General features: G+C 46.7%; 2 protein-coding genes across 4 annotated transcripts; both read right to left on the bottom strand.

The window, feature by feature from the left end:
* Nucleotides 1–83,566: 83,566 nt before the first annotated feature.
* MOV10 (Mov10 RNA helicase) lies at nucleotides 83,567–279,603 on the bottom strand. 2 transcript variants are annotated; one of them, XM_069633328.1, is made up of 22 exons: nucleotides 279,308–279,603; nucleotides 199,769–199,865; nucleotides 198,854–199,017; nucleotides 196,259–196,497; nucleotides 177,792–178,032; nucleotides 168,899–169,048; nucleotides 166,717–166,879; nucleotides 164,518–164,672; nucleotides 163,866–164,042; nucleotides 162,348–162,495; nucleotides 149,881–150,042; nucleotides 148,499–148,602; nucleotides 129,404–129,501; nucleotides 128,879–128,998; nucleotides 125,336–125,438; nucleotides 116,533–116,650; nucleotides 102,640–102,831; nucleotides 101,175–101,249; nucleotides 97,414–97,539; nucleotides 96,454–96,542; nucleotides 94,259–94,380; nucleotides 83,567–88,408 (listed from the first exon to the last, which is right to left on the bottom strand). In XM_069633328.1, the coding sequence occupies exons 1-22, from the start codon at nucleotides 279,439–279,441 to the stop codon at nucleotides 88,347–88,349; spliced, it is 3,039 nt and encodes a 1,012-aa protein (XP_069489429.1). In that variant the 5' UTR covers nucleotides 279,442–279,603; the 3' UTR covers nucleotides 83,567–88,346. The 2 variants fall into 2 exon arrangements, with proteins under 2 accessions (XP_069489429.1, XP_069489430.1); XM_069633329.1 differs by lacking the exon at nucleotides 279,308–279,603 and adding an exon at nucleotides 219,050–219,105.
* A 37,645-nt stretch (nucleotides 279,604–317,248) lies between these two features.
* Nucleotides 317,249–568,765, bottom strand: CAPZA1 (capping actin protein of muscle Z-line subunit alpha 1). Of its 2 annotated transcripts, none has more exons than XM_069633327.1 (10): nucleotides 568,568–568,710; nucleotides 520,560–520,623; nucleotides 509,139–509,190; nucleotides 503,938–504,001; nucleotides 466,922–467,128; nucleotides 440,275–440,354; nucleotides 440,076–440,154; nucleotides 437,792–437,863; nucleotides 418,428–418,490; nucleotides 317,249–317,394 (listed from the first exon to the last, which is right to left on the bottom strand). In XM_069633327.1, the coding sequence occupies exons 1-10, from the start codon at nucleotides 568,604–568,606 to the stop codon at nucleotides 317,377–317,379; spliced, it is 738 nt and encodes a 245-aa protein (XP_069489428.1). In that variant the 5' UTR covers nucleotides 568,607–568,710; the 3' UTR covers nucleotides 317,249–317,376. The 2 variants fall into 2 exon arrangements, with proteins under 2 accessions (XP_069489428.1, XP_069489427.1); XM_069633326.1 differs by lacking the exon at nucleotides 317,249–317,394 and adding an exon at nucleotides 409,120–410,086 and having other exon boundaries at nucleotides 568,568–568,765.
* Nucleotides 568,766–576,716: the final 7,951 nt, after the last annotated feature.

The raw sequence follows: 576,716 nt of genomic DNA, 5'->3' as shown, positions 1-576,716 counted from the left end.
ATCAAAGATGGGGCTGATGGATCTCCTGGGGGGAATTTTCATAAACAAAATCCTGGTCCAGGAGTAAGTTTTTGGGTCCTACAGGTGAAAGGGTGGTCGCGGTGAGAAGAAGAAGAAGAAGAAGACCCTTTACTGGTGAGTGTGGGCAGGAGACGGGCTGCAAACTATTGCAAAGACAATGAGTAATTCCAACGACATGTCTGTGGAAGGGAGTCTGGATTAGGAAAGGCACCAGCTGAAAAAAAAAACCTTGGTTGGTTCTAATGCAGGGAGATATTTAAAAAAGGAAAATACAACATGGCAAAATACATGCATGAGTAGAGGGTGCAGGAAGAAATGAAGACTGTTGGTTTTAGTTGCATGGCGATGGAGTGTTTATGCATTGTTATGTTGATTTGTACCGCGCACCGCTACCACCCAGGGTCAATTTCCAGGTCGCTCACGTGGCTCTGCAAGAGAGGGGGAATGGGGGGGGGATTAGTGGGAAAAGGGTGAGAGGATAGATTCAGAACCAGGAGGAACTGGCGTTTGCGAGTGATCTTTTGCATGTGGTAGTTTGTTTAGACAGACCTTTGTGAATCAACAGCAGACACAAGCGCCGGAGAAGGTGCAAAATTGAGATTTGTAAATCCTCAGTAAAGAAGCAGCACAATAGAGCAAAGGAGGACATGGGGGCTGGTGATGGGAGAAGAAGAAGTGAGTGAGGAGTCTGAGAGTGCCAAACTGAACAGCCAATCCAGAGCATGCAATAAGCAAGACAAGGCAGTCACTGAAGATGCTTCCATGAGAAGCACTAAAGACTACAAACAGCAAAGGCTTTGCATGTACTGGGGATGGGGGTGGAGAGGCAGGCAGACGTCTTGTGGAGCGCACCAGATTACCTCAGTCGAGGCATAAAGGCCCTGGAAGCAGATCCCAAAACATGGACCGTCTGAGAGGTCAAAAAGATTCCTTGAGGCAACACATTACAACGATGTCTATGTTGCTCCCACCTGCCAATAGCTTCCTATTCTGAAGACAGAGGGCCTCATTACAAGTTTGCCGGTCTGGTAACAACGGTGCCGGTAAGCTACTGGCACCATTGTTACCGGAGCGGCAAACTACGAGTCTGCAAGCGGGTGCCTGTCAGCCCGCCAGGTCTGACCTGGCGGGCGGAACGGCACCCGCTCGCATACCTTGACGGATGCACCGGCACCATTTATGAATGGTGCCGGTGCATCCGACCTCCCCATTCCCATTGAGTCCAATGGGACTCAAAAGGGAATGGGGAATCATTTTTACCGGCACCCGGAATAGGGAATTACTGGGTCTGCGAGGGCTGTAATTCCCCATTGCCTGGCACAGGAAAAGAAATTACTCAGACGACAGCCGTGTCAGCCATTTTTACCAGCACGGCTACCGCCGGACCCATAATGAGCCCCAGTGTCCCTGTGTAGTATTATATTTGATCTACACAGGGCTGGTCTAGGCAGAGGCGACCTGGGCATCCATCCAGGATCCCAAATCACAGGGGGGTGGGGGGGCCCAGGGTGGGGGGGCCCGGAGCTGGAACATATCATGGCTACATTGCTTTGGACTCGCAAATGGATCCGATGGTGCAGCGCGCGTCGACGGCTGCAGCAGGGACAACAGTAAAGATGGTGTCAAGGACTTTCAACTGTACCGGAGCACTTGCCATCCTACCCGCACCCTTGCTTTACAGAAAGAATTCTTAAAATCTTTTAGTAAGTGGTTCTTTAGGGTTTCTGTTCCAGCTCTGGCCGCCTTTCTCTGTTCTGTTGATAGCAGAGTAGGTCATTTCAGCTACAATGCTGTGCATTCACAACTCCGCCTATTATACAGGACTGGGGTTCACTTCCAGATCAGAGCCAGACAGTAATGCACCATTGTTATGCAAATTAGTGGAACAGCTTGCTTCATGGACCCCAATGTGAAAACCGTCATTGTCCAACAGAGTAGTGCTATTTTGTTCAACTCAACAGGGGATAATCACAGACCTGCTTCGCCCTGCTTTCAGGTATCCCAATTGCAAAACCACAGTAAATCCTCCAATGCAAGTTGCATCCAGAAACATCTAGGGCCTTGTTACAAGTTCAGCGGTTCAGGTAAAACAGGTGGTAATTCCGTTTTTGGTCGTCGAGAGAATTACCACAGTTTTTCCGGAGCCACCGAATTATAGCTTTGGAGGTGAAGTGGAGAATTTTACGTCAGCAAAAAACTAGAGTTGAATCGACCACTTTACTGGCAAAAATCAGTGAATTTCCCATACAGTAATTCTGCAGATTGACTATTGAATTACCACAAAACTCGGAATGGGCCCCATATTCTATTTCCTGATCAATGCACCACACGGCTAGGTCACCTCTGATATGATAGGTTATTGATAACGCGCTTAAGCACTGATCCGGGGACCTGTGTTGTTCCTTGTCATCTTGCTTCCAAGGCGAGCACGTTGCGCCTGAGCTATCCTCCCGAGAGAATCCTTTACCTATAATGGTGATTGGGTTCAAGTCACAAGCAGTGTCATCTCAAGCTTTCCAGTAGCAAGCCGAGGCTGTTTTGATTTACCCAACATTTTGAAGTGAAAAAACACCGTGTCAAATAACATATGTAATATGTGACCTCACAGCCTCTTATTCTAAAATGTAAATTTGTTCCAACAGATATGATATGTCTTTTAAGTTATTTTTAAAAAACGTATTCATAAATGTGTTTCATGTATTGATTTCATTTTATGAATACCATTTCTCATTTGTTCTGTGTAAAAAGGAGTGGGGGGATCGTACCAAGCACCTTATAGGGGGACAGGTGTAGGAGGGCACACAATATACTTATTATATGCCTCTACTGAATACTTGACCCGCCTTTTACCTGTCTCCAATCCTGCTTACCTGGGTCTAACATCACCCCGGTGAGTCCTGCTGTGATGTGGGGAAGGGAGGTAAAGTCAAAGATTAGGGCAAGATTTTCCCCAAATAGCCCTAAAGAAAGAAGACAGTGGGATAAAGTAACTGGCAACACAAAAGGAAAGGCGGACAAGGAAATGCTGGTGCATGGTCATTTTAGTTGTTATATGCTCATATATAATGTCCTATTCTGGTACCCCAGCAGAGTTTGTTTAAGGGTTTTGCAAAGAAAGGGAAATCTCACAAGACACTATGGACAAGTAACGTTACCTAAGCAGCAGATATAAAAAGAGTCCTTATACATATTAAAAATGTAAAAAGTATTTTATAATATATATATAAACACTTCACTTAGGAGACAGCCTGGCCAGGGCTTTCTCAGGGTCCTTGCTGCTGCTTTTTCTTGATGTATTCAGCTCTCTTGTGATGGTTCTCTTGTTGTGGCAGGCAGACAGCAACAGGCCCCAGAGTCTTTACTTGGGCTGGGCTAAGCATGCAAGGTGCAGCCCAGCAATCAGATGCAGTGTGGGGAGCCCCACGCAACTCTCCTCTACCTGGATCACATCTGCCAGGTGTGTCCCAGGGAGTCCTAGTGAGTGACCTGTCAGGGGAAGCCCCTTTAATTATATGAAGCCCAGGATGGCTGAAAACATTGGGTGCTCATTGCTGTGGGAAGCGCCAGTAATTAGTCTGCCTGGGCCCAGCGACGGAGACTGTGGGCCACCTGGGGTGTGGCAGTGCTCACGGGCGCTCCGCTGCTTGTCAGGGAGCCCCTCAATGCAGGCCTGGGCAGTAGTGGTAACAGGGCCTCTAAACCCTTACAGGGTTTAAACCATTGTCCTCGGCACTCCGCTCTCACCTGTGATCCTTTACAATAATTGTTATTTGTTTTGGATCCCTGCATGGCTCTCGCACCGGGGATCCGGTCCTTATTTTTTTTCTTTTACCCCTGCAAGGGGGTTACATGCTCCCCCTCCGTAGTGCACAAAGTATTTTTCCCACAACACATGGGAAACAGTGGCAGCACATTGATCTTTGGCGGTAAACGGCTGGGCGTACTGAGTAATGTGCGATGTCACCAGCAGGATGTTCTTTACACCTTGTCTGTCTATCTCCAACTTGAGGAAGTCGATGGAGACAAGGACATGGGCCCGGAACTCTGCAGGTGATGAAGATAGGCTGCAGGACGAGCAGCAGTCTTCCTGTTGACACACCTGACACAATGCTGGCAATAAAACTCGACATCTGCCACTAGTCTGGGCCAGAAAAACCTTGAGCAGACTTACCTGAAAGTTCTATTGCGGCTAAGATGTCAGTGCTGGTCGTGGAGTGCACACACTACAACTCAGCAGAATCTCTGTGGCAACACCAGTTAATGAAGTAGCCAGTCTCCAACTTTGCTTTCCTTGTACAGGATTCCATCCTCCTGCACAAGCGTCTTCCACTCCTTCAGCATCGCAGCTTTCTAAGGGTCATGAGAGAAGTCTCTGGAAACATCCATTGCTGCGGTCTTGACTTTCAAGAATGGAGCTATGCCAGGTTCCGCTAGCTGTGACATATGGATCTCATCTCAGGTCAGAAGCAGTAGCTCAGATACCTCCAGACTGTTGGTGTTGCAGTAGACGGCGGGTACCACCTCAACTGAGAAGCACAAGCAATGCATGCTTCTGGCTCTGTCTGGCTCCTGCTGGCTTGAAGCCTGGCAGATCACTCTGATGCCTAATGAAGACAACTCCTTCCATGAGGTGGATCCAGCTGGGTCAGCCGGCTGAGCATGAGAACTCCGAGAGAGGGCATCAGCTTCGATGTTAGTTCACCCATGTATGTATTGTAAACTGAAATTGTATGTGTACAGTGCCGTGAGCCATCAATGTCCGGTATCATCCAACTTCAAAACATACATAAGGGGGTTGTTGTCCGTCTTCACCGTGAAGGTGGTGACTTAGAGGTAATCCTGGAACTTCTCTGTAACTGAAAACTTCCATGCCAGAAAAATTCCAACTTGTAGACGTGGTAGTTCTTCGCCGCATGCAGGCCTAGTCTGGTGAAAGTGATTGGTCTCATCTCACTGTTGTTCTCCTGGTAGAGAACAGCTCCCAATCCCTCTAGACTTGCATCCACAGGCAAGATGTAAGGCAAGAGTGGATCGATACTGGAAGCATCCATTACAGATAAAATGCAGGTCGATGAATAAACAGTCTTCTTTTCTACATATTTGATTGGCCGCTGAGAGAAAGCATTCATTAGGGCTATTTTCTAGGACCACCTGTCCTCAGAAAAAAATCTACTGTCCTGATTGACTGTGGGTTGAATTACAGCAGATTTCAGCTATCCCATAATAATGGTGGGTGTTGCATGCTTAAACTCAGAAGTTCAGAGCGTGACCCCCACAGGCGCATGTAGTATTCAAGTGGAGTAGGACTTCCCCGTTCTCAAGCAGGTCACGACTCTTTCATTTCCACAAGGAGAATTACCCCGGGAAGAGCAATTTCTCCATTCTGACGTGGAGCAGGACAACTCCATTCTAGTGTGGAGTATGAATGACTCTTCCATTCTCTCAAGGAGTAGGACTTCTCCATTCTCATGTGGAGTAGGACAACTCCATTCTCTCATGGAGCAGGATTTCTCCATTCTCATGTGTAGCATGACTCCTCCATTCTCACATGCAGCAGGATTTCTCGATTCTCATGTGTAGCATGACTCCTCCATTCTCACATGGAGCAGGATTTCTCGATTCTCATGTGTAGCATGACTCCTCCATTCTCACATGGAGCAGGATTTCTCGATTCTCATGTGTAGTATAACTCCTCCATGCTCATGTGTAGTAAGACTCCTCCATTCTCACATGGAGCACGACTTCTCCATTCTCATGTGGAGAATTACTCCTCCTTCCTCACGTGGGGTATGACCCCCCGTCATGCTCATGCGGTCCCACTGGCCCCAAAAGCCACACAGAGACCTCTTTTGGAATGAACAATGTGCTACATAGCGCCACTTACGCTTGAGTGCTTTACATAGAACATATATACATACAATATCACCCAATAGGAGTTGGTACTCAGGACAATGGCCATTAGGCACTTGGGATTTGCCAGGGCAAAACATTCCATGTCCCAGTTCCGCCTAGCATATTAGACAGCCAGAGGTTGTTTGAAAGTGGAATCAGAGCCTCTCTGGAAGTTAACTCATAATTTTTCCAGTGTTAGAAGTGTACCCTAAGAAAGTAGTAGAACTGTGACCCCTGCGGGGGTCAGAGTAGGCAGGAAGGGAGCAATGTGAAACCCAAGGGTTAGATCCATGCTGGTTGACAGCCAATGGAGTTGAAACTGATTTCAGTTTAGCTAGAACTGCTATCGGGCAGTAAAGTGGGAAAGTGTGCTCTAACTTCACAAAGAACAGTTCCAGAATGGTGACAATGGTTTTGAAAAGTAGTGGAACTGTTAATAGTAAAAAGTAAAAGTAGTGGAACGCTGCACCCGACCATTCCCGCTCACTTCAACCGCTGAGTTTCGTTGGTTGAAAATGCATTCTACACGCTCTACACACATCTAATCTTTACCTGCCAACCTGCGGGATGCATGTGTATAGGTCAAGAGGCTCGAAAGAGACATTGGCTCAGATTGCATTGAAGAGAAGGGTGACCAGATGCACCTAACCGGTCTGCCAGTGACATGACATCGCCCCCAACGGCACAATGAAAACAACTGCCTTAATGAAGAAAGGTTGCTGGTAGCGCTCCCAACTTGGCAGACTAGTGTTCCTTTACTTTTCTGAGCACTGCTCTAACCCACTCCTGATGTTAGGCTATGTTTGTAGCCCCTGCGGTGCCTGGAAAACTATGACAAGCCTACCAGTTATTGTGCAAGTCTATACAAAAAGGACGAGCATGCTCGTCCTTGGCACTTAAGGGGTTAAATCCTGACGACACGGCTATGTGCAGGCTATAGAGGACCTAATAGAAGATGGGAAATGGATTTCTGTTTAATTCCTACAAAGTTCAAACAAAGATGACAGATAGTTTGTACACAGAATAAAATCAACTGAAAACGACGATCAAAAATGTGGAACATTTTGAAGAAAAAAATTGCAGGTGGAAACTAAATCCAAATAAATAGCCAAGGCCATGTGGCATCAACAACATACACTTTACTGCTAAAAGCGGTTGGGAGTAACCTGGAAATAATTTGAAAGTGGTCAACGGAACGGGGAGAAAAGATCTCGAAGGAAAAATGTGATTAATACTGTATAAATGTACCATTGTGTTCTCTTAATCTAGGCGATAGAGCAAGGCAGGTGAAGCTTTTAAAGAGGATATTCTGGACTCCAGTTCAAATGTCAGAAAGAGGACTGGCTGTTTCTGCCTCATGCTGGGGTACAAGCACAGGAACAGTGCATCAGAAGACCTGATGTGAGAATGCAAGCCGGGTCTATTGACAACATTATCGCTTTACAATTGTTATATTTTGATGTAATTTAAATCTTGTGAATAAATGGGGAAAAACAGAAAGGAATTCTGGAGAGAGCGGGGAACGTCATGGAGCACAATCGACTGAACTTTCGAGGCACCTCACCACATGGCCTATAGAATCAACTGGACACTATATCCCTGAAAATCGGAAGGGGGCGATCTTCATGAAGATCAGCTGGCGACTATATCCCTGAAGATCAGCAGTGGAGTATATCCCTGAAGAACAGCAAAGCACTATATCCCTGAAGATCGGCAGTGGTGTATATCCCTGAAGAACAGCGAAGCACTATATCCCTGAAGATCGGCACTGGCGTATATCCCTGAATATCAGTGAGGCACTATATCCCTGAAGATCGGCAGTGGAGTATATCCCTGAAGAACACCACAGCACTTTATCCCTGAAGATCGGCAGTGGCGTATATCCCTGAATATCAGCAAAGCACTATATCCCTGAAGATCGGCAGTGGCGTATATCCCTGAATATCAGTAAGGCACTATATCCCTGAAGATCGGCAGTGGAGTATATCCCTGAAGAACAGCAAAGCACTATACCCCTGAAGATCGGCAGTGGCGTATATCCCTGAATATCAGCGAGGCACTATATACCTGAAGATCAGCAGTGGTGTATATCCCTGAAGAACAGCGAAGCACTATATCCCTGAAGATCGTCAGTGGCGTATATCCCTGAATATCAGCGAGGCACTATATCCCTGAAGATCGGCAGTGGAGTATATCACTGAAGATCAGCGAAGCACTATATCCCTGAAGATCAGCAGTGAGGTATATCCCTGAATATCAGCGAGGCACTATATCCCTGAAGATCGGCAGTGGAGTGTATCCCTGAAGATCAGCGAAGCACTATATCCCTGAAGATCGGCAATGGAGTATATCCCTGAAGATCAGCGAAGCACTATATCCCTGAAGATCGGCAGTGGCGTATATCCCTGAATATCAGAGAGGCACTATATCCATGAAGATCGGCAGTGGAGTATATCCCTGAAGATCAGCAAGGCACTATATCGCCGAAGATCGGCAGTGGAGTATATCCCAGTGTGAAGAATGAGCTGGGCTCTATATTCCTAGACAATAATCGGATTGACTGTAAAATCGGTAGATCACTATATCCCTGGAAATCAGCTGGACACTATATCCCTGAAGATCAGATGGGACTGATATCCATGAAGATTGGCAAGGCACTATTAACCTGAAGATCGGCAGGGGACTTTATCCCTGGGTGAGGAGTGAGGTGCGTGCGATATTCCTGAATGTGAGGATTACAAAAACCCACAGTTTGAGTGAGTGGATGTTAGTGGTTTACGGGATTATGAGCCTACACCTGGTGTACAGAAAAACCTGTAAATTATGTAAAACTGGGAATCTGGCCTCAGAATATTTTAATGGATTTATCTTGGTGTCACGCATCACTGCACTCTCTTACCAAAGATATACTGGCGCCTGTACCCGCAGTGGTGGCACTTTCATTCCAAGTGCCGCGCCACATTCTCCCGATGTTGGAGAACCGGGTGCCACGGCAAAGACCGATGGCTACCCAAAAAAGGAAAGGAAGCCATATTCACGATCCGCTGGCAGTTCCTAGACTGACCGTGCGGCGTACAGCTGTCACAGCGTGTTGCAATGACAACAGGCAGCAAACTACGCTGGATAGTATTATGGGGCACTATGACAACCACATGAGGCCTCGTACATAGGCACGCTATGATATGCCATAAAGTAGACGCCATCGCTGCTCAGTATGTCTTGACACTCCCAGTGTGCTTGCTTTCCTTGTCTGTTTGTTACCCCTCTTTGCTCGTGCCTTCCTTCTTTTCTGCTTGCTGCCCAGTCCTCCCTCTCTTCCGTGCTGGCTTCCTGGGCTCCTCTTTTCCCTCTTGCCTTTATCATTAGCTGGTCTCCTTTTTTACTGATCTCTTCCAGTATTCTCGTGGGTTTCCTGCCTCCCTACCTCCTCTTCCTCGTCTCATTACTTGCTGTCCCATCCTTCTCAATTCCTCTGCCTGGTCCCTGTACCCCTTGATTGGCTCCATTGGGTACTGTTGCTATCACCCTGCCAGTCCAGTGTTTATTCACTGCTTCTACACCACATTAATACCAGGGTGAGGAGGGATGAGCCCATGGTGTGGGGGAACTGGCCACTACCCTTTCCTGAGTACCCTATTATCAGGGTTGAAAGGGGTTGGATCCTCTTACTATTTATTCTTCAGGGACAATCTGGACCCACGTCAGACCAGCGATACTGACAGGACTTTAAGGACCCAGCATCCACCAGACGAAGTATTTGAGCGATTAAGGCGCTTACCCACCAGCGCTGACATGGACCTCTCGGCGGCCTTTGATATGGTGGACTTTGACATTATGTTATCCAGTCACACTACACTGGTGGGTATATCTCAACATGCACAGGTTACATAAATTGATTGGTCAAGATTCTCTGAGTGTTCCCTTCATTGCGAAACACTTTCTTGAGCTATACAGAGAAAATAACAATTGTGACTGACTAGATAATTTAATCAAATAATTATGCCTGTAAAGGCATGAATCGAAACAATAGCAGAGAATCACGAAAGTTTCAAGTTTATTTCAGGTGTTGGAAGCTTAACAGCTTCAGTCTAATTTTGCTAGGTTTCAAAAGGAATTTAGACAACCTGAGAAGGGGACACCAATGGGTCTGCCCACTTGACAGTAGGGATCTGTTTCCAGAAGAATGCTGTTGATCACTTGGATAAGATGGTGGAGGAACCCCAATTCGAGTCACATTTCGGCAGCGTGCAGAGGTTAAGAGCCGCCTTCGTCAGGGCATAGATATAAAAGACCCTGTTGGATATATATGTAGATATAATTAGGTCTGTATGTAAGTGGAAACCACCCCACCAGCACTGTTCCCTCCCCTTCTGTGTTCGGCCTACCAACTCGCTCTGCTTCTTCTAAAGTAAAATAAACGTAGGTTGCTAAGGGCAGCCCAACTTGGGCTAGGACTACTGGGTCGGTACTACAGCTCATTCAATATATTACACCTGTTGACTATTGCGACCAGTCCACCCATACCTGGCTCCACCAGATATTCTGGTAGTGGTGGGATCAATGGTAAATTCAATATTGGATTATGCCAATGCTACCCTGGTGGGGTTCCCAAAGTGCCAGGGGCAGCATTTGCAGGTTGCACAAAATGCGGCAGTCAGACTGGTTTTCGGAAAATCCAAATGCTGCTGCTCTTTACACTGGTTAGCAGTGGAAGAAAGATCCGTTTTGAGGTTCTATGCTTGGTCTTCCAATGTTTCGATGGAGTGGCACCTTCCTATTTGGCCGATAAGATCCCCCATTACTACCCCCACCAGATCACTTCAATCTGAGCATAAGAACCTACTCGTGGTTCCACAATCTATTGTGTTCTGAGGAGCGATGGACGATTTGTAGGATACGGCCCAGGTCTTTGAAATTCACTCACCCTCAAAATAAGAAACCAATGCTCTTCAATTCTATTTCTCGAAGCTCTCAAACCCTACCTGTTCCAGTGACCCGGGACTGGGGGTGCCCCTGGTATACTATGAACTCTATATGTTATGATCTGCGCCTAAATGCAGCTCATCGTGCCTGCAGCGCGTTATAAATAATACAAATAAACAAATAAAATCAAATATAGAAGCCTATACAGGTGGCCTCACCAATCAGTAAGTAAAGTAATACCTGGGCTGTGGTGTTGGTACCTGAGACACTTTAAAAGGTAGTAATCCCATAACAGGTTCAGGTTGGCTTACTTCAGTAGGAAGCGCAAAGGAGTAATGGCAAAGCGCACAGTTAAGGGAACAGGGAATCCTGGTACATAGAAGGGCGATGATAGAGACTTAACTATAGGTTATGAAGAAACAACTTACAGAAAAATGCCATTATTTTGGATCAGGGAGGACAGTGATGCAGGCTGACAGCAGCTGAGGTCCTTCCAGATTCAGAAACTACTCTCTCACTCTTCTAAAGATAATTTAAAACCCTGAAAAGTGGTAATATTTTTTACTATTGCGGGTAGGGCACTCCAGTGGATGGACACCAGCAGAGAGAGTGAGAGACAGAGCGGTGGAAGGGTAGGAGGGAAAACTCGCCCATGTCTATGAGGCCACACCCCTTTCGGAAGGCCCTTATTTAATTGTGCATCCTACGCCGCTCAAGTTGCTTCTATGACATATTAGTTCCACTCCACATTATATATAATATATAATTGGTTATTTATAACGTGCCCAGAGATTTCTAAGCGCAGACCGGGGATCGAACCTGTGTTGCTCCGTGTTGTCTTGCTTCCAAGGCGAGTGCGTTGCCTCCGAACTATCCTCCCAAGACACTATTCTTAAAGCACTGTCGAACGGGCACTGGAAATCAACACAGCAGTTAATGTGTACACAAATGTATGGAACTAGGAACCCCTATGCAATGCTATGCCCTCCCGTCACTCACCATGTCTGCCCCCAATCTCCACATACCATATATGCACCCACCCTCCCCTTACCCCAATACCCTTTCCTTCACGACACCCTTAAGCACCCTGTTTTATAAAAGCACTATCAAGAATGAAAGAAACACAGTGAAAGAAAATGCACCTTAAACGAGCCCCAGTACTTTCAAAGATGGTCCCCCAGAGCATGCACCTTTAAGGCACCCTCCCCATGCACATCTCTTAAGGTACTCCCTGCCCTATCCATTATCCACGCACGCCAAGCTGTGCCTGCAGCAATTTCACATGCATCGTGCTTAAATGCAGAAGACAAATGCTGATCGCTGTGGGAGTAGGGCTATGAAGGGGCTCGGGATTGGCCTTTATGTCCCAGGCAGGCTAGTGAAATAAAAAACAAGCTAGCACCTTCAAGATAGCTCAGCAAGATGTGGCACAAAAGCAGGGCCCCGGTTTGAATCCCCTGTAGGGGCGGAATCAAGAAGCAAAAGTGTCATTCTTCCATTCTTCTGGCTTCCAGGAACAGGCTCGAGGTGACAAAAAGTAAAGGAACAATCGCAGATTTTCCCAAAAAAGCAGAGGAACGCTGTACCTTTTAGTTCCCGTCCACTTCGACCTCTCAATCTGCACCTGATCATGCCTTTAAAAATACAGAGACAGCGGTGTTCTGTGGGAAATAAACTAAGGCAGGTCGCATAGAAGAAAAATATTCTTCAAAAATGTTTTCACCTCAGATCATGGAATCCTGAATAATAAAGTGAAAAGGCTATGTCAACCTCTGCATTTTCAACACTTCTAGTGACATGCCACTAGAGGGCGACAGACACCGCTTTATTGTAGGAACCATTCTGCATGTGCTGCAAGAAATTGGGCATTTTCTCATAACTTGAAAATGTATATCCAACACAGCTCAAATGTGGCAACCCTTTTCTACAAGGAGAGGTCAACACAATTGCCATTATGCAGAGATCACTGTAACCACGAACCCTAGAACAGGTAAAACATGCATTCTAGGCTCAGAGCATAAACAGCTCATGTGATGTATGACCTTGTTATTGTTCCCTGCTCTCTCTTGTACCATGGGCTTCCAGGCGCTCATCAGTGAGGGCCATAAGAGCCTACGTTCATACCTCGGTTGGATAGCTTTGGGGGGAGAAACATGCACACCAAACTTTCAGGAAGCAAGAGCCTGGCTTGAGAACGAACCATCAAATAGCGCCTCCACCTGCCATTGATTTAAAGAGGCACTATTTAGTGCTTAAAAGAGGACCTTCACTGGCTTAACTAAGCCACGCTCCTACGTGCCTAAATCATGTTGCATACCGCTGAAGGAGACTGGAATCCTTTGATGAATGAAGCAGAACTTCTATTATATGAAATTATTTCGGTGTCGGGGTGCCAGAAAAAAAAAGTCAGATTCATTTGGGTACATATTAGAGGTGGGCCAAATTAAGTAAGTGGGTCCAAAATCAACACTTTTTCCTTATTCAGCAAATTGAATAATGGAGTGCAATTTTATGTAATATATATTTATCTTTGTATAATAAAAGGCCAGGTGAATGTTTGTCGGATGCAGTCATGCGCAGTAGAGACTGCACGCTTCACCTGTTGTCACCACTAGAGAGAGCTGTTGGCTTAGGAAATATATAGATGTCCAACTGTGTGAATGAAAACCTACTGAGAACTGCCCGCTTCGCCTGTTATCCCTTTTAAGATGGATTTCTAAACTCTGACCTGGTGGCCAGAAGTTTAGGAGGCCACCCTAGTTTAGTGGAACAGGGGAACCTTCTGGACAAACCAGATAAATCTATGGTAGCTTGGCAGGTGGTGAAGACAACGTCTCAGGAGGGATGAGGAGTTATCGCAAACCCGCAATGAGCACACACAGTAAAATTCCACAGAATACTCTTAGACAAGCGTATATCAAAAATACATTTATTATATGCCTTATAACTAAACACAAATAAACCACAGTAATAATAAACAGTTATCACACGTTTACACTATTTACCATATATACAAATGCGTTTTGCCTAATGCGGATACAAGAGGGAACAAAACTACATCCTGCAACAGAAGAGGTAAGTTAACACAAATATCGCATTAGGCAGTTTTTCAGAGTCAATCCCTAACTTATGCAGCCCAGCCTTACGTAGTGGGGAGCGTTGTGCTCAAAAGTACAGCAGTGCATTAACAACACGCGGTCGTGCATAAAAGCGATAGCGGGTCCTCTTTAGGGAGCTGTAGCAGTTCAGAAAGGGGCTTGGGTGATGAAGAACAGTGTCCTATTTTTTCGAGAAGTGTCTACCCTTGCAGGTAGAGGGAATTTTGAGTTTCAGGAATAGCTAGGGAGCACAGGGTAGCTCAGCTAAGGTGAGTATCTTTTATGAGATTCTCATGCGTAAAGAACAACGGCTGTGCCAGGGGGCCAGCGGTAAGTTATGCAAGTACTCACCGACCTTTGACTCAGTTCAGGCCAATCTTTGCCAGTCTTGTCCAGGTCGCTTATAGGTTTTAACCCCTGCAGTTGCACGTTGCTCCAGCTCTCAGTGGCTGCGGGACGAGGCGATCGTCCGTGGTGGGACAGTTACCTTTTCTCAGCTCTCAGTAAAGAAAAGATCACAGTTCCAGTGCAGCACGTTTCAGGGCACAGGGGGGCAGGCAGGCAGGACTCCTACAACGACCGTCACCACAGCAGGGTGACACAGGGACTGGAAATGGTTGTGGCGTGGCGAACTCTCAGAAATTGCATCCCAGAGGAGCTAGTAAAGGAAAGGAAATTTTGGCAGGAAAGGACCCAGGACCACGAGTTAGCGATTCCTAAAGTCTCAGGTGTCAACTCGGACGGCAGAGCTTCTTTATGTTACCCCAGGTTTGAGCTGGTCAGTTCGCTGGTTGGCCCAGGAACACTTCCTAAGAGACTCTTTTCAAGAGTAAGCAGGAGATGCTGAGAGTAGTTGGTCTCACTACTCCAAAGGGTCAAGGTGCCCTTGCAGGCCTTTTGTGATCGATACAACAGCAGGGGTCTGACGGGAAAACAGCAGGGTCAGGGTGCCAAACATTCCAGCACGTCTCCGGCGGTTTCACAGGTCTGCTCTTTCATTTCAGGATACTTGGCTCCTTCTGTAGTTCGTTGTGAACTTCAGGTGATCGACCTGGAGTGGATTCAGACCCCCTTCTCTTATCCAAGATGAATTTCGTGCTCAAATCTGGGATAGCCAATGGAAGATATGCTCTCTTGCATTAACGCCAAGTTTGGCCCAATCATGGCCCACTGTGGTTCCAGTCATTTAGGCATAACAAACATACTGGCACCAGTAGTGTGGATTGGGACCAGACAGTCCCAACCCTCTTCGTGGGCCCTAGCACACGTGACCTGCAGGAGACCGCAAAATAAACGGTTTTCGCGGGACCCTGCATGCCCAAATAAGCGCTTTCTTCCTCCCAACACTATTTAAGTGCACCTCGCATCATTCTGCCCAAGGATAACATTCAGGACAACCTCGCACATCACTATGTGTAAGAATACTATAACGACTACTCTAACAACTGAAACGCCTACATTCCCGAACGCCAGACACCTCACTAAGCCCTCACCAATTACCCTATGACTATGATCCTCCCACAGGGCAGTAACACGGCCTATCCCAATCTCTGCTCGGAAGGCACTTACATTCACCAGACCAGGGTACAGGCGTGGCCCGCATCTTGTGTCCCAGACATCACCCGCTCCCCTGCCCCACTCCTTTTCTCCCTAAAGTAGTAGACTTCCCTCTCATAGCCATCCAGCCCCCAGTACTCCACATACCTATCCCAAGCACATAGAATCTACAGAACTCACACTCCCTCCAAACCCCCAACATAGCTTGTCACGCCAGCCCCCCCTCCAACTCTTATCCCGCTATCCCATGCCTGGGAGCTACGTGTCGGATATGTCTTAGCACAAGAACATTTGCTCATACCCCAGCCCCATATTGGGGACTACCTGGAGGCTAAGAGTCTCCGCACGCACCCACTGGCACCCTCCACCTATTTGGATTGGGAGCAGATCACCACACGCCTCCCCCACCCAACCCCCCCAACTACAACACACACCAAAGTCACAAGACACAGACCATTAAGCAAACCACCACAGCATTTGTACATCGGCACAACCACCAGAGCCCCCAACTCAAAGTCCTCGGACATAGTCCACGCCGACCTGCCTCTAGCACCCAAGCCAACCATCTCTCTACCCAATCTGCTCCTCAAAGGCACTCTACTAAACGTGTGTTCCCTAGGTGCACATGCCATCGACACTCATGACCTTATCCTGGTACATCAATTGGATTTCATAGTAATGACTGAAACTTAGCTCCATCCAGCTTGAGGCCCTCTACTGACACTGGCCATCCCAATCAACTACATCATCCTGAGGACTGACCGGTCAGACTCTTCAGGAGGAGGAGTAGCCATCATTGCTAAATCCGCACTGCAGTTCAGAGTCTGTAAAACAGACCATATCGACGGATATGAGCTTCTCGCCCTCAAACTCTCCAAGGACCCAAAAACATCTGTCAACTTCCTCATAGTCTACAGCGTGCCCAACCCCGCCAACCACACCGATATTGACATTCCCTTACTCATTACTCCATTCCTCAAGCCCAACACCAAATTCATCATACTAGGGGACATCAAAATAGGTTTTAATTACGCTCGAGACCACAAGGCCATAGCTCTCCATACAGCATTACAAGAAATGCAGTTCACACAAATTGTTAATACACTGACCCACACTAAAGGCAAAATCCTAGATTGGATCCTGACCTTAAATATCAACCTATCCTTGCAAAGTATTACTGAAATCACTTGGTGTGATCACCATCTAATTCGATTTAAAGTGTTATTACCAAACCCAAGCGACACCCTCACCATCACTCATCCCTATTATGGTAAGAAACACACGCAAGCTCACACTATAAAATTTGACCCCATTCTTAGCCAAAATGCTCAAAACTCAGCCCATAACGAACACTAACCCGGACAGCATCTCCTCTTTCTACCACACTTGCTTGAAATCAGCTATCGATGAAGTAGCTCAATGCAAGTCTAAAATCCCCAGATCCGCCAAACAAAGTAACCTCTGGTACAACGAAGAACTCTTTGCTCTGAGAAGAACACCTAACTAAAAAAACTCCATTGAGTCCAACACTGAGCTAAAAGCAACCATCAAAAAATACAAACTCGCCGTCATTACTGACAGAGCAAATGCCTTGAACACGCACATTAATAATACTGCCTCCAATAGTAAAGAACTAATTTCCATTATCAGAGAATTGGAAACACCCATCCCACCCTCCAGCCCCATCAACTCTAGTAAAACATGGTGCACTACCATCCAGAATGCATTAGCCTATAAAATCAACTTTCTTCAAGAGCAAATATTAATGAAAAGAAAACTCTTGGCTAACACTACAGAGGACCCCCTCAACTTTACAGCTGACAAGGAAGTTATAGCCCCCCAGTTCAACTTTAACATGGTCACCCAGGACCAAGTCCTTAAAACCAACGCCTCTCTAGACCATCCAACTATAAAGGGGATAGCTTCCATGCAAAATCAGTTAAGCTCTGTACCCCCACTCTAGCACCTACTATTTCGAAATTTGTAAACGCCTCTTTTAGCACCAATTCTATCCCCCCAGATATTAAAGAAGCATGGGTCACTTCACTTTTGGAAAAAAACAACCCTGGATCCCGCTATACCCATCAATTACAGATGCAAACCATGGTTCTGTTCCTCTTAAAAATAATTGGCAAAATAGCTTACTCCCAAGTTCAAGCACATCTAGAAACCAATTATCTGCTAGGTGATAGGCAATCTGGTTTTCGCCCTAAACACAGCACAGAGACCGCCTTATTATATTTGAAAAACCAGATGGATTCCATCAGAGACTCAGGGAAGCTATGTATCCTCCTCTTACTTGATCTATCCGCCGCGTTTGACCTGGTGGATCACAACAGACTATGCAAAGCTCTATCAGAAAACTTCAATTTTTCAACAGACGCGACCACTTGGGTCAAATCATTTCTCTCAGAACGGACATCGAGAGTAGCCATTGGCGAGGAGGCAACCGACCCTATACCAGTACCATTGGGCGTAACCCAAGGCTCGTGCCTCTCCCCCAAACTATACAATGCCTTTACTAAACTGTTATTCGCAGCTTTAGATGCCATGGGAGTTATCTACACTAATTTTGCAGATGATACACAGATCCTCATCCCAATCACTGGCGATCCTGAACATGACCTCATCCTCATAAATAAAATCCACTCCCTCATGCAAAACTGAATGGCCACAAACAGTCTTTGCCTCAAAAAGCCAAAGATCTTTATTATAGGATCTCCAGCTCGACTGTAAAAACTGCACCCTGACTATACTGCTATTGTCATAGATGGCACTCCCATTCCAATTTCTAAACAGGTCAAAACACTAGGAGTGTATATTGACTCAAATCGCACCAAGAATAAACGCATATATTCTCTTGCCTCCTCTACTGCCTACAGGGCCAAGCTGATTGCCCTTAGTCGACAATTCTTCAATCCACAGAACTGTATCACTCTAGCAAGAGCCCTCCTTCTTTCAAAGCTAGACTATTGTAACATACTCCTGCTAGGCACCACAAAGAAGAATCTAGCTAAATTGCAACTTTTGCAAAACAAATCACTAAGAGCAGGGCTTGGAATAAAAAAAAGGGACCACATCTCCCAGACTAGGAGAGAGGTGCACTGGTTACCCATACAAGCAAGAATACTACACAAAACTCTCACCATCACGCATAAATACATCAACCAAGAGGCTCCAACCTACCTCAATCAATGCCTCTCCCACAAAACTTCAACCAGGTCATTAAGATCCAGCTCCAGCAATCACTTATTCACCCCCCGATTTAAGAACACCAGGGCGGGAGGAGCTAGCTTTCCTGTAGCAGCACCAAGAATCTGGAACTCGCTACCACTGAACATAAGCAATGAACCGTCTCACCCATGCTTTAAGAAACTGATAAAAACTTGGTTATTCAACAAGTACTAATAGATGTACTTTGTTTACTATATGTAATATGTGTAACCATCTCAAGTAATTCTATGGCACCTGAACGTCTCACCCTGTCTTATCCACTTCCAATATCTACGTAGGCAGATAAGCTGTTGTTTAGCTACATGTTTACTCACCCTATGTAACCAGATAAGTTTTACGTTAACCTTGTAACCTACTCCGTGATACCCCTGGGTTAGGACGTATAATCTAATGCAATAAATAAATATAAAAATAAGGACTAGCTGGTTCACTCGACCTGGCGGAAGGCAAAGGGACAACATGGTCAAAGGACAGAACAAAAGACTTTGTGGCACAGCCATTTTCGGCACTGGCCACAGTCTTGAGCCAAACACTGTAAACGCGTTTTGGTTCTGTAAAATGAAGTAAACATACTTTACAAGTAAACTGCTGCCAACAATATAGGGGTGCTACTGTGTCAATCAAAACTTGTACAATAGTATAAATATTAGCAGCCGTGTAGTTTTGGTTAAGTTGCTCATCTCATAGGAAGAGCACTTATTGGCCGGCTTATAACTTTGCTCCCCCGGAACGAATTTGCATCACAATTTGCAAAAAAAGTATATGGGCCTCTCAGAATTGTTAGGGGAAGTTAGGTGGGGTTTCATGGAGGGGGGCCGGGGAGGGAGTAATAGGAGGGTCCCACAATTTTTTTTTCAACAGACTGAATGGACAAAAACTTTGCGCAGGACTACAGGGCAAACGGCTGGACGGATGTTCACCAAATTTGTGGCAGGTGCAGCAGCTTGGTCCCGAAAGCGTGCTTTTGTACTTTTGTAAGTTTGGTGAACATACATCCAGTTTTTTCTTTAAAAACAGCTCATTGGCCTGGAGTGTGGCGTGATGTCAGTGAACATTGGATGCACCCGCTGGTTGGCTTGAGGGAAGCGTGCGGTGTGTCACAATTTCGGATTACGCCGCCATGTTCTATCAGAGGACAGTGCTTTGACGAAAGAGCCTGACAAACATACTTTATGCCATGTGGTAGTGGGAAGAGGAGTTGGAAAGGGTGGGGGAGTGAGAAGAGGTTCATCTGATATATCTCATTAGGTGGAAGTAGACGGTGTACCTGCAGTATCCGTGCGTACTGCGCCAATTTGCGAGTATCGCCAGAGGCAAGTACCTTGTGTGGAGAATGCAGAGCAGCCTTCATTAGAGCACGATAGCTTGTGCGGCGACCTCTTTCCGTGGTGACTGCCGGCAGGTCAATTGCAGAAGGGGAGTGCATTGCACATGACATTCATATTTTAACATAGCGTGTACTGTGGTGTGTTGCGTGTGGTAAGCCCTCAGCCCCTTACATGCATGGTCGGAGGCCTTGCACCGGCAACTTTGTGCCCTGGTTGCAAGTAGGTTTGGCATAGTTGTCTTGTTTGTTTATTTGGTAATGTGCACCAAACACTTGGGTAGCCGGGCGCAGCAGTATACAAGAAATCTTAAGCTTATTGCAGTATTTGGCATGAGTATAAAGAGCAAATAGTCAAAGAATAAATGCAAGAATATATACAAACATATCTACAGGTACAAGGCATGTCTTAGAAAAGTCCAAGGCAATCTAGCAAGTCTGTCTAACAGATGCATATATAATCAGGTTTCAGGTTTGTAGGTCAAACTATAAGTCTAGGTATCATATATGGGCTAGATAGGTGGGGATGCATACTCATATATGGGCTAGATAGGTGGGGATGCATACTCGGCTATGTTAGTATGGAGAAATACAAGGCGCGAGAGATTTGGTATGGGTTAAGTGGGAGAGGTAGGGTGTTGGTCAAGTTATGTGTCATTGGCCCGCAGCCAATTAATTAACTTGCGTCTGAATTTAGGGTACGGTTGTTCAGTTCTGAGGTCGAGTGGAAACTTGTTCCAGCAGTAAGCAGCTTTGACAGGAAAACTAGTTCCTCCCGCGGTCGAGTGCTTAAACCTAGGGCTCTCTAGTTTAAAGGTGTTAGCAGATCTTGTGGGTTGCATGGAGGTTTTCCTCGTGATTTTTTCCATAAGGTACGGGGGGGCTAGGTTGTTCAGGCATTTAGAGGTGAGGGAAGCTGTTTTGAGTAGGATTCTGTCTGTTATTTTTACACAATTGACCTCTTTCCTGAATTTGGTTTTGTGCTCTCTGTGAGGGATGCTTAGTGCTGCTCTCAGGGCATTGTTCTACAGTCTTTGAATTTTGTCTGTGATATATTTGTTGGCTCCTGAGTACAGGGCATTGCAGTAGTCTAGCCTAGACATGATGAGAGCATTGGCTAGATTGATGCAGCTAGCACTGGAGAGGTACGGTCTGGATGCGCCGGTGAGTTTGCAGGTGTAAGTGGTGGAGGAAGCAAGGGAGTTGACCTGCTTCTTAAGAGTGAGGGAGGAGTCCAGGTAGAATCCCAGGGTTTTAACCACAGGCATCACCTTGATAGGGTTGTTATCAATTTTGAAGGTTGTGTAGTTTGGGAAGAGTTTTTGGATATTAGCTTCAGAGCCTAGGATTAGTATCTCCGTTTTATCATCATTCAGGCAGAGGGGCCATGTGAGGCCATCCATGCCTGAATGAGGGTGCATATCTTGTTCACCAACGCTGAGTCTGTCTCGTAGTCGCCCAAAAGGGGTATGAGGATCTAAGTGTCGTCTGCATAGTTCATGTAGGTGACACCCAGTCTGTCCAACTTGTCAAATAAAGGCTTAGTGAAGATGTTGTACATAGTGGGTGAGACACAGGATCCTTGTGGGACACCACAGGTTATTTTGATAGGGTCAGCAGAGTCGGAGGTGGAGAAGACTCGCATAGTGCGGTTGGCTAAGAAGGATTGGACCCAAGCTATGGCATCTCCAGTGAAGTTGGTGGCAGATTGGAGGTGGTTGCATAGGACTGCATGGTCCACCAAGTCGAAAGCTGCCGACAAGTCCAGTAGGAGGAGTAAGGCTGTTTTTCCATTATCCTTTAGTTCCTCAATTTGTGTCTTAAGGTCTAATAGAGCTGTTTCCGTACCATGGAGTGGGCGGAAGCCAGATTGCTGTGAGCCAAGCAGATGGTTAGCTTCCAGGTAGTCCTGGATTTGTATGTAGGCAGCTCTGTCTAGGATTTTAAGTAGAAATGGCACAGGGGTGATGGGTCTGTAGTTGGTAGGGATCGTGGCGTCCAAGGTTTGTTATTTCAGTAGTGGGAGGACCCATGATTCTTTGAGGTTGGTGGGTACCGTGTTAGATTTAAAGGAGGAGTTTATAAGCTTGATAATGAAGGGAGCTAGGTCCCTAGCTGCGTCCTTTATTATTTGTGCTGGGCAGGAGTCGCCCTTGCAGTTTGACGGTTTGAGGGGCAGTATTATTTTTTCTGTGTCGATTATGGAGATGGTCTTGAATCTGAAGGGTGCGGTAGACTTATGCTCCTGAAGTTGGGGTATTTTTTGGTCCGATGGTGACAGTGTGGCCTTTTTTTTTGCAATTTTGCATTGAAGCGAGGACATTTTGTTAGAGAGAGCATTTTGTATGTTGGTGCACCAATCTTTGTTTTTAGGGGCATTGTCTATAGGTTGAATAGGGGATTCCAGTTCACGGAGGATGGTGAATAGCTCTTTAGTATTGGAGTTAGCTTTCGCGATCCTGTCGTTGAAGGTGTTCTTCTTAGTCTTGACTATTTCTTTTTTGTAAGATTTGGCGAATTCAGTTAGGTTATTTTTGTTGTTTTCAGTGGGTGAGTGGCGCCAGATAGATTGGAGCTTTCTTTTTTGTAATCTTAGAGATTTGAGGTGGGGCGTGAACCAGGCATTTAGATGGCTTCCTGTTTAGCTTTGCGCAGTTTGATTGGGGCAGTTGCGTCTAGTGCTTTGATCATAGCATCATTAAAAGTATTTACTAAGGCGTCAGGGTTGTTACTTTCCAATCCAGATATGGCTGGAAGGAGGAGAGGGATAATATTTTCAGCAATCATATCCTTCTTGCTTCTAGTCGGGAGAGGGGGAGCCATATTGTTGATTTTGGGGCTCAAGAGATCTAGTGTGGCGGAGAACGTTATTAGATAATGATTGGTCCATGTTTGTGGAACGATATCTGTAATGCTGATATTACAATTCAGTTCAGATACCCAGTCGAAAGGTCCTTCCTTTGACGTGGGTAGAGGAGAGGACTTTTTGATCAAGCCCGTGGTCTTTGATCAAGGCTGCAACTGACTCTGCATGTTTATTGTCAGTTTCATTAAAGCCGAGGTTAAAGTCACCCAATAGTAGGGTTTGTGAATGGTCTTTTGTGTTGTTGGCTATAAGGCTAGTTAGATCGTCTTCAAAGGAGGCTAATGGCCCAGGAGGTCTACATATCAGATGGATTGAGAGCGTGCGATTATTCAGAGGGGCATTTTGGCTGCGAGTGTTTCACAACAATATGTATGTGTGTGGTTTGTCAACATTGCATATATTGTGGGTTCCATGGGTGTGGTGATTGTTAGCACCTCCTACAGTGTTCAGGCCATGGGTGGAGCTCATGGAGTGAACACTCCTGTACTGTGTGAACTGGGTGCAATGTTCAAATGCTAGGTGCAGAATGGATAGGGTTCAACTGCATATTTTGTTGTCTTGGGTAGTGTTCACTGCGCGGAGTGCTGACTACTGTACTGCACTATGAAGTATTGGTTTTGTGCACTTAATAGAGTGCTGGGAACAGGGCTCCTGGTGTGAAGATTTTGTGGTTCAGTTGGCAGTAACACCATACTATGGGAATGAAAGTGGGTATGGGTGCCGGAGGCTGTGTTATCTTTGTAGATTCTGCTAACTGTTGTATGTTTCCATGCATAGCTGTATTATGGTGCAGAGGTTGGGTAGGAGTGCCGGTGGCTGTGGTACGTTTGTGGATTGTGGTACTTGGTCAGATGTTCGCATGCATGGCTGCATTACAATGCAGTGGGTATGGGCAAGGCCTAGACTCTTGGGTGCATGGCGAAAGGTCATAGGCCGTAAGCTGTAGGCAATGCACCCAAGAGGCTAGGCCTGGACCACACCCATCGCAGCCATGCAGTTTTCACTCTGCATCTCTCAGAGGGTGGTGACCTTTAAGAATGGTTGTGGAGCACATTATAGACTTGGTAGCGCACCAGAAGTGAGCTGACATGCGTATATTGTTGGTTCCATGGGTGAGGTGATAGTTAAAACATCCTACAGTTTTCGATGTATGGCTGGAGATGCTACAGTGACAAGTCCTGCAGTGTGCCCACAGTGTAGAAGAGGGTAGGGTTCAACTGGATCTTCTATGTGTTTGGGTACTCTCATTTGTGCAGATTGCTGGGAGAAGGCCTAATGTTGTGACGATTTTGTGGTTTGGTTAGCAGTGACACAATACTTTGTGAATGGAAGTGGGTAAGGGTGCCTGAGGCTGTGGTATGTTTGTGGATTCTGCTAACTGTTACATGTTTCCATACATTGCTGTGTTAGGGTGCGGGGGTTGGGTGGAAGTGCCACTGGCTATGTTACGTTTGCGGATTGTGGTACCTGGCCACATATTCACATGCCTGGCTCCATTATGTTGTGCTGAGTGTTGGCAAGGCCTAGATTCTTGGGTGCATGGCCAAAGTCATGATGGGTGCTCCTCTGGATGATTTTGGATGCTGAAATCGTGGATTATTTTGCAGAACTTTATACTGGGGGTGCTTTTGAAGCACACGTGTACTGGGAGTGTTTAACGGTACATACAGAGTGCTGTACAGAAAGGATAGTCTTGGATGCAGAGGTCTTGGATGTGATTGGAGCATGCGTGTGTGAATATTTCACAGTATCCAATGAGGGAGTGCTGCAAAAAGAACAGTGGAAAGGGAAGACGGACTGTCCCTGCTTTACTGGGGCGCGGCCCTCGCTGTAGCTGGGAAAGCGCGTGTGCCACATCCTGCCCTTCTGAGCATGGTGGGCATGGAAATGGAACTGTGGGGATTATCCAATCAGGTGTTCAGGGTGTGGTTCACAGGAAGGGGCGGTACTATTTTTTCCCACTACTCTGTGTAGTGAGGTTGGCAGAGCTGGGGAGGTGCACAGTGCTGATTGTGGGTGATACCTTTGTGCAAGATCTGCACAGGTATGCCATGCAAAGAGGCATTGCTGCTAATTTCGGGTTGGAAGGAGTGGAGGCTTTGTGGGGCAGTCTCTATGAGTGCAGTTTTGGCGGTATAGTTCACCTTTGCATATATGTGACCTCTGTCACTACTGTTGATGTTGTCATGGTGCATTACGGAGGTCTACATTTGGGTTACATGTTGTGTGGACGTTTGCTCCTTCACCTGAAGAAGTTGATGAATGCAGTGATGCAGATTTTTCTGACTGCCAAGGTGATTTTCTCATGCATACCACCTACAGGAGTATGGGACCATGCCGGTGTCATTTGTCCCCAGCCAGAGCTCAGAGGGTGTCTTATAAACAGAAGCATGTGTGAATTTATGTGCACTGATGGGATGTTCTCCACCCACTATGAGACCATGAATTCGGAAAATATGCACGGTTTCCATTCAAATGGCATTTCTTTGACTGCCATTGGCAATGCTATTTTCTTTTACACTGTGCAAGAAGCGTTGACCAGAATTCGGTGAAAATGTAAGGCAGAGAATAAAACAACAATGCATATAAAGAGAAAAACGAAAAAGGTTTTTGCAAGCACGTAAAAAAAACAAGAAAAAAAATACTCTTTTCAGAGCCACCACTAAAGACCAAATCCCCTACCCTGTTTCAACTTTCTTCCCCTCCTCCCGTTCCTAACACGATAACTCTGCGGATTCCGCTGTAGTTTCAGGATTACACGTGTCACATCCGGGCCTTCTCAGGGTGGCAGCCATGTCAATGGGTCTGTGGAGGCTAAGGCATTGCTCAATAATGTTTTGGGTTGAGGTGTGTATGCAAAAACTTTGGCAGAAGGTCTGTTTGTACAGAGAAATGCAGAGGCCTATGGTTGAAGTGAGCAAGGTAAGGGGCAGGCATCCTGTTTGTATGCATGCACTGTATGTACTTGTTTTACGTTGCTAAGATACATACAGTGCTGCATTTGTGTGATATTTATCCAAATTTTGTAGGAAATGGGTTAGTGCAGAAATAAATTCTGTGAAGTGAGCACGGAAAGTGGCAGGCATCCTGTTTTTATGCATGCAATGTGTGTACTTGGTTTAGGTTCCTAAGATACATTCAGTGCTGCTTTTGTGCGATATTTTTACGATTTATGTAGGAGATGAGGTAGCGCGGAAAACAATTTGTAGCATTGTTGGGAGGAAAGAAGAGAGTTCCTGTTTGGATACTATAATGGCTGATATGGGTAAATGAAAATGTTGAAAGCATATACCATTGAAGTGACACTTGATGGCAGGTGATGGGAGAAAAAACGGTATGTTTTTTAAGTACGTTATGGACGTTCAGTGGCAGATACCATGCTCAGAGGCACTTATAACAGAGTTGTAAACATACTGTACAAAAAGTATTCATACCTCTACTTTGTGGTGATAGGTGCTCACGTGGATGAATGTGGATGCAGAAAACTTGGATAGTTTTACTGAACTTTCTTCTGGAGGTGCTTTTGATTGACACAACACTTCCAGTCTGAATGTGTAATGGTACATATGAAGTGTTGTACAGAACTGGCAGTGTTAAATGCTGACATCTTGGCTGTGATTGGTGGATGCATGTGTGACTATTTAACAGTACCCAATGAGGTAGTGCTGGACAAAAAATTGTGGAAAGAGAGGAAGGACTGCTCCTGCTTTACTGGGGCTCCACCCTTGCGGTTCTTGGGGAAGCGCATGTGCCACAGTCTGCACTTCTCAGCATGCTGGCAAATGGGAATGTGAATGTGGGGATTACCCAATCAGGTACTGAGAGTGTGGTTCACAGAAAGGGGAAGTAATACTGTTTTTCGTTACTCTGCGTAGTGAGGCGGACTGTCATGGAGAGACACACTGTGTTGATTTTGGGTGATGCCTTTGTGGTAGATCTGCATAGGTATGTCCAGGAAAGAGACTATGATGGCGATTTCGGTTTGGAAGGAATGGAGGCATTGTGGTGCGCTGTCAATGTGTCAGCCCAGAAAAACCAAACACCCCTTGAGGGTCCGGAAATGAATAATTGGTTGGCCGAAGACCATCCGCCTCATTTACAGTGTTAAGAATATATATTCATTAGTTATTACGTAGCTATTAGTTCAACTAGAGTGGGGCCATTTTAAGATGACCAGAATCGCCATTTTGTTTTCTCTCTCTGCTCTCTCCAACGTTGCCACTTTGCCTCATGTAAAACTGCTTTGCTGTAGATATTATTTCGCTTCAATGATCCAAGGGTAAGAAACATGTTGAAACATTACACTGGAGAGCCAGACAGAAATGCCCGATTCCCTCCCTCACATATCCTTGAAGACAGGGAGCGAGGCATTTAATCAGTACACGAATGCCAGCGAGTCTCCTGAAAGAATAGCAATGTACGAAACTAGCATTTAAAGAGTTGAATTATGCTCTTCTTTGCGGCCCCCCTTTCTGAGCCCAGTGAGGCCCCAGAGAGCGGGCTGACCTCTAGAGCGAGAATTGAAACTAAGAGATAGTGAGGTCTCGTATGTGCCAGTCTCCTACGCGCAGCTTGCCCATGACAAACAGAAACGCTGTGTTCTCACAAATAAAGACTGGTGTCTGAAAAATTGAAGATTGCAAACCGTTACTAAATATGGTGGTCTAAGGTGTCATATTTGTCACACGGGTCAATCATCGCCTCTAATTCAAAGGGAAATGAATTGGGGGCGGCATCAAATGTGTCATACTGTGTCATTGCTGATTGTAAGGTGCTTGGTTTGTATATATGTAACTGATGTATGTTTCATTCTCTCTTGCGTCCCCCGAGGTCTGTTAGACACACGTCGCGGGGCGTGGGACCATTTGGCCAACTGGGACTTCTTTGTATTGCAATAAAACCTAGATTTTGAGAATTGAACCTCGTGTCTGGCGTATCTATTCGAGTGTGATGACTGTGCCTTGTTTCCACATCTAAGGGTCCCTCAGGGGCCCCTTCAGATATCCACAGTTTCCACATTATGCTTGCACTTTGCAGAGAAATAGCCAGTTTTGCAACTGTTCATGTTGTCGTTGTACAGTATGGTGGCATGCAATTGGGTTACGTGGCTTGTTCACATTTGTTCCATCAACTGAAGAGGTTGATGAATGCAGTGAAGAGGCTTTTTCCCACTGCCCAGGTGGTTTTCTCAGCCATACCACCAATAAGAGTATGGGACTAGCCTAATGTATCTTGTTTCCTGCCAGAGGTTGGAAGGAGTCTCATCAATAGAAGCATGTGTGATTTTTTTGTCTGCTTGTGGGATGTTCTTCTGCAACAATGACATCATTAATTCTCGAAATTCTGAGTTTTTCCACACAAATGGCATTTCTTTGTCCAGCATTGGAGATGCTCTTTTGTTTGCCCTTCAACGGATGCATTAAAGAGTTTACTGTAAGAATGTGAGGAGAAGAAAACACAAAACACTATAAAAACCAAAAAAGAGGTGTTTCTCTAGAAGCACCTAAAATAAAAAGGCTCATTTCAGAGCCACCACTAATGATGAAATCCTCTACCCTGGTTGCAATTTATTCCCCCACTCCCGCACACAGCATGAAAGCCACATCCGGGGATTTTGAGGATGGCGGGCATGGAAATGGTTCTGTGGAGGCTAAGGGATTGTGCAGTAACATTTCTGGGTGTGGTGTCTACGCAGAAGACTGTTGTCCAGAACTTATAGTGTTACATGGAGAGCTCTTCAATGTGATTGGTGTATGCATGTGTAACTATTTAACAGTACCCAATGAGGGCATGATGTAAAGAAGATAGTGGAAAGAGAAGGAGGACTGTTCCCGCTTTACTGGTCTATGGCCCTCGCAGTACTTGGGGAAGCGCACGTGCCACATACTACCATTTTCAATAAGCTGGCAGTGGGTATTATCCGTACTGAGGGTGTGGTTCACAGGAGGGGACTTTAATACTTTTCTCCATTACTATGCATAGTGAGCCGGGCTGACATGGGTGCCATTACTTGCAAAGGTAGCATAGCAGAATTGCTCCGACATCAGAATGCAGAGCAGCTCTGCGGTGTGGCCTTTTGTAGGGCCTGGCTCGTTAGCAGTGGAGTGCTGTACAGCAGGATTGGGGTAGCATTAACAGGCAAGAGTGTTGAGTGGCAGACAGCAACACAGTACTGTGTCTTTACAGAAAAACATTTGCACGGTAGCACTGTGACAAGTTACAGATAGTCACCGAGGGGCTGGCAAGTGTATCCTCAGAGTCTAGTTAAAGGGATACAAGAAAATCTGCACAAGGATGCAATCTTACTACAGCTCTTAGTCGAGGGGCATGCTTGCGGGACCCTTACCAAAACCATCTTTCTCAACCTTCTGCGCTCAAGGAAAGCAGAACCAACTTTCAAGAGAATGGGCCTCATTACGAGGTGGGCGGTAACGGGTTAACGGCACCGGTAAAGGCACCGGAGCCATTAACCCCATACCGCCCTATTACGAGGTCCCCTTGCGGGACCCACTCTGGACGTCTGGTTTTACCAGACGTCCTTAGCAGGTCCCGCAAGGGGGCCAGCATGCTAACAACGGGCCCGTCATTAACAGGCCCGTTAGCAGGCTCCCCATTCCTATTGAGCCCTATGGGGGCTCAAATGGGAATGAGGATGGTCCGGATTCCCTCCAAGGTCAGAATGGCCCAGTATTTCCCCCTTCAGGGAACCCGGACCCGAGTTTGCAGGCAACCATGCCCTTTTAAGGGCATGGCTGCCTCCAAGCTCGTAATGAGGCCCAATGTCTTCCAATGGGTCACTTTACCTGTCAGTCAGCTTACATCCACCCAGATTATCTGATGACATCAGTTGCAGCTCTGCCTACTTCAGAGAACAATGCCACACTGCAGAGACTTAATCTAACAAATGAAGCTGACCACTGGGTGTGATGTCACTGTTTTGCAGGAGAAAGTAAACAAATAGCCCCTTGATTGACAGGAGACAGCAGCAAGGTGAAAAACACATTAAATTCCAACATTAATGTTGCCCATATGCCCATTGTAAACAGGGGGCTACATCGGGTTACCCCTGTTTGAACCTTTGCATAAGTCAACTTTGCAGCTTTTGGCCATCGCTTCAACTAGAAGTTTGGGCAACAGGGGCCCTACTCTGCCCTTGATCCTTATTCCATTTCATGCTGGGAGCCTGGTGTTGCCTTCTCCATTTTCTGTTAGGCATATGATTATTTCTTCATTTCAGTCCTTCTCGTTCCTCCCCTTCCTACGGCATCTGAGGTGCATAATACGCATGTCGGCCGGTGGGCTGATACAACTGTTCGCCCTCCCTTCTACACTTCTCCTGGTTTCCTTTTTGCCCCGGGCACTTGGAATCTTATCCTATTGCTCCCAGTAGGTAGGCTGGCCAATCGATGGCTTATAACTTAACAAAACCTATGTGTATTTATAGCATGCACATGTACTACGAGGGCCGCTTAGCACTAATAACAGATGATACCGAATTTAATGGTAGTAATTGTATCAATGCTGGAAGGATTGGACCTTTCTGGACTCGAACCCTTGACCACGTGGTTAAACAAAGATCCCTCTAGTGGCTGAATTGGAGCACTGAGTCATGCAGGGCTAAAGGGTAGGTCTACAGAGGTGCTCACATGGGTTACCTTGAACGGCACCAGCCATGCAGCCTCTTTGCAGTCACAGGAAACATGCCACTTAACTGCAGGAGTGAGCAGAGCCTGCAATGTTTCTGACGAGAGGGTTCCTGGAATGCCCCTCCTCACCCCCAGGAACATGACAGTCCGAAGAGTCAAGACCGCAAGATGCAACTCATTGTTTGGACCACCCCCAGGAGGGCCAGTGACATTCACATATGCAAATATATATTCACGCAAACAACCATTAAAACCTTATCCAATCAACGTCTTTATGGATACAGGTGTCACAACACTGATCATGGATTCAAACACTTCACTGGATGAGACTAAATACCGAACATCCATTGTGCTGACGTCATTAGTGACACCACGACATAGCAACTTTAGTGATGAAGCAAACTCTCACCCATGCACAAAGTAACACAGACACACACACACAAAGAACATGCTTAAACAGTTCTGTAGATAGAGGACAGACACATAAACATACTGTCGAAAGACTTATTTTTCTCTTTAACTAAACGGAGAAATGCAAAACACAAGGATACGAAGAGATGCAGAGCAAGCTTGTAGACGCTTATTGCATTCCAACTATCCAATCATGTACCCTCGTAGTTTTTTTGGGGTGAGCCCCATGTTGTGATGCAGTAAGTGAACAAAATTGCCCGGCACCGGCTCAGGAGCTGTGATTTTGGGAGATTCTCAATGTCCTGTATGATCATTGTCTTTTTGTGTAATAAACAATAGTTCTAACTGTCCCTTGATTGAGTCCTCCATCTGTTTACTGGGGGAGGGTTTGTTGGGCCCTTCGTGAGCGAACGGTGAGCTTATAGTGTGAATCCCAGTCCCTCTGGTATACCTAAACCAACAAGTTGATAGCAGAGGTATGGTTCACTACGTCCATTTGGCATAAAGCTGCCTCTTCCGCTGCAGCGCCTGGAGGGCTGCGAGACACCTCATGGAATGTGAGTTCTCCGGGAGGTGCACCCCGTGCACAGGCCGTCAGGAGCCAGTTTGAAGAATATCCTGCTCATGCTCCGGGAGTAGCCCAACATACCAGAAGGGGGATGCAGCAGCTTTGGCGGGAGCCGGGGCCCGAGCACAGTCAGAGGATCATGGAGTCTAAGTATTGACTCAACCACAAAGCAACTGAGGGGGGGGGTGGTAAAGAAAATGCTGGGTGTGGGGTAGTGACAAGTATTGTGGAGTATCTTTGAAGTACCGTTGAGTATCGTTTAGTAGTATCAAGTAGTGTGAAGTATAGTAGAGAAAGGAGTGGAAGGAAGATGTCATTTTTGTGGTTAGGGAGCATTCTGTCTTGAGGTAAATGGTTCAGGCGAATAACAGACTATCGACTCAAGGGTATGGATGACAAAATGTTATGTAAATATTAGATTCCCTGTGTATTTGGCGTTTCAGCTCGGGTCATGGATAATGGTATCCCTGTGTATAGGGTTTAGCAAATGGAGCAGGCTTAAATTGTGGAAGGTGTTCTTCTGGTCAAGTCTTGAGGGGGCATTTTATCTACAAGGCGACACTGTAGGTACAGATTGAGCACGAGAAATATTGGTATCCCCGGTTAGGAAGCAGGAAGACAGCTGTGGGTATATGTTGGGTTTGTGATAATGTCTGTGTGATGGAACAATATGCTGAGTCAGCAAGAGACCCCGGGTTCAGCACCCTCTGCCCCAGCTCCCCCACCTCCTCCTGACCATGAGAACAAAGGAGATACAACAGAAGCACAGGGATTACCTTATACGGGAATTAAAAGCATCGGATGGATACACAAATCCAACATTTGAACCTCCACCATATACAAAGGAGAAGGGGGCAGAAAGGGGCACACAGCAAGACCCACACGAGCACCAAGGAGGGGCTGGAAAATGTAGCATCGAACGGGTGGGTCTGATGGCAAATACTATGGAAATTAGATGGGAAGACAGCTGGAGAAAAAGGAGGAGCAAGTAAGGAAGTAAATGGATGTAAGGAGAGCAGGGAAGCATGAGAGTGGGCAGAGATAATGGAAGAAGTAGAAAGGAAAGAGAAGGAAGAGAAGGAGGAACGCAAGAGGGTGCAAAGAGAAAAGCGAAGGGAAGAGGAGAGAGCATTAGCGGCAAGAGTTGAGGAGAAAGACAGAGCTCGAGGAGATCGAGAGGAAGATGAGAAGGAAAAACAAGTTTTGGTAAGAACGGAAAGGAGGAAGTGGGAACTAGAGCAGCTCAGAAGAGAGCGCAAATGCAAGGAGGTGGAGGAGCTCGCAGTAAGAAACATAAGACTAAAATGGGGATTGACCATGTCTCAATAACGCGGGATGAGATAGGCAAGCAGAGTCAGATTGCAGTAAGACATATGATGAGGCAGCCGTGCTGCCAGACAAATCTAGCACAGGGTCCTCCATGAGGGGGGGGATGGCAGGAACCTGATATACTTTTGAGGGGAACCACAAGGTGGCAAGGTACTGAGGAGGCTGAGCTTCCATGACGATTTTGACAGTGACCTAGGAGACACTGAGTCGGAAGACAACTTGGTAGCGAGTGAGGATGAGGCGATGGGGCAACCTGTGTGTTGATCGACAGGGAATAAGGCTGATCGAAGCCCGGCATGGGGAGCAGACAGAGACGCAGGGGAATTGTGCGGTGACAAAAACGAGAGACCACGATGGTCCAGGAATACATTGCGCAGCCTGTATGGGATATCCCCCTATGCACGGAGGCTTAGGGACCTCCCAGAACAAAGGAGGGGGGAAATGGTAAGGGTGTTCACCACCACCAAAGACGCTGGGAGATTAGAGGGAGCGATTCAGTTGACAAGTGGATTGGATGGGGAGATTGGGTTCACACAGATGCCCATTACTGGAAAAGGGAGGGGGTGCGACCTCAGTACATAACATGGAAGCATATAGACAAGGAACACTTGAGTCGTAAGCTACCCTCATTGAATGCAATTGCTGGGAAATGGATATACAAGATGGAAAGGATGATGGCAGGACAGAAATTAGCAGTGGGTGACGTAAATGGTTTATTAGTGGCGGTCCTCAGAGAGGCTGCCAGTGACATATGGAAAAGGGCGAGGTACCCAGGAGTAAGATCACAGAACACAGCGCACAGTGGTTCACCATTCGCTAGCTGCTGGGCAGCTGTATGGCAAGCTCAGCAGATGCAGTACCCAGACACCAGACATTAGTGCAATTATGGCACACAGAATAGGGAAAGACTAAGACTCCTTACAATAAATTCAGGCTATTCAAGAGTTATGGCACCTCAAAACGAGAGAACCGTGGGAAAAAACAGCGGCATTATTATATCATGCCAGAGGTTACCAGAAAAGGTGCAAAGGCAGCTGAAGAAGCTGGTGGGAATGGAAGCAAACCCACGGCCATAAATACAACTAACAATAGTACATTACTGCAGATTAATGCAAGAGAGCGCAAGGAAAAAGCATGTGGAAAGAAAGCAGGAGGAAGCATAGTTAGTGCAGAAGAAGCTGTCTAAATCCGCCATGGAAAGGGCAGTATTAACAAACATGGGAGGAATGGGGTACCACAGACACAGTACGCACCACCGCCCTCGGGAGGGGGTTTCATGGGGTGGGGAATGTGCCGCATGGGTTTAGAGGAAGGGGGTCACCAAGGGGACCCAGGTATGGGCAGCAAACGCAACAGAGCCAAGGGGGATTGCCGGGGTATCGAGGGTAAGGGCAACAAATGCAGCTGCGTCAAGAGGGGTTTCTGGAGGGTATCAGAGGCAAGTGAGAGAACCACCCCAGTGCTGCATGTGTGGACAGATGGGATATCTCAAGGGTATGTAGAAGTAATACCAGCCAGTATATCCATGGGAACAGAATTAGGTCTATGCCCAGGACCAGATGTAGCAACCAGGACAGACACCAAACGCATACCCGCAGACACACCAGTCCAATACACAGACACCACAAATTCAGGAGCATTTGCAGCAGTATTCACAGACACCACAGATACTGCAGACACAGGGTAACATGCAGCAATCATACATGGCATGGCAGATACCACAGATGCAGAGCAGCACACAACCAAATGATGGGACAGTAGCACGCACAGACTCCATGAACAACTCCCATTAGGATGCTAGGGGGAGTGATAGTGGTGGGGGCAACCCATTCTTGGGAAACAGAATGTTGTTATACTCTCAATATGGTATCAGATAATAAAATCCCGGCAAAAATGTTGCTGGTAAAAGAAATTGCAGCCAAAATGCTGTGGTTGGACCTAGTAAAGGTGTAACCCATTATGCCATTTAAGGTGAGCGGGGGTTGCGAGGGTGTCTACCGCTCCCCTTAAATGGTATAATGGGTTAATGTGTCCAGGGGTTGCAGGGGTGTCCCCCGCATCCTTTGCATGATTTTTGCCGTGATATTTCGCATCCTCAGGCATTTGCCACGAATTTAAGACATGGAACCCTCAATATGACATCCCCACAGATGGACTTGATTTGTTCCATCCTATCGATTACACCAAACCCTGCAGAGTAACCATGCATAGGGGTGACTATAGGTGACAACACTTTTTCCTTTCTTGTAGAAACATGGGCGACTCGATCCTGCACCCAGGAGGGGAAGTATAGTATATCAGGTGATGCCATAAATGCTCAAGGGGTCTCTGGGGTGGCGAAATCAGTTCCTTTTACAGACAATATTGCACTTTCTATAGGGGAACACGACCTAGCTTTACCCCTACTATAGTCTCGACAGACACCTGTAAACATGCTGGGGAAGCGATATCATGAGAAAACTTAACATGACCATTTCATTCACTGACAAGGGGATAGTGAGTTCCGCACCAGGGATACACCTTCTAAACGAAGATTATTCAAGCCTATTGTGGACAGATGGTACAGATTGGGGTGCCAGTAGATGAGGAACTGTTCCAATATGGGACTGAAACAAGAATAACACAGCTCCCATGAATTCAGGGGAAAACTGGTACCTTCCAAATGAGTACTTATTCAGGCCAGAAATACCATTAGATGAGAAGGAAGTGAAGATCGTGCCACTAGAACTAGAGGCAGTAATAGTGGTGGACGACTGGATAATGGTGCATAGGATAGACCACACAGGACGACCATGGTGAGAAGTGATTGCCGTGACAGATGGATACAGGTTGACCACAGTTACAGATGAAGAACTATTCAAAGACAACAGATCAGATTACGAGATGGTTTTTTGAAATGAGCATTAAATATTGGGTGAAGATACATTACAGAGCAGTGCCACAGAGAATGGCGATGATGCTAAAAGCACCAGCAACATTTCTCGAAGAAAACTTGGCAAAGGACCCCAGCCTGTTATGGACCACAAGTCCTTATGATGTGGGGCTTCTAAAAGGCTTTAGTCCCAAATCCAGCGACAATTTTGTGCAGCATTCGCACGGGAGCTGCCTACTTCATGGTCATAGATTTGAAGAATGCATTCTTCTCTATACCATTACACTCAGACTCACAGGACTTAACTTCATTTTTATATAGAAATAAGAAGTGGAAACATACAAGACTTCCTCAAGGGTACTGTGAATCACCTTCCACATTCAACAGTGTACTCCAAATGGACTTAGGCAAAATACAGATGGAGAGCACTATTATACAGTACGTTTGTTTGTTTGTTTGTTTGTTTTATTCACTTATAATGCGCACCAGACCCGCAGGTATCCGGGCGCAGCAGTACAGAAAATGCGAAGCTTAAGTTGCAGGGTGGGGTCATGGGATATATACACTGTACAAATACAAAATACAAAATATAGACTGCAAAATATCACAGGAAGGCAGCAGTTGCGATTTACATGCAGAATAAATACAAAATATGATCAAGACAGTCTATGTACAGGTACTGTATGGGCGAAAGCTCAATGGTCAGGTGGGCAAAGTGAGTGGGACCATAGGATCATAATGAAGTGTATATTCTAGGGTGGGGTGGGGGATAAGTGGGCGCCGATAGGCTATTCATTGGTAGTCCTTAGCAGATTGATGTAGTTAATTCTGAATTTAGGGAAGGGCTGTGCCTCGCGTAGAGGATTAGGCAATGAGTTCCATAATTGAGCTGCTTGCACCGAGAAGCTACTGCCCCCCGCCTTAGATAACCTGAATCTGGGAATGTTGAGGCTGTTGGCATTAGCAGTTCTGGCAGGGCGTAAATGATTTCTTTTAGTGAGTTTATTGCAGAGATAGCTTGGTGCTGCATTGTTCAGGGCTTTATGAACCAGGGATGCTACTTTAAGGTGGATTTTGTTTTGGGAGGACAACCAATTGTTTTGGCGCCTGATGTTTGAGATATGTGATCTTTTGGGTACACCAAGGGCAGCTCGTAGGGCATTGTTTTGAAGAATTTGGAGTCGGTGGGTGATGGATTTGTTTGCTCCGATGTAGAGGGCATTACAATATTCAAGCCTCGAAAGGATTAATGCTCTCGCTAAGATAAGGCAGTTGTTATCGGAGAGAAAATGCTTGCCTGCTCTAATGAGCTTGCATGTGTGGGTGGTGGCAGATGCCAATGACTTCACCTGCTTGTCAAAAGAGAGGGTGGCATCCAGATAGAAGCCAAGTGTCTTCACATCTTTGGAAACCTTGATAATGTTCCCGTCAATTTCAAATGAAGTATAGTCCTGACTGAGTTTCTTCATATTAGAATGTGTCCCTAGGATGAGCAACTCTGTTTTGTCATCGTTCAGGCATAGTCAGTGGGTTGCCATCCATGCCTGGACGATGATGTACACCCTATTCACCAAGGCCAAATCCTTGTTGTAGTCCCCGGAAAGTGGGAGGAGAATCTGGGTATCATCTGCATAGTTGGTGTAGGTGATACCAAGATGGTCCAGATCATCAAAAAGGGGCTTAGTGAATATGTTGTAGAGAGTCGGGGAGACGCATGAGCCCTGAGGGACTCCACATCGGATGGGGATTGGGTCCGCCGCTGCTGAAGGGGAGAACACCCTCATGGTCCTGTCACTAAGGAAGGATTCAATCCAAGATATGGCCTCCTTGGAGAAATGTGCGGCTGAGTCTAAATGGCTGCAAAGTACCCCATGGTCTACAAGGTCGAATGCCGCTGAGAGGTCCAGCAGCAAGAGGAGAGCCATTTTGCCTTTGTCTCTTATTTCATCTATTTGTGCCTTTAGGTCGTAGATGACATATTAATTTGCAGCAAGACAGAGGAACAGTGTAGACTCATTAAACATGTTGACAATACTAGCAGAAAAAGGGTATAAGGTAGACATGGCCAAACTACAATATTACCAGACAGAAGTGTTGTACATTGGACAGATGATATACCAAGACGTGACTAAAAATAACACCAGAAAGAGCAGAAGCAATACACAGGACAGCAAAACCCACAACTGTGCCACAAATTCAGCAGTTCCTAGGACTATGGAACTACTGCAGGGTATGGGTATTTGATTACATAACTTACACCAGGCCTTTATTGAGTGCACTGAAGGAAGCACAAAGAAGAAACAAGAAAGTCCAATGGACAAGAGAAATGACTGAGGCATTTGACAAGCTGAAGGAAGCAATATGCACAGCTCCAGTATTAGGGATCCCAGATTATCAAAGGGAATTCTTCCTATTCTCACACTCCAATGGCGTGGTGTTGACTGCAGTTCTGACACAGAAGACGAGCACGGGGCACAAGCCTCTAACATACTACAATGGGAAATTAGACCCAGTAATGAGAGGACACTGTGTATGCGAACAGGCATTGGTGCTGCCACATCGCAGTGGACAAATCAGAGAGTATTACCATGGGATGCAGCGCCACTCTTTATGTGGAGCATGCTCTCTTTGCAATACTGGAAAGACCGTAAAGCACATTGACGACAAAGAGGGCTTCAGGGTACGAGGTGTTACTGTCAAACCGGTTCCATGTGTTAATATCCCTGCAAAAATATTGCGATACAAAAATATCACCAAATTTTGGCGGCGTTATTGACCCATGGACCCTGCAGGGGACACTCCCGCAAACGCTGCATTATTTTAAAATGTGCGAGGGAAACCCCCCTCAACCACAAAATATCCCCCACCCCAAAATATTGCCTATGGCGAGACAAACAGCCATATGTACGGCAATATTTTGGGTGGGGATATTTTGTAGGGCTATCGTCAAACTCAGCACTCAAAATAGTGAGATGCAGACTTGTCAAGCCAGCGACTTTCATCGCCAACATCTTACAGGAGGGCAACTATGCACACAACTGCACAGTAAACAATTAGGTGACACTCGCAAAGTACAAGAGGACCACTTGAGGGGGGAGACATGCTTTCAATTGACGGGTCGTAAACATATTAACCAAAAAACTGAGGCAAGACATACTGGGACAGCAGTAGTGTGATTGAGAGAGGACAAGCAAGGTGGAGACAAGCGCATGTCGATCATCACACTTTTCAGCACAAGCAGCAGAACTACTACCTTTAATATTGGCACTAGAACACAGCAGGGAGAAGAAAGTAACAGTGTATTTGGATTCAGCCTATGTGACATCCACAGTGCATTCTGGATTTTCACATTGGCTGAGGAGGGACTTCAGACGTGCTGATGGGTCACCGTTGCAGCACACACTCCTATTGGGCAGACTGATAGAGGCAATAAACCTCCCACAGCAAATAGCAGTATTAAAGTGCCAAGCACACACAATGGGGGAGGACCCCATCACCAGGGGCAACGAAGCAGCAGGTGGTTAAAGAAAAATGCGTGGCCTACTTTGGAGACATTTTAAAAATGGATGTTTCGTCCCACGTAGGTGATTGTGCACAAACAGTAATACTAAAGGAATGTTATAACACATTACCAGTGACACAGATTAAGGAGTTGCAGGGAGCTGCACCCATGGAAGAAAAGGACTTATGGATAAAGAGGCGATGTACAATGTCTTCGACCGATGCCTTATGGCAGCAAAATAACACAGGGAAAGTAGTAATGCCATTCTCATTATTGCACATTGAACTGACACAATTACACCATCCAACACATATAGGGAAGGAGGAGCTTGCTGCTCATATTGGAGGAACATGGTTCTGTCCTCACTTGGCAGTACACGTGGCAGAATACATGAGTAAATTGTCTAGTGTGTAAACGATGTAACGTAAGAAAAAGCAGGCTCATTTTTTCCATCTAGCAAGGATCTTTATGAATCCCACCAGAGACTTCATTTCAAAAGAGAAGATTTATGCAGCAAAAATGGAAACGAGCAGTGCCTGACTTAGAAGTTAGGGTATAGATTGGCTTCAAGGGGCTGTAGAGACGGGGGTCTGCCCCCCATAATATTCCCAGGGATTTATTGATTACATGTATTTTTTTTTTTAAATAAATGGATCAACTGTATTTGCCACTTAGAAATGTCCAATGGAATACTTACATGTCCACAAAGAAGCGAGTCTTTCCAAGAGAGTCTCATATTAATCGATTCATGCAGACAAACCGCGGCTGCCATAATCCATGTCATTATCCACTTGTGCAACTTCAATAATCGACTTAGAAAGGACAAAGGGCTAAGTCGCGCGACTGGGGTTGCAACCCCTTTCACTTGACATTGTCCTGTTCCCTATAGCAAGCATGTTGCATGAGTTATCCAAACATATGATGAGTGCACTGGCAGGGGTGGGCAGAGAGTTAAGGTTGGTTAACATGTAATGTGAGGGAGTGGTCTGCAAGCCTAGATTATAGATGTGAGAGGGCAGGTGAGACTTTAGTACAGTTTCAAGCTTTAATTCGTCTGGGTCAGGCGTGTAATGGGAGCGAGCCCCAGAGGAAATTGACCTTGAAGGAGTCATCTACTTCAGACCGAACCCACAACTCCCCAAAAGAAGTGCATGCATGCATGCAGAGTGATGGACAGACTGTACCCGGCTGATTTGCATATGGCTGGACACTTTGTGCAATGGCACAGACGGCCTTTATTTAAAAAAGAAAAATTGGTCTGGAAGGTTGCCCAGAGCACTGCCAGTGATTCAGATTAATTCAAAACATTTCGCCCATTACATTTTTGGTTATAGAGTGATGGACAGACAACATCTTTTGGGAAACTGATGTTTGTGCCCAATTCGTTAGTTAATAGAAAATATTTTGCGCGGTAGTAAGGCCCTGGGACATGGGGGAAAAAAAGTCACATCCTTCCTATATCAGTAATCAACAACAAAGGATCAAGTGGGTGACTTGGTTTGCACTCCCTGAAGGTTCACAAAACATGGTCTGGTGCCTCTTGATAGCTCTCACTGCATCGATAAAGTAGAACTGGGAAGACCATTGCAAGACTCAAGCCTCTGCATGTGGAGATGCACTTCCTGCAAGAGCACTTCAAGAAAGAAAGCTGGCCCCAAGGCACCCCCAGCTCTTTCTCTTTTACCATCAGCGTGCAACTCTTTGCAATCCGGCCCCTATGGAGGAATCCTCAATCCACGTTCTGTTTCCTACTCCTCGTCCACTTCCCCCTGAAGAACATCCCGCAGAATTTCAGCAACGTTATAAAACCAAAGTTATGAAGCCACCTCAACATCGGGGGAGGTCCTTTTTGGCCTGTCGATGAGTTTATCAAGTCAATGGGGACTCAATCATGGAGAAACAGGCGTGACCCTTGCAGTGTCCTGCCAAGGACACAGTTAACAGAGCCGTGGAGCTCCGACGGATGGGCAAATATGCATGTGCGAACCTCGCGCAAGCACATTAGAGGGCCCGGGAAGCGGCAGTTTGCTGCAGGAGAAGAATGAAGAAAGTTCGACCTTCGAAGGCTCCCGTCTTCTTTACAGGCCTGGGCCTATTGTATGTATGCATACATGGGCCTGCATGTTCTCATTACATGCTATCCTCCAGTGAGAAGCACAGCTAAAAGAACACACAGGAACTAGACACTGGCAGTGAGAATGGGATTCCTACTTCGAAAGTAAGAAATGCAGAGGCCCTTGCAGCAACACACACTGCAGGCGAGGTTATAAATTGGCGCCTTAATTGGCTGATCGCCAGAATGTCAGAAGCCAAAGAACTAGGTAGCGCCGCAGCTCTTCGCCAACCTGAACCATTTGACATGGGTGACCAGTAAGCCTTGGGGCCCGAGGGGAAAGATTGATCCGGAGATTCAAAAATTACCTGCATGCCCACAATAAAACCGCGCCTGACAAGTTCGCTACGTGGCTGCTGGTGAATCTGGTGGAAGATGAAGTGTAAGATCTCATACCAACCTTCAAGCCGGAAGATGATATGACATACAAAGGCCTCACAGAAGCACTGAGCAACTACTTCGACCCATCGTGCAACATTGCCCACGAGGGACACACATGGGACAACGTAGCATGCCAAATGAGGATGAGTTCATGGATGCCTTCACCACCCGCCTTCGCAAACTAGTAGCGCACTGCGAATTCCACAAGTTCAGGACTGAAGAAGCCATCAGACTGAGGATCATAGGGGGAGGTTTGTCCTCATAATTCAGAAAAAAAAAGACTATGTGAACCGCTTCCTCTGGCAACTATACTACAAATGGCTAGTACAGAGTCCCGAACAGACACGCAAGCCTCGCAAATTGAAACCACGAAGACTCCAGGACCAGAATAAGCCTATTAGGTCTCGTCAGATGGTCCAACTCGAGTCAGGCCTACAAGCAACAGTGTGCCCAGAGGATCCCCTTCATCCGAAAGATGCTATTGGTGTGGCCTTCAATTCCCTCATCAGGAAGGTGTAGAAGGCCCTGCCTTTGGGCAAGCCCGTGCCGGGTGTGGTAGAGAGAACCCTTTGACGTTTGTCTGCAATTTTCCACCCAGACATTCACAGGGGTACAACTCCATGCCACATAGATCAGAGTCCGGCACATGCAGCAATGCTTCAAAGAGAGAAGCAGGCACAAGGAGAGATCTCTTGAGACACATCAGGAAATTGACCGGAAGATCTCCGTTGCCCTCAACCTCTACGGATGGCACCCGAAGGTATTACGTATATATGATGAACAGAATGACCTCTACATCGGAGGGCACCATCACTTTACTGGTGGGGATCACCAGGCTAAGTTCCTCATTGATACCAGCGCCACCCTAAACATTGTGTGTGTGTGTATAGGATTATCGCAAGAGGAGGTCCCCACCCCAGTTAAGGTCAACTGATCTAAGAGATTTCCAGTGGGCGGTGAGAGGTCCTGTGCAGAACCACGGGAAGTTCTCCACAATAATCCGTTACAAGGAGAAAAGTGCACAAGCTGAATTTCATATACTGCAAGGGGTGGTCCCTGAAGCAACCAACTAGAGCACACCACCGTTCTTGAGATGGAAATTGCAGCCGTGTCCTACACCACGCAACATGGACTGTCAGTCACGCAAGCTTTTGCGACTTTGTTCTAGGGCATTGGATACCTCAAGGGAGACCCCATGATGCTCGCATTGATGAATCCATAGTACCCGTGGCTCAGCACCCTAAGTGAAGACCAGTTCACTTGCAACGTCCGTGGGAGTATCCAAAAATCTGACGCACCTCACATTTTTTATTGACCAATCAGCAGGTGCTTCCGATGTCCGCGGACCAAACAAGGAAATTAGTGCGTGGACCAAATCTAGATCTCACAAATTGATGTTTACCTACTTTTTTGTCGTTAATAAAAAAACTACTGGATTGATCTAGACCAAATTTACAAAAGCACGCATTAGTGGCCAAGCATCTGCTCCTGCTGCACATTTGGTGAAAATATGTGCAGCGGTTTGTGCTGTAGACGAGAGCACATTTTTTTCCATTGCGTCTATGGGAAAAAACATACATTTTGGGACTCCCCCTATAACTTTGCCCCTCCTTGACGAAACCTCACCAAACTTCACAGAATCAATCTGATGGGCCATAAATCATCTGTTTTTTAAAAAAGTTTTGTGAGGATTTGTTTGCCGGGGGGTGAAGTTATAAGACACCCAAAAAGTCCTCTTCCTATGGGTTAAGCAACTTAACCAGAACTACAGGGCCACTACCTGCAATAGCAGCCCTGTAGTTATTCAATCCAGGATATATAATTGTAGTTGATGGTTGAGGGCCTGCCTGCCTCTTTGCTAGGCCAGGGCAGTGGCACAGTTGCTGGGAACAGCAATCAACGCACCAAACTCATGGGTGGCTGTTCAAGTCCGTCCACACATGAGTGAACCAGTCCCATTTAATAAAAGAACTTGATAACACTAATACCACCATTACATATAACATAGTAATTCTATAACGTTCCTCCCTTTTGAATGAGATGGCAAAACAAGCTATGCCAATTAATGGGTTTTAATAAGAACCTTTAAATGGAATGGCTAGGAGATCAGGATGAGCCAATGTTGGTCCAGTCTCCACTAGACATACAATGCATAGACTATGAATAGTGAAGGCTTGTTCTATCAATCTCTTTATTCAGGGTTCCAAATCCTTCCAAATGAGTCAATACTAGTGGTGACAAGGCATGATCCCCGGGCTGTCAAGCTGGTGACAGAAGAAGCAGAATCCCAGTAGCGGCAAGCTCAGTCTAAAGTTGTACCCAGGGTTGTCTCTTATTTCTTTTAAAAAAAACTTTCATTGTAAAACCCCTTATTCCCAAAATCAAGGAGTCTGTAAAATAATCACAACACTTTGATGCTTGAAATGTTCTAACCTGCAAAGCACAACCAGACATCTCTGTGTATCGCACCTTGAAACACTTGTGTATAGGCGTGTTATAAATATCATATCATTGCCCTACATGTCTTCGATCACAGAATTGTTTGACACAAGCATCTTCTGAATAAAGTGTGTATGCATTATTACCTCACTGTTTTCATGTCAACTTAGACACATTACAGACTAGCTAGAAAGAAAGAAACAAATCAGGCTTATGTGGAAGAATTGTGTAACATCAGAGTCGAATACAGACCAATACCATCTCAGCACCAATGGTACAAAAATTCAGAGAGTACAAACACGGACCAGATGACACCAAATTGGTAGAGGTTGACAACGAGCAAAATGATCAGTTTGGAATTCCAACAGCCATTAGGCTACACCGCTTGGAACGTTGGATTTATAGACTGGGAATGCATGTGGTGGGACTAAATGAAGAACTGCACTGGGAAAGTCTGATAAACAAATCCTTCTCTTGAGCACTCCCTGGTATCGGTGGGTCGTACGTCAGGCCAACTGGTTTCCAGAACAGCCCTCTCCACGTGCTACCCCTTGAATTCAACTTTGGTTGGCTGGAGGAGAAGGGATCTCGGACTGAGATAGGCGGGTAAATGGACAGAGGCAGCATATAAAAATACTCTTGTGGACATCCAGCTCTTGCATGTATACCGTCTGGGGAGGTTTGCCCCAGCCACCATAGACACCGACTAGTGGCATTGGGATATCTCCCTCCCATGTACCCTCAACATTAACTCTTTTTGCATACAGGTTTCCCTTCTGCTGACCCTGTGGATACATCCCAGCTGCCTTGGGAACCACTATCTATTGTGGGGCTATATCTATCTGTGTCTCTTTTACCCAGACCCTCCTCCTCAGAGTCTATGATTGCAGGGTAGTGGTGGGGGGGTGGTTCAGTTATGCACCCCCCCCTCCAGTTACCACTTCCTTCCACAAATTCACTGTTGATAGTGGAACTGTCACTGCATTTGAGACACAGTGGTCACACTCGGATGACTCCGGCCTATGGTGGTGCCATGTGGCAGGAACCAGGTTAAGATGGCCAACTCGTTTTGGGAGAACCCGAGAAGGTAGTCCTACCTTCACTTCTGGGAACCGACATGTATACTAATAGACACACTACAGTTTATGTAGGTGTTATATTATCCTTTACAAGTAGAACAGAGTAGTGGCACACAGCATTAGTCAAATCGGTGTCAGGTGGCAACTGGCTGTCCTACCTGTTCCTATTTGATTGTTGTAATGTTCCTGTTCCTTGTATGTGAGGAGAGAGTGCTGTGTGTTTGACCCATTTGGTTGGATTGCGGATGTACACTTCGAGATCTGGTTGTGTAGTGGGTTAGGTATAAATATAGTATATAAGGGCACCTGGCTAAGCCCTGATAAACCCAGGTGGGCATAAATCTCAATAATAACAAAAAATCAGGGTGAAAGATCACACACACAATTCACTCCTACATAGAATTAACAAGCTTTCTCAGGTTGCATAAAAGTCAATCAAGGAATGTTTTGACCTAAAAATGTTTTAATTCACATAGATTTGTCACATGTGGAGAGAACACAGTGCCCGGAGACACTCTTATTTGTCATTTTTTGTACACAATACAGGCAAGTACAATCCAGTCAACTTGACTGGATTTAGGTGAACAAACAACATGTTTTGTTTTCGTTGATTGACATATTGTATATTACAAATACAATGTGAACATAGAACAGAACAAAATTCAATGAACAAAAAGAATGTGTATCAGTGCATGAAATCAACACTAATTTGGTAATGAAGTTGTCGACACTATAGTGTTTCGGTCCAGAGACAAGCTGTTGGATGGAGTTTATATGTAAAGGCCTTCATCAGGACGTGTAGTGGACGGTGTCACAGAGTTCTAGGTTCTCTATCGTAGGGTCTCCTGCACTACGGTAAATATCAAATGGACTATGCGCTCACAGCTACATGACTCAATAGCACCTCTGCACTGATATCGAACCACAACGGCAGAAACCTTTTGAACCAGTCCATGGTTTAGCAACTTCCTACTAGGACATCACAGGTTCCGGAGGAGCCATTTCCTAATAATGGTCACCCTTCTTTTGCAGTGATTTATACACTGTGTTCTATCAACACAAGAGTGGTCCTTTTGATATTTACCATAGCGCAGGAGACCTTACGAAAGAGAACCCAGGACTCTGCGACACTGTCCACTACACATCCTGATGAAGGCCTTTACATATACACTCCATTCAACAGCTTGTCTCTGGACTGAAACACAATAGTGTCGACAACTTCATTACCAATTCAGTCTTGATTTCATGCACCGATGCACGTTCTTTTTGTTCATTGAATTTTGTTCTGTTCTATGTTCACATTGTATTTGTAATACACAATATGTCAACGAAAAAACATGTTTGTTCACCTAAATCCAGTCAAGTTGACTGGATTGTACTTACCTGTATTGTATACAAAAAATGCCAAATAAGAGTGTCTATGGGCACTGCGTTCTCTCCACATGTGACAAATGTATGAATTAAAACATTTTAGGTCAAAACATGCCATGATTGACTTTCATGCAACCTGAGAAACATTGTTAATTCTATGTAGGAGTGAAATATGAAATGTGTGTGTGATCTTTCACCCTGATGTTTTGTTATTATTGAGTGGTTTAGGTATATGCAATGTGAAGAATTACGGGCCTCTACTGGCTAAATGCGTGTGTTTTAATGTTATAAAAAGTAAAACATTTTTGATTTACATTATTTCCGTTTTGGGCCCATGAATGCTTTGTTCTATGCTGAAATTATCAATCTTGTTTTGAAGATATGAACTTTGTTGGCCAGGGCTCCCCTCCATTTGTGCCATTTGTTGTTTCCCACTGAGTCAAGGCCGTAAAAGGAACTGTGGGCATACCTCTTTTTTAGTGGGATGGCATGTACTGTGGCATAGGCACAGAATGAGGGGCTTTGGAATGCTAATGGCCTCTTCTCAGTGAGCTGGGACTTGTTAGGGAAAGGGGCCATTAGCATTATCCTCTGCACACATGTGCCTGGCCCAGCCCAGTCATAAAAGCTAAGACTTCAAAGAAACATGCACAAAAAAAAACAACCTTTTATCAGGATTTCATGGAGGCGTCCTCTGCGCTTTAAACTTCAAAATGCACCCTTTCCTCGTTTTCAGGAACGATGATGCATAAAGTGCCCCCACCAGGAGCAGAATGCTCGTAGAATACTCAGTGGCGGCGTTGAGGGCCCTCTGCTTCTCTCAGGTCCCCGTTCTCGAGGTCTATTGCCTTATTTCCTGGTGGTCTCTTGTAGAAGCTTCAATATGGCGTCACAGTTTGGGTTCCTTATCGAATTGTCACAGGCAATGCCTTAATACCTTAGTCACTTTTGCTTTTTGAGCTCACTCCCTGGAAAGCAAGCTCAATGTGTGCATGGGCAGCCTGGTCCATATTAGAACATCGTCTGGATGCCGATTGTGTGTGGTGCGCCGTTGACTTGCCTTAGCACTGCCAGCCACAAGCTAAGGTCAAATACGTTCATTTGCACAGAGCAGGAAGGATGGCTTGGCAAACTTCCTCTGATCAGTCAGTCCATCTGCACCTCGGCTGGTGCCACCCCCATCAAGGCTTGAGGGGGCGTGGGTTGTGCTAATCCCATAAGAACTGATATGAAGCTTGGTCATTGCTTTTCCCTTGACCAATTCAAACTGTTTTGTTCAATGTTCATCAGAACCTTCAGCTTCACCATATACCATGAGCCATGCCGGTGTGATCCTTCCATGCTTTATTCCAAGCTGGCCCATGGACTCTCAGAATTCTTGCCCTGGGAACGCGGCGAGGTGCTTTGTGCTTTTAAGCTTCCTTTGGCAATCCTTTGGTGGTAGAGATATTCTCCGGGCATGCAATGGCTTCCCTGCATCCATCTATTGCTCAAACTCAACCTACTCGCAGATGTACCTTTCCTCCATTAGCACAAAAAAGTTTCTCGATATGACTGGCATCCAAGACCATTCAAGCACCCATCTACAGTGTAGAGTTCAGTTATGGTGTTGGTTAATGGGTCTTGTACTGCGTACTGTGTGGTCACTGGCTGATCTGCAACAGATTGTGGGGTGATTTGTAGTGGGGTTGAGGGGGACAAGACCAAGGAGAGCTTTGATGTGCTGTTGGCAGCTTCAGTTCGGAGAAACCGACCATAGGTACGTTTTTGGTTGATAGCCATCATGTGGTGTAGAGGTATGATTGTGCATGGTTAGGTTTCATGGTGGGTATTGTGAAGTGTGTGTGGTTTGTGGCGCAGTAGAGGTATGGTTGCGTTTAGTTCAGAGTTTGAGGCAGAGCATGCAGAATGGGGAGTTTTTAGTACAGTTAGGTTGGAGCAACACAATTTCCACCCTCGACAGTCCATTTAAGTGCAATACATTTCCTACCCACTTGACTCCCCCAATAACCAGTCATGTGCAGCACATTTCCTGCCCCCAACACTCCATGTCAGGGAGTAGAACCCAATACAATAAGGAGGCTACACAATGCCCATCTCAGGGCGCAGCAGGGAGCATATGGCTAACCTATATAATTAAGCCAAATGCAAAACATGGCTAACCTGCACAAATAGTGCTAACAATGCAAATAGGCCAGGAGCAGAAAACAGCCAGTTTACACAATTAGGCTAAATGCAGGAAATTATATGATATTAGATAATAAGAGTGGTCGGGTTTTACTGGAGAACCGTAATGGTTGTACTCCCCGCACTCACCTTTTCTGTCACTGTAGGTCGTCTGTGTCAGGCGCCGCGTGGCAAATACAGAGTGGGGCTTCTCAGTTGGGAGTTTCCCTTTGCCCCTTAGCTGATGGCTGCCCAGGTATGTATGCCCTGAATCCCTCTTTTAAAAGGGCGGCAGCTAACGCAGCCAGACTAATCATGTAGAGGGGCAGCAAGCAGAAAACAGGAGGGGCATAGGGCAGCAAAACACGCAACAAGGGCAGGTCAGGGAAAGCAGGGGATGAAAGGCAGGACAAAGAGAAAAAAAAATGAAGCAAAGAGGAGAAAAAAGAAAAACAACGCAAAAAAGGAGAGAGTCAGGAGGAGAGCACTTACCTGAAGCCAGGCCAGGTACAGTGGCAGCAGGACCTGCTTGCACAGGCCGGCTGCAGATCCAAAAAGGTAATTGCTTGGCACCATATATAACCCTTACTGATTTTCCAAACTCTGGCTTACAAGTCTGGGAAGTACATATTTTCCCAGAGCTATGCTTATGTTTTGGGCAGACTTGGATGCCCCTTATGCATGATTTGAATTATCTGGTCAATCTAAATTGATATCAACATAATTCAGGAGAACCTCAATTAGGAGGCAGTCTGGGGAGCAAATCAAGTTACTCATTCTCCACAAAACATGTATATAAGGGCCCTCATTACGACCCAGGCGGTAAGCGGAAAACGATGCCGGTAAATGAATACCGGCATCGTTTACCGCTAGGTCCGATTATGACCCGCGATAGTGCAAATAGCGACATCGTAGTTTACGGAGCCGCTAACAGCACCAAGGTAGCGCGCGCGCGACCCACCATGCCGTAAATACCGGCATGGCGCAAAGCTACGCAGATCACAAACCAAGCGGACATGCCCCTAACGCCATCGCCAAGGCCGTAAAGTACCTTACCGCCATGGCGCTAATTCCGCCATCGCGAACCAACCGTAAATGGCCATGTGCAGTGTTCCCAGCTGCCACAGATGCACAGAATCAGTACAGGTGGAGGCAATACAGACTCTCCCAGTGCAAAAAGAGCACACCCCACCCCTACCAGCCCCAGTCACACTCCACAATGTTACCAATAGGACTAGCAATGTTGGGGCTGGAGGACCTGATACCAATGCGAGTGCTACAACTGCAACAACAACAACAACAAACTGCACAGAGGAGACGCAGGAGGAGAGGAGGGCAAGGCAGGGCCAGCAAGCCCCACCAGCACAGCCAGTGGCACCACACAGGCAGCCCCCAATCCCACGCATCAGGGCCAGTCCATTCAACCTCACCGCAGGACCGGGGCACCATCACCAACATTGTGCACATGATACACAACGACATCGTCAGCATGATAGAAACACCCACCGCCATCCCGCCCCTACTGAAGGTCGTGTCCGTGCTCCACTTCCTGGCCACAGGCACCTACCAGCACACAGTGGGCCACTTGCATGGCATATCCCAACCATTATTCTCACGTACACTGATCCAAGTGCTCGATGCCCTCCTCAAGCACACAGACGACCACATCTCATTGCCACGGTCTGCCCAGGAGATTGCCAACACCAAAGTGGGTTTCCATGCACTAGCTGGCATACCTGGCTGCATTGGTGCCATCGACTGCACCCATGTTGAATTGGTGGTCCCACATGCCATGCAGGTACCATACCGCAACCGTAAACTATTTCACTCAATCAACGTGCAAATGGTCTGCGACTCCAACAGGATCTTCACACATTGTTGTGCCCGATTCCCCGGATCAACGCATGAATCAATGGTCCTTCGGAACTCCAGAATACCACGCTACATGGAGCGACATGCAGGCCCAAGATCCTGCTTACTCGGTGAGTCTAATGTCATGAGCATGGAAATGCAAAGTGTGTAGGTGATCGACGTGCCAATGCATATTGCACCTGGCAGAAAGGGGGAGGGGGGGATGATGCATACGTCACATGGCTGCGACTAGCAGTAGCCAGATCATACCCTGAGGCAGCACTCACGTCATCTGACAACAGTATGCATGATGCCTGATCTAATCAGCCCTAACATGTGAATGAAAGTGTACCCCAACCATGACACAACCATCTGCAAGTGCATTGTACAAAATGTAACCACATTGACTCCAAAGGAACGCACCTACATGCACGTCACCAAACACCATCAACTGAAAGGCCTGTCCCCCCATAACTGCGCACAAAGGAGGCACATGTCGGACAGGAACATCAATGCACCACTACACAGACAGCAAGACCCACAAACTTCCCCCATTGACACCAGTATTGTTCCCTGGGGTCATAATGAGCCAGACAGCAATGTTGCAATCATGTGAGCATTGACCTCACAGGACACGTGCCAGGTCACATAAAGTAATGGCCTGAACGGACACAGTGGATGGGCACCCACAAGGCAATTGTCCCCCCTGCATTGTGTCTTGGCATGCAAAACAGTACATGAGAGCCATGAACATATACCGGTTGCATAGTGTGAATCAATTAGCACAACTAAATCTGGTGCAAAGTAACAGTTGAATGCAAGGCATGGTGGCGCGTCATGTTCAGAAAGCAATCTCATTCCTGACACATACATTGTTGCCCATTTACAGGTGATGCAGGCTATCCCCTGAAGAGGTGGCTCCTTACACCAGTCCGGAACCCACAGAACCAGCATGAGGAGGACTTCAACCGTGCCCATGCACGTACCCGTGTGGTGATAGAGCAGGCCTTTGGCCTACTGAAGGCACGTTTCCGCTGCCTCAGCAGGTCTGGCGGGGCACTCCTGTACCGCCATGAGAAGGTTGCGAAGATCGTCATGGCATGTGTCATGCTACACAATATGTGCGTCAGACGTAACGTGCCTCTGCCCCCTGATGCAGAACTGCAACCACCTGATGATGAGGATGGGGATGGGGCAGCACCTCAAGGAGGCAGCGATGCACAGGAGGTCCGTGAAATGCGTCAGAATCTCATTGACCAATGCTTCTAGCACACACTGCGTGTGCGTGTAACATGTGGACGGCACTTGGGGCACTGTGTGTGTCTGGTATATGCACACTGTAGACTGTACAACAATAAAGCACACATACACAATGAGCAATGTCCACACATTTGGTTTGTGATAAACGTAAAAGTGTATTGTGCTCCTGAACAGATATGACACACCCAATCCCCCCTCCCCCCTGAACACCCCAACACACCCAATCCCCCCCCTCCCCCCTGAACACCCCAACACACCCAATCCCCCCTCCCCCTCCCCCCAGAAATCCCTGCAAAGGAGTGCCAGTGCCTGTGGTGAAGTGGGCAATGTTTTAGTGGTCCACTGTGCGGGCACTATTGCCAGCCCCCTGTCCTGGAACCTGGGGCCCCCCTGCCTGTACTCCTCCGGGTCCTGGATGACCTGCGGACGGGGCTGGATGGGGCCGAACTTGCAGCTGAGGAGGTACCAGGCTGCTCGGTACGCCGTGTGTCCACGATTGTCCGTATCAGTTCACTGATCATATTCCGCACTGCGGCTAGTTCCGTGCATATGTTAGTGCTTGCTGATTGGATGACTGCCTTGATGCTGTCAGCACACGTCTCCATGCCTGAACTGGCACCTCCACAATCAGCAACATGCTGCGTTAGGATTGACGCCAGTTGTTCTTGCCTCGCAGATATTTGGTCCAGCACCTGGCTGTAATCGGGCACAATGGGGGTTGCAATTGCTGCCCAATAGGACTACTCCCCTCCTCCCCTACTCCCACTGGGCTTGGAGTGGCTGGCCATGAACCTCCAGGGGATTGCCCCTGTGTGTCCTGTCCATGCAGGCTAAATGGGGACAGGTGTGGGGAGGTAGGTTGGGTGTGGGGGGGACCTTCCATGTCATCATCCCTATTCGCCACATCGCTGTCGGAACAGGCTGCGATGGCTGCAGTCTCCCCGACTGTACTGCTCCCCGCAGACACGATCCCCTCAGTGGGCAGCAGTGGTTGTAGGTCTGCCGTGGGTGCCATCATGTCCCTTTCCTCGGGGGGAATTGCTGCCCTGGGCTGTTCGGCAACAGGAATATTGGCCTGCTGTGGGTTGGCCATGGGTCCAGCAGAGGTGGATGGTTGCTGGCCTCTTCCCTCTGTCCTGGTCTTCTTGGCTGGGGTGGTGCCACTCTCGTCCCTGCCGGTGTCCGAGTGTGAGCCTGTGGTGGAGCAGAGGAGGGAAAGTGTTATTGATGGTCAGCGGACATTGAGCAGGCATTGTGAGGAGTGCCATGGTTTAGGTGGATAGATGGTGGACTTTGTAGGCCGTGACATACAGGTTGTCTCCCTTTTGGGTGGGTTGAGCATGCAGGAATGTGTGTGCCTGCTGTAGAGTGTACATGCTGCATGTGTGCAGGGTGTGGGTCTTCTGCTGATGTGTTGCGTTTGCCATATGGAGCGACATTGTGATTCCCATGTAAGTGTGATTCAGGGTGTTTTGCAAGGCTGATTTGGGGGCACCTACCTGTGTCTCCTGATGTCGGGGCTCCTCTCTCCATTCCGCCGACGCCCTTGATGCACTCTATGCCGATCAATGAGGCACATGTCTCCTCCCATGGCTGCATCTTCAGTGGGGCGTCTGCTCCACCGCCAGTTGCCAGTCCCAGGTTGCGGTTTGCTGACAGTATGCCCCTTACTCGGAGTCGGAGGTGATCCCACCTTTTGCGGCACTGTCTGGCGGTGTGTGGGGTGGTACCTACGGCACTGACGAGTTGTGCCACGAGTTCCCATACTGCTTTTTTCCGGGCTATGGCTGGTCTCGTCATCTCTGATGAGAAGACGACGTCTGTCTTCTCCTGCAGCGTTTCTGCCAGCATAGTCAGTTCTTTGCGACTGAAGCGGTCCTGCCGCTGCCTGTCGCAGGCTTTTTTAACAACTTTTGGCATGGTTAGGTGAGGAAATGGGTGGGTAATGGGATTCACAGGGTTTCAGGGTCGGATGTAGTGTGGTTGGGTGGGATGGCAATGGATTGCGTTTTTAAATATGGCCGCTGTGCTCTTTCCCGTTCCGCCGCGATGACGCTACTTCCGGTTCTGCTTATTTGCGGTGACCGCTAATTACGGGGCCCGCTGATTACGGTTGCCGCTATGATGGGTGGCGGTCAGTCACCCAGCGCGGCATTCAATGCCGGTAAGGGCTGTTTACGCCATGGCGTAGTTTACATTACCGCCATGGCGTAATGCTCGTGCGCGATGGGTCGGAATATGGCGCTCTTTACGCCATCGGTCCATGGCATAAACGATGATTACGCCATGGCGGTAATGTAGCTTACTTACCGCCAGGGTCGTAATGAGGGCCAAGGTTTTGTTTTCAAGGCGCTCGGACCGCCTAGCCCTTTCTAGAGTGTACTAATGCACTCACCACCCACCCACTCTCTCTATCAGGATATTGGAGGCTTCCACTAATTCTTCAAAGGTCATGGATAGGGGGATTCCAGCTGATGTGATCATGTGAATGTTTTTCTGCACTGGATTCGCCCACATTTTGTCCAACCACTGTTAGATGGAGAGAGAAAATCTGCACAATTGACTGTTGTCAGGCCATAGGTAGCTCCCCAGTGGAAGGTCTTACTCCCATAACTGAAGTAGCCACTTAGATTCTGGCTGACAGATTAACAGATACAAGGAGGAGCCGTTTGTGGTCAGTCCCAACCATCAACCGCTGTTTATAGATCAAGATGAAATGGCGGGACCTCACTATACAGCCAGAACTGTCTAGTTAGTGCTTGGCTGGCTTATGCAATCTGTAGCGAGTTTCAGTGGCTAGGTCTGGAAGTACGTTCCAGATTGTGTACTAAACGTGGTGGGTGCAGCACCAGATGATACTCTACAATGATGTGCAGTTTTGGAGAGGAGGAGGGGGGGGTTGTCTTGTCCCTTGAAAATCATCCTCAATAGGTGTGTTAGTTAGGAGCAGGTCCATGCATATTCCTACTGATTCAGGCTATTTGGCTTAGCCACAACCAGGATAGGAGATACCCATGGGTATTCAAGTTTGTCCTATTCTTGTTCAACCTTTTTCCTTATGCAGGAAGCAGTCCTTTGATGCATGAAGCTATTGGCTGAACTGTTTTGCCAATATGACAGGTCTTCTAGGGAACTTACCCCCCTTGAACTTGAAACAAATCTTTAGGTGTAAGGACAAATCGGTTGACATCCTCTATGTTACACCACAAACATAAAATTGACCACCTCCAGCTGATCCACGTAATGGAAGGCTAGCGATGTACCCTTGTTAATTGATTTGGATTACGTAAAAAACAATTTCAATATCCTTTGTCATGAGAAATATCTGCCATAATAGTTCCTTGGATGTTTATTGGTGTTGATCCCACAAATGGGAAGATTCAAACTTCACATGTGGAGCTTGTTCGATACAGATGTAGGGCTCAGAAATGGTCTTACATTTACTGATGCACCAGCGTCCATTAGAACTGGGATGTCTAGAACATGTACCTATACTATGCATAATGTTGCCAGTGCCATCAGATTAAGACCACCACATCCTCCATTTTGAAATTTCTTCTGTAGAATGACTTCATCTGTTGCAGCAGCGGGGCTCTGTATCAGTTACTCAAATTACCAGCAGAGAGACACTCGGGCCATCAAATACTCCCCACCACAAGAATAGAAGACTCAGCGATGGGGCAACATTTACTGTCTTTATTACCTACAAAATGAACAGGGATTGCACTAGAAAAACAGGAGTACTCAAGGGTTCTCGTCTTCTGAGCGTGTGTCGCCCAGTTTTATCCAGGTGTGATGTCAGAAAGCCAAGCTCTTTCCCCAAAATCTATTGGGCATTCACATTGGTCAGTTTAGGCGAACTAGGTACATGTCCTCTAGGCTTTAATTATTCTACTATTGGATAGTCATATCTGGTGGCCGATCCTGGGACCACCTCTGCATGTTTCAATCTACAATGTTGCAGGGGGAGCATTGGCCCTGATTCATGCAATTATTTGTGTGTAAAACAGGGATTTACATGCCAATCTGCCCACAAATCCCTGTTTGACAAATGGGGATTTGCAGCCAGAATGGCACACAAATCTGTTTTACACACAAATAATTACATGAATTAGGGCTTATATTGTTGGGTGTCCTGACCCACGTTTGAGCTATAATGCTGCAACATTTGGTGCTGTGGGCTTAGAAAATCCCAGATGGGCAAAAAGCCCACATGTGCGCCAGAATCCAGGAGAACCACGCAGTTTGTGCGCACACCAAAATGGTTACCTAACTTGCCACCCACCAGTGTAAAGAAAGATCTTTGTTAAAAAAAAATCCACTGTTACTGATGTCAAAAAGTTGCTGAAATCGTGGCTCATCGGACCACTTTAAAGATTCAACCCTTTTGTGGGGTTCCACATAACCATTTTACTGTAAGGAGCCCCATCAAAACAATGTTAAGCAAGGACTATTTACTACCATGTAAGAACTATTCCTGTTTGGAATGCATTAATCCAAGAAAGATCCCAAAAATGGATGCAGTACCAACAAAATCCCCAAGGCGGCGCTAGCGGTCTAAACTCTGACAGGAGAACTGAGTGCAGTTGCTGACAAAGGAATTTGACTCAGCTGACTTCAAAGGCTGCATTTTAATCAATAATTAGACACCTGCTGTTCCCAGAAGCCTGGGAAACCCTCTCACCTCAAGAGATTCACACCACAGCCCAGGATATCACATGGTCATAATAACCAAATGCAAAGTGACCCCCTGGTCTGCTGACCTAAGCCTCCCAGAGACCACACAATAGGCTCTTGCACTTGAATAGAATATGTTGATTTTGACTGTTTCCTGTCAACAAAGGCCTGCCTGCCAGCAGAGACATGTGACCACTGACTCACCCAAGTCTTGGAGGCGGACTCCAACACTCTGAGAACTGAGTTGAAAGCAAAATATATATTTTATAAAAATACTGATAACTCTTTGTAATCAAATGACAGGAATGTATAACTTTGAGAGCCTTAATTTAAAAAATGTACCTTCGATTCAAGCAAAACCCCGCTATTTATTGACACCACATACTCTGTGTTTAAGCTAGAGATATGGGAATTTACTGGAGTAGGTATGGAAAGCCTGTGTATAACTTTTAATGAAGAACCAAGGTTGCATAACCCACTAAAATCGAAAATAAGTTGCCATTTTTGAATGCAAGCCCTCAGGAAGAGCAAGGTTTGAACAGAGTATACCTCATGTGATATGTGATGGGTGCATGTAATTTTAAACAACGGTGTATCTGTGCAATATGTATTTGAATCAAATATAGATTTGTGGGCAAACTGACCAGGGGAGGATCCTCTGACCCATAAAACCTACAGCATCACTCTGACTCACATTTCCTTCCCCCAATCATGGGAGAGGGGAGAATTGGGCCAATGACAAGTAGAAAGGGGCAGGCTTAGCTAGGCCCAGGCACACACCCACTTTCAAAACACATAAAAAGAGACTGCTGGGACAGGTAGAGAGATTCAACTCCATTTGCTGCGGAGCATGCTGACCGACGACTTCACATCCAGAGATCCTACACTTAGACTTCCAAATTAAACAGAGACTACAGAACTTTGAACCAAGAAGGCCCACTGCAAACAAAAGTATTTGTCAGCAGGCCCAAAAATCATTTGCAGACTATTCACAGCCGGACCCAGCTGTTGATTCTGGCCTAAAACCCTGTGCCAGAAAGATCCAGAAGCAGTGCTGTACCCAGAGAAAGCAGAGCAGTATCCAGAACCAGAGGCCAGAGATCCAGAGTGACCCAGACCGCTGTGAGCAGAACCAGAGAGCTGACCCAGATCACTGTGAAGTGCCAAGACCAGAACCAGAGTCCAGTCCAAAACCTGACCAGATCCGTGGCGAGGCCTATTTCAAAAATATATTGCGAGTACCTAGCAGAACCAATCTCTTAGTTAAAATAATCTAATCCAAACTATTTTAATCTAAGTAGAACTGCCTCCTAACTGTCACTTGTCAATTCTGCAGCCGCATAGCTGTCACTTGTCATTTTCTAGCTGCAAGCTGTAACCTGTCGCTTTGAACTTTTAAAATTTCAAATCCGAAAAACAACCTTCACAAAATAGTTCATAACTCCGTAACCGTTTGTGCTAGGAACTCGGTTTAACTTTCCTCTGTAAGCTTAGAATCTACCCTTTCCAACAAGCCTAGAACCGACTTCCTACTCCTTATACTTTCTCCGCAATCACGATTCACGCATTCGTGAATTTTGCCGCGATTTCCAATTTGGCCCGATTTCTTTACTTGTAAAAAGATAGCTGCTTTTGCCTGAACTGCTAAATTTCGTTTGCCTCTTAAGAACCATCCCTGAATCATTGCTAGAGTGAGCCTGGACTAATATTAACTAGATACCACTCACCCTGAACCTCCTGAAGGGAATTAAAAGCATTTTCAGCATATTTCTCACTGCATTGTCACCATATTCAAAGCACTTGGGTCTGTGTTTCAAAACTCCTATCTGTTGTATAAGCTGCTGGGGGGGAATTGAATTGAATCCTATTTGATTGCATTCCTAAGAACTTTGTGCTCTCATCTTCATCTCCTTACATTGCATAAAAGGGGGGGGGGGTGAATTGTCCAAGAAAGTGATTACATTGTCTTTTGCTAAAACCCTATCAAGTTATTTTCTGTACTGCATTTTCATTCCACATTGTATCTATTTGAAACCATAAAAGTATTGTTGCTATCTTATCCATCCTATAACCACTCATCATTGATTATAAGGAAGTGTGCTAGTGCCAGACTATCCATTATTGATTACTACTCAGATTAAGTGTGATATTCAATTATTAATTTATTATAAAGTGTGATATATATATATATATATATATATTTTTTGTTTAAATTCTCAAATAAACCTTTTAACTTGCAAAACAGAACTACTTCTTGGCTCAGTGGGGTCAGGGGGATTCCAAGAGAGGGGTGTTATATAGGGGTAGTCATCCAGAACTCATGAACTGGACATAAAGATATATCAATAAGGGTTTCCATTCAGTATCCCAGACTAGGCATTGACTTAGCTGTAGTGTTGAATTGAATCCTCTTACAATATCTTCATGTGAAAGGTGACTCTGAATTAGGCAGAATGGATCCTCTCAGCCCTGGGACCCTGGACAGTTACCAGGCTGAGTGTACCTTCTCAGGGTAATGAGAATTAACATGTAGGGGCTGTGTGTTGCATAATGTTGCCACCTGTGATCACCTAGGCCTGGGAGAGTGCATTCATTTGGCGGTTAGTGAACAACACTTGTATCTTTCCACCTCTGATTTGGTGGGAACAGCTTCTCTCCGTCCACCTCAATGGAATGGGCATGGTCTTGTACTGCTAGGTCACATTCATTGAGACGAAAAATTGTAGCTCTCTTGCCTGTAATTATGAGGATTTTAGTCTGAATTTCTCGCAGGTAGCTTATAGTCTTGGTATCCAGGATTTCCATCTCCACTCGTCTCTGGCTGCAGCGATCAGCTCAGCCCTTACATGTATTCAAATGTCCGTTTCTCCTTCCTCATTCATTTCATTGGGCATATAGCTCCCATATTTGTCCTTACGGCTCTTCATTGTTAGTGGCAGTCAAGTATACGCAAGCTAGAGCTACTTATATTTTGCATCTTGGAGTTCAGCCTTGGTGAAGAATGTGACTATATAGAGAGAGATATGTATGTGTGTCTGTCATCTACCTGCATGAGTCATAAGCATCTGGTTTGTGTCTATATGCAATAAGCTAAAGCGTGTTCTTGCAGCTTCATGAATGGATGGCTAGGTACTTCTTGCCTAAGTGCAGCTATGGCGTGATGTCCGTGATGATGTCATTGATTTATTGATTTGCGGTCCGTCGACTAGTTTGATCAATGGCATCTCCATCTCCTCCAGGCCATCGATTGGGTATAGCCTGAATTGCTGTCTGAGAGAGTAACATCTCACATCTGCGATACATCGATGATGGCATTGAAGGGCCTAAGAGTGAAGTGCATCCGTTGTGTCTCAGTCTTTGGGCTGAGAGTTGGGGCGCGGGGGTGTTTGAGGGCCTTACTTCGACCTCCACCTTCAATCCCCCCTCCCCCCTCTGGTCAAAGTGTCAACCACACTACCGACAACTCTCTGTTCACGTGTAACTTTGGGAGCCAAACCTGGGTTATCCCTCAGATGTACATGGTATGTGGCATGCTCGGACAAACTCCATGTCAAGTAACTGTAGTCTCCCCTAGGATGGCACCAAACCCATTTCCCCTCAATAGTCACAGCTGTTGAATTTTAACTTGAACACTGTTCCTGCCGGGTAGAGCGGGCACTGCATCAGATGCAATTTCAACATATTCTGTATCTTCTCTTCATCTTCTTCGGTCTCGAAGTATACCAATACTTTCATTCCTATGGTCTTTTCAGTGGTCTTTTTGCATTGCATGATGGCTATTCTGAGGACACAAAAAGGAGAACAAAACTAGTACCAGGACTGCCACAAGTACCTTCAGTCCATTGGCCATCCATGTTGGTATCCATGAAGATATGACAGCCAGCCTTTGTCCTTTCCTGCAGTATTTGTTTCTGCCTCCATATTAGCATGCAGCTTTGATAACCTGGTAATGGCCCCTGTTAGGGTGCCATTGTCTTGTTCATGGGCAGCAATAAATGTACAGCAGGAAGATCCGATCTTGTCACTAATGCCTACCTCCATTGCCATGAGGAGGTCTGGGGCATATCTGTTCTGGAGAGCCATTAACCTCACTGCTCGCAGCTTTTCCTTGATAGAATTGGAGCTTTGTTGAATTTATCGTCTGCATAAGTTCCCAAAGCATTATTTGAAGCCATTTGGCATTTGTGCTGGTTTGGATGGCTGGAACGATTGATGCAAAGAACATTTCCATTCTGCTGAACAGTCTGTGCTCTGGTGGTATCACATCCAAGGCCCCTTCCATTTTTGATGATGCATAGTTACCTCTTTTCACTCTGTCCAACCCTACAGACCTCGTCTTCCTTTTACAAGTATCCATTTTGGTGAATCTGTCTGCTGGTATGTCCTTCCAGGGCACTACCAATGCTGATGTGTTCAACTGTACGAGTGAACATATTCCTCCCCTGTAGGGTGGCAGTTGCAGGTATGCCTTCAACCCACAGGGCCAGTAGTGATCCATAAGCACTGCGGTTCCAACCTTCATGCCCGATACCTCCAAGATCTGCTTATACCCCTTATTCGCTCCAACCTTTACCAGCCAATCATTCGGGAAACACAAAGATGCACCATCAAGTGGTATGATGGGCATGGACACGCTTTGTTTTCCACACATGCGAGCAGTTTCATGCCTGCTTCCCATTCCTTGAGGCAATGGTTGTTTTCCTTTTGCGCTACATTCACTGGTACAGTTAGGAGCACATGTGCTTTGCTCCTAGCAAAACCTTCCTTGCACCCATCTGCTGTGTAAACTTGTCCATATACTAGCATCTGCAGTTGTTCCAAGCATCCTGGCATTCCTGTTATCTCCCTTGGTTCTATCTTAGGACACCAGCTCCTTTTCTGTCACTACCCTGGTTTCTCCCTTTTGCGAACCTTCAGTAACATTTTATGTTCTAGTCTTTACTCCAGTAATCGTCCATAATGTCTTGAGTTTTGCTGTAACCATCTTCTTACAGGAACATCTTTCTGGACATCCAGCTTAGTGTGGCTCCTCTCCCCTGAAATCACCCTCTTGTGGTGCAGAGTGATAAATGCATGAGGCATTGTGCTCTGGTCTTTGGAATTTCAGTTGCTAGCAATGTCCTGTATGCACTCATAGCATAAGGGATGGGAGACCAGACATAACAGCCCTCTCCAGTGATCTGCTTCCCTACCTTTCCCATGCGATTATACCACATTTGAGGGGGCATGGCCTGGAGCTCATGGCGAGTGGAAGCTGAGTCGCTGTGCTCCGGCCGAGATGCCGTATCTCGATCCTTTTGCCTGCCTGAAATCGCACCTGAGACGGAAAGAACCAGTTCCGAGGGAAGGGGAACCGACCCCAGACACGATACTGTGGTCTTCTCCTGGATTCGGACCTCCAGACCCACGGATTCTTCCCGATAAAGGTCCCCTCTGCTGGCGGGACCTAAGATGGCGGCCATCTTTTGAAGCCGATGCCGGAGGAAAACGCTAGCCGCCTTCGCAGCGAAGCCGATCCATAAGCTGCTGCCACGGCTGAAACAAGGAAGTGGAGCCTCGCCCTCCACCCGGGTCCGAACTTCTGCTGCTACAGCTACCGACCGGGGAGCCAACCGGGCGATCCCGTCCGGGGAGACTGGGCCCAGGCCCTGGACTACGGCACCCTGGTGCAGGGAGCCCCGCCATCGACAGCAAAAGAAGGTGGAGGTGAGGGTATAAACCAATCGAACATGTGCTGTTGCATATCCCTCCGAGAACTTGAACACTGACCCCGTGTAAAATGGACCACCCCACCTCCGGAACCATAAGCTCCCCAGATCGCGCACCGAAAATACTGGGCTGTGGGGGCATTGCTGAGGAAACGACGCCCACCACCATCTACCCCCACACAACCGAGTGGCGTCTCCGAACGCCCCTCATCATGGCGGCCAGGAGCAAGATGAAGACAAGCACCATGGACACGTATGTGTCTGCTAAAGCGAAAACTCCTCCGCAGCCATGCACTTCCACCCCCGAACCTCCCCAAGCAAAACCGGCGGACTCCCCCGAAAATCAAGCCCAGGTACTGGAGGCAATTGCATCACTGCGCACATTTATAGATTCCAGAATCGGGGAGTTTAAATCCGAGCTACAACTCATGCGCCAGAATGCCCGCAACCTAACAGAAAGAGTAACTACCGCCGAAACAACCATAAAAGAGACGTCGGACGACACAGCAGAGCTGAAAGATAAGGTACTGGACCTGGAACGGAAGGTGTTCACACTCGAGGCCAGAGCTGAGGAGGCCGAGGGCCGGGCCAGACGCGCCAACATCAGAATACTGTGGGTTCCGGAGGGAAGTGAGGGCTCGAATTCAACGGCCTATATAGAATCCCTGATACAACAGGAGGTGGGCGTTGGAAGGCTAACGCAAGGATTCTCGATCGAAAGGGCGCACAAATCACTTCAGAAGAGACCCCCCCCCCGCCGGGCTCACATCCTCGCCCTATAATCGCTAAAGTACTCAACTTCCAGGATAGAGAGGCCATCCTCCGGCACTCCAGAGAGGAGGGCCCCATTGAACGCGGGAGCTCTAGGATCACAATCTACCCCGAAAGTCCAACAGGAGAGGAACTCATTTGTGCCGATTAAAGCCCGACTCAGGCAACTGAACCTGAAGTACATGCTGTTATACCCCTCCAGACTGAAAGTGATCCACAAGGGGAGGGCGATAATCTTGGAATCTCCAGCAGCTGCAAACATGTGGCTGGAAGAAAACAATCTAGCCGCAGATAAGGTCCCTCAACCCACGGAAAACTGAAGAATCCCATGCGCTTGAGGCATGGACAAAGCCATGACTCATAAAGCTAACTCAGACACAAGGCAAATGACCTAAGAGAAAGTAAAATCACCCAACAGTTAGCAACGAAGATGCGGCCCTCGCTCGGCCCACGCCAAGCACAGAGCCCTACCCCCATAAACAGTGCAGGACAGGCCAGTTGCCTGACCGACCTCCCTCGTGCCTGACACCCGGATGGGTCCTGACAGTACGAGAGCGCCTGAGCACCAGCAGGAACTTGTCGTTGCTGGGCGCACCAGTTCCAGTTTTGTTAATTGTTTTGTTCACACCACAGTCCTCGAAATATTAGCACAGGGGAAACATGAGACCGGAGGCCCTTGGGGGCCGAGGAAGAGAAAACACCAGAACCCAGAGGGAGAGCCTCACCACCTGGAGAAAGGGCCGCCCCGTGAAAACGGGGGCGACCGGAAAGATGAAACCAAGACACAAACTCATTGGCACTCCAACTTAAGGTGATGACGTGGAATGTGAGGGGTATGTGCACATACCCGAGAAGGAATCGGATCCACTCTTACCTGCGCAGGAAAAAGGTATCGATAGCGATGCTTCAAGAAACTCACCTCACGGAAGAAACCACGGACAAATTATCCGAAAGATGGGGTGGGATCGGGAGAGGGGCGCCATACTCCAAATTTGCCAGAGGAGTGTTTACGTGGGTGAACCCGACTGTGCCCTTCCAGCTACTGGACTATGAAGCCGACAAAGAGGGCACGTACCTAATATGGGGTACTATTGAATCCACGCCAGTCTGCCTGGTGAACTCATACTTTCCGCAACACAGAATACCCTCACACCTCAAAATGCTCAGTGCTAAAATGATTCTTCGTAGAGAGAGTGCCTTCTTATGGGGTGGCGACTTCAACTGCATCAGGAACGGAGCTGTGGACAGATCAGACCCCCCCCTTCATTCAAATAACCCTGCATCTAATGCGCTAAACACCACAATAGAGCAGCTCGACCTAGTGGACATCTGGAGGGAACAACATCGCACCGAGAGGTGCTATTCTTATTACTCGGCCCCGCACAAGGTCCACACGAGGATAGACTATTTGTTCATAGATCGTGAGCTGGCTCAACAAGTAGACTGCACATTGTATCTAGGCAGAACCATATCCGATCACTCACCGCTGACCATGCAATGGGCTCCTAGAGAACCTAGACCGCCAATCCCGCTATGGAGAATGCCACCGGCAGCTCTCACAGACCACGCATTTAAGGAGGAACTTGGCACTAAACTTGAGGAATACCTAGATATTAACACAGGCTCAGTGTCAAGTTGGAGCACACTATGGGAGGCCATGAAGGTTGTAACACGGGGAGAAGTTATATCAGGTGCTGGTGGCATCCGAAAGCATCTGAAGCTGGAACTGGAGAACAAGATTACGCACCTGGAATCCAAAATCGACATCATGCCGGACGCTGAAACAGAACTGAAGGGCACCCGGGAGGAGTGCCTTTTGGCCTGGAATAGACTGTCCAAATTCGACTACACGACCTACATAGCCAGGGCACACAAAGAAGCAGATAAACCTGGCAGAATGTTGGCCTGGCTATGCAAACGCGAGTTCCCAAGACACCTCCCAACTGAAATAACTGATGAAAGGGGGATAACCCACAGGACGCAACAAGACATTAACTCAGCATTTGCGGCCTTCTACTCCAAATTGTACGCCCACGACACCAAAATACCAGCGGAGGATAGAAGGGCCACACTGGCTGAGATTGAGCTCCCAAGACTGACGGAGGCCCAAAGAGAGCTACTGGACGCGGAAATCACTCCAGAGGACGTGACGGAGGCGATTAAATCGCTATCCACCTGCAAGACCCCCGGGAGCGAAGGGCTTCCGCCAGAATTCTATAAATCGTACGAAGCGACCCTTGCCCCAATACTCCACAAGGTGTATATGGAGGCATACGAAAACGGAATCCTACCCAACTCCATGAAAGAAACAATCATCATTCCTGAACTTAAACCCAACAAACCTGTCGACAACTGTGAATCATACCGCCCAATCGCCATGCTAAACTATGACTGCAAGATCCTGACCACAATTCCGGCTAAGAGGCTGGCGAGGGTGATAGGAACCCTGATTCACGAGGACCAGAATGGTTTTGTACCAGGACGCAATACCACCGCGAACCTGAGGAGGCTCCAACAAATCATGGCAGAGACCTATGATCGAGACGAGGACCTAGCAGTGCTATCCCTAGACGCTATAAAAGCCTTCGATTCCATCTACTGGGAGTGGCTGATCGAAGCGCTAAGGGAATTCGGCTTTGGCGAGAGCTTTGTAAAGTGGGTCGAGGTACAATACACCGGCAGCGAGAGTGAAGACTGGAGGGACGGTGTCTGAAGCCTGGCCGATACAGCGGGGCACGCGGCAAGGATGCCCGTTGTCCCCGATGCCATACATACTGGGACTGGAGCCAGTGGCTGCCTATTTCAGGAAACAACACTTCGACGCGGGCATTGGGCTGGGCAGTGATCACGCCATAATATCCATGTGTGCAGATGACATCCTCCTGTATTTGAATAACCCTCAGCTCAATGTACAAGTCGCGTTGGACATCCTCGACAACTATGCCCGATACTCTGGGATAACATTTCGCAAGCTAAAGTCGTGTGCGTTCCCAATGGCCAGACTCAGGGGTCTGGAAAGTCCGACCTTCCAGACGTCGGGATACAATGGCAACCAGAGAAGTTTAAGTACCTGGGAATCGAAGTGTGTCATACCCCTGCACTCACGCACGAACACAATACTGAAAGAGCAGTAAGAGCCCTCTGCAAATCCATGACCTTTTGGTCAAAGCTACCACTGGCAGTAATGGGCAGAGCGGCAATAGTCAAGATGATAGTTGTCCCCCGTTTCTTATATCACTTCACGAACGTATGCTTCTACATCAGACCTCCCTTCTTCAAAAAAACTAGACTCTCTAATCAAGGACTTCCTATGGGGGTCATCCACACACAAGCTCTCTTTGTCTACACTTACGCTCCCGTAAAAAGAAGGAGGGATACTGCTACCCAATCTGCAAAGGTACTACCTAGCTGCGCAGCTCAGCCACGCGACGAAATGGCTCTCCGATGACCTGTCAGCCGAAGTGGGGCTCCTGCAACTTGCCACCTCCAAGCTATTCCCTAAAGAAATGCTTTGGAACTCGATGAAACAAACATCCGAAGTTCCAATGTTTGTTACCCTGGGCAGGCAGATATGGGTCAGAATTGGCTTCCTTCGACAACTAAAACATCCCTACAATCCCAACACCCCATCCTGGCGGATGTATGCAAAACGCAGGCAGACTTAGCGTCAGCAAGGAAATGGGAGAGAGCCGGAATCTACACATGGGGAGACCTGTTTGAGGACGGCATGTTCAGAGAACTTGAATCGCTACAAACTAATGAAGGCATCTCGAACACCCAATTCCTGTGGTACCACCGCCTTAAGCGGACAGCCAGGGCACAGTGGCCTGTCTGGCCAGAGGAACCCCCACCGGACCCCCTCCTTCAGGAGATGTACGATTTAACAGACAGTTGGAAGCCGGTCTCCCGCTTATACATCAAACTGAATGATAGACCCAATCCAAAAAGCGCATCCCTGAGACAAAAATGGGAAACCGAATTAGGGACCACACTAACCGACAGTGAATGGGAGCGAATACTACTATACCCCAAAGAGGTGTCGAGGAACATTAGATTCAAACAAGTTCAATTGAATGTGCTATACAGAACATACATGACCCCATTAAGAGTTGCTACCTTTAATAAACAAGCACCACCGAACTGCCCCTGGTGCGGAAATGATAAAGCGGACATGATCCACATGTTCTGGACCTGCACCAAAACGGCAAAATTCTGGTCCATGGTGGAAAGCACTTGCACCAAAGCGGGACTCACAAGATATGAGTGGAACCCGAAGGAATGCTTACTGGGAGCCCATCCCAGACTCAGCAAATACAAACACCTGGTCAAACTAATGGACGCAAAAAGGTCCATAGCTATGGCATGGAAATCACCAGGGGGCCCGAGGCACAGACATTGGCTTAAGGACCTGGAAAAGTGGACGGAGGCAGAGACCAGAGCCTGGCAGGATGGAATCCACTCAAACGATGATGACTCCAATGACATCCTAGAATCATGGAAGGCCCTGTTGCGCGACATTCAATACGCCTCGGATCACAAACCCCCCTGAGCTCTCAGCCTTGTTAGAGACTTGCCTGAGACTTACCCCCAAGAATGAACAACCCGGAAACCCATCCCCCGTGACCTTGGGTACGCCGACTACCGACCCCTCTCCCCCTCACTACAATTAAGAACGACATATTGAGCTACGAAGACTGTGGTAGTTAATTAGTTGTTGTTTGTTATGTTACTGTTTGATGGTTATTATGTACTTATATAAATGCCAATAAAATACTTAAAAAAAAAAAATACATTTGAAATACAGGCCACATCAGTTCGATAAGAATTTACCTGACTGAAGTCTACGTCTGCACTGCTCCACTTCCATAGCAGTGCTTATCGCCTGCCCAGATATGGCTCCCATGCTGGCATGGACAGGGGTTACATTAGTAGGGGGTTCAAGCTTGTGCATTTAAAATAACATTTGTAGAACACAGAGGGTAAAGCAGAAAGCACAAAACATTATCACAGTTTTTCAAATTACATTTCCTATTTTATTTCAGAGCATTTTCTTGCATTGCTCCAAGGGTCTGTAAAATTCACCTGAAAAGCCTAAAAAATTCATAGTTACGACAGTAGTGTTTGTTAGGTTAAGCTTGACATCTTATAGTATCAGGCGAGTGATGCATAGAACAATCGCTCCCCTACTATACAGATTCACAAAATCACAGAGTAGGTCACTGCGGGTCAACTGTGGGTAGGTCTGAGCCACAACGCAGAAAAGCGTGAAAAAACAATTGTGAAGGAATCATCCACTCTGTTTCTAACCATCATGAATCTAATGAAACTTTTGAAGACGTATGCCAATTGGGGACCATATATCTCAGACAGTCTGTACTTTCTCAGTGAATGCCTATTGCAAGAGAAAGATAATGTGCCTCATCTAGGTGTGCGTATTGTCCTTCCCCAACTCGCCTCCCCCAAGCCGTGATTGTGGTTCTTCCTTTATATGTCTTGTTCTTTCTTCTTCTTGCAACAAATTGTCTTCGCATGGGTTGGAGGTGGTCTCACCTCGGCAGGTCTTAACGTCTCTGATGTAGTTCCAGCCCTTCTTACCGCTCAGTTTAACTACATGATCTGTGGCCTTCTCTACGATGTACAGTTTGTTAACCCTGGGCTTATACAAAGGCCAGATGAAGTTTCTAAAGAAGTGGTGGCTTTAGTAGTCCTTTGTTTCTGCGGTGTTCTCTTCTCTGTTCTTCAACCTCTAGCGCCTTGGCTGCAGTTGGCGAGAAATAAAAGAGGCACTAGCCATCAAAGAAGCAACATTTGTGCATTTCATTTCCAAACACGTCAGAGGTAGCATGGGCATGTGTCAATGCCCTAGTTGGGGGAGTCACATGCACAATCCAGTTACCACCTCATGAGGCTTTAAGTGGTGGTCAGATCCGGGCAGATTGCCCAGGGCTAAGGTCAAACAATGGAGCCATCCTTTTTTAAAGGTGGATTTTATTTTTGCAATCTTTTCTTGATCAGGCCGTTAAGGTGCTCACAAACCCAGTTTTCTTGCAGGCGATAGGCACAGGAGAATTTGTGCTGTATCCCCAATAGAGTTCTGATGTGCTCAAAAGTCCCATTTATGAAATGAGGTCCATTGTCCTGACCACAGGACCTCACACTCCCAATCATGAGAACCTCTCTATAACAGAGTGTCAGGGTGTGAGCAGGGACCGGCTTAAATCCACCTGGAAAACAGGCACAAACACCATCATGTAGCAGTAACCCTGGACACCTGGATCATGTCTATGTGGAGGTGTTGGAAGGCCCCGATTGGGCAGAGTATGGTTCCTCTCACTACACAAAGTATGCCTAGCAGTGAACTTTTTACAGGTGACAGTTATCCATGAATGTGGCTACATGCTCTGCCATATTTGGACAGAACCACTCTTCCCCAATGTGTGGAGCAAGTACTTCCTTACCAAGACAAGTAGGAAAATGCAATCTACAATAGTGCTGTTGGAATCACTAGCTTGCCTGTGCTCCCCTGTCACCACAAAGCATCCATGGGGGATATTGAACATCTCCTTCTCGCCCATAATTCTTCCTCCTCTATCAGTGCCCTTCCCTCATATTCCATTATCTGCATGGCTTGCAAGGTACAGCATTCCTTTAGAATAATATTGCGGCCACAAATACATGTGTTCAAAGGGGTATACAAATCTGATTTCAGAGAAGGAACAAGTTACTTACCTGTAACTGTTGTTCTCCAGCATGGGTCTGGCATGGATTCACATGCTCATGAATATTCCCCGTCGTCAGGCTGGGAATCCTCGGTAAAGAAAAAACCAGTATCAGTTTCGTTTCTGATCTGTCTTTCGTAGTAATAACCAATCACTGGTCTCTGCGTCATACTGACCACAGCCAATGACTGCCCTCTACCTAAGCACCGCCTCTGGCAGCCATCCTCAGATTTGGAAGCACGTGAAGTGGCAGTATGACCAAGTGAAGAGCCGCAGAGGGGTAGGCGGGAGGGTTCGCATGTGAATCCATGCCAGACCCATGCTGGAGAACAACAGTTACAGGTAAGTAACTTGTTCCTTCTCCAGCATGGGGTCTGGCATGGATTCACATGCTCATGAATAAAGAATACATAGCAGTACACACATGCACAACCACGGGAGGTGGCAAAGGCTCAACATTAAGCATCACATCAACTCAACATTAAGCATCTTACCTCCTCACCAGGCTCACCTCAGGCGAACAGGTTGCGCAGCACTGCTTGGCCGACCCTGGACTCCTCCCTGGAATCCCGGTCGACGCAGTAGAATTTCGTGAAGGTGTGCGTCGACCTCCACGTAGCAGCCCTGCATATGTCCAGCAGGGGCACACCAGATAGGAACGCCGTGGTAGCTGCGATCGCTCTGGTGGAATGGGCTCTCGGACGGCCAGGCAGCGGTCGGTTTGCCAACCGGTGACAGTACATGATACAGCCGGAGAGCCATCTGGAGATGGAAGCCTTCGAGAGAGCCTTCCCCTGATTGACAGGTCCAAAGTTCACAAAGAGTTGTGACGTCTTCCGAAAACCCTTCGTGCGGTCCACGTAGAACTTCAGCGCTCTAGCTACATCCAGCGAGTGCAAAGTCCTCTCAGCCGGCGACGAAGGCGACGGGAAGAACACAGGCAACACCAAGGGTTCGTTGAGATGGAAGTCCGACGGTACCTTGGGCATGAAGGAGGGGTGCGTCCTGAGCACTACCCTCGTGTCGTGGAAAGTCAAGTACGGGGCCTTGCAGGAAAGGGCCTGGATCTCTCCCACTCGTCGTGCGGAGGTGATGGCCACAAGAAAAGCTGTTTTCCACGATAGAAACTTCAACGGGGCCGAGTGCAGAGGCTCGAACGGAGGTCCCATGAGCTTGGTCAGCACCACGTTGAGCTCCCACGCCGGGGCCGGAGCCTTCACCGGCGGGAACGATCTGAACAGTCCCTTCATGAACTCTTTCACCAGACGATGAGACCACAAGGACGTCCGCCCCGTGGTTCTGGTGTATCGGGAGATCGCAGCAAGATGAATCTTGATGGACGCGTGTGCCAAACCAGCTTTGGCCAGCGTCAGCAGGTACGGCAGTACTTGGGGAGCCGTAATCCGTAGAGGGTTAATCTTCTGTGCGTGGCACCAGACAGAGAACCTCTTCCATTTGTGTCCGTAGCATTTAAGAGTCGAGGACGCCCCGGCCTTTGCAAGAACCTCTCTGCAATCGGCCGGTATGTCGTATCCTCCAAACTCTAGCGCTGCAGGAGCCAGGCCTGCAAGTTCAGCGACTTCGGGTCGTGGTGGAGGATGGCGCCTCCTTCCCTGGAGAGTAGATCCGCGTCCGCCGGCAGCTTGATCGGCGGGGACGCTGACAAGTCCAGAAGGTCCGAGAACCATATCTGCCTCGGCCACGCAGGTGCGACGAGGATCATCCTGCACCGTGACCTCTTGAGCTGGTTGACGAGCCGGATTAGCAGAGGCAAGGGAGGGAACGCGTAGAGGAACAGGCCCTCCCAGGGGAACGAGAAAGCATCGCCCATGCTCCTCGTCTGGGGAAACCTGCTGGCGAACCTCCGGCACTTGGTGTTCGTCGCCGTCGCGAACAGGTCGATCTGGGGTGTGCCCCACCGTCGGAAGAGGCGATCCACCAGATCCTGACGTAGTTCCCACTCGTGGCACGAGCGCAGCTCCCTGCTGAGTGAGTCGGCGATGGTGTTTTTTATCCCTGCCAGATGAAACGGCACCAGAAAAATCCCTTGGGCGACGGCCCAATGCCACAGGTCCTGCGCCTCCTTGGACAGCGCTGGGGACCTGATTCCGCCCTGTTTCCTGATGTAAAACATGGTGGTGGTGTTGTCGGTGAAGATCCTCACCACCTTGCCCTTGAGGGACGGAAGGAAGGACCTGAGGGCCCAAAACACTGCATGGAGCTCCAGGACGTTGATATGTAAGGATTTCTCCGTCGGGAGCCAAAGGCCCCTTGCGTGCAGATTTTCGGCATGCGCTCCCCACCCTTCCAGGGAGGCATCCGTGGTCACTGTCTCCTGGTGGGCTGGGGTCTGGAAGTCCATGCCCGCCGTCAGATGCGCGTGGGTGCCCCACCACCGGATCGCTCGTCGGAAACTCTCGTCGAGTGTGATCCTTTCCTCGAAGTTGCCCGTCGTTTGGATCCAGCGCGCGTCCAGGAACTCCTGCAACGGGCGCATCCGGAGCCTGCACATGGGAATGAGGTAGATGCAGGAAGACATCATTCCAAGGAGGGACTTGATGGACCTCACCTTGGCCGCGTCGGCCACCAACATCCGCTGCACCTTGCCCAGGATGGTCCTGGTCCTCTCCTCCGACGGGGAGGCCCGAAGGGACACTGTGTTGAGCCTCGCTCCCAGAAACAGAGTGTCTTGCACGGGTACCAGGTGGGATTTGGCGTAGTTCACGGAGAATCCCAGGTCCGTGAGAAGTTGGACGGTCCATGCCGTGTGGACCACGGCGAGCTCCCTTGTCTTGGCTCGGATGAGCCAGTCGTCCAGGTAGGGGTAGACGTGGATCCCTTCGCGGCGCAGCTGAGCCACCACCGGTGCGAGGCACTTGGTGAACACCCTGGGTGCCGACCGTAGACCGAAGGGGAGGGCTTTGAACTGGTAATGCCGCCCTTGGACCACAAACCTGAGGAATTTTCGGTGCCCCTTCAAGATGGGAATATGGAAGTAGGCATCCTCCAAATCCAACGACGACAGGAAGTCTCCTTCCTCCAGCTGACCCAGGACGTGCTGGAGGGTGACCATCCGGAACTTTTGCGCCTTGATGAACTTGTTCAGACGTCGCAGGTCCAGGATGGGGCGCCATCCCCCCGTCTTCTTCTTCACGAGGAAGTATCTCGAGTAGACTCCGGAGCCCCGAAGCCTCTTTGGGACGAGTTCGATGGCGCCCTTCTTGAGCATCGCCTTCACCTCCAGGAGAAGTTGAGGGACGTGAAGTTCTTTCCTGGCCACGGGGGGGACGCGCGGACACTTTCTTTGAAACTCGAGCGCGTGGCCCCGGGCCAAGGCGTCCAGCACCCAACGGTCGGTGGAGATGGACTCCCACACGCTGACGAAGCTCGCCAGCCGGCCTCCCACCGGGGTGCTTCGGTGGGGGCCCGACCCCCCAGCCGGTTCAATCCTGCTTCGACGAGGCTTTAGCGCCTTGTCCTTGGCGACGACGGCGGGGTCCGCCAGGCTTGCCTCGTCCTCTGTAGGCCTCCTGAGATGACGAGCGGGCCGCTTGACGGTAGGAGGAGAAACCGCTGCCGGAACCTTTGGAGGCGCCCTTGCCTCCGCTGCTCCGAAAGGGCGTCCGTCGTTGTTGGAGAACTCCAAGGGCCCGGGCCGTCTCGGTGTCCGCTTTAATGGCCTGAAGGGAATCGTCCACCGTTTTCCCAAACAGGTTGTTCCCATCGAAGGGCATGTCCAGGACTCTGGTCTGAACGTCTTGACGGAAGTCCGTAGCCTTGAGCCATCCACGCCGCCTAAGGCAAACGCCGTTGCCCTACTGGCGGAACCCAGTGTCGGCGATGTCCGTCGCAACGGTAATGGCATGGTCCGAAGCCACCTCACCTTCCTGCAGGATCTCCAGGGCCTCTGCCCTCTTGTCGTCCGGCAAGAGGTCCAGCAGGGGAGCCAGTTTGTACCAGAGCTCCCTGTCGTATCGGCCCACGATAGCCAAGGCGTTGGCAGCTTTAATCGTCGTCGCAGCAGACGAGATGACTCTGCGTCCCATAGCGTCCAATTTCTTTCCCTCGCCGTCCGGTGGGGAAGTCGATGTGGAGGCCGCACCCCCCCCCCCCCCGCTTTTTTCCTGGCCGCCGCGGAGACGACGGAGTCCGGGGTAGGCTGCGCCCGGAGGCACAGGGGGGCCGTGTCCGGGACCCGGTACTTTTTCTCGTACCGGTCTCTTCTAGCTGGCGTCGTGGACTGGTTCTTGAGGAGGGTGAGGCCCTCATCCCAAATGTCGTCCAATAGAGGCACCGCGAGGACCGTCTTCCTCTTGGCCTCGCGCTGCTGATAAAGGAAACCTTCCTTCTTCTTCTCCTCAGGGCAGAGTTGGAAAAGCTCGGATGCCCTGGCGATCATTGAGTGGAACGATCCAATCTCGTCGGGCGGAGAAGCCCTGGTGGGAGGCGACGACGGTACATCCTCGTCGTATACCTCGTCGTCCGTACCCGTCGCTGCCGTGTCAGTCCCCGTATCATCCCCTCGGGTGGACGGGGAGGAGGGCTGGAAGGGGCGCGACAGCTGAAAAGGAGGTGGAGGGTGGATCCTTCTTTTCTTGGTAGGGGGAACACCAGAAGGTCCCGGTTCTGGGTCCCCCGACGGGAGAGGTTCCGTCGGCAACGGTAGTCTCGTCCTTATCTCAGAGCATAAGGACTGTATAGCCAACAAAATGGCCGCCGAGTTGTCTCGCGGCGCTGGCAGAGGGGAATCCGACGGGCGATCAGGGGCCCCGTCGGTACCCTCGACGATGTCGTCGTCACCTGCGTCGGGATCCATCCCGGCGGGCCGGTCTTCTTCCACGCCGAGGCCGTGGCTTAAGACCTCGACCAGCTCCTCCTCCGAGGTAGAGGCCGAATCTACGACGACGCCCTGCCTCCCCTTTTTCTTCCCCACGGGGGATTTCACGGGGGTCCTATCAATGGGCACAAAAGAGGACTCCCTCCGAGGTGGCAGGGAGACTCTGAGCCCCGAGGTCGCCACCACTGGTGTAGCCTCCACCACCTTAGGTGCGCTCACCACCTTATCCTTGAGGGGGGTGGGGGGACACTGCCTCGCTCCCCCTCCGAGCTCGACCGGGGCCTCTCCAGGAGCTTCGCCGGGTGCTCGGCCTTCCTCTTACCCGACCCAGAGCGTTGGCTCGTGGTTGCTGGTGCCGGGGAGGGTGCGCCCTGCCTGGCGCCCGTAGAGCCCGACCGTTCGGCGCTCCCGGTGCCAGCGGACTCGCGGTGCTTGGCCTTATGTTGGACCCCCGTCGCCGGGGAGTCCTCAAAGGTCTTAGAAGACCGCTCGGATTTCTTCCTCTTCTTCTCGCCGGACGGGCTCTTCCCTTCTAGCCAGTTGGCGAGACGTTGATGGCGGTCCTTCATGGTCCGCTCCGACATGTTGCCGCAAAACGCACAGTTCTTCTCCAAGTGCGTCTTGTCCTCATGTAGGCAGTAAAGACAAAAAGAGTGTTCGTCCTCCTTGAAGACGTTCTGCAGCTGGCATCCAGGGCAGACCCTGAACAGCTTTCTGGGCGTCGAGCTTCCCTTCTCCTGGGCCATGGCCGGGCCTGAGAAACTTCTGGAGTCCTCCAAAAGCGTAGCTCGACGAAATCTTCACCCTTGAGGGGCGCAGACGAATCCGAAACGGGTCCCCGTTGATCGGATGGAGAGTCGGTGGAGCTTGAGGCTCTTTTGACTGAAAAAAAACGAAGTTTTTGAGAAAAAACGTGAAAAAAATAGCACTAACGCTCGAGAGCAATAGCACGAGGATCCCAACACATTAACGTGCGGTAAAAATCTGAAGATGGCTGCCAGAGGCGGTGCTTAGGTAGAGGGCAGTCATTGGCTGTGGTCAGTATGACGCAGAGACCAGTGATTGGTTATTACTACGAAAGACAGATCAGAAACGAAACTGATACTGGTTTTTTCTTTACCGAGGATTCCCAGCCTGACGACGGGGAATATTCATGAGCATGTGAATCCATGCCAGACCCCATGCTGGAGAAATGAAAGTAGTTATGGTAGTCTGAGATCCCCAACAGTTAACAAGGGTCTTATATATGTGCTATAGCAGGGCTGTCCAACTCCAGCCCTCGAGGGCCAGAATCCCAATGGGTTTTCAGGATATCCCTCATTAATGTTCATGAGATACATTTGCATACAATGATTCTAAATGTGTGCATATTTATTCTCATTAATATTGAGGGATATCCTGAAAACCTGTCAGGATTCTAGCCCTCAAGCCTGGAGTTGTACAACGCTGTGCTTTAGTCAAACACCCAGCCTACGCAATAATTGCAGAGGCCCAAGAACTGCATCATTTCTCTCACCGTCTTTGGCATCAGCGTTCTGCAAATCACCTCTTCCCTTTCTGCAGTCACTTAACTCACTTTCAGTGATATCAGTTGTCCGATACATGGCACTTCCTTCTCGAAATTTTAGTTTTGCCTTTTCTGCCAGTACTGTTAACAAATATACCGAGTCATTTCAACACTGTGGTTTTTAGTTTTGCCTTTTCTGCCAGTACTGTTAACAAATATACCGAGTCATTTCAACACTGTGGCTCTGACTTACTACAAATCAAAATGCTGTCCACATACTGTATGACAGTGCTCACCATCTGTGTGTTGCACAGCTCCATCTGGAGGCCCCTGTTGAAGATGGGTGTCTCACAGTAGCCCTGGGGTAATCTTGTATTCCCACATCCGGTTTCTATATAGAAACAAGGTCAAATCCTGTGACTTCGTGGAGTGGTATAAAGAAGGTGGCATTCAAGTCTACTACCACAAAGTGGGTAGCTTCCATTGGTATGCTACAGATAATTGTTGCTGAATTAGGAATCAACAGGAATTTTGCATTTCAAGGGAGGCAAATCGTGAATAAAACACTGACCCCAAACGGTCGCCTTTTTTTGTAGTGTACACTACGGTGTTGCACTGCGATTCGGAGGGTACCAGAATGCCTTGCTTCACTAGCACAGCAATCGTCTCATAAATATCTTTCTCCATTTCCTTAGGGATAGGTCTCACCCTTGGTAAAATAGTCTGGTTTGATCTTTATCTTGACTGCCCCTATACCTTTTAGTAGACCCACATCATGGGGACCACTGGCCCATAAAACACTAGGTACTTACCCCAACCAAGTCTTCCTCGAGAAATGGTGGTGGTGCTTTTCGCTACATGATCATTCTCTGCAGCACTTTCCTGTAATGTATCCTCAGCCAGTATGTAATGCTAATGTCAAACACCACATCGATCGTCCTGAAATAGTTCCATGTCATTCAACTTGCATCCTTCCCCCACTGCAATCACTGTTCTCCATGACCTTCGTGGGTCATCAGTCCTATGCAATGCTATTTTCTCGTCTCTCACTATAACTGCCTTGAGTTCTATTGTGATCACCTTTCCTTCTTGTTCATCTAAGGGAAACTCTGGTCTAAACAAGAACTTGTTGGGTACGCATAGCAGCCTGCTCTGTATACCTGGGAGCCACACTATCAATACTTCCACTCCATATTAAAACCACTCAATGTCTACTGGCACCGCTTCTGTACCATCTGCCCACAATATGCGTGAATGAGTTCCCTCACATTCATGTAATGAATTATTGGCGTCGAGCACACTATCCCCTAGTATTAACAAAATGGTCGTGTTAAATCGGATCATCATGTTTCTACCCATTATGCTCACCGGGGTCTGTCGGTAATAGAACAGTGGCATGGTTAGGTCGTGTTCTCCTATGGAAAGGAGTTTGTTGGTAAAAGGAACCAAATCTGTAGTGCCAGAGAATCCCAGAAGATTCACAGCAATGCCCGACATTTGCTGATTGGGTATCGTCCTTCCCTAATACAGGACTGAGCTGCCCCGTTATCCACGAGCAAGTCTTGACACCTATTGTCAACCCTATACATGGTTCCTCATCCGTATTGGGTGTGACAGAGTTGAACACATCAGGTCTGTCTGTGGGCTGTCCTATTGTGGGTGTAATGACATCCCCATTCCTGTCAATGGATTGCCCCCCCTACAACAGTTGCTCGCCCCAGCTTTCGGAGTCTTCATGTGTTGTGATTATGATGTTATTATGTGATGGCTGCATGTGTCCCTGCATCTGAAAAGCATGGGTGCTGGGCAGATTTGGCTGCATTTGCATGTCCTGTGTGTAAATCTCTCGCAGAGTGTATGTCTGTGTTTGCATGTTACCCTGGGAATAATAGTCAGTCTGCCCTGTCTGATAGTTGGGTTGGTGCCACATTGCCCCATTCTGGTGCATCCCAACTCTGTTCTGACACTCGAGATATGTGGCCCATTTGCCCACATACCCAACATTGTACAGACCACCACCCCCCGGTCAGTCTTTGCTGTCTCCCATAAAATCCCTCTGCACCCTGTTCCATGCGATACCCAAACACTCTCCCCCCTCCATGAGGTGCCCCGCCTCATCCCTGTAAACACTGAATCATGTCCCGTAGCGGTGCAAAGCCTCCCCCTGCTATTTGCAGTCTATTCTGCACATACAGAGTAACTACTCCTTCCCCACTCATTAGCATTACCCCCTCCAGTGTGTCATGGATAATGTCTTCTACACTAACTCTGCTTCTTCCCGTTTTCTCTCCTCACGCTGCTTTTTTGAATTCGATTGCATTAGTCTACACTCATGCACTATGTTTAGCTGGATTTCTGACCAAGCCTCTATCCCACGGTGCGGTCGTGAGATGCCATTGCTTTCGAATATATTGAGGCAGGCCTTCCTCACACATTTTGCATGCCATATTCATGCTTCTATCTGCAGTGTCTGGGTATTGCACCCTTCGAGCTTGCCATAAGGCCACTCAGCAGTTACTTAACACTTCGCCATCGTGTGCCGTGATCAGTGCAGTTACTCTGGGATACTCTGTGCATCATCTGCTACCTCCCAAAGAATTGCTGAAAAGTAAACTCATGTCAACCACTGCTCATGTCTTCCCTGCTGTCAGTCTTTCAAGCTCTGGAATCCATTTCCCAGTCTCAGCAGTCAACAATGGTAGCTTGCATCTTAAATGCTCTTGTCCATTTGCTGCCACAGAATATACTGAGGCCACCCACCACCCTTCGCCATTAATGGGAACTGTGCCAGTCTCATCCCCTCCAACCAGTCTCCCCATGTCTTTAGTGGCAGTGAGTGCCCTTGCCATCTCTGTCCATTTCCGTCCTGGAAGGACTCTGCGCATACAGTATTATTGTCTGCATGATCCACCCTTAGGAGACAGAAGTCACCCTTCAAGGTCCTATCCTATCCTCTGTCCATGTCTTCTTCACCCCCATACTGTGTCCATCAGGGCTTGCTTCACTGGAGCGGCGAGTCTTCCCTCTTCCTCACTTCCCTGTGGATCCCCGTCTGACCATCATGGTCCCGATACTACTATCACTGTCCCCTTCTCTCTCATCCTCAAAGGTAAGCCTCCTTAACATTGAGTCTTCCTGCTGTTACTTGTTTTGCTCGATCTGTTCTCCCACGTTCCCCCCCCCCCCTCGCTGAGGGTCCAGTAGTACACCTATCTGCCTGTAGGGCACCCATGCTGTTTCTCTCACTCCTGTAGAGTTCCCAACTTTCTTTCCGATATCATCGAAACATGCCAAATCCACCTTAATCTCTACCACCCTCAAAGAGCACCTCTCTGCCATCGTCTGTCCCGCACACATCTCCGCTCCTCCTCCCTGTCAGTTAACGAGCAGCTCAACTTCGAACCTCCTTTTCTCCTTTATTTTCAATTGCTTTTCCCACTCTTCTGCTTTCCTCCTTGCTGTGTCCTCTAGCTCAGTTTTCTTTTTCATGCTTGGGCTTGCTCCCTCTATTTTTGCAACCTTTTACTATCCTCCTTCTCTATTCTTTCCCTTCCGTTACTTCATCGATTATCTCAACCCATTCCTCCTCTGTCTCTTCTCTATTGGCAATTCTTTTCCCACGTACCCTTTCTCACTTGTGGCTTTACCAATATCTGTCTGCCTACCCATTTTTTGGAACCATCAATAATTGCCGCTTGCTAAGCCCCATCTACCCCAATGCATTCTCCCTTAGCTTTGCTTGCATCTCGCAACGCTCTTTAAATTTGCTGCTGATATCTCACATTTCTTTGCCCACTTGTTTTGCACCAATAAGTGCATCTCTGCCACTAGGAGGTGCGAAAATGGGATTGGTGTATCCCACCACTGCTTTTAACTACTTTAAGCAGTAAAATCCCTTACTGCAGCTACGTCCGCAGTTGGAGGAAGTGGGGGAGCAGAGGGCCATTCGCCTTCTATATCCAGTTGACTCAGCATCCAATGCCACTGGATTAAGTCGCTCTTCCTGAAACATTTGCCATAACTCTAATATGGCCAGCCATTTACTTAATGTGTTCCCCTTATAGGCTGCATGTAAATAAGTGGTCAACTGTTGCTGCACACATTTGGAAAATCTTCCGTCTGTGGGCCATGGCATTGACAACTTGCCCTCAGTATCACGAGTCCATTCCGCACTAAACATGCGTACTTTGTCTTGATACACTGAAACTAAATAACTGAAACTGCAACTGGGCCACTCACCGGTCTCGGTCCTTGGCCCAGCCACTCTCCCCTGCACTGCGGGACGGTCTCTGTATCCCTACAGCCCCACTTCCCAGCACTTGTCTGCACCTACCTTGCACTTGCCACCAGCTGGCCCTTATTTATCTTGTATTCTACCAACCCTGTACTGCCCTTTCCCCCTCTCCCTTTCCCCCTTGCACTTTTCCCTTAACCCCCCCCCTTCCCTGGCACGCGCGATCTGAATGACACCTGGCCTAGTAGGATCGTTGTCCGTCTCCCCTTTGTTCCCCCACCACCCCCCACCTCGTCGCGCCTTGAAACACTGGTGTATAGGCGCGTTACAAATGCCATATCATACACAGGAGGGACTTGCATAAGTGTTAGAGGGATGTATCCCTCATTTCGTCACCATATGCAATACTTACTTGACCTCCATTTTATCTAGCAATTCACAATCCCAGCACGGTTTCTCAAATACCATGTATTCAAATCCTAACAGTGCAATGAAAGCTCTTACTTAGTCTCTCCGGCTCACCACCATCTTTGCAGCATGTTCCGTGCACCCCAGTGCGGCCCTTCAGCCTGAAGGCTCAAATCACAACTCCATTTGTACGCTTCTCAAGCTCCGCCCAAATGGTGCAACACTAGTTCTCAATCAACAGTTTAACCACTGAAATCCACCACTTCCAATGCACCTCAAGTCCTTGCTGGTGACGTCACCAATACCTTGGAGGAAACAGTTGCAATGCCCGACCCGTCAACATGTATGCATCTTATTGACCACCCAAACACTAACAAACATGACATTGCAGGGTCGCCATCCTGACTCACTAACAGGCTAAACCATTAAATCAAGTGGTTCCTCCTCTATAGCGTCGCCATATAGGAATACATCTCAGAGAGATGTATCAGGAAACCACATTCCATGATATAAACTGGCTTCTCCCACCAACACCTTGAAGAGGAAGTGCCAAGCACCATCCACACTCCAGCCGCCCCCTTTGAAGTACCAGGTACGTTCACACCAAAATATGTGACGTATGGAGAACAGATAAATCAGCAGAGAGCCGCAGTTAGGCTCTGCCCAGTGCCCATCAGAAGAGCAGCACCTATTTAAGTACTCACACCTAAGAAAACCGGGGCAGTAAGGTACCCATTGAGAGAACCTTATCTACATGCAAGACAAAATGACGTTTGTCAGGATGGAATACCCGAAGAAGCTAAGAAGATACTAAAGGAAGACGAATGATGACATCATAAGATCTCGGACTGACGCACATATAGAAGATATAATGAACTAAGAATGCTGACAAAGACAAAGTAACATGGATAAGTGACATCTTGAGCCTAAGGTGAAACGGATTTCAAGATGTAGAAACATATTCCATGTGCACGATGAAGATATTCAGTTAGTTTAAACGTGTACAGATGCAAGAAACCGCAAGCAGCAAAGAAATCGTGAAGCTTGCTTATGCTTAGTAGTGAAATAGATTGCGGCAAGTGCCAGCTATACTTATACATATACTTCAAAAAAGCACTTCATAGAGGAGTGAAAATCCATACACATGAGCAGAATTGAACTGAGGTTACTAAAGGTCTCAAGAGGAGAGTGTTGCAGCAAACAATTTGAGAATTAAGACGAAGAGAAACCCAGCTGAAGGTAACCATGCCAAGAAGCTATGGTCGTATCGGGCTGGAAAAGGCCAACAGTGGATACAATTAAAGAGAAAAAGAACAGAGTATCCTGTTCATAAAGGTAAAAATAAGCCACAGATAGTAGAAGGCTGGCAGAATTAAATCAAATACACAAAAATACATGAAGGAGGTCGATTTCATGGTGTCCTAATCACGTGACGATGCAGGCAATTCAGCTTTGGAGAAGAGTGCGACTATATAGAGATGTGTATCTGTGACCGTCATCTACCTGTGAGAGTCATAAGCATGCGTTTTGTGTCTACATGCAACGAGCTAATGCATGTTCGTGTAGCTTCATGAATGTATGGCTGTGTACTTCATGTCCGTCCAAGTGCGGCTACGTCGTGATGTCCGATGACATCGATTTCTCAGTTTGAGAGTCAACTTGCTCGATGGATGGCATCTCCTCCAGACAATTGACTGGATATGGCCTGAATGGCTGTCTGAGAGTAACGTTTCTCACATCTGTGATACATCGATGGCGGTGAAGGGCCTAAGAGTGAAGTGCACCTGTTGTGTCGGTCTTCCGGCTGAAAGTCATGTGGGGGTCATGAGGGCCATACTTTGATCTCAGTCTTCACATCTACTTCCCATTTGTCACCACATTCCCTTTGTTCCCCAGGTAATGCTTGAGCTCTACAATAATTATAACTTGCCACAACGGCCGATGGTCTGCACTTTCACTTGGCACGAGGCCTTGGCAATAGAGGCTGTCAAGCAATAGATTTAGGTTTTAGTATTGCACTAATTTCTTGCACCTAAAGATCTTGGACCATGTGTGATGCTCTTACATCAGCTAGTTCACGGGCCCAGCAGAGCACCCAAATCTCTGGCAATACTCAGCTCTCTTGGAATGCGTCGTCTTCGCTTCATTGAACCCGCCCCCCATATTTAGTAACCGAACACGTTTAGGTTGATCGCATAGTAGTCAAACATAACAGTGAGGGAATAAAGAGCCATTGTGGCATTGGCGACTACTCAACCTTCCACGAGATAGAAAAGTTAAAGGATTCCTGCACTACACAGGGATCGGAGGAAAAAGTGGCCATCAATTAATTTCATAGTTCATTAACTTTTCAGATTCCAGGGAGAAATTGGCTAACTTGCCACCGGGACAGTGGAAAGGGGACACAGAAATCCAACTTATTTATGGTTATTCTTGAAACAAAATGAATTTAGAATTCATCTTTAACTCCCTCACTGCTCTGGGCGAACATCCCAGACGATCTTTCTTCAGACCGTCAAACATTACAGAAAGGGGAAAGCCAATATATGCAAATCAGACTTGGTCCCACCCCCAAAGGGGCAGTCCAACCAGAACTGCTTCCTCACATCACTTCTGCACGAGACCATAAGCATTCCCAGACAGGTTTTTTTTGGACTACAGCTCCCATAATCCATCACCAGTTGCTTTGCTGGTTAGGGCCGATGCAAGTTTAAGTACAAAGGGGGTTCATATTATCCAGGAGAATGAGGCGTTTAACAGCCCATTCATGATAGAATCATTTGCAATAAAATCAAAACCAAATTCTGCAGAAATAAAGTTTATTTTATATTTATACAACATCATATTTAAAGTGCATGCTTCCAAGAGAAACACAGAAACGATCACTAAGAAAAATCAATCAAGCCTGTGTAAGTTTTGAAAAATAAGTTAATCAAAAGGCGCAAGAAAGGCTTTAAGGCTCACATTTTTAGCTACAAATGATGCAAGATAGTGAAATAATGTTATTTCATGGATAAAAGACAAACAGTTACATGCAGACAAAGCCATCACGTTTACCAGAGAGGTGCTAAAACAGACTCTTGGTTGTCGAATACTTTAAACATTCTTTAAAATGACTTCAGTAGAAAATAAATATTAAGTCATTAAAATAGATTTATAAATAAATGAAAGCGCCAAGGGTCATCCACAAGGAGTAAGGCATTAATTGGAGGTCTTTGTCGTCAGGTAGCGCAACGCTGATCTGGAGAAACTGAATACCGCTGTAAGTGCCATGGTTGCACGGTATTCGCACAAATGCAAAATGTCCCTACTGTAAAGCATACTTTCAATTCTGCACTAGACTAGACTCCGTACCTCGCAACATTGCACTGGTAAAGCTTGACATAGGGCCCGAGGTTTAATAATGCTAAACACTGGTAAGTAGCTCATTACAATTTGTACCCGTTAAATAATATTTGCCCAGCAGGGGGCACCTCACCCCCACATTTAACCTTCCAGAAACCCATTGATCCAAAGCAATAAAGCGTGCCAGTCCAAGTTTTGAAACTTGCAGGCCTTTGTCCCAGACAGATTTAAGAAGGAAAGTGCTTTCCAAAAGCAAGATTCCTAATGTAACTATTTTGAATGGGTTGAGAATAAATCGGACAGGTGCACATTTCTAATGCTGATGAATTTTAAAAGTTGTGCTCATCAGAAACATGACGCCACATAAAATATTCCTCCATTTCGTTAGCAATAAATGAAGTCCATTAGCAAGCCACAATTTATTTTCTTCGAATAATCACTGAATGGTACCATTGAGGGGCAGTGACCCAAGGAAGATACCTGGGAAGAGGCTGGCATTGCTGGGCAACTGTAGAAGCCGTTGCAGTAATGGCCCAAATACCTGTGCCCATGCCAGTAACCGAGCAGCCTCAACAGACTCGCTAGGGGGCGCCCTAAAACAGCAGCAGTGATCTATACCCAACATGAGACGAAACACCGCCAAAATACCACTGGATTGTGATAAACATGCAGTTCGGTCCAGGAGTAAGGCGAATTGTAAAGGCATTGGATCACAGTTTTTAAGCTTGGGAAACTAGCATTCCAACCTGTTGGCAGCACTACCATGGTGCAAGACTAGAAGTACGTGTTTAGCCCAAACATCAAGTTCAACGTTCACGCGAGAACCGCTGCATCGCCAATTTAGCAGTTTGAGGAGCTCATGTCCTACTTCAGAGAAAGCTGGCACATCTAATCTAAAGCACCACTCCGTGTGGGGGAGAGAGGGGGGGGGGGGGGAATTAGATATTTCCTGGAAATTTCTCCCACTGAAAAATAAAAAATAAACAGGGATGTCATTGGTGGTTTCAAGACAAGGAAACAAATAATTGGCTAGATAACCGTGTTGGTCACAAAATGGCCGACAGCATCTACACGATAGATATTCTTTACAGCCATTGGGAAAACCCATGGCCAGTGTGCAACAAGCTGTGGCAGATACATGTATTGTATTAGACTGGATCGTGTAGGGCCACTGCATCACCAATGAGGCTTTCAGGATACACCACCGCCCCTCCACGAGGCCGCCCCATAACCTATGACCAAGAACACTCATTATGGAGACTTGTTGAAGGCAATCTTGCTCCGTTTTTCATCCGTTCCCAGAGGGCTGGGTACATGCGCTGTACAGAACAAAAGGCTCCCAAGGCACAGCCCGGACGCCGATCTTGCAGCAGAGACTATAGTGTTCACACTACAGGGCCAGCTTTTGCAGCCCTACTCATGACTACCGTCTACAATGAGAAAGTGCAGGCTTTTGACTATCGTCTTACATAGTCAACTCATAGGCGGGCCCAGGCAAAGACTTCAAAGGCGAGGTCACGGAACCGTGCAAGTGGATCTCCTTCAGGTTTCTGCACCGACTCAAGGTGTCAAAAGTCCTGCTGGGAAGCCGTTCATTGGGCAAGCCACAGTTTAGGGTGTACAGCGCCTTAAAGATGGATTGGCACAAGTACCCCTTCTCTGGAATCTTCCGGGCGCAGTTCAAAAGGTTTCTGGTGGTCTGTGCATTTATACACACACTTCTCCGGTGTAGAAAGGGGTCTGGACCTGGGGGTTTGCTACAATGACATCGACCAGGCAACCTATGGCACTCAAAGGGCATTTACCTACAAGTCACATCAGCATTTGCCAGTATAGCCATAAAGGGATCTTGGAAGTTATAGGCTAAAAGATCTTTGAGGTTTCAGGTGGACCACCAATTCCGTGCACGATTTTTAGAATTAATCCTGAATCCATACACCAAAAGATGAAGTTCGTCCAGGGGGTCCCCACCATTGAAATCAGTGCAAGCCAACCCCAGTGGAAAGGCAGAACCCAGCCAAGGGGGAACTTCGCTTTTGGGAAGGGTATGGAGCACTGTTTCAGCAGATCAATGTAATCAGCAAGTTCATGACAAGAAAAACCTTTGTTCAACTTTAGGACACATCCGTCAAACCACACATTTTAGTGCTACGCAAAGTTGAGTCAACGATATGAAAAAAGATTGGATCCATGGTCACCTCTGGGACTATTAAAGACCCCTGAAGTCCGATGGGGAAGGAAAACTGCATTTTTTGCAATGTTTCAATTACTGAACAGCACCGTCACCCATGCCCCATCCCTCTGTTAGATGCAGGCATCCTACAGGGAATGTGAACAAATCCCCAGCAAACTGGTACCTCTGTTAAGGTTGGCATGGCAAGCTGCAGTAAAGATGGTCCCAGCCCTTCTGACCCACAATCGGAGCTCCTGTATAGTCAGCAATTCTCCAGGTTTCGCTTAACCCGCTGTCCATGGTCCAAAGGTCGCCAATGGATTGTATGGAAGTTATCATGTAAACATTGGTCAGGGTTTGTACGTACACCATGGAGCGTAGAGTTCAACAAGGATGTACCAGGATGCTTGTGATGAAGTTTAGAGATTAGTTTACATCTGGAACATCGCAAACCGGCCACTTCAGGGTAACGTGGAACAGCTATCCCTGGAAAATTGTTCGGCAGTATCAACAAGGAACCATTCTTGTCAAGGATGTCAAGTGGGAACCTCTGGGTTTCAGACCTACCTCATACAAGTGTTTCTCCAATCCGCCTACGTCTGGCAGCTAGAGAAAGAGCCAGGATGTCCCAGACAGTCTTGGCATTCACACTAATATAAGGTTAAAGAATGAACTCTCCATAAACATTTAGCAAAATCAATGCCCTGAAGAAGCATCCAGTGCGAAACATGTTGACAAAATTACCAAATGGCATGATTCACATTAGGCATGAAACAGCTAAAATATTAAACGCTGGCTGCTACAATTAATATTCACACCAAGGAGAAGAAAACGCCAACTACAGTTTCAAGTAAACCTTTGACTGCAGGCATAGTTTTATTTTCTCTGCTACACAATATGGGGTCTGGCAAAATAGATACAGTGCCTTTCCACCATTTGACCTTCAGCCAAATTTTTAAGTTAGCTGGTCCCAACATGACTGGTGGCATTTGAACCCAAAGAAATTGGAGTAAAAAGGTTCCCGTTTATATGAACTCCCCAGGCTTCTACATATGCATAAATAGATCGGCCTTCATGTGGCGGCTAGAGCTGCCCATGGACTCCATTTAATTAGGCATCGTACAGCTAGGTGCTGCATTCTGCTGAAAGCAAAAACACGTGTCCGTGGGGAAGAAAGCCAAAATGCAATGTGCAAGACAGGCTGGACATTAGAGTCAGACAAGACGCATCCCTGAACAGTCCATTGCCGAGCAGCCAAAACCTTAACTTTTCCCACATCGGATGCATTTCTGTACCATTGAGTTTTTCCTCAGCCCTGCCCACGGCCACCAAAAAAAATGTCTTGCTTGGCTAAAGGACTGCCAAAAAAGTGCTTTGTTCCCAGAGAAGAGTCAAGTCCCTCTGCCATTTTGGACAAGTTAAGCTGTACAGTTAGGGTTTCATGAACACAAAAGGAAGACATCACAAGAAATAGGCCTTTTGGACCTTGCAGCCTTTGAAACATTGCTAATCGAGTTGAAATGTGGAGCTGTCCTAGCAATCAAGGCACACCAGTTGCAAAGAAAGCCCAGCATTGCTTAATCAGTTCAAATTAAGTGCACGAATTTGATGACAGAATTATTGCTAATTTTCTTCTACGTGCAGAAACCTGCAACATCTCATTCCTAGAGCCTTCCATGTTTCAAATTGCAGCGCAGAACTATACAGTTGAAGGCACTCGACGGTGCACAATACACACACACACACCCACACATTGGCCAATGAGTGAAATGATGTAGGTTTCTGAACTCGCAAAATTTGGTCAGTTTCAGAGTGGTTTAACACCAAGAAAAAGTACTTTGTATATCGCCTTGATCTGCGAAAGCGCAGGCATCGCCAGACTAGGGGCTTGCGAAGTCAGCACAGCCGATCCGCATGTACCAGCTCATCTTCTCCGTCTCCATGGCAACAGTCCAGAGATCACTGCCCGCAGTAGAGCTGGTCATTGGGTGAAGTGCTGGGCCAAGAGGTAACGAAGAGAAGATCCTTTTAAAAGCATTGGTCCCATCAAGGAGTCTTTAGGGTTCAAAGGTCATGCCGCCACTCAGGCTCCTGCTGCTGCTGGACAAGGCTCTCCTCATTCGAGTCTATTAAAGAGGAATGCAAATTAACGAGGAATGCAAATTAACGAGGAATGCAAATTAACGAGGAATGCAAATTAACGAGGAATGCAAATTAACGAGGAATGCAAATTAACGAGGAATGCAATGTAACCAGCTTTGCCTACATGTAATCGTTAACAATTACAGTCGATTGATAAAGCACTACAGCTTCCTTAACATGAGTAACGCCAGGGCATGTGACGGAATTGCCAGATTTCCAAGCACAGGTGAATTTTGCCGTCCTAAGGCTGCCCGTTCTAAACTCCATAAAAAGGGTGCGCGCATAAACTGGCAAAGTCCAAACACTTGTGCTCTTTGAAGTACATTTGTATGCAGAAACACAGTCCCATGTGTTACCCATATACAATTACTTCTAAGTGCCTCATACCAAAACTGTTTGACAGCCAATTTGACCTTCTCCTTAGTACTCGGCAATGCATTCTCAGGGCTCTGCCACATGCTATCAAAACCCAACGCTTCCAACGCGGTTTGAGGTGGGCCCTTTGCTTCGCCCCATCCCCCCTCCCCACAACCCTTTCTTTCAGTTAATTAAACTAACATCTTTGAAGGCAACTAATTTATAATGCTCTACATTTTAGAGCAAACATTTCAAATCACAGAAGGAACCAAATGCACAGATTGGTGCGGGGAAAGCACATTCCTGGAAAGGAACTGGTGATTAATGTGCAAAACTGTCTACTCATTGTCAGGAATAGAACACAAATAGGCAGAGAGGGAGGATTAAACCAGGACAATAACATTAAAAAAAGCATACATCCACTAGGTTTGGTGGAAACCGAAGGACAGTTCTATCCAGATTTCCAATGATCGTAGACAAGCCAACTATAGCCCAAGTTTACAAATCCAATAATGTCGAACATTCAAAACCCAAAACCAGTGAATTGCATGAGAAAATCGGGGACTGAAATGTGTTACATCAAGTCAACCATTCACTCTCTCCAAGGCACAACTCTACATGTGAATGCCCTCAAGGACTGGGGGTAGGGGCGGAAGAGCGAGTGTGGGGCAGGGGGTGGGGCGGGGGAGTCGACTAACTAATCTCAGAGTGCCAACTAGTTTCTACTCCACAATAAGGAGGCTTCTCAGACAGTGGAGTCACAGAGCAATGGCTAAAAGCCTGCGTCATGCTCCTTGTTGAAAGTAGGCTTGTAGAAACACAGATGTTGGGTGCCACTTCGAAAAACACTGCTTGGCCGCAATTCCTCAAAAAGTAACTCCATATTTAAGGAGCCCACTGTTTTTTGGGGCGTGAAACACCAACAAAAACAGGAAGGGTATATATAGCTAAGATGCTTTACTACACAACTTCGCTTTAACATCTTGCAGACTAAAGAGTTTACTAATCATAGGAAAAATTCTTCAACACATGATGCGATTTGCAGAGGCTGCCTTGAAGTCGAGACTTGCTGTCATGGCTTAACTTCTTTTACAGCATTAGAGAATTATTATAGGAGGGGATACAGGAACTTTGTCTGCTCCTTAGTGGGGACCAATTGCTATTTGGAAGCTTGTCATTAACGAGAAATAGGTGGGACAAAGCACAAGATTATTAGGCCTATAAGATTAAGAAATGTTATAACTGATTGTAAGATTATAATTTTATGGGACTAGTATTAATTTGATTGTTTTTATTTAGCATTTTAAGATGGTGGAGCAGGTTTTTAAATGGAGATTTACAAGATAAATATCCTTTCTTCGTTACATTTCTTATTTTTGATAAATATTAAAGTTTTATAATTAAACTAATGCACAATAACAAAATTAAACTACATTGTGGAAAAGATAGACGAAAAGGAAAATGTAGTTCTAAGCTGTAAATCAAGACTTGCAGGTCCACCAATAGTGAGTGCAAGCCAGCCTAGCAGAAGATCTTCAGAAGGTGCTTACATGGCAGCAAAGCCGTGGCTCAACCAGCAGAACAGGAACAGCCAATTGATGCGCTGGAACCAATTTCCATTTGTGGCCCCATTACCACCATTCATCATGTCGATTTTACATTTGAACAAACGTGGAATGATACTAGTTGCAGCTTGGATTTTTACAGAGCAACACAAATGCGGGTTAATACAAATAAAGCAACCAGATAAAGTATGGATAAATGGACAAAAAAAAATCTAAAAAATTAAATGCCATGCCTTCTCCCTCACCCGCTCTCAGGCATCCCTTGCACCCCCCCCCCCATTCCCCCCCTGCCTCCTAGTCTCCTCACACACATACCACTGGATGAAACTGCTAGACAAGTCCTCTCTACGAAAGTCTCCTCCTCCAAACAGGCACTCCCCTGCAGAACCATCAACCCTTTGCTCCAGCCATGGATAATTTCTGTAATCGCTCCTTTGCCACTGGCTCCTTCCCGCTACCCCTCAAGCACTCCCTTGTGCACACCCCTCCTCAAAATGCCTTCTGCCAACCCCTGCTGCCCAGCTAACTACCGCCCTATTTCCATTACCCTCTTCCTGGCAAACTCTTGGAGAAAATTGTTTTCCCCAACTGATCCACCACACTGAATCTTTTGGCTGTCTCCACGACCATCAGTCTGGCTTCAGAGCAGCCAGAGGCACAGAAACTGCTCTCCTGAACACCCGTGAAGACTTGCACTCAAATCTCGATTTCAACTCTCCGTCCATTCTCATCCTTCTTGATCTTTCCTCTGCCTTTGATATGTGGTCAATCCTGTCAACCTTATGAAATCAGCTCTGATACCCTTGGCATCACGGACCTGGCACTGGACTTGTTGACCACCTTCCTCTATGACCGACCTTCCAAGGTTCACTGGGTCCTTTTCTCTCCATCACACTCTCCACCGGCGGTGTCCCTCAGGGCTCTATCTTCTCGCCGTGGCTTTTCAACATCTACCTTGCCTCTCTAGCCCATTTCTTCTCCGTCTTCTCTCCTCACTTCCAGTGTTATGCAGACAACACACAACTCTCCTTCAAGCTTCCCTCCACTGCCTCCTCTTCCTCGCTCATACCAGATTGACTGCTATTTAAGCATGTGCGCTGGCAACAATGTCCGCCTTAATGCCAGGAAGACTGCTCATTGGGGCCCCAGCTCCCTCCTTACCTCCTGTCTGGCCGCCCTCCATGGGCCACCACCGCCCCTCGCCTGGCAAAATAAATATGTCATCTTCAACTCCTCCCTCTCCTTCTCTCCTCACATTGCATCTCTCTTCCACAGGATCCTCCCTCCGATTGGCCTCCCTGCCCCCCTCAGGCTTAATCCGGATCTCCTCAAGTTCAGGAAGCTTCTCAAGAACCTCCTTTTCTCTTCGCCCTTAACTCTCCCCTGCTAATGTCCCCCTCTGACGCATGGTTGACTAGCTGCCTGGTTTGAGTCGTACTGGGCATCAGGCCCTCCTAGCCCAGTCTCTCAGCACCGTTCTTCCTCCCCCCCCACCCCGTACTAGCCTGGCAGTGCTTACGGGCTTACACACCCACTGAGCCCGATACAGCCCGCCGCTGCACTTAGCATGTGGACCCTTATTCCCTGCAAGAGTCCACCTGGCCTCCCCTTAGCACTCAATTAGCCCAGTGGCCCTCTCCCTCGCCCCTACCCCAGTACTTGCATGCTCTACACTCTTCCCTTCTTTGCTGCTCTGACAGGACCTCGCCCCCACTCGCCCCCTCCCTGCACTTCTTGTTACTGCACTCGCACAATTCGATTGAGAAGGCCTTATAGGACCGTTTTTTGTTATTCTTGATCCCTGTTCCGCCACACCTTTGTCTTGTGGCGCCTTCAAATACCATTTGCTGTATAGGCGCATTACAAATACCTTAAGTCTATGAATATTTCATTACATAAAAAGGCATTAATGTACCAAACCTATCTGAATTGCAAATGGATGGCAAATGCCTCCCAGGTTTTATACTTTGTAAGCATGATTCGGCCAGTCGCCCGCTGGAACAGGTTTACTAGCAAACTTCTCTTGCATCCAATGGGGTTACAGGTTCACTTTGCCTTCTATATTTACAAACCAACACTTCCCTTACATAGGTGGGAACAACGGGGAGAGGAAAAACTGGACTTTTGCCTCACTAATGGATTTTGTAAAAAGGCATGCTGGAAGGATTAGGGAGGGTGTTCGACATTACAAAAATCAGTTTTGGAGCACAGGTTGTCCATTGAATTCTGCATGGGTGTAATGCCCACCGCCTAATTTACATCAAGCGAGCCAAAGTCACATAAGGTCCTGGCTTAGAAAACCTAAAGCAGTGCATCCACTCAGTAAAAACCAAGAAAATAATGGCCAAGAATAATAGTGTACAATTTTGATCTCTTGCTGGTGCACTTGCTGTATTTAATCAAACTAGTATGGTAGCTGATGCGGTGTAGCTCAATATCTTTCCTCGGGTATCGAGACCAAGGACCAAGAAGCACAACCTAGACAGACCACGAGCTAGACCAAGGACCAAGAAGCACAACCTAGACTCAGAACGGGCAAGACCAAGGACCAAGAAGCACAACCTAGACACAGACCACGGGCTAGACCTAGGACCAAGAAGCACAACCTAGACAGAACACAGGCTAGACCAAGGACCAAGAAGCACAACCTAGACACAGACCATGGGCTAGACCAAGGACCAAGAAGCACAATCTAGACAGACCACGGGCTAGACCAAGGACCAAGAAGCACAACCTAGACTCAGATCACAGGTTATGCAAGGACCATCTCGTTCTACGTTTGTAGTCTTTGTTGGTCAAATTGGAATGGTTTTAATAACTATACTAGATTATTTTACTTTGAGTTTTAGGATTTATTTGGCCATTTATGGTCAGTTTTGGTATGTGCAGTTTATGCTTAAAGAATTCGTAATCCGAATAAAGTGATTTAGTACTGCGATATGGGCCTATACATACTTCACAACAGCATATTCGGTTAATTTTGAACGGTCAATGTCCCTCTGTGATATAATGACTGAATTTATGTAGGTTCGCTCACTTGCAGGTTTGGTTAACTGTAGCTTTTTTTTTTTAAATGAATAGGATTTCATTCATCATTGTCCGCCCTCTCGGAGCGTGAACGATAACCCACCTGTACATAACAGATGGCTTTCATTTTAGTAGCAAACCTCTTTGCGGACGACAATTACACCCAAGCCCACCCATCTACATAGCCTTCTCAGCCCAGTAAGGTGCGAAGGTGTAGCTCTGCAACTCCGTGGGCTGGAAGATCCCCAAATCAAACAGGACCTAAAGTATAAAACCGCCTTATGAATGCAAAAATCAAAGCGCCAGTTTGTGCCTGCCAAAATTTAATAAAAGAACCAGAAATTTCAATTAAAAAAAAACCCATCATATCAACCTTACACCAATAAGTAAAGCAAAACAACTTAAGATGTGCTGCCATTGAGAAGTCCCCATTTTTAACAATTCACAAGGTATATAACACATCATTGGCCCCCACAAAACCAACAAAGAAATAGTGATACCGAAACGGGTGGCCATCCTTGACCGGTTACTTCAAAGAAACGTACATGTTTAGGTCAGGTCTGCTTCCCAAGTCAAAAATGGGTTTATTTTGCACGGCTAATGCAGAACAATGAAAGCCCAACATTTGCTCCTTTTGGTGCACACCAGTAACACTCCTCTTCGATACTTCATTTACCCTTCGTGAATAAAGGGGATTTTTGTAATACTATTAAAAAATTGGCCTATGTACATAATGCAGGTTTTTTTTTCTTCAGGGAGTTGGCCTTGCATGAAGATGGGATCAATTTAATGAGTTGCAACGACAAAGATTTCCATTGAACCAGCTGCAGCGAGAGGGTACAATCATCAACATGGATACCGTCCCAAGCTGCATCGTTTTCTTACCTGGTCGCTCCATGCTTAAATCAAGAGCACCCAATTGCGCTGCCAGCTCATCCTCCTCCATGTTATCTTGCTGGTACGGAAACCCAGCGTAACCACCATTATCGCAACAATACTTGAGAAATCTAGTGAAAGAAAGTTTTAGAATTAACATTTTAATTAGGACTCAATCACTGAATTGGGACATAGAGGAAATATGCCTATATAACGTACACCAGGTTAGCCGATAGTATTCAAAATTAGAAGTGCGCCATCGTAGACGTGAACCCTGGGAACCTCATTGGAAATTAGATGGCTCTGCCATTTTAAGTAAGGACCATCGCTGAAGGTTTTCACATCCCAGACAGGAGAATTGATATTTTGGGCGGGGAACCAGGGTTCCTCCACAATAGACCAGCAGCTTGCTCGCCAAAATAAAAGTGCTTTATTTTAGTGCAGTTTTGAATCGTCGTCCTGGTATTACATAATGTCACTGCAAGTCGTTCTCTTCGACGCTCCTTGTGGACCCTATGCGCTTACTTCAGCATTTCGTCCTTCATGACAATGTGCGTTATATTTATTGCACTGATGGTTCGAGTTTATGATTTTTATAGTGCTTCGACCGGTGGGTAATTCTGCATGATCAAGGGAATTTCCCCCGCCCCCCATCCCTGAAACCAGCGATGCAGGGGAAAGCTAGGGTTCTACTAACTAAACCAAGCTCTATATTGGTAGCTATGGCAGAGCACAGAAGGGAGGAAGGCTGGTGGGGACGTACAGTAAGTACCAAATAGACACCCCAAGAGAACACATTGCACACTTCTACTGAATGATCGACGTAGGGTTACACAAACACAAAGTTAGCAGTTTAGTTTCAAGACTCTGCCCATCTAGATCTATGCCATGGTGAATGGCCGAGCCTAGAAAACCCGTCCCCCTCCTCTAGCTAAATGTATGACCTGTACCTGGTGGTAAACTCAGTATATGATAATACTAAGGGATGGGGAGAAAAGGAATCCCTAGACGGTATACACGCATTTCACCGCGCTATTTTTCATTGCATGTTTTTTCATCGCCGTTTTTATTTCGAAAAATATTTTTTGGGGGGGGTTAAAAAAATATATGGTTGTGGGTGTAAGGGAATAAAAAAAAAGGGGTGTTGGGGGTTAACACCCCACAAAAAAACGAGTTTTTCGAGAAAAAAAAACAGCGATGAAAAATACTGCGGCGAAATAACACAGACACAGGCAACGCATCAAGTCATATTTACAAACCGCAATGCAGATCATATGTGGACACCCGGACAGGGTATCCGTTACTAAAATAAGGTAGGCCGGTGTCCCAGGAGCACGCCACTTAAGGCCGCCTGTGCTAAATAAATGTGAGCAGCTCTCCCGGCAATGACAGCCAAAAGGATGGGCCAGAACACTCCCAACACAACCGGTACAGCAAATGCGTTCGGCCGCCCTAATCCCCCCAAAACAGCCAAAGTCAAAAAGCATGCAAGAGACACCCCCCCCCCAAAAGAAAGTTGCAAAATGCAAACCTCTCCCCCAACAGCACCCCTCCTGATGTTTATGAATACAACTCAGGAGCCCTCATTGACTGCTGTCTAAGGCAGTTTGTTATAGTCTAAAATATCTGTCGAGTCCAAGGTTGCAGACCCACTTCCCTATAGGGACCTCCTTATTGTTTCTACTGTACCCAGACTTTGTTGTGCATAGCTAACCCCTCCTGCTTACCATGGAAGTACTGACGGGACGCTCAGCAGCATAGACAAAGTAGGGCCTGAGCGGGCAAGACCCACCCAAAATCCTTAAATGGACCCTCAGCAGTGCTGTGTGCGGGCATTTACAGATGTTCAGGTCACTGCAGTGGGACCAACCACATTAGTTTCAGGCACCCCCCCCCCCCCGACCCCAGGTCGACAATCCTGGGTACCCATCTGGGGCCAGGTATCAGATCTGCTGTCCCAGTTGTATATGGATTGTTACTAAAACAGGCCTTTGCCATTTACTTTTACTATTTCTGTCACTGGGTGTGGGACTTCCTGGCCCATTTGTTCCGCTAGCCCTGGAACTTTCCAGTGCTCTTAAACATTGATACAGTTCATGCCCAGCTACTGTGAGCATCCGTCCGATGTCTCACCAATATATTCCCCTAATTCGCGGACACGCTTGACGATAAGAGGAGAGGTTAGAATCAGCGTTGGCCCCTACCTGCCCCAGTTGGGGTCCTTGTTCAGTATGATGGGATTACCGACGACTATCAAGAGCGCCTTCGCTCGCGTTATTGCGACATTAAACCTCTGGAGAGACAAAGAAAGGGGGTGGATTAAATAAATAATTACAAATTCTTTTAAAAAAGTTTACCGGGGTGTGGTTAAAAAGACATTTTAAAAAAGAAATTCCACAAAAACATATCCATTTGGTTTCAGCATTATATGGCACACAAACGCTAAACCCTTATTATGCCAACACTTTATAAAGAAAATTAAAATAACATTCCTCTGGTCCAAAAAAGTTCTCACATTGGTTTCTACCTTTGGAATATACTTTACAATTTAAGCCAACCCAACTTCGCTCTAAAATTACCTTATGAGCACATCGTAGATCTACCATGCCTGCACCACCCTCCACTTTCTCCCGCTCTAACGCTCTATAGACGTTTTTGGTCAATCATGGCTCTATGAAGTATTATTGCCGAGTTGCACTTTGTTAGGACACCATCATACCGGTTTTATCACCATTTTGCAGAGGGCGACATTCACACTCCAGCGTAGTTTTAACTATATGCAGTTTATTACCCCCCCACCCCCAAAGCGCCCCACCCCCCCCCCCCCACACCGCTGCCTCATTACTAAAGCAAAAATGAAGCTGCAAATTGGCGAGTGTGAGGGCATTAGGAAACTTTGCCACAGATGAGAACCCTGTTAAGTGCCCTTAACTTTAATTGTGAAGTGGCACCACAGGTTACCACAATCACCACCCAGCGTTCAGTCACCGGCCCTTCACTCAAGAAAAGACAACACATGCTAGTAAAGTGTGCATAGAAGGAACGCAGAGTGCATTTTCAAGGATTTGAATCTTTTTTTCAAAAATCACACACACACCTTTGCAATGCAAACCCAAACCCCTCACTCCCCGCCCCCTCCCTCCCCCAGACCTCACCAAACCTACCTTAGGGTTCTTCAGAAAGCCCAGGTTGAAATCTTCATCGAGCTTGACGTAGTCTGTGCAGCTGCGCACCATAGAAATAATTACCACTCTACGTTCTTGACCCTGGAACTCCTCCACGGAGCCCACCTGAAAATCGACCATGCACAAATGAGAGCAAGGTTAGTGTGAAGGAAGCAGAAGGAAAACTAAAATATGAATCAAAGCAGGCCATTTTCTTTCAGAAAATATATATTCCTTTTAAGAATTATTTCAGTGAGGATATGCAAGTCTATAACAATGCAAGCAATCCCCCCCCCCACCCCTCCCCAAGTTTATTCCAAGTCTCAAATTTAACCCACAAACTTGAACCAAGCATGCATGCTTCAAGAGAAGGTTGCTGACGTTTTTTCTGCAAGAGGATCAAGGAGTACAGAATCCATTGTGAAGACTTTGGGTCGCTTGAAAACACCTAAACATTTCCAAAAACCTGAAACTGATGTGCACGCATCAAGAAATCACATACTGGTTGCACAGCATGTCAGGGAGATATATCATTTGTATGCTTCATCTCCGCTCATAGCGAAACCCCCCCCCCCAGCACTTTTTGCTGGGTTTCTGGAACCTTTTCTTTAATCCGGAATGAGGGGACCCTTTTTTCCCCCCACTCATTCATTCTTATGGGCTCTGTCTTCTGGAACTCTTCTTTGCAATTTGATTGTACTATGGAGTCCATTTTCCTCCATAGCTCTAAAAGGCATCTGCATTTTACTATTGCAGCACAGAGCCCCTTATGGGCAGTGTTGCTGGGGACCCTTCAGGTCCTCCTTTGAGATTCTTCTCTTTATCCTAGAATAACTAGAGTTCTTAAGGATAAATCTAAAACCTTTGAGTCTGAGAGATTGGCACACACCACCTTAAGTGGAGTGCCAAAGGGATACCTAGTATCCCCCTTCTCTCATAGGCCATCTCCTAGTTATGGCTGGTGGCAGTGGACGTGTAACTACTTGTATAATTATTGTACCGCAGGCTATGTCCATAGCTTCGGTAGTACACAATAGGGACACCCAAGTACTAACTTGGGGCCTTCCTTCTTTTTTCGCCATTACTAGTGTGGTTGTTCTTTGTTGGCCCTTCTACCATTCTAGGAGGGGGAGACCAGTGTTTGTGTTTTGCCTTTGGCGGGAACCTTGGGTGTCACCCCCAGGCTCCAGGGTGTCTGGGCAGGCAGGAAGTGGGGAGGAGTTTTTCATTCCCCCGTCCTTTGTCTGCCAGAGTGCCTAGCTCCCAATGGGGGTCTGGCTGTCCTGATTGGACAGCCAAACCTACTTTTCTGTAAACTGCTGAAGACTGCAGAGGAGCGAGTGCTGGAAAAGTATAAAAAGTGAGGCTTCTGGAGTGTAAAGCAAGTCGACCACTGGAAGCTGAAGTAACGGAAGACGACAACCAGAGACACTGGCAGACCCTTTGCAACACCTTGAAGCAACAGAGGAATTCCAAAGAGGACGACTCCTTCCCGTTGACTGGTGGAAGAGGAGCAACCAGCCCCAAGACAAGCTTTGCTTTGAGCCATCTCCTGAGGTCCTGATTTTCCAGAGCAGAGAAACCCCAATACCAGGAGACCTGCTGCCCATTTCGAGTGCAAAGTCGTGGAAAGGCTGAATACGTCCAAACCTTTTCTAAGCCAAGGACACTCCAGAGATCCAATCCAACTCGCCCAGGCCCCATCAGAGTGCAGGACTGCAGGAATCGAAGATTGTCCAGGCGAATCGCATCCTTTGTTGGCACTGCAGAAAAGGCACCAAAGCTGCAGAGTAACCCAAGACGTTGAAAGCCGTGCCAGAGGTCCTCCCTCGAGACGGTTGCTGAGAGATCCGGTCCATTGCCCTAACTTTCGTCTTCAGACCAAGAAAACCGAAAAGGCCAGGTCCAGCACTGTCACAAAGAGAATTCAGCCACAATCCTTTTTCTTCAAACGTAAGGTACTGTAGGGTAAAAGGTATTGCTTACCCCTACCACAGACCCAAGCTGCTGCTTGTATCCCTTTATCAAGTCCTTAGCAGACTCTCCATTAGTTTAACTTGCTGCATATTTTAAGAAATCCACAGGAACCAGAGGTCGAAGTGGGCGGGAGCGGTCGGGAGCTGTGCTCCTATACTTTTTATAGTTCAGTTTCACTGTTCCTATACTTTTATTTTAAAAAGAAACGGTTCCGGAACGGTATAGTTTTAAAATAAAAGTGTAGGAAGAAGTTGAAGCTTGCACTTCAGTGCACTGCACATTTCCTTAATAGGTGTGTTTGTTTGGGGGTTTGGCCTATGTGGGAGGGGTGCAGCGATGGGGTTTGTGGAGAGTGGGGAAGACCAGCAGGGAACATAGCTCCACTACATCTTTTCATGCACTTCGACCCCTGACAGGAACTCTATTCTGCTGCGCGTCAAGACTGAGCCCTCTCCGAAATGCCTTTAGCTAGGTTGCATTTTTGGACTTAAAAGACTTGATGTGCGAAGAAAACATCTCTAGAACCTTTAATCTTGCTAGTATTACACTAAACATTTTCTATCCCTAAAGTCACTTTCTTATATGTGAATGCAGAGCAATGTCTCATTTTATTTCTGCAAAGAACCGCAAGTGCGCGTAGTTACTGATAATACAATAGTATGGTCTCTTCACTGTCCAATGTTGCAACAAATGTAACCGTGAACAATCACAAACGAAGACGTGTCCCAAGTGATTTTGGTGCGAATATAAGAATGTGTACGATTTAGATTTGAGTGCAAGTGGTTCTTTGGTGTGCTTTATTCATTGCGTTTAGTGTACCGATCTACAGCTCACATCTTAAGCCCGACTGCTCTGCTACTCTACCACGATTCCAGCAGTAGTACAGACTAATACTAAAGAGTTGGGGATCTATAAACCACAGGGATAGTTTAAGTCTTACCTCCAGGTGGGACTCGGGGAAACTCCCCTAACAGCACATGGTCCATGCTGCAGTGCTGCTTTTGTAATTGAAGCCAGGAATCCGTTAACTAGGATCCTGCTTACATCCCAATCCCATTCATTTCGGTTCCAATCCTTCCTTGGTTAAAATATGGAAGGAAGTATTCCATTTTTATTTGCATTGATGTCTAAAAAGGAGTTCATGGTATACGCATACAAGGAGAACAGAATCTGCATTTTTTCTAAGGCTTCACAGCTAGGAAACATTACCCTAAGCACATTGCAATGCATTGGAATTTACTTACTGGCACTCCATTTTGGAATTTTCTGGCTATAACTAGCCTTCAAAACAACCAAAATACAGCCCTAGGGAAGAGCGGTTTACCATCCCTAGTGATTAGATGCGATACGATAATTTACTAGCACAAAGTAAATAATTTAGCTAGCCATTATAGCACGTGATTTGGCAATATGCAATGTCCTCGATAACACTTCGATTGGATTCCAGGATAGTTTCATTTGTACATTGGCAACTGTAGGGCCCAAGGGGTAAGAGCCGATCATTTTCCGATGCAGACAGCCCAGGCATGGAACACTCCTATCTGCACCTGAACAAAGACCAATGACTTGCAAGACACGGCTGTAAAACTTTGATGAGCCAACTCAGCCACTTGGTGTGCAAGGTCTCGTCTTACTTGCATGTTCCTGTGCACCCCGATGCCTGTGGACTAGGACTTGTCTAATTCCAAGACCCTGTGATCATAGGTAGACATCGCTCTGGTGAAATCAACTTAAAAGGCCACTCATTTAAGATAAAGTTAAGGAGATGCCAAGTTAGGCTTTACCTTCAAATCCTTTATATCATTCATGCCTTTCAATACCGGGTCAAACTTGGTTATGGCTTGCCGGATCTTTTCCACCTAGGAAACAATCGAAATATTAAAGGAAGCGTGAACTGAGACAAATTAGTTTCACGTCTGAAGTGTTGGGAAAAGGTCAAATGGGTTCTCCTAGTTTAATCAAATGGACAAGGCACCATTAACTGCAAATCGCTTCGAGATATGAACCCTCACGAAAGGCAGAATTAGAAATCCTAAAATTGCATAGGATCACAACTCAAACCTTGAATTAAAATCAAGACAAATTCCATGCATCACAAGCAAATCATATGAAACATTAACAGGTTAAAATGAATGATCTTGGGAGGGATCTTTGGTTTAGGAGGAATCTACTTGATGTATTGATGTTCCACCGGATCGCGGACAGAGCATATGCTGACATCATACATAATCAACACACAAAACCTAGCCGTTCTTCCAGAACCACGTCTTCTGCCCATGAAAGGAATTGGTGTAAAAGTGGAATGTGCCTTTTGGGGTGTCAGTTCATAAACGTTGGTGTTGGGGTGAAGGTACTTGGAGAAATCCCAGCTCATGCTGAAAGCAAGACAGACTGGTACAGAGCGCGTCGGCCTTATCCCAGTTGAACCATCCATTTAATGTTGCATATTGGATTAGTGTCCACCAGCCGACAGCACGCATACAGACCATGAAAATGCAACATGTACCAGATTCCCTGAAGCATCCAGTAGAGGCACCCACAGCCCCGCAAAAATCAGCAGAGGTACAGGCACGACACCCCCTACACATAAAGCACCGTGCCGAGCCCCCACCCCCTCCTGCAGAAATCACTAGGGACACTCCCAAACACCACCCCCTCCTACCTCAAAAGTACCTAGAGGAGCCCCCACAAACCCACATCATTAAACCAACGGGAAGAGGCAACCACTGCTACCCCCCCTAAAATCCCATATCGTCCAATGCTACATAATACACCAAGATATGGATGCCACTCGAGCAGCTAGAAGTCTGGATTCACCACAAACAGAATCGGGAGGAAAATGCATAAGCAGTAGTTTCCTTAAAGTGACAAACAAGGCCCAAGTCTGAAAATAACTTATGAAGTCAATGCAAAGGATGTCTAGAGTAATCTTTGGATTTTTTGACTAAAGATAACAGCATTAGGCAGTATAGTGAATGGTGAGTTGTAGTTGAACACACCTGGAGAGCTAGGCAACACCTTTTTGGCAATGGTTGGAACAAGGAGAGGAATTGTGGGCGCCGATTTACTGCATTTAAATCGATTATACATGCATGAGCTCTACAACATGAAACACTACAGAAGGCAGGATTAATCACCAATACAACATGCAGGGCTCCCATTGTTCAACATCGATCACAGTATAGGACGACATGACATCCAAAACTATATAGCCGCTCTAGGTCAAACACATTAAAGCCAATTTCTTACCTGTTTCCGATAAGGAGAAATGATGCCAATCTCCTTAGGAGAAAGCTTGGACTGCCCCTTTTTTCCCTGGTTGATCAGAAGTTTCTTGAGGTAGGAAACAACAGTTTCAACTTCTGCCAAGTTGAAGAAAGAAGGGCTTTTTTCTTCACGCTGGTCTTCTCCCAACACCCCTTCAAAAACTATTGGGAATCCCTGTAAGTGAGACAGAATAGGTTTCAAAAATCGAATTTCTTGGAGAACAATTTCAGAAATCTACATAACTGCACATCGAACCGCTATAGCCGTATTTTCAAAACCTGCCAGGCTTCAAGCCCTAAAATAATGTGCCGAACAAAGAAAAATACTTCATGACATTACTAACAGCATATATAAGACCCATCAGTCCGTAGAGTGCATCCATCAAAGTAAATTTGCATAAAAGCTACCTTTTACAAATCAAGACGGCTGCCACAAGGATCACTCTGCAGACTATCCTGGGCTCGGGCAAGTATCTGTTTTTCCAGGGTTCCACTTTGTCACGCAGAACTGGGGTTATGGTTTATTTAGGAGAAGATATGCATTAGTGTAAAAGCATTTGATGGTTGTATCTGCTTAGATTCACATGCTGTGCATATGGTCCGACATCCAGTGGTAACCACTGAGTATTGCATCTTGTCTTTTGAAAATCGAAGGGGGACGTCGAAATGGGTGTGCCTGTAACACTATCCCCAACGTGAGGTGTAGTGTACCCAAGATCCCTCACATGTCGAGGTCCCTCCGATTGTATTTTTTCTGCCAAGAGGGAGCCTTAGGACTATCGTGAGTGAGTACAGAAAAGAGAGAAAGTGGTAAAACGTCCCATGTTCCTTCCATCTGAGCGGGGAGGAAGGGTGGACGCATGTGAATCTAAGCAGATACTATCATCAGAAATGCTTTTACGGTAAGTAATGCATTGTCTTCTGATGTTTGTTAATCTGCTTAGAATCACATGCTTTGCAAAGACTAGCGAGCAGTACCCAGAATTGGAGGTGGGTTGTGAGAACGAACAGTAGTGAAAAGATGTCTTAGTACCTTCGTGCCTGTCCCACCTGAGAATTAGACCCAGAATGAGTGTCTAGGCAATAGTGTCTTGTAAAGGTGTGTACAGAACTCCAGGTTGCCGCTTTGCAAATGGACTCAAGGGGAACATTTGCAATGAATTCTATGGTCGCCCAAGGACCTAGAGTGGAAAGTGCTCTAGGCTTGAAGGGCAGCTCTCTCTTAGCAAGACTGTCGCAGAGTGTGATGCATTTGACAATCCACCTAGAGATGGTGTTTTTGGATACTGCGTCTCCTTCTCTTTCTGCTGCCACTGAAGCAGAAAACTGATGGTTTTTCTTAGTGGTCGAGTTATTTCCATGTAGAACATGGCAGCTCTGCGTACATCCAGTGTGCAGGGTTCTTTCTCCCAGGCTTGAAGGATTTTGAAAAAAGGTTGGTAGTTCTATCGATTGGTTCACATGGAATTTGGAAATTAATTTGGGCTTTAACCTATGGCGAGTGCGTAGAACCCCTTTATCTTTGTGAACTTTTACAAAGGGATCTAGGATTGAGAGCGCTTGTAGTTCACTTACTCTCCTAATGGAGGTAATAGCTATTAAAAAGGCAATCTTCTAGGTGATATCCTTAAGACTTGCTTTGTGTATGGGCTCAAAAGGGGCCGCCATAAGCCTAGTCAACACCACTTTTAGATCCCATCCTGGAGCAGGGTTAGAAATGGGACGGTGAATTCTTTTCACTCCCTCCATGAAAGCCTTAATAACTGGTATCTTCCACCATGAAACTTTGTTGTGATGTAGTGTACGCTGAAAGCGCAGCTAAGTGAACCTTTAGAGAGTTAAAGACCAGGCCTGAGTCAAGTAGATGAGTTCGGTACAAAACAATGTGTGTGGGAGAGCAGTTAATCGGGTTAATGCTCTTTGAGATGCACCAGATGACAAACCATTTCTATTTACTCGACTAATAATATCTAGTGTTCAGTTTTCTTGCCTCCCTGAGAATGTCCATACATCTGAGGGAACTGCAGGTGCCCAAACTCTGACCTCAGGAGTCAGGCCACTAAGTTCAATGTCTGTGGGCATGGGTGAAGCATCTCCCCTCTGTCTTGCAACATGTTGTACGGGCAAGGCAGTTTGACTGAAGGGGATAGGGACATCATCAGATGAGCGAACCAGGGTTGGCGGGACCCACATGGGAGCCACCAGTATCATTGTGACTGGTTCCTGATGCATCTTGTGCACCATCTTGTTGAGAAGGGGAGTCGGAGGGAAAAGCGTAGACAAATTTCCCTGACCATGTTATCCAGAGCCCGTTCCCCTTGGAACGGTTCTGGGGCTACCTGGAGGCGTAATCTTGGCATGGAGCGTTAGAGTTGCAAACAAATCGATCTCTGGGAAGCCCCATTCTGCGAAAACGTTGGAGACGATGTCTGTAATTGCCATTCGTACTCCATGGGCAACGGGCAGACTGCTGAGTACGTCTGCAAGAAGATAGAGTTCCCCTGGAACATGCGTAGTCTCCCCTGTTGCGGTTCTGTCCTGATCTGGGTGTGACTGGCATACAAGTTCCTTACTCCTCTAGCTCCCGCCTCTAACATGCTCACTCATAGCTCCCCTTATCCTCCAGTCATGCTCCAGTGGCCAGTGCACCTGCCAATGACATCCTCTCAGGTAGTGGGATGATAGCCAATATCTCGAAAATTCCACATCAATGTGGTACCTGGCGGTATTAGATTGAGGGGCGGATGAAGTGTCGGTGGGATTGTCTGGGTAAGTTGACTCAGTCTCTGTGCGTGCCGCCTGTGTTCCTGTCTATCGGGTGTCACCTGTCCATTTGCCGTGGGCTTTACTCTCCCGGGTCAGGGATGTCCGTTGTCTTTTTGTTTTTAGTTATCCTTTTTTCCAGTTTTGGTTTCCAGGTTTAGTCTGGTAGTGTAGAGCCAGGTTTTTAGTGATTGCCTGAATTTTAGGTGATCTTCAGTGTTTCTCATTTCCTTTGGGATGTCGTTCCAGGTTTTTGCGGCTAAGTGGTGGAAGGAGGTGCCTCCAAGTTTTTTCTTGAGGTAGGGTTTGAGTTCCAGGCGGATTTCGTTGCTCGATCGGAGGGGTCTCGTTGGTTTGTAGACTTATTTTCTTTTGTAGGAATTCTGCTCCTTCTCCGCTGATTGCCCTGTGCGTTTTCACATTGTTTTGAAGGCGATGTGATGTTTTACTGGGAGCCAGTGTAGCGTTTTTAGGGCTGGAGTTGTGTTCTCTTCTGGACAGTTTGAGGAGTAGTCTTGCTGCTGCATTTTGGATCCGTTGCAGTTTCTTCAGGAGGTATTCTGGTATTCCGAGGTAGAGGCTGTTTGCATAGTCTATGCGACGATGGTGAGTGTTTTGTGCGTGAAGGAGAGGAAAGGTAGAATTCTTCTTGTCGCCCGCAGGAGGAAAAAGTATTTCTTCATTGTTGCACTGTTGATAGTCTTCCCCTGCAGTTGTAACTGTTGGCAGTGTTCAAAGCACTAAAAGCTTTCCAAACACAACAGGTTTATCTGGTTGGATGCTATGTCTGACGACCAAACTCTCTGCGCTGTTTGCTGAAGCAGGTGATCTCCCCACCCTGTGAGAGACGCGTCTGTAGTTCGAGTGGCTTCCACTGTGGGGGTGGTGAAGGATTTCCCCTTCAAGAGGTTCTCCCTCGACCACCACTGTAGCGAGAGAATGAGGGCCGGCAAGACAACCACTAGATCATTCCACTGGCCTGACACCACTGGCTCTTGAGCCACTCTAGCATTGGGTGCATGCGCGTGTGAGGAACCAAGTAGATCCATGACGCCATCATTCCAAGCAGTCGCATGGCCTTGTGTACCGTCACCTCTCGACTGGCTACATACTGAGGTATTGGAAACATGTTTTGAACCCTCTCGTTGGAGGTGAAGACGAGGCCGTACTTTGTTCGCATTAGAGCCCTTAGGAACTCTTTGACCCGACTGGGATCCAGGCTGGATTTTTTTCTCGTTGATGGAGAATCCCAGACTGAATAAAAGATCCATCGTCTTTTGGATATTTGACAGACCTGTTTTCTAAGAGTCCCCCGTTATGAGCCAGTCGTCGAGGTAAGGATAGACCCGGATGGATTGCCTGCACAGATGTGCTGCTGCCACCGCTAGTACCTTTGTAAATAACCTTGGTGCAGATGCTATGCTGAAGGGTAGTACCTTAAACTGATAGTGCTCGTCTTGTATCATAAATCTGAGGTATTTTCTGTGCGCTGGCAACATTGAAATATGAAAGTATGCAGCTTTCATGTCCAATGTTGCCATGTAATCCCCTGAAATAGCAGAGGAATTGCTTCCTGCAGAGTGACCATGCAGAACTTTTGTGGCTTTACAAATGTGTTCGCTGGGCGCAGATCTAAAACAGGGTGCATGGTTAGATCCTTTTTGGGTACAAGGAAGTACACTGAATAAATACTTTTTTTACCTGTGACAGAGGTACGATTTCTATGACTCCATTCTCTTGCAGTGTCTCGACTTCTTGAAGTATGCGAAGATGGTCTGGTGTCAATTGTCTTGCTCATGGAGGTCGGTGGAACTCTACAGTACCCATGGGCTACGGTCTTTAGCACTTTAGTCTGCAGGTATCCCCTCCCATGCCTCAAGGAACGATGTTAACCGGCCCCTGACCAGGGAGGCATGGGAGGGGACCCGAATCTTCAGGTCATTTCGAACCTGAGGCCAGAGAACCTCTGGGGGTAGGGTTCCGGCCCCTTTTCCACGAGGCTGACCCCTTTGGGGATGAGTATTGTTGAGGGAAGCGTTGGCCACGAAAAAGCAGTCTGGTCCCAGATCCTCGTCTTTTGGAGGGTCTCTCTGTAATTTGGTTGTGATTTTAGGGTGTCATGCTCCTTTTTTGCAGTCTCGAGGGCCTAGTCGACCGCCTTCCCAAACAGGTTGGATTCTTCCACGGGTTTATTTATAAGCGACGCTTGCGTCTCTGGCTTGAATCCAGAGTTCCGTAGCCACGCATGTATTTTCAGGAGTTTGCCCCGAGTCAGGGATCAACCAGCCGTCTCGGCAGAATCTAAAGTGTTCTTTAGTATGCTTTGGTTCACTTGCCTGCCCTCAGTGACTGGGCAGGAGAATGGTTCGTAGAGGTTCAGAAACCTCCTGTAGGCCTTCTTGTAGTAAGGCCCATTGCGCATCCGTGTAGCTGGACAAGAAGGTTGTGTTGGCAATACGCATGGAGAATGCTGCTGCGGTCGTGACCCTCTTCACAAGGGCGTAACGTCTTTACCTTCCTTATCAGGGGGTGCCTCGCCGGTTGACAAGGGGACCCCTGCCCTTTTTCTTGTGGTAGTCACCACCAGAGAGTCTGGGGTGGTGTGACCTCTGATATACAGAGAGTCCGAGGGAGACGGACAAATGAGTCTCTATTCTTGGGTTAACACCTCTTGTGAGAGCAGATGATAAGGAGGGGGCCAGACGTTTCTTAATTGAGGAGAGGAATAGCCTGGCGGTGGCTTCTCCTTGAGGATGTCCTCAACAAAGTCAGCTTCAGGGGCTGCTTCCTCTGTGGCAATCAAAGCGTTCAGCTGCTTTACGCAACATGACATTAAAAGTCAATTGATCATCCACTGGCGAGGGTGGTCTAGGGGGGGGGGGGTCTGGGAGTCCAAAGATAGGGATCTTGTGGATCTGGAGGCTGCCATGGTTGAGGGTCACCCATATCCGGGTTCTCCTCCCAGCCCTCAATGGGATTGTGCATGTCCTCAGGATTGGAGAATTGATCCTCATCCTGAGTGTCTGCAGGAATGTCTTCTTCAATAAGGTTAGATTTGTAAATATCCTCTTCTAAAGAGGGATCAAAAAGTCTTGGGAATTTTGCTACAGGGTCCAAAGGGTTCTCATCCCGTGGCCTTCTTGTTGTGGGTTGTTCTGAACGGTAAACAAACCTGTTAAGCCTTCCCATGCAGTTTTCAAATTTTTCTCTAGTCCAAACTGAAGACCTAGAATGGTCTAGAGTTGGAAAAGGGTCCTAAACACGCTCTTCCGTCGGAAAACGTCAAGATTTGTGTCAATGTCGAAAATGCCCTTCTTCACCCTCGGAGAACTCCTCCTGAGGGACCGATAGAGGTGGGATGTCCCTGTGCCTCTCCTTCAACTTATGGATGGGTTCCGGTACTCTCCTTAGGCCCTTAGGTGATCCCTGGATCTCGGCGGATCCTTGGTCTTTTCCGTAAGCCTCAAAGAATCCCTTGACTGCCATCTGAGAGTCGGCGGAAACAATCCTTGCTAGGCTCTCGGCGATGTCCTCCGCAGAAGGAGGCGCGTAGCTTCAGCTGGCGATTGTGAGGGAGACTTTTTCAGCAGAGCCAGGGCCTTGTCTTCGGCGGCCACCTTTTTTGGCGTTGCTGGGATCTGGTCTCAGCGGCTGCCTTCTTCGGCGGTGCCAGGGCCTTGTCTTCGGGACCCCACACTTCAGCGGAACCGGAACCCTATCGTCGCCGGACACTTTCTTGTGATGCATCTCGATGGAAGCTGGTATTTTAGGGGTAGTGCCCTTTGTTTTAGATGGCCCCGGTCACTATGCGCATATGCTGTTCCGGGGAACGCTGGCGATCCAGACAGTCGGCGGATGCCGCCGGAGCTTCTGGTGTACCCGTTGTGTTTAGTGCCGTGTACATGATCGTCTTTGTCGCCGGGGTGTGACTTCCCCATAGCAGTGCCTAAGCCATGCCTAGCGGGGCTGGGCACAGACTATGCGGAACGCAAGCATTCTGTCAAAATGTCAACGACCTCCGGTTCGGAGGTCTGATCGTCATTCTCGCCGTCACATTCGGTGGCTGCGGCAGAAAACTCGGCCTTCGACATACCGTAGGCCGCCCACCGCTTGACTCTATGCTCCTTTAATGTTTTAGGATGGAAGCGCTTATAAGCCGCGCATCCTTCCTCTTTGTGATCGAGGGGCAAGCACCAGTTACACCGTCTGTGCTTATCCTTACAAGGAAATTTGCTCTTACTAAAGGGGCAAAACTTAATGGAGTGAAAGGAAGGAAAGGGAAAGGCATTCTCAGTTTGTATAGAAATGTCCACCCCGGCCCCACGCTCCCTACTGTGTAGGCCGGCGGAAGGCCCGGCCACGTGGTCGGCAGCGCCAACTTGGATCACCATCTGTCGAAGTTCTGCAGGTCTTCGGCAGAGATCTGGAACAGCCGTCAAAATAAGGGACGGCTAGGGTGATCCGATTACTTTATATAACTATTCGACCAAAGGTCAAGGGGACAATAAGTAATGTAAGAGCTCCGCATCAAGGTGACTAGTGTGCTGGGTGGAAAAAAAAAAAAACAATCTGAGGGATCTGGGGTACACTACACATCACGTTAGGGATAATGTTACAGGCACGCCCATGTTGACATCCCCTTTTGATTCTCGAAAGACAAGATGCAATAATCTGCGGTTACCACCTGTCTCGGCCATGCCGGTGCGATGAGGATCATCTTGCACCTGAACCTCTTGAGCTGATTGAGGAGACGGAGCAGCAACAGCAACGGAGGGAACGCGTACAGGAACAGGCCATCCCAAGGGAATGAGAAAGCATCGCCCATGCTCCTCGGTTGTGCGAACCTGCTGGCGAACCTCTGGCACTTTGAGTTTGTCGCCGTCAGGTCGATCTGGAGTTTGCCCCACCGTTGAAAGAGCCGATCCACCTGGTCCTGGTGTAGTCCCGACTCGTGGCACGAGCGCAGCTCCCTCCTGAGTGAGTCGGCGATGGTGTTTTTTATTCCTGCCAGGTGGAAGGGAACCAGAAACAACCCCTGGGTGACGGCCCAGTGCCACAGATCCTGGGCCTCCAGGGTTAGGGCTGGGGATCTGGTGCCTCCCTGCTTCCGGATGTAGAACATCGTGGTGGTGTTGTCGGTGAAGATCCTCACCACTTTGTCCTTGAGGGACGGAAGGAACGATTTGAGCGCCCAGAACACGGCTCGTAGCTCCATGATGTTGATGTGAAGAGACCTCTCCTCCAGGAGCCAGGGGCCTCTTGCGTGGAGATCTCCGGTGTGGGCCCCCCATGCCTCCAGGGAGGCGTCCGTCGTTACAGTCTCCCGATACGCCGGGGCCTGAAAGTCCATGCCTGCTGCGAGGTGCACACAGGAACCCCACCATAGAATCGCCTGACGGAACTCCTCGTCGAGCGGGATCCTCTCTTCGAAGCTACCCGCCACTTGAATCCAGCGGGCGTCGAGGAACTCTTGTAGCGGACGCATCCGAAGTCTGCAAAGGGGTACAAGGTAGATGCACGAGGACATCATCCCGAGGAGGGACTTGATGGACCTCACTCTGGCCACATCCGTGGCTAACAGGCGCTGCACCTTGCCCAAAATGGCCTTCGTCCTTTCTTCCGACGGAGATGCCAGTTGCTTCACTGTATCGAGCTTCGCTCCCAAAACAGTGCCACCTGCGACGGGACCAGATGGGATTGGGGTAGTTGATGGCGAATCCCAGCTCTGTGAGCAGGTGGACAGTCCTCGCTGTGTTCAACGGCGAGTTTTCTTGACCTTGCACGGATTAGCCGGTCGTCCAGGTAGGGGTAGACGTTGATCCCTTGCAGGCACAGCCGCCACAGGTGCGAGGCACTTGGTGAACACCCTGGGTGTCGACTTTAATCTGAACGGCAGGGATCTGAATTGGTAGTGACGCGCCTGGACTACGAATCTGAGGAACTTTGTGTCCTTTTAGAATGGGGATGTGGAAGTAAGCATCCTCCACGTCCAGTGACGATAGGAAGTCCCCCTCCTCCAGCTGTCCCAGCACGTGCTGGAGGGTGACCATCCTGAATTTCTGTGCCTTGATGTACCTGTTCAACTGACGCAGGTCCAGGATGGGGCGCCAACCGCCTGTCTTCTTTCTGACGAGGAAGTATCTTGAGGATACTCCAGAGCCCCGGAGCCTCTTGGGGACGAGCTCGATGGCACCCTTCTTGAGCATCGCCCTTACCTCCAACAGCAGTTGAGGGACGCGATTCTCCTTCCTGGCCACAGGAGGAATGCGAGGACACTTGAAATTCCAGCGAGGGTCCGCGGGCTAGGGTGTCCAGCACCCAACGGTCAGTGGAGATGGACTCCCACACACTGATGAACTTCGTCAGCCGGCCTCCCACCGGGGTGCTTCGGTGGGGACCCGACGCTACGGCCAGTTCAGTCGTGCTTGGAAGAAGCCTTGCCGCCTTGGCTTCCTTGCCGACGGCGGCGAGACCCTCCTTGCTTGCCACGGCCTCTGTAGGCCTCCTGGGACGAGGAGCGGGCCGCCTGGCGGCAAGTAGAAGAGCCGCCGCTAGATCCTTTGGAGGCTCCCCTTCTGCCTCCAAAGTTCCGAAAGGGCCGCCGTTGCTGAAGGACTCCTAGGGCATGGGCTGTTTCCGTGTCTGTCTTCATGGTCTGGAGGGACTCATCCACCGTCTTTCCAAACCGGTTGTTGCTGTCGAACGGCATGTCCAACACTCTGGTCTGAACATCCTGGCGAAAGTCCGTCGCCTTGAGCCATCCTCGTCATCGGAGGCAAACCCTGTTGCCCAGTTGGCGAAATCCGGTATCGGCAATGTCCGTTGCCACCGTTATGGCGTGATCCGACGCCACCTCTCCTTCCTGCAGAATCTGTAGGGCCTCCGCCCTCTTGTCATCCGGTAGGAAGTCTAGCAGAGGAGCGATCTTGAACCAAAGCTCCCTGTTGTAACGGGCCACAATCGCTAAGGCATTGGCCACCTTAATCGTCGTCGCCGCCAACGAGTTGACTCGTCGTCCCATGGAGTCCAACTTCTTGCCCTCGATGTCCGGCAGGGAAGTGGAAGTTGAAGCTGCCGCACCCGCTGCTTTCTTCTTGGCCGCTGCCGAGACGACAGAGTCCGGCATGGGCTGGGCCCTGAGGCACAAGGGGGTGGCATCGGGGACCCGGTACTTCTTGTACCTGTCCCTCTTGACGGGTGTCGTGGAAGGGTTCTTAAGGCTAGCCAGCCCCTCGTCCCAGATGTCGTCGAGCAACGGCACTGCGAGGGCTGTCTTTCTCTTGGCCTCTCGTCGTTGGTAAAGAAAACCTTCCTTTTTCTGTTCCTCAGGGCGGAGCTGGAAGAGCTCGGATTCCCTGGCTATTGTGGTGTGAAAAGAGCCAATTTCGTCGGGCGGAGAGACCCGAGGGGGGGGGGGGGGGGGTGATAATGGGATGTCCGTTGTGTCATCGCCGCCGCCGTCCATCCCTGTATCCTCCCGAGGGTCCGGCGAGGGGGATGAGGGGTCCACAGGCTTCACGGGCACGAAGGGCGGAGCGGGGTGGGCTCTCCTCCGCTTGTTCGGAGGGCTTCCTGACGGGCCTGGTTCTGGATCCTCTGTCCGGGTCCGTGGTAACCTCATCCATCTCAGTACATAAGGATTGGATCGCCAACAAACTGGCCACCGAGCTATCCTGGGGCTCGGGTAATGGCTGCGACGGACGGGATGGCTGCTCCACTGGGCCCTCGTCATTGCCATCGTCACTATCTTCGATCACATCAGCGGGAACCTGGGATCGAACCTTCTCGAACCTCTCGTTGAGGCCTTTCACGGCTTCCACCGGATCCTCCTCAGAGGCCGAATCCGAGTCCGTAATGGCCACCGCCCCCCCCCCCTCTTTTTCCGCAGGGGTCTTCACGATGGTCTGGAAAGAGGATTCCCTCTGCGGTGGCAGGGAAACTCTGGGCCCCGAGGCCGCCTCCACTGGCTTAGCCTCTGCCGGCTTCGCCAGAGCCGCTGCGACAACCTCGATAGAGGCCTTTGCCGGGTGGATCAAGGCCCTCACCACTTTAGGTGCGTCCTGAGCCTTCGCTTTGGGGGGGATGCAGGAGGGGGGGGGGGGATCATTGCCTTGCTCCCCCTCGGTTCCATTCGAGATTGACCGGGGCCTCTCCAGAAGCTTACCCGGGTTCTCGGACCTCCTCTTCCCCGAACCAGAGCGCTGGCTCGTGGTTGATCGTGCCGGGGAAGTCACGCCCTGCCTGTCGGTGCCACCGCCGGGGCGCCCTCACAGGACTTAGAAGACCGCTCAGACTTTTTCTTCGCCTTCTCACCTGCTGTGCCCTTCTCCAGCCAGGCGGCGAGGCAGGAACGACGATCTTGCTTGGTCCGTTCCGACAGGTTCTTGCAGAACGCACAGTCCTTCTCCACGTGCGTCTTGTCCTCATGAAGGCAGTAGAGACATCTCGAATGCTCATCCTCCTTGAAAACATTTTGCAATCCGCATCCTGGGCAGCGGACAGCTTGGATCCGGGCGTCGAGCTTCCCTTGTCCTGGGCCATGTCCGTTGATCAGATCAGAAACAAAACCGATACTGATTTCTTTCTTTACCGAGGATTCCCAGCCTGACGGGGAATATTCATGAGCATGTGAATCCATGCTGGAAAAGTACAGTTGTCAGCACTACAGGGCTTAGCTCTCCCCGGCCAGCCTGGCCGAGGTGATCGCCACGAGGTAAGCAGTCTCCCATGTGAGGAACCTCAGAGAGGCCTAATGCATCGGTTCAAAAGGTGTTCCCATGAGTTTAGTAAATACCACATTGAGTTCCGGAGCCTTCACTGGCAGAAAAACCCCGAGGAGGCCCCTGATGGACTCCTTGACGAGTCTGAGACCACAGGGAGTGCCTACCTGCTTTCTTCGTGTAACGGGATATGGCAGCCACGTGCACCTTCATAGGGCGCCAGACAGTCCAGCCTTGGCCAATGAAAGCAGGTATGACAGGAGCTACGGGGCCGTGACACGCAGAAATGATCTTCTGAGCCCGGCGCCATACAGAGAATCACTTCCCCTAATGGCTGTAGCACTTCAACATGGGCGAGGCTCTGGCTTTGGCCAAGATGTCCTTACATTCCGTTGGCAAAGAACAAGGTCCAAATTCTAGGGCTGCAGGAGTCAGACCGAGGTTCAGCAATGTTGGGTCGTGGTGAAGAATCGCTCCTCCTCGGACGAGATGTAGTGGCAGCCTGATGGATGGCACCGCGAGTCGAAGGCGGAGGCTGGTCTGTTGACGCCTTGGGCCAGGTTGGTCCATTGCCGCAACGCTTATGCCGGGGTCGACTCCCTGGGCAGCGTTCTTGTGGGGGGGGCTCCTGACTGTGCAGGGCCCTGTGTCTGAGGCAATCTGTGCTAGATTTCTGAAACCAGCATGTGTAGCGATGTTAGTATGTTCAAGGACATGTCACTCGGTTGAGGTGTGAAAGGAATGATTGATCGAGGTTCTGGATGGATGCGCTTCTTTGGCGTGGTGGTGAGCCGGATTACCTCTGTGGGTCATTTCTCCCCCCACACCACCAAGACAAGTTCATGACCCCCTTCATGGTCCAAATAATAATCTTCGGGCAGATTATCCTTGCCCTGGTTGAGCTGGTATAGATCTACACTGGCTTCTCCGGGCACTCTGCAGGCCCGTAACCTTCCTAGGTTCCCCCTCTTCCAAGACTTCTGGAAGGAAGCAGCCAGTGCAGCTGTCCATGGGCCTTCGCAGGAACTGCAGCAGCTGCCTCATGCCTTTGTGGGCGTGACACAAGGAATGGCTGTATGACCGTGGACACCACCTTTGTGGCCAGCCCTCCTTTCGATTAAATAATTGTCATCTACGTGGTGGTGGCAGCAGCCTTTGTCAGCGTGGCCTTGACAGTCGATAACTTAAGATGTTCTGGCCGGTGAAGCAGCCGATGGCGATAGTGTCACTGGGGGGGGGGTGAGGGGGGGGGGGGGGGGGGGGGCAGCAAAGGGCCACCTTTTTGATCTTTCCTTCGATGTCTCATCTGTTGATGGTAAACTGCGTTATGACATAGTCCAGGACTTTCTCTTAGAGGGAGCGCCACTCACAGGTAGGCTCGCTGCAGAAGTGGTTGGTGACGGTGACCTTGTTCTTCCCGCAGCCATGGCAAACCCAGTGGGATCAACGTTGTGTAGCCTGGCTGCCTTTTGGACCCCAGAGCTGTGTGTCCTCGAAGGACCTCAACCTCTTTTCCTAGGGTTTTTGTTAGTGGGACTGGCTGGTCCTAGGGGAAGCAGGACAATCCCCGGAAGCAGAGCCAGAGGCCTTGCCCGATTTCAACCAAGCCGCCCAAGTTACGCCCAGCAGGTAGTACCTGCTGGGCGTAACAGCCCCTACCCGCAAAGTCGGAGTGTGGCGGTCCAGAAAGGGTGCCTGGGCCGTGCTAACGGCACCCTTATTTCTGGACCTCCCCACTTGGAATGAAGCCCATAGTCTGGATTTGGTGCTTTGAATACAATGGTAGATACATGAGCGAGTTACATGCATAGTATGATTTGGTGCCAAGACATAGATTATTTACAGTTTAGGAGATCTTAAGAGCCAAGTTTAAGAACTTTCCGGAATGATGGTTCTGATCTGAGTGACGGCGGTAGAGCGTTCCAGTGTTTAGCAGCAACTACTGGAAAGCTGGAACCCCCCGCTTTTTGCCATTTGAATCTGGGGATCATGAGAAAGTGCGAGTAGGCAGCACGGTTCGATTACATAGTGATTTGGAGAATTTCATTGCAAGATATTTAGGTGCATTATTTGAAAGACGTGTGTTCGCGATTATGTTTGCAGAATGCATTCACGAACCGGCAACCAGTGGGCGTTCCGTCTACCAGAGGAAATTTGGTCATATTTTATCCATGTAAATCTGTGAGAGGTCATGGGCGCTTACCAAAGCAGGACATAGCAAGACCTTGGCCTTCGCAAACACACATTTCTGTTGTGCAAGATCGTTGTGGAAGCATTTGGTGGGTGAAGAGGCAGTACTTCATGTAGGAAACTGGTTTCAACACATTGTGTTGCGTGGTTCAGAAGACCGTGCAAGTCCTTGAACTAAGAGGAACCCTATTCCAAACACTTACCTTCTTGGGCAAATGCTCCCAGTTGCAGTAAGATTGGCTTAATATCTTGTCAGCAAACTCCTGTAGTTCTCCATCATAAAACAACTCATTTGGTATCTTCAGAATGGCTGGATGAGACCTTTTGGGAGAGAGATGAACCCATTGTTAACCTTACTATTACGAGAAGTCATGATGCTATATCCCAACAACAAATTACATGTGCACTTAAGACCTGCATTCCTCACCGTTTTAGCATTTCTGATGATTGTATCTGCTTAGATTCACATGCTATGCATATAGTCGACATATAGTGTTATTCGCAGTGCATTCAATTGAAAGGGGACATTGACATGGGATTGACTAAGTTACATGTTTTGCAGCTCAATAGCAATCAATTCAGAACGGTTGCGTCGGGAATATCAAGGATTCTGTCTGTCCACAGGGCAATGATTGAAATGTGATATTCAAAGCATAAAACAGAAAAGCACTACAATAGAGCTGGTAGTCACGGTTAAGGGCAATAAAGGCAAATTTCACAATGGTTGGTGTTCTGACTGCATTCACAAGGGAGTCTAACCTGGGCAGGCTAGTGGCTCTACAGAATCCCATCGTTACCATTAGGTCAGGTAAGGTCAAACCATTGAAAACTCTCAGTACAGAGTCAACAAGAAGTCAGTGTCACCTTGATTTAATGGATTACCAAAGACCATTATGAAAAGAAGCTTTAAATCAAGTAAAATGTCAATAAAAAAAAGATAAACTCAGAATGTTGAGGTGTGGTCATACTTTGTGGGGGCCAACGACCATAATTAATAATGGCTCTTTTATAACACGCTCAGTACAAAAGACCAGTTTCAAAGAGCGAGCCTGGGATGCAAACCTGTGTTATGAATCGGCTTGCTTCCAAGACAAGCGCGTTGCCCCAGAGCTATCCTCCCAGCCATGAATTGAAGTCAACTGGGGATTGTAGGTTCAATAGTTTGACAGTTCATACCCCAGTAGCTCCTTAGACCTTAAAAGGTTCAATCAGAATGCAGGCACATACAGTAAATTATAGCGGACAGACCGGATTTAGATAAACAGAGTAGGCCAGACCGGATTTAGATAAACAGAGTAGGCTACATCCTTGCTGCTGAAATCGTTCACACAGTTTACAGCTGTAACTGTCCAAAATGGGAAAATTCTATCTCTTGTGCCCATACATTGACAATCCGAGTGTTGGTGAAAATGTGGGTTCCCTCAAGGCGAGAGGTTAGCAGCTCCAGGATAGTCACTCAAGGACTGGAGGACACCAACTATGTTGCTGTGCCAGAAAGGAGCAGCACTGCAGGAGTTGGGTTATGGCACAGCTCTAGTGTCAGGGCTTTGTGTCAAGTAGAAAAAGATTCCATAAGAGCCAGACTGCTTCGCGTCCCAATGTTGGATTTGGTTATTCTTGACCTTTGCTTTGGATAGCGGCCAAATGTCTGGGACTTGCACTCTAAACAAACAATTATTGCTCTCAACCTACAGTTTCACACAAGGATGAGCACCAACACTAGACAAGAGCAAGGATTTGGGAGCTTGCGACTTAGCAGAGCCCACCAGGTTGAGGTAAGAGGTTGCCAGTTCCTCTGTTCCCTATGGTCATTTAAAAGTTGTGTTCACAGGTACTGGGCAGAACTTGGTTATCAGAACAGAGTGCAGGGATGAATATGAATACTGAGTGGACCTCTGGAGGATTCAAGCCATAGGCTGTGGATCCATGTTCCCAGAAGGAACCCACAGCAGCATCAGTTATCCCCGATCCAGTGGGTTCAATTGGATCACAGCTCATTTTAGATGGGCTCATCTCAATGAAGCCCCCGGCCATGCCTCTATTGAGGGAGACAGTATCTGGTGCTCCTTTGCTAGCTGGACTCCATACCATACTGCCCAGAGAACGGATACTACCCAGAGCATAGAATCAACAATCCCAGGACACCAGGCAAGTACTATGCTTGTGTCCCCCTCCCACAGGGAAGGTCTAAAGGACTGTGCTGCCTCAACTTATGCAACCACTCTGCCAAAATCTCCTGGTTCTCCTCTGGTGCGGGTATCCAAGGAAATTATGAATAATTGTTCTTCCCTGGGGTCTCCTCGTGACCCCTGACTCTGAAGCGGATTCCTAAACTGGAGAATGACATAGGAACCCTGCATTGTCGAGTACCGCCGACATCATTCTTTGACTGTATGCTACTCTGGGCCAGACCTCGGAACGCCTGGATCCATCAACATGCACAAAAACTGCATCTGGAAACGGCCTACTGCAGTCCCTGGCCATTGCTCTCTCATTCTCAGGCAGTGCCGCAGTGTCTTAAACGGACCTTTCGTCGTCCCGGAAACCCTTCAACTTAGAGACTAAAGGGCTTACCCCAACAACGGAACTTCAGAAACTATTATTTGGGGCACTTTGCACCAAGTTCCCTTTCCTGTCACTGTTCCTACTTCCACTACCGGTCTGCTCTCAAATCTGCCAGCCTAGATAGAAAAGCCTTTATAAGCCGTTAGGGGAGTTTTCCTAAAGTGCCACTTGGAGGGAAGACTTTAGTAACCTATCCCAGTGTTTCGTAGATCCCCAAACTCTTGGTATCAGTCTGTACTACTCAAAGACCCGAGTGGCAGAGCAGTCAGGATTAGCTTAAGAGGAAGATGTGACCTGTAGTTAAGTACACTGAACCCAGTCAGTAGGGCACAGCAAGGAAACCCCTGCACATACATTTATATAAAAATATATATTTATACAGGTCACTGTTAAATACAAACAATAAAACACATAGGAATACTTTCAAAAGGTCAGTTCTTAGTTGGTATTTGCTGAATTGTTACAGGAGTTCGACAGTTCTATCGGTAATACTGTGCAACCACAAAGAAATACAGTAATTGTATTTAGTCTGCATACACATAAAAGATAATGATTTTTGGGAAGGAAAACAGTTGGATAATGTTATCCTAGCAGAGCTTCAGGTTCTAGGGGCTGTTTCGTAGCACTAGCTAGAAGACAGTTTGTAGTGGCTTAGTCTTGCAAAGCAGTAGAAATCAAAAGTTCCTGTGGAAACTTTCTAGTCTCTAGGAAGGAAGATACAAGAAGGCTTAAATGTCGGAGACCATGGACTTGCTAAAGGGACACAAGCAGCGGGTTGCCCTGGATACGCCTATGTGCACTCCAATGCTCTGGAGCGACTTTCTGCAATCAGGTAAGCACTCCCCTTTCCTTACCCCACACTACTGCCGGTTAGAAGATAATGTTCTTTCTGGATGCTCTGTAATGTTGCAGCTCTGGACCAGACCTCTGGATTCCTTGGTCTGATGACTGAAGGCAGGACAATGGACGGAATCTCTCTGCAGCAGTCTCGAGGGAGGATCTCTGGCATGCCTTTCAGAAACGTATCTGGTCACACTGGATCTGGTGCCTTTTCTGCAGCACCAACAAAGATCACGATACGCAAAGTCAAACTTTGCTTGCTGCAGTCCCACACACTGATGAGGGGGTCTGGGCCAGTTGGATCAGATATTTGTATTTTCCTTGATCACTCAGCAAAGATTTGGACAGATTCAGCCTTTCCACGACGATGCATTCGAAATGGGCAGCAGGTCTCGTGGTATTGGGATTTGCCAGCTCCAGAAACTCAGACCACGGCAGATTGCTCAAACCAAAGTTAGTCTTGGGACTCGTTCCCACCATCCAACGGAAAGGAGTTGTCCCCTTTGGAGCTCCTCGGTCAGAGAAAACAGGGTCAGTACAGCAGTGGTCGCTTCCCAGTGTCGCCAAGGGGTCGGCAGGCATGTCTGGTGGTCTTCTTCGGTTACTTCAGCTTCCAGTGGCTGAATTTTTCACTCCAGAAGCCTCGCCTTTTATACAGTTCCAGCGCTCACTCCTCTGCAGTCTTCCTCAGCAGTTTACAGAAAAGGACGTTTGGCTGTCCAATACGGACAGCCAGAACCCCCAGTGGGAGCTGGTTCTTTTCAGGCACTCTGGCAGAAAAAGGACAGGGGGTGAAAAACTCCTCTCCCACTTCCTGCATGCCAAGACACTCTAGAGCATAGGCAGGGACACACAAGGGTTACCGCGAAAGGCAAAAACACAAACATGCCCCCCCCCCTCCCAAGATAGTAGGACTAACAAAGAACAACCAAGCTAGTAATAGAGAAAAAAGAAGGGATGCCCCAAGTTGGTACTTGGGTGCCCTAACTGTGCTCCGTCGAGGCTATGGACATCGCCTGCGGTATAAAAATTACACAATAGTCCACTGCCACCAGCCATAACTAGGAGATGGTCTATGTGACTAAAGGTAACAGGAGCAGGGCGATACTAGGTATCCCTTTTGTACTCTACATAAGGTGGTGTGTGCCAATCTCTCCAACTATAAAGTTTTGAGAGATACTAAGTATCTCTCTTTCTCAAAGAACTGCAGTTACTCTAGGATAAAGAAAAGAATCTCAAAAGGAAGACTATTGTCCCCAGCAACACTGCCCATAAGGAGGCGTGCGCTGCGATACTTTTAATACAGATGCCTTTAAGAGTTATGGAGAAAAATCGACTCCATAGTACAGGTAAAATACAAAGAATAGAGTTCCAAATGACAGAGCCCGTAAGAATATAGTAGTGGAAAAAAGCTCCACTTTACAGTATTTAAAGAAAAAGTCCAGAGTCCAGCAAAAAGCGCTGGGGGGCTGGGGGGTGGGGTCTCACTAGGAGAGGGGGATGAAGCATACAAATGATAAATCTCCCCAATATACACAACCTCCGCTTCTTTTTACTTTCTAGGTGGGCGTCATTTGACTCTAAATAACCCTTACTTAGAAGATGACATAATGCCTCAGGGTAGCAATATAGTTTTGCTTCACACAGCTACTATTTAGGTGTGTGGACTATCGCTCATAGGGTATTAATACAATGTGCATCCTGTACCTGTGAACCACCTCACTCAACCTTTTATTTAAGCCGGTGGTGCTCCATTACCAGCTTTGTGAGCTTGAGGTACTCACTGGTATTACCAGAGTCAGGAAGATTTACTTATAGGCCCCGAGCAGAGAGCCTTAAGGAAAACCTCCCCAATACCACCAATATGTGGGCTCCAAAGAAACAGCTGTGCAAGAAGACCTTAGACGCGAGAAGGCCGGATCAGTCTGGATCACTTCGGGGGACATTCAAGATTGTCGTCAGACTGCGTAAACCAGGGGTGCAGGGGGGCTTACAAAAGGTGCTCGGATCGAAATATCAAGGTCAGGAGTCCAGAGATTTAGTAAGACCATGCACAGGAGGAAAGTGCAACATGCAGAATGTAGGCCATGTTGTATTTCATATATACAGGCAAACCGGACATACAAATGATAATTTAAACAACTGAGCTATTTCAATTGAAATTGATCAAGTATCTCGTATGATCTCAGGCAATACACTACTCCTATGGAATTGCATGGTTTGTGGCAATTGCCTACTAGAATGGCAGGAATCGAAAAGTAGAAAATCGTAGATAAAAACATCCATAGGGAACTATTTCAGCAGTGACAGAAAACCGCCATCACTCCAAAATGAGATAATGGATCACACTGAGGGTTAACATAATCAAAAAGGTACAAGGAACCAGGATCTTATACATATTAAAGAATTGTGCTGCATGTTAGGCAAGATTGTGTGCAGTATCCTTTGGAAGACTACAGCAACCTCGACCTCCTGGCAATAGGAATCCCAACCTTTGGTATAAGTCTTTACTACACAGTATGGTAGTGCGGGTGAGCAGCCAGGCTCATCTCAAGAGGGGTCAATGTGAGCTGTAGGGTAGTAACAGCAGTAGGGCTGTAACAGAGTTTCACAGTAACAGTTATTCAAATAAACACTTACACTCAAGGTTTCTTGATTAAACAATTATTAATTTAACAGTCCGTTCAATAAGCCACCATGTAACAATTGTAATACACTTCAAAACAATTTCTCCAAATCAGACGATACCCTTTGGGGATGGCACACAGACACTCTCCACACCCCCAGGTGACTTAAATAGCTAGGACCCTGTGGACATTGATTTGTCACTGGTACATTTAGAGCAATACGAGGTTGGTGTGAAAAGATTAAATCGAGGAATAAGACAAAGGTTAACAAAAAATGTATAAACTGGTAAGTACTTTTTAAACCTTCCAGTACAAAGTAAATTAACCCTTTTTCCTGGAGGAAAGGCAAAAGCACAAGTCGGAGGTAAGCATCTCTCAGGCAGCCAGGACAGTCAAAGTCTAGGGGAGCTGAAGATGCAGGCAAGTAAAAGTCTTGCACAACGTTTTTAGAAAGGTTTGTAGAAACAAGATTCACTTGAAGGGCCACAAGCTGGGAGGCTTGTGAGGGGCAAAGCTACAAGCAACTCTGCACTGGCAAACATGACAAGTCTCAAATGAGAGCAAGTAAGGCTACACAACAAGAGATATGTCCCCTTAGGTTTACAGCACCTTTGTTTAGAAGAAATTGTTCCAGCTGGCTTATGTTCCAGTGTGGCTCTGCAGATCCTGCTGTTCCTGGTCTTCAGTTGTGGGGACAAGAGGGAGGACTTCTGGGTACTCATGCAACACAATGGGAAGGTCGGCGCCAGCAAAGGACAAACTTCAATTCAGCGGCACTTCGCGGTTTCAGCTTCTCGTGTCTATGGCAAATAGCAACACCGTGGTTCTCGGATACCACTTCAGACTTTCCTCCCATCTCGGGTCCAGCACTCTGTTGAGGTGGCTCAGGCTTGGTCAGTCCTTCAGGGAAGTCCGGAGGATCTTCCTGGGGATCATGTCCAACCTAAAAGTGATGCACTTGATCTGGTGTTCCTCTCCCGGGTGCTTTGGTTCCAGCAGGAGCAGAAGTACAGCCAGCTTCGAGAGGATGTCCAGACAGTTGATTGGTCCCACCAACCCAAAAGGGAGAAGTGGTCCTAGCAGGGCTTCTCTAGTCGAGGTGAATTCAGAGCTTCAGCACAGCAGCAGGGCTGCACTGGGCAAATCAAGAGCACAGGAGTTGCAGCAGGCATCTCTTACAAGTTCTTCATTGGATTCCTTTGTCCAGTGGTCGACTCTGCCTTCAAGTCAAAAAGCCTTGCCTTTTATGCAGGTTTCTCCCATTCATTCCAGCCTAGCTGTCAGTGACCCAGCTGGGTGGCTGTCCTCCAAGGACAGCCAGCCGGCCTATCACTGTTGGGTGCATTCCTGTAACCAAGAGGATTAAGCACAGGGAGTTTCAGGCACCTCCCACAATTCCTGTACTTGTCAGACACCCTGGAGCCAGAGGCGGGGTTCACTCATGAATCCCACCAAAGAAAGCGAACAAAGGGACCAAACCGGGTTTGCCACACAGAGTACATTTCAAGGAGGACATTTCCAACAAGAAATGGCGAAAACAAGACCGGGGCCATTTCAACAAAATGAGCACCCACGAGTGCCTTACTGCAGCTGAAAATGCAGCCCGTGATAAAAACACACAATGGTAGTAAAAAGTGATCACCTGCCAGCCGCCATTGATTGTAGAAAGGGTAACATTAAAATGTTACATGAGAAACTAGAAAGGGGATACTAAGTAACCCCTCCAGCACCCTATGGTAAGGTAGTGTGTGCTAGGTCTAGAAAGTTACTGAAGTCAATTTCACTTCAGTGCTCAGAAGGTATTTAAACCTTTGGGAAATCTAAGAGACTTCCCTGTGCCACTGCACTGAAGGTGCTGTGCGTCACAACGCAAAGATGATGCCTATGGAGTTTGTCAGACTCCAAAGTCAGAAGAAACACAGAAAACAGAATTAAAAGTACCTAGTCCCAAAGTTAAGCAAAAAGAGTTGCGGGTCTCTATGGTGGGAGGAATTTAGCTCTAAACTGAAAATTCTCCCCAACACTGCATGTACATATTGTTATATTAAGGGTAGTCATTAGTTGATCTCTGTAGGCATGCTTCATGTTTAGAGGACAGCTCTTGCCTTATTTGTGACAATTATTACACGCTCACACTAATTCCAGTGAAATTGATCAGGCTGAAAAGTGCTGTACTGAGCAAATTAAATTATTAAATTAAATGAACTACAAGATAGTGTTGAAATTGCTAAAATTAGTAGGTTGTCTTTCTCCATTCACAAGAAGGATTTCAAACAGAAGACAAAATGCCTAAATATCCTAAACACCGCCCCAATAACATCTGACTACGGTAAGCATCACTTCTCTTCAACCGATTTTTAGCAAAGCTGCAACTTCAGGCCAAGGAGTAATAACGGTATCCTTTCATCGTATTTGCACCATAGCTATGTGCAGCCAGAGCAAATGCAAACATGCCCAATTGTGGTATGCAACCCAGTTTTGTATTTATGGACCATACGTTTTGATGCAGTCAGTTTACAGTCTCCCAGGCAGGGGTGTTGCTAGGTTTGGCATAGGACCTGGGCTACGCTATTGTTGAGACCGTCGGGACTCGGCGCTAGCTAGCCTTTTGGTTCTAGCTCCTGAGCTTCTATTCGGGGCTACAACCAAAAGACCTGGGGCTATAGCCCCTCTCAGCTTCCACCCCCCCAGCAACGCCTAGTCAGAAACTGTTTATCAACCACATTGCATGTTCTATGCCAGAAAAAAAAAAATGCTTATGCCATTCGATGTCGCTGGAACATTTTTGGAAATTAACAATTCAGAGACCTAACATAACATCCCCACCAGTGTGAAGCTTCCTATTCAGGACAAATTAATACGACAAGAAACACAAGGTCTTGTGGCAAAGTGAAGCCCAATTCTGAAAACGCAGTTCCAATAATTGGCCATTCCGTATATATTAATTTGATAACAATTTGTTTGAAAAACTAACCTGTAGTTCCGCAATAACTTGGTGACAAACACAGGATTAAAACTTCCATCATGCTTTTGGTAAAGAGAATTTTGGGTCATCAATCGTTCCAGCAAGGACATATCTTGAAAAATAAAAATAGGATGTCAATTATTGAAATGAAGTCTGATTGAGAACAACTTACCTGTATCAAATGTACGAACTGTTAGAACCGATTCACTAATCTGGCCTGGTGGACAGATGTACAGAAGTCCAACCTATAGTGACAGGGACGGTTGTAGGTGAAAGGGTTGAAAAGATTCAAAATACAATGGTTTCGAATCAAAAGGACCGAAAACCAAAAGATCGGATGCAAACCCCTGTTTTTTGCCCAAACCCCAAAAAAAAAAAATGTTTTTAAAAAAAAGGCATTTGATCCTTTTTCCCGATCCTTTTGAGTTGAATGTATTGTATTAGACCCTTTTTCATTCAACCCTTTGACTGGACACCACCGGGACTACTCGGCTGTAGCCAAAGCAGTTTAAGGTTGCAAGGCGAGTGGTCAAGGGCCAGTCTCAGGAAAGGTGAGCCTGTGGGGGGTCCTCAATGAATACAAAGAAACACACTTAGAGACAGTTATAAAAATGTTTTATCTATGGCCATATAACACTATGAAAAATGACTATTAGCATGTAATATCACACAATACGATGTAAATTATACATATATACCATCACTGTAGTAGGGCAAAACACATGACACAGCCCTGCAAAGGAAGGTACGGATTAGTATGCAGCACTACAGGTCCACAGAGATACAACACCAACTTAATGTTCATCCCTAAGCTGTATGGGGCTTTGTGACCATATGTTCAAAGTTCCAAACAGTTTTTGTGAGATGGGAAAGTTCTAGTGGGAGGTTTCTGGAGTCCAATGAAGAATTGCAAAGGGTAGAGAACAAGTTATCGCAGCTAATAAAAGCGTCTCCCACTTTCAGAATGCTTGTACAAACATGCAACGGCACAGCCAAGCCGTTACTCCCTTAATATTTGGTAACCTTTGGAAGGGGTTAAGAAGTACTGTTACAACTCCCCACCCCCCCAAAAATACTACCAATTCTTCTTAGGACTTGGTAGGTCTTCAGAAGCAGGTCCAAGGTCTCTTTTCCTGCCTTCAGCTACGGTTCTTGATGCCCAGGGCTGCAGGTTTGAGCACTTCGCCGGTCAGGGACAAATTCTGGTGCAAGGTCTTCAGGATGGAGAATGCAGAGGAACTCAATGAAGGGCCCCTCTCCGCACCAGAGTGGATGTAGGAGAGACATTTTGGAGGCTGACCACAGATGCACAGCAACGCAGGGGGACAAACTTGTTGCAGTCAGACTTGGTCTCCCATCTCGAGCCCTCGTGATGATGGAACCACAAAATTTGACATGGGTAGGACTGCTGAGATCTTCTACAGGACAGGGCACTTCAAGGGCAGCAGCAGACGTTGGTCTCCAGGCCTTCTGATGGGCTTATGTTTTCCGTGCATGTCTTGCAGCTGGACATACTTGGTTCCTTGAGGTTTCTTCCAGGATCTCTGAAGAATGGGTGTAGGGGTCCCCTTATCCAAAAGGCAGGTAAGAGCTGAAAGTCAGAACCAAACAAACATCTGGAGGCAACCCCCGTGCCCCCCAAAATCAAGACCGCTGCTGGCACAGCTCAAGCATACCATTGACACAGTTTGCGAATCAGGACCAGACAGTCGCAACCCACTTCGTGGCAGTAAACCCACATTGCCCTGCAGTAAGCTGTGAAAAGCATCTGCTTTCCCGGATTTTCTCACACGTCAGGAAGAAGGGTTAGTGACAAGATGACCAAGGGACAAATGAAAAACATTGTGGGCACATCCATGTTCGGCCACTAGTCACAGTAGGTAGCCAAACGCGGTAAACGTGGCACAGCTAAAGTAAAATACACTAAGAAATAGCAAAAAGTAACTGCTGCCACCAGCCGGTCCCCGAGGCACACCTAAAGTAACCAAAAATCCTCTGAGTGTTAGTCTAGGGCAAACGAAAAAGTGTGCCCCACTGTACTGCATTGTACAATGATAAAAAGTTAACAAAGTCATCTGAGGAGAAACCGGTTTCCCAGTGCAGACAGCCTGAATACATCCGTTTCCCCATGACAAATTAGCAAAAGCCAGTTTAGTGAAGCGGACGGCTTCGCTACTCTGTAAAAAGGTGCAGGTCAGATTCAAAAATTAAAAGCAAAATGTTTGGTGGTCAATAGAAATGGAGGGAAAGAGCAATCTTTCCGAACACCAACTACACCACTGTCATATCTGTCTACTCAAGATTGAGCTTTACTTAGATTCTGTATCAAATATCGCCCTCTAGTAATATGACCCTGGGAGCCTTTTAAAAGCATGAATACAACATTTTAAAAATGCCCAGATCCTCTAAAGCCTACACTCTTGCAAGGGGGCACCATTAAGTGTCACTTTCAGAACTTCATGCTGAAGAAAAGTCAATGAAACCAAGAATGTGTGTTCACAGTGGCAAGTCTTCAAGCAATGGCAGGACTAGTCAATGTTAAGTTCGTACTCGTGAACCATTCACAATGGTGAGAAGCTACTACCAGAAGGACAATTAACATAGCTAGGCAAACCGGCACCACAACCCAGCGGGGCCAACTTGGAGATAAGCCAGGATTTAGCTCAAAGCATCGCTTGTGAATATGAACAGATAATTCTAGGTTGCAGTTCAGCAACCATTTTTCCAATACACACGAGAACCAGAACATTGTAAATCAACTTAAGTTTGAGTCTAAACAGTTCCAGATGCATGCAGTGTTGTGTGGAGGTCGATTATAGCAGTCCAACATGCCGCCCTAGAAAGACCCCCTCAGCAGTGACCTTGAAGGAATTTAGAGTTTATGGTTTGAAAGCTTAACTGCGGAGTACAAAAATTGCATTTTCCAGTATGCGGTTTTGTGTTTGCACACATTCGGACTCCTTAGACCGCTATATAAAGAACCCCGTTTGCTCCCAGATCGGGCTTAGAACCATGGTCAATGTCTTCGACAGTGTGTTCAAATACATCAACCATAGCTGCCAGACCTCTGAAAAACATTTTCTTTGTAGGGTCTTCCAAACAAGCAACTTCAAATTTCAGAGACACAAGCCCTCCTCCCCCAGCATCCACATGCAGTCAATTATTTAAGCAGTAGTGACGGGTGCTTAACGGTCTTAAGCTCCCAAACTGTGGACGAGCACTGCTCTTGCATGAACCAGCAATCTACCAGCACCTGCTTCTGAAGTACTAGAGAAGCTCCACCAACATAATTCTATTTATAGAGTTCATGATGCAAGCAAAAACAACTTTACATGTTGTTGATTACTGGCTGGGCGTCCATGGTACCAAGCAGATACTGTGCCTACATATCAGCCAGTCTTAAGAGACACAAAGTAGTAGTTTCTAAAGACCAGTTCTTGGTCAGTTGCTCCTGCAACAGCACAACCACTTTGTATTGCAACCAGCTAACAGTCACTCAGACAACGCCCCAAGCCTAGTATCAATCCCCAGCAACAACATTTATGGACCTACCTAAACCATGTTTGATGGCGACTGGGGACCTCAAAATTGGACCTAGCTGCTTAGGGTCACCAGCTAGTACCAGCTGACCCCCAACCGTGTTACTCCTGGGATCCATTGCAGAAAGTATCCCTGTGGAAGAAAGGGGACAATTATTAGCAATTACAGGACAAATCCTTGATTAACATGCAAGAACATACATGCTGGACTGCTCTGAAGACCATTTCATGTCGTTGGGTAGAATTTACTGGCAGCAAATTTTAAAGGCCAGTTACTGACAAACAAAATAAAAGTATAAAGTGAATGACAGACTCCACTCCCCATCCCCCCTTTGCATGCATCTCCTTGTCCAAGAAGTCACTCTCTTAAGGGAGACCAGGCAGTAGCCCAGTAAAGCAACAAGCAGAAGAGTTAACTTCACCGCCCAATGGAGCAAGGTGATCACACATAACTATGCTACACAGAAGCCTGGGTCCTCCCAACATTAAGAACGTCCAATCACACTACCAATATTTCTATGAAAAGTAAAGCCTTTACCCGCAATGGCAGTCACACACTCTGGCTCCACGGCATGGCCAGATTCATCAATAAAGACGTGGGAAAAATGGTCACGGGGGAAGTTGGCAGACACCAGCCTAGAATAAAAACAAATTGGTTAAGAAAGGGGGGTTAGGGTGGGGGGGGGGGGATTAGGGATGCAGCCGATTACACTCAATATATCCCTCGACAGACATGCAGTGTACAATTGTTAGAACAGTTTTTCTAAAATCCTACCAAGCCATCAAACACCATATCCGAGGCAGTACAAAAGCACCACTCTTAGTAGAAGGCTTAACACCTGAGAATGTTTTGATAGCATGCACAAAGTAGGCAGGCTTATTTTAGGAGAGCGAGAGAGGGGGTTGTGGCTTGGTACAAAGATTGTAACTTACATGTGGTCCAAAGAAACACACTATGTATTGCAAAATGAAAGGGTTTATTTAAGTACTATAACAAACTCTGTACGATCTACCGACAATGTACAACCTTACTAAGAATAGCAATCAGCAGCTCAAGGTGAGTCAAACCTATGATATGGAAAGTCATTTATAACGCGCCTGTACACAACTGTTTCTAGGCGCAACAAGACAAGGCAGGGAGGACAGAGGGAGGACAAAACAACGATCTTACTAGGCCTTGTGTCATTCAGATCTCGCAAAGGGAGGGAGGTGAAGAGGTTATGGGCGGAGGGGAGGAGTGTGGGTAGCTCATAAGTGCTGCTGGTAAGTGGCTCATAAGTGAAGAGAATCAGGGGACGGTAGGGTTGCAGATACAGACCCATAAGTGCAAGGGAGCCCCGAGGCAGTGCAAGGGCAACTGGACATGCAGGAGCCTGGACCAGAGTAGAGGGTGGCCAAGAGACCAGTGTGTGGAACAGACAGGGACATCAGCAAGGGAGAGGGAGACAAAGCAGAAGCGAAAAGGAGGGTCTTCAGTTGCTTCCAGAACCAGAGGTGGACCTGCTCAAGTTTGAGGCACAGAGGCTGTTCCAGAGGGAAGCCCCAGCAGATTTAAGATATACCGCCCCCCCCACACCCCCCTCTGTCTGGAGAAGCATCTAACCCACACAATTGGAGGTGGAAGAGCGGAGGGCTCGAGAAGGAAGATGCTTAGGAAGAGAAAGTTGGAGGTAGTGCAGTTCACTGCCCCAGAGAGCCTTGTGGAAGATGCAGAGTCTTGTACCTAATCCTTGCAGCCAGTGGAGAGATTTTAGTGCTGGAGAGATACAATCCCTGAGCTTGTGGCCAATGAAAAGGTGTCCGGACATTTCATCGAAAACAATTGGTCGGCAGGACATTTGGTCGACGTAATTTTGTGGAAAACCGAATGGTCGAATTATTTTTAAAATTTATATATATATTTTTAAGGTTGTAGTTTAGGGAAAAAAGGGTTTTTTTAGCCAAAAAAGGGGGTTGGGGGGGACCCCCCCCCCCCAAAAAAAAAAAAGGGTAAAAATTAAAAATACTAAAAATTCGACCATTTGGTTTGACGAAATCGGTTCGACCATTTGTCCAGTCGACCAATTTTTTTCGATGAAATGTCTGGTAACCCAATGAAAAGTCTTGAAGTCCTGTTCTGGATAAGTTGTAAAGGGGGTGAAGTGTAGAGATTTAGAAAGTGGCTATTACAGTAGCCCAGCTTAGAGAGTACCAGGGCTCTGGAGAAAGTGAGCTTCTGGGCGATGCGAGTAAGGAACAAGTTACTTACCTGTAACTGTTGTTCTCCAGCATGGGTCTGGCATGGATTCACATGCTCATGAATATTCCCCGTCGTCAGGCTGGGAATCCTCGGTAAAGAAAAAACCAGTATCAGTTTCGTTTCTGATCTGTCTTTCGTAGTAATAACCAATCACTGGTCTCTGCGTCATACTGACCACAGCCAATGACTGCCCTCTACCTAAGCACCGCCTCCGGCAGCCATCTTCAGATTTGGAAGCACGTGAAGTGGCAGTATGACCAAGAGAAGAGCCGCAGAGGGGTAGGCGGGAGGGTTCGCTTGTGAATCCATGCCAGACCCATGCTGGAGAACAACAGTTACAGGTAAGTAACTTGTTCCTTCTCCAGCTTCACATGCTCATGAATAAAGAAAACATAGCAGTACACACATGCACAACCACGGGAGGTGGCAAAGGCTCAACATTAAGCATTGCATCAAACTCAACATTAAGCATCTTACCTCCTCACCAGGCTCACCTCAGGCGAACAGGTTGCGCAGCACTGCTTGGCCGACCCTGGACTCCTCCCTGGAATCCCGATCGACGCAGTAGAACTTCGTGAAGGTGTGCGTCGACCTCCACGTAGCAGCCCTGCATATGTCCAGCAGGGGCACACCAGAAAGGAACGCCGTGGTAGCTGCGATCGCTCTGGTGGAATGGGCTCTCGGACGGCCGGGCAGCGGTCGGTTTGCCAACCGATGACAGTACATGATACAGCCGGAGAGCCATCTGGAAATGGAAGCCTTCGAGAGAGCCTTCCCCTGATTGACAGGTCCAAAGTTCACAAAGAGTTGTGACGTCTTCCGAAAACACTTCGTGCGGTCCACGTAGAACTTCAGCGCTCTAGCCACATCCAGCGAGTGCAAAGTCCTCAGCCGGCGACAAAGGCGACGGGAAGAATACAGGCAACACCAAGGGTTCATTGAGATGGAAGTCCGACGGTACCTTGGGCATGAAGGAGGGGTGCGTCCTGAGCACTACCCTCGTGTCGTGCAAAGTCAAGTACGGGGCCTTGCAGGAAAGGGCCTGGATCTCTCCCACCCGTCGTGCGGAGGTGATGGCCACAAGAAACGCTGTTTTCCACGACAGAAACTTCAACGGGGCCGAGTGCAGAGGCTCGAACGGAGGTCCCATGAGCTTGGTCAGCACCACGTTTAGCTCCCACGCCGGGGCCGGAGCCTTCACCGGCGGGAACGATCTGAACAGTCCCTTCATGAACTCTTTCACCAGACGATGAGACCACAAGGACGTCCGTCCCGTGGTTCTGGTGTATCGGGAGATCGCAGCAAGATGAATCTTGATGGACGCGTGTGCCAGTCCAGCTTTAGCCAGCGTCAGCAGGTACGGCAGAACTTGGGGAGCCGTAATCCGTAGAGGGTTAATCTTCTGTGCGTGGCACCAGACAGAGAACCTCTTCCATTCGTGTCCGTAGCATTTAAGAGTCGAGGACGCCCTGGCCTTTGCAAGAACCTCTCTGCAGTCGGCCGGTATGTCGTATCCTCCAAACTCTAGCGCTGCAGGAGCCAGGCCTGCAAGTTCAGCGATTTCGGGTCGTGGTGGAGGATGGCACCTCCTTCCCTGGAGAGCAGATCCGCGTCCACCGGCAGCTTGATTGGCGGGGAGGCTGACAAGTCCAGAAGGTCCGGGAACCATATCTGCCTCGGCCACGCAGGTGCGACGAGGATCATCCTGCACCGTGACCTCTTGAGCTGGTTGACGAGCCGGATTAGCAGTGGCAAAGGAGGGAACGCGTAGAGGAACAGGCCCTCCCAGGGGAACGAGAAAGCATCGCCCATGCTCCTCGCCTGGGGAAACCTGCTGGCGAACCTCCGGCACTTGGAGTTCGTCGCCGTCGCGAACAGGTCGATCTGGGGTGTGCCCCACCGTCGGAAGAGGCGATCCACTAGATCCTGCCGTAGCTCCCACTCGTGGCACGAGCGCAGCTCCCTGCTGAGTGAGTCGGCGATGGTGTTTCTTATCCCTGCCAGATGAAACGGCACCAGAAACATCCCTTGGGCGACTGCCCAATGCCACAGGTCCTGCGCCTCCTTGGACAGTGCTGGGGACCTGGTTCCGCCCGGTTTTCTGATGTAAAACATGGTGGTGGTGTTGTCGGTGAAGATCCTCACCACCTTGCCCTTGAGGGACGGAAGGAAGGACCCGAGGGCCCAAAACACTGCACGGAGCTCCAGGACGTTGATATGTAAGGATTTCTCCATCGGGAGCCAAAGGCCCCTTGCGTGCAGATTTTCGGTGTGCGCTCCCCACCCTTCCAGGGAGGCATCCGTGGTCACTGTCTCCTGGTGGGCTGGGGTCTGGAAGTCCATGCCCGCCGTCAGATGCGCGCGGGTGCCCCACCACCGGATCGCTCGTTGGAAACTCTCGTCGAGTGTGATCCTTTCCTCGAAGCTGCCCGTCGTTTGGATCCAGCGCGCGTCCAGGAACTCCTGCAACGGGCGCATCCGGAGCCTGCACATGGGAATGAGGTAGATGCAGGAAGACATCATTCCGAGGAGGGACTTGATGGACCTCACCTTGGCCGCGTCGGCCACCAACATCCGCTGCACCTTGCCCAGAATGGTCCTGGTCCTCTCCTCCGACGGGGAGGCCAGAAGGGACACTGTGTTGAGCCTCGCTCCCAGAAACAGAGTGTCTTGCGCGGGTACCAGGTGGGATTTGGCGTAGTTCACGGAGAATCCCAGGTCCGTGAGAAGTTGGACGGTCCTTGCCGTGTGAACCACGGCGGGCTCCCTTGTCTTGGCCCGGATGAGCCAGTCGTCCAGGTAGGGGTAGACGTGGATCCTTCGCGGCGCAGCTGAGCCGCCACCGGTGCGAGGCACTTGGTGAACACCCTGGGTGCCGACCGTAGACCGAAGGGGAGGGCTTTGAACTGGTAATGACGCCCTTGGGCCACAAACCTGAGGAATTTTCGGTGCCCCTTCAAGATGGGAATATGGAAGTAGGCATCCTCCAAATCCAACGACGACAGGAAGTCTCCTTCCTCCAGCTGACCCAGGACGTGCTGGAGGGTGACCATCCGGAACTTTTGCGTCTTGATGAACTTGTTCAGACGTCGCAGGTCCAGGATGGGGCACCATCCCCCCCGTCTTCTTCTTCACGAGGAAGTATCTCGAGTAGACTCCGGAGCCCCGAAGCCTCTTTGGGACGAGTTCGATGGCGCCCTTCTTGAGCATCGCCTTCACCTCCAGGAGAAGTTGAGGGACGTGAAGTTCTTTCCTGGCCACGGGGGGGACGCGCGGACACTTTCTTTGAAACTCGAGCGCGTGGCCCCGGGCCAAGGCGTCCAGCACCCAACGGTCGGTGGAGATGGACTCCCATACGCTGACGAAGCTCGCCAGCCGGCCTCCCACCGGGGTGCTTCGGTGGGGGCCCGACCCCCCGGCCGGTTCAATCCTGCTTCGACGAGGCTTTAGCGCCTTGTCCTTGGCGACGACGGCGGGGTCCGCCAGGCTTGCCTCGTCCTCTGTAGCCCTCCTGAGATGACGAGCGGGCCGCTTGACGGTAGGAGGAGAAACTGCCACCGGAACCTTTGGAGGCACCCTTGCCTCCGCTGCTCCGAAAGGGTGTCCGTCGCTGTTGCAGAACTCCAAGGGCCCGGGCCGTCTCGGTGTCCGCTTTAATGGCCTGAAGGGAATCGTCCACCGACTTCCCAAACAGGTTGTTCCCATCGAAGGGCATGTCCAGGACTCTGGTCTGAACGTCTTGACGGAAGTCCGTAGCCTTGAGCCATCCACGCCGCCTAAGGCAAACGCCGTTGCCCAACTGGCGGAACCCAGTGTCGGCGATGTCCGTCGCAACGGTAATGGCGTGGTCCGAAGCCATCTCACCTTCCTGCAGGATCTCCAGGGCCTCTGCCCTCTTGTCGTCCGGCAAGAAGTCCAGGAGGGGAGCCAGTTTGTACCAGAGCTCCCTGTCGTATCGGGCCACGATAGCCAAGGCGTTGGCAGCTTTAATCGTCGTCGCTGCAGACGAGATGACTGCGTCCCATAGCGTCCAATTTCTTTCCCTCGCCGTCCGGTGGGGAAGTCGATGTGGAGGCCGCACCCCCCCCCCCGCTTTTTTCCTGGCCGCCGCGGAGACGACGGAGTCCGGAGTAGGCTGCGCCCGGAGGCACAGGGGGGCCGTGTCCGGGACCCGGTACTTTTTCTCGTACCGGTCTCTTCAGGCTGGCGTCGTGGACGGGTTCTTGAGGAGGGTGAGGCCCTCATCCCAAATGTCGTCCAATAGAGGCACCGCAAGGACCGTCTTCCTCTTGGCCTCGCGCCGCTGATAAAGGAAACCTTCCTTCTTCTTCTCCTCAGGGCAGAGTTGGAAAAGCTCGGATGCCCTGGCGATCATTGAGTGGAACGATCCAATCTCGTCGGGCGGAGAAGCCCTGGTGGGAGGCGACGACGGTACATCCTCGTCGTATACCTCGTCGTCCGTACCCGTCGCTGCCGTGTCAGTCCCCGTATCATCCCCTCGGGTGGACGGGGAGGAGGGCTGGAAGGGGCGCGACGGCTGAAAAGGAGGTGGAGGGTGGATCCTTCTTTTCTTGGTAGGGGGAACACCAGAAGGTCCCGGTTCTGGGTCCCCCGACGGGAGAGGTTCCGTCGGCAACGGTAGTCTCGTCCTTATCTCAGAGCAGAAGGACTGTATAGCCAACAAAATGGCCGCCGAGTTGTCTCGCGGCGCTGGCAGAGGGAAATCCGACGGGCGATCAGGGGCCCCGTCGGTACCCTCGACGATGTCGTCGTCACCTGCGTCGGGATCCATCCCGACGGGCCGGTCTTCTTCCACGCCGAGGCCGTGGCTTAAGACCTCGACCAGTTCCTCCTCCGAGGTTGAAGCCGAATCTACGACGACGCCCTGCCCCCCCCTTTTTCTTCTCCACGGGGGTCCTATCGATGGGCACAAAAGAGGACTCCCTCCGAGGTGGCAGGGAGACTCTGAGCCCCGAGGTCGCCACCACTGGTGTAGCCTCCACAGGCTGAGCCAGGGCCGCCGCAACAGTTTCGATAGAGGGCTTGGCCGGATGGATTAAGGCCTTCACCACCTTAGGTGCGCTCACCGCCTTATCCTTGAGCGGGGGGGGGGGGGGGGGGGACACTGCCTCGCTCCCCCTCCGCCTTCGAGCTCGACCGGGGCCTCTCCAGGAGCTTCGCCGGGTGCTCGGCCTTCCTCTTACCCGACCCAGGGCGTTGGCTCGTGGTTGATGGTGCCGGGGAGGGTGCGCCCTGCCTGGCGCCCGTAGAGCCCGACCGTTCGGCGCTCCCGATGCCAGCGGACTTGCGGTGCTTGGCCTTATGTTGGACCCACGTCGCCGGGGCGTCCTCAAAGGTCTTAGAAGACCGCTCGGATTTCTTCCTTTTCTTCTCGCCGGACGGGCTCTTCCCTTCTAGCCAGTTGGCGAGACGTTGATGGCGGTCCTTCATGGTCCGCTCCGACATGTTGCCGCAAAACGCACAGTCCTTCTCCACGTGCGTCTTGTCCTCATGTAGGCAGTAAAGACAAAAAGAGTGTTCGTCCTCCTTGAAGACGTTCTGCAGCTGGCATCCAGGGCAGACCCTGAACAGCTTTCCGGGCGTCGAGCTTCCCTTCTCCTGGGCCATGGCCGGGCCTGAGAAACTTCTGGAGTCCTCCAAAAGCGTAGCTCGACGAAATAGTCACCCTTGAGGGGCGCAGACGAATCCGAAACGGGTCCCCGTTGATCGGATGGTGAGTCGGTGGAGCTTGAGGCTCTTTTGACCGAAAAAACGAAGTTTTTGAGAAAAAAACGTGAAAAAATAGCACTAACTCTAGAGAGCAATAGCACGAGGATCCCAACACATGAACGTGCGGTAAAAATCTGAAGATGGCTGCCGGAGGCGGTGCTTAGGTAGAGGGCAGTCATTGGCTGTGGTCAGTATGACGCAGAGACCAGTGATTGGTTATTACTACGAAAGACAGATCAGAAACGAAACGGATACTGGTTTTTTCTTTACCGAGGATTCCCAGCCTGACGACGGGGAATATTCATGAGCATGTGAATCCATGCCAGACCCCATGCTGGAGAAAGAAGGAATACCGTAGATCAGGTGCATCTGATAGTGTGACTTCTTAGAGACAGAGATTTGAGGAGAGAGGTCAGAGTCGTAGATTATCTTAGCCTCACTGGAAGGAGCAGGTAGAGGACTCAGGGTGGGCAGCAAGAGTGAGAAAGGAAAGGAGGGAGCAGGTGTCCCAATGAGGAGGATCAGTCTTCCTGGCATTAACACATTCAGAATGGCAGCCAGCTATTATTGGGGTGTAAAACCAGGTTTGATATAAATACCAACAGTATTTCAAGGGTAGTAGACCCTGTCAGTCATGCAGTGGCACAGTTATGAACTCACATAATAAACCAACCCTGTTACAAGTATACACCTTGCAACATTTTTTAGAACTCAGTTCGGAGCCAGTCAATCAACTGCTTTCTGGAGGGGCCTCAAGCTACTCAAGGATAAGTATGAACACAACCATTTTAGAATGCACCAAGCAAACCAGTGAAAGCAAACCCCTATTACACTTTAAGAAGAATGCAATGTTATTCAACGTATGTAATTGACCCTTTGACTTTTTTGGAAATGCTCCAAGCAGTTTTCAGAAGGGGCACAACCCAGTGTTATACAAGTTTAGAAGAGCAGCAGCTATTCAAAGTAACCAACCATATACCTTTAAGAGGGACTACAAGCAACTAACTTCTAGATTGTTTTAGATCTGCATAAAGCAGATCAGGGGGAGCAAAACCCACTTACACTGTAAGAAGAACCCAGTTATTCAAGGTAGGTAAACCCTATTGGTAATCCTTTTACACAGTCAAGCAATGATACAACCATACCAACATGTATTATTCTGTAGCGGGGGCACCAAGTTAGTAAAGCAACTTATATACTTTTTAGAGGGCACAATGCAACAAAGACAAGTATACCTTAAGGGCACCTTTTAACTTCTTTTACAGAGATCGTTACCACACTAATTATTTCAGCAAGTACGTAATTTTACACGTTTTATACTTTCAAGGCAGAATGATTTCCTTATCCAGTCCTTCCATAGTCTATTGCATGAGTTCCAAGAGGCAGAAGAGGGACCCTAGTGGTCTAGGTGCTAGCTGTAGGCAGGTTGAGATAAGGGTTCAGTTGTAGGAAACTCAAAGTTTCATAAGGGATCTTCTTAAACCAGTAAGTATTCACTTTCAAAGTTAGTTAAGTGCTCAGGGATTTCAGAGAAGGCTCCCTATATGCATTCAGCATTGGGCCCGGGCAAGTTTGTTTGTTTTTATTATTTATAATGCGCAAGAATACCCAGAGGTATCAGGGCGCAGCATTTACAAGAATTTTCTAAGCTTAGTTGCAGTCATCATAAGAATACATATCCGTAGGACAATACGGTAAACCAATGTTATATACAAAGCAGCAGTGAGGTAGACAGGCATTATGTACAAGTAGACAGGTAGGCACACGTGGATAGTGTGCAGGTGTTGCTGCATTTATAGTCCTAGTGGGCCTCTGTTTGCAGCCATGAAACTACCTTGGTGCAAAGTTTTGGTAAGGTAGGTCCATTCTGAGGTGTGCAGGCAAGGAGTTCCACAACTTGGCCGCTTTTACCGGGAAGCTGTTTCCACCTATGGTCGCACGTTTGTAGTTGGGAACGGATAGGCAGTCTTTATATGCCGTTCTTACAGGTCTTAAGGAAGATTGTCTGTGAAATCTATTAACCAGATAGGTTGGGGCAGCATTGTTGAGCTTTGTGGGCGAGTGATGCCGTTTTTAAGAGGATTTTGTCATTAGTGGAGAGCCAGTTCTGTTGGCTGAATCCTGTTATGTGTTCTCTTCTAGAGATGCCCAGAGCTGCTCTAAGAGCGCTGTTCTGGAGGATTTGTATCTTGCTGGTAGTGGCCTTGGATGATCCTAAGTAGAGGGCGTTGCAGTAGTCAAGGCGGGTCAATATGAGGGCTCTGGCAAGTGTAAGGCAGCTACTGTCCGAGAGAAATGGTTTGGCTGCGCGGATTAATTTGCATGTGTATGCCGTGGAAGATGCTAGGGAGCTCACTTGTCTTTTAAAGGAGAAATTAGAATCCAGGTAGAATCCCAGTGTTTTGACCTCTTGTCCGACTGATATTGTTCCCATCAATCATGGCGGTATTGTATGCCGGGCCCAGTTTCTTTAGGCTGGAGGTGGTGCCTAGGATGATCAGCTCTGTTTTATCATCATTCAGGCATAGTCCATGAGTGGCCATCCATGCCTGGATGATGATGTACACTATATTTAGCAAGGCCAAATCCTTTCCATAATCTCCAGAAAGCGGAAGGAGGATCTGGGTATCATCCACATAGTTAGTGTAGGTGATACCGAGATGATCCAGATCATCGAAAAGGGGCTTGGTAAATATATTATACAGAGTAGGGGAGACACAGGATCCCTGTGGCACACCACAAGTGATAGGTATGGGGTCTGCTGCAGCAGTGGGAGAGAAGACCCTCATAGTTCTACCATTAAGGAATGATGTGATCCAGGTAATAGCGTCAGTAGAGAGGTGTGCTGATGAGTAGAGGTGTGAGCATAGGACAGAATGATCGACCAGGTCGAAAGCTGCAGATGGGTTGAGGAGTAGGAGTAAGGCAGCTTGTCCAAGTGTTGTGGGCAAACTCCCAACCACACGAATCACCCACTCAGCCTCCCCAGATGTACACCAGACTCAAGGTAACTGTTACCCAAGCCAACACAGTACCGTAGGAGAAAAGAGCAGCTTAAGAGTGGATGCCTTCAGGATGCAGCAGCACAGGACCCCACCCCTGGATTCTTGGGCAGGAGACGAAAGAACGAGCCACTGGATGGGAACTTGCAGCAGTCAGAGGAGGTTTCCAGCAAAGGTTTCTTCATGGATTCCCTCCACCCTGTGGATTTGGTGCCTTTTTACATCAGCCAGATGAAGAACGAAAATCGCTGGTCGGATTCTCTTTAATAATCTGGTCCTACGCTCTGGTGAGGAGACTTCCAAGGATTCAAATTGTGTCTTTGGAAGTTCAAGGTTTTGGACCTATTAAGACAATGCGCCCCACTCAGGCTTGAGGTCCCAGGGTATTGGTGGTTTGCAGACCAGCAAGGTCACAAGAGGTCGTCGGATGGCTCAAAATGCAAGTCTTCGGGAGACTAGGGATCTCACCTGCCTCTATGAGTCATCGAATTCGGGACCCCTGGTTGATTGGAAGGAATGTTAAGTCAGGTTTGGTTACACAGCAGGCTCTCTAGTTGCTGGAAATCACTGCAGATGTCCTTTCTACACCTTCCTCTTCGGTTTCCACTCCAGTGGTAGACTTGTCAGCAGCTTCCAGTTTGAGTTTTTATCAGGCACTACAGCACAACTTCAGAAATCTCTTTCTGTGGTTTACAGAAAGGCGCTGTCTGGCTGTCCAATCAAAACAGTCAGCACCTCACTGGTGTCGGTTCCTTACAAGCAAGGTGACAGACAAAGGGCTGCAGAGTTTGACCACTCCCTCGCTTCCTGCCTTCTCAAACTCTGGAGCCTCGGCGGGGAATACAAAGGATTGTGGCTGAAGACAAAACATCCTCCGAGGTCATTCCTGCCTAGAATCACAGGGAAGAGCTCAAACTACAAGCAAATGAGAAATGACGAAAAAAAGAAGGAGCCCACTATTTTAGCAAAATGGTGGCCCTTCTATGCATTACTGAGGCTGGTTTAACAGCCTGCAAGTAATACGACTAAAAAGCCACCAAGGTAAAACCGCTGCCACCAGTCATTCAAGTACACTTGCAATTGTAAGACATGCATTACTTACCGTAGTAGCATTTCTGATGATTGGATCTGCTTAGATTCACATGCTGCGCATATGGTCCAACACCCAGTGGTAACCGCAGAGTATTGCATCTTGTCTTTCAGGGACCGAAAGGAGACGTCGGCATAGGCGTGTCTGTAACACTATCCCTATCGTGACGTGTAGTGTACCCAAAATCCCTCACGCGCCGAGGTCCCTCTGATTGTATTTTTTCTGCCATGTGGGAGCCCAAGGCTATTGAGAGCAAGTACATGAAGAGATAAATTAGTAAGACGTCTATGTTCCTTCCACCCCGAGCGGGGAGGTAGGGCGGGCGCATGTGAATCTAAGCAGATACAATCATCAGAAATGCTATTACGGTGAGTAATGCATGTCTTCTGATGCTTGTTAATCTGCTTAGAATCACATGCTGTGCATAGACTAGCGAGCAGTACCCGGAGATGGAGGTGGGTAGTGAGAAGGAACAGTAGAGAAAAGATGTCTTAGTACTGCTTGTCCCACCTGAGAATCAGACCTAGAACAAGTGTCTAGGCAACAGTGCTTTGTAAAGGTGTGTACAGAACTCCAGGTTGCCGCTTTGGAAATGGACTCTAGGGGAACATTTGCAATGAATGCGATGGAAGCCCCAGTGCCCAGAGTAGAATGTGCTCTAGGCTTGAATGGCAGTTCTCTCCTAGCAAAAGTGTTAACAGTGTGACGAATTTGACAATTCACCTTTAGATAGCCGATTTAGAGACAGGATCCCCCTCTCTACCAGCTGCCACTGAAATGAAAAAGTTGGTTTGTTTTCCTCAATGGTTTTGTTCTTTCCATGTAGAACATGACTGCCCTGCACCCATCTAGTGTGTCTAGGCTTCTTTCGGCCATGCCAGTGGGATTCTGGAAAAAGGTAGGTAGTTCAATCGATTGGTTCACATGGAACAGAGATGAATTTAGGCGCGAATAAGGGATGATTGCGCAGAACTACCTTATCCCTGTGGCCTGTAACAAAGGGGTCTAGAACAGAAAGGGCCTATAGTTCGCTAACCCTTCTGATAGAAGTGATAGCCACTAGGAAGGACATCTTAGCAGTAAGGTCTTTTAGACTTGCTTTATGCATTGGCCTAAAGTGAGAACCCATGAGCCTGGTTAAAACCACATTTAGATCCCCATCCAGGAGCTGGGTGAGAAATTGGAGGATAAATCCTCTTAACCCCTTCCATAAAGGCCTTAATCACCAGTATCTTCCATCACGACAACTTTTGTTGGGATGTGGTGTAGGCTGAAAGAGCAGCCAGATGAACCTTTAGGGAATTGAAGACCAACCCTGTGTCCAACAAATGGGTTAGGTACAGCACAATGTGTGTTGGTGAGCAAACAATGGGATCGACGCCCTTGGTATTACACCAGATGACAAAATGTTTCCATTTGCTGGCATAGCAATTACAGGCGTCAGGTGTTCTAGCTTTCCAGAGTATGTCCATGCACCTCTGAGGGAGCTGTAGGTGTCCAAACTCTATGACCTCAGCCAGGCTGCTAAGTTCCGAGTTTGTGGGCATGGGTGTAGGCCCCCCCCCCCCCCCTGTCCTGAGACAACATGTTGTACGGGCAGGGTAGTCTTATTGGTAGGGAGGGGGACATTTCCATTAGATGAGTGAACCAGGGTTGGCGGGCCCACATGGGGGCCACCAACATCGTAACTGGTTCCTGGTGCATCTTGTGCACTATTTTGTTGAGAAGGGGACTCTGGGGGGTAACGGGGGGAGCGTAGACAAATTTCTCTGACCATGTTATCCAGAGACCATTCCCTTGGAACGGTTCTGGGGGTACCTGGAGGCGTAGTCTTGGCATTGGGTGTTCTCCTGAGTCGCAAATAGGTCGATCTCTGGGAAGCCCCATTCTGCGAAGACGTTGGACACGATGTCTTCGTGCAGACGCCATTCGTATTCTATGGGCAGAGGGAAATCTCTGCTGAGCACGTCTGCCAGAAGATTTAGTTCCCGACAACAGAAACAGCTTGTGTTTGAGAGCCCAGATCCAAATGTTTTGGGACAGCTTGGATAGCCCTGGAGAGTGAGTGCCCCTGTTTGTTCAGGTAATACATGGCTGTAGTGCTGTCTGTTAGAATTAGCACTGTCTTCCCTTGTAGTTGCATCTGAAAGGCCTTTAATTCCTTGAAAACCGCTAATAGCTCCAGTAAATGTATATGTTTGGACGCTACTTGTGGGGACCACACTCCATGCGCTGTCTGCTGAAGCAGGTGAGCCCCCCCCCACCCAGTGAGAGGGGAGTCCGTTGTGAGAGTGGCTTCCACTGCAGGGGTGGTGAAGGTTTTCCCCTTCAAGAGGTTTTCCCTTGACCACCACTGCAGAGTGAGAACGAGGGCTGGCGAGACAACTAGCAGATCTTCCCATTATCCGCTGGCCTGACACCACTGGCTGTTGAGCCATCTTGCATGGGACGCATGCGCAGCCACGCATTGGGAACCAAGTATATGCATGACGCCATCATTCCTAGCAAACGCATGGCTTTGCGCAACGTCACCTCCCGAATGGCTACATATTGGAGGGATCTGAAAAAGCATGTTCTGAACCCTCCCGGAGGGGAAGATGAGGCCGGCTTTCGTCTGGATTAGAGCTCCGAGAAATTGTTTTATTTGACTGGGGACTAGACTTAATTTCTTCTCGTTGATAGATAAACCCAGACTGAAAAGAAGGTCTACAGTCTTTTGGGTTTTCAAAAAAACATGTGCCGTAATAGTCCCCTGTTATGAGCCAGTCGTCGAGGTAAGGGTAAACCGGGATGGATAGTCTGCGCAGGTGTGCTGCTGCTACTGCCAAGACCTTTGTAAACACTCTTGGCGCTGAGGCGGTGCCGAGTGGGAGCTCTTTGAATTGGTAATGCCTGTCCTCCATCATGAACCTTAGATATTTCCTGTGCGCTGGCTTCATTGAAATATGAAAGTATGCATCTTTCATGTCCAATGTTGCCATGTAGTTCCTGGTTCAACAGTGGGATCACCTCCTGTAGCATTACCATGCAAAACTTTTGAGGTTTTACGAACTTGTTCGCTGGGTGCAGGTCTAGGACAGAGTGCATGGTGAGGTCCTTTTTGGGTACAAGGAAGTACACTGAATAAATACCCTAGTTTACCAGAAGAATTGGGACGGCTTCTATGGTGTCCTTTCACAGCAGCGCTTCCACCTCTTGATTGAGGATCTCCAGGTAGTCCGGTGAGAGGCGCAGGGGTTTGAACTGTGGAGGTCGAGCGATTTCCATGCAGTACCCGTGGGCACTTATGACCCACTGGTCTGAAGTCATCCCCTCCCATGCCGTGAGGAAAGAGGTTAAGCGCCCCCCCAACCAGGGTGACATGGGAGGTGACCTGGATCTGATGGTTATTTCTGACCAGAGGCTGCGGCTCCTCTAGGATTGGGGCCTGTACCTCTGGCTTTTCCGCATCGCTGACCCCTTGGTGGGTCGTATGCAGGGCTTCCTGATGTTTGTCCAGCATTAAAGTTTCCTGTGCTATAGTTCTGACTTGCACGGGACTGCCCTCGAAAGGACCGACGAGAATTACCCCCTTTGGGGGGGGGGAAGGTTTTTGAGTAATCTGTTGCAGGGACTTAAGAGTCTCATGCTCTTTCTTTGTCGTTTCCAGGGCCTCATCGACCGCCTTTCCGAAGAGGTTAGTTTCTTCAATGGGTTTGTTGATGAGAGCGGCATGTGTCTCAGGCTTGAAACCTGAGTTACAAAGCCAAGCGTGCCGCTTAAGTAAAGTGCCCTGGGCCAGAGACCTGCCTGCTGTCCCAGCAGTGTCCAGCGTGTTCTTTATTACATTCTGGTTTACCTGCCTGCCTTCGGCAACAATGGTGAGAAGCGTGGACCGGACAGGTTTTGGGACTTCCCGGAGACCTTCCTGTACTAGCTTCCATTGAGCGCCTGCATAACTCGCCTGCAGCGTAGTGTTATTCGCTATATGCAGCAGCCAAGGTAATACGCTTACCTGAGGCATACAACCTCTTTCATTCTTTATCCAGAGGTGCCTCCCCCATAGCATGGGGTACTCCTGCCCGTTTCCGGGTGGTAGTCACTACCAAGGAGTCGGGGGTGGCGTGCCCTTTAATGTATTGAGGGTCCGAAGGAGCTGGCCGAAAAAAAAAAAAACTTTTCCACTCTTGGGTTCACTGCCCCAGTCTGAGCTGGCGACACCAGGGAGGGGGGCCAATCTTCTTTTAACAGAATTAAGGAGGGGAATGGCCTGGCTTGAGGGGCTTTCTCCTTGAATGTCCTCTACAAAGTCCTGCTCGGGTACTGCTTCTTAATTAGTGATTTTGGAAGTGATCTGCTGCCTTCCTTAAAATGGCATTGAAGGTTATTTGGTCGTCTACAGGCGAGGCCTGGCGAGCCGGGGTGGATGGAGGAGAATTTAGGCACAGAAAATGTGTGTCCTGATCTTGTTGGGGGAGCGTCCATGGGTCCGTCTCCACTTGCTGGGTTACTTCCCAATTGTCCGCAGCATCCACCTGGTCCTCAATGTAGCCCTGCAGGAAGGAAGCGTCTTCTTCACTGTAAATGTCCTGATAAGTGTCCATCTGGACGATGTCTTCATGATGGACAGGGACCATGGGCTGATCATCTTGGAAACGTGAAGCAGATTTAAAAATTAGGTCCTCCACGAGATCTTTTCAGGGAAGGATGTTCAGAAAAATTGATAATTTTCTCAAGACAATCTACACCCTTCAAATTTCTCCCTTGTCCACTTAGAGGAACCAGAAGGGCCTACGGGTGGAAAAGCATCGTCTTCCGCCCCTTGGTGTTGAAATTTGTCACTCAGGGTGTTGGAAAGAGGCTCCTGACTGTCCTCTTAGGTTTCGTGAGAATCGGGGCACCATGGCATATCTATAGATTTGCCCGTGTCCTGCCCCATGTTTTTCGATGGAGTAGGTATCAAACCAACCGCCGAAGTAATTCTTGCAATACTGTGTTCAATCACCGCCGAATCGGCGTGAGTTAGTGGGTCCAAAAGTTCTATCAGTAGATTTACCACCTACCGCGGCGTTAGCGGGCGTAGTGGTAGGTTTCTCGCCTTGAGGCCTAGTCATAGATTTTGGGCCTACCGGGCCTTTAGTGACTGTTGGAGCGTCGAAAGTCTGCGCTTTGACGTGTAAACTTGATTTAGCGGTAGCGCCCTGGTTTGTTTTGGAATGCACAGTCGCAAAACGCTGCTGTGGATGCGGGGAAGGCTGCTCATCTGAACGATCAGAGAAATCCGCTGAAATTTTCAACTGCCCTGCTGAAGCTTTCACCTTTTTCGACGTAGCCGGGGTTGTGTGTTTAGTGTGATGCGTTCTTTGTACACCGCCATCGCCGGGTGTTTTCCCTGAAGCGAGGCTAGCGTCAGGCCTTGAAGGGTCAGGTACGGGCGTGGCGGACCTAGAAGTGTCCGCCTCGAGGTCTAACATCCGCCACGGATGTTTGGTCATCGGAGGTGCCCCCGTCACTTTCGGTGGGGGTGTGGCGGTGGGGGGGGGCGAAGAGTGTTCCGCCCACGACATACCGTACGCGGCCCACCACTTTACACAGCGCTCCTTAAGGGTCTTAGGCCGAAGAAGTTTACAAGCCGCACACCGCTTCCCATCGTGATCTAAGGGGAGACAAGAATTACACGTTATGTGCTAGTCTTTCCATGGGTATCTGACCCTACACTAAGGGCAGAACCTAGATGGAGTCCTTTCCATAGCGAAAGGTGTAAACAAAGATGACCAGACAGAGGGGGAAGAGGAAAGACATAACGAAGATATGGCCACCCTGACCCCACTCTCCCTAATGTGAAGGCCGGCCAGACGACCCAGCCACGTGGATGCTTCAGCCGCCGGATCTGAGGCGCAGAAATCCACCACCGTAGACAAATCCCCCGCAGTCTTCGTCGAAGTTGTTCCTGCCGAAGTGACTTCAAGGGGGAATAACCGACAAGTCGGTTTAAGACAAACAATGAACCTTATGTAGGAGCTCCTCTATATGGTGACCAGTTATCAGAGTGGGAAAAAACAATACGAGGGACATCGGCGCGTGAGGGATCTTGGTTACACTACACATCACAATAGGGATAGTACAGACACGCCTATGCCAACGTCCCCTTTCGGTCCCCGAAAGACAAGATGCAATACACCACTGTTACCACTGGATGTCGGACCATGTGCACAGCATGCGATTCTAAGCAGATTAACAAGCATCAGAACAAAAGGTTACCAAGTAATAAAGGGCATACATTGTATCCCCCAGCACTCCTCATAAGGTGGGGTGTGCTGGCTCACTATATAAAATGTAAAGGGGATTTAAAGTCCCTTGTTGGAAAAGAGAGTCCTCCGGGACCAATCAGGTTCACTGTCGAACGAGACTGCTTACTTTTGCCGGAGTGATCTTAAAGCTCAAAGTGGTGTTTTTCGTTTCAGTACATAGTTTTAAAATGAACAAGTCAATGCTGGTTTGCCCTGTTCTGTGCATTAATGAGCTAGTTGACTTTGCTGTACAATAAACACATCAATTACAACAGGGCAGGTGGCAGTAGAATGGAGAGGTCAGTGGACTTCCACTGCATCTCCTGAAGATTATCATCCCCAAACCCATAAGGGGCTTCCCTTCTCAGGTGATCCTCCTGCTGTGTACCACACCCACATGGATTACTGTACTGTGGAAGCACTGCCCTGTCCCCCTCAGAAAGGTCTTCCTCTATAGGAGACGGGGCAAGATCCTCAAATTCGTCACAGGTGTCTAAAAACAGTTGGAGGAGCCAGAAAATGAATCTGCCCTGTGATAAATTATAAGTATCTTCATTACATCAAGCAGTGTCTAGTCAGATGCAAGCTTGAGGCGGGGGGGGGGGTATTAGTCTTTGGTTGATGCAGCCATGTGTGAAACAGCACACTTTCCTATATGACAATGGAACTGTCCCCATCTGGGTCAAGAAGCAAGCTTTAGAGCTAATTTACATTCCCACAGTGCATCGGTGTGGGTCTCCGATCTTGAGGTGAGCTACCGCTTTGGATACTAGATGGTGCTGTGCATGTGTGGCATTTTAGCTCAAATGGACTATTTCATTGCTAGTAAGTCAATGGAATGCTTCTAGAAGAGGCAGTACCAGATGGAGCAAAGATACAGACCAAAACCACACAAAATTAGTGAAATAGTTGTACACATCAAAGGAACACATCTAATGTGGTAGGTAAATTACCACATTATGTTGGCATTTGTGCTTCGTTTAGTCTCCCCTGCCCATCACATTTGTGTTTCGTTTCCATGTGTTGTGCCTGGTCAGTCTGCAATACCCTGCCCATGTCACACCATTCATTGTGAGCAGCTGCAGATGGTCAAGCACACCACACCGGCAGATCAAGTCATAATCATCAACTCTGCGCTACCTTTGGATCAAAATAAAAGCCATTTTATCCGCTCCACTTTAGTGCTACAGCGTGCACTGTGCGAAAGTGTCTCCCAAGCCATGACAATTGTTAATAGGGCCCATCTCAGGTAATGATGCATCGCCACAGAGTACGAGAACGATTGAAGCTTGCAATCTCTTACCTTCCAGCAGTAACAAGAGTTGTGATAATAACCCTGTACCCCTGCAGAATTTCTTTGTTGGGGTACACGTGACACTGCTTGGCGTCATCCCAATTACAGCACGGCTGTAGTATTAAAAATAAAAAAATAAACAAATTTAAAAATCACTAGAAACAAATACAAGGTTTCCAATTTGGCAAATTAATACGTAATCGACTGACTGAGAAGGCTCAAACGTCGCTACAATTGTAGTACGTTTTGAAAATGACAACTGTAAAGTCCCGGATCACCCCTCACAAAGACACAGGTTGAACAAAGTAAGTTTAATTTTTTACCCATTTCTTTATAAACCAAAAGCTCCACAATCTTGAAACCTTTGAGGCTTTAAATCCGGAAAGGTTCTGTAAGCACTCGTTGAAGAAAACATGAACACAGCCCAGATTATCTACTGTGGCTGGAACAAAACGAAGGACAGAAATTCAAAAATACAAAATTTTGAGCAGCAGCTAAAAAGGAACCCACTAATCAGCATCAGCCAGTAAACATGATTTAGAACATACATGGCATTCCACTAATCAACACTTCTCATGAAATGCAAACCAGCACTTGGTCCACTACATACGACCCATTATGCACCAGTGTATTGTAATGCTCCTATGCTTGCACTCAGACATACGTAGGCATATCTTGCCTGGGGAGTCAACGTACCTCATGGCACCCCATATGTTGGGTGTCAAGCTAACCAGTCTTAGTTTGCAAGTAAAAACAAGTAGCTTGAAACAATTGTCTCAGCCTCGCTAGAGGACTGTAACTTCTGATCAACCCAATCAAACCCACGAGGAAATAAAAAAAATCACAAGTTATGGTAGAGGTCCAGCTCTCAGTCTGGCGTTACATGGCTCCCCTACCTAGCAAGGTTTTACTAGGCTATGGATATCTAGAGGGGTGTATGTGACCAACTTGTATTTCGGTTCCAATTCCCACTTGCCCAAACTCTGATCCTGCAAAGTGGGCGGAAGGTTCCCCTTTCGGCCAAAACTGAGGCCAACCAGATTGCAAAAATTTCTGGGTTCTGGGAGTCTCTCTACCAGCACGAACACAGCCCGCTGACCTGTTCTTGGGTGGATGGCCCCCGGCAGAGTCTCAACCAAGTCTTTCTAACATGGTCCATAAAAAAATAAAAAGCACCATCTCCCCAGGAGCAGACCCTTGCAAGTTGGAGATACTAGCACTTGACTTTCACTGGTTTGAATTAGGTGCATGCTTTTGTAACATCCCCAAACTGTGCTGACAAATTAATGAGACTGGTTGTGGTTTCCTTGTAAATCAATAGCCCCATTAGAAAGTGGTTCATAACAAAATATAGCAGGTCCTGAAATTCAAAAGGAGCTCAAGATGCGTACCTTGATGACCTCCGGGACAATGCGGAAGTCTCGGCTGCTTGCGTTTAACCTGAAAAGCTCCCGCTTATCTCTGTGTTTCAGGAGGCGCTCACAAAGCAGATCGGCAGCACTGTTGGAAGGCGCACACGCAAGAACATGGGACGTGGGTATGCATTCCAAAATCTGATGGGAAGAACACAGTTTAAAATCAAAACAGATAAAAGCAGGACATTCATCATACAGAAGAGGCCAGAGCACTGGTTAATCATTTTCCTTTAGCAGTCTGCAGACATTGTAATTCAGACAAAATGAGGCCCCGAGTACCAGGCATCTTATTATTAAATATGCAACTGTAAATGAGTCACCACTACTCTGTTCCAGTCCGATTTCTATTATGTAATCTTCCAGTGGCTCCTTCAAACCTGTAACATTTGTTTTACTTCAATCCATGTTCAACATATAGAAGTAAGACTTTGTCCTTATGCTATTGGGACCAGCTGGCGTAGAATAGAATATGGACTACTCGTATCCTTTTGTTTAGATTAACTGCACAAGCTATTTATTGATGGAACAGCAGACGCAATTCCTCTGGGTGGTTTCCCTTTACACAGGGTACATACTTTAGGTATCCTGTGGTTTCAACAATGGAAATTACTTTGAAGATCTATTTGTGAGTTAAGGGGTAAAAAAGGTGGGGGTGGGGAGGGTTGTATGCAGATGTGCCTCTCACCTGAACCCAAAAAAGGCCCACCACTCGAGCAAATGCACGTTTGTCCGTCATCGTACAAACAGCCAGGAGGGGCTAGATGATGCTGTACAGTCAAACTAATCTGAGTCTCCTTGAACCACACAAGTTGGCCCATTTGATAAAATGTAACAGTTAAACTCTGACATTTTATTAATACTCTTACCCCCCAGACTATTGATTACTTTTGTATAGGTTTGACCAATCTTCAAGTCCCACATTCTCATTGGTCACATTGAACTACCACCATCAGCTCATATTCGTAGCACACACCTTTCAGGGATCCTTCCATGGTAAGTTATGTCGTCACATGCATTCAAAGGTGATCATAATTCATTAAATGTTCCTGCTGGCCTTGGACCTCCAACTGCAGATGTGATGCACATGGCTTTGCAAAGACACGATATGAAGGGGGGAAATAGCTCCCGTTAAACTGGTGATGACCATCTCACCTGCCCAGACTTACTGGTTTCCTTGTTTCAATCTAATCTACACAACTACCAATTCAACATGCATGGCCTCGGGACATCCTGAGAAACGGATCGAAACTCAAAACATTTGTCATCTCACCCTTAAGCAGCCCGTGCACCTGGGTTATTACTTTGGTCAGATTGCCAGACTTTCCTGGATGATGAATAACAGGCTCCCATGTACTTGATTGCTGTCAAATCGTGCTATTTCCTCCCTCCCTTCCTCCTCACCAGATTCTTCCACTGAATCTTCTTCCAGAATTTTCTTCTTTCTCCTAGTATTCTTCTGTTCGTGCTTTCCTTTCCTTGGAGTAAATAGGGTCTCTCCCCGGGATGCCACCCTGCCGGTAGGGTAATCCCCAACAGAGCGAACTCCCCGGGAGTTAGCCCAAAAATAACAGGGAAAAGCCTCCCGGCATAAAAACCCTGTAAGTCCTGGCCCTTGGATGTCAAGTCAATATGAAAATGTTTGCAGCAACTGAGACGACCAGGAACCCTTCCTTGTATCTGATTCAAGAATGCAAGTCCATAGGAACTCGGGAGCCAGGTAGCCCACAGCCCAAACAGACCGGAATCCAGCAAGGTGAATGGAAGAGTGCTCGGTTCTGTGAGACCGCAAGAAGGCTTAGGACCCAGACCTGGATCCAGTTCTGGAGAGAGCAGGCGGTATCCCTTAGAGTACAAGAAGAAATCCAGGTGAGTTGGGAGAAAATATATGGGCGAAAGGCATAAGCAAGAAACCGGGATGGGGAAAAGGACAGAACCCAAAAGGGCGGAAAGAAAGTAACAGAAAAGAAAACAGGGAACCACGCTAAGAGTAGAGTAAACAGGAGAGGGAGGAATAGCGTAAGGAAAAAGGGAGCGAAAATAGAACCAGAAGGGGCACGGAAGCAAGGCAGGCGGAGCGAGAAAAAAAGACAATCTGAAGACAGGAGGAAAAAACAGCGCTAGGCAGTAGCACAGCAAAACGAGTGTGTAGCACGGAAGAATCCAAGGAGCAACGCGCATCGCTGCCGTGAGTGTTTGTTCTTGGCGGAGGCCATCTTGAAAACAACTAGACCGCTGCAAGAAAACAGTCAGTAACGTGATGGAACTAGTAATGGCGCCGCCAGCTAGCCCATAGTTTCCAGGAAGGCATGACAATTGCTTCTCTTTTCCACAATAGTGACAAGTCATACAAACCTGAGCCTGCTTGTAGCTGACCATGTGATATTATCGCAGCTGTTAGTTGGCCTTGCACAGCCTCAACCTTCCCAAAACAGCTTTCCCAGTCACACAGAATTAATCTCGTCATCCCAGGTTGACGGGCCTGCATAAACTAGGAAGGAGCTATGCAGGATAGCAATGAGTTGGAAAGCAAGTAGAAGCCTGGTGGCAGGATCTTCAGAAATGGGCGGATGCTGAAACAGTGGTGTGGAATGAAGCAGCACGTTGTTGACACGTTGATTGCCTGGAAGCAAACAGTAGCTACACTGTCTGGGTCTGACCAGGCAAGCCCAGAGGAAGAAAGCTCTTCAGGGGGAGAGGAGGGAGGGATGCCCATAGAAGAGGTTGTGGAAGGCTGAGGCGTGGGGTAGGCTAGGGAAGGGGGAAGTAGGTGGGGGGCAAAATTAAAATGCATACTTGCTGCAACACTGGGGTTAAGCTGGAATTAATAAAAATTGTTTTAAAAAAAAAATGAAGGAGCTGCAGTATTCAGATTTATATATTCATCATGTACCCCAAACATCTGTCCTTCAAACCTCCCTCCCCCCCCAATGTGTGTATTGTGAGGGGTCAGAAATGTGAGGCAGACAACTTTGTAAAGGGTTTTCAAAAGATGTTCTTTTAACTCAAAAAGGTTGGATACACTCCTCACCATCCCTACCCGGATGAGGAATTTCCTGCCTAAAATAAACTAAACAAAACACTAACAAAAAGGATTCTGTCACTCACATTTAAACATACAACGTAACAAGGTAGCATACTGCATTCAATGCAATCATTAAATTCAGGTCAAAATCAATGTTTCCCCTTCGAATCTGGGTGAATTACCCTTCCAAAGATTTCAGCAGGATGCTGGTCAAAAGTTCCAAACAAAAGTTCAGGGAATACTGGCTCTTAAAGTTCCAGCGCAAGTCTCTTTGTTCCACTTTGATAAGAAGAGTTCTAAGATTGTATTCAACCAACAGTTCACAAGTGCTCAAAGTTCCTTCTTTCTCTTGTCACAAAGACGTTTAAACAATGTCTTCTCATCAGCCTAGAATAATTCCTTGCTTGACTGGTTTCAACAAGAAAAGGTCAGTTATATTTTTGCCACAGTACACAAAAGCAATTGTTTGACAACGTTAAACACTACTGCAGCAGTTCACACAACTCTTGTTTCAATGTTACTTGTCGGGATGCTTCCGCTTTAATTCACCAAACCACTTTAGTGATTCTTCAACCCCTTAAATATTGGTAACCACACCACAGTACTTCTATGGCTTCCACCTGGTCCATTTAGCCGTTGGGCTCATCACAACAAATTCTCTATACTGGTATACTCGCCTGCCAACGCAGATCAAAGTACTATGAAACTCTTACCTGGTGTACTCTCCCACCAGGCCAGAACAAACTACTACTTGTAGCTACTTCAGTGGCTGTGCTTCACTGCTTCACAGTTTCAGGTATATGAAAATTCTTCACACCTGTGTCGCCACATTGGTTGAAGGTTATGCTCCTCTCCCTCTGAATATCCTCTTTCAGAAGGGCAGCCGGCCTAACACTCTAGTTTTGCCCCTTTGTCAGCCAACTGCTGATAAAGATTCTGCTCCACTCACACTTTAGGCTTTGACAATGTGGGCTTAAACCATTTTCCTTTGGGACCACTTTTCTAGAGGGGCAACAGTCTTCACTATTGCTCAATATCTTAGCCACCTTCTTTTGGCTTCGGCAATTCTGGTTCTTTTGGAATTGCTCAGGTTTACTTCTCTTTGGCAATGATGGTTTTGCTTTTTTTCTAGAATTATTGCCCTCTTTTGGCATTGGCTAGCACTCTGCCCCACAATGTCACAATCACACCTCTTCAATATTTTAAGTGCCCTCTGTGCCTTCTTAAATCAGCTTGATTCACGTTAGCAGTATTAATCTGCTTTGTATTGGTTCGACAGTCAAAAAGCAACTTCTGCTTTAATGCTACTTCGTCAACATCAATTGTGAGATTCAATTGCCTGGATTTGGCAAGTGGGTTCCGGGGTCCCAATGTAACAGTGAACTCATGGGTTCTGGCGTGCGCTTCTTTTCGCCTCACTGCATCAAGGTCTTCTGCTTTGATTTATCGCCACAGGCCGGCAATCTTCTCAGCACGTTTCCAGAGGTCCTTGTCTTTTCAGTTTCAGAGCTCTTCCGCCTCCGAACGTAACACAGAACTCCTTCACGCCCTGTACTCTGGGTAAGGCAGCAACATGGTATGCTGCGACTTCTGCAGCTGCAAACTTTAGCCTTCAAGACCCGCACTGGACCGGCATCACAAATACACTCTGCTGAGTTGCCAGCATCTCCGTTCACATCGGTCATCTGCTGCAACATGGAGAACACAAATCTGCTCCACCTGCTACTACTGCAGTCTCCTTCTCCCTCTGCAAAGGCTAGGACGAGTAGGCTTTTTATGCCTCCGAGTCCTCAGGTGTGGGTCATTCCCGATTGACTGCAACTTGCAGTCTTTCCTCTGCAATCCACTTCCTCGTCTCAGTACTATGGGAATTATGGGACTTTAAGTCCCCAATGTCAAATTTGGTTACAGTTTGTACTTACAAAAGAATGGGGTCTTGAGGAAAATTATACAAGGGGGTTTCCCCACTACTCCCGACTTTGTTCCCCCACCCCCTTACCCATGTGATCCTCCCTCAGACCATCATCCCCAGGGTTAGGATCATAAAGCGTCTGCCCTTCCCTGGCCACATGAGAATGGTCACAGGCCAGGATTCCTGGGTGAATCTCAGATGAATCACAGTATGTCTGTGCATGCATGTTTAAGACCACTGCGTCCTCTTTACAGTGGTTTCTTCAATCTGTCTCGCATGGAAAGCTCCTTGCTGCTCAACCTCTAGGCACTAAGTGGCACACCATACCTATGTTACATTTAGATTTCACAGCAGTTTTGACATTCATCTTGCTGCATGCCTGTACATCTAAAATGTATCAACTTAAACACAACTTAACACTAAAAGTAACAGATCCTATTCTCATTAACTATACTAGATACATGTAAAATTGCAACATCGCAGCAACATTGCAGTTCCCCCAGTCACCAGGACACGTGCAAGTAATGGAGTAATTTTCAAGATTGAAATTAGCTTCCTACTTAAAACAAGACTAACTTTGATTAAAAGTCTGGTTTTGGGGGAAGAAAGCCCATAAAACATGATCATATTACATAGATGTGAAGGATTACATGTTGTTCAGTTGCAGTGGGGCCAAGACCTCAGGTACCAGAATTAACTAGTTCATAAAAGCAAAGCTCAGAATTCAACAATGGCAGTGCCATATAGCCACTAATGGAAATAAAAGAATGGACATACTTGCAGAGAAGATAAAGACCCCCACATACAACCAATGGGACGGCATTGAGCCAGCGTGCTGAAGAATCCACAGCCCAAACTGATAGCATAAAATGGACAGGCAAACGGCAAAGACACTTAGAGAATTTTTGATCAGGCAGATTGACTCACTTGGCATTCTGTGATGGATGGAAATAAAGCACTTGACCTTCAAGGCTCCTCCAGAAACAGACACTCCAAATTTACTCTTTCAGACAGCAAGACAACTTATGGCCTGCCAGTTTCAGTTAGTGAGGGATACAGCAAAACATTAACGAAAACCCTGACAGGTTGCAAATCACGGCTGGCACGGGCCGGCGCTACTATCCTACTTTTCCTATATATCCAGCAGCATATATGCTTCGTGCTACCAGTCCATACAGGCAGATGTGTGCAATCTGCCTCTGCAGTTGGTAAGCAGTTGAAGGAGACGGGACGCTTTAAAACCAGAAATTGTTCCTTCAAGGCTGGGTAAACTGAAGTAAAACATGCGTGCTGGGGACAAATTCATTCTCATCGAGTAGTAAAAGGAACAGGTTGCCAATCTTTCATAAACACATCCACCTTTAAATTTCATGCACAGTAATGTGTATATTGATATACATTTATTTTCTGAAACGATGGCCGGTTGGTTGCGGAATACATGTAGTGTGAGCATATAGAGAAACAAACCTCAGAGTCCCAAGGGCCCCAATGAACCAGTCCTAGCTTTACTTTGAACCTATACTTTGAAAAAAAAGGAACTACAGTTTGGTAAAAAGTTGACTGGAATCGTTCATATTATAGGCCGCTATGAGTAAACACGGGCCCATTAATAGATTTAAATTAAGAGGTGTAAGGGATCAAGACTAAGACTCTGTACCAAGTGCTGGTTATAAACTTTATTTTCACGAAAGAACGTTGGGAGAAATTCCATCTGTCCCAAATCCTAAGGGTTTCCCTGCCCCAACAAAACTAAGGTACGTCTGTCAGGATGTTAAGCTAAAGAGCGTCCTGTGTCCAAAACCCTAAATTGACCCTTCCACACTAAACTCAATATAATGCGTATAAGGGGATTTCTATAAGGGGAAGAAAAAATACCAAATAATGTTCCACTGTTCCAAAGTGGCTCTTCTTCTGAGTCTTTCTTTGCACAATAATTCACTCTGTATCAAGGGGGACGACTTCTCCCTCGAGTTCCTCCGCTTTCTATGCTTCCACAATTTTAAGGAAAAGAACTTTACCTTTGTTCCAGGGCCGTCACGTGGGGGGGGTGCTGGAGGGGTAAACTGCCCCGGGCCTCGCACTTGTGAGGGGCCTCGCTCCCCCCTCTCCTAAGTGGAAGCCAGCACAGTCTCCCGTGTCCTTTAGTCACACGGGGGACTGTGCTGTCTGCCCTCTGCAATGATTTTGCTGTTTGTTGCGAAGCTGTTTGGCTCCGCAACAAACAGCAAAATAATGGGAGGTGGCAGGGCTCAGAAGTGAGCTCTGCTGCCTCCCGTCATTCAGCTAAAAAGATGCACATGCTGAATGACTACAGAGGACTCCTCCTGTCAGTCAGTGTGTTCACGTTGCTCAGCATGACCACGCTGACTGGCATGAGAGGAGTTCTCTCTTGTCAGGCAGCATGTCTACGTGTTGGCTGCGTGGATGCTTTTTAAGGGTGCTTAGAGGTAAGGTTAAGTGTTTTTTATTTTAAATTAAAAGTGTATGTGTAATTAAATTAGTATGTGTATGTATGAATGCATGCGTGCATGCTGGTGTGTCAATGCAGTGTTTGGTTTTATGTATACATGTATGTATGGAGTTGTGTAACTGGTGGATGAACGCATGGGGAAGTGTTCCTTGGGAGTGTGTGTTCAGCACCACCCCTAAATGTAGCCACCCTGGGGGCCACTTCATTAAGGGGTGGGTTCATGGCATCAGAGGTGCACCTAGGCTAAAATGTCAGGGGAGAAAGGGGACTTACACTTCAAATGTTGGGAGAGACTCCAACGTCACAGGCTGTGGGCAAACTTCCTTGTGTGGGGGCACCTAACATCTTTCCACGTTTTGAATGAGACTATTCTGGTGAAGCTTCAATGTTACAAGCAGCTACCTCTTGCCTTCATTTCTGAAACATCACACTTAAGGACTGCTGTGAGAATGAGAAGTCACATGTCACCACTTCCCTTCTAATCACTCCCCTAGCATGCAAGTGCTAACTCCACATCCCGATTTCAATTACCTAAAAACGTTTGGATAGGAATGCAGGTGCCAACAGTGAAATTACTTCTCATGGCCATGCTAATCCCTATGGCAATTCTCACCCAGTTCCTCCTGCCCTCCCCATCCAAAACACCTCCTCACTGGAACTCTTTGAGCTAGCTTTAAACATGCCTTGACATCAAACGTTGCCCTCAATGTACCTGCAAGTGTTTCCTCAAAGGAGCCTTCTGAGAATTCATGACTTCATTGGAGTTGTAAACACGCAACTGGTGTAATAAAAATGTCTTAAATCATGTCTGCCTTTGGCCACTCAATTTAAAAACACCCTACGTGTCTTTCGCTGAAGTTCTTTTAAAAATAAGCATTGACAAAGTCAACAGTTTTGGTTTGCATTTACCAGGCACTGCTATTAGCTGCTCGGGCACTCAAACCATTTTGCACTGGCACTTTCAATGGCCAGCTAATACAGAAGTGCCTTTCCCATGCCTACACAAATGCCCAAACGGTTAGCATTGCCAGTGCTCTTTTTGCTTTACCCTTGATGCACAGGACTATGCATCAAGGTTAAAGCAAACATACTACTTGGCTAAATTGGCCCACATTGAATGTAGGCCAATCTAGCCAGTAATAACACTTAGGGTACACAGTCAGCTGGATATACTTTCTGTGGCATGGTATTTTTACTGGCTGGGAGTCCGTACATGGTAATAATGACATATATTGATGCAGCCTGCATCGACCAGCATGAATATATTTTTATGCTAGCATATCTCGCGTGGAAAGGCGGCATGAAATGTATTGGAAAATGTTCCTATGCACAAATAGTGATTAGCAACTATTGGGAATTTCCATGTGCTTCCATACAAAACCAATTGCAAACTGTATAGATTTCTACCCACTTTTGCAAAGAAAGTGCTGTAAAATGCATACTTTTAACCCAATGGGCCCCATTACGACTTTCGAGGTAGCCATGGCGCTATTAGCGCCATGGCTGCCTCCAAAATCGGTGTCCTGGTCCGGTCTGTCTGCTGGAGAGGGGACATACCGGGACATTCCGCCCTAGGCGGACCCGGTAAATCCCCATTCCAAATGGTTCCATGCGATGTCATCGCCTGCTTTTACATCGCCAGGCTTTTAAACGTGCACATTCCATCGAATGTGCTCTTTTTTTGGGGGGGGGGCCCTCACCCAAACCCCCCACCCACACTTGTTACTATTGCCCACCCGCCCAAACCCTTATTTGCCCTTTCCCACGCCCCCCCTAAAAAATTCGATGAGCACATACAATGTAATGTGCACGTTTAAAAGCCTGGCGATGTAACAGCAGGCGATGAAACATCGTACCTTCCAAATGCCATTCCCATTTGAGCCCCCATAGGGCTCAATGGGAAGGCGCTAATAACGGGCCCGCTAATTGCGGGCCCGTTTATTAGCTCCAAGGTCCCTTAACGGGTCCCGTAAAGAACGTGTGGTCAGACCACACAACCTTTACGGATCCCGCTAAGGGACCTTGGAATTGGGCGGTAAGGGATTACCGGCACCGTTCTCCTTAACGGTGCCCGGTATCCCTTACCGCCCACCTCGCAATGAGGCCCACTGTTTCAAAACTTTTCTTCTTGGGAGTGAGAACCTCCCTCACTGTGCTCTGTTGATCCAGCCTAATTGGCACAAACATTTAAGTCTCTTAAGTTCAGAAACGTACCAGCCTCCACTGTACATCATTTGTCACTGTGCATGATGTGCGTTTTAATGCACACACAGGGTCAGGGTGCTCCTTAATGATATGGCATTTATAACATGCCTTTACACAAGTGTTTCTAGGCGCAACAAGGCAAGAAGGGAGAAACAAAAGAGTAGGACAAAACACAGATCTTACTAGGCCTTGTGTCATTCAGATCGTGCAAGAGCAGGGAAGGGGGGAGGGAGAAGTGCCGAGGGTCGGGTAGGATGCAGAAGTGCAGTAACAAAGGAGAAATAAGAGTGCAGCCAACGGGTGGCAAGTGTGGGTACTCATAAGTGCAGCCAATGGGTGGAGAATAAGAGCAAGAGCAGGGACTGTAGGGTTACAGATACAGACCACAAGTGCAGGGGAGCCAAGAGGCAGTGCGGGATTGCAACAGGACAGGCAGGGACCTGGGCCCGTATTCAGAGCTTGACCAGTGACCAGTGCATGGATCAGGCAGGTGATCAGCAAGGGAGAGGAAGAGAGAAGGCAGTAGCAAAGGGACAGGTCTTGAGGTGCTTCCGGAACCAGAGAAGGTTCTCCTCACGTTTCAGCGAGGCCGTTTCCAGAGGGAGGCCCCATCCGAAGAAAGATCTGCCCTCAACTCTTTGCTTGGAAAAGTGACTGACCCTCAGAATTGGAGGTGGCGCAGTGGAGAGCTCATGTCATCTTATATATATTTATTCATATGATAAAAAAGTTAGTCTGGCATGAACCTTTCTTCAGTAGATTAATCCAACTTTGCTATAGTTGATTTGGAGTTGTAGTAATAAACCATATTTGGGATCCTGCACACAAACTCAAGGTTAGATTTCTCGAGTCTCCTGTTTGCAGCGGTGCCGCCGCTGGCCGAATGCAAAAAATTGTAAGGGGGCCTCACCAAATGTTTTGCCCCGGCCTCACCACATCTTCTGACAACCGCGTTTGTTCCTTTCGTTTTCACCATTCAACACTTCACACAGTTCAAGTTTATTCAAGAGAAAGACTCTTCCCTCCAGTCTTTTTTCAACAATTCCTTTGAATGTTCAATTTCTCACACTCTGGATTTCAATTAGTCTAAAATGGTATGATTCTTCCCTTTTCCATTGACTTGTCCTCTTGCTGCCCCTGGTGTACTCTCCTGCCAGGATATTGTGACTATTACTAATCCTCAAAAGGGGTACGACTCGTTTTATTCAACACTGTCGCACAATTTCAAGTTCACTTCTCACTCCTGGTTTACTCTCCTGCCAGGATATGACAACTTTGTTTCTTGGGTGCGGATCGCACAGTGCCCGTTACTCTCCTGCCAGGGCTTTTTAGATCCTCTCACGGGTGTGTTGCAATATCCTGCCAGGGCTTTTCAGTTCTCCACTAACTCTTAACACCGTTTGTATTTTTAACAATTCCTCTTTCCCAGTATTGGGTCACTGACCCGGTCTTAACGCTGTTCGCATTCACATCAGATCCTCAAATTACTTTCACTGGCTTCTCTTGCACTTTTAACGAAATGCGATATTCGCAGTCACGCACTCTGGTAATCTTCACTCTCCCGGGGCTTAACGGGCAGCTTTAGCATTCCTCAGGTCTTTCCATCTTCTTACCCATCGGTTTGCTGACTGGGAGTGCGTCCCCGTAAGCCGTTTGGCTCCCGCTTGGCCTTCCTCGTAATAAAGCAGCGAGCGTCTCTTGACCCAGTCCCTCTGCATGCTGTTCTTGTTAGCCTCTGTGCTGCTTTCCACAGTCTGCTTGTCTCCGGTGTATGCGTACGCACACACTGCGTTCAACTGCAGTCTCTGGCTCCCCCCTCTCATTCGGTTCAGCTGTGTTAGTTTTAAACTTCCCACATTGGTTATCCAAAGACTAGAACACAGTGTTTGCTTACCACTTCTGGTATCCTCATTCTTCCTTGTCTCAGGACTCACAAGGGAGGGGGGTGGGGAGGCGATAAGTTGTTGGCTACAAAACCTGGGAATTTGTCAGCTACATCACAATAAGCCATGCAGGCATGTTGCAAAGGCACGTGGGTGTCATTAAAAATTACAGCTGAAGGATTATTTTTGGCCAGTATTTTTCTGCCTCTCTGAAGTTTGTCCTCTCCTACGGGTTTCTCTCGCAAATAACCACCCTTGAGAGTCAGGTTGCCTTGGCTTTTCCCTGGCCACGTAAGAGAATCTTCCCTCCAGAGAATCATTGAGGACGGTGTTAGATTCATCACAGAGGCCAATAACCGTATAAGACTACTAGACAGAAGAAAATGAAAGAAAAACAACAAAAAAAAACTATGAAAGGAAGATCCAAACGTTACAATATTTAAGTGTAAATTACATTGTTTTCCTGTTTAGCAGCTCACGTGGCAGGCAAATGATCCAAAAAGCATTGAGCGCTTGGATCGCTAGTAGGGCTACAGGGTGACTGTAGAGACAGTCACGTGGCATACAAGCTTGACATGTCTCTCTCAGTGGCATAAGTGCCAGTATTGTAGAGGCTCCCGCTACATGGTAAATCTGATTGCTTTTCCAATCTGAAGATGCACCATGCAATGTACAGTTAAATAAAATCCATATTTTGCAGCTGGCTAGACTACTGTACAGTACATGGACCGTCACATCTTCCTGATGCACGCGAGTTTAAGAAAAATACAAATATTTCATGAATAAATATTTCATGAATATGTTCATAGAGACTTATGTTGCAGCTGCACCCCACCACCACAAAGAAGTCGCAGAGGCAAAGCAGTGACCCAAGCCAAGCAGTCTCTTACCCAGCGTGGTTGGTGGAGCGCCCAACACATATGAATTAACTGCCCAGCGATTGTAACTCACCTGTTTGATGGCTTCGACGAGGGTTACCGTCTTGCCGGTTCCTGGTGGACCAAAAATCAAATAAGGAGCCGGCCTGGAGCACCCGTTCACAATCTGATCGACTGCTTTGTACTGCTCCTGGTTATTTTCCAGGTTACGATCGAAGAGGCTAAACAAATTGTAGAGAGAAAATACATTAATGTAATTATATGCAATACCAATAGATGGACACCTCTTCCAGTTGAGATGTGGACTGGCTAACAGATCCCTTAGCTGTAACATTGCTTAAACACTTTATCCAATTGTTTGATCTTGGGCTAATTTACTTCATTTCGACAACTATAACTCGGTTCAGACGAAAGTGGAACGGATGGCCAACCCTCCATGTGTTATGAAACACTTGTGTACAGGCATTGTATGAATGACATATCTTCTGAATTAAAACTGGAATTTCAAATATGAATGCACTGTACAACAAGGCATAGAAACACTTGCCAACAGGTGCTATTGCCCAGAAAATCCTGTTATTACGTGAATTACTTTCAAGAAGTAAAGTGGGGCAAATCCCCATAAGTGAAATTTCAGATTCCAATAAAATCCAAATAGAAAATGATCCCAAAATACACCCTCACCTCAATGCATCACACGCTGAAAGAACATGAAATTTCATGAACCTTGAGCAAGTAACTTCTGCTAGCGGTCCGGAACATGCATTTAGCCCAAAGCTTAGGTACTGACTGGACAATAAGACCAGTCGAGTGGATAGAATAGCACATGGTTTTCCCACAAAACAAAAGATAGATTTGTGACCTTTAGTACAATCTGGCCACAAGTACCTGAAGACTTGGCACAATGGGTTTAACCAGACCAGTCGCCAAGGCTTTTAATAAGCCTAGGAAACGTTCATGCATGGTAAACCAGTGGGACACTGAACAGTTAAATGGCGTCTGAAGTAGAATTATTAGAGCAAATGTAAAAAAATAGGACATACCTTCCCTAGTGCAATTTACTTCCAGACACCACTGCGGAAATACTAGGAACACAGGAGCTAAGATTTCAAAGACTTACACAGATGGCGCTGTGTTTAAAGTATGGCGTCCACAGAGAGCCTCCATTTAACAAACAATTGACCTCCATTTTCTGGACATTTCAGTAATTTACTCCTAAAATGTAAAGCATGGAAGTATTTGGACTTCTAAAACATGTATAGACTTGGGATATGTTTAGTCTTCAATGCTTTGACTTCCCTTCCTAAAACAATTTAGCACAGCCTACAGAAAGTCCTCCCCGGTCCCTACTCCCAACAAGCTGTTCCATCCGTTCGGATCAACAGGTGAGAACTCTTGTATATTTACATTCCATGATTTGGGAAAGACTACCACCATTTCTTGAAATGACGTGATCCTTTTTCATTCACATTTGAAAACCTAGGCTTGTGCCATTTAGACTTGCAACATCACACCAGTGTTACTTAATCAATGCCAAACTATTCCATCCAAACCTGCCTCCATCTCCAAATACTCTTCTTGCGCCTCTTACCGCAGTTTCGTTCCAGGAGTTAAAATGCTCTTGCCATAGGAAACCGAGGGGAAAAGGACATCTTTCAGGCTGTGTTGCACCGCTAGCTCCACGGCTCGATGCTGCACCCTCAGCGGAAGGCGGTTAAACGTGAAGGTGACATCAAACTTCATGTGGTCTATAAACCGGCTCAAGAGGCTGCACGAGACAAAGATGAGTAAAGGAATAAAAAAAAGTGACAAGATACTAAAAGCACCAATGAAGTGCAAGCACAGATTTGATACGGTCCGAAATGGAAGGATCCAAAAGTCTGCCTAGAGGACCTCATGAAACCGAACAGGTTAAATGGGGTATCCAGCTTTGTGACCATATGAGAAGACCGAGCAGGGTCCTACAATATTTCGTCTGAGCTTTGTGACTGCACCAGTCACTCAAGCGTCTAAGGTCAGGCCACAAAACCTGCATCAGGTCAAACAAAAAAATAAACTCTCCTAAATTAATTGCATGTCAAACCAAAATGAAACATCACAGTGGTAGTAATAGTTTATTTGTGCAGCTTGAAGTGGCCAGATCAACCTCATCTGCATTCCAGCATCCAACGGCTTTACCCGTAGGACACACATGCTCAGAAGACAGAAAACGTTTACAAAGGCACGCCACTGCGCAATCTTACTTGTGTGAGAATCCTAGCTTGACTTTCTCAAGTTCCACAGCATGCACATAGCCTTTGTATCGATAAAGGTTTTGCCCACCACGCTGTTCTGCGTGGGTTACAAAGAGGTGGTCTCCACGGAGAACGGATGGTCGGTTTTCAGCAACACCAGGCACCTGTAGAACAACCAGGAAAAGGAGGTACAGCCGCATCAGTTCCGAGCTCCCTTCGCCCCCACGGAAACACGAGAACCATTTCAAATAGGTCACATTGCAGTCAATTTCTACTATATGGTCATTTTAGTGAAAGAGGCATTTGAGGTCGTCAAATATTTTCATAGGTGTATTAGAAATCAATTAAATAAGATATAGTGATTTGTTCCCAATCAAAGAAGTTTCTACTAATTCTTTTATTGCATAGGGTGTGTAGACAAAAACAAAGGAAAAACGAACCCAGGGATCCATCGCCTTTACAATGATAACTGAAAGCACCTTTCCATTTCCCAACCCATATTAAGCAACAAGTATCAGCTCAAATCCGGGTTTGTACTATAAACTTCTATGAACAGTGTGCGCAGCAAGAAATCCTGTGCCAGATGCATAATCAGCACGCCCAACAGCCAACCAGATGCCCATAGCTTGGAGGAACGTACCTCCAGTCCTTGCACCCAGGCCAGCCACTACACAGAACTTCGAGGAGCAGAAAGACACAAAGCAACAAAAAGCTGCGAGTTCTTTGGCATTGTAAAATATTTCTTTGCCAAAGATCAATTTTCTGATCTGGTTTGTCAATGCATTTCTTTGATGGAAAAAGCGCAGTTTGCGTTACCGTGTATTTAATGGGCACAGGCAGAACTTCATTTGTGGGGGCTCAGCCCTGGCCCTTATTGTCTAAGATGCACTTTAATTATGAAGTGGTTATAGTCCATGCATCCATCAACCACAGTGAGCAGGTGCGGGCTGTAGTGCAACCGGAATATTGCGACAGTGAGAGGCAGCTCTGTGTGGCGCCAGCAGTGGTGCCACCTTCCCTGTACCCCCACAGGGGTGCTAGAAAGTATTTGTGTCCTAGCATTTTTTTTTGACAACTTTATTTAAAGTTTTATCAAAAGAAATACATATCATTCCAACATTTTATTTTTCCAAATTAAGCACTGGGCCCAATTGGATGGACAAACAGAAATAAGTGGCAGAGGATGGGACAACCTCTACAGAAGTCCTACACTATAATGGCTCAATAATATTTCAGAACCCTACAGCCAGTCTTACACAGGCCATAATATTGGACATCCATGCTTTTGACAGTCACAATATATCCCAAAGGAAATGTATTTTCGCAGAACCAGTCTAATTATCCCATCTCGAAATTAGACATTTTTACGGTTGATCTACAAATAGTAACCTGCATTACAAGAATCTGGAGCAAAGTCATATACCAGATTGTGTATAAGAATAAAATCACGAGTAGACAGGACAACTATTTAGGTTAGAAAGGCAAGCAAAGACTTGTATCATTGAAAAGCTGAAATTTCGCCTTGCTCTCCCTGGAAACAGACCTGGTGGATTATTCCTCATTCCCCAAAGACCGTAAAACTACCATTTCATCTCCTCTCCTGCCGAACACATTGCAATTCTCTCCAGAAATGGAAATTCTTTTTGAAACGGGGACGTGTTGCTGCAAGTAAAACTATTTCATAGACTCTTATGCCAGGACCTCACCAACTATGAATGCGAACTTGAACCTTACTTGTGCACAGGATTGTGAATATCTGATTTACTGGACTATTTGCTCTAAAATGTTAGAATGGGGTTTTCATTTTTAAAGTATTTTCATAAATTCCAGATCAGAAAATAAATGTTTCGGGATTACATTAAGTTATGTTGTCCAGCATGGAGACTAGCAACAATGCCACCAACTACGCCTGAAAACCAAAGATTGGTGATCAGGTGGCAGAGCCGATAACAAGCTTGATGACACCAATTATGCTTGGTTTATTGACATTCTACCATTGTGGCAATTGGTGGTCCAGCATGGAAACGTATACTGTATTCCTTTTTAACCAGACCAGTTTCACCTCTTGACAATGGGAGATGCCGGATAATAGAATGTGGCGGTTAATCGGTGCCGGACAAAAGCTTTTTCTGGAAGTAGTTTGTGGATTACTACTGAATCGGACTAAAACAAGTACACAACCAAGGCAAATTGCTTCATAGCTCTTACAGCCAGCACAAGCAACCGCTTGTTCGTGGCATCTTTCATCATGCTCATGTCCGTCTGATCGTATCTTCGGATGTCGACCTCCATCTGGATCTCCTCCAGCTGCAGGAGGAGCTGGAATCGCTCCTTGTAGTGCGCAAACTGCAGGTCTGTGGATAGGAGGGACCTAGAATAGAATGTAAAGAAAATAATTTAGATTTCATCAATCACTTTTCAACCTTTGGACTAAGCAGAATGCCCTACAGGTGAAAGGTTATATGGTTCCTGCAAGAGCATAGCCATCCAATGTGTCCTAGAATGTTCTTATGTACAGATGGTAGAGGAATGAATGGCCGTCAAGTGAAAGTTTACAGTCCTATGTGGCTTCGGTTTACCATTCCTTTTTAGGTTTTTGCTCTACAGGCCTAGGTCCAATTTGCAGCAGAACCCGCAAGTGAGCATACTGTGCTGTACTGTACATACAACAGCAACGTTTGGGATCCGATGTATATGTAGTGGAAAAAGGTGATTTGTTTCAAGGATACAATTTACTGTGGTTTAAATAGTCACATTGCTCATAACCCGTGATCCTGGGGGGGGTGGGGGTGGGGGGGGTGGTGGGGGAGGGTTTGTTGAAGTTCTTGTGCCAAAAATGGGTTACAACCCTGAATCACCCTCTTCCCCCCCCGCCCCCTAATCACCCCCCCACACAGTTAAAATTGGCTTCATTTAGTGGGTGCTACAACCTATGCACACCCAAAATTACCATAGAGGCTGCTCAATATCCCTTTCAAAAAGATAGGTTACAGTTGCTCCGATTACATGTGTGTTAATTTATTTACTAACAGCTGAGGCCAACCACTAATGTGGCCCTAAATCAGCAACATTGTTTCTACTGAAAAGTCCTGGATCCATTGTGTGCCATCGACGATCCTTTGCAGTTTCTCACAGCTGCGCTACATCCACGCCGTCCTACCAAGGTTCTTCCATCAATGTCCTGATGGCGGGAGACAATTCCTACCGACCGCTTCCTCAGTTTCCCCTTGGTGTACCCCAGCCACCAGTCACATATCCCACTTCAAAACAATCCAGACCTTCGCAATCTATTTTGAAATTGGATTTGGAAGAAAGCATTTGCTCTGCTGGCTCCACCAATTACTTTGTGTTGTTTACTTTTTGCACGGCCTCTAAGGGAATCTGCGCTTCTGGATTTTAGATGTTTGCCCATTGTCAAGTTGTCCCTGTAGGCGTATAGGACTGGGAAACCCAAGCAAAACATATTCTAATTGCTACCCACGACCACCTCCTGCTGTACATTGACGGGAAGCAATGCACAACCTCACCAACTCCTCCCACTCTTCTGTCCCGCCCCCTTTACAAAAAAACATTCCACGCATACATTCAAGTGGATTTTTCATTTGAAAATGTGCCATTTCCTGGCTAAACAATTTATTTGATAGAGGACTAATACCAAATAGTGTTCAAGAGGATTAGAAATTGGTTGCGGAAGCATATAAATCACTTTCTTGAAATGTTACCATGGTAATGTTATTGGTACTTTTGGAGCGCAAAGGTCACATACTCTGCATTGGAAGACACCGCGTATCGAGAGTAACTTTTTAGAGCCTCACTGTAGCAATAGCAAAATCATCCTAGTTTTGTGGGTTGAAGGAGGAAAGTCGTTTGCTTAAACAGCTACCAAGTTACAGAATTAATGTTTAACCTGTAATCAAAAAACCAAACAATCTTGGAGCCCAGCACTCGCAAAAGACTGCCCCATCTTACCACCAGCGGATCATCAAAAGTAGGCTGATCAGTCCTAGTGCAGGAAACTCAAGACAGGAAATGTACAACTTGAAATCGAACCCAACAGGTGTCCTCCTGCTCACCAAAGTCTCGCCCAAACTATAAAAAGGGTGCTTGGTATTGGGCCCCCTGGAGGACATTTCAAGGACGTAGAACCCAGTGCCTCAGGACCCGGATTAGAAAACAGACTTGTGCACATTTGCAAGAAATGCCAAAACACTAGTTTAAATTTACTTTGGCAACATTCAACATAATACACCTCTGGTTAAAACACACCAGTAAAATGGCATTGCCTACAGACTTCCCAACCCCCCCCCCCCCCACCCTGCCAGGAACAAGGGCTAAACGTTGGCTTCATTCTTGGAGAAAGACTTTGCAAAGGCACGTTCTGGTTACTTACATAACTTTCCTGGTGTCCTCCGGCACGGAAGCAGTCGGCCTGGCGCCATCTAGTCCCAGCTGAATTATCTGATGGACGGTGTTCTTCAGCTGCATGGGGTAGTTGTACTGACCCAGAGGGACATCCCGCTCCAATTCATAATCCAAGAAGCTGCCAAGATAGAAAAGTAAAGAAAAGACACTGTTACCCACTCATTCCAGAAGGAACACCTTCTCGTTACAGATTTGCAGAGTTTAGCGATTGTGTTCAGAAACAAATCCATATGCAAAATATCTCCTTATTACACCATTAAGAGGCAGGTTTACTAACCCCCCTGCCCCCATCCACTCCCTGATGCACACTGAGCATTTATGTTCAAATGCACAACTACTGTGCAAACATGCAAGCAGGATACTAGGGAGATTTCCCTGAATTATTGTAGTCCTGGCGCATCAGTCCGGCGTGTTCACCAGGCTACCCAAGTGGTAATCACGAGAGAGCGCGCAGGCCAGGCCTAATTCTCAAGCAGCGACGTGGCATGGTGTCGGGTATGTACACACTTTTCCTTAATACCCAATGAGCGAATGTCCACACCATAAGCATTTTCATGAGAATACAATCTATATGAAAAGGCAAAGCGAAAAAAGTATACACATACTGGTAAGTATTTTGTAAAGTAAGTAGAAGTGGGTCTTGGGACGATCGCTCAGGGGCAACGTGCTAGCCTTGGAAGCAAGACGTCACAGAGCACCACAGGTTCGATTCCCGGCTCCGCGCTTAGAAACCTCTGGGTATTACGCGCATTATAAATAACCTATCATCTCATAGCTAATCAGGCAAATGCCACATTTTTAAGTACGTTCTTCAGAATTAATGGAGCATCCCGCCTAGAAGTAAAGACAGCAACAATTATGACAAATATTTGTTGTCTATCCTGGCAAGTTCAAGTAGAGACCAAGAGAGGCAAGTCATGCTAGTAGGGCAGTCTTTATCAGGAAAGAGTTACCGCTGTACGAAAGTGCCTCAAAGATCATTGCCGATGGAAAGAAGCCCTAGTGAGTCTCTTGAAGGTGAAGAGGTGCAGAGATGAATAAATATATGAAGACTCTCAAAAGAGCAATACCCTGGGATCGACAACAGCCGGTAGTTGGCAGTTCCCAGTTGCTCCACAAGTGGTTCATCGACCACCGAGGGAATCCAGCCATGAGAAGGGTGCAGGAGGGACAAGACATAGAATGATTACTCTCTATCCAGTAAATCCCAGGTCAAGGGTTGGTGCGAGAGCAACTGCTGCATCAACAGGATGCGGTTATCAGTAGTCGATGCAGAGTCCCCACAAGGTCCTATGGTACAGGATAGGACTTCTGAGTGTGGAGTCATGAAGGATACACAAGGGGAGAAAGATGATCCACCATTCCTTGGATGGGAGCTAGCCACAGAAACACCAGGAGGAGAGTGGATGCTGTAGTTGCGCAAGTCGAAACAGCACAGTCCTCTCGAGCTTTCTGCTGGAGGGCAATGGAACCAGAGTACATACTTTAAGTCCTACGTAGAAGATTCTCTAGTTGGTTGTTTCCATTGATGCAGGCACGGACAAGAGCTGCATGGCGATGAGGAATTAGAGCAAGAACTACAAACACAATTTCCCCCACCAAGTCCACGGAAAATAGCACTGGAGCAGGTTACTGGTCATCGGGGCAACAGAGCTTCGCCGTCAGATTCTTCAGATCATCAAAGGATCAGTGATCTGGAACTGGGCGGGAGCGGTGCTACTCTAATGTTCCCATTCCCATACTTTATAGTTAAAAGAAGCCATTCCGGAATGATTTAGTTTTAAAATAAAAGTGCAGGAAGAAGTTGAAACTTGCACTTCAGTGCAATGCACTGAACATTCCCTTAAAAACAGCAGGTGTGTTTATTTGGGGGTTTGGATTGCGCATGCAAGGGGGCGTGGTGATGGGGTTTATAGGGAGCAGGGCCAGGCCAGCAGAGAACCTAGTTCCACTACTTCTTTTTGTACACTACGACCACTGCAAAGGATGCTGGTGCAGGACGTTTGTCCCTGCACCAGGAAGCCATTCAAGAAAGCAGGTACAGAGTCCAGCAGTAGATTAGGTGAGCGGGCCAGGGGATTTGCCCCTCACCCACCCACCTTCGGGAAACAGCATCTAATCACACCAGAAATAATCCAAAGGGGTGAGGCGGGGGTCAATCAATGGCAGACCATCCCTTCAAGCACACCCATGCAACCTGGAAGGGCCTGTAACAAAGGAATGAATAACACAGGCACCCGCCAGTCGTTTCCAGGATGGCCACTTCGCCTCACAACCACAAAGACAGACAAGGGTTATTATTCGTGCAGCACCTCAGGTCCTAAAGGCATACAAGGTAACCTCCATTTTGGGAAATGGAGAAGGGGGATCAAAAGGGAGCCAGCCAGGTAAAATGGATTCCACCAAGTGGAACTACTTTATGCAGGTACACAATCCACCACCAGTCTAGCCACATGAATAACAGAGGGCAAGTCTAGGACACTAAGAGGTACTTTTGGGATACTCGTGGCATGGGTCATAGGGACTCAAAAGGGAAAGCAATTAAAGCGCCACACCCTCATCCAGGTTCTGGATTCAGACTGGCCGGGAGACCAACAAGCCACAAAACCAAAAAGGTCAGCAAAACGATTGGTGAGCTACCACATGTGGTAAGAATTAGGATTTCCCCTCAGCAGTATCACACCCAGAGGCCAAAGATGGCCACTTCCTCTAAAACACAAAGATGGACAATGCCTAGTCACATGACCCGCCACAGGCCCGAGACACTTCAACCTCCATCTTGATGATTAGGAGTTCAATCAGAAAGGACCCAGCGAGGTAAAATTAATTCATCCTGTCGAACCACAGAGGAGAAGAATCCACCACCAGCCTGGCAACACTCCGAAAATACCTGGAAGCACCTTTGGGGGACACCTTATGAGTCATAAGGACTATGGCAGCGCACATACAAATAAAACATTTTTAAAAACTCAGTAGGCATTAGTGTTGTGCTACTGCCAATTCTATGCAGGAACCCAAAGATCACAGGATGCTTCTCAGAAGTTGTCTGGGTTGGTGCAGGGAATGTTGCCACCACAGTGGAAAAGGCCATTTTGGCTGCAGCCCGATCGCTTTTGGTGGGCACGAGGGGGTCCATGCTGTGGGATACTCTGCGATTAAGCAAAATTGCCATATTGTAGCCTCGTCTCCGCTACGGATAATCGATATATGCACCCATCAATCGGACAGAGAAGGGATTAATTTCATATCTGAGTCATACACCACAAACAAGTCACCTTAAGACCAGAGTGTGAAACACCCAACACCATCCCTGGTCATGTTCACCACTCCAGTCTACCACTGGCCTATTCCAAAAAAACAAAATCAGCCTCTATGGCAAATGACTAGTTTTGTAGAGAATTAGTTCCCAGTAAAGTTGTCCCAGGGGTCTAAAAGTGCCACCTGTGAAAATCCCTCTAGAAGCTACTAGAACGAAAGGATGGACCTTTGATTTAAGCATTCAAGACTGAACACCATCCAATTACATTATATTCAGTCAGACATGTATCTACTTGACCTTTGGAAACATAAGATGAAATCTCACGTGTGGAATTTCTTGCGACTTGAACCTTATAATGGCAGGATTAAGTCAAACCAGTTGGATACGTTTGGTGTCCTAAACCGATACGAGTGTTCACAGGTCGCTCCCATGCACTATTCGCCTGTGAAATAGGGTGGTAACTATTAGGACAGGGGAAGGGCGGTGGAAGAGACGAAGACAAAATCGGATTAGACCTTACATTGAATTGGGCCCCAGTGCTGAACGCAGTGCTAAACACAAGAACTGCCCCTCAAAAATGGCGCAAAGCAGACATTGTTCCCAACTTTAAGAAGGGTGATAGGAACCGGTCAGGGAAACATCGCACAATTTCTCTGCTCAACGGGGTCAGTAAGATCTACGCCAAAGTAGTTTTGGAGCGCATACAAGACTGGGCAGACTCAACCGGAATAAATCACCTTCAAGCCGGTTTCCAACAGGGCACCAGCACGCTAAGCCAATGATCTCGGTTGGAATTGATCTTACAGAGATGAACTATTCTATATGCAGTCCTCGATCTTGGAACCACTTTTGACTGGGTTCCTAGAAAGCTCCATTAACAGGTACTTGCCAGCAAGAACATTCCACGTGACCTCCCAGTTATGTTGCTATATACTATATATGCGATTGTCTCGGGAGGATAGCTCAGGGGCAACGTGCTCGCCTTGGAAGCAAGATGACACGGAGCAACACAGGTTCGATCCCCGGGTACGCATTTCGAAACCTCCAGGTATTCAGCACGTTATAAATAAACTATCATTTCATATCATACTAGAAACAAAAAGCGCCATTACCTTGGGGTCCGGAAGATGAACCGACAGAGCCCATACAGAGGAAGTAAGGCAAAGGTGGGTTTTAGCATCACTCTAGCTGTACATCAATGAAGTAATAGAAGAACTGATGGTGCATTGTTCTGACCCACCTAGATTGGGGAGGGGAGCTCTTTTTGGCCAACAACACAGTAGTACTAGCAACATCTCCAATGGGTCTCAAACATCACTGGGCCATCAATATAGACAAATGCAAAAAGCTACACCTGGAGTTAAAGAAAAAATTAAAACTATGGTCTTCAGGCATAGAATGGTCAAACAGAAAACTAAACATGGAGTTGACGGTATAAGGTATCCACCTATAGTGATCTAGGTATCAAATTCTTTGAAAATAGTCTTTGGACTCAGCAAGTCAAAGCCACAGCTGCTTTGGAAAAGTATAGCAGAGGAATTAGGAGGTACCATTATAGCCATGGTGGGATGCAATCACTCCAGCGCTTCAGATCCATATACTTCAAGCCCTCTTCATTCACCTATCGAGCAGAGCTCTGGGGCATACGCGGGACCATATTCTGAGTACTGCTGAAAATAAGTTCATGAAACTCCTACTTTGCCAACAGATGGAAGTTTGCAAATGGAATGAGACCATCAAGCGATGGAAGATCTTACCAGGATGAAACCACTACTTTAGAGTCTGGCCCTCCCTGAGCTCAATCAGGCACAGAGATGCTTTATCCCAGATGCTGTCCATGGAAGGATTGAGATTGTATCCCTGGTTCAAACATGTGAAGTCTGCTGGCATTGAACCCAGAAGCTTTGTGTTGTTCACAAGAGGAACAAGGAATCTAAGGAGACTGAAAAGAGTTAAAGCACTCCAGAAGCTTGATGGTGGAAGTGTGACAAGCTTCACACCGGTCGACTATAGTTAAGGAACAGACGACTTTGGGTTCGAAAATTATCTGTACATTAAAAGCCCACGATTTGCACTGGCCTTATACATAGAATTTTCGAACACCTTGAGTGGCGCGCTTCACAAGAAGCTTGCAAGGGTCTGAAGGCACAGTGTGCCCGGCATGTGGTGGGGGGGCTGGGTTTCAAGGCAAAACCCTAGTTCGTTTTATGATATTCTGTGCAGGATATAAGGACTTAAGAGCCAGATAACTGTTAGAGCAGTTTTTCTGACGTTCTACCCGACTTCATCAAAACCATTCAACTGAGACAGTACAAGACTCCACTCTTACTATAAGGCTGTACCACCAGAGTTCAGAGTAGCATAGACAGAGCCGCCAGGCTCATCTTGGGGAGAGCGGGCTGTAGACAATCTAGAACACACAAATGAATCAAATACAAACACTGACAACCAGAAGTATTATACAATAAAAGTTTTATTTTTTAAAACTACAATTAGGCCAAGTCAAGTCTTGGGGTAAGTACAGGTCAAAGACAAACACACACAAAACAAAAAAAACAATCCTTGAAAGTACACAGACCAAAGCATATTAACAGTAGTTCTAGGAAAGTCAAGCCTTTTAAAAAAACTCATTCAGTATAGGACACACATTCTTGTGGAGTAAACCCAATGGTTACTTTCAGATTACATTCAGAAATACCAGGGTAGTAGACCCTAACAGTTGTACAGTGATGCTCAGCAAGAAATCACAAGTCAACGGGACAATATCGGTTTTGTGAATAGTGGAACACTTATTCTAAGTACTGTAAAAACTTATGACTATTTGTGATAAAACAGTTATACAAGGTGAGTAAAACCTAAGGATGTAATATTCAATTACAGGTGCTTTTGAGATCAGTGAAACAGATTGAGATGAGCAGCAACTCCAACTGATTTTAGGATGGCACAAAGCTAACTCAAGGTAAGTAAAACCCATTTACAAAGAGCCATCAACAACTTGGGGCAGGTATAAACCTAACACTGTTTTTGTGTCCGTCTAAAACAGACCAGGGTAAACAAAACCCAGTGTTACTCTTTATAAATGTCTCTAGGTTATTCTAGGTAGGTAAAGCCCAATGCAGACTTATTCTAGCAGATTCAGGGGAAGCAAGACCCAGGTGGGAAACGTACCCATTTCTTTCAAAGAAATTAGTGTGTAAGTGAAGCCAACAGCATTACTTTTAGGGACGAGGCACAACCAATCCGCAGTTGAGTAACATAACCTTATATCTACTTTCCAGGATGGCAGAACATGTCTAAGGTAAGTAAACCAACCTTATATCTACTTTCCAGAAAGGTTAGAACACTTTCTTATAATGTGAAGACAGATTGAATCCTCTAATGAAATCTAGGTAAGCCTTTCCCAGCAGTAAAAGTGTTCAACAAATTACAACTTATGAGGGGACAAGCAATGCCGAATAGATGGAGAAGGGTGCCTTTAAGGAGCCAGGACAGCCAAAGTCAATTTGACTACTTCAATAGTTCTGATGCACTTCTTTGACAAGTCTTTCACTAAGTCAGATAGCTCAAGAAACTCACTGAAAGAACACAAGCCGTTAAGCCTGTGCAAAACTCCAAAAGGTAAGCCAGTGCACTCCTCAACTGTGAAAGCACGACGTATGGCAATATGTGAAGTACCCCAAGCCCCCACAGTACCTCTGGTTTGAAGAAAGTGTTCGAGCTTGATTGCTCCTTGCTACAGCCAAGCAGACCCCTGTTCCTGTGCCTCAGTCTTGAGGACAAGACGGAGGACTTCCGGCGGCAGAACTCGGAGGGCTTTGCCGGCTACGGATTTTCATAGATTCAGTGCCATTCTGATCAAGAACGAATGTCGCTGGTCGGATTCTCGTTGTTACAAAGGTCCAGCACTCTGGTGAAGGGACCCTTCTGACTTGATACGTGTCCTTGGTGTTCCAGCAGGATGCCCACAAAGTTGCAGTGCAATTCGAAATTCGGCAGACCATGCACCGCCAGATGGCTCGAGGTCCAAGGGTATTGGGGTATTGCAGCAACGCAAGGTCGCAGCTACGCGTGGAATAGCTCATAACTGAGGTCTTCTCGAGTCTAGTGGTTCTCACTAGGCTCTGGGTCATCATTTTCAGAGTCCCCAGGTCGATTGGAAGGAAGGGCTACAGCAGGCTCCAGTTACACAACAGGCTCTCCGGTCGCTGGAAATCTCAGCCACTTTCCCTTCATCCTCTTCGGTTTTTTTCCAGTGGTCAACTGGTCTTCAGCTTCTAGGTTCTGAGTATTTAACAGGGACTACAGCACAACTTGTGCATTCTCTCCCTGCATTTTACAACAAGGTGCGGTCTGTTATCCAATCAGGACAACCAGCCCCCCCACTGGGATTTGCCCCCATTCAGGCAAGGAGGAAGACAAAAGGGCTGTGTGTTGGACTCCTCCCCTGCTTCCTGCCTTCACATACAGACTGGAGCCTGAGCGGGGACTCCATGGGACACAGGCCGAAGATAAAAATCACACAAAAGAATTTTCTACCCTGGATGCCAGGAGAAGGAAGGACATGAAACACTAAAATTGCGAAAAAAGAAGACTGGGCTCATTTGGGTAAAATGAGCACCCTTGGGTGCCTTTACTGCAGCTGTGCAAACAGCCTATGGTAAAGTTGCACCGAATTAGTAAAATGTATCACTGCCACCAGCCATTAAAGGTAAGCTTGTCCCTTTAACAGAATGGTTACCGTTTTTAGTGTGAAAAGGGGACACATTGCATCTCCCCAGCTCTCCACATACGGTGAGGGTGAGGGTGGGGGTGGGGGCGGCAGGGGCAGGTCTCGCATAGTAAAATGTAAAAAGGGATCGAAAGATCCCTTCTACCCTTGGGAACTGTAGTTCTCACAAGGTTAGCCAGAGAAGGTTACCTATAAAAAGAGTAACAGACTGAGTGTGGAAAAACAAAATTCCCACTCAGGGAGGTATAATGAAAATGAATCCACCAGTAAAGCAAAAGGTTCTGGGGTCGACACAGGTCAGGTAGATTTTTCATTACTATGAAAATCTTACCCAACACCATCTACTTCAAGTATTTAGATAGGTGTGTATCCAGAAAGAAGCTCAGGTAATGTATTCCTGCATAAGATCCAATGATCCAACAATGGTGCACTATGTTGCCAAATGTCTACATAGGGCATAGCTGAGGAGAGCTGGTGTAATATCTCCCTCGTATAAATCCTGCGCTTAAATGTGGCACTGTATCTAGGTTTCTGGTCTGATAAGTAGTGACATTTTTTAATGATTTTAGGATACAATGATTTTTATGATATGAATCTTAAATAGTATTTTTTCTTTTCAACAGCCCGTAGTCGGACAAGACCTTGTATGAACGAAAGGAACTCCTATTAATCTCCGAGTCTGGACTAGGATTACGCATCATTTTATTTGGCACTTGCACTTTAATCCTGCCCTGGCTGTCATTGTATGTTGTACTCCTATTCGTAACTCAAAGCGCTGCTAGCAAGTTTATTTTTTTTATTTTATGTTTTGTATAAGACGTTTTGCAATTTAAGGTTTGTCGCCGAAATAAAGTGTGAGGAATGAAATCTTACTCGTCTGGTGGAACGCCTTCGTCGTCGAGATAAGTGGTGGGCCTTCGGATGGCGGTCTGGTAGGGTGTGTATGGTGCGGTAGGCCGCAGTTCTTCGGCAAGCTTGCTGTTGGACACGCCCGATAAGAACCTCCCGATGCTGAAGGAGCCAGACCCCGCGCTGTTGAACTCAAACACCAGAGTAATGGGGAAGTAGCCATAGTACTGCGTCAGGCAATGGACCAGGACCTTGTAGGTGTCCCCTGCATGAAACAACCGCAGGATTAGAAAAATGCACAGACACTGGATATAAAGCAATGTTCTAGGATAAAAGCATGCATTATTGCATTTTCATTGGCTCATGGAAATAATGCAAGTTACATTCCAACCTGTTATATAGCATGGTTACTACCTGAACAGTGCTTGCATTTTGTGAACCCCAGATGCAATACAAACTAAAAATTAAAAAAATGCGGACAGTCTTCTGAAGAGGTGCCGATACCGTAAGCAAAATCGACAGGTTACTGCGCCCATATGCTGCAGCAGCGTATTCAAAAGAACAAACGCTCTGAAGAAGTCTCAGCTTAACGGCAAAGGTAAAAAACAGAACTCACCATCGTCAAAGACCAAAAAAATCATGTCTTCCCCACATTCATATCAATACTATTGCATCCAATCGATGAAGGTGTGTGCAAATTATGGGAAGCAAATTCTGGCTGGGACCACCATCCAATTGAGAATGCAGAATTAGTGAAAAGCAACGCTAAATTGCACCATAAGCCATTTGCACCTGCCGCGCTCTGCACAGGCAAATTAACTTTTTTCACAAAAAAAGAAAAAAGGGACTTCCACCAAATACAAGTCTTCGAAAAATCAAGCCTTGCATTAGAAACTGAACTGTAAAGAAAACTAACATGGATAGCTCAAGGCACTTCTACCACTTCCAGGCATAAATGAAAAATAAATGTTTGTGCAGACTTGCCCAGGTCCCAAATCTAATGCCAGGTTGGAATAAGTTGTTACAGGATCAAGTGACACATTTTATTTATTTGAATTTTATTGGAAATTTGTAAGGTGCCACAAAACAAAAAAAGCAGGCGGGGTGTGGGGGGACACAAGGGAGAAAGATTACCATGGTCCCACTAGGCCTTGTGACACTTGGATCATGCAAGTGCAGTAACAAGAAGGGCATGAGGTGGTGAGGGGGGGGGGGGGGTTCCATTTGTGCAAATGGTAACTGCTAGGTGGAAAGGGAAGCGCGTGACAGAGCAGAGCGCACCAGTGAACGTGGGGGTGAGAAGGGGGGAGGGGAGAGGGTAAGAGGCTAGGCGAGTGCTAAGGGGAGGACAGAGGGCGAGTGCCATGGAATTGCATGGGGTGCAGGTCCACATGCTAAGTGTGTGAAAGGGGGCGGACTGGCGGGGGGGCGGTCCTGTAGAACTCAGAGGGATCCAGGCTGCCGGTCACTTAGGCAGACTGGGGGTGTTAGCAGGGAAGGGGGGGGGGAGAGCAGGGTCTTGAGGAGATCCAGCTCAAGCCAGAGAGGCAGGGAGACCATTCCAGAGGGAGGCTCCTGCGGAGGAAAGAGCTAACCCCCACTTTCGGCTTAGAGAGGATTCTGATCTGCACAGAGTTGGAGACAGAAGACCGAAGGGCTCTAGAAGGGAGGTATTTAGGAAGAGAGTTGGATGCAGCGGGGTCCCAGGCTCCAGAAAGCCTTGTGAACGATAAAGGGTTTGATCAGAGCAGCAGCTGGAAGCCAGTGGAGAAATGTTAGGGCTGGAGCGATACGGTTGCTGGGCTTGAGGCCAATTGTGTGAATCTGGTTACGTCACCTGCTTGTGTTGGTGTCCCATATTTGACTGCCTGCATATCAAATGAGGGTGTTACTGTAGGTAAAGGGACCCATGCCATTAAAATCACGTACACTTGGTCACATATGGCCTTGTTCAGTTTTGGAAATCCGGGGTGGAGTAACAAACGTTGCTTGCAAGTGTTGGATGTCAAAACACCTAATACACGATAAATCATAACTCCAGCTACAGGAGACTGGATTCATCCTGAGGAATGTTCATGAAGCTGTATAGCACTGTCATCCAAGTCAGGCAAGGCCAGACAAAATGTCCTTCCAGAAAGCACACAAGGACTATGAACTTGCCTCAATGGGACCACCTTTCATGTTTTTTGTGTGTGTTTTTTAGATGCAAAATTCAGATTCACAGAACGGTTGACAAACATCAATGTACGATCACATGTTCCAACCAGTGCAGAGTTTCTGACAAGTCTTATTATTGTCTATGGTATCACAGGCCGCCCCATAGGGTAGTGCAAAATACAAAAAAATAAAAAAAAAAACAATTAACTGTTCACTCCCTAAATTTACTATAGGGGTCATAAAATAAAAATCACAAAAATAAATCCTGGGCTGTTCCACCACATCACCGAAGGACCATTAAATTCTTTGCGCCCCATGCACCTCATCTTTCAGCCACAAGCATTTCAGATCGTTCATCAGATAACACCAAGAATGTTCGGGCGGGATTCACCTTTAACCACAAATAAAAATCTTATCTCGCACACCAAATTTTACCGACCATCTCGCCTTAGTTCACTGCCAGATTGATTTTCTGTGTGTTCTCATTTAGAAAAAGAAGAAATTGTTTATCACTCTGTGCCAACGAGAGGATTTTTCTGGCAGTACAAGCAGATAATAGGGCGGCGACCATCCTTTCCCCACAGAGATGATAGATATTATATATAATATCTATATAGCTAATATCTCTATCTATCTCTAAGTCACGGGCCCCTCCAGACTGGAAATATTGTTCGAAAAATAAAAAAGTAAACAAAATACATTTTGTTTCAGCCTAGTCCAGATGAATTATCCCATAGACAAAAAAGGTCAACTTTTACTGGACCACACAACCAAAACTGCTGGAAAGATTTTGACCAGGATTTAAACAACTTTGGCACCAAGCGTTTGACAAGCAATCCTTTTGTGGCTTGGGGTTATTACGTCCAGTACATTTTAAAATATTGATGAAGAGGGTGTCCCCTTCTCCAAACTACATAGCTATACATACATAGCTATATTTCAGGTAAATTGCCAAGAAACTAGGTGTGAAACAGCCGCCATTTTCTCCCCTTGAGGCGAGAGGATGGCCACATTTAATGCCATGGCTAGCCGAAAACGAAAAAGCAGTACATTTTATTACCTAGGGTAGAAATGAGTGGTGGGGGGGGGGAGGGGGGAAGGGAGCAGAGAATACTAGGACACCAAGTTTAAGGAGTTGGAGGTGGTGTAGGGACAGAATAGCCGTAGCTACCCATCATCACAGAAACAACTAGTGTTCTAGGAGAAATGGGAGAGGGCAGGGGGGTGAGGAGGCCATCATGGGAGTATGCATTGATTTAGGGGCAGTTGCTGAGGGCAGGACTTTTTTCCCCCACGTTTTTTTGATAGCCAAGGATATGACAAACACAAACAAGCAGTTTCATTGGTTGTTTGCATATGCGCGGCTATTCAGAATCGCACCAGGGTTGATTGGTTGCTATTGTGCATGCAGCGAAGTAGAATAGCTGCAGTTATTAAGCCATACATTTGTGCAATTACATTATTCTGAGGATGTTCGAGCACACAATTTTGTATGCATTTCCGATTCCATGCCCTCACCTCTACCCTGGTGTCATTTGAACAGGTTTAGAGAGACAGACATGGTATTAAGAGAGAGACAGACTCAAAGATGTCAGTTTCAAAACCTTTATTTAGTATGGTTCGTGGGTTGGTGTAATGCCTAACTGGGCCAAACTATAAAAAGGGATGGTTAAGGGCAGCCGATGTCTAAAAGTCCAAAACAATAATCAGTCTGTGTTTAAACCTATGCTTGTCCTCACTCTTTACAAAAATGTGTTCGGAAGTCTTTAAAAAGGAAAAATAGTGGTTCAACAGAAAATAGGAAACAGAGGTTGGTTTCAGATGGTCTTCTAACCAGGTGTAGTTTGGTCAATGTCACAAAAATGAGTTCAATCAAAAAGGCCTGTTCAGACCTTATCCACAGGGCCCCTGCAATAGCCTCAAATACTTCAATGTCTTTGGTTCTTTGGGATTCCCTTCCCCAAGCTTCAACTTGTCCAAGTTCAAACAACAAAAGGAATATATCAAGAAATGTAACAGTTTCTCTTTCACCTTCTCAGGGTTCCCTTCCCCAAGCTTAGACCGCTTCAGTATCAAACACAAAATTGCACTTGACAGGAGGCATCTTTTCCTCATGGTGTAGAATCTCGAAAACGCCAGGATCCTTTGCTCCTCCTAAGCACGACCACTAATCTTTAGCCCCTCTGTATTTCCTGTACTTGCATTTCTTCTTTCCTAAGTTCAGGTTCTTACTGCACCCCTTTGTTATCCTTCACTTCACTATGCCCATCCAAACTTCTTTGCCTTTCTTTTCTATCACCTTGTTGTGTACCTTCCTTTACATTCACTTTACTTTTCGTGCAACCACCTGTCCTTTTCCTGCTTCTTGCACATTTATTTCGCTCTTGTACCTTCTCTCTGCCTTCAGGTCACTTGCACCCTTCTATTCACCTTTATGCCTTTCCTTGAAACATTACTGGCTTCCTTTTGGCTGAGGTAATGCTTGTAGTTCCAAGTACTTTATTACATGGGTCCCCTTTAACTCTCATATGTGGATCCCAGACCCCTTTGGCTTTTTGATTTAACTTCGCTTCTCACTACAAGTCCCACAATGCCCCTCTTGTGGACAATAGTAGACTAAGTTCACAAAAGGATGTGCTCTTGCTTTCCTGCTTTGTGTCGCTTTACACTCTTCACTGCTTTCTGTTGCAATCTGTTTCTTGCTTTTCATTCTGTGCTGCTTTACAGTTTGTGCCTTTCTCCTGCTCCGCTGCGGTCACACTCACGCTCCAGAGTTCCTTTCTCTTTGACCTTCACGAAACTTACCAGGCAGCGTCGCATTGACAGGAAGTCCCTTCAGGATGCACGGGGTTGATGTCAGATTCTCACCACCTGCCCCTCAAACACCTTTGCGGTCGGCACAGGTCCCAAGGGAACAAGCACTCCACTGAACGCTGCCAGCAGGATGCAGGCAGCCTCCCTCCGGCTCCTTGGAGACCCTGCTCGCTGGGCATGCTGCCCTCGCAGACACTGTGCCAGTGTTCGGCATGCCATTCTCCTCCAGCCTTCAGCTCCTGCCAATATCTGCTGCTTGGCTTCTTTGGTCCAGACAGCATCCACAGCTCGCTCTCCGCTTCTGACAGAAAATGGACTGGCACTGAGAAGGGATCCCCTGCGGGACTCCCTCTTCTGCTCTCCCAACTGCGGCTCTCCCTGCTCACTCTCAGCAGCCTCCTTATACACATGTTGCATCAATGGGCTGCAGGCGTGTGGTCAGGGCTGGGTTTGCCTTCAATTAACAGGACATGCCAGTCCTTCAGTCCTGAAAAGAGTTAAGTGTAGTCCGGTGCAAGTAATCATTATTAAATGCATGGGCCGACTGGACAACTGCCTTAGTTTCCCCATGTGGTTTCTATGGGTAATCCTCACTACTCTTGGTTGCATCCTCTTCTTCCCAGTGTTAGGGATGGGGGGGGGCGATACAATGACATGGAAAATGATCTGGACTAATCATAAGATGACAAAGGAAAGAGGGGAATCCCCTAGCCCTGTTTTTATACCACTGGGGTGATAGCCCTTTTGTTGTTTCCTACTTCTGGACCCTGACAAAAAGGTACTGATCTTGATGGCCTCCTCTTGGGTCTGAAACGTGGGAAATAGGTGTTCGGTTTAAAATCGTATTGCTTTTTCCTCTACCTAGATCCCTGCCTGCTTTCACTTTGGCCACAAATATCCTGGTGACATCACTAATTGCATTATGTATCGCCTCACTGATATCAAAAGGCAGTGCGTACTGGGGGGATATACTAGGGATATAGCATTAGGGCGGATAAGGTGACAAAGTTATTGCAACTAAACGCTGGAAATGCAACGCAATGGCAGAACACAGGACCAGCTTAATTTAGATTCCCGTTCCAAAGCCCAGTAGCGCATATATATCAGAAGAGAACAGATCAACAGTAAACATGCATTATCGGGATATAGCATTAGGGCAGATATCTATCAACAGGAGTTAAGCCCGAGGCATTTACATTTGCTCTTTTGAAATGTGTCCAGCCACTACCCCGTACACTCTACCCCACTTCTACCTGCACCCCGACACCCACCCTACCCCTATCCCCTCTACTCACCTACCCAACCACACACTCTGTTCACCCACCCATGCCCATGTATCCTACCCCCACGTTTTTGTACCCCTGTGCACCGTACCCCCCCACTTATATCCAACCGATCTTACCCCCTTCTACCCACACCCACCCACCATACTCCAAGCCTCTGTACTTCACCCACCCTACACCCTGTGTACTTGCACCCATCCACTCACCCTACCTCCACTCTGTACTCCCAACCATTCACCCTACCCCACACCCACTATAACCCCACCCACTCACCATACCACTAATAGTCATCAACACAAACTGCATAAAATAAATGGTCAATTCGTTATTTGAGGTCTTGGGCACTTAGAACAAATGGCAGGACAAAGGAAAGAGGAAAATTGACAAAGTAGGGGAAAGAAGATGGGAAGAAATGAGTAGTCTGCTCAAAAACCATCTACTTTACAGACAAGCTATTCAGTAGTCAGAAGAAAAAGCAATGAGGAAAGTGAAGTCTTTGGGTGTGGTGAATTAACCACGGCTATGGCCACAAACCTATCAGGCGGCGTGGTGTGCAGCTGCGGGTATATATGTGGCAGTGCATAACTCACGGCTATAGAAAAGCGAATGGGGCATCAAGTATTTTGCCGGCTGGTCTAGCCGCGGTCATGTCAGCTGCAGGTACAGAATAGCCACGGATATACAGGCAAGTTATTTATGGTTTGCTTTTTAGGCACTTATACAATAAGACTATACTGTTTCAAAGCACCCACAGGGCAGGGAGGGAGCATGGAAGGAAATGCATTACAACACAATATTTAAGACCTGAGGTGGGAGGGACGAGCCTACTATGCCTTCTTGAGTATTCAGAACGTGCAAGCACAGAAAGGAAGAGGGAAGAGGACGGCAGTGCTGGATGGTGGGGGGTGGGGGTCTGAGCTCGAGGGAGAGCCATAGACGAAATGCTAGGAATGTGGAGTTCTACACGGCTTGGGCCACGGGAGGTGTAAGTGCCAGACTCCAGAGCGGAGGGTGTGCAGATGCTAAGTGCTGTGGATAGACGGGATTTGGGAACAATTGGGGTGGAGGTCAAGGCCCCCAGGATGCATAAGGGCCAAGAACACAGATTCAGCAACTGTGGGATTAGCAGGAGAGCAGGAAGGAAAGGAAGAGGAAAGTCTTAAGGAGCGTCTGGAATTTGAGGAGATCCTGCTCAAGGTGCAGAGGGTGGGGGAGGCTATTCCACAGGAGCAGAGGGAGCCCGCAGAGGAATGAGAGCGACCCGACCCCCGGCACTCTGTTTAGCAAACGCAGAGCGGGCGAGGCTATTCCAGGAGGTGTGCGGTTTTTCTCCAATTACAATAATAGTTTGAAGTAATTATTTCATTGTTTTTTCCAAGCTACATGTTGAAAGGTGTTATGGTATTGGATGGTGGCATTTATTTTACATTCTACTGGGGAAGAACTGTGTCCTTTAGCAGTTGTAGGTGGTTGAGTTCATACAGACTTCATTTGAGGAGGGTAAAGAAATTGTGAGCCAGTATCTGACAATTCATTAACCGATTGTTCAGGTAAAGCATCTCCTTCACATAATGAGGAGATCATTTATCGTGAAAGTATCTGAAGCATTGGTCAAGTACCTGTGTTTCTGGTATCATCATAGAACTCTGGAAGGAGTTTTAGAAAGAGCTTAGTTGTAAGAGTTGTGGACAGATTTTTGGTTGGGGATTTGGGTTATTTAATGTTTGGTAAAACATCTGAAGGAATAGCACAGATACACTGGATGTTTACTTGGCTACTTCTAAAGGAGTTTGTAAGGGGATTACTGAAGTAGACACATTGTTGGGAGTAAAAAAGTTTTTTTAGTACAATTTTGAGTTGTGTTCCCTTCCTTAATGTTCTTTCTGGAACATTAAGGAAGGAACACAACTCGCCACCATGTTCATGACGACTGACGAGGGAAAGAAACTCTACCCCCCCACCCACCCCCAAGCTCGCCCCACAAAAATGCCCTGGCTACCAAAGAGGACATACAGGCCTTTATGGCCGATATTAAGTCCTAATTCAGACCCTGCATGACGGAGCTCACCACCAAGCTAGAGCAGACCGATCAAAGGGTGACTGAAGTGGAACAAAGGTTGGGAGAGATCGATTACCGCTCCCAGGACCAGGCAAGTCACTCTGGGAGAAAACTAACATTCAATCAGAACCTTGCAGGACAAATGCAAAATCCTCAAGTTCAAGCAAGAAGATCTTGAAAATAGGGTGCGGCGAAACAACCTTCCGAATTCATGGGATTCCATCTTCCGTTCTGGACAAGGACCTGGCGGAATGTGTGGGGCACTTTTTTCAATCCCTACTCCCACACCTCGACAAACCCAAACTCCTTCTGGACCATACTCACAGGCTGAGCCCACGTCGGGTGGGGGGGGCAGGACTCAGACTCGGAACCGTGACCGGTGGTGCCTCTCCCCGCGCTCTTGTTGACTTCCTAGCGCCACCGAAGATGAACCTCACCAACCTTGACTCAGCCTACGAATACTCAACGCAGCGGGCCCTACTCACTGCCCATGCCCATTTCCAAGGCACATTCCATCTATGAGTCCTTGGAATTCCACATTACTTGTACCTATACGATTGGCCCCGTTTGCCAGGGGAATGGGCACATCTACAATGTTGGCCCCCGCACCAGTTAAAGTTACACCCCATTGGGGGCGCGGGTTAAAACCCCAAGAGCAGGGTGACGCATTTCTAGCATTTCCCCAAGACGATGGTTAATCCACACCCTTTTGACCCCTCGCCCCCAAACATGGCAGCGGGATTAGAGCAGGCTCACGAGCATCAAACCCTGAAACTTCTCACTCTTAATGTCAACTGACTAAATTCCCCCGCCAAACGCAAGTCGATCTTGATAAAGCTCCAGGACGAGGATGCAGCAGTGGCTTTGATCCAGGAGACTCATCTACTACCGGTGGACTGGGGGTGGCTCTGCTCCAGACTTTTTCCGCTCAAGCTCTTTGCCTCAGGGAGCTCCAAGAAAGGCGGTACGGCAATCGTCTTCAGGAAGGGCCTAAGCCAACAGGTCCTAGAAACAATTTCCTGCCCGGAAGGCCAATTTGTGGCAGTCAAATGCCTAATGTTGGGAGACCTGTACACATTTGCCTCAGTATAAACCCCCACCCCACCCCCCAACTCTGGGCAAGAAGCCTTCTACGACTCACTGGGCTCCTCCCTCTCTCACTTCATAGAAGGCCAAGTCATAATTGGGGGAGACTTCAACAGAGTGCCAGGCCCTACATCGGAAAAATCACCCCCTCCCCTACACCCCCAGAGACTTTACTCAGGCGCTTAGCCTCCTATGCCTGTTCAGATCGCTTGAAGTGGTGGACTTGTGGCGGGTGCTCCACCCCTCCGAGAGGGACTACTCTTTCTATTTCTATGTTCACCGAACATTCTCAAGGATTGACCGCCTCCTGACATCTGCCCAGCTGCTTACCTACATGAAGGACGTAGCCATCGGTCTGCGAATCCTGTCGGATCACGCCCCTGGAACCATGGAGATCCGAGCACATATGCCCAAGCCAAATTCTCCTCCCAGATGGACGCTGTACGACCCAATTCTTAATGAAATGCTGCTAAGGGATAAGACCGCAACAGCGATCAAAAACTCAGAAAATCCAGTCGAGGACACTGCCCCCGAAAACACTTGGGATGCCCTGAAAGCTGTGATCAAGGGAGAACTAATCGCGTAAGGAGTGGCATTCCATCACAGGCAACAGGCATGCCTAGATCTTGAGCAAGAACTTAAAGTAGTGTAAGAAATTCACGAGAAAAAAAGGCTGGCCCCTCAAGACTCAGCGAGCTATCCGTATCACCAGGAAAAAACTAGAGGCCCACTATGCCGAACACACTGCACAACTCATGGTCAAAGCCAAACCATTCTATTATGTCAAGAACAAGGCAAACAAGCTGCTGGTGGCTAAAGTAAACAGTAGTAGCACCATCGGCCTCAGAGACTCACATGGGGCGATTCAATATGCAGAATCGAAAAAACAGCTAGCGGCGGACCACCTGGCCCAAGTAATGACGTCACCCCCGGAGGACCAGAATAAACAAAAAGAATACTGCGGGAAGCAGCCCTCCCCTGACTGCACAACAAGGGAGAGCTTGAAGGCTCCGATCACAGGTGAGGTTGAGGAAGCCATTAAGTCCCTTAAATCCCAGGCCCCGACGGATTTTCCGCTAGGGACTATAACATTTTTGAAACCCCAGCTGGTTCCCCCTTTGGTGGCGCTTTTTAACTCCTTCAGGGAGACGGGGACAGTGACCCCCTCAATGCAAGAATCTACCACTATCCTCCTACACAAACCGGGGAAAGACCCGAGAGACCGGGCTCCTACAGGCCAATAGCCCTCCTGAACATTGATGCCAACCTATACTCCAAAATTCTTGCTAACTGCCTAGCACGCATTCTACCTGACCTAATTTGCCCTGACCAGACAGGCTTCATTCTAAACAGATCTGCAGGTGACAACATACGCAGAGCCCTGAACCTGGTTGACCTAGCAGCCCGGAACTCTTTGGGCCTGGTGTTGATGGCTCTAGACGCCACCAAGGAGTTTGACAGGGTGGACTGGTCCTTTATGAGCCTGACCCTGGAGGCCTTTGGGTTCGGCCCGGCGTTCCAGGCAATGGTCCTGGCTAAAGCTCCAAAAGAGCTCCTTAGGATTAATGGCTCACTCTCCACCCCGATCCGGCGGAACCAAACAGGGCTGCCCGCTATCACCACTGTTATTCGCCCTTATCATGGAAGCCTTCGCCCAAAAGATCAGACGGAATAGTCATTACAAGGGCCCCCAGGTCGGTCAATCCCAGCATAAAATGACCCTATATGCAGATGACGTGTTGCTCACGATCACAGAGGCCCTCTCCTCTCTACAGCACGCCCTATCTGAAATAACCAGCTATGGAGAGGTCACTGGCTTCTCCATTAACTTTAGGTCTCTCCACTGGAAGCACTGGTCCTGATGTGCCCAATCGCATGGAAGAGGAAGACCATTCCCTAACTAGGGGTCCAGGTGCCTGCAAACCCGAGGGACTCTTAGGTCAACTTCCCCCGGCTCTTCAGAGAATTGGAGCACGACTTGAAACGCTGGGCAACCCAAGAAATGTCATTGATGGGACGCATAACGGCATGCAAAATGAACTTACTCCCAAGATTTCTTTATGCCTGCTCATCCCTCCCGGTGGCAATGCCAGCACCCGCCCTTCGCAATCTGTAGAGGAAGATGCTTCGGTTTATCTGGAGGGGCAAAGAAGCCAGGATCCCCCAAAAGTCACTGCTGGGGGATGCAAGACTGGAGGGACTGGGGATCCCAGACTTACAAGCCTACAGTGTGGCAGCGCAACTAGCACACGTTCGCGCATAGCAAATAACCTCTGACCGCCCTAGATGGGTGGAACTAGAACAATCAAGGCTCCTTCTCCCCCTGCGATTTCTTCCACACATCCCGCCCCCTCAGAGAATGCTGGGAAGGCCTTCTGCTGGCAACTAAACATGGGCGCTGAAACGGAGGCCCCTATCGCCAATCTTCCATAACCCAAATTTCGCACCCAGGGCAAACCCCTGATATTTTCAGAACTGGATAGCAGGTGGCCTCGAAACTTTGGACCAGCTATATGAGGGAGGCCTACCCTGCACTTTTGAACAATGTAAGGAGAGGTTTTAACTTCAAGAAATACCGATTCGCATATATTCAGCTTTGCCACAGAGTTCCCATCCCCAAACCCTCCAAGCAGCCACGCGCCCGCTCACCACCCTTGAACTAACCCTCAAAGACCTCCCAGCTCGGGGCAGGATCTCCACTCTATATAGACGATTTCTGGGGGACTTCCTGGCCTCAAAGACACGTTCTATGGCTCAGTGGGAGGCTGACTTGGGACACCCCTGTTGAGGACCAAGCCTGGGTGGACATCTGGACTCAAACATGTGTCAACGCATGTGTCACCAACAGAGAATGCGCATACAAAATCCTGCTCCACTGGTACTACTGTCCCCCCCCCCACCACCTTTAGGCTCCATCATATGAATCACTCCCTGGACCCTAGCTGCTGGAGAGGGTGCGGCCGACTGGGCTCCTTTGGATCCAACAGTTTTGGAAACAATGCTTAGCGGCCATTGAACAGATCACCCAGACGGTCCTCCCCCTTGAGCCTGAGCCGGTCCTCTTAGGGGCCCCGATTCCCAGGATCTATCCGCGCTCCAGAAACAAAGCTAAACTACTAACTCAATGAATTCTGGCAGGGAAAATAGTGATCGCCCGTTCCTGGAAAGCCCCGGACGGCCCCTCGTTAATCCAGTGGTGGGGAAAAATCTGGGACATATTGATCGTGGAAAAAGTAACAGCAGCAAAGGCCGGAACCCTCCATCGCTTCCAGAACATTCGGGCCCCCGTGCTGGAATATGATCAGAAATTCCCTGCATTGATTTACAAGCCTGCCAATGCCAGGCGAGCCCGGCGAGACCAAGATGCTCCCTGACAGGGGTATCATAACCGAAGCAGGCACAGTAAACAAACTAGTGGGAAGCGTCCACAGACTAAGGGCCACGGGAGGGAGGCAGGGGGGGTTCATGGGGCTGCTTTACATGTCTCAATTACTCTGTACTGTTGCCACTCTGACAATAAAAGATGGTATAAATGGATCAATAATCCTTAATTGGTCCGTTTAATACAGTGTTAAAAAAGCACTTAATGGTTCTCTTATAGCCGTGGGTATCCTTAATTGTGGGCGCGGGTACGATGACAGTAATGCCATAGCTGCGGCTACAATGAAGTCTATGGATCATGAGAACCTATTCCATAGTGACCATTGTAACTGCAGTTACTTTTTTTTAAGTTTTAAAAAATATTTATATATGTGCAATGAAAACCTAGTTCATGATCAAGGTAAGAAACAATCGCAATAAAACCACTGAAACTCAAAGCATTGGGGAACTCAGGGCAGGCTTAACTCTGCATATTCACATTGCAAAACCCAAGAGGACATTTATTAGATGAAGGGATTCACAATGCCATATAAAACCGCATTATGGGGAATGACATGCCTTACTTAAGTAAGGCATCTGCTTAGATTCACATGCTGTGCATATAGTCCGACAGCCAATGGTCACTGCAGAGTATTGAATCTTGTCTTTCAAGAATCGAAAGGGGACGTTGACATGGGCGTGCCTGTAGCACTATCCCTATCGTGACGTGCAGTGTACCCAAAATCCCTCACGCGTCGAAGTCCCTCCGATTTTATTTTTTTCTGCCATGAGGGAGCCTATGACTAACGTGAGTGAGTACAGAAAAGAGAGACGGTATTAAGACGTCTATGTTCTTCCATCCAAGCGGGGAGGAAGGGTGGGAGCATGTGAATCTAAGCAGATACAATCATCAGAAATGCTATTACGGTGAGTAATGCATGTCTTCTGATGCTTGTTAATCTGCTTAGAATCACATGCTGTGCGTAGACTAGCGAGCAGTACCCGGAGTTGGAGGTGGGTTGCGAGAATGAACAGTAGTGAAAAGATGTGTTAGTACTGCTTGTCCCACCTGAGAATCAGACCTAGAATAAGTGTCTAGGCAATAGTGTTTGGTAAAGGTGTGTACAGAACTCCAGGTTGCCGCTTCGCAAATGGACTCAATGGGAACATTTGCAATGACTGCTATGGATGCCCCAGTGTCTCGAGTAGAATGTGCTCTATGCTTGAAGGGTAGTTCTCTCTTAGCAAGATTGTAACAGAGTGTGATGCATGTGACAATCCACCTAAATATAGTAGATTTGGAGACAGGGTCTCCTCTACCCGATGCCAGTGAAACAAAAAACTGATTTGTCTTTCTTAGTCGTGGAGTCCTTTCCATGTAAAACATGACTGTTAGTCGTACATAGAGTGTGCAGGCTTCTTTCTCCCATGTTTGAAGGGTTTTAAAAAGAATGTTGATAGTTCTATGGATTGGTTCACATAGAACTTTGTAATGAATTTAGGTGCAAACCTAGGGTGAGTGCACAGAACCACCTTCTCTCTGAACTGTTACAAAGTGGTCAGAAAGAGCGCTTGTAATTCATTTACTCTCCTAATGGAAGTAATAGGTAAAGGCAGTCTTGTAGGTGAGATCTTTAAGACTTGCTCTATACATGGGCTCAAAAGGAGACCCCATAAGTCTAGTCAACACCACGTTTAGGTCTCATTCGGGAGCCGGGTTAGAACTGGGAGGGTGAATTCTCTTTACTCCCTCCATGAAAGGTTTAATAACTGGTATCTTCCAGCACGACACCACCTGTTGTGAAGTAGTGTAGGCTGAAAGAGCAGCTAAGTGAACCTTTAAAGAGTTAAAGACCAGGCCTGAGTCAGGTACAAAACAATATGTGTGGGAGAGCAGTCAATCTGGTTGATGCTCTTAGAGTTGCACCAGATAAACGGCTTCCACTTACTGGATTAGCAATACCGAGTGTATATTAGGTTTGAAATACCTGAAAAAGATTTACCAGAATCAGGTACTTTCCCTGCAATGAAGTATTGCAATTGCATACTAATACATCAAATCCAACCATTTCTATAGAGTTACTTACAAACTAAACTTTAAAAGTGTATTAGAAATCAACGCACCACACAATCATATACTTCTGTAACTGTGTGCTGTTACAGGTCATGTTATTGTGTATTAAAATATGTCTTTAAAGAGGTCACCACAAATATTCCAACCTATTTCATCAGTAATGCTCACTTCATCAGTAATGTCCCATTTCATCAAATTATTGATCTCATTGATGAGGTCATGTATGATGTAATTAGTGAGGTCACATGCTGCGCAACAGGGGGTGCATAGCTAAGGTGGACTTGCTCTAAATTAGATTACTGAATTTCAGTAGTTTCGTTGTGTTAAATATGATCACCTTTACTCTCCCTTAACAAATGCGTTTTCACTTAATTTCAAGGGATTTGCTATACCCCAAGTTTCCTCCTGGCCCACCAACCATGGCTTTCTGCTGGGGCCAATGCTGTACCAATGTTTTTCTTTTGGGCCCACATGGCCCTTGCCCCAACATGTTGCATGGTGGCTTGAGGTCTCACTAGCTATGGCCTTCGGCTGTGGCCTCGGTACGTGTTGAACAAATTTTTTTTCTTTTGGGCCCACTAGCCATGGCCACGTCACACCATTAATTACCAAATACCAATTGCCCCTACCCAGTAGATGCAAACTTTTTTTGTTCTCTTATTCCCGTGAGAATTAGACAGTAATCCTTACCAATAGAACTTTCGAATAACAAATTCCTATGGTAGAGCAGTGGTAAAATTGCTCAGCATTGAAAGTCTTCCAAATTCTCACAGGCACTCAATAGGTCTCCCTCCTTTTTTCCAGGTCCCCTCACTCCACTCAGTTGCTTTTTCCCCTCCCTAACCCTCTCCCATCACTCATTGCTTCATGCGATGCCCAATTTTTCTGAGTGAGTCTTGCGGCATTGCCGCTGTAATCTCGGGAGATTCACGCCATCTTCCCCAGATATACATTTTCTACCCATAACTAGCTCCTCAATCCACCCCCGAAGTTCACATGGCATCTTCTTTCCCACTCCCGACCTCGATTGTGAGTGGTATGGTTAACAGCACCTACGGCCAGGCCATCCAACCGCTGCCATTCAAAACCATCAGTGTTCCCCTTGGAGAAACTACATAACAGAAGAGTGGAGTGTCTTGCGGATGTCAAGAACGTGATTAGACAAGGTCGTGGGAGAGTTCATTCCAAAGTTTGGCCCAATTCTGCCCAGTGGTTTTCGCACTACAGCTTGTTGGAAAACTAAGTTTTTGTGTTTTACATTTTTTAACAAATTGTCCCCAAATGATGGCGGGGCCCTTGACAAACTGAATTTCATCCAAAAGTTATTAGCAATAGAATTGTGGGGCAATATGGCTTGTTTTTCACCTTTCAGAAAATCATCCTCTGTGCTGCAAAGCACTATGGGAGATATATCTATAATTTTGGAAAGAGGAGGCACCCCCTTCTCTGTCAAATATTTTAACTAGACAGAGTAATCCCAGACACCGCCTGAAAATCAAAAGCTTCGCACCCAAGTGGTTTCCTGCGTGGTGCATTTCAGTCCAGCAGTTTTTGCTGCACAGAATTTTTGACTTTTCTCTATGGGGGAAATTAATGGATGAGAGTAGGCACAAAAACCGCATTTATTTTTGCTTTAGTAACTTTAATTTAACAAATCTCTCCCAGAATGTCCAGTCTGGGGAGCCCCGAAGGCCCTGCCACGACTGAAGGCAGTGGCCACCTAGTGGCTCCAAAAGGAGCATATTGGGGATGCATGTACATTGGACCCGGGCAAAAGCAATGTCTAGTGGTTGGGTAGAGTTTTAAAATTAACAGTGACCACAGATGAGGGCCCTGGCTAGTGGACCTGAAAGACATGTATAGTGGCCAGTGGGTCCAAAAGAAGCATATTGGTGAGGTGCAGGGACACGGACTGTGGAAATGCCAGTGGCCAGGTAGTGTTAAAAACTACAGTGGGCACAGCCAAATCCCATGGCTAGTGGCCAGAAAATAAAATGGTGTAACAAAAATCACTGAAAAACCCCTAGTTAAAAAAAAAGCAGTTAAGTGGCGCAGATTTAACGCAAAACCCTTGAACTTGCCACATCCCCTGAACTCCGCGTGTTCCTGTTGGAAAGCCAATTAGCACATGCATATTGAATCATGTTGCAATCGTAACTCATGCTGGAGGAGTTCGAATAACTTATGGTTTTCTGATTTGTGACGTTGATATGAACTAGACATGTCTTTAGATCTCTGCTTAGTAGTTGGATTTAGATTGTAGGGGAATCCGATTAGCATCTTAATACCCACTTTTTCATACTGATTTGGATCTCACCAACTGACGTGATCTATTTGGAGTGTACTGTGTAACTGTTTTAATGGTATTGACGGAATTACCCATGTGTTAAAATTATGTGCTTAACATAAATTGTATTTGAGATTTTGTAAAAGTTTAATAACTCATTACAAATAAATATAAATAACGTGCATATTACAAGAGAAGGCATTCACAATGACCTACTAAATGGCCTTATGGGGGACATAACATCCATGGGAGCGTACCGAGTTAAGCAGTCATAACTTCCCAAATGCACTGAATTTCAAGGATTGTTGCATTAAATCTGCGCAACTTGACTACATCTTAACTAAGATTTTTCAGTTAATATACATCTCGTACATTTGCAGTTAAAATTAATTATTTACATGTAATGTTCTTCCAATAATTCTGGGGTGGGGGGGAAAGACAGCCGCGAGCCCTCCTTACTACGCCAAACCCCTCTACTATATAGTTCATACAAATCCACATTTTCTGCAATAAAGAAAAAACAAACATTCCTCTTTATCCATTCGGTATCACTACAAAATATCCCCACCAAAAAAACAAAAAATCACCATACATATGGTCATTTGTCTTACTAAAAGATTTTTGGGGAGGATATTTTGTGGGTGCAGGGATTGCGGGTGTGTCCCACGCACATTTTAAAATAATGCAGGGGTGTCCCCTGCAGGGTCCATATCGCCGCAAAAACGTGGCAATATTTTTGTATCGTGATATTTTTGCGGGGATATTAACACGTGGAACCATCCATTTCAGGTTTTTAAGGTCCAAGATAGGACTGGATAATGTTGGAGAGGGGTGTGGCTTACATTATTAGTTTAACAACTTAATATTGCAAAAATTATTTGGAAGTCGGCAATGAAAGTTGTATGAAATATTACTAATGCAGATCTGTTGGGGTTTTCCTTTCATGTCCAGCTTTAGCACTGGATCATTACCTTAGTGGCAAGACATGGCTTCACTGCTGGTATCCAGGTCTCTCGCCCTCTTCCCTGAAGAATGGGCATCAAGCTAAGGAAATGGTGCAAAACAAATTCAATTGGGTTCTCAGATCGTGCTTCATGCTGGAGCCAGTATTGGGTTTCGAACCTGAGCTGCTCAGGGTGATCTTTCTTCCAAAACAAGCATGTTGCCCCTGAGCTATCTTCCCGGTCACTTGCAAGTAAATCTGTGGGTACCCACCACCCAAACAACTCAGGGCCGAAGCAAAGACACCTGCTGTACAGAATTGGAGGAAAAAACAAAATTATAGATCACTTGCCATCAGCCAGATATATTAAACTTTTTTTTTTTTAAAAAAAGCATGCTAAGCGGGTACACATTTTTTTAAAAACTTACCGGGCGCCAGTGTGAGTGGGTTGCTTGCAGACACTGCCATTTCATCTTCAAAGGAAAAGACTTGCAGTCTGCGCAGAACTTTATATTGTTTCAAAGTCACATCCTCGCTGCCCTTATTTTCAATATAGATGGGGACGGTTTTGGTCTCTTCTTGGGTAAGGGGAAACCGGATCCGCCCATTTGGAAGGTCGTATTCCGAGTGGATGAGAATCCCATTTTTGCCACCAATGAACTCCGATCTGGTTGAGATGACCCAAGGACAAACAAAAACCAAAAGGTTACTTGTACAGAAGAAGGAGTATTATATGTTGATGTACAATCTCAAGTCACTCCTCTGGTCCCTTGTCAAGAGAATCACTTTCTTCCAGGTCCACATTAATAATCAAGGAAACTTTAAAGAGTGGGGCTCGTGTTCCAGATCCATGTATGGTCCCAAATGCCTCACCAACCAAAGTGCAGTTAGCAAAACTGCAAGGGCCCATTAGAGCCGAAACAGAAGTTTTGTGGCCTCTTGGCGGCCACCACCCATCTAAAGAACTTGGGTGCATTAAATAGCTGGATTCCGGATCTGAATGCAAGACCTACAGAGAAGACATTTGGTAATAGCAGACCTAAATCAACAAAGCTCAAGTGAGAAGACAGCACTAAGGTGCTAGTCCACACGAGTTCAAACCTGGAGTAAGAGCAAAGATTTCACAAATACTATTTTCAAAAAAGCAGTAAATTCCCCCAGTTGGTGGGCAATCTTATAGGGCACATCAATCTAGTAACCCTTTGATGCCAACCTATTAGAGAGCGAAAGTTCTTGCGGTGGACACAGGAGACCACAACGGGCTTATCTAATGCTACTACTTCTGCTAATACATGCGAGATTGCATTTTACATTCCATCTCTTGCACTAATTTACACTCTTACTTTTGAAATCCTGATTAATTCTGTTTCGATGCCCCGACTCCAACTTAAATATTTGGGGCTACAATATAAAGAATACAATATTTTCTTTAAAGAATCAATATGTAAAAGTGTTATAGCAATGCACAAGACCAAAAAAATAATTAAAGTAACAATGTTCCATTGGAACAGCACCTGGATTATTTTAGTCTAGACTTGCGCAATACAACTTCTGCCCTAAATCACATTTTTCGTTCAAAAACATTTAAGGACAATGTAGTCGGAACTACGGGCCACGATGGAATCCAAACTGGACTTTGAAGTTTTATTCTTGCTCCAAAGTTGTTACTTCTTTGCAAATCAGAGTGGGAGAACCACTCCCCCAATCACTACCACCACCGACCCCCATCCCTTAACCAACATTCTAATCATTTTCTATTTAGGGCCCTTTCCTTTTACATTTATGGCATAAGGTGGTCTGTTCACTGGCTTCTACGTCAGGCTTAGAGTGTGTACCACGGAGGACTCTACATTTCACCAAATCTTACTGTAACAGCAAAGGCAGGAGGAAACGCAAGGGAGAACCGTCTCCAGGCTGGTCCAACTCCAGGCCTCGCGGGCCGGAAAACTGATGGGTTTTCAGGATATCCCTCATTAATATTCATGAATACATTTGCATAAATTTAGAATCATAGTATGCAAATGTAGCTCATGGATATTAATGAGGGGTACCCTGAATATCCGACATGGATCTGTCCCTGGAGTTGGCCAAAAATCAAAGCCAAAATATGGATTTGAATTGCCCATTACTAGCCCGTGAAGCGTTAGTGAGCCGTCCTCGGTTCTTTGTGGGCACACGTATGCATTGTTAGAGTACTCCAAGATGGCCTCAGAGGATATTCTAATGTTTAATCAAGTGTATACACTGGTGAGCACTAAAGTAAAGGGCGTCTAATTCTACGACTTTCCACACGAGTCACTAATGTCCGAACTGCCGATGTGAGTGGAAAAGTTGTTCCCTCAAGAAAAAATAAATAATTTGATCTACGGCAGAATCTAGTTTAGCACAAAGAAAAATGTTCAGTGGTGCATGGAATGCGACATACCCATGACCGTGGACAGCACTGGTCCAACATCAGACCAGTAGCTGCATTTCTTTCACAACTCCCTCCCGGTTAGTGAAAAGTCTGCCTAGCATGGGCATCCATCAGGGAACCACTTGGGCGCATGTGAAATGCAGCACGCCCCGCTGCATGGACGAGCAAGTCCACCCACAATCTACCACCTCCTCAATGGGCACCAGCAGCGCATGCTCTACCCTCTCGTAGTGCGGTGCCTCTGAAGACGAAAGTTTCTCCAGAGTGGTCAGCCATTTCATAAATGTTGATATTGGATATGTATAGAAAGGGCACCAGAAGTAACCACTCTAGTGGTGGGTGGGGCTCAAACTCGACATTTACACAGTCAGGTGGCATTTGCTCCATCTTAGGGGTCTGCAAACAGCGGCTCACCAGATGTTTTGGACTAGGACTCCAATGATCTCATTGTGGACTATGTTGGCTAGGGCAGATGGGAGTTGCAGTGCAAACATCTGGAGAAAAAGTGCTATTTTGGTGCCAAAGTGATTGTCCTTTTCTGAAAGCATTTGGATGATCAGAACCGGCCTAAAGCCTTGGCTCCATTTAAAGTGTGCAATTCATGTACCGATTGTTCCTGAACCACTGGATAAGCTTCTTGGCCTGGCGTTTTGAATAGGTTTGGCCACCGTCGCATGGTGCGTTTTGGACTGGCTCTTCTCCCTCCTCCTCTTGGGATGTCCGCGGTCTTCGGTACTGATCTGCAAGATCCTGCCGATTTTTCCTGATAACCTAGGAAGAAAAATTTGAAGACGGGGAATTTGAGTGCAGAAACATAAATTAGAAAGTTAATATCTATGGTGTACAATGGCACATCTTATTCTGAAAGACCAACACCAGCAACTAAAGATCGAAAAACTACAACAAGCATTGGCAATGCCAACAGTTGAGGCTGCATGGGAAAGGCACTTGCCAGGCCGTACCGCAGTTTTATTAACTGGACATTGATGCTAGCAGGTGTAAAGTGGTGCGAGTACCTGGGCATCTAATAAATGCTGAATACTTAAAGTTTTGGCTTAACAGGACTTCAATGAAGGACATGCATTACGCTTCTAAATTTGAGCGGCTGAAGCCCAGCCTGGTTGAGGCATTTTTATGATACCAGTAACTCATTTACGGCTCCAATAAACCATTAGTTCTCAGAAGACTGCTTTGAGAACACTGGCAGGCATATGGTAAGGCTTGATAAAGCAAGCTCAAAGGGATCAGAGAGGATGTGTTTTAAGAGGGGCAGAAAGCAATGGGAATAGCATGACCATGGGCAGTCAATGGGTGGGTAACTAACCAAACTACAAGCTGTGTCACCCTTGTATGCCATTTCTTCCTAGCTGCACTCTAATGCAATAGTTTCCGCTTATAGGTGGCGCTTTAACTGAAAATGGACTGTACACGTGGTTGGGAGGGAGACCAAGCGGAAGAAACCGTGCAGCCACAGGAAGATGTTACACAAGTCGAGAAAATCCCAAAAGAGCAATGGCAATACCTTTCCAAAGAAAACGTTCTCTGATCTCACTTCCGCTTTGGCGGCGTGAACCAGTGTAAAGAGCATAGACGAAAAGGAAGGTCTTCTCTGCGCATCCCTAAAAAGAGGAAAAGAAAAAAAAACAAATGTTAAGTCAACTAGACGCAGTCCCAGTCCCATCCAAACAGTATATAGAAGGTCCACAAATCAGTGCTCTGGAATTCTACATGACAAAGAACCCTACACCATGCATAGGAAGGATTCTGCAAAATGTTTTATTTTGTGATTGAAAATAAGTAATAATATTCAGATTCTTGCTCAAGTGTTAAACTCAACCAAAAAGGTTTTGAATAAATCATAACCGCTGGCACTGCTCTGGGCAACCGTGCAGACAATCATTCTTCGGCTGCCAAGCCATAACAGAAGGGGAAAGGCCATATGCAAAGCAGGCTTGGTCCCACCCCAAAAGGGGCAGGTCAGCCCGAACTGCTCGGTCACATCCCTTCTGCACGAGACCACAAGCATCCCCAGACATCAGCCTCATTGGGCGTCATCAGTGACAAGTAGCTTCGGTCTCTAGGCCCAGCCCGCTCGGGAGCCGCTTTGACAGTGCACATATTAAACATTTCACCATGAACAGGCCCTGGTCCATAAATGGCCGTTAAGCATCACAGAACAACATTTCACAAGAAAGCTCAAGTGGCAGCTGGAATTCTGCTCTCTGCTTCAAGTAGCCCGCATTGTGAGGTCACAACTGAACCGTAATAACTGATCACAACAGTTGTGATGTAATTTTCTAATTGCAGGTTAGTTGTGATGTCACAGCCAACATAAAAGGCTCCGATATGGATATTGCAGATGCCATGCATTATACGTGACTATTATATATTTATTTTCACATTTGTAGAGCGCAGAAGGGGCCCTGTTACTTGTGAGGAACATAGTTACACGGATACATACATTTAAACATTATACATTCCTACAGTCTGTATAGGTAGGGAGAGTAACTTCCCAGCAGAGGTCAGAATTGGAGGGATATGGTGAGTGAGGCAATTGTGTGAAGAGCAGCCTTTGGAAAATGCCATGGAAAATGCCTTCAGCTCGTAGGGGAGGTGGTAGGGCATTCCATTGGAGGGCTGCTAGGTAAGGGAAGCTGGCGCCTCCTGCGCACTCTTAATTTTGGGAACTGTGACCAGTTCATGCAAGCAGAGTCGAATTGGCCCCTCGGCCTTCGGCCCGTAGCTGGGCAGAAATCGTCCCTGGCGAGCGGGGGACGGTCTGGAAAAAAAAAAATATTTGAAAAAAGAAATGTTTTTCTCCAAAAAGCTTTTCATCCTTCTTAGGTCAATAAATGACTACCAACACAGGTTGGGAGAGCTTAAGCGTAAGTGCTATACAATAACATTTGGCCTTGGACGCCTGCTTGGATTCACAGTAATCTAGTGTACTTAGGAACAATGCTATTTGATGCTACTTCCTGTTTTATCAACAAGTGAACGGTCGTGTTTCATCGCTTCCGGGATGTCATTTTGGGGTGGGGTCAAATGACATCACTTCCGGTGATGTCAGAGGTCAAGGGTCTTGAGGCGAGCGTTGGGCCACTTTTTTTTGGATGACCAGGCCCATTTCTTGTCCCAGTCCGACCCTGCATGCAAGTCCACAAACGGTAGAAAGATCAGCATTCTAGTGAAATCTTCCAGAACCATTTCCCGGATGTGAGCAACATGGTCCCACTGCAAATTCAACCTGAACTCACTTAGCAAATATTTAACGCACGTCGTGTAGTGAGTAGGTGGGAGTCAAGGTTGGATTTGTAGGACTAACTGTTGTGTGGCCGCCCGTGCCTCGGGCCTGCCTGCATGCACTCATGCGCTCATTCATGCAGGAACACGCGGGACACAGTGTTAGCCGTTTTGCGTCCCGGCCGCAACTGCCGGCACGGGCGCACTTTATTCAACAGCGCATGCGCGTAGCCCAAACGAGGCTCGCGCATGCGCGCAACGTGACTCGCACGTCACATACCTTTTTTTCTTCAACGAAAAACACAAACCCAACATATATGGAAATAACAGTTCAAACTTATAACATCCCCCAACATTTTCTTGCTCTCAGAGAAATGCCTTCCCACACCCCGGCTCAGTCTCCCGAGTCCAGGACATAGTCCTTGAGGTAGTAGGGCGGTCGGCAACCCCTCCTCATCAGGTACCTGGACATCTCTGGCGCAGCTCCACGGAGGCCATCCTCAGCTGGGCCAGTATCCCTCTGGATGTCTTCCACTCGACCCTCCGGGGTTTCCTCGGAAGCCCTGCTCTCGCTCGGCTCACTCGTCTCCGCTGAAGTATCGACTCTCTTAAAGAAGGACCTGTTGCGAGTGACTGTGCCGCGGGCACAGGCTGCCGTCACCATGGTCCCTTTTACATGTGTGACTCTCCACGGGTGGGGTTCGTAGGGCAATGACAACTTGCCCTCGGGTGGCGTTTACGGACTAGCACCGCGTCCCCTACACGTACCTCTGTCTTGTAGACCCCTCCTTTCACTTTCTCGCTGGTTTCGTGCAATGCGATCCTCTCTGACCTTCTCATTGTCAATGACGCCTGGCCCGCGGCCATCCATCTCCGGTATCATGCCTCTGGGGCAGCGTCCGAACAGTGCTTCAGCGGGGGCTACCCCTGTGGACTGGTGCGGGGTGGTTCTGTACTCTCTTAAGAATTCCACTAGCTTCTTGGGAAGGTCCTCCCCTCCGTGAGCGGAAGTTCTTAGCACTTTGTTCAAAGTGCGCATTAACATTTCGGCCTCCCCATTGGCGCGAGGCCACAGAGGTGATACTCTCCGGTGGTGAATGCCTCTGTCTTTGAGGTACTGGGCGAAAATACTGCCTGTGAACGGGGGGCCATTGTCCGAGCAGAATATTTCTGGGAACCCATGTGTCGCGAACATTTTGTCCAGGGCCCTAGTGGTGTATTCAGTCGCTGTGTGTTCCAACACCTCCACCTCCGGGTATCGCGACCATTGGTCCACGGCCACTAAAAAGTACAGGCCCCGACCAGTCGATCCAAAATCCACGTGGACAGTTCCCCAGGCCTTCTCGCTCCATTCCATCGACCTAATCGGTGGGGCCTTGTCCCCGGGAGCCGCTGCTTGACACGGCAGACACCTTCCCACAAAGCGCTCTACCATCCCTGCAAGGTCAGGGAACCACACCTTCGGACGGAGCCTCGCCTTGGTCTTGACGACCCCTTGGTGCCCGATGTGTGCTAACTCCAGGACGCGATTCCTCAAGGCTTGTGGAATCACAATTTGTCTCCCTCTCAGTAGCAGCCCATCATCCGAAATGGACAACTCATCCCTAACCTTCCAGAGCGCCTGAAGGTCCTTTTGTGCTTCTAGCTGCCGCCTGGAGTTGTCCCTTAGCACAGCTTTCCAGTCACCACTCCTCACTGCCGCCTTGATGATGTGGAACACCTCATTCTTGGATGACTCAGTTGCGATGGTGAGTCCCGATAGTGCCACTGGCAATGCCCCTTCCACGACATGGCAGAGTAGTCCTTGGCATTCCGACACTTCCTCGTTCAGGTCTCCACTCCCCTTGTTGGGGTGGCGCGACAGATAGTCCGCCGGGTTGTTGGTGCCTGGCCTGTACACGAGCCTCACCCCATACTCCATCAGGGCCAGCATCCACCGCTCGATTCTGAGAGGCGGCTTGGACGACACTCCCGCCAGGATGGGCAATAACGGCTTATGGTCAGTCACGACCACCACGGGCTTGCCCAGAATGTACAGCCGAAAGTGGCGACAGCCCCACAGGATAGCTAGAGCCTCTCTTTCAATTTGCGAGTAGCGCCTTTCAGTGTCAGAGTGCTTTGCTCGCATAAGCGATGGGTCTCATGTCCCCTCTTTTGTCTGGCTGTAGTAGCACTGCTCCAACACCCACGGGACTTGCATCTACAACAATTTCTGATTCAACTGATGGGTTGAAATACACCATGGTGTCATCCGACAGGGCATTCTTGAGGCGCTGAAAGGCCTCTTGCTCCTCCCTCTCCCATGTCCACATGGCATCGTTCCTGGCCAATGCCCTGAGGGGTTCCGACAGGGAGGCCAACCCTCTGATAAAGCGCCCGCAGTAATTTACCATCCCCAAGAAACTCCTCACCTCGGTAGGGGATTGGGGAGCGTCGGACTCACGAATTTCTTTAATCTTTGCCGGATCCGGAGACACACCGCTCGCATGGAAAATGAATCCGAAGAACCCTATCCTGTCCTTGAAAAATTCGCATTTTTCGCGATGTAAGGTGAGTCCCAAATCATCCAACCTCTTTAGTGTGCACTCCAACCTCTTCATGTGCTCAGACTCAGATTCTGCGAACACTAGAATGTCATCACTCATGTTCAAAACACCTTTTAGGCCCGCCAGCGCCCCCCCCCGATGATGTTCTGGAAGACTTCGGCGGCTGATGAAATGCCAAAGCTCAGGCGCTTAAACTGGTACAGGCCTTCATGCGTCGTGAACGTCGTAATAAATCTAGAGTCTGGGTGGAGTTCAAGCTGATGGTAGCCTGCTCGCAAATTTAACTTCGAGAACACTCTTGCACCTTGCAGTTCGCCTATAATGTCGTCCAGAGTGGGTGTGAAGTGTCTCTCCCTCTTGATAGCAGCGTTGGGGAGACCCATATCTACGCATATGCGCACCGCACCAGGCTGCTTCGGCTTGGGGCTACTACAATGGGCGAGACCCGGGCCTTCCACCCTCTCGATGATGTCCATCTGCACAAGCGAACAAAGCTCCTCTTCAACCTTTTCCCGAAGGTGAAACAGGATTCTACGATGCTTGAGCGCCGTAGGCCTGACGGTGTCATCTATGTGCAGACGTACCAGAGGAGCCTTCAATTTCCCCACGCCTTCGAAAATGCCTGGGAACTTGCCCAGTAACTGCTCGATGTCGACTTGGTAAACTTCCCATGCGAAATGCACCAGGTCGAGGGCCTCAGAAGCTGCACAACTGAGTAGAGAGTGAGGGCTCACATCTGTGACAAAGAAACAAGCTTTGATGGTCTTGCCTCCTCTGGACATCGGTGCCACGAAAACGCCCTTGATAGGGAGCGGTGCATCTCCTCCGAACGTGAATATTTTCGCCGTTGAAATGTCCAGCGCCGGTGGGCCCGGTATGGACTGGTAGTGGTCGGACGCCAGTACACACACCGAGGCTCCCGTGTCTACCAGTACTTGTGTCGGCACCCCTTGAATGTCCACAACACACTTCGGTTGCCTCTTCTTCCTCGCCCCCGTAGCCAAACTTGAAACGAAGAACACCTCCTCCTCATCTTCCTCTGCCATGTTGAGCCTCTGCATTTCCTGCTCTAGTACAGCAACGCTCCTTTGTCTCCTTGAACTTCCGCCGAACGCCCTGGCGGGGCCCCTCTGTACGGCCACCGGGGCAGGAACACGACACATCCGTGCATAATGACCAGGATTGTTGCATCTGCCGCATGTTCTCGACTTGGCCGGACACTCTTCGGAGTGTGGTAGGTCATATCCACAGTATTGGCACACAGAAGACGCCCCTTGCACCGACCCCGTGCCCTGGCGCCTTTGGATCCACTTAGCCTTCGACGCTAATGGTAAATGCCTTCTCCACTTTTCCCGGGCGCACTACGGCATCCATTTTGGCAGCCCTTGACTGCCAGCTCATGAGTCCTGCTGCTGTCCAAAATTTGTTGTAGAGTCCAACCCGGCTCCCTCAAAACTTGCCTGCGTAACTTGCCTGAGCCACAGCCTTGGAGGACCTGATTTCGAACCATGGATTCCTCATTGTCCCACCGACAAGTTGTAGCCATTTGACGCAGGCGAGCGCAAAACTGGTCGAGTGACTCCTCTTCCCGCTGCTTTTCGCCGCAGAACAGGAACCTCTCGTAGTCCACATTGGACAATGGGATGAAGTAGTTCTCAAGAGCAGCTTTGACGGCGTCATAGGTTGTTACCTGTAGATTCAGGGACTCAGATGCGTAATACGTCCATGCCCGCCGAGTACAACAGGGTGGCTCTCTTTGCGTCGTCATCGGTTTCCCCCGTCGCAGTAAAGTACATGTCTAATTTCTTGATCCACAGCAGCCACCTCGGGCCTAGTTTGGAAGGGGGGCCCGTCGTGTTGAATTCTTGCATAGGTAGTAACGCCACTTGTTGCCTCCTTACCACCACTCTCGCTGCCTCTTGTTCGCCATCGCTCTCTGCCATATTCACAGGTCGCACAGGAACCTTGTGGTGGGTTCGAGGCCGCAAACCTGCCTTGGATGACTAGTGGACGTACCTTGGAACATTGCGCGGTCCTTGAACCTCCAAGTTGCCTGTACGTTGCACCAGCTGCCCCTTGGGTGGTGGCGGCGGCTAGTTCAGGTGCAGTCCTCCTGTTTGGTGAAGACTGCAGAGTTTCCAAAAATTAGGTTCCGAGAGGCTTTTCAGGTAAAAGCAGCGCACGAGCACCTTTTCAGGCCGCTACTGCTGTCTACGAAGCGTGAAAACACCTCCGTTGTGTTCGCGCCGGGTTCGTAACATACCGCGGTGCGGCCTTGTGAAGATGAGAGCATTCACTCTACGCCCCGCTCGTGTCCCGCCTCGTCGCCACGATATGTGGCCGCCCGTGCCTCAATCATGCAGGAACACGCGGGACACGGTGTTAGCCGTTTCGCGTCCCGGCCGCAACTGCCGGCACGGGCGCACTTTATTCAACAGCGCATGCGCGTAGCCCGAACGAGGCTCGCACATGCGCGCAACTTGACTCACACGTCACACTAACCTTTTCAAAATACTGTAAAAATACCGAAAAATGGTTCCTTTGGATCATATGTCGACAGCTTAGCTTTCACCTGATCAACGTTCGTAGGGACTGTTTGACCAATAGAAAGGGTAGGAGGGCATTAATGAGTGTTCACCCATATAAACCAGTATCCGTACTTAACGGTGCGTGACGTCACCGGTGGCAACGGAAGGGCGCGCGCCTGCATTCAAATGCAGAATCGGTTGGTCGTTCTAGGACAGCAAGTGACCATAGAGCAAGAAGCAGGAGGAGGTCCCCCGCCTCCCCCTCCACCCCCCCAAGGCCATCTTTTAAAGGTGCGACTTGTGTCCCAATTATTACTCCAACGCAGCACTGAAGACAAACATTGCACAGTAGCTGCGAAAAAAATAATCTTTTATTAACCACCTGCAGAGTGCGTCAATGAATTTCTCATCACACACATGTTAATCTACTGAGCACGCCTTGTGCAACATAAACGTATACAAACTGGCAGGAGGAAGTTCAAAGGTCTCTGGCATGAGATTGAATCAAGAGACCAATGCAACAGCATCACTGTGGTTAGCCGAGGCTGTAAACGAAGGGTTTTAGAGCACTGGTTGACAGTTCAAACTGGCTCGTCCCTTTTATTATATTCGTCACATGGTCACTGACATGGGCTGCACGAGCGATGGAAGATACCAGGCTCCCAGGAGGGGTGATACCATACTCCATAGGCCGAGGAACCCGGACTGATTACTTTTTAGTTTTGGCTGAAAGGCAGGGGGAACCGAACATAATAGGGTAGTGTGGGAATTGTGGAATGAACACTTGCCGTTTTCCCTTCCCTCGACATAATCACCAACATGGCAGTCCCCAGAAATTTGCTTCCAGAGTCAGGCAGACACGTGAGGCCTGGAGCAGAGCAGTGATTGCGTTGAAGTAGGAGTAGCAGAGGACACTCGCACTCCAAACCTTTACATAAGGAAACCTTGCAGCCCATCGCCCTTTCTAAAAACAGGGACTGCCATGAAAGTGCTCAAAAGGCATTTGCTTTTTGACGGACGAATCCCAAGATGTTGTCACTTCTCCCTCCCATGGGGGCCAGGTAAGTGAGACCGCTACCAGATAGTCCCCGCCCATGGGAATGGTAGTCAGCGGGAGGATCTCGTGGGAGTGGGGGTGAGGGGTAGAGTCCCTCTAGGATCAGGGTGGACATCTCGGGAGAACGCTGAACAACACCCTTCACCCTCCAGTCACTTCCTTTACCTCCCCTCAGTCCATGAGGCCCACCATATCTTCCCTCACTTCCAAACCATGCACTTCCACGTATACATGCGAGACTGAACTCCCTTCAGTTAATGAGACGAGGAAGAGTAGTGAAGATCATCTCGACAGGTACTGAGAAGAGGAGGAGCGGTACAGGAGTCCTCGTAAGAACCCGAAGGAGCAGTCTAGTTCGCTCATTCAACAAAAAGTTAGGACTTTATCAGACCCTCCCAGGAGGATCAGCGAGTCTGGAGGACATCCAGCGTAGAATAGAGGCTGCTGTGGGACGCATGCGAAGGAGCCGAGGCGTCTCCATCTGGTCCACCGTGCCTGAGCAGACCAAGGAAATGGAAGAGTGGAAGTCTGGGTGGAAGCAGTAATCAAACCACACGAACCAGAAAAGCATAATAAGCCGCAGCAGGCACCACAGAAAAACCACAAGAACGCGAGAAGCTGAACAAGACATCGGGGAAGCACACAACCGACCGAGAACTGGTAGAGTCCCGGAAGATACATGGTCTCTTGGGATCGAGAAAAGGTGCAAGAGCAACTTCAAACCCAGGGTCTGGGACCCAGATATACCCAAAGAGAATATTTTAAGCAATTGGCCATTTAACAGTACCAACCAGGAGAGTCATCAGCTATATCAGGAACAAAATACAAAGGAGAAAACAGGGTGGGGGGCCTGCATCGAGGAGGAGATTCTCACCAGTCATCTTCCTTGTGGCAGTACCTGGCAGGCGAGTGAACCAGGTCTGCCCAGACAAAGACATACATTTGATATGATAAGTTATTTATAACACGCTTCATACCCAGAGGTTTCTAAGCGTGTGTAGTCTTGCTTCCAAGGCAAGATATGCTCCCGTGAATCCAGGTCTGGGACCCACACCAACAGGTTTATATATGAGCAAGGGAGTCATTCCCATGGCACCCTGAAGTCGTAAAGCCAAATGAAGAGAGTCTATGGGAAGGGAGTCATCTCCACTCGCTTTGTGTGGGAGGAAAACACAGAGTCCGATAGCAGGAGAAGGAGTCATTCTCCTGGTAACTCAGTTTACAAGGAGGATCAAACCAGTGATCTAGGAGAAGGGAGGTATTCCACCTGGAGAGAAGAAATAATGAACTTTTGATGCAAAGTCAGCAATCCTTTTGTGAAGTACTCAAATCTGTGGAAGGGGGGGGGTCATTCCCCCTGGTTTTGCGACACTCTGCTGCTGGAGTACCCAGAGAAGAGGTGCATTCTCCTGGAACACAGCCAGGGGCAGGGAGTCACTCCCTCTGGTGGTGGAACAAACAAGATACATTGAGATGGGAGGCCTTCTCCAAGAACCCAATAGTTAAGAAGCAATAATAGGCAACAAGGAATTGAACTGGAGCTTTACCTTTTGAATTTGGAGCTTTACCTTTTGAGTTTGAATTGAGACCTTTACTGCTTTTTGGCATTACAACCTGGAACTAAGGGATTGAGATATGGGGATGAGAGACGTCCCTTCAGGTAAAGATCCCACCCAACAACTGGAACTGTGATCCGCTGTCCAGTAGAAGGGAGCCATTCTTCTGGACCAAGAAGATCCACTACCCCTTCAGTTTAGTTTATGAGGAAGAGAAGTAGGTTTTTGACACAGGTACACAAACACCGTGATAGAAATCTTAGTATTTTAGTTGATGAAGGGAAAACCCTCTTAAAGTTAGGTTTTCTCTTTATTGTCATTACTAATAAACGTTTATGTCAACAATGCCACCTGTGTGTCAGCCTCCTCCTGCTGCTGCACCCTTACATTACTTTCGAACATTTGGGGACGGCATAAAAACAAAGGGGGGCATATTTCCAAAAACCGTAAGAAATGTAAAGGCACCTTCTAATAAAATGCATTGCGGTTCGATTTATACGAGTAAACTGGGTGGGATTGCTTAAATGAAGCATTTATGGGACAACTTTTCAAAAACACATCCGACTTCATTACCAGTGTTAAAGCCCTCACCTGGGCCCATGTCTGCGCCCATTTTCCCTATGCATTCTGGGGCTTGTAGGTTTGCCCAAGTCCCTGAATGCACCGGCCAAAACAATTCCAGCTTGGCGACACTTGCATAGCATGGGATAACTTGAGAGGTGCAATGGAAGTCCAACAGAATGTGTTTTGAAACTCACTGTACTTCCATGTGTGGTACGATTATTATGTGCTTATACACAAGTGTTTCAAAGCGCAACCATGTATGGAGGGGGTGGGATAGACATAGGGAAGACCGGTGAGACGATCTTACTAGGAATGCTACGTTCAGATTATGCAGGTTACGAATATACCGAATCTTGTTTAAACACAATTGTGTGTTCGAAGGCACCATTTGCTGCATGTAGACAAAAACACTTAAGCAAAGTTGGCATGCAACTACCATGGAATCCTCCGATAGTAACAAAAATGTTACTATCAGACTTTGTGCACCTAGTGTGGTGTGAAACCGATTGCTACCTTTGACCAATCGTGCCATTTCTTAGATTCAAATGCCTGCATCCCCAACATTGTGGCTGTGGTTTGCAACCTGCGGCTCTCGATTTGGACTACCACTCATTGTCAAAGCCAGCTAGGGCTGGTGGGAATTGCAGTCTAAAGCATGTGGAGAGCCAAACGTTGCAGCTGCCTGCTCTAGGCGCACGTTCTCAGTTACACCTTATTTCAAACAATTTTAAATGCGAAAGAGTTGGCACGAGCAAAGCTGCCAGCATGCACTGCAACAGCAGGTATTTTCTAGTTCGGGGGCCTGCAATCTTTGAATCCCCAAAGTTTTGGACTACAACTCCCATCAGCCCTAGTCAGCATAATGACTAGTAAAAGACCATGGGAGTCACTGTCCAAAACATCTGGAAGCCAAAAGGATACAGATCGTTTGTCTATTTGTTTCCAAATTGGGGATGAGCAGAACACTTGGAGGGGGGGGGTGGAGAGGGGGCGGGACAAGGAGACCTTAAGAAGCAAGGGAGTTTAAAATAGAACATCAGCATAAATGTCTGGTCTGTTTTTCCGAGCAGCAAAGCATGAATGAATGAATGAATAAAATGGCGCCCGTCAGGTACCCGCTTGTGATTTTTTGCTACGGGAAAAACTGCACCCTCGCCCTTGGGAAAATGTGCAACTGAGCTTCTCCCCGTCCCAAGTAGAAACCGTGCATTTTGGAATTCATCAAAACCCAATGGATTCATAGGTTGATGTCCACAACGTAATATCCAAGCGCTTGTCACCCAACCTGCTGTACTACCTTGCAGTTTAGGCAACCATCACCCAACGTGAAAGAATTCAGCATTGCAAATAATCCCTGAAACCAATTCACTGCATTGGCAACAGTGCAGCTAATCAGCTTGGCCTTCTGCAGTATTATTTGTTCGGTCTTACATGGGAAATTCAGTTGGCAGCTAAAAAGTTAGAACCTCCCCCCAGGAGCAAAGTTTAGTCCATGCTCTGATAACAGAAGGAGCCAGACGCCCTTTTACTAGGCACAAATGCTAGTCACAACTTCCTTGTTGTTCACTCGTCTGAAGATTATAGAGGGGGTGGAAAATCACGGAAAGTATATGCAAATTCTGTATTGCCCGTCAAGAGTATGCAGGCATCTCCATAAAGGATTAGTAAGAATGTAAAAAAAAAAAAATACCTAACATTTGTCAAAGTCAATAGTCCATTTGGCAAGCAGATCTGGGACTAACTCACAAGTCAGTGCTATTGTCAACGCAACTTAGTTTATACTGCTTGTTAAAGCAGGATGTTAACCAGTAGAGGGTCTGCAGGGGTGGTTGGGAACCCTCAACTAGACGTTGCTACTGGTTTGATGACCAGTTCAGCAGCTAAACAAATCAGCTGTCTGCAGTTCGTGCAAAAGGTGGCCATCAGATCAAAAGAGTCGATTCACCAGTTTCTGATAACTGCCTTACCATAAATCGGTTACCAGTTCGGAAAAGGATTGGTTTTACGATATTGTGTACGGTCTTGCATGGTCGGACCAGTCTTTGCCTCGTCCCAAAAAAAGAAAATGGACATACTCCAGCAAGACCTTTTGTGTTTTGCACATCAAAACCTTGTGGCTTATCCCTCCCTCCAGTTTTAAATCTGAGATTTTCAGGGCGTGGTCCCACTCTTTGGAAAGCTTTTCCATCTCAGTTGATCACTTCACTGTGTTCCTTTCAGATACTCTTGCTAGGAACTCTAACGCAATCCCCCCTTTCCATTAAATATTTTAAAGTATTTTTTTTACCTGTTTCTAGATGCTGTTTAACTGCACAGTGTGTGATGCAAATATCTCAAATAAGGTTATTAAAATCCTTGTGGCTCCTTGAACAAGGTACCAGACATTGGCCCCATATGATGCATAACCCCATCAGTAACTACTAGCTTTTAAGCCAACAGTGTTTACTTTCTGGGACTTGTGGCCAAGTACTTTCTGGTGCAAGCATTTAGATTTGTAAAGCAGGGACTAACCAACAGTATCACAAGACACAGGCCTTTGTCCAGTATGACGAGGCGTCATTCCGTGCAGATATGGGAGTTTCTGGTTGATTAGAAGTTGGTAGTCCAAAACATCTGGAGAGCCACAAGTTGCGAATCCCACACAATTGTAGGCTGCGGTCCTTTAGAATGCCAGATAATCCACATGACCTGCAATACCTTGTTTTCAGTTGAGGGTATTTTGTTTGTTGCAATACACAAGTCCTCAATCCCAAACCAAAACCCTGGTGTCTTCCTCAAAACCCAACATTGCCATTTTGCGCCTTTTTTTTCATGACATCTTCCTACTTTTTTTTTTTTTTACATATAGTCTTTTGGGACTTGTTTTTGTATTTGCATACTTGTAATTTCAGTCCAGAATGCAGGATGCAAAAAGCAACAGAGTCCCAGAACATCAATAATCAGGCTCGAAATATCCCACCCAACTAGGGCAGTCAGTTGTAATTTTTTCTAAGAATACTGGGACTTTTAGTCCGAAATTTAGAATGGGAAAAGAAAAATTACACATCTCCGAATATAAACTATGAAATTGGCTGGATCACCTGTTCACACATGGCACTTCTATACATATGCATTTAGGTGAAATATACAATGCAAAACTAGATAAAAAGCAAAAGGTCGCTGGATAATAGAGAGAATAGTACATGTTGGAAGTGGGGGTGGGGGTGTGTAAAAATAGTCTGGTCAGTCTATGGCCCTCATTCATCAGTGAAATGTTCCTTGAGCAGCAGGTCTCCAGATCTTTCCTGAATCACAGACAGGAGGGCGCAAGAATTAATCAGGAAGGTAGTTCCAGAGCTTGGGAGCATAGCAAGAGAATGCTTGTTGACTGGTCTTCTTTCACATTTTAAAATCCAGTCTGGTGATACCTTGGACCCTGGTGCTGGGTTGTCCTCAGAGGTGATTCTTTCTGTACTGTCACATTACCAGTACATAGCTACCATCTCATGCAAGTGCAGACAGAATGTACAAGTTGCTCACTACAGGAGTAACACTTAGCGAAGACCAGCAACTGTTACTTTTTGTCAAAATTAGTATGTAATGTTGGGAAGAGTGCAGGAACGCCAAAAAGACATTTTTCAGCCACTTGAATTTCCCTTAGAAGCATTACAAACAGTTTTCATTGAATTGCCTCCCTGACAAGTAAATCAATGTGTTAAGAGATAGTATGCACGTTTAGCAAATGGGTAGAAGCATTCCCCTTAAAAGGCAATACTGCATTAAGTACTGCTAAAATACTCAAAGGAGTGTTTGCCACAATTTGGACTGCCTCACACCATTTGGAGTGACAATGGTGTACATTTTGTTAAAACCACAATGGAATTAGCCTGTAAAGCATTAGGCATGCAGCACAAATTCCGTACAATTTATCATCCCTAAGCAGCGGGATTGGTGAAGAGCACCAACCACATTAAAAAAACAAATTATCCAAAATATGTGCCATCAGTTCTCTGGGTTGGGTGGATGCACTCCCAATAGCACTATTTTCTGTAAGGACGGTTATGCACCCAAGTGTTGGATTGTCTTCTTACGAAGTAGTCATGGGCTGCCCAGCAATTGTATGGGGCGTGCCAAATCCAAAGATTTGGAAAAAAGTGCCATATCCACGTATTCGACGACGGTAAAGAGTCAAACTACAAACCTGTCAATTCTCTGCAAACAGGTTGCAGATTGTCTACAAAACCCATTGAAAGGGCCAGGACACGGCATCCAGACAGGTGACTGGGTCTTCACAAAACTTCCAGCGAGCATCAGTCATGGCTGCAAACAGTGGGTCCAAGCTTCACATATAAAGCAAACACCTACCGGCACCATTGCCTGCTGTGTCTGGTGCTGAAAAAGCCCCCTTCTGTTGAGAGACATTTGACACTCGCATTGTTGCCGCTAGCCACAAAGACAATGCCCGAGTCATGGAATTATCTGCACATAAAACGCAGATTTGCGCGCCATTCTGCACCAACATACCCATACCTCAAACGGGGATTTTTGGGCAGAATGGTGCGCAAATCTGCATTTTACGCGCAAATAATTCCATGAATCAGGGCAATTGCTGGAATAGTAGATAATCTGCGACCAAGGAAACTATAAGGAATCCCTTTCCACAAGGCATAACTGCCAGGCGGTCAAGACTACCAACTTTAATGGACTATTTCGGGGTGCAGTAGCACAAAGACATTCGAAGGAGCAATTAAGCTCTGCGAAAACTGTCTTGTTGGAATTTCTTTTTGCTGTTTTGGTTTGCTCCATACACAAGCTATGCCAAACCATGAGTGTATGGCTATTTCACCCAAGAGAGGGTCCACGCATCTATAGGTGCCTATCAGAGAAAAAAACAGGGAAAGGTATTGCTCCAAAGGGTTTGAATATTCAGTAATGTTAGGATTGTGCATTAGATGGGTGGTTATTACTGGAATATTAAGTAGCGCCATCCTTGTCTGGTACAGTAATCAGCGTTTCCAATGCCACCCTTTCTCCGATCCAGCAGTATCATAGGGAAGGGATTATAGAAAAGAATACCTTTGTTTCACTGTTACATAACGCACATGAAATCATCAATAGAATATGGGTCTGTATTACCCAGCCTATGTTGACAAAGGCCTCCCCTGTTGCAGCAGCTCCCTTTACCATTTTCCACCTAATGTTATGCGCTACATATAGCTATGGCTAAGGGAGCAGCCCCTTTCTTAGCATCTACACTAAAATACCTAGCACCAAGGGATCTCGCATCAGAATCTTTATGAACTTTTTTTTTTTTTTTAGAAAGAGGGTTTTGAGGGTGTCGCTATGCCTAATGGAACCTTCCCACTAATTTCCTAGAAAATGGCAGGAATTGTCTTTCCTTATGAACGTGTCATCTTACAGCGATCAAGCCTCTCATCTGCTTCCCATGGACCAACTCTACATATACTGTTCCTAGGTAGCATGTGTATCTCCAATGATACAAAGGATATGGGCTTTACCTTGAACTGCAACTATAAATTGCACCTACCAGCCAAGGTGTTCAAAGGCCCTCTCTATGTAGGGGAACCAGTATATTTTATTTGTGCTACCAATGCATGTTCTTGGTTACCTTCTAACTGGGCAGGGCAATGCCACATGGGATTTGTGCTGCCTGCTATCACGATATAAGAGCCTTTCTTCTCCTCTCACGACAAAAGTGTCATGTAATACATGAGGATACTGGACCTCATGTAACAGGAGATATCCTTAAAGCGATCATTCCCTGGTATGGCCCTTCTGTTAACTCCAGAGATAAATACGCAGACTGTCACGACTGCTAGAAGTCACTTGAAGAGAAACATGAGAAGTCCTTGCTAATGTCACTGTTGAGTTGAAAGCTGTGCGCCTTGTAGCAATGCAGAACAGTAGTGCTCGATACGATTTTGGAAGATAAGGCAGGGTTTGACAAATTATCGGAACAAAATGTTGTTCATTTATACCCGACACCTCACCTTTAGTGTAGCATGCTATTAAAAACCTCCACAGTATTGCGGACCAAGCACATGTCCCCACTAACACATTGGATATATCTGGTTCCCTGGGTGTATGTTCACTTCTTTTGGTTGGAAGTTGGTATCCATTCTCATGGTTGTATTAGCGATAGTATTTCTTTTACGTTTATGCATCAACTGCCTTCCTGCAATGTGTCAGACAATAGCTGTGTGCCTCAAACCGTCAGCCACTTCTGTTGCAACCACAAATTCTTTCAGGATGCAGGAAAATGCCATTAAGGACATTATGGCCATAGGTGTAACGACCAACCTACTTGCATTAATACTTCATCAGGACAATAGAACGTCTGTTCAAAGAGGCGATTGTGAAAAATTGTGGAGCAAAGCAAGTGTAGGAACTCTGTAAACTGAGTGAACATTAGTTCTACAATCACGTAATTCTGTGCACACAACCATATTATGCTTATCCTGCAGTAAAAACACCCCTTGCTTCACAAGTACACATTTATTCTTGTAACAGGCCATGAGTGGAAATAACCTAGGTAGCAGCTGCACCAATAGCAGCCGAGACCCTGACCAAGTGTTCGTATTTAGCTCGTGATTTAACGACCTGTCATGAAGAAACGTAACACCAAATGTATAAAAGTTGTTAGTGTCAAGAATAACGGACAAAGCATTGATGTTATTTTGCTCTGTTTAAACGCATTCTGAATGAATAATCCTTTGACTGCCAAACAGTGCTGTGCCGGTATCTCATACTCTTGGCGTTTGTGTCCACAAGCAGACATTATGACTGGATTATATCCCATAGGGGCACACTTAAGCATTTACTCGTATGCACCAGCCCAAGGCATAGAAGACCCAAGATGGGATAGTTTCATTTGTGCAATCCTCTCCCATTCCCCATGAAGCCTTTGGTACAAGGTAAGCAGCCGCTGTCCACAAGTGTACACCAAATTTTATATTCACATCGAGGGGCATTTTGGAGGATGCAGTCCGACTTAGTGGCACAGAGAATGATTAGATTCTAAAGACGGCTTGGAAGAAGGGCTTGAAAATACACTGGTCTCGCCAACAGGCACTTGGATGTATAGAAGCTTACAATCTCAATTTAAAGAATTAGAATCTTCATTGAAACATACAAAAACCCTCTCAAAAGCATAAATACATTTCTGATTGAGGCCCTTGTGATGAAGTGGACTCCTGAAATGTTACCATGGAACTGGGAGCCCACTGCTCATGCATACCATTTTTTAAATAAATATTTTAATTATAGACATCCATGGTATAAAGTATTTAAATCTAAATTGTAATTTAGAATTTTTTTTAAAAAACAGCATCTAGAGGCTATTTGAAATAGAAACGGTTGCCAATTCCTGGCTAAGGTAGCCATACAGAAGTACGCTCCAACTCACTTCTTTGAAGGGATATCCCTTGTCACCATCCACAAGAGGTACATACACCCAACCGACTGCCAGCTTGACAATGAGAATTCCAAGCGACAGACAACTGTAGGGCTCTCAGTCATCGAGTCCTACTTTTTTTTTCTTGGCATATGGGGGACGTTTAGCTTTGCTTTCTCAATTTAAAAGGTAGGACTACAAATCCCAGAATGCCAAGAAAAACTGGGGTGGCTTTCTCTCAGATGGGATGGGGAAATGTGTTAACTGTGCAACTAGAGCATTTGTTGGAGATCTGTTAAAAAAATGTCTCAATCTCTAGATCTGCTAGTAGTGCTTGAGAAAAGGGGGCCAAAGATCCTTAGATGAGGTGGGGGGGGGGGAGGGGAGGACAAAGAGAAAAAGTTCAGAACAAACGTTACAAGGACCAAAGTTGTGTAAGCCAGTTGCATTTTGTGACTAGCAGTTTTACTTTTTTAAATATTGTTTAAAGCGTGGACCTAGCTCAAGAGCAGTGGAGCGCTGTGCCGTGTGGGTAGCCTGTATTTGGGCTGGCATGTTGATAGTAGCGCAGTACTGTGTGGTCTGTGCGTCGGTATGTACGTCCATTAGAATTAGTCCTTGGCAGGGGTTGTTGAGATAGCCATCTTTTGAGAGATTTGTCAAATTGGAGACTTGTGGGGGCAGTCCGTGGAGACACCAGGATTGAGTTCCAGAGTGTGGGTGCATGACTAGAGAAGGATGGTTTGCGGGTCCTCTCTATGTCGATGAGTTGTGATTCAAGCGGTTGGTCGATTTGCTATTACAAATGTAAGACTATAAATCCCACAATGCATAGAAAAACTGGATGGCATTCTTGCACACAACATGGAAGCACTCCACTCCTATTGGACGACCCACAAAAGAAAGGTTGACCACAAGAAGCAAAGGACAATATCTGGTTCTGCTTGTAGCCCACAGAACCCGTACAAATCACACGAGAATATAGTCTGTCTATTCTAGAGCAGTCCTCTACAGAGGAAAATCAGTACAGCCCTTCCCTGGAAATAAACATGTTGTCCATTGTGAAAGCAAGCCGTCCAGATGAGGTAAGGCAACATGTATGTTTTGAAAGGACTTATGTAACCAAAGACTTCTGTAACAGCGCCACGATGCCCAAGGGCTGCTGTGCGCTTTATAAATGCAAATAAATATAAATAAATGGTCATGTAAGCTTGTGAAGAGCATGCCCCATTTCACTGGGGAGATACTAGTCCAGTTTTAACTTTGCATTCTGGGACATGTAGTCCTGGGTTAATTATGGTGAAATCCAGAACTAAAAGTCTGAGAATGCAATGTTAAAACCCAGACTGGACTAATGGCCCTAGACATGTATGCGATGGATTACATTTATATTGAATTGGGTGGTTTGACCAGAAGTCTCGAGTTAAAGTGCATTCTGAAAGCTATAGTCTTTCAAAACGCTTTTGATTAAAAAAAAAAAAAACCTTTTTTATGAGTCAGAATGGACATTAGATCCTTATGCCAAGTTAACAAAAATGCATTATTAAATTGAAGTTTAATTCGCTTTGTGTTCCGAGCACCCCAGAAATCCACCCAGGGCAAAGCCTGACACTGAACACTAGAGACATTTAAAAGGCGAGTAATAAAGTTGGGAGCTGTACAGAAAACAAAAGAAAAGTTTTTCAAACTGCCGCCCATATACAGGAAAGCTTGCATAAATGATTAACGTTGAGACTACTTTTTTAGTTGCTAAAATTGCCCCGCTTCGAAGTGCAGACGGCGTGCAAAGTAAACTTGATGGCAAGGGTCTTTCCTCTTTTTGCAATACTTCAAGGCCCTTCATTAGGACTCAGCAACGACAAAGGTGTTGTATTCTTCACGCTCACATGCAAACGTGTTTGCTGACCGCGAATTACCTGCATCTTTCCGAATACATGATGAACAACTTAACGAGGCGCCGATGGACCGTTTCTGCGCCTCGCGGCGCCCTCGGCCTTTTCACAACTAGCGCTAATTACCTCCAATTGGCTGCTAAGCGCCCAGCACTCACTTGCTTGCTCGGCACACCTGTGAGGTCACTTCCTACCTTTCCTGTGTACGGGCTGCTTAGCAATTAATGGAGCTACAAAGAAACGCCGACCAGACTACCAAAAGCATAACACCCTCAACAAGACCCTCTCCTTTCCTCAAAAGGACCAGATTGGCCAAATACAACTGCCTCCCTCAAACGGCCCAATATCATGTCTGACACCAAGCCCAAGTCCCGGCTTTTTAGCCAGCAACGAAGTTGCATTATGGGACGCGTAGTTTATTTTCTCCAGTATGCAAAATAAGAAATGCCATACATGTCCCTGCTTGCAACGTGTTTGTAGATAAAAATCGCCTGGAAAGGGAAAACATACCCTGAAATATTAAATAAGAAATCACACCGGGAAATGTTACGAAGAATATTCAATTTGTAATCCCAACATTGAGAGAAAGCATAATCAACAATGCATTCTGGGTAAACTGTTGTTCAAATAATTGAATCATCCTTCTCCGCACCTGCAAGCAATCCCATATGGGGAGGGGAAGGTTGCCCCGTATTTAAGATGATATAATTTCATATTTTCCAACAGTAACCTGACTCCAAATATGAGGCTGGTATAGCTGCCATGTTGATCTGTGTCCTGTTTGACACCTCAAGCCAGTCCTCTAATTGCATTGCGTGCTGGGCCTTGTAGTTTCTTTTTACCTTTAGAGGTATGGGCATAAAAGCCCCGGGATGAAATGGGACTACTTAGCATCTATGGCCTAGAACCTGTATCAACTTTTTAAATCCATGTTGGCATTGATTTGATCTCGAGTCCCGTGTTAAAGTCAGGACTGCAAGTTCCAGAATGCAAGCCAGAATGTGGGACAGGATGTTGCTCTAATTGGACAGCTTGAGATCAATGTTGTAGAGCTGTCAAGCTTCCCCAGTGCCATTGGTGAGGTAGTCATTTACTCCTGGTTTAATTCTTTGTAACCTGCATATTAAACTTTTCCTTTCCCATTTTAAATTCAGGACTACAAATCCCAGAATTCAAGGGAAAAAACAAGACTGCCTGGCCTGCTCGGGCTTCCCATGGGAAAGCGGGAGAGCTCTGCTGATGTACATTTCAGAAACCAAAGGTGCCCATGCACCATCGGGGTGGGGGGGAGTGGGCAGCGGGCAGCCTCAAAATTTGGGGGGTGGGGGGGCTGGACGGCAGTTTTGAAAACTGTTAGTGAGACTAGACATTAAACCTATTGCGCTACTGATTACCCCCCAAACCCCATCTTACTGCCCCCCTCCCCAAGCTCAGGAGGCTGAGTAGATATTACGCTTCCCTTTGGCCCATTAGATCCCTTTTTCACTCCAACTCACCAGAGGCGTAGCCAGGATTCTGCAACAAGTGGGGCCTGGAGCTAAGAGCCTGCAGAAGGAAGGGCACTTGTTCTGCCCCCAGCCAAATGCACAGGAGTGACAGAGAGTAGTGAGGGAGGGCGAACCAATCAAGGGGGGGGGGGTTGTCCACTTGAGAAAAGTTTTCTAACAATGTGTTAAAATAGTGAATTTTTCAGTACACTTTCTGTGATGAATTAGGGAAAAGGCCACACAGTTTACAATCGGGTTTGCAGGGTAAGACATACAAAGTTTGTTACATGCCAAGCCACCAACAATGCACAAGAGCATTGTCTAACACCTTTTAATAATTCCTTTGCCCACTATATGTCAGTGCTCTGCAAGTGTAAAAAAAAGCATTTTCATATCGATTGTGCTCACACATGTGCATTCTGGTGCACCTATGCATGCCACTATTCCTACACAGGTATTTGTATAGTGGAATATATATACTCATGTTTGCTTTGTCCATAAGGCCAGTAACGATACTGTAACAAAGCATGTTTATGCTGGCGCTGCCAATACAAGCCCGTATCCCCATGTAAGAACATACTCCTGTTTACTTTGCCTTAATGCCAGTGAAAAAACAACATGCCACAGTAAGAAAACATATCCTTGCTGGCTACACAAATCCCCCACTCCCCATATAAGAACTCTAATCATGTTGCTCCCTAACAACAGTAAAAAATGTCATGCCACAGTAAAAAAACATTACCTTGCAGGCTGCATGAATGCCCCCACCCCAATGTAAGAATACTTATGTTGCCATTGGCATTAACACCAGTAATAAACCATTAATAAACTGCAATGCCATAGGAAGAAAACATGCTCGAGGGCTATCCGGTAAAATAACTCGGCAGGCTGAGTGCATGCTGTTGTAATCTGAGTGTGATTTGCAGGTTCAAATTCCGGCAAGGCCAACTCAGCCTTTCATACTTCAAAGTTACCCCCCTGTTCTCTACCCTCCTCTATGGACCTTGTACTATTATGTTGCTTTTGCAGCTTCTTACCTCTCTCTTACTCTGTACGTACTTTGTTTTCCCTGCTCACCAAGTTGTACCCGCCCCGCGCTGTGATACTTACAGGTTTCAAGGCATAAAATAAGCAGTGTCGTATAGCAGTTTGCTATGGAATTCTGAAGGCTTGCTAATTAAACTGAAACTTGTGTAGCAAAACTTGCTATTTAAGTTTCCCTGTTCAATGAAAACATACCTCACCCTGAATTCCTCTCTCGCCCTCAAGGCTCTCTGTAAGTTTAAAATCAGCTAATAGAAAGATTGGAGTAGTATTCAACTGCTCCCCTCTAAGTGCCAAAGGCCTGTGTGGGAATGCTAGGCAAGATTTTGTTCTTTTTCAAACAATTGTAAACCAGAAGTAATTTTTATTGAGCTAATTATATCCTGTCTGACAGTATGTGTGAACATTTTTTTTAAATACAGTTATGCAATAAGTTTACACAATGCATAACTACAGTACTGCTAATGTAAAACACTGCATTGTCTCCATGCTTTACAGTAAAGGTTAGTGTATCTAAATCTTATGTCAACTATATTCCATCTTGTTGGGGGAAGATGCATCATATTGACACATGAACACTTTTGAAAATGTAAATGATCATACAGCCAAATGCTTTTGATGTCAAACCCAGTTCTGTGACATGCTGGTTGCATACTTCTGTGAAACTGCTACTCTACCTATGAGCTGATCCGCAAACTCCTTGACATTCTTTATTAACACTCTGCTGCTTTATACTAGCTAACCTGAAAGAGAGATAGCCGCAAACTAGGATGTTCCACCTAGTTTCCCCCAGTTCTCTTCCTGCTATGCGATCCGCTCTGCTTCATCTTTTACTTTCTTATCTCTTACATAATGAATACTCAAAGCTAAGTAGATGTTGCTGCAAAGTAGTGATCAATAGTTCAATCCATTCGGTACATCTACAGATCTACTGCAGTAACGTACACTGTTAGCCTCCAGAACTCGCTTTGCTCTATTATTAGGATTGCATTATATATTAGCACCTGCGGGAGAGCTGGCCAAACTGTTTTCAGAGTCTTTTTTATTATATCTATTTATGGGTCCATTCATGCAGCTAACTCTTTATATTTTACATACTCATACAGGGATATCACAGCCTATTCGCATAGTTGAGTAAATTTAATGACGGGCTAGTACCATTTGCAATCAATGTTTGACACTTTTAGTCAACATTTATTTTGTTTGCAGTAAATGTCAAATAAAAGTTGCACTGTGCATGGCTAGCCTCTGGGTAGCAGCAGCGTGCCAAGTGACATGCACCATTTCACAGAAAGTACATTTCAATCATTTTTCAACCATTGCCGTGGGTTGAGTGTATTCCTCTTAGGTCAAATTGGTAAACTAAGTTACTTGAACTGGGAGTCTAGTGCGATGTTGAAGTCGCAAGCCCCGACACATCACTAATGTCTTACTTCACCAGCGGTACACAAACATGCTGTATTTTTGCTCCTTTTACGTCTTGGGTGCAAATACCTTCTGGTGACATTAAACATATTAGTACAGCATTGCTAATCAAATGGGCTTGTTTGCTAATCAAGGACATTTTCATTAGCAAACTCTGCTAATCAATTTTTGAAAACTAATTTATGCCTTGTGTTTAGGTGATGTCAATAAAGGCAATAAATAAAGAAATAGAGCTCATTAAATGAGTCAAAACTTCAGTTGGGTGATACATTTTATGTAAATATGGCCCATTGCGCACAGAACTAGGAACAGCACCCACACCATCGAAAATAGTCCTAATGGTGTCCTAATGGACAAAGTGCTAACATTAGAACCAGAAGTAAACGCAATAATCAAGAAATGCTTCTTCCTCCTACACTCGATAAAAATAATCCTACTGTTCCTGTTCCTTACCTCATAAAACACTGACAATCATCGCCCTCATCATGTCAAGAATTGACTACGCAAACAGCATCTACCTTGGAATGCCGCAACATCTGCTGAAGAAACTGCAATGCATCCAAAACGCTGCGGCCACACTCTTCCTTAAACTATTACGAAGGAACCACATCACCCCAGCGCTAGAAAATGCTACCCTGTCTGCCAATCAAACAACAAATCACGTTCAAAATGATGTGCGTAACACACAGAGCAATCCACGGCCAAAGAGCAGAATTCCTACAAAAGAAAATAACCATCTACCAACCGACAAAAACACTCAGACCAAGCAACGACATCCGCCTGGAACCATAACCATACATAAGAAAAAAAAACTTGGGTGATCCTCATTCTCTCACCTGGCAGCAAAAACTTGAAAAACCCTTCTGAAAGAAATACGTAATACAAAAGACCACCTAAAATTCTGAAAACTACTCAAAACATGGCTGTTCACCTCAGAACCAGTCGGAATCAACTAACAGACACCAATGGTAAAGGAACGCACCACAAACAAACACACGTGGCAAGAAGTAGCTGGGGAGGGAGGAAGCCAGGATTCACCCTCTCCCAAGCCCCTCCGCTAGGCAAATTCCAGGGGACATGGACCGTAGCTGGAGAAAAAGGAGCATTAATCATGAACTAGCACCCAACAGGACAGGGAGCGCTTAGGACTCAGAGGGATGAGACCGCACCCCAGGAGCTCAGGAAAGTTATGGCAGGCAGACCCCACTGACAACCAAAAAGAAACCCACAACCTTAGTGACCTCAACATGGGGAGGGGGAGGCCTTCACCACCTTCCCGCCCACAGATCACTAGACAGTCACAGAGACATGCCACCGCCTCATGCAGAATGAGACAAATAAACCACCAAGGAACGCTCCAGCAGACAGCAAGGGCAGAGACACCTAACACAGATGTCCGAAACAACGAGGTAACCCCACTAACCCACCTGCTAAAAACCTCAACTCTCTAGTTACACTTCTTACGCCCTAAACAAACACAATCACTTTCTTGCACAGCAAACAACATGCACTTCACTACACTGCAACAACAAAACAAACCACACAAAGTCTTGCACAACAGCACATGGGAGCCTACCGATCCATAAACCGCACCCATGCTCAGCAAACAGTGTTAATCGAACTGAAGCTGCCAACAAGACATCACAAATCTCGCTCTACCTTTATCCCGCTACACCCTACTAACCCTCCCCTACCCTCTTACTTTTCAGATACGCCAGAGCACCAGGCAACCACTCCAGTGGTGATCGTGCACAGTATAAATGTCCTTAAACATTAACATGAACATGTAAGGGTATTTATGTTGCCTTTTATCTTAACACCAGTAAAATAGAAAAGCCAAGTCAAAATGAGGAAACATACCCTCCCCATGTAAGAACACTCATGTTGGCTTTGCCCTTAATGTGAGTAAAACATTCCATGCCACAGTAAGACCCAGCCAGGCCAGCCCCACAGTAGTATTTCCACCCAGCCCCACTCCAACCCTACCATCACATAAAAAACACTCAAGTTGGCTTTCCATTGCCCAGAAAAAGCAGTAAAACAGCTCTTGTCAAAAAATGTTCAAGCTCCTATTCCCCTCCCCAGACCCAAAGTTGCATACACACAGATACAAACAGAGATATAGACACATTCACCCACCAGTCACGCACCCACACAGCTGACCTGTCATTCACAGGAGCACCCATAACATTTAGACTGTGTGTTCATTAACATGCCCAGTCACACCCATGTACACCATGCAGACTGCATTCATTCATAGGTGTGCACTTGCAGACACCTCCTAGCATACACACATACACCTACTTACACACTCCCTCGCATGCATGCACGCATGCATACATACAATCCCTGCATGCACACAAATAACCTTTTTTTTAGTTAATGGTAATTATTGAAAGCATGGGCCATGTATAAAAGCTGAGCCAGCAGATAAGCCTTTAGCAGCAACATGGGGGGGGGGGGGTCTACTGATGGCAGGCTTTTGCCTCTACCTTCACTTCAATGCCTGTTTTCTCACCTTAGAGATTTAAGTGAATACACTGCTCTCCGAGATGAGAAATGTGGCAGGTTCTAGCAGTCTGGGGCTGGGCTTAACAGCAGAGTGATGCCTGCTGCATCAAAGTGAGGGGGGCTTTAGCCCTCCCAAGCCCATGCCTGGCGCCGCCCCTGTACACCATATATACACTTAGGCGTTTTTCTAATTGTGTTCACATTTCGTCTTCCTCCGCATTAAAGCCTTGCTCTCCTTTGAATCTAGGTGACAGGTGGCACTGCTCTTTGTACATAGATAAACTCCGGATGTAGGCATAGAACACAAACACTCTTGCCCATCACCTCTGCCATGAGAATGAAGCCACCTTTAACAAGAAAAATTCGAACTGTAGCTTCACAGATAAATCTCCATCTCCTTAAACACAATCCTACCCTGTTTAGTTCACCTCTGCTGCGGCCATCCGCATGCCATTCAGACGTGGGTGACTGGCAGGGTCTTGGCCACTCTCATAACTGTAACGGCACGAAATGCACACACGCATAATAGCACGTCCCAACGCTCCCAAATGTGGACTCCAGGCGCTCCGAGGGCGTTCAACCAACAACCATATTGATGGTGAAAGGCGCTAAACATATGACAAATGAATGAATAACATGCATGGTATAAACGTGAGAAAACGAAATAGATGTAAATATTATAATTATTTAACGTTTCAGTCTTATAGGTCTTAAGTAGAGCTGTGGGAAGCAGGGGCAGTCCACCCAGTCCTGTTTTATACTTTAAATATAATTCAAGGACTTGGATCCCTGAATTTGTAAAGGGAAAAACCAAACTACAACTACCAGAATGCAAAGAATGAAATCCGTTCTTGATGGACGCAGGTGAGTCTAGTTGAGAGTGCACAGAGTTTTAATATAACATGTTCACACCTCTCCCTCATTGGGTAAGCAAATTCGATGATTTTAATCCCAAAAAATCTGAGCTTTCATATTCCCCATTATCTGTTTTATCTATGAATTCTGGAACAGGTAATTTTGCCTTTTCCATTTTAAATGTAGGACTACAAATCCCAGAGGTCCAAGAAGGACTGGCAAACCTTCTCATACAAGCCATGGGGAAACTTGAGATCTTTGTAAATGATGTTATTTATAAAAACTTTCCATCACTGTCCAGGTTTTTCAGAGCACCGTTCGCCATTTTATCCATGAACACTTTGGTTTCTGGGAATTGTAGTTTGCTTTTCAAATTTGACATCTGGGCCTGCATTTTACAACATGCACAGTGGTACTACTCCCTCACCACACGGTGCCCTTGACAGCTATCCCCCTTAGCATCCAGGTACTGGCAGTCGTTCTGGTATTTTAGCAAACACGTATGTCAACTGGTAGGAGCAAAAAAGAGCCATTACTTATTGTTGATCTGTCAATTTGCCCATGTTGTCGACTTTGTTATGCGATCATGCTGGCACCAACAACTAGAACTCACTTTTTTTTTCCAGAAGCCCAATTCCTATGCACACAAGTAGGCCCAGAAGGATTATTGCAATAACAAAACTACAAGTCCCATAATGCAGAGCGCGGTTGGCAGAAAAGCCTGGACTGGTTGATGTTATAAGACTTGACATGAGCCTCCAGTGCCAGCCACCATGGGACAGCGAAGCGTGGTTTTTGGTGTGACTCACTCCAGGCAGTCAGACTTATTCCTGGCTAAGACTCATGGCACCAGTGTCCTCCTTTCCATCTTTGAGTCACTCCACATGGTGAATCATTAAGTAACTCAGAAGTGCAGACACGATTCCGAGGCTGAAAACCACACTAAGTCCATCTAAGTGGTCGCCCTGCCTAGCTTTCAAAATGCACAATCTCGACACCTCCGAAAGATTGAATCGTGTCATAATGGTAATTAAGAGTTGATAAAAAAAAGAATTCCCAGGACGTTCACAGAACACCAGGCTACAGAGTGGACATGAGGTTTCTGGGTACAGATGGAGCGGTCCCAAATTACCTCTCCGCAGGGACCTAGACAGGGGAGGACCAGGGTGGGCAAGGCCCACACAAATTCTGTAAATACCCACTCAACAGCGCTGTGTGGGCATTTACAGATGTTAACGTCACTGCAGTGGGCCCAACTACATTAGCTTCAGGCCCCACTTGTTAGACAATTCTGGCTACGCCTCTGCCAGATTAATTTTGTGTTTGTTTTGGAAAAACGGAACTCTGGGATTTGACTTATAGCTTGCCTCAAGATGCAAATGACACTGATTCTGAACCCTCACAAACCCCCATTCTATAGGTCACCCTACTGGACCAGTCAACAAGTAGGTGGGACTACAGGCAAAAAGTGGAGGAAGGCAAGAGGCCCCAAGAGAAGAAGGCTGGTCCCCTGGCTGCGAAAGGAAACAACACACTCTTGGTACACAAATTCCACAAGGTACCCCACAACTGCAACCTCCCCTTGATGTTCCCGGCCAGCAGTACCTGGAAGTAATAGGCCAAAAGATGCACAATCTACAGGAGGTGAACCAAACCACGCGCCGAGCCAGCAAAACTCAGGGGCGACGGCAAGGGTGATAGCGAGGTATTCATGAAGAGACCCGCCGACACACAGACATGAATCCACTGGCACGCGGACGCTACATAGTCCTTGCCAGGTACAGTAAACAATAAGTCCCAGTATTGTAAGCGGGAAAGTCCTTCACGGTCGATTATAGTTCAGTAAGGGGAAAAAGGGATCATCTGTGGGGGAAGCAGAAGCAGAGATTGCTGGTACGAAGCAGGAGAACACTGTGGGCGTGCTACTCATTGTTCCCCACCACCCTCAGGGCATCGCTTTCTCATTAAGCTGCTCATCTCCCATTTACAGATAAAACCTATGCCCCTTCCTCATCTATGCTCTTCTGGCCCACATCACTGCACTCCGTCTATGCCAGAGGTCTTCAAACTGTGGAACGCGCCCCCCCCAGGGGGACGCGGCCGCATCCCAGGGGGGGCGCCAGAGCCCAGCATGAAATGTAAAAAAAATAAAAAATTTAGATTGGAGGAAATGGGAAGGGGCAGCTCGCATGGTCAGACTGGGCCATAAAACGGTCTTAGGCACCAATGAAAAAATGGCCAGCAGTTGCAAATGGATATTCAGTCCTTTAGTCACAGACTGTTTGAATAGTACTCAAGGGGTTGTTTTTTGTTCAAATGTAAACAAATGGTGATATTTAAAGAATATTTATTCAGCAACAATGGTCCCAAAACTACTAGCTGCATAGTGAAGTAACTCCTCAAACTGGCCCACATTGGCCAAAAAAGTGGCCCATTTTTACTGGCCTACACTAGCATTTTGCATTTTTGGTACGGTCATCGCCCTATTGCCCTATAGGCCAGTCCAAGCCTGCCAGCTCATCCATAATGGGTGAGGGGGCGTCCACCCACTAGCCACCTCACCCATTATGGAGGAGCCGAGGAGCCAGCCCAGTGAAACACTGAGCACTCCCTCAGCTGCTTTTTCCCACTGAGGGAGTGCTCCTGGGCTGGCTGAACTGTCAAAGGGAAACTTTGTTTGCCTTTGACAATTCATTTCCCCAGCCGCACATGATCACTGAGCCATGCAACGCTGGGGGTGTTTTGCTTCGCCAGCCTTGCATAGCTCATTGGAAATGCTGGCTGGGGCACTGCATGTATGTATGTGCGAGGGGGTGCTCCTGCGCCTCCTCGCATACACAGGCAGAGCAACCTGGAGTGGGGCATTTTAGCAACCACGCGAGGTACGTTTATGGCGATTTATTTTTTATTTAAATGTGTAGGGGTATGTGTATGCTTGTGTTATGGGACTGTGGTGGGAGCAGGAGGGACGGCTGCACTGGGATAGTGGTGGGAGTAGGGTGGGGAGAGCCCAGGGTCTGTACTGGGAGTAGGGTGCAGTGAGGGCATGGAAAAGTTCATAGCGATTTCTACAAACTGTCCATCTGGCACTTTTGGGGGGGCCCGGCCTGCCCAAACTTTGCTCAGGGGGGGCCCATGCCAAAAAAGTTTGAAGACCACTGCTCTATGCCATCAGACTTATGGAGTGGAGTCTCTAGCCTGCTCCATTTCCTCATAAGTCAATTCCCAGATCCTTGTTGCACATGAGGTACAATGTATCCGTCTATAGCAGTCCACTTTCACATGGACCTCCAACTCTTCCCATTGAATGGCAAGACCTCTACTGGAACACAGCTTATCCTCCCCAATACAGCATCTCACCTGTGTACTTGTGGCCCCTGATAAATTACTAGTCAACAACAAACCCAACTAACGCTCCAGTGCACCCTTAGGTCTCTCACTTGTCTTTTGTCAACACATTGGAAACTATCTCAAATTTCCCCCTTCATTGCATCAACGGGCGAAAAAGGAATTTTAGCTGTTGGCTTAAAATACAAATCTCTTCAAACTCCTGACACGGGTCTTCAAATCTATCAATAACCTTCCCCTCTACCCTACCAAAACCATCTCCTTGAACGCCATTTTCTGCCCACATATTTCCACTGGCTCAACGCCCACAAACCCCCATATTTCCTGTCCCAGCTCCAAATGTTCATATACCTGGTCCAGCTTTACTAGTACACTCTAACTTTAAACCTAAAAGCCACAACATTCATCAACGGCTTGAAAGATGCTGTCAAGAAGTACACAAGAAAAAAAGATGCCCCCTCACCAACATGCCCATTATCCTCTGTGACAAAGTCCCCTGTCTTATTCTGGGGAAACCTAGTGGGTGGACTAAGGGGGATGAGAACTTCCCTAAGATAGGAGATGATGGAATATGGGGATGACCTCCTGAACACCTCACTTAGCCCCTGCCGTATGCCAGAGGCAACCCCATGCATAGTACCAAACACCGTCCGTTGTGCTAGAGGCAACTGGTAAAAACAGCGTAGAACACAATACCCAAACAAATGCAGAGCAGCAAAGTCAGAGACAGTGAGTGACTGGCCGATCTGTCGGCAAATGCATTATCCGAACAACTACTCACCAATGACTGCTGAGATAGAAGACAGGTGAGTTAGATCGCCAGCTTCCTGACACTCACCCAAGTGCTAAGGATGACTCTGGGGGACCAAGAAAGGCCACCTGATGGGACCCTCAAGCCAGTGCCATGTGGTAGCTCTTTGTGGAAATGGGTGGCATCCTTCTTCTCAAAGCTGCCACCCCCTCCCGTGACATACTCAATAACTCCTTTTCATGGAGTTAATAAGATTATACCGGACTTCTTAGACAAAAGAAATCCAAGAGGAGCGCAAGTGGATCCTATCGAGCCACAAGCTGGGAACAAAGCAAATCAGCAGTTGCTCTGGCAGCAGCTAAGCAACACTGGATTAAAAAGATCGGTGGTGTCTGATAGCGGGTTATCTTAGGTTATGTGATATGAGATTTATACTACGCACTACTGCCAATTTCATGGTCTCCAGGTGCTCCGGTAGATCTGAAAAGGAAGGAGGGTTAGGGAGTGGGGAGGGCTAGCGCAAGAGAGCTTTTGCTGTGCTCTTGGTAGCTTCAGTTCGGAAAAAAACTGTAACTGTGTGTTGTGTTTGCTTTCAATTGGTAAGAGTTTGGTGTTCCTTTGGTGTGCAAATCTGTATAGGATTCTTTTGTGCATCTATGCTGTAGCTTTCTGTGGAGGTTCAGTGTGTTGGGTTCAGTTGGGTGTTGGAGGGGGTGTGCAATTTGCTCGGTATGTTGTGTGATTTTAAGATCGCACTGTGGTAGAGGTATGTATGTGTTTTAATTAGTGGTTGAGGGTGAATTTGCAGGAAAGTGGAAAGTTGTTAGTAGGGTTAGCGGTGAGAGATGCCCCTGCATTCTTGTGGGATACTTTGAATTGTTTGGGCTCAGTTCCTTGTTTGGTGGTTGGCGTTTATGCTTTCCCTTGTTTGGGACAGCCCAGATTCAATTGGTTCGGTTTTGGTCTGTGGTGTCTCTCCTGCTCTCTCGGTCGGGTGCTTCTCTTCGATAGTGCTTCCTGTTTGGGTGGGTGAAGGTTTATGAATGGTATGTTCCTCTCTTCTTCTGGATTACGTGATGAATACTTTTTGACTCTAGTTGGTCACTTAGCAAATAGGCCAACTCACACTACTGTGTGTCAAAATGAATGGTTCAATGAATAAGATAGGGGGCTACAGGTAGAGACGATATTGCAGGTTATACAATCAACATTGTCCCAATTAAATTGCTCAAATGAAATTCCAGACTCAGAAAAGTTTGCCAAAAACCTTGTCATGCATTTAATGTCTAGTTTTATCGATCTGTTGAGCGACAGTAGCCTTGCATTTCCTCACCATCAATTAGCATGTGTGCCAAGGAGAAGGCATTTTGGAGAGCAGCAATTGGGCCACAAACAGACGACCTTGCTGAGCCATTTAAAACCACAAGAGGTTTGAGCTGGTTGTTGGTCAATATAAAGTAACTAACTAGGAGCATAAACCAATCAGAGAGTCTGAGAAGTTGTTTCACTGGGCTGAAACAATAAGAAGCTTTGTTTTGGAAACAAGACTATAAAGATCCTGAATACAAAAGGATAGAGAACCATTTATTCATTGTTCGCTTTTTAGGCGCTTATTAAGAAAATACATTCAGTTTCAAAGCGCCCACAGGGCAACAGGGAGGGAACATGGTATTGAAGTACATTAAAATAAACACAAATAATAGTGGGGGAAGGGCAAGTACGAACCTACTATGCCTTGTGAGTATTCAAAATGTGCAAGTGCAGCAAGGAAGAGGGCAGTGGAGTAGGTGCTGAGGTGTCAGAGCGAGAATGTCGAGGTCAGTGTCTTCAAGAAGGAGGCAGATGTCGGCAGAGTTTGTTGGCTGAGCGGGCATAAACAGTTGCCAAGTGGAGGAGATGTCAGCCTTTGAAGGTTTTCTGAGGAGGAGTACCGGAGCGTTGTACTCTAGTCAGAGGAGGGAGACTGTGAGAGTGGTAGGGGGGAGGCCGGAGATGGAAGGAAGTTAATGGGGGAAGGCTGGATACGGTCAAAGAGAAGGAGGTTGGGTTGAGGACCCTGAACCAGGCTACTGCCTATGTGGTAGACATTAACGATGCATCGTGAGAATGAGAAGGACTTCCCACTTGTTCATGATTACATAGAAGTATTAGGGTCGGAATTCAGAAGTCGGAAGCAGCCTCATTCAGTAGAGCGTTGCGAGAGAGGTGCGGCTTGACGCCGTAATCTTGTGCTCCTAAGGTTCTTTCCTCTAACCTTTTTTCTCCGTGAGCTGAGCTGAGTCACAGCGAGATTCGAAGAAATCGCCGAAGACGGTGTGGGTTGGTGGTCCGACCAGGAGAGGTCCAGTTTGACCAGGAGAGGACAAGGATAAGGACACCCTTTGGGTGGGCAAGCTTTGTCGAGTTATGACGCCCCAGTAGTACCGCTCAGAGTTAGAGCCCTGAGCCTTGAGCCCGGAAGTTCAACAAGTACCGTACAGCGTTAGGGGTGTGTTAATCATAGCCCTTGTGATGGCACACTACTCGGTGTACTACGGGAGTGTGATAATATCAAATAATTACCATATCCTGTAGGTCCCGATTTTTTGGGGATTTTGATTAATAGCGGCCATGTACGATCTTACCTGGAGACAGTGCCCAAGGGCATTAGTACAATTTGTAAGTTTGGGAGTTCGGCAGTAATATTAATCATTACAGGGTGCGAGCAGGGTGTCTGCAAAACCTTGAGTTGCTTGTACACTACTGCTTAATTGAAGAAATATTCTGGGAAGGCAAAGTTAAATTTCCTCACTTAACGAGGAGAAGTGTACAGCCCCCCAAGGGTACTACCACTATATTGTTAAACAAGGAAGGAAAAGGTAAGTACATTTGCTCAGCCGTGGCACACTACTCACATTGTTTACTCCGGCTTGATGACTGTGGAACATCGTTCTTTGAGCCAGCCTGGGTTATTAGGTGTGGACGAGCAGTTTTCTCCCTGAGGAGCTCAGGAGAACAATCACCATTGAGTAACTGAGGTTTTGGTAAACATCCTCCAAACTAGGTCGAACAAAAGCAAAGTGAGCTTCTAATAAGTATACGAAAGTGCACAGATTGTGGCGCAGAGTAGACTGTTGATCAAACAGTGCTCGTGAAGCTGAAAATGGGTACAAGGAACCGCGCAGTGACCAAAACTAAATCACAATTGAATCGAAGAGCAACCCTACGTAGTACGGTTGTAAATGGCAAACGAGGGATGAGAGTGAATTGAACAAATATGGTGAATAAACGAAAGAAAATTCACAGGGATAACAATAACCGCAGTACAAATAGTAAAAACCATCAAACTACGATTGCAGAATATTTGTGGCGGAACAAAATAAGAATGAAAGTAGTGTTAAAGAATAAGCAATCTCAAGAAATACGTCATTTGAGTCTGAACAATACAGATCTATAGATAACAATTCACTCCTTAAAATGGTGGTGGGCCTAAGAAGAACATCCCTGGGAGGGACACAGGGCGCACATATCTCAGACTATACAGATCATGAAGGTAATGTAATTGATATGAATCTTTCGAACTTCCCTGACTTGGAGGCATTGGTCTCAGATGAAGAGGATGAATCTACTCAGAATTCGATTAAGGAGTATGAATCTGAATACGGCATCAGTGACGACATTCTTAAAAGCAAAAATATTAAACAGATGATTATTACCTCCTTGGGGGGATATTCAGACAAAGGTGGAGGCATTATCCAGTCTGACGTTGATGTTATTAAAGGAACAGGTGGGTTTGAAAACAGCTTTGGTATTAGTGGTAAAAAAATTGGACACAATAACATGCTCCTTAAAGCAACAAAAAGAGAAAAAAATCATGGTTAAACCAATACGAACATCCTCGACGCTGATACAGGATGATAAATCTCCCCAAATTTAGCCCCTTATCCTTTCATTCATCATAAAGTGGGCACGAGCCTAGAGCCACAATGGGATTATGAGGAAATATTGTTTTCCCCAGCAAAAGAAATGGAAGTTGATGGTGTCTGCACAGTTCAGAAAGCTGTGGGGAAAATGCCTGAAAACTCAGTGGAAAAGCTGGAGAAAAAAAAATATAAAGTTTAAGTAAAGTCAACCGGGAGGATTAACGCAAAAAATGAAAACGGATACTGGACTAACGAAGATAACAAACTTTTTGTCAGATGGTACAGTGAGAACAACCATCTTAAAAGGTACTAAGGCAATACAATGTTCTATGCTAACAACAGCAGAGCCAGAAAGAGAAGTGCTGAGTCTAGAAGTGCAACAAAAACAAAAAAAGGAAGAAGATTGCTATGAAATTATTGGCAGTAAGAAAGTGGAAATGACAAGGATGATACAACTAGAAAAAGGACATATGATTAAAAAAGACTTGGGTTTGTGGGCACTGTTTGAAGAAATAGAGCCAATGTCAAAAAGCCCATTTTATAATCGCACACAAATGTTAGCAATCTTTGGTGAAATTCCAGTATTGAGTTTGATCGCCTCACAAGACATGAAAAGGATTGAACTCCCTAGATGCAGGAGTCAGACAAACTGAGCCTTGTTAGAATTTTCTTCGGCTGTCATAATTGCCCCTACTTAAGGTTTATGTACATCTCTTGACAGAGGAGATAGGCATATCACTGATCCTATGTTACAAAAAGAAAAAGCTAGTACAAAATAGAGATCGAGGTTATGCTAACTCATCTAGGGTGAACATGAATAAGGAACTAATAACAGAGTGAGAATCTTTAAGGGAGTTACAGAGAGAAAGAGAAAAGGTGTTTGAAAATACTTATGAAGTGGTCAGTTGGCAGCCTGTACGTGTGAGCAATGGAGAGAAGTGATATGTACCTGGGTCAGAGGAAACAGTGTGGGTGTCATGGAACACCCGATGATACAATTAGTTCCTTGCTCAGTTAGAAGGCTTACAGATGACATGCCAGACCTAAGGGGGGTCTTGCCGTGGGTATAAGGATCGAGCACTCATTAGAACTGGTTAACATGGAAAGTCCAACACCATATGTTTTGACAACGATACTAAAGTTAGCAGAAGGGAGAAAAAAATCCCATCTTGCTGATAAACATATAGGACCCCCCCCCCCCGGGCGGAAGTTGCACAAAGCAAATAATTGCTAGTATGGAGGATGTTATGCTTGACTGGTCTATCCAAAATAGAAATTGTTCAGTAATAATAGCAGGGGATTTAAATGTGTTAAATAATTATACCTGAAACACAGAGGTGCTCATAAACAAAGAAAGGATTGGGCAAATTATTTGGAAAGACATGATTTGGCACTATTGAAATGTAAAGACATGTAAAGTCAAAGCGCCCTGTACACCTGGTCAAATGGTAAAGCAAGTCCCATATAGACTATATAATAATGGATAAAGACACACAAAAGAAAAACGATTTTTTAAAAAGATAACAGGGAAGATCCACAAAACTATAGGTTGATGGCTCTAACGGACACCAGTCGAAAAATATTCGCTTGTGTATAATTGCATAAAATTGACGAAATGGGTGGAAGAAAATTATATATTGAGTCAATATCAAACAGGATTTAAGAAGAATCACAATACTCTAACAAATATATCAGTGGTTCAATACTTGAAGGCTGAGGCCGAGAACAAAAATACTCCCTACCTGTATGCCTGCTCTGTTGATTTCTCAAAAGCGTTTGATTTAGTGCCACGCACTACTCTGTGGAAAAAATGTATAGATTGGGGAATTTATTGAAATCTGGTGTATAATATACAACTTTTCTATAAAAAGACAAGTATTGCCATCGGGTTAAACGTAGTTGGACAATGTGCGCAATTCCAAGAGACAAACATAGGATTGAAACAAGGGTATGTCCTTGGGCCAATATTACACTTATTTATGGCAGACATGGAAAAAGTATTCATAGAGGCAAAACATGTCCCTTCTAGTGTTAATGGTGTGAAGATACCAATGTTGGCGTATGCTGACGATAGAATTATCTTTGATCGTACCCAGATTGGGTTGCAGAGATCATTAAATTCTTTGGCAAAATATGCTGAAGAGAACGTTATTGTGATTAATATAGATAAAACAAAAACACTGCGGCTAAGAAAAAAGAATATTGGCAATGGGCAATTAAAAAAAATCATCTGGCATATTCATGATTGCCCACTGGTAAACCTATCAGAGTATAGTTATTTGGGATTCTTCTTAACATCAAACACTGCTGGTAAATTGAATTACGAGAAAGTGTGTGGAAAAAGTTTGGAAGAAATGGTTAGTGATAAAACATTATGTAAGCCACCACGGGGTAAACAACATAGAGGGCTTAATAGGAATACACAGAGTTAGTATAATACCTACTATCATGTATGGATTGGCAGCATTGAACGCTGATCAGATAAGTTGGATAGAACGCCTGGAAGGTAAAAATTCTTCGAACTATCATAAACGTCACAAGATCAGTATCTGTGGAGGCTTTACGTTTGGAGTATGAGGTGCCCTCATTTAGAACCACCTGGCTAGTACAAAGAACATTGCTATATGCAAAACTGAAACATAGTAACAGTGAGTTGAATCATTTGTACAGGTTTATGGGGAAATCGTTAGATAACCAGAGTAAAAACTGTTTTCTGACATTACTGAGATTCGGCAGAGAGGTTCACTGCTCAATTGATTAGTAGAAGACCCTAATTCTGAGAAGAAAATAAAAAAGAAGGCAATGGACAGGGACATGGTAAATAATGTTGATCGCTTACATAGGAAGACGCAACATCAGGACTTAAGTCACACACCGTCTTCTTATTTGACAAAGTTAAACAGCATTGAACTTAAACGTTTTATATTGCATCTGCGTATGAATGTTTTGCATACAAGGGAATTTTTAGAAGTGTGGTCAGATGCCCCTAAGTGAGAAAGACTACATAGATGTTGTAATGTCGAGATTGAATCCAGAAGCATATCCTGACAAGATGTAAATCCTATGCCTCTGCATGTAAAGGGTTATGGAAATGTTTTGCGAAACCAGGAGGACATTTCAGGAGATCAATTTTGGTCATACATATATGGGGCAACTTCCGTAGTTGTGTGCACTGTGGCACACGACATATGAAAGGAGGTCCAAAAAAAAGTTTTAATTGCTAATTGTATATTTGTGGGATTAAGTGGAAGCGTCTGGAGATGGAGTGAGCCATGACGATATGTATTTTGTTGTATTTAAATTGAATTTTATACGGAATGGAAGTGTTATAATGAACTGTATTTGATACATTTGTATTTTGATAATTTTTATATGAAATGTGCTTAAAGTTTTAAATGAATTAAACTAATTGCACAATAAAAATAAAATAAAAAAAACCTCCCACTTGGTGCCACCGTTAATGGGAGAGGAAGAGAAAGGGGAGACAGTAGAGATGAGATGTCCATATATATGGGGAGGGGACAGAGAAAAGGATATCAGTGAAGACCTCTCTGGAAGTTGCACTGACGTATGTGTCTGCGATGGGAAGGCCAGGGTTTGCTGTCACACCGCTTCCTACTAAGCCAAAGACACGCCCCTCCGCTTCCACCACTATCAGCGCTTCCCAGCACACACACTTAGATTCCTGCACAGCATTTCCCACTCACGTTTCACACGGCAGGACACGGCGTGGCATGTTTGGCGGAGCAGGCGTTTATCGCCCTTCACGGCGGTGGCAAACCAAGTGGAGACTCCTTCAATCCAGGAACTCGTATCCCTCACGGAGATCAGTGCTGCCCGGCGCGTCACGGACTTTGTGACCCTTAGTTTCCTAGCAACGCTACAACGCTTTCGGTTCACTCCCACGTGACGTTGTCACGTGCGTCCCTTCCAGGGATAAAAAGAGTTCGGAAACGAAGGCGTTGCTTCACAGCTGTTTCAATCAGGATCACGTGACGCACTCTCCTCGCTCTACGGACCTGTTTCATTATCGACCTACGCTTGCTCCACGGATTGTCTCTGCTTAGCCCTTCTCTGACTCTGGAACTTTGGAACTTATTATCGACCTACGCTTGCTCCACGGATTGTCTCTGCTTAGCCCTTCTCTGACTCTGGAATTTTTGGAACTTTGGATTACCTGTTGCCGACCTACGCTTGTTACACGGATTGTTTTTGCTTAACCCTTCACTGACGCTGGAACATTTGCTCATCCAGTATCTGACCTCGGATTGCCTGGAGTTCTCCTACGGATCACGTGCTTTCAGTTGGACCTCGGTCCTACAATAGGTGGTTGCCTGCTATACCTTTCAGCCTTGTCTCGCCACAGTCTGGAGGTTCACACCTCTTCCAGTTCCTCACAGGTATTCCAGTGTTTGATATTTACATACGAGTAAATTGTGTCTTGTTTTCATACTTACATAACCATTGTACCTTGCCTTACAGCGCTCAAGGGATTCTTCCGGCTGTCCCACGTCCTGGTTTGGGGACTTCCACCTGTGGCCTTAAAGGAGAGTTCCGGGACTTTTTTTTTATTGTCCCTACGGTTCGGCCATGTGTTTTTAAGCATAACTCGGTAGATCGTAGAAAACTTTCCTATGGACCTTACCCGACTTTTCGTCCATTAACGCACTCGAAATCAGCCGCCATTTTCTGATAATCCTATCATTTCCCCCCATCGCCCTGGCTCACCTGCTTTTGCGGCACTAAATCAAATCCCCCGCCCCTGAGCCTGACATCAGCAGACGCGTACCGCCCATTTCCCAACGCCAAAGCACGTTTCGTGTCAACAATCGCTGCGCCTCAGCTAATGATGTGTCGCCATGGAAATGGCAGGACGCCTCTTTCCTCAATAAGTATAAACACACCGTTTCACAACACACAGCAGCAGATTTTCGATTCCATTACTCTCTCTGTGTTACTTTGAGTATTCTGTGACTCGTTTCTGTGCTCTGGTCAGCTACCTTCGCCGCTTCTAGGCCTTGTGAACACCTGTACCATCTCTGTAAATTATTTTACTTTCTTTACCACACAATGGCTACAATAATGCCGTATATGTACGAGCCCGAGTACACCGAGGAAGAACTACTGGAAAGGCAAGCACGCGAAAACGATGGGGATTCGGACGGCAGTTGGGAGGACCAGTCAACGGATGAAGAGCCTGGACCATGTCGCATGGACGGCGTCTCCACCTGGTGCACGTGCAATCGGTGCGAGCTAATGCCAACTGAGGAGGAGAACTGCTGCTGCCGTGAAAATTCCGGGTGCTTGGCCTACATTTCGGAAGGCGAGCCAAGTCCGCAATGCATCACCGAGCTGCCAGAGTTCAGGGAAGCCTGCCTCTCACGGACCGTGTTGAGGATGATGATGGTGCTTATGCACGAACTTTGCGGCACTGTTCGTCCGCGTAATCCGAGTAACGAGTAAGTATACTCTGGTTGTGATGTCAGTGATGCCACTACTATTTCATGGTCGTCTCATCATTCGAATGCATGTAAATTGGTTCCATGTTGTGCATTTTCTAGATAGAATTTTTTTCAAAGCAGAATGACATTTTTTACCTGAATCGACAGTGATAAGAAAGTTGTCATTTTAATACAGTTTGCATCTTTCATTTTCACAGGTGGTACAGGCTGGTGGCCTTTCGTTGCTTCACTTGGTGGCTTCACGGGAGGCTCGGACACCGCGTTCGGAGAGTAATACCTGCCTGTGCGGTACTTGCCATTAGACAACATTTCCCCAGCGACAGTGGACAATACCGCGGATTTTCCCTGGATGTGCTGCAACCGCAACTTTACAATGTGTAATGTTTATTATTTATGTTCAATTGAAATTAAGATCTAAAATAAAACCCAACATATATTTTAACAATGGTTGTTTTGATTTTTTAAATGAATCTAGTGTGTCTCCATTGAATAGTCTTCCTGTGCCTTGTCTTGTCACACCACATGTCTCCGGCCAGCATCCTCCCTCACGCTGGCCGCCCACCTTCAATCCACATAACCGTTGAACCCATATGCAGCAGACATACATATGTTATTTTGCGGGTTGGCATCAAGCCTCCCGGCCTTGCCTCCGACCCCAAAAATACTTACCACACCACTTTGTTCAAGCGTTGGCAATAAAAGGAAGGCCGTTGGATTTTATTGATACAAAACATGGTTATAGGTAAATAATCAATATGGTTGATCATAATAAATAATCCTTTTGGGCACCGGGTACAGAGATGACCCCCTCTGGCCCGTGCCGCCTTGCCACCACAGGCCAGCCTGCTGCTGACTAACTGCCTAGGCATCCAGGGTCTCCAGGGTGAACTGCACCCATATATTCTCCTGGGAGGGTGAGGTATTTATAAACTCACCCCCCTGCCTTCCATGTACTAGATCCTGCAGCCTGCCTCTTACATGCAGTTAGATGGCCTCTCCTTGGTGAGGCCCTGCGGCAAACGAGTCTTGTCTGCACGACCACCGCCCCAATCCACCCCCCGCCCTATCAAAGGCAGTTCGCACCGGGGTACTTGTGCTGCCAAGTGGAGCTGTCAGGGAGCGATAAAGGCCAAGAGGTGCCAAAGACCATGTACACTTCAAAGTGGTCTATAGAGCATGGGTTGTTGTTCCCATGTCTACCGCCAGACCCCGTGTCTCCTGCCAAGCATCCCCCCTCACGCTGGACGGCCCCCTGCAATCCACATAAGTGTGTCTCCATTCACGAGTCTTCCTGTGTCTTGTCTGCACGACCACCGCCCCAATCCACCCCCCGCCCTATCAAAGGCAGTTCGCACCGGGGTACTTGTGCTGCCAAGTGGAGCTGTCAGGGAGCTATAAAGGCCAAGAGGTGCCAAAGACCATGTACACTTCAAAGTGGTCTATAGAGCATGGGTTGTTGTTCCCATGTCTACCGCCAGACCCCGTGTCTCCTGCCAAGCATCCCCCCTCACGCTGGACGGCCCCCTGCAATCCACATAAGTGTGTCTCCATTCACGAGTCTTCCTGTGTCTTGTCTGCACGACCACCGCCCCAATCCACCCCCCGCCCTATCAAAGGCAGTTCGCACCGGGGTACTTGTGCTGCCAAGTGGAGCTGTCAGGGAGCGATAAAGGCCAAGAGGTGCCAAAGACCATGTACACTTCAAAGTGGTCTATAGAGCATGGGTTGTTGTTCCCATGTCTACCGCCAGACCCCGTGTCTCCTGCCAAGCATCCCCCCTCACGCTGGACGGCCCCCTGCAATCCACATAAGTGTGTCTCCATTCACGAGTCTTCCTGTGTCTTGTCTGCACGACCACCGCCCCAATCCACCCCCCGCCCTATCAAAGGCAGTTCGCACCGGGGTACTTGTGCTGCCAAGTGGAGCTGTCAGGGAGCGATAAAGGCCAAGAGGTGCCAAAGACCATGTACACTTCAAAGTGGTCTATAGAGCATGGGTTGTTGTTCCCATGTCTACCGCCAGACCCCGTGTCTCCTGCCAAGCATCCCCCCTCACGCTGGACGGCCCCTGCAAACCGCATAATGCCACGGCATATACACGTCATTCATTCACAAACACACCACTGTTTCGAATTCTTTATAACCCACTTCATATTTCTAATGAGAACTTCTTTGCGCTTTGCTAGTCAACCCGTGAAGGTGCTGGTTATCTGCTCTTCGTCTCTGTGAACTTCCGTGACCACTTCGAGGAAACTCGTCAGTTTGCAACCTGTGAACTGCTCCCTGTTCTACGACAAGAAACTACTCTGATCCCTGCATCTAACTGTTTGCTCGTCAAGGTAAGGCCATGTACCATACTCATTTTGCGTCCAATTTCTTTTCGTTCAAGACAGTACATGCAAGGAACTAGTCACATGTTCTGAGTTTAGTCAAATTATTTTTCTATTTTTTTAAAGTTATTCAAATACATATCTGCATGTGAATAACGTGTATAGTTCCAAGAACCAAAACATACCTTGCATTGAACCTTTTATGTGTCATTTAATTTTGTAACACATTGGTATTCATAGAGAATTGTTGATCTTTACTTTTCAGAACTTTCCACAATGCCTGCCTGTTCCATTGGCGGTTGCCCTTCGAAGACCCATAATAAATCTGAAGGTACTATAATGCATGTTTTCCCTAAGACAATAGATCAGATAAGAGAATGGGTCCGATATTGCGGATATCCACCCTCTGAGCTTGAAAGTAGAGTCCTAGAAGTCTTTGCGGACAAGAGGGGTGATCGATACCGCATCTGCAGCAGGCACTTTACCTCTGACATGTACTCCACATCATTGCTAATAAAGAAGAACACACCGCGAGCGAGGCGAAAATTGCTCTCAACCGCTATTCCCACTCTATTCGTCCACATCCCTCCACTGGTGAGTCAAGTTTACGTATTTATCTCTCGGCCTTGCGGTAGTGTGTAGCATTAGCTAACAATAATTTCCCCATTTATGTATCCACTCAATATGAAGGCGGAAGATTCTCCATCCGTGTCGTTATTGCAGTCATCAGCCACTTCAAGCGCCTATCGGGTAATCTTACTTGGCTATTCTGCCACTGACTTGTTTTAGGCATGTAAATCAATAGTTTTAATTTATCGTGTAATTATTTTACCTAATGGTACACCCTTGTACTCGTCCTCTAGTCTTTGTTTTCAGTTATAATTATTGTTATCCAAAATAATTCAAGTACTGTCTTTCAGGGAGATGCTGAGGAGTCCAACGTATTGACGACTACCGTTGATGTCACTCAGATGCTCGAGGTACGTTTCAGGACAGTTCCATCGATGGAGATCATCAGATCTTGCATTCTTGTAGCGTGATTGTTACACACAATGTTTCTTTCGTTTTTAGCCATTGATATGTCCTTCTGTCGTCGCCCTCCTATGTGTCTTCTTTTTTCAATATTGTGTTCATTACTAATGAAAGTCCTATGTTTCAGGGAGTCGATGGAGCATTAGTCCAAGAAGAAGGGGGAGCGTGCAGTTACGGGTCGGCGCAACAGCTTGCAGAAGTGTGCACCGCAGTTACATCGTCCCTTGATGTTCTTATGCATTTCGAGGTATGGATACTGACAGTTCAATCAAGCGAAATCATATGACGTGATTACATCCGCTATACTTCCTTCTTTATTAACGCAAGTACTATGTTTCAGGGAGATGACGGAGCTTCTTCTACAAGAACATCACCCCTAGTAGTTGATGCAGATCTCTGGGTGGTGACACTTCCAACGATCGAGCAAATCGAATCATATTTACATATCCATTATTTATTTTAGACAACTGATCATTTGTGCAGGTCTATTTAGATGAGCCGTTCACGCCTGCACAAAGTTTCTGTTCTTTTTATCAAAATAGAAAACCATACTAATGCAATTACTGTGTTTCAGGGAGTCACTGAAGCATCATCTTCAATAATATCATCAATGGAAGTCTATGAGGAGCCCGAGGTATGGATCTTGACAGTTCCATCTAACTAGATCAACAATGCGTGAATAATTGTCGTTTGAATGTTCTACACAAAGCGTTCAAGTACATTTTGTGTTTTCGATATTATTATGCATACTAATGAAAGTTCTATGTTTCAGGGAGTCGATGGAGCGTCAGTGCGTGATGGATGTGCTTATCATGAAAATATAGTCGTTGCAGCGCAAGAGGAAGTGGAGACATGCACACACGAGTCGGAGCAACAGCGTCCTGATGTTGAAGTTCGAGGCAAGAAAGTTTCAAAGAAAAGAAAGCAAAAGAAGGTTAGTGTCCTGGTCACTATATTATGTTGTTTTTCACTGTTAATAGTTCAATACTGTAAGTTGTGTTTAAACTGAACATCCCTTTTCCAATCTGTCCTCTAGTTGCGAGTGGGTGTACGAACTAGATCTACACAGGCAGTGAAGCGAACGAGAGATGTTGCTTGTCAAACCTTTTGGCAGGGACTTGAGACTGGAGATGCATCGTGCCAATGGGAAGAATATGAAGTGATTGACAACGGAGCTATACCACCACCAGCCATTGATAGTGAATGTCCTCCTGGTAGTTCGGATGCAGTCGGAGATCAATTCACAGAATCCACACCCGCAAAAACTAAGACCGCGAGAAAGTTGAAGAAATTGTTTTATTCACCCATCTCCGGAGAAGGAACAGATGTTGCAATGGAAGAGAATGAAGTGGACGACAATGAAACACCATCAATATCACTGAACATAGCGGAAGACGATATCAGAGATTCTACCTTTCATGTGAGTGACATGTCCTCAACGTTACAGGCCGAACCAGCTGGGATGCAGAGTGACAGTATAAGGAAAGAGGCCAAATTCATTGTATTCGATAGTTGTTTGATTGATATTATTATTCGGATGAAATGTGGGCATTCGGTTGGTGGGGAAGTATGTGGGGAGCCATTCATTAATGTGACTCGTGCAATTCGAGGCACTAACCTTAAAATACATGCCACCTGTACAAAATATCATCCTTTCTCTTGGTCTGCACAACCTATGCTGGGACAACTGCCAGCAGGCAATCTACTTTGTGCAGCGGCTGCACTTTTTAGTGGTTCAAGTTTTAAAAAATTAGAGTCTTTCTTTCAGTTTGTGGGAATCCATTTCATTGCGAAAACTCAGTTCTACAAATACCAAACCGATTATCTATTTCCAGCCATTAGCGAAGCTTGGAGAATGGAAAAAATGTCTATTGATAGTACATTCGCGGGCAAACGGTTCAGGCTAGCCGGTGATGGACAGTGCGACAGCCCAGGATTTTCAGCCAAGTACTGCACCTACCACTTTCAGGACATGGAAAGTAAGAAAATTGTGAGTTCGGTGGTCGTGCAGGTGTCACAAAGTACATCCTCAGTGGCCATGGAGAAAGTTGGCTTTGTAGCATCATTGCAAGAACTACAATCGCGGGGAATGGTGATCGACCTGATAGCCACGGACAGACATGTTTCAATTGCCAAGACAATGAGAGAACAGTACAAAAATATAAATCACCAATTTGACGTTTGGCATCTTGCAAAATCAATCAATAAAAAATTGTCAGCTGCAGGTAAAAAAAAAGAATTGCAAGGTATTTCACAGTGGTCCAAGTCAATCAGCAACCATCTTTGGTGGAGCTCAAAAACATGTGGAGGGTCGTTGGAAATTGTACTGGAAAAATGGCGGTCAGTAATGCCACACTGTACGAACGTTCACCGATGGAACACGAACCAACATTTCCACAATTGTGAACATGGCCATTTGTCCACAGAGGAGGCACGGAAGAAGAAGTGGTTGATTCCTTCTTCACCCACTCACAAAGCCATTGAAAAGATTGTATTTGATAAAACTATAACAAAAGCTTTGAGGGGACTCACGGAATTCTGCCACACAGGAGATTTGGAGGTGTTCCACAATATGTGCCTAAAGTACAGGCCAAAACGATTGCATTTTGGCACGGAGGGCATGATAAATCGGACTCTTTTAGCGGTCTTGGCACATAACCATAATGTTGGCCGTCAACAAAGTAGGACGACCGGAACTTTAGGGACGCTTCGCTACAATAAGGCCTTCACTAAAAGAAGTAAACAATGGGTGATCAAACCAGTGTTTGAGGATATGCAATATGAGTTTATTGAGAAACTTATTGTTGACGTCCTAGATAGGCACATAAATGGAGTTGTGAACGAACCTGTGCAGGGGACAACTGCATTGCCACCCAACATTGCCTCTGTTCCATGTCCACCTAAAGAAGAACTCATTGAGAAATACACATCACGGTTTAAATGATTGTAATTTGATTGTCTGTTCTCTCGAGTCTCCTCATGTCGCAGGCCCATTGAATATGTGTAGCTATGTATTGTGTAAATAAAAGTGATTGCTCAGTGTACATGTAATGTGTCTCTCCACCCTTGCCCCTCCCTTCACCGTGCAGTAGTGCGAACCACCCGGGTGTCACCTGTGACTTTGCTCTGGAGTCTCCTCATGTCGCAGGCCCATTGAATATGTGTAGCTATGTATTGTGTAAATAAAAGTGATTGCTCAGTGTACATGCAATGTGTCTCTCCACCCTTGTTCATTTGCGCATTAAATTAAACCAAACAGTAATATAAATCATTTTTCAAAAAATATAGAATGTCTCCGTATTTATGGTTCTGTGGGGCTGCAAAGCACGCAGACAAAATGCAAAGATGGAGTGTAAATTTCAAGTCCTGTGAGACGGCCTTACTCTGAATGTAGCTAACTAGGAATGTGTGCTCGTTCAAAGTGAAGGTCAGCTGCTTTGATTTTTTCTAGGGTGCCAGAATGGCCCACGACTCAGTATAAGGTTCTATTGTTATTTGACCTTGACAGGCCGGGACCACGTAAGAAACGATAATGAATATAATTTCAGAAATGAAAGCCATTTCATGTTCGTTCATTAGAAGAAATAACGTCTGCATAGAAGGAGTGGTATTTCGGGACTGCCCTACGCACAGACACAATGGAAAATGCAAATATAATGTAAGTAACTCTTTAGATGAGTTTATACCGCAATTTAATTACTATACAGTAGCTTTAAAGACGGGTTAAGTTGGACTTGTTTGTTCTATGTGGCATATTGTTTTGTACCGCGCTCTATCTTGGGGAGAACCGTCTCCTTTTACGGAAGCACCTCAAAACCTTCCTCTTTGCTTCTGCTTTCTCTCTCCCTCTCCCCTGCTACAACTGGTCCACTGTCTGCGATCTCGGTCCTGGGCCCTTCCACTCTCCACCTGCACTCCCTGTCAACCCCTGCACTGGGGGACTGTCTCAGTATCCTACAGCCCCCCCTTGACGTTTAAAACCCAGTTGCACTGTCCTAGCTATGAAATAATTTACCGACCGAATATATAAAATGAATAATTTTAATAAAGATCTGATGGTGAGACTAATTTCATTTTTTTTTATGTTTTTCAAACAGGTACTTCACCCATTATTGTCTGTGTCACGAGTACCAGACACCGGCGGATGGCTTTTATAACCGCCAGTTGCTTCTCCGCGTGAACAACGTTACCACCCTGACCATTTTATGGGACGATCGCCAAGTACAAGTATGCCCTTACGCGGTACTAACGGCTAGATGCAACATACAGACCGCTGTGGTGGCCTAGTGCCTCGTTGTTGGAACAGCCATGCGATTATCAGTGCGACCGAAGAGCTTATGTTATCGTAAACCAACACCCTGTGTACTGCACACGAACATCGCTTGCCTCAAGACGAACTATTTTGGATCGAGAGCAAAGAAAAATGAAAATCGCTGAATATTCTCTAAACATTTGATGTCCAATAAATGTACTTTGCCAAATTTACAATCTTGCAGTTTGCTTTTAAACCACAGTTTCATATTCCGAATTGTGGCGCTGTATTGTGAGATGATCTAAGACCCTGTGTACAGCAAAGGAACATCGCGTGCCTCAAAACGAACTTTTTGGAACGTGAGCAAATAAAAATGAAAATCGCTGAATATTCTCTAAACATTTGATGTCAAATAAATGTACTTTACCAAATTTACAATCTTGCGGTTTGATTTAAAAGTACAGTTTCATATTCCGAATTGTGGCGCGCTGTGTTGTGAGCTGATCTGTGTTGATTTCCGGGTTCTGTGTGGAGTCGCGTAGAAGACGCCTGGGCGCGTTTGCCTACGCAGCACAGTCACGTCACGGATAGAGGCGGGGAATATGAATGTTTTGATAAAGTCTGTTTCAGGGGCGGGGGATTTGATTTAGTGCCGCAAAAGCAGGTGAGCCAGGGCGATGGGGGGAAATGATAGGATTATCAGAAAATGGCGGCTGATTTCGAGTGCGTTAATGGACGAAAAGTCGGGTAAGGTCCATAGGAAAGTTTTCTACGATCTACCGAGTTATGCTTAAAAACACATGGCCGAACCGTAGGGACAATAAAAAAAAAGTCCCGGAACTATCCTTTAATAATCACACTGACAGTATTTCTGGTGTTGTCAGGGTGTTTCTTGGGGACAGAGGGGTTGTTCATACTCTACACGACCAACGAACTTCGTAACATTTGCATGCAGGAAGTCTCTTTTATGCTTTTTTATATCCGACTTTGTGAGAGAGGGGGGTAGGTGATAGAGTACCAATTAGGGAAGATAGGAGAGATAGAGAGTGCCATTTCCCGTGGTAGAGGATAGATGGATGAGTAAAAGTAAAAGAAAGTAGAAGTGGGGCTGCACTGCACAGTCCTGGCCCGTACTCAAGGTGGCCTAGTAGATAAGGGGGGGCACTAATGCAAAGCAATAGGAGAGGGTCCAAGATAAGATTATAATCAGGGTCAAGTATGCAGTGCACACATGGAAGCAAGATGAAAGCACAATACAACTGGAATCGACTTTTAAAGAGGATCACAGCGAATGTAGGAGTCAGAGCAATGAAATAAAACAGGCTAACAACCATATGCAATTGAGAAGTCACAATACAAATAGAAGTAGGATGGCGAAGGGATAGTGGCACGGAGCGGACAGTTTAGAGGTTAAGGTGATAGAAGAAAGTCAAAGGAAAGTTCAGTTACCACTCACATGAGGAACAGGGAGGGCACAAGCGGGCCTCTTACCCCAAGATTAGGCAAGGGGTCTCCTATGTGAATGAGACCCCTTGCCTAACCTTGGGGACCCCCAGTAATGTGGTCAGGGGGGCCAGCAGTCACCCAAGGTAGTGGGTGCTGTACCAAGAGGAGGTACATGTGGACCACCCTGAGTCTCAACACTACGGCATGGGGTAGTCAAAGAAGTTCTAACAGACGCCCTACTAAGTGGCAGTCACAGCATCATTCACACCCCACCACCTACACAGCCACCCATGACCATCGAGAGGTTAGTCACAGGAATATTGACACTCTCACCAAAACACCCCTACAAAGACCCATGGCTACCAACGGAGAAAACGATAAGGACCCTCAAAGATAATCTCACCATACGGTTGACCCCTGCCCACCTTTTGAGATCCATTCCAGCTTCCTAGCCAAACACAAACATCCAAGGTAGGAAACAAGCCTTGCTTTATAGATCCAAGCATGCAATTATTCAATGTCACAACAAGTAGAATTTTTCTTTTCCTTTGCTTCTGGTACAAAGGAAAACATTTTCTATTGTGAGTCATACACATGTCACTCGAGAAAGCCTGGCGGATACAAAGTCCTATGCAGATAAAGGCAAACTGACTCACATTGTAAGCCTGATAAAGAAAGTAAAGAGAGTCCATTCTGCTGATCTTTGCTTGAGTTACAAATTTGCAAGCATCCCCAAATAAAGGAACCACAATAACACCAGACAGATCCACAGGCTTCCTGTCTCTTAATTCACACACTATGAAAGCAGATAGACCTAGGGTGAAAAAAGGTAGCTATTGAGACTTCAAACATACATACATATTCATGGCCATTCTAAAATCCAAGATGGCTGCCTACTTTTAATTTTAGTTTAGGCACACTTCCTTTTGGCCCACATGATCCCGAGCACATTACTCAGAACAGAATAGCACACGTAACCCAGGCGCAACAAATGTCTCTAAGAACCAGCCAAGGGGAAGGGAAACCAAACTATAAAAAGAAGCCAGGTCACTCTGGAAGCATGGGGCGTTGTACAAGGAGGAGGAAGACGTTTGGTGGAGATTGACAACCTGGAAGGGTATTGGGTGGAGGGCTGGATGAGACAGTTGGTGAATGGAGAAAGAGATTATTAAGAAGGAGTGAGTAGCATCTGAAGGTAAGAGTTTCCAGGGAGAGAACATTGAAGATATTGGAGGTGGTAATATATACAAGACAGTGCACTCTCACTGACGGTCAGGGAGATGATGTCCGAAGTAGCCAGGAGGAAATGGTCCTGGACCCAAGACCCTAGAGAAGGGAAGTGGTCAAGAGAACCAAAGACCTCTAGCCCAGCCTAACCCTAATAGAGCATAACCCTCTTGAAAGACCTACATCGACACAACTAAGAGGAGAGGTTTTGAGACTTGGGAGGAACCTGCAACATCCTGCTCATGGACAGACCTTCCCAGAGTCAACGTAAGAGGGCCCTGGAAATCTACAGAACCTGCAGACCAGAGACAAAGAACTGGATTATTTAATGAACTGTGGATTAGAGCCAATAAAACCCAAGCCAAGAACTGTGTAAAACATTTCTTTCTGTTCTTTTGTGCACAATTTGATTAAGACACTTTTTATTTTAGCCTTCCTCTATAACCCCCTACAACACCATCCCTAGTGTTTCTATCTGTTTCCTTAAAACCAGTAACGTAGGGAGTACTACAGTGAGGAAAAATCCAACGGACTTACTAGGAGTCCTCAAGATCAGTATTGAGACAGAGGAGAGCCCAGCTGACTCACTAAGAGTCCTCAATACCAGTACTGGGACGAAGAAGAGTTCAATTGATCTTTACTGAGACGAGGAGGAGGCGCAGAGGCCTAGAGAGAACCTCTGTCAATCATACTGAGCAGTCTAGTCTTTGTGGAATTCCTATTGTCCAAGACAAGAGTGAAATAGAAGAGGGACGTTCGAACTCAATGAGAGATCCTCCCTTAAGGAGCCGTCGGTCAGGAGCCGTGCGAAGCAACCAAGGACAGGATGCTTTCCCATCAGCAGAGATGCTCTGGAGAGTTCAGCCATGTCGGGCCATGCCTAGAAGAAGGAAGACCAGCACTAGCTGACCGAGGGAACTGGAGCGTGTGCTATGCCTGGCAAGTGATGCCCAAAAGCAGGAAGACGCTGCAGTGCCGCCTCAGAACACAAACGCTGGAGGAGGTCCACGAACGAGGGCGAGAGACCCGGAAACAGTCAACAGAGACCGGTGAGCAACCAGAGAAGGGTTGGGAAACCGGGAGGCTTGCTGGGAACCCTGACATACTGCAGTGGGACATGCGCCCGGGACCTGCATCCAATAAGGAGTGTCCTCCAGAGATATCCTCTTCATGGCAGTTCCTCAGAGCGTGGAAGACCAGGGCTGCCCAGATCAAGAGAGCAAGAAGTCAAAGGGGTCTGGGACCCAAGAGCAAGAAACCAAAGGGGTCTGCGTCCCGAGATAAAGAAGCAAAAGTTATCTGGGACCTAACGGCAAGAAACCAAGGGGGACTGGAACCCAAGAGCAAGAAACAAACAGGGGCTGGGAGCTGAGAGAAAGAAGCCAAATGGGTCTTGGACCCAAGAGCAAGAAATCTAAGGGGTTTGGGATCCAAAAGAGAAGGAAGCCATTACCAAAGGGGTCTGGGAGCTGACAACAAGAATACCTGGCCAGATAGAGAAACAGGTACAAAGCCAAATGGGTCTGGGTCCCGAAAGCAAGAAACCAAAGGGGTCTGGGATCCAAGAGGGAGAAGCCAATCCCACAGGGGTCTGGGACCCAACAAGAATACCTGGCAGGATAGCAAACCAGGTACAAATTGTTAAGAATCAAGAAAAATCATGAAGGAATTGGAATCCACACTGAATAACAAACTACCCACAAAACCTTTGTTATAGTCACAGTGCCTGCCAGGATAGCAGACCAGGTAGGCTGTGAATACAGTGAGCATTGTGGAAAAGACCAGTGGAAGGGAGACATATCCCCTGGTGCTTGTGGAATCAAGAGAGGTCCTTCTCTGGACATTGTGACAATACGAGACTCTTTTTTCCATGTAACGTATTGCACCTTCAAACCGAGAACCCCTTCTTGGGGCTTTTGGTCTGTAACCCTTAAGATTAACATTTCATTTTCAATCATCCAAAAGTGAACTTTTGGCTATCATCCTGAAGAAAGAAACCTATCGTCTAAATCAAGAAGATGTACCCCTTCTCTTTAGTTGAATATAGTGTAAGGGATAGAATTAGGTTTTTGGACACAGGACGGTGGACTCTTTGCTTTAGACTGACACCCTGACGCAATCCTTAGTATTATTTAAGGCAGGAAAACCCCTGATAGAACTAGAGTCAGACAGGGTTTTCTCTTTTGCTTTACGACCAATAAAGGACTAAAGCCAGAAACACACCTCCTGAGGGCTGATCCCATCCTTCCACAACCTTATAGTTTTCACCAATAAAATGCCTGTTACACCTGATACACTTGTGTTGTGTACTTGCTTGGCACACTCGGCAACAACGACAAGGAATGGCATGTACAGGCAGGAAACCGCAGAGAGAGAGAAAGCACAAAGGATACAGGAACCAGGAGAGGTCCAGGATAGTGGAGAAGGTTGAATAGCCCAGCAGAGCTTCCTGGTCCAAGAGAGCCGAATGGCTCGAGAGAACCGAATGCCCTGAGAGAGCCGAATGGCTATGAGGGAGCAAGGGTCTGTATGCCCCCCTATACATTCCGCATGAAAGTCCATTTGCTCATCCCATCGTGGGGAGTCGTCCCCCCTTGTCTTTCACTGACGACAGTGGCAAGAAGCCATGGGGCGATAAACAAAGACTCCATTTTGTGCCACATCAGACTCCATTTTTGTCTTAGGCCGCACAATGATCTTTAAAAGGCTGCCTCACCCACAGCCTTGCACAGCCAGCTCCAACAGCCCCACCACCTCCTCCCCTGTCTGCACCCCGCCAGTCCAGTTCTCACGGAAGCCCAGGCACGAATTGTTGCAAATAAGAAACTGTATTCTTTCTCTTCCTCTGAGCTCATTGCCCTGTGTGTGACTGGGGCAGATCTTGACTTGCAAATTCATCCATCTCCACAAACCTGCTCTTGCTCCTTGACCCCCACCTTTAGGAATTATTGCCTGTGCAACCCGTTGCCCCCCACCTCTCCTTTCATGTAGCAGTTGGTGAGACCCTTCCCCACTAACCACCCTAGATTGCCCCCATATAACTAATCTTGCGTGATCATATATTCCCCATGGTATAACACCCATCAATTCATTTGTTTGAACCATGAGGCACCAGGGTGAATAAATCTATGATCGAAACCCTCAGATAAGCCACCTGGTAAAAAGGACCACCACGCTGCTGCTCCACGAAGGCCAAGGTTAAGAATGTGTTTGTGTTGCCTTACAATTTATAGACGACCCTGTATTCTGGTATACGTTTTATGTGTTACATTAATTATGGCATGTCAAAGATACTGTGTAGTTTAGATTAGTTAGAACAGTCGTCCATTGCGGATCCAGCCTGATCTCCACCGTACCCAGTTGAGCCCAGCTGATCCACAAGCTGCGAGGAGCGACATCTCTGCACCAACCAATCAACTTGCACCAACCCCCTATGTACTATATAGTATTGTCACAATACGGGCTTGTACTATTCATCCCTTATATTATTTGTCACTGATGACCAATTGTATGTATAAAGATATGTAGTTTCTGTATTGTTGGCAGAGCACTCTAAGAGCAGCAGAGTCCTCTGCGTGCACCATTTTGCTTTATAAACCTTTACTTACCTTGCAATCTTTCTCCTGGTGTCATTCCCCACTGGGGTGTGTTGTTTTATTCTGAGTTTGGGTTTGTATTTTTGGGATGACCACCTTCACTTGGTGACCCCAATGCGTGATTGCTCTGAGAAGACTCCCCCGTGCCTTTCAGCGAGATCCGGGGCACCCCCATCAAGACCACTGCCACCTACGGCCGACTGGTATTTAAAACACGTACGCTCCTGAGCAGGTTCTGCGGGTCCAAGCTTTGCAAATACCCAACTGCTCCCTGGAGAGGGTGACGGCTTGGTTGGGGGCGGCACCCCCATGGTGGATAGACCGTGAAAGGAAGCTATCGGATCACCACAAACACGTGAGTATTGATTGCAAGGAGAACTAAAGGAGGGAAGAGTAGTGGGAAAAGGGTCAGATCAAAACAGCAGGGGGACGGTCTGTGCTGGGTTAAGCAAGAGTGAGTGATTGTTGACTAAAGCGCCTTTGCTTCTTTATATGGCCATTAGGTTTTTTTAAATATATATAAGGTGTTGAAATAAGAGGAGATATGAGAACCTAGCTCCGAAAGGGGGTGGAAGGCGGCGCTGCGTAGTACTGTCTCGACCAGTGCAGATTTATAAGTGAGAAAAAGAAAAATAAGTAGGAGTCTTACATTTCGAGTAGACTCGGAGAATATAAGTGATTCGTTTTCTTTTTTAGCATGGTGAACACTCTTTAGAGGTCAGCCCAGGAAGGGCCAGGTTGGAGTAACTCTGAGGTGTGAATGAAGGGGGCAATTTAGCATTTTTGAAAAAGGGAGTGAGGCCCAAAAGCTTGGCTTAAAAGTGCATGTTTTATGTGTTTTGTTGTCAGTAAGGTGCGTTAGTGTGTCATGTCTATCTGTTCAACAATTTAGGTTTAATGGTTTTTGTTGTTTCTTTCACATGGTCTAATTAAAACAAGTGTAAGTAAAATGTTGGTAATGCAATTTTGAAACTTTTCATGCTACAAGATTAAGGGTTTTTTGAGTGACTACTAGTGATACCTGACACACAGACACACGCACGCAACCAGACAGTGATAAGAAATTATGGGGGCGGATACACCATTTTGACATATCTGCCAACATCTCCCCTTATACAGTGAGAAAATACAAAAGTATCATGGCCAATGGCTGACTAAGATTAAAGGAGAAGGGTCATCTCAGATATGGCCAGAAGGAGGGTCATTTGATAAAAGGGTATTGAACCTAGTAGCAACATATTTAATGGCAAAATACAAGGGAAAACAGCTCCAAAACAGACGTGATGTATTAGATCTCTGGAGGATGTTCGAAACACCTCCGTAAATAACAAAGAAAAAAAGTCACCACCTGTAGTGGCCACAGCCCAGGAGGGAGGAGAAGAAAAGAGCAAGGGATAGGAACCTAAAAAGTTGTACCCGTTGTTGACTAAACCGGCTGAAGAATATTGTGACCCACTGTATTTGCCCCGACCGAGTGCACACACCACGCCGGCAGTAGCCTCCTTTCCCCCTTACGACCCTAAAGGTTTGTATAGCCCGACGAGCACACCCCCAGTCATTTAGGACGCCTCACTCGGGACCTAGAAAATCAAATGAGTTCCACCCAAGCAGAGTTAACCCAACTCAGAACACTGTGCGAGAGTTTACAGCTTCTTCCCGCCATCAAAAACCTTCTCCGGGATAGCTGAGGATGAGTGGAAGTTGGGGGACTTCCTCTTCCGCGTTGATAGTGCGCTCGTTAAAGTAATACGAATAGAGCAGGAAGAGGAACAGGTGAGTACAGGAAAAGGTAGTGCGACATCTGACAGGGAAGAGGAGTGTTTGAGCGACCTGGATGAGTAGGAGGAAGGAGCAAGGGCAGGAGGTATGCAACTGCCAAGGAGGTTGTCATCGAGAGAAGAGCATGAGGAAGAAGGGTGGCAGGGAAGGTTCAGAAAAGGATGGGAAGAATGGCACTGGTAAAGAGGAAGGAGGGAACAAAGGTTGGTAAGTGGAGAGGTAAATCAAATCTGCAAATGCCTCTCATCCACAAGGGGGCGGGTACTATGTACCTTGGGCACCAATTGCTAAAGCTAACTTGTTGAAGACGCTGCCCCCGCATTCTGGGGGTGCAAGTAAATGGATATATGCTTTTGAGAAAAACACTGCAGGGGTTCCGTTAGCAATAGGAGATGTCAAGAGCTTGTTAGTGTCTGCAGTGGGTGATCAAGCAAACAGAGTGTGGGTGAAGGCAGGGTTCCCGGGAGTAACAATAGAGTGTGACTGCCACAATGGGGCATCATTCAATAACATGAGGGCACAGGTGTGGGATGCACTACGGAGAACCTTCCCTGACAACCCCGGTTTACAGTCAGTGATGCAATGCACAATGGAGGACGATGAAGATGCAGCGCAGTTCATTCTTCGAGTGCAGGATATGTGAAGGGCAGAGACAGGCACTGCTTGGGACCAGTCAACCTCCCTCCTTTACTTTATAATCAAGAGAGGCTTTTCGAAGGAGGTACAGAAGGCCCTAGATAAAATGTCGGGATACAAGCCAAGGGTTGGCCAGAAAGACAAAGCATTATAGTACACCATTGTAGGCGGACCAGAGAAAGTGAGAAAGAAATTGCACAGAAAAGAATGGTGAACGAGGCGAAGCGCGTACAAAATAAGCTGGTGAAAGTTGCAGCTGTAGCAGCCGCACTCCCCACAGAGAGGCAGAGAGATGCGGAGGAGGGGCAAATAGCAGTGCAGGCTAGGATGGCAGCCACCTGGGCAGTAAAAAGGCAAGACCAAGGGGCTCGAGAAGAACAGTATGTAGGGCCACAGTGGCAAGGAAGACCTGGAAGAGGAAGAGGTGGGTACAGAGGATAGAGAGAGGGATATGTGGAACAGGGACCTCGGGGAAGAGGACAGGGAGCATGTTGGTAATGCGGAAGGTGGGGCCACTTTGCGAAAGAATGTCGCACCCCTCCCATGGCATATTACCAGAACACACAAGGGTTCAACAATGAGCAACAGTACGACCACCCCCACCTCGGCAGTCCCTATGGGTTACCAATGAGAGGATACAGACAAGGGGAACAGGTCGACACTCGGCACACACACGAGCATGGATCACCACCACAGGGAACACAGCATCAAGTAACATGCCAAAATCAGATGGGGAACACGCACAGTAACCCTTTCACCACTACAGCCAATCGCACACCAGCACCATTCCGGGGAACAGCCATGGTTGGGGAAAATGTCTTTTCGTTCCCAGGGACAAACACACACCCAGATAGGACAGCCCACAGAGAGCACTCGCGTGTCTAGTGTTATCGACTACCCTACGTCCAGACGAGGAACCACTGGTGGGGTCGGAGATAGGAAACAGACAATTCATCTTCATGGTGGACTCGGGGGCGGAAAAATCGTGCCTAATGGACGGGTGGTTTCTGCTGTCAGGAAAGAATTTGGAAACGCAGGGATTCTCTGTGGCAGTGGTCACGGTTCCATACACTAAAGATCTGGACATAACGGTGGGGGGGGGAAACAGTGCGAGCACCCCTACTGGACCTCCTTATTTCTTTATTTATTTATTTATTTATTTATTTGGATTTGTATAGCGCACATCTGCCCAGGGGCATCGTAGCGCTGAAAGCAGTCTTACTTGTTACAGGCATACATGGTGTATATATAGATACAATGCAGATCATATTTGCATATTTGCATACAGTTGTGCTTATTTACATACAGTTGTCGTAAAACAGTAGGATAGGTGGGGTGGGGTGGGGAGGAGAGTTTAGTTAAACAGGTTGGTTTTGAGTAATCTGCAGAAGGCATGGTATGAATTTTCGTTCCTTAAAGCGGTGGGGAGTGCGTTCCAGTTTTTGGGTGCTAGGTGTTGAAAACTAGACCCTCCAGCTTTGCTTCTTTTGAAAGTGGGTACATAGGTCTGGTTAGTCATGTGTGACCTAGTGGGTCTAGTGGATGTATTGAGGGTGATACTTTCAGAGAGATAGGGCAGAGCCTTGGCGGAGAGGCATCTGTGGGTGATGGCCATGGATTTGAATAGTATACGTTCTTTTATTGGTAGCCAGTGGGCTTCTTTTCTGGCTTGGGAGATGTGCTCCCTTTTAGGGATGCTTACGGCTGCTCTTAGCGCATTGTTTTGTGTGATTTGCATTTTTTTTAGGTTTTGTGCCGACGTGCCCAAGAAGAGAGCATTGCAGTAGTCCAGTTTGGTACCTACTGTGGCTCTGGCTACTGCCAGGCAGTTTTTGGTGGATAGGAAGGGTTTAACGGCGCTGATTACCTTAGTGGTAAGTGCAGCAGAGGAGGCTATGGCATTTACTTGCCGCGTCATAGAGAGAGTGGAGTCAAGGTATACCCCTAGCGTTTTTACTGCAGTGGAGACTGTGATGGTGGAGTTATCTATGTTAAAGGATTTGTACCGCAGTGGGAGTTTGTTTAGGGAGTAGTGTTTCTTTGGTGCCAACTAGTAGTAAACTTAATATGACTATATCCTTCACTGAAAGAGGCATAGTGTGCTCCACCCGGGAATATGCCCCATCCGTGCGATGTTGTTGATTAACACCATAGCAAATGAGATAGCAGTGCGCGGTGTGCCAGTTAATGCAGACATATTTGTATATGGGATACAGGTCTTAGCAAGAGTGGTGCCTGAGATAACACGAACAGAAAGGAGAGTACCTTCTGACTTTGCTTTCTGCCCCGTGGCTGCCCCTGAAATACTACAAGGTACCATCCTCTCCCTAGACTTGCAGGGGGTACAAGTGTCAGCTAAACGTATTGTGGTGGGGGGTCTGGACACGCAAGGATGCAAGTGGCGAAATGTATTATGCATAGATCCAAAGATAGCACTGCATGAGCTGACAGACGAGGAGCTGTTTCCTGACAATGACAGTGATGGGGAAATAATAATGGAAATATGTATGCCCTGTGACATAATGGTTCAAAACAGACGAGTGACAAGCCCCCACATGGCCATTGTCAATGCACCTCTGTCGTTTTTCCATGAAGACATGCAACAGGTACCCACAAAACTATGGATCACTAACCCTCTTGACGTGGGGCTCTTACAAGAAGTGACGCCAGATAAGATAAAACTAAAGCCTGGTGTAGTACTGCCCCGCATAAAACAATACCTTGTGTCAAGGGAAGCAGAGGAAGGAATAAAAGGGACAATATATGCATTACTACAGTCGGGTATCATTGAACCATCAAATTCACCTTGCAATACTGCAATTTAACCGATCAAAAAAGCGAAGGGCGGGACTTGGAGGATGATACAGGACTTACGCCCACTTAATGACGTCATACATAAGGAGTTTCCCCTTGTCCCAAATCCTGCATCCATTTTGTGCAGTATTCCAAAGTCAGCTACATGCTTCACAGTGGTAGACTTGAAAAACACTTTTTCCCGGTACCACTGGACCCAGACTCACAATACCTGACTGCATTTACCCTAGTGGGGAAAAGATACAAACACTGCAGGTTACCACAGGGATATTGTGAAAGTCCAAGTATTTTTTAACAGGATATTACATGAAGACCTTGGCAATATTGATGCTAAAAGCACGTTAATACAGTACGTAGATTATCTTTTGGTTTGTGGTGAGAGCGAGGAACAGTGCAGAGCAGACTCAATCACATTACTACATTTGTTGGCCCACAAAGATTACAAGGTGGACAAAGGGAAATTGCAGTACTGCCTAGCGGAAGTACTATATCTGGGACAACTAATACGAAAAGACGGCAAGCGCATACTTCCAGATAGGGCAACAGCTGTGCGCGCGACTATCAGGCCCCACACAGTGAAAGACAGGCAGACAGAAATTTCTCGGCATATGTGTAAACACCGGAGGGGGGTGTCTGTACTTCTGCTCTCTGTATGGCAGAGGAGAGGCACAGAGGACCCCAGCCAAGATTCTCTATTATTGGTATATGGTCGAGCAATCAAGGCCTAGCTTCTCAGGAGGTGATGCAGGCTGGTTCTTAAGTAAGTGTAGTTCCCAAGCACCCACAAAGGAATGTCCGCACACTGTATTAGTTAAAACACAGTCTTTATATAATTCATATTCAAGGTTATTTACAATATCACGATAAATCACTTTGTACTCGATTATCCATAATGGCAAATATACAGTTGTATGGGGTACCACAATTACTATTAGATCTCTTTAAAGTGCAACAACTGTACGGTTAAATGGCACACAAATCAGCTCGTAAAGGAAACCAACAATAGATATAAGAGGAAAGCAGTTGGTTAGAACAATTGGCAGAATACTGGCCCCGATACCTAGACACAGTTCTGTGTGGAGAATACCCTACCTCGGCAACCTGTAGAATGAAGATATATAACAAGCCCAGTCCATATATTGTTCACAAGAGACTTTCCAATAGTTCTCCAACCCCAAAGTACCTGCCGTTGTACCGTTCCTCGTCGGGGAATCAACGGCCCTTCTTGAGTGCCCTCCCTTTAAGGCAGCCACGGGTCGTCGAACAGGGTGAACTACGCAGGTGAAGTGGCAGCTTCTTTCCTAGCGGTGCTTGTCGACGGGGAAGCAAAAACGTCCTGCAATATTTCAGGGCCGCAAAGAGTTTGAAGAACTGTCCTAGCAAGGGCATTGAGTCGTCGGCGTCTGTGTGGTCTTTGGGTGGCGGGAAACCCACCGGCGGATGCTACTCGGCACGTCGACGACCAGGCTTTCTCCAGCAGGTTAAGGCGGGCGGCAGTGCGGACGAGCGGGTCCGTGAATCGAAAGTTCTTAGGCTTTCAGGTTGATGAAGGAGAGCAACAGCAATTCTTCTCTTCCAGCGGGGCTTCAAGGTCAAGCTTCAGTTTCACTCCCGTTACTCTTCATAGTTTGGACTTCAGCTTCTGAACACTTCTGAACACTGAGAGGTCCACAGATATACTGTTGATCTCCCATTCCTTATGCGGTGTCACACTTAAGCATCCAATCACTGCGAAGGGCATTCATGCAGGCAGGCAGCCAATCAGGTGCATAGTGCATTCAGGCCATTCACTTCTCTCCAGACACTCACAACAAGTTATGTGTATTGGGACAAGAACCCAGCTATTCAACACGCCACACTGCATTCATACCAGTTTCGGGCAGAGCTGTCTCAGTCATTATGTCAAACACCAGAAACTAGACATCCACAACAAGAAGTGCATATTCGTCACACACTCCATTCACCCAGGTCCCACCCACAGGCGTACCCACAAGATACGGTCGTTGGGAAGGCCCCAGCCAGTCTGGGCGGCACTTCCCCACACTACCATATATGGAACTTCCACCCATCAGCCAGTCAGGGGGAAGGGACAGAGTCAGGGCTTCCCGGGACTTCGGGAAGATCAAGGTAACAAGCGATGGAAGGCAAGAGGCCACGGGGGCCATCTTGTCTCCATCAGGAATCTACCGATTCCAATCACAGGGCCTGGGCATCCCAAAATGGAGGACGCTCAGGGCACCAGTCAATTCAGCACGGAGCTGCCACCAGCCCGTACCCTGCTCTGTGGGCCATACACAGGTGCCCAAAAACAAACACTAGGGGCACAGGGTGTACCCTCCCACCCATGGGTGCCATAAGGGTATCCCATGGGTCTGTTCACCAAAACCAAAAGAGAGAGCTGCACCACCAGGAGTCCCACATGAACTCCTGCGCAGAAAACACAACAGAACACATGATAAAAGGCAGTAAAGGACAAGGATACGGAGGCCCTGTCCCTCCGATGCATTTCCACCATCACAATATGTAACTATTGTCGAGCATGGATACTTGATTATGTAGCGTGCACAAGGCACTAAAAGAAGCACAAAAAGAAAGCACAGGTATCACATGGACACAGGAAATGAACACTGCCTTCAACACACTGAAGGAACTTATTTGCACGGCACCAGTTTTAGTGACCCCAGATTATGATCGAGAATTCTATTTGTTCGCGCACTGCAACGGAACACTCATGACTGTTGTCTTACGTTAGGGCACAAGCCATTAGCATACTACAGCGGCACTTTAGATTCTGTGATGCAGGGACATTTTGCATGCAAACAAGCTCTCGCAGCTGCTGCCTTTGCAATTGAAAAAAACGCCACCATAGTAATGGGATGCTCAGTAACACTGTTTGTTGAACACTCTCTGTTTGCAATTCTCGATCGATCCAAATCCTCACTTAGCACACAAAGGGCCACTGCGTATGAAATAAAACTGTCAAGTTCCAACATCCACATACTGCGTTGCAAGACGGTAAATCCGGCAACATTCATTACTGGGCAATGCACGGTAGAAGACATGATTGTGCTACATACCAGGGGGAGGGTGACGACATTCCCAAAGCAAATGAAAATGCCCAAGAGGAAGGTGAAGTGTACTTTGTGGATGGATCGGCATCTATTTGCCAGGACACAGGGGAGAAACATGTGGGTGCAACGGTGGTAAGACTGGAGGAAGGGGAGTAGGAGATTCTCGTGCAAAAAAGATTACCCATGCATTATTCAGCGCATGCTGCAGAATTTGTAGCATTGATTGAAGCGTTGCACGCGGCAAAGGTATGCGCAGTATCAATTTACTCAGAGTCAGCATATGTAACCACAACGGTACATGCTGGGTTGTCGAGGTGGAGGAGGAGGTGCTTCAGAAGGGCAGACGGGTCCCCAGTGAAGCATGCAGAACTTTTAAATGAGCTAACAGAGGAACTAGCGGAACCATCAGTGGTGGCTTTGGTAAAATGCCAAGCCCACACCAACAACAGTGAGGTAATCTCATTAGGAAACGAGGCAGCAGCCGCTGCTGCAAAACAGGCTACTAATTTTCAAAAGCCCCAAGTAGCGGAATATGTGCTAAAAGGTAATGTCCATCACGAAAAGGAAGAGGGATATGATTCACTGCCCATATCCCAGATAATTGATCTGCAAAAAAGGGCCCCACTCGAGGAGCAAGAATTGTGGTCGAAGAGAGGTTGCACACAGTCACCCACTGATCTCCTTGGCACCAAGAATGTACAGGGAAGGGAGTGATGCATGTAGAGTAATTGCAACTCGCATTTCAGCAATTGCATTTCCCAGCACACACGGCAAAACAACACATAGCTGCAGACATACAGGAAGATTGGGTTGTTCCAAAATTAAAGGAGCATCTAGCCAAAATGACAGTTGAATGTGTGACATGTCAAACTTATAATTCGGGAATGACCCTCAGGACGCTATGAGGAACACTGTCCCGCCCCGTCGGACCTTACCGTGAACTGCACATTGATTATACGCTCATGGGAGAAAGGTGCAATGGAGCAAGATATTTAATAGAGGTGGTCTGCCCATTTTCCCGCTGGGTGGAAGCAGGACCCTGCACCCACCCAGACGTGAAATGCGCGGCAAGGTTTTTGGTGAGAGAAGTGTTTCCACGTTGGGGCATTTGTGATGTCATACGCTGCAACAATGGAACTCACTTCGTCAATGACCTCTTCAAAGAAGTAACATCCCTGTTAGGGATCAAACACAAGCTATGTTCCATTTACCACCCGCAAGCGAACGTTGTGGTCGAGAAAATCAACAGGCTCCTTAAAAGCAGATTGTCAAAGCTATGCCACACACTCAAAAAGAATTGGGTGTATTGTTTGCCCCTAGCTTTGTTCCGAACACAACCTAGTAAAGACCACCACTTGTCACCGCACAAAATAGTAACAGGCAGGCAAATGCAAATGCCAATATCCCCAATGAGAAGGGCATCAGATGCTCATAGAAGTGCCACAATCCTGGGGAAAGAATATCTGACCCAGCTTACACAGGAAGTAAGGAGCATAGCCAAGCAAATTGCACCACCCTTCCCAAGGGAAAACAAACTGATACAACCACTGCAGCAACAGACAGTCCTGCGACACAGTTAATGCCCGGGCAGTGGGTGTACGTACGAAGCTTTGTGCAGAGATGGAACTCTCCAGGATTTCATGACCCTTATGAAGTGATTTACTGCAACCCCTCTGCATCGAAAGACAGCGAAATGAGCCAGAGGAAGCTGTACCTTGACTAAATAAAAGTAAAGAAAAGTGACATATTTTAAGCGTAACAGGAAAAATGAAGCAATGTAAATATAGGTACAGCAAAGTAATTAATGACTACATGAAATTGAGTAATCTCTACAAATCTCTCTCTCTCTCTCTCTTTCTTTCTCTCCCTGACTGTATTCAGTGTCTTTCTTTCTCTTTTCCTTCTCATTTTTGTCTCTTTCCTTTTATTATCAACAAAAATGTTATGTTTTCTAAATGATTGCAAATGCACTTAACCCATTGTATTCATTCTGTAGGTTCAAACATGACTGAAAGGGGGTCCCTCAATGACAATGCTACAAATGTAGATAGCAGTAGGGGAAATGTTAGTGCTACTAGAGCCTACTCATATGACTGCGGCCTCTATTTTGTGGCCACAGTGTTCTCGACCATTTTATTGTGTTTAGGACTGCATTGGTCAATTTCGTTTATTTTAGAAGGCATAAAACAAGGGGGGAGCGGGCAAAACTGGTACACAAGGGAAGCACTTAGTATGGGATGGGTTGAAATTGATCTGGGCCCACAATGTCTCCTCTCACCTCACTGCACAAAAACTGTACAATGAAAGCCCCACTGAATGAACTGTTAATGATGGATACTGATACAAATGTATTTAATAATTACAATGATGATAATCTAATTGCTCATGTACTAATGCTGCCACATGCTCACTCACAAACAACCTTTAACCCTACCTCAATCAGCGATTACATGCACTTTAGCTCTCAAGCACTCACCCAACACACCCATCCTTCCTCACAGCATGGGCTATATGATTATGGTCAGAACGAGAAAATTAATTTAGGCATTTTTCCTATCCATTATCAAACACTACTGAAATTGTATAATGGTCTAGGGGGGAGAAATAGAAGGAAAAAGGGGCAGAACAAAAACGGTATGATGCATATCATGGCCTGGGGTTGGATGCAGTGCAGGACCCCTGTCACCCAGATCACTCCAATAAGTGGTACTCTGACATGAGCACCATGGGTTCGCAGGCAACGAATGAGAGTTGCTATGTGTGTTCCTTGATTCTCCACGCATCCGGAACACCTGAAGTTCTAATACCCCAAGAGACTCCCATAGCGGATGCCCAATGTCTTATTCATCTAGCACTGTGCAGAATTCGAAGTAACTTCCAGGCACACAGTGTAGCACTACAACTGATCCAAAACGCGACGACGTGTCACAGCAAGCCTCAAGGAGTTCTGTGCGTGAAGGAGCTGTTTTTTGTTCTAAAAGGGACAGTGTTCACAGAAAACAGATGGCAAAAAGAAACAGTGATGTGTAAAGCAGAAGCACTGCAAGGCTTGTCAGAAGAAAAATTCCAATGGGTCAAGAAAACACGCACTCAGGTCTGGTCTCAGCACATTGCCAAGCTAACATGGGTAACAGCTCTTGAAAAGCCAATCAAGAACCAACATGAAGTGCAATATGAACTTTGTTTCCACGGAGAAGGGAAGGTGCCCATGGGGTCAAACAAACATTGCAACAAAACACTTATCCTCCCCGACATGAATAAGGGAACAGCTGTGTGAATGGACAAAAACAAGCGTACTTGCACCTCCCACCGTCATGGCGAGGTACTTGTACCCGGGTCACGCTGCATTCGGCCCTTATGGTGATTCCGGAGAGTCATATCCAAGGAGAGAGGGTGCCTGCCAGAATGCTTCCAGCACCCCAGTCAACAACCGAAGCACCCCCCACATATGGTGTGCTGTCGGAGGATAAGCTTCAAGACAGAGTGTCACGCAAAAGAAGAGCATCAAACTATATCTCTAAAGACTCTTCTGAACTTTTGGCACAGATACCGGATCAGTTTAAACTCTTCAACTAAGCAGAACATTTTTTTACATCACTCATACCAAGCATCCAGGCATGAGCAAACGCCAAGTGGTTGCAAATAGTCCGGTAGGAGCTGATCCAGCTGACCAACGACACTGATGAAGGGTTCAACATCATCAATGTGGAACTCAAGAGCATTGCGGTTGATGACTATGCAGAACAGATATGTACTAGACCTCCTCACAGCAATGGAAGGCAGTGTTTGCCGAAAAATCGGGAGCGCATGTTGCACATTTGTGCCTTCTGCCGATGCTGACAATGGGACACTATTACACGTGATAACTTCAGTACACAGCGTCGGAGAAAGAATGAAGAAGGAAGGAGGTGTGCAGTCAAGTGATTGGTTTGACATGATTTTTGATTGGGTACCATCCTGGTTTGGCACTGCAATGAAGCTACTGGTGCTTATCATAGTATTTTTGCTACTGATTTTGTGTGTGTGCCAGGTAGGGGTTCGATGTTGTGCAAAGTCAATGCCTAGAAGTGCAATGATGATGGTGAATGGGCAGCCCAAAAAAGGTGCCTCATGGTGTAAAAGACATGCAAGAGCAGAAAGGGGACAACCAGGAGCCTAAGTACCGCATGACAGCAGTGTATAATACTATAATACTTCTGCTAAGAGGCCAATCAGGACACCGACAGGCGAAAGCCGGCCTCCGAGAAAAGGCATTGAGAAAAGGCTCAGATCCTGACTGAGCTGACCGAGCTGCAGGCTGCACCAGGGCACTAAGCTCTGTCACCATTAGCCTTGTTTACTGCCCTACTTGTCCACAAGTTAGCCCTTGCCCATCTGGGTCCTGAGCCTATCCAGATCACCCAGAGTCTTGGACATTGCCCTCGCAGACTTCATTGGTGCTCCGACGCAGTACTCTACATCATAGAGGTAACCTAAATGTGAACACATGCACAATACTGCCAGTTGTTAGCTGCATTTAGCCTGTTACTACACTGTTATTTGATAGCTGAACTGCCACCTGATAGTTGTAGTTAGCCTGTTGGTGCATTGTAATTTGATAGCCGCATTTAGCCCCTTAGTGCATTGCCATTTGATAGCTGCATTTAGCCTGTCACTACATTGTAATTTGATAGCTGCAGTTAGCCCCTTAGTGCATTGCCATTTGATAGCTGCATTTATCCTGTCACTACATTGTAATTTGATAGCTGCATTTAGCCCCTTAGTGCATTGCCATTTGATAGTTGCATTTAACCTGTCACTACATTGTAATTTAATATCCGCATTTAGCCTGTTAGTGCATTGCTACCTGAACCGCCATCAATGCTAGGTGAACAACCAATGCACTATGCACTGTGCTTGCCAATAGTTCTATAGCTACCAGCACGCTATACTGTATTCAATCCAGTACTATTCAAGTAATATTGCCTATGATTGTACACCTCCCATTGTGTTACCAGCTTGCTTACGCCATATGCGCATCCATCCTACTGCTTAGCCATAGGTCCTTTGTATATGTACCATGCTAGGCCTGCTAGACCTACGCTGCCATGCTTGCCATTAGACGGTAGCCCTACTCTGTTCAATCTATTATTTCACCCGTGATTGCCAATAGATCTATAGTCACCAGTACGCCATACTGTATCTAACCCAGCTCTATTCAAATAATAATGCCTATGATTGTATGCCCCCTATTGTGTTACCTAGCAAACTAGCCTCATACCAGCTTATTTATGCCATATGCGCATCCAACCTATTGCTTAGCCTTTGGTCCTTTGCACATGCATTATGCTAGCCCTGTTAGATCTACTCTGCCTTGCTTGCAAATAGACAGTAGCTCTACACTGTTATTCCTATTGCTTGAGCCACATGCTCAGTTGCCAAACTATAGACCTGTGGTCCCATTTATGAACTGTGCCTTCATAGCTACCACACAGCACATCTATCCCTGGTCCACCCCACAACCAGCCCTACGCACACGATCACGATATGTACCTCCCACCATTCTACACGGTCCTACTAAGGACACTCCTCCACATAATCACCCTGCAAGACTTCACTATGTTACACTATACACCTCCACTAGGGTCCGAACACAACCTCCCTAAACAGATTGACATGACCTCTAGACCTTGTACCCTATTATAGAGGAACCTCAAATTACACGCGAGACTCCCAAGACTGTACGACCATCTACCTAAAAAAGCATCAAGTAATTCTACTACTAGCCCTTGCAAAACTAGCCATTCCAACTGAACAGCAGACTTTTCCGAGAGCCCATTTCTGCCCCGAAATGCAATCTCAAGATACAGCCTTCACTGCCCCAACCAGCACAGTCTGGGATTAAGTGTGCTCTTATAAATGCCCGCTCTATGGTTGCCCACGCAACAGATATAACCGATCTAATACAAAAAGAAAACATGGACTTCCTAACGATCACTGAATTATGCTAGCCATCCCAGATGACTACACCTTGCTAAGACTAGATCGCAGTCAGTATCCATCCACCTTATATATTGACCTCCAGGCCCTTTAGGATCCTTCGAAGAGGACCTAACCAACATCCTGTCCAACAACCTTAAAAACTCCTCTCAAAGCATCATACTAGGAGATTTTAACCTTGGATTCAGTGATCCTCTAGACCTTAATGCAACCTTAATCAACAACTCCTTAGAAGAATTAGGTTTTACCCAAAAGATCACAGCTCCCACCCACACCAAAGGCAGAACGCTTGACTGGATTGCCGAGCACAACTGCCCAATCACGGTCACATCCATAATGCCCCAGTCTTGGTCCGACCATCATTATGTTCTCACTAGAGGCTTCAGCTGCACTGCTTATCGACAGTATAGCACCAGCGGTCCCCACTAGAAACAAAAGAAATATCACTCCAGAAAACCTCTTCCCTTTGATATTACCCACTCTCAACATTATCTCAGACCACACTGATCCCTTCACTATGGTAGATATGTATAACAAAGTGATGTTATCATCCCTTGATGTCATAGCACCATTAAAAATAAGAAAGAGCAAACCTCTCAAACATGTGAATACCTGGTTCACTCCACACCTAAAAGCAATTAGACAAGAGAAACGTTGTTGCAAAAAAATCTGGAGACTAGATCCATCTGAGACTAATAAGAATAACTTGAGCAAACAAGCTACCCTCTATAAAAAAGAAATTATCCTTGCTAAACAAACTTCCTACAACCTCTGCATCTCCCAGGCCAAGTCCAATACCAAAGAGCTTTTTGCTATTCTGAAAGAGGTAGAATCCCCTATCCAAACTCCAGACTCCTGCCTCAAGGACCAAAACTGGTGCACGGGCATACAAAATGCACTGGCCAATAAAATGACAACCTTACAAACTAAGATCAATAACAAAAAAGGCACTCTTCTTACCACCTCGAAATCCAGCAACACTAATACTACAGCACCGTTACCAATCTTGACTCCACCCTATGCAGCCATCCCCCACTTTAACTTTCACAAAGTATCCACTACAGAGGTTGAAAAAGTCATCCTTACTCTTAAACCTTCAAACTGCCATGGTAATTTATGCCCAGTGCAACTCATAAAAGATGCAGCTCGTGAACTCTCCCCTTTCATTACCAAACTTATAAATGCATCCTTCACCTCAGGTATCATACCTAATAACCTGAAACAATCCTGGGTCCCACTCCTCAAAAAACAAAATGTAGATCCCTCCATCCCCACCAACTACCGTCCTATCACCACAGTGCCATTCCTACTTAAAGTCCTTGATAAAATAGCATACCTACAAATCCAACACTACCTTGAATACAACAACCTCCTAGGAGTCCGACAGTCGGTTTCAGATCCCAACATGGAACTGAGACTGTGCTTGTAGACCTTAAGGCACAAATTGATGAGTTGAGAGACGAGGCCAAGACGGCACTACTGCTGCTCCTTGATCTCTCAGCAGCATTCGATTTGGTCGACCATGAGATCCTCTGCAAGCACTTAGAGACGGCAGCCCATTTCTCCCGAGAGGCAATCGACTGGATTCAATCCTTTCTCAATAACAGAACAATGCGAGTCTTCTCCCTGTTAGACCCAATACCTATAACTTGCGGTGTGCCACAGGGCTCCTGTGTCTCGCCCACTCTGTACAACATTTTTACAAAGCCCCTTTTCAATGATCTTGACGGTCTGGGTATCACCTACATGAACTATGCTGATGATACCCAGATCTTCATCCCGTTGACGAGGGATTATGACAAGGATTTGGCCTTTGTAATCATCCAGGCATGGATGGCTTCCCATGGTCTATGCCTGAATGATGATAAAACAGAACTCCTCATCTTGGGCACAACAGCTAACCTTAACAAACTTGGCCAGAACTACTCTTCATTCGAAAATGACAATAATACCATTGCCGTGGCTAAGGAGGTTAAAACCCTTGGCTTCCATTTAGACTCCACACTAACATTCAAAAAACAAGTAAACGCTATGGCTTCCGCCACATCCTATACCTGCAAACTCATCAGAGCAGCCAAACCTTTCCTCTCCTCCAATAATTGCATTACCCTAGCTAGAGCTTTGATCCTGTCCAAGTTGGACTATTGTAATGCCCTATACGTAGGCAGTAACAAATACATCACAAACAAGATTCAAATCTTGCAACATAATGCCTTAAGAGCAGCCATTAGTCTCCCGAAGAAAGCCCACATTTCAGATATTAGAAGATCTGTCAACTGGCTCTCCACGACAGACAAGATCTTCCTTAAATCTGTCTCTTTGATCCACAAATGTCTCCACCATTCTGCCCCTCTTTACCTGACAAAGAGATTTACCAGACAAGCTTCCTGCCGCCCCTCCAGAAAGGTCAACTCAAACCTCCTTTTGGTGCCGAGATTCAAACGCAAAATGACCAGGAGGAGTAGCTTTCCCGTCAAAGCAGCACAACATTGGAATTCTCTACCGCCACCCCTAAGGGAAGACCTTCCTTACATACAATTTAGATCCAATCTTATCCACTGGATCAAGGAACATGACAACTAATGTACTTGCTTTTCTCACCTACTACCCTATATGCTTAGCTATAACTTATAAATGTTGTATATTATACTGTCTGTAAATATGTTGTATTGTATCTGTTCTCAATGTTGCGGATGTGTCCAGTACTGTAACCATATCTGGACTCCATCCATTTCGCCATATGTAACCTAAGCTCTACATTCCTCTTGTTGCTCTTGCGCCCTGCTACCCTTGGGTTAGGTGCGCATTACAAATAATAAAAACAAACAAACAAACAAACAAATACTACTGATAGAGTGGATGATTCGTGGCACACGACCATTAAAGAGCCCTGTGAACTAGAATGGTATCAGGAGGTGTGGGTGGATCACACTGGGGATGGGGGGTGCATCTACATGACCTGTATCCCTGATGTATATGCAAGGAGAGGTGAAAGCATGAGATCAGTGTGCAGGGTGTGGATGCCAATAAAGGGAACACCAGCTTGGCAAGAAGCGGCAATGGAGGTTGAGGAACGTAGGCGCACTTACAACAAAGGTTATTTATTACTTTAGGAGAAACGAAAGGGGTGAATGTAAGGGAGGATGGGTCTGTATGCCGCATATACATTCTGCAAGAAATAAGTCTATTTGCTCATCCCATCGTGGGGAGACGTGCCCCCTTGTCTTTCCTTTCACTGACGATAGTGGCAAGAAGCCATGGGGCGATACACTAAGACTCCATTGTGTGCCACATCAGACTCCATTTTTGTATTAGGCTGCACAATGATCTCTAACGGGCCTCCTCTCCCCTCACACAGTGCAGCGCACAGCCAGCTCCAACAGCCCCCACCACCTCCTCCCCTGTCTGCGCTGCGCCAGTCCAGTTCTCACGGAAGCCCGGGCGCGAATTGTTGCAAATAAGAAACGTATTCTTTCTCTTCCTCTGAGCTCATTGCCCTGTGTGTGACCGGGGCAGATGTTGACTTGCGAATTCATCCATCTCCACAAACCTGCTCCTGCTCCCTGGCCCACACCTTTAGGAATGATTGCCTGTGCAACCCTTTGCCCCCCCAGCTCACCTTTCATGTAGCAGTTGGTGAGACCCTTCCCACTGACCACCCTAGATTGCCCCCATATAACTAATCTTGTGTGGTCATATATCCCCCCTGGGTTTAACACCCATCAATTCATTTGTTTGAACCATGAGGCACCAGGGTGAATATATCTATGATCAAAACCCTAAGATAAGCCACCTGGTAAAAAGGACCACCGCGCCCCTGCCCACGAAGGCCTAGGTTAAGAATGTGTTTGTGTTGCCTTACAATTTATAGACTTCCCTGTATTCTGGTATACGTTTTATGTGTTACATTAATTATGGCATGTCAAAGATACTGTGTAGTTTAGATCAGTTAGAACAATCGTCCATTGCGGATCCAGCCTGATCTCCACCCTACCCAGTTGAGCCCAGCTGAACCACATGCTGTGAGGAGCGACATCTCCGCACCAACCAATCAACTTGCACCAACCCCCTATGTACTATATAGTATTGTCACAATGTACCAATGGGCTCGTACTATTCATCCCTTATATTATTCGTCACTGATGACCAATTGTGTGTATAAAGATATGTAGTTTCTGTATTGTTGGCAGAGCACTCTCAGAGCAGCAGAGTGCTCTGCGTGTATCATTTTGCTTTCTAAACCTTTACTTAACTTGCAATCGTTCTCATGATCTCATTCCCTACTGGGGTGTGTTCTTTTATTCTGAGTTTGGGTTTGTACTTTGGGGAATGACCACCTTCATGGCCCAAGATATCCGAATGGCCCAAGAGAGCTGAATTGCCCAATATAACGGAATCGCCCAATGGAGCTGAGTGACTCAAGAAAGCAAAAGGTACCAGGGGAGGTGAGTGGCTCCACAGAACTGGAATCCCACGTAGACCTGGAGTAAGCTAAACCTAATACACAGCAACACTGCATGGGTCTATTTTCACAAATTGGTGAGAACCAACTATTATCTTTATTTAAACGTACAATAAATGATGCAAACATTTAACTCTTATGAACCTTCTTGTCCTAATACCGCTTACACACTTCTGAGCATAAATACAATGGGCCTCATTATGACCCTGGCGGCCGCGGTATGAACGGTGCCGGTAAGGTACCGGCATCGTTCATACCGGGCCGCCATATTATGAGTTTGCTTGCGGGTGGCGGTATGCACGTCTGGTCTTGCCAGACATGCATACCGGCACCCGCGAGCAGACCAAGATTCTAACAATGGACCCGTCATTAACCGGTCCGTTGTTGGCATCCTCCCCATTCCCATTGAGCCCTATGGGGGCTCAAATGGGAATGGGGACGTACCGAGTCCGGGTCCCGAAAATGGGATTTATGTCGGAATGGCCCGGTAAATCAAATTTTTCGGGACCCGGACCCCAGTTTGGGGGTAGCCATGCCGCTAAACACAGCATGGCTACCTCCAAGAGGCCCAATGTATTTTATTGTGCAAACAAAATAGAGACGAAGAAAAACAACCCTCTGACACAGGAAGCCAATTGGGTCTTGAACCCATTTCGGGGCACTTTACATGCAGTAGTTGTGTTGTCTGCAAATACACTAAAAAACTAGTGAGTTTGTGTATGCGTGAAGAATATGTCGCGTAAAAGGTCACACAAACTGTAACACTCAAAACTGTATATATATTATTCTCTGTCCATGTGACAATTGCTATATGGGGAAAACCCAACGACTGGTACATCCAGAATTAAAAACAATACACTCACAGCACCGCTGGTAGTCCTTTTCTTGGAAGCTCGCCATACAGCAGAGGAATTGCGTTGGCTAGTTATAGAGCATGTCAAACGTGACAATAGAAGAGCTTCTATTGCAACTAAATTGGCTACATGTGAGCAATTTTTGATATTTACTTAGAAGACATATACCCAAGGACTCAATGACAATTTGGAGTGGTCACATATAATATGATTGTGTCTTATGAAAATAGTTTTCCATGTTGCCAGACAGTGTTTTAGGACACATTTGTATCCTGGTGTATTCGACTTTAGTGCATTCCGCAATGGTGGCTCTGTTGCCCCAGAACTTCATGTATAGATTTCTAAGTGGTGTGGTTTTGTCAATCTACCTTTATTATGCCACATGTGATGCATTCTGTCCGTTAGTATTCTGAGGTTAATTTATATGTGAATGCACTCAGCGTTACCTTTTCCTGCAATGGCCCCACCACGAAATGTAAAGTTCTTATTGATGTGGTAATGTTGTTTTTAGACTTGTTCAACTAAAGTAATCACGCTCTTTAAGGCTAATAACATGGGATCTCAAGAATTTCTTCAGGTACAATTGAAATCTAATCTATACGTTTCTTGGACATCGGTAGCATCTGATTTATATAGCCAGCTTCAAATGCCTTTCTGCCATGCCAGCCGGCCAATGATTGAAATCCATCAGAGTACACGACAGTTGCCAATAAAGGCGGGTAAGTGTGCCACTCTGGAAAATTCAAGTGCTCCTTCAAACTGAGCACCTTAAAGGCTGACAGCACAAGCCCAAGATATCCTTCGCACCACCGCTGAAGATCCAGTAGGAAAGAGGGGAAGGGCCAATTACACATTAGGCTCACCTCTGAAAAACCGGCAGGATTGGGAAAGAGTCAATTCAATGTCAGGCTCAAATTGTTTTGCATTTATTTAAGAAAAGGTTGTCATTTGGAACAGAAATGACTTGCAAAATAGGCTTAAACAAACACAGTAGGTAGTCCTGATGGAAGGGCCTTTACATAAGACCACTGTTTAACTGAGTTACACAAACTTGGCAAAGAATAGGTACGAGTAAAAACATATACCACGGGACAGAAACTGGGAGACTTAACAATATTTGTATCTGTGAGAGCCTGAGGCGGTGTTGTCACATTTACTAATTAGAGAGTTATCCTGAGGTCACAATGCCGGGACAGGTGGGCGGGCCGTTAGTGTGGATAGCATGTAGAAGGCTTACGTGGGTTCCTAGTAGAGTTTGAGTACTGTTTTGAGGAGTTCTGCTGAAGAAGTGGCTTTGATGCCCCGGAATAAAACGTTTTAGTGGAGTGGGGCAAGTAGGGAAAAGAAGCAAAAGCAGGAGGTGGCGCAAAGGGTGCAGGCAGGAAGTCTGAGGGCTTTGGTGCTCTATAAATACATAGAAATAGGGCACTGACAGGTTGTGAAGACATAAGGCGCACAGAGGGAGAGTGCAGTCAGATGCACTGAGTGAGGTAGTTTGGGCACAGCCATGGATGGATTTGTTAGAACTAGTTTTAGGAATTTAAATGGACAGAGAGTGAGTTTCCATGGGGAGCTAGCCAGCATGGTGAAGGTTGTGGAGGAGGATCTAGGTAGGTTGGAAAGGGTGTTTCTCACAAAGTTGAGTACGTTGTTGTGGAGATTAAATGACTAGAAGGGGTGGACCAAGAAGTAGGCTTTTGCAATAGTCCAGTTTGCTGAGCAAATGAGTAGAGATAAGTGTTTCAATTGTGTGGTGCATAAGCTGTGTGCAAATTGTTCCAATGTTTAGGAAGTTGAGTCTTGCTGCGGTGGCATGCCCATGATGAACCGGCAGTGTTTCAGGTTGCTGTCAAAGAGACCCCCAAAGTTGTAAACCATCTGTGAGGTGAGGTGGTGAGGAGTATAGGGGGAAACAGATGGGAGAGGGGAGAATGACTAGCGTTGGGAGCAGGCAGAAAGATGTTTCCGGCTTTGCAGAGTTCAGTGTGAGGCAGCGTAGAGGCCTCCAGTGGAAGGTGGCAGTTAGGCAGTTGGTTATGTATTCCGAGATTAATCCAGCTGAAGGAGGAGGAAGTGAAGATCACCAGAGTATCTTCAGCAAAGAGTAGACAGTTTAACTGAAAGGAGGACATTAGTTGGTGTGGGGGTGTCAGCGTGTAGAGAAGGGTGCCTAGGACTGATCCTTAAGGAACGTCCACTGGGGGAGGTGTCAGAAACTAGGTGCGGGAGTCCCATGAGATGGGGAACGAGTGGGCCAAGTGATAGGAGGACACCCAGTCGAGTGCAGTGTCATTGAAGCAAAGGAGGGAAAAAGTTTGAATCAAATGCAGCAGAAAGGTCTAGCAGAGGTGATAGTCAATGGCAGGGGTGAGAGAACTGGTGATGTGGATGACAGCTGTCTCAGTGAAGTGTCTGGAATGGAATCCAGATTCGAGAGGGCGAGATAGCGGACTATATGGTTGAAGACAACCCTCTTGTGGAATTAATAGTGGTAGAGACGCAAAGGGGTATGTCTGTAGAAAGAGGGGTTGTTGGGGTCTGTGAGAAACCCGAGGGCATTCTGCACACCTACTCCCCTTGGATCCTCCTCACAGGTCGCCTGGCAAAACCCATTGCATTTGGATCCTGACCCTGGGTGTGAAGATGCGAGGGAGGATCACCTGGTCAGAGGGTCCTTGGAGATTGGAGACAGGGTGTCCCCAGGCGAGACATGGTATCCCCCTTTCCCTTTTGAGAGCAAACCTTATCTCCCCTTACCTTTATAGCCTGTTGCGAATCATGTCCTATTATTTCCCCTCAGTCACAACATTCTAGTACTGGGACGAGGAAGAGGCGACAAGAAGCTATGCGCACTAACATTCAGTCACACAACTCTAGTACTGGGACGAGGAAGAGGTTTGGTAACCATTAACAGGGTCAGGCATGTTCCAAGAACATAAGTAATTGTAGTCAGGCAATTGAGCGGAAGGGCTCGCACCTGCAACCTGTTAACAGGTCACAGGTACATAGAAAGTGGAGTCAGCAGTCGAGAAAGGGAGACCAACAGGAGAGAAGCCAGGCTGGGAGTTATGGAAGGACTTAATCCAGTTTCTGACCAGACGTTCTGGGACCTCTGGGAGTGTTGCAGGTGTTGGCACAGGTACCAGCGTAGCGGCATTACGTTCTTGAAGGTGGTGCCTGAAGACTAAAGGTCTGGCAATGGGATGCGGCCCACATTGATATCCCAAGCTCAGTGTTGGTGCAGGACGCTTTGTTAAGTGACATTGAGCCTGCAAAACAGAGATTTCTCAGGCCGACTCTTAGGGAAAAGGAATGAGTTCAGTGATGCCGTATATGGTAGGGTTTGATAGGAAAGGGAGGGGCGATCCCAGCTGAGGAGGGACAATACCCTATGATAGGGGCGGGGGTTGTTCGACTGGCACTCTAACCATAGGGGCAGTGGGACTGAGTCATCGTCAACTGCGGAGTGGCCTGGGGTAGCACTCTATACAGGGTATGGGAGTGTATTACCAGTGACTGGCCACTCGGATGGATGAACGGTAATGGCAAAGGGCCACACGGGATTCCCGGGAATGGCCTGGTGCAGCGCTCTATACAGGTATGGGAGTGTATTATCAGCGACTGGCAAAGGGCCACTCGAATGGATGAACGGTAATGGCAAACGGCCACACAGGATTACCAGAAATGGCTAGGAGCCACCCGGAACTGATTACGGGATAATTGACAGTCACGTTTAACCATAGGGGGCTCCTCAATGTCTGCTAAGTGGCCCGGGGCTACGCTCCATACAGGGCATGGGAGTTACTTCCCGGGAATGGTAAAGGGCCACGCGGAAGTAGGTAAGACCAGAAGAGACAGGTGTCCCTGGCGGTGGATGAACAGGAATGGCAAAGGGCAACCCGGAAGAAATGGCTTACAGGTGGTGCTGGGATCGTCCGTTAGTTGACTATTAGATAGAGTGACAGTTTTTATGGCAGGTGGGTGACCTTTTTACATCAGGTATCTGTATTAAAAGGTGTGGTGGGGTTTTGGAGCGACCACAGCTCTGATGGTTGGCAACCCACCTGGGGGATACATGGAAAACTGAGGTGAAACAGGTCCCTGACCCGGAGATCCCCAGTTGAAGGGTTAGAGCATGGGTTTATCAGCGGAAAGATTGCAGGTTCAGTTTGCACAGTGCCCTGACATTGCTCGCATTACCACATAGCGCTGTACACTTAGAGGAAGGTGAACCGTGTAGATTGATCTCTATTGTGAAGTGGGGTGGAAAGAATAATTGATTGAAAGATAACGTTGGGTGTGTAAGATGGGCAGGGTCCCGAGATTTCAGTTTGCAGATTCTTCTGGTTGGTAGTTGAAGAGAACATGGCAAGCGGAGGATCACCGAGCATTGGGCCAGAAGGAGGATGGCTTTAGGTTCATGAGGGCAAACTCTACCAAACATTGAGATTTTCTGGTCGGTAAAAATACCTATGAGATTATGGCTAATGACACCCTGACAGACCGTTGTTACTCCAAGACAACTGCAGTGGCCCTGGATTATTGCTCGATACAGGTGTATGGGTGCTAGACTGTCCTGGCAGTACAACATCCAGAGGTGTGCTTGTCCCGTTAAGAGCTTGAACTGGAAGTTAAGGAGGGAACACACACGGAAGGTCATGCAGACTTGGATATGCTGTTATCCTATTGGACGTTTTTGCAGCTCAAGAAGGAGCAAGGTGCATAAGGGGCTACGGTGAGTATGAGGAATAAGGAAGGAAGTGGGAGCATTGGGGATCACATGGTGCCACCCTCAAAGCGTGGCAGAGTTACTGGGGCGGTCCTAGCAGAGAAGGAGTCACGCTGTGTATGCTGCCCAAGCATTACCCGCTCGCCTCACATGCCAGGATGGGGTTTAATGGGCACTGACAACATTGCAGACACTTTGGGACTCCTCAACAACTGATTGCAGTGGCCCGGGGCTTTTCGCTCCATTCAAGGATTTGGGCGTTGGCTGGCCTGGCAGTCTTACAACCAGTGGCAAGCGTACTCGCTAGAACTGTGACCGGAAGTGACTGTGTCACCCGGAAATATGCCAAACCGAAGTGAAGGCTCACCGGGTTGTGAAACCCTGGGAATGGCGATGCGGCCACCCGGGGAGGTGTTTGTATGCCAGGTACACTTGTGGCCTGAGCAAGGCTAGGGCCACCCGTTAGGTTGACTCTAATAAAGTGATTATATTTATAACAATCTAAGAATTGTTGTCTGCTTAAATTATTTGGGTGGTAAAACATGTGATGAATGTCAAGAGTTTTGGGGGCTTCAGTAGGGGTTGGACCCACTCAGCCAAGAGAATTTGGCTGTGTCGCGAGCTGTGGACAAGGCTAGGGGAGTCCTTGTAAGCTGCGAGGGGAGTGGGGATCCGCATTTGCGCAAGCAGCGTAAACAGAGATTGCACCTTGGGAGGAGCCATATGAGTGACAGCAGGCGGGGGAAGTGTCAGTCAGTCAAGCTTCCACTGTCTGGCATCACTCTATAAGAACTGTACCGCTGTGTCACCAGTAAAAGGCGGTAGGACGGGGATGATTGAGACAGTTTTCATGTTCAACTTATGGATGGTCGATAGGGCTGGGGTAGAGTCAGTCACATGATAGACTTGCAACTGAAAGGCCTGTAGAGCATTGGCCATGCTGTTGTAGTTTTAATCCAAGGCATATTGGCATCAAATAGCCTGTGAGGCTGGGGCAGATGCAGTCACGTAATCTAACCTGGCAAGTGACTGACACTCACTTAGCACTATATACCTTCAACGAGCCCTGTGGAGAAACCTCCAATTGCACTAGCACGCGCAAACGATTTTATCAGTTCTAAAAGGAGAAATGAAGCAAGCGATATAGTGGACCCCAAAATGGAAAGGGGAAAGGACTAACTCTGTGCATCGAAAAAAGGGGCTGTTTTATACACAGGAAGCGATGGTGAGAAATGAAGAGAAGATTATACCAAGAGAGTACAAAGAGTGTACTCGTATTTCTGCTACTTACGTGGCCTTGAACTCATTTGTATAGATTTCTCTCAGCAAGTTTTTCCTGGCCACATTACTTCTGTTGGTGTCTTTCAGAAACTGGATAAAGTCCTCCCCTGCCGAGATGCGCTCTTTGAAGGTGAAGCGAGGCATGTTGCCCTGCTGTTGCCCTGCTGTTGCCCTGCTGCTGGCTGCGTGCGGTCTCTCTCTGCACTCTGCACGGACCGGCCACTGCCTGCCTCTCTCAGCTCTGCGCCTCTCTCTCGCAGGCCCCGTGTGGGCGAGCGTCGCTTTATAGCCCTCCTGCAGCCCGGCAGCACCGGAACGGAAACTGACAGACACTCAGGAGATACAAGAAACGAAAGCGAAACCGAAGGGGTCGGGGTGTGGATTCCAGCACCAAACTGCAGGGAAGTCATGCCATGACTCACCTCCCGGGGCACGAGCCGAGGCAGGGCTCTCCCTGGGACAGCACTGCACGCAGGCTGCATGTTTAGGCGATTCGTGTCAAGGTTTTCTGTCACTCTTGGGAGAAAAGGAAGGTCACTGCTAGGTGGATTGGTTCCTTTTCTTGGTAACGAAATGAGGCCTTGCAACTGGGAGCCTGGCTATCATGAGAGAAGCCAACAGATATGTTGCCATGGGGATACTGGCCCACTGCTGGGTCAACTGGATCTAGCTGGTGAAACTCATGGGCGTGCCTCAGTATGCCGGAGGACCTATGATACAGGTTTGTTTGTGAAAACAACAAGCTTTACTACTCTAGAGCAGTGCAGGAACCTCATCAATTTTTGATTTAAAAAAATGTAGTTTTATGTTACGGTGCTTCCAGTAATGCCATTTTATCACTCCCGCCTTTACCGCCCCCCCCCCACACGCCCCCAAAGCTGCGAAGTGGCTTGTTCAATAGTTTAGGGGAGTTCTGAATTGTCAAAATAAAATAGTTGAATACCATCAGCGTTGTGCTTGGCACATTTTGAAACGTTCAAAATCAGGGCACACAGCGTTTGCTGTGTCATAGTCATCCTCAGAGCCTCTGTTTGGGAGTGCGTTCAAGAGTCTCAATGCCATCAAGCCAAGGTTGAGTGTGAGCAGCGTCCTTTTCTCTTCACCATCTGTGACTTTCTTTTACTTCAAGCTCAGGTGGAACTGTTGGACCCACAGTTCCCAGCGGAGCGCAGCTCTGGGGCCGAACGGCTCAAAAGGTTTCGTTAAGGATGAGGGAGTGCACGTCTTCCATCAGATCTAATCTCTGGAAAGAGGATTGCACATCTTTCTTCAGGTCTAATCTATGGATGAGGGATTGCACGTCTTCCTTCAGGTCTAATCTATGGATGAGGGATTGCATGTCTTCCTTCAGGTCTAATCTATGGATGAGGGATTGCACATCTTCCTTCAGGTCTAATCTATGGATGAGGGATTGCACATCTTTCTTCAGGTCTAATCTATGGATGAGGGATTGCATGTCTTCCTTCAGGTCTAATCTCTGGATGGGGAATTGCACATCTTTCTTCAGGTCTAATCTATGGATGAGGGATTGCACATCTTCCTTCAGGTCTAATCTATGGATGAGGGATTGCATGTCTTCCTTCAGGTCTAATCTATGGATGAGGGATTGCACGTCTTCCTTCAGGTCTAATCTATGCATGAGGGATTGCACATCTTCCTTCAGGTCTAATCTATGGATGAGGGATTGCATGTCTTCCTTCATGTCTAATCTATGGATGAGGGATTGCATGTCTTCCTTAATGTCTAATCTATGGATGAGGGATTGCACGTCTTCCTTCAGGTCTAATCTATGGATGAGGGATTGCATGTCTTCCTTCAGGTCTAATCTATGGATGAGGGATTGCACATCTTCCTTCAGGTCTAATCTATGGATGAGGGAGTGCACGTCTTCCTTCAGGTCTAATCTATGGATGAGGGATTGCATGTCTTCCTTCATGTCTAATCTATGGATGGGATATTGCACATCTTTCTTCAGGTCTAATCTATGGATGAGGGATTGCATGTCTTCCTTCATGTCTAATCTATGGATGGGATATTGCACATCTTCCTTCAGGTCTAATCTATGGATGAGGGATTGCACGTCTTCCTTCAGGTCTAATCTATGGATGAGGGATTGCATGTCTTCCTTCAGGTCTAATCTATGGATGAGGGATTGCACATCTTCCTTCAGGTCTAATCTATGGATGAGGGATTGCATGTCTTCCTTCATGTCTAATCTATGGATGAGGGATTGCACATCTTTCTTCAGGTCTAATCTATGGATGAGGGATTGCATGTCTTCCTTCATGCCTAATCTATGGATGGGATATTGCACATCTTTCTTCAGGTCTAATCTATGGATGAGGGATTGCACATCTTCCTTCAGGTCTAATCTATGGATGAGGGATTGCACGTCTTCCTTCAGGTCTAATCTATGGATGAGGGATTGCATGTCTTCCTTCATGTCTAATCTATGGATGAGGGATTGCACATCTTCCTTCAGGTCTAATCTATGGATGAGGGATTGCATGTCTTCCTTCATGTCTAATCTATGGATGAGGGATTGCACATCTTCCTTCAGGTCTAATCTATGGATGAGGGATTGCATGTCTTCCTTCAGGTCTAATCTATGGATGAGGGATTGCACATCTTCCTTCAGGTCTAATCTATGGATGAGGGATTGCATGTCTTCCTTCATGTCTAATCTATGGATGAGGGATTGCACATCTTTCTTCAGGTCTAATCTATGGATGAGGGATTGCATGTCTTCCTTCATGTCTAATCTATGGATGAGGGATTGCACGTCTTCCTTCAGGTCTAATCTATGGATGAGGGATTGCATGTCTTCCTTCATGTCTAATCTATGGATGAGGGATTGCACATCTTTCTTCAGGTCTAATCTATGGATGAGGGATTGCACATCTTTCTTCAGGTCTAATCTATGGATGAGGGATTGCATGTCTTCCTTCAGGTCTAATCTCTGGATGGGGAATTGCATGTCTTCCTTCAGGTCTAATCTATGGATGAGGGATTGCACATCTTCCTTCAGGTCTAATCTATGGATGAGGGAGTGCACGTCTTCCTTCAGGTCTAATCTATGGATGAGGGATTGCATGTCTTCCTTCATGTCTAATCTATGGATGGGATATTGCACATCTTTCTTCAGGTCTAATCTATGGATGAGGGATTGCACATCTTCCTTCAGGTCTAATCTATGGATGAGGGATTGCACATCTTTCTTCAGGTCTAATCTTTGGATGAGGGATTGCATGTCTTCCTTCAGGTCTAATCTCTGGATGGGGAATTGCATGTCTTCCTTCAGGTCTAATCTATGGATGAGGGATTGCACATCTTCCTTCAGGTCTAATCTATGGATGAGGGATTGCATGTCTTCCTTCAGGTCTAATCTCTGGATGGGGAATTGCACATCTTCCTTCAGATCTAATCTATGGATGAGGGATTGCACATCTTCCTTCAGGTCTAATCTATGGATGAGGGATTGCATGTCTTCCTTCATGTCTAATCTATGGATGGGATATTGCACATCTTTCTTCAGGTCTAATCTATGGATGGGGCATTGCACATATTCCTTCAGGTCAGCCGGTGAGTCGTAGAAATCTGATAGGAAACCGACGTGTGTTGAGCCCATGGTTGCAAGTGGCAACATTACATGAACGCAAGAGCTTGGAACAAAGAACTTGTGTGTGTTTGAACTTTTATGAAAGCCCAGAGAAGGGCCAGCTGCAGAGTGGTTAGGTGCCGCAGGAGTGCTCCTTCAAAGGACTCTCGCTGTGGCTCCTTTTTTGTTGTTGAAATCTACAAGAACCAGAAGGCCCTAGGAAAGGGCGGTGTGAGATATCAGAGTGATCCTACAAAGGTCACGTCAAATCCTATGAACAATCGAATGTCTCTGACCCATAGCCAAGAGAAAGGTAGGGAGAGGGAACCATGCTTTCTGAGAAGATTGCGAACTGTGAAATAAGGCAAGTGCGAACTTGAGATAAAGCAGAGTAAAACTGTATATTTGGCAAACCTGAACCCGGCTGAGGGATGCCTGCGAGTAGGGGTGAAGAGTAATACACCCGGGAACATTGTGTTGACGAAAGTGAACCTGGTTGAGGGTTGTCCACAGTGGTGTTTGTTTAAAGGGACATTAAGACTCCTGAATGTTAAGAGCTGTAATTGAAAGGCTGTAGTGAACCCGATGGAGGGAGGCCCATTTTGCAAGGAGGTTCCGAGCCTGGCAGACAGAGGTCCTAGGGGCGACAAGTCATCATCCAGGTGCGAGACCACCGATGGAACTTTTTGTTTGTTTGCTGTTCTGAACCAGCCGGCCTTCTAAGGCAAGAGACTTTGAGGAAAGAGACTTAGTCCTGAAGGTTCTGGTATCGTTGAACTGGAATCGTGAGCCTCGTGCTGAGTAGGCCCAGGAGTGTGCTGCGCTCAGGAGTTCTGCCTTGTCCCGTGCTTGAAACATGGGGAAGGGAGACCAACCGTACCATCCTGACTTATCATTTTGAGAACACTTTTCTTTTTTTGGTGAACAGTATCCCACACTCTTTTTGTAACTTAGTGGTAAGGATTGACAATAGTTTTTTTTTAGTATAGGGCCTTTTTATTTGACAAGACGCTACTAGGACTGCCTTATAATTATTTGATGGTCGTAGCTTGCTCATATCTTAAATTTAGGTTTAGATTAGGCTTTTTTCTCACCCCTGCAAACAGTTTAATAAACACCCTTGAACTGTGATCACTTGTGTCTGTCTTTACAGTTGCCACCATGAGTTCCTTACAAACTGGAATGAGGAAGAGACAGGGAGCACTAATGATTACTCCCAATGAGGTCCAACATCAGCTTCCCCAATATCACATGCTAAAAGGACCGGGTAACATCAACATGAAACCTTTTGACTGTTGTGAAAAACCTGAAGGTAGTCTCATGTCTACTTCCCTGGGATCTTCTGTTCAGGTGGCCAGGGAAGGGCCATCGCTCTTGGATTCCGACCCTTACGGTGGACAAGCAAGGAAGGATCACCTGATTGAAGGGTCCTTGGGGATTGGAGAGAGGGTACCCGATGGTTAGACATGGTATCCCCCTTTCCTGATATTGACCTATCCTCCCTTCCCCAAGCCTTTAGGGGCTATTTTCAGTCTTATTCAATCACCCCCGGAAAATTCTCTTTTATTATTGGGAAGAAGAAGAGGCAACTAGGAGCAATTCAGATTTCCCATTGTAAAAACCACTATGGTACTGTGACGAGGAAGAGAGGCTTAGATGCAGTTAGCCATGAAGATCAGGCATGTCACACTTTTAAGTTTACACAAAGTCAGGTAATTAAGAATGACTCGTTCCATCTGAAAGCCATCAACAATCAGGGAACATATAAAAGGTGGTATGCAAAAGGGGGAAGAGAGAGGTTTGAGGAGTACGAGTCCTACAGGAGGTGCAGGAGGACTGGGAACCCTTGTCAGCACGAAGGTCTGGTCGTGCAGCGGGAAGCACCCGGAGAAGCAGAGTTGCAGTCCAGAAGACACTTGGGATGCCAGGGCACTCCGGGAAGTGCTGTTGAGCCAGAGGCTCGTAATCTTGAATACCAAACATAATGAAAAGGTGAACGCTTGCAATCTTGAATATTGAACGTAACGCAGTTGAATATTTGCAGATCTTAAATACTGAACGTAATGAAAAGCTGAATGCTTGCAATCTTGAACAACGACTATAACGAAAAGCTAAATATTTGGAAATCTTGAATGCTGAACATAGCGAAAAGCCTGGGCCTTGGATATTTTGCAGAGTGAAGATAACAAAAGGGGCTAATGAGCCCAATGAGATGAGAGGGGCAATCAGGCCCAAACAGTGCACACTTGTATATAATACTGACTTTTGGCAAGAGAGGCTGCATGGACCTGCACAATAGAAATTGTATAACACCATCATTGCCACTGATACACCTCCAGGATAATGTGAGAGACATGAACTTGTGAACCATTAAAACATCAGCTATGGGAAACTTATGGTTGCGTGACCTGTGATGGGTGGACCGCGCGGTCTGACAACTGCGCCTAGACTATTAAGTTTCCTAGGATCAACTTTGCTGACATCAAGACTTCAATCAGGAGCAAGATATGTGATTAGTGGTTGTGTGACCTGTGATAGGTGGACCATGTGGGTCAAGAACTGCGCCTAAACCAGAAGCCACGAAAAGGTTTGACAAGAAACTAAGAGGTGTGAACCATTGGTGAAGCTAATTAAAGGAGGGGTCAAGCGGACCTTATCATCTCTCTCTCGAGAACCTATAAGCCTATGAAAATTTGTGTAACAAATTAACTGATGGAAGTGACTCTTGGGGAAGGGAACCCTGAGAGATAGAAATTGGAGAACATTTGTCTTGGGGAAGGGAGTCCCAAGACGACAGTGTTGTGTATGAACTTTTGTTGCATTTGAATTTCGGGAAGGGAAGCGCCTTTGATGTGAACTGTGATATCATCAAATCTATAGAAAGAAGTTACATTGGAAGTGTGTTAAACATGAATCAGGGAGCTTTCGAGGAACTTACATTGCTACTACTTGAACATTTGTTTTGGTACACTGACTTTTTGGTTGAGAGCATTTTACCCTCTAGTTTTGTTATAGTTGTGAAGACAAGCATAGATTTTGCCACAGACAGATTTGTTGCTTTCGGACTTACTGACATAGACATCCTTTAGATTTCTTTAAGCAGGGAAGTTAGGCATTACACCATCATGATTATTAATAAAGTTTAGTTTAAATATATTTTTGTTGTCTGTGTCATCTCTCTTGATACCAAGCCCGCCTCACACTGTCTAACATATAATTTTTGTAACTTTAAAGCTACTGAAATTATAGAACAAAACCTCCTCAGTAATACAAGCTTTTCTGTCAATAGGTATGGAAAAGGAGGACAGTACCATACCAAGAACTGACTGCCATTTCCATGCATGTGAAAGTACTTTGACGAGAAAGCTGAAAGGAGCTAAGAGGATTAGTGAAGGCAGGAAGCACAAGCTGTGCTCTAGTTGTTATGAGCACATACCTGGTGCTGGGAGATTTAAACCGACAAACCAGCTAACAGGAAGACGCTGGCTGGAGAACTCTAGTCCTCTCAGTGTTGACCGAGAGACTGCAGGGCTGGTGTGAGGTCCAGAGGTCTGTGGAGCCAACTGTCTCACCGAAGAAACCGAGGGGAGGTGACTGCAGGGGATGGTACGCTGCAAGGATGCCAGAAGTAAACGAGAAGGCTCAGAGCATTTGCAGGTACCGTAAGGCAGCAACCACACCGCCTGAGCCCGTCGAGAAGCTGAACAGATGAGCGGGAGCCATGAGAGACACAGAGCTGTGGTGCAGAGGCGATGAGAGGGAGCAAAACATTGAATAGCCACTACAGGCTTGCTATGGGAGAACCTACATACGCCATCAAAAGCCAGTGAGTCCTCCCATGGGAAGCGGGGACACCAGGGCGCATTGGAAACCCTGCCGAAAGCAAATAACGGTGATTGAGGTATATTAGAAAGGACGAGCAAGTGAATATCACTTAAAGAGTGTTGGGAAGGAAATGAGCCTTTCCCACCCCCCCTAGGTGCTTTATAGTGAGGCGAGTCTCATAGATAGATGTGCGCTGAACCAAGGGGGAGAGGGCCGTAACCCGGCACAAACAGAATATTGCAGGAATTATACATGCATAGACTTAGTGCGCGCATATAAAGAGATGCTATTTTATAGTTAAGGTAGATACGCTCAGTCCTACATGGCTGCGCGGTAAACCTAGGCCTGGCGGAGAAACCTGAACAGGCCCAAATGCTGAGGGCAGATGAGCCTGCGCTGCTAACTCCCATAGAACCTTCCCTTTGTTCCGTAACTGTTGCAATTACTTGTTATCCCAGAGATGAATGTGTTCTGCAAGGCAATGAGACAACACCAGGCTCCTCGCGGCACACATTCATCACAGCCAGGCCAACAGCAGACCTCCAACCCCCACCCAGCCCAGCAGGAGTAATGGCACCCACTGCTGACCTAGTCTAAGAACCCCTGACTTCCACGATAGTGGGTGACCTCCGACCACCAGCAATAAAATCAATGGCCATAAAAGATCTAAACGAACATGACCATTTCACCTTATCCCATAAATACACCCTTTGTAGAACGAGGTACAGGGAGGAATAAATTACAGCTCAAAACAATGGTGGAAGCCTTGGGTGTGTAGAGTGCGATATGAACCGAGCAGAGAATGTGTGGGTCAGCATGACCATGTTCCTCCCCCCGTGCCAGTCCCCAAGTTTCCCAGGTGCATGCAATAATGATGTAGTGGTGTTATCGTACAAAAGTAACCCTAGACCAGCAACATGTGAAAAGCCTGACCTTCAGTCCCTGGAGAGACAATCCCAGCTGACCCCATGTGAGAGAAGAGAAGCGGACAAGACTGGAGGCAAGCGGACGAGACTGGAGCCAATCGTAGCCTGGCATCCCCTATGGAGCAGGCCCATGCATAGGGTCTCACCAACCAGCCGTGCGAGTTTCGACCATACACAATGATGTCATTGTTGACGCTGTGCACACTTTTAATGTGTTGTTCATGCAGACTCTGGCAGAACGTTCTCGAGCAGCAGAGTCCTTTGATTGCACCTTTACTTTTTGTATGATTAAAACTTGTTATCCTTGCATGAAATTTCTTGCCCTTTTATCCATAATTGGTTGTACTCCTGGCATGACCATAGAGCTGCGTGCCTTGAAGAGACAGAACAAAGTAAATATAAGAGACTGTCAGGTTTGTAAATGTATGCTGCATACCTATACGAAAAGCCCTGGCAGGATAGTATACCAGGCAGATTCAAGACAGAACAGAATAAACATAAGAGGCTATCAAGTTTGAAAGTGTGCAGAGCACAAGTATAAGGAAAGCCCAGGCAAGAGAATATATGAGGTAGCCTTAAGTCACAAGAACATACATGTGAGAAAATCCCTGGCAGGAGAATATATCAGGCAGGGTAAAGATGCAAGAGTATATATATAAGGAATGCCCTAATAAGGGAGCATACCAGGCAGATTCAAGTTACAGGAGAAAAGCCCTGGAAGGAGAGAATACCAGGCAGTTTCAAACCACAAGAACATACACATGAAAAAAGCCCTAGCAGGAGAGTATACCAGGGGGATGCAAGTTGCAATTGTGTTCATATAACAAAGCCCTGGCAGGAGAGTATACCAGTCAGATACAAGCTTCAAGTGTATTCATATAAGAAAGCCCTGGTAAGGAAGCATACCAGGCTAGGCCAAGTTGTACAGCATGTTAGATACATCACCTAAGGCAGTCCTGATAAGGATACATTAGGACTAGCAAAAGGCTGTGCTAAAACATATTAAAGAGGAGTGATAACCTGGCAGGAGAGTACATCAGGTATCCTAAGAAGATACAGACTAACAGCCAAGTTGTTCTGTGTCCAGTTGTGTTATTGATCAATAGAAACTTACAGAACTAATATTCTTGAAAATATGAAACAGAGTCAAGAGAAATCCAGGGGAGGAGAACCACCCTCTGGAACAAGGAACTCTATCCTTCTGGAACTTTTGCGTTGGAGTTACACATTTCCTTTTTGAACATTTGTACACTACTCAAGGACAAATACATTTTTCCTTCTCTCATGGGAGTTGATTTTTAGAATGTGAGGGCACGAATAGTACTTTGGACACAGGACATTTTGCTTTGGACATTCTAAAATGTGACGGACCCTTAGTTTTGTTTGAGATAGTGACACACCTCTTAGAGTAATGGGCAGAGAGGCATTTCCCAATCCCCTTTTCTTTTATTAATAAACGTTTATGGTCAAAACCCTACATCTCTGTGTCCGTGTCTAATTCCTGGTTCCTCACACTCCCCTTTCCTGACATACACTTTCAGATAGCCTATGGCAATGACTCCCTTCCACAGGCCACTTTTTGACCTTTCTGCCGTCTGAGTTATCTGTTCTTTCAAACAGCCTTGGGGAATTACTCCCTTCCCCAGGCCTTTTTGGACTTTACTTTTGTTCCCGGGCTACCAGTAGAATGACTCCCTTCTCCTGGTATCTTACTCTCTGTTCATCACAACCAGGGGAATTAATACATGTCCTGGTCTTCTTTCTATCAGGCTTCACACATTCAACCGCAAATTCTGGTTTCACCTCCTCTTTAGCTTGGCCCACTTGATTCACTTCCTTGCCAAGTACTGCCACAAGGAAGATGACTCATATCTTTTTCTTGCTCTCTATTGTTGGGTCCACAACCCTTTTCTGAGCGTTGGTTGCCTTGTGGCTACCGCCAACATGAGGAAGACATCCTCACACTCTCTCACATTGGTGTATTTGACCCTTCTCTGGTGCTCAGTGGTTTTGACACTGTCACTGACACGAGAAAGATATCCTCTCATGCAAAGTTCACTCATATTTCCTTTCAAATTAAGGGAACTGGTGCCTGCCCCTGTTTCCCCATGTGCCATTAATCGGATGCAAGGAACCTCTCGTGCCCTCACCGATCAGCCCGTTCTCTCCTGTACCTTCTAGGATATTCCTGCTGCGCTCTGGTCTCTCCTGGCATCTGCACCAGCCTTTTCTTGGTCTTTAGCATCTTCCGACAGCTTCTGGGTCGCTGCAATGGTTGTGCATCCTTAGGCTCTTTGCAGTATCAGCACCTGTTATGGACCCGGAGGCCGTGCTATTGCCTCGCCAGCTTCTTGCAGGGTATTTTGTCAGACCTGCTATAGACGATGCGTCTCCTCCTCCAACGGTGTCCCGGACTCAAGACCTTTGAATCTCCTGTGCCAAACAGCTTCCATGAACCCTGTTGCTGCGGGGACGGCTTGACATCGTGTCAAGTCCATCTTAAGTTTTCAAAGTCTGTACAGGTATGTTTCAGCAGGGGAAGACTAGAACGCTCCTCTGAGTTCACAGAAGTCCTCTTTCTGCATCCATGCATTCTCTTCGTGTCGGTACCTGCCTCCCAGGTATTGTTTGTCTAAGTAGGTGTCACTGGGCCTCATCACGAGTTGGGCGGTAAGCCCTAAAAGTAGCGGTAACAGAATTAGCACCGCCAATACCGCTCCACCAGATCACAAGCCGACACAAATTCCGGCAACTGTAAAAACAGTCAGCACTATTACAGCCAGCACTATTACAGTCGGCGGAATCTGCGCCGATAACATGAAGTGCAATCACTGCTGCATCACAAGTCCATGTACGGCGTGGTATCCGCAGAAAATGACGAAAAAAAAAACAAATGGGAGAAAATGCCCAATTTGGCAGAGTAAAAAAATCAGAAAAATCAAAATGTCGAATAGGGGAATTCGTGGCTGGTGGGGATGTCCTCTGCTTCCATAAAAAGGAAAGCGTGGGACAAAGAATGTTTTTTTTTTTAAACAGACCCTGTGGGGGACCTTCCGCCCCTCAATGGGGAGGCCGAACTCGCATTGCAGGGAAGGAGCCGTGCAGAGGAAAGAGCAGGTAAGTGAGGAGCAGAAGGTACATTTAAAGGGCTTAGGGGGATAGTGGGCCAGGGTCATATGTACGTGATTATTTTGTGACAGGCATTTCAATTTCTTGATTTTCGGATTTGAAATTTTTGTCAATAAAATAACCACATACACCCATACAGCGGTATTAGCGCCAAAAACTGCCGCTAATACAGCCGAAAACACAGCGCAATTAGCCCCAGCTTCCAGGTGGAGGTAAATGAACACAGAGGGCAGAAATGAAGCCACAGGTGATCCCAATCCACTCAAGAGGGCTACATAATGCACACCCCTTCCCCAAACACTGTTCCCAACATTATATTGCCACTAGCCATTGGGAGCTGGGACATGCAGCTGCTCATGCTCTGCCTGGAAGTAGAGATCTAGGACAACCAGCCCAGGGCACAGGGAGTACAGCGGGGGAGGAGGAGGAGGAGGTGGAGAGCCCAAGCAAGGCGAGCACTGATCCCCAGGGTCAGGCCCTCACCCTGGACCATCACTGACAGCCAGTTGGTCACCCCAACAGGTAGTACCACCTCAACAGGGAGACCATAACTGAGCTGCTCACTACAATACAGAATGACATAGGGAGCAGTATTGACATCCGGACAGCTGTTCCCCCACTGCTGAAGCTAGTGTCCATCCTACAATTCCTAGAAACTGGCACCTTCCAACACTCCATGGCCATGATGCATGGCATGGTACAGCCCGCATTTTGTGCAGTGTTGGCCCATGTGCTAGATGCCGTCCTGTGGCATTTGCAATGCCACATCTCACTGGCCACCATCCCAGCCCATGTCAACGGCATGAATGCACAGTTCTATAACGTTGCCCAAATGTCAAATGTGATTGCAGCCCTGGGCTGTACCCATTTTGTGTTGATAGTACCCCCAGGCCCACGAAGCAGTGTACTATAACCAGAAGTACTAGCACTCCCTGAATGTGCAGGTGACCCGCAACCCCAATCTGAACATCACGCACTGCTGTGCCCGCTACCTTGGTTCCTCCCATAATTCCATGGTCCTACGGAACAGCACAATGCCAGGATACATGTCAAGGCACAGAGGACACCGGATGTGGATAGTGGGTGAGTAAAACTGAGTACAACTGTGTAGACGCATGCGCTGCGATGCACCTGACCAAATGAGGGGGAGGAGTGTGAATAACTACACAAAGCATGGCATGACACATCTATCTTTTTAACCTTCCTGAATAGATTTCCCATCTGAGGTTCTCTCGTTTTCCTCTTAGGTGCTGTACTCTGAGGCCTACGGGCGTGTAGCACCCTACAAGAATCGCAATAAATAAATAACAAGCGAATGCAAAAGTCGTACCTGACCACCTCCTGCACCAACGTCACAGTACAGCCCAGGGAGCATGCACATGTTGTACACACCTGGACGGAGCAGCTGATGAACACATACAGTAGCAACTCCAAGCACACACATGACTACAGGTATCACAATTCAACATGCATAATCCAAAGCAATGTAAACAAATTGCCACATCGCATCACAAAACAGAAACATTGTCAGTACCACAGCCAGGTACCCACGTACACCCAGCCCGCAATGTCGACCCGCTGGCCCCAGAATCCTAGGGAGATCTGATGGGAAACCTAGCATGCCACATGCACAAGACAGCCACCATGCCAGCTCCACATGTCACCAACAGACACATTACGTAACATCTACTTCAATGGAACAGAGTGCATGTAAAGTAAAAACAATATAGGATACGAGTGACACAGCATGCACAGACATTGTACAGACACATGTCACGGAATGAAGCACCATATGCATGCACATGACGTCCATTGCCCTGATACTGTTTAAGGCAACCTGCACACATTTGTGACTAATGGCTGTGCCTCCCCCCATACAGGTGACTCCGGATACCCGCAGCTGCCCTGGCTAATGTCCCCTGTGCGTGATCCACAAATACTGCAGGATATTGCCTGCAACTACGCTCACAGCAGAACCCGTGCATCGAGCGTACCTTCGGCCTCCTGAAGGCACCTTTCCGCTGCCTCGACCGTTCTGGTGGAGCCCTGATGTACACTCCTGAGAAAGTGAGTACAATTGTGGTTGTGTGTTCCACACTGCACTATATCTGCCTACAGAGAAATGTACCAGTACCCCCTGATGTAGACATGTCACCCCCAGAGGATACAGTGCCTGTGGCAGAGGCAACTGTATGCATTGCCAGCGGTGAGGGATGGGAGACTGGCTCAGCAGTGTAAGGAAGGCATGGTATCAACAGTAAGACAGTGACCACAGTTGAAGAATGTTTATTGAACTTCAAAATGTGTTTGAAAAATGCCTATCTAATCCTAAATCTAAAGATGGGAGCAAGCTACGACCAACAAATAATAATAACGCAGTCCTAGTGGTGTCTTGTCACAACAAGATTGCCAATCCTTACCTCTAATTACAAAATAGTGTGGGAAACAATGTTATGTAACAGAAAGAAGTGCTCAAGAAATGATATGTCAGGATATTCAGGCTGTTGGCCTGAACTTCCTCATGTTTTCAGCACAGGACAAGGTGGCACACTCTAGCTTAGCACAGTCTCTTGCTTCTCTAACACAACGGTGCAGATCAAACATTAGCATCAGGGCCTTCCGTGCCCAAGTCTCTTTGCCTTTCAAAGGCATAGGTTCCCTTCCTCTTAGGATTTCACACATACTCAATTTCTCAGGTGATTCACTATTCACCTCGGATACCCCTCAGCTGGGCTCAGATCCCCTTTAACACAATCCTCGTAAGATTTTCATGTATCAAATTCTTGAGGTGATTCACGGGTCACCCAGGATTCCCCTCAGTCGGGCTCAGATCCGTTTCCACACAATGTTCAATCCGTCTCCCTCCACGGGGCTTGTACCAATGTTAATTCACTTTAACAGAAACTTGCTTTAACACAAAGCTTTCAATTGATCTCCATAGTTTGGGCTCACACCAACTTTTATCTTCTTTGTCAACAACTTTCTTGGCAGTATCAACATCGCAGACGTTCGATTGTGCAGAGGATTTTTCTTGACTCGTTGCAGGACCACTTTGATTGACAATCCTTTGCCACTCTTTTGCTTTTGCTACCTCTCAGTTGGATACCTTACAAAGACCTTCGAATGAGCATACACGTGGTGCAGGACCACTCTGTCAAAGGTATCGTATCTTGGTTTCAAAGATCACTGATCTGTTGTTCAGTTTTACTCGCGTTGGTTATCACATGCATTTCATACACTGTTCGCTTCAGCGCTCATCATACAATGTTGCTGCTTGAAACCTTGGCTTCAACACCGACCGGTCTGGTGTTGGTCTCCCCAAATCACCGGCTGTGTTGATTTCACTGGCGCTGCTTTGTTGTAGGAGCAAAGGACAGTACCACAGCAGCTGCCGATTCTCCCCGCCTTGATTATCGACGCAGGAGGGCTCTGGGTACCTCCGATACACAAAGCAGTTCTCTTCAGTCTGGTTTCCTGGTCTCATGCTTTCTGTTCTCGAGATTTCATGAAAGTAACAATTCCTTGTCGAAAAGGTCAAGGACACTTCCTTCCTTGCGATCCCTTTCCTTTTCGCCATCTTTCTCCTCGTGTTAAACTGCCATCTTGGCATTGCTGCTTCCTCGTGTGTTTTGCCTCTCTCAGAGTGTGCTCCTGTGCTCCACCTTTTATCCATGTGGGGAAGTGTAATGGGAGTCAGGTGTGTGTTATGGTCAGTAGTTGCCTGACCCTGCCTGACCATTGTATTGGGAAGTTTCCTACCTGGTAGGATGGGGTAAAGGCGTTAAAAGGAAAGGGGATACTGTGTCTTGCCATCCAATCTCCGACTCTCTGAAGACCCCTCACCTAGGTGATCCTCCCGCACTGGCTCTCCCCAGGAATTGGATTCAAAAACAGTGGCCATGTCCTGGCCACCTCGATGACAGGGTCATGCGCCGCCTGCCATGGACCCTGTGGTCCCGAATAAGGCTATGACGCAGCCATTAGGGACTCCACCATGTTTTTTCATATTGCGTGAGTTGCGGCCTAGTGTTGCGGCTGCAGTGTCCACTGAGGCTTATCAGCCACGCCCTCGCTGGACACTGTGTGTTGCAACCCAGTTCGGTCAGACTTGTGGCTTCTGCTGCTTGCTTTCCCTTATTGCCACAACGCTGTGTATTCTCTTTCTGTTCCTTTCTGCTGTCTCCTTCCACGGGGAACCCTCTTTCCCTCTGGTTCCTTCCGAGCGGTGCGCCCCTGTGTGTGCCACTTACCTGTTTCTCGCTCCGCTCCGGCGGTTTCTCCTCTCTCCGCTCCACCTTCCTCCGCGGAGTGCTGCTTCCTCTCTTCAGATCCTTGCTTCTTCATTTCTTGCCATTCGTTCTTTCTCTCTTTTTCTCGCTACGGCTTACCTTAGCCTGTGTTTATTCTCGGTGCAGATACACGCTGTGCTACTCCAATCACTTGTTGCTGTACTCGGATACGTACTTTAGGATATTCACTTACCATCGTCTCCTTGAAGCCTGCGGAGCCTATTTTCCACTCTACATCTAAACGGCCGGATTCCTGTATCTGCTCCTCGGTTGTTGGAGTTTTTTGTGCCTTTTAGGCTTTTTCCCCATATTGTCCCTCTCGGGAGAGGGGTTACAGGTTGTGCTGCTTGATAGCATTTCACTGTGGCTACCTTCCGGGAGAGAGACGTTTTTTCCGAAAAAAAGAAAGAAAGAAAGAAGAAGAAGGAATACAGAGCCTGAAGACTCTTGGCATCTTCAACTCCAGATACCAGTCTGTCAGGTGAGGAGGAGAAGGAGGGAAGTCAGGGAATTTGGGAAGTTCAGCCTCAAGGGGTTGACAGTTTGTAACGCCCAGATCAAAGGATGGCAACCGCTGATCAATTACATGAGGTGGTAGCAGCCATCCAGAACCTCTCAGTAGAGGTCCGGAACCTCTCAGTGGAGGTAAAAACATTAAGGACAGAAAATAACGTGCTAAAACAGATGGTTACAGCACAGGAACACAGACAGGTCGATTTGCCACCCATGGCACTCCCTTCCGGAAAATATGATGGTACCCTAAAAAGATTGAAGGAGTTTTTGGAGGCTTGAAGTATCCATTTCACATTTCGGCCAAATACATTTACTACAGACCACTCTCGGTTGGGATTTATGATCTCAAACATGTCAGGAAATGCCTTAGCATGGGCAACTCCGCTAGTGACTGGAGTGGATCCGGTTCTCCAAGACAACGAGGCTTTTGTCACAAGACTGAAACAGAATTTCGAAAGGCCCGAGATCACTTTTTCAGCTTGTGAAGACCTTCTGGATGTATGCCAAGGCCAGGCGGATGTTCTCACTTACATCTCTGCTTTCAAGCGATTAGCCACAGAAACAGGGTGGCCGGAGCAATCACAATTTGTTATATTCAGGCGAGGCCTCAGGGAAGACATAAAGGATGAGTTGGCTAGATCCCCTCGACCAGCATCTTTCTCTGAGCTATTGGCAGCTGCCTTACAGATTGAACATAGGCTTCAAGAGAGAAGACAAGAGAGACGACGAGTCCGCAATCCTGCTCTTTCCACGGCTTTCCCTCCTTCTTCGTCACCTGCTTCGATGAGATCAGAAGAACCCATGCATATTGGTACTACTCGTCCATCCTTAACCCCTGAAGAACGAAAGAGACGGAGAGACTTGGGGTTATGTGCCTATTGTGGATCCGACCAGCATCAGATATGGAATTGCACAGAAATCCCCTCTCGGAGGTCGGGAAACGAGAACCCTCTGTCCTAGGAAAGACGGGAAGCCAAGGGGTTACATCCAGTCCCTATGTTTCATTGTCGGTTGGTCCAACTAATCAGTCGGATGAGTCCCAACTCATGGTACTCAAGGTTCTACTTACCCTTGATAAACGCAAGATTGAGGCTTTGGTCCTCTTGGATTGTGGCGCAGCAGGTAATTTCATCAATACGATATTGTCAGAATCCGAGTCCTCAGATTCGTGACTCAACTGTTTGCTTCTTGTGGATTTCTTCTTGGAGTTCGTGGGTTTCTTTTTCCTGGACGAGCATGCCTTATGAAGGTAAGCTCTAGAGTTTTCTGAATCCAGTCTGCTGGGCTTCAGAGAGCGCGCAGGTCAGTGACTCCCAGTCGCAGCGGCGCCGGGGCTCGGGATACGTTCAATGTTCCAGGAAGGGTCCGGGATGGAACCAGGATAGAGAAGACAGGGTAAGTATGTTCCAAATAGAGCATGTGAAAGGAATAGGAAGGGGGAACCAGGAAGGAAAATGGATGGTCAGCAGGATTCGCAAAGAAACGGGGGCTAGGAACTAGAACACAACTTGCCGGGCGAGGCGCAGGCAAGCAAAGCGTTGAGACACACGGAGGCGCAGGGTCGTCTCTGTTTTCAAGAGAGCATGTGATCCACACAGAAGACTAGACCACGCCGGAGACATGGCATCTGCCATGTTGAAGGTGAACAGAGTAGTAGTTATTGACTGAGGGACCAGGCAGACCAAAAGGGTCGATATCGGCGATTCATGACAGCATGCCTCCTCCTAAACTCCAGTCCACCCAGCTTGCCTGGATGAGCCCGATGAAAGCGTTGCAATAGGCGTGGTGCATTCAAATTGGAGACTGGTTTCCAAGTACGTTCGCTAGGTGGATAGCCCTTCCATTCCACCAAATATTGGAGACAACCTCTTCTGTATCTGGAATCACAGATCCGGGATACTTCGAACTTGATTTCTCTATCAACAAGAAGTGGAGGAGGTCGAGGACTTGGCTTGGTTGACTGGTGGAAGGGTTTCAGCAGTGATGTATGAAAAACAGGGTGGGTCTTTTTCCAAGTGGCAGGTAATTGGAGTCGAAAGGCAACTGGATTAATAATCTCTATCACTGTGAAGGGTCTGTAGAAACGAGGAGCCAACTTGTTGGGTCTCAGATGTCTGGGTAGATAATGCGATGAGAGCCAAACCTGATCTCTGACAGTGTAAGAAGGCATGGGACGCCTTTTGGTATCCGCAAACCTATTTATGTCCATCCTGGCCTTTTCGAAATGTTCCTTAACTTGCTTGTGAATGGAGATTAGTTGAGCAATCCAAGCGTCTACTGAAGGAGTCAACGTGGGTGGTGGCAAAAGTGTGGGTAATACAGAAGGGTGGAACCCTTGGTTACACAAGAACGGACTGATCCTTGTCGTGTAATGATCTGAATTATTGTAGGCAAATTCAGCTACAGGAATCAGGAGCGACCAGTCATCTTGTACCTTAGATGCGAAACAACGTAGATACTGTTCCAGGGTTTGGTTTACTCTCTCAGTAATTCAATTTGTTTGTGGATGGTAACCTGATGACAATGCACATTGAATACCCAACTGTCGACAAAGATGCTTCCAGAACCTGGAAATATATTGTGGTCCGCGATCAGAGATGATTTTGGAGGGTAGTCCATGCAACCGGAATATGTGAGTGACAAAGATCCCTGCCATCTCGGGCATTGAAGGTAGTTTGGTTAGAGGGGTAAAATGAGCCATGTGGGAAAAGAGGTCAATTGTGACCATTATGGTGGTAAATCCTCTAGAGGGAGGAAGGTCCACAATAAAATCCAGGGCAATGATTTCCCAGGGTCGAGATGGCAATTCAGGTTGACCATAACCTACTGGCTTCCTGTTGTCAATCTGGTTCTGGGTGCAGACTGAACAGGCTTGTATATAGGCCCGTACGTCAGAGCGCATCTGAGGCCACCAGAAGTTTGATCCAGTTGGATATCATCCGTGCAGCACACTTTCCACTTATACTTGGCATAACCTGGTTATGCAAACACAACCCTCGGATCGACTGGTCTACCTACAGTCTAAGTTTTGACTCAGGGCTCTGTCAAAAATCTTGTTTGCAAGATTTGCTCTACATGGAGGCAAAGGCACATGTCATTCCACCCGTCAGTACTATTGGGCTACATTCTCTTCCATTTGATATCTCTGCCTTTGAGACTGTATTCGCACAAAAGAACCCCCTGGAGCTACCCCCACACAGGCCAGAGGACTGCTCTATAGATCTCCTACGCAATGCCCTGGTTCCTTTTGGTCGGATGTTTTCTTTGTCTGAGGTGGAAAAGAAGGCTCTCCGCTCTTATTTGGATCAAAATCTACAAAATTGACATATCCGTCCTTCTAAATCCCCAGCCGGGGCACCACTGTTTTTTATCCCAAAAAGGGATTCCCTTGATCCTAGACCGTGGGCCTCATCACGACTTTGGTGGTAACCCTTAAATCCGGTGGTAGCGCTATTACCGCCGGATTTAAGGGTCTGCCAAATCAGGACTTCGGCGGATTTCGCCCCAGCTCTGAGCTGGGGGGGGAAATCCGCCGAAAATTCACGCTATTACCGCCGGCGGGAAATCCGCCAGCGGTAAGAGCGCAAAAATTCCCCATTGAGCCCAATGGGGAATGGGGCATTCCCGAATGGGCTCAATGGGGAATGGGGATTAACATTACCGCCGAACTCGTGATCCGGTGCTATTAGCGCCAGGGAGTTCGGCGGTAGGGCTAATACCGCCGGCAGTAATACTGCTGGCGTTACCGCCAAAGTCGTGATCAGGCCCCCTGTATTGATTATTGAGGGTTAAATAAAGTTACCATTCGGGATCGCTGTCCCATGCCCCTCATCACAGACATCTTGGAGGCGGTGCAGGGAGCTACAATCTTCACTAAACTGGATCTTCGCAGCGCTTATCATTTGTTAAGGATCCGTTCAGGTGTTGAATGGAAGACCGCATTTAGAACTCCTTTCGGCTTGTACCAATAACACGTGATGCCATTTGGGCTAGTCAATGCCCTGGCTGTGTTTCAGTGGTTTATATACCGTGTGTTCTCAGATCTCATGTTTGTGTCATTGATTGTGTATCTGGATGATATCCTGATATTCTCCAAAGACCAACAGCAACATAAATTACATCTTACAGAAGTCCTAAATCGTCTAAAGAAACGCCGGCTCCTTGCCAAAAGAGAGAATTGTCTGTTTGGGGTCAACTCGGTACCCTATTTAGGGTATATTCTATCACCACAGGGCATCCAAATGGATAAAAGCAAGGTAGAGGTGATTCTGAGATGGCGCTCCCCCACATCCATCAAGGTGGTACAGAAGTTCCCGGGGGTGGCTACTTTCTACAGACGCTTCATCCCCTCATTTTCAGAGGTGGTATTACCGATCACCCGCCTTTTGAAGAAAACCTCTGCTCCCTTTGTCTGGGATACCAGGGCCGAAGAGAGCTTTACCCATTTCAAGGAACTGTTTTGCAGTGCTCCCATTTTGCGCCATCCAGACCAAAATAAACCTTTCATACTCGAGACTGACGCCTCTACAGCAGCTGTGGGACAGTGTTATTGCAAGAACAAGATCATGCGGAACACCCCATAGCATATCTGTCACGGACACTCACCATAAGTCAACAGAATTATTCAGTAATTGAGCGGGAACCCCTTGCTATGGAGCTGGCGTGTGAAGAATGGAGACACCTATTACAAGGAAGCAGTTACCCACTTGCCATAAGAACGGATCATAAGAATCTGCAAGTACTTCAAACCATGGATTGTGTAAATTCACTTTTTTGCTCATTGTGATTTCCAGATCACTTTTATTCCTGGCAGCCAGAACATGCTGGCGGATGCCCTATCTCGCAAAGGGGTGTCAACGGGTTCCCATCTCCAACCTCAAGAAAGACTTTTCCCCAGAAACAGGGTGTTTGTCCAAGTTACCAGCTTCCTCCAACAAGTTAAGGAGGCTAAGATTTTGACAGGGCACGGAGAAGAAAGGGAGAGACTTGCAGAGAAAGGCGGACTATTATTCTATGAACAACGGTTTTACATTCCTACTGATTCTCTCCGTCGTCAGGTTCTGACTTGGTGTCATGATCACAAGACTGCTGGCCATCCGGGTCAATCAGGCACTTTGGACCTGATCCGAAGATCTTTCTACTTGCCCGGACTTCGGTCTGATGTTAAGAAGTATGTGCAGTCCTGTAAGGTATGCAACAGCAGTAAATACTGCACCACCAAGCCTTTAGGTTTGCTTGAACAAGGTTCACTACCACTACGTCCTTGGAGCCTTATCTCCACTGACTTCATTGTAGACCTTCAGGAATCTCAAGCCTGTACCTGTGTCATGGTGACTATAGATACCGTGTCCAAGTTGGCACATTTTTACCCTCTCCACGGGCTGACAGCTGCGGAATTGGCAAAGGTTTTCATAAAGGATATATTCCGTTTACATGGCCTCCCTGATAAGATCATCTCCGATAGAGGCAGCCAATACATCCCTAAATTCTGGTCAGCCATGTGTCGTAGCTTGGGAATTGAACGCGCTTTATCTTCTGGATTTCATCCCCAGACAAATGGGCAGACTGAACGACTAAATGGCACATTCGAACAGTATCTACGCAGCTATATCAATCAAGAACAGGACAATTGGGTATCTCTTCTTCCGACAGCAGAATTCGCATATAACAATTCCCGACATTCGGCATCCAGTCTCACGCCATTCTTTTGTACGTACAGGTTTCATCCCCGTACCATTCTACCCATTGTCTCGGCTATCTCAAATCTGCCAACAGTGGAAAATACTTTGGCCAAGATTCAGGAGGCCCACAGGATGGCCAAACAATGCCTTTTGGAAAGCCAAAAGGCTTACAAGACTCATGCCGACCGTCACCATTTGGACATACCGGAGTGGAAGGTGGGCACCAGGGTATGGCTCTCCACGAAGTTTCTACCTCGTTGGACACATCCATCCAAACTATCACCTTGCTTTATTGGTCCTTATCCCATTGTGGAAAAGATTAACCTGGTGGCATTTCGTCTTAAATTGCCCCCTAGCCTGCAACGGGTACACCCGGTTTTTCATTCCTCTTTACTTCAGGAGGCAGTGCAGGGCTCAATCCCAGATCTATTCCGCTACGGCCCCCGCCTGAGTTGGAAGAGGAATATGAGGTGTCCCAAATATGTGACTCCCGCTATAAGTGGGGTTGTCTTGAATACCTTGTATATTGGAAGGGGTATTCCAGAGCAGAAGATTCATGGGAACCATCCTCACACATTAAGGCCCTATTCTGCTTAGGAAGTTCCATAGGGCTCACCCCAGCAAAACGGGGGAATCTCGGACTAGAGGGGGCACACTGTCATGCGCCGCCTGCCATGGACCCTGTGGTCCCGAATACGGCTATCACGCCGCCATTAGGGACTTCACCACGTTTTTTTCGCATTACGTGAGTGGTGGTCTAGTGTTGCGGCTGCAGTGTCCATTGAGGCTTATCAGCCACGCCCTCCCTGGACACTGTGCGTTGCAACCCGGTTCGATCAGCCTTCTGGCTGCTGCTGCTTGCTTTCCCTTATTGCCACAACGCTGTGTATTCTCTTTCCGTTCCTTTCTGCTGTCTCCTTCTGCGGGGAACCCTTTTTCCCTCTGGTTCCTTCGGAGCGTTGTGCCCCCGTGTGCACCGCTTACCTGTTTCTCGCTACGCTCCGGCGGTTTCTCCTGTCTCTGATCCACCTTCCTTCGCGGAGTGCTGCTTCCTCTCTTCAGATCCTTGCTACTTCATTTCTTGCCATTTCTCTCTTTATCCCGCTACGGCTTACCTTAGCCTGTGTTTACTCTCGGTGCGGATCCATGCTTTGCTACGTCCAATCACTTGCTGCTGTACTCGGATACGTACTTTAGGATATTCACTTACCTTCGTCTCCATGAAGCCTGCAGAGCCAATTTTCCACTCTACATACAAACGGCCAGATTCCTGTATCTGCTACTCAGTTGTTGTTTTTTTTTGTGCCTGTTAGGCTTTTTCCCAATATTGTCCCTCTCGAGAGAGGGGTCACAGGTTGTGCTGCTTGATAGCATTTCACTGTGGCTTTCTTCCGGGAGAGAGACGTTTTCTCTGAGAAAAAAAAAGAAAGAAAGAAAGAAGAAGAAGGACTACAGAGCCCGAAGACCCTTGGCATCTTCAACTCCAGATTCTAGCCTGTTAGGTGAGGAGGAGGGAAGTCAGGGACTTTGGGAAGTTCAACCTAAAGGGGTTGACAGACAGATCCTCAGGGGCTAGCGGGTGAGACACCTTTAGGTTTCTCACAGCAAGGACTTATAGACGATTTCCTTTGACACATTCACATGGCACAAGCCAATGCGCACTGTTTGACACTCACCTCAATTAATAAACTTCAACAATAACGCAAACAGGAATGTCCTCGCATTGATGAAGTTCAACAGTTTTAATGAAATTATGTGCACTAACTATTCCCCCTCCCACCACCAACTCCCAAGCACACTATCGCCCCTCCCCCACCAACTCCCCAGCACACTACCTCCTTTCCCCCCCTGATTGGCTTGCCGAGCTGCTGGGTCTTCTGACATGTGTCCCTGTCCACTCTGGCGTCTTGTGATAGCCTGACATTTGTACATGGTCTTTTGCTTTGTGGTGGTTGACCTGGCTTCTGGCACCCGCCTACGCACCTTTGACTCCCTCAACGCTCTCCATATCAAGGACGATGCTGCACTAATCTTCCCAGGTCGTCAGGACCAGTGATTCGACCATTCCACCTCCTGTTGCCAGGGACTCCTGGCAGTGTTGGGGCAGGAGTCCCTGCAGCCTGACCATGAGGTTGTTCCACCACTTTCTGCAGTCCTCGGCATCACAGGGAATGCTGGACACCGCTGTCACCTTCTGGCTGATGCATGCCAGATAAGTCTTGTGCTGGCCTGATGTTTTTCTCTGCCTAGTGCCATACTGTTTGTCGCAGTGGCCCACAACCTCATCAGTGAGAACCACCAGTTCTCCCTCATTGAATTTGGGTTTGCGTAAGCGATTTTTAGGGAACTTTGCCTCGAGTCCTCTCCTGTGACATGTTTGCTGACTTTCAGGTCCGGATGGCTTCAGGCAGTGGGTGAATCTGGTTGGATTGAGTTTTTAAAGATGGCTGACACAATGCTCCCCTTTCCGGTGGTGACGCAATTTCCACCACCGCTAATAGCACTGGGTACGGCGGTGGTAGCGCTATTAGTGCCGATATTTCGACGGTGGGTCCTTTTTTTAGGCGCAATTTCCACCGGGCTTTATTAGCGCCTGGAGCGGTGCACGCGTTCACGCCTGGTTGTGATACAGCGCTAATATCGCTGCGCGACCCAGCGTTAACAGTAATTCCGCTCGGCGGAAATTGTGATGAAAATTTGTCTGACTCATGATAAGGGCCACTGAGTCAATGTTACAGTAACACATAGAGGGGGTATTCAAGGAGGTGGGAGGGGGTGTGAAAAGGTGGCAAAGAATTTGGGGTTGTGAGATTCAGGGGGTTGTGCCGACTTTTACCCAGTTGATCGTCCTTATCCCCAGAAGGGGTGTTCCTCCATTTGAGGTCTTCATGCATGTTACCATCCCCGAGGGGACTATTAAGTTAGCAACAACATTTCCATGGTCTGATGGGAAGGGTCTCCCCTTAGGGAGAAGTGATGCCAAGTGAAGATTCATCACCCCCATCCATTTATTTGACTTAAAGGAAAATGTGAATTCCCCATCCATTGATCAGACTAGTAGGAAGATGTGCAAACCCGTCCATTGATTAGACCTGAAGGAAGACGTGCAATTCCCATGTAGTGGCACCAACTCGAACATTGGTGGTTATCTGAGGCTACCGCTGTGAGTAGGTGTGCCTCATGGCCACAAAGTCCATAGGTAGTTCTTTATTTAATGGTCTGGCAAAGTCACTGTAGCCACACCAGCCAAGAGAGGCTTGGGTACTCTGGGAGACAGAGCAAGCTTCCCACTACATGATCCCCCAGGATGAGAGGGGAGAGCAAGAGGAGGAGAGAACAAAGAAACAAGAAAGGGAGATGTTGGAGCAGAAGGAAGAGCAACTGGAGCAGGTGGAGAGGTAAAAGCTGAAGCGGTCTGTGACTGAGAAGCAAGAACAGGATTAGAAGGAGAAGGGCAAGCGATGGAGTATAAGAACCAAGAGACGCTCCAGGGCGGCAGATCCATGGAACAGGAAGGGGCCCTGCTCCACAGAATCATAGTGAACACCTACTGTGTGCCCAAGAGCAACAGCAGTCAGGACCAGTCAGACAGTACTGGGAAGATTAGTGAAGTGAGCCTGGGGTGTAATATCCCCCTTATGGTTGCTGAGCCAGTCGGGACACATCTCACCTTATGCGCAATATAGCCTTTATTATCAATTCCAGAAAGACAGGGTGGTGTTCAGACAAGGACCGTAGTGAGCAAGCCATCATCCCTGCCCCCATACTCTAGCATTATTATCCAGGTAGATGTGGCAGAAATTGTACCTATACCAACCCATGTAGGGTGCATACCTACCTGAGTTGTCCTAGGCAGCACAGCCAAGCACAGGAGGCCACGCTAGGACAGAAGGGGAAACAACGTAACTGCTTATTCGAGACCACTATGGACACAGGGAGTCCAATGACCACCAGACGACATCTACCAACAACATGCATAAGACAAAGAACCTGAATTACAACCAGGGTCTCATAAGTCCAGATTCCACCACACAGCAGATGGGTCCCCTAAAATGGCTAAGGACTGTGAGTAGGCTTGCAGGGCTCTGACACCTTGCGTTCTAGAAAAGGCCTGAACCTTTGGACCAGTGGAGACTTGGGGCAAGACGGCAAAGTTTGGCCCATCTTGATACTTTGTTTTGCTTTTAGAGAATGTGAGACCAGCATGGTATCAAGAGAGACACAGACTCAAAAGGGTTTAGTTCGAAAACCTTTATTTACTGAAGCTTTTGGGTTGGTGTAATGCCTAACTGGCCCTGACACTAAAGGGGTAGTTTCCTTAACAGATGCTTATAATGGCCATTGTTGTTCTACTAGTCCGGATAAAAAGCCTGTCTGTGTCTGAACCTATGCTTGCCCTCACACTATGCAAAATGTGATAGGGAGTCTTTCAAAAAATAAGGAAGTAATGATTCAACAAAAATAGGAACATGGGTTGGTTCCAGTTGGTCTTCTTACCAAGTGCTGCTTGGTCAATGTCAAACAATGGAGATGTTCGTAGGACCTTCCTCTTAGGCCCCTTGTAGTTAACTAAGTGCTAAGGTTCTCTGGGGTTCCCTTCCCCACGTTTCAGTTTGGTCAAACTCCAAAATACCATAGAAGATAGATGTATCACAGTTCCCTTTGTAAGCTTATTGGGGTTCCTTTCCCCAAGCTTCAAGTCTCTTAATAACACAATAAAAATGGCAAGTGTTCAGGCCACTTGAGGATCCCTTCCCCAAGCTCAGGCCCCTTTCAACTCTTTAACACAAAGTCACTCTTTATCGAGTTGTACCTGATTTCTTAAAGTTCCAATTGTTAAGCATACATCACTCTTGGAATAAGCTTTACTCAACAGTTCTTTCATACACTGTTTCTTTTCGGGTAGGACCAGAGGCTTTCGAGTATGCCAGGCTTTTGACTTTTCCTAGGCGTGACCACTCTGATCCTGTTGTCCCTCTCTTGGATTTTGTTTCTCTCTCTTTATATTCGTGGCTCTTGCACCTTTTTGCTTTGTCTGTGTGCCTGCACCTTTTGTTTCATTCTTTCACTTTGCTTCGCTCTATCTGTTTTGCTCCCTTTTAGGTCCACATGCCCGGCTTTACTGTCAGCTTTTCACTTTTATTTCAGCCCGCCTGCCTGCTTTTAGTTTTGCTTGCTTTCTGTCCTCTCTGTTTCTGCGCTGCTCTTGCGCATCTTTACTTTTGCATTGCTTTCAGCGACATCTTTCCCTTCTTTCTTTACTTGTCTCTCTGTGCTGCCTGGCACCATCACAATACTGTTCTTTGCTTCAGCCACACGCATGCCACTGGGTTTTGTTTCTTACCCCATATAGCACATGCTGGCGGGATCTTCATCGGGGATGCTGCTGAGGTTAGGATCTCACCACTTAACCTTCCAACACCTCTGGGAATGGCCAGCGTCCCAGAGGTACGAACACTCACGTGGACTGTGCCAGCAGGTATCAGCTGCTTTCCTCTGGCTTGCAGGAGGCACGCTCCATCCACACGCTGCACCCCTCTCGGCACACAGGGTCAGCTTCCAGCACGTTGCGCTCCTCCTGATGCTTCTTCCTGCAGCTCCCAGCTTCTCGGCCCTCTGTGCTTCACCTGCTCGTACATTCATCTGATCATGACAACACCTTATATAGAGAACTAGCCTATTAAGTGGATTCAGGTGAAAACAGTCAGTATTGGGTACCTGACACTATCAATGGAACAGTATGTGTATTTTCTACAGTCTGTTGTCCTTGCTTTCCCCCATGTTATTCCTATGGGTAATCTTTATGGATATTAGTGGCCTCCATGTCATCTCAGTGTTTCTCGAGATTGTAGAGGGGGAGATGAGGTGTGACTGCAAACACCCCACAAAGGCTGAGGGTGAGTAGATTAAGGTGCCTTTTGGGCTGGGAAAATACCATGTCTCGTCTGAGGACATTCTCTTCTCAATCCCCTGTGACCCCCCCACCCGGGTGATCCTCCCTCACTTGTCCACCCCCAGGGTCGGGATCTAAAAGCGATGGCCCTTTCCAGGCCACCTGAATGGAAGATCCCAAGAGAGTGGTTGGAAGAACACCGTCAGGTTTCTCAAAATAAGCTCCCATCTTTTGTTGTGTAAATGTTCAGGCCTCCTCAGAATTCTCCCAAACCCGTTGGGGAAAGCAGGGAGTCCGACAAGTTAGATCAAAACTGTCTCTCACTGATGGGAGCAGCAGTCGGGCTGGGCTGTGTGAGAAGCCAAAGGTTGTCTCACTTGCTAGTCCCCAGGGATCTCTGTCTCAGATGGCCAGGGCACGGACATCGCATTTGGATCCAGATCCTGGGGGTGGACCAGTGCGGGAGGATCACCTGGGTGGGGGGGTCTTTCGGTAGTGGGGGTGAGGCAACAGATGGTGAGACGTGGTATTCCTCCCTTTCCAGTACCCATAACCCATCCGATTTCATAGGATTCTCCAACTTCCCAACCCCCACCCCCTTCTACACAAACACTGGGCTCAGGAAGAGGGCGACTGAGAGTAAAAAGGCTAACACTTACTTGTATTTGTATTTATTTATTTGTTTATTTTATTTACTTACATATCTCATTGGACATGTCCCGCTAATAAGGTCAGGCAAAGTCAGGCACTTGACATTAATCATCTTCATCTGATTAGCTCCCCCCACATGGATAAAAGGCTGAACACAGAGACACATTCCGAGCATGGTAGAATACGAGAAGGAGCAGATCTTCCAGGGCAAAGTCAAACCTACTGGAGCAGGGCGACCAATCGAGGGACTAGAGCAAAGGGTAGAGAACCCCTGAAGTTCCCTGCAGGAGGTTGTTGCCTCCGGGAAGGCGTGAAGGATACGCAGAGAAAACCAAATCCCAGACAAGAAGAAACCTGCATTGTGTTTCAAGGACACCGGCGACCCTCCCAGTTGAACAACAGAGTTGGGGAGGCCAGTCCAAGACTGTGGTATCAAACCTTGACTTGTGAATTAAAGCTGAAAAAACAAGAAAGGAATGCACACAGCCAGTGAGTTTGCGAAAGACATGAAAGGCTGGTGTTTATCAAGGAAAGATTGAAGCTGCAACAGAATATCTTACAATTGAAGGTGGCGCACATGCTGATGAGACGCGAAAGAAAGCAAACCAGTATTGAACTTTAAGTTACTGATAACTGTGAAGCCAGTGATACAGAGTAGCAGAATGGTCCAGCGAAAGGAAGTAGCCCACTCGAAAGTCTCAGCAAAATGCTTGATATAAAGTGAACAAACTCTAAAAATGAATAATGGTCAAGAATAACCCCGGCGAGAGGGGAAGTTAAAAGGTGAATGCTTTAAGAGAAAGATTTCTTTGAACTTTTGTGCTTATGCTATGGCACTACCAAGATCAAGAGACACTGGGGCAAATTACATAAGGGAGAGCTGAAGTGAAAGTGGAAGTGGCCCTGCAGAGGTCTATGGTAAAAGCCTAGCACATTTGAAAGTCTTCGACATCAGTAAAAGTCCGAGCCCAACTGAGGGAGACCGAAAGCATAAAATAAGTTAAGGGAAGGGAACCGCTAAAGAATGTGAATAAAAACCTGGGGAACGGAACCCCTACAAGTGCTGTGTTTGCAAGGTCCGAGCCCGGCTGAGGGAGAACTACATTGAATCAGGTACTTTTTCGTTGAAAAGTCTGAGCCCGACTGAGGGGATTCTGTGTGAACTATTGATGCCTGGAGAAGTTCAAGTCTAACAGAGGGAGACCTACGTGAACTTTTGTTGAACTGTGAAAGAACTTTTGGAACACTAGAATAAGTGACTTTAACATGGAAGGCCAAGCGCGCCTCAACCCATGTTTTGAACTGCCTTTTGTTGATAAACTGAGCCAGAGTGTGCCATCCTATTTATGGGAGCCGCCCTAGTCCGTGCTGTTCAACATGGGAGGAGAGCTGACTCAGCCATCTTGATCTTTTATGTTATAACACTGACTTTCCTTTGCATACACATTCCCCTTTTTGTACAAGAGAAAGAGCAGGCATTAGGTTTTGTTAGTATAGGCCATTTTGATTTGGCGTAGACTGACTAGGACTGTGCTTTCTTTATTATTTGCTGGTAGAGACTATTCCCCCCCTAAGCTATAGGGCAAAGTATGAGTTTTTCCAAACCCCAAGAATCTAATAAAGGTTTTGAACCTTGTAACTCTTGTTTCAGTGTCATACTTGTGATACCATACCACCGGTACATATGGTGTCAGGTGTGGGATACGACTCAATTGAGACAAATTAGGGGACCCTAAGAGTCCAGAAACTTAGTAGCCACAGAGACTGAGACCCCTGTGTTGCCACGAAGGAATCCATAGGCTTTGATGTATGTAGCAGCAGAGAAGCCACTATCCCTCTTGGGAAAAGAGAGATGATTCCCATAGACTTAGTTCTAATAACCTCTGCGGGCTGTTATATAAGACTTGCCCCAAAGTCTGATCTGGATGTTCTAGCAGGCGTTATAGATCCAGTCTTTCGGGAAGACATAAAAGTCATTTTACAGAACCATGGCAAGACCCCCTTTTAAATATGTGCTGCAAATTTGAGCATGCAAAAGCAATTTTGAGAATTTGAATTTTATCTAGTCTGATGTGGGTGATACATACCTCATGCCGGAGCCTGATGTTGAATCACGCCCATGACACGGCCACTGCCAGTCATAGGGGTTTTCACATGACATTGGAAATCTTGTGAGAAATTGCATACTGGACACATATGGGTCAGGATCTCAACATATATCTAAAGGGGTATATGGTGTGTGCACAATTTCAGCCACATTCCCTCATGAACAGAGCTCCCCTACAAAAAAGGGGAATGACACTGCCTTGGTCATATTTGCAAGTCAATTATCAGGCCAGTGATTTGCTCCTCTCGAGGAAACAAGTACATGTTCACTGTAATATGCTTGTTTACAAAGTGGGTAGAATTGTCTTCCTGCCCCGAATTGTAAGTCGAAGACAGCTGTTGCGCTAATGATCAATCACATCTTTGTTTCTACCTTCTGCAAAGGATGGGGTCGGACCGAGGAAGTCATTTTACCAGTGAGGTGATCACCAAGATGTGGGAGGTTCTAGAGGTAAAAAGAAAACTCCACATCGCCTACCACATGGCATCGAGTGAAGGGGTTGAAAGATACAATAAGACAATTGTAAGTGCACTGAAGACGTTTGTGGAAGACACTGGACCCATTTAGAACATTTGATTACTGCTTCTCCTGATAGCTATTAGGTCTATACCATATTCTGCAACTAAAATGTGCCAATTTGAGCTTATGACCAGACGAATAATGAGGTTACCTCAGCATTTACTCTATAGAACTCAGGAGCAGATGCAGTTAATGTGTCCACTACACATGAGTACATTGCAAACCGGCCTAAGGAAGCAACTCTAGTGTCGAAATGGCTATGTGTGACTTACATTTTTCCCAAATATATTTTCCACCTTGGACTGCATATTCGCCCCTGACTACAGTTTCTGCGCTGTTTATGCTCAAGTGTTTGCATGTTCCCCTGTGTGTATTTTGTTTCGGGAACACTGGACATTGCCCATCATTGACATTGTGACTTTAGTGAGTGTGTGTGGGTGACCCTGCCTTGCTAGTTTCTGCCATTGGGTTTAGTCCACTCTGCCCACCTGCTTCTAAGGTATGTGGCGGGTTTGGTGGAATTCCTCCAGCCCTGGGAAAGGACTCCAAACACCAGTTAAACCTGTTCAACACCCAACTACCAGAATTCTAGAGCTAAAAATCTGGCCTGACCTTTTTACCCATTTGCCCTACCCAGTAATTTCCATCTTTCCCTTTTTCCGGCACTTCTTGATCCTTGCAAAACTAGTTCCACTTGTGTCCATCATGAGGGGTGGTTGGGCTCTGGAAAGCCCCTCGTCCCACACCCAACAATTAACCTCCCCTGGGGCCCCAACTGTCCTGTCCCTGACCTGGGAATCACACAGGATACCTGAAAATGTGTGTCCACCCCTGCATCCCATCTCCCCTAGCAACCAAACAAAATGTGTCCATGAACAACCAAACAAACCAGTTGCCTGGTTGCAACTTCCCTAGAGACCACACACAAAAATGTATCCCTGGCAACCACATGTTGTGTTCCGGGGTGGGAGCGACCGCCTCATTTAAGATCTGAGGAGAGAGGACAGGGCTCTTCTTTTTGGCTGGTGGTGGTGTGCTGACTTTGTGGGTTGTGGGCAGAGGCTTACAGAGGCCCTTGCCCTTCTAGCAAGTACCCTTCCCCCTGTCTGGCCTTATCCTTCTACCCTCGTTCCCTTCCTCCCCAAGAGTCTATTTTTCCACCAGTGGGTCTCCTGTCCTCAAAGCCTCTGCTCCCCCATGCCTGTCACTCTGTGCCTCTCACCTGCCTCTCACCCATTTCCCCCTCACAATCTCCACCAGACCCCTCCAACTCCCTCTCCAACCCTTCCCTTTCTCCCTTTCCCCTTACATCCAAGGGTACTCCCCAGGCCTTGGGCTCTATGCCAGTGGGGGTGCCTAGCTAGCCCAGTGTGTCTAATTTATCCTGCTGGCAAAGGGCTTACTCCTCTTCCTGCAATAATTCTGTTCCTAGTTTCTACAAAGACTTTGGTGCCTTGATTGTGTTCCCACTTTTCCGTGTAACCTGCCTGTTATTACCAGTTGACAAGGTTTACATGCACAATTTCCAGACAAACCAGACCAAGAATCGCACATTTCTTACGTCTTGGCACGGTAGATTTGAAATTGTGGACAAAATATCACCTGTTGCCTATATATCCTGTTACAGGCTCGTCCTGCACCCCCATTGCACCTCAAGCGCTCTGACACAAATAATACACTGGAGACCAAATGTAGAGAGAAATGAGCTGCAATGCCAACACACCAGTGCATGGCAGGGCTGCTTACTGCTCTACCCCCTATACAGGCAGTGTGACTAAATCCATTCTCCAACCATAAATCAGCACATATAATACCAAACAGGTCCATTGTGGAGATGCAGCCTGCAGTTCAGAAATGCACTGTCATATCTGCAAGAAAGACTTTGGCCTTGGGGATTTGAGCTGTGTACTTCTCAGAAGTGGCTCATGATTAGGCACATGGCAGCCGGGGGCATCACACATTCTACAAATCAACTCTGCTCTGCAAACTCGCTTGGCACAGGTGTTCAGTCTGTAATCCAGTCTCATTGCATCCGATGTGCCTCAAAGAAACCAGAAGAAAATGCAGTTTTAGAGTTGGTAACATGACTGATTATTTTACTTTCTTCTCATTTTATCTATGAATCACTATAATCGCTGTCCAAAACCTTGCACTACTATATAAGCACACTGCAATAAAACTATTCTGATATATAGATACTCAATAAGGAAGCAAAAAAATAAAAACATTATCAAAACTAAACAACTCATTTATGTCCTAACTCCTCTAAACCCATTTATTCACTGTACTGCATAAATACCCCCACTATCATCATCATCCACTATGTAGGGGGCAGCTAAAATAACAAAAACAGTCAAAACTACATGTCCCTCCCTTTCGAGCTCTGAGCTTCTTTGTCACTCTAAAATCCAGCAACACTTTGTTAATTTTTCTGTCATGTTCGTGTTCTCTGTCCAAGTCAATTGTTGTCTTGCTTTCCAGTATATAGCCAGCTTTTAGTACCTCCCAGTTCCTAGGTGCACCCATAGTCAGTGCCAGCAACAACTTGTCAGTGCTTGGCATATTTCTCAAAAATGGCATCTCGCATGGTGAATACTTGGTCGCTGACTGCTCTCTCACTAATAGGCCATGGAGAACAAACGACAGACAAACTTTATTTATTTATTGGACATTTGTATGGCGCCTATACACAAGTGTTTCCAGGTGCCACAATACAAGGTGGGGGTGAGGGGCTAGGAGGAGAACATGGGAATCAACGAAAGTAGAATAACAAAAAACAGTTATATTGGCCTTGCGACAATCCTACCGTGCAAGTGCTTGAAAAGATGGTAAGTGCAAAGGGAGGGGGGGGTTAGACGGAGAAGTCCAGGAGTGGTGTGCCCCCAGGGAAGAAGGGTGGGGAAGTGCTCGGCTGGCCAAGGTGTCAAGTGCCAGGGAGAAAGGGAGGACCAAGTTGGGCCCGTCCGGGAAAAAGGGAGCACAAGGGCAAGTGCTGGCAAAGGATGCTGGGCGACTGGTAGGGGTTGGTCTGGCGCCTGTATTACTCTGAGGGGACTAGACCCCAGTCACAGTGGCAGAGGGATAGTTAGCACAAGAGGGAAGGAAGAGGACAAAAGGAAATTCTTGTGAAGTTTCCAGAACTTTAGAAGATCTGGCTTAAGTCTCAGGGGTTGGGGGGGAGGAGCCAGCCGAGGAAAGGGATCAACCTCTCACTTTCTGCTTGGAGAAACGTTTGACCTGCAGAGAGTTGGAGCCAGAGAACCAAAGGACTCTGCAGGGAGGTATTTAGAGAGGGAAAGCTGGATATAAAGAGGTCCCAGGCCCCAGACTGTCTTGCGGATGATGCAACTGGTCTTGTATTTGATCCTTGCAGTCACCGGGACCCAGTGGAGAGATTTTAGGGCTGGCGAGATGCAGTACCTGGCCTTGAGGCCAAGGATAAGTATTGCAGTCCTATTCTGGATTAGTTGAAGGGAACGAAGGGAGGAAAGAGCAGATTGAGGAAGAGGCTGCTGCAGTAGTTCAGCCTAAAGAGAACCAGGGATCTGGAGACATTGAGCTTCTGGGGGAATGTGAGGAAACGTAGAATTCCCCTGAGAAGGTGGAGCTGAAAGTTGGACTTCTTGGCAAGGTACATAATGTGTGGAGAGAAAGAGAGAGAGGAGCCAAAGATGATCCCAAGGTGTTCTTCCCCACAGGTGGGTGAGGGGATTGAAGGAGTCTGGCCAGGGAGTCGGGGGGGGGGGGGGGGGCAAGGAGCAGGCGTCCTAATGGGAAGGGTGTCTGTCTTATTAGCATTAAGGCAGAGATCATTGGCACTAGGCCTGAATAGCAGTGAGGCAGTCAGGTATGAGGCAGGGGGATGAGGTAGAGGTTGAAAGCTTGAAAGAGAGCTCTGTGTAGTCTGCATAACACTGGAAATGAGGGGATAAAGGGGAGATCAGGTGGACCAAAGAGGCCAGATAGATTGTGAAGAGCTATGGCGAGAGGATAGAGCCCTCAGGGACACCACAGGTATAGAGTGTGGTGGAGGAGAGAAAAGGATCAATTTGCACTTCGGAAGGTCTGTTTGAAAGGAAGGTGGCAAGCCACGCTAGTGCCCTGTCCGTAATGCCTAAGGTATCATGGAGACGGTTTATGAGGCTGGAGTGGTTAACTGTTTCAAAGGAAAAGAAAGATCAAGGAGGATCAGAGTCCTTTGACATGAGGCCTCTTCTTGGAGCAGATGGAGAGACGAGATTGACTTTGGAGTAGGCGGCAGGCCAGTATGTCGGAGGATGAACTAGATGCCCGTCACTTCCGCTTAGCAGCTTTACACTTGTGTTTCAAAGCATTCAAGTCAGAGTCCTACCACAAGTTCCATTTGTAGGCAGGCTTCATTAGGATCCTCATGACAGGGGCAAGGATGTCCAGGGTGTTACAGAGAGAAAGGTGGAGGTTAGTTAGAACAGAGTCAGAGGGAGAGTCAAAGGAAAGGGGCAGAGGAGGGATGAAGGAAGAGGCAAATGCAGCGACTGATAAACGCTTCATCGGTTGAATGACGAAGAAGGAGACTGGCAGTGAAGGCGCAGGCACTTCCCACTGTGTGCCTATCACATCCATCTGCTTGAAGGGCTCCTTCTTTGGCTCCTCTTTCTGTTTTTTATTCCAATAACTCACACAATTGTCCACAAGCTCCTGCCAGTCCTCTTTTGCCATGGGCCACCAAGCCATCTCGGTCAGGCACCGATAGCCATTGTCTTGCTCTTTTCTCCACTTTCATATATGGCATGATTTGTTCATCCTCCCCCCACAGGAACGCCAGGAGCCGCTCACATTTCCTTTGAACCTTCTTCTTGCCCTTCTGTAGGATAATCATCAACACTTACAGCTGTGCCCCCTCTGCCACATGCCACTCTGTATCTTCTATGGATGCCATTGGCGGTGGCTGTAGGTCATTATCAGGTGTCATGGGTTTACTCTCGCTCAGATGGAGTTATCGTCTTTCTTCTCAGAGCCAACACCGCAGATTATAATTCACCATACTGCGCTCTTTTCCCCCAAAACACTATCAAGTCATGCTCCCACTGACCACCTTCTTTTTATGTGGGCCTGCCAATGTCCTTGTCTGGTGCACTTGCCCTGAAAATGTCCTGTTGTGTTTTGTCAGTCTCTGACATGCATTCATGTAGTTCGCCTGACACTACCCCTTCCACTGGCATTTTGTTCACTGCCCTGTATAAGGTGCATACTTCACAGTCACCCGTCCTTCTGAAATCCAGTTCATTTCTTGTTCTGCTGTCAAGGTATGTCTCCCCATCATGCTGCCAGGACCCTGTTTGTGTGTGTGTGTGTGTCAGAATGTGGGTGGTACTCTTAGTAGCGGCCGTCACCAGAGCCTTTGGGACTACCGTCTACCTGAAACCTGCCTCTCTCTGCCTGCAGGCACCTATTTGCCAAATCTGTCACTGCACCCATTTTTTTCTAGAATATCCTTCCGCCCCTCTGTTGCACACAGTTGCCTCTCCTGGTACACAGCCAGCCCGTGTCTCCTCTCTCTTCCCCTTTCTCCCCTTTTCTGTGTCATCCACCCCAATCCAAACAGGCGCTGGCGTAGCACCTCAGAATCCTGGCCCTCTGTGTTTATTCTCCCTTCGCCCACCCCTTGCACTGTTTCACAGGCACTGCTTTTTTCACTGTCAGCCACACGGAATCAGCTGCATTCAGAATGTATGCCCACCCTGGCCGGACATTACATTTTCCTCCTCATCCACCTTCCCTTCCACCACCCTCATTATGTCATCTAGTAAGAGCTGCCATATTGTGGCCATCATGAAGGTTTGTGTAAGCATGTCTGCCAAATCCAGGGGTCTCTGATCCCTCCCTAGCTTCATCACCTTGGTGATACCTTTGTGCTTCGCTTGTAGTTCAGCACTATCTCCCCTGTACCTTCTCTGCAGTATCCTTTGCAACTGCTGTTCCCGGGCAACCCCCACCTCCCTATTCTTCTGTACGACTGGGGGGGGGGCCACATCCCAATTGTCCAACATGCTCCTCAACCTCTGCAGCATTGTCCTAGACCATGATTTATATGACAGGTCTACCTGCTCAATGGACTGGCGTCCACCATATTGTAACTAATCTGTTACTGGTATTGCCCCTACCACAATTTAACGCAGGTGTTTGACCTCACACTCCTACCGTGTGCCCTCTACAGCTTGAACCCTAGACCATCTCTCCGCGACCAGCGCTCTGACTGTATCACAGGCGCCAAAGAATGTTCTGACCAGATTGCAGTCCTGTAGTTGCCCTTGCAACCCTGTACTGTACTCTGCAGCACTCTGATGCAACATCTCTGTATTATTCCAAGAGTCCCTAAAGAATCCAGAGTCCCGTAGTCAAGCATGCAACAGGTACAGCGAAAACCCCCTTTTCTCACTTACCCATTGTATTGTTGTATACCCCAGTCACGCACGTCAGGAAGGGGAGCTCCCGAGTATCAGTATCAATGTTACAGGCTCGTCCTGCTCCCCCACAAAACCTCAGGTACTCAGACACAAATAATACAGAGGAGACCAAATGTAAAGAGAAATGGGCTGTAATGCAAACACAGCAGTGCATGGGAGGACTGCTTACTGCTCGACTCCCCCCCACCCCAGGCCTGACTCATCTTCATAAACAAACAGAAGGGCTACATCCATTCTCCACCAATAAAACAGCACATATAATGCATGTATAATATTAAACACTCCCATTTCAGAGAAGCAGCCTGCAGTTGCAAAATGCACTGTCATATCTGCGAGGCAGCCTTTGGCGTTGGGGATTTGAGCCAGCAGTGTTGTCAGCTGTGTACTTCTCAGGAGCGGCTCATGAATTGGCCCAGGCAGTCTGGCATCACGCATTCCACAGCACAGCTTAGCTCTGCTCTGCTATCGCGCTTGGCACAGGTCTTCAGTCTGTAGGCCAGTCTCATTGCATCTGATGTGCCTCAAAGAAACCAAAAGAAAATGCAGTGTCAGAGTTGGTAACAGATCCGCATCACAAAAGGAGAACAGACGGAAGAGAAGTGGGTCCATAGCAATCTGTTAAAAAGCAGTCCTCCCAGACTGGCTTTAAGAGTGATTGAGGAACCCACTGTGGTTTGAGTCCAGGAACCTCTGAGGAATGAAAGGTAAGATCAGAACCCTGGATCGAAACTAAAATATATAACAGGTAAGTAATTACATTCAAATGACAATTTATGATTCATGATTGTCATTGAATATTGTCTGTGACTGAAAAAGTAATGTTTTGTTCTGAAATGTTGTCAAGGAATAAAGATAGAAACTAATTCCATTAATTCCTGCCTGGGGACCAGAAAAAGTGGAGTCGTGGGAAGACCCCTGGGAGCCTGGAGAGAAACTAAGGAAGAAAGAAGAAAGGAGCACAAAATCAGGAGGTGGGGACTAGACCACCCAGGCCCTGAGGAAGAAACTAGAGTGGGGCGTCCTCCATTGAAGAATGTGCCTAGTGAGAAAGATCCCACTCTCCCCTACACCTTTCACACCAGCTACATCGTGAGAATATAGGATGGGGGAGGGGAGAATTTGTGGGGTTCAAATGCCACCCCGAGGAAAAAAAAAAAGTTTACTGTATTTGGTTGGCTGAGGCCTAAAAGTGCAGAACATTGAACACTCACTGTGGGCTAGCAGACCAAAAGGCGAGCATGCACATTTCAACACTGCCAAATACACCAACAGCGTGTCAGAAACAGGAAGACTCAAATTTAGTATTGCATATGTGTGAATGACAAAACTAAAATCAGAGGCCTACCTTTCACTACATTATGAAAAAATGAATGGCACTTTTCACAAAAAGAAAGCTGCAAATGGAAAAATAGAAATAAACGCATCCTGCAGCCTGGATTGTAAGCAAATATTTAGCAGTGAAAATCCACTGTCTGTGCCATTTTAATATAAAATATAATTTAAAGATGGACATGGACAATCTACAAGCCAACAAGACTCCTCAGGTCGACCAGCAAAATCCACCTGGAACCAAAACCATTCCTCAAGAAGAAACTTGGAGGCACCTCCTTCTACCACTTAGCCGCAAAAACCTGGAACAACATCCCAAAAGAAATAAGAAACACCAAAATTCACCTAATATTTAGGAAATTACTAGAATCCTGGCTCTTCAACACCACAGACTCAAACTGAAACAGAAAGGAAAAGGGATGACGAAACTGTGGTGAACACTGACATCTCCAAGTACCGACTGTGGTCAACTCCCCATGTGAACAAGCTCCCACGGTACCGGGATGAAGGACCCCGGTTACAGTGGAACACAGGAGACACCCACGGAGCTGGAGTCAACAACCTACCCTAATCCCACCCAACACCCGCACTCGCCCCTTAGTTACCACCAGGTACCACAGTGTGGTGGAATTATCGGGATATTAGCAATCACCACACTATCTGAGCTGTAGACATCGGCAGGTGCACTGGCCGTACGAGTGGGAAGGGAAGACAGGTAGCGCTGTGAGGGAGGCTGGGGGGGAGGGGACCAGATGTGAAAGGGACCTTGAAAGCCGGAAAGACCCAGATCAGAACAGAGGCACAGGAGCGCTCCCGAACTCCACCTGGAGAGATTACAGAAGCCCAGCACCTCAATTCAGGATAAAGATGCCAAGTAACCAATTGCACTAACAATTCCCCCCTCTGCATATACCTCTCAAACTCCAAACCAAAACAACCACAAACCTACAGCACAACAAACCGCACAAACTTCACTACATTGCAACAACATAACAAAAAAACACACATATACTCGCACAGCAGTACACAACAACTACTGGTCGCAAACACCCTAGGCCCAGCCAACTGACCCACCGGGCTGAGGCCGCCAACAGCACATCACTGCTCTCTTGCACTTTTCCAGCTTCCTCCCACTAACCCGCCCTCCATTCCTCTTTCAGAGACGCCAGAGCACCACTGCGGTGGTGATAGTGCTTGGTACAAATGTCCTTTAACATTAACATTGATGGCCTGATATGAGATATTCAAAAAGGCCTCATGTGTGAAGAAGTTGTAACAATTAAAAGTATGGGTTTTCTGTGAATGAGGAAAAGCTGTGTTCAACCCAAAAATACATTTTCCTATGAGATTGGTAGGCCAGCATTGGTAGCACTGATCACCCTCCCCCACCACCATCAGAGGCAAGGCTAAAAGCTCTGTCCAGCCCTTTATCTGAAAGACACTCTCTTTGAAGCCACAGCAGTGACCAGGAAGGAATCTATGGGGTTCAGGTGCTAAACAACTGTTAAAACAAAAGGCAGTCCTTAATGGGTTGAACTTCCTAAATACTTGGAATTAAAACTCCCTGAACTGATGACACAGAGGAAGACCGATCTGGCCCGGAAGGTGAGATCCCTTCTGCAGGCCTTTGACTTTGCAAGAAAGTAAAGTGATTTATACAAGCCCGAGTCGACAAAACAAACACATGGCTGGACAGCTATCTAGGTGGAGAAACACAATGTGTAGTTTATTAAGGAAAAATATTTATATCATTATTTAGCCATAGGGTTACATAGAGGATCATACATAAATCGCACAATAATGGTACAAATATCATTGGAAAGCTTATGAGAAGACCGTTCTGTTGACACCACTCCCCTAAATATCCGACCTTGGGAACCCCCGCTACAATATAAAATGTGTTCTTAGCTTCCCCAAAGCTGAGATTCAGGGAGATGATAGCTTAATAAATTAGATATCTGTATGGAACAGTTCATGTTGATAACTTATTTATTTGAATAAATCACGAAAATCATACATTTGAACCTCCAAGCTCATTTCAGTAAGTCTGGCTTGATGAGAAGAATTCAAACATGTATGTATTATTAGGTTTATTTAGAAATTAGAGAAAGTTGCCACATTGTAGTTTAAGTGAACATTTTAAACTATGAAAATGCTATCCCAGATGGTTGAAGTCATAAATGCAAAGGGATGATGCCTCGTAACTAAAAGGGTCTAATCAGAGAAAATGAGAGGGCATTAGAGGTCCAATCCAAATCAAGAGCCAATAAGCTGGCACCTGATCATTTAGATATTTGTGGGTGTGATTATGGTTCATAATGGGATGCACAATGGGAATCAGGGAGCGCTGCCTGATATCATCTGAGTTCAATGGCTGACCAATTTGCTGGAGGAGACCAAGGACAGACCCTAAGCTGGATGGGACCTATATCAGGAGAGGCAAATCAAAGGGGATTGATGCCGGAGGCTATCCATGTCTGAGGGTATTTGACCAGATGAATGCCCTTTTCCCATGAGATGATCCTGAGGTCATGTCTTTTCCTGGGCACAAAGGCCAGAGGAGATTCTAGTAAACTTGTCTAAGTAGACCCTTAGCACCAACCCCAAAATTCCCTAAAGAGAAGGGGTGTACTTGAAAAAACAAAATTCCTAACTGTTCACCAGTCCTCAAATCCTGCCCTTAAAGCAGAGGGCTGCTGAATGTAAACTGAATATCTCTGTTCTTTTGCTGTGGCAGAAAAGTGTCTTGCCAAAATTAAATAATGTGAAGTACTGGACTGAAAAGCATACTCTCTTCTGAGAGTGGGAATGTTACTCCTAATTCTTCATTGCATTCTAGTGAAGAAGGGCTCTATATATCGTTATGAATGCGGTGGAGTCATCGCTGATTTCCGGGCCTTGACCTTCCCCCATGTGGCCAGGGGACAGCAGTTGCTACCTGACCCTGACCCTGGGGTCGGCTATACGAAGGAGGATCACATGGGAGAAGACAGCCTCCGGGAAGATATCATGGTATCCCACCATTTTCCCTTAAAATGGTGGGTCTGAAACCCTTATAGCATATTGTCATGCATCCACTCCTGTTCCTCTGAAGAGCAGAGAAAATCCTTTTACCAAAACTACTGACCAACCTTCAAACCTTGGTCTGGTTTGCCAATGTGATGAAATTGCCTCTTTCAATTCCACTTGTCAATCAATCAGAACTGACTTGCCATCAAAACCGTTTGAAAATGCTTATCTGAATTTCATAAATCAATCATTCACAATGGATTGCTGTTCCCAAAAATCACAAAATAGTGAGACGAAGAAGAAGGATCGAGCAATGTAGAGCAAAAGGGACTGCAAACCTAGTGAGGGCTCTAGTGTTTGCTGGTTCTCACATGTGCCTGGGAAATGCAAGCAGCCCAAACAGGGAATAGAAGACAGCTGCTGTGGCGACTGGCGAGAGAGGGCTTCATCTCTCCACGAGAAGCAGGGAGCTGAGAACCCAGGGCAGTTGTGGTGGGCTTGGGCGGCTCACCACCAGAGGAAGAAAGAGTTGCTGAATGGAGTGTTGCTGCAGGAATGCCAGGAGTCAGAGACGTACTCCTGTGCATTTGCAGGGGAACAGCAATTCGCTTACCAGAGCTAAGAAGACAGCAGGTGTGTCGAGAGGAAACCGCCGAGGTGAGGACCGGCGGGCGAAGGAAAGAAGACTGTGAGAGGGAAGCAGATAGGAAACCTTTCCCCACCAACCATAAGAGAAGATACCAATGCCTACAGAAACTGGTAATTCCTCGAAAAAGCAATGGGGACACTGGGGCGTATCAGTGAACACACCAAGTGCGAACAATTGAAAGTTACTTAAATGGGAAAGAGAAAGAGATGGACATTAAAAAATGTAATTTGAGTCACACATTAACCCCTTTCTAATGTGTAAGTGTACACAGTGTCCACACGAAGAAAGCAGAAAGAAGATAGTATATCAGGAAGATACATTATTTTATTTTGTATTTGGCTTATTACAAACCTTTTAGCAATAGCTAACAAAATAATTCTCACTTCATAAAGTAAACTGCTGTAATAATGCATCCCAAAACATTTCATTATTGTATAACTGTTAAAAGACATTACAATTAGTATGGTTTACACAGGTGTAATTTCCCTTACAAATATTGCATCTAAAAATGTTATAGTTGCTAAAACCAAATGTGTTTTGTCTCTACTTACTAAAGTAACCCACAATTCCTCCGGAGTTAGAGTGCTTACTTGGGCGACTAGGCTCCCAAAGTACTATGCTCACATAGATGTGAAGTCTGTGCAAAATAGTAGAATATGTTGTTATGTTTCATGCTAGTTTTTCCCATTACAATCCCAGAGCCCTAGGCGCGGGGGAAAGCACCTCCTTACTTGGGTATAGGTTTAACCTTAGTCTGAGGAACTGATGTCTAAAATAGCTCTTGGGGAATTTGCTCAGGTATGGAGACACTGTGCAATATGGTTTCTCTTTGTGGTTAAAATGGTAAAACATTCTTTAACCTCTTTCTGCATGCAGATCGAGTGATCTATGCAAATCTTCTTGACCATATCAGGGTTGGGTTCTAGTTCGTCCTCTGTAGAACTTAATTTGTCCAAAAGACCTTCACAAGCCAAATCTCACTCAACTAGGATCCTTACCCTGTCATTATCTAGTGCGGTTTTCACCATTTGGAACAATGGAGGGGCGTTTCCTAATAAACACGTCCAATACAATGCTAAGGCTTTCCAACATACCATAGCACGTAAAGACAGCAGGTCCAGTTCGTACCTCACACCCTGGATTGGGATAGACCTTGGAAGGGCGAGGACCTTATTCCAGAATATTCCCTCCAGAATTGGCCACAAAACATGCGGGATAAACAATGACGTTTCAGCTCCATAGGTGAAAACTGCAACCACCTTTAATTTGTAGAACTGAAGCACCGGGAGCACGGAGAAACAGCCAAATTTCCTATGGAGTATCGCTCTCTGTGATGTCAGACTTTTCACTTTTGTTCTCAGCGCTTTCTCACTCGGAGCGTCCACCAGCCTCTAGTTAATACAAATGCCAATGTATCTGGAGATGTCTATGCACTCCAGGGGCCGCCCACCAACTGCCATGTGGTATAATGCTCTTCCTCGCGGGGGCAGATTGGAGTGTTAGCACTTTGGAATTTGGAGCATTAATCTCCCGGCCATTTCTGTCAATGTACTCATTCAGCTTGTCAAATTGACACTACGCCAATAGGCATTTTGTCCAGGAGGACCAGGTCATTGGCGTACAGCAGCCAGCCTAACAACCTCCCTTCCCGACTGTAGCGGGATGCATCTCGCCTGCCCTATGGTATCTCCCAAATCTGAAATGAACAGATTTATAAGCACTGGTGCCAGGGGGCAGCCTGGTTTCAAACCCCGAAATGTAGGTATCTCCCCCAGACAGACACCCTGCGGAGTTCAGTCTTACTCTCAAGGAGGTCCCCAAATATAGGGCCTTTGTTGCCTCAAGTAGATCTCTAGGAAAGCCCCATCTCATCATTTTAGTCCATAAAAGTTGCCGATCTATGCTGTCAATGCTTGAGCTGAGTCAATTAAGGGCACATATATTTTCAACCTTCTTTCAAGTGCCCTGCTTGTATGTTAAATATGATGGTGTTTACGCTGGTTCCCAATCCTTTAACAAACCCAGTCTGGAAGTTATCTCTACATCTAGCAGTATCGATCCAGTCCACCAAATGTCTCAACGTCAAGGACGTGAAGATTTTTCCTGCCAAGTGCAAAAGGGAAATAGGTTGATAGCTTTTTGGATAAAACATATTGCCCTTCTTGAATATCAGGAATATAATGGCCGCCCTCAAGATAGTTTTTCACTATCTGTTCGAGGAGGACCCATAAGAAGTCTTACCATAGCTCCGGGTCTATTTTTAGGATCGCATTTGTGAGCTCGAGAGCTGCTAGCTTCCTTAATTAATCCCATGATATCCTCTTTCTCATGGGAGATGGTCTATTTTTTACCAGACCAACTATCTTCTCTGAGTACTAATACTTCCAAGCCTTCGAAAAGGCTTGTGAGGTGGTCAATCCAAGCTTGTTCGTCTACTACATTCGTCTGGAGAGCTGCCTGTGGAGTATCATTCTGGTTAATCAACTCCCACATCTCACCCGTTTGCTTTTTAAATATCGCCTTTAACATAGTTTCAGTGTTTAATTGCACTATTGCCGCCTTGTGGAACCGCACCCAGTTTTTATATTGCTGCTTCCTCTTGATCAAGGCTGGCAGTACTTCTAGTGCAGCTGGTTTTTTTTATTCATCTCTGATCTTGTCTGAGTTGCTTCCTGTGAGAAACTACCTCTGTGTTAAAGACGTGGTGATGGCAGCAGACCACCCCCCCCTCACTCCTGTTGTCAGTTTCCACAAAGCTCTGTAAACTAGGGTGTAGTCCATTACCTACCAGGTGTTTTCCCCATTCCATGTCGTTACACAGTTACTGTATTGCAAGGTGAGGTTTTTCTCTGATCATTCGTAAGCAGTTTCTCCCCTGTGTTACTTCAGTTTTTGACATATACGTACCACCCCCCCATATTTTTCCCTCCCGACCAGTGCATTCTCAAGAGGTTGTAATCTCTGCTTTTCAAATTGACTACCTATAACTCTTCTATTAAGGATAGCATATTTCTGAACACAAATATGTAATGCACTGTCGCCCTTTGCATTCCTCAAAAGTAGGTTTTCTATGAGTGTCGCCCCTGTATGTGTCGGTTTAAAACATGTAGGTCTCTGGACTCCATTGCCTTCAACCAACAGAGGCCTCTTTTTTCTGTCATTTTCAAAGATGAAATTGATTCTGTTAACAGGGCACCCTCTTTGTCCCTACAGTCTATGTTTAAATCTCCACAAAGAATAATCATACAGTTTTCCATCACATCTATTACTCCTTCAATGTAGGTTTCATCTGAGATTGCCACTGGGTTCCAGTATAAATTGATTATAGTTATCCCTTTATGGCTTCACCATCTGCTTGCATGGGTTGTGGTCTCTCTGTTCATGTGCTGTAATGCCCATACCATTTTCTATGGCTAACAGCAGCCCAATGATGGTCCCCTTCCTTGCCGGGTTCAAGAGCATTGTGAATCTGTCCATACATGGGATGAGGCAGAGCCGGAACCTCCTGGAAACATAATATATCATGCCCTTCAAATGTTTGATCACCCCTTTAAAATAAATGAATATGTGTTAGGCGATCCTCAGCACATCAGGCCTCCCCACATCAGAACACTGCTCACATTCCCCCAACATCTCCACCCCAGCTTCGAGGCTCAAGGGATTCGGTGAACCCACAGAACCGAAAACACTGTACCTTCTTTGGTGTACGGGCTCGATTACAACCTTTCCTGCATTGGCAACTGCCTTGGAGGATATATCGCAGAAGGGGCGGCGTTACGTCATCACGTCGGTCACGTGATACAGTGTGGCGTTCCTCACGTGCTCTTGGTGGACGTCACATGGCCCAGAGACGTCACATGACCCAGGGACACACAGTATAAAGAACTGAGAGGCAGGACGATCATTGCTTCTCAGCTGGCTTCGGACCCTGTTTGGCGTTACTACTTGCTCCTTGCTACCTCGACCACGGAACTCTATCTTGGACTCTCTTGGACACCCCTTTGTACCTTTGCTTGGAACTGTTTACCTGTTGCCGGATTTTTGGACTTCACCTCGACTTGTCTTTGGATCATCCCTGAGTATCTTGCTGTACTTCTACGCCCAAGTCAAGCCCTATCTTACAGGTGGCCTACCCGTATCCACGCTTACCTGCGGTTCTACCACTCCAGGGACCGCTGTATCTTTTTGAGCCTCGAACCTCCCTACTAGGTTACCTGGGTCTCCCTTACACCAGATAGGTAAGACACTTTAGATTCTTTTGTTTACCTGCCTGTATTGTGATTGCCTGGTGCTTAACCTCATTCCTTCTTGACAGCAGCATCGGTGTTCCAGAGGCTCCGTGGATCTGGGAAGACATCTCTCACCTGTGGCCTCAAGGGTCGCACAGCGGGTTTCTATTTGTTCCCCTGTGCGTCACTTGGGGACGGAGGTCTCATCGGTCTACATGACACTCAAGTCAGAACAGACTGAGAAGCCGTATAGTCGTGTTAGACGATGCAGGGATCCACGGACGAACCCATAACTGCTTTAGTTCAGGCAATTACAATATTAAGGGCAGATATGGCCGCCGCAAACACAGTGATCCATCAAAGGTTGGATACCATACAGAGCGTTCAGCATCATACTAGGGATTCCCTGGTTACGTGAACATAATCCACTGATCAATTGGCAAGCAGGCACTGTACTCTTTGAGTCCGATATTTGTCAGAATTATTGTCTCCCGGTCCATCAAGCCCCTGACACACTCTCTCGGGTCTTGGGAGCCTTAGCACAACTCACACTGACCGTTGACGATCCAGAAGTCATACAGTCCCATACTGTTGGGGGGTTGATGTCTGGGATTCCGCCAGAATATCGGGCTTTCGAATCAGTCTTCGATCGAGGCTCGTCTGAGGTACTTCCTCCACATAGAACTTATGACTGCCCAATCGAATTGCTTCCTGATTCCACTGTTCCTTCGGGCAGGATCTATTCTTTGTCTCCTTCGGAGGAACTGGTGTTAAAAGAATATGTACAGAACGCCCTGCGTTTAGGACACATCCACCCCTCCACTTCACCAGCGGCAAGTCCTATCTTCTTTGTACCCAAGAAGGAGGGGAATTTACGTCCTTGTGTGGATTATCGGCGTCTTAACGCGATCACCAAGAAGGATAGATATCCCATCCCGTTAATTACTCCACTCTTAGATCATTTAACATATGCTTCCATTTTCACCAAACTTGATCTACGCGGCGCATACAATTTAGTACGCGTTCGCGAGGGAGACGAGTGGAAAACTGCTTTCTGTACTCGTTACGGCTTGTACGAATATCTTGTCATGCCCTTTGGCTTATGTAACGCCCCGGCCACGTTCCAACGATTCATGAATGACATTTTCAGGGATATTCTGGATGTGTACATGGTTGTGTATTTGGACGACATCCTGATCTTCTCTCGTGATCTTGATGACCATGTAAAACACGTCCGAGAAGTATTAACCCGTTTAAGAAAACATTCCTTATTTGCCAAACCTGAGAAATGTCAGTTCCATAAGACCTCTGTTGAGTTTTTGGGTTTCCACATCACCCCTGGGGCGTTATCCATGAACGAGTCTAAGGTCAAAGCAGTCTTAGATTGGCCAGTACCTCAAACACTCAAGTCCTTGCAGGCCTTTTTAGGATTCGCCAACTTTTATAGGCGTTTCATTTCTTCCTTTTCTACGATTGTAGCCCCACTCACGGCCCTGACTAGTCCTCTGGTACCATATCAGTGGCAGAGAGAACAGCAGGAGGCTTTTGAGACTTTGAAAACCGCCTTTACTATCGCACCGGTACTCCAACATCCCAATCCTGATCTTCCGTTCATAGTCGAGGCAGATGCCTCTTCCTTTGCCCTCGGGGCGGTACTGTCACAAACATGTCCTAATACAGGCAAATTACATCCAGTGGCATACCACTCCCGTAAGTTTTCCAGTACTGAGTCTCATTATACCGTTACGGAGAAAGAACTCTTGGCTGTCATGGACGCTTTCCGTGTTTGGCGTCATCATCTTCTGGGGGCTAAACATCCCATCACAGTATACTCCGATCATCGGAATCTACAGGATTTGGCCTCTCTGAAATGCATTAATAGCAGACAGGTTCGATGGCATCTTTTCTTTTCCTCTTTTGACTTCCGTATTATGCACCGTCCTGGAACGGCACATGGGAAGGCGGATGCCTTGTCACGTTCCCCGGGGGGGGTCCAATTGCCTACATTCCCCGACACTGTTCTCGGAAAGAGTCATGTGATTTGTCTCTGTACTCCCTCATTGTCACTGATAGACTCGGTTCGATCCTGGACTAGCAATCATTCTGACCAGTTGCGAGAATGGGACCCAGTGTATTCTGATGGATTACCGTTCGTACATGAACGCCTGTTCCTTCCCACACCTGACACACGTAATCTGGCCCTTGCGTGGTCTCATGACGCTCCCTTTAACGCTCACCCCGGACAAGAGCGCACTTTAGATCTTCTCAAGCGTTGGTGTTGGTGGCCTTCTATGAAGCGCGATGTAGAATGTTATGTTAGATCATGCGCAGTATGTGCTCAGGCTAAACATCAAAGGGGTCGACCGATTGGGTTGTTGCTTCCGCTTCCGGTACCTCCCAGGCCCTGGCATACGTTGACGATGGATTTCGTTACTGATCTCCCCAAGTCGAAGGGCTTTGACTCCATCTGGGTGGTGGTGGACACGTTCACTAAAATGGCCCGTTTTGTTCCTTGCAAAGGTATCCCTTCGGCTCCTGTATTAGCGGATTTGTTTTTTGAACATGTGTTCATGCTATTCGGCCTTCCTTCGGTCATTATATCTGATCGAGGGTCACAGTTCACCTCTCGGTTTTGGAGATCCCTGACGAAGCTATTGGGCATTGATACCAGGTATTCTTCGGCCTATCATCCTGAGACCGATGGACAGACCGAAAGGACGAATCAATCTATGGAACAATACCTTCGTTGCCTTATATTGCAACATCAGACCTCTTGGTTGGCCGCTTTACGGCTTGCGGAGTTCGCATATAATAATGCGGCTCATTCAGCCACTGGTTATTCTCCTTTTTACGCCCTCTATGGCCAACATCCCAAGGTCTTGCCGGTCCCTGATGCTTCTGGTCCTGCGAACCCTGCGGCCACGACATGTCTTAGGGATCTTTCTGCCTTACACGCTAGTACAGTGGTTCATCTCACTGAAGCAAAGGCTGCTATGAAGGCCCGTGTGGATGGCAAACGTCGGGCTGCTCCCCCTCTGGTGGTGGGTTCCAGGGTCTGGTTGTCTTCACGTCATCTTCGCCTAGTGGGTTGTCGGAAGTTGCTACCTCGCTTTGTCGGTCCTTATGTGATATCAAAGGTTGTGAATCCGGTGGCTTTCCGTCTAGTGCTTCCCAGCTCTTGGCGCATCCATCCTGTGTTTCATGTCTCCCTCCTCAAACCTTGTCCCGACTCTGTCCGTCTTCGTACCCCTGTTGCGCCGGTGTCCTTGACCTCTCCTGATGTTTTCGAGGTGTCGGCCATTTTGGGCTCCAGATGGTTTAGGGGTAGGATCCAGTATCTGGTGGATTGGAAGGGTTACGGCCCGGAGGAACGTTCATGGGTTTCCGCCTCTGACCTGAACGCCCCTCGCTTGGTAGCCCGTTTCCATTTAGACCATCCATCCTGCCCACGGGGTCGTGGGCCGTTGGGGAGGGGCTATGTTAGGCGATCCTCAGCACATCAGGCCTCCCCACATCAGAACACTGCTCACATTCCCCCAACATCTCCACCCCAGCTTCGAGGCTCAAGGGATTCGGTGAACCCACAGAACCGAAAACACTGTACCTTCTTTGGTGTACGGGCTCGATTACAACCTTTCCTGCATTGGCAACTGCCTTGGAGGATATATCGCAGAAGGGGCGGCGTTACGTCATCACGTCGGTCACGTGATACAGTGTGGCGTTCCTCACGTGCTCTTGGTGGACGTCACATGGCCCAGAGACGTCACATGACCCAGGGACACACAGTATAAAGAACTGAGAGGCAGGACGATCATTGCTTCTCAGCTGGCTTCGGACCCTGTTTGGCGTTACTACTTGCTCCATGCTACCTCGACCACGGAACTCTATCTTGGACACCCCTTTGTACCTTTACTTGGAACTGTTTACCTGTTGCCGGATTTTTGGACTTCACCTCGACTTGTCTTTGGATCATCCCTGAGTATCTTGCTGTACTTCTACGCCCAAGTCAAGCCCTATCTTACAGGTGGCCTACCCGTATCCACGCTTACCTGCGGTTCTACCACTCCAGGGACCGCTGTATCTTTTTGAGCCTCGAACCTCCCTACTAGGTTACCTGGGTCTCCCCTACACCAGATAGGTAAGACACTTTAGATTCTTTTGTTTACCTGCCTGTATTGTGATTGCCTGGTGCTTAACCTCATTCCTTCTTGACAGCAGCATCGGTGTTCCAGAGGCTCCGTGGATCTGGGAAGACATCTCTCACCTGTGGCCTCAAGGGTCGCACAGCGGGTTTCTATTTGTTCCCCTGTGCGTCACTTGGGGACGGAGGTCTCATCGGTCTACACGACACTCAAGTCAGAACAATATGACCTCTCGTGTTCCCGCAGACCATGCCTATGTTCCTCAACACATTCTGGACCTTCAGCTAACGTTTTCTGTTTATCACAAAGGCATGTGCCATCCAGGACCATGAGGTCTCTGTTACTGGACCCCTCCCCTGTACGGGGGCCCGTTGCACCCTTCTCTCAGGGCCGCTATTCCCCCCAATTGTCCCTTTTAGTGAACACCACTCCTTACAAGCCCTTAAGACAGCCCTAATTTTCCAGACGCCCCTCACCGCTTTTGCTTTTCTTTTGTTTGTCTTGAATATCACTTGGGTCTTTCAGACTGCTGGTCTTCCAGTTATCGCTTTTTTCCTGATTTCTGTGATTCTGAGATTGTAGTACGTTGTTAACAATCATTAAGTCAAACCCAGAAGGCCGTAGACACAGAGCAGCCTGGACCAGTATCTGTTTCACCATGTTAGATTCTAGGTGCAAGATAAATCGATCAAGTTGGTCCTCGTTCACAAACTCAACCAAACTGATGTTCCTAGAGCAAATTGGCCTGAGCTTGTGTATACAATGTAGCAGCTCCATAATATATTTGTTCGAATCAGGATTAGGCTATCTTGTATGTCCTCTAGTCTTTTCAGCAGCATGCATTTATCTGGGTGTAAGATATACGACAGAAGACTGTGTGGATGCTCAAAGAATACTTTATTTCTTGTATGCACAAAGAGTCCTTGTTCCTTGGATAATAAACAATAGCTTGCTTGGAGGTAGATCCTTCACAACTCTCAAAGCCTTGGGGTTAGTCTTTCCCTCTGTTGTCTCCTTCTATTCACATGAGCCTGGATAGGCCCGCCATTCATCTCCTCTCTCCTCTCCTGGGGTCTGAAAACAACACACACAGAGGGATTTTCGTTATTCCTTATATACCCTATTATAGGCTCAGGCCCCCACCAATCATAAGCACTTCCTGTCTCCCCCCCTGATAGGTAGTTGCCCACAGGATCCCACCCTTATAAGGTGGGCTGCCGCCTCCACCTCCTCCCCAGCAGTGTTAGTGATCAGGTTGGAACCACCCCCTCCATTCCTCTGTCCACTCTGACCATGAGGCCCCTACGGCCTCCTTACGCCTCTACTCTGCCCCAGGGAGGGTGGACTCTGGTCTACAGCCCCTCCCCACCTCCATCCGGCATCCCTCTGGCTCCGCCCGCCTTCCATGTGCCGCTCTCCGGGAGCCGCGGTGGCCATGGAGGCCGTAGCCGCAGGAATATCAGGTGAGTTGTGCTGGTGTGGGGTCCTTTGTGGGGAAGTGTCCAGCGGGACTTCACTACCCGTGGCCTTGGTCTGGCGGCCAGCGCAAAGGGCACCGCCTCTCCCTGCGTGCCGCCAAATCCCATCTGGCGCGTAGGGCTTTCCTCTTCTGGCTACCCGTTGCTGCTGCGGCTGCTGTGGCCGTGGCAAGAGCGAGTCCTGCCTCGCCCACGCCGGACCCGGCGCAGCGGTCAGTGGCAGCCCTGAGGAAAGGGCGTCTTGACCTGAGTTCACCGCCTTCTCGAGCGGGCACCCTCCCGCTCCGTCCGCTCGGTCCACCTCATTCTCACACTGGGTCATGACCTATCTGTTCACTCTTGTGGCCCGAGCCGCTTCCCCTCAGGATAGCCTGGGGATAGTTTAAATTTGTTTTATTCTCTTGGTTGAACTTAGCATCGACTTTTTATCTTTTTGGGGACCAAGTCAGAAATTCTGGAGAGAGAGTTCTTGAGTCTCCCAATTCTCTAGAAGTGTTTCCCTCTTCCAAACTGCTGATGTTCTCTGTCGAGTTGTGACGGGTGTTAAGACGGATTTCTGAACTCTGTCCTGGTGGCGCAGAAGTTCAGAAGGCCAACCTAATTACTTGGAACAGGGTAACCTCTGGACAAGCCAGACCAATCAAGGTAGCGATCGCGGCGGTCAAGACTAGGTCTCAAGAGGGGTGAGGGTAACTGAAAGCCCGCAATGAGCACACAAAGCAAGAGCGCTTACAAAGTACTCCAAACAGTTGTTATATCAAAAATAGATACACATTTATTTTAAGGCCTTTAAAACAATGACCGTAGCGAGAAAATCACAATATTAAACCAACACATACCATATCAACACAATATATATACAAATACACAGTCGCAAGCGTTTAAAGCACGAAATATGTAGTCCACCTGAAAGGAAAGGAAAACAGGCAGTGCGATAACGCTTTAGACTCAGTTCGCCTTCAGAGGCACCTAACTAGATGGAAGTCCGAGCCCTGCGAAGAGTGGAGCCTTGTGCTCAAAGTACCTGCCACGCCGGTGCCAACGGGCAAAAGGGGAAGCTCTTCGGAGGAAGTCAGGCAGTTCGGGTTAGTGCACAGCAGAAGGAGAACAGGTTCCGCAACTCAAGCGCAGCCTCCACAGCGGGCAGAAGCAGAGCGCGAGTACGGCCAAACGGGTGCTGTTTTTACACAGCAGGGAAAAGCAATGGGATACTGCAGGAGGGCGACCAGATCCTAGCTAAACTACTCACCGGTCCCCGAAGCAAGCAGACCCAGGCTTCTCCACGTTAGTTTCAGCAGCTGGCAGGTGCAGAAGAGCAGGGAACGCCTCGTAGTCGTGTAGAGCAAAAAGACGTCCCAATCGACGAAACCAGCACAGTTTGTTGCCGCAGCAGGACAACAGAGCGGCCGTGTGTATTCAAGCCAAATGTACACTCCTCCCTTCAGACCTGGGGACGCCAAGCGTACGAAGCGTGGGAGAGTGGCAAGGACTCGAAATACAACACAACCTGGCGGCGGTTACAGAGCAGGACTCCCTTGTAAGCTGGTCAGTCAACTGGATGGCCCAGAGACACTTCCGAAGGCTTACTGGGCAGGAGAGGATGAAGTCGCCGGGAATAGCTGTTCCTGCTATTCCAAAGGTCGAAGCACCAGTACAGGCCTTCTGGTTCGATCCAAGGAGGAAAGGGTTTCACAGGACGACAGCAGTGCAAAGGAGGATTCCTTCAGCGGGTCACCAGCGATTCCTCGGTCCAGCCTCTTGGTTGCAGGATACTTGGCTCCTGTATTCCTTCGTTCGTGAGAACTCAGGAGATCGACCTGGTAGTGGTGTTTCCAGCTCCCTCTTATCCACGGTTCCCTTCGCGCCAAAACGGAGGGGAGCCAATGGGAGATCGGCTCATCAACACACATACCATACGTGGACCAATCACGGACCACGGTGGTCCCAGGCATTCACACCACCCTAGACTCTCTGGCACCCAGGATGTGTATTGGGACCAGACATCCCAGCCCACACCCTGGAGGCACACAAACGACATGTAGAAGCCCGCGAAAGCAACCACGTTTCGCGGGAAAGTACATGCCCAAATAAGGAAGGCCCCGGGTCGCCCGACCTGGGGAAGGTGAAGGGAGCAAGACGGTCAGTGGACAGGACAAAGGAGCCTCGTGGACTGGCCATTTTGGGAGCCAGGCCACCATTTTGGGTTCAGTGCGAAAAACGTGCTCAGAACGCCAAAAGGAGCTCAAAATAAACAAAACGATCGCTGCCACCATTCCAGTCCCTGAATGACTTGCACCGATCAAAATACCATCCTAAAAGAGTATCTAGGGCCTGTAGAAGGCTAGAGACCCAAGAGAGCTGTAACTTAGCTTACAGTGCCCTCTTGTGTCATGTTGCACTAAAGCCGCAACATGATAAAGAAACTACGGGAAACAGCGTTCCCCGGTACTGACTGTCTTAAGGGCATGTCAGTTTCCCCGTAAGAAAAGGAGCGAAAGCCCAGAGGAGTGCGGCAGAAGGCTGCACTTCTCTGGCAAAGTCAAGAACAAGGTGAAAAACAACAGCAAAAAGTTTAGGGGTTGCCACATGGAAGGAAAATGACTTACAATTACGAAATCTTTCCTAACAACGGGGGCCTGTTGGATGTCATCCTCCACCATATAGATTGACCGGTTCATTAGCGTGCCCAGAGCGGTTTCTTCATCTCCCCCCGGAATACTGTCCTCGTGGATGTGTGTCTCTAAATTTGAGGCACCAGTTGTTTGCACCATTATGATTGGATTGCTCTGTTTCCCCGGCTTCGTCTGATGTCCAGATGTTTGCAGGGGGATGGGCAAGTTTCACAAAACTTTCCATGAGTCATTGGATCTCACCTTGGGTCAGGTCTTTTGGTTTTTTGCTTTCTTAGACACCATTTTCTTTCCTTGTCTTTTCCACCGCTTTTGTCGGAAAATTGGTTAATTCTCTGCTGGGGAGACACAATTATTGACCCTTTCATCTTTAGTCGCCGTCATCTCGGGACGATTCTCTTTCCTCAGACTTTGGCAGGATCAGTTGATCTCTATCTATCGAAGGAGGTCTTCTCGCAGTAACTTTCAACACTGTAGACATTCTGTGTGAGGACTCCTGTGCAGGCTCCATGTTTGGATTCATCCCGGCTTGCTTCTGTGATTCACAGCCCAGGATTACGAGAGTGTTCGTTACTTCAATGATCCTCCCTTAGTCGTTCTTTTTCTCAGTCACAGATCTGCTCAGAGAGTAGTGAGGGTGACCGGGAGCAGGGTCACACTGATGTAGGTTTTCTCTTTGGGACCCCGCTACAAGGACAAGAGCCCTCTCAGCCTCAATTCTTGCAACAGCGATATTGCCTTCCAGTAATATTATTTTAGAATGAAGCATTGCCAGCAAAGTGGCATGATCTTTTGTGTTGTTGTTGATTGACTCGTATAACATCAAGAAAGGGGCTACAGTAATCATTGCAGACATTATATTGAAATTCTCAGGGTTTAGTATTCTCACAGTCAGGTGGGGCCTGGGTCTTCCAAATTTAACTTTCGCCTCTGAAGTCAGTCAAGTGTTGAGGATGACCACCGACTCTTGAGGAATTCCTTGAGTGAAATACCCGTTTTTGAGAATGGCGTGACCATTCCAAGTTCAGAAAAAGTTCTCTCTAATTCCCCCATGGGTCTCCAAGTCCCTCCACTCTTTCATTTTCTGCCTTCGCAGCAACTGTTTTCACTGAGGAGTCAGTTGAACTGAGTCAATCCTTTTTTATTATGCATGTTATTTGCTCTATGTCCATTGTCAGTCTTTTCTCCAGGTTCATCTCTGGGCAGATTGCAGGTGTACTGGCGTGCAGCATCACTTTACCAGCAATGACATAGGGGGTGCAGACAATGGCTGTGGGTTGGGCCATATGTGGAGGAGGAAAGGGGTCACGAGCCAGCAAGGATGGGGATTTCTTGTGTGTGGATACCTCCTCCACAGCTTATGGGATTTCTGCGTCAGTGACCTCACAGAAGCCACTCACCCAGTTCTCCTTGCTGTGATTTTTTTGCAGTCTATAATTTGCAGTGGGTGCCAGGTTTGTTGCCTCCCCAAGTTCCGGAAGGTTAGCCAGAGGCGAGCTCCTTGGCATAACAGTGAAAACAAAGACGTGGGATCGGGATGCTCAGGGTCAGTAGCACTAGCCACACCGTCCACAGATGCAAGGTCAACAACAAGCAAGGTATAGTTCATTTCTCAATACTTTTCCCCTCTGTTTAGGACAATTGTGAACAGCTGTATCAGTTGCGGCTTTAACAGTGTGTGAGCCACGTATGAGTGCTTTTGTGTTTATTTTATCTTGTGTTTCCTTTTAAGCTGGAAATAACAATGTGCAAATCATTACTCTTAGTTATTGTTATTCATAATGGCAAACAGAGCTTCTGACGCAACTTCTGAAGCAACATCAATAGTGCCCTGGGCACCACTCACCGCTCTCTGTGCCACACTCTTCACAGAAACAATATAATATATCAGGAAGATACATTATTGAATATTATATTCAGACAACTTTGGGAGTGGGTGATAAACCTAAATGAACAGACGTCCTGGCAGGGGAGTATACCAGGCAGTCACAAGTGTGTGGAGTGAATCAGAGGTCTTGGCAGGAGAGTATACAAGGCAATTCCAAGTGTATGAACCAGAAATCCATGCAGGGGAGTATGCCAGGCAATCGAAGAGGATTGTGTTAAACAAGCTTTATGTGCAAGTGTTGCATTTGGACAATAAAGGCCCAAAGAATTGTTCTTGAAAGGAACTGTGAAGCTAAATAACTTTTGAATGCAAATGTTGCACTTGACCAAGAGAAGCCCGGAGAACTGTTCTGGATAGAGACCTAACATTGTGAAGTTAAACAGCTGTTGTACAAGTGTTGTACTTCACCAAGAGAGGCTCAGAGATTGTGAAGTTATGTGAAGTTAAATAGTTGCTGTGCAAGTGTTGTACTTGGCCAAGAGAGGCCCAGAGATTGTGAAGTGAAACAGTTGTGGAGTGTCAGATTTCACCTTGATCCAGTTGACCTCGTAGTGTAGGCAAATAATTCTGCCTAACAATACACCCCTGTGTATGGATTTAAACCGAAACACACAGGAGGATATTCTTTGGGAGAATGGACCCAAACTGGACTGCAGGACGACTGGAAACCAACTGGATTGCCCGACCCAACAGAAGCTGGACTGGAAGATTACCTCTCTATTGCCTAAAAGGTAAGGTCCGGATTTAGAGACAGTAACAAGAACAAAAAATGGAATTCATACAAGACTGCCCTGAACACTAACCTGAAGGCTCTTTAATGAGGCACAGAATAATGTGAAAGATAATCAGAGGTGCCTTATTCAAAACGTGAGAGTTGAACCTAAAATATAATGTAACAATATAGTTTGAGTGGCAAGACTACTAACAAAGACAACAGTCTTTTACAGAGAGTATCTTACCATTCAACTTTTCTTCTGATGATGATATGGAAATTAAAATTATTGATACAATCAGCCAAAAGGATTTCTTTATGGGTGGGACTATTCCCGAAGAAATGCAGACGTCTAAGGCCAGGCAGTCCCAGTAACTCAACACCCCGATGAAACGAGGACGCTCCTCATGTCAGGGCTGGGCCACGTGTTGGGGCCAAAAAGCAGATTGCAGCCACTGTGGGGGCTGCAGAAGGGGTGTTAGCCCCCCTAAAAAGCCCTACCCAGTACTCAAGGCGGGTTCTCCATCCCTTTTGCAGAAAGAAGTCCCTGGGATGGAGAACCGCCCTGGAACTACATTTCCCAGCAGGCCGTGCCTTGCACGAGCCTGCTGTCAGGAAATGCCACGCCCGCGCTAATGCGCATGCGCGAGCCACGCCATCGGGACGACGCTCGCAATTCCGGATGCAGAGGAGAGAAGACGTGTTTCATCCGAGCTCCGGCAGGCACGCTTGCGCGGGGCATAAGCTCCCGCCTGAACACCCCAGGCCCCGCGCACAACCAAAGATAAGTTTCTCTTTTTGAAGCACTTGTTGTCGGCTGTACTTTCGGCTGGGATTGTCGGTTTAGATACCGAACCGCGAACTGGGGCAGAGGCACGAGAAGCATCGCGCACGAGTCCCCTGTAAACTGGGAATCAATACATAGACTCTGCATGATTTGGGCAATGCCGTGACTAATTGCCCACGCACGGAATGCGGGGAAAACATTCCTGAGGCAACTCGGAGTGAAGTCAACTACGAGTTGTTTTCGCCCGCACTGACAATGTGTTTTGGTATTTTGCAGTGAAAGCTGAGCGTACTTTGGCTGAGCGTACTTTGGCTGAGCACACAAACAAGTCAGGAGGATCGGAGGCACTAGCCAGCAATCAGAGCTAAGTGCAGTTTTTGGTGCATGAGAATAATGCGAGGGGGTTGGTGTTCACGCACATGATTTGGGAAAGCGTGCTGCATGAGTAAATGTCGGTGTGCTTTATGTTGCTGCTACACTGGTCAGCACTTTAATGTCATAGTGTCCTGCTACACTGGTCAGCACTTTAATGTCATAGTGTCCTGCTGCACTGGTCAGCACTTTAATGTCGTAGTGTCCTGGTTCAGGAGCTCCAGTACAAAGGCTCCCTTCGAAGGGCACACAGTGTGGGTGAGGTGCATGAGTGCATGGGCGGAGTACGTCCATCGGAGCGGCGCACAGGAGCCGAGGAGTATGTTTCCCTAAAAAAAAACCACCTATCCATAACAGCTTCCTAACCCTCTTTCCGGCTATCCTGAACTCCCTCTACCCATCCAAACCAACGGACCCTAACCCTCTTTCCCCGGCGGGTCAAGGTGGCCTGTGGTTTTTACATCCCAGGTGCTAAGACCCAACGGGGAGGCAGGTGTTTGTGCTGCCTCTGCGCCAGACAACAGGAGCCTGACAGAATTGCGAGCCCAAGTATACTAGGCGCCCGGGCAGTACAACCATGGCTGACGTAGTGACCCTACTTCAGGAACTAAAGGCGGAATTAGCCGCAACTAGACAGGATTATCAAGACCTGGCGGGGCAAGTACACAATCTGACGATTCAAACCCAGGCCAAAGCAACCCCCTTACCCAGAGCTTCCCCTCCAACCCCTGTGCAGGTGCAGGTGTCCACGGAGCCACCCTTACCCTTAGCTGCCCCAGAGAGGTACCATGGAGACCCCCAACAATTCAACCAATTCATCATGCAGTGCCAATTGCACTTTCTGACTAAACCAGCTGTGTTCAGGACAGCCCAAGCGCGCACGGCGTTTGTAATCTCCTACCTCACTGGGGATGCTGCTTCTTGGGCCACACCCTTGGTTCGTAAAGATGACGCCTTGCTATACAGTTGGGACATGTTCCTGGAGGAGTTCGGCAAAATATTCAATCGACGCTCAGCATCCTTGATTAAGGACAGGGAACTACTCACTTTAAGGCAAGGAAGCAGAGACCTAGTGTCTTACGTAACAGCCTTCAACCGATTGGCTATGGAGACTGATTGGCCACAGGACAAAAGAATGGCTCTGTTTTATCAAGGCCTTAGGGAAGATCTAAAAGACCTCATTGCTCAGGTGGACCCACAGCCTGAAACATGTTCTACAATGATAGATTTAGCACTCCGCTTGGAGCAACGGCAGAATGAACGCCGGCAGGATAAACGTAAGTGGGATACTAAACCCTTGGCACGACTGGATCAGCAGAAAACTTACAGAGCGGTGGAAAGGGCTGCTGACGAACCCATGCAGATCGGGACGGTTCGCGGCCCGCTGTCCAAGGAGGAAAAGGACAAAAGAAGACGAGAAAAATTATGCTTGTACTGTGGTAAGGCCGGCCATTTCGTACGTGAATGTTCTGCCAAACCACCTAAAGAAGGGGGTTCGGGAAACGCCGCAGCTCGCCCATGAGGTTGGCAAGGACGAGCGAAACTAAAAACACCCCGAGACTACTGGCCAACACTCAACACAACCAGGCAGCACATGTCATGCTTGCAGGCAATCTAAGTTGGAAAGGTAAACGCATTCCTGTGTCTTTAATGGTAGATTCTGGAGCTACGGGCAATTTTGTAGACGAGCAGGTAGCGCTAACATTGGGTCTTCCATTGAGCAACAAGGCACTGAAAGAAGAAGTTAAATCGGTGGATGGTTCACCCCTAATCTCAGGACCCATTACCCAGCAAACCCATCTCTTACGCCTGGAATGTGGAAAGTTTCATCAAGAGACAATACAATTCGATGTTATTGCAGCTCCACAGTTCGGCTTCATTTTGGGGTTACCATGGTTAAGGCTCCATAACCCCACCGTCAACTGGAGTACGGGAACGTTGCTGTTGCAGTCAAGACATTGCCGTAGGACCTGCGGAACGCCGGGGGATTCGTCTCACTTCATAGGAGGCGTGGAGACAGTGTTGCCGGAAGTATATGAAGATTACCGGGATGTTTTTAGTAAAGTGGCAGCTGAGACTTTGCCTCCACACCGATCGTTTGACTGCAGGATTGATCTCGAGGATGGTGCGATCCTCCCCTGCAGTAGAATCTACACCCTTACGGAGTCAGAAAATGAACATCTAAAAGAATATATTGACACCAACTTGGCAAATGGATTTATTAGGCATTCAACATCTCCAGTCTCATCGCCCCTGTTTTTCGTGCCCAAAAAATCCGGAGAACTCAGGACATGCATCGACTACAGAGCGGTCAACCGCATTACCATCAAAAACCGCTACCCTCTTCCCTTGATTCCAGTGTTATTGGACCAGGTGCGTGGTTCGACGGTATATACGAAACTTGATTTGCGAGGGGCATATCACCTTGTGAGAGTAAGACAAGGGGATGAGTGGAAGACAGCTTTCCGCACAAAATTCGGCCTATACGAGTACCAAGTTATGCCCTTTGGACTTTGCAACGCCCCTGACGCATTTCAACACTTCTTGGACGAGGTTCTACGAGGGTATCTGGATGTGTTTGCGGTGGTGTACATCGACGATATACTAATCTGTTCACAAAGTATGGAAGAACACCGGGGCCATGTGAGGGCTGTGTTGCAGAGATTGAGGGAACACCAGCTCTACGCTAAATTAGAAAAATGTGAGTTCCATCAATCCACGGTAGAGTTTCTGGGATTCATTTTGTCACCCCAAGGAGTGAATATGGACCAGAAGAAGGTACAAGCTATCATCGACTGGCCATCCCCAACCTCAGTAAAGGACGTCCAGACGGTGCTAGGCTTCGCGAACTTCTACCGCCGCTTCATAGAGGGATTTGCTAAAAAGGTTCAGCCTATTACCCGTCTCTTACGAAAGGGAATACCATTCCAGTGGGATGCAGAGGCAGAAGCAGGGTTCCGAGCCCTGAAGGACACATTCATCACAGCTCCGGTTCTCATGCATCCAGATCCAACCAAACCCTATGTAGTAGAGACTGATGCATCAAGTTATGCCATCGGCGCCATCCTGTCACAACGTGATGACAACGGACAGTTGCACCCCGTCGCCTATTACTCCAGGACATTGTTACCCGCAGAACGGAACTATGTAATAGCAGACAAGGAGCTGTTAGCCATCAAAGCAGCCTTTGGGGAATGGCGCCATTACCTAATGGGGGCCCGACACACCATCACTATATTTACTGACCATCGTAACTTACAATTCTTGAAGTCGGCCAAGGCCCTTAGTCCCAGACAGCTACGATGGGCCATGTACTTTTCAGAGTTTGACTTTGTTGTAACATATCGTCCGGGAATAGACAATAGGAAAGCGGACATTCTGTCACGATATCCCGAGCCCAACACTGAACACTCAGAACCAAAGGAAGAGGTCAAACCAATAATAAAACCAAGTTGCATTGTAGGAAGCATCGTAGTAGACAACATGTTTGAAGATATCCGGAAAGCAATGTCTGTACAAGATTTAGCGCAATGGACGGCGCAGGATTCGGATCGGACAATCAAGGATGGATTGCCCTTTTTCAAAACGGCCCTATACATACCCACTAACCCACTTCAACGACAAGCAATTCAGTGGTGTCATGACTCGCCATTTGTAGGTCATCCTGGCTCGACAAACAAAAACCATAGAACTACTAAGGAGGCACTTCTGGTGGCGGGTATGAAGAGGGATGTGCAACGTTACATTTCCAACTGTGATACTTGTATGAGAAACAAATCCGAACATAAGAAACCAGCGGGACATTTGCAACCATTGCCAACACCGCCAACTCCTTGGCATACCATTTCTTTAGACTTGATAGTGGAGTTACCCCTTAGCCACGGATTCACATCCATTCTTGTAGTCGTAGACTACCTCACCAAGTTGGCTCACTTCGTACCCTGTAAGGGCACGCCAACAGCTAGTGAACTGGCCGATCTGTTCCTGCAGAACATAGTCCGACTGCATGGAATCCCATATAATGTAATCTCGGACAGAGGGCCACAATTCACTTCGTGTTTTTGGCAAGCATTTTGTAGTACTGTAGGAATGAGTATACGTTTGTCCACTGCTTACCATCCAGAGACGGATGGGCAAACGGAACGCTTAAACCAGACACTGGAGCAATACCTGCGTTGTCTCATTCAAGGCAAAGACAATACCTGGGCGGAGGTCATCTGGCTGGCGGAGCTAGCGTATAATAACGCTGTCCACTCGTCAACCAAGGTAACACCATTCTATGGTTCATATGGATACCATCCACGTTTCCAGCCATTACCGCAGGTCGATGTACCGGAAGTACCAGCTGCGCAGGAACGAAAAAGACGGCTTGAAACCCTTTGGCTGTCCATACAACATACCTTGAACTCAGCAAAATCATCATATAAACATTATGCCGACAAGAAAAGGAGAGTGAGCCCCCCCTACAAGACAGGGGATCGGGTATGGCTTTCAACTCGAAACCTCCACCTACAAGGGCCTCGTAAATTCCAACCTCGTTTCATTGGCCCGTTCCCGATCACGTCAATCATCAATCCAGTGGCGGTCCGACTATCATTACCACAACATATGAAGGTACATCCGGTATTCCATGTGGCCTTATTAAAACCAGCCCCGGCTTCTGTAAAAACAAAACGGCCCCCACCCATGTTGGTGGATGGTTATCCGGAATACGAAGTAAGGGCTATTTTGGATTCAAGTTTTAGATTGGGAAAGCTATGGTACCTCATAGACTGGGAGGGGTACGGCCCGGAGGATCAATCCTGGGAACCGGCACAAAACATTCATGCTCCTCGACTCCTTCGCCAATTCCATCTTAGGTACCCCGCTAAACCAGGGCCTGCGAGAGGGAGGGGGAGTACTGTCAGGGCTGGGCCACGTGTTGGGGCCAAAAAGCAGATTGCAGCCACTGTGGGGGTTGCAGAAGGGGTGTTAGCCCCCCTAAAAAGCCCTACCCAGTACTCAAGGCGGGTTCTCCATCCCTTTTGCAGAAAGAAGTCCCTGGGATGGAGAACCGCCCTGGAACTACATTTCCCAGCAGGCCGTGCCTTGCACGAGCCTGCTGTCAGGAAATGCCACGCCCGCGCTAATGCGCATGCGCGAGCCGCGCCATCGGGACGACGCTCGCAATTCCGGATGCAGAGGAGAGAAGACGTGTTTCATCCGAGCTCCGGCAGGCACGCTTGCGCGGGGCATAAGCTCCCGCCTGAACACCCCAGGCCCGCGCACAACCAAAGATAAGTTTCTCTTTTTGAAGCACTTGTTGTCGGCTGTACTTTCGGCTGGGATTGTCGGTTTAGATACCGAACCGCGAACTGGGGCAGAGGCACGAGAAGCATCGCGCACGAGTCCCCTGTAAACTGGGAATCAATACATAGACCCTGCATGATTTGGGCAATGCCGTGACTAATTGCCCACGCACGGAATGCGGGTAAAACATTCCTGAGGCAACTCGGAGTGAAGTCAACTACGAGTTGTTTTCGCCCGCACTGACAATGTGTCTTGGTATTTTGCAGTGAAAGCTGAGTGTACTTTGGCTGAGCGTACTTTGGCTGAGCACACAAACAAGTCAGGAGGATCGGAGGCACCAGCCAGCAATCAGAGCCAAGTGCAGTTTTTGGTGCATGAGAATAATGCGAGGGGGTTGGTGTTCACGCACATGATTTGGGAAAGCGTGCTGCATGAGTAAATGTCGGTGTGCTTAATGTTGCTGCTACACTGGTCAGCACTTTAATGTCATAGTGTCCTGCTACACTGGTCAGCACTTTAATGTCATAGTGTCCTGCTGCACTGGTCAGCACTTTAATGTCGTAGTGTCCTGGTTCAGGAGCTCCAGTACAAAGGCTCCCTTCGAAGGGCACACAGTGTGGGTGAGGTGCATGAGTGCATGGGCGGAGTACGTCCATCGGAGCGGCGCACAGGAGCCGAGGAGTATGTTTCCCTAAAAAACCCCCACCTATCCATAACAGCTTCCTAACCCTCTTTCCGGTTATCCTGAACTCCCTCTACCCATCCAAACCAACGGACCTTAACCCTCTTTCCCCGGCGGGTCAAGGTGGCCTGTGGTTTTTACATCCCAGGTGCTAAGACCCAACGGGGAGGCAGGTGTTTGTGCTGCCTCTGCGCCAGACAACAGGAGCCTGACACCTCACCTCCCCAGCCAAGTATCAAGGCAGTCTCTATTTCATACCAGCTGGGAGGCGGAAGAGTACCTAGAGGCTGATTGTATATAATTCCGTAGACCACGTAAATACAGGTGAGAGTCTGTGAAGTTGAAATCCGAGTCGGCAGCAGTTGAAGCAAAGGTTTATCCAGGAAGTTGATGTAAGAAGTCTGTGAAACAAATCCAAGAATCGAAAAACCGTTTGGGCACAATGTTATTCGGGGATGAGGCGTAGGGAATCCGTGAGACGGTCCGTGGTCCGTAGCAGTTCGGGTAAGCCTAAGGAATCGGGAAAAACCCAGCAGACAAGGACAAAAGCAAGATCAATCCAGGAAACGAAGCAAGAATAGGAACACCAGAGAACAAGAAACAAACAAAATTAGCACACACTTCGCAAAATCAGAAGCGCTGAATTTCCGTAAGGGGAGGCTTAAAAACACTCAACAAGATGGGCAGTGCGTATCTACGTGATTACGTTACTGGAAGCGTCCTAGTCTCCAAGGTAACTGCCAGTGTTTCTTAAAGGAGATGCAATATTTACTTGCATCCGTAACTGTGAAACGTTTGGCTTGATGAGCAGAACGTGATGTGAGCCGTCTGGATTTACCAGTAACAGTGAAACCTTTTGTGCACCCTGCATTCCTGACATGGTGTAAGCATTGTACTTAACCAAGAGAGGTCCAAAGAACTGTGGCGAATAAACACTTAAGAAGTCAAGAGAAATTCTGAGGATGGGAACACCATCTGGAACAAAGACTTTTATCCATAAGAGGACCAGAGAACACCAGTGTTTGAAAACCTCATGGAATACAGAAGAATCCAGGGGAAGGGAGCGACTCTCTGGAATCAAGAACTTTATCCTTTAAGATACTTTTGTTTAAGTCATGTATCCTTCCTTTAAGAACAACATTTTCAAAATACTCAAGGTTCAAGACACTTTCCTTTTTAACCTTAGAGTGAAGTTTGTAGTGTGAGGATCAGAATAGAACATTGGACACAGGGCAGTTTTGGTTTTGACATCCTGACATGTACAGAGCCTTAGTTTTTATTTAGGTAGGGAAATTCCTCTAGTGCAGTGTCCGATAGGCCTTTCCCCAACCCCTTATATATATATATATTTAAAAGTCAAGATTTGTTTGTGGGTTTCTTTGTTCCTCATACAATTCTACACCGTTCCACCAATCTGCACCAAATGTTGCAGTTACCATTTGGGACCCTCAGGAAATCACTGGCTAAATTACATGTGGACATCCCACCCCATTGACCGGATTTCAGCCCCTGCACACATGAGACGGTTGCCTGGAAGTGGTGGAACATGAAGGTGGTCGTAGAAGTTCTGATCAGAGCTCATTGCAAGCATCTGGACATGAGGAACACAACTACCGCGTTTCAAGGCCCTAACGCACACTGTTTCTGAGAAATTTGCACCGCAACAAACTGCCGCGTGACAGGTGGGAAGAGCTCACAGAAGATCCCAATATGCTGCAGCACTCTAACTCTCACCTCCCCGTCTGCTCCGGGGTATGTCAGCCAGCCACAAGCACCCATTCTCAGTGCAGTTTACTTCAGAGTGCAAAGTACATCAAGTGATAAGCAACTCGGAACAGCGACCTACAGGGTCATTGATTTTCAACAATTGAGGAGTGTTAGTTCTGTCTAGAGAACCTGTGCGGAGTACGGGTACTTTTTGCTAGTTTTCAATAAAAGTCTTAAACCAAAAACATATCATACTTGTGTCTGACTAATTTCTTACTTCTCACAGCATATGTTAATGTTAAAGGTTTCTATATCACACACCGATACCACTTCTGTGGTCTCCAGGCGCTGACGCAGATCTGTATTGCAAGGGGGAATGGTGGGTGGTTGGTTGGTTAGGATTGAGTTGGAAAAGAGTTGTGATGTGCTGTTGCCAGCTTCAGTTTGGAGACACTTTTCACTGAGCATAGCACACTTTCACCCACCACCATGGAGTTGTAGGGCCCTCCACTGTCTTCCATCGTTGGGCCACTGTCATCCTTGCTGCAGCCAGAAGGCGGGTTATGGTTATAAGGGCTGCTCTGTTTCCCGAGGCTGCATATTTCCCTTCTGCCACTGCCCCCAGCAGAATGACTTTCGGGGACCATGGTAGGTCTGCACCCGTTATGTCCCTGATCAGGCTCAGTATTTCTTCCCAATATATTTTTATCTTTGGGCACGACCACCACATATGGAACATGTCTCCCCTTTCTCCACACTGACGCCAACATTCTGGGGGATACGTGGGGATCATTCTGTGTATTCTACTTGGTGGCAAATACCAGCGATAACATAGTTTGTATGCCGATTCTTTAATTGCCGTGGATTTGGATAATTTGTGCGCCCTCCTCCAGATTTGACTCCATTCTTCCTGTGTAATCTCCTCTCCTATGTCCCGCTCCCAGTCCTACATGTACTGGAGGGAGTCGTCTGTTTGCGCCTTATCCAGTGGCTTGTATAGTCTAGTAATCCCTTTTTCATGTGTCCCCTCCCGTATTGTTAGTTCTAGTTCTACCGGGGGTCGTAACCCTGCTCTTTTTACCTCTGGGTGTGAGATCCAGTGACGCAATTGAATATATTTAAATCTATGGTTTTCAACGAAACCGAATCTATGTTTGCATTCTTCGAAGGTAAGTGGGGCGTCGTCCTGATACATATCTTGTAGGGACAATGTGTCTGCTTTGTTCCAGCCTTCCCAGAACCTTTTGTGAAGGCCAGGTGAGAAATCTGGATTATACGTGATAGGGGATAGTGGGCCCAGACCTAGTTTGACTCCCCTGCTACGGATAGCCTTATCCCAGCTGTGTAGGGTCGTTTTAGTGGCCGCTAATTTATTTTCAAATTTCTTTATTGGGATTTATGTATTAAAACAGTTAAATCATTGAGTCAAGCAATCACAACGGTAATAATCAGGAGTAATCAAAATAGGCCACTTGTGCATTAATGATTAAACAGAAAAAACAAAACAATAACAACATTAACAAGTCTCCATATGGTCAATGATGTAAGCAACATGGGGGGGTCGAGCAGCAAGTGAGCACAGGTTAGGTGCTGTGCCAGTATTATTTACCAGATATCTTGTGTCAACAGGGGCTAGTTGCTCAAGGGGGTTTATCATCGTTAGAGGGGTTAAGTAAGGCCCAGGTAAGAGTTTTCCAGGCAGCAAGTCCCAAGCTCGTGTCTTCAGGGGATGTGGTGAGGCCGTTCTCCCAAGCTGAGGTTTCTGCCTCTATCCAGCGCTCCAGTTCGTTGTGCCATACCTGGTATTGTGGGCCTCCAGGTCGCTTCCAAGCCATAGCAATGGTCCTTTTGACCAGAATGCATACCAGGTCCATGAGCTTGACTGAGTGTTTGAACTTGGCCAGTCTGGGATACGTTCCAAGAAGGCACTCTTTCGGGGTCCATTCATATCTGGTCATGCCTGCCTCGCTACATAGGAGTTCCACTCCCGCCCAAAGTCGTCGGACCTTGACACATCCCCAGAACATGTGTAAAAGATTTGCTCCGTCTCTGCCACACCATGGGCAGTTATGCTGGGGTAGATGATATATTTTGGCTATTCTAAGCGGTGTCAAGTATGTTCTGTATAGCATGTTGAGTTGTATCAATTTGAATCTGGAATTTCTGGATACCGCATTAGGGAACGCTAGTGCTCTGCCCCATTCGGCTTCGGACAGTTCGTGACCCAGGTCTCTCTCCCATTTGGTTTTGAGATCTTGACTACGGGGGTTGGGCCTGTCAATTAGGTGACTATATATACGGGAGACAGGCCTCCATCCATCCCCCAGGCCATATAGGTGTGTTATGAAGGGGTCAGTTTCAGGCTCCTCAGGCCACGTGTCCCATTTAGTCTTAGCCAATTTACGTATCTTTATGTACCAGAGGAATTGACCAGCCGGGACGCCATCGTCAGATTGCAAGGAGGAGAAATCCCGGAAGGTGCCCTCATTGTATAGATCCCCCCAAGTGTATACTCCCATCCTTTCCCAGTGTCGAATGGAGGCAAGGTCCACCGAGTTCTGGCATAGGTCGGCTAAGAGCGGTATGTCCGGGTTATATCGGTGTTTCAAGTGAAGAAGACTTTTAACCCTTTGCCATACCCGACGGCCCAGGGTAGCTAAGAAAGGAATCCCATCTACAAGACGTTGAGGGGCCCAAATGAGTTCGTTTAATCGGAATGGAGCAATCGGGTGTTGTAAAAGCAGTGTTTCGGAGGTAACATCATCATCTAGCCATTTGGCCACGAAGCTTAGTTGGGCAGCCAGGTAATAACGTTCCAGATCAGGGAGCCGAATGCCTCCTTGCTCGTAAGGGAGGGTCAGCGTGGATAATGCAAATTTGTGCCTACTAGTGCCCCACAGGAAGTCTTTAAGTATCTTTCCTAAAAGACGGAAGAAGGGAGTTCTAATGTAGTAAAAAATATTTTGGAAACCGTAGAGGAATCTGGGGAGAACAATCATCTTAATGATGGCAGCCCTGCCCATCATGGATAGGGGGAGGCGAGCCCAGAACCCAATTGACTTGCGCAAGGGAGGCAGCGCCGCTACCGTGTTGTTGGCGTGCATGAGTTCAGGCGTGTGATAAATATTGATGCCCAGATAGCGGAAAGTGGTGGGACACCAACCTATACCCAGGGAGGGGAGTTCAGCAACATGTGTATTCCGGAGGGCGCCCAACGGAAACAGGCAAGACTTGTGTTTGCTGAAGTGTATTCCTGATACCTTGGCAAAGTTGCCGAGGACCTCCAACATGGTTGGGACATTCAGCTGCGGGTCCCTCACATAAAGGAGAACATCATCCGCATATAGGGAAATTATGTGGTCCACCCCGTCAATCCTTATACCAGCATCAAAGAATTGTTTCCTAAAGTAAATGGCAATGGGTTCAAGCCCGATTATATATAGCATGGGGGAGAGCGGACAGCCCTGCCTTGTGCCCCTTTGTATATCCCATGCCGTGGAGATGAGCCGACCAGTTTTCACCCGTGCTCGCGGTTTGGTGTAGAGAACTGTGATCCATCGAATGAATCGCTCACCGAAACCAAACTCCCTAAGTACCGCAATCAGCCACTCCCAAAAAATTGAATCGAACGCTTTGATGGCGTCCAAAGAAAGCAAAGCGTGGGATTTCCCTGTGTGAGTGGGATGTGACAATACGTGTTGTAATCTGCGCAGATTGGCAGTGGTGTTTCGGCCCGGCACAAAGCCACTCTGGTCGGGGTGTACCACTTCTCTGATCACCCTGGACAGCCGCTTAGCCAGAATGGTTGTGAGGATTTTAACATCATAATTGAGCATGGCGAGAGGGCGATAGGAATCACAGTCATCTGCAGGCTTACCAGGCTTGAGGAGCGGAACCACCAAAGTCTCGCGCATGCTCCCAGGCAGGATGCCCGACTCATAAGCTTCTAGGAACACCTCGTGTAGCAGCGGGGACAGTTCTGGCTCGTAGGTTTTGTAAAATTCGGCGGGTAGCCCGTCACTACCCGGAGCTTTGCAGGTAGCCAGAGACTTGATGGCGTCTTTTATGTCATCTATGTTGATATCAGCATCCAGAGCCTCCTTATGTGGCAGCGGGAGTAGGGGCAGACCAATTTCGTCCAGGGTGTTTGCGATTTCCTCGGGGGGCACCATATCAGTGTGGGAGTATAGTTGGGTGTAGAACTGCCCGAAGGTGTCGTTAATTCCCTGTTGGGAACGTTGTGGCTTGCCATCGGCATCTCTTAGGGCTGTGGTCGAGTACTTAGGGTGTTCTTTCTTACACAGCCAGGCGAGTAGCCTACCCGGCTTGTCGGCATGGGCATGCGCTTTGTTGGTTCTGGTGATGTAATCAAATTTGGCCAGCCTGTCCCAAGCTTCCTTACAGGCGGCCCTAGCACTGGCCAGCTTGTCCTCCTGTGGATGGGGGTCCAGGGTGTTGGATTCTAGCTGTTCAATTTCAGTTTCTAATAATTCAAGTTCGGTTCTGAGGTGTTTCCTCGTGCCTCCAGCCTTTGCTATGATCTCTCCCCTTACAACCACTTTGAGGGCATCCCAGACCGTGCTTAGGTGGTCAACACTGTCTTTATTCTCACTGATGTAGTTCTCTAGAGATTCTCTGAGGCTTTCCTTGAACTCCGGGTCTTTAAGTGCCTCGGTGGGCATCCTCCATGTAGGTATGGGAGATCTGGGTCCAGTGATATTCCATTCAATTACCAGGGGAGAGTGGTCGGAGATGGTGCCACCCAGGTAGTTAGAGGAGTCAATCTGGGGGAATCTCTCTCTGCCGGTGAAGAGATAGTCGATTCTGGTGTGAAGGTTATGTGGCGAGGAGTAGAAGGAATAGCCCCGATCCCCGGGGTGTTGTTCCCGCCAGATGTCAACCAGGTCTAGTTGGTGTAGCGTGGCGTTCATGGCGGTGGTAGCGGTTGAGGGGCCTGCCAAGGGGGGGGGCGACCTGTCAAGCACAGGGTCGCTGACGCAATTAAAGTCGCCTCCCCAGATAAGGAATGCATCTCTATAGGGCGCAATCTTTGTGCATAGCATAGTGAGGTGCGCGGGGATGTTGTTGTTGGGGAGGTATGAATTTACAATGCATATCTCTGTTTGTTCAATGTGGCCCAAGAGTATAACATACCTTCCATCAGGGTCCAGTTCGGCTTTGGTGAGCTGGAAGGGGATGTGGGGACTGATCCAGGTGAACACCCCTCTGGCGAATTTGGAGTATGTGGACCCGAACCCCTGTCCGCCCCAGTATGATTCAAGTGCCGCCATGGATTCCTTGGTTAAGTGGGTTTCTTGTAATAGGGCCACCTCTATCTTTTTTCTGTGTAGGTAGGATTTTATTCTGTTCCGGCGTAAGTAGGTACCCAAACCCCTCACATTCCAGGTGGCGATTTTAAGGTGTGTGGACATGATGGTGGCAAAGGGGCTGGGGCACTGAGCCCGTGGCGGTCTCAACCCTCCTCAAACCAGCTCCATGTGCTGTGCAGCTGCCCCCTGGGTCTGTGCTCTGCAATCTTCCTGCTGACCTTGATTGTTGCGTTGGTGTGCCAATCGGAGACTTATGAACAAATTTAACTCCCACTCGAACAGGTGGATTGAACAAGAAAGTTAACTGTGTGTTGCCCCCAGCAGCTGTTCTGGGAGGACAACGCTCGGGGGCTACCGCTACCCATCGGCCTGTCCAGGTCATGTGGTGCGTTTGTGGTGTAGGCCTTGGGCCAGCCATGCTTGGGGTGGGTTGTGGCGATGCCCGTGGGTTGGTCCGTAGAGCTCCCGTCCTTGAAGGAGCCAGTCAATTGTCGCTGTAAAAAGGACTATTTGGAGTTAGCCGTTGGGTGTCGGGATGCAATCCTCTCCCTCTGCCAAATTGTTGTGCTCCATCCACATGGTGGCTGCGGCCGGGGTCTCCACGTAGACGGCTTTGCCTTTGTATAGTATCTTGAGGCGCGAGGGGTACAGGAGCATGTATTTGAGGCCGAGCTTCCGCAGTTGGGCTTTGACGGGAATGAATGAGTTCCTGGCTCGCTGCACTTGCGAGGTATAGTCGGGATAGATTACGATCTTGGAGCCATCTCGTCTGATCACACCTCCTTCCCTTGAGAATTTGAGGATCGTTTCCCTGTAACAGAAGTTTAAGATCTTGGCGATCATTGGGCGAGGGTGCGATCCCGGAGGGGGTCGCTTTTGTAGGGCGCGGTGGGCTCTCTCGACAGAGAAGCCCTGTGTGAGCTTACCAGCCCCGACTTCCTGCATAAGTAAGGACTCGATAAATTCTGTGGGGTCTGTGCCTTCCATCCCCTCCGGAACGCCAAGGACTCTGATGTTATTTCGGCGTGCCCTTCCCTCTGCTTCCTCCGATCTCGCTTCAAGATGAGCCACTTGTCTCTCAAGTGTGATGACTTTTTGCTTTAAGTCCTTGGCAGTATCTGTGGTGTCCTGTAAGTTTATTTCCACCTTGCCCATTCTTTCCGCTAAGTTGCGGGCGTCTTGACGGATGAGCTGCATGTCCACCTTGAGTTCATCTATCCTGGTCTCCATGCACGTTTGGAGCGCTGCGGTAGCCTGTAGCACCTGGGCGTTGCTGGGGTCGGCAGCGGTTGTCGGGGGTTCAGTCTGTGTGGGGATCTCAAATTGGCTGGGCAGTTTGGGTTTAGCCCCTGAGAACGAGTCCATGATTGTTGCACCCCTGTTCTTGCTGCGAGAAGTAGACATTTTTGGCCCTCCTGGTGTTGTGGCGGCAGGAATGGGCCCCCAAACAGCGCCCAGGCAGTGTAAGGCAAAGTGAGCCACACAGAACGGCGTGTTTCAGTGAAGTTCAGCGGTATTCTTTGGCGGCACAAGGGGTGTAGGTAATTGTGTGGCTCGGTTCAGAATATTCCCCCAGTAGTTAGGGTCTGCAGGCTTACCAGTGGATCTTTGTATGAGCTGTTCGCGCCTCGGCCGCCCGGTTAACTGTTCAGGGCGAGAGGAGGAGGGCCCGCGTAGTATGCCGCGGCGACAGGGGCCTGCCTGGGTCGCCGCCGCCTCGACCCACGCAGCACCCCGCGGCCAGCAGATCGCCGACGGGTATCCCTGGTGGTGGCACCTCGTGTCTCCTCCGCGACGGTCCCGGAGCCGCGGATATGGCTCCCTCCGCTCCCCTGGACAATGCAGAGGGTATCTCGTGTGTTCGGGGTCCCCGGCAGCGGGACGTCTCCCGAGGAGTAGGGAGATGCAAGTGTGTCCGGTCTTACGGGCGGTGTCCTCACTGGGGACCTTCCGCTCAGTTCAAAGGGGCAGGGGAGGCGGCGCCCAATGGATTGTCTCCCTGATGCCTCGCTGCTTGCTCGATCCGTCCCTCCGTCAGGCCCTGCCGCCGTCCGCCATCTTGTTTCACCCGGGGGCACCGATACAAAAGCTGCGTTTTCGGGAACGCCGGTTCCGATTCTTCTCGATCCCGCGCCGGGTGGAGTCGGAATCACTTCCCCCTCCTGGGTGTGAGTTTGGCTCTTGATCGGGTCGAGAATATAGGTCGAATAAAGGATCTAGGCCAGGATCGAGACGGGAGCTCCACACAGTCACGTCTTTACGCCATCAGCGCTGGCCACGCCCCTAGTGGCCGCTAATAGGATACCTCCCGTATCTCTTGCTTTTGTTTTTAGGAATGGTAGCTTACCCAATGGGATATCTGTCGCAGTCTGTTCTATTTTCCCCCAACCTTGCTTCCATAGAGGAATAATGTTTGCCTTGAACAGATTCTTGACAGTTCTAGTGATATGGATTCCTAAGTATTCGAGGGACTGTTTTTCCCATTTCAGGGGATAATGTTCCTTCAGGAAGGCTATGTCCCCACTACCTTCGGTTATATTCAACGCTTTAGATTTTGTATAGTGTATTGTGAACCCTGATGTCTTTTCGAACTTCTGCAGTTCTCTGATTATTCTGGGTAATGTGTGTCTTGAGTCTGCCATATAGAGCATGATATCATCTGCGTAGAGGGCTATCTTGTTTTGGATCTCCCTGGTGCGCACCCCTCTAGTTCCCGGGTCTTCCCTTATTCTGCAGGCAAATGGTTCCATTGCGATGGCAAATATGAGCGGGGATAGAGGGCACCCTGCCGAGTACCCCTCCGGATATTGATTCTTTCTGAGGTATAGCCATTCACCATTAGTTGCGTAGATGGATGCTGGTAATTTGCCAGAACCATCTTGGTGAATATCGGTCCACAGCCAAAACCCTTCAATATCAATTTTAGGTACCTCCAATCTATGCTGTCGAATGCTCGTGTGGCATCTAATGCGGCGATCGAGAATTTTTGGGCCCCCTTCGCCCCCCAGTCTATTATGTCAATTACGCGCCAGACATTATCCTGAGTGTGTCTCCCCCTTATGAAGCCTGCCTGGTCTTCGTGTATTATCTCGGGCAGTACTGCTGCCAATCAATTCGCCAGTATTTTTGCATACAATTTTGCATCTGTGTTGAGGAGAGCTATGGGGCGGTAACTGGTGCATTCTACTGGGTCTTTCCCAGGTTTTAGGGGCAATATCGTGGTCGAGTGTCCCATATGCTTTGAAACTGCTCCCCTATCCCTGATTAGATTGAAAAGGCGAGTGAGGGGGGTTGCCAATTGTATCTGGAACATTTTGTAAAACCCATTCTCTAGGCCGTCTGGGCCTGGTGCCTTTCCCCTGGGTAGCGCTGCTATCGCATCACACACTTCCTGTATTGTGATGGGGTCCCCCAATTTTTCTTTTTGTTGTTCCAATATCTGTGGCAGTTTTACGGCTGACAAATAAGACACTTGTTCTGCTGCATTCAGGTTCTCGCTAATCAGCAGTTTTTTGTGAAAGTGGACCATCGTTTCTAGTTTTTCCTCATCTCCAGTTTGCAGTTCCCCTCTACTATTTCTTAGCCGGGTGATATGATTACGCGCCTTCTGTTTGCGTAGTTTAGCTGCCAAGAATTTGCTCGCTTTCCCCCCGTGTATTTAATATGATTGTTTCGTGTTTAGCAGTGTTTGCGCCGTTCTATCTACGGTATGGTTTTCTAGTTTGGCTATGGCCTTTTTAAGGTCTCGCCAGGCTTTGGGCGTCTGATGGGTCTTATGGAGCTTTTCAGCATTTCTAACCTCTTCTTCTAATTTGCGCGTTATAAGGGCTCTCTCCCTATAGTATTGCGTTGCTTGTGCTATGAATTCCCCTCTAATTACTGCTTTCCCCGCATCCCACACCACCCTCCAGTCCACCCCCCCATTGTCATTTTCAAGGAAATAGTTCCCTATGGCTTCATCCATATGTGCCCCTAGTGCAATATCCCTCAGGATTGTTTCGTTTAGCCTCCATTGTGGTCAGGGTCTATTTATTGTCCCCTGCGGTTCTATGCAGGTCACAACTGGGGCGTGATCGGAGAGGTATTGGACACCGATTTCTATTTTTTTGACAGAGGGGATCAATGTAGAGGACACCAGAATCATGTCTATTCTAGAGTAACCCCTGTGTACTGCTGAGTAGTGTGTATATTCTCGGGTGTCTGGGTGGAAAAATCGCGACGTTTCTATCACATCCAAATCTTTAAAAAGCTTTCCGAGGGCCCGTCTGTTTTGCTGATCTGCTGCGTTTGGGGGGGGGGGGTGTTTTATCTAATTGCGGGTCCATTACACAATTAAAATCCCCTCCTATTATCACTCGGCCTTCGCACCATCCTCCCACCTTCTGGAGTAATTTAGGGATGTACTGGTCCTGTTTTTCATTGGGGGCGTAGAGTGCTAGTATTGTATACAATTGGGCATTAACAGTACCCTTTACCCCAAGGTACCTACCTACCTGATCCTTCAGTGTTTGTTGTTTGTGAAAGTCTAAGTCTCTGCTACATAGGATTGCCACCCCTTTTGTTTTTGTTTGGCTTGTTCTGCTCCGCATACTTTTTTCATCTTTCTGGAGCAGATGCGTCTCCTGTAGGATCGCTATGTTTGATTGCATAGCTTCCAGTCTACCTAAAATCGAACGCCTTTTCGCGGGGGAGTTTAGCCCCTGGACATTAATCGAGACAATGTTCACTTCCTCCATTACTCTCTAGGTGAAGATTGTCTGCCTGTGGGTCCCTATGTTTTCGTTCGCTATAGCTTACTCTGCCTGTTCTTGCTTCCGTTTCACACAATAGTGGAGCTGGCTCCCCTTTCTTCCCGGTCTTTTGGTTCCCTGCTTTCCTCTCCTTCGCTCCAGTTCCCCCCCTTCCCCAATCCTGGGGGTGCATGAGGCCTGGGCTCCCAAGGGGCCCCCCGCTGGTCACCGCGGGCTTAGGGCCTCCAACCCTTCCCCAGTTCACAATAGTCAGGAATTGTATTACAGGCGGTTCCATTCAGCCGTGCTATTTTCTCACATTTGGTTAGCACTTCACTCGTTATCCGTGTGATGGGCCGAGTTCGGAACTGTTGGGCCTCTCCGTTCCCGGTCATGAACCGGCTGTGAGCTTCCGGGTCTTCCTTTCCTCCCTCGTCTTTGCTTTCTCTCCGTTGACCATTCCCATGGTTTGCTAGACGGGCCATTCATGTTTGGGCGTGGGCGTATGGGCGCCTCTGGTTACTCATCCTCCAGGTGCAGCAAAGCCAGGCCCTCTGCGCAGTTCTCGATTCTCCTCTGTTTTCCTTCCCATGTAAACGACAGGCCAGATGGGTACATCCATCTATATCGGATTCGCTGTGTTTGAAGGGCCTTTGTAACAGGTTGCATTAGCCTTTTTTTGTGGAGAGTAATCAGGGCAAGGTCCTGGTACAACTGTATACGGGACCCATTAATCGTAAGGTCTCCGTTTGTTCTTGCCGCGTGTAGCACCTCCTCTTTTAGACCATAAGATGTCATTGCTATCAGGACATCTCTAGGTCTCGACCCCGGTTCATTGCGTATTGGGCCCACGCCGTGTATCCTGTCGAAGCCGATCGACTCCGGTTGGACATCTGCTAACAGGCTGCTGAAGCAGAGTTGCATGGTATCTTTTAGATCCTTGTCCTGCACCGATTCCACCAGGCCCTTGACCCTGATATTGGATCTCCTTGAGCGATTTTCCAGATCCTCCGCTTGGAGTTCTAGGTTGTTTGTTGCAGTCGCCAACTGGTCCAGTAGCAGGCTATTTTGGTTTGTTTCTTCCGTGATATTCGAGAGGCCCCTTTCGACTATGTCCACTCTTTCACCCATCTCCGCCATTTCTTTATTGACCTCCTGGAGGGATGATTTCAGGTCCTCCCTTAATTGTTCCATTTGACTCTGGAAAGCTTTGGTCATTCTGGCCTCCATTCCTTTCAAGAAGTTTAAGAGTTCCTCTTTGACTGTTACCATTATGCTAGTTGGGAGATCCTTTGCTGCAGGTGTCGGCCCCGGTGGAGGGGATGGTGATTCTGCGTGTGTTTGTCGCTTTTGCCACCAGCACTTCTTAATTTGCCCTTTATTCCCAGTGTGGAGTATATGTTGCTATTGTTGCCAATGTTCTTTTAGGTTTGGCTCGGGTAATCGGCTATTGTATGTCCGTCGCAGGCTGTCACAGTTCTCGGGCCCAATCCACCACCTGGGTGGGCTCCTCACTTCTCCAGGCAGTGGACTCTGCCATGCATCGGGCACGTCCTCAGACCCATTGCTCACGGGTTTTAATTTTTTGCGTTGCCCTAGCTGTGTCTTGGCAGCCGGAGGTTAACCAGGCTTATTATCGTGGATGAGCGGACAACTCCTACTTTATGTGTGTCCCCTGATGGCCTTCTGTCTCAGCTTCAGGCCATCCGTGTGCACGTGAAAATATTCATGGAATCTCCCGAATTATTCCAGTCTCAGAATTCGGCACCAAGAACATCAGTGCGACTGTTAGCATTTCCTCCTCCAGCAGACCTTAACCATCACTCGCCAGAGCCTTGTAATAAATTGTTAGGCCGTGAGACTATCACTGTATGCCATTCGGTTCGAGCTGCCTGTTAAAGCTGCATACTGCCTGCAATGCACAATTGTTCTCGAGTGCACTTACTAAATGTCAATGCAAGCAGATGACGCAGATTGACAGTGATTCTTAGTGGGTGTCGTCCCGCCCACGCTGCAGAGTGTGCCGGGAATGTGTGCTACTCTCCCCAATACACTATTTCACAGTGCAGTGAATCCGGCGGTAACCAACGCCCTCTACAATCACAAGTCCATCTGTATTTGTTTTTGACTTTTGCCAAGCTGGTTCGGGGATCGGGCGGCAAACACACCAGGCCAGTTCCCGGGGTGTACGTCTTTAGGTGTACTGCTCCGCTGTGCCAATGGGGAAGGTGGTTAGGGATAGCAATAATATTGTTGTTTTAGGCGAGTCCCCACCTGCCGCTCACTCCTGGTAGACTCTAGGCGGGCACACGCCCTGGGAGTGAACCCAGGGGCCACCATCTACTTTTCTGGGTAATATGCCACTGCCCCTCTGTCTGTCTGTATAGTTTGTGCAGGCCTTGTGTTCTCCTGGGCCTTTCGGGGGAGGGGGTGGGGGCGCCCCCTCCCAGTCAGACTCCGTGGCGGGGAGCCGTCCGCTCCGCGGGGCCCCCGATGGTCCGTGTGATCTTCTTTTGTGGGGGAGCTCCAGGGCAGGATCAGGGCCGTCTGGGGCGGGGACGGCGGCCACCCTGGGCTGCGCCGACGCCTTTCACGGCCGGCTTCTGCCTCCTGGCCAGCAAAGTTGCCGTCCCGCGTCCGTCACGGGAGCCGAGGGGCGATGTTAACCGGATCCCACTGTTCCAATGCCTAGGGAGGCGGCCCCTAGGCCCCGCGGTGGTGCCGACCGCCGGCCTGCGCTCCCAGGACAACTTTCTCCCGCTCGGGTGGGGGGGGGCCTGCATCCCGTTCGGAGGGCCCGCTCTGGGCTCACCGGTGCTGTTGACTGCTTGCCGGCCCCGCTCCGACGTGTGCGGTGAGCTGGCTGAGGGGCCAGGGTTCCCCCGCACGCTCCACAGGCTCCGGCAGGCCGCGGCTCCACTAGTGGTGTCACGGCCGTGAAGCTCTCCAGCCCTTTCCCCCTTGCTGGCCGCGGCGCTCGATCTCACCCCCACAGGGGTCCCCAAACGTCGCTCTTTCGAGCGGGGGGGGCACCAGCCGGTTTGGCTGATTCTGTCCACCTCTGATTCCAAGGGTTTTTACTGCTGCAGTTGGTGTTGGTGGGTTTCCCAGTTCTATTGGCCATGGGATCCGCTCATTGTTTCCTCTGCCTTCAGGTGTGATCATAATTTCGGTTTTGTCTGGGTTAATCTTAAATTCGTTGATGTTCACCCACTGGTAAATCTCCTTGAGACACCATTTTTGGGGTGCCTTCTCTTCTTGTGTGTTGCTGTATTTGAGGATGATTTGTGTATCATCTGCATAGTCATAACATGTTAGTTAATCAACTTCATCAAAAAACATGGACTGAGTCATGTAGATATTGAAGAGTAGTGGTGATAATGAGCTTTGGGCTACTCCGCTGGTGGTGTCTCGTGGTGTGGATTCAAAAGGTTTTAACCAAACTGTTTCTGTTCTTTCAGAGAGGAAGGATCTGATCCAGAGAAGCACTAGTCATAGTCCTATATCTTCCAGTCTTTTTATTAGGACATTGTGGTTGACTGTGTCAAAGGCCGCCGATAGATGCAGTAATATCAGTGCTGAATTGGTGCTGCATTCATCTTTAGAACATCCCATATTGAGACTAGAGCTGTCTCTGTTCCTTTCAATGTCTGAAGCCTACTTGCGCCTGGAACAGTAGATGTTTTTTTTTCGACGTGCTCCAGTAGTTGTTCATAAACTTAGGTTTCTAATAGTTTTGCTGGGTATGGGACGATTGAGATCGGTCTATAGTTTGTGAGGTTTCCAGGTCTCCCGTTATGTCCTTGAGCAGAGTTTTGATGTAGGCCGTTTTGAATGCTCTTGGAACTCTCCCTGTCGTTAGTGATTGATTGAGAGGTTTAGGTAGTATTCCGATGCTGTGTCCTGTGCGAGGATGTATTTATAGATGTCTGGAGGGCAGGGGTCCATTGGGTAACCTGCCTTGTTACTGTTTTTAACCAGGCTTAGTAGTTTTTCTATTGACATCTGTTGGAAGCAGCACATTTTGCTTGGTGGTCTAGTGGTTGGTGGTGGCTGGGGGATTGTTTGTTCGATTGGTTTGCTTTGTATGACTCAGTGAATGTTGGCGATTTTGTTCTTGAAGTGATCTGCGAGATCATTGCATAGTTTTTGGGAGGACACTGGTGAGTTGTTGCATCCGGGTGGATTTCTTATCTCATTTATGATGTTGAATAACTATCTTTGAGGGTTTGTGGTTTTCCCGATTCGCTCACCATAGTGCTTTTTTTCTTTGAGAATTTCAGATTTGTATGATCTAATTTGTATTCAGTATTTTACTCTTTTGTCTCGGTCATAGTTTTTCCTCCAATCATGCTCTGGTTTACAGTTAGTTCTTTTCATTGCTTTTACGTGGGGGGTAAACCATTGAGCTACTGCTTTCTTTCTTGATGGGGTGAGGTGTTTTTCTGGGCAGATAGTATCAAGTGTTTCTGCAATCCATTTCTGAATGAGGTTTGCTTTTCCGTCTATGAATCCAATAATATTTCCCTTGACTTTGTCGCTTCTAGTTGTTCTTCTAGGTCACTCTTTCTGATGGTTTTCCAGTTTATTTTCCAAATTGGTGGGTATTCTAGTGGATATTTAGATGGGTCTGATGGTGTTTGGATCACAAAGGGATGATGAGGTGGTCACTACATAGAATTTGGTTGGCCGGTGCTGTCGTGATCATGTTTTATTTGCCAAAGATTTCGTCCAAGGTGTGTGCTGCTGTGTGGGTCGCTCCTTTCACCATCTGTTGAAGATTCATGGCCTCAAGGGGTTTGGTAAAGGTTTCGGCGGCGATATGAAGTTCTCTTCTTCGAACCATATTTTGAAGTTCCCGAGAATGATCATATGGTCATGTTTGATGGCTAGATTAGTGACTGCTTCTATGAAGGTGTCTGAAGGTTGCCTTCAGTCGTAGGTTGGAGGCTTTTGGACCAGTATGAATGTGAGGTTTCATTGTGGTCCCGTTGTAAGGTGGGGGATGAGGGAAGGATTCACAGTTCTGGATGTTTAAAGGCTCTGATGTCTTGATTTTTAGATTTCCTTTGTAGACTTCTGTTCGCCTGCTTGCATTTGAAGTTGTCAGGTAGGCAGCGGTGTGGAAAGACAGTTTTCTGTGATGAATAGGATGTCAATTCCCCTGTCGCAGAGTAGGTCTTAGATTTCGGTTGCGTGTTTGGACATGGATTTGGGGTTTATTAGGTTGCAGTGTAGTTTTCTCCTTGTAGTAGATTGATTGGTTCTGGTTTGCATCTTTGGGTGGTTTTGTTGGTGGTTTTCATTATCTTTGGTTTGTTCAGAGTGTTTGGTTATTATTGTTTCATCGTTGAACAAGTTGGTTAGGTTTTTAATCGGGTTCATGGCCATTTCAGGCTCCCCTTTTGATCCAGGATGGTGTTGGTGGTTCTCTTGGGTTTTGGTGATGTATGGAGTGAGGGTGCAGCTTCTCATTCTTCTAGTTGCTTGTCTTTTTCCTATGGGGGCTTGTTATCCTGATGTCATGTACAAGCATCTGTTTTGTTGATCCGTTTGTTGCCAGGTATGGTGTGAGGTAGAGTCATTTTGGTCTTGTTCTCGGGGGTTGGGGGGTGAGGGAGTTCTTCCTGTGGGGGTTGCAGCTGTGCGTTCTGATGATGTTCTCCAGTGTGTCGCTCTAGGAGTCAGCTGTGGTTCCCGTATGGATATCCTCTCTTGTTATGTTCTCCCACATCGGTCGATTCTTTGATGTGGCATGGTTTAGTCTTTTTTGCTTTTTTTTCTGATTGGTAGATTCACGGTTGCGAGTGGCTTCCCGTGACCTTGAGTTTTTGGGGGGATACAGGGGTGTAAACCCTCCTGTGTTAGTTATTCTTGGGGGCTTTTTTGCCTTGTGGCTGTGTTCTTGCTGGTATTGCAATGGATTCCTTTTGTGGTGATTTCTTAATTAGTTTTCTCCAGGGTCTGTTGTGCTCCAACACTGCTAGCATTTCAAAGTGCGAAGGAGATTAAAAATACAGAGAGAGCCTGTCTATGTGAAATTGCTTTTTCAAATTGAACAGCGTTGCATATTATTTAAAGCAAACTTCATGTAACGTGCATTGCTAGGTGTAAGATCCAGTCATGTTTCACGGTGCCACGTTATTAAAAGTAAACCCCACGCAAAGTATTTTGACTGTACATATCGAGGGGATAAACAGTCTGTGATAAGTGTTATCTTAAACCAACTAGTGTTTTCAATTCGTGAAAAGGGAAGTGTTAGGAAAGAAAAGCATTTGGGCCACAGAGTGAGGTGGCGTGATTTGTGATTGTGTACAAACATTAATTTTCCTATTCATTAATAAATATATAGTCTTACCTATTGCTAACGGGTGAGGGATCTATGTGGTTCTGTACGAGTCACAGACAGGTCTAGACTGAATTGCACAAAAGGAATATTGGTGTGGCGCTTTTGATTGGAAAGGGAAAGCAATTCCCTCATCGATAGTTGCCGCATAAATATCCGTAACAATAGCATGTGGAATGTTGGTGAGAGTGGAGCCCCAGTGGAGAGCTGGAGCTACCTGGGGCTGAAGGCCCCAGCCAGGGCCTCTCGCCTGATTTACCTGAGGCCCACATTTGCTCTAATGAAAGAAGAACTAAGGCTCTTTATGATCTGTAAACCAGTGACTCCAAAGTGCACTCATTTATTTTTAAATGTTTTTTATTGGCATTTGAATGTAAGCATTTATACATGTATCGAAACGTTTCATTTTTTGTAGTATAGGCTGCATGTACATGCCTTTATACATTATTAACAACAAGGTAACAACAATAACCATACACTTTCCTCACTTATTAGGCAATATGACTTATTGCTCTTTGCAGATGGTTAGGATACCATGTGTTATCATCTGTTGTGTTTTGGGAGGGATTCACATCTGGATTGGCACCATTGCCATGTTATACTTTATTTACATCAGTTGTCCGTTGGCTTATTACTAGCATGTAGACATTCATGGGGGTTTGCCATCTGAGGGATGGAACATGTCCCAAACCAGCGTTTTCCAAGCTTCATTAGTACCACTGGTGTTCAACTCTGATCTAGTAACCACCCCACCCCACCCCACACTCTGGTCTCAGCTTCTGCCTAGCCTTTGAATTCTGTATGCCAGTGTGCGTAGTGCGGGCCCCTGGTTGATTTCCAAGCCTTCACTATGGATCTTTTGGCCAGTATGCATGCCATGTCCATGGATTTTACTACATGTATGGATTTTTTATCTCTAGGGTATGCACCCAGCAGACATTCTTTCGGAGTCCAGTCATATCGTACCATCCCAGCTCTGTTCTATTAGCCCCCAGAACCATTGTGTGTGTGTGCATCCCCAGAACATGTTTTTTTTATTTATTTATTTGTTTTGATCAAATCTGACCTTTACAAAGCAGTATTCCAACATTAAGATATATAATAAAGCATAATTGCTTTTACATGCCATAAAATCGAATAGAGAGCTAAATTCATAAAGGTAAAAAAAAAGGAATACATATTTAAACAACCAGGCCATGCCCTTTTGGTCAAGCCCTCCAGCTCTTAGCTTTCCTCTATGGAACTTAAATATTCAGAAAGAAGGTGTAGTGGTCTTAGGTAGCACACAATCGTTGACACTCCCGCGTTACACCTGATTCTAGTTAAGAATAGTGTCTACATTCTGCCAATTTTCCATAGGTAGCAGTCCAATCTTTGTTACGACCTGGCCCACTGCTAGTGTTAGGGCTGTGTTATGCCCCGAAATCAGTAGGTTCCAGAAATGTTCAGAAAACAGCCATTCCTCTTTGTCTACAAACTTAGAGAAATAGGTTGTTCTGATATCCCAGGTCCCCTCACAGTCTCAAAGCAAATGCTGTAGGTTTTGCTTATTTGGATCTGTGCAGATATCACACAAAATGATAGCATTGTGATTTTGTCCTCTAATATTTAAGATTTCTCCTGTGTGGATTAGATTTAAGCGCGCCCTGAGAAATATATTTTGTGATTCCCAATTCGGATGTTTTTATAAGTACTTTGGCAACTGTCCCCATTTTTTATCCACTATTAGGAAGCTGTTCTTTGGTTTTGAATACCACATTTTCGCCCCTGTTCTGATCCAGTCCCTCAATTCAGTTTCATTCTTTGCCTTCAGGGGGTTTGCCTTCAAAACTTCCACCGATGAATCGGCCTCAATCAGAATTCTAATAGCTTTTGCTTCCAGGTGTTTAAGTATCTTTGACTTGCCCGTTTGCAGCTGCAGTTTTATGTCCTCATATAGTGAGTTTTTTTGTGGTTCTACTATCAGTCTGTCAAGTGAAAGCAGTCTCCAGTCTACTTGTTGCTCCAGAGACTTTAGCCCGAGTTCGAAACTTAGAACAGACATGGGAAGGCAATTTGGCAAACCTAACGATCTTTTCCATATCTGTCCTTCCACGTCTTGCCAATCTAGATCCCAAAGTGTTGGTTTGGACTCCAGGCCATATAATATAACTCTTATTATTTTTGCGACGTAGAACTTTAACAACGGTATAATGGAGAATTTGCAGAGTTCATGAAGAATCTTTTTCATCTGTGGCACCGCTCTCTCAACCTTTAACCTTATTTCTTCTTCCACTTTGCTGATTGATGGAAAAGCATGAACCACATAACCCAAATATACTAACTCTTCTGTTCTTCTGATTGCCTCACCTTCAAAAAACCATTTTCCATAATTAATATGCTTGTTTGGGTGTTTCAACACTAAGATTTTCAATTTCTTTGGGTTTACTTGGAGTCCATTTATTTTAGTATATTCACTTAGGCCTTTCAATAGGTGTTGCAGCCCTACTGCTGCCCTGTCAATCAGGACTATGTCGTCTGCATAGGCGAGCCAATAAACCTTGGTTGTATTTAGTTTTACGCTCGCCATTGTCCAGGATTGCAGAAAGGGCCCTAGATCTGATAGATACAGGTTGAAGAAAAATGGTGCTCCCAAGCACCCTTGTTCAACATTAATTAAGTTGGTAAGGTGACCAGCCTCATCTAATCGTACCATCAGTGAGGTGTCTTTATGTAGTTCAATTAACATTGACAACAATCTTCTCGGTACTCCCCAGTCTCTCATTTTAGCCCACAGATGTTCCCTTATAACCAGGTCAAAGTCCCTGGAGAAGTCTATCTAGGCTCCATATATAGGACCCTCTCCAAACTCTTTTGAATATTCTGCCAGGAGATTCAATGTTAGGCCGTTTAATGTTGTGGACATACCACTTCTGAAACCGGTTTGAAATTTAGATAGGACATTTGTTTTCTTTGCACAGTCCTCTAACTCTGTCAAGATAATTTTCATAAATATTTTGCTTTCAATGTCAAGGAGGGCAATTGGCCTGTAGTTATCTGGATGCGACCGGACGCCCTCCTTGTAGAATTGTATGACGACTGCTTGCTTCCATGAGGAAGGAAACATTTGATTCTCTAGTATTTCATTATAGAGTTTGAATAGAAGGTTCACCAAGGTTTTGGCGTTTTAGAACCTGATATGTTAGCCCATTTGGGCCCGCTGCCTTCGAGGATGAAGCATTTAGGATTAGTTCTTCTATTAACTTTTTATCGTAGTTAAGTTCCCACTGTGCAGCTTCCTTCCCTCCTCCCAAGGTCTTTAACGTGTTTTTAAAAATGTTTGTAGGATAGTCTATCCAGCTCTTTTCGGGACTAGGTCACATTGAGTGCTGTTACTATTTAATTTCTTGCCCGAGTTATTTATAATGGACCAAATGTTATGTGTGCTATTTTCACATAAAGCTTTGAGCATCTGCTCATTATCTTGTTGGTGACGCAGAATTCTTCTGGCTCGTGACCACTGCTTATAAGTTCTTGTGAGCTTTTGTAGCTCTCCTCGCAGTTTTGTTTGATTTGTTATAAGTTTTTTCAGCCATCTGCATTCTCTCCTTAAATTTTTTTTGTATGCCCTTGTTTCTTCATGAAATTAATGCTAATGATGGGTTGTTTTCCGGGGTGCCCCTACACTTGGCGGGTGTACAGCCTAAATACATTTTTTAATGTACAATTTACAATTTTCCTTTTGTTCATTTAGGGAGATTTGGTCAAGTTTATCATTTAATTTCTTCCCCTCTCTCTTATATTGTACCAATGTTACTTTCCCTTTTCTCATGGTCAGGTCATGGGCATACTTTTCCGATTGTGCTTTGTTGAAGATGTTTACTTCTATGCGAGCATGATCGCTCCCTTCCCCCCAGATGGACTCCATAGATATGTCCTTTTTTTGAATGTCTTCAGAAACAAAGAAGTAGTCCAGTGTGGAGAAGGAATTGCGACGTGACCAGGTTGGTCTCGATGGACTGTCACCATGTACAGAACCATTTAGCAATTTGAGTCCCCATGAGTTCAGATAGTTTACCCATTGCATTCCAGTCTTCGATTTTATTGCCCATTTTGAGTTGTTCTTGTTGCCCTGCGTTGATATACATTGGGCATTCAAGTCTCCTCCTAAAATCACATTGGCTTTGCCATGGAACAGTGCTATCTTTTCCAATACTGCGGATAGCAACAGGTGGAAATTGTGGAGGTCAATTTGCGCTTGATTCCAGTACCCATTCACTATTATGAGTTGAGACTGTCCCCCTGCTGAATGTATTCCTACTTTACATGCAAGAATATCATCCTTTTCACTATGTAATAGTGTAACATCTTTGCTTAACAAGTTATTGACTCCAAGTAGTAGCCCTCCTGATGGCCGACCCTTTGCTTTCTGTGATGCTGGTATTATAAAAATTGTAAATCCTTCTATTTGTATTGGATGTTTATGCCAAGTCTCCTGAAGTAGTATAACATTGGTATTACTAAAGAGGACTTTTTTCCTTCTATTTGCTGTAAATGAATTTGGGCCACGGGTGTTCCAGCTTGTGACATTTATTTCATCTTGCCCAAAGGCTCTGTGGCCCCAAGCCAAATTTCTGCAGTACCTGTGTGAGGTTCTCAGGGAGTGCAGCTAACGTACTAGCTTTGGGATCCCCACTATTCCCCTGGGGGTTCGAGCATACTTTCTGATTTAGTGTTCCCGTTGCTCTTGGATTTAGCCCTTTGTTTAGACAGTTCTCGCTTTCTTTTTCATTTTTCTCTTCCCCTGGTGATTTTTCAAAGAACTCCAGACTGATTTTTTTCGAGCTCTTTTTTGTTATTTTATATTGCTTTCCATGCCTTTGTTGACATAAATCCCATCTCTACCAATTTTGGATTACTTCTACTCGGGAACTTTACATATTCCATGTTTCCTGACCCGAAAAGGAAGAGGTTTGGAATCTTGTTAAATTAACCCAGGATAGCCCCCCTGCAGACCGAGGTGTGTTGCAGGATTTTGATTTTTGCCTTAAGCCATAATTTTGGGATTGCATATTCTTGATCTTCAAAATTACCCACCGAAGGGTGGCGCTGGGGGTTCTCCCCTTGGGGAGCCCTCGGTGGACACTCTTCTACTTGTTCTTTGTGTTCACCTCCTATTTCCTTTGTTTTATCTTGTCAATTTTTTACTTTCAGTCAACATAGGAGTAATTGTATTTCCATGTGAAGATCGTTGCAAATAAATAAAATAAAAATAAATAAAAACAATCAGTGCGATTTTTCGGGTTGGTTCCACTGCAGGGGAAATATTTTTTTTAAGTGTGCATATATTCTCATCTTCAGAAATGTTGGGGCCAACGGGGGTCCCTTTAATGAGGGACAACTCTTAGTGATGTTCTTCCCTCTGTGTTCTTCTATTTTCTCGAGAGGGCTTATGGGGCCATTAGCCTCTGGCCCCATGTTCTGAAGGTCTCCTGTATGGTTCCTTAGTGGGTCTGTTTGAAGCCCCACATTTACGCTATTTTTCTCTGAATAGTCTGATGCTCCCTTGGTATGGTCCAAAGCTACGACCTTTTTTCCTACTTTTCTTTTTTCTGCCTCAACTAATGTGAGTTTTCCGGGTTTTTTTGTAACTCCTCTTGTTCTCTCGTTAGTTAAGTAGGACCTTTTATCACTCTGTTCATTTTCTTGTGAATCTTCCTGTATTACAATTGTATTCTCTTTACTTTTTGTTTGCTCATCACATATCAAAATGTTCCCTTTTTGCTTGTTTGATGGACCTTTCTTTTGATTTTTTTCTAAGATTAATTGGAAATGCACTTGTGCTTTTCCTTTTGACTTCTTTTTTCCTAGCTTTTCTCCTTCCCTTTGAAAGTTGTTTTCCGGCTTCTGTTCACTCTGGAGACCACACATTCTGGTTTTGTGGCAAGTCACCTTGCTCAATTAATTGAGGCTCAGTTGTTCCATCCTCTATTTCTTCCACAATGTGCACCAGTCTTCTGAATTCTTCTAAAACAGATTCCGATGGGGGGTATCGTCAAAACAGTTGTTATCATTCTCTTCTACTATAAATTCTTCTAGGGCCCAATTTTTTTTTTAATCTTCTGGCCCTTGACTAGGGATCGAATTTCTAAAAGCAAACAATTGTGCTTAGCTTCTTCTTTGTTATTTGCAAGGGTCCTTTCAATTGCTTATAAGTCCAGACCTTGTTTTGATAGCTCAAACCTCAGCTCTTTCAGATATGGTGTAATACTGTATTAATTTGTGTGGTTAGCCCCACTATGGTTGGTTCTATGCAAGCTGTCTCTCTGGCCAGCTCCAGCAAGGTTCCAGCCTGCAGTTGTACTTCAGATTTCAAATGCTCAAAAACTGTCACCAGAGAATTTAGTACAAAATTTAGGGCTGTGGGAGTTACAGCACTTGCTTGTTTTGTGTCCCCTTTCTCTGGTGTTTGTTTACAGTCTTGACTTACTTCCATGGTTTTATTATTCCGGTAATTTCCAAATTTTTTTTAAAACTTTTTTTTAAAATAATTTTTATTATTTTTTCAATACAACCAACAATACTAACCAAACACGCAGTGCAATCCACAATCATTACATTAACATCAATAGTCTTTGTTCACTGCCCCCCTGTTCCGACCCCCCATCACGAGCCTGTTTATACTCCACACTCAGTATCTGTCACACACGGCAGGGCGTCATTTTCATCAGATTCCTCTGGATCTAGCATTGTTCCAAATAGTCCAGATATCAATGCTTTCCATGCCATCAGGGTACCCACTTCTTCCTCCCAAGACATGCTACTTGCCTCCTGCCATACCACCGTTTCAGCCTCTGACCATTTCTGTAATTCTTTCCACCACACCTCCACCCGTGGCTTATGACACTTTTTCCAACCCATAGCTATCCTTCGCTTTGCAAGCACGTACGCAAAGTCTTTCAGTTTCTCAACATGCTTCAGTTTTCGTGGCCTAGGAAACCCTCCCAACAGGCAGGCCCAGGCCGTGTCTACAGCGAGCGTGACCCCTTTCTCTGCCAGCTTGTGTGCGACTTCTCTCCAGAAATCGATCACTGTGCATGACCAAAACATGTGTGTCATGTCAGCATTCTCTTCATCGCACTTAGGGCACGCCTGTCTCCCAGCATTCCTGAATTTAGATATCCTCAGCGGGGTCATATACGCTCTATGCGTTACGTACAGCTGTATTTGCTGCAATCTGGCATTCCTAGATACTTTCTTATGGTATCCCAGGGCCCGCTCCCACATCCCATCCTCCATTTGGGCTCCCACCTCTGTTTCCCAATCCAATCTCAAATGCATCAATTCCTTTCCAACTTTAGCCATTAACATCTCATACAATCTAGAGATCTCATGCCCCCCTTCAGCTGTGTCATATATCAACCCCATAATGGCGTCCGGTTCCTCCACCAGCACTGTCTCAGGCGACGTTATCCGAATCTTCCGCACCAACCTGTGATACGTAACATACTGACCCCCATGTAGTCCCGTCTCCTCTCCAAGTCCCTCAAACTCTTTGATGGTCCGCTCCTGCCATATGTCTCCCAACGTTACTAGCCCAACCGACTCCCAATAGGTTCTGATAATCGCCCTCAGTTGCTCATCCCCTCCCGCCAAAGCAACCAGAGGTAACTGCTGGGAACACGGGAGCGGTTCCCCCATCATTATGCATGCTCGTCGCCACATTTTCCACCCAAGCCTCATCATACCCGGGCACTCCCTTATTTCTGACTCAGGCAACCAGATAATTTCTTTCAGGTAAAACGGGGCACAGTCCTGCCCAAACAATCTAAATTCAGGGGTCGCTTCATCAGAAAGCCATTTGGCCACAAACTGTAATTGACTCGCTATATAATAGGCCTCAAAATTAGGTAGCTTGACACCCCCTTTTTCGTGAAAGTTCTGCAACTTCCAGAGCGCCACTCTATTCCGGGTACCATGCCACAGAATGTCTCTACACATACCATTTAGTTGAACAAAAAACTTCTTGGGGATCATATGCGGGATATTGCTAAAGTAGTGTAGGAGCCTGGGTAGAACCACCATCTTAAGCATCGCTCCCCGCCCCATCATTGCTAAGGGCAATTTCTCCCAAAACCTCATACATTTGCAGATTTTCCCAACGGCCATCTCGGTGTTACACCTGTGTTCCTCCTCCGCCGTATGGCACACATCTATTCCAAGGTAGCGGAAGGAGCTCACAGTCCACGGCACCTGCAACACCAGCAACCTTTCTACAGGGATCCCCTTGTAACTGCCCAGCGGGAAAATGCTAGATTTTTGGGGATTCACTGCTATACCGGACAACCTCACATACCTTTCCATCACCTCCAGAATATATTGAAGATTTTCTTCCGGGTATCTCAAGTATAACAACAAATCATCCGCATATAGGGATATCAGGTGCCGTTCCCCCCCCAACCTCAATACCTATCTCATCGTATTGTTGCCTCAGGTATAGTGCCAGGGGCTCCAGAGTCAGGATGTACAACATCGGGGACCAGGGGCACCCCTGTCTCGTGCCTCTGCTGAGTTGCCATCTCTCAGATATCACTGTTCCTGTTCGCACCCTGGCTAGTGGCTCACTATACAGCATCTCCGCCCACCTAATGTACCCCAGCCCCATTCCATACTCTCCCAAGGCCGCCAGCAGCCACGACCATCTGACCGAGTCGAAAGCTTTTACCGCATCCAAAGACACGATTGCCATCTCTCCTTCATTGTCACAGCCCCATTCGATCACCCGATGGAGTCGCCTGTGGTTGTGAGTAATATTCCTGTCCGGGACATAGCCCGTTTGGTCCGGGTGCATTAGCTTGCTAATTACTCTCCGCAGTCTATTCGCCAGGACAGCCGTTAATATCTTGCTGTCCTGGTTCAGCATCGACAACGGCCTGTACGATCCGCAGCTATGCCCAGGTTTATCAGGTTTAGGGAGCGGTATTATGATCGCTTCTCTGAGCGACTCCGGCAACTGTCCCACTTCAAATGCCTCATTGAGCATTTCCAACATTGGGGGAGCACTTCCGCCCCATATGCTTTATAAAATTCACTAGGTAATCCATCCGCTCCTGGGGTCTTACTAGTAGGCAGCTGTCTAACAACCTCCTCCAACTCCTCCAAAGTAATTGGTGCATCTAGTTCTTCTCTTTCTTCTGCGCTTATCTTGGGCAATCCCATGTCTTGCAGAGTTTCTAGCATCTCATCGCGGCAGCCTCCTCCTCTATCCTCATATAGTTCTCTATAATAATCCGCAAATTCCCTGTTGACTCCCTCTTGGGTGTCTGCCACCACCCCATCTTCTCTGGTTATTGTCCTAATCGGGGGCCTAGGGGTTTCACTCTTATATAGCCACGCCAAGAGATAGCCTGTTTTATCTCCACCCGCATGTTGTCTCTCCACGTACTTTTTGTAATTAAGGTTACAGAGCCTTTCCCAGTATTCCATGCACTGTTGCTGTAGTTTAAGCACCAGCTCGGTGTCTATGCTTTCACTTTTTAGTTCTCTTTCCAATTCCCCTTCCACCCTTTGTAAATCAGCCAGGACCCCATCCTGCAGGCCTTTCGATTTAGCGATGGCCACACCCCGCATCACCAGCTTGAAGGCCTCCCACAGTGTCCCCGCCGAGTCAACGCTGCCTGTGTTCACCTCAAAATAGCTAATGATCTCATCTCTTATATCCTCCCGAAAAACCGGATCTTTAAGCTCCTCCGCAAGGAGGCGCCACGTCGGAATCCGTGCCCTAGGGCAGCAGTATTGCCACCCCAGCACCAGGGGCGAGTGATCCGACAGGACCCTCGCTTTATATTCTATCTGAACGATCTCTATCATTACATCTGATGTGGCAAAGACATAATCAAGTCTAGTGTGCAGCTGTTGTGGGGCCGAGTAATGTGAATATTGCCTCATTAGGATGCTTCGTTCTCCACACATCTACCAATCCAAAGTCGTCTATCAATGACTGCAATGCCCGAGCTGCTGGGGCCGGCCTGACCATCTTGTCATCCGACCTGTCTACTTCGGGGTTTAACACACAATTGAAATCCCCCTCCCCAGATCACTGCGCTCCCCATGCACAAGCTCAGGTTGGTGCACATAGTCCGGAAGTACTCTGCCGTGTTTTGATTAGGGGCGTACGTGTTTACAATGAACACCTCTTTATTCTCTACCAACCCTCTCACTATGACCAAACGCCCCTCAGTGTCCACCGTTGCCTGTATCAGTTCGAATGGGACTTGCGGCGCCACCCAGACCAGCAGACCCCTAGCATAGGCCGAATACGAAGACCATACTACAGTACCTTTCCACTTTCTCCCCACCAGCTCCAGTTTTTCCCGTGTCAAATGCGTCTCTTGTAACAATGCAATATCTATCTTTTGTCTTTTGGAATAGATCATGACCTTATTTCGTTTTAGATAACTATTGAGTCCCCTGAAATTCCACGTCACTATTCTAAGATCCCCCATGGCTCGCCAGTACCCATCACTCTCCCTCTCGGCCAACCCCATCCGCCTGCGCATTACAGATACAATTCTAGGGCTGTTCCCTGTAGGCTCGTGTTTAAACTGAAACTCCCCAAAACTATATACACATCGAACACCCCACCTCCCTCTCCTCCCCCCGCCCATCCCTTCCCCAACAACTCCCTCCCCAACTGTTGCCCAGCTCCATCCCTGGATCTCAGGCACCCCCACATCTAGCTCTGTCTGGTACGCTCAGAGCTCAGTAGGGTGAAGTCACCCTAATGGCCACTTAACTATTAACACTAAATGGGGGTGTGAGGACTAGCCCTGCAAGGCTCCCTACTAAAGCAACAGTCACAGTGCACACAATACATTATCTATTCTACTCTGGTCCTGTCTACGGACAGGCCACATCAATGACTACAATCAAGTCCCATAATCTGAAGCCGCACCATCATTCTGTGCTCCCATTACACTTTACTTATCTCGTCCGCCTCCTTCTTCCGTCTGGATGTCAGGCTCCTGGGGGCAACCCTGCGTATCAAGCCATCCGATGGCATCCTCCGGAGTGTCAAAAAATAAAGTTCTGTTTTTATGAAAAACCTTCAATTTCGCCGGGTAAAGTAGCATGTATTTATGGCCTGCCTCCCTCAGTCTCCTCTTAACAGCCCCGAAGTTCATTCGGCTCCGCTGCACCATCGGGGTATATTCCGGGTAGGCTGTTATGTGTGCCTCCCCTCGCTTGATTGTTCCACCTTTGCGAATGTGTTCCAGAACCCTTTCCCGGTCCCGATAGTTAAGGATCTTTGCGATGACTGGCCTAGGCGGATTGCCTGGCGGCGGCCTCCTCGTCAGGGCCCTGTGCGCTCGTTCCACAGCAAATCCTTGAGACAGAACTCCTCCGGTTATCTCTTGTAGCAACATGTTTTCGACAAACTCCGTGGGGTTGTGGCCCTCTGTTCCCTCCGGTATACCCACAATGCGGATGTTGTTCCTTCGGGCGCGTCCTTCCGCTTCCTCCGCTCTACTCTCCAGGTTGCCCACTCTTTGCACCAGGGCATGCAGTTCCGATTTGTGTGAGGCGCAGTCCGCTGTGTTCGAACTCCCTTCTTTCTCCAGGCTCTCTGTGCGTTCCGACAGGGACCTTACATCCTGTCGGAGTAGATTCACCTCCTCCTGCACTTCACCAACCTTAAGGTCCAACACTGTTTTCAATTCAGCCACAACTATTTCGAGCTTGGCCTCCCAGGCCGCTTTCAAGTCTGCTTTCAAGTCCGCAATTGCAGCCAGAACCTCTTGATTCGTACCCGCGGCGGCCATGCCACCTGCGGGGGGCTTGTCTTTGCTCCTGGCACTTTCCGGGCCCGGCTGTGTCCTGGCAAATTCGTCCAGCGTAGGTTGCTTCACTCTTTGTCTTAGAGGCTTATTAGACATGACGCAGCAGCCGTATGTTGTGGGTCCGCCCACCTCTTATGCTCCACAAATAGGGGGAGGAGGGTGCACACTCCGTTCCAATGCCCAAGGCCTTACCCAAGTATGGGGGCCTCAGCACCTCGAGAGGTCTGTCAGATTCCTCCGTGGCATGCCCGAGAAAATCAAAAGCCATCAACAAGTCCATTCACCCCCTCCTGCCCTGTTATCTGGGCAGTACCGGGACACATGTGCTGGACAGGGTTCCGTGTAGAGCGTCCAGGTCACCGTCATTCAGTGCGTACAGCTATGCACACCCAGGAGGGTTTCCTCAGGCTATTGCAGGCTGGCCCTTTCATCCCTGCTCTGGTGTTGGGGCAACACCGGAACACTCGCAACGGCCAACACAGTCGTTTCAGTGGGCGCACTTATGACTCCGCCCTAAGTTGCCACGCTATAATGATTTTCTCCTCCTGCTTTCGACTTGAGGATCAGAGCCCCCGAGTAGCTTCCTATTGTATGTTCACACGGGGGTACTGGCGTCCGTCATGTATCTGCCCGTTCCTCTCATGTGTGTGCCACCAAGGTGCTCATCCCTGTGTGTACCCAACTTCGTGTTGCAGTCAGCAACCTTCTCCTCAACTAAACGGCTGGGCAGTTCAGGCACTATTGATGGGGATCACCATCTATTTTGACACACCCCCCACCCTTTTCGTTGTGTCATCCGTCTAGCGTTGCATGCCCTGCTCTGCTCTGCCAGGGCGTACTGTGGGACCCAGCGTGTTCGCTCCTGGCGGTTCCTTTTTCCCGATCTCTGTTCTGAGCTCGGGAGCCACGTTTCCAATTCCTGTGCGTTGTCCTCGCCTTGTCCCCCGCCAGGTAATGGAGTGCTTGAGTCCAGCCCAAAAAGTTGGCTCGGGAGGGGAGGGCAATGGGATGTGACCGGCTCCGGGTTCTCCCCCTGCCCTCTAGGTGCCTGATCTGCCTCCTCTAGCGCGCCCCGCAGGGGACCAGTCCGCCAGTATTTAGTTTTGTCCGCTGGGCACTTCCCAGCTGACTGCAGCTGTCGCAGCCCTCAGCGATCGTCTATCGGTGAGGTCGTGGCGCCGTCTTGCGCAGATGCTGGATGCCTGGGCCGCCTCAACGTGCGAGCTGTGCGGGTCCGCCGTCTATGCCCACTTTCCTGCATGGACTCGGAGCCCGTGTGCACACATACACGGCGCCTCCCGGGTGCCGCATGCGCAAACGCCGGTCAGCACCACTGTCGCCGGCTCCCCAGGCCAGTCACTGTCAGGCTGGGATGATCTTCTAGCCCTAAAATGCCCAGGCACTGCCACCGCCCGGCCAAAGAGATTCAGCTGCTCCTGCCTCGCCACATGCGCGGTCCTAGTGCTGGCTGCCTATCCGTCTGTTCGTTTCGTCTGCAAAGTGGCTATTGGGGGCACAATCCCCTCGTCCGTGTCACTCCACTGGATCTGCCTTTCTGCACACGTACACGGCCCGCTCCGCGCTGGCTCATGCCCTGGGTACAGTCGCCGGTCCGCACACTGATTCCTTTGTCTCCCAGCTGCCCAGGGCCTCCGCCATCTTGTCTTCACGGGGCTCCAATTCTCGGGAACTTCGCTCCCTCTTATCTGCCAACTCCTTGCAGCATGAGTGCTCCAGTCCGTCTGCATCAGTGCCCTGTGTTTTCATACACCTGCACCTGCTTTAATATTCTTTGAAGGGCTTGTGCATCTGCACTTTTTTCATAGGATTCATGCCGGATCATCGGGAGCTTCACCACAAGCACGTCTGCTCACATGGCCACCAGGCCACGCCCCGGTGATTTCCAATATTTTGTACTTGTGTAGGTGTCACCACACCGAAAGCTTCCTCCATTTTTATGTCCACTATATCACTTTCAGTGGAATTGTCTTTTTGTATGACCACTAAAGATGGAGGATCGTGGTTAAATAAAGACTCTTGTTCTTAATTATTTGGTATTTCTCAGATCTTACTTTGGAGCTCATTTAGACTTTTCGTTCGTTTTTTCCCACCCAAATGATCTTCTATTTTCTTTTGGATTTTTTTGTTGTGGTGGTGAATTCCAGACCACGCTTCCAGAGATGTACAATATCGGATGTTTTGCTCTTTACAGCCGATTGCCTGTGTGCCCCTGCGCTATTGCTATTATGGCTGGTGCCATTATTGGGGTGGGAGCACTTCATGGTGTAGATTGTAAGTCTTGAATTTCTATCTCCTCTGAGTATGATCCATCGCATTCTGGTCATCTATGGTCATCCTGATGAACCTTACTGTGCAACTTCATTTTTCTTATTATTGTTTCTCTATAAAAGTCCTAGTTGCAGTCAATAGTAGCAGCAGCCTTTACCCAGTGTACACACCTGGACAGATTATCTCTAGCTCGCTGTGGTCTTGCGGTAGCACTTACAATGCAACAGCGGGACAAGCCCAGTTTTTTTTTGTTATTGCAGCACCCTATTACCAGAGTAAGTACCTTATATATGCTCCCGTCAGTCTCCTGGGGTGTTTCTGCTGCTGCTGATGGACCCAGCCGTATGCCTGTGATGGCACAATTCCAATCCTGCACTCCAGCAGAACGTGGGTATGACTTCCCTTAAGGCTCATGTCATGATTCCTGCCCCTCGCGTCCCCAGCCCTCCAAGACATCCGGCTGGAGCCAGGCCACGATCACCGACATGGCCCTTAAGGGCCCCTCCATCTCTCCAAAGAGCCACTTGGAGTCAGACTTGGCGCTTGTGGCACCAGACTCACTCACTCCCATAGGATAACAATGAGCATTGGACTTGTAGTGCATAGATGGGGACAAGATGGATGCCCCCACATATTTTGGTTCCTAGAACTGCATATGTAGTCTAGCCTTTTGGGTGTGGTTCAGCCCAGAGACACCTGGGATACCCAGAGACTATTTAAGCCATGGCCAGGCTGAGAAACATGCTTTGGCTTTCTGCACCTGCAGCATGACACTCACCGTGTTCGGATCCGTCTCCGGAGGGCCTGCATCTCTCTTCTGCGCTCAGCTCCTGCAAGAACAAGAACACCGTTAGGAACAGCCTTACCTTGCGGAGCTTCAGCCCATCTTCCATCACTCCTTCTGTTCTGCGGACATCTTCGGCGCTGTCATTCTCATTCAGGCATGCCGCTTCCTAAGGAAAGGGAAAAGAACAGAAAAAAAGGCATTAGTAAGCATTCTGCAAATCTTTGCTTACTTTAAAGACTGTACGAGATACAAACGCTACCATGAATCCCAGCCGCTCTGGACGAACTTTATCTCCAGAACTTCTCATCCATCTACAAGAGGGAAAAGACACACCAGGTTAGCGTGGAAACATTTAGAGGCACCGCATCCGCGCTTACTCACTGCATTTCTTCTTCTTAACTGGCATCCGCACTGAAAATGTTGCGGCACCTAAAAGACACAGAAAATACAAACTCAGTTCAACACAGATACGAAAGGGCCATCCCCGGACATCGACCATCATCTAAAGGAAAGGAACAAAGCTTAGAGAACTGTTTATAAGACTCATTATACTTACCGGTCAGACTCTCGCCAGTGAAGCAACTAGGCAGCAACGAGCCCGCGTCAATCAACGTGCCCCAGCGCAGAAAGCAGGACGGAGTGCACACCACTTAAGAAAATAAGGTGAGCTGTGGACAAAGGGGAAGGGTTGGACCCCGGGGAGGAAAGGGGTTCAAGCACGCAGAGACAATTGAGAGCTAAACTCTACCAAACCTGTGTTTCAGGCTCAGTCTCCAGTCGAGTAGACTCCAGGGAAGGGTTAGAGGTCGTAAGAGGTCAGACCAGGCTGAGTGACGTCCCCGTGGATACCAGGTCAGCTTTACAGCTCCTCCCAGCTCCAAACAGTCTCACAACAGTCCAAGCACGTCGCCCTTGTCACCACGCCGGGCTTCTCGCCGCAAGGGTGACGTGCCCTTGCTTTTGTAACGCACTTCCTGATCACATGATGTGTCACGTGGTATGTTAACCGAAGATAGAAAGGACTTTGATTAAAGAGACAGGGCCCTGTTCAGAGGTGTTCCAGTTGCCACAATCCTTTGCAGTTCTGTAATTAAGAGCTATTCTAGCTCTCTCCACAGGGTCTCTCAATGTTGATACAGCCCAGCTCCACAGTCTCACAACAGTCCAAGCACGTCGCCCTTGTCACCACGCCGGGCTTCTCGCCGCAAGGGTGACGTGCCCTTGCTTTTGTAACGCACTTCCTGATCACATGATGTGTCACGTGGTACGTTAACCGAAGATAGAAAGGACTTTGATTAAAGAGACAGGGCCCTGTTCAGAGGTGTTCCAGTTGCCACAATCCTTTGCAGTTCTGTAATTAAGAGCTATTCTAGCTCTCTCCACAGGGTCTCTCAATGTTGATACAGCCCAGCTCCACAGTCTCACAACAGTCCAAGCACGTCGCCCTTGTCACCACGCCGGGCTTCTCGCCGCAAGGGTGACGTGCCCTTGCTTTTGTAACGCACTTCCCGATCACATGATGTGTCACGTGGTACGTTAACCGAAGATAGAAAGGACTTTGATTAAAGAGACAGGGCCCTGTTCAGAGGTGTTCCAGTTGCCACAATCCTTTGCAGTTCTGTAATTAAGAGCTATTCTAGCTCTCTCCACAGGGTCTCTCAATGTTGATACAGCCCAGCTCCACAGTCTCACAACAGTCCAAGCACGTCGCCCTTGTCACCACGCCGGGCTTCTCGCCGCAAGGGTGACGTGCCCTTGCTTTTGTAACGCACTTCCCGATCACATGATGTGTCACGTGGTACGTTAACCGAAGATAGAAAGGATTTTTATTAAAGAGACAGGGCCCTGTTCAGAGGTGTTCCAGTTGCCACAATCCTTTGCAGTTCTGTAATTAAGAGCTATTCTAGCTCTCTCCACAGGGTCTCTCAATGTTGATACAGCCCAGCTCCACAGTCTCACAACAGTCCAAGCACGTCGCCCTTGTCACCACGCCGGGCTTCTCGCCGCAAGGGTGACGTGCCCTTGCTTTTGTAACACACTTCCTGATCACATGATGTGTCACGTGGTACGTTAACCGAAGATAGAAAGGACTTTGATTAAAGAGACAGGGCCCTGTTCAGAGGTGTTCCAGTTGCCACAATCCTTTGCAGTTCTGTAATTAAGAGCTATTCTAGCTCTCTCCACAGGGTCTCTCAATGTTGATACAGCCCAGCTCCACAGTCTCACAACAGTGCAAGCACGTCGCCCTTGTCACCACGCCGGGCTTCTCGCCGCAAGGGTGACGTGCCCTTGCTTTTGTAACGCACTTCCTGATCACATGATGTGTCACGTGGTACGTTAACCGAAGATAGAAAGGACTTTGATTAAAGAGACAGGGCCCTGTTCAGAGGTGTTCCAGTTGCCACAATCCTTTGCAGTTCTGTAATTAAGAGCTATTCTAGCTCTCTCCACAGGGTCTCTCAATGTTGATACAGCCCAGCTCCACAGTCTCACAACAGTCCAAGCACGTTGCCCTTGTCACCGCGCCGGGCTTCTCCGGACATGTGTATTAGCCCCGCTCCCTCTGCGCTGCACTAGGGGCACAATGGTTGTGTGTTGCTGTTGAATTCGGCTATCTTGTGTGGTGTCATGTAGGTGAACAGTATATTCAGTTGGATCAGTCTAAAGCGGGACACTTCCCGGTGGTAGAACAATATACGTTCCCACTCTCGGTTATATCTCCCGGCAGGTCCGCCTCGCAACGTTCTTTCAGTACCACGCTCTTAGGGTTGGGTCTGTCTTTCAGTAGCCCGTATAATCTGGACACCGGGGTACAGCCATCAGTTAGGCTGTGCATTAGAGTCATTAAGGGTTATTTGCCGGCTCTCCAGGCCAATCCGTCCATCTCCCTCTTGCCGCCTTCAGAACCCTCTGGTACCACAGAAATTGCCCTGTAGGCATCCCTTCCTTCTCAAGCAAAGATCCAAACTCCCTGAAAACATCCTCCTCATACATATCGCCCCCAGGTGTAGAGAACCCCATCTCTCCCAGTGTCTTACCACTGCTAGATCAATTTTGTCTTTGCAGACATCTGCTGAAATTGGATTTTCAGGTGAGTAGGGGTGCTTTAACCTCAACAGCGTCAAGGTCCTATGCCACACCCGCCACCCCAGTGTCACAATCATCGGCATATCACCCAAGCAACCCAGTGGTACCCAGGGTATTTCTTTCAGTCGTGCCAGTGCCACTAGACGCTGTAGTAATACTGTTTCTGATGTGGCTTCATCTGAGAGACATCTAAAACCCTAAGCTGCGCTGCCAAATAATATTTCTCCAAATCCGGAGGTTGCACCCCCACCCCCTCCCTTTAAGGTAGGCAAAGTGTTGCAAGTGCTAGTTTATGGCGGGCCGCACCCCATAGGAATTCCGGCAACAGCACTTCTAATAAGCAGAAGAAGGGGGCTTTGATATAGTAGTGAACATTATTAAAGTAATACAGGAATCTTGGCAAAGTTATCATTTTGGTAATAGCAACCCTGCCCATCAAAGATAACGGTAGCTTAGACCAGAACGTCACAGACTTTCTTAAACCCTTCACTACAGCTGCCGTGTTATCCTCATGCATTTTCTCTGGTGTGTGTCCTATGTTCACCCCTAGGTATCTAAATGATTCGAGCTGTCTCTGGAGTCCCATTTTTGGTAGTTCGTCCACACTCCTCCCTTTCAGGCCTGCCAGCGGAAATATACAAGACTTTGTTCTACTGAAGAAGATTCCAGATACCTTTGCGTAATTATCTAGCACCTCCAGTATCAATGGTACATTGTGGTGTGGGTCCTTCAGGTACAATAATACATCATCTGCATAGAGCCATATCAAATGGCCAACTCCTCCGACCCATATACCTGCTTCTGGGATCTTTTTTCGAAGATAGATTGCTAACGGCTGTAGCCCGAGCACATATAGCATAGGTGACAGCGGGCATCCCTGCCTGGTACCCCTTTGTATATCCCAGGCCGACAACAACCTCCCGGATTTAGCCCTCGCCCCGGTGCAGTGTATAGTACCTTTATCCATTTAATGAACTATTCACCAAACCCAAACTCTCTCAATACTGCAATCAGCCACTCCAGTACAATGAATCAAACGCTTTTACCGCGTCTAGCAAGATTGTTGCATATTTTGCCTGTGAGTCAGCCGTTTGTGCTATAACTTGCTGTAGTCGGTGCAAGTTCATGGCTGTGTTGCGACCGGGTATGAAGCCACTTTGGTCCCTGTGTATCAGATCACCAATCAACCTGGAGAGCCGCTTAGCCAAAATGGTCGTTAATATCTTTATGTCATAATTTAACATTGCCAGTGACCTATATGAATCGCATTTGTCCCTGGCTTTGGGATCAGAATCACTAGGGTTTCTCTCATACTGGTCAGAAGCACCCCTTTTTCATAGGCCTCTTTAAAGACCTCATAACACTGGGGTCAAAACCGACGCGTATGCTTTGTAAAACTCTGGGGGAGACTATTGCTCCAAGGAGTCTTGCTTGTAGCCAGTGACGTAATTGCCTCGCCTATTTCTTCAGTTGATATGTCTTGTTCTAATGCGTCACAGTGTGCTTTACCCAATTTAGGTAATCCTATTTCTTCTAGAGTGCCCAATATGTCCTCTTGGGGTATCAATTTTTCAAGACTATATAGATGGGAATAGATTTCGGCAAAGGTAACATTAATTGCCTGTTGTGACTTGTGTGAATTGCCCTCATCTTCTGTAAGTTCTGTGGTTAAGTGTCTCGGGTGTTCTCTCTTGCACAGCCACGATAATAATCTACTTGGCTTAACCCCCTCTGAGTGCGCCCTAGTAGTTCTGACTGTGTAATCAAATTTGATAGCCTCTCCCAGGCATCCTTGTTAAACCATATTCGCATAAATATCGTCCGATTATGAATATTGTCCTAAGCCATTTCGCATTTGTATTAAAACCTGCAGTTAATTAGAATTGACATCAAACGCCATTTGGGAAAATATCCTCCATCTTGATTCTAACTTCTGCTCTCTGTTCAGTAATGATTAACCATGTTTTCAGCTACCTGCAATATGTGCTGGAAGTGATGGATCGTTATGCCACCCTCTCTGGCATTTCGGTGAACCCCGGGAAGTCCAGTTTGTTCCCCTTAGGAAGATATAAGAACACCCCATTGGAGAGTCTACCCATCCTGCAAATACCCTGGCAGCCTGTGACATTCAGGTACCTGGGCGTAAACATCTACCATAGCATAGAGACAGAGCACAAAAACAACACAGAAAAAGCAATTGCGGGAATCAAGAATAGCATGGTGTTCTGGTCTCGATTACCCCTAGCCATGATGGGAAGAGCAGCTCTACTCAAAATGGTGGTCCTGCCCAGACTTTTTTGTGAACGTCCCGTACCTGATCCCCAGACGATTTTTTGTGAGTCTTCATGGCATGTGCAGGGGCTTCTTATGGGGCAACTCCAGGAATAGGGTGGCCCTGTGGAAACTACAGAATACATGTGATAAGGGGGGCATAAACCTGCCGAATTTTGAATTATATTATTTGGCGGGAAAGCTGTTGTATGTGGCTAGGTGGTTGTCCGCAGAGGACTCGGCTGAAGCTAGGCTCTTGCGGGGTGATATAGCCCCATACTTTGAGAGAGACAGTGTGGCTGCATAAAACTAAAATGGCAGGGATGGGAAGCTTGTTGGTGCTGGGCTGGGAAGTCTGGCGCAGGGCATGGAGAATCGTGGGCGTCCCAGATCCGTTCTCTCAGCAGGTCCCGCTGGTGGTGCTAAGCGGGAATGACTCCCAACTGTTCAGGGGGGTTCGTAGATACTGGGAACCGGTGGGCTTGGCCACCCTCAGAGACATATGGCAGGAGGGGGGGGCACTGGAATTCCAGAGGTTGCAGGAGGAGACTGGGCTGCATAAAGGTCAATACATTACTTATACCAGGCTCATGTGACGGGCGAGAGAGAGGTGGCCGGAGACAAGGACCAGAGGAGGAGGAGGTACTAGAGGAGGAACCTGATGCCGCTCTGGAAATGATGTATGATGTCTCGGAGGGTGGGCACGAGGCGGAGAAAGAGCTGCTCCAACTGAGGAAGGACTGGGAGGAGGAGGTGGGAGAACTCATGACAGAGGGACAGTCGGAGAGAGCTCAAAGGTATCCTAAAAAGGTGTCACGGAATGCGCGACTCCAGCAGATCCAACTGTATGTCACCCACAGGGCCTATCTGACCCCCGGAAGAATAGCCAAGTTTGGAGGCTCGGCTATTCAGAAATGCCTCAGGTGCGGGGAGGAAGAGGCAGGGTTACTGAATATCTTCTGGGCCTGTCCCGAGGTGCAGAGATTCTGGGAAGAAATAAAGATGAAGATGGCTAGCGGGGGGGGGGTGGTGCTTGACGTTGGGTCTGCTTGGGCATGCATGCTTGTGGGGTTTTCTAGGCCACGTACTTCAAAGAACGTCAGCAAGATGAAAGACCTGGCCTACATCTTGGCAAAGCGAATAATAGCAATGCGCTGGAAAGGGGCCCATAGGCCCAGAGTGGAGATGTGGTGGGCGGACCTCCTGAGATGGGCAGAAGCAGAAACTGTGGTATGGTTTGAAGCTGCCACTAGGGGAGGGGAGGAGGAAGTGGGACTTCTGATAGCCTGGAGGCAACTGGTGGCCTCAATGGTAAATCCCCACCAGGTCACTCATGAAACAGAAGACTCAGATGAGTTGACAAGTACCAAGATTCCGGCACGGATGAGACGGCTAGAGTTTGGGGGGAGGGAAGGGGAAAGATAGAGACTGTATAATGTGATGCTTTGCTACTGATTATGACTGCCATAAAAAAGGCTGTAATGTTTGGTGTGTTTGTTAAAGATAAAGTTTTAAAATAAAAAAAAAATTAAAAAAACATGTTTTCAGCTGCCAGAGCAGAAACGACCATTGAGCCTATGTCAACAATGGGGCTGGCAGAGCAGACTATTTGTTCTGTGCAAACAGACCTTGTAGTCAGAATGAACTCTCACTCAAAGTGTTATCTATGTCTACAAAACTCATCCTCCCTCAAACAGTGATTTATAATGCATGTAAACTAATGGTGTGTGTTTTTGAAGGGATCCTTTGTACATTTCTTGAAACAGGACTTACTCTAAAAACTAAAGATCCACACAGCTGACTACAACAAAGTTTGTCAGTATGTTTAAGGAACCTTGGAGCCAAAGTGAACTTCAATTTTAAGTGTTGTCTGCATCAATAGCCTCAGCCATACTCAAACATAAGAACTGAATGGTAGACAAACTAGAACCATGTGCCTTAGCAATAAGCTATTGAATTTGTTTCTTGAAACTAGGATCAACCTAAGCTGGAGAACCAACAACACCATTGAATCTTCACGGACGGGACAACATGTTTAAAGTACAAACCAATATTGTATATTTGTTATGTGAACTGGGCACAAACCCAAATTTGTAACCTATTAGTTTGGAGATGGGCTTGGCTATGCCCAGGACTGTGTATAAATACTGCATGTTTTGTGATGACCAGTACTCACTCCCCTCACAGTCCTTTTCTAATACACACTGCGAGGTGTTGGGAGTCTGTACAGAATAAAGTTATATTCATAACTTTTTGACTTAGTGACTGGCGGATCCAATTTTTGGTGGTACTAAGCCTCGATATTCCTTGATTGATCATACAAACCTGTCTTGAGAATTAGGACTCTGAAAGACTCTGAATACTCTCAAATAATTTGATTTGCATAATTAACATTATAAATTGTTTTTGTTGCTCTATTGTCTTTTGTCATTTAAACATGTAATGTTTTTGCTTATCTTTTAACAACTTCTCATTATATTTTTTGTTGTCAAATCACTTGTATTAAAAAAAAGAAAACTTTTTATAAAAAAAAGCATTTTCCCAAAACATGAAATAAACAAAATGCAAAGACTTTCTTTCTCCCCTTTTTTTTTGTGCGGCTGACTGTTCACTTCAACTACAAAGGTATTGAAATATTTGAGATATCTAACGATACTCAACACAAAAAATAATTGAATTTATTTCACTATGTGGGCAAAATAATAATTTCGCTAGTGGACTTTTGGAAACCCAATGTATGTATATTGTAGTACCCCACCAAAAGCTGCATCACCAGGTGCATACCCCTCTTTTTGTTATGACCATACATCCTGGCAGCTTCTTCTGGCTTCAGGTAGAGTTAATTCCTCATCTTGGTTTCCTAGCATTCTGGCTTCCAGCCACCCAATGTCCTCCTCCCACTTCTCTAGTTCCGCCCTTAGTGTCCTTCGGATACCTCCCGCACTGGCAATGACCTCCCCGCCTCACTACAACTTTCATTGCCTCCCACACCGTGCTCCAGTCCTTCACACTACCTACATTTTGCTCCAAGTATTCCTCTAGTTTAGTTTTAAGCCCTTCTCTAAAAATGTGGTCTGTCAAGGTGTCTGTGGGCATACGCCACATGGGTGTGGGGGGCTTTGGACACAGCAGGAGCGGTGAATGGTCCGAGATTGACCAGCCTAGGTATTGAACGGATTCTATTTCCGCCAGATGAGTCCTATCCACAAATAGGTAACCTATCCTGGTGTACAGGCAATGAGGCGAAGAGAAGTAGGAGCAGCACCTATCCCTAGGGTGTAGTCCCCTCCATGCATCCACCAGATCCAAGTTCAGTTGCAATGCATTCAGTGCCACCGGATCCCACACTGTTCGATTCACAGGTGGGAGAGACCGATCTAAGTCTAGATCTCTAATGCAATTGAAGTCCACCCTCCCCCCCCAAATAAAAAACATTCCCGGTATGGTGTTATTTTATCACATAGCATACTAAGGTGAGACGGATTCCGTGATTGGGGAAATAGGAATTAATTATGCATACTTCTACTTGTTCAATGTGACCCCGTAATATCAGATATTTCCCATTTGCACCAGCCTCCATCGCTAGCAACCCCAGCAACCGGAAGGGCACAGCAGTGTTTGTCCATGGAAAACCCAGCATGCGTATTTTATATCCGTGAGATGGGTTTCTTCCAACAGTGCAAGGTACACCTTTTTTATGCCAAGATATTATTTCATGTGATTTCTGCTCATGTATGTACCCATCCCCGTACATTACACGCTAATACCCTGATGTTAGCTGCCATGGTCATAGTTCTGCTTCCCCCTGCTCTCCCGCATTTACCATCCAGCCGCACAGTCTCCACACATTTACCTCCAATTCATGCTTTAGTGTCCCAGGCCACCCCATCCATCTGCCAGCTCTAATATCTGTTCTCTTACATTTACCTTTTGTACGTGAAGAACATAGAACAGTCCAAACAACAAACAGAACTAAAAATTCGTGCCCGGCTGCTGTACCCTGCAGGCAGCACTCGGGCGCCCCCGCACCGCCATGACCCATCTGGGCCTTTGTGTGCGAGCTGAAGTGTGCCGGCAACAGGCCGACACCAACCTTTGCGTGGATTAAACCTGCAAGCCCAAGGTAGGCGGCCAGACGTCGCTCCAGTCTAACTGAAGTTTCCTTGACGTGGTTGCACTGGGTGCGTGGTTGCACTGGGTGCTTGTTCCACTCCAGCAAACCTTAATTACCAACTTAATAAATGTAAGAGTTTCCACGCTCCCACCATTCTCTTGCGGCAGATTACTGCTCATGTGACAGTTTCCTCTCCTTTATCTTAGTTATGCTCTAGCCATATAGTGGCTGCTGTCAGAGTTTCAAGGAAAATAGAATGGCCTTTATAGATCACCTTAAGTCTGAAAGAGTACATAAGCATGTATTTGATGTTCAATTGTCGGAGTCTGGCTTTGATTGGCACAAAGGTGTTTCTGGCTCTCTGGACTGTTGGCGTATAGTCCGGATAGATGGCTATTTTGGAGTGGTCATGTTGTATCCCTCCTCCTTCTCGTGAATGTTTCAGGATTACTTCCCTATCTTGAAAGTTTAGAATCTTAGCGATCATCGGTTGAGGGTACGACCCCTGCAGGGACCGTTTCTGCAGGTACCTGTGGGCCCTTTCCACCACAAATCCCTGTGAGAGGTTGCCTGCACCAACTTTCTGTAGTAACAAGTTCTCCACATAACCCATGGGGTTCGGACCCTTCAACTCCTCCAACCCCTCCGGAATTCCTAGCAACCGAACATTGTTCCGTCGAGCCTGTCCCTCTGCATCCTCAGACCACAGTTCCAATACAGCGTTAATCATTTCCAGCTCCCTTAGTCTTGTTTCCAGGTCCTTCGTGGTCTTGTTGGTTTCCTTCAAGCTGGCTCTTTCCGTCATGTTACGTATATCCTGCCTCATCAGTTGCATATCAACTTTAACTCATCAATTTTTGTTTCGAGAGACAACCCAGGCATCGCTATTGCCGCTAGCACTTGATCTTCCTTGTTGCAGACTTCTGGTATTCCCGCTTCCCAGTGTACCGCAGTGTTGCATGGCGTTGATTCACGTGACCTGGTTGAATTGTTGAAGGAGTCCATAATTGTGTTTTTGCTTTTCCCTTTAGGTGGGTACCTGCTCTTGCCTGCTCATGTAGCGGTCTGCTTTTAGTGGCAATTCAGCACCTGGCTCCTGTGCCGCTGCGCTACTAAACAGCTCAGAACGTACTTGTGTATCAGTTAATGTTACTGCAATGATCGTCCTTGGAATCGCAGTTCTGCCACCTAAGTAAGCTTCCACCAGTTGATCCTTGGTGCCACCCATTTCACCTGGCTCTAAATGTACACTGCAGTCGGGTGTTCTTTGTGTTAGTCCGCAACTAGCCCCCATCTCTCCCCCAGTGATGGTCCACAGCAGCTACCCAGTTTTGTGTTGGGCTATGTACCCAGGATTGCAGCGTCCTCCACTAGTTAATTGTCCATGCTCCCACCCAGCTAGATAGTTCATTGAGCCTTATCTCCTCTTCCTCTGCCAGGCCCTCCTGTATTTTTATCGCCACTTAGCCATCACACCGGGCACATTGGAGCATGCGTAAATGCTTTGTTGTGGCATTTGCAGGGCCTTATAGCTTATCAGCTTTCTGGGGGTTTGATGGCCGCCTGTCTTTCCCACTGGCTTGCACGTCTCTTATGTTTAGCAGCTCTTTGATGGATAATGCCGCCGTATCCTCAGGTAACATCAAATCAGCGGTGCTGCGCAGTGGGCAACTGTTCATCCCCACTCGAGCAGTCCCGTGCCCTTGGCTTACACTTACCGCCAAACACCGCTCCATCTGGCTAATGAGGCAGCGCCTCGAGCGTATCACATCTGTTTGTGTCCCCACTGCAATATACCTCGGGGCCCTCTGCGCTGGGGTCCAAACAGAGGATCTGTCACAGTCTGCCGTACAGGCAGTTCCACAGTAGCAGCCCACCAGAACCCTTTTACCTCATGCCGTGCATTCCCCAGTACCAACATCAGTCTGGGCACTCTCAGCTCGCGTATGCTTAGGCACTGTGCTTCGTCTTTCTTTTGCTCGCTCAGATCCACGTCTCTGGGACCTGATATCTTAAAGGCACTCCTGGCACCCAGTGTCCGCTATCGCTCACAGTAGCGGACCGCAGCCGCAGCTCAGGGTGTGTCTGCTTGTGCACGTATGATGCCTCGCTGCTCACCTGTCTGTTAGCGGGTCCAGGCAATGTCTCTTGGGCGCTCTCATCGTTCCGGTGAGTAGGCTCGCGTTTGCCTTCCCCGGTCAGCTGTTCGTCCCGCATCAGTCCCCTTCCACTCTTATGCACCGCCAGGGACCAGGTTCAGGCAATCAGGCAGTTGGCATATGCTCCACCACGCGGCTCCGTCCGCCATCTTTGTTCACCGGGGGACCTTGCCTTCTGGGTCTTCTCCTGTCGTGTGAAAGCTCAGTTTTTTTGCGGAATCACTGTAGGAGTGTGAGGAACCCGTTCCTACATCTGTAGGTCGGCTTTCCTCCTGTAAGGCACTACCAACGCCTCAGCTTACGGGATCGCATCAGGATCAACGCGGGAGCCCTGTTTCACCTCCTCACTCCATGCACCCAGGCCACACCCCCTCAAAGTGCACGCATGACTACAAGGCCGGCTATTGAAAGTAAGAAAGTGGGCATGTGGGCGGGAACTAAAGGGTACGGCGCTCCTCTACTTTCCAATAAAGTCAGTCATCTCTCCCTTACTTTTTCACAAGAGAACTGTTCCTGAAAATGGAAGGCAAAGAGCCACAGAGAGGGTAGGGCCTGAGTGGGCAAGGCCCACCCAAAATCCCCACTGAGCAGCGCTGTGTGGGCATTTACAGATGTTAGTGTCACTGAGGTGGGCCCAACTACATTAGCTTCAGGCCCCACTTGTTAGACAATCCTAGCAATGCCTCTGCAAGAGCACATTTGTTTTATGTTTTTGCTGCTGTGCCTTACTGGGGATTCGAACCTTGGACTTGCTGAATCGGATTTAACTTCACATGACGTTGAGCTATCTTGTAGCAGTTGGTTTGCTGTGTTAACTTCTGCAGCCTGCTGGGGAGCAAGCCCATTAATGAGCGCCACAGTGTTCAAAGTTTGTCTTTTACATTTGTGCAATTTATGGTGAAATTGTTGCACCGGCAGACACATCTATATACTCATCCAATGGGTGCATTTTGTATTTTATTTGTAATTTATAAAGCGCTTTAAACCAAAGTGCTTTATGAGTGGCGAGTGGGTGGGGTGCCTTTAGTCGTTAGCATGCCCATTGAAAGGTGTGCATGGTGGGTGGTTAGAAAGGGGAGGGAGTATAAAGCCCATGCTGTGGGGAGGGGTGGGGTATTAAGATGTAGTTTCTGTCACCGTGTTTATTTCAGTCTATACAGGCTGGAGTGGGGTAAAGGCAGGATCCAGATGTGGGGTAAGTATTGCGGGGGGGGTGGCGTTGGGGGTGTGGCTGGGTGCGAGGGAATGGGGTGGCTGAAGGCCAGCAGGGAACATAGTACCCCTACGTCCTTGTGTACACTTTGACCCCTGCTCTCTTAGGGCTCAGTAAGAGAACATCTGTAGAAAGCGGGGTTAGGGGGGCGTGCACTTGGGAGACACCAGCACACAGCCATGTGGTGCAGCACCTCACCAAACAGGATAGCAGGAAACCGCAGCAGACGCTCAGTTTAATAGAGGTTTAGCAGGATTTTAAAGGCGAGCCAGAACGGTCTCATCAGGAAAGTGGCGATGACCCTTGGACCGAAAGCGAGAAACGAAAGTTAACAGCACCCAGTGGCAACTGGTGCGGGGGGGGGGGGGGGGGGGGGAGTGGCAGCTGGGAATATAATTGGCTGAGCTTGATAGAATGAAAACTACAGCTGTGGGTGTGTAGGATAGGAGGGCGGGGGTGCAGCATGGGCGGCGCCAGCCAAATGCTTGAGGTAGAAGGCATCCAGGCGCCAACGCCATTGGGCTTCCCTCCTACGCCACTTCCCCAAATGTGTGAGCTGAGGGGCGGGCTGAAGCCCGATTAGCTCAATGGCGTAACGCTATACTTTTCTGTTAGTCAGAGGGGGGCGAGAAGCCATTCCTGAAACAGGCGACGTTACATTTTTACTGTGTTCCTGCAGAAAAATGTATTTGCACAAACGCAGCAAAACTTTAAAGTTGCTGGTTTCAAGAAAGGATTCCCTCACCCAGGGCTGGCCTTAAGAGCAGCAGCGCCCTGGGTGAAATGGCATATCCCCCCACCCCCCCTTGCCCACCACGCGCCCCTGTTTAACAGGTGGCGGGGCAAAAGGGGGGCAGGGCCAGGATGGGCAACTTTTATTTTAGGGCATGTTAGCACCCCATTGTCATTGAATGTGGCAGTCCAGTTGGGGGCCGTCCTTTGGTCTTTGTTGTATGGACATGTGTGCCCCTTCTCAGTTAAGTGTTACCTGCGCCAGCTCCTCTCCCCAGGTCCAGGCACCCGCGAGTCTGGTGTGTCCTTTGATTGTGTCCTTTGATTCTGCCCCGGTCACCACCCACACATTGTTGGAAAGGAGATGGGCCGTTTGGCTGCCCTCTTTCCCCTTTGTCATGGAGGAGGCACTTCATCTCTTCATTTCCCCAGCCATGCTTCAAATAAAGCAATAGAACTATCCAGAAGGAAATTAAACAAAGCACTAATCAAATTTTTTCCCTATACTGGCCTCAGGTTCATCAAACACGGGCCATTTCTTTAAATAATAACATTGTTCCACCAAGACGTGGTCCATCTCTCAATAGCAGGAATGCAGAATTTCAAGAGAAACATTTTTGGGAGTTTGGCAGAAAGAGGAACTTTTGGGGGAACCAGAGTTGCCATGTAACCCCTCAGGGTGGCAGCAGGGATCAGCCTCGAGTTGGCCCAACAATGGAGCAGGGCCCCTGCTCACCCGATCCAATGTTCCACAAAAGCATATCTTACGTTCTTTATTATCAGTGCTTTTATGAGTATTCGGTTTGGTGCAATAAAGCTTACGGTATAGGTTTTCCCACCTTACTTCGTTTATGGGTCTGTTATTACATATGCATGCTACATATGGTGTAGGGAAACGCAATTTGCTGCACACACCTACCTGTTCACCATCTCTTCCCGCACTATGCCACTTCCAGGCTTATTACACTGGGAAGGCCCAGTAACATAAGCAGGGACTTTTTTTTTCTCCAGCGTACACGATTTGGTGTTAGCAAGCAAAACACTTTGGCCAGGTGCACCAACGAAAATAAACAGTTCGGAGTGAAGCTTCACTCTGTAGAGACCAACATCAGCCGGTCACATACATAAGCTTAAGCCCACAAACGCCCAAGGTCAAGCAAATAAAAGAGATTAGTCACCTTGTCTTGCCACAATTGCTCTTAAAAGTCCTTTGCAGCGCGTGGCACTAGGGGAGGGTTCTTAAAGTGCTGTAGTGGCTTCCTCAGGACCACAAACGTCCTTCATAGACCATGGAACTCTGCTAATCACTCTTATCAATACCCAATTCTCCCCCCAACAACTAAAATAAGGTATCTGCTTTCACTAAGCATGATATACGTCATCCTATTGCAGCACAATTTCCCATTATTGTTACCTTCAATGCCATTTAAAATTTGATCAGCAAATCTCAAGGTTGTCAGTATTGAAGAGATTTGCTTCCCAGTTAAAATCCTCAACCAAAAATGCGATGTTGGGTCTATATTCATATCATTAAAAAAAAAAAAAAAATTGACGTTCTTACGTCGATGTGCAGTTACTTTTGGGCATTCCACAATAAGACGTAATAACTACCTAAAGAAATCGGCCCCAATCCATACCTCAATATTGTAATCAGAACACAGCTAGGAGGTCCAAGCACCCCTCTCCAAATAAACCCCTCTAACTTTTGCCACATTGCGTCATCAATATTCATTACGATCTACGTGTCAAAGTAAGGGATCACTGTTGCTTTATATTTTAGTATATGGGAGTAATGAGAAGTGGCCGTATGTGCCATTTATTATTTATTTATGCAATAAATACCCCACACTTTTTTGGTCTTCTCTACTCTTATCTTCAGTCATGTAATGAAAATCTGACAGGCATAATGGTCCGTTTTCTCCATCACGTCCTCATTATACTTTACATTCAAGCCTTCTTTTCTCTTACATTGTCGCATATAATTACTTTTGATTTCGCCACTTTAATTTCTAGGTTATTCGCCCTCATATATGATATTATTTTATCCAAACACCATTGAATGGCATTTGGTGCAGTAATACCAGGCCATAGGTATGGTATTGAAGTGGTAGGGTACCAACACAACAAGGGAAGGCTTTAGCCTTAGTACTCATCCAAATCCTCCATATATAGGGTTAAAGAGTGCCGGTGCAAAGGCACAACCTTGGTGGTGTCCTCTCTTGGTAGCTACAGCTGTAGACATTGCACCCTTCCCATCTGACCTGGACCTTTCACACTAAGTATGGATAACAACATTTATATGGCACATTGTTAGTCATTTTGTTGCATAATCTCTTCCTGTCCACTTTATTAAAAGCAAAGGGATATCTATGAAGGCCATAGACAACTGTTTTGAACCAACTAATGTTAATGATTAAAGTGAAGAGTAACCAAGGTTTACAGAACTCCTTATGAAACCCTGAATGATGATTTCTATCCAAATTACCAGTCTCTACAACCCAATTATTGAGGTCCGTAAGGCTTAGAGAGGAAAAGATCTTGCTCCCACATCCAACAAGACAATCGGTTGGCAATTCCCTGGTTGCATGCAATAACTTTTTTGAACATTGGGACTAAATTGGAGGTTCAAGACTCTGGAAATCTTCGCACTCACACATGTTTTTAACATAACACTAAGAATATTGAGGCCCATAATTCTGGGTCCCATTTGAATGTGAAATTTGATACGCCATCAGAGCCAACCGCCACAGAAGGTTTGCTTTTTCGGTTTTAAGAGCCTCAAACTCAAAGTTCAATACCAAACTTCTGTTTGTATTACATAGTTCATCTCCCAAATTATTTCCATTTAGTGCAAAAAGATCTTGTCAATTACTCACTCATCTTGTTTGTGAAACAGGATTTGCCCATTAGCTAATTCCCAACTGCATGTCCCAAAGCGTTGTGTCTGATTCTTTGAAGGCACTCGTCATTCGAAAACTGCATTAATCGTGGGCAGGACTTATTTGTTTTAAAAACTATTTTCATACAATCTTGACTCATCACTCTGATCAGTTGACTTCACTGGCTTCCTTATTGAAAACATAAGTATTTTTACACCGACCCATGAAGCGCGTGTCAGTTGAGGCTTTCACTGTCACTTTCTTATCCCCCCTCCCCATTTGCCTGACTGACACCCTGACACAGCCCTTTCCATGCTCCACTCTGCTGTGTCTGATACTCTCGATGTTCTTGCCCCTACCATGAGGATCCGCCTGAAGCCCAAAGCCAAGTGCAACTCCTGGTACCACTCAGACCTCGTCACCCTTAAACACAAGTGCAGGGTGGCTGAGAGGAAAGGCATGCTTCATGTACATCCTCTGACAAACTGGCCTGCAGTCTGCTCCAAAGGCAATACCGGCTCTCTGTCCTCACCACGAAGAGAGCTCACATCCAAGCCCGCATCTTTGCGACATCTAACAACTCGGCTGCACTCTAAAATCTGCAAGAAACTGGCCAATCCTGCTGCAGTCTCTACCTCTCCTGTTCCTTCCGAGGCCCTCTGCATGGCACTGGCTTCTCATTTCATCTCAGACTCAGGACATCTTGTCCTCCTCTCCCCCTTCCTCCCTCTACTCCCTGCTCTTCTTCTGGCCCTTTTTAAGCCACCTCTCCTCTCTCCTTCTCAGTCTTTCCCCTGTTCTTCTCAGACAAGGTTTCTAGATAAGTCTGATCTATGAAAGTCTCATCAAAACAGGGTCATCCCTGTTCCTCCAAAACCATCAAGGACCACATTGACTCCCTGGCTCCTGCTCTGGCCAACTTCTGCAACCACTACTTTGCCACTGGAGTCTTCCCTTCCCCACTGAAGCACTCGCTTGTGCACACTCTTCTTAAGAAACCCTCTGCCGACCCGTCCTGCTCGGCTATCGTCCAATCTCCATCACTCCTTTCCTGGGCAAACTCTTGGAAAAGCTGCCCATCTCCCAGCTCAATCTTCACACTGAATCTGTTGGTTGTCTCCATGATCATCAGTCTGGCTTCAGAGCTGCCAGAAGCAGGGACACTGCTCTCCTGAACATCTGTGAAGACCTGCTCTCCAACCTTGATTACAACACCCCCAGTGTCCTCATCTAACTTGATCTCTCGTCTGCCTTTGACACGGTCAACCATGCCATCCCGCTCAACCGTCTCCGTGATAACTTGGGTATCAAAGGTCAGGCCCTGGCGTGGCCAACTTCTTTCCTCTCTGATTGACCCTCCCATGTTTAACTTGGGTCCTTCCTCTCCTCTATCTCTACCTGTGGTGTTCCCCAGGGGTCTCACCTCTCTCCCTGGCTGTTCAACCAATACCTGGCACTTCTTACCCACTGCATTGCCGCACTCTGCCCCAACTTCCAGGGCTATGCGGATGACACTCGCTCATTTTCAGGCTACCCTCAGAGAGGAGAGAGGGAGGAGAGATGGCTGACTGCCAGCCATCCAGGAGTGGTGTGCTGCCAATTATCTCTGCCTTAATGCCAGTAAGACCGAGACTCATCGGAAAACCCACTCCCTCCTTTCCTGTCACTCTCTGGCTGGCCTCGCTTGGCCCTCTTCCTGCTCCCACATGTGAGGCTAAAAACCTCAGGGTCATCTTCGACTCCACACTCTCCTCACATCTCTGTCTCCAAGAAGTCACATTACCAGCTGCACCTCCTCAGAGGTATTCTTCCTTTCCTTCCCCCAGAAGCTCACCGTCTCCAGAGCTCTGGTTCTCTCTAGGCTGGACTATTGCAACAGCTTCTTTCTAAATCTGCCCGCTTCTACTATCCGCCCTCTGCAACTCATCCAGAACAGGACTGCAAGACTTTTCCTTGGCCTCAAGCCAAGGGATCGTATCTCTCCAGGACTGACATCTCTGCACTGGCTCCCAGTGGCTGCAAGGGTTAAGTTCCAAACCCTCTGCATTGTCCACAAGGCCTTCTGGGGGCCTGGGGCCTCAATACCTTCAACTCTGGCTCCCTAAATATCTTCCTTCTCGAGCTCTTCGCTCATCTGCCTCCAACTCCCTCAGGGTCAGTCGCTTCTCCAAGCTACGAGTTGGTGGTAGATCTCCTTCTTTGGCTGGTGTAGTGTTGTACTTATCTATTTGCACTGGGTGCACACAGTGCTGCTGATGGTAGAACACAGCTATGTCATATGGAATGTGATGGGACCTGAAGGTTCCAAGAACTACATTTGGGAACACAGGATGGGAGAACCTTACTGAAATGATGTCATCTGTTTAGCTCTCTGCCCCTTTCTATATAACTAGCCCTGTAACTCTGTAACTTATAAATAAACTCACTCCTTTTATATATACTGGTCTCCTGTGCCTTACCTGAACCCAGATGTCTTCTTACCATTCCCGATACTACAAATGGCGACGAGGATGGGATGAACAGGTGTTTTCTGGCTCCAGCTAAGCTCATATACTTGGCCTGTTCATCCCAATATGAAAGGACCCACTGGAGAAAAAACAGATGACATCCTTTCGGACATCCTTTATTTCTGTTGGATTTTATTATTATGATGGTTAAACAATTGCTAATACTGTCATGACGTATTGTTATGAAGTGGATCGCATATTGGTAAGTGCTAATATTTCAAAGGTGATGCACTTACTATATGAGGATGAGTGGGTGTATTTATGCATAACACTATATCACACCAACAACCTAACCAACAAACACAAAGAAAAAAAATGTTTTTTCCTGCGTGTAGTGTTTAACAATATTATAGGATTTTCAGGTTTTCAAATGCTGTATTTCATATATGTTTGCAATGCATATTTATATTTTAAATGTGTTATTTCCAAGGGGAAATATGTTCTTTAATAATATATTATCCAAGATGTGAATTGGAATAAGTATAATTTAAGTGGCACAGCATCGTTCTGTTGCCATGTTATAGTATAATATTTTTGGCACAGCATCGTTCTGATGTCAAGTAATACATGAGTGAAAATAATGAGTGATTTCATGTTAAATGAGAGAGCCCTATGGTTAAATGTGACACAGATGTTGCGTGGTATGTATACAATTTTTTGGGCATATTACTTATGGCATGCATATGAATATTTTACCGGTTTAGATTCCTTGGCCTAACATGTTTTTTAAACCTTGGATGCTTTCATTTTTTTGGCTGCATTCAAAACAATTTTGTTTTAAAAGATCTTTTGCACTTGGACTCAGATCTGATCAGTCTCTGTCGCAGTGTATTTTCTCTTCTCGCGCCGTTCTTTTCCAGCTGCGTTGTTTTAATGTGATCTTTGTTTTGTGAGTTTTCTTTTCTGCATTTTCCCACTTTTCATTGTTTCTTATGGCAGGGTGTGTATGTGAATATGTGATGGCGCAAACCACTGGTGTTTCGGAGAGGAATGGTGGTGTATGTAGTTATGCAGTTATGGTTGTGAGGCAAATGTAATGTTGACAAGGATAAAATATAAGAGGTTCATATGAATGTTAGATAGTTCCTTATGGTTGCGGGAGTACGCGTTTGTGCTGGGTGTGGCAGACCTTTGTCTCCATGTGGCAGGTGGAGTGGGAGGAGATACGCTCTGATGGTTGAGAGTGTGGTAAGGAACGTATGTGCTTGCAAGTGGCAGTTGTGAGGCCCGGGAGTGGCAGTCCCAGGCAGGTGGTGATTTGTGTACTTGATTGTTAGTTAGGTGAATGTGGATGTGGATACGCTTTCTTGGTTGTGAATGTTGTATAGGTTTAACGGATTTGCAGGAGTGTGTAATTTTGAGAGCCTCTTTTAATGCTTGGTTTGTGATACTTTGTTTGGTGTTCAATTGAAGAGAGGGAGATGTGTAGTGTTGTACTTATCTATTTGCACGGGGTGCACACAGTGCTGCTGATGGTAGAACACAGCTATGTCATATGGAATGTGATGGGACCTGAAGGTTCCAAGAACTACAGTTGGGAACACAGGATGGGAGAACCTTACTGAAAGGATGTCATCTGTTTAGCTCTCTGCCCCTTTCTATATAACTAGCCCTGTAACTCTGTAACTTATAAATAAACTCACTCCTTTTATATATACTGGTCTCCTGTGCCTTACCTGAACCCAGATGTCTTCTTACCATTACCGATACTACAGCTGGGGCCTCCCTCTGGAACAGCCTCTCTGCCTTCCTGAAACTTGGAGAATCATCTCCGGTTCCGGTAGCACCTCAAAACCTCTCTCTTTGCTTCTGCCTTTTCTCCTCCTCTCCCCTGCTGACTTCCTGGCTGAAACTGCACTGGTTACCTGGCCACCCTCTGATCTCTCGGGCCCAGGTCCCCTCCCCCTCCAGTCACACACCTGCACTGCCTTCCTGGCAACCCCCGCACCTGGGGATTGTTTTTCTGTATCCCTACAGTCCCACTACCAGCACTTGACACCTGATGTCTGCACTTACCCTTGCCACCAACAGGCCGTACTTATTGTTTATGTATTCTTTTATCCCATGTACTGCACTTTCCCCTCCCCCTTCCCATGCACGCACGATCTGAATGACACCTGGCCTAGTAGGATCGTTGTCAGTCTTCCCTCTGTTCCCCCTCCCTTGCCTCGTCACTCCTTGAAACACTTGTGTATGGGCGCACTATAAATGCCATATCATTTATTCTGAATGTGGCTTTTTTTATAATTTAAATTCCAAGATGGAACCATTTTTTTTTTAAACTTAGTTTGCAGTAGATGGGTTTGTCCAGCTGGGGTGAAGTCGTGGAAAGGAGCGGTTGTGGTTATTTCATGATAATAAAGTAAGCTGCATGCCCCCCCCACCGCTTTGTGGAAAAGTCTTTACAACAATGGATAGTGTTTATTCTTTCATGGCAATAATTTCGCTGTTAGATTGTGTGAAAATTGGAAGCGTTTAAGGTCTCAATAAAATGAAATGTGATTCATATGATAGTGTAAAGGTTTTAAATAACCAAAATCACTTAAAAAAGAAAAAAAAGCTAATGTATAGTAGCGAAGAGGGGCACATTTGTAGGTGGATTATATATTTTTATTTGCAGGGATTTAGTAGATTTTATTTTGTAAAAGGTGCATTTGCAACAAAAGTGTAGAGTTCAGGTTTAATTTTGAATTTGTGAACAAGAATCTGCAAAGAAATTAACTTTTATACTTTTTATATATTTCTAGTTAAAAGTTAAAGAAAAAAAACAGTCAAAGAAATAATTCCTAGAAGAAAACACACTAGCTGTAGTAGGATTCCATAAATCCGCCTGAATCCTTGGCGTGGCCACCTCTGAACTTGGCTGCACCAGCCACTGCCGGAGAAATCGGCATACAAACCCCAAGGACTTCAATCGCTGGTCTTACTTTTGGCATCTGAAGCAGATGCCCATTGAACAAAAAGCCATCTTGAAGACTGTGTATGGCCTATGACGCCCACCATGGTTAAGATCACCAAACCTGGACCCACTACATGACCAACCATTCAGATTCATGAAGTCTCGATCTAGCACAATTTCGGTGCTCCACCATCGTCACACTATAACTAGAGACCGAAAAGGCTACCTTAAATCCAGAGGGGTGCCAGCTTTTTCCACGGGGCATAAGACACCCTGTCCATCCCAGCTATGTATACTCCGCTAGCTCTTACCTTTAAGCGAGACTCTTTGCTGGGCAGAAGCCAAAGACCAGCTTCGATAGTGCATATCATTATAATTTGTTATTTATATAGCGCTTTTATCCAAAGTGCTTTACATAGCGAATATTTACATACATTACCCAAATAAAATTGGTATATCCTGGTCCTTCAAGATCTACGTTCTCACCTTACACACTTCGGTCACCAAACATCAGTTAATCTACTCCACTGCTACAAATGGCATTCAGGAGAACCACAGACATCCGGAAGTTCTTCCAGCAGCCCCCGTGTACCTGTTACCCGTCACTGCCCCCCCCCCCACCTTCAGCTCCCATCCCTGAAGAACTAGATGATCCTCCTATAGGAGAAATTATGCCACTGCTCTTTCTGCCACCGTTTTTATACCACAGGATATTAGCTAGGCATCTACAGACTTGTACCGTGCATCTCATTCTAGATGCAGTTCCCTCTGAATGCAGCCCAAACGGAACTAGACACAAAGATCACTGCACGCTTTCACAGTTCGCCACTTTCGCAGCACAAATGAGTGCCGAGCGCATTTTAAAATATCCAGTACACATGCTATCCAACTATGTATACCTTTAAATGCCGAACATGACTAACTTCATACAATGATGACATTTCCCAGTATAATTATGTATGACCAACCCCCAAGCAGCGGACCACACATTGCAACATTCAGAGACCCTATCGACGCACCAGCCCAGAAAAATCACCCAAATCCCAAACCCACAGGGACCCACTCAGTCCAGAGGCACGTCCCAGAGACCAGCTTTAACCTAGTCTGTACATGAGACCCACCATTTTGAATAAGTCATGCATGCCACCACTCCTCCAATGGAGAGCACCTTTGCACTTTGGCCAACAATTCAACCCCCGTCAGATGAAGGCCCACATTTATTTAGAGACACACGAATCAAGCCCCTCAACAATGTCACACATATGCTCCCAACACACATTTGGACCACCATTGTATACTAGTCACCACACGATCACCTACCCAGCAACAACTGAACGGAAATACAGAAACTAAAAAAAAAACATGTGCTAATCCTGTTTTCTTCCCTGCTTTCCTCACTCCCTCCTCCTGCTGTTTCCACCAACGCGGCATTGGCAACAACCAATGCTACCTGTATGAATATATGCACATGAATCACGGAAAGTAATAACATGCACCCATCATTGTGAACCATGTTCTACACCAACGTATGTAACCATATTTATAAAGAAACTATGCTCTTCAAACAATGTAAATTTCCATTGTCACTCTGGCAAGATCACATCTCACTAACTGCCAAAGCCTTGATAAAGACCCTGAAGTCGAAACACGTGTTGGCTGTTCTGTTCATTCACTGATGCACCACTGCTTCTATGATTATAATATTTACTCAATGTGCCATCACATGACCAACAAAAACACAGGAGAGTACGCCTTGAAACACTGCAAAAACAAAGTTGCTTTTGGTCCTTCCTTCCGTCCCTTTTCTACCATGCACTTGGATGGGAGCACTGCTTTTTTAAGTAGACATGCACCCCGCAAGACCCTAATCTCCGGATTATCTTTTAAACACTGCAGCCATTTCGAGTACTGCTGAGAACCACTACTAGTACAGAGGTAGGGGAAGCATGTGACAAAATATGAATCTTACTTCTTGTCCCCAAATATCCTTAAATGCTACATTCCTGCAAGTCTAGAACATTCCACCTTTATTTAAACAACTAAAAATTAGGGTATTAGTATAGTTTAAGTTGATGTTGCAAAGCATCTGGAAAGAAGCCATAGTTTAGCTTTAGAGATGCATGCGTGCATGTTGCCGTTCTCAGACTTGGGTGGCTGGCAAGGTTCGACTGAGAAGCCCAAGAGAGGTCAGACACAGGGGTGGGTGCTGTTGCGGGTTAGAGATAGATTGCTATTGTTAAGTCTATGTGAGGCCAGCTATACCGGTTTCCTTTCGGGTGGTGGTCGCTGTATGCTGGTGGCAGAGGTGTTGAGGTACGTCGGGTGTTTCAGTCTGGACGGCTATCTATGAAGTAGACCGGATGTGCTTGGCCATAGCCGGATTCTATTGTGCGTGGATGCTTGCCCGTGTCCACTGTGAGAATACATACCATAGGCTGCGGGATTGCTCAGCTGGGGCAATATATGTCAAGGTTTAGTATTGAGAGTCCTATACCAATGGACCTAGCTTTCATCCTGTAGCAGGTATCCGCATATTATAAACAAATATGGAGCCTACACCTATATTTGAGAATCCTATATAGGGTATTGTACGATTGGACCGAAAAAAAAAGGTCCGACCATACAATATGGCTGAAAAATGATACCACCAAAAGTTTGAACCTTGGTGGTAGCATTGCGGGTACGTAAAAAATAAATAAAATAAAAAACCAAATACTGCAGGGGTGCACCTCTTCCCCCCGCAACACAGCACTCACTATACTTTACAGTATAGTGAGCGGGGGTTTACGGGGGAACCCCTGTAGCCCCCGTAGTAAGTGTTTGCATGAGCAAGGTGCAAACTTTTGGTAGTTTGCGCCTTTTGCATGCAAACTTTCCAGCCGCGGTCAGATCACTTAGAATCCCTATATAGTGGGAGAAAGGTCTATATTTCACAGTGCAGTATGTTTAGGCATATGGCAAACCAAGACAGAGGCTATAGTGAGAATGATGTACAGCAGGCGATTGGATTAGGTATCAAAATGCAGGAGGTTTAATCATACAGTAAACCAAGAGGGAGGCTACACCTAGATTTGAGAATCCTGCATGGTGGGGGAGGCCTAGGTTTCACAGTGCTGTGGGTTTCAGCCTATAGTGCAGTAGGTTTCCATTGGGTAATAGACATTGGTGGTTTGTTGTGCCTAGTTTTGGGCATACCTTCGTGGTGGGGGATTGCTAGTCTGAGAGCTTCCCTGAATGAGCGATTCAGGTTAACAGTGGCAGTGAATTACTTTGTGATGGGGGTGTGCTACTTATCCCATTGTTAGTAGTGTTTCATGTGGGCCGTGCGCAGGGGCAGGGTAAGTGTTGTGTGCCACAGCGAAAGCTGCTGGCTTACCTGGAGTACCAGTCGGCTGGGAGTGTTGCTGAGTAATATGGTGGAGTGGCAGACGAAACCGCTGCGAGGGCGGCCAGCCCCAGAGTTGCAATTGATGCGGGGGAGTTTATTAGTGGTGTATTCACAGGGAGCAGTGAATTAGGAGAGTATAGGGAAGAGCCAGGTTTTAAGGGCCGCCCCGAATTTTAGGTGGTTTTCCGTTTTGCGAATGTGTAATGGAAGGGAATTCCAGATGATTGGCACTTGGAAGGAGAGGGAGGAACCGCCAAGTCTTATGGAGCTGTGGGGTGGGATAACTAGGCGAAATGCAGTGCGAGATCTGACATTCCTGGAAGGTTGGTAGGGGACAATATTGTCTCGGGGGAATTCAGTGCCAGTGTTGTGGACTGCGCAATGGTTGATACACATGGCTTGAAGGTGATACATCGAGCAATAGGGAGCCACTGGAGGACTCTCAGGGTAGGGCTGATGTACTCTCTGGCGGGCAGGTTAAAGAGCAGGCGTGCTGGCGCTTTTTGGATTCTTTGGAGTTGCCTTAGTAGGGATGCTGGGGCTCCTACGTAGAGGCAGTTTGAGAAGTCTAGGCGGGAAAGGATGATTGAATTGATGGCCGGGAAATGATGGGGTTAGGTGAGGTAGGGGAAAATCCGTCCGACTATACATAGGAGGAAGAAACAGGTTTTGGATACACTGGTGGTGTGTTGGGCGAGGGATAAATCTGAGTCAAATTTGCATCCAAGGTTTTTTTTACCACGTTAGAGGGTAGCGGTGCTTGTCCTAGTGATTTGGGCCACAGCATTGGTTGGGGAGGAATGATGTTTTCCCGGAGACTAGGATTTCAATTTTCCAAGGGTTGAAGATGAGGTGATTAGTCGTCATCCAGTGATCAATGTCAGAGGCACGATGACAGGTGCGGGCTGCCAGAGCCTTCGGAGTTCGGAATTTTGAGGATGATCTGGGTATCGTCTGCATAGTTGTAGCAGGTAAGGTTGTACAAGCGGATGAATGCAGGAATGGGTTGTAACTAGAATTTGAAGATTAACTGTGATGTGGACGCTCCTTGGGGGATACCTTTACAAACTGGACACGATATAGATGTGAACTAGTTGAGGTGCATGATTTGCGACCGGTTAGAAATAAAGCAGGAGATCCACGAAAGGGCTGCGCTTTTCATTCCTAGTGTTTGTAGTCTGACTAATAGAATCGAGTGGTCAATGGTATTGAAGGCTGTGGAAAGATCTAGCATGATTGGAACTGCGTTGGCGGTTCTTTTGAGGTTGTATCAGATTGAGACGAGGGAGGATTCTTTTCCACCTTAGTGGTCTGAAACCTGATTGCGCTGGGTCTAGGAGGTGGTTGGCTTTGGCAAATTGGACAAGCTGTTTGTAAGCCGCGCAGTCAATCAGTTTTGCGATGAAACTCGTATGGGGGATAGGTCGCTAGTTCTGAGGGAGGAGTGGGTCAAGAGTAGGTTTAATGTAGGATGTTTTTAGGGAGTTTTCAGGAAGGATCCTGATGTGAGTGATTAAGGATTGTGCTTGCGACTTTACCTGAACAGGTAGAGGTTAGTATTTTTGTTGAGCATTGAGGGGGGCACGGGTCTTCGGGGGAGCCTGACGGGCAGCTGACTACCAGCTAGAGTAATTCTTGGTGTGTGATGGGAGAGCGAGTCAAAAGAAGATTGTGAATGTGGGGGGCTGCAGGACAGTGGGCGGTGGTGGTAGGATTTGCAGTTTGGCGATGATGGTGTTGTGTCTTTCGTTGGCGGCATTGTAGAAGTGGAGCGAGAGTGTGCCGCCTAAGGCTTGACAGCTTGGAATGGACAGGCGAGAGCATGAGGGGGATTTGAATTGTGCTAGAATTTTATGTAGTTCCGACTTGGGTTGCGAGCATTTTGGATTCAGTTCCTGTAGAATGATTTCTTGCTTTTTCTGATCTCCGATCTGTAAATTCTGGTCGTCCTCGCTAGGGTGGTTTTGTTTTGGGCTGAAGGGTCAGCTCTCCAGGCCCGTTCCAGACGGTGCTTGAGAGTTTTGAGAGGTTTGAGATTGGGGGTGAACCACCTTGACATTGGTCCAGATCTCTGCAAGGTACATTTTGATGGGGTGAGGGGTTTGAGGGCATTGGTAAGCCATAGGTCGAAGGAGTCTATTGCTTGGGGTCCTTCCGCGAGGAAGAGTGCGTTGAGGGAGTTGGAGTGAAAATTCAAGATCTGGGGTGATTACCACTTTGTTCCATAGTGGGAAAGTAGAGGAGGCAGTTGCTGGTGGACGTGTGGTGCATAGGCCACGGACCACTGTGTTGAGTGGTATGGTGAGACAGAGTGCTGAGTGATCCGTCCATGACTGAAGGTGCGGGGGCTGGGTAGATAAGTTTGCGGTGCTGAATATTGCGTCAACGGTGTGGCCTCTCGCGTGGGTAGGAGTCGAGGTGTAGCGTTTCAGATTGAATGGATCTAGACAGAGCCCTGGTCATAGGTTTATGGCAATTTTTCCCTTGAGCTAATAACTGTGCAAAGTTGTAAATGCAACTGAAAAAAGTTTCTGTAGCAGATTAAGATCTGGTGCCATTCCACAGAAATGTTGCTCTGATGCATGCGCATGTTTGCACAGTATTCACATAAGGGAAAAAGCGTCTTAATACCATTATTCGTTGAATGATGTTTTGCACCAAGGCAGACTGCCTGCCGCACTGTAAAATGTGCCTTATTCCTACGACATGGAACAGCTCCGACACGCCCTCACAGGATCGTGAAATAACCAATCGAGACTGACTATTCTAACTGATATCGGTTCTTAAGAAAGTCTAGTTTTGAAAGGATCATAGGTAGCATTTGGGGTGAGCAAGTCCCTTCTGACTCACCTGCCTGCTTCACTCATTTTGGTTAGGGTGCAATAGTCAGTCCCCAAGTCAACCACTGCAGGGAATGCGTCTTCAATTGTTTTAACATTGTAGCACAAGCCACCCTTCGGCGAGTAATGCAGGGCCACTGTCCCTTTTTCTTTTCTCCAAATAACATCCCAGCTACTTTTTTTGATGTACAGGGTACAGGCAATTGGCAATGGCAGTGAACAGATTGTCAACTTTTTTCAAGTGCTAAGCCATGGATCTATGTTTACTACGTTGCATTTCTGAGGACCTTGCATGTAAAATAAGGGCCGTTTTTTGCGCCATTTCCCTTCCTCTTCGGGTCGAAAATTACAATACCCATGTAAAAGTTTGCAAATGTTTTTAAATAAAGTATTTAGAAATAAGCGGTTCCCACTCATTATTCAGATTTCACTCATATGTGAACTGGATGAAAATCTGGTTGGATGGTTTGTTACCAATCCACACTCAGCCAGGGTATGCACCGTTGCTGGGCAGATTGAGGTCGCAGGGGTCCACGATTGGACAACTGTCACCTGTTTGTTACAGGTGTCTTCCATTGATGAGCTGGGCTGCCGCCATCAGCTAGAATTCTGGAAAACGGGAGAGCACCTGGGCCCCTCCAGATACTCAATCATAAATCCAAGCAGCTGAATAACCACTGCAGACCAGAAATGTGTGTGTGAAATGCTTTCAGTGTGTTTTACTCAGTTAATGGAGAAATCAAAAAAATTGACTAATATACAGAGGGAGGACTGTTGTAGCAACCAGCATTGGTAAAGCCAACCACCACTTTCCTGACCGGCCTGAAGTTCCTTCCTGGTCTGGATTGGTGGGGACCAACACATCTGAAGACAAACTCTACGCTCAGAACCAACTCCCTTCCCATGCCCATTATCTATACTCCAACCCCAGCGCCCATTACACTTCCTCTTCTTGCATCTACCCCCCAGCACCGCTCCATTTCTCAGACTCAACGTCGCAAAACTGCTACATCTCACTCTTTGGAATGCACATTCTGCTCTAATAAAGCCTCCTTTACCTCAGACTACTTTACTCCTCCTCTGTCTGCTTCTCGACCTCTTACTGAAACCTGGACCCCTCCCTCCGATTCTGCAACCACTGCAGACACCCAAAATGAATCTAAACCAACCAAACACAATCACAGCAGGCACACATGTACCAAACACCACACAATGTCTACCAACAAAAAATAAAATCAGCACACGACTTTTTTCCATACTGAAGCTACATACAGCATATGAAAGCTCTCATGCGCTTTTCTCTCTCGATCCCACCAACTAACTTCTTCCAACCCCCTTTCCTGATCGTTCAGAGTACCTGGACACCATGGAAATGACAGCAGTGTGCAATATAAATAACACTGGCAGGGTTGGTGCTTTAGGACGGTTTACCCATCCAACTTCCCATCTCTCCTACTCCCCTTTCTCCCTCATTCAATTACATCTCCACAAAAACACTGCCCCCCCCTATGGTACAGTACTGCTCTAAAGTCCACCTGGTCCGCTAGGTTAATTCTTCCATCACCTCTCCCAAATATTTGACTCGCTCCCTCCCGATCACCACCTCATGGTCATTGGCAATTTGAATGAAGCTTTCTTTCTGCTGCACTGACTTTAACCTTCTCCTTTACCACTCACTCTTCTGTCACCCATTCAAATGAAAACTCCCTTGACCTTATTCTCAACTTTGCCTCCAATATCTAGACCTCTTCTTCTCCCTCCGATCATGCCATTGCCTTTGTCTCAATCGCAACTCCCGCTTCTTCGTGTCTCCATCTACAACTATTACAAAGCACAGGTTTCCCTCCTCCAAACAGACTACCTCAATGACCTGCACCACTATCTTCGTTGGCAAAGTTGAAGACACTCCTCCTGATCTCCAACTCTGTGCTCTTCAAAACTACTTCTTTACTCTTGACTCTGCCAAACGTGACTTCTGACCATCTCATTTCCTCTCAATCCTCCCAACCTAGGCACCTCCAAAAATCTCTCAACTTTCACCTCCATCTCTTTCTGCAAATGATCTCCCTCTACGTTGCTTTCACAATACAAAATACCACTTCCACTTCACAATACCCTTGCTACTTACCTTCTATCCCCTCCTCCTGCTCACTTTTCTCACCACTCTTCCCATCCTCTCCTGTTAGGTCTTCTTGCCCCACCAACCCTGATGCGCGTCTTGCCCTATTCCTCCAGGTCAACCCTTCCAGTGCCCCCACACCTTGTGAAGCACATGGCTCCCAGTGTTGCTCTACAGCCTGCTTCCCTTTTCAACTCCTCTCTTGACCATGCCACTTTCCCCTCATCCCATCAAACACTACTGCCATCCCTCGTTACAATCTAGATCCCAAATGTCATGTCAATTTCCACCCTCTCTTCTACCACACTATTCCAAAGTCCTAGAGTGAGTAGTGCTCAATCAACTCACTGAGTTCCTTGACACAACCTCCGGGACCCTCTTCAACCCGGCTTCTGTCCTCTGCAGTCTACCTAGACAGCAATCCTCAAAGTCAGCAATTTCATCTCTTCCGCTCATCATGCATCTATTCTTACTCTTCAACATCTCTACTACCTTCCATACAGTCAACCATTCTGACCTCTCTACAGGATCTCTCCTCGGCATCAGGGATGAGGCCCTCGCTTGGTTTGCGCCATACCTCAGCACCAGACACTTTCAGGTGTCCTGGGACAGCCTTACACCCCCCCTTCTTTACCCCATTACTGATGGGGCTCCCAATGGTCTGTACTTGGTTCACTGCTCTTCACTATACTTCTACTCTTGGCACCCTTATCTCTTACGCTTCTCCCATCAGCTCTCGACTGATAACAATCAGGTCGTCTTCTCCTTTCATTCCTTATCCACCAAACTCTTAAAAATGTCACTCTCTCCACCATTGAGTATTGGCTGACGTCTCACTCGCTCACGTTCAACTCCACTAAGACCGAAGTTCTCTACTTTCATCCAAACAGGCCATCTCTTCCCCTTCTCAGACTAGCTTCCTTACTCTGCTTCCACTTATAACTTTGGTGTCATCGTCGACCCACCACACAACTTCTCGTGCTTCATCTCCCAATCTGCCACTTCAGGCAGACTCAACCTCCACAATGTCGGACAAATCCTCCTTTTCAATAAACAGCTAATCTCTGCCTTAGTCCTGTCTGTAGATCAGACTACTGCGCTAGTTTCCTCTCTGGCCTTCAAAACTGCTTTTTCATCGCTGGACAAAGCCTCAACTTTGTGGTCTGCCCATTTTTGCCCTTTCTCGCTTAACCTCTACCTCCTCTGCGCAGTTTCATAGATAGCCAGCCAATGAAACTAAGGGCTAAGTATAAAGTTACCTTCAAAACTATCCATGGACTCACCCCATCCTATCCATCTGCTCATCACACTCCCTACTGTCCTCCTTGCTGGATAGGATCATACTTGGCTCACCTATTTACCACCACTCGAGCCCCTGCGCGCCCCATTTCCGTTAGTCGTTCCCCTACTCTGGAATGACCTTCCTCTCCCTACAACTTCAACCGTACCACGATTTAAATTCAACCCCAAAGCCCCACTCCTTTCTGAAGAACTAGTTTCCTAGCACTCTACGCTACTCCATCACCCTGCTTCCCCCTCTCTACCCTCACGGACAACACTACAACAAATTTCCATCACCTCCGCCATCCTTAGTTTAGCACTTACTCCACTATCCGATTGATATTTTGCTCTGTCCTATCCTCGTCCCTGGTTTATGTTTTCACTCGCGCCACCCCCCCTGCAAGATTTGGTCTTCAAGAAAAACATGGCTGGAGGTGGCTTTTCAATCATAAAAGGCAGTGTTAAGCCAATGCCCTCTGAAAGGAAATGTTAAACCTGTGCGGTAGAATGGTACAGATAAAGCAGAATGGAATGAAAGTTTCACAAAATGCATTTTTTACTTTGGTGCAAATCTTTATTTAGGATTTTTACATTTTTTTGTTCATACACTTGTGGTACAAACCGTTGTAACTTGTGACAAAGCAAAGCACGATAGATCCATTCTCGGCAGACATCTGCATTCTCAGTTTCTGGCTCACTTTACAAGATGCGCGCACCCATTTTACATGAACCGTCTTAGAATATAAAAAATACCTTTAATGTTTTATTTCTTCATAAAAATGCAAATGTCGAGATAATTTTACCACCAAAATGGGAGACAAAGCAAAAGAACAGAGGCATCGCTCGAGTCTTTGAATTAAATAAAAATGCCTCAAGAAATTGTACTCATAACGGGATTTTTACCGGAAATGGATGTTCTCTCACTGTCGAATATATCACTATGGGCTGGCTGTGTGATGGCGGTTGCAGTACATTTCATAGTTTGGCATGTGTACATAGTCGCAGAAGCAGGAAGGCCCGTTGGTGGCTGGGAACAAGGCATGGAACCGTTGCCAGTCTACAGGCGACGAGGGCTTTCACTGCTAGTACATTTTCGAACTGTAACAATGACATTAACATTTCACACAGTTTCTGTGGCTCAGTTATCACCTCCTGTGCCCAAGTGCAGTCACAACAAAAAGTTCTATGGCAAAGGTCTCGAAACACAATAGACTGAGGGACTATCTGTGCTTCAAAAGGTTAGAAAATAGGTTCACTTTCAAAGCCCTAGCAAAAATACCGCACTTTATATAAACTTTCTCCTGCAACAACCTACTTGTCATAAGAGCGCACTGATATTTTCTTTTTGCACACTAACATGTTTATACATTTCCTCTCTTTAGGCATTCTGCATTTCTTTGCCAATTTTGTAACTGAGAATCTTGTTCCAGTCAATCTTGGTGCGGGTGACTGGCAGCTGTCGGCGTAAGGCTTTGAACGTGGTGTCAGACATGGTCTGGTAATTCTCGCTGATGGCAGTCTGGAAGAGGGAAGGGGAGACCAAAAGTAATTCAAACCTCTGCAGTGGAGAAACGAGTCCCAAGAATTTGCACATATTGAATCCTGTATCACAAGCAACTTCATGTGCGTCAATAACAATTACTTTTTAAAAACTCCCCAGAGCCAGGGGAGCCGATTTATGAATTTCCCAGGAGGTGCCCAAACACAGGAAGTGACATCACCGGCAGTCATATGACCGCATTTGCATGTAGTCGCCAACTTGGTGCAAGGGGGGTGGAGTGCAGAACAGTGGAAACATTGGCTAGCATGTACTGCATATACTAAATTCAACAAGGAGGTTTAAGCCTTCCAGGTGCATTCCAGTATGCCATCACTGTCCCTACTCCACCCCTCTAATCATCCAGGTTGTAGTAGCCCTCACAAGGCAGAGCAACACAAGTAGGATGGGAGAACGAAATGCCAGCCCATCCTGTGAGTGTGTCAAACCTCAGAGCAAAGCCAGCCTGTGCGTGTGCCTCCTACCTTGGAGCACAATCTCACTAATTTGGTGCAAATTTCACAAGTGGGAGCATGGGAATCCCCTGCGCGTGTGTGTGGGCTGCAGATCCCGGATCACATGCTCACTTCAGTGAGCAACTCTGGCCAAGGCTGTTTAAATGTAAAGCAGAGTGGCTTAGAAGTACACAAACACTGCCATTAAAAATAAAGCAGCTGTGGTGGGTGAAGTGCTGCTTCGGTGGCATCCAGTGCCAACTCCCCCTTTGTTACCTCTAAGCAACTCTACTGCAGACCTATCCACACTAACATTACTTCAGATCGGGTGAGTTACCCTCAAACCCCCCCCCCACCCTCACAGAAGCAGCCCATAGAATGATGTTACCTGGTCCACAGACCCATGTCCTATCCTGGCTATGCACCCATTAACGTGCATACATCTTACCGCCCCTCTCCAACAACAGCCACGTACTTTGCCCAATTTAGCTTAGCGACCACTGATCCCATTGTCTTCTGCATTGCTCCATACCTCAGCCTCATTTACCTGAGTACTATTACCACTTGCCTAGCCATTGCATTTACCTGTGTACTATTACCAGTGCATTCACCTGTGTCCTATTACCACTGCCTAGCCATTGCATTTACCTGTGTAATATTACCACTGCCTAGCCACTGCATTTACCTGTGTACTATTACCACTGCCTAGCCACTGCATTCACCTGTGTACTATTACCACTGCCTAGCCATTGCATTTACCCGAGTTCTATTACCACTGCCTAGCCACTGCATTTACCTGTGTACTATTACCACATGCCTAACCACTGCATTTACCTGTGTACTATTACCACATGCCTAACCACTGCATTTACCTCAGTACTTTTACCACTTGCCTAGCCGCTGCATTTACCTTAGTACTATTACCACTTGAACGAACCCAGCCCTACATACTGCATTCACCTGTGCCCCACCACTGTAACTAGATTTGTCCATAGGGTACAGCCAGATCGTACCCCTGAACCCAAAGTGTACATGGCAGCCCCTCTCAGATACGCGCTAACCACTGCCTTAATACTCCACGTATTCAACCTCATCTCTCCATCTTACCCCGCGCTAGCTCTCCCTCACCGTACCTTCACCATGATCGCGGCCTGCGAAAGCCACATTGAGGCACCTAGGGCAAACCATCCCCTCAGCCCCATAGAATGGATCCGCTGCTTTGCTGCACCACCTTCACCTTGGCACCCATGCCCAGTGAAGGACAGAAATTGTAGACTCGGCTCCCGATTCCTTTCGACTAGGTCCTCCAATAAAAAAACTCCCCACTCTCTATTCCCACCCCAAACTGCCACTAGCCAGCCCCATGATCATCTTGGACAACACTCCAACAACCACCATCAGCACTGCTGATCACCCCCGGATCAAAGGTGCTCTCATCAATGCCCGGTCACTGGTCGCGCATGCACTTGATATTGCTGAACTTATCTCCGCCAACAATCTCCACTTCCTAGAAGTCACCGAAACCGGGCAGCAGCAGGCCCAGTCCTCTCTCTCTCGCCATCCCTGAGGGTTACTCAATACTAAGGAACGATAGATCATCTGGTAAAGGAGGAGTGGCCTTTATCGCCAAACCATCCCTTGGCCTCAGAGCTACACCTTCACCCAGCCTCCATTCCATTGAACTCCTATCAGTTAAGTTCCAACCGTCCAAAGCACAAACCATCCTTATGCACCTCATCTACAGACCCCCTGGACAGCTCTCATCCTTCGAGGAAGAGATACCCGACCTCTTGACCACAAACACTAAACCAGTATCTCAAATTATTCTACTGGGGGATCAAAACCCAGGCCTTGGTGACCCGAACGATGCCAATGGGCTTTCCCTGGAAAACACCATCTCCCAACTTGGGTTCACGTACAGGTTTTCAGACCCAACTCCCAACAAAGGCAGAACCCTGGACTGGCTAGCTGATCACAACTGTTCGACTACCATTCTCAAAAATGAATCAATTGACTGGTCAGACCACCAAGTCATCATCTCCTCCATCCAAGGGGAAACGCTGCCTATTAAAGCACCGGCCATCATCCTGCAAACCCTCTCTAGGAATAACCGTATCACTCTGCAAAACCTCCGCCCACTAATCCACAACATCCTGACCCCTGCTAATTACACGAACCTAGATGTGATCAACCTCGCTGACCTTTACAACAAAACTCTTGAATCAGCCATAGACATTTTCACACCTATCAAACTTACTAAAGCTAAACCAACAGCCCACCTGAAAAATGGCTCATTCCCGAGCTCAAAATACTGCGAAATGCCAAACGCATGGCGGAAACTACCTGAAGAAAAACCCACAATGGCCAACAGAACGTGTTTTACGGTAGCATCCACCACCTACAAAACCGCTATCCTCAGAGCTAAAAAAAAAAAAGACATGACACTAGAATTGACAATGCCAAATCAAGAACAAAGAAGCTCTTCACCATCCTAAGGGAACTAGAGTCCCCCTCACCACCCTCAGAAACCTGCGTGAAAGATGCAGACTGGTGCGAGAGAATCCAAAAAGCATTGGCAGACAAAATTACCATGCTAAATCTAAAATAGAACTGAAAAAATCCACCCTAGGCTTAAGAGCAAACCATCTACCACCTTATACTAAAACGCCCATCTGTCCTCCCTTCTCCTTCACCCCAGTCTCAACGAAAGAAAAGGCCTCAAACCTTCCAGATGCGAAGGGGATTCCTGCCCAGCTACCATCATTCAGGAAGGCACCAATGATTTGGCCACGTTCATTACAGCCCTAATCAACACCTTCAAATCAAGCTCAGTCCCTAGTAGCCTCAAGGAGGCTTGAGTCATGCCTCTCCTAAAAAAATGACTAGATCCTAACATCCCTACCAATTTCAGGCCCATCACCACAGTACCTTAGATCCTGAAGATCCTAGAAAGGGTGGCTTATCTGCAAATCCAGACGCACTTAGAAGAAAACCTCCTGGGCCTGAGACAATCTGGTTTTAGGCCAAGGCATGGAACAGAGAGAGCCCTTCTGGACCTAAAAATCCAGATGGACGAGGCAAAGGACAAGGGAAATCTAGCCATTCTCTTGCTGCTCGACCTCTCGGCAGCCTTCGATCTCAGACCACCAGATCTTCACAGAACATTTGGCAGCCTCAGCTGCATTTTCTAGCCAGGGGCCTCAGCTCACCCCATCCCCATCCTCTGCGGCGTCCCACAAGGCTTGTGCGCCTCGCCGACCTTATACAATATCTTCACAAAGCTATTGTTCGACTGCCTGGACAATCTGGGTGTCACATACACTAATTATGCTGACGATACCCAGGTTATCTCCCTATCGGGATACTATGTAGAGGATTCCGCACAAATTAACAACCTCTACCTGGAAATCCAAAATTGGATGGCATAACATGGCCTATGCCTTAACAACGAGATCACTGCCTTGAGAGCGGCCTCGAGTATCCCGCGGCACTCTCACATATCCAGCTACAGGCAAGATGCCCATTGGCTCCCGGTTAGAGACCGAATCACATTAAGATCTCTCATTATAGTCCACAAATGCCTTTCCAATGATGCCCCAGCCGCCTCTCCCCCCCCCCCCCCCCCCAAGTATCTGACAGTCAAGTTCAACAAACGCACATCAACCAGACCCACCAGAACGCTGTATTCTCACTGCCTAGACATCCCTAAATTTGCCCTTAAAAAAGCAGGCAGTTCAAGTTTCCCAGTCCTCGCTGCCAAACTGTGGAACGCTACACCCCTGAACCTTGGAGCTGATCCATCCTGCTGGACGTTCAGAGCAAAAATGAAGTCCTGGCTCGCCAACAAGACTGCCCCCTCCGTTTGATTCACCAACCAATGTTTTACTCCTCTTATGTGCGACACATGCTCTTACTGTTATATCTGTATGTCCATATTCTTGGTGTAACGTACTCCAAGTCTCCGGTGCGCAGTTACCTCAGGGTTTGGCGCGCAGTATAAATAAACTAAAGAGTATGCAATTCCCTGCAGGGTAGTGTTGCTCATTTCCTATTGTAGTATAGCAGCCCTATTGAGAGGTGCCATTAAAAGTGAAGCTGTCCAGTAGGCTGGATCAGTGCTGCCCCATAAAAGGTGTAGAAGCCTCTGTGAGAAGTGTCAGTACTGTCCCAACAGTGAGAAGTGTAGTATTTTCACATGAACTATGCTTCAACACTTTGGGTTATTGAATAGTTCTGCTACATTCTCAGTAATTCTATCCCTTTAAATAAATTAGCTCTTGTATAACCACGGCAGTGTTATTCTGATGATATCAGACTTGCTCAATAGTTCTGGTTCTGTATCATTAAATGTACTTCAGATCTTCAGAGTCTCGGGAGGATAGCTCAGGGGTAACATGCTCGCCTTGGAAGCAAGACGACACGGAGCAACACAGGTTCGATCCCTCGGTCCGCGCAACACAGATTCGATCTCTCGGTCCGCGCTTAGAAACCTCTGGGTATTACGCGCATTATAAATAACCAATAAAAATAAATCAGATGAGAAGTGCTGGGCCTTGTCAAAAAGAGTGTAGCAGCTCATCTGAGAAGTGCTGATGTTGTCTCATCAAAAGTATAGCAGCCCTTCTAAGATGAACTAGCATTACCTCAACAAAAGCATAGTATTACCGCTGAGAAGATTCAACAATTATAGAAGCCCTGTCGGGAAACAGTACTACTCCATCAAGAGTATAGCAAGCTAACTGAGTACCACCAGCACTGCCCCATTTCAAATATGACAGCTCTACTAGAAAGTGCTGGCTCATATAGATTGCACAGCCCTGCTAAGAAGGGCTGTTACGTTCTCTTTAAAAATATAGAAGCCCATTAGCTATGCACCATTAGGCCCTGCAAGTACTGTCCCATTGAATGCTATTACACTGAACAAGGTCAACAGTATGGCAAGGTTCATACTGGGTTGTGTGATAATTCTGCATTTTGAGTACAAAAAAGACCGATTTATTTCGGTCAATTTGTGTGGTCTTCAAAATGCTGAATTATCACATTCTACTGCCCCTCCCCTGCTAAATCCCCCCAAGAAGGTAATCCCCACCTAACCCCCCCCCCTTCTCGCGCTATTTCCTTCCTTAGAATTCAGGGGAGTTCCCTCCCTCAAGGCCTCCGTTCCCCAGCCATAGCATTCACCCTCACCACATGCACCCTCAGAGACATGCAGTCTCATTTGCCCTCTCCCTGCCCCCTCCCGGCCCCCTCCCGCCGCAGATGCAATGCAAGAGGAGTGCACAGATATGCACAGATTTGGTTTGAGTGTATTTGTACATCTGTGCACCCCTCGTGGCAAGAGGGGTGCAGAGATGTAGCGGTACACCGAACCCAAAAAGATTTTTTATAAATTGAGGGACAGAGGCTCTCGCTTTGCATCTGTCCCTCAATTTATACAAATTGTTTTGGGTTGGGTGTAACTCTACATCTGTGCACCCCTCTTTGCGAGAGGGGTGCACAGATGTACAAATACACCCAACCCAAAACGATTTTTAGAACTTGAGGGACAGATGCAAAAACAAGAGCCTCCTGCTTTGCATTGTCCCTCAATTTGTAAACATCGTTTTTTACCCGGCGTTCAGCCAGGCCGCCACAGAGAGAGAGACAGTATGGATGGAACAAGGGCCAGCCATACTGCGTCTCTTCTCTGCGGCCCAGAGGGGGGTGGGAAGGGGCTCAGCCACGACTTCATTCTGCCGGCCGGCGGGTGCCCGGGCCCCGGAGCACCTGCGTATACGGCACCCCTGCCTCGAGCCCATTCGTATGCCTGAATAGCAGCCATTATACTAATCAACTTGAAACGATCAAATGTAGATTGTTCCCAATGCACACGTTTCCCACCACCCACGCACGCACATTCCTCCTCTGCCACCAACCAACTCCATTTGCGATCACGTGCGTAGTGAGGTGAAGTCCACAAATGAGAGACTAGACTAAATACAAGTACCCTAGTAAGCATCATGTACGAATGACACAGCCTTTACTCTGAAGCTCATAGATCAAGGTCTGTGGGGAAGGCGAGGGCTGGAACAGAGGGAGTTTCAATATTTAACAATACACAATCCCAAGTGTAGATATATGGGTTCTGCCCGCAGAAATCTCCAATAGCATCTTTAATTACCGGTCACATGCAAAAGGGGGACCATCTTTCAGAAACAGTTCATGCTTGCAGCCCCATTGCAATATATCAATACAAACCAGTGGCATCACTGCAAAACTGCAACCACCCGCCGAAGGCCCATCCGCTTAATATATGGGTAGGTTAAACAAAAAATGCAGTCCATGTCGGCTCTTCAAAGTATTGTGTCTTTAATCAGGGAGTTTCATTTACCTAAATCTGGTTAGTCATTCCGAGTCCATTGGATCTTTCACCCTGTGATCACTGGGCTGTGCGTATGTGCTGGCTTTTATGTAACTACTTCAGCCAACAATAGCGCTCTACAACAAGGGGATACAATAACAGTGTGGATACATTAGGAAAGACTATTGGGGTCCACTCAGAAGGACAGGGATGGAGGAGGCACTGAGGCTTAAAGGCAGGGGCAGCAGGACTGGGTAAGAAAAGATAACCGAGTCCTAACTGGTTGGTGGCAGAAGCTATGCCCTCCACTGGAGCCATTTTCCTGCGGGGCTCACATCAACTACTTCACAACTGTGTTGAAATGCCTGGGTTAGCAATCAGCGATTCGACTCCCTTCTACTAGAAATAGTAAGCATAGCATGGCCTATTTCACCTTAAAGTAGTAATTGGTGCAATGCCCAGCACATTTTCATTGCCTTTTTCTAGGCACCTCATGGTTGCATGTATTGGAGATGATCCAGAAACTTGAGGCAGTCATTGCACAAGGCCTCCACTCTCACCCAGAGTAACAGGCGGAGGAGGCGCACGAGAACAAGGTCGGAATGTGATTCAAAGCCATCCACAGAGGCGACAATGTCCAGCCAGCCCCTGGAATTGGGGATGCCAGAAGTGGTTCTGCAAACACTAGAGACTGCCCCCCAGAGCCCGAGAACTATACATCTGAAGTTCCCCCACCCCCACAAAAGGGGTTAGAATCCCATTCCCTTTGGCCACCCCAGCAGCCCAACTCACCCGGCTCAAGTTCTCTCAACCAGATGCCATTTATTTTCCGTCACCACCTGAAATAGACCAAAAACCAAGCAGGGTTCCGAGTTCACCTACAACACGGACTAAAAACCATGGAGTAGATTCCCCCGTAACCTATGGGGAGACGGTGCAGGAACTCTAACCCAGAGATCAAAATCTCACTAGCTATTGTGTTGAAATAGCGAGATTTGGGAGAATATGTTGTTGGAACATTTTACTATTGAGATGCACTCTTGATTAACATCAGCCATGTGACATTCCACTTCAAATTAGTTACCTTGCTTCGATTTTCAATACATTTTAGAAGGATTGGAGGGCAGACTGCTCGAACCAAAGAAGCACTATTTGCTGGGCATGGGTGTGTTGCATAAATAGGCTTCTAGTTATAGTAGAATTGGTGAAGTTCCTCACACCCCCCCACATCGAAGGTTAGCAAGTTAATCAAGTATGCGTATACACGTTATTCGCATTGAACACAGATCATTTGGTTTTTTAAATGAAGTTCACACAATTATTGACCTATTCTACGGAAGTTTCTCCCTTCAGCTCTGAAATGAAAGTTACTTACCAACTGATAACTTTTTCGATTGGATGTTCCTCCAACGTATTCCACCGCTTTGACATGTAATGTCAAAGAGGTGGAATACATTGGAGGACACAATCCATTCGAAATATAAATTTCACTTTGGCGTTTTAATCAGCCTGGAATGCATTATCTTACCTGATATTCGTTTTCTGCATGTTCTATAATTTGAATAAATTCCTTGGCAGTTTGAAATTCATTCTAGAAAAAAATTAAAAAAATACAAACATCAACCCTCAGTAAAATGTTAGACAAACTACAGCACACACACCCAACCTGTATGCCAATTTCCAAATTTTAAGAATTCATACAAAATAACGCTGGCTCTCTTGTGACTGCAAGGTCACCAATACTCCTCTGCATTGCCAGATCAGTGTTAGCAGCATAAAATTAATTTTAAGCAATTATTCAAAATTTAAGAAGTCCGGTAGCACAAAATGTAAATACCTTAACCTAAACTGACAATGCACCATGTCCAAAATTAAATTAGAAAAGTTGAAATCTCCTTGCAAAGTACGCAAATACAAGCTGTTAGGGAGAATTCTCATTTTTGTGCTAATTCCATTCTAGTGACCCCAGCCCGTTCTCAATTTCAACCCTGTAGAGTGAGCCCTTTTTCTCACACATGTATTTTGATCCGATTTTGATTATGTGTTTCCTTTGTTTTTGTATTCTGACAAACTCCATAGGCATCTACCTTTTGTATGATGACACTACGCACCTTCAGTGCAGTGTCAGAGAAATACTTTACATTTCTCTTAAGGTTTAAATACTCTTTGTTGGGTGGGATAAATTTTCCAAGAATAGTAAAGTGAAATTGACTTTACTTACCGTTTTGTAGGTCCAGCACACGCCATCTTATGTGGAGTGTTGGGGGGGGGGGAGGGGGGGGTTACTTAGTAGCCCCTTTTCCGACTCACTCATCTAAAATGAGTGTTACCTTCACTACCTTAAATGCCTGGTGGCAGTGGTTTACTTTTCATACCATTGTGCTTTTCCACTGCAGGCTGAATCCTTAGCTGCAGTATAGCATCAATGAGTGATCAGTATGTCAAAATGGCACCAGTCTTTTTTCCATTTCTCATTTGTGAGGTCTTTCTTGGGTTTTACTCTGCGTGCCAAACCAGTTTTGAACCCTTTGCTCGTTTTGCCTTTGGTGGGCTTCAGTACTGAAACCTGCCTCTGGCTCCAGTGTGCCTGCAAGGGCAGGAAGCGAGGGAGGGGCCCGAAACTCCCCTGTCCTTATTCTCCAGGGCAACCTGACTGCACCCTAACCCGATTGGCTGGCTGTTTTTGCAGGACAGCCACCCTGCTGTGTGAGTGACAGCTAGGCTGTGCATGAATGGTAGAAGCCTGCTTAAAAGGCAAGGCTTCTTGGACTGAAGACAGTCGGCCACTGGGAATAATACCCTGATAAACAGTGAACAAAGCCTGCTGCATCCTCCTGGACCGTTGAACAGCCTGGTGAAGCCCTGCTGCTGTGCTGAAGCTCCTTTTTCTAATCGACAACAGAAGCTCCGGAAAGGACGACTTCTCTTGGGTTAGTGGGACCAACTAACCCCGTGATGCACTTGGCTGGAAAACCATCCCCAACTGGCTGCGCTGCTTTGCTGCTGCGGTAACCGAGTGCCAGGGTCGAGTAATCTGCAGTCGAGTGAAACATCTGTAAGCTGGCAAAAAGCACTAGGAGTCTCCCGAGGACCCTTACGAAGCATGACGACCCAAGCTCGAGTCACCTCAGAGTGCTGGACTCAAGGAGTGAAGGAAGCCCAACCTGTGTCCAAGATCCACGGTGGTGCCATTTACCGAATGCTGAAACCGTGAAGTGCTGCTGATCCGAAAAACACCTGTAGCTGCCGCCAATCTTTGAATTGCTGTGCAGGAGTCCTCCAGACGATCTCCCTCTTGTCCCTACGACTGAGGACCAGGAACACAGTATCTGCAACACTGCAATCAGACAGAAGCCAGCTGCAACACCTAACCAAAAAGGTAGTGTTCAGACTTTGGGGTCCTTAGCTCTTAGTAGTTCTGCGCTTCCCAGTTGGGACTTGCAGTAGCTGCATTCAAGAGTTGATTTCAGCTCTAACTTTCACAAGTGTAACAGCTTGTGACCCTACAGTGATTTGTCTTCAACTAACTCTCTAACTTTGCGCAAGACTGTCTCAGAAGTGCCTAAGCTCCAGACTTTGCTCCAATTGACTTTGGCTGCCCATGCGCCCTGCAGGCTCTTCTAGTCCATTTGACTTCAGTATTTACTGTCCCTCATAGGTGATACATTTTCCCTTCCTCTTAACTTGCCTTTCTACCAACCTCAGAATATGTGCAAAAGTGATCTATAAATGCCATTACTGTCTTAGTGAAGTCACCTCGGGGTGTAGGAAGTGTGTATGAAGCATCACTAAAGAGTATTTACTTGCTTTGCCTTGATTCAGAGAAAGTATTTTGAAGTAGATTTTTATTGTTGCACATTGCCCTTTTTAAAGCATGCTTATTTTAAACTGACCGTTAAATAATTACTTTACTAGAAAACTTTGAGTGAAAGTGTCATTTGGATATTTGCATTGGTGCGTTTCAATGCTACAGCTCACAATTACCTAACCTGAGATATGCCTGGCTGCTCAGTCACACTACAAACTTGTGTAGTACAGAGCTATACCAGTAGATGGGTTACCCAATACTAAGAGGACAAGGCCTGTGTAGTCTCCCACTTGCCTAATACATACATCACTAGTTGCACGTAAGTAGAGGATGGGCATGAAAGAAGCTCATAAACACCAAAAGCTTCAACAGTGGTGTGGAATTGAAGCATTTTACGAGGATACAGGAATAGAACACCCGCTCAGCAATGGGCAAGTACGAACTAGGTTTCTTCTGATGTCAAAGGAAGTGGGCTGTAGAATCTTGGGATACAAGTCCAAGATAGCACATGTGCATTTGCAATCCCTACACTTCATTTGTTTTTATTTAGCTACCAGCAGATACGGGCAGAATTGTCAAAGTCGACTGCCACTTACCAACCTCGCCTTGAAAGCAAAGACATGCTCAGCAATGAATAATAAGGACAGGCTCAAATACAAGGTGTACTGAAGGCTCAAAACTCTAATTGAATCAAGTGCATGATAGTTCAATCACTACACAGGCTTTTTTTTTTTTAAAAAAGCGCAAAGCATTGTGATGGATTGCCATCTGCGTGGGTGTGGAAGCCTTAGCTTTGTATTAATATGAAATGATATGGGTAATGGTTTCTGAAAGGGAGGTCTGTTAATCGTTCATAAATTCTCCATCATAAAATGATAGTTGAAACATGCACCTGCTGGCGCTCTCAGCATCATGTCATTCAGTGGCACAGGGCAGGCTCAAATGTCAAATGCGTGCCTAACTGTAGCAGAAAAGACAACGTTCCAGCAGGCAGACTAGGCTTTCTAATTTTCTACACCCCAAAAATAATAATTGTATGCCTTAGACAGTCTGGTGGCACATTCATCTTTAAATATAAGCCAGATCTGATTTTGGCATGGTGACTGCTAAGATTACACAATGATACAGCCACAGCAATTTGGTATCGCACTAGTGTCAGCTCTGTGATAAGGGCCCAGATAAGACGGGAAAAATGGGCATTAGTTTCAAGTCTGATTGTCACCACTAAAGTCCTGACCAGTATGCAGTCTCCGATTCTCCTGCAGCAAGGTTAACTCTTTCCCATAGGGCACAGGAAAACTCCCTGCAAGTCTCATGGCAGCACGGATTTAAAAGGTACACCCACACAAGGGTCCAGGCCACTGTAGTCCCCCTGGTGTTAGAAGGCATGGCAAAGGGACAGTCTGAATAGGGGGTAGGACGAGGTGGGTGATAAGGGTTCCACCATCTGTGTAAATGTCAGGATTCACTAGCTCTTCCTGTCTTGCACTTGTTACAACAGCCTGGTTTGGATCATGTATAGCACACCTCTTGACCAATTCCTTGTGAAGTTTGACCTTTACAATTCAAGTAAATCACCTCCTTTGAATAATCTTACTCTTACAAAGACAAGAAGGATTCACTGGAACTCTTGTTGAGAGTACAGTCTACTCTAAAGTCCTCTGTTATAAAAGACGAAGACAGAAGGCATCCAAGTAACAGGAGAGCATGGTCCCCCAACCATTTTTGGGAGCAGTGGTGATTAACAGCTGTGGACAAAGGTCTCTGCTGTTCACACTGGAATCAGGACCCCATTCACGGTTAAGGATCCAGGTGACAGTGCCAGCCAGGCATGCCAGAAATGGTAGTCCCACTTTGTCCTGTTGTACTTGGATGGGGACTTCCAGCAACCCAGATGCTGCTGAATTCTACTTTTATCAACTTGAGACATTTAGAAGCCATCGACCACGCTCTATGCCCTTCAAGCCGCATTTGGCACTCAAACAACGTATACCCACTTGCTGCACTTCCAGCCATCTAGGTATCTGTTACATCCAGGCATCTGTGGCAATGGGTCGAACAGATCACAGGTTCAGCATCGTTGGAGCAACTGACTCCAGCACTGATTAGACTGGTGGAAGCCATGGACGTGTCTCGAACACCATATTTGTATTTATTGATTAAGTGCTTTACGCCAAAGCGCTGTACAATTGAACAACAAATTACATAAACAACCAATAACAGTAGAAGCAAATACATTATGAATCAGTCGACTAAACAATGAAAAGAGCAATTAACTGAGGGAGTTAGGTTGGGAGGGGAGAGGGAGTGGATGGGAGGGGAGTGGTGAAAAATGGTAGGAGGAGGGATGGGGAGGCTGAGAGGGGGGAATAGTTAGGGGAAGAATAGGGAGGAGAGGGGGGGGAAGCATGAGGGGGTAGGTGATTCAGGGAGGAGAGTGGAGGAGAGATTTAAGGGAAGAGCGGAAGGAGGTGAAGGAGGGGGTAGAGCGGATGGCAAGAGGAAGGGAGTTCCAGTGTAGAGGTGCTAGGGGTTGGAAGGAGCGGAAGCGAGAGGAGGCAGAGGGGGAGGGAGGTACAGTGAGAAGGAAGTGGTCAGCTGAACGAAGTGAACGGGAGGGAGAGTAGAAGGAGAGAAGGGAGGAGAGATAAGGGGGAGCGAGACCATGGAGAGATTTAAAGACAAGGCAGAGAAATTGAAAGTTGGGAGTGGAAAGGAAGCCAGCCAAAGGAAGAGAGGTAGAGATGGAGTCACGGGTGGTAAGTAGACAGAGGATTCGAACCGCAGAGTGGTAGATGGATTTAAGAGGGGCAAGGTGAGAAGTAGGAAGCCCAAAGAGTAGGGAGGAGCAGTAAAAGAGGCGGGAGAAGATGAGGGAGGAGATTAAGAGTTTAGTAGCATGGAAGGTGAGAGGACGGATTTTGCGGATATTGAAGAGGTGGTAGCGACAGGTGCGGGAAGTGAGGGAAATATGTTGAGAGAAGGAGAGAGGAGTCATATAGAACCCCTAAATTACGAGCTTGAAGAGAGATAGGAAGATTGGAGGGAGGAAAGTGAATGAATGGGGGAGGGAGGTGGAAGAGAGTTGGAGGGAAAGAATAGAACTTCGGTTTTGTCTGGGTTAAGAGAGAAATCGGGAAGACATCCATATTGATATTGACCTAGCAAAAACAGTCTTGCGTAAACTTGATGGTTCCTGGACCACTGGAAGCCATCGTCTGAACGACTCCAACGCTGACTTGACCGATTAGGAGCCCATAGCTTCAAAGCAACCATGCACAGACCTCTAGTGGGATTGTATCCACTGAACCATACCAAAAGCAACTAGAATCACTGCTTGACACTGTTGAATACCAGAATAAAAAAATTAAAAAAAAAAAGTACTGTGAAGAGCGCACCCCCACAAAACCCTTCACAGGGCCCACCATTCGAGACTATAGAGACTTAAGCTCCTGCTATGCTCTACTTATATATTCAAAGTGACATCTTTGAATGGTGACATTGTTGCCAGTCGATTGCTGGAACGTCGTGCTCATCTACCCAGTGCCCCCTCACAAAAGTCTGCATTGTCTTACAGCCGTGAGTTTTTCTAGTGTTTGCATTTTATTAAAAGTGTATTTTATAAAACGTTAATTGTGAATTTTCACTTTAGATCCATTGCATTAAGTAATTTTGTTTTCTTTGGTTATCAGCCGACAGCCCTCCTCAAGTTATAAAGTTAGCCTTGGCTTTCACCACCAACAGACAAAAAGTATATTTTTGGGCTGCGCTCTGTTTCGCCTTTAGGATTGGGATCAGTGCTGGCTTAGTAGTGTGGGGCTCAGTTGGCGGTTTTATCCACTAGTCATCCCTATACTCCTGCAGAGCAGAAGTCATTTAATAATCGTTGTCTAGTTATATACAGGTCTATACAGCCCTCAATCCTATGCAATTAAAATGGGCACCTAACTAGAGGTCTACACTAAACTTTCAAATAGAGTGGATCTTGACTGTTCTTGTACTAAAATAGATGCAAGCTAATAACGGCCAGTAGGAAATCCTAAAAACACAAAAACAAGCTAGCCTTGGGGCAGCCCACAACTGTCATGGCTCCATTAAATGAGAAAAAGGCACGGCATATGCGACAGTCTTACCAGTAAACATTTAAACAGGATTCTGAGGTTTAAGTTAAAGGCAACCAAGATCAAGGGGAAAAGAAACATGGCAGTCAGTTGCCTATTTCAGATCATCCCTGAGCGCCGAAGAAAGCAGCCATGACAATCAAGTGCAGCATAGAGTTGTAGATTAATGCAGTCATATGTCAGCACAGGTGGTCTCTAGCATGGACAGAAGCAGGCACTGCAAACCAATAACTAAGCATACAGTTTTTAGGTGGTGGAACCAGGTTGTCATGACGCTATGTCCATCAGAAGCAATTGATAAACAATGGGCATTGTATTGTATGGTTTATTTATATAGCGCCTATACACAGGAAAGTGTTTCAAAGCGCTCAAGGAGGGTGGGAACATGGGTTGGGGAAAGTCTTTCAGAGCCCTTGAAACTCAGACGATAATTGCCTGGACAGGCAGATTAAGTGTGTAAAATACATTTAACATTTGAGACACAGCAAATAGCTGCAAATGGGCCCGACTGTGATTCTGCAGTTTCACAAGTGCAAAAGGGGAGGAAGACAGGAGAACAGACCGACCATCTTCGGGCACGTTGCATTTGGATTGTGCAAGTGCATAGAAGGTAACATGGGGGGGCGGGAGGGAGGTCCAAGTGCACCCAACCGGTGGAGACTGGGTTAAGTGCAGAGAGAGACACTCTTTTGGGCTATTTCTAAATGCTGTGAAGGAGGGTGGGTGTAGGGCCCTGGGTCAAGTGCGAGAGAGGACTGGCACGGGTGCCCGGGACCGGTGAGACTGAGGTACACCAGAGGACAGTCAGGAGTGAGAGATGGAGAGCTGGGTTAGCATGGTAGAGGGAAAGTGAAGAAAGAGGTAGGTCTTGAGGAGTTTCTGGAAATTAAGGTCAGGCTCAAGAGGCACCTGCTGAGGATAAGTATGTCCCCCCAAATCTCTGCTTGAAGAACCAGCTCACTCGCAGAAGGTTGGAGGTAGAAGACCAGAGGGCTCGTGAGGGACAGTATTTAGGTAGGCAGCGTTGCAGGTAGATCGGTCCCAGAAAGCCTTGTGAACAGTGAAGAGGGTCTTGAACTTGATCCTTCGAGCCACTGGGAGCCAGTGAAGGGATTTCAGCACCGGAGAGATGTGGTCCCTAGGAGTTGCAGAGGGCGCAGGACCGAAGGGAGATTGAGGAAGAGGCTGTTGCAATAGTCCAGCCTAGAGAGAACCAAGGCTCAAGACAGTGAGCCGCTGGGGGAAGTGAGAAAAGGTAGAGTACCTCTGAGGAGGTGTAGTTGATAGACCAATGCGATTCCCTTTCTATCTTACCCTCTGGATCCAGGCACACCGCGGGCCACACCTTGGATGTTCTCATCCCTACGGATATCCCTTTCACTACCACACTCTTGGACCGACCACTCTTCTCTCAACACACCCAACACTCTCCTCTCAGTTTGCACTGCCACTCTGCTTCAAAATCACCAGACCAATGAAAAAAGTGACAGTGGCTGCCTTTGCCTCCAGCTACTCTCCTCCTCCCATTCCTGCGTTGACTCCCACCCGGACACTGTCCTCGCTAACCTCAACCTTTCTATCTCCAACACTCTTGCTCCTGCCGTGAGGGTCCGACTGAAACCTTCCAAAAAGTGCAACTCTTGGTATGATTCCTATCTGGCTGCCCTTAAACGCAAATGTAGGGCTCGTGGGCAGAAATGGAACTCATTTAGTGGACCCTCTGACAAACTGGCCTGCAGCCTCCTGCAAAGGCAATATCAACTCTGCATCCGCTCCAAGAAAAGTCTTTATTCAAGAGCATATCTCTGCAGCATCAAACACCACGGCCAAACTTTTCAAAGTCTGCAAGGAACTGACCAATTCAGCAGCAGCCTCTTCCTTCGTCCCACACAGGACTTTTGGTCTGCCCTGGCTGCACACTTCATCACAAAAACCCAAGACCTTCTTTCCTCCCTCTCTTCCACTCCACAGCGTACACCAACACCGGAGCCTCCCTTGGCACCCCCCTCCTCTCTCATCCGTCACACCTGATAAGGTCCCCAGAGAAGTCCAGTCTATGAAGGCCTCACCCAAAAAGGTTGACTCTTGCCCCTCTAAAACCATTAAGGACAATTTGGACTCCCTCGCCCCAGCCTTGGCTGATCTCTGCAATCTCACCTCAAGTGAAGTTTTCCCCATCGTCCCCTTAGGCACTCCCTTGTGCACCCTCTGCTCAAGAAACCATCTGCTGACACCTCCATTCCAGAAAACTACTGCCCTATCTCCATCAATCCTTTCTTGGGCAAACTCCTGGAGAAGTTAGCTATCGCTCAGGTGACCCTCCACACTGAATCTATTGGTTGCTTCCACAACCATCAGTCTGGCTTTAGAGCATCCAGAGGCACGGAAACCGCTCTTCTGAACACCTGTGAAGACCTGCTCTCAAACCTTGACATCAACACTCCCTCGGACCTCTCCTCTGCTTTTAACATGGTTGAACACAACATCCTGATCGCAAGTCTCCGTGACACCCTATGAATCCCAGGTCAGGCTTTGGTGTGGTTAATCTCCTTTCTCTCCGACCGCCCATCCCAAGTGGAACTCTGAGCCTTTCTCTCCACTATTGCTCTCTAAACCTGTGGCGTTCCAAAGGGATCCAACCTATCCCCCTGGTTCTTCAATGTCTATATGCATCTCTAACTTCCAGTGTTACACGCAGATGACACGCAACTTTCCTTCAGCTGCCTCCTCCTCCCTCATATCAGACTGTCCGCTATTCAGTCATGGTGTGCTGCAAACGACTTCTGCCTCAATGCCAGTAAGATGAAATCGTTCGCAATGGGTCCCCTGCTCTCGTTTTTTCCACTTTCACTCTGGCCGGCCTCCCCTGGCCATGCACCCGCACCCACCTGCGAGACAAAAACATTGGGGTCATCTTCGACTCTGAAATATCTAAAAAGTCTATCAGCTACACCTCCTCAGAAGTGTACTCTACCTTTTATCCACTTTCATCAAAAACAGGATTGGCAAACGTGAGAATCTTCCAAGGTGGAAGATTCTCTTCAGAAGTAAAACTGTGGCATTTCTGAAGGGATATCCACAAAGAAGGAACTGACAACTTCCATCCCTGGATGAGCTCACTCACAAGACCCTTTCCGGGTTTCAACCGATATTAGAGATAAATACAACTACATAGGAGGGAGCTAATTAAGAATCATCAATCCACAATTCCTTGTATGGTTTTTTCAAGTATCATTATTTATTCCTAACCAGTCAGTCAGTGTAACTAACTTATAGCCAATGCATTTCGGACCTCTGTCCTTCGTCAGGGCTGTTAACACTGCTATTTATCAACCAGTGAAAAATCCCACCATTATGACATTATTTATTAGTGCAATTCATTCCCAATTATCCATCGTTGAGTGAAATTCACAAAAATATGCAAATTACACATACCAGATAATAGTTGTAGTCCCAAATGAAATTCAAAGAGCAAAAACCAAAACAAGAATTCATTGTAGTGCATTGGTAATGTAAACTGTCTATTATTTCAAATGTTTGAAATGTACAGATTAGATGTATAGTTTTAAATCACTACCCGTTTGCTTTCCATCTCCCAGAGTATAGTTCCACTCTGCTGTATTTACTTCTGAGCAGCGCGTGTGTTGCCTGTAAATTCAAGCACTCTTGTTTAAATCCCTGTACGATCTAGTCTCTCCCCTTTTATAGCCCACCTTATCACCCTGGCTCTCTTCCTTACCTTGCACTTGCCGTGCTGTATCAACGCGCTGACTGCCCAAAAGGAGCTGCCGCCGTCTGTTAGTGTTTATGAATGCTAATCTATTACGCGCGTGATGTTCTATTACGTTCCGGGGGTCATCGTATGGAACAAGTTACTTACCTGTAACTGTTGTTCTCCAGCATGGGTCTGGCATGGATTCACATGCTCATGAATATTCCCCGTCGTCAGGCTGGGAATCCTCAGTAAAGAAAAAACCAGTATCAGTTTCGTTTCTGATCTGTCTTTCGTAGTAATAACCAATCACTGGTCTCTGCGTCATACTGACCACAGCCAATGACTGCCCTCTACCTAAGCACCGCCTCTGGCAGCCATCTTCAGATTTGGAAGCACGTGAAGTGGCAGTATGACCAAGTGAAGAGCCGCAGAGGGGTAGGCGGGAGGGTTCGCATGTGAATCCATGCCAGACCCATGCTGGAGAACAACAGTTACAGGTAAGTAACTTGTTCCTTCTCCAGCATGGGGTCTGGCATGGATTCACATGCTCATGAATAAAGAATACATAGCAGTACACACATGCACAACCACGGGAGGTGGCAAAGGCTCAACATTAAGCAATGCATCCAACTCAACATTAAGCATCTTACCTCCTCACCAGGCTCACCTCAGGCGAACAGGTTGCATAGCACTGCTTGGCCGACCGTGGACTCCTCCCTGGAATCCCGATCGACGCAGTAGAACTTCGTGAAGGTGTGCGTCGACCTCCACGTAGCAGCCCTGCATATGTCCAGCAGGGGCACACCAGAAAGGAACGCCGTGGTAGCTGCGATCGCTCTGGTGGAATGGGCTCTCGGACGGCCAGGCAGCGGTCGGTTTGCCAACCGATGACAGTACATGATATAGCCGGAGAGCCATCTGGAAATGGAAGCCTTCGAGAGAGCCTTCCCCTGATTGACAGGTCCAAAGTTCACAAAGAGTTGTGACGTCTTCCGAAAACACTTTGTGCGGTCCACGTAGAACTTCAGCATTCTAGCCACATCCAGCGAGTGCAAAGTTCTCTCAGCCGGCGACGAAGGCGACAGGAAGAATACAGGCAACACCAAGGGTTCGTTGAGGTGGAAGTCCGACGGTACCTTGGGCATGAAGGAGGGGTGCGTCCTGAGCACTACCCTCGTGTCGTGAAAAGTCAAGTACGGGGCCTTGCAGGAAAGGGCCTGGATCTCTCCCACCTGTCGTGCGGAGGTGATGGCCACAAGAAACGCTGTTTTCCACGACAGAAACTTCAACGGGGCCGAGTGCAGAGGCTCGAACGGAGGTCCCATGAGCTTGGTCAGCACCACGTTGAGCTCCCACGCCGGGGCCGGAGCCTTCACCGGCGGGAACGATCTGAACAGTCCCTTCATGAACTCTTTCACCAGACGATGAGACCACAAGGACGTCCGCCCCGTGGTTCTGGTGTATCGGGAGATCGCAGCAAGATGAATCTTGGACGCGTGTGCCAGTCCAGCTTTGGCCAGCGTCAGCAGGTACGGCAGTACTTGGGGAGCCGTAATCCGTAGAGGGTTAATCTTCTGTGCGTGGCACCAGACAGAGAACCTCTTCCATTTGTGTCCATAGCATTTAAGAGTCGAGGAAGCCCTGGCCTTTGCAAGAACCTCTCTGCAGTCGGCCGGTATGTCGTATCCTCCAAACTCTAGCGCTGCAGGAGCCAGGCCTGCAAGTTCAGCGATTTCGGGTCGTGGTGGAGGATGGCGCCTCCTTCCCTGGAGAGCAGATCCGCGTCCACCGGCAGCTTGATTGGTGGGGACGCGGACCAGTCCAGAAGGTCCAGGAACCATATCTGCCTCGGCCACGCGGGTGCGACGAGGATCATCCTGCACCGTGACCTCTTGAGCTGGTTGACGAGCCGGATCAGCAGTGGCAAAGGAGGGAATGCGTAGAGGAACAGGCCCTCCCAGGGGAACGAGAAAGCATCGCCCATGCTCCTCGCCTGGGGAAACCTGCTGGCAAACCTCCGGCACTTGGAGTTCGTCGCCGTCGCGAACAGGTCGATCTGGGGTGTGCCCCACCGTCGGAAGAGGCGATCCACTAGATCCTGCTGTAGTTCCCACTCGTGGCACGAGCGCAGCTCCCTGCTGAGTGAGTCGGCGATGGTGTTTTTTATCCCTGCCAGATGAAACGGCACCAGAAACATCCCTTGGCCGACTGCCCAATGCCACAGGTCCTGCGCCTCCTTGGACAGTGCTGGGGACCTGGTTCCGCCCTGTTTTCTGATGTAAAACATGGTGGTGGTGTTGTCGGTGAAGATCCTCACCACCTTGCCCTTGAGGGACGGAAGGAAGGACCTGAGGGCCCAAAACACTGCACGGAGCTCCAGGACATTGATATGTAAGGATTTCTCCGTCGGGAGCCAAAGGCCTCTTGCGTGCAGATTTCCGGTGTGCGCTCCCCACCCTTCCAGGGAGGCATCCGTGGTCACTGTCTCCTGGTGGGCTGGGGTCTGGAAGTCCATGCCCGCCGTCAGATGCGTGCGGGTGCCCCACCACCGATCGCTCGTCGGAAACTCTCGTCGAGTGTGATCCTTTCCTCGAAGCTGCCCGTCGTTTGGATCAGGCGCGCGTCCAGGAACTCCTGCAACGGGCGCATCCGGAGCCTGCACATGGGAATGAGGTAGATGCAGGAAGACATCATTCCGAGGAGGGACTTGATAGACCCGACGGGGAGGCCAGAAGGGACACTGTGTTGAGCCTCGCTCCCAGAAACAGTGTCTTGCGCGGGTACCAGGTGGGATTTGGCGTAGTTCACGGAGAATCCAAGGTCCGTGATAAGTTGGACGGTCCTTGCCGTGTGAACCACGGCGAGCTCCCTTGTCTTGGCTCGGATGAGCCAGTCGTCCAGGTAGGGGTAGACGTGGATCCCTTCGCGGCGCAGCTGAGCCGCCACCGGTGCAAGGCACTTGGTGAACACCCTGGGTGCCGACCGAAGGGGAGGGCTTTGAACTGGTAATGACGCCCTTGGACCACAAACCTGAGGAATTTTCGGTGCCCCTTCAAGATGGGAATATGGAAGTAGACATCCTCCAAATCCAACGACGACAGGAAGTCTCCTTCCTCCAGCTGACCCAGGACGTGCTGGAGGGTGACCATCCGGAACTTTTGCGCCTTGATGAACTTGTTCAGACGTCGCAGGTCCAGGATGGGGCGCCATCCCCCCGTCTTCTTCTTCACGAGGAAGTATCTCGAGTAGACTCCGGAGCCCCGAAGCCTCTTTGGGACGAGTTCGATGGCGCCCTTCTTGAGCATCGCCTTCACCTCCAGGAGAAGTTGAGGGACGTGAAGTTCTTTCCTGGCCACGGGGGGGACACGCAGACACTTTCTTTGAAACTCGAGCACGTGGCCCCGGGCCAAGGCGTTCAGCACCCAACGGTCGGTGGAGATGGACTCCCACACGCTGACGAAGCTCGCCAGCCGGCCTCCCACCGGGGTGCTTCGGTGGGGGCCCGACCCCCCGGCCGGTTCAATCCTGCTTCGACGAGGCTTTAGCGCCTTGTCCTTGGCGACGACGGCGGGGTCCGCCAGACTTGCCTCGTCCTCTGTAGGCCTCCTGAGACGACGAGCGGGCTGCTTGACGGTAGGAGGAGAAACCGCCGCCGGAACCTTTGGAGGCGCCCTTGCCTCCGCTGCTCCGAAAGGGCGTCGTTGTTGCAGAACTCCAAGGGCCCGGGCCGTCTCGGTGTCCGCTTTAATGGCCTGAAGGGAATCGTCCACTGTTTTCCCAAACAGGTTGTTCCCATCGAAGGGCATGTCCAGGACTCTGGTCTGAACGTCTTGACGGAAGTCCGTAGCCTTGAGCCATCCACGCCACCTAAGGCAAACGCCGTTGCCCAACTGGCGGAACCCAGTGTCGGCGATGTCCGTCGCAACGGTAATGGCGTGGTCCGAAGCCACCTCACCTACCTGCAGGATCTCCAGGGCCTCTGCCCTCTTGTCGTCCGGCAAGAAGTCCAGCAGGGGAGCCAGTTTGTACCAGAGCTCCCTGTCGTATCGGGCCACGATAGCCAAGGCGTTGGCAGCTTTAATCGTCGTCGCTGCAGACGAGATGACTCTGCGTCCCATAGCGTCCAATTTCTTTCCCTCGCCGTCCGGTGGGGAAGTCGATGTGGAGGCCGCACCCCCCCCGCTTTTTTTCCTGGCCGCCGCGGAGACGACGGAGTCCGGGGTAGGCTGCGCCCGGAGGTACTTTTTCTCGTACCGGTCTCTTCTAGCTGGTGTCGTGGAAGGGTTCTTGAGGAGGGTGAGGCCCTCATCCCAAATGTCGTCCAATAGAGGCACCGCGAGGACCGTCTTCCTCTTGGCCTCGCGCCGCTGATAAAGGAAACCTTCCTTCTTCTCCTCAGGGCAGAGTTGGAAAAGCTCGGATGCCCTGGCGATCATAGAGTGGAACGATCCAATCTCGTCGGGCGGAGAAGCCCTGGTGGGAGGCGACGACGGTACATCCTCGTCGTAAACCTCGTCCGTACCCGTCGCTGCCGTGTCAGTCCCCGTATCATCCCCTCGGGTGGACGGGGAGGAGGGCTGGAAGGGGCGCGACAGCTGAAAAGGAGGTGGAGGGTGGATCCTTCTTCTCTTGGTAGGGGGAACACCAGAAGGTCCCGGTTCTGGGTCCCCCGACGGGAGAGGTTCCGTCGGCAACGGTAGTCTCGTCCTTATCTCTGAGCATAAAGACTGTATAGCCAACAAAATGGCCGCCGAGTTGTATCGCGGCGCTGGCAGAGGGGAATCCGACGGGCGATCAGGGGCCCCGTCGGTACCCTCGACGATGTCGTCGTCCCCTGCGTCGGGATCCATCCCGACGGGCCGGTCTTCTTCCACGCCGAGGCCGTGGCTTAAGACCTCGACCAGCTCCTCCTCCGAGGTTGAGGCCGAATCTACGACGACGCCCTGCCCCCCCCCCCTTTTTCTTCCCCACGGGGGTCCCATCGATGGGCACAAAAGAGGACTCCCTCCGAGGTGGCAGGGAGACTGAGCCCCGAGGTCGCCACCACTGGTGTAGCCCCCACAGGCTGAGCCAGGGCCGCCGCAACAGTTTCGATAGAGGGCTTGGCCGGATGGATTAAGGCCTTCACCACCTTAGGTGCGCTCACCGCCTTATCCTGGGGGGGGGGGGGGGGGAACACTGTCTCGCTCCCCCTCCGCCTTCGAGCTCTACCGGGGCCTCTCCAGGAGCTTCGCCGGGTGCTCGGCCTTCCTCTTACCCGACCCAGAGCGTTGGCTCGTGGTTGATGGTGCCGGGGAGGGTGCGCCCTGCCTGGCGCCCCTAGAGCCCGACCGTTCGGCGCTCCCGGTGCCAGCGTCCTCAAAGGTCTTAGAAGACCGCTCGGATTTCTTCCTCTTCTCGCCGGACGGGCTCTTCCCTTCTAGCCAGTTGGCGAGACGTTGATGGCGGTCCTTCATGGTCCGCTCCGACATGTTGCCGCAAAACGCACAGTTCTTCTCCACGTGCGTCTTGTCCTCATGTAGGCAGTAAAGACAAAAAGAGTGTTCGTCCTCCTTGAAGACGTTCTGCAGCTGGCATCCAGGGCAGACCCTGAACAGCTTTCCGGGCGTCGAGCTTCCCTTCTCCTGGGCCATGACCGGGCCTGAGAAACTTCTGGAGTCCTCCAAAAGCGTAGCTCGACGAAATCTTCACCCTTGAGGGGCGCAGACGAATCCGAAACGGGTCCCCGTTGATCGGATGGAGAGTCGGTGGAGCTTGAGGCTCTTTTGACCGAAAAAAACGAAGTTTTTGAGAAAAAACGTGAAAAATTAGCACCAACGCTCGAGAGCAATAGCACGAGGATCCCAACACATGAACGTGCGGTAAAAATCTGAAGATGGCTGCCAGAGGCGGTGCTTAGGTAGAGGGCAGTCATTGGCTGTGGTCAGTATGACGCAGAGACCAGTGATTGGTTATTACTACGAAAGACAGATCAGAAACGAAACTGATACTGGTTTTTCTTTACCGAGGATTCCCAGCCTGACGACGGGGAATATTCATGAGCATGTGAATCCATGCCAGACCCCATGCTGGAGAACTCTTTGGTTCACATATTTCAGGCATACTTATAAAGAGTGATCTCGGGTACTTTACTGAATAACTACTCTTCTCGGGAACAAGGAAATTACGGGAATTAGTACTTGGGTTTGATGTTTATACTTATCGCGCGTGCGTGTAAGGTGTACACTACACAGTCTGGTCCCGCGCATGAGCCTGGATCCGAAAGGTAGTGTTTCTCTACGTGGTTCTCCGACAAGAGGATGTATGTAGTGTCTACCATACCAATCTGCCAATATTACAGTACCTAATTACTTGCAGTACTGTAAATGCAATTTATAAGGTAATCTGCAATTATAGCTTAATATACTCACTCTCGATGCTCTAATGATTATAGGTATTGGTTCCTCCATTTTTATCATTATATTCTTGAGCTCACTTTACAAAAAAATGTGTATACTGTCTACATACATCTCTACCTTAACCCTTGTTGGTACTGAATCTCTCCACGATCCACATATAAATCTCTTACCCCCCCTAACAGTGACACAAAGAAAGAGAAAAATGAACCGAATAGTCTACGTTTCATGCTACTCGGTACAAAGCAATGGGATCAAAAGTGTGATCAAGAAAAATTGGTGTACATTGACAAGTGACATGAGAGTAGAACATCTGTTCAGAGAATTACCTACCTTTGCCTATAAAAGAAATGCGAATTTAAGAGACAGATTGGTGAAAACAAGACCCGGAAAGAAATTACCCGAGACAACAAGAAAAAAGGGACATACCCATGCTTACATTGCACTAATTGCAACTTTGTAACAAAAGGAGACACCATAGATCACCCCCGTACGGGTGAAAGATCAAACTAAAAGGATATACGACATGTGATACACCGAATATAATTTATGAAATCAAATGCCCATCTGGCATCTTTTATGTTGGCCAATCGAAAAGACCAGGAAAGCTACGATGGAATGAGCACAGATCATGTATTCGGAACAACGAGAATTCAGTTGTGGCAAGAAATTGGAATTTAATGAAACGCAACATCAGCCAGATGAGGATACAAGTTCTTGAAGTCATCAAACATAATGCACATGAAGATTTGGGGAAAAGGTTAAATCAACGAGTGTCGTTTTGGATAGATCGACTTGACTCCCTGAGACCCGGGGGTATAAAGGAGTTGAATTTTATTTGATTTATGTAATTTCCAGATAAAATGGATAGATTGATGGAAAGGTTTCAGTAACTTGGGTATGCCCAATATGCTACCAACAGAGGGTCCACGATATGTCCCGCAGGGAATTAACCCCCTGTGCGACGCAAGGCAGTGGTCACACTGCCAACCAGTGGATTCTCTTTAATGAGCAACTAAAATATGGCTGTAAATGCATAGATATGTATGTAACAATGTTTATACCTTATGTGGTAAAGAGATTTATATGTGGATCGTGGAGAGATTCAGCACCAACAAGGGTTAAGGTAGAGATATGTATGTAGACAGTATACACATTTTTTGTAAAGTGAGCTCAAGAATATAATGAGAAAAATGGAGGAACCAATACCTATAATCATTAGAGCATCGAGTTAGAGTGTATATTAAGCTATAAATGCATATTACCTTATAAATTGCATTTACAGTAGTGCAAGTAATTAGGTTCTGTAATATTGGCAGATGGTAGGCACTACATATATCCTCTTGTCTGAGAACCACATAGAGAAACACTACCTTCGGGATCCAGGCGCATGCGCGGGACCCGAAAGTGTAGTGTACACCTCACACTCATGCGTGAGAAGTATAAACATTAAACCCAAGTACTAATTCCTGTAATTTCCTTGCTCCCGAGAAGAGCAGTTATTCAGTAAAGTACCCGAGATCACTCTTTATAAGTATGCCTGAAATATGTGAACCACGGAGATACGATGACCCCCAGAACATAATAGAACATCACGCGCATGCGTGTAATAGATTAGCATTCATAAACGCTAACAGACGGCAGCAGCTCCTTTTGGGCAGTAAGCGCGTTGATACAGCACGGCAAGTGCAAGGTAAGGAAGAGATCCAGGGAGATAACAAGATGGGCTATAAAAGGGGAGAGACTAGATCGTACGGGGATTTAAACAAGAGTGCTTCAACTCACAGGAAACACGTGCTGCTCAGAAGTAAATACAGCAGAGTGGAACTATACTCTGGGAGATAGAAAGCAAACAGGTAGTGATTTAAAACTATATATCTAATCTGTACATTTCAAACATTTGAAATAATAGACAGTTTACATTACCAATGCACTACAATGAATTCTCTTGTTTTTTGCTACTTGAATTTCATTTGGGACTACAACTATTATCTGGTATGTGTAATTTACATATTTTTTGGGAATTTCACTCAATGATGGATAATTGGGAATGAATTGCACTAATGAATAATGTCATGATGGTGGGATTTTTCACTGGTTGATAAATAGCAGTGTTAACAGCCCTGGCGAAGGACGGAGGTCCGAAATGCATTGGCTATAATTTTGTGACACTGACTGGTCAGGAATAAAAATGATACAGTTGTCCGTTCCTTCTTTGTGGATATTGCTATAACCTGGTGCCTAGGCTAAAGGGTGAGCTCCCATAAAAATCGTGAAATATAAGTGAAACAGTGGAATTTTCTTAAAGAGAAAGCGGTGCCCACCCTACCCCCTATTTTCGCATTTCTGAAGGGAGCCATGGATGTGCAGTTAGAGGAAGGCAATAGCTAGAAGTTACTACCGCAATCAAATACATTTCGGGACATACTTTGATGTGCTTTAGATGTACTAAAGCAAGTGACCATGTATATTTAAATCAACCTATTATTTTTACATTTCTGGGATACAGGAAAGCCACAGATGTGACAATAGAATTCTTGTCATCTGGAGGCAGTAAAGATCAGAGCGCAGGAGACATAAGGCAGAGCAGAAAAGGACACAAGTCAACTAGATTGTTCCGGATCCAGATTGTGTTTTTCTAGCTTGTGCCCACAATGCTGCTGCATTATGTAGGATAGTCTGGGAGTAGGATGCGACAGTTCTCAGGACTAGCGTGAAAGGAACATTAGGGGAATACATGTTTCTTACTACTAATTATGTACAGTATTCTAACATTAGATCCTTTTTACAAACAGATACAAAGTTTAACAAAAACTGAATTAATCAAGAATTTACAAGAGACTTCATACTTACAGAAATTGTAATGGGCTCCTGCACATCTTTGTGGCTAACCAACTGCACATTACCATCCTCATAGTAGTGGACCTAGGAAAGAAAACCGTAATACATTAAAACTAAATCGTTTTTATTAAAAAGGGGCCTTTTGTCAAATGTCTTGTTTAGATTTTCCTTCGAGAGGCAGCACACATTAGAAAAACATGCACAATAAATTACAAATCTGTAGTGATTTTTTCACGCCTGCATCCTTCGTTAAGGGATTGTCAGAGGGAGTGCAAAGGAGGATTGGAGGGAATGTGATGGTGAGTAAACAATCAGACCGGTACTAAGGAGCAAGCCAATAAATCGCTTTGTAGACTGCTTTGTAGACTAGACAAAGGAACTTGAAGAGCACTGTGCATGAGAGCCAACCAGGATATTGCCTGTAGGAATAAGTGGGGGAAGGTTTGGGTAGGGTGAGGAGTGTAGAAAGCAAAATTGTCTAGAATGAGGAATGAATAGAGGGGAAGGCAAAGGACAAGGCTTGCACAGTACTCAAGTTTCCTGAGCACAAGAGTGGAGATTAGAGTTTTTGTAGAGTGGTTAGTGCATTTTCCAAAATGTTGGGGTCAATGCGAGCAGCAGTGGGAGTGAATTGTTGCAGTCCTAAGTCGCCATCACAGAGGAACGAAAGATTGGGAGCCTTGGGTGAGGGGAGCACAATCAGGTGGGAAGGAGATGGGGAGGGAGAGTCATTTGAATCTGGGAGAAAGGACTTCCGTTTTTATAGAGATCGGAATAAGGCAGTGGAGAGCCATCCGTGAGACAGTTTATAATCTGTGCCTAGATGGCTGGGGTGAAGGACAAAGCTATTTGAAGGTCATCAACAAAAAAGGTGATGGTGAAAACCAAAGGATGAGACACTTTCATAGGGCAGTGGTACAGAGAAGTCCAAGGACTGATTCTGGGGAGGGCAGGGGGGGGGGGGTCAGAGGTTTGCGAGTTCCAAGAGATTTTAAAGGATATGAGACAATCTAGGCCAGAGCAGATCTGTGAATCCCAAGGTCCTGGAGAGGGGGAGTGGTTAACAGTGTCAAAAGTGACAGAAAGGTCCAAAAGGAGGAGTATAGAAGAGTTTTCAGTGGTATGCATTAGAAAGCAAGTTGGCTACATGGATGTGCAGTCTCGACTGAGTGTTTACTATGAAAGGGGATCTCCAAGTACATTAGCCATAAGGTGCATAGTGATCCGATTAAAGACCACCTGCTCCAGGACTTTAGATTAATGAGGAAGGAGAGCAACTCGGCGATAGTTTGCTGGGACGTTTGGGTCAGCAGAGGGGTTCTACAAAAGGGGTAAGACATTTGCAGATTTGAAGGATGCAGGGATAGGGGATTAGGAGCTCAGAGACCCAAGAGCAAGTAATTGAGATTGTGGGGAGCAAAAGGGTGCCAAATCAATAGGAGAGGTGGGGAGAAGTAGTCTACCATAGAAGAGTTGAGGTAGTGGACAGAAGGAGGGTACGGAGAGAGGATGGGGCGGTGCAAATTGGGAAGCTGCATTTGGACACATTTACACTGAATTTTCTATGAATTGCTCAGTTCTTAATATCGTTCATACAGAAAGCCAAGGAGAATAGGCTATACAGGGTAGGAATTACTCACCAGTGCCTTGAGGAAGTTGTAATCAGCAATTATTTCAACCATGGACTAACATGAACTACAGTGTATTTAGCCTTCCTGAAAAAGGGAGGTTGAAATGCTAACAAGCAAAGCAAAATGAAGTGAACAAAAGCAAACGGCTGAGAAGCAGAGAATACTTAACCAACCATGGCTGTCAAAGTCTACTAGCCCACTCACATTGGCGAGAAGATGTAATGAAGGGTGAGTACCATTTGCATGGTACTCTACTTTGCTGTAAATGTGAAATAAGTTTCAAACATCCCCATACTCGCCAGCAAACTGCAGTAAATGGGATAGAGGCATCACTGTACATGGCCCGCCTGTGGGTGGCAACATTGCATCAAATATGAAGTGCCCTTATGGTGATGCACCATTTTATAGAAGGAACCAGTCAATATGTTGACACCAGACACCATGGGGCGAGTGCATAGGTCTATTAACTAAGGAACTCGCCTGGCCGGTCTATTGGGATTTGTAAGATCTTGTAGAGGCAAATTAACCAAAGGTTTATCGGGTTTCCATGACACTGGCATGGGCCAACAGGCCACGACAATGTCTAACGGCTACAGATTAGGCAAGCATCGCCAGCGGACTCATCTTTCAGTACATGGCACTTTGGGCAACAGAATATTACGAACCTGAATTTTGAGCACCCCTACAAGTTGAGCTGTTGCTTGTGACACAGTAAACTTCCACTCCGATCTCCAACGGCCATTCCTAAAACGTAAGAGTTTGATATGAGGACTTCACCGAAAAACAGTACGGAAATAAAATGGTCAACAGCAACAATTGGGAGTTTAAGCTACACTTATTTTTTTAAAAGGAGAAAGCGCTTACCAAAAGTTTTTGGGTTGGAACTGGTGGCTCTCTATGCACGCTATAATGGTCTGCTGTCCATCTATAGTTTTACCGTAAACCTAAAGGACAAAATACAGATTAGCGTTATCAGCATGCAATTTAAACACTGTGATAATGGTGACGCTGTTAACCAAAGGATTGGTATGGGAGTGTAGGTGAAGCAAGTATTTCCCGTTGCCTGGTGGGGAGAAGGGGCTGCCTATGGACGTGCATGTGAATATCTGTAGCGGGGGTCTCCTGCTGCTCTCTACCAAAGATTCCACTGTAGGACAGAAGCATGGAAAATGTGTTTTTCCTCATCACTTGCGTTGACCTACCCATTAGACATTCAGGGCTTAAGTGGCTGGGGAGCAGCTCTGGAAATCTCAAAAAAGTCTGGGCTTACTCATAGCCGTACAGTGCACACCCCCCTCACAGGCAGCCCTTTCACCCAAGAAAAGTGGCCTCTGCTGTATGGTGAAAGGGCTACAGGTAGGATTCAGTGCTTCAGAATAAAAAAACAAAATGAGAAGTGGATGCACCCAAGAGGTATGATTGACAGACTGCATAGAAGACCTCTGTTGGGCATAAGGGCTGTCTGCTGGGGCTGGCGACTGATTAAACAAAAAGGAGAGGCGGTCAGCAAAACAAATGAGGAATTCACCCATCTCCTTCATTGCCCAAACGTGGACCGCATCCCCTTGTTGGAAACGCCACTTGGAGCGCTGAAGCGATTAAGGGCAGAGTGCTTGCTATGGATTGGGCTACGCGACTGCAGACCGTTTACTGAAGCATTTGTGTAGCTCTCCTCCACGGCCAGATATTGAAGGAATTAAATTTAAAAGCTTGCATTGGAAAAGAGGGGCTTTCTACGATGGCCTTGCAGCAAGCCTGTCACTCAATGACTTTCAGGAGGATTTGACTTCCTTGGCAGGATTTCTGAAATTCTGCACGACATTTAAAGGAGGTCAAATGTTCCATGTTTCTGGCAGGTGGGTGCAAAATGGCTAAGCGCCAGACAGCGTGCTTGGAGTAGGTTTCAATAACTGAATACCTGGGTCCAGCGGATGAAAAGGCCAAACATTTGAAATCGCTTGAACTTTACGCTTGCAAGCAAAGCAGCTACCAGGATTCGCCACATTTAACATGTGTGTTACAATGCAGAGGGTTCACACAATGCAAAGAAAATCTACTGGTACAGTCACGAATCCGGAAATGCAAGGTGTGGAGGTATGCAAAAGGACAGCCATTGTCTAGGTAGCGTGGGGGTGGGCGGGGAGAGGAACCCTATATAATGACCTCCACGCTGTCGTCACCCAGTGGTGGAAAAGATTGAAAAAACCGAGAAGTGATGCTTGTTGCATTCGTAACGCATGGATCCAATAAGAAAGCACAACCCTCGCTAGAGGAGCTTCATTTAAACATTACGTGTTCCATTGCCACAGCTGAACAATTTAACGACTTTAGGAGCTAGCACCCCCTGCTGGATATCAGATGCACTTAACCAGAAGCTCCTAACATGGCTGGCATGGTGTGACACAAACAGTACGAATAGGCCGATGCGAAGTGATCCCAGCACCAACCAGCTGAATCACCAAGAGCAGGACCCGGCCTGCTTCCTGATTAAACGGAAGTAAGCACTGGAAGGGTCTTCACACTGTACTACCAAACTGCAAGAGGTTATACGAGAAACTAGCAAGAAGGACAATCATTCTATTTGGTTATCCAGAAAAAGACCACCAATGTGTACCACAATTAAAATAAAAGCACACCATCTCTCGTGCCACTTCCACATGACTACAACACTGACTCGGGCCACGGCACTGGCCAGAGCCATGGGCTGCGTTTTGCAAAGTGGAGCATGCAGGATCTTCCGAGACGTCCCTTCAGACGGAACCCCCATGCTTCCCCTGGATCATAGTGGTAGAAATGGTCCGTTCCGAGGGATTTGCAAAACAGTGCTGCAGGAATTTGGAGTGCACGCACATGGTTTTGCCAAAATCTTGCTGGGTAGTGTAGGCTGAGCAGTTAGACCGACTGGTCAGATCAGGGGTTTGGTTTATGGTACAATACATAAAGATAGCCAAGTACTAGAGGTCCACAGAGATCTATACAAAATAATCCTATTAGGCCGAGGTATACGCAGGGTGTAAAACAAGAATACTACACACCAGCATCTACCTATATGTACCCCTCACTCACAATAGACAAAATTCCACACATGACATCCCTCAGTCACCGACATCATTCACTCTGCACACACCAGGTCAGTCATCAAATACACAAGTCCAGTCATTACAAAGGGGCACTACAAAGCAATAGCACAATTGTTTCAGAAAAAGTGGGGGAAGGAAACAGTGTTTAAAACAGACAATGCCTTATTAACGAGGCAGTTTACTTAACTGGTTAGGTGGAGACCAAGTTCCAGCGTTCGAAAGAGTTCAGTCCAGACACACGTTTCTGGGGAGGGGGGCTAGGAAGCCACAAAAGTCCACTTTCAAGACTTGGCAAAGCCAGCAGGTAAGATCTTTTATGGGTTTCCAAAAAGGAAGATGGTCAATTCCATTTTCTAAACATTGAGGTGGTCTCCAAGGAGGACATCCAGAACACCCCTGGCCACATTCGGCTAAGAATAGTGTTTGGCAATTGGAATTTGCGCCTATTAAATCCCTACAGAACAAGGGGCTGGGCAGCAAGAGTGGCATGAACGCAAACACAGATTCTAAAAGTGTCCACACCTGGTAAGAAAGATCACTGGAGCCAAAACACTCCTGCTGCTTGTCCTGCTGCCAGTGATCCAATGGGCACAGATTCAGTGGCTGCAGTAGGTGTCAGGTTTGGGTCTGGCCATCAGATACTGGTCTCCTCAATGCAGTACCAGAAATTACCCTGCAGACAAGACAGGCTCTCTTATAGGACTACTACTCCCATGGCAAAGGAGGACAGCTAGGAAATAAACAGTCGAAGAGGGTCAGGTCAAAGATCAGCAGTGAAATACGGGATCCAGACAGACCCTGCTTCAAGGTAATGAGAAGCTGCCATTGTGACCAGGCTCCTGGGCCACAATTTGAGTATCTACCATGCCTCAAGCTTCAAGTGGCGGCCGTGTCCAGTGCAGCAAAGATGCATTTTTAGTGATTGGTCAGCCTCTCCCGCCTGCACTGAAGGGACACGTGCAACATCCATGGAGAGCGTTGTGGGACGGGGACTTGTGAATGAGTCGTCTTGTGCGTCTCCCCTCAACAGCAGTCCTTTGGCCCTTTTCAGCGTTATGTTATATCCTCAAACAGGAAGGATCTGCAGCAAACGGGTAGCAATGGGCCAATGAATGACAGCCGGCTGCCCCTCATCTGCCAGCAAGAGACATCACCTGGGAGAAATGTGAATTGGGACCGGCTAGCACCAATTCTAGTTTCAAGCAGTCTAGTTACACAAAGCACTAACTGGGAGAATCGGAGGCTTGATCCAACAAAATATTAGCTTCTATGGTGTTTGTCTGAGAAGGCAGGGAGGTATCCAAAAATTAAGACAGCCCAAGGGCAGGACTTCAAATATATGGTCCACAAAATGGCATCACACCAAAAAGGTTGGCGCAAAGAGTAACAAAATGTAAACCATGGGACAGTGCCACATGTCTGCCCCAAGCACATCAAATAGATATGCTGCTAGACAAAAATAAAGGACAGTGTTCCTGTAACATTCCACTGAAGGTAACTTGCGTTTGTTAGGTATGCAGTGATTATATCGAATACAAAAATAACCAATAATAAAGAATAGTAATTATCGAATTTCGTCAATAACTAGTTTTACAAGAACTAATTTGATATAATCAATTTCCAACTATGCACAGTCTTTAAATATTTCTCTCTTTTTTTAAATATAAACTTAGTTGTAATTTTAGATTTCTACATTTGGTGTTGCTCGCATCTATCGGCTTTTTCATTGTGACGTAAACGGAAGTTGCTATCCGCCATTTTCGTCAGTCCTTCAGATTCGATGCGATGTGCTGGTAGACTTTCCTGGATTTTTTATGTTTTTCCTTTTCGGGATGCCAAAGGATTATTTTTTGTGGATTTTTTCAGGCTGCTCTCCTGGACTTTACATTTTCTTTTCGATCAGGCATGGTGTCTTGCCTTTTCTGGATTCCATGCTCCCCTACCCCCCTTTTGGATTGGATTGTTGGACGTAATTTCTATGGATGCAACCGGATATGCTGGTGCACTTTAATGTATTTTTTGGGATGCCAATGGATTCTTTTCTTCTGGATTTTTAGGAACCTCTCGACTTTTTTTTACGATTGGCATGGTTTCTTTGACTTTCCTGGATTGCATTCTTTTTTCCTTTTTGATTGGATTATCTATTTACGGATATTTCACGTTTTGTTTTTTGGTTCTCTGCTGGTTTTGGTGGACCTCTCTTGGGATTTGGATTGGCGTCGCTCTACTATTTACAATGGATTTGTACAGCCCTGAAGTCTACATTGGTAAATCATTTAATTTTTTTCATGTTTGTATTTCTTGGTGTATGATATCCGTATTTTTTTTTTTTTAGATCAAAGTATTTTCTTGGACCTTTTGTGTCAGTACTTTAAAGGCAAAACTATAGGTAAGAAATTGCTCCCAGCTTTTAGTTAATTGTGGTTTCCTTTAATCTACTTGCAGAATTCCCGACTTTTCTCCTGATCCCGCCTGTGCAATCCAATTCTGTAAACAATGGTTCATTTCTCAATCGTTTTATGAAACTCCGTAGCATAGGCTTAATTGTGCTGAATTTGTGGTGTAGACCATTTTGCCAGACTTCCATGTAATTGTTTTTGGGTTGTCTTGGATGCTGGCTAAAGAGCAATTCCAAATACTTTTGTGAAACCATGAGTTTCTTCTCTTGGTACTATCTTGGCCCACCTATCCAATTTTTGTCAAAATAATCGAGCAACGGTTCAAATAATTCTTAATCGATCTTGAAATAGTCGGTCTGAATTCGTTTTTCATAATACTCTACGTTGTTAAGGTACAAATGTTAGCGAGAACAGCAGTCTTATATTGAACTGGACCTCCGTCCTCTGCATAGTGTGCCTGCAGACCACTTGTTTGGACTTTGCCATATAGCCTGCACATAATGGAAAAACCACTCTGCATCTTTGTATGCTTAAAGGTTTCTCACTCTTTATTTGCGCAAACTCAAAATCCATTATTATGGCCTCCGGTTGGATTGGTGAAATTGCATTATTAATGCATTTATAAAATTCCATGAATGAATCGTTCTTATTTGGCATTAAACTCTATACTAAGGGAAATAGATTGTTCATGATGTTTCCATGTATTGAATGAAAATGACATGGCCTTGGTCACACTATCAACTTGCCAATGTTTCGAATTTTTTTAAAATAAGTCACACCTTGCACTGTTAGTTTATTATCATAGTATAAATGCTTTATTTTTTTTCTCCGCAAACTACAATTCAATGGGCATTTTTATTTCCTCATACGATTGATTTGGTGGTAGATTTTCTTTTTTCTGTCTTTTACTGGTAATTCTCTTTTCAATTAGTTTTATATTTGTCATTTACCCTGCAACGTGAAATGCCACACTTAGACTTCTGTAATGATCAACCAATTTGCCTGTTCATTATCTCGTACCGCCCTTTTATTCCGGAAATGTCTTTTTTAAATTCCAGATGAGTGCCGCCCGGAATGTGATTACGTTCGCTCTCTTGAATTAAAATAAGACACCCGGAACATCTCCAGTATATTTTATCACCCTTTTCTTTGTCTTTATCGAGCACATATCAGTGCAATATTTCCCTTTTGCGACAATGCAAATTCCATTATCTTTTCTAGAATAATTATTCTAGAGTTTGAAATTAAAATTACTTTTATCCTTTTCATTTTCTCACCATCTTTAAAGAGTTTTCTGTTTTTTTTTCCATTTACTTACCTTTTTCCCGCGTATTTATTCAAATAAACTATAAGACTTTTTCCTTTTCTGCTTCCTCATTTAATCGTTATTGCTGTTACCTCAGTCTGTCAACCGTTTATCGACCTGGTTCGGTCGAAATGAATCTGCTTCTGTTTTGGGTTCTTTTTTCTAGCTAACTGGTAACCATCCGTTATGGTTCGTTTTGCATTCGTTATTTTTACACCTTTACATTGGCATCCATGTAATTTGTCATGATTTCATTAGTGATTTCGTATTTGTTACCTATTTTAGGACAGTTTTTCCAAATTCCTACCAAGACTTCATAAAACCATACATCTGAGGCAGTACATAAACCCCACTCTTAGTATAAGGCTGTACGACCTGAGAATGTGGTAGCATGGTACAAAGAAATTGTAGCATACATATGGTCCAAAGAAAAACAAACGCTATGTATTGTAAAAATAAATGGTTTAAAATACAAGTAGGCCAATGAATCTTTGGTACATAAGTACTATGAAACTTTATATGTTAATGTTAAAGGATATTTGTACCGCGCACTACCACCACAGGAGTGGTCCCCTAGCGTTCTGAAAAAAATGGAGGGGTTGGGAGGCGTCGAGTTAGTGGGAATGAGCTGGAGAAGTGAAAGAGCAGTGATGTGCTGTTGGCAGCCTCAGCCCGGAATTCCGTTGGCTGGGCTTGGGGCGTTATACTGTCGGAAGATGTGTGCTGTTGTGCGGTTCTATGCGTGCTTTGTTTTGTTGTTGTAGTGAAGTGAAGTTTGTGCGGATTGTTGTGTTGCAGTTTTGTGGTTGTGTTTGGTTAGAATTTGAGGTGTGTGGAGAGGATGAAGTTGTTAATGGGTTGGTTAATTGGCATTGTATATGGGATACATTACTCACCTTAATCTTATCTGTTTAGATTCACATGCGCTGCTTAGTCCAACGTGTAGGGGAAGTCGCAAAGTATTACAAGATTTGTTTTCGAAACTCATACACAGATGTCGACAGGGTGTGATTAGTAATACTATACCTAGTGTGACGTGTACTGTACCTATGGTCCTTCACGCGTCGAGGGCCCTCAGATGAACAAGTTACTTACCCATGGTAACGTTCTTTGGACTGAATCCTTATCTTGCTGCTTCACAAATTCTTTTCCAGTCGAGGGCACTGTGCGTCGACATCTGCCAAGTAGATGTACCTCGGAGGCCTCCGTCTCGATGACATCACGGGTATAAGTAGTTGCACGCAGCGTCCGTTGCTCAGTTCTGTTTTTAAGCGTTAAGACATCGTCCAGGATGAGACTTACTATGCTTGAGAGACTGCAACTGGGGAAGTGGTACTGCAGGGAAGGATGGGAGGGGAGGGGCGATAAGGAATACGTGGGAGAAACATCCATTCGAAAGAAAGTAACCATGGGTAAGTAACTTGTTCTTCGAATGTATTGTGTCCTCCCACATATTCCTCATCTTTGATGGACTCCCAAAGCAGTAATGTATATAGGGGGAGGGATTAAAAATTAAATTTTTTAAAGTAGGCACAGAATACAATACTGTCTTTCCGAATTCAGTTTCTTGGCGAGTGGAGGAATCCAAGCTATAGAATCTTTTAAAGGTGTGCGTAGGCGACGATGTGGCAGCTGCGCAAATGTATTTTATTTGAAATCCCCTTTGAAGAGCTGACTAAGCTGCAATAGCCCTGGTTGAATGAGCTCTCAGTTGCTTCAGAGGGTCTTTACCTGCCAATTTGGAACATTCTACAATAGTTAGCATGATACATTTAGAAATGGTTTGCTTGGTGATGGCTAGGCCCAGTTTATGACCTGTGTATCCCACAAACTATTGTTCAGTTTTTCTTAGTTTTGCTAATCTGCCAATATAGAAACTCAAAGCACGCTCTGGCGTCAAATCTGTACAGTCTTCCTTCCTCTTTCCCCAGATGAGGAGGAGGGTAAAAGGAAGGCAAGGTTATTTTTTGGGTGATCTGAAATTCCGAAACAACGTTTGGGAGAAAATTAGGTTTCACTTGCAGAGCTTAATCCCTATGAAAGACAGTAAGAGGAAGTTTGCAGGATAAAGCCTGTAACTCAGGCAGAAGTTATCGCCACCAAAAAGACAGTTTGAGGGTAAGAAATCTCAACAGGCACGAATGAAGGGGTTCAAAAAGAGTACCCATTAAACATTTTAAGACTAAATTTAGGTCCCACAGGGTAACTTGAAAAGTAGTTGGGGGTAAACATTGGACAACCCCTTCAAAAAGTGCATTACCAAGGGCATTTTAAAGTAGGAGGGTTCATCAGCTGTGCGCTTAAAGGTGACAGCGCTGCTAGATAACCCTTAATTGTGCCGACCTGGAGCCCTAGATTTGTTAAGTGTAATAGGAAGGATAAGATCATTGGTGTATTACATGAAAAAGGGTTAACATTCTTGTCCCTACACCAGCTGCAGGACTTGTTCCAACTGCAGATGACACCCAGATGACACCCAGATACTTCTCACCATCTCTGGTAATTACCAAGAAGACTCCGCCCGGATCAACAAAATATTCTCCATCATTCAGGCATGGATGGCCTCCCATGGCCTCTGCCTGAATGATGAGAAGACAGAGCTCCTAATCGTCGGCTCCCCCAACACTCTAACTAAACTCGACCCCAGCTATAACATCACCATAGATGGCCACACCATCCCCATAGCCAAAAGCGTAAAAACCCTTGGTTTCTATCTAGATGCCAATACCAACCTTAGCAAACACACCAATATGACCGCCTCAGCTGCTGCCTATACCGGCAAGCTCATTAGGGCCAGCAGACCTTTCCTATCACCCAACAGCTGCCTCACCCTTGCCAGGGCCCTAATACAATCCAAACGAGATTACTGTAACAGCCTGTACCTAGGTGCCAATCAATCCGTACTCAACAAGCTGCAGGTAATACAAAACAACGCCTTGCGCGCAGCCCTTAACATTCCCAGACAAGAGCATATCTCCGCTACTAGCAAAGCCTGCAAATGGCTATCCATACGCCAAAAAATTGATCTAAAAACCATTTGCCTCACGTACAAATCCCTCAATCACCTAGCACCACCATATCTAGCTAATAAATTCACCCTGAAACCTGCCACCAGATCCTCCAACACTCTTTGCTTATCAGTGCCCAGGTTACACCTAAAAAGAGCTGGAGGGGTAAGCTTCACAGTGCTTGCCCCCCCCCAACTCTGGAACTCTCTACCGCTTATCAAAACGGTCGAATCCTTCCAGATCTTTAGGAAACAGATCAGCTGGCTTCTAAACAAAGAATAACGCCATCAACACCAGACCCGTGCGGTATCTGGATTAGACACTATTTATATTGAAAACTGTATATTGTACGCATTTGCTCTTGTTTACTGATCACTGTATATATGGGATACATTACTCACCGTAATCGTATTTCTGATGCTTGTATCTGCTTAGATTCACATGCTGTGCATAGGCCGACATCTAGTGGAAGCTGCAGAGTATTAGTTCGTTTTTTCGAAACTCGAAAATGGGCGTCGACACAGGGCGTGCCGTCCGTAGTGCCGTAGTGTGACGTCCACTGTACCCAAGATCCCTCATGTGTCTAGGATCCTCAGATTGTATTTTTTCTGACATGAGGTAGCATGAGGAGTAGCGTGAGTACAGATAATCCAAGCAGAGACACAGAAAGGTAAGACTACAAGCAATCATGCGCCTTCTCTCGGAGGAGAGGAAGGGTGGGTCGCATGTGAATCTAAGCAGATACAAGCATCAGAAATATGATTACGGTGAGTAATGTATCCCTTCTGAGGCTTGTGGAATCTGCTTAGATCACATGCTGTGCATAGATTAGCGAGCAGTACCAGAAGGAGGTGGGATGTGAGGAGGGTCATGAGCAAATAAATGTCTTAGAACCGCTTGTTCCACTTGTGTATGTGTCTTGGAATGGGTGTCAATGCAGTAATGCTGAGTAAAAGTGTGAATAGAGCTCCAAGTAACTGCTTTGCAAATGGTGTTGAGGGGAACATTTGCAATGAAAGCCAGAGTGGCCCCAATGCCTCTAGTAGAGTGGGCCCTTGGCGTAAAAGGCAGAGTCTTTTCAGAGAGTGAGTAACACAGCTGGATACAGTTAATAATCCACTTCGAGATGGCTCCTTTAGAGACGCGATCCCCCTCTCTGCCTGTAGCTACGGAGACAAACAGTTGATCTGTTTTCCTTAGCGGTCTTGTTTTATTTACATAGTAGAGGACCGCCCTACGCACATCTAGGGTGTGTAGTTTCACCTCAGCCGAGCTTTGCGGGTTCTGGAAGAAAGCCGGAAGCTCGATGGACTGGTTTACATGGAATTTTGATATAAATTTAGGCGAGAACCTAGGGTGTGTGCGTAAAACCAGTTTGTCTTTATGGATAGTAAAGAAGGGATCCTGCACTGACAGAGCCTGAATTTCACTGACCCTTCTTATAGAAGTAATAGCTACTAAGAAGGCCGTTTTATAAGTCAGGTGTTTGAGACTGCTTTTATGCATGGGTTCGAAAGGGGGGCCCCATGAGCTTGGCTAGCACCACATTAAGGTCCCACCCTGGGGGTGGGTTTGAAATAGGAGGGTGAAGTCTCTTTACTCCTTCCATGAAGGCTTTAACTACTGGTACTTTCCACCACGAGACCTTGCTATGGGAAGTGGTGTAAGCCGAGAGAGCTGCCAGGTGTACTTTCAGTGAGTTAAAAACCAATCCTGCATCTAGCAGGTGGAGCATGTATGTAACAATAGTGGAAGGAGTGCAATCAACTGGGTTGATTTGTCTACTCTGGCACCAGATAACAAACCTCTTCCACTTGTCAAAGTAACAGTGCTGGGACAGTAGGTTGTACCAGGCTGGAAGTTTGATGGGCTCGCACACCGCCATCCTGCGTAGGTGTGGGAACCACGGTTGTCTTGCCCACATGGGAGCAACTAGGACGAGCGTCATAGATTCCCTGTTCATCTTGTTCACCACTTTCCTGATGAGGAGTTGGTGGAAAAGCATATGCAAGCATCCCTGACCAGTTCATCCACAGGGCGTTCCCCTGGGAGTCTGGTTGGGGGAAGCTGGATGCAAATCCTGGGCATTGCTTGTTTTCGCTTGTGGCGAATAAGTCTATAGTGGGGAAACCCCACTGAGAGAAGAGATCTTCTACGGCCTCTGTGAAGAACCCATTCATGTTCCTCTGGGAGGGAGTGTCTGCTCAGAGCATCCGCTAGGGAATTGAGCTCCCCTGGAACATGTTGTGATGACAGGAAGATGTTCCGTCTGAGTGCCCATATCCAGATTTTCTGGGCAAGCTTGGACAGATTTGGCGAGCGAGTCCCTCCTTGCTTGTTCAGGTAGAACATGGCTGTAGTGCTGTCCGTCCTGATTTGCACCGACAGGTTTAGTAGATGGGGCTCGAATGCCTGAAGCGCTCTGAATACTGCCAGAAGCTCTAGCAGGTTGATGTGGTTCTTGGCCACTGAGTAAGACCAGAGACCCTGAGCTGTGTGGTGGAGATGGTGAGCTCCCCACCCTGTCAGACATGCATCTGTAGTGACTACTGCCTGTACTTCGGGATCGTAAAAGGGTTTCCCCTTTGCGAGATTCTCTCTTGTCCACCAGTGAAGGCTTTGTACCAGTGTTGGCGAAACGACCACTAGATCGTCCCACGGACCACTTGCCTGAGACCACTGTTTCGCCAACCATTCCTGCATGGGACGCATGCGCAGGCGCGCGTGGGGGACCAGGTAAATGCATGACGCCATCATGCCCAGAAAACGCATTGCTTTGCGTACCGTTATGTGTTGACCGGACTGCTAATGCGGAATTTGCAGAAGTATATTCCGAATTCTTTCTTCTGAAGGAAAGGTCAACCCCTCCTGGGTATCCAGGATTGCTCCTAGGAATTGTTTTGAGGTGCTTGGCACCAGGCTTGACTTCTTCTCGTTGATTGAGAAGCCTAATTCGTGGAGGAGGTCGATAGTCCTTTGAATGTTTGTCCTGCAAATTCCTGGGGGTTTCCCCCGTTATGAGCCAGTCGTCCAGATAAGGGTACACTGGGATTGCATCGCTGCGTAGGTGTGCAGCCGCCACCGCCAGTATCTTGGTGAATACCCTTGGTGCTGAAGCTATCCCGAATTGGTAGTGGCGACTGTCTACCTTGAAGCGCAAGTACTTTCTGTGCGCTGGGAACATGGAAATATGAAAATAAGCATCTTTCATATCCAAGGTTGCCATGTAATCCCCTTTTTTAGGAGGGGGATTACCTCTTGTAGCGTGGTCATACAAAATTTTTGGGGGCTTGACATACTTGTTGGCAGGCCGTAAGTTCAATACTGGGCGCATTGTCAAGACTTTCTTTGGCACAAGGAAGTAAGTTGAATAAATACCCTTGTTTACCTGGTGTCCCGGGACGAGTTCTATCGCGTCCTTTTGTAGAAGAATGGAGATCTCCTCGAGGAGAACCTTCCGATGTTCTAAGGAGTGTACTCTTTGTCGTGGAGGATGGTTCCGGGGACGCTGCAGTAGCTCTATACAATATCCCGTGGATACTGTTGACAGCACCCATCTGTCTGATGTGATCCCTTCCCAAGCCTGGGTGAAGTTTGAAATGCGTCCCCCTATTGGGGTTGCGTGAGAAGGGACCCTGAACTGAGCGTCACTGCTTTGGTGGAGGCGTGCCGCCTCCCTTGCTGGGGCTGCCTCTGCCTTTACCACAACCTCTCCTATTACCTCTGCCGTAACCCTGGGTAGACTGTTGGTTGTTCCACTGTGTACCCTGCCCCTGGGAATAGTTAGATCCTCTGTGAATTTTGGCCGCGTGGGTGACGAAAATGACTATTCCCTCTCTGGTTAGGGGGTTTATTGGTTAACTGGCCAAGGGATTTGAGAGTCTCGTATCCGTCCTTGGCATTTTTCAGTGCGTCCTCGACCGCCTTACCAAACAGATCGGCTTCCACCGGTTTGTTTAACAGTGATGCCTGAGTTTCTGCCTTAAACCCCGACTGCCGTAACCACGCATGTCTCTTGATAACAGTACCTTCTGCTATCAATCTGCCTGCGTTATCCACGGCGTCGAAGGTTGCTTTCAAAATGCAACCAGACACGGCTCTACCCTCTGCGGAAATCCGAGCTAATTGGCCCTTTAACGGTTCAGGAGCAGAGGCTGAGAGCCGCGACTTCTTCCCACTGATGGCAGTTGTAGCTGGCCAACAGGGTGGTGGAGTTAGCAATCCTTGCTTGATAGGTGGACGTTGAGGCTACTTTCCTGCCGAAACCGTATAGTTTTTTGCACTCCTTGTCGGGAGGAGCTTCTGACGAAGACAAGGGTGTTCCAGCCCTCTTACGAGTGTTGGTAACAACTAGGGAGTCTGGCTTTAGATGCCCTCTTATATAGAGAGGGTCAGACTGAGCTGCCCTGAAAAGTTTTTCAACCCTGGGATTGACTGCTCTGGTGAGGTTTGGGTTCACCAGGGACGGATCTTTTCTCCGCTGAATGGATTTAAGGATAGGGATGGTCTGGGCAACTGGCCTTTCTCCCACTAACTCTTCTGCGAAGTCCCTTTCCTCCTGTACACCGTGGGTGTCAATGTGAAAATGTTCTGCTGCGGGAGCGAGAACCTCATTTAGGAGGGGCTGATTATCGATCGGGGAGTCGGTAACCGGGGCTTCGTTCTCTACCGGGGAATCCACTCTGTATGTTTGCGGGTTATCCTCTTCTTCTTCCTGTTCCTCATCATCCCCATAGTAGCCCGTCCCGGTTTGCTCTTCTATCACACCAAATTCTTGGTCTCCACAAAAGGAAGCCTCCTCTTGATACCGTGCATATGGTGTTGCGTAAGGTTGTACCTCGAAGGGTTCAGACCTCATCGGGGTTTCAAACCGGGCCTTCTTACTCGGGGGGATAGGATCAGTAGAGCCCGAGGGTGTGGCCCCTTGTGGATCATACGAGAGGAAACGTTCTGGATTTTTATCATAAAAATCAGCCAAAGAAGACATTCTTGACATGACCCTATATGTCTTCACTGGACCATTTTCTGGAACTGGGAATGCCTCTCAGCAAGTCTATGGGATTTGTCTTGAGTAGCTTTGCTGGTTGTGGACCTATCAGCAGACCTGGGCTTGTCTGTCTGTTTAGGGGGGTGGAGTGTTTACCAGGTGTGGAAGAATGTACAGGTAGTTTCTTCTGCTGTTTTCCCCCCTCCCCGTGCGTAGAAAAATGTTTTCCCTGTCCCTTAGTGGCTCCGGAGTTTTTCGACGCCTGGTGTCGAGGATTGGGAGAGGTGTCCCTGTCCTTCGAGCGTGGGGCCTCGCTGGCTTTAGTTGCGGGCTCCGTCTCCTGGAGCGCGGCCTGGGGGTGGAAGTCGTCTTCGTCGTCCGACGATCGAACTTCTGTTAGCCTAGGGAGCGAGGCACTCTTGGCAAGAGTGGATGATTGCCTGGAGTCATGCGGCTATCTTGATCGAGAGCGCCCAGAGGACACCGAATCGGACCGTTCTGTCTGTGCCTCTTTCCAAGAACTCGACGTCGTCGAGTCTCGGTTGGACTTAGTGTATTTAGTGTGTGTAGTATGTGAAGCGCGTGTCGCCGGGGGTCTTCCCCATAGCCGTCCTGCCAGACGACCTTACGAGGTCGGGGACCTGCGCTCTGCTGTCTTTCGACGCCGTAATGCCCTCGCCGTCCGAAAGTACGGCGTCGCTGCCATCGCTGAAGGCGCCCTCCGCTGCCATGGCCGCCTGCCTGGCGTGGTGGGCCCAACGCTTCGTCGAACTGTCCTTAAGTGTCTTAGGTTTAAACCTACTACACGCTCTGCAGTTCGCTTCGGGTGGTCCCTCGGCAAGCAGAGATTGCACGTGGTGTGCCTGTCGACCCAAGGGTATTTGCAGTTGCACTTGGGGCAGAATTGAAAAGGGGTACCCTCCATACGCACCTTGAGGCAGCGGGCTGTTAAGTGTAAGAAATGTATAGGGTGTACCTATATAACAAGAGTGTAGAGTATGTACCACCCACCACTCTCCCTACTTGCAGGGCCGAGGCCAGCGGCCTACCAGGCCCGGGCCGAGGCCAGCGGCCTGCCGAGGCCCAAATCCGTCATGCAGCAGCCGACGGTCGATTTCTTCTCCAGCCGGCGTCGAGTGTCGAAGTTAGACGTTGGGGTGGGGAAGGATGTCAATAGATTAATAATTTTGAATTTTAGCAAAAGTATGGCTAAGGCCAGGGGACTCCGCAAGATGCTTCCGACCAGTATGGCGGAAAAAAACAATCTGAGGATCCTAGACGCGTGAGGGATCTTGGGTACAGTGGACGTCACACTAGGGATAGTATTACTGGCACGCCCTGTGTCGACGCCCATTTTTGAGTTTCGAAAAAACAAACTAATACTCCGCAGCTTCCACTAGATGTCGGCCTATTCACAGCATGTGATCTAAGCAGATTCCACAAGCCTCAGAAATGTATATATTATAAACTTGTACGAAGTATGCAAAACTAAGATACTTCTCAACGCTGTAACCAAATTCTTAAACGCCCTTCTACGTCTGGGTTTGGAGCGCCATACAAATAAAATAAACAAACGGCAGCGGTATAAGGATTTGGTTGCTGGCCTTCTGGCCGAAAGCAACACCTCCATTACCTCGTCCGGGAGGTTGCAATCCTTGTACCGTAGCCTTTCAGAAACCATGCGTGAAGGCGTAGTCTCCTGATATCCAGATGGAGAACCTGACCCTCCTCTCACAAGAGTAGATCCTATATTTGTGGAAGACGAATCGGAGGACAGATGGACATGTCTAGAAGGTCTGTGTACCACGTTCTCCTGGCCCAATCTGGGTCAATTAGGATCATGGTTTTCCTGAACCTCCTTATTACATGAGGAATGATGGGGACTGGAGGAAACGCGTAGAGGAGTGGAAACTCCCAGTCCACAAAAAACGAGTCACCTAGAGCTCCTCAGGGGAAATTCCCTGGAGCAGTACAGTTCACACTTCCTGTTGGCATTTGCTGCGAACAGATCCACTTGAGGGGTTCCCCAAAGAGCAAAGATCTCTTAAAGAACTTCCCGAGCTAGTTCCCACTCGTGGGAGACTACTCTGCCTGCTCAGAGCATCCGCCGTCCTGTTCTTCTCTCCGGCTAGGTGCACTGCCGGTAGAGACTCCATGTATTGCCCAAAAGCAGAGCTGCATTGTCTCTTTGCACAGAGGTAGTGACCCTACACCTCTCTTGTTGAGAAGTACATGGCCACTATGTTGTCAGTCATTATCAGGACATTCTTTCTCCGTACAGTTGGCAGGAAAGCCTTTAGCGCTAGTCGGATTGCTCTCAGCTCTAAAAGGTTGATGTGTAGTTTGGACTCCAATGGAGACCAACGACCGCTGATCTCAAATCGCTGGTATGAGCTCGCCACCCCATGTGTGAGGCGTCCGTCACCACAGTTATCTCCAGCCATGGTTGCCAAAAAGGTTCTCCTTTCAAGAGGTTTTCCTGACGTGCCAAACACTGAAGGTCCAGTGAGACTTCAGAATTTGAAGGAGATCCGACATCTTTCCTGAGAATTGGGACTACTAGGTCTTGAGAGCCCACTGGAGAGATCTCATTCTCAGACGGGCCCCGAGGCACCAAAAAGATAAAAATGCCATCAGGCCCGAGCAACCTCAGAAAATTGAAGGCTGGAAGATATTGGGCATTTTGGAATTGTGTCACCATCTAAAGAATGTTTTGAGCCCTCTCCTCTGGTGGTGAGGCTTTTCCCAGAGATGCGTCCAGGACTGCTCCAATAAACTGGATTTTTTGTGATGGTATCATGAGGGACGACTTGAAGTTGAGGGAGAAGCGCTGCTTGTGGAGGGAGTAGCAAACATGGTTTAGATGATCCAGAGCTTGTTCTGGGGAAACCGCCCTGATCAACCAATCGTCTAGGTAGGGGTGGACCTGAATCCCCAGTCTCCTGAGACTCGTTGCCACAACCGCCATTAGCTTGGTGAAAACCCTCGGGCGGAGGTTAGCCAAATGGCAGAACCCGAAACTGATAGTGAGAGTTGCCAATGGCGAACCTCTGGTACTCTGTGTTTGGGATATACTGGCCAATGAAAGTAAGCATCCTGAAGGTCCAGAGATACCAACCAATCCTGAAGTTGGGAGGCCTGAAGGATCCAAGAAAGTGTAACCATCTTCAATTGGTGTTTCCTGCGAACATGTTCAATTCTTGCAAGTCCAAGATGGGTCTCACGCCACCGTCCTTTTTCTTAATGCGGTACAGGTACTGGTTCTACAGCACCTTTCTCTAGCTGGTCTAGAATCAAATGCATAAGGGGCGGGTCTGGAAACGTCAAAGAGTTGTTCCCTGGTGAATGACTGAGCAGCGCGTAGGAAAGGCAGGCAGTAACCCTGGGCAACTGTTTTCAATGCCCAAACATCTGAAGTAATAGCCTGCCATTCTGTCAGATGTTGAGTTAACCTGCATCCTACTGATGTTTTGTGATGCAAGACCTCAGAGGTTTTGGGGCGGCTGACGCAGATGCTGAGGGTAAAGTAGCACCTGCTGTTGCGGTCTTAGTACATTTACCCAGTCCACCACGGGGGAAAGCGTTGCTGGCCACTGAGCTGGCTGCCCTCTGCCTTTTCCAAATGCGGAATAGTTTTGTAGACACCTTTTGTAAGGCCTTGAGAAGGGGATGAATGGATCTTCTTGTGGTCCCTTATCAAGTATGTCGGTAAAGTCATCTTGCTTGTAAACAGGAGTGGGCCTAGACCACCCCATATATTCCATCAACCTATTCGTAAGAGTCCTGTAATTACTCTCTGCATGATCCCCTGGTTCAGGCTTACTAAACAGCCTCTGAGGAAGTATCAATCCTGCTTGCCTCCTGCAAGGAGTCCTGCAGGTCTTTCAATCTCACCTCTTCTGAGATCACTTCTTCTGGCTTTGGGAGGCCTCCCACATCCAGACCAAAGGGAGTTTCTGCATCATAATCCTCTCCCTCATAAAAATGAGGATAAGGTTTTGAAGTAATCTGAACGGGACAGAGTTATGTAGTTTTTTTTAATGAAGGGGCAGCAGTCACTACAGGTGGAGAAATACTTGTAATCGTCAACGTGGACGTCATTGGCTTTGATGGATTCGTTATTGGCTTTGAGGTCGTCGATAGAATAGACTTCGATGAAGTCGAGAGTATTGAAGCGATTGGCGTGGGGAAGGGTCGACGTTCTTTTTTTTTACAGACTTCCTCCCACTGAGCTGGGGAGCTTTTCTTGGTGGGGTATGCAACTCTCTCCGGTGAACTGGAGTATGAGGTAGAAGGCGATCTATGACGCCTTTTCTTACTATGTCTCGAAGAGGATGAATGGTGCAAACATGAGTATTTGTTTTTACGTCGAGGAGACGATGGTCTCGACTCATCTGGAGGTGCGTTTGGTAGGGGTAATGGATTTTTGGGTCTTACCTCTCTCTCCAACTTCCCTATGCACTCTCCTAAGGCTTTCACCGTCATCGACAAACACGCTTCACATTCTGAACATGGATGCTCTGCCCAAAGGCACCATAGACCGACACTGTGTGTGTCTAGCCATCTTTGCCCCACAATCGACATTTTTTTAAGCCAGATCGGGCCGTAGATGGTAACTGATGCAGAGGCCATCTCTATCTAGGGATTTTTCACGAAAAAACTCAGTCTTTGAATTCTTCACAGAACCGAGCATTACGTTCCCGAAGAATGGAAAAACGGACCTGAGCAACGGACACTGTGCCAGCTACTTCTACCCGTAATGGCAGTCATCGAGACGGAAGCCTCTGAGGGACATCAACCTGGCAGAAGTCGATGCGCAGCACCCTCAACTGGAAAAAAAAAATCTGAAGCGGCAAGCTGGATATGGGAATATCAAAGACAAGGAATACGTGGGAGGACACAACAGATTTGTTTCTGACATGAGGTTGTATGAAGTGTAGCGTGCGTACAGATGTGATGAAGCAGAATCAGTGATAGCCCAGAAATAATCCATGCACCTTCTACTCCTTAAGGGGAGAAAGGGTGGGCACACGTGAATCTAAGCAGATACAAGCACCAGAAATTAGATTATGGTGAGTAATGTATCCCTTCTGGAGCTTGTGGATCTGCTTACATCACATGCTCTGAATGGATTAACAAGTAGTATCTGGAGAAGGATGTGAGAAGTTAGAAGGTACAGCAGCAAAGATGATTTAGGATTGCTTGTCCCACCCGTGAATCTGCTTCAGAGTGTGCGTCAATGCAGTAGTGCTGTGTGTACGTATGGATGAACTCCATGTAGCAGCTTTGCAGATGGCGTCCAGAGGGACGTTTGCAATGAAAGCTAAGGTAGCTCCTGTAGCTCTGGTAGTGTTTGCCCTTGGGGGGTAGTTAGAACTTTCTTAGATAGCAAATAGCAGAGTTTTATGCATCAGACTATCCATCTAGAGAGGGCGCTCACATGTGATCGCCTTCTCTACCAGACACTAGGGAAACAAAGAGTTGGTCTGTTTTCCTTAGGGGTTTTGTTTTGTTTACACAGTATAAGATCGCCTACGTAAATGAAGTGTATGGAGGCTTCTTTCTGCGGAGTTTGATGGATTCTGAAAGAAGGTGGGAAATTCTATGGATTGGATTACATGGAACTTTGAAATGAACTTAGGCGAGAACCTAGGATGTGTTCGGAGTACAACTCTTGTGTATGATGAAAAAGGGGTCTTGCACAGATCAAGCCTGTAACTCACCGACTCGCCCTATGGAGGCGATAGCTACCAGGAATGCAGTTGTTTCATAGGTAAGGTGAATTAGGCTGGCCTTCTGCATAGGCTCAAAGGCAGATCCCAGGAGCTTGAAGAGCCCAACATTGAGCTCTCAACCCAGGGGAGGGTTGGAAAATTGTAGGGTATAGCCTCTTCTTTACACCTTCCATGAATGCTTTAATGACAGGGACTTTCCACCAGGACACACTGTTCTGTGAAGTTGTGTAAGCAGACTGTGCCGCCAAATGCACCTTTAAGGAATTAACTAGGCCGGAGTCAAGTAAGTAAAGCATGTAGTGTAGAATGTTAGCTGGAGAACATTCTAATGGGCCTAGCGATTGTGATGTGCACCATAGCACAAATCTTTTCCATTTATTAAAATAGCAGTGTCTGGTGTTGGGTTTTCCTGCCTCTTTAAGGATATCCATATACCTTTGTGGAAGGTATAAGTGGCCAAACTAGGACTTCAGGAGCCAAGCTGCCAATTTCAATGATTGTCAGTGTGGGTGGAGGGATGCCCCTTTGTGTCAACATTTTGTATAGACACAAGAGCTTCATTGGTCGCACATCGCCAGCTTGAACAGATGTGGAAACCAAAGCTGTCTTGCCCACATAGGAACAACCAGGATCAAAATTACTTGCTCCTGGTGCATCTTGTACACTAGTTTGCACTGGTGTGGTGTCAGGGGGGAGGAGGGGCATAGTGTAAGCAAATTCCCCTTACCAGTTCATTCACAGGGCGTTCCCCTTCGACCCTGGCTGGGAAAACCCAGAAGCGAAGTCTGGACATTGTGGGTTTAGCTTTGTTGCAAACAAGTCGTGTGTGTGGGGTGGGAGGGGGCAGTGACCCCATAGCGAGAATATTTTTGTCAAGTTGACACTCGTGTTCTGGTAGCGGGTGTCTGCTTAAACTGTCTGCCAGAGAATTGAGTTTCCCTGGAACATGCTGGAATTTTTAGAAATATGTTCCGCTTTATATTTACTGGGATAGCTTGGACAGACTTCGAGTGTGCCTCCCTGCTTGTTCAGAAAGAACATGGCTGTGGTGCTGTCTTTCGACCTGCACCCTCTGACCGTGGAGATTTTGCTAAAAGGCCTGAAGAGCCTTGAGGACCGCCAAGAGCTCCAGGAAGTAGATATGTCTCTGGGCAGTAGCGTGTGTCCACTGTCCGGGGGCAGTGTGGTGGAGGAAGTGCGCCCCCCAACCAGCCAGTGAGGCGTCTGTAGTTGGGATTGCTTGTGAAGCACAAAGATTTCCTTTTAACAGGATGTGCTTGGACCATCAGCGAAGAGCCTAAACCAGAGTTCGCGAAACATCCACTAGATCGTCCCACTGTCTGCTTGTTTGAGACCACTGTTTCGCTAACCATTCCTGCATTGGACGCATTTGCAGGCGCGCTTGAGGAACCAAATAAATGCAAGATGCAATCGTCCCTATCAAGTGCATTGCTTTGCGTACCGTTATCTGGCGAGCAACTTTGTATTGAGGTACCTGCAACAGCATATTTTGTACTCTCGCGTTTGAGGGGAATGCCAGCTCCCCCTTTGTGTTTAGGACATCCCCCTAGGAATTGTTTTATCTGGCTGGGGACTAGACTTGATATTTTCTTGTTGATGGAGAAACCCAGATTGAAGGTGGTTTATTTTTTTTGCATATTTAACTTGCAAATTTGAGGAGATTCCACAGTGCTTAGCCTGTCGTCCACATAAGGGTAAAGCAGGATGGACTTTCTGCGCAGTGTGCTGCCACTACTGCGAGCACCTTGGTGAACACACGTGGTGCTGAGGTGATGCCGAATGGGTGTACTTTGAACTGGTAGTGTACGCCAGCCATCTTGGAACGCAGGTATTTTCTGTGCGCAGGGTACATTGAAATATGAAAGTATGCATCTATCATGTCCAATGCCGCCATGCAGTCTCCCTGTTTCAGGAGTGGAATCGCCTCCTGAAGCCTGGTCATGCAAAACATTTCTGGTTTGACATTTGTTTACGTGGTGCAGATCTAGTAATGGGTGCATGGTAAGGTCTTTCTTTTGCACAAGGAAGTCATTTGACTAGATAACCTTTTTTACTTGGCTAGCCGGGAAGATTTCTGTTGCGGCCTTCGAGTAGCGCCTTAGTTTCTTCCAGCAGTATGGCTCTTTCGTCAGCTGTCAGTTTCTTTTGTCTTGGCAGGCGGTATGGTGGTTTTTGAAGCAACTCTATGCAGTACACTGTTAGGGAGAATTTTCATAAATGTGCTAATTCCCTTCACCTTAGAAACTCCCAGCAACTTTGCTAGATTTTGAGGACTTGATTATTTTACCTGGAAAGAGTGTGAACCTTTTTTCCCCACTCATGTATTTTGATTTGTGTTCTTGGACTTATTTTCATGTCAGTTACACAGCACCCTCAGTGCAGTGACACAGGGCTGTCTTTTTTGGACTCCCCAAAGGTTTAAATACCTTATCTGGGATAAACTACTGTTTCCCAGAGAATGTAAAGTGAAATTTACTAGTCTTGCCAAATGTACAGACCCAGCACACACCATCTTACAATGGAGTGCTGGGGGGGGGGGATTACATAGTATCCCTGTGTCCAAATACTCCTGTAGCAGTCAAATGCTACCCTTTCCCATTGAAAAGGCTGGTGGCAGTGGTTTTACAACCAACTTTCAAGATGGCGCCTTAAGCCTCTTTGTTTAAACCAGTCCCGGTCTTTTTTTGCCATTTCATTTTGGAAAGGTCATTCTATAGTGTTTGTCTCTGCGCGCCAAACCAGGTTTGGTCCCTTTGTGTGCCTTTGGCGGGCTTCAGGACTGAAGACCGACTCTGGCGTCTGAGTGTCTGGGGTGGGCAGGAAGTGAGGGAGGTGCCCGAAACTCCCTGTGCTTAGTCTCATAGGAGACTCAAATGCACTCTGCCGTGATTGGCTGGGTGACTGTCCGGCAAGAACAGCCACCCGGCTGGGTGAGTGACAGCTAGGCTGAATGAATGGGAGAGAACTGTTTAAAAGGTGAGTCTCCAGGACTGGAAGGCAGAGTCGACCACTGGAACGAAAGAACCGAAGACAAGCTGGAAGAGGATGGATGCTGCAACTCCTGGAACGTTGGTTTGCCCGCTGAAGCCCTGCTGCAGGTCCAAATTGCCAAGCTCCATTCGACAGAGAAGCTCCTTCAAGGACGGCTTCTTCCTTTGAGTTGGTTGGACCAACAAACTCATAAGAAACCTGGATACCATTCTCAAGGCTGGTTAGGATTAACCAGGGAGAGGGACACCGGTTTGTGTTCTTGAATCTACAGCTACTGGCACTGAAGTGACTCCATCTTGTTTGCCTTCTTAAACGATCACGTGCAGTGCAGGAGTCCCCTGACGTCCTCCCTCTTGTCGCCACGACTCAGGCTCAAGAAAAGCAAGATCTGCAGGCCCTGCCAGGAACCACGACTTCAGCAGCATTTGTTTCTTCATTTAAAAAAGGTACTGTGCCAACCAGATTGAGAGAACGCCACTCTTGCGGTGAAAGTTTGTGTGAAAATTTACCAACTTGCAGGCCTAATCAGCGTGTAACCCGACATATGATTCTTTTTCGCCTAAACTACTTCTAAGAACTTTTGCAAAGACTTTACCGTTTGAAACCAGAACTGCTCTTTCCTATCCAGGACACAAGCCCATTCACTTTGGCCTGGCCTATTGACTTGAATTGAACTCCTCTGGTAAACAAACTATTTGCACCGTCTAAAAAGTATATATGATCTATTTTACGTACCTTGTGCCTTTTGCTCCTTTCCAAGTACAGAACTGCCATTTGGCTGCTATTTCAGGGGAGCTCAAACCGTCTCAAAACCTTAGAATTTTGTATTGAAGTGTATTGGTTTATGATATTAAGTTGCCTTCTTCGAGTGAAATGTTTTCTAAATGATGTGTGTAATAAATGAATTGTTTTTACCAAGAAACCTTCAGTATAAGTGTTTATTTGAACCACTGTGATTCAAAGTCCTCTGTGTAACTAATTGCACTGCTAACATTCACTCGAGATAAGTCTGGCTGCTCAGCTCGCTACCAAACACTGTGTGGTACATACTTCTTCCAAAGGTTGGTTTGGCTAACATCTGTAGTCCTAATTGTGTGTAGTGGTCCGAGAGGGCACTACCTGCAATTCTGCCTAACAGCGGGCATGCTGTTTCCCAATGTGTGGTGTAATTATTCCCTTTCAAGTAAAATTTCCTCAACATGCTTTTACACTGGGTTTTTTGCCTCCCGGGCCTACATGCTAGACTTCCCCTCACCACAGCGCTCTCTCACCGACTATTTGTTTCTCTTTTACCCTCCGGCATCGTGTAGAGTTTTAATGTCCCTCGCCCCAAGCACTGGTACCTCCAATGAGCATTATAGAACTCTTGCAGCATGAAAGGGTGGGAAAACGCTAAAGGTGCCCCCCCCCCCCGCCCTTCCCCAGGTGCCTCCTTCCCAGTTTAGGGTCAGACCTTCACTCATATTAGGGCTACTCTGCCTCAGTATTTTAATTGCAGGGATTGATCCGGAGCACCAGAAGGAAGGACTTGCCGGAGGTCAAACAAATCAGTGCTGCAACAGCATAATTAGGACTGGGAAAAAGCTGTAGCTCTGCCTCTCTTCGTACAAAAAGGAACCTTGTATAGCACAACTTCCCAGGGGAGCCAGCTGAATCGTTACTAGGAATGCCGCGTTCACTTCCAGGTCACCCTTCAAGATTACCACAGTGGCTTTCCCGGCTGCTAACCACTAGGACTGCCCGTGCAGTGGGCTGTGATTACAGTACTACTGGATGGAGGCCTCCCATAGGCGTCCTAACGATGACCTATGACTGTCACCTCAGGTCACCAGTGTAAAATCTGTCCTGAAGTGCTAGATCAATAAATGTACGTTTTGCCTGCATCGTTCATTGCCTCTACGGAACAAGCGTGACCGCTGAAGCCGTGTTCCTCTGCGAGATTGTGCCTACTGCTTTTCCCCACTGTGTTCTAGGGCTTTGTGCAAAGTCTTTGTTCGATTCTTCTGGCTGGAAAATCTGCCATTGCAGAGCTTGCACCTCCATGATAGAACTTCAGCCTCCCAGCAACTTCTCCAGGAACCTCTTTGCAATCACAGCGTGCTTAAACATGGTGCTTACAATGGCAAGATAGCTTCTCTGGGGATCCTCCTTACTCGCAATGTGGGCTTTTATTACGAACTTTGTGAGCTGGGTCTTCAGGGACATTTCCCATGCAGGCGGGCCTGCAACCTCACCGGCTTCTGATCTCAAAGCAATTTTTGTCATGCTGGTTTGCCATCTTTGGGGTCTCCATATCTTTTGTGGATTCACCTCAGTCTTCTTTGGGCAGGTCAGGGGGAACAGTTTGCAAACCTGTACTTCACTCCATTCACTTTTGATAACCCCCAAATGCCATGTTAATCCATGGGCCCGCCAGACTCTCAAAAAAATTCCAGTTGGTGATTGTAATGTGCCATTTCTATAGTGCCTTTTCCCATTGGTATTGTCTTAAAGAGCTGTAGGTTAACACCCATGTCTAAAGAATGAAGATTTGTCAGGAGTTTAGAATGTGTGTGCATTTTAGCCAATCAATACAAAGGTAGGGGTGGCAAAGTCTCTGCTAGCGACCCGTGTCGAGCTGGCTTGTGGATGGGTGCTGTGAGATTGCCGGGAGAGTATCCAAGAGCAGGAAACTGAATATGTGTCCAGCTATACCTAGAATTTGCCTTGGGACATAGAGGTTGTGCAATGTCTCTACAAGTAGTGTATGAGAGCAGATACTGAAGTGTAGGTGGCTGTGCCTGCAACTACCTTCCATCGACATGGAGTGTGATATGTACCCGTGTGTCCTGGCTGGGTTAAACATACACAAATGCAATACATTACAGTGGCTAATGTCAAAAGCGCAGCTCGATTCAAATACTGAGTCAAAATTCACCTAGTGGACATTTTGAATATTCAGACACTGGTCACATTTTCACTTTTATCACCTGTAGTCCAAGTAGATTTTACTTTGAACAAAAGTTATAAAGTGTATACTTTACACAAAATTATGGACCTGCTTATTAGGTCTTAAAGTGTTTACAGATCCATCTTCTAAAGACCTCACTTGACTTTTCTGTCATGGTACATGCAAGGAAAGCAGAACTCAGAGGACATAACCTGTAAACAAGAATAGCAAGGGCCCAACTGAAGTCAAACTGGGTAGAACTTAAAAAGCAGGTATTTATGGGGTAATTATGAATGTAAATAAAGCAAGCAGGAGAGAGAAAGGGGAATAGACATGCATGTCAGGCTTCCCTTATTTATTTTCTGTGTGAAAATATTATTCAGGGGTGCAATCCTGCAGCTTAGCACTTTAATGAATCTAGAAGCAGAAACTGAACCAATACAACTTTTTAAATAATTTCACCATTAGAGGTATGAACAATGACCACAAAGAAGATTCCCAGGAAGTAAAAACTGTTATACTGTTTAAGTCTAGGAAAAAAGTGGGGCCCAACATGAATGCTCAAGTTAAAGCAACGTAAAACCAGGCCAGGGCAAATAAAGCTACTTTGAACGGTCGAAACTGAACATGAAAGTTTAAATAGTGAGGGCTTCTTCTTTCTGACTTTCCGTGGGCAGGGAAAGACAGTCTCATTGAAGGGCCAATGGGCTGGAATGTGAAGTCTTAGCGCAATGTATAAAGGGGCGATCAATTTTACTTCTGTTCCATGGCAACCTTCAGATCTCCAGATGTTTTGGACTACGACTACCATGAGTCCTCTGCATTGATAATACTAGCCTGGGCTGATAGTTACAGTGTAAAACACCTGGGGAATTAAGGTTGCAGACCCCTGTTCTATGGTAAGGAATTCAGGTAAGACAGTTTGTAGAAACCTTCATATATTAAGAGCATTTTCACAGTGCATGAAACACCAGGCTTCAGTTGCAAACTAATGCATAAAGGTGGTGAAGAGGGGAAAAATGTGAAAACATTGAAAATAAAGCAGATTACTCAACCGTGCAAACGCCGTTGGGATAGTGATCTTTGACGTATGCCCGTAGTGCGCTGTCACATGCATCTCTCCAGGGTTTTAAGGCTGCCTCCACGTCATCTGGATGAGGTTCACTAGCTTCCTTCCTCAAATGATCAAATTTAAAGGAAAGTTTGTTCCTGGGGTCCAAAAATCTACCATTGCCCAGATCTCCATGCTCCGTTATCAAGACCTTGAAAGAAAATAAACATCCATGTAAATGAACATTACTACATTGCAATTACTACAACATTTGAAAGCTGGGCTTTGCTACAGTAATCATCAGTAGCAATCTTGGTTGAAGACCCAGATACAAGTTTGTCACTTGAAAGTCATCTTGACTGCCAAGAACTGATAGAGGCCTTAGTTGGTTCAAAGCAGTAAATTGGGCAAAAGGCAGGTGTTAGGGAGAATTCTAATTTCTGTGCCAATTCCCTCCAACCTTAGACCCCCAGATTTTTTGCTGGACTTGGGACTTAACCTTGGAGTGAGCAAGACCTTTTTCTAACTCGTGTGTTTTTACAAGATTTGGATTTTGTGTTTTCACTGTCTTTGGAGTAAGACAAACTCCATAGGCAACTGCTTTTTGTATGGTAAAACACAAGACCTTCAGTGCAGTATCACTGAGAAATCCTTTAGATTTCTCATAAGGTTTAAATACCTGTTCTTGTGCAAACTACAGTTCCTACGAATAGTAAAGCGAAATTGACTACTTCCCTTTTCTCTTTGTGGGTCCAGCCCACCATCTTATGTGGAGTGCTGGGCGGGTTACCTAGTAGCCCCTTATCCTACATTGTCATTTAACATTTGTATGCTACCCTCACTACTTTAAATGGCTGGTGGCAGTGGTTTACTTTTTCCTACCAGTGTGCAGGCTGAATCTCGGCTGCAGTACAGCATCAAGGGGTGACCATTTTGTAAAAATGGCTCCTGTTTTTGCGCCATTTTCTGTTTGTGAGGTCTTTCTTGGGTTTTACTCTGTGCATTGAGACAGGTATGAGCCCGGTTTGAGCCCTTCGTTTGTCTTGCCTTTGGTGGGCTTGAGCTCCGACGCCCACCCCTGGCTCCAATGCATCTGGAAGGACAGGGTTCGCGAAACTCCTGTCCTTTGTCTTTCGGAATGCCTGAAGGCAATTAGTCCCGATTTGCTGGCTGGCTGTCCTTTTAGGACAGCCAACCTGCTGTGTGATTGGCAGCCTAGGCTGCGCATGAATGGAAGAAACCTGTTTAGGCGAGGGTATGGGGACTACGGCAGAGTCGACCACCAGACGAAGAAACCGTGAACAAAACTTGCTGCAACCTCCGGGACCTTTGAATTGCCTGGTGAAGCCCTGCTGCTGTGCTTAACTCCACCTCAACAGAGAAGCTCTGGAAGGAACAATGTCTCCCCTTGGGTTAGAGGGACTAACCCCGAGATGAACTTCAATGAACCACCATCCCTGACTTGCTGTGCCTCTCCATTGCTTCAGAAGCCCAATGCCAGGGGTTGAGAGAAACATCTGCAGCAGTAACGAATCCAGCTAGAAGCCCCAGGAGCCTCCAAAGGAAACTCCAGACGGAGGATCTCCAGATCTGGAGTCCCCCCACCAAAGTGCAGGACTGAAGGAGTGAATGAAGTCCAACCAGCTGGGCCAGTCTTCTAACCAGAGGTACTGTTTAGGCTTGGATACTTACCTCACTGCCTGTAGCCATACTTTTAAGACTCAGGAATTGCATTGGCTTACCTTCATTTTGAGTTGATTTCAACTCTCTTCTCACATGCTTAATAGCTTGTGACCCTACAAGTGATTTTCCGAAACTCTTAACTTTGTGCAAGACTTCGATCTAAGGAGTGCATCAGATTCATAGACTGTGTCCTACGTGATTTTGACTGTCCTGGCTCCCTGGAGAGTCTTCTAGTCCGCTGACTTTGATACTGTGTCCCTTATAAGTGGTAGCTTGTTGTATACTGTTACTGCTGTGAAAGGCTTATCTAGATTTAATTGGAAGATTTAGTTGTCCTCACATACTGAGAAACTAACGTTTTTCCTTCCCTAACCTTTCTACAACCTCAGGGGTAATCTATAGAATTAGGGAGGAGAGAGCAGATTTGAGCATGTGGTTGTCTTCAGCTGTAGTTAGGGCAGCGATAGATATGAACAGATCAACCCACTACCCTAGTGTTCCATAGGTTGGGAAATGGCTGTAATTGAGTAGCAGGCCTAATTCACTACTGCTCAATTGATCATTGTTTGCATTTAGGTTCTCATTTTACCAGCCCTCCTATTAAACATAACATATTAATAGGGCTTTGAACCAAGATCTCTTGCTCCTAGTTTTTGAGAATAGAGGGAACTAAGGCATAGGCGCTGCCCCTAGGAGCGGAACAGGGCTCAGCCACTTCATGACATGCTGCTGCAAGTCCTTTCAAATACCAGGTATCCGTTCAGGTCATCATCACAGCTATGGGACTGCAACACTAACCCATCTCTACAATTCCTGTCGGCAAAGTACTCTAAATAATCTGGCAAAAGGTATGTAGGGCACAGCAAAAGCCATCTTAAAACTAAATATGCATATGAGCCACTCATTGGTGCGTGGCTTTCCACTAATAAGGAAGGACACAACTGCAACTATCTGGAAATGAGAAAAGCCCAGGGACACTTTAACAAGCAAACAGCATGAAAGCTTGGGTCTCCAAATCAGACAGTGAGGCACCAACCACATCAAGGGCTCATGGTGATCACAGAGTATGCAAATGGCTCCCATGTAGATTACTGAAATCACATCATTTTGATACCTTAAATATATGGAGCAGACTTTCCTTTTGAGGACCAAACATTGAGGCAACAGAGGAACCAATGGCTAATGGTCTCTTATGAGAAGGTACTAAATAAGGGTTTGACCACTTCATCAACGATTTCCCTGGAAGGAAGCCTGGGAAAGGTAGAAGCTACCCGACTTTGACCCAGGGGGTGGCTATCTGTGGGAGGACCACGTGGGAGAGGACAAGCTACAGGGCAACAGAAAGAGAGCAAGATAACCCTTCAGTTATACTCTTCAGTGACAACCATGCACCTTTCCATCATTCATACACGGCCCATTTTAATCCAGATACATTTCCCAGGTTTTTCCTAGTCCAAAATTGTCATTCGCCACCTTTTATTGGGTACCGAGACGAGGAAGAGTAATGAGGAGGACTGGACACGGTAAACCCATGTCAATTTCTAGTCATTGGAGACTGCAGCTTAAGTCCGGGACACAAAAGCAACACAGGTGAAACTAATTTGGCAGAACGAGAGAGCCAGAAACTTGAGATGCACCCAAATTGTGCAGACACTGCAACACAGAGAAGGCAAGCAAGCTGCAGAGCGCAGAGGCCAATGGGCACAGTGCGAAGAGGAACCAGACCTGGATAAGTTAGCCACCTGTTGGTAAAAGGCAGCCAGCGCTGCTGAAGTCAGAGGAAGGTGAAGAGAGGCACGAGCAACCCGCTGTATGCAAGACCATTAAATTGAGCAGGAGCAGAGACGCTGGGGAAACACGAGGAATGAAGACCCCCGCCACGACCGGTATGCCCAGATCGTGAACGAGTTACCAGGGAGCAGCTATGTGAATGCTGTGTACCGCATACTTTGCTCAAGAGCCCAAGAGTGACTAACCGATACAAACATTGTTGAGAGAAAGAGCCTAAGTAAAGGCAGTGCAAGTATTTGACACTAGCATTGTCGAGAGAGAACTTGATCAAAGTGAAATTATAGCAAGTACAACTATGTTAAAGTCAAAAGCCTAGATAAAGTTAATGGAAGTAAGAAAGGTCGCAGACGCAATACTGGAACATTCTCTTTTATCCAGCTTAAAACAAAGTGAAGCAAAGGGCGGAGAAGCCTTGGCAGGTTAATGAACCAGGCAACCAGTGAGGCTGGGACTCCCAAGAAAGTGACGACACCCGAACGGGCAAGTAAACTATGTTTAACAAGGATAATAAGGGTAGGTTCACCCCCCTTTTGCAGAAACAATACTGGCAGGAGAGTACCATGGACAGGAAGGAGTATTGAGAGAGCTCAAGGGGTCAGCTCCCCTATGTGTAAGAATGTATCAGATAAGGGAAGACTCATGCCCCTAAAATTCAAGAGAACTGATAAAACATTATCAAGCTCACTAGAAGAATCTATGGGAAAAAAGCACTTTCCCTGGTAGAACTCAGTTCTCGTTCTGTTGGTACACCTTGGAACTTTAGGTTTGGAACTTCAAGAATAAGTTATATGTTTATAGTTCAAAGAAATCCCATTTTCACCTTGTATTTAGTTTAGAATGTAAGGGCCAGTTTAGGGTAAACAGTTTAGCCATCGCTCTCCTACAGGTGCTAATATGTAATGTAGTTATAATCAGAGTAAGGTGAGCTCAGGAGCCGAACTACAGTGTGTGGTATTGCAGTAGATCTTTAGATGTACAGAGTAGACGGAACTATTTAGCACTACTTTGCATAAAGACCTAATTCACTTTGTGCATTTGTTATGTAAGACTTAGCAGAGTGGAAGGTGTAGCAGGCACAGAAGTGGGCAAACTAGGTGGAATATTCTAGTTTGCGGCCATCTCACTTTCAGGGCAGCTGGTATAATGCAATCAGGGTGCTGAGATAGAATGTCAAGGGTTGAGCACCAGTTTCACAGAGGGATACCACCAACAGGTACAGAACTAGGTTAACCATCAAAACCACTTGGCAGTGTGATCATGTACATTTTAATGAGTGTTCACTCATCAATGATGCATCTTTCCCACAAAATGAAACCTAGTTGACACTGATATTTAGATACAGTAACCTAAAATGTATGTAAACATTACATTGCTACTGTAATTATGCATTATATAAAAATGGAATTGTAGGACTGGTGAGACAGGCATGGTATCAAGAGAGACATGGGGTAATATCAGAGTCTTCGAAAACGCTAGTTTCTTTGCTCCTCCTAAGCACGACTACTCTGATCTTTGGCCCCCCTCCGTATTTCCTGTACTTGCTTTACTTCTATCCTTTCAGATGCTTCCTGGACCACTTTGCTTTGCACACTAGCACCTTCTTTGTCTTTCTCTTCTCTTGCATTGCTGTGCTCCTGGCACCTTCCTTTGGGTTCACTTTTGCTTCACTGTGCCTCTTGCAAAATCACTACTTTGCTTTTGTGCGCCCATCAAGTTCCATTCTGTGCCTCTTGCACACTTTTTACGCTCTCCGGTGCTCACTTGCACTTTTCCTTCACTTTCGGTTTACTTTAAAGTCATTTGCTTCTTTTCTGCTCTCTTTAGCGCTTCGGTGTGCACTGGCATCTTTTTTACTTGTGGGTCTCTCACACCCATCTAATCTACTTTCAAGTCCTTTTCTTACTTTCCACTCTCAGGGCGTTTCAATCACTTTCAGTTCTCTTTCTTTACGCTTTGTGCCGCTTACAAACTGTCTTTCTCCATTCCCGCTCCAGCTAGCCACACGCTCCAGAGTTTCTCGCTTACAGGGTTAAAACTCACCGGGTAGTGTTGCACTGGATGGTGATCTTCTCCTGGCATATGGCATCGAGGTCAGGGTGACACCACCTGCCCCTCAGTCCCAACCGCTCCCCCCCCCCCCGCCCCTGGACCAGCACAAATCCCAAGCGAACTAGAACTTCTCCACACCCCGCCAGCAGGCCCTCACAGACACCGGGCCAGCATCTCGGCATGCCACTCTCCTCCAGATCCTCCAGATCCTCCAGGCTCCTCTCCCTTCAGCTCCCGGCTCCTTGGCTTTTCTTTCCAGATACTTTTCTTTGATTGTGCAAAACCACACCTTTTATACTTAAAAAAAGAGTCAAGTGGACTCAGGTGTGAGTAGTCAATGTGAAATGCCTTACCCTGTTGATCCAATTAATGGGACAACCTAATGGTAGTAGGTGGCAGTCTACCTTTTGTTTCTCAAGGCGTTTCATGTGGGTAATCCTCGGTCAGGGGTGGTCTGGGAACAAAAAAAGGCCCTGGAAATTACTTTTAAAATGGCCTTATACTACACATTTTCACCAAGTCAAACCCTTTTCCTTTGGGGAAATTTAGAAATACCCCACAAAAGAGGCCCAGTGTGCAGAGGCCAACCGGGAAGTTCCCTATAGGTCAGTCCACCCAGTATTTGTCGGAAATAGGGGAGGGAGAGATGGAACGGGATTACAGATGTCCCATGAAAGCCGAGGAAGAGGTTTCTGATGGAAAAAATGGGGAGAGAGATAGACAGCAGAGATAGAAAAATTCTCTAGCCTTGTATTTGTTTAATAAGATGGCTTCCCCTTTTCGGCAATGTTTATGGCAGAGTATTCCACCTCTCTGATGTTTTCTTATATGAGCATGGGTCTCGATAGGATTCCCTGGGGTCTAGATGGACTACAGATGAACGGATAATATCACGGACTGGTCTCTGTTGGGCTTGATCTTTCTTCTCACCCGATCTTGTGTACTTAACTCTTTTCCTCCTCTTACTTGGACCATGAGTAATGTACTTTGAATTTGGAATAAAGAGATTTGGATTAGAGCCAAGAGTCAGAATACCCCATAAAGGCTTTTGGGATTTCTTCCTCCACTCTTATTGTCCCGTGTGTATACTGCATCTCGCCTTGGGCACCACCATAAATACAACCCCAGACTCCCCTGGCCACCAGAACAGAGGGCTCTCAGGGTTAACATGGAAGACTACCACTAGGTTACTCTCACCGTCTTTAAAAGCTAAAACATACTGGTGTTTGACAGACAGGATATAGTCAGCTTAATAAAAGTATCATCCAATTACTTCTGGTTTGCAATTATTTGAACAAAAGAAAAACCCTGCCCACACCCCCACACAGGTCTTGGTACTAAGAGTAGAGGATACGATTACTGCTGCACTCTCTCCATTAGCAGCTTTGAACTTGCAGTTAAAGAAAAGAGGGTGGAGAGATGAAAGCAGGGCGAGCTGTGCTTTCATTCAACAGGGTAACAAATAGCTAGCTTTGTTACACAAGTTCATTTAATTACCAAACCAACAGAATTGAATAGCAAATTGCTATGCAACACTTTATTTTATGCCTTGCAAGGTATCCCGAGGTTTTTGCTCTAAACGCATCCTTCTAATTGAAACCCTCTGTACATCAGTATATTCAGTAGATGACCCTCAAACTAATGGTGTGGTTGAACATTTTAACACCGTAACAAGTGTCCTTCGGACGTTCGAAGAAATTGGAACGTAATGATGCCAGTGTTAGGGAGAATTTTCATTTCTGCCAATTCCCTTTAACATTAGAGACCCACAGCTCTTTTGCTGGACTTAGGGCTTTTAAATAAAAAAAGAAAAAGGAACTCTTGAGCAAGTGGGGCCGTTTACTCACTCACATGTTCTCCTGACAATTATTTTCTATGTTCCTTACTGTTTTATGGAGTCTGGTAAACTACATACGAATCTGCATTGTGACAGCACCTTTTGTGCAGTGTCACTGAGCAGTCCTTTGGACTGCTCTTAACGTTTAACTACATTTTCTTGGGTAAACTACTGTTCCCAAGAAGAGTAAGATGTCCCCAGTCTTATTTACCTTTACTTTATAGGTCCAGCACACACTACCCCATGTGGAGTGCTGAGGGATTATAATTCCTTTAACCCATTCCTCATGTAACATTGTTACACTAACTCACTTGAATGGCTAGCAGTTTTTTTTTTTTTTACACTACCTAGTGACACGTGTATGCAGGCTGATACCTCTGCTGCAGTTCTGCACACATGGGTGACCAATTTCCCAAAATGGCTGCCTTTTTTCGCCATTTGTTAGTTTCTTCTTGGCTTTTACTCAGTGGTTTGCATCAGGTTTGAGTCCTTTGTGTAGTTTGCCTTTGGCGGTCTTCAGCCATGAAGCCCGCCCAGGCTCCAGTGTGTCTGCAAAGGCAGGAAGTGAGGGAGGGTCCCAAAACTTCCCTGTCCTTTGTCTCTAGGTGTGTCCAAGTGAAACCAGTTCCTATTGGCCAGCTGGCTGTCCTGGAAGACAGCCACCCTGCTGTGCAAATGACAACCTAGGTATATGAATGAATGGAAACTTGCATAAAAAGGGAGGTTTTTGGGACTAGAAGAAGAGTAGACCACTAGAGGACAGCATCCGAAACAGAAAACGAGAGAAGATGCCAGCAGCACCCTCCTGGACTGCGAAGTGCCCGGTGAAGCTCTGCAGCTGTGCTGACCCAGTTTCCGAATCGACAGGGAAGACCCGTAAAGGACAACATCCTCCCCTAGACTGGTGGGACAAATCAGCCTCGAAAAAGTATTTTGGCCCAACCCCCGACATGTTGAGACTTTCCAAGGCTGCAGAAGCCCAATACGCTGGGTACCTCGACCACTTGTGAGTGCATTGTCTTCTGAAGTTCGAATCCAGCCAGATCTTCATGGGCATCCAGAGGACCCTACAGAAGCAAGAAATCTGCGTCCAGAGTCCCCTCACCAGAGTCCAAGACTGAGGGATCAAAGCAATCCTAACCAGAGCTTTCCGTTCTTCATTGGCGCTGAGGAAAAGGCGCAACAACCAAGGACCAGTAACAAGGGTCTACTGCATTGCATCATGAAGGCAACCAGCTGGAACACTCATTTTCAAGGTGCTGTGGGGCTTTTGATCCTTAAGCCATTTGGGGTGGTTCCTATCTTTGGGAGTGTGATTTAACTGTACACTAAGTTGACCTCAACTTACCTGCTTTGGCCTCACAACTTGCGCCTTCCAAAGGGGACTCCTTTCGTTGCGGGGATACTGATTATTTAAGAACATATTTCTAAGAAGAGCATCAGAACTTTGTCCATTGACTTAGGCTGTCCTGGCCCCCTTAGGGCCTCCTTATGAACCCATTGGCTTTGGCAGTGCTTGTTCCCCAGCAAGTTTAATGCTGGGATAATTGACTGCTTACATCCCTTTGGGGGAATCCAACTGTTTCAATAACCTACCAGTCTGTTCAGATACAACCCTAACCTTTCCTTCCTGTAAAACTAAATATTGCAAAGGTGATACTTTATACATGCTATAGTGACCTCAAATGACGTCACCTCTGGGTGTTGGAACATGTGTAACATATGAATGTAACATATGAATGAATTACTCACCTGCTTTAATGTTCACTTTGAATAAAATCTTACCTTGGGATTAATGTTACAGCTAATTACTTTTTTTTAAAGAATGCTTTAAATATCGGTGTTATGATGTTGACGGTTTGGTTTGTGATCGGAGAGTGAGGAGATGTGTTATGATGTTGCTTTGTGCATTGGTACCAGAGGGCACGGAACACTGTGAAGGTGTTTGGAATGTTTGCCTATGAGACCAGCTCCAGAGTTCCAATGCTGTCAGTTGAGCCTGGGTGATGGGACCCAGTGGTCTTTCTATGCTCATCAGCTCATGTAAATTATAAAGATCTTACAAGTACCCTAAGAAGTCTACAGAAGCTGCTATCGAACACTGAAGACTTGGCTTTTCAAGAACCCGAAGCAGAGGAAAGCTGTGGTGGGGGAGCAGCAGAAGAAGAGAGACCACTGCCCCCAGCCATCCCAAAGTAAGTCCCATCAGCCAGGGGCCCGAAGCACAGGGGTTAAGAAGAGACTGGGCGTTGATGAAGTAAAGCAGTTCAGCCGCTTAAGACAGTTAAAACCCAAAGAGATGCGCAGGATCAAGCTAGAAGTAAAGCGCATGGGTTTTGGATATAGAGTAACTCCAGGTGGGCCATAAAGAGAAGTGTGGAGCGGGGGCCCAGGGTGAGGCAAGCGGGAATTTTAAGGGCTATGGCTGAGAAGAAAGCTTTGTTGTCTCTGGTGAGGAACGGCCCCCCCGAGTTGGAGTAAGAAGAAGCTATGTGCATATGTACCATCGCTGCATTAACTCTAAAGTGATCTGCAGGTCCTTAAGAAAAGTAAAAGATGCAACGGTCGTCTGGTCGAGTGAAGTACTGACGAGGTTGATGTGCTTTGACAAGATGAGGTCTTTGGGTACGTTTAGGATCACCTGGAAATTGGGGGAGTCTTGTATTGTTCCGAGCCGCAATGAGGTCCCAGCCGGGTGATGGTTGGCCGGAGGAGGACTGCATTGTACCGAGTCTGCTGTGCGTCTGCTGACGTCACAAGTAGCAACTGGGGATGGTGAAGCTGCTACGCGTCATTGTGGATGACGGCACGTTGGACAGTTTATGTTTTGAACACGCTGTTTGTCCTAACAAAAATAAGGCGGCCCACTCTGTAATGTAGTAGAGGGTGAAGCGCGACAGACTTCGAGAAAAGGACCCTCTTTGATGCATGTCCAATCACAGGGTATCCCGTAAGAGGAAGGAAGCAAAACGACAGCGTATGGAGTATCCATCAGAAGGATGCAAAGGGTCGGAGTGCAGGAGGAAGTTTGATATGCGCTCCCACGTGCATCTGCCAGTGTGATTAGTGCGTAGCGTTAGTATCCAAGTAGGAGAAGAGAGAAGCTGTTAGATAAGGCGATCATATCAGATCAGATCAGATGTTCTTGTGTTATGTGAACTTTGTGTATCCTTTGGAAAGTGTGTGGGCTATCAGCGAATTGTTGTACTAAAATGCTACGTGTGCTAGCTAACAATGTGGGGCAGCAGGAAGGGTTGCACAGTCACCGTATGAAGTATTTAGTATCAAGTGAGGAGTGTATGCGGCATCCTAGTATGGTTGACTGAAAATTGTTATCTTGCTGTAATCTGACTCAAGTATAACTTTTTGAGGCGTTTCAGGAAGGACTATTAAACATCCAATCATTCTCATATGTGTAGTCCTGATAGAATTTAGTTATTCTATTGAAGTGGTGTTACATGGTGTGGGGATGAGTGGTATATTTTTAACACTGAGGCATTCCAGGAAACGTTGCAAACAGCGACATGGACTTTTAGGAATATAAAGTGCCACTGTTAGGTTTGTTGCTTAAAAGCTGAATTTTCAAAGTGGGCTGTGTTCATAATGTGAAGAATATTTGGGTGTTTGTGTAATACAAAGTGCAGGGAGGAATCATCTGTGTGTTTGTGGGTGAGTGCCACAAGGTGTTGGGAGGTAGCGCCTCCAAGGTGTTTGTAGGCGAGTCCCACAAAGTGTAAGGAGATAGCTACTATGTGTGTTGTGGGTGAGTGCACAAAGTGTTAGGAGGTAGCGAACCCCAGTTGTGGGTGAGTGCCATAAAGTGTCAGGAGGTAGCGACCCCGAATTTGTGGGCGAGTGTCACCATGGTGGTCAGTGGTATCGCCCTAGATGTTTTGAGTTGCATCATCTCTAAAAGATGCAATTTTATTTTGGGCATATTTCTCCAGACTGAACATTTCCATAAAAGTTTACCTTGGCATGGGTGTTGCTCTCTACGTGGTGTCATGTAAGGCGAGATATGCATATGTTGGAAGTGTTCAGTTGGTCCTCCATCACAGAGCTTTTCCTTGTTAGGGTTGTCTGTGTTTAGGAGGGGTGAGAGTGTGGTGGACATCTCGTGATTGATTGTCATCGGAAAGGGAGGAGATGTGTTATGATGTTGCTTAGTGCATTGGTATGAGATGGCATGGAACACTGAAGGTGTTTGGAATGTTTGCCTATGAGATCAGCTCCAGAGTTCCAATGCTGCCAGTTGAGCCTGGGTGATGGGACCCGGTGGTCCTTCTATGCTTATCAGCTCATGTAACTTATAATAAAGACCTTAGAAGTCTACAGAAGCTGCTACCTAACGATCTGTATGACAATGCATTACTTACCGTAAAAGCATTTCTGATGGTTGTATCTGCTTAGATTCACATGCTGTGCATAGGTCCGACATCCAGTGGTCACTGCGGAGTATTGCATTTTGTTTTTCGTAGTCGAAAAGGGGACGTCGACAAGGCGTGTCTGTAACACTATCCCTATAGTGACGTGCGTTGTACCCACAATCCCTCACGCGTCAAGGTCCCTCTGTATTTTTTTGCCCTGAGGGAGCCTTCTAGACGCGAGTGTACAGAAAAGAGAAATATAGAAAAGGATGTCTATGTTCCTTCCAGCCGAGCGGGGAGGAAGGGTGGGCGCATGTGAATCTAAGCAGATACAACCATCAGAAATGCTTTTACGTTAAGTAATGCATTGTCTTCTGATGTTTGTTAATCTGCTTAGAATCACATGCTGTGCATAGACTAGCGAGCAGTACCCGGAGTTGGCGGTGGGTTATGAGAAGGAATAGTAGAGAAAAGATGTCTTAATACTGCTTGTCCCACCTGGGAGTCAGATCTAGAGTGTGCATCTAGACAGTAGTGTTTTTAAAGGTGTGCACAGAACTCCAGTTAGCCGCTTTGCAGATGGACTCAAGGGGAACATTTGAAATGAATGCTATGGAAGCCCCAGTGCCTCGAGTGGAATGTGCTCTTGGCTTGAAGGGTAGTTCTCTCTTAGCAAGAGTGTAACAGAGAGTGATGCATTGAACAATCCATCTAGATATAGTGGACTTTGAAACTGCATCTCCTTCTCTTCCTGCTGCCACAGAGACAAAGAACTGATTAGTCTTTCTCAGTGGTCTGGTCCTTTCCATGTAGAACATGACAGCTCTGCGTACATCCAGTGTATGCAGACTTTTTTCTCCCAAGCTGGAAGGGTTTTGAAAGAACGTTGGTAGTTCTATTGACTGGATTACATGAAATTTCGATATGAATTTTGGTGCAAACCTTGGGTGTGTGCGTAGAACCACCTTCTCCTTGTGAACTGTTACGAAGGGGTCTAGTACAGACAGAGCCTGTAGTTCACTTACTCTCCTAATGGAGGTGATAGCTATTAGGAAAGCAGTCTTAAGAGTGAGGTCTTTAAGAGTTGCCTTGTGCATGGGTTCGAAAGGAGGGCCCATGAGTCTAGAAAGTACCACATTCAAGTCCCATCCGGGAGCTGGGTTATCTATCAGAGGGTGTATTCTCTTTACCCCCTCCATGAAGGCCTTGATAACTGGTATCTTCCACCACAACACTAAGTTGGGAAGTGGTGTATGCAGAAGTGCCGCAAGGTGGACTTTAATGGAATTGAACACTAGACCTGAATCCAGTAAATGGGTCAAGTATAGAACAATGTTAGTGGGAGAGCAGTAAACTGGGTTGATGCTCTTAATTCTACACCAGATGACAAATCTTTTCCACTTGCTAGAATAGCAGTGGCGAGTATAAGGTTTTCTGGCTTCCCTGAGGATGTCCATACATCTCTGCGGGAGTAGTAAATGTCCAAATTCTACGATCTCAGGAGCCAGGCTGCTAAGTTCATGGTCTGAGGGCATGGATGCAGTGTCCTGCCCTTGTCCTGTGACAGCATGTTGTACGGGCAGGGAAGTTTCACTGGGAGAGATAGGGACATCTCCATCAAGTGAGCGAACCATGGCTGCCGGGCCCACATTGGGGCCACTAGTATCATGGTAACCTGCTCCTGGTGCATCTTGTGCACCACCTTGTTGAGAAGGGGAGTTGGGGGAAAGGCGTAAACAAATTTCCCTGACCATTGAATTGACAGACCGTTCCCCTTGGACTGGTTCTGGGGGTACCTGGAGGCGTAACTTTGGCATTGTGAGTTTTCCATAGTTGCGAACAGGTCTATTTCCGGGAATCCCCATTGCGTGAAGACGTCTAAGACGATGTCTTCGTGCAATTGCCATTCGTACTCTTCGGGCAGGGGGAAGTCTCTGCTGAGTTTGTCTGCTAGCAGATTGAGTTTGTCTGCTAGCAGATTGAGTTCCCCTGGTACATGATGTGATCGTAGGAACATGTGTTTGAGAGCCCACTTCCATATATTCTGGGACAGCTTGGACAGTCCTGGAGAGTGAGCGCCCCCTTGCTTGTTGAGGTAGTACATGGCTGTGGTGCTGTCTGTGAGGACCATCACTGTCTTTCCTTGTAGGTGTTCTTGAAAGGCTTTCAGTGCTTTGAACACCGCGAGAAGTTCCAGCAGGTTTATATGCTTGGATGCTAAGCTCGGAGTCCACGCTCCGTGAGCAGTCTGATGGGATAGGTGAGCCCCCCCATCCTGTGAGGGATGCGTCTGTGGTTAGAGTGGCTTCCACTGTGGGTGTGGCAAAAGTTTTCCCTAATAACAGGTTTTCTTTTGTCCACCACCGCAGCAAGAGAACTAAGGCCTGCGAGACCACCACTAGATCGTCCCATTGTCCGCTGGCCTGACACCACTGGCTGTTGAGCCACTCTTGCATTGGGCGCATGCGCAGGCGCGCGTGAGGTACCAAATACATACATGACGCCATCATCCCTAGCAAGCGCATTGCTTTGCATACCGTCACCTCTCGACCTGCCACATAATGGGGGATCTGAAACAGCACGTTTTGGACCCTCTCGTTGGAGGGGAAGACGAGGCCGTCCTTTGTTTGAATTAGAGCCCCTAAAAATTGTTTGACTTGGCTGGGGTCTAAGCTGGACTTCTTTTCGTTGGAGAAGCCCAGTTGGTACAAAAGGTCTACGGTCTTTTGGGTATTGGAGAAGCATGTTTCGTAAGAATCCCCTGTTATGAGCCAGTCGTCGAGGTAAGGGTATACCGGGATGGATAACCTGCGCAGGTGGGCCGCTGCTACTGCCAGTACTTTTGTGAATACCCTCGGTGCAGAAGCTATCCCGAAGGGTAGTACTCTGAACTGGTAGTGTTTGTTCTCTATCTTGAACCTGAGGTATTTTCTGTGTGCTGGCAACATTAAAATATGAAAGTATGCATCTTTCATGTCTAGCGTTGTCATGTAATCCCCTTGTGATAACAGTGGGATTACTTCCTGCAAGGTCACCATACAAAACTTTTGGGGTTTGACAAAGATGTTCGCTGGGCGCAGATCTAATACAGGGCGCATGGTTAAGTCCTTTTTGGGTACAAGGAAGTACACTGAATAAATACCTTCTGTTACCTGAGATAGGGGGACAGCCTCTATAGCTTCTTTTTTCAGTAGCTCTTCTACTTCTTGAAGCAGAATGGCGAGGTGTTCCGGTGTTATGCGTCGGTTCCGTGGGGGTCTGTACTTCGGGGAACCGTTGAATTCGATGCAGTATTTGTGGGCTATGGTGGATAATACCCAGCGGTCTGACGATATTCCCTCCCATGCTGATAGGAACGATGTTAGCCTTCCCCCGACCGGTGATGCATGGGAGGGGACCCGAATCTTCGGGTCATTTGTTGGTATTGGGCGTGGAACCTTTGGGGCTGGAGCCGCGACCTCTTCCTCTGCCACGCCGTTGGCCTCTTTGACTGAACTGGGTGTTGTTACCCTGGTTAGAGGGCCAGTGGGTAGCAGAGAAAAATTGCTGTTGGTTCTGCTGCTGGCGTTGGCCGCGAAAGGAGCGTCTATTGCCATAGCCGCCTCTGTTAGGGGGCCTAGAAATTTGGTCAAGAGTCTTGATGGTATCAAACTCTTTCTTTGCATGTTCTAGGGCCTCATCAACTGCTTTCCCAAACAGATGTGTTTGTTCTATGGGCTTATTTATCAGGGAGGCTTGGGTTTCCGGCTTAAATCCTGAATTGCGTAGCCAGACATGGCGTTTGAGAAGTATTCCCTGAACCAGGGAACGGCCAGCCGTCTCAGCGGCATCTAAGGAGTTCTTTACGATGCCCTGGTTTACAAGAGTTCCCTCTGATATTGTAGCTAACAGGCGTGAACGCAGGGGTTCTGGTGCGTCCTCTGCTTCGCTGCGCAGCTTGCTCCACTGTGCATCCGCGTAGCTAGCTAGTAGGGAATTGTTATTTGCAATCCTAGTTGAGAAGGCGGCGGAGGTCGTGATTCTCTTTCCAAGTGCATAGAGCTTCTTGCCCTCTTTGTCAGGTGGTGCTTCACTAGTGGATAGTGGTACCCCCGCTCTTTTTCTTGTATTAGTAACTACGAGGGAGTCCGGAATAGAATGTCCTCTGATGTACAAAGGGTCAGAGGATGAAGGGCTGAAGAGCTTTTCTATTCGAGGGTTGACCCCTCTTACTAAGGCAGGATTGGAAAGGGAAGGAGATATTCTTCTCTTTATAGAAGCCAGGAGCGGAATAGACTGGCTAACAGGGGCTTTTTCTTTAATAACTTTCTCTACAAAGTCTATGTCAGGAAGAGTTTCCCCTGTGTCTATCTCAAAATGCGCTGCTGCCTTGCGCAATAGTGCATTGAGTGAAGGTTGGTCATCTATGGGAGAGGAGTTCCCAATATGTGAATCCTTGAGAGGAGAAGGGTGAAAGACATCAGGGTCTGAGTGCACTGATGGGGATTGCCAGGGCTGCGAGGTAGCTGTATCTTCTTCAAAAGCTCCTGCAGTAGTGTAAGGATCTTCTTCGAACCCCTCTTCCTCATGTTCTTCCTCTCCACCCAAACACTCATCTTCCTGGAGGTATTGCTCCTCCTCAGTGAGGTCATATACGTCTGTGGAAGGGGGAAACTGCCTAGGAAGCTTGTCCCTAGGGTCATCCTGGGGCCATTCTCTTTGTCTTTTGTGAGTGGGTGGGTGGGTCTTGGTTTCCCAAAAACCTTTCCATTTTCTCCATACAAGAATGGAGTCTTTCAAGGGTCTCATGGGGTACCCCTGAATAGTCTAGAGGGGGGAAATCAGTGTTTTCACCTTCAAAAACGCTTAGAACGCTGCCACAACGTCGAGGAGAGGTTTCCGTCTCCCTCTGAAAAGCCCTCCGGTAGTTCAGAAGTGCCCTTAGATGAATGGGGCTGTTCCTGGCTACTTTTGTGCTTTTTCGGCGCGGTATTCGACGTTTGTTTCGTTGTCCGCGTAAGTTTGTCTTCAGAGACAATTCTCGCCAGGCTCTCGACAACGAGTTTGTCAGTCGAGGGCTCTGGTGTCGACGTTGCCTGCGTTGCGCGTTGTTCCTCGACGGCCGCTCTATGGAGCGTTACGTCGGATGATTTTGAGGTAGCGCCCGTGTTTGATGAAAGCCCAATCGCTGGTCGCGGCTGCGTTTGCGGGTGGGGCTTGAGACCTTTACGGTCTGAGGAAGACGCCGGAGTGCCCTGCGTCCCCTTCGGCGCTGATGGATCCTTCGTCCTCGACGAAGAAGAGCCGTGGGTTGTGTGTTTAGTCTTATGGGGTCTATGTGCGTCCTTGTCGCCGGGGTGTTCATCCCCATAAGCAGGGCGTGAGCCGAGCCCGTCGGGGCCGGGGACGGACGTCGAGGAGCGTGAGCGCTCCTTTTGGGGGTTAATGACTTCCGTGACGGACGTCGAGTTATCTCCCTCCTCGTCACTTTCTGTAACAGCGGCGGCGGGTGAGGAAACTGACTTTGACATAGCGTAGTCCGCCCACCTCTTAACCTTTCGTTCTTTAAGAGTTCTTGGTTTCAAGAGCTTACAGGCCGCGCAGCTGTCCTCTTTATGATCGAGGGGCAAGCAACGATTACAGAGCTTGTGTTTATCCTTCCAAGTGTATTTGCCCCTACAGCGTGGGCAAAACTTAAAAGGTGTCCTCTCCATAGTTGAGGCAATAATAACTGGTGATAACCCCAAGGGAAAGATAGGGGAGAAAGAAAGACATTCTCAAAGAGAAGATAAAAGTTCGAACCCCCACTCTCCCCACTGTATGTTGGCTGGCGAGGCCAGGCCACGTGTTCGGCAGCGCCGAAGGATCTCCTCCGCCTCTTCCCCTCTGTCGAAAACTTGCTCGGCGGAGAAACAGCTTCACAGCTAACGTCGAGGTGAGGGATCTTTAACAATATAATAAGTATAATTAAGGACCGAGGTCCGTAGCAAGTAGTAGCAATGTCTCTCTAGGAGCTCCGCGTAAGGCGACCAGAAGCTGGGCGGAACAAAACAATCTGAGGGACCTCGACGCGTGAGGGATTGTGGGTACAACGCACGTCACTATAGGGATAGTGTTACAGACACGCCTTGTCGACATCCCCTTTTCGACTACGAAAAACAAAATGCAATACTCCGCAGTGACCACTGGATGTCGGACCTATGCACAGCATGCGATTCTAAGCAGATTAACAAACATCAGAAAACTTATTATTTTCACCATTCGGACTCAGAATGGAACACCAAGATGTGTTGGACATGTTAAGGGAGACATGGGAAGAAGAAGCTTTACTGCCTCTATCTGAGACAGACAAACTTTTGAAATAATATATGGCCACTGTTAGGGCTATAGTTCAATCCCACATAAGAGCACAAGCACTAAAGACCTCACATGATAACAGTACTCTGATCATTCTCCATTGGCCATAAAGTCCTTGCATTACTACCCACTAAAATGGCATGGACCATATATTGGAACAAACCGGTTACCTGTAATTACCGAGTCTCGCAACTAGATCGGCGGCCAAGAAAGCAAATAGATCATATCACTCATTTGACAGAGTGGAGACAGGACCCAGTATAATACCGGTCAGTAGTAATGGCTAGCCTATTGGTAGACAATCCAAGTGAGTATAACTTCCTTCTGATCTGTTCCAGGTTCAAAAACAGTACCTTCATGATTCAATAGAGCAGTTTCCAGATGTCCTTTGTAATGAACCAGGAAGAGTAAAAGGGAGTGCGTCATTACATTTGTAATACGATTGAAGGCAATTAAAAACCTTATAAGATCCCTGAGGTCCGAAGTAAAGCATACAAGTATTGGAAAATAGATCAGCCTCAGACATAATTGAACCATTCCAAAGCCCCCGGGTCCTCCACAATATTTGTCGCAAAACCCAATAATAGCTGGAGATTGTATATATTTTCAAAAGGTAAACTCACTCGCAATTTGACAATTATCCCATGCCACAGATTGACAATTTGATCGACCGGTTACGGTTTACCCTTCTACAGCTGATTTAACAAAAGGCTGTTCAAGTGGCAGTAAATCCTGACAAAGAAAAAAATACTTTCTCTACTCCAATAGGGTTGGATCAATTCAAAGTACTTCCCTTTGGTCTTCATGGGGCACCAGTCACATTTCAAAGACTGATGGCTCAAATACTCTGTTCATTATTGGCATTTTGTGGGGGTATACATTGACAATATAGTCATTCACAGCACATCTAGGGGTGAACATATGTTCCATCTTTACTGAGTAACTAAATCCCTAAGGAAAGCAGGTCTAAAAGTCCAAGAAAAGTGTCACATTACCAGTTCATCAGTATAGTACTTAGGTGTTTTTGTGGGAAACGGGCTTGTGCAACCCCAGATGGAAAAATAAGATCAGTGCAATAAACACCTCCCCCTCAACCCCCCAAAAACAAAAAGTGACCCAAGGGCCTTTCTCGGGTTGGTAGGCTATTATAGAAGGTGTATACTGAACGATTCCTCTAGAAGGTGTATACTGAACGATTCCTCTATAACAGCTTGCCTTAACGACAAACTTATAAATACTAAACTACAGAAGTTAAAATGTACACAAGAAGACCAAGCTTGTTTTTCCGCTCTCCAGCAAATCGTTTGTAATGAATCCATCCTGAAAGTAGCCAATTTCAGAAAAGATTTCATCTTGCAGACAGCCGCATCCATCCCAAGTTGGACTGGTAGCAGTCCACTCCCAGGAATATGATGGTATTGAATATCCGATTCTCTCTACATCAGCCGGAAGCTCTTTCCCAGGTAGAGGAACTATGCCACAATTGAACTTGAGGCATTGGCTATTAAACGGGCTGTGACTTATCTAAGAGATCATCTTATAAGAAGAATGTTCAGACTGGTCAATGACAATTCCCCCCTGGCACGGGTCAGTCTCTGGAAGGCTACTAATGCCCAAGTAACGTGCTGGTTTCTAGATCTACCACCTTACTGTTTTACTATAGAGCACAGCAAAGTAATAGATCAAGGAAACTACTACCTTTTCCGTTTTCCCAGCAGCATCAGGTATTCCAGCCAAATGATACCCTGCAAGAAACCTGCTTACGTGGCCAGGGAAAGGCAGAAGCTACCAGATCTTCAGTTATACCTTGTAGTGACACCTTTGCAACATTCCTACACGGACCATTGTAATATATATACTGATTGCCAAGGTTTTACAAGCTTAATCCCCCCCCCCCTTTTGGGTACTGAAACGAGGAAAAGAGATTGACTAATGAGGACTGAACACAGTAAACCCATACCGTGTTCTAGTCATTGGAGACTAGAGAGAAAGACCGGGATACCGAGAGAGCTTAATGTGTTAGCACTCTTGTGTGAAAGTGTGCATCAGATATGGCAAGGCTCATGCCCCTTTAAGGATTCAAGAGAACTGTGCTAAAACATTATCAAGATCACTAGAAGAGATATAGGGTCTTGATGCAACTTGGTTTTCTTTCCATTTGTGCCCCTGGGAAATTTAGGTTTGGAACTTCAAGAATAAGCTTTACGTTTACAGCTGAAGGTAGTCAGTTTATAATGTTGGACACAGGACTGAAGAACGTAGGTCAGGATGTTAAACGGTCTTTAGTTTTGTTGAGTTAAGGAACCCCTCAGAGTTAAGGATATCTAGGATTTCCCCAACCCAAAGTTCATAACCAAAACTTAAGATGCCACTGTCTTACTACTGACCACTCTGAGGTTTTACTTATTTTTATAGGTTTGCAAAGCGCCTAAGGCCCGGGGGCATAAAGGCGCTGTTGCATGACCAATTTACACACTGGGGGACAAAATAAGAACCAAAGCATTTGAAATACATAGAATATTCTTATGATCAGTGTTTAGACAAACAGCCAGGTTTTCAGGGCTTTGCAGAAGGCCCAGTAGGAGGCCTCCACTCTTCGGGCAGGAGGGAGGGTGTTCCAAGACTCAGGATATGGCTACAAGTGAATATTCAGGAGGGTCTTATAAAAAGGTCTGTACCACAACTCCTCAATTAATGTGCAATTTCTCTCAGCTTCTTTCGGAGTGAATTTTACCAATCACCTTAGCATTCAAACGGCCACTTATTCTTGAATTGTCTAAAATAAGACAACGGTCTAATAATATTCAATGAAAAGAAGGATATTTACTAGCTGGGCAGAGAATTAAATGCCACTTGTTTCAAAATAGTATTTGGGTTCACAGAAGATAAGTTCATTCATTTCAATAGCTTTATTCAGCATAAAAACCTTTAGCATAAAATTTAGTTTTAACAATGTATACAAAAGAAATAGAATGAATTAGATGTACAAATGTTAAAAATACAATAAAAACCATGCATCAAACTATCAATTTAACAGAGCAAGTCCTAAAACACCACTCAAAAAAGTATTACATCTTGGCCCAATATCGCTTTTCTTCCTCTTAGATAGATGCTCCCTGCGCCTCATCAATTTCCCTTCTTCTTTTGTGGTTCCCCCCTCTTCCCTCAGCTTCCTCACCTGCTGTCTCCTCCTTGGCTACCCTGCCCTGTCCTCCCTCTGCTTTTGACCCCCCCCCCCCCCTTGGGCTTACTCTACACTTCCACAGGGCGTACCTCTGATTTGTACCCCTCCCCGGGAATATTTAAGGACAGCAACCTTCCCTATATTGTCACTCTCAAAACTCTTGCTCAGCTGTCACACACTCCTCCGACATCTGCCGCCTTCTGGAGGAACTTGACCTCTATGTCCTTGGTCTCACTGAGACATGGTTCACGGTCAGCTCGTCACAAGCTTTGACACTCTCCTCCCTGATGACTACACGATCCTCCCCGTGCCCAGGTAAAACCGTTACAGAGGGGGTGTAGCCCTGATCTTCCCCGAGTGTATTCCTGTCTCATTCCTACACAGGCCTACTCCTCTTTCGAAGGACTCATCTGAAGGCTCGCTCTCTCTCCTAGCCATTCACTTACTGTGGCTACTATCCATCGGCCACCTGGTCAGATCTCCTTCCTCTGAGTGGGCGGCCCTCTACTCTTCCCTCCTGGTCTCGACTACTCAACTCCTCCTTCTCAGAGACTTCAACATCCACCTGGATGCTTCCTGTCCTTCCTCTGGACTCTTTAGCGACCTTTGCGAGAGACTCTATTCTCCCCTCTGGCCCGACTCACTCTGCAGGGCACACTCTGGACGTTCAGATCTCCTCCAACCTTTCTATCCCCTCTCACCACTCCTCTCTCCTAGAGTGATCACTTTGTCCTTTCCTCCCAGCTCACCCTCTCTTCCCCTCAGGCCAAGCCAACTCCATTACTGCCACCCACCTTCTCGGTCATCCAACACATGAAGCGTGTGTCAGTTGAGGCTTTCGCTGCCACTTCCTCACAGTCCCTACCCCTTTGGCTGACACACCCTGACACAGCCCTTTCCATGCTCCACTCGATGTTCTTGCCCCAGTCATGAGGACCCGCCTGAAACTCAAAGCCAATTGCAACTCCTGGTACGACTCGGACCTCGTCACCATTAAACGCACGTGCAGTGTGGCTTAGAGGAAATGGCGTGCTTCATGTGCATCCTCTGACAAACTTGCCTGCCGCTTGCTCCAAAGGCAATACCGGCTCTGTCCTCATCAAGAAGAGAGCGCACATCCAAGCCTGCATCTCTGCAGCATCTAACTCCTCGGCTGAACTCTAAAATCTGCAAGCAACTGGCCAATCCTGCTGCAGTCTCTACCTCTCCTGTCCCTTCCCAGGCCCTCTGCACAGCACTGGCTTCTCATTTCATCTCGAAAACTCAGGACATCCTGTCCTCCATTTCCTCCTCTCCCTTTCCTCCCTCTACTCTCTGCTCTTCCTCTGGCCCTTCTTCGACCACTTCACCTCCCTCCTTCTCTGCCTTTCCCCCCGTTTTCCCCAGATGATGTTTCTAGACAAGTCCGATCTATCAATGCCTCATCAAAACAGGCCCATCCCTGCTCCTCCAAACCTATCAAGGACCACATTGAGTCCCTGGCTCCTGCTCTGGCCAACTTCTGCAACCACTCCGTCTCTGGAGTCTTCCCTTCCCCCCTGAAGCACTCCCTTGTGCACCCTCTTAAACCCTCTGCTGACCCGTCCTGCCCGGCTAACTAATGCCCAATCTGCATCACTCCCTTCCTGGGCAAACTCTTGGAAAAGCTTGGCATCTCCCAGCTAAATCTTCAATGATTTGAATGACACCTGGCCTAGTAGGATCGTTTGTCTTCCCCCTGTTCCCCCTCCCTTGCAGCGCCTTGCAACACTTGTGTATAGGAGCGTTATAAGTGCCATATCACATGAGAGGACGCTAGCAACCTCTTTATTAAAACACTTCTGCCCTAATAGCCAGGCTCGATGCACATAAGGTGCTGATGGAAGCACAACTTTTCCTGTCGGATGAACACATTAAATGTTGCATAGCTGCCTCCATGCCACACACTCGCAGCACGGTAAATAATGGTATCAGTTACACTCGCCTTAAATCTATAGTAACAAGGCATATTAGCATAAAATGTGTTAAATGTTTCATTGGTAGAAGCACACAGTGGGCATAGCCCAGATCTCATTATTGACCATGGGCGAGTGTACCATGCTATATGCAATATCCCCAGCATCATTCGTGCGTACAGAGAACGCTCATAGGGAGGTTGAATTTCATCATGGAAGCTCAGAGTTTCGCCGTTTTACTGCATGTGAACTCCGGAACATTCTTCAGGGAGGATCATTGGTCTTCCAGCCTTTCCCTTTGCTGGAAACTCAGATTTAGCAGAATTATTACAATTCAGTGGATTGTCCCAAAGAGCCATCTTGTCCCACTTTAGATGTTTTAGGTGGGCCAGCCACAACTCGTTGCCCCACCCAAAAGTAAAAAGATTTTCAGAGCCTCTCAGTATGTTGTCAGGCCCAGTGCAGACCATAGTCTGACCCAGTAAAGTACCAGCTTGAGAGCAATCTGGTCGGCTATGGAAAAAACCACTAAGGAGCGCTAGCACCAGTGATATCGGGGCACTTGTGGTTAGCAGCAGTAACTTCTACAAGAACGTATTCTCAGTACTTGATAGCGGGCCTGAAAGTGCCACTGGTATGGCTTGCTTATATAATTCTAGTGCCAGAGAAATTGCCCCACTACCATGACTACAGAAAAAAGAATGTATTCCACCGCTATACTTCCGCAGGCTCAAGTTGATCAGACCAGCCACCTGACTCGTGGAACGAGATTCCCAGATATTCGAAAAATGTGACTGGTTCCAACGTTACGTCATCTGCCATTATTTTCAAAGCAATGTTCTTCATGTGGGGAGGCTTGAAGACAATTTTGGGAGCATTAAGTTCCAAACCAAGCTCGCTACACTTGCTCACAAAATTGCCAATGATGTTTCAAGACCCTTAGGAGATCTGGACAGGATGACAGCGTCATCAGCATAGAAAGGGGAAGGTCATTTCTTGTTACCAATTCTTGGGGCGTCTAGGGCAGCCTTTTCTAGTGCATCTATTAATTAAGCTTTGTATATAAAGTAGGAGGAGGGGCACCAGGACACATCCCTGACGCACCCCTCTAATCACAACAAACAGCTTTTATTGCCTGCCCCCCCCCAGGACCATAGCCGACTGATGCCTCAGATTTTGAATATAATTTAATAGCATCCACCAATGGCTGGGGTGCCTTACGTTCCCCCTTGGTTCTTGAGACAGTGTCAAGGGATGATTTAAAATGAGAAGGATAGCACAGAGCTTGGTTTTCGACAGAATTACATATTTTTTAAACAGTAAGAATAAAAGGAAGAAGTGGTCCACGGTGCCTCTGCCAGCGCAGAAGTCTGCTGGCGCTCCTGTAATAACCCCCTGCTTCGCTCACCTAAGTTTGGAGTCTGGTCAAGATTATTCTCCCAAATATTTTGCTGACAATCTAATACTGAGATCGGGCGGGAGTTCTCTGGGAGTCACCTCCCCACTTTCTTGTAAATGGGGACTATGGTTTCCTCTCTCCAAGTCCTAGGGATTTCTCTCGCACCAATGACAGTATTACAAATCTTAACCAGGATTGGGGCCCAGATTAACATTTAATCTTTATAGAAGTCCACAAGGATCAGGTCAGAACCAGCCACCTTCCCAAGTTTTTCAGAGTTCCGGGCATTTGTGACCTCTTCGAACGTAGTCAGCCAGGGCATTGGTTGGATTAGGTCCTTCTCTTTTTGCCCAGGTTTCAGTCCCTTCTAGTGGGTCTGGGTTTGCATAGTCTAGATAAATCTGCCACTCTACTGGAGAGATGTGCCATTGGACAGCCTGGTTGTGATTCTACTCCCTGATGTTACAAGTTTCCAGAAGGCCGCACTATCTCCCTGCTCCAGTGCTGTATGCAGGATTGCCCACCTTGTCTTGGCTGACTGCTTTTTTTGTTAATATCAGAGCCTTATATGCTGCACTGAGGTCCCAGAGGCAGTACTTAATCAGGGCTGCACTGGCTCTTTTGCACAATACAATGGCTTTCTTTGCCTTTCTACAATCCTCATTGTACCATGCATTTGGCGCTGTGATCTTCGCTTTCGGTCGACCTGGAGCATACGTTAGAAAGGGGGCCAGTTTCTTGCTCATTAGTTCGAATTCTGTCATGATCATTTTGTTAGACAGACCACTGTTGTAGTTATTTACCAGGTTGTCTCGGTGGAGTCCTACACCTCTGGCTTTAGGTCGCTTTTTAATCCATGTAGCCGAGTTCATGGTTGTCCTTACAATTTCGAAGCCAGTCGCAATTTGGCTCCTGTACTGGTCCGACAGTGGGATTGATGCCATTGCACAGAGATGCAGCACAAGGGGCTAGTGATCACTCTCGCTTCCTTCAACCATTTCGAAGCTCCGGACCTTAGACCAGCTAGTGCCTGTGATCTATGCGCGGCAAACCATTTATGGACATTGAATGTTACTTTCGCTGGCTGGTCGCCTGGTGTTCTGCCATTATAGGCTCTTGGGTTCATATTCGCAGCAGTGCAAGCTGTTTTCAGCGACCATCTATGGACTCTTGGCGGAGCAGGCTTGAGAATTGGAATAGACAAAGCTACATATTGATCATCACAAAGCTCTAATGTTTCTTTCAGAGGTTCAATCTGAAAGATCATGTCTCTGGCAACTATATCAACTCTCCCTGGAGGTTCAAGGGGATGCTTAATTTGATCAGTCTCTGGAGTTTTGACAGGACTCGGTTATAGAAGTTAACTAGCAGGAATCAGTCCACTTCTTTTGTTGCCACAGAGAGGACCTGCAGATCCATTTAGTGGGTCTCCACATTGGAACTTTACGGTGGAAGATGACCAATCAATCCAAATCTGTAGGCCCCATCCGATGGTCTACCCACCTTACCCGCAGTCGCTGGGATAGTGTACTTCACATACCCTTGAAGATCCACAGGGCCAAATGACCAGGTCTCCTGGAACAGCAGCACCTGGTGTTTTCTGGCAAAGTTACACCAATCCGGGTCAGATAACTATTGAGCCCTGCTATATTCCAGGAGAGAATAGTCATGTGTATGGTGGTTTCTACACCACCTCGGTCAGGCAGCCTGTTCCAGGTCGCTCATAGCATAGACTCCGGCCGTCATCCACCTCTTCAAACGTATTCCCCCTAATTATCGACAAGGTATACCGTCTGCTCGAGACCCAGCTCAGACAACACAGGTGAGCAAGCACAAAGTAGAGATGCAAGGTGGATGAAGCCAGTTTGATAAGTATCCAATTTGTGGAGCTATTCCACTTTGGTAATTCCACACATACTAGGTCCCTACCTTTGTTCGATGAAAGCCACAGGATATCCTTCCATATTGCTAGTCATCTGGATCAGTTTAGGAAGGGACTGGCAGCTGTTGGTGACAGTTCCTACAGTTTGACCAATTGAACTAAGATTATTAGAGGTCTCAGGTTTTTCAAGGACTTTGGATGGTTGCTTGGATGCTCTTTATGAAAGTCCATTGCCGCATATTTCGTTGGCAATGGGCCAGATAGACTATTAGAAGTGCATCTGTTAACTCCAAGCGTCATTCATGTTGATGTCTGCTTTATTGCCTGGTTCCTTGCGTCTGGGCCTCTACCTACCCACTAGCTGCCCTGGCGTTGCTTTGTCCATTTGGCCCCAGAGTTCAACCTGCTTTATGGTACCATTGCCCTGTTTTTTTTTTTTTTTTTAATGGCGGATGGGGAGGCAGAGCAACTGGGCTTCGCAGTGCCTTTCGGCCCAGAGGCAAACTCCAATCTCCTTAGCCTGCTTGAGTTCTTTCCTTTCGGCAGCCTTTTCCCAAAGCTGTCAGTAGCCTAGGAGAGACATCTCTAAGCACTCCACCTCGGGGCATCCTCTTATGACGCTTCTATTATAGTTAGGGTATCTTTGTGCATGGTGACAGGATGGGTCGAAGAAACATCAAATTGCTGTGGTTCTATTGCTATTGCCTGGTTACTTGTTGAAGACCCGAAGGCGGTAGTCTCAACAGTTTCAGCCCCTTCTGCTGGCTGACTGGTATGGGTCTCAGATGTTATTCCTCGTGTGCCTAGGTCCGAACTGCTGGCCAAGGTAACATTTACAACTCTTCCGATAATATGTTTGTTCTTGATGTTCTGCTGCCAAAATTGTACATAGAGAGAACAGCGACTCCACTTTACAGAGGATGGAACATAAGAGGGAATATAAGTGGCACATTAAGGCGGAGTGAGGGCCCAGTTCCATTGAAGTCGCCCGTTGGTGAGGTGATTGCAACATCCGCATATGCACTTTCCTCGCCAAAGGACCTTGCGACTTGAGGCCAAGGCTGCGAGGTTAGGGCTAACTGAAAAATCAATGCCACCAAAGCGGTTTTCATACTTGGCTTGTTTCTGTCCCAGCAACTTGCACTTCAGGTCAACACAAAGGATAAGCAGCGAGCCTTTGTTATCAATCATAAAGGAAAGGTGTCCCATTGTGGAATCAGGATTCATTCTTGAGTCAGCCAAGAGGTATAATAGTGGGTTCTCGTCAAGGGGCCGATGGTAAAGGGCACAACACCGAGGTAGGTAAATAGGTGGGGATTTTTGGTTGCTTTCCAGTATTATTACTGGCAGCACCAAGTGGCTCCCTCTTCCCTTTTCTGGGACATGGTTGGGCTTTCAATATCTCTGCCCGTTTACCAGGGCTCTTTCTCTGACAATTTGTCCCTCTTTCGAGACAACCTCTGCATGGCCTCTAATTTCATCCTCTCTGTATGGTGGGTTACAGGAGGGAGGCTTAGTTTTTCCTGGGATTGCCCCTTTTGTCCTGATTTATTTTGTCTGGTCCCTTAGGCAGGAAGCTCCAATAGGCCACCAAGACTTGTGTTGGAGCGGGGTGCTGTCTGCACTCACCGCCACTGAACGCAAGTGTAGACGGGCCTAAATTGCACTTGGAGGCTGGTTCTATGCCTGTAGACGGGGGGGGGGGGGGTGGGGGGCTCTCTGCAGGCTCCAGCAGCAGCCTCCACTCACCCCCTATTTCAAGCATTTCATGCTTTAGGCGTTGCTAAAATTAAATAAAAATATATATTTTTAAATGTAGTTAATTAAAAAAAGAGAAAAAGCCTCTGGGTCATCGTTGGCCTTCTCACTCTCATGCTGCAGCTCGTCGGCCTGTTTGCGCGCAACCTCTCAGGATAGCAGTTTCACCGGCACTGCTCCCAGCACAGCACCCAGCCGCCCCAAACCACAGATGAAGGCGCCGCCTGAAGAGGGTAGATGCCAGCCACAAGCTGCAGAAGGCACAGAGTGAACACGAACGGGCACGAAAGGCAGACCTAGCAGCGTAGCCACGTCAAGCCACATTTCCACTACCATCGACAAGTGGGCTGCCTCCAATGTGCTACAAATCCCTTGCTTACAGCAGATAATGTACCAACTCAAACATCTTTGTGATTATATTGGCCTATCCTTTTAAAAAGGGATATCGGAGCCAAACTGTTCTTGCAAGTTCCTTGACCCATGCCAATCTTAAGAGACCCCAAACCTAAAAGTGCAGTCGCTTTCCCAGCCACAAAATAGAATTGTGTACCTCAAAAGACTAGAGGTTTCTGGACATAAGAGTAACAACTTACATAGCTAGAGGATGCAAACAGCAGCAAGGTAGCATTTATAATTGGCAACAGTCAAATCCAAACAACAATGCTAGTCTTTAAACGCAAATGGATCACCTGTAGAAGAAATATGAATGTAGCGCTGGGCTGTTCCCTGGCTTTTCACTCTGCCCTTCATTGGGCCCTAAAAGACAGCAAAAAAATAAAAAGAAATTGTACGTCACCTGTAGGGATTAGTAGGTCTCAGTCCCACCCACAATCAACGAAAAACATGGAACCAAAAGAAACTAATTTAAAACATGCCTCCAGAAAATCACCATCAATAAAACCATGTTAGCACTACTGCTAGTCAACCTATTCACGGGAACGTCCGAGAAAGCCTCTCCTAATACAAATAAGCAGACTAGACCCCAAGTTCTCTTCAAAACGATAGCCAACAGACTCAGACCTCAAAATGCAACGCTTAATCCATAAAAGAGATCTTATTCCTGCCAGTGCTAAACCTAAAACAATCCATGGTCTATAAAGAAAGGAGTTTCCTTCGAGACTTTGAAAGTGAAATGTGACAATTCTGATAGACAGGGGACTGACCTTGGAGAACCACAGCCAAGATCTGCTCTGTCCACCTACAGTTATCTGGAACGATGCGGACCTTTCCTCACCGTTCTACCATTGTTCACCCTAATGCCTGCGGGCTATGGCGCGTTATAAGCACTAAACATCAACCCAAGCAGTCATATTGCAGATTAGATCAAGAATAGACTATTTTACATTTATAAAGCGCTCACACAGCCCGCAGGCATCGAACGCTGTTACAGGAATAGTTTGTTTTTCTTAGTTGCGTAATTGTGTTTCTTTTGGTCTTAGTTACGTATTTATAACGCGCTTAAACACCCAGAGGTTTCTAAGAGCGGACCCGGGGATCGAACCTGTTGTTGCTTCGTGTCGTCTTGCTTCCAAGACGCGCACGCTGCTGCTGAGCTATCCTCCCGGGACTATGTCGACAGCATGTACCGCAGAATTCGGGAATCACTGATTAAAGAAACTAGAACTGTTCCCGGATACTCATACTGGCTGGACAGGAGAGACTACAGTACACCAGTTCTAAAATCTCTCCACTGGCCAATTGGTCACCAAAATAATACATTTCAAGGTGTTTTGCATCACCGGCAAGCCCTACCGGACTGTGGAGCCGGTTTCAGGTTTCCAGGATCGAGAATCAATGCATTTGAAACAATCCTGTGACCCATCAGAAGGAGGCGCAGAGGACAGTCTTCTCCAACATCACAGCCAAACTTTGAAACCAACTTCCATAGTGAAATTACACAATCACTAACTTCTGGAAATCTGGCTGTTCAACAAATCATAAAACCATCTTTTTCAGATTCGACACAGCACCACGCACAGAAACTATGCAAATAGCAGAGGAATGCAGTAAAAAACTAATATAGCAACAAACCCCACAGTCCAAGTGCCTAGACTGCCCTCACAAACAACATATTTTCATGATGTTCCAAAAGTCCTGCAAATCTCCATTTCACAATCCTAGGGCAACAGCAGACAGACAGAAGGAAGGACCTTTATACAGGTGCTGTCTGGGATGAAGTGACCATTGACCCCAATGCACTAACATCAAATTCATCCTTCCCAGACATCTACATTTCACTACACAAGTACACTGCAGAATCTTGGTCTCCACTCCAATATCCATCTAACCCTACCCATGACCATGACCGCTCATACAAGCATCCTCATTGCCTCGTCCATAATAGCACAGACAAAAATTACAACTGCGCGCACCTGTAAGTGCTTGAAAGTGTGCGGTTTGCTGCACTGGACTCGTCTCCTGGACTCTAGCTGCCTGCTGCCATGTGAGCCTTTAGTCTGCAAGAGGAAGCACCTATATTGGAGACGCAGAAACTCGGGACTGCCTTTGCAAGTAAATATAGCTACCAGCTGATGCTTTGGGACTTGTGATTTTGACGGACTATTGAAACTTGTGATGTTGACAGACTATTGAGTCTCAGTGTTAAGCCGGAGTACGCTTTTAATTTACGTCAGTCTTTGTCCGTTTCTAGCGTGGCAGGTGACGTATTAGCTCCACCCCCCCCAAACCTCCCAGAAAACCTTGATAAACCCAGGTGATTGCGCCCGCACCGGTAAGTGCTTGAAAGTGTGTTGTTCGCTGTGCACCTCGCGCCTCTATTAGTCCAAGGTTATGAGCTGAAGTAGGTAAGAAAGCCCACCGTACATGTTAGGCTAAGTGCCCTAAGTTCCAAACTCTACAGGTACCCATTGGTTCTTAACAGTTGCCCCAATTAGGAAACCCATGATTGAGCGTAACTTTGTTGATCATCTTTGCTGTCTGCATTCCAGCTGATGGTGTACATGGAGTTGCGCTACGCCAATCACCAAAAATATCCCAGCAAATTAACGATAAGCAGCCATCTTTCCTGGGTATGGGTAACCCGGGTATTGAACCCCCGGTAAGGAATAGTCGGGCATGCAAACGCAAGATAATTAGCCAACCCAGCCTCCTTACAGAATGGAAGCTTGCTAAAATGACCACATTTTTTAGCAAAATGGAACATCCTATCGAACTGACTGGAGAGACAACTTTGCCAGAGATGACTCCTCTGGAGACCGCAATGATTTCTTTAGAAATCAATGCTGCGTTCCCGTATATAGGAAGTAAACTGCTCGCCCAAGTACTGTCGAGGCCCCAGGCAAACCCAGATCTTGACAGTGAAGGCAACTAGTGCTGATCATATACCTGAAGTTAAGACAATAGATGATATGAATGACTACCAGCTGCATAGGTTTGCTGAATCTCAAATAGTAGTGAATTGATAAGAGACAGCATTACCAATGGTGAAACATCACAGGTATCAGCATGAAGTAAAATAGCTGAGCTTAACCTTCCTTTTACCCTGTGTGTAGACCAAAGCATTAACAGCAATGCAATTGAAATGAAGAAAATGCGTCACAAAACAGGTACCGGTTATAGTTATCAGATACCCCTCAAAAAAAATAACACCGCTGAGGCATGCCCCTCTCTTGATCTCACAGACAATGTCCTAGTGAGTAGCAAAAAGATAAAGAGTGAGGAGAAGGCCAGACCCCTGAAAGTAGGAGAAGGAGACAAATCGACCCAACTACTGGTTTGATTGTTGTTAGACAAGCAAGATTAGCAATAGAGAAGTCCATCTCTGAAATAAAGGGGAAGATAATCCCATACAGAAGTACATCTACTAATATACTGGACGTTTCTAGCAATGCAAGTTTTGTGAGTATGAATACAGAAGAACTGTTTCAAGGCCCAGAAAACGTCCTGGTGCCACTGGTATAAACATGTGATTCTATTGAAGGAAGATTAGACATACGCCCTTTATTACTATATGAGATTAGCAAAAAGGAAAAGAAAAGAATGATTCTAGCACTAATACCTTAGCAGAATTAATAAGGGAAGGCGCACCAATAAGCATAAAAGTTGAACCAGCCACGGAGAGCAGGACCAGTGAAAAGCAAAATGAATACACAATCTCTGAATGTTTGCCAACTAAGACACATGTAATATCAGGCAGCAATAAAACAAATTAAGAACAAAAGAAAAAGCATAGCTGCAAAGAAAAATATTTCCAAGCGATAATGTATGGAAAAAAGACTAAATGTGCCACAATGAATGGTTGTGTTGCTGATGCAACGTTAACCTTGTGCATCACCAATACTGAATCATCTCAGACAGTAACTCTGGCTGATACAACTAGAAAGGAAAAAACAATTTCCATCTTTAAAGTACCCAACTATCAGATCACACTGACAATACATGAACCGACCAGGAATATAAAGATAGGAGCCAAAGACAAAAAAAATAATCTTCCAAAGCATTCTGATATCAGATTGTTTCTAGCGAATCCCATACAAAATACTGCCGATTCCTCTGAAAATTGGCTAAGAGTGGTCAAAATGACAGCTAAAAGAAAAACTAAGCAAAACAAAAAACAGGATGAATGATGCAATATTAGTAGATATAGCAGCAATATTTGAAAACTCCCAGTTGTCAAAAGCTGAGATCCCAAAGAAAATTATGGAAGTCCCGAAACCTCAACAAGATGGCGAAATCCGTGGTAAAAATAAGATTCCAGGTAAAGTTTGCACCGAACTCCGATTTGAAAGCTAATTTAGACAATGAGGTGTTTCCCCAATTATGTTCGTGCCCTGAACATTGAGGTGAATGATTCCAGAGATTAATTATTTAAATAGACAACGTATTCTTGAATTGTGTACCATGATAGTCCCATTGAGAATGATCACCTCCAAAGACTTCAGAATTGTAGATCAGTTGGTGTCATCCAGTAAAACCATTACTAACCTATTGTGTGTTGATATAGCAATACATAAATATATACTTCGCCATAGTGGAATGTTTGAATTGCTGGGATACTCATCTATAGAAACTATTATGCATAGACTTTAAAATCCTGCTAGCCCATCATAAAGTGTAAAGATTAGATCTAAAAGGCTCGATACAGACACTGGTTCTGCAAATCATAGTCCTATACCTCTAAAAGAAAATACCAATCCAACTAAGAAACCTAACTATAGTAAAAAAGAAAAACACGCTCGACAGTGCTAACCTTACTGGCTATTGGCAATGGTTGCCAGTAGCCTTTAAGCCACATTTTGAAAGGCAATCCTGATGAAAGCAAAATATTATCTTGCAATACGAGGGGACACTCACTACACAAGTGATGGGCTTTAGTGAATACTGATAAGTTTCACATAGTGGCACTTCAAGAAACCTGGCTATTGAAACATGCGTTATTGATGGTCGTAGTACTGTCCAAATTGATGCTGTTTAAGGGCCCAAAGGAAGACCAAAAGGAGGACTTCTAGTTACAATTAAGCATCCATGGACAGGAAGAGGCACCCGTTGGTCTACTGCGATGGTTCTGGCAACAGTTGTAGATTGCAATCTCCCACAAGTATCGAACTTCATGATTGTAAACCTATATCGCCAATCAAGAAAATATACCAATGGTAGCAACAATTTTTGCAGACAAGGATCCCAGTGTTTCTATCATAGTTGGTGATTTGAATGCAAGAATTATATATTTTAACGACTTGATGCCACAATGCCTAAATTCCGAACCTATTACAAACGGCTTTTCTAATAGTATAGGGAAATATTGCACTCTAACAAATCCTCAATGGTAACACGGCCGGTGAGTACAATAGTCGTGCTACCCGAGTAAGTGGTGTTAGTCTGAGCACATTATACTACACGATTGTGGACTAAAGCGCTTATCAACTAGTATGCGATATGACCGTAGGCTGCCAAGAAGAGTGATCATCTTCCCTGGTTTCTTTTGTTAACCACAACCAAAGAGAACGTTATAAATGAGTTCCAAGATAATGGTAACATTGGTGTAAACTACAGGCAATAGAATCACAATGAATCCCACTAAACTTGAAAAAGGGAAGCTTATAGCACACTCTAGTTGGCGAAATTCACAGAAAATGTGGATATCTGCTCTGGAGCTTCAGCCAATACATTGATTGGCAAGTTTGAATTTATGATAGAGACCATAAAATCTGTCACAAGCCATAAACGTATATATATCTCTGGGACCTGACTTGACAAAAAAAAAATACGTTTGATGCTGCAATACACGCCACCAAAAAGCAACTTAGAAATACAATAAGAGAATTACAATATTCAAAAAGCCCTGATGCAGCGAATAGAATAAGAATGGCTAAATATCAAATCTTGGTTCAGATTACATCACAAAAGTAAAGCAGAAGAGATATGGCTGACTACTTCAAGCAAAGAATACACACAATCAAGAAATGTGGTCAACTATCAACAGTTAAAAGAAAACTGTCTATCAACAGTGTGTCAGAGATAGATTGGATAGCACATGTTACAAAGACCATTGGCGCTACTGTGCGTGGTATAGAAGGTGATCATAAGGCAACTATATGGCAGAATACGGTTACCCTTGAAACCTTAACTAAAATTGTTGAGAAATTACCAAATTCACGAGTCATGACAGCACATGCAATGCTTTGCTGCGATTGTCACCGACCAAATGGGCCTATGCATCAAATATCCTATTTAAGTAGATTGGCAAGTATGGTCAAGTTCCTGAGTCATGGCGTAAGAGCATATTTCTCCCCATTTACAAGAAGAATGGAAAGATCCTGCCAACTAGAGGATGTTGGTGATGCTTGAACTAAATGTTTGGATCTCCACCCAGAATATTCTCCCAGCGTGTCAGTCAGGTTTTAGAGTCAGCTCTGCTACCGTCCATTACATCGCAAATCCAGTAACAGCGATTGAACATTCGTGGACATGTCGGAGGCTACCAGTATATGCAGCCTTTATAGATTTCACGGCTGCCTTCGACACAATAGTGCGTAGCAACAATGGGTCAAACTGAAGTCTTGGGGAATCCCTCCGGGGCTTTTATACATGATTCAACTTTTAGATAGTAATACCTCAGTAACAATACATCTACATGCTGAAGGTAAACTGTCTGAAGCAATAGCTACAAAGCGTGGAGTCAAACAAGGGTGCATATTGGCTGCCACCCTTTCAACCTATACCTTGCTGATTTTATGAGAGAGGTCTTTGACCCTAGTGTTGGCTAGGGTATGCCAACAACCTCTTACTTTTAAGACTATACAACCAAGGGTTTACAACACAAACTGGACACCCTTGAAAAATGGGTGTAATATAAGCAAAAGATAATGAAATTCCTAGGAAAATGACAATCTAGTAGTGATGCGACTCACAAATGGCTTATGAACAGCCAACAGATTGAAATAGTAGAGCACTATAAATATCTTGGAATAATAGTGGACCATAAACTATGTTGGAAATTACATTGGTTAGAAACCAAGAGGAAGTGCATGATAGCAACAATGGCTTGAAGTAATTTCATAGGCAACCAATGTGGTTTTTCTGTTAAGGCTATATTGACATACTCCACCAAGATTGCCTGATGCTTATTATATGGTGCTGAAATATGGGGAATGTCTTTCATAAAAGAATTGGAGAACTTTGAAGCTAAATTAGTATGCCTAAAAATATATGTCTCGTGCATATATATTACTTGAATGTAATGCGATTAGTGTGAGCGATACACTTGAATTTAAGATGGCATCCCTTTATGCAAAACTAGCTAATCTAGACAATACATTTATTGTAGAATTGATGAAAATCTTCAGAATACTGAATAAGCAAAAAGATATAAAATTATTTGATAGACTTGCATCCATCTTTAGCCCATTTAGAATAGATGCAGCAATCAGTTGGCTTACGCTACCAAGATCAAATGGAAATTGAAACAAGTAATTTATGATCAAAGTAGAGAACTTAGCAACAAAAATAAATAGCGGAATGTATCTCGAATTTTGGCCTTCGAAGATATATAAACCCAGCTACCAGATGGCTTTCCCCGAGTGTGAAACCATCAGAAGTTACCTGCTGTTTAAATTCAACAGGAAAGACACCATGGAAATTCTAGGTGCAAAACTGTGTCCATCTAAAGAAAATAGATACTGCAGGCCTTGTGGAATATTAGATATTGAATCAGCAAAACACATTGTATGCGAGGGTAAAAGTTGACAGTATTTGCCAACAAAATATCTGGCAGCTTATGACAACACTGGAAAGTAGAGTACTATAAGTGATATATGGGAATCATTGATGTGTGGTAATGATATAAACCTGATCACATACTGATATTTTATGAAGTAGGTTTAACCATTTTAAAAAGAATCAACTGACATTTTGTATCGATAAGATGGTGTATTAATAGTAGTTTGATTTTATGGAGACCTTTTTTATAAATTGCAATTTGCTGGTGTTTATTGAATGAATGTATGCCATAATACATAAAACCATTGTTGGTTATGTGCATATTAACAATAATTAAAATGACAACTGCCTCCAAGAGTCCATATAATTGGCTGCCTGTGTGTCAGAGGAGCCAGCAACATAAGAACTTCTTAGATGATGCTTTATGATCAAAGTATGGGTAGGTACCAGGCACACTTCATGCTGGAGACTATTTAGTCCTTATTTACATATCAAAAAGAAAATTCACATCCAAACATCAGTGTTTGAGCATCGATTTAAGGGGCATGGGGAAGGAAAGTGGGTGCAATAAATCGCTCTAACACAAAAGTTCTAAAATACAAAAAAGATATAGTATTCTTACCTGGTCATCGTAGCCATCAATTTTAGCTGGAGTGAATTGATCCATGTTGTACTGGGCAAATGCACTTAAGAAGGAAAAAAAGAAACAGTCAGGCAGTATATGTACCACTAGAAAAAATGTACTCTATGCACATTTGAGTTTCTTGCATACATGTTCTTGCTATAGGTCAAACAAATGCATGCTATTGCAAGCAGGTTCGTTAAAACTGCTGGGAGGGTGTGTGTAGGCACGTTATTTGTGGCCAGGGGAGCTGGAGATGTGGTGCACAGAATGAATTCATATTTTACATTAAGTGAATGCCTAACAAAGCAATTTGAGCCAAGTCACACACCACAATACCACCCAATAAGCCATCAGTGGCAATATACCTCTAGCTCAGAGCAGAACAATAAGAGGTGATAGCTGGAAGGTTTAGAATTGATCATAACCTCTGGCATTGCTCTGGGCAACTCTACGGGCCATTGTTTTTCACCTGCCAGCCATTAAAAAAGGGAAAAGACAATATGCAAATCCGGCATGGTCCCACAACAAAAAGGGCAGTGCAGCCCGAAATGCTAGGACACATCCCCTCTGCACAAGACCACAAGCATGCCCAGACACGTTTCTGCCTTGTACTTCTAGTTCAGAACCATATGACCAATGAATTGTGGGTAAGCAAATTATCCCAATGCAAGCCTATTGCTGCAGAAACATGATCGTCTTGTAGGGTAGTGCTATCTTCTTAATATTGTATTCAACCCAAGACAGTTTAAGGCTGTAGACAACGACATACTGGTTTCACCCTTATGAGAGATCACCAGTATAGTGCAACAGCCTTGTGGTTGGAGCACTGAGGCAGGAATAGCAAACGCAAGCAGAGATATACAAATTAAAATCTGTAGCATATACAAAACAGGGATCCACTTCAGGCAAAACGCCCCACCCCAATTCTGCAAATAACAGTGTGTAGGTCAAGCGTAATGAATAAGCACGATCAGAGATTCGCTCGACAATTTACTTCAACATACAATAACTCAAATTGTAAAAGTACTTGAAGCAGCTATGTGCAGTTCAAATAAAATGGATACTGCACAATTTTGTAGGCAAAGAGGTCACGTTTCCCCTTTTGAACTGAAGAGATTAAAGCAGTTTGTGCTTAATTACTAGGAAAATGCTGCAAAGTTGCAGTTGTCCTCTGTCAGGTTAGAGAATAAATGCAGGGTTCAAAATAGCTGGAAGCTATTGAGCTCCTGTCTCTTCCAAAGGAGTCTGGTTCACTTAAAACCAACTGTTACCAGGAGCTACTTTTGGCTCCCCAGGCCAACTAATGCATGGGACATTGTTGAATATTTGAGAATGTACATGAGCTAGGAAACATTTAAATAAAGTGGATCATAAATACTGGACAGACATTTAAAGTGTCCAGCCTTTGTTGCATTTAGCATTGCAGTGCATGGTGTAGACGCTCCTGGTACGCCAGCGGTAGCACCAGCCTGCTGGATGATGTCCAACACCCAGAAGCAGGTTTCAGCTCCTGCTTACCGAATCTTACTTCAGATCACTGAAATGATGGGTGCTTGAAAATGGAACCGCTATGTGCAGATGCTTTTGGAAAATGAGAACATATGTGCAAGGTTTAATTTAAATCAGTGCCATACTCCGTTGAAATAAAAAAATAGTCAACATTTGTAAAAGCAGCCTCCACATTTCATGTCGAGCATGGCATTTCTTCAGGACTGCTAAAATAAATTTTATTACAAGACCGAGGCGAGCATTATGATTTTCTTCTTTTATTACTGCTCAACAGCAATTCAAAACTTTATCTTTTCAAACTTTTTTTTTAAGAACGTAAGCCCAAACGGCTTAAAAAACAAAGATAAAACAAACATGAAATTATATAACTATCTATCCCAAGATTCATAGAGGCTCTGAAGTCCTAGCCTCCTTTCTGTCCACCAATGGCAATCCTTTGCCCAGTATAAACTCCCCTGTCTCTATGTCCTTTCCTCTTTTTTTTTGCTGGACTCGACAGTTAAGGGTTCTATTAGTGTTTTCATGGGTATCGGCGCAGGGTCAGCGCGTTATAATTTTCCAGTCCTTACCCGCCTTTGAAATGAAGGTCACCATTTTGAGGTCCAGCTCTGGGGTTTCCGCGACCTTCCCCGAGAGCTCTGGCCTGGGACACTCCGCATGTAACCTGAACCTGACCTCTTTCTCCAGAGGTTTCCTCATCCTCTGGGACATGTATAATGCCACCTTCGGGGTGCAGACATCTCAGTTTCGTGCCACCTGGAGCCTTTGTATATTGGCCCTAGAGGTGCCCACAATAATCCAGCTTAGTGTTTACGATTGCTGCAGCGATCAGGGCTCTATTCCTCAGACAGATCCGGGCGAATCTGCCCCAGTAAATTTGTGTAATAAGAGCAAGATGCTTTAGAGCAGAGGTCGCCAAACAGTCGATCGCGGGCGACTAGTAGTTCGCCTGAGCCTTTTCAGTCGCCCGCGCTGAAGATCCCGAAAAATAAACATTTATCCTAAGTTATATTATTAATGGTGCGTTTTGCAGCTATTTTCCATGTTCAGGATCCGAACCCTGGTCGCCCCAATTGCGGGCGGGGAGCTTGGCTGCTGTGCCACATGGAGCTTCTTGTGAATCCACTGACAAATGTCAGTATCACGTTATGCTTCTGCAGGCCGCCTGTAGTACCACAGTTGGCCTTGTGCGCCCCCACGACAGTCTTGCTTAAGCAAGCTGCTCTTGTTTGCCAGAGATGTTGGAGGGGCTGGGGCAGGATCAGGATCATTGTGACCACGCAATGAAAATATCACAGTAGCCGCTCGCCTGGAAATGTTCAAAATAATATTTAGAAAATGGTACAATTTCTTTTATGTGGCTTCTTTCCAAATTCCACATTGTACATTTCCACTTTAAATCACTTCCATGACACAGGTACACCCACTTTTAGTACATTAAGCAATCCATAGACACGCTGTACAAGTCTACCAGGGTGAGGGTAGCTCAGCAGGTTGACAGACCGATGCTGAGATGTTATATATTCAAAACTACAGGTTGTTAATTGTATGACTTTTTGCAATGCCTTATAAAAAAAGTGCTATACAATGTGTTTGGCCAGGGTATGGGTTGGGCTGGTTGCTTGCTTATATTCAGGGCTGAGGTGGGGATATTTCTGCCCCTGTAGTGAAAATCAAAAGTTGGCACCCATGAACCCACAGTTTAATTTTCTAAAAACTGCTATCAGCATAACAGAAGCATTTATTTGTGATTAACCAGTTTGACAAGCATTTAAAATCTTTATAAATATAACTTGTACTAAAACAGAGAGGGGCACCCAAATAATGATAATGATGTGTTATTTATATAGCGCCTTAATCCAAAGCGCTTTACAGAGCACATATTTACATGCAATATCACCCAACTGAAATTGGTACTCATTTATCGACCTCAGAAGGATGAAAGGATGTGTTGGCCTTGCCGGGACTTTAACCTGCAGATCACGCTCAGATCGCAGCAGCGAGCGCTCAACCCGCTGAGCTATTGTACCGGCAAATAACGGAGTATGTGTGGTGTCTGACAAAAAACACATTTCAAAGAAAACTCGTGAATGCAAGCAGCATTTTTCAATTTGGAAATTCCTTTTTTTTAATGGAAGTGTGAAATGCACATTTGGAAAACAATAGTGTGCCTAGCATGTAGAAAGCCTGCATAAAACGCAAAGGAAGGGGCACAAAAAATGCAGGATATTTGTGTGGAAGTCCAAGAAATATTTGTCTTTTTGAGAGAGCTACTAATAAATAATAATGCAATAAAGAGGTTTTTGAAGTTCTTAATATATTCATGAAGGCATATGCTATTCCATCTGTTTAAAGAGGGTTAATAATGGAGCCAAAAAAAATGTGAAAATTCTGAGGTTTCTAAATATCCCCACCCCGATATCGCCCGCTAGTAGCTCTCCACTGTTGGCCTCCACTACAAGTAGCTCTAGCTAACGTAAAGGTTGGAGACCCCTGCTTTAGAGCAAGATGCTTTAAGGTATACAACGTGTTTCTTGAAGGATAGGTGTGAATCTTAAAAGACTAACTTTTGACTGATTCTGAAACTTATGGTTACCATTCAGCATGAAACATTTGTGCTGGGGGGTGGGAGGGAAGAGAAGGGTCTAGCTTTTTAAATTTGTTAGGCCAATACAAGCAACTCAGTCTTGGGGCCAGTGCGTTTACTGCCATCCATATGGCCTCAAACACTTACTATATTCACATCTTTACTAAGGCCTAGTCAGTTTAAAAACTCTCGGCGTCGTCAGCATAATTTGCAAACCGAATACACAGAGAAACAAGCAAATCACAAAGAGGTTTAGAGAACACATTAAAATGCAGCTCTGATAAGCAACATCCCTGAGGGACACCACAAGTCAGTAGTGTTCTTGGCGAGTGAGCATTTCCTTTGGCCACTGTAGCCGAGCCGTCCTTGGTCCCAAGAAGGGGAGTATAAGCGGTTGGTTGGCTTTCCTACCATGCCATGCGAGTGGTTATGAATGAAAACATGTACCCAACGATATCCATTTGATATGTAAAACAGGGTTTGAGTTGACCTTTTAGTATTCAGATATGGCAAGTGGAAAACAGAATGGAAAAAAGCATGTGGTCAATCTGTAAATTAGATTCCCTTCCCCCTGCACCCCCCAACTCACTTACTGGCAACTATGATATTAATCATCATTTCCATAGAGGTAAACTCAGCTTGGTGCTCCCCCCCCCCCACTACCAGGTACACAATCGTGGAAGCCTCCAATCAATGCTTCAAAAAAAAAAAAAAAAAAAAAGGCGGTTCAGTCTATAGTCCCTACTATTTGTTGACATGCAGGGGAAGAGAAATGTATCAGAGGTTGCAAAGAAAGCATAGGCTTCCATTTTAGATATTTATCTGTGCAAACGCTGTCAAAAAAGGGTAAATGGTCACATTTCTGTTTGCTCTACCTTCTTAATATGGTTACCATCAGATTCATAGACATTACTGGAGAAAGGGAAGAGAAGTTCATCCAGGGCCGGAGTTGTGTCAACAAGTATTACTTGGATTCTGTAACTTGGAACAAGTATAACTGCAACCAGAGTAATGAAAGCACACATTACCCCTATGTAGGCTTTTCAAAAAATGTGTTGCACTCAGGGCCTTTCTGCTTTAAATAAACCAAGTTACAACTTACTGCGCTGCCCCTTCCCTGAGAAGATTGTCATTGTTGAGCAGTAACCGGACATCTAAACAAGACAAGAAAAGATAAAAATTAGAAAAACATTAAAATGAACTTCAAGCATGTGAAGTGTACGCTTGCCTTTTAGTTCGCAATCCTTTAAGTTTACTGCAATTTCAATGGTCGTAGCCAAAAGGCTAGCCATGACTAAACAGAAGGTTTCTATTAAAAACACAACTCAAATATCTTTAAACAGTCTTCAACTTCCTCAAAATACATTATTCATGGAATGCTTACTTAGGACAGATCGCACATCACACGCGCTGCTGCGTCTCTGGGAACAGTGAGAAGTCCATTTTATGTTGGTTTGCCCAGAAGATCTGTGCAGTTTTGAGTACATGGCACCACTGCATTCAAATGCTTGAGACCCAGGTGGATGAAGAGGCACAGAGCGCACGTTTTTGAATACAAAATAAAAGACCACACTAAATAAAGATGTTGAGATGCACACATGCCACCGGCCCCACAGATTAGTACACCAGCCTCTTACTCCCTACCACAAACACTCACCAGATAAAAACTGCCAATAAAAGATAATACATTATTAGCAGCGCCCATCTGCTCCACTAATCTATTTGGATCAGTCTTACCAGCAGAGCATTGTCACAGGAGACTTATTGCCTGATCTTAAGAGGACATTTCAAAGTAAATGGGTGTCATATTTTCAAGATGAAGCTGGGCAAAATGTCACTCGCTGCATTAATTCAATTTCTTACTCACAAAGTCAATGGCCACCAGCCAATGGCTAGTGAAGAGCGCACATTGAGTAAACATTGCTAATTTCATTTGCATCAAGTACTGGCTTTAAGGAAGTTTGTATTAAAAAGATCGTTTTGATATTCAACTAGGTTTGCCATCATAAAAAGACAGATTATGGATGGCAAGAACTGGGACTCCCCAAGACAAAATGTGTTGTAGTAGATTTTCCTTCGAGTGAAATTCTCACCACCTGCGAGTGCCCCAGCACTTTTTGCTGGTCTCTTGGATTTTTGTCTGATTCTCCCGAGTGAGTGGGAACCTTTTTCCACACCTCATTCTTTTACTCTAATCTGGGGAACCCTTTTTACCTCTTTTTGGTAAATTGTTTTGGAGTCTCGTTTACCTCCCATCTTTTCTGCCATCTGCATTGTACTGAAGTAACACACAGCACAGTCTGTGCAGTGTTACTGGAAGCTCCTAAAGCGTCCATTGTAATGTTTAATTATTTTCCTGTGGTAAATTATCTGTTACCAAGGCAGCAGGGGATACTTTTTTTATCCTACCTGTACTTTCTTTTGTGAGATCAGCACAACCCACCTTATGTGGAGTGCTCGGGGGAACATAGTCTCCCTTTTCTCACTTCTCAAGTAACTTTTTGGCTACTGCGACAAGTCCATCTTTTCAGGCTGTTGGCAGTGTACCTTTTTGTGAACTTGTATCGCAGGCTGTCCTCGCTGCAGTAGGGGACACAAGGGTCACCATTGAACCAAAATGGTGGCTGTACTTTAATTCCTGAAGAAGATGGCTTGTCCTTTCTTAGGTCTTCTACCTATCGGGGGGGGGGGTGGGGGGGGGGGAAGAGGTCCCTCTAGTTTCTTGGTCTTCACCGGGCTTCCCTTGGAAAGCCTGTGATGGGGTATTTGAGGGACTGCCAGGAGAGGACATGGGGAGGGTCAACCGAACACTCCCTCCCCACAGCGAGTGCCTGAGAGAAACCAATTATGACTGGGAGATTGGCTGTCATCATTGGACAGCCATTCCAAGGTTTCGAATGTTGCATGGGAGGCGATTGATGAGCTCAGCCAGTGTTCCTGCAAACATTCCGAGGTCCTGAGCAAAAACATTGTAGACCAATGGAACAGAAGAATCCAAAGAAGGCAGCCACTTCCAGCGATCGCCAGAGCCCGCCGAGCAACCACTGCTGTCTCGACCTCCATTGCTGAGCAACAGGTAAGATCGGAACAAGACTACTTCCTCTCTTGGAGTGTTGGGCCTAACCAGTCCCAAGACTGGCTGCATTTTGCGCCATCCCTGGAAGAGCTACAACCTCCACAGCCTGCAATTCATCAATACCTGGGGTCCTGTGCCACTGTGCTGTGTATCTTCTCCCGAAGTAGAAATCTGCCTGAATCTTTGTGGGCATCGTCCCCGCCACAAGAATCGAGAGGACACTACCAGATCGGGTGCACATACAACAAATCTCCATCTGCCACATGCATGGCTACCCACACACATCAGAATACAGCAACAAATGTGGTCTCGCTGGTCACAAGATTGTTCCAACTACTTACACCAGAGTACGCCTCAACACCTCCAACATCAGTATGCAGCGAAGAATGACGACATATTGAGGCCAACTGGAACTGTAGTGAGTCTCTAGCACTCCAGACATCTGACCCTTCAGCACCCATCCACATGCCTGACCTCATGGGTTGCATTCTACCAGAGACTGGCCAGCCCTGCCAAGCCTCAACGTGCCCAAATGTGCAAGAGCATTCTAATCATACCCAGTTATCTCCCAACACTCGGGACTTCAGTCCCCGAGAGCATTCCCACCACTAGCGCATTGAGACTAATAATGGTAAAAGGCCCTCTATATAAAAATGACAACTACAATACATTTAAGTGTATTCATGTTTTATTGAATAGGTGTATGCTCAGAGTACCTTGTACCTTCCCACAGCCCCCCCCCCCCTTAGACAAAGCCTGGCTGCTCAGCCATTCTACAAAACATTGGTGTGGTTCAGGCCAAACCTGAGAGTTGGAACCCAGTACACCCAAGTGGGCTTTTCAGACAGTAACTTGTGTAAAACTTACTAACAAAATGTTATATTCCAAAATTTTAAAAGCAAAGTACTGCCACTTGAAAACCTTATCTGGAGCTCTGAAAGCCACAAAACCAGGAGAAAGAAATGTATAAAAAGGTTGGAGACAATTTAAAAAGCTCAGATTGAAAAGCATGTTGCTGTGCTTCCACGATGCGAAATCATTTTGAACTTCTGGTAACTCAAAGTGAGTGTCAGACCCAATATTGGAGATTGTGAAATGTGTTCCTCCTCACCATGAAGAATTAAGCGTAGTACTAATTATTTTCAAAATCAGCTTGAGTGGAGCACATAGTCACCCGAAAAATAAATTTCGGCACAAGATAAAAGAATAATTAACCACTATGAAGACATGACAAACATGCAAAAAACGACAGTGAAATTCAAGCCAGGAACATCAAGTTTGCACACTATTTCTGCACGTTTTGATGAGGGGTGGGGGGGTATGGGAAGTAGCCTACCTAAAGTCCCACTAGTTTAATATCCACCAAGGAAAAAAGGGACTCCTACAGCAGCCTAAAACAGCGTAATAAAAGCACGGCACCGCCAGGTTGAATTAGATGTGGGCAAGTAGCATTCAGTGGCAAGGTTTACCACAGGGCCAATTGAAAGAACTGCTCCATTCTCCAAAAGCAGGCTCCTGGGTCACAAGAAAAATAGCCTCACCTTAGTTGTATGTCCTCCATTCTGGTACGGTACCAGCAAGGAAACGAAGCATAACCGGGCATTGCAGTAGAATTTCAACTTCGGCCCACTTTCAAAATGGCGGATGGGGCGTTTAAACTTTCGCAGCCACCATACACACACCAATCAGGAGAAGAGAATAAGCATCCTCAGATAACCTTGCGCGGACCTAGCTTGAGAGCAGAGCGCTGTACAGAGTGTGGGTAGCCAGCATTTGGGCTGGCATCTTTTAACAGTATCGCAGTGCTGCAAGGTCTGAGCGTTGGTATGTACGTCCATTGGACTTAGAACAACGCACCTGACCAAGGACTAAGAGCCATGTTTAGAGAGATTGGCGTGATTCAAGCTGGTTGGTCCATTTGCTGCACGATGAGCGTGTGCCATCCGATATGTGGAGTTTAGCCACCAGTAAACTAGTGTGCTACTTGTGACTGCCTTGCAGACGACACATGCAGTCTTCAACAGTATCCTGCTGGCTTGGAGGGGGAAGCCAATGTAGTTTGCGCAGGATAGGGATAATTAGGTCAAATTTTTGTGCTCCTGTAATAAGACGCGTTGCAGCATGGTGGACTGCTTTTAGGGGAGCAAAGTGAGCAGCTGTGAGCCCCGTCAGGAGAGCATACCCCCTCCCCCAATTGACGTTCAATTCCACAAGGGCCTGCAATTTGGCATGGAAGTCCTGCGGCAGGATGAAGGGTTTGATTTTTCAAAGGGTAGAGATTCTGAGCCAGGCTATTTGGGAAGTCTTGGCTATGTATCTGGAAAGTCATTTTGCTGACGAGTTATGGATCAAATCCTTCTAGGCGCATATCATTGAGCCATTGTTGGACAGGTTTAACAGGCAGACCGATAAGGAATAATTTAGTCTTGGCTGGGTTTGCTGAGGTTGGCAGTAGACATCCCACTGGATGATGGCTAGGTAATGTGTGGCGACGAATGAAGTCCTGCTGTTTTTTTTGTCTTTATTCTACTGTTATCCTATGTACTGCACTAACCCCTTCCGTTTCCCCACGCATCCCATCCCATGCACTTGTGAGAGCTCAATGTCACCTGGCCTAGTAGGATTGTCTTCTCCATCTTCCATTTGTTTCCCCTCCCTTGCCTCGTCACGCCTTGAAACACTTGTGTATAGGCACGTTATAAATATCATACTCACGTACAACTGAGTATCGTCTGCGTATTGGTGGATGGCTATATAGGGATCTCTGAGGAGTGCACCCAGAGGCTCCATGTAAAGGTTAAACAGGACTGGGGGCACTTAAGACCACAAGTCGGTTAGAATGCAACGAGTTAATCTGGACAGCCTGGCGTCTGCCTTAGAGGTAGGAGATAAACCAATTCAGTACCGTGCCAGAGAATGCCATCCTGTCAGCGAGGAGGGAGAGAAGAATGTTGGGGGGGGGGGTCGACTGTCGAACGCAGCTGAAGATGGATGAGTCGCCCCCTTATCCATGATTTGGAGAGCATTATACACCACCTGGATGATAACTAGGACACTGGACATTAATATATCACTGGTACATTTAGAGCAATACTGAGTTGATGTAAAAACATTTTTTTTAAAAGTTGGTAATAAAAACAAGCTACACAAATATTCTGAAGCAGGCAAGTACTTTTAAAGCCCCAATGAAGAGTACATTAACCCTTTCCTATGGAAAGGTAAAAACACAAAGTCAGAGGTAAGAAGATTGTTTCAGGGAGCCAGGCCAGTCAATGCCAATTGAGCAAAAGTCTAGGTGAACTGAAGCACTTCTTGTAGTTAAGTGAAAGTGTTGCACAATGTTTTAGAAGTCTTTGTAGAAATAAAGAATCAGAGAAGGACCACAAGCTGGGAGGTGCATGGGAAAATAGGCAAGTGCGTGGAAGGGGAAGAAGTGGAAATTGTGGAACACAGGAGACAACAGGATAAATAATAAGTGCACTAAATACAGGCAGTAAAAAGTGGTAGTGCAGCCAGCCAGTGGCAAGTGCATGATTAGTCAGTCAGATAGGATATATGTGATAAGTGCAGAAGACAAATGGGGGACTCTATGGGTACAGATACAGATTCCGGTGCAAGGGGTGGCACGGAGGCAGTGCAGGAGGGAGGCAGGGTGAGCAGGTACCTGGGCTTGAAGGACAGAGGGTGGCCAGGTGCGCGGAGCTGAGAAGAAAACAGATCAGCAGGGGAGAGGATGGGCAAAGGCAGAAGTGAAGAGGAAGGTCTTGAAGTGCTTCAGGAACCAAAGATGGTTCTCAAGATTCAAGTTGGCCGGGAGGCTGTTCCAGAGGAAGGGCCCCAGCCGAAGACAGATCTGCCCCAGCTCGTTTCTTTAAAAAACGACTGATCCTAAGGGATTTAGTAGTAGAGGAGCAAAGGTATTTACGGAGGGATAGTTTAAGGTATTCTGGACCCAGAAAGCCTTGTGGACAATGCAGAGGGTTTTAAATGTAATCCTTGCATCCAGTGGGAGCCAATGAAGGGATTTCAGAGCTGGAGAGATACGATCCCAAGGCTTGAGCCCAAGGACAAGTCTTGCAGTTCTGTTCTGGATTAGTTGTAAAGGGCGGAAAGTGGAGGCAGGTAGATTTAGAAAGAGGCTGTTACGGCAGTCCAACCTAGAGAGAACCAGAGCTTGGGAGACAGTGAGCTTCTGGGGGAAGGAGAGGAAAGGCACATTGCCTCTAAGGAGGTGCAGTAAGAAGTTTGACTTTAGTGACAACAGAGATGCGTTACGAAAGGAAAGTGTGGAGTCAAAGATGACTGAGATACTTAGTCTCGCAGGATGGGGTAGGACGACGGCCAAGGGATGCCGGCCAGAGAGTGAGAGGGGAAAGGATGGTGAAGGTGTACCAATGAGGAGGCTCTCAGTCTTGTTGGCATTTAGACAAAGATTGTTGGCGGCACACCAATTTTCAGTGGCGATTAGGCAATCAGAGATGAGGGGAGGAGGTGTCTGAGGGAAGCCTAAAAATGAGTTGGGCGTCATCAGCATAGCAGTGGAAGTTGGAGTAGAAAATAGAAATGTAGTAGGCGAGAGTTGCCAGGTATTGGTTGAAAAGCCAGGGCGAGAGGCTAGACCGCTCGGGAACCCCACAGGTAGAGAAGGAGATAGAGGATAGGAAAAACCCAAGTTGTACCTGGGAGGGTCGATCAGAAAGGAAAGAGGTCAGCGAGGCCAGAACGTGATCAGTGATACCCAGGTTGTCACGGAGACGATTGAGCGGGATGGTATGATTGGCCGTGTCGAAAGCAGAGGAGAGCAAGTAGGGTAAGGATGGAGGGAATGTTAGAGTCAAGGTTGGAGAGCAGGTCTTCACGGATGTTCAGGAGAGCAGGTTCAGTGCTTCTTGCAGCTCTGAAACCAGATTGGTGGTCATGGAGAGAGCCAACAGAGGTGGTCTGAGAGATGGCCAGCTTTTCCAGGAGCTTCCCCAAAAAGGGAGTAATGGAAATTGGGCGATAGTTAGCCGGACAAGAGGGATCAGCTGTTGGTTTCTTGAGAGGATGCACAAGGGAGTGCTTCAGAGGGGAGGGGAAAGATCCACAGGCAAAGTAAAGGTTACAGAAATCGGCAAAAGGGCCGGAGCGAGGTGGTCCACAATTGTTTTAGAGGAACATGGATGGACTTGTTTTGATGAGGCTTTCATCGATCGGACTCGTCCAGCAACCTCATCCAGGAAGAAAGAAGGACAAAGGATGGCTGAGGGAGGGTCAGCAAGCCGGGAAGGATAGGGGAGACGAAGGGGTGGGGGCGGAGGAGAGGGTGGACAAGATGTCCTGGGTTTTGGAATTAAAGTGAGAGGCAAGGGCATTGCAAAGAGCCTGGGAGGCTAGAGGAGGGGCGGAGACTGCAGCAGGGCCAGCCAGCTCCTTGCACATTTTAAACAGTTCGGCTGAGTTTTTGGAAGCCGCAGAGAGAGGCTTGAATGTGGCCTCTCATCCTTGGAGAGGACAGCGAGGCGGTATTGCCTTTAGAGCAGGCGGCAGGCCAGTTTACAAGAATGATGAGCCGGAAGCCCTCCATTTCCTCTCAAACGCCATACACTTACGTTTAAGTAGTCATACCAAGAATTGCACCTGGCTTTGGAGGGATCCTCATGACAGGGGCAACAACATCAAGAGTAGAGTAAAACAGGGACAGGGCTGTGTCAGGGTGGGAATCAGCCGGAGGTGCAGGCAGGGGGGGGGTGGGGGGGGGGAAGGGTGGAAACTGGAGGCAGCAAAAGCCTCGATTAACACACGCTTCATGGGCCGGATGTACGAGAAGGTGGGTGGCAATCTTGGGATAGGCTTGGTTTGGGGGGAGGAGATGGAAAGATGAGGAGAGGAGGCAGTGATCACTCCAGGAGAAAGGAGTGGTGAGGTGAGTAGAGGCCGGTGGATATCAAGACATCAAGTGTCTGGCCGGCAGAGTGAGTCAGGCCGGAGGGGATGAGAGGGAGAGTGACTCACAGAGGTCACGAAGAGCACAGAGGAGGAACAGGGAGAATTAAGATGATGTTGAGATCACTGAGGAGTTGAGTGGTTGAGGCCAGGAGTGAAGAGGAGCGGTCTGCCCACTCAGAGAAAATAGGTCATTTGACCAGGGAGCCAGTAGAGAGTAGCAACAGTGAGTGGCTAGGAGAGAGAGAGACAGCCTGCTGTTAGAGAGAATTCTCAGAAATGTGCCAATTCCTCCCACCTTAGAGCCCTAAAGCTCTTTTGCTCAACTTTGGGACTTTGAACTTTTCAATTTGTTTTCTGTGTTTGTTTCTTTTTGGTTGTGGAGTCTAACCAACTCCATAGGCATCTTTTACAATTGTGTCACAAAGCACCTTTATTGTAGTGCCGCAGGGAAGTCTTCCAGATTTCCCAGGGTTCAAATACGTTCTATTGGATCAACTACCGTTTACCAGAGCAGTGCAGTGAAATTGACTTCACTTAGTCCTGTAAAATTCTCTACCCAGCACATCCCATCTTACAATAGCGTGCTGGAGGGGTTACTTAGTATTCCATGTGTCTAGTTACTCATGTAGCATTTAGAGGTTACCCTTTCCTCTCAGAATGGCTGGTGGCAATGGTCTTTGTATGAACTACCATGATTTACCCCAAACTGTTGGCAGCTTCGGTAACGTTAAATTGCGGGAGCCATGTTTTTCAAAATGACACAGCCTCCTTTGTCAAAATGGTCCAAGCTCTTCTTTTTTCGCCCTCTTTGTGGAAAAGTCCTTCACGTTTTTTTTCTCTGTGCGCCAAACCGGGTTTGGTCTTTGTTCATTCGCCTTTGGCAGGGTTTCTGAGAGAAACCCGCCTCTGGCGCCTAAGTGTCTGGAGTAGGCAGGAAGTGAGGCAGGTGCCAGAAACTCCATGTGCTTAGTCTCCTGGGAGACCCAAATGCACTCTGTGGTGATTGGCTGACTGACTGGCAAGGACAGTCACCCTGCTGGGTGAGTGACAGCTAGGCTAGAATGAATGGGAGAGAACTGAATAAAAAGGTGAGTCTTTTGGCTTGGAAGGCAGAGTCAACCACTGGACGAAGGAACCAAAGAAGAGCTTGAAGAGGACGCCTGCTGCAACTGCTGGACCGTTGGTTTGCCCAGTGATGCCCTGCTGCAGTGACTACTTGCCAAGTTCGCATCGACGGAGAAGCCCTGCAAGGACGACTTCTCCCTTTGAGTTGGTAGGACCAATCAACTCCCAAGTAAGCCACCTGGACACCCATCTTGAGCTGGTTCAATTTCCTCAGAGTTGCTGCAGGAAACCTTAGAGCCAGGGAGAGGGACACCAGATTGTGTGCGTTGCTTGTAAACTGGCCTAAAGCTTTTGGAAGATCCTCCGGATTCCCACAAAGCAGACTGACCAAGCACCCCCAGGCCCCTCAGATGAGTGCGGGACCTCAGATGCGAGGAAAGTCCACCTCGATAGCCAGGAACCGTGCTTCTTGCTATTTGTTGAACCGCAAGGAGCTGAAACGTGAAACAGCCACTGAAATGTTGCCGTTTGCCAGCTTTGACCGTGCCAGTGCAGGAGTCCCCAGACGTCTCCCTCTTGTCCCCACGACTGAGGCCCAGGAACAGTGAAATCTGCAGAGCTGCACAGGAACAGAAGTCTTCAGCTGCATCTTTTCTTCTTTACCAAGGTACTGTAAAACAAGTCTAAGAGAACTTACCTGTTGCTGTGGAAGGGCTTACAAGCCTAATCAGCTTGTGGCCCTACAATTGATTCTTCTTTTCTTCAAAGACTCCTAAGAACTTGTGCAAAGACTTCCATTACTTACCAGAAGTGCTTTATCCCATCCAAAGACTTTTGCCCATTGACTTTGGCTTAGCCTATTGAATTGAATGACTCTTCTAGTGAATTCTATTTGCCCTGCTTGTGAATATTTGTGATTTCTTGTTTTCTAATAAACGTTGCCTTTTAACAACCTTTTAAGAGTATTCTGAATGCCAACAGTAAGATATTAATGTCCACAGCACCCTTGTTACTGAAGTCACCTGTTGGTGTAGGTTGTGTCTGTGGGCCATACAAAAGGGTCTTGTCTGATTCAGAAACTCAGAGTGTACAGTATTGAAGTATATTTGTATGTTATTATTCTATTGCTCCCTTCTGAAGAAGGCTTTAAAACTGATAAATTAAGAATTTTTTATGCAAGAAACCTTGAGTGTAAGTTTATTTGAATACCTCCAACTGTGAATCTTTGTGCAACTCCACTACATCTCACATTTCCCCTCGAGATAAGCCTGGCTGCTCCACACTCTACCAAATCTGTAGTACAAGCTTACTAAGAAATGGTGAAAAAAGACTGGGCCATTTTGACAAAATGGGCACCCATGGGTGTCTTACTGCAGCTGCAATTGCAGCCTACTGTAAAAACACACAATGGTAGTAAAAAGTAAACCACTGCCACCAGCCATTAATTGTGGAAAGGGTAACAATGTTACATGAGAAACTAGACAAAGGGGATACTAAGTAACCCCTCCAGCACCTTATTGTAAGATAGTGTGCTGGATCTAGAAAGTTACAAAAAGTAAAGTAAATTTCACTTCATTGCTCTTGAAAACAGTTTTACCAAGAGAAGGTATTTAAACCTTTGGCAAATCTAAGAGACTTCCCTGTGCCACTGCACTGAAGGTGCTGTGCGTCACAATGCAAAGATGTCGTCTATGGAGTTTGTCAGACTATAAAGTCAAAAGAAACATGCAGTCCAAATCACAGAAAAATACATGCGAGTGGGAAAAAGGTCTCTCACTCTCCAGGTTAGAAATGAAAAGTCCTAAAGTCCATCAAAAGAGCTGGGGGTCTCTAAGGTAGAAGGGAATTAGCACATATCTGAAAATTCTCCATACAAAAGCGGCATGCCAGTCAATTGTTTAATGAAGGATGCTGGCATTCTGCCAGAGTGAGTAGAGGTGGTGGGCAGGGGAAAATCTCAAAAAACCTTAGTTCGCGTTTAAAAAAAAAATAAGGCCTGTCACCTTTGAACCAGCAGTACACTACCTGTCCATATGTTTTGGATTACAATTGCCATCAGCCAAAGCTGCCATGTTTAGTGTGGGGTTGGAGATTTGAGCAAAAGGGCCTCAAGCAGCAAGCTTCATCCTCCCTGCTCATTTGCCTTTACTGCTACAGCAGATTATATTTTGCTCTCAGCGTCACTGTCTCCCCAAAATGTTGCAAAGTCTGCAGTTAGGGTGTAAAACCAGGCAATCCTTTGGAAACCAATAGCCACAGGGTAGAAAGTGTGGCAATATTTTGCACTACAAGGAGCACCTCTGGACCATTTGGGGAAAAGGGGGCAAAGTAGAAAAGCACAAGCTATAGTAGATGCAATACATAAATAAAATAATAAAATCATGATTCTTTTTAAGAAAAGAAATGTGCCATTCTCTAGAGCGCAGAAAGACTTAATTGAAGCTAATAGCTCACCATTAAAAACTTCATTGAATTCTCCAGGGGGTGAATGGATGATGAATTTTGCAGCTATGCGGACCTACAATAAAAACAAAACAAAAAAACAATCAGTATCTTATGATCGTAAAAATGGGTTGATAAGGTGGTAAAGAGCAGAATGAATTTGTTCCCTCAGCCCCTCCCTCACCCATCGGTTCTACGCCACGCTTCAGAAGATACTTAAACAATGTGCCATTATGGGCAACACTATGCTTACAAAGTAAATTAAACAGTATTTCCAAAACCTTTCGATATTCATTGTCTTATTCATAAAGCCGCTAATAAAGTCGACAAAGATGTTGCCATTAACTACCAACTTTCAATACATGTTTTTCGTTCCCTTCATCAAGCAAATATTGGGACCACAGTTTTAACATGTTGGGAATTATAGGCACCTAGACCAACGCTACACAGTTTTCTGTTGCAATGGACATTGAACAGAACTGTGAAGAGTGGCATTAGTCCCAACGGAACCTGGAACAATGATAAACTCATTTAAAAAGGAGAAAAAATAAAAACCACTAATGTTTTTCAACTAGTGGGATATTAACAAAATTTAGTAAGGAATGGGGCTGTTCAGGGAGAAGGGAGAACCACCACCAATAAGTACTACTACCAAGAAAGGGAGCAGCTAACACAACAGCCCCACTGCTTGGACCTTCACAATGTCTTGATATAGTGAAGTATACTAATGTGGGACAGCAAGATCTACCCTCAAATCTCTTTGTGAAAGCGGCTCACCTGCAGAGAGTTGGAGGATGAACTGAGGACTCTAGAGGGAGAGTAATTAGGAAGGGAGTGTATTTAGGAAGAGCATGTGCGGGCACCAGCCCCAGAAAGCCTGGTGGACTATGCAGAGGGTCTAGAACTTAATCCTTGCTGCCACGGAGAGCCAGTGGAGGGATTTCACAGCCGGAAAGATGAAGTCCCTGGGCTTGAGAAAACGATTTACGGTTCGTTATGAGTTGTTGATGACAGAGTTGAAGTAGGAAGGTTGAGAAAGAGGCGGTTAGTCCAGCCTAGAGAGAACAAGGGCTCTCAAGGTAGTGAGCCTCTGGGGAAAAGTGAGAAAAGGAAGAATACCTTTGAGGAGGTGCAGTCGGTAGTTGGACTTTTGGCGATGTCTGAGATGTGCGAAGAGAAGGAGAGTGGAGTCGAAGAGGAGATGTTTTGGCTCATCGGTAGGAGAGGGCGCAGGGCCAAGGCAGGCGGGCCCGTGTGAAAGCGGGAGCAGGGGTCCAAATGAGGCCAATCTCTTAATGGCGTACAGGCAGAGATTGTTCGCAGCACATCAGGACTAAATTGTGGAGAGACCGTCAGGGTTGAGCGAGGAGGAGGCTGAGGGTGGCCTAAAAGAGAGCTGCGCATCATCCACATAACACAAAGTTGGAGGTAAAAGGTAGAGATCCTGTAGGCCATGTAGATATTGAAGAACCGGGGGGTGGGGGGGCAAGCTAGATCTCAGAGGGACACCACAAGTATAGCGAGTGATAGGAGAGAAAAGGGACCAAGTTCCAACTGGGGGGGCCGGTCAGAGAAAGGAGGCGAGCCACGCCAGTGCCTGATCTGTGATGCCCAGAGTATCACAGGGATGGGTGATCAGGATGTTGTGGTTTACCATATCGAAAGCAGTAGAGAGGTCAAGAAGTATGAGGGCAGAGGGAGAGTAGAGTCAGTGTTCACAAAATGATAGGTCACTATGTTCAGGCCGTTGGCCTCCCTTCCCCACGTTTTCAGCATGGGACAAGGCACTACACTCTAGCTAAGCACAGTCTCTAGCTTCTCGAGCACAAAGCTACAGTTCAATCATTAGCATCAGGGCCATCCGTGCCCAAGTCTCTTTGCCTCTCACGGTCTCTTCTTTCTGAGGGCCTGATGCGACAAACAATAAGTTCTATTCCTCTTAGGATTTCACAAGTACTTAATTTCTCAGCCGATTCACTATTCACCTCGGATCCCCCTCACCCGGGCTCAGATCCTCTTTAAAACACAATGTTCAATTAGTGTCCCTCCGCCAGGCTCGGGCTAACTTCATCTACTTAGTCATCAACTTTCTTTACGCTATGAACATTGAAAACTTTCGATTGTGCACAGGATTTTGCTTGACCCTTTGCAAGACCACTTCGATTCACAATTCTTTGTCACCATCAGTTGAATACCTTAAAAAGACGAAATGAGCATGCACGCAGTGTCGGACCTGTCGAATGTATTGTAAGTTCAATCACTCATCCGTCATTCAATTTTACTTGCTTTGATTATCACATACGCTTCATAAAATGTTTGCTTCAGTGTTCACTATACAATGTTGCCACTTGCGACCTTAACTTCAACTCAGACTGGTCTGGTATCAGTCTCCCCAACTAACCGGCTGTGCTGACTTCACTGGTGCTGTTTTGTTGTAGGAGCAAAGGACAGTTCCACGGCAGCAAGCGATTCTCCCCGCCTTGACATCGATGCAGGAGAGCCCCCGGAAACTCCGAGACAATGCAGGATTCTTCAGCCTTGTTTCCTGGTCTTACGTTTTCTTTTCTCGAAGGTTCATGAAAGTAACGGTTCCTCGTCAAAAGGCTCAAGGGCACTTCCCTTCTTGCAATCCCCTTCAGTTTTGCAGTCTTTCGCCTTGTATTAAACTGCCATGTTGGAACTTCTGCTTCCTCGTGTGCTTTGCCTCGCTCATTTGCTTTCGTGCTCCGCCTTTTATCCGGTGTGGGGGAAGTGTAATGGAAGGTGCGTGTAATGGTGAGTAATTGCCTGACCCTGCCTGACCATTGTATTGGGACAGGTTAGGTATACGGATGGGGTGTTAATCAGTTTTCTCTCATAGCGAGCTGTCTGTGAGAAAGTGTTTGTGTTGGGGGAGGGGGGGGGGCTTTGAGTTCCCAAGTATCCTACCGGGTAGGATGGGGTAAACGTGTTACAGGGAAGGGGATTCTGCATCTCGCCATCGTGTCTCCCACTGCCAGAAGACCCCTCACCCAGGTGATCCTCCCGCACAGGTCCAACTCCAAGAACTGGACCCAAAAGCAATGGTCGTGACCTGGCCACCTGGATGACAGATCCCTGGAGAGCAGCAGGTTTCTCACACTTGCCACACCTCCCACAAGGACCTCTGCACTCAAGTTCAGCACATTTCTTTCTGTGGATTTCCTGTCCCCTGGGTGGGTCCCCCATGGGGGGACCCCACTTTCACTGTTCCCTAGAGAAAAGGGGGGTGTTATGCGTAGCAGGTTTATCTCCCTAGTCCCATATGGGGCTGCTCCCTCTTAAATTGATTCATCACAACTTCTACTTAAGCCCACTCACAATATCCCCCCCCCCGCCCACCAACTATCACTAACTGTGTTGTGGTGCCCTACTAGCCCACAGACCTAAATGGACACTGATCCATTTCTAAGCACATTTTGGCCCTAGGGTGATTCTATGACACTACAAGTGTGATCTGGAGTGGGTTGCAGCAGCAATTTAGTTTGGCTTCACAAGAAGGGGTCATGTGTTACTGTTTTGTTGGTTTGTTTATTTGTAGCGCACGCCAGACCTGAAGGTATCCGGGCGCGTGTACAAGAACACTTTAAACTTACAAGTTACAAAACACATTCCAGGTAGTTGCAAGATACATTGACAATAGGATAAAGATTGCCATACAAGTTTGTACACGGGTTATGTACCGTTATATTCATAGGTATTTGCGCACAGAGGTGTATACATACAAGGTCAAAAGCAGGGTACTACTTCTTTTTGAAGCCTTACTGTCATTTTGTTTTGGGCCATTCCTTTCGGTGCATGCTTCAAGGCTGGTCTAGAATGGTTCTGACACAGATGTAGGCCCACACAGACTAGTCATGCACTCTTTGGACTCGTTTGAAGATGGTTAGCCTGGTTTTCCAACGCAAAAACAAACCTTGTGGGTGGACCAATGCATCTGGAGGTTTGTGGGGGGCAAACTAATTGGAGGCTACCAAAAGCTTTGCTTCTGCCTGGTGTGCAGGACTGGAGGGCTGGCGCAAGCCTGCCCGAATGAACGGGTAAAAAAAGCAGGAGACCCTGAGCATTCCTCAGATTCTTAACCAAATTGCTGTAAGGCTGCTGCAAAAAAAGGTTGTTGCACCGAGGACTTGTTTGGTCATGTAGCTGGACCCAGTTATGGGTGAGCGGGAGTGAATGAAAAAGTAGTTTGATTGGGCTCAACCGGAGATGCCATTGGCAAACTGAGCTCCATAAATGCTGATTCAATGGTATCAAACGAAAAAATATTTTTCAATTAATCGAAAAATAAAAGATTGCTTCAGAAAGAGTGGTCTTTCTAAGGTGACCTGTCACAACCTTTGCTGCGCACAGGGGCAAACGGGCACCGCCTGGCGTCGGAAGTCACGGCTGTGGAAGAGGGACACGTCTCTGTTGCACGGGGGAGGGTGGGCTGGGAGTGTTTGCCTGGAAGGGGGGGGGGGGGATGGGTGTCTGTGTGGGGGGAGGGCTGAAGCGAGCTAGTATGTGTGAAGTAAATGTTTTTGACAGTACATGCTGAGAAATTGACAGGGGTGGGCAGGGAACCCCCTTAAGGAGGGTTCAGTGAGTGGGGTGGGTATTTAGGAATATTTAAAAGCTGCACCAAATCAGCTTGGGGTGAAATAATTTTTATGTGCAGCCTTCTATATTTAGAAATGTATCAGAACAAAAAGGCATTGAAGGGCTGTAGAGTTATGCTTGAATTTCCATTTCGTGGTTTAAGGAAGAGCGGGAAAAGAGCAGAGGAAAGGAGTCAAATACGAATAAGAATTGCACGCGGAAGAGATTGAGGGTGGGTGATCATTTTGTGGAGTCCAGCTAGAATGCATGTGTCCTGGTCATGCTGCGAGTGCCTGAAGCAGCAGATCCTACTGGGACTTAAGTGAGAACAGAGGAAGAGTTTAATATGGCCAAGATACATGAAGGGGTGGAAGGGAAGATGGGCTAGCTTTGTTGTACATGAGATCAGCTTCAACTTCCAGAGAAAGAAGGGGATATGAAAACTAGAAGCAGAAAAGGGTGCAAGACTGAATGTGGCACAGTGCCCATTGGTAGGAGGAGCTGCCGTCCATGTTATGTCATCTGGCATTTTAATTTCCATGACAAAGATGCTCTGCCATATTTCGTGTGGCATAGTAGACTTGATTCGAGAGGACGTGACTTGCAGTATATAAATATATACCAGTTCCATGATGAACGAGTTTGTCAGTCATTAATGTGAGATTACTACGGCAGCAGTTGCATTTGCAAAGGTAGCCTGTTTATCATGCTCTCCTGCTTACATTATGCAAACTGCCTTTTATCTAGGCACACTAGCATTCCAACATAGAAACTCCAAAGAATCCAAAACACCATGGCCAGCCTGCTCATTGGCCTCCCACCTAGAGAACACATCACGCCCTGAGAGTTCTACACTGGCTCCCCAATGGTCGACGGACTACCTTTAAAGCCATCTGCATTACTCACCATGACATCCACAACACCGGTCCCAAATTCCTTCAAGATAAACCCACACGCTACCGACCCTCCAGGACCATCAGATCCAGCACAGCACTTCTAATACAACTGCACCAGACTAGGTGGATCTTCTGCACCCACCATCTGGAACTACCTCCCTCTGCAGCATTGATAACCACCTCGCATTCAGAAAGGCCCTCAAAATCTGGTTCTCCTTCCTTTTCTTGAAATTCCTCTTCCATAATATCCTTTGATTGCTCCTCGCACACAAGTACTGGCCCAGACCCAACAAAACCAACACTACAGAGCATGCAAGCAGCGTTCGCAGCAGCACACCCTGATAAACTCGCCCCTTTCCACTCCCACAGACGATCATCCATCAATCCACCCCCCAGGCCACCAATCCTCACCTGTGTAACTGGTGCAATCTGGTTACCAGACAACACCCGAACATCTGATTGTACCTAGAACGTTTCCACTGAAGTGTCTGACAGAATGCTCGATTAGACAGACCACTAGGAGGTACCAACTGCAGTACGCCTAGTTTGATTTCGGGAGAAGATATGTAACGCACACTTGGACCGAGGGGCTTACCCAAGAACTCAGAACACTCAACTCCTAGGTCACACTGAAGGTAGCGAGAAAGTGCATCAGTTCAACTTGGGGTATAGAACACAGTATGCACTTCAATGGCTTCTGGGGGTTAGTAATGGTGATGCACTAAGACGTTCGTGGAGGTGGGGGTGGTGCACAAAAGAAAACTTGATGCACTTAGATGGTAGTTTCTCTTGGGGACGGGAAATGATACCATTGGTCTTAGGCCATAGGTGGCAATGTCCATTTAATTTATTTGCCTATTGCAGTCGATGAATGCCACTAGGCAGGTGCTTTCCAATGGAAGTATGCTAACCCCACCAGAAAGTGCACTCCAGTCTCCCAAGGTGATGGGCTAGTCGTTGAGGGGTCAGAAAAAACCTGACAAAGCAACATAGAAGATAAACTCCGTCCAAATTTAAGGTATGTATAAGCGCACATCATCTGTGGACACATGCCACAGGTACGGCTCCCCATCCATGCTCTCTAGAATGCAGCTACGTCTATGTCAAATTCGGTCTAGCTGCTCACAAAGCCCTCTGCACTGAAACTCCAGACGTGCCTTAACACTTCTGCAATTAGAATACAGCGACAACCTACTACAAATTCGGTCCAGCTGGGCACACAGTCTCCTGCACTAGCACTCTGTCTTCACCACCCGCACACGACGTACCCAACCTCTTGGGTTGCTTACTGAAGCCTAGCCAGCACACATGCATCTTAAAGTCCACTTTTAGAACTTTTCCAATACCTGGATTTCGGTCCTAGTGGGCATTCCAACCACAAAGCACATGGAGGCCATACAAAACGGTGCTATATAAATGACTATAATACAATATATGGCACGTTAGATTTATAACGTTGCTCCCCATTGTCCTTTGAGCAGGTTGTATCAAATTAACGTACGACTGCCTGTTTGGATTGTTGATTAGGTTGGGCGCTGTGTGCCAGTACACATTGAAGCTATGGAGGACACTCGTACTGCTTGGATAATGATTTGGCATATTGCTTGCGGATTGCAAATATGTTTGGGATACAGCAGATCAGAGTTCGGTTTGTGTTCTGGATTTTGATGCAGGGGTGGCAACGGCTTATGGATTTTTTTCATGGTGAATAGGGCTGTTTGCTGAAAAAAAAAAAACTTTTTTATTTACAACAAATAAATGTTGTAGAGACAAGCGCTACAAATTAAAATTAATCTTGTTTGAATAAGGAAGTATGTTGAACATCGGCTGGTATGGCATTTTACGTTTCAGCTTCCGTTTTGTTTTTTCAGAAAAAGAAAACAAAATGTTTTGGTTCTGATGATTACTTACAATGTATTCATTTGTTTAGTCGAAATTAGCAGTGAGGAAGGTCTTAGGAATTTAAACCTTGTACAATATGACCAGTGATTGGAAACAGATAAGGAGATTCAGTGTAATATGACCTCCGCTAGCAGACCATGTTTTGGACGTTCTGCGAATATATATATATATATATATACACACACCTTTGTGGAGTTTTACCATTATATATTGTTCGTATTTGTGGGTCTATTCTTTTGGTGTCTATGTTTGAAGTTACACTGCTCCTTTTAACCAAACACTGGTTTGCACTTTATTTTGCTTTACGCATTGTTTCATGGATTTAGAGGCTTTTAGCATAGGTGTTTTCTATTATCAATGATTTTATCATGTTAGAATTGCTTTGTTCTGGGACTTAAGAGTCATGCCCATTGATAGCTTAAGTAGCAAGTGTCGATAATTTTTTTTTTTATCCATCCCATGCGACAGTTCTTGGTTGTTTTAGAGTGACAAGCATTCCAATTTGTGATTTGAGTGAGGGGGTTGGGGGGGGCACAAGGACAAAAAGGGCAGAGTGGTGCTCCTTGACAAATACTAGAGGAGTAACTAGTATCGCGGGGATCGTGAGAGAATTCCCGAACAAGGGAATCTGCTACACTCTGGCTGATTCATAAAGAGGTTACCAGGTGTAAAACCATTACTCCTGGTAAATTCTCTATGAATCGAATAGCTTCTTCAGCAGAAAGCGTCCCTCCTGCTAAATTTAGTCAAACGAATCCTGGGTGTGCCCTTTAACAACCACAACATAGGCATGGCCGGAGTAATTCCACCAGGTTGACAGAACACCAAACGTGATCAGCAGGAAACCCTGCATATAGAAACTCTGCTACAGAATACAGAACCCCTGCACAATTTTAGTTTAAATTACATTGGGGTCTACAGTGGGAGAATTCATTTTAACCATGGAAGAAACCCAACCGCTCCACCTATTGTTGGGTGAAAACCAGAAACTACAACCAAAATCAGCAAACTGTACCCCAAAAATAATCTGCAACGCAGTGTGTGGAAAAGCCAAGTTTTATATATGCTGGTTACACAAAAGTGCAATTCAGTAAATTGACAAACGGCACTGGATGCAACATTTTCAATGGTATCCCCTATACTTCAAAGAATAATTCTTCCACAATTGATTGATCAGACATTTACTTCTGGCTTTCATTGAGTCATTAGTAAAAAAGGGCAATGGATCTGGATAAAGTTAAGTGGAAGTTTAGGATTGAAAAAATGGAAAATGCGTTAGAAAATGGCCGGTACAGGAGTCTAGCGTGTAATGACGAAACTAATGTTAAGTGAAAGATGAGTAAAGGTATGAAGGGGCAACAATGACTGAGTGAATGTTTGCTGAAGTGCAGCAGCACCCAGTAATCGCCTGCTGCGCCTAGACAGAAATGCAACTATATCGGGCATAGTATCAGAAAGCGGATTGGATAGATTGTAGAAAAGGGACCAGACATACCTTGGATTCTCCGTTTTGCAGTTTGAGAGGCACTCCAGAAACAAACTCCCAAGATTCAGTCAGCTGTTCCAAACCTCTGTGCCGTTTGCCGCCTTGACTACACATGTATGGTCAACGCAAGCAACAGAATTGTCCTTGCGTTTATTAAGCAATAATCGTTCTGTTAACTATTCTGTGCTCTAGTTAAGCTACACATTTCCCCAACAGCTCTTGCAGACACTATCACACGCTCTACAATTGTGGGTTCTTCCCATCAAAGGTTGAGTGCTCCGTTTCCTTAAGAAAATCAATAACCCATTCTCCCTTAGTTACCAAAGTTTAATAAGGTCATGAACACAGTGCGACTTTATTTTCAGCACTGTCGTTGTGTAGAACTTATTCTATTCCCACCGGACAACCTCAGTGTCTTCGACCCATGGGCTTGATGCTCTACCGGCTGAATGTAACCCTGGGTTCTGGCTGCTGTATGTCCACAAGTGGAATGTTCCCAGTGTGATGCAAGTTTTCGCCATCTTCCCCATGTTATTAGATGCCTGGTGTCGTGTCCTGCTTCGGTCCTCCTTCCTATGAAGATTACCCTTTAACTACCTACTGTAGCCTTAGCTTGAATAAAGTCACCTACCTTAGACTAGCTGCCTCCTGTGCTCCTGTGCTCCTCTGCTCCATATTACACCCTTGTGTTTCCAGATCTCAGATGCCAGGTCTTGACAAAAACGATCACTACTCAATTCAAGCCAATGATCTGGATGTATGTTATTTCATTAGCGAAAATTTCAAATTCGAAAATCACGAATTCGAAATGCCCGTAACAAAATCACTTAACTGACCCCGGCCGGCTACCCCCCCCGTCCACCCTTAAAATGTACCCCCGGCTCCTCACTTACCTGCTGTTGCTCTGCATGACTCGTTCCCCGAGGGGGCATTTTTTGGAGAATAAGTGTTTCTCCCCACTTTCCTTTTAATGGAAGTGAGGGAGGTGAGGGGGGCAGCAACCACCAAATTACCATATTGTCGATCTCCTGATCGACAATATGGTTTGTTTTTTCCCGGCCCAATGCCGAATTCAGCATTTATTGCAGTTTTGTTTTTTTCCTATACATTTTCTGCAGCACTCAATGATCTCACTGCCCTTCATGATGTCTCCAATCCACTAATGCCGGTTATTTCCAGAGCAGAAATGCTCCACCTATGCAATATTAAGCAGGACCTAGAAAGACAACCTTCTGACAAGAATTTGTCATTGGAACCTACATGGTCAAGAAATTGTTTCTGCCAAGATAATTAAAGAAATTCCGCAGTTAACCAAGAATGGCTGTCAATGAACAGTGTGTTCTAGAAAGACCTAGCCAAAGTCCAGGTCTGTAACCCATCCAAATGTTGTGGCAAGACCTTTAATAAGCGGTACGACCAAGAAAGCTCTTAAATTTTACAGAGTTGACTGTAAAGAGGGCAATTCCTCAAAAACTACCAACAGTCAGAAAACGTTAGATAGCTTCTAAAGGTTGACATACTTATTTTGCAAATAGCTGAATTATTTGTGGATAATTAAAATGTTATGTTATTGTTATTTGGCATTTATATAGCGCTCTATATATCATTGGTATGAACTCAAAGCTCTTGTGGGTTGAACGCCCTCGGGGACCGTAGTCTAGGTCAGTAGAGAGTAGGGTATCAAAGGGTGCACTCATGGTTGCAGCCGATGAGACTGGTTGATGGAAGCTGCAGGTTAGCAATAGGTGTGGTGGTATTGAGATTAGTTGAATGTGTGTAGTCAGGAGGTTGGTCTCAGACCGGATTCTGGCTGAATTAGGCCTGTGTAGGACGCTTATGTGTGCAACTAGGCTGATTTATTGTGGCGAATAGCAGCGTTCTAGCAGGATATGGAGGCGTTTGTGTGGTGGTGTTTGTATGCGAGCAGCTAGGCCGATTTGAGCGGGGGGTGTAGCTGCGTTCTATTGTGTGTTGGTGTAGAGTAGAGAGTGAGCATAATGATGGGGGAGGAGAGTATCTGGAATGGATGTTTTATTCTTACGAGCCCAATGTTGAGGGTTTCATTACGCATATTGTGCTTGCGACGTTCAGAGGGCTTCATCAGTGACTTAGTCTAATTCAGAGGTGTCACTAATTTCATTGAGCATTTGTCTGAGCTGTAGGTCTTCGCAGCCTTCGAAGGTCTTAATCGGAATTACGGAAGAGCCAGGTTTTTAGAACTTTGCGGAAGGCCATGTAGTCTTGGTGTGTCGAATGTGGCGGGGTGGGAGTTTAGTTCCACTGAGTTGTGGCCAGGATTGAGAAGGTGGAACCTCAAATCAGAGTAGAAATAGAGGATGGAATTACTAGTAATTGGGCAGTGCTTGGTCTTAGGGTGCACGCTGGGAGATAGGGTTTTATCTTCTCGTGTAGGTACTTTGCGCCGGTCTTGTGCACTGCTCAGTGGGTATTGCATAGGGTTTTGAAGGTGGCCCTACCTCCGACAAGGAGCCAGTGGAGGGTGCAGAGAGCAGAAGGGGGGCTGAATATGTGGTCTCTGTGTCCAAGGGCAAGGAGTTAGGCAGCAGCATTTTGGGCTCTGTAGTTGGCAAGTTGGTATGCTGGAGCTCCCAGGTATAAGGAGTTGACATAGATCAGTCTTGAGATAACTATAGACATAACAGCAGAGAGTCTGTTGGGATAGGTGAGGTAATGGAAAAGGCGTACAAGGAGTTGAGGTTGTAGGGACAGGATTTCAATACATTATTGATCTGACGGGAGGGGGGGGGGGGGGGTAAGGCCTAGGTCCATAGTGCCATCCAAGGTTGACTATTTTGGAAGTTGGGAGGGAGTGGGGGCGGGGAGCGGTTGCGGGAGAAGGGCAGTATTGCTGCACACCAGAATTTCAGTTTTATCAGGGTTCAAGAGGAGGTGGTTACTTGTCATCCATCAGTCAATATCACTGAGACAAGCTTCAAGGTCGGGACACGGGTTGGTGTTGGTTTTGGGAATTCTTAAGACGATTTGAGTATCATCAGCGCAGTTATAGCAGGTGAGGGTGCGCACATGGATGATTCCTGGTAAAGTGGTAAGATGGAGGTTAAAAAGGAGAGCAGATAGGCACGTGCCTTGGGATACTTCAGTTTTTATAGTGTGAGCAGTAGAGACAAAAAGGTGCGAGGAGGACAATTTGTTTACCGTTGCTGAGGAAGGAGGCAATCCATTTGGGTGCCGATCCACGGATTCCTAGGGAGTGCAAGCAATCAAGGAGGATTACATGGTTAATGGCATCAAAGGCTGCTGACAGATCAAGGAGAAGCAGCGCTGCGCAACCCTGAGAGTCAGCCGCCACCTTAAGATCATCCCACATCAAGATCTGAGGGATTTCAGTTCCATGGTGTGGTCTGAAGCCTGATTGTGTGGGGTCGAGGAGTTTGTTCAGTTCTATATCAGTCCAATTCTTCAGGTCAAGGGATGCCTTTTTTTAGAAGAGGTTTTACATGCGCTATTTTAAAGGCTTCCAGAAAGGTGCTAGAGGTGAGGGATTCGTGAAGTATGGATCTTGCATATTCTCCTGCGCAAGTAGAGGAGAATATTTCAGAAGAGAGGCAGGGCAGGGGGGCAATCCAAAGGGTTTGCCGCAAGAAAGTAGGTTTAGGAACTTGTCTCTCAAGATGGGTTGAAAGGAGTCGAAGGTTGGCATAGAGGGTACCTGGGCAATGGGATCATGAGGGGTTATGTAGCGCAGTGAGTGAGGGTGGATAATTTGGTGTTAAGTGTTGCCATCCTGTCAAGTGCGGTGTTGTAGAAATCTAGCAAGAGGGAGTCGCAGTGTGTTTGTGGGGGAGTGGTTTGGGCATAGGGGCAAGAAGGTTTCTCAAATTCGGAATTGATCCTGTGGAGTTCTTTGCTGCTGCCGCCACAGTCCAGAATTAGTTTATTGAAATAGGCTTTTTGGCCTTTTGGATTTCGGATTTGTAATTACGGTGGTGGAGGACAAACATGGATCCGCTGAGGACAGTTTTAGATGCCCGCCATTTGCGCTGCAATGTGTTTTGATTTTTGAGTGTCTTCAAGCGGGGCGTGAACCGTTTGGGGACGGTCCTATGCGTGAGGTTGCGGGACGTGAGGGGGTGAGAGGAATGAATGTTTAAGCCAGGAGTCAAAGGACTCAACGGTTATGGGTCTACCACAGGATGAGTTGGACCAGTGGCATGTCGAGAGAGGTTGAGTGCATCAAGACTGTCGACCCGAGGTTGGGACATGGGGTTGATGGGGATATCGAACCAGATATTGAAGTCTCCCAATAGTGTAAGGGTGGGGTGATTTACCAGAATGGTAGCTATTGAGTCACAGAGATTGTTGGCAACAAAATGTCAGTCATATCCAGGGGGGGCTATAGAGGAGTAGGAAGCGGCGGACGAGTGTTGATGGTAGCGAGAGTTTTATCAGAAGGGATTCACAGGAGGCGTTGCATGTCTGAGTTTCGACAAGTGAGACAGAGAAATTAGGTTTGTGGAAGATTGCCACTCTGCCACCTCTGGTTGGTCTGTTGTGGGCGATAAGGAAGTAGCAAGGGGGCAGCGGAGGTGGGTGGTTGCAGGAGGCGAGAGGCCTCGTGGGCGACTGGTGCAAAATTGTCAGAGAACCAGGTTTTGGTGATAAAGATGAGGTCCGGAGTCTGCGAGGATAGGAGGTCAAAGATGCTATGCCTATTTCTTGCTACAGAGCGGGCACTGAAAATTATGCATGAGACTTCATGAGGAGAGGTGGTTTTGGTGCCACTCATTGCTGGGAATGTAAAAACAAAAATGCTGCAAACACTTTTTCCATCATGTGATGTTCTAGTATTAAGGAAGTATCTAGTGATCCTTTTTACCACAAAATGTGGTGCTCAGAAACGTTTGAGACCGCTTTAAAAATGAGAAATGTAACCACGGAATAAATTGGTATTCAGATGTAGAAGTATTTGTTACAACCCAAGATAGTCCATCAAACACCAGGATTCATCAGATGCAATCAGTGCCTATAACAAGAATCGCAGCGAAGAACTGGTGAAAAAGGGGAGCATGGTGAATGGGCTTCAAAAACTGGAAAATTGGTAGCATCAAACCTAATGGACGAGTATCAAGCCTGGTCAAAAACCCTACAGGCCAGCACTGTGTAGGTCTATAGAGCCGACAGACATAGCAAATGATTTCCGACCTCTCCTGTTCCGATGGAGGGAAATTAATTGCATATACATGTCAGACATTATGATCAAACAGGCAGGGACATGTATGCACTCCATTTTAATGGACTAACACTAATATACAATTAGCTGCTGTCCAGTTTATACTTCACCCATGTCCCCTGCATCATAATAAGTCAAATATGTGACTGCTGAACCATATTTGGCCGGGGTGGTGGTCTGCGTTTGGTTGCTGTGAGGCGGCAGCAGCACTGCAGAAGCTCACCATTAAGTGAGATGAGGAATGTGTACCTTGACCTGTCCATTATATAAAATGTCCTCCCTCAAGAGAACCTCCAAGTCGTTGGCTCTCAGCATGTGGTATGCAGATGCCTTGGCTGCAAACCCTCTATTTAAATTACTTCACAGGAAGCTGGCAGGAATAGCTTCCTAGGCCAAGGTCTCAGAAGACTGGTTTGACTTTCATGGGGGATTTGAATTGATCATGCACGGTACAAATGGTCTTTAGATTCATCATCACATATTCCTTCACGTCCTGCAGTTACATGATCTAGAAGGGAAGCAGCAAGGGTGAACGCTAGCATGTAAAAATGCCTCATTTGAGAAATGCTTCTGCATCAGGCCAATGGTTCAGTAGAACAGGTGGTTGCAGACAGCCATCTAATGGGCCATTGGTTAGTAAACAATCCCACAATGCAAAAGAATGCAAAATAATGCATCTTAAAAATGCTTGAGCCTGAGGAACAGTGGTTGACATCTCCTCTGGATTTGTAAATAAGATTGTGTTATTAGGAATATACATCTCTGATCTATTTTCTGTTTCGATTAGGGTGTTCTTTACTTTGAGTGGGTTGTTCTATGGTGCATGTACCTAGACAACATTAATACATTGTCAAATATCCTGATAGTAGACAGCTTTTTTGGAAACAGCAGGGAATTTAATTTGTTTGAACACATTTCTTGAACGTCATCTGGCTGGTTATACACTTAGTGGTAACACCAATTGGGAACAACGAATTTTGATGTAGGAATTTGGGGTACCCGGTGGCAACAATGGGCTGGGTGTGTTTTTTGCACAGCCATGGAACATTAGCGGACATCCAGACCACTACATTCAACAGCAAAAAGAGGGGAGGCAGTGTATGGCTTCCAATACGTTCTACATGTGTTCAGAAGGCGACGGCAGCCAGACACACTGCTGACTAGACCTTGTGGCTCCAACCTCAAGACTAAACTGAATGAATAGAGAGGACGTTCTTGCTATTAGCCAGGCATAGATGGTCAAGAGTCCCTCCATATACAGCACACAATTATTCAACACAAGTAACACTAGTAAATGGCTAAAACTGAGGCCATTTTAGACAAAATCGGTCCTCTGCAAGCTTCTTCATAGCCAGAACACAGGCCACTTTATAGAGCAATGTTTCCCAGTCAGTGTGATGTCTTGGGTAAAAGCACAGCTAGATAATGTTCCTCTTGAGGTCTATGGTATAAAGCAACAATGTCAATATTAGCAGAGTTCAGGAACAAATGTACTTCAATACTCAGCAACACAGCGATATTTAATGTAAAGAATACAACTTCGTATATAGGAGCACCACATTTCTACAAAGGATGACCACTGCTGAACTACTTTAGGTTTCATCTATTCAGCCTCCAAAAGGTCTCGATGTTAAGCAGAACGTTTATGGCAATGTTACAGGAGTAGAAATCTTAACTCTGAGGTCAACTTTGTAGAGCTAAGCGCCAAGAAGCTATGAGGTGATTATTGGGGACGGAGGGGAGAAAAAAAAATTGAAAAAAAGGGAAAAAACCCACTATTCTATAATGCAAGGGATGTACCACTAAATCATCTTCCAACATTACATGTCGTTTTTGGAAGCTTCAGCCACCTGACAACCAGAGGTTCTCCCTACTACAAGGAAAGTAGATGGGAAAACAATCAGCCAATTCTTCCTCTGAGAACCAAAAACGGATTTTAATAAAGAATGTCTGGCACAGAAAAATAATTTAAAATGGTTATAAAGCACTACAGGTTATGTTTCGACAGACTATCCGTTCTACACAGTGCCTTCATAAGATAGGAACTAGGAATTCTTCGGTTGTGGGAGTGACTTTTGGCCATGGTCAATAGAATATCTTGTACAACAGGTATGGATTCAAGCAGAACAATGAAACCATGTGCAATCTTGTTAGCGGTTGAGGGTGGTGTTAATTAGACAATTAGAAGGACATGCAGCTGTAGTTTTACTTTTTCGACCACAAAGGGTGCGTTTGCATCTGTATTCTTGCTTTTCATATTGTAGCTATTCATCGTAGGTTGATAGATTACATTTTTTGCACCTTTGGCTTACCACCGTTAAGCTGTTACAACCGTCTATACTGGGGATCTGCAACCTTTAGCGCTCCAGCTGTTTTGCACTACACCTGCCATCGGTCCCAAAGAGACAATGGGGAGGGATTTCTGGGATTACTAGAACAAAACAATTGGAAAACCACAGATAGACCCCTGGTCTACACTGTGCTCTAGGAAGGGTTTTAGAAACTATATGGAGTGTGTAACAAAGATTCGAGAGAGACCACTAGACAGCTAAGGGTACTCAAATGGAGGCAGAAATAACCATTTAAAAACAAATGTGCAAACGTTCCGATCTAATCTTAAAGCAGTTATTGCCAATATCAAACATTAGCAACTAATGAGCAGGCATCAAAGTCACAAGTCTCTACCCACTCCGCTGGGTGCCAGGAAACACCTGCCAACTGAGCGGGCAACACCCAAGACAACACAATAGGTTTGATATGTTTTAACTGAGCTTGAAGCCATGAAAAGGGTAAGGTTCTGATTAGCATTGCAAGGAGCAGAAGGATTATCGAGGGGATGGACCTTGTTCATGTCGAAAGGTGGGGGTAAAATGATGGTGCAGTGGATAACGGTGTGGCAGATGTGCTCGGTTTTGTACAGATTTTAAAGAAATGTTTTGCAAATTAGGTGTTTGGCAGTGCTCCAGATAAAATTACGAGGTTGGCGTATTGAACTCCTTATTTTTCTTTACAGTTGGGGGTAAAAAGGAGTAAAAATCCAATTACCAATGGGAGTATTTTATAAGCGGGTAAAAATAGGTTTTAACTGCAAAACTGAAATGTTTGTAATTATTTATTTGCACCTAGTCCTTCTGATCAAGAAGTAATAGTTTCTTCCAGTTGCAAAACGTCCGTTACTGGTCCAACGTATCCATGGAGCTGTGTGGCTGAAAACAGGAGGCAAGGTTTCATGTGTCCATTTCCTATTTTGTGTTGGGAGGACTTTTACTGCCATTTTTTAGGGAGTAAAAGTGGCTGATACACTTATCTGTAGGGCTGGTTTTTGGGCTTTACTAGGAATCGTTTCAATTTTTGGCTAAATTGAATACTTTTGTTATTGGAGGAATCCAAATTCAATAAATTAAAAACGGTCACAGTCAATGGTGAGAAAAGTTGTCAAATAAGGAAACAAGGGGAAAGGAACTTCTGGGACTGGCACGAACAAATTAAGATCTCCCTCATTGGTCCCAAATGGGTACATTGTATAGAAGACAGCCATCTTATACATCCACGAGGCAGTCAGCCTATAACAAATGGTTAGGAACACTTTTGCAAGCCACTACACGTCTGATTAAAGCAGATAGAGTTGTGTCCAATATTTATTAAACAAAAAAAAATACATACAAGAGAACCTGCCACGGGTTTTCAAAATGTCCGATTATCCAGGAATACGGCACACATACTCTATCGATTGAAAAAAAATGTTTAAAAAGGAAAGTAACAGCAGTCCCTTTTCACAATGCTTTACAACAGGGGCAGGGGTTCATTAAGATTATCAGGGTCTCTTATTAGCCAAGACTCAATCATAACCAGTGGCTGGTGCAAATTTCGGGCAGTGGTAAAACACATTGTGGACAGACTTATTAACATTAGTAGCAATTGTACATCGTCGACTAGGTATATTGCATATCAAGTGGTTAGGCAATAGCTACAGCTGCTGAAAGTCCGTAATGGGGAGGTGGGGGCAGTAGCAGTTTCATAAGACAGCGGGTGAAGGCCTGTATACGTAAAGACATACTGAACGTCATATAACGGAAAATGTGTCCATACATCAATGACAGACAGTTTCCAATGTATACTATACATACGTCAATCTAAAAACAAAATGTTAAGCTTTATAGAAGAGTGCACCAAGTAAAATATGGATAAGGCTATGGTCCGAATACTTTCATAAAGGGGATTGTCTTAAGGGCGAGTCTCTCTGTGGTAAACAGGTTAGAGAAAATGATGCCACGAGTTTATACACAATTTATCAGTCAAAGACTGAGAACCGTGCAATCCATTTACTAGTGCATCAAAAGATTTGATCCTTGGAACTACTTTTACGTTTTTGCCATGTTGCCGTCACACAGATTTGATATTCTTGCTAGATCTTGTTTGGCCAACTTTTTCTGAAACAGTGGTTTTATCCAGCAAAAGGACCAATTCTGAGAGACAAAACAGACTTGCGTACAAGGTAGCCTAGACTGTAGAAGACCATCAGATGCAAAGCAGAGAAGATGCACTAATTCCTGCTTTACGGAAGAACCATCTACTCTACCCACCAACAAGCGGCAAGCCCTAGCCAAGTGGCAATCCTCACCCAACCAGTCCTCTCTAAATGAATTCAAAGAAATCTCATCCATGTATAAAAAAAGCCATATTCCTAGCCAAATCTGAATCTTTCAACTTAAGAATCTCCAAAGCCAACTCTAAATCTAAGGAAATGTTCACTATCTTTAAAGATCACCACCCCCACCACTACCCCGGATGAAATCACCAAAGACAAAGCCTGGTGCTCCAGGACGTTCTCATCAATAAAGTCAGAACTCTCCAAGAAAAAAATAACAGCTCAGCACAAAGCCCTTCCCAACAAGGACATCCCACATTTGACCCACCCACCTAAACCTCCCTCTCAAATACCCCTCTTCGTCTTCAGAGATGTCACTGAAACGGAGTTACCAACCTTTTCAAAAACATCAAATCTTCCACTTGTAAAGGGGACATCTGTCCCCCCTACCATCATTAAAGAATTCACAGACTCTCACCCCCATCATCACAGAATTCATCAAAGCATCTTTCTCCTATGGTATCATACCACAAAGCCTGAGAGAAGCCTGGGTTCGCCCCCTCAAAAAAAAAAAAAAAACTAGACTCTGCATGCCCCAACAACTACCATCCCATCACTACCGTCCCCTTCCTCCTCAAAATCCTGGACAAAGCTGCCCACATCCAAATCCAACAATACCGGGAATCCAATGCCATTCTAGGCAGAAGACAATCGGGCTTCCGCAAAGGCCATGGCACAGAAACCGCACTCTTAGCTTGTAAGAACCAAATCACCAAAATAATGGATACTAACAAACCTGTCCTCCTGCTCCTCCTTGATCTCCCCACCACATTCAATCTTGTTGACAACGATATCCTAACCTCCCACTTGTCCAACGCCGCCCATTTCTCCGACAAAGCCATCTCCTGGATAACATTCATTCTTAAAACGAAGGGCTATGAAGGTCTAATCTGACCAAGCCAACGCAGACCCCACCACCATCAACTGTGGAGTCCCTCAGGGCTCTTGTACTGTACCTACCCTCTATAACCTGTTCACCAAACATCTGATTTGTTGGATTTGATCGGCATTGCTTACACAAACTATGCCGATGACACTCAAGTCCTCCTCACCCTTACTGGAGACTGACCATGATGCAGAAGCTCTCCTCCAGATATATGCCACTATCCAAACCTGGATGGCAATCAATGGTCTCTGCCTAAATGGCGATAATACTGAAGCATCCTCCTGGGCCCCAAGGAAATTATTTCCAAACTCAACACTAAATACACCGACTTCACCATCGACCACACTAACATAAGTCTCTTCATCTGTTAAGACCCACCTAGACTCGACTCTTCTATGAGAAGACATGTCAGCGCCATCTCTTCTGCCTCTGTTCACACCACAAAACTTATAGCGGCCATAAAACCCTTTCTAACCACTCAAAACTGCCTATCCATAGCCGGAGCCACAATAGGAGCCAGACTTGATTATTGCAATGCCCTTCTGGCAGGCACCTCCACTAAAATCATCAATAGCCTCCAAATACAAAATAACACGCTCCACGCAGCCCTTCACATTCCAAAATGGGACCATATATCCCAAGTTAGACGCGAAGCCCACTGGCTCCCAGTCAAGGAAAGGAACAACTTAAAAATGTTCACCTTTACGCACAAATACATCAATCTTTCCGCCCCATTTTACCTATCAGACACCATTTCCAAAAACATCTCTGCCCGCCACACTAGGCGCCACCATGCTAACCAACTCCACGTACCGCTCATAAAAAGAGCCAATGCTGGCGGCATTGGTTTCCTCTACATAGCACCTAAACTCTGGAATGCCCTCCCCAACGCATTCAAAGCAGAACCTTCATTACTCGCATTTCGCAAAACCCTCAAAACCACACTTTTCACATAACCTCCACCAGCACCCAAGCACACCTGCCCCGCATACCCTTTCACCACTCCATATACATGCAACATGCTAACTGCTATGTACCCTGTATCCCCAAGATGAACCAGAAATGCATGTCTATGTAATTACTAAGCCTTCCTTTGTAACCAGCAAAGTCTTAGATATGTAACAGCGTCACAATGCCCTTGGGCTGTTGTGCACTTTAAAAATGTGAATAAAATAAAATGAGATTCTTAACTCACGGTTTATGCGGAATTACCTTGTGGCTGTACATCGAGCAGGTGTCAAACCTCTGCCAGTTTATCAATGCGTAATTAAGTTGCCCCACTAGATTTGCCTATGCAAACTCCACCAACAGAGTAGTACATGGGAACCCAAATGACCCAAGTTACTTGAGCGAGCAGTTGTTTAAAAGAACTACTGACAGGATACCAAATGGAGCTGTACATATTAACACATTGTGACCAGTGAAGAGGCTTTTAGATCTACAAGTCACAAGTATTTTTTTAGACACAGATGTAATCGCTTTCCATTATTTGCTACATGTGCATACCATGAAAATGTGCGTTTAGGTCCCTGTTGCACTTTATTAAAATGTGTATTAATTTTTCTGTAATTGCATGCATTTGTTTTACAGAGAAGATGTACTTTGACTGAAACACCAATATATAAAATATTGCAATTATTGAATTGGTGGGAAACATCTTCAAAGATCTTTTAGCCATCTGAAGGAGCATGCACAAATCTCAGATTTCTAGTGCCAGTATAGAAGGAGCAAGCTGCATGTGTGGTGCTAGAATAACTAGCCTGGATGTGGAGACAATTAAGCAAGAATCCTTGCAAGCTTTGGTACCGCTTACAAATGACAGGTAGCTTAAGCAGACATCAAAAGTGGACTGCAGTTTGGATTCGTTTCTGGAGAAAATCCTGTGTCACATCTCTGGCCTGAATACTGATACGTCTGGGGCCTCAAACAACTCCCAGCCAGCTGGAAACATGATGGGAGTCCCTACATTGCATCAGTCAAGGTGACCAGTGTGCCCCCCGTGTGGCCAACCAGCAGAAGAGGAAATGATTTGCATATCCGAGTCCAGTCCTACGTTCAGATCTAGCCTGGTGGGTAGCATTTGTAATACTTAAGCAGCCCAATTTGACCACCTGCTGCCCGCCCTGTGAGTGTGCAGGTGAGAGGTAGATGACGAGGACTGTGTCCAGGTGGGCCAGAATTGGACCAGCTGCAAGAACCCCCCGCCTCCCCAAACCCACCTCCTCGGCTCCCCGCTCCCAACAGCCTCCCCCCCTTCAGCTGTGGTAGCCACCTTTTCTTGTGTCACTGCAGGTGCTTGGGATAGGAGGCTAGTAACGTTGTGCTGACTCAAGCGTGATGCATCGCTGGCAGTGTTTTTTCGGCAAGCCATCCCTATGCACGGGGGTAGACCGGAGTGCATGTGGGGCGAGAGCGAAGAAATCACCTGGCTCAAGTGCCGTTGCAGAAAGTGAATGTGAATAATGTAAACTACCCGCTCTTACAAAAGAGGAAGCTAAATGCATGGCAAAACCTCACTTGGGAGTGGTACGTGAGCATTTCCCCAGGGACATCCTTAGTAGGTTACTTCGGATAAACTAGCTACAAAAACGTCCAGCAAAGCCCAGTGTATGCAAGCTACTTCCTGGTGAGCGTGAAGTACCCTACCACTTCTACCATTTCAAGAAACGAGACAGCAGCTATAAGAAACCAACTACCTTTTACAATCAAATGTAAAGGGAAGCACAGCAGCATCTCCAACCTGCTACACAATAAATGCTTGCAAATGGAAATTGAACGGATAAATCTACATTTCAAGGATAATTACTTACTATGGAGAAAAGACAGAAAAATAATGCATCAATACACTTTCTCCTGCAGCTAAAAACAAAAATTCTTGGAAACGCGGAGAACCACTTAACTATAGTATTGATAAAATCCATCAATATTTAAAGTGAGAGTGGTCGAGCAGGGATCTCGCCTCACTTGAGGTAGATTAGATTTGCTAAAATGTTTAAAGCACATGCAACGGATCCAAATCCCTCTAAAAATGGCAGACAACTTTCATATACCTGGGTCCCAGACACACAGATACCACCTGCTTCAATTACAAAAGTGCTATAAAATAAAACGTACACTGAATCCTACCAATGGCTGTTGGAGGCAGTATAGCATTTTCACAGTTGAATCGAGAAATACTCCCAAGTCTCTCAGACTGTTCAAGAGTTTTCAAATTCATGTTCAGGGCCATAGGGCCACACCACTCGATAGTCTAAAATGTACCAATCCTTCAAACCCAAGCGTCCCTGCCCCGCAAGTTAGTATGGAAACCGCAGACCTCACCCTACTGTCCAAGTCCTTACTAGAACTAGCCGTGAAGACCTAAAGGCAGAATGCCTTTAAGCTCTCAACTCCCTCTGGGAATTCCTAGTCTCTCCCTACTGTATAGAGAGGTCCGTCATCTGAAATAAGGTATTGCATTGTACTTCACAGACACTGCCCAAATGTCTCCTGGCTATCACACTGTAGGAAATACAAGGTTGCTCTGCATTTCATCATCCACATTTTAGCGAAGGTTTGAATTCTAACTAGGGCCAAGTGTGAGAGACTCAGACGTGACTCAAGGGTATGAGACTTAGGCCGAATCTAAAATCGATGCCAATGCACAGAACATGCTAGAAAATAGTCACTTTGCTCCATGATGCCACAGTTGTGTGCCGAGTTGCACTAAAAAACTAAACATACTAATTTACCTTACCCATTTAACATATAAACATAACATATTCCCATAACATTTAGTGCAAACCACTCCATGATATAAACAGGGTGCAGATTGATGGAAACGCATGCTGATGGGAATAAAGGAAACGTGCTGGCTTAAAGCTGCGCTGTGTTTTAAAGTGTGGAACGTGAGATCCGTTCTGCCAAAGACATTGCATCGTCTCAAGGCAGGAAGCGTCGGAGGGACTTAACACTTTCTCTTTAGCGATGCATTATGTATCTTGGGTAAAAGCACAATTAAATCACAATCTATTTTAATGGGCTTATTTGTCAAGGGGGAGAGGGGGTTATTTTTGAGTGACACATGGGTTTTAGAAAAAGGTTTGAGGCAGAGAGGGCTTGGTCATTCCTTCACACAATGATGAGGGAAGCAAAGGTGCTGGAAGAGGGCTGGTTCCTGAGAGGCCGAGTCTCGTATGTTCTTGCTGGGAATCCTTAGAAGAGCTGCAGTCTCGAGAATCCTTATCTGGGCTGAATCGGGGAATATCGTCAGTTTGACCTAGGTAATTATACTGAAATTGAGGAGCGTGTTAAAATAGAGGTTTGATATTATGTAGCGTAGGTTAAATAATTCAGTTCATTTTTAGGTGCTGCATTAATAATTTAAACGTGCATGTAAAATTGTGATTATATTTCTCCAGGTTTTGCTGCGTCTCAGTAACAGCCTCTCCCAGCTTTGTTGCACAGTTCAAGGCAGACAATAGGCAGAGCGCTGGACACTATCGCAAGATAGAGCATTGAAATCCATTACAGGAAAACCTTGTTTATGTTTGAATTACAACTTGGGTGCACGTGTCATTCTGTATAACCTAAATATTTGCAGTTTCTGATAAATAATAATTCAAAAAGGTAATTTAGTCTCAGTTTATTCTGCACAAGTCTCATTGAGTTGGCATGCACAGAGATGTGAAGCGTGGGGTAAGGAAAATATCAAAGCAAAGTTAGTGACAGTAAATTGTTTTACTCAGAGTGGCTGAATTAATGTTTTGTATTTTATTTGCATGTTTAATGTATTGTGGTATAAAAGAGATATCTATATAAATAAAAATGTAAATGTTCGTTTGTTCAAAATCTCCGAAAGTTCATTGATTGCTTTGAAATTTTGACACAACGTTGCATTCGAATAGGCGCATGTTTTTATATACCTACTATACATAGATGTCACACCTGTGACAGGTAAAAACATGCCTTTTCTGAAAAACAGCGCCATCTGTTGGACGTAAAAGCAACACACGCTATACTGAATATTTTATGATTCCATTTCAATGTTTCCGATTTAGAATTGCTCAAATACGTGCCGAGGAAGCAAGAGAGCGACATGCAGCCAGACTTCAGGATGCACGGTTGCAAGCACGGCGATCGCGCTCTGCAGCTTCAGATCGGCTTCGTTCTCAACAGAATGAACGCTACAGGCTGAGAGTGGCTGAAAGACGTCAACGAAAAACAGCATATCAGCGTCAAACACGAGACTGTGCTCAGCAATCACGCAAATACAATCACCTTGCATTCCGGTACAACCCAGCTGATGATTATGTTAATGTTAAAGGACATTTGTATCGTGCACTATAACCACCGTAGTGGTCCCTTGGCGCTCTGGCGGCTCTGAAAGAGGAGGGGAGGTTGAGTTAGTGGGAGGAAGCAGGAAAAGTGCAAGAGAGCAGTGATGTGCTGTTGACAGCCTCAGCCCAGTGGGTCCGTTGGCTGGGCTTGGGGTGTTTCGTGGTCCGTAGTCATCGTGTGCTGTTGTGCAGGTCTATGTGTGGTTTGTTTTGTTGTTGCATTGTTGTGAAGTTTGTGCGGATTGCTGCCTTTTAAGTTTGTGGTTGTGTTTGGTTAGAGTTTGAGAGGTGTATGCAGAGGGATGGAATTGTTAGTTGGTTGGTTAGTTGGCATTGCTGTCCTTGCAATTGTGGCATTCCATCTAGGTGCGGCACATGCTGACAGTCACTCTCTATCTAGATTTGACGCGAGCTAGGTTCAGAACTCTAAGTGTGGTGCATGCGGAGAATCATATATGCTAGTAATCACATTTCTGAGATTCCATCTAAGTGTGGCATATGCCAACAATCACATTTCTGTTTAGATGCAACGCAATTATAGTTTGAGCCGGCGTGTTGTCATCGGCGCCATGACTGAAGTGTGTCCTTATTAAAAGGCTCTGTAATTTAATGGAGAAACGAAAGGAATGTGTTGCGCCGCCAGGAAAATTAAACTGCCTAAACTTGGAGAACTGCCACAGCCATTAAAAAACTACCCACAAGCATTGTGAAATTAAAACATATTAGAAACGTGCGCTCTCTTTTCTTTCTTTTCCATTTAACCCGACTGAGCCACAGCAACGTGTAGCCGGGGACAGCTAGGTGTAGATAAAATATCATAGGAAAGCATGAGCTAATTATTCAGAGTGTACTAAGTCCAGTACTTGGTTACCGTTAGTGACCCTGGTGAAATAATTAGGCAGTGTTCTGAAATTAGTCACCACTATAAAAACACTCCAATACGTTTACCACAATATACTTCGTGGGGTCGGACTTCGGGCTGAAGGGGTTGTCCCCAGCAACACCCCGCTCACTGCAGTGAGCAGGGATTGCGGGGGACACCCCTCTAGCCCCCCGCCAAATGATGAAAAAAAGGAAACAAAAAAAGCGGGGACTGTGGGGGTGTCCCCCACAACACACCGCTCACTATACTTTGCAGTATAGTAAGTGGGGGTTGCAGAGGAAACCCCCTGCAGCTGCCTGTGGCGCTGGTTCCTGATCACGGAAGTGAGCCACAGGGACTCAGCGCGTCTTCAAAAGTTAAGTAGGGTGGGGGTGAGAGTTTATAGGGGTTTTTAATGCATGTTCGCATGAGAAATTTACGAGCCTTTTGTGGTTCGTACATTTCTCATGCAAACATTTCAGTCGCTAACTTTACCGCAATGGAAATTTCACGCAGATCTGTTTAAAGCTGGCCGATTTCGAGTTTAGTTACACCAAAGCTGTGCTGGAGCACCCATGCTGCTTTTGAATTTTGGCAACATTCGTTCTAGGCGGATTTAGTTTCTGCTGCTTTTGAAGCTGCACTGATTTATCCCCTTGATTTAGCTATAGAATGGCACTAACTAGCTTCCTGCTGCCCTGAACACAGCCGCTTAAAAACTGTATTGGTCTAAGCCTGGCTTGTTGGGGCCATACTAACAAATCTCAGCCACTTGGACCAGCACTCTTACTTGCCCTCCCAGGGCAGGCAGCTAAGGGCAATTCCTGTTGGCCTGGAGCACAGCCCTGTATCACTCTACCCAATCCAGTGGGCTACAAAAGGACATCGCAATATAACCGGAACTAATCTGGTTCCCCCTGCCTTCGAATTTAGTAAGAGTGCTGGTTTACACACCACTGACTTCAAACCTCACCTTAGAAACCAAGAAAACAAACTCAATGCATGAGGGCTATCGCCCCAGTTAACTAAAGAGCATACAAAACCCTGACAAACACTCCCCATAATTACACAGAGTCATTCGCCAGGGTGTTAAGCCAACAAACGCGGTCCACACAGTTTTGTATATGCGCAGTGAACCCCTCCAACCAAGAAACCTGCTACCAGAACAGCTTGATACAAAACATCAATAGACTACCGACACACAATAATCAAAGAAAAAACCACAACTACAAAGATGCCCTGATACAAGAAGTACAAATGAAAGGACAGTGAACAGAACAAAAGAAAGCACACCACACCACCCAAGAACCACCTATTGGAAATTCACAACACCTCAAAATCACCACCAACACCCACTAAAGAAACGATACGGACTAAGACAGCCACACCAGAAATCAAACAGCCCACAACTAAGTGGGAACACAAGAGACGCCAATAGATTATCAAACCACAGAGACACAGAACCCAGCAATGGAGACAACAGTATTGGAAAAACTCAAAGAAGAACAAGAGCTAAACTGGCATCCCTTACCAGACACATCCCTTGCCTAACCAGATATTCGAAAAAGAGACCCAACATCTAATTATAACTTTTTCGGAACAGAAAAACCCATCGTGCAACCTAATGGAATGCATCAACAAAAGGGACAGATAAGACCACAGCACACCAAACAGGCCAACCCAAAAGAATCGAAGATCAGATGGAACACTGCTTCAACCCAAAACACCAGAAATGACCCCCAACAAATAAAACGCCAAACCTCTCACTATACTGCAGCCTTCTCAACGGGCGATCAATAGCAAAACAGAAATATACTACCCAAACAAAGGGGGTATAGATGCTCGGTTATCCACAGAAATATGGTGCTCCGACAACTACAAAGCAATAGACTATGAAGCCATACCAGACGATTACAAACCATTAAAATCCAACAGAAAAACTGAGAAGGAATTGCTCTAGCGCACAAAAATACTCCTCACCACTACCCTCAGACATAGAAGACTGCAAATCACTCCTACTCAACCAATAACATACGCTTCCTTATGTTATGTTATTTTGCATTTATATAACGCCTTATATACCATTGGTATAGTCTGAAGGCGCTGGTAGGTTGAACGCCCTTGGGAACCGAAGTTCAGCTCAGTAGAGAGAGTAGAGGGAGCCAAAGGCTCATGTGAGCACCGGGTATGTGTGCAGCTGGTGCGGTATTCGTATAATAGCTGCTTTTTAGCGGTAGGTGTGGTGGTTGAGAGATCAGGAGTATGTGTTCGTTCTGGCAGGGTTTATCCAGACCGCATGTGGCTGCGTTAGGCCTGAGGAGAACGCCTGGCAAGGGAGGGTGTGGGGGGGGGTGTAACCAGCAGTGATTACTTAGGATGATGGGGAGTAAGCGGCGGATGTTGGTATGAGGACAGTTATACTGAATGGTGTCATAGTATGCGTTCTAGTTGAGTGGTGGTGAAAAGAGGAGAGTAAGCGTGGTGATATGATGGGGTTATATGCTCTTTCAAATGTTCCCTGCATTCCAAACCATACTATGTACGTCACACAGTTCAATGCACTAGAGTCTGCTGCACACACTCAAGTCTGCACGATGCACTTGTGCATTCCGGACAGTCCCATGCATGCACTCCTGTCTGCCTCATTCATTTACTCCTGTCCCGCTGCCCGCACTCATCCGCTCCCTGCACTAATGCTTTCCACATTCAACTCGTCCGCTCCCCTCACTTCCGTACTCATTTGCTCTCCACACTCATTTCACACATCCGGTCTACACACTCATCCGCTCTACACACTCATCCGCTCTACACACTCATCCGCTCTACACACTCATCCGCTCTACACACTCATCCGCTCTACACACTCATCCGCTCTACACACTCATCCGCTCTACACACTCATCCGCTCTACACACTCATCCGCTCTACACACTCATCCGCTCTACACACTCATCCGCTCTACACACTCATCCGCTCTACACACTCATCCGCTCTACACACTCATCCGCTCTACACACTCATCCGCTCTACACACTCATCCGCTCTACACACTCATCCGCTCTACACACTCATCCGCTCTACACACTCATCCGGTTTACGCTGTGTGTGTTGCCTTGTGTGGCCCCCGTGGGCATACGCTGTATTGTGGCTGGGCACATGCAGGCTTGTCCTGAATTTGGGTCAGATGCTTGGGTTTGTGTGACACACACCCCTCCTGCTTCCCGTTTCCATGGGCTTGCAAAGGGTGTGCCCAAGTGACATTGACTTACACGGTGACGTTGGACTCCCATTTGATGTGTGGGCAGTCTGTAGTCAATACTGTGTATACATTCATAGTGCATATTGTTGTATTGTACACTGCATGGTGTATTGATATGTACCTCATCCATCTCATCCTCCTAATTTGCAGGTCCATTTGTTCTACGCACTCATGCGTTCTATTTGCTTCTCTGTATTTACGCACTCGTCCGCGCCACACGCTCGTCCGCTCTACACACGTAATCGCTTAACATGTTTATCCATTCTCTACACTCATCCGATCTACTCAATCTATATAGTCATCTGTTCTTCCACTCATTCATTCTTCCACTCAGCGCATTCATCTGTTCCACACGCTTCATCCATTCTATTTCATCCACGCCATTCACTTCATCGCTCCTCATGCATTATGTTCATTTTCAGTAGTTAACATCTCTTTATTGTTTCCCTATGATTTATTCTTATTATCCACTTCACTGTTTTGATCTATTTTACTTGTTAAATTCAGTTTGTCCTTCTAGTTTATATTTGGGGTTATTAGCTGTCAATTTCTCGCATATGGTAGTTTGTTGGATAGATGTCATTGAGATGCTGTTAGTCTGTTCGGGTTGGTTTGCTACCGGTCGGTTTTAGGGGAAAAGCCAGGTTTTCAGCAGTTTGATCGACAAGACCCCCTACCTAATTTTGCAGCAAAACTCACTGACGCCATAGCTAAACTTTCTACAAATCACGATGAACAATTCATTTGCACCAAATTTTGACACCACAAGTAACACAACACCTCACCATCTCAAACAAATAGTGAATGGACCCACACAGAGCTGGACACACTAGACAGTTTTCTGCAGGAATGAACTCAAACACTGCTCCTCTGGTACCAAATCGTATGAAGTGACCATCGTAGGATCCCCATCACCTTCAAAATCCCAAGACGCATGACGCCCACAAACACACTGCCAGCAACAAAAGAAAAGACTGGTCCACAAATATTAGAAACTACCAAACCAGACAAATCCCACCTAAACAAATGACAGGAGATACCAACGCTGGAGAAATGGAGTTTCAGGTAAGGTGCTCCCTTCTCCAGCATTGGATCCTTCATGGATTCACATGCTGGGAATAGACTTTGTAGCAGTAGAAATGCTTGGAGTTGCATATCAGGCAAACGGGACTTAAACCATCAGTAATGAGAAGGGTAAGGTAATGAACAGGAAACAACCCTGGAAGCTGCAGGGCTTACCTTACTGGCACAGGCATTGGAGCACCGCTCGCCCCACCCGCACGTCCTCAGCATGTTGTTGATGCAGACAGCAGTGCCTGGTGAATGTGTGGGGCACTGCCCACGTTGCTGCCTGGCAAATGTCTGATTGGTATGCCCGCCCATAGAGCTGCTGAGGCCGCCGTGTACTATGTGGAATGTGCTCTGGGAACAGACTGCAGTGGTTGGCTGGTTTTTGCGTGACAGAAAGATATAGTTGCCGCCACCCAGCGTGAGATGCCCTGTTTTGAAATATGCCTACCTTTAGTGGATGGGCCGAAAGCAACAAAAAAGATGCTTGGATGATCTGAATGACTTAGTGCGATTTAGGTAGATCGCTAGTGAATGCAAAGCTTTTTCAGGTGGAGTAGAAGCATTTGGGTAAGAGGTTGGTAAGGTGAATGTAGTGTCTTTGTGAAAATAAGATGGAATATTCGGTATGAAATATGGATTTGTAGATCGAAGAACCTTATCCTTGATGAAGCACAGATATGGAGGGTCGATGACCAGAGCCTGCAGTTCTGATACAAGTCTGGAGGATGCAATAGCAATTAGAAAAATTACCTTTAAGTGAGAAATGTTATGGCAGATGTATCTGCTCAAACGGTGGCTTCATGAGGGCTGTTAGAACAAGGTTGAGGCTCCACATGGGGGGAAAAAAGTCCTGAAAAGACACTTAAGGAAATGCTTAGTCGGTCGCTGAAAATCAGGGTAGATTTCCTTTTCCGCGTGAATCTTGATATCGCGGATAGGTGAACCTTGATAGACGAGATTGCGAGACCACTTTTTGCTAATAGCAAAAGGTAAGGAAGCAGCTGTTGAGGGGGGGGGGGGGGGAATGCGTAGGCTAACATCCCGCTCCAAGGAAAAGAGAATGCGTGCCCCCTGGCACTGTTTATTTTCGGGGCTGGCGAACAGGTCCAAAGGCAGAGAGCCCCAATTCTCGAAGATCTTTGCCACCTGGGAGCTGGTCAGTTGCCACTTGAGTGCCTGAGAAGGGTCCCTGCTGAGAGAATCTACCTGTATTTTCTGGATCCCTGGCAGGTGTGCCCCTCCTGCTTGCGCAGATAGAATATGGTAGTGGAATTGTCAGTGAGACTCCTTGCCACTGAGCCCTTGATGAGCGGGAGAAAAGATTTGAGAGCCCAGTGTACTGCCCTGTGCTGTAGGACGGTTATAGGCCAAGGTTTCGACTCAAAAGGGTCAAATGACAAAAGGGTCGAGTCAATTCGACCGAAAAAAAAAAGGGTAGAATTTTTTTGGGTGTAAACCACCTTTTTTTAACCTATACAAAAGATATAGATATATTTAATTCGATCTTTTTGTTTTCGGTCGACCCTTTTGTCATTCGACCCTTTTGAGTCAAAACTTAGACCGGACACCCTCTAGGACGTTGATATGACTAGAGGCCTCGCGGGTAACCAGAGGCCTGTGACTTGGAACTGGTCCAGATGAGCACCCCTTCCGGTCTGGGAGGCGTTGGTCATGATAGTATATCGAAAATCCGGTTCCACCAGGGGGATGCCCTGCTTGATGTTGACAGGATGAACCCACCAGTGTAGGGCGTCTGCCAGAGGCTGGGAGATGACTCAGACCAGGAGCCCTGGATCTGGGACCAAATGGATGCGAGAAATTCTTGTGATTGGCGCATATAGAGGCCACAGTTTGGAATGAGGGGAATGCCAGACGGCATGGTCCCTGAGGAGAGACATACGAGCAGACTGACAGATGTTCCTGGTGTAAAAGTCGCTAGGGACAAGAGCTTCTCTATCAACAGTTTTACCTCATTGAAGGACGTCTGGAACTGCGCTCCCAGGAAGACTAAATTCTTTGAGTACCTCAGAAAGAATTTCTTCCCGAAAGCGGCCAATTTACGGTTATCGGGAGGAGTTGGGCATTTGTGTTCGGTGCAAGCTTTCCTGCTAGCCGCTGCAGACAGACTCCAGTGTGGGCTGTGATGCTAAGCACGTCGGAGTGGATTCGGGAGCTTTGAATTTCTTCTGCAGGTGGCCCTCGACAGCTGGCTCCCTGAAAAGGTGCTTCATCATACGGAGACCCTCCTGCCATATGTGATCCAGTATAGGGATTGAGAACATGGCTGTTCTCTTCCCCCATGTGGTCAAACAAGAAACAGTTGTCGTTTTCTTCCTCAGGGAAGATACCAAATTCCTGAGGATTTGGTATGCCCGTGGTGAAGGGTAGCAGACTCGGGCATGGAAGGAGAAAATACAAAAAAGGTAGTACTGCTACTCAGAAAGACTCAAAATCAATTTGTCAGTAAATGATACAAAACATTTAGGTTATATTGGGAAGTCTTTGCCAGTTATACTAATGGACAGTATCCCAAAGTTTGTAGCCCGTGAAATTGGGCTCTGCAGCAATGGGACTGATGGAGCCTGAGGCATTGGGAGCCTGGCATCTTGTTCCCCTAGGATAGCTTGTAAAGTAGTGAGTACTTGCATAGAAAGCAATGAATGTGGGTTAAAAGGAAATTGAGGAGTAACAGCACCTAAGCCCATTGATGTGGATGGGAGGGAGAGTGACTGCGTTCGCTGAAGGCCCAAGCCAGATGGATCCGGGAAAGGCGGTCTGAAGCTCCTCCTTCGGGATCACATTCAAAAGCTGACTGCTCGTCGCAGTGATGTGCCTCACAGAGGTGATCTCATGTTGAAGTATGTCCTCTGGTAGTGTGGTCGGAGACCTTTCTAATGGAGGTTGTTCTGTAGACAGCTGTACGCCTAGATTTTCTATTCGTTGTTGACAGTGCAGGCGTCGACTGCATTGTCATCGGCGAGAGAGTTGATGATCCAGTCGACGAGGGACGAATCTTAGACGCCGTCTGTCACCGGTACCACAGCAGTGGATGAAACCTTGGATTGGTGCTTCGTTGACTCATGGCTGGAAGATTTATGTGCCGATGAGTGATATTTGTCCATGGACAAAGACAATGAAGGAGTACTTGGTCCATGATTTGTCTTTATCCGACGACAATGCTTTGCTGAGTCTGCAGATTTTTGCAGTTGCAAGCCCATCTCTGCTCAGTTTTTCAGAGCGCGATGTAGAATTATCACGAGAGGTGGGAATTTGTGACCCCCCCACCACTCGACGAAGGCCTGTTAGTGAAGGATGAAAGCTTGGCTTTTTCCCTTAGTGAATGAAGGTCTAGGCTCACCTTTGCGCTGTTTCTTAGGCAGCGGTTCTTCAGATCTAGAGCTTTGGCACGATGGCGACCTGTTTGAGGGAGTGGCATTCCTGCCTCCATGTGAAGAGACAACCTCCGAAGCGGGATAGGCCACCTAGTTTAGGCAAGAATTTAAGTGCATGTTCCTGTCCTTGAGGGTTTTCTGCGAGAACCCCCGACAGATGTCGCAATTTCTGGCCCAGTGATTAGGGTACAAACAATATAGGCACTCCGAATGCCTGTCCCCCTCGTACACATTTTTGAGGCCGCAGGTCTCACAAGGCCTAAACAAAGATTTCTTCTGACCCGAGGATTCCATAATGGGACCGGAAAACACCTTTCTTTTACGAAAGACTGGAAACAGCAAATGCTGAAGTGAAGAAAAAGAAGTTCTCACAAAAAGATTAATTCTCTCCGGAGAGAACTCAAGGTAACCCCAACCGTTCGGAAGGCAGTTGAAATCTGATGGGAAGCAGTCGGGTGGGGCTATACACTCGGCATCCCATTGGTGCTGCCCAAAGCACACAGAACAATGTTGAGGACCCAACTTTTTTTCCATAGGAAAACTATATTAAAGTTACTGGGTTTTCCCAGACTGACGACAGGGAATATTCACAGCTTGTGAATCCATGAAAGAGCCAAGGCTGGAGAACCTTCACACATGGATCACAAATGCAAAACCAACAAAACATTCTTAAAACGCAGCCTGAAGGCGGGAAATAAAATAATATATGAACATGATGGTTCATAGACGAACTGAAAAGAAACCTAGAAAAGTAACGGAGTAAGGACTACAACCGAATAGAACAAGTGGCAAATCGACAAGAATCCATTTAGCAACAAACCCACAAATATTTTTAGAATCATAAAGGAAATTAAAAATAAAAACCTTTCTGCAACATCGTACCCTCGCAAACCCTATGCAAGAGCATCACAGCCCACCCAAGAGTACAACATAGAAGCAATACAACAGGCTATTGACATCCCGCATGACTACAAAAACCCTTGCAGAAACCAGCACCCCCAACTGCCAACTGAAAACTTGACCGATTTGAACCTACACGCGAGGAAATCTGTCACAAACTATTAGAAGATAACATAGCAGGATCTCTCAGTGAAAACTGTATTGGTCTAAGCCAGGTTTACATAAACTCTCAGTCCATCGGGCATATACAAGAAGCTACTCTGCCACAAACACCCACACTCTAATCGGACTACTAATGAACCCATCACTAAACAGTGCAATAGTACCAAAGTCATTCAAATCAGCGTACATCAAACCTCTCCTAAAACATGGGAAATACAGATGACATACTAACTACGCGCCCATATCAAGGCATCATGTCCAGTGAAAATCCTGAACCACTCCACCTTGTAGAAAGCAAAGGACTTCACCAATCGCAGGTCAGTTTCAGACATGAGGAACAGAATAAGCACTCATCTCAATATGAACTACCTAAAAATAAACATGGACACCACCCAAACGACCCTCGCACTACTGGACATATCAACTGCCTTTGATAAAATCAGGCACACAGTCCAAATCAAGAGCATGTAGGAATCGGCATACGAAGCTGCACATTACAATGGCTGGAATCTTTTGTCACCGTCCGAGTATGACAAACCCACATTCAACCATTTGCATCGAACACAACAAATATTACCATAAACATCAAGCCTCTCCAACATCTATGCAAACCCCCCCACTAATTAGACTTATTGAAACCCCATGTGCTGACAGCGCACAACTACGCAGACATCCAACGCCTCTTCAAGATAACTAATGACAATGAGTCGAAGAAAGCCCTCAAATGCCTCACTGACTGACAAAGATGGCAAACCTCAAGCTCAAACTAAACCCAAACTGAAATATCGCCTCAAGAGAACTGTCTAACAGACATCCCTCACATAGCTATCCCTCACATAGCTCCCCCTCCTCCCAACCATGGGAACCCAACTAGAGATGTCAAAAGTGATGAAAATAATCTGGGAATCCTCACGACATCAGCCTGGAACCTTAAATCAATGCAATAGCTAAAAAATGCTTCTACCACTCCGGATTAATAAGAGGGTTCCACCTGTACCTCAACTTTGCACACAGAACCATGTCAATCTTCTCCTTGGTATTAGCAACCATAGACCACACAAATAGCCTATACCTGGGAAAGCTCGAATGCCTCACCATAAAACTACAAACATCCAAAATACTGCAGCAAAACCAGATTGAATAAAGTGACCACATCCTGCTGGCCCGAAGTCATCTACACTGGCTACCAGTAAAGTAACTCACCAACTTCAAAGTACTCTGCATTGCCCGTAAATCACTACATAGACAAGGAGCCAAAAATTAATCTCCCCCAAAAAAGGAATTTTTTTTTTAAATCACCAGATACCAGCTGGAAAGAAAATAAATAATCAGGACTCCAAATCTTGCACTGACCTACAAACAGAAACAAGACACTACGAGGAAAGAACATTCTGAGGAAATGCCTTTTGCTATTCGATAGCTAGCCGAACTAGGGCACTCGGTCCCCAAGGAAATAAGGACAGAAGAGCACCTCATTTTTCCTTAAAGTCTAAAATCTTGGCTTTTCAACTCACCTAGAAACAATGATCAACCATTTCACAATCACTCCATGAACGACTGACCGCCCAACCAACCATATACAAAGAAAACGAGGGATAAATCTAGAAAGTAAAACCACAACATAACTACAAATAACCAGAGATCACCCAAAACGCACCAACCACTTTTTCACTCCTACCACTCCAACTACAACACATGGCAAAAGGGCTAATGTAGAACGCACCAAAACACACAAACCACACTAACCAAGTTACAAAGACAACCACTTCAGGCAACAAACACGTGAAACAATGGGCACCACCTTTCAGGACACAAGCCCAGTGCAGAAAACATCCAAGTTGCTCCTGGTTTAGCACACATCAGATGAGCACAACATCTATCCTATACCCCTCTCTCTTACTAACCAATCCTAACCACTTTACCTTGCTGGACCATGCAAGCACCTGGGGACCATGAAAATGGCAGAAGTGAGCCATATACATCAACTTCACATAACCAATGATTAGGATCATGGGAGTCCTAGTAAAGAATATGGAAGGAGTAGGCAGCAGAACCCCTAATCTACAGGATTAACGTAATCCAGGGGTAAATATGTAAATTGCAAGCCACTTGCCAGCCTTCAAAAAGTCACTCACCATCTCAATTGTAGAGACACACAGCAGTCAAATATCACTGGCTAATGGAGCGTGTACATTATCACCCCGTTTTAATCAACTCTACCAACATACTCGCCAAAACTGTGCACGTCCTACATGACAAGGTGGGTGAGAAGACCTGGGCCAACAGTCAAGTAGGCATGCAAGGTCTAGAAATCGGTATTTTTCGTATTCACTTGGAGCCCTGTAGTGCTGTTAGCTAAAGCATGGCAACATCAATGGCTCCTCTAGAGACAGGGAAGCAGAATAACCAAAAATTTAAAACGAAGTTTCCAGGAAGTAAATATTTGCACATGCCCAAACAAGATTTGCTTGCAGACAGCCCACAGCATTCTTCACAGAATGTCACCTAGAGGATTCCAAGCTGCTAACTGACACGCTTAAACAGAACCCCTTCCTGAAATCCGTTTCCATAGGTTGTCTGAACCTTCACCCTAAAGGCCTTGTATGATGTCACTCACAGGAAAAAACGAAGTAAACGAGCACCCAAACATCGAGTTTCGGTTCATTTCGTTCTCCCCACAAAGGCGCTGACACGAACTATGTGCACGTAAGCGTGGCTCCAATCTTTAAGTAGACCGTGCAATCACACAAAAAAAAAATGCTACACAACGAAACAAAAATGGGGCCAACAGCAAACAAGGTGCTGGGTTGCTGACTAAAAGGCTAAAGTGATTAAGTTGTTGCAAGAACATCCACTAAAAGTAAATAAAAAAGCTAAAGCTATTTACAATAAAGCTTTTCACAAAAGCTTTTAGCAAATAGTTAAGGAAAAATAAAAAGCATCATTCATGAGAAGTAGATCTATAAAAATAGGACACCAAGTTTTGTTTTTTAATATGTCAACCAGCGTGACATTGAACCAACAATAAAACAGCCACACACTAACCACCCCTGCTCCTCGCTTCTCTCCCACGTACCAGGCACGGCCATGGACCCCAAGTCTTGAGGGTGCTACAAGACATGAACAACAATCAACAGATAAGAACCAATATTAAACTCCAGTTAAGAATCGTTGTGAAACTCCAGTTAAGAATCGTGACCGATTAAAAGGATATCAATAACCTAGTAAAAAGGTGGGTCTTTAATTTCTTCTTAAAAATCTCAAGCGATTCAATCCCTCTAGCTCTGGTGGAGAGAATTTCAGGCTTTGGGTCCAATGGCAAAAAAAAGCTGTGCTGGAAACCTTCACAGTTCTGCATTTTGGAACGAATGGGCACTGGTGATTGTTTGATCTCAGGCCCATATGTAGTAAGGCTAGCCCTAGCCTTGCTACACACAAAAACACCACACAAGTCAAACAATGGCCACAAGAAATAAACTACTGAAAATAGCACACAATCCAGACAGATGTTGCTCCCCCTGGACACAATCAGAACACACTTGGAAAGTCAACCTGCACAGACACCAGTTTCTCCTGGTTCTACAAACAACAACAACGGCTATTAACAATGGAGAGGGACATTAAATACCATTCTCATGAGGGAGGGAAATCTTTATTCAGGGTCTCAGACAGTGTCAAAGTGGCTTTCCAGGCAGATCTCGTTTTGAACCATTCGCTTGAAAAGTACATGCATTTCAAGGGACAAAAATGACACGGTTACAATTACACTCAAATCATAACATCAAGAATAGTGGTTTGTCCATATGTACTCCAGCACAGAATAGATTGTCGGGATATTAATGCACCAGCAAAATCAAAAATCATTGGAAACGCCGATAGTTGTGGTTTTTGCAGTTTATTGTATTTTTACCCCAGCGCAGAACATTTACAAACTGGAGGGCTGGCCATCATGTGACTGAGATGAGCCGCCAGATTAAATACCCGTTGGCAATCGCATTTTACAGAACCAATAAAACACTTTTGATCTGTGTATCATCCAGTACTGCATGATCAATAATGTTAAAACACACCCTCCAGTCCAACTAATTCCAGGTACCAACTATCTGCTTAATAATGGGCCAAAAAAGTGGCAATGATTCAGTCCGAAACAGAACGCAAACAGACCTGGTTTATGAGAATTCGTATGAAGGGACATACTGATTGAGGCCCATCGCTTGGAGCAAGATGAGAATATTGTGCCATGCCAAGTCCCAGTTTATCCGTCATGCCCATGCAAAGGTCAAAGCAACGGTCATGTAAACATGTCTGCTATACCCTCTGTAAGAAAGATCCAGTAGCATGAAAAGCATTTGCCGCTCTTTGGCTTCAAAACATTTGAGCAGCACCGATGTCTCACCATTTAACCCTGGGGCACCAGTGCATCTGCAATTTAAAGGCCATAGGTTCCATGCATACCTCGGACCCTGCAAACAAGTAGGACCCCAGTAGAAATACCGCATGCAGATCAATATGCAGGGTGGATTTAAGAACAGCTAAAATCTCCAATTACAGCACTTTGTATGTGTTTAGTTTGCAGCCCTAGAGAAACTCCAGGAAACTAACACATTCACGAACTTCTTTACAAACTCAAAGCCAGAACGAACAATGAAATAACCCAGAACCCTTCCAGCTAGCTCACTTCGTTACATCAAGAATCTTGCATGTGAGAAAAGAGGAAAGATTATTTTTATAAGCACTCTAGTTCGAACAGTCACGCCATGACCGCCATTTAGAACACGAGAAAGGGGGACATCTGAGAAACCGGTGTTCCTCAAGTGCACCACTGTGGCATGAACTTCTGCCATCCGTCTGTGCCCGAGCCCACCCCTCAGCAGTTCCCCCCCCCCCCCCGTTTTACTCCATGGCTCTTCCCTTTTACACCAAAGTTACTCCTCCGTCCCTCCCAGCGACATGCTAACCCACTACCACAGCCCCCCTTCCCCTGCTCCCTTAATCCTTTGCCCGAATGAATTCTGCAACAATCCTTCATTCAGTTTCTCTCATTAGTATCCATGCTCTTTCCTGGCATATACAGGACCGCATGTCAGACCTTAGGGCGGGCTGTACCATCTAACAACTGTACACCGCCTACGGAAATGCATTATGGCCATTACCCAAGGACAGCCGTACCATCTAACAACCGTACACAGTCTACGGAAATGCATCATGGCCATTACCCAAGGACAGACGTACCATCTAACAACCATACACCGCCTTACCCAAGGAAAGCTGGTCACTACGAACCGGTAAAGCTCGATCCATCGCCATTATTGACCAAGTGGCACAAGTCGAAGGTTTGTAAAGCTGAACTCCTGAGTTATTGCGCAGCATCAGAAACGAGGAGAAGCTCAATGCATTCGAAAACACTAAATATGTAGCTGAAAGAGGATAGGTATGTTCTTACCCAGAGCAGAAATGATTTCTGGTTTACATAAACACAGATTCCTATATTTCTATCAAGGGTTTAACACACCATTTGTTGAATTGGAAACTGTCAGACACCAGTTGTGCCATTATGTACAGCTAAACCATTAGTAAACCATAAAATGAAAGTGCGATTGCAGCCAACCGATTGATGAAAATGAACGTACTGTTGGCCTCGTAATCGCCATTAAAGTTTGAATTTGTTAACGGAAACCTTCAATTTCCGTTAACAAATGCCCAAGTCTTAATTTGAAACTCGACCACACTGACGGGCAAGGACATCTGCTTAAGCGCTGACATGTCATGTGGGTGAGCGCCAGCGTCGCGTGAAGTGTACAGAGTTATATAGATGTCAGAGACAAGCGGTCGCAATTTTGGAGAAATGAGTTCACAAGACAGTGCACATGGAGAACGTGATTGAGTAGCTAGCACTCAAGCCCGTATCACTTGCAGATCTGCAAAGTTTTCGCTTGAAAGAAAATTGAATCAAATATATGCTGGTGTAAAAGTTTTAAACAGATAAAACCTACCAGCAAGACCAACAAAATAAAAGTCGCCAGGTCCTCGGCGTTAATTCCAGTTTTCCACAGGTACACTGCAAATAAGTTCTTAACAAAAGAAAACAATGGCTGAGTGCGCACATTTTGAGCCCAGTATAAATACACAGGTGGCAAGAGTTATTTGTGCAAGAAAAACTAATCAAAAACAGGCCGTTGTCAGCCATGCAGATAAAAAGGTGCATTGACCAATGACTCCATGCATATCGCCAAATACTAGTGAGTCAAAATACTCACCCGCCCCCCCCCCCAAAATAGGAGCTAGCCATCCTACTTTCACTTGAAAGGCTCCATGGATATTTTTGAAACAGAAGTGTCGCAGGAAGAAACTACTATTGTACTGCCTGATCCAGAGAGGTTAAAAGTTTAAATGTGCATGAATAACAAGCAGCACAGATCAGTTCTAGTTATTTTAAAATCGCTTATAAAAAGTCCCATTGGGACTTTTCTCCGTTAAAAACCTTTTTACTCCCAGCTTTAAAAACGAAAAGTAAAACACTCCCACTTGGAAATCTTACGGTCGTCGTAGACATTTCTTTGGAGGATTCGTAGGAATGCAGAACTGTGATTTTGGAGGCGAGGGTGGGGGGAATGGGGAAGTGGTCAGAGAAAATACCCATAGGTGTGGACTAGCATCAAGCTGAACTATTCGAATGCAACACTACTAGGACAGGAAGAGGAAACAAATTAGCCCTTGTTGGGGTGTAGAAGTAGACTCTGGACACAAAGGTGGCATCAACATATTTAACAAAAAATAAGGAAGAACCCGACCTGTCATAACTAAAAGGGGTACCCTGCCTCAAACAGAACTACGGATGTCAAAATGTCAGTCAAAAGTAAATAACCCACTGTCCTACGTCCCAAACCTATTTACGTCCTTACACTTCAAACAAAAAAACTATACAGCTGAGTTTATCATCTAGGCCTTCCTTTCTTTATAGTTCCACACAAATGGGGAGTTGGGTCTCCCTTCCACAGTCTTCTCAGGCAACTCTCTAAAGTTCCACTACGATGGATAAAGTGTCTCCCTTCCCCCAAGCCTCTTCGGGGTTCTCTTTCAACAGTAGTAATTATATCTGGCTATTTGCCAGAGGATAGCTCTTTCCTCTTGACTTCTCAACTTTTGCCAAAGGATCCCTCACCTTCTCTTCCCTGCGTCTTCTCTTCTCATTATGCGGGTCCCAGACCCCTTTCTTGGGTGTAAAGTGTATTTCTCAGGCCTGGTTCCCTATCCTGCCATGCATTATTCTTGCACGTATGGTTCTTCAAGCCTTTTAACCTTGGGTCCCAGACCCTTTGTTCAGGTTTATGTCTCTTGCTCAAGCCAGGTTCCCTATCCTGCCAGGCATTATCTTGTACATATAACTCTCTAAACCTCTCAACATTCGGTCCCAGACCCACATCTCTTCTGGTTTCTTTGGGGTGCTCCCTCACTTCTCGGTTTGGTACCACTGGGACGAGAAAGCTGGTTCTGCATTTCCTCCTGACCACAGCCTCTAGGGTTTCCCAGTGCCTTCCTGGACTCAGTCCACGTACCTTCTAACTTGGTCTGCGAGGGTCCTAGTACTCTGCAACACCTGCAAGCTTCTCTGGCTTCCCCTGGGCTCTCACGGTCTGCTCTGCCACACTGGTTTCACGCCATAAATCGGGTCTCGCCAGGAACACTCCGATGGCTTCGTTCCCACCAGACATCTGGTATTCCAGCCTTCAGGTGAACCCTCACTCCATTCAGCCTTGATGTTTACCTTTTCCCGGCGTCAGGGTCTGCAGCTGGTTCTCCCGCATGCCTTGCTCCCCAGCTCAATGCTCCTCTGGGGCAGGACTGACTCTGGAGAGTCCTTTGTCCATTTTTAGGGTAAGCCGTCTTTCGAATAACTAGTATGTTGGTCTTGGTTCCGCATAGGCTTTTCATTATCCTGCTCTTAGTGCCAGTATTTCTGGAGCCACCTTTACTCACACTTCCTTGTCACAGTAATGTCTACCTACGAGACGGGGTTACTAAACATGAACTAACGAAGAGGAGACTGGGGGTACAGGGTGCTCAAGCCCCATTAGGATGGTTAGGTGAGCAATGCATGGCGGTTAGTGTACAGCATTCTCCCTGGATAGTCTTCCCTTCTGCGGAGCAGGTCCTCTCCCATGGATCCTCCCACTGAGTACCACCACCAGGGGGACTATCTGGAAGCGGCCTCACCACTCAAGCCCCATTGGAAGGCCCCCCCCCCCCAACAGAAGAGTGACAGCTTCAAAGGATTCGTCCCACCCTCCAAATCTTGATAAAATGGGTCCAAGAAACGATTTAAAAATAGAAACGAGACATGTTTACCATACAAAGCGCCCCCTCCTCCTCCTACGGTGTTTTGCCACATAACCCTGATGCCCCCACTCGTCGATAAGCAAAAGGCAGAGTACATGGAGAGTGATGGGTTATAGTGCAAGAAGAACATACGCCAGTGTAATAGGATGCTGGATAAAATAGTTGACTACTTCCAGAGTAAAGTGGTTTTGTGATTACCCCTAAAACATAAAAGACTCTAGCAATGTGGGTACAAATGTCAACAGCCTCTTGCTGAGAATTTGAAATCGGACTTCCGTAAAACAGGGGTAGGATGGTATGGGTCAGCTGCAGAAATGCACTTTTACACTCGTTGCCTTGGTTGGAACATAACGTGCTGTATTTGCACGGCGCATGATACTTTAGTGTTCAGTAAATAACTTAGTGACCTGCCTTAAAAAGAAAATTCACGAGGCAAGGAAATTGAAAGAAGGAAATGACTCGGTGGGGGAAACAGTGAATATACACCACCGACATGATTTTATTTTAAGACACATGGCTCTGTACTAGGGTGGTTTCTGTGGCCAAGAGAGCGCTGCAGTCAGCACGAGGCGGCTAGTAGACACCACACCCAGCCTTGCCTTAACATATTTAAGTTTCACTGATATCAATGACAAGAAAGAAAAAACCTGCCTGTTGCATCCAGTCCCTGTCGCACTTGGCAGAGAGGTGAACTTCCACATATATTCTTAGCTCGGCACGTAACCCTGACCCTCCCCTCCCCCGCCATCCCGCAAATCAAACCCTGAAACGCTCGTGTGCGTTAACGCTTGCTTGGGCGTATGCAGGTGCCAATGTCCACAAAACACTTAAGCGGCCAATGTTTGTGATCCAGGAAGACCGATTATTAACTGGCTTTGCAACTTCTATGGAGTGTCCGTGTAGCAACTAGATTCAACGCTGTGCAAGGTGTGCCCCTTCCCACGCATCCAAGCACTGGAGATTGAACGACGAAAAGAAAGTCAAAGATCCAATTTAGGTATTTGGCTGCCGGCAAAGAAGATTAACAGGAAGCGATTGCTCTGCAACCAGACGCCCACACCCCAGTGGGGGAAAAAAAAGTTGCAATGCAACAATCTTCAACTAAGCGGGAAGAATGTACAAACCCGCTACTGCCTGACGTATGATTACGAGACAACTACAAAAAAAAGGAAGTTAAAAAAGGAGGACCTACTTCTTAAATTGGAGAACATGTGACATGGGTCAAACCTGGCCGGGCAGAAGGGTGCGAGGGCGGCATATCAAAACGTTCTGGCAATACATGTTTTACATATCTAGGAGGATGAAAGCCGAAGTTAGATCATTGTCAATGCTAATCTATGATGTCTGTGAACATCGCTCTACACAGAACGCTGGCTGTAACATTGCTCACTTCTGGGTGGGGGGCAGGGCAGTTCAGGCAGGTGATCTACGATCTGCCTGCCCTAAAAAGGAGGATACGCGAGTGCCTTAGAATTAATCTAGGCCATTTGGTCGAAACTCATTTTATTCCAAAAAATGTGGGGGCAAAGCCCCACCTTCATTCCTGCCACACCTTTGTAAATACCCAACCCCGTACATTTTTGAAGTAAAATGTGGGAAATATTACGAGTAAAAGGAGTTCAAGCAAATTGGCCTGTAAGGAAAATGGGCAATTCCCCTAAAACGATCGATCGATAAAGCAAATGTGCTGTTAATCTCACGTGAATACAACTTTGAGAAAACGGTGTTAAGGGCAAAATCCCCTTTACTCTGTTTTGAGCAGACAACCTTTACAATGGATTCCTACGCAATCCACCTACTTCTAGAAGCAAAATGTAGTTAGATTCCATAGAAATCCATACATTTTGGCCAGAATGAAAATGTCAGGCCGATGTAAAACGGAGAGATTCGCAAGCAGAACGAGCAACAAAATGCATGCCCCCTTCATTCACCAAATCCACCAGCAAAACGTTTATAGTCTCCCAGCGAGGTGGCGGCCACCGATTTACACCTTTGTTTTACTGCTTTGCCAGTTATAAAAATTACCACACGTGGCTTTGAATGGGGCAAGCCAACGGACATGATGGCATAATTAAAAAGAAAGGTATCCACTGTATAATTTATACATCAAGATATTTTAGGATGCTCAGACTAAGCCTGAAAACAAACTTGTCCAAGATTAATATTTCTCCTTTATATATCGCTTTTTACCGCATTTCTACTGCTTCTAAGCACTACAATTATTGCCGTTACAGGCTAGTCAATATATACAGCTCGGAAGGATGAGGTGCTAAGTCGGCACTGCCACGGGAAGAGGAAACACGTAAGGGGGAAAAAGCCAACACGCTCAGCATCCCTACAGAAGCAATGTGATGACCGGTTTCTGACAACGAGGAATAACGGCAAGTACACCATCTGCAAACCCAAAGGAGGCTTCACTGCTTTGAAAACACTGCCATTTCCAGCCTGCTAAATGACATGGTACACGAGGATGCCCAGCACTGAATGCAGCCCCAAATAAACCACAGTTCCACCTACCCAGATGTATTTTTGGATTGCGAAAGCCACATGAACAGAAGACCCCCAAAAGTGACTAGCAAGATGTGAGGGGATAGGAGATGTGACAGTGATGATAACCAGATAGATCCACTTCTAGATGGACCATTTGCCTCGCTTGGAACTTATCAGCTCCTCTGCAGTATGCATCACTATGCAACTTTACATTTGTTACCCCCTTTAAGACAGTGACTTGTACTGGCAGAGCTTATTGCCAAGCCATGCCCCTCAACTTCTATGGGCAGGCGGACAATGCAATTCAAACCGGGATGCACTTGTTGCACATGCACGTACGATTGGCAGATGCCACTCATCTTTCCCAATGGTCCTTGGCACAAACACCAACCCTAGTCCAGGTAGCATTATTCATGTCCTACTATTCTGCCACTAACCAGCTTATCATTGCTACTTTGTGCCCTCCTTCACTTGTTGCCTGACCGGATTTGGCTGCAACAGTTGCCTATAACATCTTTAGGCCACTCATCAACTAGATGCCATTGTTCACAGGCTGCTCCTGTGGCAAAGCCGCTTTTGTAGTTGCTCTCCTGCCATCTGTTCTGCAGTCAGAAGAGGCTATCTTGTTATCCTTTGCCAGTTATTGTTTTGACTGGCTGGTTTTAGCCCATTTGCATTTCCTAGTCTGTGTTCTATATTAATCCTCAAGCCCCCTAACCCAATGTTCATTTGATATCCTTATTCACGGAATGTCAATTGCCCAAAACGTCACTTCTCCAAAGCAACACCATTGCAGAGGCTGTGTATGGACTCTTTCTTGACATAAGCAGTAATGCAAGAGTGTCCCAAGTTCGGTCTGTTTGGGACATTATAAAAAACAATGCCTCAACATATGGTGAAATTGTCGCTTTTTTACAGGAATTGTAAGATCCCAACTTTACTCATCGTGGCTAACCTTAATTTCTAGCGAGCTTACACATGTCCAAACATAACCACAGAGGTGTGTGGGTGAAAGTAGAGAGGCAAGCTCCTATGTCTCAATGTATTTTTTTGCTTCGGAGTATATATACTTATTTTTCTGTTTTGGGAGTATTTGCCAATATTTAGGGAGTAAAAGCGGCTGATATACCCCTTATATGTAGGACCGGCCACACATGTTAAGTGTGCGTTGGTATTATCCTGGGTGCTCTTGTGTAGGATGCTCTAAAGAGAAGCCCTATATTAGTAGGACAGCACCTGCCTGCACGCTCTCGACCTTACCTGGGATTGACCTCCATCCCAGTGGGTGACGCGTCCTACGGCCCTCTGCTTGCCTTTACTGCCTAAGCCAACCACTGCTCCTAACAATAATCGTTCCTAGACCACAATGCTTATGATACGCTGTACGTACTGAAAGATTCATCCTTTCCCTGTCACTGACTTGTCATCCATACTGCTCGCTTGGATATCCCACTGCACAATTGCAGCACCGCCAACCTACATTTTGGGAGCTATGCTAGTCACCCCTCACACCCTGTGCTGCCACAAAGAATTTCGATACTCACTGCTCGTAGCCCCCACCATTTGCCCAGGCTACACCTTACTGCCCAGATTCACGGTCATACCTTGGCTCTAGACACTCATCACTTGCCCAGCAGAACCCACAACCAGCACTGCTGCGTACAAAGACGGTGAAACTGTGTACAGCCTCATGCCCAGGTTGCCAACATTGAAAGGCTGATTCCTCTCCGGTCAGTGTCCCGTTTAGGTGATGTCCACTTCTGTTACTGTCCTGCCTTTTGTCCATGCATCCTCCTGCCAGTTTGTGTGCCAATTCTCTCCCTGCAAATCATCATACCCTAGCAGACCACCCTGTCACTGCCATGCTTCAAGCCTAGGTCATAAGTTCACTGTCTAACCACAAGGGAACCCATCACACTAAACACTCATGCCAAGGCTTCCAGTCTCTCCTGTGACTGCCCTGCTCATGCATAGGCTGTTTTCACCTCCCAGATAGCACAATCCTATTGCCCAAGCCTCGCACCCTGAAATTCCAACAATGCCAACCACCCCACCTCTCCCATCTCATTGCTACCTATCAGCCCGCATCTCAAATCACCCCCCTTTTGAGGGGCGGGTTCCAGTCTCGGACAGCGTTATCCTCCCAACACACCAGGACTCTAACCTAGACTTATATTAACGCACCCACCCAGCAAAACCTTAACTCAACTATCCTTAGTTACCATTGAAGTTAAAGGAATGACCTGGTTTCACCCGCCTTGGATTGTCAAAACGTTGAGAAGTATGCTCTGCTGGCATTAACATTACTATACAGAGACTTCCCTGTCCGATGTCCTGGCTGCATTATCAGTCTCGTCACTGCCCAGGCTCCCGTCACTGGATAAGCCCACCAGGCTCCTGTCACTGCATAAGCCCACCAGGCTCCTCCTGTCACTGCATAGCCCCCAGTGCAGGAGTTGCGGTTGACATGCCTGCCGCCCCCGCTAGGATGGCGGTTTGGGACCGTTGTCGCTATAGAGAGGCTCTCTGAGCACACGGGTTGTTTCTCGGCTCCGTCGCAGCCCCAGGGGACAGCTTTGCACGGTCCGCGGGCGCTTTACCTTCTCTTCCTCGGACACCCGATCTTCGAAGTCGGCCATCTTGGCTCAACTGGCCCAGCCCCAGACTGAAGGAGTGCGGGCGCACGGCATGCTGGGATATCACGGCAAGCCCAGGCGGGGGAAACACTAATCGCACGTCGAGGGGCGGGGCTCTCGTTTCCGGTCACGTGGTCGGAGCAGCCCCGTCACGCCCATTATGCCGTTCAATTACCTGGCTCTTCCTTATGGGGACTAGCCCCTTCTATTTGGGTGTGCCGCTTTAGCACTGAAATGTCTGTCTTGTGGGCAGGTGACACGTATATTGTTGAAGTATTAAGAAAGCAAGCAGGTTGAGTTGGATCCAATTTAATAAAAATATAAAAAAGATTTTTAAAAAAGTGTCAATTTTCTTTTAATGTTTTATTTTTTGGCTAGCAAGTGAGACCACAGGGGTAGCAAGGGACACCTCAGGGGGCCCAGGTGCAACCCCTAGCGAAGCCTAAAAGACATCCCTGCACAAATCACTCTTAGACAAGTGTATATGAAAAATATCTATACATTTATTATCAGCCTGACCAAATAGATACAAGTAGCTTTAGCAATGAGAAAAACTTATCACACAAATCCTTGCTCTACAATATATATAAAAAATACAGTTCCTAATGCAATTTCAGTTAGATGAAATAACCATAACCTGTGAAGAACGCACGATCGCGCAGGTGAACAACAAGTGGGTCTCCTTGCAGGGGCTGTAGCAAGTCAGGAAGGGCCTTGAGACAATGAAGAATCATTTCCCACTATTTGAGTAGGCCCTGCCCTTGGCAGCACAGCAGTATTCAAGTGGTGATAAAAGCTAGGGAGCGCAGGCTAACCCATCCAAGTTGGAGTATCTTTAAGGGATACTCGTGCGTAAAAAAACTTGGCTGCGCCAAGGGTTGACTGGTAAGTTATGCTAGTACTCACCGACCCTTGGCACAGTCCAAACCAAACTTCGCCAGTTTAGTTGAGGTCGCTGGTAGGTTCGAGTTGTGCAATTTTGCGTCGCTCTGGCTCTCAGCAGCTGCAGTGGAGGACGATCGTCTGTGACGGAACAGTTGCCTTTTCTCAGCTTCCGAAGGATGCATTAAGAACATTCTGGTGCAGCTGGCTTCAGGGCACAGGAGAGCAGAACTCCAGGGGAACTATAGCGACCATCACCATCAGGTATTGACGTGGGAATTGTGGATGCAGGCAGCGATATACATTCTCCTAATTCGGGACTCAGAGGAGCTAGGCCTGTGAAATTTGGCGGGAGAATGCACAGGACCACAAGCAAGCGATGTCCCTAGTCTCAGGTCTGCACTCGCGATGGCGGCGGCGTTGCTGCGGGTTACCCTGAGCTAGAGCTGGACAGTTCACTGGATCGCCCTGAAACACTTCCCGAAGGGGCTCATTCGGTGGGTAAGCAGGGGGCGCAGATAATAGTTGTTGCCAATAATCCAAAGGGATGAAGCACCTTGGCAGGCCTTCTTGATTGAAAAAGAAAGCAGGGGTCCGACGTAACAGCAGAGGGCAATGGGTGCCAAAACCTTCCAAAGCCTCTCTGGTGGTTTCACAAGTCTGTTTCTTTATGTAGGAGACTTGGCTCCGTCTGTATTTCGGTGAGAACACAGGTGATCGACCTGGTATGGCTGCAGATCCACTTCTCTTATTCAAGATTAGCTCTGCACCATAAAATATCTGCTCTCTTGCAGGCATTCCAGCCGTGTACCAATCACGGCCCACAGTGGTCTCAGTCATTCAGGCACTCAGGCACTCCAGACATCCTGGCACCAGCAGTGCTGATTGGGACTAGACGGTCCCAGCCCTCTTCCTGGGCTCACATACGTAACAGGCAGAAGCCTTCGTAAGAGATTGTTTTTCGCAGGGGGCTGCATGCCCAAATAAGGAAAACCTGGGTGAAGGCAGGGGACAAAATGGCCATGGAACAGAACAAAAGACTTTGTGGGTCAGCCATTTTCGGAACCTGGCAGTAAACGCGGTTTAACTCAGTAAACAGAAGTAAAACATTCAGTAACTGCTGCCACCAGTTCATCCCAGGCACACTTGTACAATCACCAAAAAATCCTTTGAGGGTGTCTAGGGCCATAAAACAAAAGGGGACCCCAGCACACGGTACTGGAAGGTGCATTGTGCACTGTTAAAAAGTTACCAAGAAATGGCAACATAGTCAAAGACTAAGGCAAACAATGTTGCCCAGTACTGATCATCTGAAGGACTTGTCAGTTTCCCCATAACAAGTGAGCAAAAGACCAGGGGAGTTCAGCTGAAGGCTGGGCTCCACTGGAAAAAGTCAGGTTAGGATAGCTACACAAAAGCAAAAAGTTTGGGGGAGTCCATAAATGGAGGGAAAATTGCACATAAATGAAATCTTTAATAGTCTACTTCTAACATTTCGTCCAAACAGGACTTCTGATGGAGTCTTCCCCGTCGTGCTATGTGGAGTATTTCTGTACTCTCTCAAGAGTTGATAGAGTATCTTCTCCACTGGTTCTCTAGTTAAGTGAGCGATCTGGACGGTTCTTTTAACATTCCCCATGAAGCGTCCCACTACCCCATTGGCTTGAGTCAACAGTGGAGTAAAGTTTCTATATCTGAAGCCCATGTACTCAGCAAATGTCTTCAAATCCTGTCCCGTGAATGGGGGACCATTATCAGATTTACCATTCGTGGTATTCCATAAGCCGGGAACATCCTATCCAAGGCTGGGATGGTGCGATACGCCACTATCCTTATGTCTGGATACTGGAATACTCGTTCATGACCATGAGAATGTGATTTGGGCCCAAGGGGACCAAAGAAATTGATGGCCACTACATCCCATGCGTGCTCAGGCAGTTCTGTCATTTAAAGAGGGTCAGGTCTGGTGTGGGACTTAGTACAGTGCACTTAGGACAGTCTTTGAGGAGAACTTCAACCTGACCATCCAGATGTGGAAACCAGATCTTTTAGTTCAAGAGTCTCTTGGTGGACACTATTCCCCTGTGTCCCTCTTGCGCTAGTTCTAGCAACGTCCTCCTCAGACTCGGAGTTATTACTATTTTGGTACCCTTCAGCAGTAAGCCTTCTTCAGCCCACATCAGCTCTTCCTTTACTAGGAGTAATCCCCTGTCAAAACAAACTTGATAGTCGTGAAGATTATGAAAGCCTCCGTCCCCAAGTACCACACAGAGAGATACTAAATAACTCCCTGTGCAATCCTTGAGGCCACAGGTATTAGGTGCTGGAACGCCAGGAACCAGTGGTGCCGGAAACCCTAAGCCGCTGAAAGGCAAGCAGGTAATTAACACAAAACCCAAATGAACAGAAACTAAACAGGGAAGGAATCTTATACACCACTAGATGGCTTACCTAGATGTGAGATGGATGTGGCATTAACCAAATTGTGGGCTCTTGGTGAGCAAAGTGGAGAGCATTCTGCGAGCACCCTCAGTGTGTGGGAATTCGCGGCAGCAGTAGGGTGGAGCAGGTTGGTCACTGTCTTTGCTGGAAGTTATGTCACACACTGGCAATACCTGTGAGAGCACTGTAGATGCAGCAGGAGTTAGCGTAGTAACAGTATTGGATAAGCCAAAAACAGTCTGTGTGAGATCCGTGGTCAAGGGTTTCCAGAGGGATAAAAGTCAGCAACAAATCCAAAAAGGAATATCCAAAGGAGTCCAGGTATGGAAGTCCGTAGGTCGATATACCGGAAGAGCAAAGCTGCAGGCAAACAATCCAAGGAGGAAGCGAAGGGAAACCGTTAAGCAAAATCTGTGATCCAAAAGCCAAGGTCGAGGTTCAAGAGTGCGCCAAACAGTGCTGGATAGATCAGCTGTGAAGCACTGAAGAGGCGTGTACGCAAAGCATTTATCCTTTTGCTGTGTTGTCATGTGATCGGGTCTTCTGTGTCACGTGATTCATGGTTCCATCACGTAATCGATCCTCTGTGTCACGTGATTCGTGGTGTTATCACGTGATCGGGTCTTCCGAGTCATTTGATGCGGAAGCGATAGAGGTTGCCTGTCGACAGGGCGCCTGATACGGCCTGTGACGAGTCGCCAAGGAAGATGCCAGTGGAGAAACGGACGCAGGCGTTCTGGGTGACGGTAACTGGTGCCTCTCCATGAGTGATGCCAACGGGCACCGAACCACTGCCGCCCTAATCAAGTAGGAGTGGGTACATGTGCAGAAGGGGCATCAGAAGAAAGGGAAGGGGAAACAGGACGCATGACATCCCCAAACTTCCCTTTGTGTCTCAAGACAGGGGTTTCCCCCACCCTTCCGGGGTGGCCGATTGGACCACATAGTGTATATACTGGTCCCGCAATTGTGGAGTTGGTTTCTGCCGAAGCAATCGGGTGGTGGGATAGGAAATCTGCTGTGCTCTCTTTCTTGTCGGGTCTGTGTACAATTCGAAATTGATAGTCCTGGAGTCAGAGACCACATCTCACAATACAAGGAGGTATTTTTGCCTGTGGGTTGCCAAATATAAACAGGAGAGCCTGGTGGTCAGTTAAAACGGTAAACAGCTCCCCATAGAGGAACAAATGAAAATGCTCACAGGCCCACACAACCTCCAACCCCATCTTTCTCAGCTTGTGAGTATGCCTGTTCCGTATAGGATTGGCTTCTGCTAGCATTAGTGTGAGAAATCAGAAGGTGTCTCACCCACTAGTCCCCGGGGATCTGTCATCCAGGTAGCCAGGACACAACCATAGCTTTTGGATCCAGTTCCTGGGGTTGGACCAGTGTGGGAGGGTCACCTGGGTGAGGGGTCTTCAGGGAGTGGGAGATGGACACCGGATGGCGAGAAGCAGTATCCCTTTCCCTGTAACACCGTTACCCCAACCTACCAGGTAGGATATGTAGGAACTCTACCCCCTCGCACCCACTCCTACAACATAAACAATTTCTCACGGACAGCCCACTATGAGAGAAAACAGACTAACACCCAAGCGGTATATCCGACATGTCCCAATACAATGGTCAGGCAAGTTCAGACAATTACTGACCATCACACACACCTAACTTCCATTAAGCTATCACACAAGGATAAAATACATAGCACCAGAGCTCACACTGAGTGAGGCAAAGCACACGAGGAAACAGCAGTTTCTAGATGGCAGCTGAACGAGAGAGGAAAGACGGCAAAAAAGAAGGTGATCGCTTTTGACAAGGAACCATTACTTTCCAGAGACCTCAAAAATAGAAAGCGTAAGACCAGTAAACCAGGCTCAAGAATCCTGCATTGTGTGTCGGAGAAACTCGGGGCCCTCCCGTGCCAATAATTAAAGCGGGGAGAAGCGCCAGCCGGCGTGGTATACCGTTCTTGGCACCATGAACCAAACGGTGTCAGTGACTCAACACAGCCGGTGAGTTGGGGAGACCGATCTGTGTTGAAGCCAAGGTTGCAAGCAGCAATATTGTATGGCGAGCGCTGGAACGAACATTGTTAAAAAGCGTGTGATAAGAGACGCAAGTAAAGTTGAACTGCTGATGAGTGACTGAACTTGGTCTCTGTAAAGTATCCAGCTGACAATTGGCAAAAGTGAAAGTGAGAAAAAGGTTATATCAAGAAGAGAACGAGTAATTGTGAATCAAAGTGGTCCTGCGATGATTCAAACAAAATCCAGCGCAACGTTTAAAGTCTTTGATTTTGATGAAGAAGAGAAATTTCGACCGAGCCTGGCAGCGGAGCAAGACCAATTGATGGTTTGGTGTTAAAGTGGGTCTGAGCCCGGCAGAGGGTGGCTCGAGGGTGAACAGTAAATTACCAGAGATGTTGTATGTGAAATTCTAAGCAGAAAGGAACTTTAATGTTTGTCGTGTTGCATCAGGCCCTCTGGGCAAAGAGACTTTGGCAAAGAAGGCCCTGATGATGAAGTTTTGAACTGCATCCTCATGCTTGAGAAGCCAGAGAGTGTGCTAAGCTCGAGTGTGCCACCTTGTCCTGTGCTGAAAACGTGGGGAAGGGAAGCCAACGGCTTGAATATCCTGACCTATCTTTTCTTGAACACTTTTCTTTTGTATAAGATTATTTCCCACACTATTTGTATTTAGAAGTAAGGATTGGAAATAGGTTTATTATTATAGGCCCTTTTATTCTGACAGGCGCGAATAGGACTGCATTATTATTTGATGGCTGTAGCTTGATCCCATCCTTAGATCTAGGATTAAATAGGGCTTTTTCAAACCCAATTGAAGTTCAATAAACACCCTTGAACTGTGACCACTTGTGTCTGTCGTACTGTTTGATACCATGCCTTCCTTACATATGATACAATGTGTTTTTTGTCCGGTGACTCCGGGTCCACCTGAGCCAGGATGGCCCCCAATCCCACGGCACTGGCATCCACTGTGAGCTCAGTGTCCCAAGCTGTGTTGTTATAGGCCATGTTGTTGGCAGATAAAATGCGCAGCAGGATGGTTTCAAATGCTTCTTGTCATGCTTTGAACCATATAAAAAAGGCACCTGTTTCATGGTGAGTGTGTGTAGGGGTTCGGTCACCGATGCAAGGTTTTGTATGGACCTTGTGCAGTAACTGGGGAGTCCTAAAAATGAGCGTAGATCGGACACATTTGTGGGCGGTTCCGCGTTGTGAGTGCAGCCACCTTTTCTGGATCTGGCATAATTCCTTGCGCTGCAGATGTGTCCAAAGAATTGTAGTGTTCCCTTTCAAAATTCACACTTCTCCTTGTTTAGTGTGACATTTGCTGCTTCCAGAGCCATGCACACCCTGGGCAACAGGTTATCGTGTTGGTCCAGATCCTGTCCAAACACTAAAATTTCATCACTATATTTCAGACAGTGGGGATGTGCTTGATGATGTAATACATATCGGATTGAAAAATCACAGCAGACGAAGATACTCCAAAAAGTGACTGCTTACGCTAAGTGGATGAATAAGCTTGTTATATATCTGGACTCTTCACTCAGCTCAGGCTGATGATATCCCTTGTTAAGGTCCAGCCTGGAGAAGATGTGTGCATTGTGTAACAAGTGTATCATGTCTGTAATTCTTGGGGCTTGATGTCTCTCCCTGAGGATTGCTTCATTTGGCCTGCACGTGTCAACACAGATTCTGATGTCATCCAACCCCTTCTTAGGGACCAGAACTATAGGTGAGACCCACAGGGTGGGGCCGGCCGCCGGTTCGATATCTTGTTCAAGCAACTTGTGCAGTTCTTCCTCCACCTACCTTTGAATGTTTATGGGGATGCCCCAGCAGTGTTGGGCTATTTGTCTCACCTTATGTGTGAATTTATTTGCCTATTCTTTAACTTGCCAAACCCCTTGAACAATTTTGGAAATAGTTGTTCCATGTGCTATGAGGCGATATAGTATTTGTAACAAGCCCATGTCGAGGTCAGCCTTGAAACTTAGGATGCATCCGCTTTCTGTGGCAGCCTCAAGCACGTGTATGGGTAGCATCTTGGACTTTCCTTTGTATTTGCATTCTGCAATTAAATATCCTATGTAGGGGCACTCTAGATCCGTAGGGGTATATAGTCACCTCAGCGTGATTTATTATCAGGGCTCTCAGGATTTTGCCATATACTTCTTCGCTAATGATGTTTACGGTTGACAGTCCTTGTATCTGAAGTAGCAGAATAGGACTATCTTCTTTGGCCGTAGGGTTTCCCAGTTCTTCAGGAGGATTATGGGCCTAATTACAAGTATGCCGGTCTGGAAAGAGCAGTGCCGGTAGCACCATGCCGGCACCGTTTTCCGGACCGGCACATTCAGAGTCCTAAGTGCAGAAACAGATAACCGCAAAGTGACACCCAAGGTGCTCCCATACCCGGTAGCACCGTGACTGCGAACTGCAGAAAGAGTCGCCGGACGTGCCCGAGTTACCGTCACAGCAGTAGTATGGGCACATTCAGAGTCCACTACACGGAAACACTGCCATAAAAATACTGGTATACCGACACCGCAGACCAGGCATTAAACAGTGCCAGGTGAGCAGCAACAGGCCACAGGTGTCAAAAAAACAGCACAGCTGCACACCATGACCACTGTGAATGCACAAAAGGACTACACCAAACACCCCTCCAAACACAACCATGCTGGAAAACAGCCCACAGGTGTACACAATTAGCCCAGCTGTACACCATGGACCACACCCACACCCAATCCACCTCAAAA

This window comes from Ambystoma mexicanum, chromosome 13 (genome assembly GCF_040938575.1).
Source record: "Ambystoma mexicanum isolate Mex_15411 chromosome 13, UKY_AmexF1_1, whole genome shotgun sequence".
Taxonomy (NCBI): Eukaryota; Metazoa; Chordata; class Amphibia; order Caudata; family Ambystomatidae; genus Ambystoma; species Ambystoma mexicanum.
Note: the sequence above shows the minus strand (reverse complement) of the source record. Positions and strands in the feature narration are given on the sequence as shown.

Excerpts from the sequence above, each read along its gene's own strand:
- MOV10 (XM_069633328.1), bottom strand. The coding sequence starts at position 279,441 with ATGCCTCGCTTCACCTTCAAAGAGCGCATCTCGGCAGGGGAGGACTTT. Across the intron at positions 178,033-196,258 it reads CCCACTCACACTGGCGCCCG|GGGACACCTACAAGGTCCTG; the intron begins GTAAGTTTTTAA and ends TGTTTCATGCAG. Across the intron at positions 101,250-102,639 it reads TTTCTCCTTATCGGAAACAG|GTGGAAAAGATCCGGCAAGC; the intron begins GTAAGAAATTGG and ends ATTGTTTCCTAG.
- CAPZA1 (XM_069633326.1), bottom strand. The coding sequence starts at position 568,606 with ATGGCCGACTTCGAAGATCGGGTGTCCGAGGAAGAGAAG. Across the intron at positions 467,129-503,937 it reads TTGATGGCTACGATGACCAG|GTCTTGATAACGGAGCATGG; the intron begins GTAAGAATACTA and ends TTTTCTTTCAAG. Across the intron at positions 410,087-418,427 it reads ATGCAGAAAACGAATATCAG|ACTGCCATCAGCGAGAATTA; the intron begins GTAAGATAATGC and ends TCCCTCTTCCAG.